Source organism: Giraffa tippelskirchi, chromosome 2 (assembly GCF_054371585.1).
Source record: "Giraffa tippelskirchi isolate mGirTip1 chromosome 2, T2T-mGirTip1v1.2.pri, whole genome shotgun sequence".
NCBI classification, from domain to species: domain Eukaryota; kingdom Metazoa; phylum Chordata; class Mammalia; order Artiodactyla; family Giraffidae; genus Giraffa; species Giraffa tippelskirchi.
The window spans coordinates 57706635-58276743 of NC_137276.1; the positions used below are offsets into that span (position 1 = coordinate 57706635).

A 570109-nucleotide genomic window follows, 5' to 3' on the forward strand; every position below is an offset into this window, starting at 1 on the left:
TGGTTTTTCATGTACTTAGAGGAGAGGAAGCAGGATGTTTAGAAGGCGCTCAAAATGTCTGTGGAAGGAAGGAAGGATGGAGGGACTTGATGCCAACTTCCCACCTAGGCCAAGCCATGGTGAGGGGCGTGGGGGAGAGTCCTCGGTACTGCTGGGGACAGCCAGATGCCAGAGGGCAGCTCCAGAGCTGCGGATGGAGGCCTGTCCGGTTCCCAGCCGCAGGCCTCTTGGGAGGGCACAGCTGTGGGTGGGAGGGGAGCTGGGAAGTATGTGTTCAGTTTCTGGGGATGGAGCTGCTGGCTGGGGATGCATTTAATTTAGCCCAAGTCTGGCATGGAGTCGGGGGAAGCGATTAATACAGACAGGGTGCTGTTCTTTCCTTGGGGCTGGAGCTGTGGCTGGGGGCCAGGTTGGATCAAGTGTGTTATTGGCCCAGAGCCAGGTGAGATAAACACACTCTTGGGACAGCCCTTCTTCCAGGATAGGATGGCCAGATCTTGCCTGCTGGGGCCACAGTGAACCAAGAGTTGGCATAGGACTTTATAGCTTGCTACCCATGTCCCATGTAGGGACTCATCTGGACCCCATCACCACCTGCCAGGAAGCTAAAGTTTCCACTTTACAGGTGGGGGGTGGGGAAGGGAAGCTGTGAGAGTGGGAGCGGTTTGCTGAAGGGTAGCTTGAACCCAGGGCTCAAGATCCAGTGCTCGCTCCTTCCTCTTCTGAAGTCCCCCACATATGATAGAAGGAGACAGACCCCTTACCTGCTTCCAGTTGAGGAACAGACCCACCGGAGAGATGGGGCAGCCCCTCTAAGCCTGCACCAGGCCCCGTGCTGATGTCAGGAGGGCAGAGCCTGCCAAGACTGGGAATCAGAGCATCCAGGTTTGATCTCTGGTTTGGCTCCAGGTTGTTCAAGCCACTGCCGCTCCCTGGGGCTCTGTTTCCCCACTCGGACAAGCCCCGTCCAGCTGATGATGGTCAGGTGGGCTCCAGTGAGACTCGAACACAGCCAGGCTTCCTACACGGTGGACTCTACTCACGGGCCAGGAGCTTCCAGAGGCCTCCGTGGGAACTCATGCTCAGCTTGCTTTCCTCCACCTTCCCTTCTCTTCCCATCCTCTTGTCCCTCTGCCCTGGGTCAGGGGATCTGAATTGAGGCCAAGCAACTCAGCTGCTCTGCAGGGCACACTGCCCAGCAGCCTCTCCAGCACGCCCCTGTGGCCACCGTGGCAGCTGCCTGGGCAGGAAAGGACTTCATGAGGGGACTCTGCTTGGAGTGCTGCTCACTCCAAGGTTTGAGTGATGATGGTGGGACCTCAGCTTTTCAGTGACTTTTGCCTCAAAATGGGTCCAATGGAGGAAACAACCCAAACATCCACCAACAATGTGAATAGTTGAATGATGAATAAACAAGATGTGGTGTATCCATCCAACGGAATGTTGTTCTGTCATAAGAAAAGAATGGAATACTGATTCATGCAGCAACATGGATGAACTTTGAAAACATTACGCTGAGTGCAAGAAGTCAGTCATAAAAGGTCACATGTTGTTTGAATCCATGTATCTGAACCAAAATAGGTTAATCCAAGAGACAGAAAACAGATTGGGTGGTGGCCAGGGGCTGGGCAGAGGGGAGACTGGGGAGCGATGGCTTAATGAGTAAGAGGTCTCCTTGGGGGATGATGAAAATGTTTTGGAACTAGATAAAGGTGGTGGTTGCATACCATTGTGAATATGCTAAATGCCACTTAATTATAACTTTAAAGCGGTGAATTCTGTATCGTGAATTTTAATTTTCATAAATGGAGCTAACGTGTTAGTCTCAGCACCTCCCCTCCTTCCCCAACCTCTACTGCCTCCAGATCCCACCACTGGCCCATCAATACCCCCTCCTCTTCTATCACTGAGATTCAATCCATCTTCAATTCCAGACCAGCCCTGAATGCACGCAGAGGGTTCTTAAACCCCCTCATGCCGAGTCTGTCCTTCTGGGGATTCACTAAGCTTAATGAGGCCATCCCCATTTAGCTAGTACCTACTGTGTACCACACCCCCCACACACACACACTGAGCAGATGAGAAAATGATGCCCCTTGACAGAGGAGGAGCTGTGAGGTTCCCAGTGCTCCTTTGGATGCCAACCGCATTGCAGCTCTTCCGTGGGTGGCTAGACCTCAGCTCAGCCCCTTGCACTGCCATGGCAGGGCTATCATCCTCCCAAACCACTTCAGACACTCCAGTAAAGTTTCCCCTCTGCCCCACGCTCAGTCTTCCTCCTTACACAGGGCCCTATGGATACAAGCCTCCCCCGCCCAGGAGGATACAGGCCTGGGTCAGATCCCGAGTGGTAGCTAGCTTGTGTTTCAAGGTCACGCCCGAACGGTATCCTTATGTTCACTCAGAATCACTCCCAGCATGAAAAGGAACATGTATTGAGCTGGATACTGGGAACCCAACCGAGGGTAATAGATGTGGCCCTCCCATCGCCCACTTCCTAAATCACCAGCTCTATCATCCTCTCCTCATTCTCACTATCGGCCAAATGTGTTCAGCTGAAAGGGTAACACATCCACGGCTCACGGAACGCTTGTGGTCCAGGTTGGGATAAATCATGCAGCCCCACTGTGTGCTCCAGGCCAGAGGACTGGACTGGTGTTGACCAGGCCAGGTGGCTGGGTGGAGAGGGGGCATGGGCTCAAAAGTCGTCAGCACATCAGAAGTGGGTTCAAATCCTAATTTTGCCACTCCATATTTCTGTGAAGAAATTAGTCTCTCTGGTTTTCCATTTCCTTATTTGTCATAGAAGAAAAAGCAAGATAGTTGAGGGGAAAAGAAAACAAGCTTTTTATGTACCAAATGTTCAGGAAACAGTGGTGAGTGCCCACACACACACACCTCTGCTGGTGGAGGGAAGGGTGGGGGGCTTTTGATGGGGGTGTGGAAAGGGAGGTCAGAGCTTCAACCCTGGGAGAAATTTAGGGCCCTGGGGATGGGGAGGATGAGTCTGGGAAGGCTCATAGGTGGGGGTGCCGCTGAACCAAGAGGCCCCACCCCAAGTCTGGCTCTGCCGGCCACCCTGGGGAGGTGTCTTGGGAAGGCCAGCCAGGCAGGGAGCAAAGGGGCGGACACCAATCCACACATCAAAGTCAGTCCTGAGGTCTTTGGCCAAATGAAGAGCCGCAGGAGAGGCCCGAGAAACCCCATGTGTCTGAGCTCCCTGGGCTTTCAGAGACCTGAGCTGAGTGTCTGGGAGCCTTCTGGATTCTTTCCAGACCCCTGGCTAGCCCTGCTCAACAGTCTCCTTGACTCATGTCGGGAGAGGAGAGGAGAGAACAAGGAGGCAGGGAGGGGAAGCCATGCAGCTGTTCTTGAGCTGGGGCCTCAGAAATTCGAGCCGAACCACAGGCTGCCGGCAGGCAGGAGAGGGCCTCTTGGAAGCCCACTTCTGAGGCTCTGGCCCAGTCTCCCCAGCAGCCCTGGGATTAGCTCAGCAGCCTTCTCTGAGCTCTGAACATCTGCAGCCTGGCGTCCACTTCCCTCTCTCCCAGCCCCATGGGGCAGTCCCCTGAGACGGGTGCAGGGGGAGCAGACAGCTGCGACCTGGGAGGGGAGGTGGAAGGGGCAACCCCCCTGGTCTGAGACTCAGGGAGCACTGCAGTGGTATAGAAGCCGCCTGGGGCCTCATTCCAAAAATGCCTTCTCCTCCCCTGCTTTGTGAGCCTGAAAGACATGGGGTTTAGGAGGAAAAGAGGGGAAATGATGTCGGGCCCACTAGATACCAGGGAAGAGCTGGGCACTTGACTGATACTTACAGCTATCTCAAGGTTGGTTTTATAATTTACATCCTTTTTTTGACAACAGGCTCAGAGAGGTTAAGTAACTTGCCCACAACAATTCAGTAAGTTAGTAGTAGAGCCAAGATATAAATCCAGGTCACTCTAATTCTAAATCCTAAATTCTGTCTTCAGCCAGGGCCCAATGGCTTCCTGGGTGGCTCAGTGATAAAGAATCTGCCTGCCAAGCAGGAGATGTCAGTTCAATCCCTGGGTTAGGAAGATCCCCTGGAGAGGGAAATGGCAACCCACTCCAGTATTCTTGCCTGGGAAATCCCATGGATAGAGGAGACCAGTGGACTACAGTCCATGGGGTGGCAAAGAGTCAGAAACGACTTAGCAACTAAGCCACCACCACCAAAGAATTGGAAACAGGCAGGTCAGAATGGAACCCAGGGACAAGGCTAGCCTTATTTGCCTGCCTAAAGCTCAGTATAATCACTGCAAGGCTGAGGCTGAGGTCTGAGGAGACAGGGAGAGGTAATGGGCTTTGACGATTGCTCCTGGACTCGTTCCCACCTTGCAGTCTGTTCGGAAGAAAAGATCAGGTGACAAGTCAACAAACTGTGTCCTAAGAGGCTCAGTCGAAAAAACTGGGGCCAGGTAGAGAAGGTTTAGAGGAGGCTGGGTTGTTGCTGGCTTGGAGCATAGTGACTTACTCTGTGGGACCAATCAGTCAGGACAGGCTAGGTTTGGCTGTAATGATGAACAATCCCCAAATCTCAGTGGCTTACACACCCAAGGCTCATTTCTTGCTCATGTTCCAGTACGGGGCAGGAGGGACTCTGCTCGTCCTAGTCACTTAGGAATCCAAGCCAAGGGGGCTTTCCTCCAGACTTTATTCCCCACCCTCCCTCCCCTACCCTCAGTTCACTTCAGTTCTGTCACTCAGTCGTGTTTGACTCTTTTCAACCCCATGGACTGCAGCATGCCAGGCTTCACTGTCCATCACCAACTCCCGGAGCCTGCTCAAAATAAACTCATCCATCGAGTCGGTGACGCTATCCAACAATCTCATCCTCTGTCATCCCCTTCTCCTCCTGCCTTCAATCTTTCCCAGCATCAGGGTCTTTTCAAATGAATCAGTTCTTCACATCAGGTGGCCAGAATATTGGAGCTTCAGCTTCAGCATCAGTCCTTCCAATGAATATTCAGGACTGATTTTCTTTAGGATGGCCTGGTTGGATCTCCTTGCAGTCCAAGGCACTCTCAAGATTCTTCTCCAACACCACAGTTCAAAAGCATCAATTCTTCGGTGCTCAGCTTTCTTTGTGGTCCAACTCTCACATCCATACATGACTGCTGGAAAAAACAGCTTTGACTAGGTGGACCTTTGTTGGGAGTTCACGGTTCATGTATTGCTGAAGCCTGGTTTGGAGAAGTTTGAACATTACTTTACTAGTGTGTGAGATGAGTGCAATTGTGCAGTAGTTTGAGCATTTTTGGCATTGCCTTTCTTTGGGATTGGAATGAAAACTGACCTTTTCCAGTCCTGTGGCCACTGCTGAGTTTTCCAAATTTGCTGGCATATTGAGTGCAGCACTTTTCACAGCATCATCTTTTAGGATTTGAAATAGCTTGGCGGGAGCCCCCACTCTCCCTCCCCTACCTCAGCACTGTAGCAAGAGGTGAACTGCACATTGGCTTCTAAAACTTCACATTTTATTGGTAGAAGGAAGTCACATGGAAGCATGTAGTTTCAGGGGGTGGGAAGTGCAAACCCACCCAGTGCCCAGGAGCTGATGGAAATGTTAGATGGGCAGCATTAAGGACTCAGGACTGGAAGGGGTAACTGGGTTATGGGTAAATGCATTGAGGTCAATTTCAAGTCTGTTGTGGTGTGACCTTCCCTGGGAAATAGTGAGTACCCACCAACAGAAGTATGCCAGCCAAGGCAGGATGGGCAGATGGCAGGAAGGTGGCAGAAGAGACTCTGCCATCACTGGGGTGATGAGATATGGCCTGCATGGTGGTGGGTAAGGACAAGGGCACTGGAGCCAGAGGTGCCTGTGTTCAAATCCTCCTCTCTCTTTTTAGCTGTGTTACTTTGTGCAGACTACCTACCATCTCTGGGCTCCAGCAGCCTCCTATGTTACATGGGGATAAAAATGGTGCTGGGAAAGACTGAAGGCAGGAGGAGAAGAGGGCAACAGAGGATGAAATGGTTGGGTACCATCACATACTCAAAGGACATGAGTTTGAGCAAACTCCGGGAGATAGTGAAAGACAGGAAAGCCTGGTGTGTTGCAGTCCAGAGTCGGACACAACTTACAGACTGAACAACAACAATAATGCCAAAAACATTTGTGAGGATTAGATGTCTATAGCACACAATGCCTGGCACATGGGAAGCTTGAATCCAGTTTGGCGTGCATGCTAAGTTGCCTCAGTCATGTCCAACTCTTTGTGACCCTATGGACTGTAGCCTGCCAGGCTTCTCTGTCCATGGGATTCTCTAGGCAAGAATACTGGAGTGGGTTGCCACGCCCTTCTCCAGGGGATCTTCCTGATGCAGGGATCGAACCCGTGTCTCTTATGTCTCCTGCATTGGAAGGCAAGTTTGTCAGTTGCTCTTACTGTTGTTCTCACTCCTACCCAAGATCCTGTGACCTTCCCCTCTTGAAATCCTTGGCAGTGTCTCTTCCTGGGCCTCTCACATCCCTAAGACATTAGTCAGCTGCCAGGGCAGAGCTGGGAGAGTGCTGTGCACAGCCCAGCAGGTTTTTCCCCTACCACTATGGCATGGCCTAAGAGGTAGAATGCTTTCTGGGACTTTCTCAAGCCCACTTCTGCTCCCCAATATATTTTCCGCTCTTCCTGCCTCCAAGTCTGATTGCAAAGCCTTCTCCAGCTCATCCCCAAATCTTCCCTAACAACCATTGATCCACCTTATTTCTGCATGATTTTGCCTTTTGCACACTGTTATAGAAATAGAGAGTCAGAGTATGCAACCTTTCTGCTGTATCCTAATTTATCTACTCTCTTGAGGTTTGGTTGTATTAGATGAGAGATTACTCTATCTTCCTTCTCCCTTTCTTCCTGTCCAGCTGCATCGCTGGTATTTGTTCCTTGGTTGCTATCTTCATAACTCTAAGTACTACATGCATACCTCCAGCTGTAGAAGGTATCTCCGAGGCTTTCTGAAATAAAGCTTTTTGCATCCCCATAAGCATGAAAATAACCATTTCAGAGACATCAGCAGGAGGCTTGGTAGAGTGAGGTGGTATGTTTCAGAAATGAGGGCTCTAGGAGCATAGATGAGAGGACAAAGTTAAGAGAAGTTTTCTGGAAGAGGCAATTCTTGAGCTGAACCTTGTTCACTTACCTTTCCCAGGGCAGCTGCTCATCCATCACCCTCTCCGTCTGTGAGCCTTGACTTGCAGTATGTCATTCAGACACCAGGGGGAGGACAAGGGGCTTTGCTGGGATGTTCTCTCCTCTGATAAAAAGAAGACAGCTCTGCTTTCGCCGCCCCCATTCCTTTGAGCCTGGAAGGAGTTGCCACTAGGTTCTCAGCTCCCAGCCCTCAATCTGATCAGAGGTTTGAGTCTATGCATGATATCTGTAGCTTCCAGGCCTTCTGTTCGTGGATATGTCTCATCTACACTCCATATTCTCAAAGTGTGGTCTTTAGAGCCCTCACACTGGTACTAGTCTGTAGACACGTACATTTCTGGGCCCTACTCCAGACCTCTCATCAGGAGCTGGGGCCTAGGAATATGCATGTTTCATACTCAGACCAGGTTCCTCTTATACACAGGCAGCACCGAAAACTAATGTTGAAGGCTTTCTGTGATCTTACCCCATCAAACCCCTTCATCATTTTCTCCCCTGTTTTCCATAGTCATTTCTCTGTAATGAGTTCATAATTTGAGGAAATACAGCATATTTGATTCTTGGAGATTGAGCCTCTCACATGGAATTAACGCCTCTTAAAAAAGTCTCTCAGGTGGCTCAGTGGTAAAGAATCCACCTGCCAAGCAAGAGACGTGGGTCAGGAAGATACCCTGGAGGAGGATCCAGTATTCTTGCTTTGAGAATCCCCATGGACAGACGAGCCTGGTGGGCTACAGTCCATGGAGTCGCAAAGAGTCGGACACGACTGAACAGGACCTGTAAGCAACATCTACCCCCCGCAGTCTGCAATTTGGAAGACTACGTAAGACTCCCCACATTTTAGTTTCCAAGAAATCCATTAAAATATGATCTGATCTGCACTTCAGTTTTCCCAAAATGCAGTGCCTGGAACCTTTGAGTGGGAATCACTCATCATTTTATAAAAGTTTTAATACACATTTTAATATCGATACTTTTTATTTTAATACCAAAACAAGGAAGAGGAACAGAGTGTCAAAATAAAGAAAAGTCCTCTACGTTAATAAATTTAACTTTATGGAACTTTCATTCTGTTGCTCTCAGTTTTTCTGTTTTGTGCAAACAAATGAAAAATTCAGCACAGACCAGCTTGTGTCCTTGGGCTGGAGTTTTGGGAGCAAGCTGATGTGAGGACCTGGTTTGAGAACAACTCCATGCTAGGGGGCTGTGTTGTGATTGCAGTACTAAGGCAGAGTATCAATACTGGACTTTTGGTATGTATTTTGTGTATTATCAATACCCGACATTTTAAATGAAAGAGAGAGGTGGTGGTTTTCTATATTTGGTCCTCATGATGTTTTAAGGGTTGAGCGTTTAAGAAAATAATACCATTCATATACCCACTGTCTGCTGTGAGGACTCAGATGGGCCTAGAATCTGTGGACAGTTGTAGGTGCTGCCCTTTGGGCAGCAAGGTCAGGCGAGTGAAGGGTGGAAAGTTGCGTGGTGGGGTGATGAAGGGAGGAGCTGGGAATACGCTCTACACATGAGCACCAAGAAGGTCGTGATGTGGCTGTCCTGAAGGACTGGTCCATGAAGAAGTGAGCTACCCTACACTCTGAGACACTAGAAAGAAGAGCTAGACCCAATGGCAAGAACTTTCAGAGAGGAAAATTTAAACTTAATAGAGGAAAGATATTCTAGGAATCAGAGATGCCTAAATATAGAAAGTGAGCCTCTCGCTACTGCACACAGTGTTTGAAGAGTCATTCATCTGGGAGGTGATGGAGGAGCTTACTGCATTTAAACTAAAACAATAAAATTAAATAAAAATAATGGAAATAATAGTTTTACCTTTATAGTACTTGACATTTATAAAGTTGTTTTGGTACATCTGCACTTTTAGAATAGTCTTGAGAGGTAGATTGAAAACTATTCTGACTTTAGGTTCAAGATGGCAGATTGAGGATCCATAGCAGTGCCAAGACAGAGGAAAATGCCAGCTCCTGAGGCACTTACAATCTAGAAATTCTGCAGATTCCATATTATCCTTGAGACACTGGAAAACTTAGGGACAGGGCAAAATAAGACAATATTAGGAAAAACGAAAGTCAATTATAAGCTCCAAGGGAAAAAAGCAAAAAAAAAAAAATAGAGACAATGTAATTATAGTTTCTGCAGTGTAGTGGTTATCACATTTGCCTCACAGTGTAATTACAGCATCCTATTGATTACATAGGAAACCATATGTAGTCATAAGAATGTCAACACTATTTTTGATTTTTAGAAGCAATTTATAGACAGAGCATAGCAACTTAGAGATGACTGAAGATAGAATACCAATGTTAAAATTTTTGACAATATAAAAATAAATGTTTAGTCAGTGGAATACTTGAGTTAGAGATGGGGAAATGAAATAAAAAGTAGATGCATTAATAGCTTCATTCTCATACAAGGTTGTTGAGATATTGACTAGAGTTGATAAAACAAGGGGTAGAAGTGTAAGTACATTCTTTAAATGTTCAAAGGTAAACAGAAGACATAGACTAGATAGATAGATTCACAGGCAGGCGAGCAAAACAGAGGAAGAGAAAAAGGAGGGTGTTTTTTTGTGAACTAAATTTTTGTTTTTCATACCGTGGAATCAATAGATTACCTAAAGTCCGTAAATCAGCAAATGGAACCATGGGACTTCCCTGGTGGTCCAGTGGCTAAAACTCTGCATTCCCAACGGAGGGGGCCTGGGTTCTAGTTCCCTGATCAGGGAACATGCTGACAAAGAGTTTGCATATTGCAACTAAAGATTCCACATGCCACAACTGCAGGTTGAAGATTCCATGTTCTTGCTGCAACTAAGACATGGCACTGCCAAATAAATAAGATAAACATATATTTTAAAAGATAAATGGAACCATCAGCATTTTATTTAGTGTTTCAGAGGCCTATCACCTAAATAATAAGATAAATGGTTAAAAGAGGTTTCCTTGAGGAAATGAGTCAGGGGTAGAAAGGTCTGGAGCAAGAAACTTGTTTTCCATGACATACATGTGCATAACGTTTTTTTAATTGCAAAAAAACTACAATGTAATATATTATTTTCATGTTGTTAAAAAAATCAAAATATACCATCCCCATTATAATAGACGAAGAAACTGAGGCTCAGAGAGGCAAGTTGGCTTTGGTTAAGTCACAGCACAAGGAAGAAGAGTGACTAGGAATGAATGCCATATCTCAGGACACCAGCTCCTCCGAGCTCCACGGGGCTGCTCCAAAGAGCCTTAAGAGCTCCTTTTACTCTGCTTCTGTGATTCACCATCCATTCAAGCTGCTATGCCTTTGCACCTGCTCTTTTCTCTGCCTAGGGGGCCCCTCCCAACTTCTTTTGCTGGCATGCGTCTGTTCATTTTTCACGACCCAGCCCTATGTCAGGTCCTCCATAACAAGGACTCTTCTTTTGTCTTCTTCCTGTACTCTGTCCCTGTGATGTTTATTTATGATCCCACTGGATCATAAATATTTGGCTATCCATCTGTACATGTTTCTGTCTCATTTGCTAGTCTATGAACCTTTCAAGGCAGAGGTCTGTGTCTGATTCAACACCATACCCTAGCTCCCACCCCACTGCCTGCCCCTGGGTCTTCAAAAGCGTTTCCGGAATTTGTGAATGGGTGGAGCGCATGTGTCTCTGACTCTAAGATTCTGGGCTGGTGGCCGAGCCCCAGACCCTGGCGACGGGCCTGACAGCTGTGGAGGAGCTGCTCCGTCAGGTTCACACTCATCCCTAAGTGACTGCCCTGCTCCCAGCCTTCGTATTCCACCCCCTCCTATTTACTTGTTCTCTGCTCGCATCTCAAGGCTTATCTGCAAATCTCAGTGTCCCCAAAAGGCATGCTTTGGGAGCCAAGTGGAACCTTCCATCTGGATTGTATCAAATCACTGACAAAGTTCTGTCCCTAAGTCAGCAGAGGCTGGAGGAAGGCTTTGGGGGAAGACCTTTTCTCCTTAGAGGAACTAACCCAGAGAAAAAGGTATCGATAATAATGTGCTGGTAGGAGCTGCTCAAAGTGGTGGAAACAGAGGAAGGAACGGATTGAGCAGCTCTCAGACGTGTGTCCCCAGGCAGGCTCTTGGCGTCTCTGGGCCTCTGTTTCCTCATCTGGATCATAGGAAAGTGATAGATGCCTGTGGTGACGGGATGTACATGAGACAAAGCGTGAGAACATGTCTGGAACAGCACTGACTCCGAGTTGGTGCTCAGTCTATATGTGCATCTTCCTTTCTCTCCAGTCTCTCTTTTTTTTAATTTTTATTTTTTAATTTTTATCACAGTGAGCCACTAACACAGCTTAAGAGGCAAATTCTCTCATTACAACAAAAACTAGCTTTTCACCCCATCCTCACTATTTATTTTTCCCCAGAGGCAACACTTTCAACTCTTTAAACAATTCTTCTGGTATTTACTTGCATATTTCAAAATAACTTGCTTGGGTTGGTATTTTTTGTTTTCTTTTCAGGTTTCATCTTTTTAATCATCTTGGTGAAGGACATCCTAAATGTTACGTGAGACACAACAGAACATTTTTTATTTCCAGTATTAAGAAAAAAATGAGGGAGTTTCCCAGCAGCCTAGGCGTTATGAATTCTGTCTCTCACTGCGGTGGCCCAGGTTCAATCCCTGGTCAGGGAACTAAAATCCTGCAATCCATGCAGCACAGCCAAACAAAAACAAAAAAAGAAATGACATAACAAATATTTTTAGGAAACTTCTATATACTCAGACAGAGTGCTGGAGTAAAAACCTCTAAATAATCATGTTCTTGGCCTTCCCTGGTAGCTCAGATGGTGAAGAATCTGCCTGCAATGCGGGAGACCTAGGTTCGATCCCTGGATTGGGAAGATCCCCTGAAGAAGAGAATGGTAACTCACTCCAGTATTCTTGCCTGGAGAATTCCAAGCACAGAGGAGCCTGGCAGGCTATAGTCCATGGGGTCGCAAAGCATCCGACATGACTGAGCGACTAATACTTCACTTCACATTTCAATCATGTTCTTTATTGCTTATAGTTAACAATTGGAAATTATTTCCCCACCGTGATTAAACATTGTGTACAGATTTTTTAAAAATGTTCCTAGATGCACTTTATTAAAAACAATCTGTCTAGTTAGTTCAACTTTTTTTTTTTTTTTAGTCAGAACCAATAATCCCGGGAGCCTGAACTGAAAAAGGAAAAAATACCCAGACTCTGCAAATGTCTCAGAATTTTTCTTCAAATGGGAGAAAAACTTTTTAAAAACACATGGAACTTTCTGAAAGGTTTTTAACAAGCTACCTTGGGAGCTCAATTGAAAAAAAGAGGTAGATGTACTAAAAACAGATGTTTTCGTGAAGCTCCAAAAATCTTTATAAATTTGAAAGGATGGTTCTGGATCAGAAGTTCTATTCCTTGTGTATCTACATGGGATGTGCATGCATCTCAGTTGTCATAATTGTCCCTGTAATTTCCTCCTAAATAGTGGTCATAACCACCCTGACTTCTGCCACCATAGTCTCTGGACCTTCCATGTCCATATCCATATTCTCCAGGTCAATTGTCATACCTGCCACTTATAGTCCCAGTCCTCACCTCCTCTAGAGTAACTGTGACCACATTCACAGGCTCAAAATCACTTCCTCTTTTCCCTGGGGCCAACTTGCCCGAGTGGTCTACATGGATCTGACAATTATCAGAGACTTTCCATTCAAGGCTCTCATAGCATCTGAGGCACACTCTGGACTGTTGAAGGTGATGAAACCAAAACCCTGGGATAGCTGTGTCTTACAGCCTTTGACAATTGACCACCTCAGAAACAGGTCAGAAGCTGCTGAAATGATCTTCCAGAGCTTGCCCATGAGGGTTGAAGTTGAGTCCTTCCAAAAAGAGCTTCCCTTCTTCGGAAGACATGGCAGTAAATTCGAGTCCTGGAAATGAAGATGTAAAAAGGCCAAAGAGACAGCTACTGTGAAGGAGCCAAGAGACTGGGCTGTAATAATACTTTTTAATTCATCTACTGAAGGGAATCTTGGTTGACTCTAGCTTTTGGCAACTATGAATAAAGTTGCTATAAACCTTTGTGTGTAGGTTTTTGTGTGGACTTAGGTTTTCAACTCATTTAAGTGAATACCAAGGAGCACCATCTCTGGATTGTATGGTAAATCTATACTCAGTTTTGTAAGAAATTTCAGATTGTCTTCCAAAGTGGCTGTACCATTTTGCATTCCCACCAGCAATAAATAAGAGTTCCTGTCATTCCACATCTTCACCAGCATTTGGTGTGATCAGGCTTTCAGATATTCTAATAGGTGTATAGTGAAAGAAAAGTGAAAGTGAGGTCGCTCAGTCATGTCCGACTCTTTGCAACCCCGTGGACTGTAGCCCACCAGGTCCCTCCGTCCATGGTATTTTTCAGGCAAGAATACTGGAGTGGGTTGCCATTTCCTTCTCCAAGGTGTATAGTGGTATCTCACTATTTTAACTTGTAAGTCACTGACATATAATTTTGACCATCTTTTCATATGTTTATTTGCCATCAATATATCTTCTTTGAGGAGGTATCTGTTCACATTTTTTGTCTATTTTTTAGTTGGTTGGTTTTCTTATTGTTCAGTTTTAAGAATTCTTCGTATATTTTAGACATAAGCCTCTATCAGATTGTGTTTTGCAAATATTTTCTCCCAGTCTTTGATGTGTCTTTTTATTTTGTTAATGTACTGGGCTTTTATTATTATTATACGTTTAACTTCTAAGAGTTCATTTTTTTCTCTACATGTTCTTTTTAATAGTTTCTTCTTTTTGTTTCACATATAGAATAATTCTTCTCGTCTCTCTGAAGATATTCATGACAGTTTTTTCCTGAAGTGTTCCTCTCCCTGCAAGCCTCTGTTTTTTTCCAAAGTGCTTTTATTTCTTAGTAGAGGCTCTCCCCTAACAACAGGGGATTCTTGTTTGCCTTCTTGTCTGAGGAAGACACCAGAATTTGACTGTACACGCTGTCTGTTTTTATGTTTGGGGATGTGGGGGAGGGGAAGGTGTACTTCTCTGTAGGGTAACTGGGCCAACATTTTTGAGGGGAGACTTCTTATCCAGTCCTTGCTGGACCTTGTAAACATGGCTACTAGAGTTTGGGATTTGAGTGGGAGAAGAAGCCTAGAAGTTTCAACATCTAATAAGTAAATTTCCATTTCATCCCTATTTTAAATACTCCATACTCATCTGCTGTCTTTCTGTCTGGAAATCCTAATTTTATCTTCTCCAGATAGTGGAGCTTCAGGTTTCTGCTGAGGTGCAGAACAGACAGTTTACCACCTGTGTGGTGAGGGAGGGAATGGGTCTGGGATTAAACTGCTTTTTAGACTTTTGGGGGCATAAAACATTATGAGTTTATTCCAGGAGGAAATGTTCATTTTTCCCCAGTGTTTTAATACTCAACAAGAATAACATCTAATGTTTTTTCATATTATTTGTAGGCTTAAAATTTTAAACTAGAAGCGGTGATACTAGATAAGATATAATTCACACTAGTTTCTAATCATTTTCTTTTAATAAGACTTTGATGAGATTATTTTGTCACCCTAAAATAAGATGTTACTAAAATGTATACTTTTCTATCATTTGTTCATCCAAAGGTCCAGCTTTATTACCCTCAGTCTGTATTTATAATGAATGAATTTAAATGAAAAATTCCTATCAAAAAGTACTTCTATACATTTTAACTAATTTCTATTGGAATGTAGTCGATTTACAAGATTGTGTTAGTTCTTGCAATACAGCAAAGTGAATCATTATACATATACATATATCCACTCTTTTTTAGATTCTATTCCCATGTATGTCTTTACAGAGTGCTGAGTAGAGTTCCTAGTGCTATACAGTAGGTTCTTATTAGTTATCCATTTTATAGTAATGTGTATATGTCAATCCCAATTCCCAATTTATCCCTCCTTTATATATTTTATTTGGGTAGATTCTTCAAGGTGTTCTGTGTTCTAGCTAGCATTATCTAATATTTATTGTTTCCATGGATTTAAAAAATAAACTTTCTATCTTGTAGTCATGTCTTCTTAGGCGCCTCTTAGCTACGACAATTTCTCAAACTTTTTTGTTTTTTATATTATCTTCACAATTTTGAGAAATACTTTCCAGGTATTTTGTAAAATGTCTTTCAACTGGGATTTCTCTGATATTTCTTTAGTGATGACACTTGGGTTAAGTGTTTGGAGAGAAAGACCACAGAGGCACAGCACCATTCTCATCATATTATATCCAAAGGACATAATATCAACATGGCTTATCATCGATATTAACTTTGATTACCTGACTGAGATACCGATTGTCAGGTTTCTCCCTTCTAAAGTGAATCTTTCCATCCACTCCCAACCCTGTAATCTTTGGAAGGAAGTTACTATGCACAACCCATATTTAAGGACTGGGTATTATGCTCTACTTCTTGAGGGCAGACTGCGTGCATAAATTATTTGAAATTCTTCTGTACAGGAGATTTGACTAGTCTCATCTGCTTATTTATTTAATCCTTATTTGTATCAGTATGAATTCAAGAGCATTTATTTTACACTTTGAGTTATAATCCAATATTCCTTTAGTTGCTCAAATTTTTCCAACTTTGGCTGTTAGGAGCTTTTCCAGTTGTCATCCTTGCTCTTGGACATGCCTTCACCATTGTGTGTGCATTATGTATGTGTGAGCACTTTCCTACTTTTTGATCCCAGGCTTGTTTGCATATTTGCTGCCCCAACTCTAGAACCATCCATTTTTCCAAAGAGTCCTGGTTCCTTTTGTGGAGAAGGGTATTGGAAACCAAGATCTGGGTGCTGGATATGCTCATTGATATTGGGATGTTGTAGCTTCTAGGCCTGCTCAGCTGACAGAAGAAAAATTGTGTGTGTGTATACTAAACCACACACACACACACACACACACACACACATATCTATAAATAGTTCTATATGTAACCATCTATATGGTATGTATATTAAGTTAAATATAAATTCATCCCATTTCCTTCCCCTTCCACTCTAATCCATTAAGAAGTGGACCATCCTAGCCTCTTCTTACTTATTTGTAACCTCCCACTCCAACAGTGAGAAACCATGACCATTTACCTATTCATTTACCTAATCACTCACTTCCACTACATATGTATAGATCATCAGAACTGTTAACCTGCAAAGTTATGGGAAAGAATTAGAGTACAACTAGAATATAGTGATTATGTACAGTTTCCTTTGCCTCTACTCTTATTTCATTTCCATACTTACTTAGGTCAGCAACTTTTCCCCTGTCTCCTTCAATCAGGCTCATTCATAGATGTGCAATAAAGTTAAAGTGTTTCATCATATTATACATTCCATCCTGGGATAGATATCCCATCCTAGATAAAAATCACCTAAGTGATTTTTTTAAATTTGCATATGTTAAATTTCATTGTACTATAAAGTTCTATGGATTTTGACAAATGCATCATTACAACAACATATAGAACAGTTTCAAAGTCCTTAGAAATTCCCAAATGATCTACCAATTCAACCCCCACTACTTCCTGGCAATCACTGGCAATTACTTTCTCTATAGATTTTCCTTTTCTAGACTGTCATATATTAATATTTGGAATCATACAGTATGTAGCCTTTTCAAATTGGCTTCTTTCTGTTAGCAATATGCATTTTAGATTCATTCATGTCTTTTCTCGGCTTCACAGCTCATTTCTTTTTATCATTGAATAATATATAATTGTATGTATGTACAATTTTGTGTGTTTGTTTATCCATTCACCTACTGAAGGACATCTTTGTTGTTTCGTTTGGGGGATTTATGAATGAAGCTGCTATAAATATTTGCCTGAGGGTTTTTGTGTTGGCGTAAGTGTTTAAATCAGTTGGATAATTAAATAGACTTTTGACTAATCATTCGTCGTTTTGGCTTCACCCTCATACCCACTTTCAGAGAAAAGGGATGTTTTTTATTTCCAAGCCTTTGAGGGGCTCTGCAATGTAGATCAGCTTGCTTCACGTCTTCCTACCTGCCCGCTTGTGGTTCAGCTCTCTCTGGTCTGCTAAATCAGTTACACTCTCCCATCAGCTTTCCAGACTGGAAAAGTATGTCCCATAATCCCCTCTCATAGTCCCATTAGTTTTGTGGATTTATATCTTGACCCTTTCATGATCATTTTGGTGGGATGGAGTGAATGCTAATGTCAGTGTTCCACCCACCAGTTTCAACCAGAAATACCAACTCCCCCAACCCCTACCCCTGCTTCTTTTCTCAGGGATGGAGATTTGATCTCCATGGGGACATGAAGTCAGGGCTGCTGTGACTCCAGCCGTGTGTGAAAAGACCCTTTGCTCCCAGTCTTTCTCCCAGTGCCTGTGGGTCAGGATCTCAGTTCCAAACCTCTGCCCTTAACAATCCAGACCTTAGGGCTTTGAAGGCTGGAACCTGTCAGGAAGGGAGGGGAACTGGCTCAACATTCTGAGCCAGAGGCCTCAGAGCAAGGTCATGTGTAGCTATGGCTTACCCTGGGAAAATGACGCAAATGGCGGGATAGGAGGAAGGGGCAAAGAGAGCAAGACTCTAGGAATAGACTGGAGGCAAGTATTTCTCGAGTTCCTGTTTGGTACATCCACGCTCACCTCCCTAACAAACAATGTCTTGTAGAAAACCTTCTGGAGTGCAGGGGCGTGATAGCGATAGAGAAACCAAGAAAGAAGGTGAAGTCAGGGATGCAATGAAGAAATTAGATAATTGGTCATTGAACAGAATCACCTCTGTCTGCCCAGCCTCTGATCTCCTTTGCCCTGATCTCTTTTTACTCCACCCAGAGCAGCTTCTCCCTGGGTGATTCCGTCCCGAACTGCTCTCACTCTCAGTAGGGATCCGAAGGCCTCCCCAAGTCATAGCTCCAGCCCCAGTCCCCTTCCTGAACTCTAGCTGAGTTGTGATGCCTTGCCCTGGACGTACCACAGCTATCACAGCCACGGGTACCCTGTGCCATGCTTTCCCTCCTCCCATCAGAGCCCATCATCTGTGTTGGGTTTCCTAAAGATTCCTCCAAGTTCCTTATTCGCTTTTATATCTTATCTCTGTGAAGTGTGATGTATTTATTTTGTAGCTTTAAAATATCTTTGCAATAACTTTTTAGGTCTTTGGGTGAAGGGCTATGTGACAGGAAACTTGAAAGAACAGTTATCTCTTTTGCTGGGGTTCTTTTTTTTGGCCCTGCTGCGAGGCGTGTTGGATCTTATTAACAGTTCCCCAACCAGGGATCGAACCTGTACCCCCTTCACTGGAAGAGTGGAGTCTTAACAACTGGACCTCCAAGGAAGTCCCTGCTAGGGTTCATTTTGGAAGGGTCTTGTGGTACTCCTTCAGCCCCAAAACCATCCTGAGACTGGTGAAAGTTTGCCTTCTTTGGAAAAGCATGTTTCCCAACCTCTTACGAGAGCACAGTTTAGGGTCTCACAAGTGCTTGGAAGTTTTTCTTACTTTATCTTTCATTGTTTCTCTTACATCATCTCTTATCTCTCACTGGGGTTAAGAACAGCTTCCCAGGTCCCTGGTTTCCCTTTTGGAAAATACACTGGAGATTTTGTTCCCATGAGAAGGATGGGATGAAAATCTGGTTCCAGGGATGACTCAATAACTATTTAAACAATTACCAGGGGTTTATGCAATGTTCTTACTGTCCCTGGGCCTGTGCTAGTAGAGCTTTACTGCCTATAAGCAGAGCCCAGATGCCCTGTTCTATAATCAAAGCCACTCAGCATCTGTAGCATTTCCCTTATCTTGGGGCTGAAAAGAGTCAATGGAGCGTTGAGTTTAGGAGTGTGGGCTCTGTGTTTAGACAAGTTGGCTTCCCAACCAACTCTGCCAAATACTGTGTGACCTTGGGAAGTTACTCAACCTCTCTGCGCCTCAGTTTCCTTCTCTGTAAAGTGGTGAGAGATGGTAATAATAGTATGTGCCTCATGGAGTTTTTGATAAGAGTAAATGAATTTATAAGTGAAAAGGGCTCAGAACAGTGCCTGATGCTGAGAAAGTGCTGTCAGCTACTCCTTGCATCCCAAAATAGTCCCTTTCCAATCAGCCTGGACCATTTCCTCTTCCCCTAACTCTGAATTTCTGTTAACTAGGCACAAAATAAATTCTCTTTCTCTCTTTATCCTTCTTCTTTTCCCTCTATTATCAATGATAACTATCATTTATTGACCATTTGCTACAGGCTAGTTACTTTTCAAGTGTGTTTTTTTTTTTTTTTCAAAACTCACAATAACCCTGATAGACTGGGAACATCACTCATTTTATGGATAAGAGAACTGTGCCTTAGAGAGGGAAAGTCAGTGTTTGATCCAGTAAAATGCTAAGTGGCAGATCTGCAAGTTTAACTATTTCCATCTCCTCTGTCTCCCATAGCAGGCTACCTCTCCCTGTCTCACTATCAAACTTTCACTGCCCGTCACCCTAACCTGCAAGGCTATGCTTCAGGTTCTGCATGTTGTGAATCACATCACTCACTATGCTTTTGGTTGCAAGTAGTGGAAAATCAACTACAGCCAGTTGATTAAACTAGAAAGAGAATTTGATCACAAAAATACAATGTCTAGAAGGAAGGCAGACTTCAAGCACTGGTGGATCCAGCAGCTTATCAATGTCCCCAGTGTCCCACTTTTCATTGTCCTGTGTTGCCTTCTTCCATGTCTTGGTCTCAGCCTAATCCTGGTTCCCATGTAGCCTTGGGATGGCTGTCAGCAACAATCTAGGTACCTTAATCTAGAGCTCCACCCCCTGCCCCAGATCCTGGGATGAGGATATGAGAATAAGCAATATATTGGGGAAGCTATCCCACAAAACACTAGTAGGAAAATGGGAAACTGAGATAGAAAAGACAAACAGTCCATAAAGAGTTATTGAGAAAATTATCTTTGGAAAACTAGAGTGCAATCTCACCGAGGAATTTTGGGAACCATGTAGACCCTGCACCACAGTTATCCCAGCAAGTGGCCCAGCTACTTCTGACCTGTCCTAGGAGCAGGCAGAGTGGGCCCCAGCAGCCAGAAAAAGCCTCAGGCTGAAAAAAAAGAAATCAAATGCTGGCAACTGGAAATGGGGACAGAGAATATGGGGAGGGTGCTGAATGCACCTGTTACAGTGTGTGTGCTTCTTCAGTCATGCCCACGGGGGACAGGGAAGGGTCCTTCCCACAGCCATCACACCATAGTCTTTGACTGCACTCCGGTTTATCCTGCTGAGGACCCGTGCCCACCCCACACCTGAACCAAAACCTGTGTCTGGGGGAATACTCTGCCCTGGTGTTTTCTTATTTGTGTCAGTTTTCCTGTTTGTCTTCAGTTCCTGCCCGCCCAGCAATCCATCCTTGTGGCAAGAGAGGGGGTCATGCTGATTGGCTGAGGCCAACCAGGGCCTCCTCCTGTGCTGGGGGTGGGGTCAGTCCCATCAGAACTGAGTGGCAGCTGTTCTGGAATGCTGGGAGAGTGGGAAGGATGCTGAGAAGCAAACGGCAATGTTCATCACAGAAGTATTTCCTAGAACAAAAGAAATGGAATGAAAATAAAGCTTGGAAGAGGAGGAGTACAGAAACCATGAAGACAGGCCTGGAAAAGGACTTTAAAAGTCACCTAGCCTAGTCCACCAAAGCGACTGCAATTCACTCCTGGTCTGTCCTCCACGGTGACATTCAAGCTCAGCTGGCACACCTCTAACGACAGGGAGCCCACTCAATCTCAGAGTGACCCACATTTGTTCGAGAGACATCTCCAACCGCTAGAAGACTCTCGTCATATCGGGTGGGAATCTTCCTTTCTCTGTCATCTCTGGGATTTGCAGGACACATCTGCCCTAAAGCTGAGCCCTACAGGGACATGTAAACAGTGATTGCATTTCCCTCAGGACTTCCCTGGAACAAACTGACCACTTCCAGGCCTGTCACCTCAGAGTTGGTGACCACAGAAGGGCCCCCACATCTGGAGTTGGGGGCTAGGGGAGGCCCTTGGGGGCAGGCATCTCGGGGCTGGTGGAGCATCAGACAAGATTCTTTCCTGGAAGCATCAGCCAGTCTCCAGGTCAGCCACAGTTTACTGCTCAGAAACAAATGGCCACAGTCACAGGGAGGTGCCCCAGTTCGCTCACGGATGTGTTTATTTGGAGGATGTGACCTCCCAAACACACAAATACTCTGCCTGCTTCCCGCCCCAGCAGCTCCCACAGGGGGCTTCAAGCAGCCTAGCAATGGTTGCATGTTCTGTAATGGGAGTTTCTGAGGTCTGGGCTGCTCCCATCTGGCTGCACACATTCAGGCCCCACACCCAGCCCCAGCCGTGACCCCTCCCACCATCTCAGAGGTCTGCAAAGGGTGAGGCAGGACACGACAACAGGCAGAGTCTCAGCTGGAGTCGGAAACCCTCGAAAGAACCCTCCTCCACCGGGATGGGTAAGACTTTGCCTTTCAGAGCCTTGGTTTCCCTTATCTAAAAAACGGGGAGAGGAACTCATTTGTGGAGGTGCTCTTGGATATGGAAGTACTGAGCATGTGCTAGGTTCTTACCAGGCATGTGTATTAGGGTGCTTTATTGGTGAAGGCTTCCCTAGAGGCTTCCCTGATTATCAGAATCTGTTGAGATGGTTCCTAAGGCCTTGTTCTAGTGACTTTGCAGCTTTCAAGGCACCTGATGGTAATCTTCCACCACAGAAACACCCCTCAACTCCTGCCTTCCTCCAAGGTGCCGTCACACATTGATCAGATAGGCAGGAGGTCCTATCCTCTCCCAATCTCCAACTTTCACAAACCCTATAGAAGATCCTGTAGTTCTGGATCCCACGCTCTTCCTGGGAGTCATCCCTACCCCATTCACACATCTATGGAGGGAGCACCTTGCTGAATAAGATCTTGCCCATCCTCTGGGTCTCCACTGACCTCAGGACCCTGCCATGACCTAAACTGGACTAAACAGAAATCTTTTCTGGGATTCTTCAAGTTGGAAGCAGACGAATCTTTCCTTCTCTGAGGTGTGGAGCAGCCACACGGAAACCACCAGCTTGTAGCGAGGGGACAAAGCCGACACACACAGAGAAGCAGAGCAAAAGTGAGCTTCAGCTCTGTCTGTCCCACCCCCGCAGTGGCGCAGACCACCTTTAAGATACAAGAGGAAGGGCCCTTCCACTTCTCTCAGCCTCTTCTGAGCTCCAAGTGATCAGACTGTGGGTGAATATGACCTGGGAGAATAAATCCAGAAGCTGGATTCGGTCCAATCTTATTGTGTCTCCTAGAATTGGAGCATGGCGTGTCAGCGTCAGCTATCACCTGGTGCGGAGCTCTTCAGGGGTAGAGCCTTCTCGGACAGTCATGAGGGTTCGCACATTACAAATAGAGACAGAGAGCAAAGCCCCCCACTTGTGGGGCAGAGGAGCAAGGAGCAGAGACAGGAAGGAGGCTGGGAGAGAGGCTGCTTTGGTTCCAAACAACTTTCCCTTCCTGTTTTCACTCCTTGAGTCCTGCACTGCCTGCCTTCAGGCAACATGAGCCATTCTTGCATCTACCTGGCAAATCTTCCCCTTTGCTCCAGCTACTTTGAGAGGGCTCCTGCTCCATGCCGCCAGCTGTCCATTCTTTCAACTCAGACCAAGATGGAGGTAACAAACCAGAGTCGGTTCTCCCATAGTGGGCGCTGGAGAACGCTCCTCCCACACCCCGCCCCGCAGAGCCTGGGCGTTCACACTCAGTCTTTTTTAAACATTGAGGTGTAATTCACATACACAAACTCATCCTTTTAAAGTATACAATTCAGTATTTTTTAGTGTATTCATAGAGTTGTGCAACCATCACCATGCTCTATTCCAAATCATTTTCACCACCACCAAAAGAAATCCCAAACCCATTAGCAATCATTCTTCCTTCTCCCCACTTTCTCCCTAGCCCTTGGCAACCCCTAAACTGCTCTCTCCCTATACATAGAATTTTGCGTTCTGGACATTTCATATAAAATGGAATCCTACAAAATGAATTATTTTGTGTCTGGCTGTTTTCACTTAGCAGAGTGTTTTCAAGGTTTATGTTATAGCACATATCAGTACTTCATTCTTTTTTATGGCTGAATAATACCGTATTTCATTTACCCATTCGTCAGTGGAAGGACATTTTGGTTGTTTCCACCTTTGTTTTTTTCCTGAGCCGGGAGGTATGTGGGATGTTAGTTCCCCCAAAAGGGATCAAACCTGCACCCCTGCATTGGGAGCCTGAAGTCTTAACCACCGGACCACCAGGGAAGTCCCTGTAGTTTCTAACTTTTGCCCCTTGTGAGTAATGCTGCTGTTAACATGTGTGTACAAGTATTTGTTTGAGAACCTGTTTTCAACTCTTTGGAATATATACCTAGGAGTGGAATTTCTGGGTCATGTGGTAACACATTTGATTTTTTGCGACACTGGTTTCTCCAGCAGCTGCACCATTGTATATTCCCACCACCAATTTCTCCATATCCTCACCAACATTTGTTGTTTTCCTTAAAAAAAAAACTAGCCATCCTAGTGGCTATAAAATGATATTTCCTTGTGGTTTTAATTTGCATTTCCCTAATGACTTCCCAGTTGGCTCAGTAGTAAAGAATCTGCCTGCTAACGCAGGAGACAAAGTTTCAATCCCTGGGTTGGGAAGATCCCAAGAGAAGGAAGTGTCAACCTACTCCAGTATTCTTGCCTAGGAAATCCCATGAACAGAGGCGCTTAGCTGGCTACAGTCGATAAGGTCGCAGAGTTAGACATGACTTAGCAGCTAAACAACAACGACTAATGATATTGAGTGTCTTCTCATGTGCTTAATGACCATTTGTATATCTTCTTTGGAGAAATATGTATTCAGATCCTTTGCCAAATTTTGAAAAGAATGGGTTGTCTTTTTATTAATGAGTTGTTCTTTATATATCCTGAATACAAATTTTTTATCAGATATATGACTTGCAAGTATTTTCTCCCATTCTGTTGGTTGCCCTTTTACTTTATTTTATTACCTATTTTAAAAATTTTATTTTGTGCCCTTTCAAGCACAAAAAGATTTAATTTTGATGAAGTCCAATTTAACTATTTTTTTCCTTTGTTGCTTATATGTTTGGTGGCATATCTAAGATATACTCAGTATCTTTATCTTACAGCGTCTATCTCAGAGTCTGTCCATCTGTGGAGTTCTGAATTCTGCATAAGGTTGGCAAAGTCTTTTCTATCATTCATATCTTGAACAAGTCTATCTGTCTAGATTACAAATTCCTGGGGCAGTGACCAACTCTGAAAAACAAATCCACGCTGTGCAATTAATTAAAGCTTTAGTGATTATCGTGATAGTGACCCAGGGATCAGTGAGTCCTCCCTGGAGTCTAACCTCATATTCCAGAACAAATCCATTTCCCCTTTACAGGTTCTAAGGAGGACTGATGTGAAGGCTCCAGAGAAACGGGAAACTCCTGGACGCAACAAACAGCACAGTCAGGAATGGCTGACCTGCTTGGAGCCTGCCCACCCGAGCCAGAGTTTCCAATAAGCCTGGCTTTCCACCAAGCCAAGGGCAGGGCTTGTGCTGGGACGATGGTAGGGGCTGGGAGCTGGCTGGGCCTCGCTGCAAGAGAGAAAACTGTGCTGCCTGGACAAGATCAAGTGTCCAGCCCTGTCAGCTCTGGCTAAGGGAAGTCAAGGGTGAGAAAGGCAGATGCAAGGACCCACAGAGGGTGGCTGCTCGTCTCCTGGTCTGCAGGGTCATCTCTGTGGGCTGTAGCTGTTTTAGGTCGGCTGACCTGGAGCTGACCCCTGTGGGAAGCTTGTATCAGGGGATCTTCCTAGGCTGTGCCAGGGCAAGCTAACCCTGAACCTGGCATGCTCTGCCAGAGGACGGGGACTACAGCTGACCCGCCTCAGATTCTGGGTTGCACACAGCTGTGGGCTTTGGCAGAACTCACTAGCACATTGTGATCTGGAGTCATCTAGAGGGCTCCTACTGTGTGCTCGTGCCAGGACCTCAGCACCGGGCCTAGCACACCACGTGTGGATGTTTGGGTTGAGAGTCCAATATCCCTGCTAAGCTCAGAGGCCCTGGAAAGAGCCACCATCATCTCTTGCCTGGATCACTATGGCGGTTTCCAATCAGTGTCTCTGCTTCCACGCTCGCTTGCTTCTAGTGAAAGTCAGATCTTGTCATTCCACTTAGAACCCTCCAGTGCCTCTGCATGTCACACTCAATAAAGCCACAATCCTTGCAATGACCCTCAAGGCTCTGCAATGGGACCCCACATCCACTCTAAGCCTTATCGCCGTCTATACTTCCTCTTGCTCTCCTAGGTTCTACCCTGTGTCCCTTGAACATGGCCACCCTAGTCCCACCTTGAAGCCTTTGAACTTCGTGATTCCTCTTCCTGGAATGCGTTTGCTTTTAATATCTCAAAGTTCTACTTCCTCATTTTATTCATGTCCTCATTTGTCGCCTCCTCAGAGAGGCTGACCCTGACTGCCCCCATCAAAAACAACTGCTAACTTTGCTTATCTTCCATTCTTGCTTTGGTTTTCTCCTTAGAACTTATATCTTCTAACATGCTATTTTAGTTACTTACATATGGTGATGGTTTATTTGGTCAATTTGACTTTGTGCCCAAATACTTGAAAGTGAAAATCTCTCAGTCTTTTCCAACTCTTTGTGACCCCATGGACTATACAGTCCATGGAATTCTCCAGGCCAGAATACTGGAGTGTGTAGCCTTTCCTTTCTCCAGTGGATTATCTTCCCAACCCAGGGATCGAACCCAGGTCTCCCGCATTGCAGGTGAATTCTTTACCAGCTGAGTCATAAGGGAAGCCCAAGCATACTGGAGTGGGTAGCCTATCCCTTCTCCAGTGGATCTTCGTGACCCAGGAATCCAACTGGGGTCTTCTGCGTTGCAGGTGGGATCTTTACTAACTGAGCTATCAGGGAAGCCTGCCCAGATACTTGGTCAAACACTATTCTGAGTGTGTCTGTGAGGGTGTTTTGGATGAAATGATCATTTGAATTAAGAAGATTGTCCAATCCGTTGAAGGCTTCAGTAGTATAAAAGGTGGAGTTAGAATTCTCTCTCTTCTGACTAGCTTTGAGCTGGAACATTGGTCTTTTCCTGCCTTCGGACTCAGATTGTGACCAGAACTTTAATCATAGGTTCTGTTTGTTCTCAGATCTTTGAATTTAGACTAGAACTGGGCCATCAACTCTCCTGAGTCTTCAGCTTGCCATATGGATTAGGGGACTTTTCAGTCTCCATAACCAGAGGAGTCAATTACTTACAATAAGCTTCTCTCTATATGTAGATATAGATATATATGCTGTATATATAGATTATATATATATGTATATATATCTTCCATTGGTTCTGTTAGTGTAACACAGGTTAATATACTTGTCTACTGTCTAAATCCTTCCACTAAACTGTTAGTTTGCTGAGAGCAAAGATTTGTGTGTGTTTTGTTTACGGTTTATCTCCAGCGCCTCTCGCAGAGCAGGTGCTTAGTAAACTCTTGGTGAATGAACAGCTTCTCTCTAGTCTCCTGCTTGCTGGCATCCACCTCCCCACCCCAGTGTAAACTGCTTGCCAAAGCATCCTGTCGGAAGCACATATTCAATGATGCAATATCTTTGATTGAGAATTTATGGCTTCAGATCGTGTGATTGTGTGAGGTTCTCAAACATCTTTTGACAGTCCAGGCCAGTCCAGAGAAGGCTGATGATGGTTGAATCTACCCTGGAAAATTTCTGGTGAGTGAGATACCAGGCCAGTGGAACCAGTGGGAAGGTGGCCTGTGTGATTGACAAGATGCACCAAGACATGTAAGGCAGATGGGGGAAAAGAAAAAAAAAAAAGAGTAAGAGAAGCTGTGTAGAAGGAGAGGGGTTATGGTCAAGGAGAGATGCTTGCATTTTCCATGTCAGATGTAGGAAGGCTTTAGTGGCATGCCAGAATATGGGGAAGCATGAGTACATCAGTGCGGTGGGACTTGATGGTTCCTGGAGATGAGGCAGACAGGGAGCTGAGAAGGCAGGATGGTGATGGGTCACAGATCATTTATTGTCCACTTTTGAAAGGGGAAGGAGGCATTATTAATTTACAGTCCCACATAGGAATGACGGGTAGGAGCCTGGGCTTCCATGAGCAAACCAACACATAGGGTCATCCCAGTGTTTAGCCTCTTGGGTTGATGGCAGGTCTCAGGATGGAGAAAAAAAATCAGTGCCCTGGTGAGATGTCACTGGGGACTGATGGGACTTTCAGGCAGTTGAGGACAGAGTGGGGGCATGGTCTGTGCTAAGCAGATCCCTGAGTGGGGGCTTTACAGAGGTGGGGAAGCCCAGGTGGGAAGCTTTGCTGGGGAGGGTGGAGGACACAGGCTTCACCTCCAGACCTGGTGGGGTGTTTAAAGCTTGAGAATGAGGTTTTTTCAATCTTGTACACAAGTCACACTTTTGGGGGACTTTCCGAAGCGTTTTTTTTCTTTTAGCCTCATAACTTTCTTGAGAGCTATCTACTGTGCTTCCTGTTTTCAGAAAGTGAACCAAGGCAGAGTGTGGTCTAGGTTATTGACCCAAGACAAATTGAGGAAACCCCTGAGGTGGGGTTGCCAGATAAGATACAAAAGGATGCTGTGCTGTGCTTAGTTGCTTAGTCATGTCCAACTTTTTGCAACCCCATGGACTGTAGCCCGCCAGGCTCCTCTGTCCATGGGATTCTCCAGGCAAAAATACTGTACTGGGTTGCCATGCCCTCTTCCAGGGGATCTTCCCAACCCAGGGATTGAATCCAGGTGTCCTGTATTGTGGGTGGATTCTTTACTGTCTGAGCCACCAGGAAAGCCCAAGAATACTGGAGTGGGTAGTCTATCCCTTCTCCAGGGTATCTTCCTGACCCAAGAATCAAAGTGGGGTCACCTGCATTGCAGGCGGATTCTTTACCAGCTGAGCTACCAGGGAAGCCCAAGATACAAGAGGATACTGAGTTAAATTTGATTTTCAGATAAACAATGAATAGTTCTTTGAGTTGCTTCCCTGGTAGCTCAGACAGTAAAGGGTCTGCCTGCAATGCGAGAGATCTGGGTTTGATCCCTGGGTCAGGAAGATTCCCCTGGAGAAGGAAATGGCAACCCACTCCAGTACTTTTGCCTGGAAAATTCCATGGGTGGAGGAGCCTGGTAGTCTACAGTCCACAGGATCACAAAGAGTTGGACACAACTGAACAACTTCACACACACACAAAAATGTCCCAAATATTGCACAGAACATACTTACACCAAAAAAAAAAAAAAATCACTTATCTGAAATTCTGGGCAACCTTGCTTGTTTGTTATTTATTTTGCTAAGTCTAGCAATCCAGGAGAAAGGGGAATAGGTCTGAGTAGCTGTATGCATCAGAGAGCCTTGTTATTGGCCCAGGAGGCTGGGAGGGCAGGGCCCAGTCTGAGCCAGGCTGAGAGAAGCATGTCAGTTAGAGGAGGCAGACAGTGTACAGAAAGGGCCCAAAACTGGCCAAGTCAGCCTGTGGATGGAAAGGCCAATAGTCTAAGTAAGAAAGTCTTTTTGCTCATAACTACAGACACATGCTTGAGATCAGATAGAACTTCAGGGCCCACAAAGGATGCTCACAACTCCTAGTTTAATTGGATCCTCTGAGCCCTGGGGCGTAGGCATAGCACAGACCCTTAAGCCCAAAGCACTGATCAGGAAGCTGAGGTTCAGGGAAATTTCACTAAGGTTCTAGAGTCAGAGCCCACAAAGGAAGGGGCCTTAGGGAAGGGCACTAGCTCATGTAGGGTGAATGAGGCAGGCCCTAAAACCTACCCAGCAGGCCCTGGGGAGCATTGAGTCTTCCTCCCAGTAAGGGGACAGGTGGGGCACAGTGGGGAGGGAATCGGCCTATGAGAGCCAGCAGTGGGGAGGGAGAGGCAGGGAGAAGAAAAATGACCAAAGCTCAGGATCCACTAGTAAATCATTAGCCTTCACTGGCACACAAGAACTGAGGACCATTATTAGAAAATGATGAAATGAAATGAAATACAGCAAAAATAAAATAGAAGAAAGCAAGACAAAGCAATCAAACTAAAAGGAATAAAGGTGCCAAACCCTCTGGTAAAGGTCCAGGAGAGTCAGAATTCCTACAGGGCCAGACCTGAGATAGGCTCTAGGACAGAGCCTTTGGCTGCAGACTGGGTTGCCCAGGGCAGCAGGGGACAGTGGTGTCAGGACCCCAGGGCTGCATAACCCTGCTCATTCCCTCAGTGACCTGATGGCGTCTCTTATCTTTCGGGCCTCACTTTCTGCTGAGAGCTTAGGGAGAACTTCAAACTAGTTTCCTATTGTTAGGAGATGTGGAGTGATGCCCCCAAGTGCTGGCATCAGTGCATTCATTCACCAGCATGAACTGATGCCCTATTGTGTGCCAGGTAGCATGCCATGTGCTAGGCAAAGTCCTTGTCTTCCTGGGGCTTATATCCTGGTGTGTGTGGGAATGGGGGCAGAGTGGGTGAGACACACAATAAGTGAACAAACAGATGCGTAGTGAGGCAGCATTTGAGTTGAAATCTGAATGGTCTGTGCAGCCAGGTAAACATTTGGGGCCGAGGAGTCCAGGCAGTGGAGACAGCTAGCACAAAGACCTTAGTGGCAGGTGAGCTGAGGGTCGTGGAAGAGCAAGAAGGTCGGTGGCCAGAAGGATTGTGGGTGAAATGAGAGAGAGGGCAGATTCTGCAGGCTTGTGGACAGGATCAGGCCTCTGGGCTTTTTCCGAGTATGGTGGAAGCTATTGGAGGATTTTCAGCAGCTGCGTAATAGCAGCTGATAGATGTTAACCAGTGGCTTAAGAAATACATCTGAGGACACTGCTAAGTGAAATGAGCCAAACTTGGGAGGACAGGTACTATGTGCTACCACTTACATGAGGCAGCTAACACAGATTCATTAAAGCAGAGAGTAGAATGGTGGATGCCAGGGGCTGGGAGGGGTATTGGTTAAAGGTTACAAAGTTTCTGGGATACAAGGTATGTCCTAGAGATGTACTGCACAGCTTAGTGCCTATAGTTAACAATACTGTATTGTTTACTCAAAAATTTGCTAAGAGGGTAGATCTTATGTGAAGTATTCTTATTAAAAAAAAAGAAAAAAGCTACATGTTGTATCATGATCAGGTACACCAGGTATGTATACAAGTGTATGTTTTCTATGAATGGAACAAAAGTATCACAAAACAGTATTTTGTGCAGTGTTTTTAATAATAGCAAAAGGTGATGAAATGATTAGGATGTGATGAGTTTTGAGTATTCATTACCTGTGCTTTTATTATAAGTTAGTTAATTGTAATACTATAGAATTTAAATTTTAATAATGACTGTGTTTAACAGTAGGCTTACAGAATCTGGAAACATTGAGCAATTTGCTCTGGTGAGCCAATGTAAGCCAATTCCTGCACGCCACTGCCTGGGAGCCTCTGGCAGTCTGAAGGTCCAAGGTTAGAAGGAGCTAGGAGCCCACTGAAGCATGGAAGGTGGGCACTGAGCCCACCCCCTGCTCCTCAGCCCCACAAGGCATCTTGGCTTGAATCACAGTCTCTGGGAGGAGATAGAGGAAGGAGCACAGGAGAAAGGACTCCAACCAGGAAGGCAAGTGGCAGGAAGGACTGGCGGCATCAGTATCGTGGGAGCTGTTTTTCTCTGTTTTATCAATGGTAGAGACCAGGGAGAACAATACCCCTGACTTAATATCACTTCACGAGCCAACAGGAAAACCCCCTAAGTGTGGGTTGGATGAGTTGGCTAATCGGGGTGGACCTGGAATCCTTTCCCAGCTCTGAGCTCTCAGGGTCTGCCTGCTTCTGCTTTCCGCATCCCAGCAAACTGGTTGCACATGCTGAGTCTCAGCCTCTTGTATTTTGAAATGGAGAGAATGGCCAGGAGACTTGGGAGGGAGTAGCTAGCTGCCTGTCCCTCGCTGTGCAGACCACAGCAGAGCAAGGCCAGCCTTCCTGCTCCTTGGCTTCCTGTGTCCTGCGTGAACATCACCCATTTTCCCTGTCGGCTTCACTCTGGGAGCCGTGTGTGTGTGTATGCATGTTAAGTTGTTTTAGTCACGTCCAACTCTTTGTGTCCCTATGGACTGTAGCCCACCAGGCTCCTCTGTCCATGGGATTCTCCAGGCAAGAATACTGGAGTGCGTTGTCATGCCCTCCTCCAGGGAATCTTCCGGATGCAGGGATCAAACCTGTGTCTCTTATGTCTTTTGCATTTATAGGCAGGTTCTTTACCACTAGCACCACCTGGGAAGCCCTTGAGGACCATATAGGGATCGAGAATATCACCTCCCTTCAGAGGATTTGGAAATTGGGGTCAGGGAGGTCAGGGAGACTGCCACGGTGTCAAGAGAACTGCACACACTTTGTAAAACTAAAAAAGTCTAAAATCAAGTGTTGGGAAGGGTGTGGACCCATGGGACCTCTTCTTCTGGACAACAGTTAGCTGTATTTTGCAAAGGTGAACATTGATGGATATTACAGTGCAGCAAATGCATATACTCCAGAAATACTCTTACAAAGGTAGGTCAGGAAAAGTCCCAGCTGCACTGTTGCAAGAGCCATCAACAGAGCACAGTTGAGTAGACTGTGCTGTAGTCACACAATGAAATAGAATTACAGCTATCTGAATGAATGGTTGATGGTGGTGTTTCTCAATAAGACTGCAGTTTAGCAGTACTATATGAAGTGAAATAAGTCAAAGATTTCACAGTATGATACTCTTTAAATAAAGTTATAAGATAAGTCAAAGATATATATTTTTAGACTACGTGTACAAATATGAGACAAAAGTCTAAAAATAGGAAAGCAAAGGAATGGTTCTGGAGGCTGGGGAGACCTCGGAGATTGGCTAAGGGTCAGCCTCATAGGTAGCTATAAGGTATTGTCAAGGTCTGAGTTTTTGCTTTGACTGACTTGTTCATAGAGACTTATATTAATAAACAAATAATAAAATAAAATTACAGAGTGAGGATTATGGTTAATGCCCTTCTGTTGCCTAGGCTGAGGAAGAGGGAGAAGGTTGGCATTGCAAATCAGAAGACTTGGCTGCTTTTACCAGGTAGTTTTCAGGGCAACAGTTCAAAAATCACAGAACCAGAAGCCACGTGACTTTTCTCTTCTAGGTGGCAGTTTTCTTTTTCTTTTTTTGGCCACACCGCGTGGCATATGGGTTCTTAGTTCTCAGAACAGGGATAAAACCCATGCCCCTTGCATTGGAACTTCACTGGACCACCAGAGAAGTTCATATTTTGTGTGTGTGTGTGTGTGTGTGTGTGTGTATGTGTGTGTGTGTATTTTGGCCACACATACAACTTGTGGGAGGCTTGTGGAATCTTAATTCCTTGACCAGGGATTGAACCTGGGTCCATGGCAGTGAAAGCACAAGCCCTAACCGCTGGACCACCAGGAAACTCCCTAACTGGCAGTTTTCATATCAGTAAAATGAAGTTTGGGGGCCATATCATCTTCGAGCCCCTCTATTCACTGAGTTGGCTTCCCTGGTGGCTCAGTGGTAAAGAATTCGCCCGCCAATGTAGGAGACAAGAGTTTGATCCCTGGGTCAGGAAGATCACCTGGAGAGGGAAGTGGCTACCCACTCTAATATCCTTGCCTGGGAAATCCCATGGACAGGGGAGCCTGGTGGGCTGCAATACATGGGGATGAAAAGAGTCAGACCTAACTTAGCGACTAAAACAACAACAACACCAATTAGCAGGGCTAGAGCAGGTTCTGCTGCTGTAACAAATAATCCTCCCACCTCCACCTTCATCCCAGAAGCTGAACACCAGAGAGTTTGGTTCCAGTTCCCACTGCAGTCTAAGAGGCCCTCCTTGTCAGCTCATCTGAAATGCTGACTTAGGGATCTGGCCTTTTCTGCCTTGGGATTTTTCACTCTCCACCAGCAAAATGGGAGCAAGAAAGTGTGGAGAAGCCCCACCGACGCTTGCTGCCTCACCAGAGACACACTGCTTCTTCTCACCTCCCTGTCACTGAAAACGAGTTCCATGGCCCCAGCCCAATTGCAGAGGATGCTGGGAAAAGGAGGGAGGCCATGGATGTTCAGAGAATGGGGACTCTCCCTGCCAGAGCCCCCTGCATTTCTGCAATCCTTTGAGCTTCTGAGTTGTTCCAGACCAGATTTGACAGTCTCCTGTCTCGGAGTCTACAAACCACAAAGGCTTTCTGAGTTTATTCGTTCATTGCTTAAGTAAACAGAGGGCGTGCTCTGATCCAGCACTGTGTCAGGCAAGGAGCTCATAGTCCAGTCAGCAGTGGTGCTGGGTGGAAGGGAGTGAGAAGGGGGGTCTAATAGTTTTACAGATATCATGATACCATGCAAACACATACGTGCGTGGTCAGTCACTTCAGTCATGTGTGATTCTTTGCGATCCTATGGACTGTAGCCTGCCAGGCTCCTCTCTCCACGGGATTCTCCAGGCAAGAATACTGGAGTGGATTGTCATACCTTCCTCCAGGGGATCTTCTGACCCAGGAATCGAGCCCGAGTCTCCTGCATTGCGGGCAGATTCTTTACTACCGAGCCACTGGTGTCAAGAGTAAAAGAAAAAATATCTACTGGGTGACGGTGGAGCTGGGGGTTGTGATTACGAAAGTCTTCTTTGGGAAAGTCATTTTTTCAGTTGGATCTTGAAGGGTAAGAGTAACCCGCTGGGAAAACTGAAAGAGGGGGCTCTTGCTGGTAGGGGAACAGCATGTGCAAAGGCATGGAGACCAAGAAGGCCTCGCATGAATGGGGAAGGCCAGTGTTTTCACTTTATTGGAAGGCAAGGCACATGTGGTGTAGGAGTTGAAGGGTAGATTGTGACAGCAATTTTTGTTGTTGTTGTTAATTTGGCTGTGTCAGGTTCTTGTTGCAGCGTACTGGCTCTCTAGTTGTGGCTTGTGGGCTTAGTTGCTCTGAGGTATGTGGGATCTTCTGGACCAGGGATCGAACTGGTGTCCCCTACATTGCAGGGAGGATTTTTAACCACTGGACCACCACAGAAGTCCCCTGTAACAGCAATTAAGGTAGAAAGGTGGTCAAGATTCAGAGATCAAAAGGGCCTTGAACATCATGCCCAGTGGATGTTTGGACTTTATCCATTGGGCAGCCATGGAAAGATTCTAAGGAGGCAAGGAAGGCCAAGGATCAATGGAAGGGCCATTTCAGCCACTCCCAAAGTCTCCATTAACTAGTTTCCCTTCCCTCCTTTGATATGGACAAAACATTCCCCAATATATGTACACAGTTCTGCACATTCAACTCTGGGTGAGTGTCAGTCCCCATCTTCCAAACAGATGCCCCACAAGCCTAAATACATACAAATTCCAGAGCCCTTTGTGCCCCACACATTTCCATCACTGGTTTGCAGTGACCAAGCATCTTCTTTCCAATCTTGAAGGTCTGGGGTCTCTCCATGGGGTTGAGGTGGTTGAGACTGTTGCTAAAATTTATATGGCTGTTTTTGTTTTTTTTTTAAGAAAAGTGGATGGGAAATTAGAACGAGTGGGGGAAAGTCGCTGCTGCCACAGTTCCTGTGAGGAAGGCCCCATCTCTGCCCCGCCATTTTTCTGAAGGCCGTTCCTTGGGGAGCACAGGGTCTGCTAGGGCTGTCCCTGTGACTTCTGGGATCAGAGGTGAAGGGACTTTTGTCATCTTGCCCCAGGTCACGTCCAGAGGGCTGGGCTGAGAACCCTCAGAGATATCCAAGCTGGTGCCCCTCACATCCACTTCACAGAATCTAGTCTTGAAACTGGGCAAGCTCTCTCTGAGGGCCTTCCAAGGGCCAGGGCCATCAGGTGTCCAACTCCTTCCTGTGTCTTGGAATTCAAGGAGCAGAAAGATTTTACACATGAAGAAACTGTGCAGCAGAGGATATTCAGCTTGCCATTGTCACACAGTAAGGAGGGGGGTAGATTTCAAAGGCCCAGGCACTTTGCACAGCTCTGCACCTGCATGCAATGGCCAGCTGAGTTCAAGGTTCATGGCTCTGCCCACTTTGTATATTCCCTTTTGGACAAGAGTTTGTAAGCAGGGCCTGGAGTGATGAGGCTGCCCCTCTGGTTTTCTCATCAGAGCACTGTACAACCATATCTGGGATTGGTGGATACCAAACTCTAGCTGGCATTTACCAAGTCTTGGGCTCTGGCAACAAGGGAGCTGCATCCATGGGAAGAAGGACTACCTTTTGTGTGTCTGTACAAAGGTGACTTGTATACAAGGTTTGAGCCCACTGGGATTGAGGGCAGCCTCTTTCTAATTCTGCACAAAGTCCCCCTATATGTCAGAGAGTTCTTTGGGATGGTGGATTTGAGTCAGTGATGGCAAATAGTTTCCATCTCGTGGATCAGCTCCACTCTTAGCGGCAAACGCAGAGTGCTGTGCGGAGATGGAGTCTGGAGTCTTGTCTGGGAAGGAGTGCTGCGCTCAGTGACTTCTGCCCTCAGTGGGGGATGGGGCAGTGGCATGTGCAGGGAGAGTATTTGCCATTTTGCTATCACTGCTGTAAACTGACACCTTCTGTGTCAACACACAGCCCAAAGGAGCCCAGTGTACAGCCCAGGCCCAGAGGAAAGGCAAACGTCAGCCTTCCCAGTGTGTATCAGTTGTTTAATTCCTGACACATGGAGTGCAGGTGGGTTCAAGAGGGTTAGGGGTTTCTTTGCATTACAAATCACCATGAGATGTTTTCTAGTGAAATAAGCAGCATCAATTTGCACAGGACTGTGAAGTCCCTTCTTCCTCTGCTCATCTCTGCCAGCCTTTCAAGCCCAAATTGAAGGCTGATTCCTGTCCCTCTTCCCCCTCCCCTGCCCAAGACCCCCATCCCTCCCCCCGCCCCAGATCCTTGCTTGCTCTTCTGTCCAGAGTTTCTCCTGCTCAGAGCCCAAAGCTCTTGGTTTGAAATGCCACCAAGGACCTATCAAATCTGCTGCCTGGGCAACTTTTGGGGCAGACACTTCCCTGCATGGTTCCTCCTCCTCCAAATACCATGCCAGGAAAGTTGAATATCACTCTTACTGAAATTATTAATACCACACTTCCTTCCCGCATGATTGCTTATTCCCAGCTAGCAAAGCACCTTCCTGTTTGCCTCCTCATTTGACCCTGTCAGGCACTAACTGAGAAAATTGAGGTTTACAGAGTGGACAGAGACTTGCCCAAAGCCACTCAGCCAGGTTTCTTTTCTCCAAATCCTGTCTTCTCTCCGTTGTCCCATCCTGGAGACCACAGGGTGGATGGAGTTGCCAGAAAGGGAATGGGACATGGATCCAACCCTCATCTGAGAGTTCCCTGTGGTCCTAAGGACAGTGTAGGGGCCAGAGTGACCATGCAGGAGACTGCTGGACCAGGGCCAAGGAAGAGAGAGTTAGATGTGGATTGGATTAGGAGCAGGTGGCTTAGCCCTCAGGCTTCCTGGGTGACCCTGGGCTAGTCCCTTTCTTTCTCTGGGTCAGGGTACTTCCTTCTCTGTAAACTGCAGGCTTGAGACAGCACCTCTGACATTTTTTAAAAAGTTATTTATTTTATTTTTGGCTGTGCTGGGTTTTCGTTGCTTTGCATGGGCTTTCTCCAGTCACTGCAAGCAGGGCTATTCTTCTTTGTGGTGCTCAGGCTTCTCACCGTGGTGGCCTCTCGCTGCAGGGCACAGGCTCTAGGCACGCGGACTTCAGTAGTTGCGGCTCATGGACTTAGTTGCTCCTCAGCATGTGAGGTCTTCCCGGACCAGGGGTTGAACCCATGTCCCCTGCACCGGCAGGCAGATTCTTATCCACTGCACCACCAGGGAAGTCCCCTCTGACATTTTGAATGCAAGGTTTCCTAATGTGTACATGATGAGGGGTGGAGAGGCACAGAGTTTGGGCCTGGACCAGTCTTCTTATCCTGGAACCCAGGCCTCTGATACCTATCTCGTCACTCTTACCCATCACCCTCCACCCCATGGAAAGGGTTGTCTCAGGATATGAGGGGCCCAGTCAGCTGCTATCCAGGCAAATTGCCTGTCAGTTGCTCAAATTTATTGATCACCGACTGGGTACAGAGCCCACGTGTTGAGCAGGTGTGGTGTGGGCAAGGGGAAGGAGAAAAGTACAAAGCAAAGAAGCCATTCAGGCTTCAAAGGGGGGCATAATCTGGCTCCCATAATCCCTCCATCCAACCATTGACCTAGCAAACATTTTTGGATCATCTCCTATCTATGTAGAGGCTCTGTGTAGGAACTGTGGAGTGGGGATGGTGGTGAAGAGGGCAGAGGCCATCAGTGTGGTCACCAGGTAGGACCAGTACCCTTGCAGCATCACATTGTTCTTAGGGACAGGGGATCCCAGACCAGGTGCCTGAGACTCATAGTCTCTCTGAGGCTGAGAACCACAGCAGTAGGGTTTTGCGTGGCTAGCACTTTGGTTCTCCACATGCCCCATCAGGTATGCCTGGTACCTGCCTGGTCTCTAAAGCAATTTGAATTTGCAACCCTACTAGGGAAAAAAACATGCACTTCAAGGTAACAGGATTATCCTTGCCCAGAAGAAGAGTGGTGGGTAGAGAGAGAGTCCTGGGCTAGTGCTGGGAAACTTGGGGTCTCCTTTAGGCTCCCCAACTGCCTGCTTTTGGAATTGGAAGATGTGCAATTGAAAGATGTCTCCTCTCTGACTAGCAGTTTTCTCTGTAAGACTTAGAGATAAGTTTAGATGGTGGTTCCAAATCCTGTCCAGCCCCTCCCCTTGGAACCTTAAACATAGTATCAGAGTTCCAGAGATGACCCCAAATGTTTCCAAAAGTAAATGGTTATAACATTTATTCCCAACAAATGTGTACTTTTTCTTTCAAGGAATAGGTTTAAAATATAAAGGGTACTATATACATGTGTCTCTGATGATGAAAAATATTAAGATTGGTATGTGTGCTATCATTTGTATTAATAATCCCAAACTGTTTGATAAACAAAATCTTTGAAAACATAATCAAATGAGACAAAAAAATCCAAGGGGTTCTTGGTTGGTGACATGGTTGGAAAGGGTGGCATTTGGTCACCACTGAAATCCTTTCACTTCAAGCATCCACAGATGTGTGCCCATGCAGGTGGTGGGAGAACACCTCTTGGAGGGGATAGCAGAGAGCTGATCTTCATGGAATATCTCTGATTATCAAGCTCAAACTGGTAAGCTCGCAAATATCCCTAGAGGTAGGACAGTGACCCTCCCCATCTTACGGAAGAGAAAGGTTCATCAGCAGAGAGGTTAGGCGCAACGCCAAAGCCACTCATCTGGAAGGTGGCCAAGCTGGCACTTGAACGCCAGGCTGAATGGCTCCAGAACCACTGGAGGTTGGAGAGGTGACTCGCGTCCCCCTCTAGGCGCCTTGTCGCTAGGTCCCTGGCCCTGGTGCAGCGCAGACGCCCGAAGATTACCTAAGTCCGAGAGGGTGAAGGCCTCGGGGCTTCGGAGTGTGTCGGGCGGGGCGCGGCGAGGGATGGTTGTGGAGGCTCCCCCTACTTCCCAGGCATACTTGAACTAGCTGGGCTGCTCTGGGGAGCAGAGTGACAGACGTCTTCCTCAGTTCTCCAAACTCATCTAGAGTCCTGGCGACCCGCAGAGGCATTGGGGTGGGCTGGGACCGGGGGTCCGGGTGGAGGAAAAGTGCAAAAAGTGAGGCGGCCGCAGAGCAGAAATAGGAGAAGAGAGGGGGGGGAGGGAAGAAGGCGAGGGAAGGGGGCGGAGAGTCCTTCCTGGGGCAGGAACCCAGGCCCCCCTTGGCTAAGCCGACCCGAAAAACGATTCTGCAGATGGAAGGAATTAAGTGGGAGGGGGAGGGTCCTTTGGTGATAGCGAGAGGAGGGAGGGAGATGTGTGTGTGAGTGTGTGTGTGTGTATGTGCGCGCGCACGCGCGCGTGTCTGGATCTGAGAGGGGAAGGGGAGAGGCAGAGACACATCAGACTAGACGAAAGTAGAAAAGACGAGAGACTGAAACAGATCCGCCGAGAGAGACGACAGAGAGACGATGGACACATGTTAGTCTGAGAGAAAGGAGGGTATGTGGAAGCTAAGAAAATAGGGGGAAAAAAGTGAAAATGAAATAATTGGAAAGGAATTGGAAAGAGAGATAGCAGTGAGCCGAAAGCAGAGAGAGCCTGGATAGATCAGGCCCGGGGAGCAGAGAGCTCCTGCGGAGCTGGGGAACTGGGCTGGCCGTACATAGCAGGCGGGGACTGCAAGGGGATCGCCCATGGGCGGGCCGCACCGCGCTACCTATGTAGATGAGCTCCCTTTCCCCCTCTCACCCCGCCCCCGCTACTCTATATTCAATGATACAGCCAATGGAAGGCGAGGATGGTGCCACAAGGGGCGGGGCCTCATAGAACCCCACCCCAGGAGCGGCCGCTGAAGGGGTCAGCACAGAGGCAGATAGCGGATCGCGGGGCGGGGCGGGGCGGGGCGGGCGGCTCGGAGGGGGCGGGCCCAAAAGTTTCCTGCCCAACTTTCGCTGCCTCCTTCCTCCGCCCGCGCGCGCTGCGGCAGCAGTTGGGGGGAGGCGGCGGCGGCGGCTGCGGGCTGAACGCTGGGTGCAGGCGATCGCCGTCCAGGCTCAGGCGGCGGCAGTGGGCGCAGGCTCCCCGGTGCCCGCCCCTCCGCTGGAGGGGGGGGCACGAGCGGGCGGCCGGGGTGGGGGGCGGGGAGCCGGCACCGCCGCCGCAAAATGAGCCTGCTGTCGGCCATCGACACGAGCGCCGCCTCGGTGTACCAGCCGACCCAGCTGCTCAACTGGGTCTACCTGTCGCTGCAGGACACGCACCAGGCGAGCGCCTTCGATGCCTTCCGGCCAGAGCCGCCCGCCGGCGCCGCGCCCCCAGAGCTGGCCTTCGGCAAGGGCCGCCCAGAGCAGCTGGGCTCGCCCCTGCACTCCAGCTATCTCAACAGCTTCTTCCAGCTGCAGCGCGGAGAGGTGGGTGCCCCCGCGCGCCCCCGCCCTCCGGCGACCGCGCAGGGCCTTTTCGTATCTGCCCAGCTCTTCCTGGCTTGGCCCCGGCCCGGCTCCGTATTGCCCGGCCCTGCTTGGCTTGACTTCGCTCGGCTCTGCCAAACTCGCCTTCCGAAGTCCCCGGGGCGCCGGGAGCGCGTCACCTCCCCGCTGAGCCCGGCCCAGAGTAGCTCTGGGGCGGGTGGAGCCCTCCTTCCCTCTCTGCTAGCCTGGGGCGCCCTGCTCCAAGTGGGCTGGGGGGCCCAACCGGGTGGGTGGGTTCCGGATTGTCTCCAGACAGCCGGGGCGCGGCTTGTGCGGTGAGCCCCTTCCAAGTGTCCTTCCCACGCCCAACCCCATCCCCCTCTTGGCCACCGCTTGCTGGGACGGAGAGTGTGGATTTGCTCTGAGTTCCTCCGGAGGGCCCTGAAATCTTTTCTCCGAATTCGGTGGTTCCCGACCCGAAGGGCACTCTGGAGAGCAATGACTCGCCCGCAGAATTTTTCTGCTGTTCTCACGCAGGGACCCCCAGATACACTCTTCAGCCGCTCGCCCTCCCCCAGCCACATAGGAAGTGGTTTTTGAGGGCTTGACCCCACAGACTGTGCTGTCCCCCGCCCTTCCAGCCTGGAAGGAAATGAAAGGGAAATCTCTTGAGCTCCTGGGAGGGGGCTCGATAGAGGGAGAGGTTCCAGCTGCCCAGTGCCTTCTCCAGAAACCTGGGCCGGCTGCCGTTGCAAAGTCTGCCTGTTGGATGGATTCAGTTACAAAGTCAGACGGGCAGCTAGATAAATACCCAGATTGCATCTTTCCCCAGCTAGATAAATACCCAGATTGCCAGGACCTCCCAGCCCCTTGGAGAGCTCTTCAGAACCTTCCTGGATACCATCCTCTCTCCCTTCAGCAGGACTCCTCCTGGGCCCCACTCCCACTTACTTCTGCCTCGTGTGAGAACCACAGACACCCTCTGTGGCCTTCCCTCACTCTGCTTCTGGCAGCTCTCTCTGCAAAAGTGCAGAGGCGGGGGCCTGGGAAGAGGACCCACGGGAGGGGCACTTGTCTTCTAAACCAGGGCACACCTGTTAGTTTCAGGAGAGTCAGAGTCCCTTACCAGTTTGTGGGAGAAGACTTGTGTATATACCAGTGTGCTGGTGATGAGGTGGGAAAGACAGAGGGTCGCCCTTTGTGACCCCATAATGTGTTTGCCTCTGCCATTATTGACTAGGGAAGACTTGCCCATGTGGATTACTGGCCTGAGGCCTAGAGATGGGCCAACGGCAGGCCAGCAGAAAGAAGGGATGATTGACTTGTGTTGGACTGTCAGGCATAGCTGGGGGAGATGAATCTGGAAAGCGCCCTTTGGTGCCAGGCGACATCATTCGTATTCCAGAGCTCTTTGTAAACTTAAAGCACTCTCTCCAGGTGAGGAATTGTTCTTGGCTGGAAATCTTTCTTTCTTACAAGGGACTTTGCCTCCTCTTCGGGGAACTGGCTTCTGTGACCAGGGGCTTTGGAGGACAGTGCCTGGGTCTTGTCGGTTGTTTGTTCTCTTACCAAACATTTTTGAGCTCCACGTGGCCCCCTGGGGATTCCACCAGAGTCCCATAGGGGTCCCCGATTAGAAGACAGATAAGATGATATTGTGTGAATGGTGGGTGATTTCATGGGGATCCTGTAGGAGCCCAAAGGCAGAAGGGAGACCATGGTTCACAGATCAAGTAGGGGTTCCTAAGCAGCCTCTGCTAGCTGCTTACCTCGGTGTCCCCACTGAAGGGGCACATTCCTTTGCTAGGGCCAGTGTAGAAGGAGCTGGTAAAGGTTATCTAGAGCAATGGTGGAAAAAACTCTCTCATGATCTGACTTTGGAAGAACTCTCATCTCTATCTGGGCCTCAGTTTACCTATCTGTAACATGTAGTCTCTGTTGTCCCCCCAGGGGGATGTGTGTGGGATTCGAGAGCTGTACAGGAGAGGGTGTGCCTACAGACAGGCTGAGTTGGGAGAGTAAGGAGGGGCTTCTCCTATGCTCATGGGCCAGTGGCTTCCATGCAGGGGCTGGAAGGCCGTGCCTACTGACTTCCAGAAGACTCTCTTGGCTTCAGACTCACCCGCTCTCACCACCTCCCCCCCACCTGATACGCCTCCTAAACCCTCTTGAAGCCCCAGCTGTGCTCCTAGGGACAGGCCTTTCCTGCATCCAGGGCTTAGCTGGTGACCTAATATGGCTCCAAAATAGCAACTGGTTGAGAAGGCAAGAAAAAATACCCCCCACCTGAATGCCACCAAGGGGCTTGTCCAACAGGAAGCAAGTTGTGTGTGGGCCTGCAGGGACTCTGCAAAGGGCCCCAGGGCCCCAGGAGTGTCACCATTCCGTGCAGAGCCTGGCAGGCGCAGTGGCAGTGCCTGCGTATGTGACTTGCATGCTGACCACTGACCATGGCCTGTCTGCTCCGGTCCCCGTGCCAAGAGCCCACCCCCCTCCTGCACCACCTCCGGGCTGCTCCCACCACAATAGCAGAACACCATGAATGCAGCTGGGGTTTGGGCGGGGGTGGGTGCTGAGGACATGGGGGCACAGAAGCCCATTGTGCCCCTAGAACCTCAGCTCTGGAAGCTGAAGATAAGCCAAGGGTTCTGAGTGGAACACTGGCCCTGGGAGCAGAGCGGGAGATGGTAGAGTTCATGGGCAAGTGCAGAAACTGGCACCAGGGGGTGACTGGTTGCTTGTGGGGGTTTTCTTGGCTTCTTAGTGTGTGGTAAGCCTGCCAGGCCAAAGCACACATGGGTACTTGGTGCAGTTTTTAAAAAGGCCTCTGGGTATAGAAACTAGACCCTGTGAACGAACCCATGTTTCAACCCCTGATCTGTGGCAACAGCTATTAATATATGTCTTTGGAGGGAAACTTGTGAGGCCCTTGGCTATGCCCTTCCTCTCTTTCTCCGGGTACCAGAGGAAGGCAGGTCTTGGAGGCAGTTGGGGTTGGTGGCATGAGGGTGGGGGTCTTCCCTGCCAGTTTTGTTTGGAATTTAAATTCATAGCAGTGTGGAGGCTGTGGGACTCCACCTCCAGAAAAGTAAAGTTACCCGCATGTTGAGCATTAGTGCTCAAGCACCTCTGAGTGATGCCAAGAGCCCCTCCTGGGTAGCTGTTGCACCCCCTTAGGGAGACAGAGCTGTCCCATTCCAGGTCAGATGTTGAGGGCAGCTGTTTTCTTTTCCTCTTCCTCCAGGGCCAGATGTGGCTTGAAGATGTGGCTCTGCTGTCCAGTGATGCTTTGTGGAGGTTGAGCGGAAGGGCTTTGGAGTCAAATACATTTGGGAAACACAGCCTAGTATCCTCCCCTTGGAGACACACACCACCCACTAACACAGTAAAGGCTCTGAGAAGTCCTGCAGGACAGAACCTGCTAACTTTTCTTCAACCCGACATTCTCTGTAACTATTTGACTGAAATACATTTTTGGCATAGAACACCTGCCAGTGTTCTTCTGAATACCTCCAAGTTCAGGGAATGATCCATCAAAGCAGACCTCTTCCTTGTTGGATATTTTCAACCGTAGGAGGCTCTTCCTGCAGCTGTTAACCCAGATGCCCTCCTGGGTCCTAGTGCTATCTTCGTAGCACTGAGGACACTCTCCTCTTTGCCTCTCTGGTCTCATTGGAGATTTGAGAACAGCCATAAGGGTCTCATGAGGCTTACCAGACAGGGCTTCAGGCTCCTACATACATGAGGCTGTCAGAACCCTTCGAGGGGGTAACCGCAGTGTCCTGATTTAAAAGGTCCTAGGTATTGACAGTCTTCCGAAGGTTTGGATATATCACTTTTGCTCTCCGTTGGTGCGACTGAGCTGAGGGGCTGCCTGACTGGCATAGATGTGTAGAACAAAGCCACCTGTCTGCTGAGGGTGGGAGTTTGCCTCACTGGGGTTGAGTGGGCTTCAGGAGCTGAGGTTTGTTCCCAGCAGCCCTTGTGGTCTGTGTGAAGTGGTGGGGGGCAGCCCCAGGGCCTGGGAGGAACAGCCGTTCCAGCCCAGCTGGGAGCTTGGGAAGATGCCCGGCTCCCTCTGGCCAGCCCTGGAAAGCTGAGCTCTGACTCAGGCAAGGGAGACCGTCGTTCGAGGGCTTGTTGGCTGAGGTGGCCTGACCCTCCCTCTGTCAAATTCAGTTGACTGGGCGCGCCTAGACTCAGAGAGAGACCACACCTCGAGGACCTTCTGAGTCAGGTGGGAGGGAAGAAAGCAGGCAGCGTTAGTAATAGGGAATTAGCAGTGGCAGACGGTCAGACGCTGTCAGCAACAAGAGAAAGACCCCACAGAGAAGCGTCCCTTACTCTGGGTGGTGGTGCTTTATTCTAGGCATCTTTTCATCATGGCCCCCATTTTACAGAAGGGAAAACAGAGGCCTGGCTAGTAAACCAGCAAGTCAGTGGCAGAGCTCGACCTAGAAGTCTTCTCTATCCCGACTACAGTTGTCCCATTGGCTCGCCCTGCTGGTGGGGGTGGCATTCACTTGGATCGTGCCCTGGGTGCCAGTATGGGGCATGCATTAACCAGGGTGCTGTCAGGCTTTAGTGCCTCACTTGATTTGTCCCCGATCCCAAACCTTCTGAGGAGTGGTAGGCATTGCTCATGGGTCCTGAGTTTTCTGTCATGTACTTGCTCCAGCCTGGGACTCTGTGGGACGTGTGTCCAAGGGTGGTCTGGCTTGGGGGAGGCAGGGGAGATGGACACCGAGCACTTCCTAGCACTCCTGTCTCATAGCACCCACTGGGTGAGGCATCCCCATTATGCAGATGGGGAAACTAAGGCTCTACAAGAGGAGGGAGATAAAGTCAGGGAATCAGTTGAGGATCAGGGCTCCAGGGTGCGTCTCAGGGTGCTTGGTCTCTTGTGTGTATGTGTGTGGGTGTGTGTGTGGGTAGTGGTGGCTGTGATGTATAATCTTTATTCTGTCCTCCTCTGGCCATATCGATTCACTTGAAGTTTCTGAAAACACTAAGCACCAAGCTTTCACTCTAAGCTTTTGCACTTGCTGTTGCTTCCACTGCTTCTAATGCTGTGGACTCTCCTTGTATAACTGACAGATTCCAACTTACTTTTTTATGGCCCCAGTGGATGTCTCTTCTCTGAAGGCTTTGCTTGGCTGCCATGGGGAACACACCTCCCTCCTTCCATGTCCTGTGAGAGAGGAATGGTACATGCTTCTGGTAAAGCATGTCTGAACAGTCGGTATTGCTATGAAATATTACCATGTGTGTCAGCACTCTGAGAATAGGAATCCTGTCATATTTCACTTGGTAATCCCAGCATCCGATGCTTGGTCAGTGTCTGGGACAGACTAGGTGCTCAGTTGACATTCGCTAGGTGGATGGGTGGATGGATGACTTGGACTTTCTCCTTCTCTTTCTTCCCCAGACTTATGACTATGGGAACACTTTCCTCAGTCTCTTAGCCTTTTGTTTTATCTCACGGAAGAAATGTTTATGAATTGCTTGATAAATTTTAAAGAGCTGACGTGGGAGTCATGAAACCCTATGCCTAGAGGTGTCCCAGGAGAAGTTTAGGTGTGTGAAGAGTTCTTGACCTTCTTTGGCTATGGGCCTCTTTGAGAATCTGAAAGCAGCTGAAGTTCCTTTCCTCAGTGCAATGCACACAGCACGCCTGTCCATGCACACGCAGAACTCACATTTGCACATGATTTCAGGGGGATCATGTGGAGAGTGGACCTCAAATCCAGGCTCCTTGCTGTAGAGGCTGCAAACCTTGGTGGTGCCCCAGACTGGCTAAATGTTAGGGACCGTCTAGTCCTCGGATTCTCAGATCCATGCTTTCTGCTTTCATTCAGTGTATTTGGTCTAGAAGCGAGAGTCAGCCCACTCCCCAGTGCCTATGCTCGAGCTGGGGAGCTGGGCAGCAGGCACATGGCTATGAAATGTGAACCCCCACTAGGTGAGTGATGACCTGCAGGGGAGCAGGAGAGACTTAAGTGGGGATGGGAAGCCTCCCCTGGGTCTGTTCCACTCTATCTTGCTGCCACTGTGCTCCTCCATCCCTTGGTCCTTTCTTTCCTCATTTCTCTTTCCCAACTCCCGTTACCAAGAAGAACACAGCCTGCTTATTGAAATCTGAATCTCCCTTCAAGTTCTGGCTGTGTCCAGGGGGCTGTGTTTTGCACACCCCAGGTGAATGGACTTCTAGGAGGCAACAGTGCCCTTAGGGGTCCTGAGTGGAGGGTTGCTGTGTCTGTCATGGTCAACACTGCTGCATTCTTGGCCCACAGATCATCTTTGGACCTTGGAAATAGGAGCAGAACTGGGGTCTAACCACAGCTGGGGAAACCCTTGGTCTGGCTTCACTTTCCCATTGGCCAGCTCCATCCTTGGCCATGGCTGTCTCCTTCTATCCCTGAGCCCAGCCCACATCCACCCCTGCTTTTTGTATGGAATGTGTGTGTGTTTGTGAGCATGTGTATGTGTCTGACCCCAGGGGCTTGAGCCCCATATAGACCCTAAGGATGAAGAAGTGCAGATCTCCTTGGAGAAGGGGTGGAGTCATTTGTGAGATGAATGGTTTCTTGTCCCAAAGAGAGGAGTGTGGGCATGTCTGTGTGTGTGTATAGCAGTGTGGACACGGATGGCTTTGGGGGATAAGGAAGCGGTTGTTCAGCTGATGGAAGAATGGAAGAACCCCCACAGAGCTGGGAACTAGGACAAGAGGATTCCTCCTCTAAGGCCTTCTCAGGCCCCGAGGGCAGCAGACTCAGCATCTGCTCTACACAGACCTTTCCTGTGGTGCTGCGCCCACCTCTGCCTGCTGGCCCCTCTTCTCTTCTTGCACCCATCTCTTCTTCTTCTTGGCTGCCCTCAAAAGCTCCTGCCCACCTACGTCAACTCCTGCCTGCCTCTCCCACTGTGCCCTCTTTCTGTCCTGGGGATGGTGGCCAAAGGGAAGCACAGTTTGTCAGGTTGACTTGGCCTTGGAAATCTCTCCTTGTATACCCTCAGCAGAACCACCAACCCTGGGGCCCGAACCCCTCACACAACCCAGAGAAGCTGGTACCCTGTCTCACCAGGCCTAAGGGGCTTGGCAGTGTGGAGTCATAGGGCCTCTGTGCCAAGGAGGGTGGTCCTTGCCAGGTGGCTCCCCTTCCTGTAGGGGAAGACAAGCCTTGGAGGCCATTCAGGAGCTGAAATATAACAGGCCAGCAGATCGGGCTGTGAATCTCCTCTCAGCCACATGCTGGCTGTGTTTCCTTGGGCAAGTTACTCAGCCTGTCTGAGCCTCAGTTTCCAGTTCTATAAAACCAGCCCAACAAGGCCCATCCGAACAGTGTTCTTGGCAGGTATGAGTCTAAGAAAGGGAAAGGATCCAATCGAGTATGTGACACAAGTAGGCTCAGAATAAACTATAGTTCTTCCCATCTAACTTTCCCCAACAGTCGAGCCAGAACCTTGGAGAAGTTCCAGCCATGGACAGGAATTTGTTGCTTTGTTCCCTGCATGTGGCATAAGGATCCCACGCTTCCTGCTCGCTGCTGGGGTCACTGACCCAGGGAGGAAGGAGGGGTGGTCTCCTCCCCAAGGCTCTTCATTTGGGCCTAGATGACCCAGAGCCTTATAGTAGTGGGACTGCCCTCATCCCCCAGCCAGAGCAGCAAAATCTGGGGTGAGAGCACCCTCCGACTTAGTCCATGGGAACTCAGAGACCCTAAGCTAAATCCTTCAAGGTATTCAGGCATCCATACCCCCATCTGTCAAAGGGAGCCCGCTTCCTGTCTGTGATTGTCTACATGCAGGACTATCATGGGCTTAAAGAGCACTGGAGTCTGGTCTCTGGGGCAGTGGAGGATGGCAGAATCTTTGCCTTCGGGGATGTTCAGCCCTATGGAGAGATGAAGAGGTATCTCTGTATAAAGAGATGAGAGACAGACTTCAGAGCTCCTTCAGGCCAGGGCAGGGGAGTCCCCAAACCAGCCCGCAGCACAGGGCTATGGCCAGGAGGTCTGGAAGGCCTCTGGAGGGGGCTGGGGCCTCTGTGGCCAGTGGGACCTCAGGAGCACCTGAACCTGTGCTTTTCACACAGTTCCTTGGAGCCCAGGCCTGAGCAAGAAGAAGGGGTGGTTTCATAGCCAGCTCACTAGAGTCAGAACCAGGTCAAGAACCAGATTCTGGATGGTTTGGATCCAGGTTGGGCATCCCAAAGGTGGACAGCAAGTGCAGGCCTGGAGGGAGAAAAGCAGTGGCCAGAGAGACGCCGAGGGGAGCAGCCTTGCTGTTGTAGAATTAGGGGCTGACTGATGAAGGGAAGCCATGCCCAGCCTTGCCCTCCAGCCACGGGCGGCTGAGGTGGTGCCCTTGTGAATGAAGTGCCCTCTTGTGTACCATGCTCTGGGGGCATCTTTCAGTACCTGAGTGTCTGGACCTTAATGAAGCAGGCCTGCTGAGATCATAAAGTTTGCCCTCCTTCCCTGCTCCCTGCAATATGTGGGGAATCCAAGAGGCCAGGGCCAAGCTCCATGGGCAGAGGGGAGGGAGCTCTGTGTGTCCTGGCCTCTGCTCCGGTCAGTCCCCACAGGCCGTGGAAATGGCTGAGAGACCGGCTCGCCTTTTACCTCCATGGGCCGAGCTCCTCAGGGCTTCAGAGAGGAAACAGCTTGCCGCCCCACCCGCCCATCCAGCCAGCCGGCAAGCAGAACTCCTGGCCCTTAGGCCTGGCTGCGTGCCCTGGTCTGTGCCCCTGGCCTCACTTTCTCTATCGTAACTTCAGAGTGAGGTTGAGTCGGCTGACTGCTCCTTCCTTTCGTCTTTTCCTGGTGTCGTCTTGAACTGGGGCTGGGGAAGGCAGTTGGAGCAGCTGTGAGGGCCAGGCCAATGTACACTGGATGGGGAGAGGTGGCAGGGAGGGGAGCCCTGGCCCTGCTCCTCTGACCCACAGCTGCCTTTGTGACCCTCCTGAGGGACAAAGCCATGACCTTCCTGAGGCGGTGGGAGGGGTGTCAAGCTGCCAGGGGGAGGACAGCCTGCTCGGAGGCCTCTGGCTGCCCAGGGATACCCGCGGGGCTGCCGTGGGCAGGGGTGTGTGGCCACAAGATGGGGGAGAGGTTTTTCAGGGTGTAATTAGTGCAGTTTCTGGCACCCACCAAACTTCCCCTTCCTCTTGACAATTTGCTGCCAAAACAGCCCTGATTCCTGTGGACTTGCTTAAATCTTATCCAGAAAAAAAAAAAAAGAAGAAGAAAAAAAAAAAAGAAAGAAGGAAAGAAAGAAAAAAAAAAAATAAGAGGGTTGTTATTTGTGAAATTGCATTTCCCAGTCATGAGAATGAGTCACGCCATTTGGAACTTCAAGTTTCTTGTTTGGATGAACTTTTCTCTGGAAGGCTGGGGCGACACTGCCCTCCCCCAGACCAGTTTGGATGGGGAGAAGCCTAGAGACAAGCTAAGGAGAAATCTTGATGGTTGGAAAGTCCAGGTGCTCCCAACGCCAGGTGGGGCTGGGAAGGTTGTACCTTCCAAGGGAGATTGAAAATGCTGACTTGGGCTTAGGGGTGAAGGGGGTGTGGGGAGTTAGTGTTTAATGGGGACAGAGTTTCAATTTGGAATGATGAAAAATTTCTGAAGATGGATGGTGGTGATGTATGTACTATAAATAATGTGAATGTGCTTAGTGCCGCTGAGCTGCATGCTTAAACATCATTAAAAGGATAGGTTTTTATGTAACATATTCTACCACAGTGAAGCAAAGCAGATTCTGGGCCCTCAGTCCCTGGTGGCTGCTTTGGTAGGTCTAAGGTGGGACCCAGAAAAACTTATTGGTTAAAAGTTTCCCAGGTCATTCAATACAAGTTTGGACACACTGATCTAATCTGTAAAATGGGGACATTGACTCATAGAGCTGTGGTGAGCGTTAGTTATCTTAACACATGTAAAGCTTCCAGCGCCAGGGACATTAAAATGCTCAGTTCATGTTACTAATATCATCTAATCCCACTTCCGTTGGGACTCTCCTCACATCCCTTAAGGTTGTCCTGTCTTGGCTTGCATACCACTCCCCCAAGAATGGGGGACCTTTCAGGACGGACCATTTGGGGCCACCTGGGAGCTGGAAAGTTGTCCTCAGACTGGATGCAGGTTCGTGTGGGATCTTCCACAGTGGCCCTGTGCAGTGGTAGAGCAGAGATTTGTGACCCCATGGATTATAGTCCATGGAATTCTCCAGGCCAGAATACTGGAGTGGGTAGCCTTTCCCTTCTCCAGGGGATCTTCCCAACCCAGGGATCGAACCCAGGTCTCCTGCATTGCAGGCGGATTCTTTACTAGCTGAGCCACCAGGGAAACCCAAGATGTCATCAAGAGCCTTTAAGTTCAATGCACAGTCACTGAGGACTGACTGTGTGTTGGGCCTGAGCTGCCTCGGTTGTCCTGTCTCTGTCTTTACTTCCAGAACCCAGGCTTTGGTCCAAGCCTACATGAGAGAGAAGAGAGGCCCAGAGAGGGAAAGGGCTGCGCCAGGGTCACAGAGCAGGGTGTCCAGGAAGCCAAGAAGAGTGAGGGCTGTGTCCTCCAGGGAGGAGTGCTGGACCTCCAGAGGCATACATGTGTGAGATGTGGGCTCTGTCCTGGTTGGAGGAGGGGTGTCTTGATTCCCTGGGACCAGCTCTCAGCTTATACTCCCTTCCCTTCCTGCACTGAGGGGACACAGAAAAAGAACTGTCCCCACTGGTATGCCCACGAACTGGAGCCTGGTAAGCCTGAGCCCTGTGCCCGGGTTTGTCATCAGCCCCTGGGGAGGCTACCTCTTTCTAGCCTTGGCCTGGCCCCAGGAGAAGGGGCTCATGGCCATTCCCTGCCAGCCTCACAGCAGGCCCCACCTTTGCTGAATTCCAGTGTGCCTGGCCGCCCAGAGCCCGTGACTCCTATAAATAGAGGCTGTATACACCAGGAGGGGGCCTGGGCCGCGTCTTCTTTGAAGCCAGGCAAGACATCTGGTTCCTGTCAACTGGAGGTGGGAGAGGTGAGAGAGGTGGGCCGTTTCCTCCCTGGACTTCCAGAGAGCTGGCCCAGGCTGGGCTGAGGGCTCCCCGGACACACTGTGCACAGGCGTTGGGCTGCAGGAGACCCGGCGAAGTGCTGAACTTCATTCTCCTCTTCTGTACAGTGGAAACAAGGCTGCGAGCTGGTCACTCCACCAGCACATGGCAGAGTTCTGGCTCTAGCAGGTGGCTTTCTGCTGCTTGTCTTACCTCCTGGCAGCATGTAAAGAACTAATGATCACCATCATCACATACTGAGTACTTCCCCAGTGCCAGGCAGGAAATAAAGGGTTATGTTAGCCTCCTAGAAACCCTTGGAGGTAGCTGTCATTAATCCTGTTTACTGGATGGGGTCACTGAGGTCCTGAGTGGTTCACTGGCTTGTCCATGGATGCACAACTGGAATTGGGATTTGAATGCAGGCTCCAGGAAGCCAGAGCCCACAGGTGACTAAAGAGTCGGTATGAAACTAGGAATAAAACCACTATATGACCCAGCAATCCCACTCCTAGACATATACCCTGAGGAAACCAAAATTGAAAAAGACACACATACCCCATTGTTCATTGCAGCACTATTTGCAATAGCTAGAACATGAAAGCAACCTAGATGTCCATCGACAGATGAATGGATAAAGAAGTTGTGGTATATATACACAATGGAATATTACTCAGCCATAAAAACGAACACATTTGAGTCAGTTCTAATGAGGTGGATGAACCTAGAACCTATTATACAGAGTGAAGTAAGTCAGAAAGAGAAAGATAAATATCATATTCTAATGCATATATACGGAATCTAGAAAAATGGTACTGAAGAATTTATTTACAGGGCAGCAATGGAGAAACAGACATAGAGAATAGACTTATGGACATGGGGAGAGGGTAGGAGAGGGTGAGTTGTATGGAAAGAGTAACATGGAAACTTACATTACCATACGTAAAATAGATAGCCAACGGGAATTTGCTGTATGGCTCAGGAAACTCAAACGGGCTCTGTATCAACCTAGAGGGGTGGGATGGGGAGGGAGATGGGAGGGAGGTTCAAAAGAGAGGACATACATGTATACCTATGGCTGATTCATGTTGAGGTTTGACAGAAAGCAACAAAATTCTGTAAAGCAATTATCCTTCAATAAAAAATAAATTAAAAAGAAAAGATCAGAGAAGACAAAAAAAAAAAAGAATCGGTATGAATTTGTGTGTGTGTGTGTCCGAGCCTGTGGAAGTGCCCACGAGGCCATGGCTGCATCAGCGGCCAGGCCTCCAGAGTGCTCACAGCCTCTGTCCCCCTCAGGCACTGAGCAGCAGCGTGTACAAGAGTGCCTCACCCTACGGCTCCCTCAATAACATCGCCGACGGCCTCAGCTCCCTCACCGAGCATTTCTCCGACCTGACCCTCACCTCCGAGACCCGCAAGCCTAGCAAGCGGCCCCCACCCAACTACCTGTGCCACCTGTGCTTCAACAAAGGACACTACATCAAGGACTGCCCCCAGGTAAGGCAGCCCGGCCCTGGTGGGGGCTTGGGGCCCTGGCTGGCCTGTGGACCAGCCTCCATGGGTAGAGGAGGCGAAACAGCTCACCAGGGTCCCTTCCTCCAGCACCTCGTCCCTTGATCACTGGCCGCCACTTTTTTGTCCCCTCTGGTTTTCCTGAGGCAGGCTAGCTGGTGTGGATGGGACAGAGCCCCAGCTTGGGCCTGCACTGGCCAGTCAGCAGTCTGGGAGAGGCACCCCCGAGTGAGATTCTGGGCCTTCGAGTCTCCCCTCACCCCACCCCAGTCTTCCTGCCAAGGTGGGTCCTGTTACCATCGGGCAGAAGGGGCCAACGGCTTCCTGACGGCTCTCCTGAGAGCCCATCACCTCCCACTCACAGGGAAGGAATGTGGGCTCCGGGCCAGGAACCCAGATGTGCGCCCCCTCCCCCAGACCCCACCTCTGCCTGCTCTGCAGCCTGCAGCCTGTGAGGGGGAGGGGTGCCCCCAGGATAGGTCTGGGTGAAGGCTTCAGGCAGGGGCTTCCCAGGTGGCTCAGTGGTAAAGAATCGGCCTGCATTGCAGGAGACACAGGAAACACTGGTTCAATCCCTGGGTCGGAAAGATCCTCTGGAGGAGGAAATGGCAACCCACTCCAGCATTCTTGCCGGGAAAATCCCATGGACAGAGAATCCCATGGGACAGATGGACAAAATCCCATGGTACAGTCCATGGGGTCACAAAGAGTTGGATGCAACTGAGCATGCACACACGAAGGCCTCAGGCACGGGGGGCTGGGCATTGCTCCCTTAGGGTGGGAAACGGGTCAGGAGCGGCCCCCATCTCTCCCCCAGTGTTTCGTTGCAACAAGGTGGGGCTCCGGGGGCAGACCTCACTCACCGGACGACCCCTGACTCTGACAGATGTGGCTTTGGAATCCTGGGGAGAGAGGTTAACAGTTGTGTTACACACAGTATGAGATTATCAACGATTTTTTTTTCCTATTATTTTTTCGTACTTTCCACTGTTTTTATAGCGTGGTACTACTTTTATTTTATACATGTAATGGAAATGGAATCCTGGAAACTCAAAATCCGTGTAGTCTTGCCCTCCAGATGTTGGCAGCTGAGGGTGTAGCCAGGCAGGGCTGGGTCCCTCCAAGACCAGTGGGGGGCCGAGATGCCAATCACCACTCTTCTCAGGAATGGCCACGCCATGCTTTAGGTCCCTGCTCCTTCAAGTACAGCCAGCCATCGCCACATCAGTGTCACCCCAGAGCTTGTTAGAAATGCAGAACCTCAAACCCAACGCAGAACTGTTTTCTAGTAAGATCCCTGGTGATTCAGCCGGTGATCTCAGCCTCTCCCTGCCCCTGGCCAAGAGAGGCCCACCCACCCTGGACCCACTGCTGGTTGCTCTCCAGATCCGCACCCCCTGGGTGGATGTATACAGTGAGCAAGGGACCCTTGGCATGAGGGCACCCTGGCAGAGGGTCAGGCCCCTAGCCCCTGGGGTTCTAGGGATGGGACGAGAGGCCAGCAGGTGGCTGAGGATCTGGTTGGCACTCAAGGATATGCCTAGGCCCACCCAGTGAGCAGCCCCCTGTGCCTTCCCTGACTGAGCCCGCCATGACACCCTACACACAGGGCCCGTCAGCTCTGAGTCACCCTGCCTCCAGGGTGGAGCAGGACTCTGCCATGTTTAAGGAGGAGACGGACACTGTGCTAAGTGCTCTCCAAGCATTTCCTTCAACACTCACATCTGCCCAGTGTGCTGAGTGCTTTTAATAACCTCCTGTTATGGGTGCATGAACGCACCTCCTCAGAGCCCCCCGAGAGTGTCTGCTGGGTGGGCAGCCCGGGAAAGCTTCCAGGAGAGGGGCTAGAGTGGGGCTGGCAGGTTGATGGGTGAAGGGTGACCAGTATCCAAAGGCAACGGATGATGAATCAGAGGCAGAGGTACCGCGAAGAGGGGTGTGTGGTGTGTGTGTGTGAGTTTTGTGCACGCGCTGCTCTTTCCCAGATGGGGCCAGAGTCTTGCCAACATGCAGGATAGAGGGTGCCTCTCCTCAGTGCCTCTTGCTTCCTAGCATGGTGCTATATGTTACACAGTGTGTTCACTTATCTTGTGCAGGGTTCTCAACTCTGTGGCCGAAGTAGCAATAATAGCCCCATTTTACAGCTGAAGAAACAGTCTCAGTAGAGGATGGCTGCAGAGAGGGCTGAACCCTGCTCTTGGGACCTTGGTGCTCTCTGCTTCCTTGAGCATCCATGCTGCTCCAAGCTGAGATGCCATGGCCTGTGGAGCCTCACTTTCTCCCTAGAGGTCCTTTTCTAGCCCCATCTCAAACCTGATTCTGTCTAGGATTCCTGCAGGCCCAAGGACCTCTCTTCACTCTTCACGAGGGTCACCATTTGTAAAATGAGGCTGTCGAGAACACTAACATCGTGGATTGCCGTGGGGACTCAATGAAGTAATGCATGAAAAGTGCTTAGCACAGTGCCTGGCACCCAGGAAGTGCTCAGTAACTGTTGGCTAGCATTGTTTTTGTCTCCCTTGTGTCACAATGTGGAGTGCACATGCCTGGCTAAGGATTTTAGTAGGCTGGAATAGGATTGGATGCTCCCCACCTCTCTCCTGACCACAAGCCCCAGGTGCTGGACTGGATTCATCTCTGTCCCCCTCTGCCCACCCAGGTGCCACACAGTGCAGCAGGTGCTCAGTATGTCTTCCTCAATGAAGGAACAGGTGGAAACCCTTGTTTCAAATGAACTATTATGTAAAAGTTCAGCATTTTTAGTATTTAAAAGTGGAATGCTTATTTTGGGGAACAGCTTTAATGAGATATAATTCAACTATTAATAATAGACAAGTCGATGATTTTTAGTGTATTCACAGAGCTGTGCAGCCATCACCGCAGTCAATTAAAGAACTTTCTTGTCACCTTAAGAAGAAACCTCATACTCTTTAGCTATCACCCTCTGGTCCGCCATCTCCTAATAACCACTAATCTACCTTCTACATCTGTAGACTTCCCTATTCTGGACATTTCATATAAATAGATTCATATAATATGTGGCCTTTTGTCACTGGATTCTTTTACTTAGCATATTGTTTTCAAGGTTCGTCCACGTAACAGCATTTATTAGCTCCATGATTTGGGAAGGGTTCCATCTGCTTTTACTTTCTGGAAGAGTTTGTGGAGAATTAATATTAATTCTTCTTTAAATGGTTGGTGGAATTCACCTGTGAAGCCATCCAAGCATGGGTCTTCTTTTGTGGGTAGATTCTTTTAAATTACCAGTTGGATCTCTTTATTTGTTACGGGTCTATTCAGCTTTTCTATTTCTTCTTGAATCAATTTCTGTAGTTTCTGTATTTCTAGAATTTTTCTATTTCATCTAAGTTATCTAATTTATTGGCATGAAGTTTGTTCATAATATTCTCTTATAATCCTTTTTATTTTATTTTATAATGTTCCCCTCTATCATGTCTGATTTTTATAATTTGAGTCTTCTCTCTGTTTTTCTTGGTCATTCTAGCTGAAGGTTTGTGAACTTTGTTGAGCTTTTCAAAGAACCAACTTTTGGTTTGGTTGATTTCTTCTATTTTTTTCCTACTCTCATTTCATTACTTTCTATGCTAATATTTTAAAAAACTGTGGCAAAATACATATAACATAAAATGTACTATTTTAATCATTTTTCACTGTACATAGTTCAGTGGCATTAAGTACATTCACATTGTTGCGCAACCATCCCCATCAAGCATCCCCAGAACTCTTTTTATCTTGCATAACTGAAACTCTGTACCCATTAAGCAATAATTCTCTCCCCTCCCCTCACCCAACCCCTGGAAACTATTATTATACTTTCTGTCTCTAAGAATTTCACTACTCTAAGTACTGCATATCAATGGAATCATACAGTATTTATCCTTTTGTGATTGGCTTATTTCACTTAGTATAATGTCCTCGAGGTTCATTCATATTATAGCATGTGTCAAAATTTCCTTCGTTTTTTTGGCCTTGTGATATATTTTTATTAAAAACTTCCTTCCCTTTTAAAGGCTAAATAATATTCCATTGTGTGTGTGTGTATCCGTGTGTCTGTGTGTCTATCACATTTTATTTGTTCATTTATTCATTAGTGGACAACTGGATTGTTTCTACCTTTTGGCTGTTGTGAATAATGCTGCTTTGAACATGGATGCACAAATATCTTTGAGTCCTGCTTTCAATTCTTCCCTCTAATCTTTATTATTTCCTTTCTTCAACTTGCTTTATGTTTAGTTTGCTCTTCTTTTTTCTAGTTTCTTGAGGTTGAAGGTTAGAATACTGATTGTACATTTTTTTAAATTAAATGGAGGTGTTTTTAGCTATAAATTTTCCTCTGAGCTGCATCCCATAAGTTTCGGTATGTTGTATTTTCATTTATCACAGGATATTTTCTAATTTCCTTTGTGATTTCTTCTTGGACCCACCAGTTATTTAGGAGTATGTTATTTAATATCCACATATTTGTGAGTTTCTCAAGTATCCTTTGTTAATGATTTCTAATTTTATCCAATTGTGGTTGGAAAACATACTTTATATTATTTCAGTGCTTTTAAATTTATTGTGGTTTGTTTCATAGCCTAAAATTTGGTCTGTCCTGGAGAATAGTTTATGTGCGCTTGAGAAGTATACAGATGGATGGAGTATTCTGCAGATGTCTATTAGGTCTAGTTGGTTTATAGTGTTGTTCATGTCTTCTGACTCCTTGTCGACATTCAACCTAGTTATACTGTAATTATTGTAAATAAGGGTATTGAAATCTCTATTATTGAATTGACAATTTTTCTTCAGTTCTGTTGCTTTTTGATGCATGTGTTTTGATGCTCTGCCATTAGGTACATCTGTGTTTATGATGGGCTTTCCAAGCGATGCTGGTGGTAAAGAATCTGCCTGGAAATGCAGGAGGCGCAAGAGACGTGGGTTTGACCCCTGGGTCAGAAAGATCCCCTGGAGGAGGGCATGGCAACCCACTCCAGTATTCTTAGTTGAAGAATCGCATGGACAGAAGAGCCTGGTGGGCTACAGTCCATAGGGTTGCAAAGAGTCAGCCACAACTGAAGCGACTGAGCACGCACACATGCTTGTTTATAATTGCTGTATTTTCCTGATGCAGTAATCCTTTTGTCATTAGAAAATGTCCCTCTTTATCTAGCAATATCTTTTGTTTTAAAGTCTCTTTAGCGTGATATTAGTGAAGCCTGCCTTCTAATGGTTGCTGTTTACCTGATATATCTTTTCCCATCCTTTTAGTTTCAGTCAGTTCATATCTTTGGATCTAGAGTGTGTCTCCTGTAGACAGCATGTAGTTAGATCTTGGTTTGCTTTTTATCCAACCTGACAATCCTTACTTTTTGTTTGGGTTGCTTAATCCATTTACATTATTGATAATGCTATTGTTAATGCACTTTTTATATATGCTATTATTGATACAGTTGAATTTAGATCTGCCATTTTACTTTGTTTTTGAAATTGCTCATGTCCTTTTTGTTCTTTTGTTCCTCCTTCACTGCTTCCTTTTGCATTAAGTGATAATTTTCTAATGTAACATTCTAATTTCTTTAAGTATTTTTTCACCGTTTTTTAAAGTTATTTCCTTAGTGGTTGCTCCAGGTCTTATACCCCTTAACTCATCAAAATATGCTTCAGATTTATACTAACTTAACTCCTGTGAGAAATGTTACTTAACTCCAAAATAGAAATGTTACTCCTTAATGGTTCTGTTCTTTGTTCCTTGTTCATGTGGCATTATTGTTACACATATTACATCTATGTATATTACAAATTCAACAATACTTGTTAGAATTATTACTTTATTTAACTTTACGTGTTTTAGAGAAGCTGAGAGGAGAAATGAGGCCAATTATATATCTATTGCTTTTTTCATGTAACCTTATTTCACATTTTGAATTCTCATCATTTGTTCCTATGGATTCAAATTACCACTTGGTGTCATTTCCTTAGGTCAAGACACATTTTCTCCCACCCACCTTCTTTGTGCTATTATTGGAAAAGGTACTACATTTCTATATGTTATAGGACAAATATTTTGAATTAGCTAAGAGAAGAAAAGAAGTACACACTTCTACTGTCTTTTACAGTTACATAATCACCTTATCAGTGCTCCTTGCTTTTTCATGTGTATTTTCATTGGTCTTTGGGGTCACTTGTTTTCAGCCTAAAGAACTTCCTTTAGTATTTCTTGAAAGATTGGTGTGCTAGCAATGGGGGATTATCTGGAAATGTCTTTAGCTCACTTTCATTTTTTTAAAGATTGCTTTGTTGGGTATGAAATTCTTGGCTGACAGATATTTTTTAATTTGAGCACTTTGAATATGTTATCCCACTGCTCTCTGGCCTCCATTATTTCTGATGAGGAGTCAGTTATTATTATTAGAAATAAATTGTAAATGACATGACATTTTTCTCTCATTGCTTTCAAGATTTTTCTCTTTAGCTTTCAGCAGTTTTACTGTGATGTGTCCGTTTGTGAATCTCTTCATCTTTATACTATAGCTTTGGGTCTTTTGAGCTATTTGGATGTGTTGATTAAAGTTTTAAATCAGATTCTGGAAGTTTTCAGCCATCGTTTCTTTGAATGACTTTTCTACTCCTTTCTCTCCTCCCTTTTTGTAGAATGACTTTTAAGTGGTTTAAATGCTTTTAAAATCTTAAATGGTCTGACTAAGGGTGGAATGTGCAGAACCCTAGGCCAGCCCTCCCTGGGTCCTGAAACTGCCATGGAGCCCCAGGCTCAGAGAAAGGTAGCAGTGAAAACGTGGTTAAAGCATTCACTGCCAACAGCCTGGGTAGTGGGATACAGGCACCAGAGGTTGGTAACCTGTTAATTGATTCTTTCCCAACCTTAAGGGTAGAGAGAGCTGACCAGAGTTTAGCTCCTTAGACTGATGAGGCTTCTCATAGCTACTAGCTGCAGTGCAAGGGGATTGGGCACTATATGAAGAGGAGCCCCAAAATCAGAGGCAGAAAGTGCTAGAGATAACTTTCCAATATTGGTGAAATGCAACCCCTCTTTGTGGGGTGAGGCTGTGCCTGGCCAGGATTTCTCTCCAGCCAACATCAGCACTGGCCCAAGAAATCTAGGATTCAAAAATGTTTATCATTCACCTCTTAAAAAAATCTGTCCCTGTAGCTGTCTGTATACAGTGTGCCAGGTGTCTATTCAAGGGTAATAATAATAATATGAATAGCATAATAGTATTCTCTAAGCATTGAGTTTACCTCTGAGCTTAGTGTGTAATGTGTACTAGTTCCCTTAATTATCTCAAAAACTTTATCAGGTGAATTGCCAGATGATAAAACCAAGGCCCACAGAAGTTGGGTGGCTTGCCTAAGGTCACACAGCTAATGAACAGCAAAGCTGGAATTGAAACTCAGGCCTTCCTGATTCCAGAGCCCATGCTTTTTAAATTAGATCCTACCACTAGCTTCAGCATCCAGGTTTTGATCTCCACCATCATTCTCAGAAACTCAGTGTTCTTTAAAAAGATGGGTTGCTAGAAATAAAGAGGAACAAGGACAATGTGGACAAAAACCGTATCAGGCCTGGTCTGGCCAAGTCATTGTATCTGGCAGATTCCTCCACTGGTCCAGCCCCAGGGTGTCTGCTGTCCCAGTGCAGTCAAGGAGGCCAGGGCTGGTTGGGGTGCCAGCTGTGGTGACTGCAGCAATTCCAGGTGGCTGTCGTGGAGTCATGGGTGCTCTCTGTTGGGCCTGCCCTCAGGGTCACCCATGTGTCTCATGTTGGCTTCTGCACACCAGTGTGGCAGGACCTGCTCTGCATCATCCACATTTGCCTGTATGGTATCTGTGTTTGTGGTGGGGCCTTGACTCAGTGCCACATCAGTGCTCAGGACACACAATCTGTTCACGACAGAGCCAAGCCCAGCACTCAGTACAATCGTCCAGTGCTTCCTGAGCTCCTACTGTATGTCAGGACAAGTGCTTGACCTTTGTCCACAGTGGCACAGTGTGGACAACAGAAATGCTATTGACCGTTCAGGTTGATCAGGGCTATAATGTTTGCAGCGAGGGACCAGCTTTGCCTGGGGCTTCATGGGAGCCCTCAGAGAGGAGGAGTCTGAGTCGGGAGCCGGGAGGGCTTCCAGGAAAGTGTGTTAATAGTAGGAATTTGCTTTCCGGGAACCACGAGCCCTTGGCGACAGTTAGCACTCTGGGTGCCTGAGGGGAGGAGTGGGAGGTATGGCTGCAGCAGGTGGTGGAGGATTTGTGTGCCAGGCTACACAGTCTGGACTTTATCTGGAGGGCCAGAGAAGCCATCCAGGGGTTTTAGGTGACACACTCAGATTGGCATTTTGAAAGATCACACTGGTGGCAATTGGGATGCCAGGCTGGAGGAGGCAAGACTGCAGACCAAACCAGTCCAGGCACATGGAGAGATGATAAGACCAGATACAAGGCAAGGCCAAGGAAAGTTGGAGGTGAGGGGACAAATCTTAGACATGATGAGAAGGCAGCATTCATGGGGCCTGGTGACCAGGTGGGTAGGGGGAACAGGGGTAAGCAGTCAAGGAGGTGCTGCTAGATCACTGAAGTGGCCAGTGGGGTGCCACTACCTGGGATTCAAATACACTTGCCTGAGAAGATAGGTTCCTCTTCCTTTATTCATTTAGTGACATTTATTGAACACCTACCATGTGCCAAGCATGTAGCAGACATTTGAGGATGCCATAGTGAACAAACTAGGAAAGAGTCCCACTCTCTTAGAGCTCATGTAGTATTGGGTGAAGTCAGACAATAAGCATAAGTCAATAAGAGAAGAAGGAGATATGAGATGACAAGAACTGCTGTGCAGAATATGAGTGCTTTGACCAAGACTGCCAGGCCAGTTTCTCTGGGAGAAACAGCAGGCATGCCGAGGGCCCACTATTCTTTCAGGGGTCCACAAAAATATTATAATTTTCATTTATCTTAAAACCAGAAGGAAAAAATGAATAATAGTAAGTGTATAATAATGAATCCAGTCTGAGTGATATTTATTTTTATACCAATAAGGTCATAAAATAGTGGCTCAATTGGTAAAGAATCTGCCTGCAATGTAAGAGACCCAGGTTCGATCCCTGGGTCAGGAATATCTCCTGGAGAAGGGATATTCTTCAGTATGCTTGCCTGTATTCTTCAGTATTCTCCAGTATTCTTGCCTGGAGAATTCCATGGACAGAGGAGCCTGGCAGGCTACAATCCATGAGGTTGCGAAGAGTTGGACACAACTAAGCAACAGACACTTTCACTTTCACTATGGAGGAGGGGACCCACAGGTGTCCTCATGTGTCCCTGAAGAGTGTCTGAGGCTGCTTTAGGTTGGATGGCCAATGCAGGCCTCTCTGATGGATGATATGATGTGAAAACTCCAGATACTACCTTTCCTCTGAAACTCAGACAGGGTTGAGGATCCGTAGGCCAACAAGAAGGACCCTATTGTTAGTGAAAGGACATCTTGTTGAGGTCAAAGAAAACAGTTTCAAATGTATAACCTCAAAGCCGGAGTTCAAGTTCCAGCTCTACTTATTACCAGCTGTGCAACTTTGGATGAGTCACTTGCTCTCTGGGCCACCTTTCCTCATCTCCAAATTGTATCTGCTATTGGGGATCAGTGCAGGGCTCTTTGCCTCGATGGCCCACTCAGCACCTCTGTAGGAATGGAGACTGGGGTACAGATGGGGGCAGTCCATCTAGGACCTAGCATCCTTTCCTTTAGCCATCAGTTACCCTTCATGGTGGTCATGCCCAACCACGCCCAGCTGGCAGCCACCCATCAGGCACTGAGCTGGGAGCAGAAATTCTCTAAGTCCTCAGGCTCCACCACGCCCAAGATGTTCTTGGGGGGTTAGTTACTCCTTTGAGGGAGGTCTGAAGGATGTTGGCACCTGTGCCTCCTGCTTCCAGCAAGGACCAGGCACCGTGAGGGGTCTGGGGAAGGTCTGAGCCCAGGGGAGCTGCCATTCCTGAGTCAGCATGCCCAGGACTGCTAATGAAATCCAGATGTCAGACAGAAAACAATCATCTCCCCCACCCATCTGGCAGCTCGGGTTTCTTGGAGATTGCAAAAGAAGAAGAAAAATAGAGCAGGGAGAGAATTGAATCCTAGAACAGCTGAAACCTTAGAGGTGGGATGTGAATAGTCTCAGGGTCTTGCGGGGAGGGGCAGGAGATAAGGGGAAAGTGAAGTCTGGCCCAGATCCCCTCCTCCCCACCCGGTCTCTGCAGTTCCTGGACCCCAGCCCTTGTACCTCTCCCCAGTCTGGAGCAGGCTGGTCCCTGTGGGGTGTCCCAAGGAGGCCGGGAGGGCTATGGCCCCTAGCCCATGTCTGATCTCTGCTTGGGGTTTCCAACCCTTCATTGTGGCCCTGACCTCCCTGCAGGCCTCGGTTTCCTCTGGGGCCAGAGTGGCTGAGCCTGGGGAGGGAACAGGCAGAAAGGGACAGGCAGAAGCTCAGGGCAGGGACCACTGATCAGTTCAGAGCTATCAATATATGGTTGTGGAAACTAACATTTTCTCATGGCGCCGGGCCAGGACTATAAGGATATAAGGACTACAAGTTATGAAAGTTCAATGGAGGGAGGAAAGGAAAGAGAGAGGGAAGAGGAAGGAAGAAAGGAAGGGCAGGAGGGGAGAGAGAAGGAAGGAGGGGTGGACACACAGGGTCATTTTGTGATTCCAGTGAGGAAGGACTGGGTTCAGGGCAGAGGCTTGCATTGCATGTAGCAAGTATCATTGCACGGGCTTCCTCCTAATCTTGGTGCCTGGGCTTGATACTCCAGAGCTCCGCACAGAACCTGGGATGTCTTGAGCACTTGGAGAATGTTAGCTGGGACGGGTGTTCATAGGGATGGTGTAGTGCCTGCTAATTTTGGGCTGGTCCCCCCCCAAACCCTGTATTGTGGCCTTGAGTCTTTCCTTCCTCCCCTTCCAAGGCCCTCACTTCTGGTGTGGTGGTTCCAAGCAGAGTCTTTAAGCCAGCCCACCTGGGTTCAACCTCCAGCAGTGCCTCGGACTAGCTGTGTGCCTTGAGGAAAATCAGTTAAAGGCCTCTAGGCCTCAGTTCTCTGGAGAAGGCAATGGCAACTCACTTTGGTACTCTTGCCTGGAAAATCCCATGGACAGAGGAGCCTGGCAGGCTACAGTCCATGGGGTCGCGAAGAGTCAGACATGACTGAGCGACTTCACTTTCACTTTTCACTCTCATGCATTGGAGAAGGAAATGGAAACTCACTCCAGTATTCTTGCCTGGAGAATCCCAGGGACGGGGGAGCCTGGTGGGATGCTGTCTATGGGGTCGCACAGGGTTGTACACGACTGAAGTGACTTAGCAGCGGCAGCAGCAGCAGGACCCAGTTTCCACCTCAGTAAAGTGATGGTGATAGAAACCTAGCTCACAAGATGTTGTGAGAATAAATGAGTTGTTTTATCTGAAGTGCTTCACGGAGAACACTTCATATGCACCGTGTTAGCTGTTGTGGCTGTGTTACTGACCATCATGATTGCTATGCCTCAGTTCAGCTGTTCTAAACTGGTTTGTGAAGTCCCAGAGGTCTGAAAAAGTGTTTTAAACCTATGGGGTTATCAGAGGGGTCACTGATCCTCCTATCCCATTGTTACCACACAGGACAGGCTGCCTCCAGGGTGGGCTGCAGGAAGGCCATGTGACGAGCCTGGGCTTTCTCAGGAGGCTTGGGAAGGTGACTGGCACAGGCTCTGATGACTTTGGGTCTTGCAAGTTGGCTTGAGGGATGAAAGGTTATGAACTGGGCCCTGGAGGCTCCACTCTGCCCAGGGTGGGGGCTCTGGGAGGAGGGATGATGAACCATAGCTAGAAGGTGTCAGGTGCCACCTCTGGGTTGTCAGCTGCCCTCTGGCCAGGCAGATGGATGGCCTCGCTAAGTGCTTACCCTGGCAAAGACAAGTGGGAGGGATGGACGGACAGGGTGTGGGGGCTCACGGGACAACCACTTTTACATCCTTCCTGCTGCCCCAAGACTGGAAAGAAAGTCTGAGAAGGCCAGTTTCACATCCTCTGCTGCCAGTTCTTCTTTTAAATGGATCTCAGAGAGTGACTCAAGGCCCCCAGGAATCTCGCTGTGTCAGTTGGCCTCACCTCCATCTGGTCCCTGAGGGACAGGGGTGATGGCAGAGCCTGGGAGCCAGAACCTGTCCCTGGTCCTTTAACCACCTTCAAGGTCCAGGGGTTGGAAGACTGGAGCAGAGCAATTGTATTCTTGGGCTGACTAGCTTGCTGATGTCACCTCCTCCGGGCAGCCCTCTCTGATTTCCCCTTTCCTCTAAGCTCAAAGGGACCACCCTCTGAGTCTCACTGAGCTGAGCTCAGAGCTCACTTATGCCCTTCCCCAGCTCTGTCTTTGTGTTACACAGCATCACCCAACCATCTGTGAGATGGGCTTTCCCACTTGCAAGATATTTGTGGGAAATGGGCTAGCTGTTCCAGTGCTTGGCATCCCATGAGTGTTCAATGGCAGCTCTTGTTAGTATTGCTAGGTTGCTGGGCCTCCCTGAGCCTTATCTGCTCTTATTTGTAAAGGGAGGCTCCACGAGCCTGGCTTTGTAGAGTTAATATATAGGGGGTGAGAGGCAGGCTCGGACGCCGTGGTCCCTGAAACCTCCTCTTTTCCCTGCCCCACCCCAGCCAGGATGCTCAACCACACACGCAGGTGAACGGTGCCCTCGGAGCCCCCCGGCCTGCAGTCCTTTCCCTAACATCTCTTTCCTGCCCCCTTTCAGGGCCCAGCTCAAACCCACCTCCATGAAGACTCCTTCCCCAGCAACCAGGCCCATCAGCTCTTCTCTAGAATCCCACTTTTCATGAACTGCAACCTCATCCAGAGCCTCGTTCTAAGGCCTCCCATGGCTTCTCACCTGTCTGCCTCCCCACCTTATCCTCAGAGGACAGATGATGCCCCCTCGTTGTGGGCTCTGTGCCCTGCCCTGAAGTGTGGCCCCAACCTGAGCCCCCCAGGAGGTGGTCCTGGCTGTTTGCCATTTGAATTCTGCTAAGCCCCTCCCATCCCAGGGCTTTGCCTGTGCTGTGCCCTCAGTTGGTAGTTCGCTCTCGTTTGCTCCATCCTTTCCTCCAAGCCCAGCACAAATGTGCCCTTTCCTGTGGAGGACCCCCTGTGCCCCTCACCCTCCTGCCTTGCTCCTACTCTGTCTTGCTGAGCTCTGCCTAGCCAGGAGCCCATCCTCACACGACCGTCTTGCCTACTTCCTGGGGGGCCCACCGCAGGTAGGGTCTGTGTCTGCTTGTCTGGCAAGAGGGCCTGGCTTTGGGGTCAAAAGCCTTGAGTTCTTATCCCAAGCCTCAGTAGCTGGTCCACTTTGACCAAGTCGACCCTGCCCATGAGCCTTCACGACCCCTGAGTGCTTGAAACAGGGTCAAGCCATGAAGCCCATCAATCAGGGCTTCTGTGAGCTCCAGAAACAATGGGGTAGGGGCAAGCAAACCCATTTAGAAAACTATAAAGTCATACCTTTGCCCCTCTGCCCAGTGAGCAGCTGAGCACAGGTCCTGCATACAGCAGGTGCTCACAAAGTGTGTGTTGAAATAATTAGGGGTGAATGAGTAAGAGTACATGGGCTCCTAGGGTGAGTGTGAGCCCAGAGGCTGCCGTGGACTCTGCCTTCGTCTGATGGGGGTTCTCGGAGGCACATTTTGATAGTGGCAGTTTCCCTTCCCATTGCATCTGGGTGGCCCCTCAGGATGGAGCCTGGACCCCATGGCTTTGTCTGGGGTAGGAGGTGGCTCCGTCTCTGGTTTCCAGGACTTGATACCATTGACTTGGCTTGCTTTTAAGATCTGGGCTTCCTTTCTCTCACCACCCCCTCCCACATCTAAGGTTTGGGCTACAGAGAAATCAGGCAACAAATGCAGGGAAGGAGCGCCCATGGAGTGGGGTGGGAAGCCTAGAGAAATGTGCCCACCCTCATACCCAGCCTGCAAAGTGCCGCCATCTCATGATCTCCTAGGATGCTCATTCTAGCCTGCCCCACGTCTGCAGTCCATCTGGCCACCTTCTCCCACTTCATCTTTCCCTCCTCTCTCCCTTCCTTCTTTTATTTTGTAACAAAGTAGCACAGAGAGGTTAGGCAACTTGCCCTTGATCCCACAGATGATTAGGATCAGGCCAAGTCTCTCTGATCCCAGGAGCCCACCTTTGCCACTGGCCCTCTCTGCCCATTAGAATGGACCCATCCTCCAGGACACGCTGTACACCTGCTGTGCTCTGGCCCAGGCAATAGTCAGGCTGCGGGAGAGTGTCCCCCCACCCACCGCCCCTCAGCTTTCTCCCTACGTTGAATCCCCGTGTTTCCCTGACTTTGGCCAGAGAGAGAGGCTTTGTGCAAGAGTTGAGTGTATGAGGAGGCGGTGAGGAAGGGCATGTCCCCAAAGCGGTAGGCATGATGGGTAAAAAGGGTAAAAGCGGACAGAAGCCCTAACTCCCCTCGCTCTTTGGTAGTAAGTATGAAGCTTAAGCAGGGCTGTTATCTCCTCCCCTCCCAGGCCTTCTAAGCCCTCCCATCCACCAGTCCCTCCCGTCCACCAGTCCTTCCCTCCTCTGTGTTCCCAAAGGACCCTTGCACAACCAGCATAGTATCTTTGCCTTCTCTTCTGACTGTGATCTGGGGCGGAGATGGGGATGGGCAGGAGTCCGTGAAATCACTAATGGTAAGTGCTGCTTCTCACTGTGCCCCCAGCATCTGCTGTGGCACCTGCCGCAGAGCCAGGCCATCGTGTGGAGACGCTGGGAACAGTACGGTAGCTGACAGGTGCAGGGAGCGTTCGCTGTGCCCTAGGCTCTGCTCTAAGCCTTTCATATGTATTCACCCATTTAATCCTCACACCAGCTCTCCGTGGGCTCCTATCATCCCCATTGCCCAGAGGAGGAAACTGAGTCACAGAGACAGTAAGTGACTTGCTCAGGGTCACACTGCTCAGCTCCAATCCAATCAGCAGTCTTGCTTCAGAGGCTGAGCTGTCATAAATGTGTGAGGGAGGAAGGGAGAAATGAACAAGACTCAGCTGGGAGGTGGGAAAGGAAAGGCAGGCAGGCAGCGAATGTTGGCTGAGGATCCTCCGTGTACCAGGGAGCGTGCTAAGTCCTGGCACATCATCCATGTCCTCAGAGATATCAAGGAGTTCTCCCAGAGTCACCCAGAAGCCAAGGGCAGGGTGTGGGTTTAAGCTCAGTGAGCCTGACTGATTCTTAACCCTCTAGTCCATCAGCTGAGGCCACTGGGAGCCAGATCAATAGCCAGCACGGTTCAGTGAGAGACCCTGGAGATCCCCAGGAAACTTCAGAGCACAGGAGCTGGCCTCTATCTCCAGGCCGGCATAGCTGAGTAGAGGGCAGGACAGGGAGTCGCTGGGTCAGGGCACTCGTTGCCAAGGTGTGTGTGGTTCTGAATAGCCACGGAGAAAGAGGTTAGAGGAGGCACTGCAAAAGACACAGGTTCAATCCCTGGGTCGGGAAGATCCCCTGGTGAAGGAAATGGCAACAGACTCCAGTATTCTTGCCTGGAGAATCCCATGGACAGAGGAGTCTAGTGGGCTACAGTCCATAGGGTTGCAAAGAGTTGGGCATGACTTAGTGACTGAACAACAATGGTAACCAGATGGGTGACCTTCAACAAGCCCCTCGCCCTTGCTTCACCTCGGTTTTCCCTTCTGTGCAGTGAACCCAACGATCTGCATCCTTTCTGCCCCTCAGGGCTGCTTTGTGGATCTCATGAGCTGACAGAGCTGGAAATGAATTGCAAACCATGCCTGAAAAAAGTAAAGGATTCTTAGGAATAGAAAGATTTTCATTTATGAACATCTAGAGGCTTGCTTCTCAAACAGTGGTCCATGGACCAGCAGCAGCAGCAGCAGGAGCTTATCAGAAATGCAGAGACTTGGGCCCCACCCCAGACCTACTGAATCAGCGTGGGCATTTTCACAAGCTCCCAGGTGGCTGGTGGGCATGTTAATATTTGGGAAACACTGATCTCGGGACTATCTGGGCTCCTACTTCCCCATTCCTGGAGACTGCCTTTTGGGTTTTCTTTCCATGGCCTAGCGGGAAATCTCCATCTCGTTGGAGGAAACACTCTGGCCCAGCAGGACCCCTGCCTTGCTAGATGGCTTAGGAGCTGTGAGCACATCCGATTGAAACTGCAGTCAGACACCTCTGTCAGCCTCTGCTGCTCTGGCGGCCCCTGAGGAGTGCCACCCCCTCATCATTTGTTTGGGAGGTTAGCTCCCACCAGAGTCAGCAAGCCCAGCCAGACCTGCAACAGGGGCACCCTCGGGTGAACTGGGATGGCTGGGGATTTCCTCTGAGCAAGTAGAGGGCATTTGTGGCCAGATAGGCTCCATCTTCATGCAGGAGGGCAAAAGGCTAACACTGCAGCAGGAGTGTTTCAGGTTAGACATAAGAAAGAACTTCCTAATGGATTGAGGACAGTGTGGCAAAGGCTGCTGAGGGCGTCCATTTGATTAAATGTGTGGCCATGTTAGGTGAGGTCAAAAGGCAGAGGAAGAAAGGATTCCCAGAAGTTTCCTGTCCTTGAGACCATTTTTGCTTAGAGAGGTCAAGTGACTTATCTAAGGCCATTCAGCAAGCTAATGCAGTGGGGACCCCTGTCCTCTGACTCCCCATGCCTGGGACATCCCTTCATTACAGGCCTCCTGGAGGCTGGGGATTGACCTTGATGACCTCCACAGTACTCCTCCGACTCAGGTGGAAACCACCTGGAGGACTTTGAGTATGAAGGGCTGGGAGCAGGGAGGGAGGGGCTGGCTTTGTGAGCCTAGCAGTTTCTGTCCTGACCTGCTTGGCCCCCAAGACCACTGGGGACGCCCCTTGAGCAGGGGTACTCTGAGGCAGACCCAGAGAGTTGGGAACAGGGCCCCTGGAGCCAACAATGTCCAGGCGGAGGTAGAACACAACCTGAGGGGCATGACCTTGTAGAGACTAGGGACCACTGCTGTGTGTTCTGGGGCCAGCTGCTTGCACTCTCTGTTACCCTGTCTGGAATAAGGCAGTGAGGCTTACCAGATCAGTGCTTCTCAACTGGGGCTTCACAGTAGAATCACCTGGGTTTTTTTTCTTTTCTTTAGTTTGGTGCTGGACATTCTGACTCAGTAAATCCAGGATCAGCCTGGCTGTGAGCATGTTTTCAGCTCTCCGGATGATTCTGATACACTTTTGCCCAGGTCCAAAGTAGAGTTCAGGCAGGTGTGTGGGAGGGCCCTTCAGGTGAGCAAAACCATATTCATCCTTCTGAGGTCTTGGGGAGGCAAGATTAGATGGTTCTGTGAGATGAAAATGAACATTCCAGGAGTTCCTACTTGCAACCCTGTGCGATATTCAGTCCTAGGTTTATGAGATCCTGCGATTCCCACATTTTATTCTTCTGGGAAACGAGGCTTCTCATACGGGATGATTCTTACACTTGCTTGGTCTGAGTTTGTTAAGAGTCTGAGGTTCCTACAATCATTTCATGTCTAAGTGGTGGGATTCTGAACTCTCCCACCGTTTCTGTTTCACCATGCTGTTATTCTTGTTCTTCGAGATGAAGATTCTCCACGTCTGTGATTCTAACACATTATTCTTCTGAATTTTAGAGATTCAGAATCTAAGCTAACATTAAAAAAGAAAAAATTCTAAATTCAGCAGCTCTGTGATCTGTCATTCCGTCCGGGCAGTTGGCTGCCAAGGCCCAGAGCCTGGCCTTTGTCTCCCCCAGACAGGGTGCTGATTGTGTAAGCTTGGACATGTGCCCCCTCCCCTGCTCAGCCTGGACGGCGTCTCTAGGAAAAGAGTGGGGGTGGGGAGAGAAGAGACCCCACAGAGCTCTCTCTCTGCTCTGCCTCTTGCTCCATCGCTATCAATAGAGGAGTGGAAGGTAGAGCAGGGATGAGGGGCGGGTTTGACCATGCAGCAGGAAGGGCTGCGGGTTAGACATGTAGCAGCATCTCCTGTTCACTCAGTGCATTAACCATTAACCCCATCCCACAGCAGAGTGGTAGTCCCCCGAGGGTCAGCTGTGGCTCAGACATTAGAGACTATTGCATCTAAAGCATCTCTAGACACATGCACCCTGATTCCAGATGGGAAAACTGAGGCCCAGAAAGAGGAAGCGACTTGCCTGGTAGAGCTTGTGTCCAAACCCAGTGCTCCTCACTAAGCATCCAACTACTGCAGGTATCTTCCAGCTAGTCCTTCCCAGGCCTTGCTTTCTGCACAGAATCGTCAACCTGTCACAACACCCAGAGGTGACAGGGACCAGTCTTGAGATTCAGGATATCATATTCACAGCCTGTAGCCTGGTGGATTTTGCCAGGCCCAAGAGTGGCTCTCCCTGTCTCCCGTAAGCCCCCACCCCTGGCTGTTTTCTGCTGGCCCGACCACACCATCTTCCGTTTCACTGCCCTAGGAGTGGTACCACACCTACCAGCACAGGGCCGGCTCAGAGACCAGGAGGCAGAGGGACAGCTAGGGTCCTGGGGTCACTGCCAGGGGGTCCTGCCACTCACTCACTTTGTGACCTTGAGAAAGTCCCTTTTCCTCTCTGGGCCTTTCCATGCTGGGGCCCATGTATCGCAACTCCCAGTGACTGTGAGGATGACATGAGATCCTATGTGGGAAAACCTGACGTGATCAGAGGGGACAGAGGCCAGCCTCACACGCTGCCGGCTCCTTACCCTCAGCAAAGAGCCCAGGTCTGACCAACAACTCGTGTTTGTTGAGGGAGACTGAGTGAGTTTATTTATATTCACTGAAAGGATGAAAATTTGGGATTCCAGAGACTTTTCTGGGTTTCAGAAAGTTGGCAAGATAGAGGGGAAAAAATATAAACGTAAAATTTTGGACATGTGAAGTTTTATGTGTCCAAATAATGATGAGGAGGGTGATGAAGTCTACCAATTACTGAGTTCCAGCTATGTGCCAAGCACTCTGTCTTCCCAGGTGGCACTAGTGGTAAAGAACCCGCATGCCAACATGGCAGATGTAAGAGACACAGATTTGATCCTTGGGTTGGGAAGGTCCCTTGGAGGAGGGCATGGCAACCCACTCCAGTATTCTTGCCTAGAGAATCCCCAAGGACAGAGGAGCCTGGCGGGTTACAGTCCACGGGGTTGCAAAGAGTCAGACATGACTGAAGTGACTTAGCACGCAGGCATGCATGCCAAGCACTCTGCGTTCATGAGTCCAGGAAATCCTCCCAATTCCCCAGTGGATAGATATTATGATTCCCACTTGAGCAGTGGGAAACTGAGGCTCAGGGAGCTTTAGAAACCTCCCAAAGCCCCTGCTGCCAGGAATGACAGAGCCAAGATTCAAACCCAGGTCTCAGAGCTGCACAGCCAGGGCTCTTTCACTTTGCACTCAGCTGGCTGAGAAGATGTGGGGTCATGGGATAGACGGTGGCCAGGGACTAGAAAGACATCTTCCAGGAGAGATGAGTGGTTGCAGTTTTTTCTTCCTTCAGGATAATTCTCCCAGTTTTCCATGCATTTATGTTGATGGTTTTGAGAAACTCTTTGAGCTGCCTATGCTGCCCAGCCCTGGGCCTCCCTCCCAGTCCACCTCAGCTTGTGGGGATGGGTCCAGAATGGGGGGTTCTGTGCAGTCACGTGCATGGCACAAATACGCGGAGCTCCAAGTGCGCACACTGCACGCATTCCCCTCTGTAGTACCCGGTTCATATGTGCCCACAGAGGCTCTGCTGCTGCCAAGCCCCCAGGAGCTGCCAGGTCAACGGGAAGTGCTGTGAACTGTCTCCCTTGGGCCCCAGGCAGGTGTAAGGAGCCTCTGCTGCCATCTTGACCACATGCTTCCCTGTCGGTGGACTTAAAATGGAGCTGGCAGCTCCCCAGGTGTGTACCCCAGAGAAACACCTGTGTGTGTTGTTCCTTTGGGCACTGCATGTGCACCTGCATGGCTGCAGACATGTGCCCGTCCAGGCCCAGTTCAAGACCCAAGCTCAGCGCCCTTTTGTGGGCAGAATAAGGAGGCTTTTCTCCACAGCTTCCACATACCAGTCTTTCCCACGCTGTTCCTTCCACTCCCGTGATTCTGATCTTCAGGGATGCTGGGAGTGAGGAAGGGACAGGAGAGATGGTCCGGGACCCGTAAGGAGCATGTGTGGGTGGGCTTCAGGGACCAGGACAGTGGGCTTCTGGGGAGCTTGCCTTGGGTCCCTGTACTGAGTGCTGCCCTGGTGCCACCCCTGGGGAGGAGATGTGTCCTCCTGGGGACGTGGTTGGTGTCAAGTGCTTTTCTGGGGTTGAGAGACACTCTCAGGGAGCATGGCCAGGTCCCAGGGCTGAGGAGGTGCTGGAAGAGCTTCTGAAAGTGCCCCCTACTCCTCATTCTCCACCTTAGCCTCAGGCTTTCCCCCAGCACTGGACTTGGATCCGGGAGGTCTGAGCCCTGTCCTGCCCCTTACAGGCTGTGTGATGCTGGAAGTCCCCTCCCTGCCCCAGAGACCCTGCTAATCCCCTGCTGTGCACACTGCCTGGCTGGACCATAGAGGGCCTGGGGCATCTTTCCCTCTGAATCCACCTTCTTCCCCTTCCTCCTGAGTTTTCTCCCTTTTTAAGACTCAACACCTCTTCCATCAACTCTTCCTTCTGGGCTCTGAAGAATTGCTCTGGGGCCTAGCAGGCAACTCAGAACTGTAGACAAGCCTTGGGACTGAGTGCTCGTGGTGCTCACGGCCTGGCGTGTGTGTGTGCGTGCGTGTGCGTGCGTGTGTATAATTGCAGCATCACACCAGGGTATCTGACTCCCTCTCCACATCAGCTCTGGGGCACACCCTTCCCCCAAGGGCAGCTTGCACAGGCTCAGGTAACAGGTTTATGGGCAACTCCTGACTCCTGAGGGCAGGCCCCTGGGCAGGAGCCCAGCAGATAATTATCACGAGGCTGCCCCAGCCATCACTGCTACCGGCTGCCCTGTGACGGCCAGTCCTCCTTCCATCTGTCACTGTCAGCCACAAGGCACTGCCATCATCTCCCCCTGCCCTGCCCAGCCCCGGCTAGAGTTAGCGCTGTTACCAGCCAACGGAGGGGGCCTAGCCTGACCCCCACAGCCAGGCAGAATGGTTGAGGCTTGATCCCTGGCTTGCCCTACCCCAGGGCTACCCCAGATCCTGACTGTACTTCCTGTCTGTCTCTGGAGTCCCTTCACCTTTCTCCTCTCTGCCACTCCTCTCAGACCACACCGCCACTGCCTCTCACCAGCCGTGTGGCCACAGCCCCCAAGGTGTTTTGCCCACACCCCAATGCAATTCATTCTCTAAACCCAGCCAGACTTCCTGAAATGCCAGACTGCTCTTGCTACCTCTGATTTTAAATCTTTCCCTAGCTTCCCATGACCCCCACCTAAAATCTGGCTCTGGAGCATTGTCCCGGGGCCTGGTGTAGGCTGGCCTCCAAGCCCTAAGCCCTCTGCTTCCTGACGTCCTAGCCCTTTGCACATGCTACCTTGTCCACATGGATCCTTCTCTACTTTATCTTCACCTGGCTCTTCCTGTACATTCCACAGCCTCCGCTCCAGCCACCCTGTCATATACTCCCAAAACACAGGACTCTGTTCCCCCAGAGCACATCCCTTGGTGTGTACTTTGATGTTCAAGTGTGTTACTTTTATCTGTTCATTCAGCATGTTTTTATGGAGCACCTATTACGTGTCAAGCACTGCCCCAGGCACTGGGGACAGTCCTAGTGAACAGGAGGGACTTCCCTGGCAGTTCAGTGGTTAGGACTCTGTGCTTCCAGTGCATGGGGTGTGGGTTTGATCCCTGGTCCGGGAACTATGATCCTGCATGCCATGCGGCATGGCCCAAAAGTTTTTTAAAAAGGGAAAAGGAAAAGGAAAAAAAGGTGGTAGAATTCTCACCTGCCATAATGAACAGGAAAGACATGCAAAGAATACAGCTCACCCTGTGCAGAATGACCCACAGTAAAGATCTAGGTGCAAATGGATGTGCTGTGGTGTTAGGTCATGTTCAGACAGGCTTGTCTGGGACAGCGGCAGCCTGAAGAGAGACAGATGAAGCAGGGAATGAATGGTGGGGAGATGCGGGAGAGGGGCCCTCCTGGCCGAGGGAACGGTAAGAGCAGAGGCCCCGAGACAAGGCGAGGACACGCTTGGCCTGTTCGAGGAAGACCAAGCAGGCCAGAGTGGCTCTGCCAAAAGCTCCAGCTCAGAGGGAGAGCTGGTTGGGAGGGCAGAGGCAGCAGCACAGGGGTGAGCGTGTCCCAGTGCTTCTCCCGCCTCCTCCCCCAGCTGGGCAGCCCTCCCCTGTGGGACATAGATGGGTGCTTGTCTGGAGAGTCCCCCTCCCCTCTCCCTGCCCCTCAGAACACTTGTGGCGGGGACAGGAAGCGTCGGCCCTTGCCTCCCAGCTGCCCGGGTGGGACGCCACCGAGCCGGCCGGCCTGCCGGAGGAGGGACAGAGGCCCCATTGAGCCTGCTCTCTGGACCAGTGGGGACAATAGCCACACTGAGGACCAGGAACGTCGCCGGCATGCTTGTGCAGGAAGTCACCAGCCCGTTGCTACCCCCTCCCCATGCCTCCCCAGCCCTCCTGACTTGCTCCTCTGGCTACTTATTTCAGGATGACGGTCATGTCCAAAATGGTCACTTTGTCTTTTGCCTCCTCCCCAGAGGCTGCCTCGCTCTGTGCCAGAACCATGCTGGGCCTGGGGATCAGAGAGGAATCTGCATGGTCTCTGTCCCGGGGCAGAGGGCTGGGGAGGAGATAGCAGGCACGCAGACTAAGTGGAGCATCCTTAGTGCTGGGCGTGCGGGTGGTGCAGGGTCTGCCAGGAAAGCTGATCAGGAAGGCTTCCTAGAAGAGTAGTCACAGTTCTGAAGTGTTTCTGCAGCCAGAGTCACAAGACGACACAGCCATAGGCATAGGCAGGGCAAGACTGGCATCTGTTATAGGCCCAGAGGTGGGAAGAAGCAATGGCTTCTGCATTATGGCAAGCCAAGTCTATGCCATGCCAGACTCAACCAACCCCTGTCTGCTTCTTCAGCCATATGCTGTCTTCTTGTGGAACATTTGCACTGGAAGGATTTTTAGGGATCACCTAGGCCTGGAATGCCAACACAAGTCACATGTGCCTGTCACCCCGAGCCCACAGCCATGGCAAGGCAGAAGTCATCAAACTTACACTATTTTTGCCTATCAAGCTAGGATGCTGCTGCAGAATCTTTCTTAACACAGTGCACTGATAGCAAGTAATTGGACACACAAGATGAGGTATTTGCTTTTCCTGTCATGCTCTCATTGACAGAGGGGGAAACTGAGGCCCAGACAAGGAAGGGCAGAGAGCATGTTGGTGGCAGCATGTTGGGGCTGGGGGGTGGGGTATGTTAAGAAACACCCACCTTAGAATATCAACTGGTTCAGCCACTGTGGAAAACAGTATGGAGGTTTCTCAAAAAACTGAAAATAGAGCTACCATATGACCCAGCAGTTCCACTCTTGGATATATATCTGAAAAAAACAAAAACACTAATTCTAAAAGATATATGCATTGCAATGTTCATAGCACATTATTTACAATTACCAAGGTATGCTGCTGCTGCAGCTAAGTCACTTCAGTCGTGTCCAACTCTGTGCAACCCCGTAGATGGCAGCCCACTGGGCTTCTCTGTTCCTGGGATTCTCCAGGCAAGAATTCTGGAGTGGGTTGCCATTTCCTTCTCCAAGGTATGAAAGCACCCTAAAAATGCCCATCAACAGATGAATAGATAAATAAAATATGGAATATATATGTATACACACACACACACACACACACACACACACACACATATATACACACCCACACAATGGAATATTACTCAACCATTTCATAAGAATGAAAATTTGCCCTTTGTAGTGACATGGATGGACTTAGAGAGTATTATACTAAGTGAACAAAGTTGAACAGAGAAAGACAAGTACTGTATACTATCACTTGTGTTATCTAAATATAAGTGGAATCTAAAAAATACAACAAACTAGTGAATATAACAAAAGAGCAGACTCACAGATATAGAGAAGAAACTAGTACTTACCAGTGGTGGGGTTGGGGGGCAATATAGGGGCGGGGGGTGGAAGGTATGAACTATTGGATATAAGCTAGGCCCAAGGATATATTGTACGACACAGGGAATATAGCCAATATTTTGTAATAACTGTAAATGGAAAATAACCTCAAAAACTGTATAAAAATTTAGAAAAGAAACACCCACCTTGATTTTAAGTTGCAAAACCCCAGAGGCTGGGACAGACCCCACAGTGGTTATCTCCCTCTCTGTTAGTCCCCTCTGTCGTGGCATGCCATTCCTTCATAGCTCTCATCACAGCTGTAATTATTTGAATGAGATACTTGTTTTTATCCTTCCTACCTGGCTGTAAGTTCAGGGGTCTGGGGTTACATCTGTCTTCTTAACCACTCTGCTCCGGTGCCTTGTGGACAGCAGGCACTCAGCACACGTGTGTTGTTGAAGGCGTGAGCGGAAGAGCTGGCAGCAGGCGGGGTAAATGTACCCAGTCCGCATCACTTTCCCACTCCATGGCTGGCTGCTTGGCCCCCATTGGCCTGCAGAGGACAAGTGGGCCCCTGGGGGCAACAGTGGACCCAGGCACCAGGCTGGCCAGATCCATGCCAGTACATGGTAAGCAGCCAGCCCAGGTGGTATCTGAACTTCCTGTGGGGAAACTGAGGCCTCTCCCCCACCCCACCCCCCAGAGTTACAGAAATACAGGAGTGTTACTCACTGAGCTGGAGCTGAGTGGGCGGAGTCTTCTGACTTCTGGCCCAGCTTCTGGGCACCCAACCTGGCCACCAGCCTCCATGTCTATAGTTCAGGGGCTGACTTTTCCTGACAGCTGGGCCCCTTGGGAGCTGTGTGTGCCGATGCCAAAACAAACAACAGTGATGGAGGTGGGGGCGGGAGATGGCTGCAGGGCCCCAGTTCCTTTGCTTTCCTGAACAGTCGGGGGCCGGAGCCCCCGAGCAGCCAGGCCCCCTGCTCCCTCCATTGTTCCTCGTGATGGTTTCCAGATGCCGAGGAGTCACAGGTTTGGGGCTGGGCCAGGAGAGCAGGCCAGCCCTCCCCCAGCACCCCGCCACCATCTCCACCACCAGTCCCACTTTTAAAGAGATGGCTCTTCTCCTCACCCAAGGCTGTTGTACTGTTTTGCCTAGCAGCCTCACTGTCCTGCATCCAGACCAAATGGTGGGGTGAGGAGCCCTGGGCTCCATTCCCAGCTCTGAGCCTAACTTCCTGTATGGCTTGGGCTAATTACTTGCCTTCTCTGTGCCTCTGTATTCTGGGCTGTAGAATGGGCATGAGGGAATGGGGAGGTGTGGAAAAGACAGTATCTGATCCATGCTCACACTCTAACAGACTGTTATCAGAATCATCTAAACAGCGGTTCCCACAGTGGGTCCCTGGACCCGCAGCGTCAGCATCACCTGGGAACTGGTAGAGATGCGGATTCTCCGGCCCAGCCCAGACCTATGGATTCCAAAGCTCTGGGGATGGGCAGTGGCTGTGATGACAGCCCCCAGGTGGCTCTGACGCAGCTTGACGTGAATAACAACCTGTGCTCCAGAAATAAGAGCTTAGGCCTTGGGAGTCAGAAAGATGACATACAGACTTCGCAGCTCTGTGGTTTTGGAAATGAGCCTTGGTTTCCTGTTGAGGAAAGTGGGTGGATATTCCTACACTGTGCATGGTGGGATTACTGTGCTGATTAAATGAGACAGATAACACACAGCCGGGTCAGCCCAGCTTCCACACCTGAGCTCTTCTGGGACAGATGCTCCGTGAGGGCAGGTTCCACACCTGGCTCACACCACCATCAGCACTTTAAAGGAGCAGGTTCAGAGCCCTGGTGAAGGGGCATGTGCCTTCATAGGAGTGCAGTGGGCTCCAGCGCTACCTGGTTCTGGGCACAGAGGGCACGGAATGAGCTACAGAAGGGGTTGAGACCAGAGTGGTGCTTGCAAGAGGAGTAGTCAAGGAAGGCTTCCAGGGGGTAGTGCAGCTTCCCATGGGATTTTATTGGGAGACGAGGTATGCCAGTTAGTGGGACTGGTGTGCAGAAATGATGTGAGAATGAGTACCACCAACCAGACTCTTCCTGTAATGGGTACATATCCCTCCCCTCCCATCTCAGCATCTCTACCAGTTCCCAGGTGATGCTGATGCTGCAGGTCCAGGGACCCACTTTGGGAACTGGTGTTTTAGATGATTCTGATAACAGTCTGTTAGAGTAGGAGCATGGATCAGATACTGTCTTTTCCACACCTCCCCGTTCCCTCATGCCCATTTTACAGCTCAGGATACAGAGGCACAGAGAAGGCAAATAACTATTGCCTTCTTATAAGGATCAGGCTTATTGTCATGTGGGGCTGCCCCAGAAGGCCAGTGCTGGAGACCACAGCAGAGGTCTGTGTGCTGCCGTGGGAGTCAGCCAGACCTGAGTTTGGATCCCAGCAGCTCTGCTGCTTCCTGGCTGTGTGATCCCAGGCAAACCTCCCAACTTGTCTGTGCCTTGGATTTCTCATCTGTAAAGGTTATAGTGAGGACGGAATGGCTGGTGGAGGTAACAGTACACATGGCAGTAGTTGTAAGGGTTTTACAGCTGGGCCCAGGGAGGAGGATGAGCCATCTGAGGCCAGACAGTATGGCTCCATCATCCTGGCTGCTACAGAGCCCACTGCACTGAGCACCCTTGCTCTTGAGCATCCTTGCTCTTGGGGAGGAACAGTTTTGCAAACTTTTCCTGCCCCTGGGTGAAAAAGCAATGTCAGCTGCAGCCTGGACTGTGGGGGTGGCAAATAACTTGCTTCCTCCCTGTGACCACCTAGAAAAGTCACATAAGGGCAGCTCTTCCTCTGCCAGGCCCCACAACGGGAAGATGTGTGCTGTGGTCTGCTGCCCTGCAGTGAGCATGACAGATACACGTACGCCCGTATGCACACAAACACACGTGCATTTACATGTACACACACCCTTCTCTCCACAGCCCATTCTCTGATTTTAATACCAGCCATCACCATGGAACCACAGTAAAGGCTGGCAGATGTCTGGGCTGGCTTCCAGGAACCTCTTTAACCCCTGCTCTGCCCAATGACAGTTGTCACAGATGACCCTGAAACCCGTCCGCAGCCGTGTGGGCCTCATTCGGCAATGAAGGAATTGGATGACTGCCAGAAAGACTGGGGCTGAAGGCCTGCCACTTACTTGCTTTGTGACCTTGGACAGGTGACTTAACCTCTCTGGGCCTCTGTTTCCTCATCTGGAAACAAGGTCACAACGAAGCCACCTACAAGCCAAGTGCCTGGCCTGTGCCGGCACTCAGTTCCTCCCTGTGGTTGTCGCCATCTCCTAAGCATCTCAAGCTCCAACACTCACCTGATGAAAGTTCTCAGAGGTAGACAGCTCTCTTCTCTTTCTACCCCTCGTGATCAGGTGAGGAGGTGGAGACCCAGAGAGAGGAGCGATTGATGTCAGTCCAGAGTCGAGGCTGGAAGTCGGGCATGCAACTTCTCACCAGGCTGCCTGGGAGCCCCAGCCCTGGCTCCTGCCAGAGTGGCCCCGAACTGCTGACGTCAGCATTTCATTGGCCAGGACAGATCAGATTTCTCTTCTAGTGCTTGGCCACCCTCCACACCCTTCCCCCGTTGCTATTTTGAGCTGAGTTCCCTTGTCCTCCCTTACCAGGGCTGTGACCCTCACACCCAAAGCATCACTGTAGGCTGAGGCCATCACCTCTTACCCACATGCCTTCCTGCCCCAGCACAGGTGCAGAGCCTCCCTCCAGCCAGGTGGAGCTGGGCTGGTTACAGCCACATCTAGCCAGGTCACATGTGGCCAGACCTCGCCAGGGATGGCCTCAGATGCAGACCAGGGCCAGATAATCTGTAGAGGTGGTCCTGGTGTCCCAAGGTGGCCCTCCAGAGAGCTCAGCACAGCCCAGGAGGGGCAGAGGAGGCTTCTGCCTGCCGGACCCCCACACCTCACCCATCACCAGCACTGCCCACACCACTGTCCCCTCCAGCTGTTGATGTGGCCTGAGCCCCACCCAGGTGCTTCAAGAGCCCCTCGTGGTCCCAGTGCACCCAGACAATACTGGGAAACTAGACGGAAGAAACGGCAGTTTTCAAAAAGTTCTTTAAATTCAGGGTGAAATCTCTGGTATGCCAGATGATCCCTGGCATGCCAGAGGCCGGGTCAGGGCGGGACATGACCCGCAGCCAAGCGAGTGGTGCAGACCACAAAGTCCCCTGGGAGTTTGGGGAGCCAGGGCTTCTCTGAGGGAGGCAGTAGGAGGGCTCTGTGCTAGGGCTCGAGCCTGGGACTCGAGCGGTGTGAACACCCCCAGGAGGGCAGTTAACCCTGTCTGGGAGAGGGGAGGTCAGACGGAGTGGCCTTGGAGTTTGGCCTTGAGTACAGGAGCATCCACCAGGTGGAGAAAGTTTGGGGGGGCAGGGAATAGCAAGAGCAAAGGTGTGAGGGCAGAGGGGGGCATCTTTGCAGGAAATGATTTCGTTGTTGTTGTTGGAATAGAAGTTTAGTAGGAGGGAGCAGCAGTGACAAAGGTGAGGTCATCCAGGCCAGATGGGGAAGAGTCTGAAAGTCTTGAGTGTTTTGCCTCTGCTCTGCAGGTCCTGGGGGCTCCCAAGCCTGACGTGGCCATTAAAGCACCTGAGGGCGACTCTGCCTGGCTGGACCCAGTTTGTGGCCACTGCCGGGGAGGGGCAGAGTCCAAAGAAAGGGTTTGCCAGGCAAACGGACCACCCAAACAGGGAAGCACCAGGCTCTGGGAACCCGCTCAGGAGGATGAATGGTTTTCAGAGCAGCATCCAGCTCTTGGCCACACAGTGGTTGCAGACCTTCTGTCCATCGCATCCACCTACCAGTGGCAGTGGCGGCAGGACGAGCAATCGCTGTCTCTGCAGTCACAGGAGGGGAGAAAAACCCGGGCCTTTTGCAATCGCTCTGATTCGGATGTTTTCCACCCCTCTGGACTGGCCGCCCTTCCCCTCCCGCCCCTGAGCTCTGATCCGTGCGGTTTTGCTAATGGAGGAAAGCCAGAAGCAGGAAACAGATAGCTTAGGGAGTGGCTGTTCATGTGATTACAAAGTCTCTAGTTTCCAAAAAGTTTTGCCTGAGAGCAAGTCCAATTGCCTGGCCTTGGGGTGGGATTTGGAGAGAGGGGTTCCTGTGGCAGGGAGGGGGCTCCTAGGGGTGCAGTGCCCAGAGGCATAGGGGGCGTGTCAGGGGCCTCTGCCCCACTCTGGGTCCTGGAGGGGCTTCTTGGCCTCCGTCGGGACGCCCATCCTGTATCTGTTTTCTCCTTCCCTTTTGGTTCGTTTCCCCCCTTTCTCTCTCCCCTTGCCTGTCACTCCTCACCCCCCGCCCCCACCCCGCCGCCCTGTCTTCTCCGTCTCCTGGCTCCCAGCCCACACCCCCCTCCCCACCCTGACTCCTGACTGCGCTCTGCCTCTGGCCTCTGCCTCTCAGCTGCCCCCTTGTCTTCTCTGCTCCATCTCAGCCCTCTCCTTGTCTCCTCACTCCCCCTCTGTGCCCCCTCCCCAGGGTTTTCCTGAGACCTTTTCCTGGCACTGTGAAAGCGTCATTGTTCCCTTGCACTTTGACAAACCCGAGTGTTGTGGAATCAGGATGGCATTTTTGCGGTGGCTTTGGGCTGGGAACGGGGTGGGAGGGGTGACGAGGAGGCTGGGCCTTCTGGGCTCCTGCTGGGCTGCGGCAGGAACCCACAAAAGGGGAGGGGGCCTAGGGGAGGCGGCCAGGACGCCAGTGCTCAGACAAGGGGGCCCTTGAGGCTCTGGAGGAAACCCAGGGGGGCCTCTTGCACTGTCCTTCCTCCCTCCCGGCAGCCTGCCGGCCGCAGGGCCCAGCCCACCTGTCCCTCGGATCTCCTGCTTCCTCTGGGGCCTCCGCAGAGCCCGCAGCTGCCTCGACCAGGCTGCAGAGGCTGAGGAAGCCCTCCTGCCAGCCTCCCCAGGCCGTATGTGTGGACACATGAACGTGGGGGGCTTGGGAGGGTTGCTAAGTGGTGTCACAGAACACAGGGGAAAGAGAAGCTTGGGTCCTGGCACTGCACAATCTTAAGCTCAGATCCTGGCCCCACTGCTTCCTAATTATGTGACTCTGGGCACTGCTGCCCCTGTCTGCAGCCTCAGTTTCCTCATCTGTCAGTAGGGCTCAGAGTGCTGGTTTTATAGGGGTGTTACATTGATTAGAGGTCATTTCACATGTCTTGCATTGGCCCCGTTACCTGTCATCTGCGAGGACTGGGTGAAGAGCGGCCTCTGCCCAAGGACACGGGTCCGAGAGTGTTGCTGCAGGTGTGAGTCTGACTTGAGCCAGAGCCTGGAAGTGTGCATCCAAGGGTGTCTGTGACTGGTGTAGGCCACGCTTGGTGAAAGGGTCGACTCCTTTGGAAGGCCCCAGACTGTGCAAGCATTCCTCATCTGTCCTGTTTATTTCCGTATTCCTGGAATGTTCCACAGAGCCTGGTGCAGAGCAGGTACTCAGTAAATGGTAGTTGAATGAATGAATAATCGCAGTGGTAGTCAAGGGTTGGTGCTCAGAGGTGGGGTCGTGGTCCTAGGAGCAGGCTTGTTCTCTCGTTTTCTCACAACCATTTCGGGAGCAGCTATGCATGAGGTAGGAGGTGTAACAGGTCAGGTTCAAGTCTTGGCTTCATGGCTGTGGGGCCCTGCACAGGTTGCTTGGCCTCTCTGGGCCTCCATTTGCTCTCTCATAAAATGGAAGAGCTGTGGAGTGGCAAGTTGTCAGGTGGCTGGCACATGGTGGGTGTTCATGAAATCTTGGCGTCCCAGCTCCTCTTCGTCAGCCCCTTCACTTGGCAGATGAAGAAACTGAAGTTCCAAGTTGGGCCTGTGAGAGCCAGGGCTGAGCCCAGGCCTCTGATCATAGCCCCTGCTTCCTCCCCATGCATCCAGGCTTCGGGACAGAGTGCCAACGGCAGGGGTGCACCCATGGGCCTAAGGAAGGGGGGCTCGAGAGAAGAGGTTCCAGGAAAGGGGTGCTGCCTCCTCCAGGGAAGCCCCTCACCCCTTAGAGAGGGTCCCCAGAACCCTCTTGGGCTTCCAGGAAGAGTCAGCAAGGCTGCACCAAGAGTCCTGGGCCCTTCTGCCTCTGTGTCTTCATCTATGGAAAGGGCATCTCAAACCCAGGGCTCTTTCCCTCTTGACTATAGGCCAGCACCACCTCAGCCACCTGGCCGCAGAGAGCATGCAGACAGGGGACAGGGAGCCAGCAAGGAGCCCATCTGATCCTTATTTCTTCCCCTGCTCCTCCCGACTTGGCCATTTCCTCTCAGCTGGATGCACTGTGGGGCCAGCCTAGTGCTCCCTGGCTGAGAGGGCCAGTGTGCGTGGGGCTGCCAGGCTGTCCTATGGGCCTCAAGAAGAAAAGTGAGCCTGCCCAGTGGATTGCAGCACACCAGGCCTCCCTGTCCCTCACTATCTCTCAGAGTTTGCTCAAACTCATGTCCATTGAATTGATGATGCCATCCAACCATCTCATCCTCTACCACCCCCTTCTCCTCCTGCCCTCAATCTTTCCCAGCATTAGGGTCTTTTCGAATGGGTTGGCTCTTCACATCAGGTGGCCAAAGTATTGGAGCTTCAACTTCAGCGTCAGTCCTTCCAATGAATGTTCAGGATTGATTTCCTTTAGGATGGACTGGTTTGATCTCCAGGCTGACCAAGGGGCTCTCAAGAGTCTTCTCCAGCACCACAGTTGGAAAGCATCAATTCTTAGTCTAGAGATGAGGAAACTGAGGCAAAGAGAGGAGAAGGGATGCCCCCAGGGGCCACCCAGCATGCCAGGGCCCATGACAGTAGCAACCCTTTCCTGTTTCTTACTGTCCTGGCTGTGTGAGTTCATCTTTGTGCCATCCTGGCACAGTGCAGGGCAATTGAGAGAGTGGGCTTGAGTCAGCGGTCTGGGTTCAAGTCCAGACTCCACCACCTGCTGGCAGTATAGCCTTGGGTGAGTTACTTAACCTCTTTGTGCCTGTGTTCTCATTCAAAACCTGGGACTAAGCATACTTGACTCACAGGTGATTGTACAAAGAGTGCCTGGCTCCTAAGAGACACCCAGTGAGTATGGCTGTTGGTCTGTCCCAAAGCTCACCTGGGCACAGGCTGCTCTCTTGGGTAGGCAGAGGTGGTGTGGCCAGGGCTGGGCTGAGACCTTGCAGCTGGGGCCCGTAGACGAAACCGTGATCCTGAGAACGGAGGCTGTACCTCCTGGGACAGAAGCCAGCATGGAGTCATCATGTGCAGGGCATAGCCTCAGGTCCTCATCACCTCAGTTCACTGCCTGCTCCCGAGCCAGGGTCCCTGAGATGCTCTCCTTTGAGCTACCAAAGGTGATGATGTCATCTCCCTGCAAAAAACTCAGTCTAAAAGAGGCTAAGAGGAAAACAAGCTTCACCCTGAAGTCTGACTCACTCCTGGTGGGACTTTAGGAAGCAAGGGCAGGGAAATTGATGGGTAGAGTGACCAGCCAGACTCTTAGGTTACGTGACAGGTGTGGATGCTTCTAGCTGTTCTCAAAATTGAGGGAGCAAATGGAATCAAGAGGGTGGGAAGCCCACACCATGGCTGAGGGCAGGGCAGCTCTGCGAACATATGTGTTCCAACAGACCCAGCAGCCGGAGGTTGACCATTGCCCCACACCCAGGCCCAAGAGAACAAGTATGGACAGAGCTGCCATCGCTGGTTCACAACCTTGGGAAAGTGCAGGGCGCCCCCTTGTGGGCAGGAGGGGCCTGCAAGTCAGGGCCATCATTTTCTCTATCAAAGTAACACTTACCTACTCCTTTGAGACAATTAATTAGAGCAGAGCATCCTGTCTCATTGCAGAAGGAAATAGCAACTCACTCCAGTACTCTTGCCTGGGAAATCCCATGGATGGAGGAGCCTGGTGGGCTACAGTCCATGGGGTCGCTAAGAGTCGGACACGACTGAGCAACTTCACTTTCACTTTTCCCTTTCATGCACTGGAGAAGGAAATGGCAACCCACTCCAGTGTTCTTGCCTGGAGAATCCCAGGGACGGTGGAGCCTGGTGGGCTGCTGTCTATGGGGTCGCGCAGAGTTGGACACGACTAAAGCGACTTAGCAGTAGCAGCATCCTGTCTCATAGAGGCAACCTCTGAACATTTCTGACTGATTTCCTTCCTGCCCTCTTCTTGCACACATTTTTTCTTTTTACAGTTCTACTCTGGGAGCAGTCTATAGTTGATAGCTTATCCTGCTTTCTTGTAAAATGTTTTCCCAAACAGAAATCCTCATAAATGTTTTTAATGGTTTTGTTGTCATTTGTCCAATGGGTGTAACATCATTTAGGGAACCAGGGCATTAGCTTTTTGCAACTTGTCACTATCATAAACAAGTGATGTGATGGTCATCTTTGAGCTTCCCTGTGGTCTGCACCTCTGATCTTTTATTTCCTTAAAATGGTCACCCAGATATAGATTTGCTGGGGGAAAGGAATGGACATCTTTTCAAATTTGAAACCTTATCGCCAAGTTGCACTATGGAAATGCAGTAGGAAATGTGCCTGTTCAGCCTCCACCCCCAGCAGTGTCTGAGTGTGTTCCTTTTCCATACCTGCCTGGTTGGCCTTCACCAGCAACAAGAGTTGGGAGGACTAGAGTTGAAGTGCCCTCAGAGTTACCTGGTCCCACTGTCTGACCAGGGCAAAAGTCCCCTTGGCAGTGTCCTTGATAGTTGTTCACCCAGTCACTGCTTGCATACCCCTAGTGACAGGGAGCTCACTACCTATTGGTCAGCCACACAGGAAATCTCATGAGCTGTTGGAAAGAAAACACTGAACCATCCCCAAGAAGTGCCCAGGTAATGTCAGCATCACCTGCATCTCTCCCCACTTTCTGGCATGTCTGGATGACTCCCCACCCCCTACCACATGCCCACTTTGCCCTGGCTGCTCCCTGGCACAAGTTCTCCTTCCCACCTCCATGCCAACCACCATCTCTCATTCCCAGGCTGCCCTCCATGCTGATTCTAGCCTGGTCTGGAGGTCAGAGGATCTGATCTCTCGTCTCAGCTCAGTCCCTGATTTACTCTGTGTCCTCGAGCAAGTCCCTTGGCTTCTTTGGTCCTTAGTGGGGGCCTGTGCTAAGAGGGCTAGCTCCTGAGCCCCACTGAGCTTTGCCTGGGCTCCTGGCACATGTGATCTCCCAGAAGGGAACGTGGCAGGGGCCCAGGTCAGGAGAGCCCAGTCAGTCTTGGCTTCCTTCCCAGCCGGGGTGGGTGGCGGCCCCTGCGAGGCTGTCAGCAGTCACTGCTCACACTGACGTTTATGAGCAGAGGCCGTGCCTTTCTGGGAGGAGAGGCGGGGGGAAGTGTTGGGGGTAGAGAAGCCTTTGTCCCGTCCAAAATTCCTACTCCCTTTGGCCCTGCCCTCTTCTGTAAGCACAGCCACAGTGGGACTGAGCCCTTCCGGGAAGCGGCTGCTGTCTGCCCAGAGCTGCCTGCTGGCCTGCCTTCCCCTCCATCCCCTGCCTCCCTGCCCCTGCCCTACAGGTCATCTCTCCCCCTCTGACCCACAGGAAGGCAAAGCCACTGGGCTAGGCTGAGCTGGAGGCCTGGGGGATTTCTCCTCCTGAGCGCAGGCCTCTGCTGCATGGTGAGGACACACTTGGGAATGACAGAAAGGGCGAGTCAACTGTAGGCTTGTGGAAAAGCCGGCTGAGCCTGGCCTCCTGCCCTCTGACTCTGGAAACTCTTTGCCAAGTCCTTCCACATGCCTCAGTTTCACCATCTGTTAAGAGGGTCGATGATATTCCCTACCCCATAGGATTATGGAAAGAGTTAAATGGGAGCCTAACAGGCCATGGAGCCGTGAGCACAAAGCCTAGCACACAGGTGGTGCTTTGTAAAAACTGTTCTCTTCCCTCTTCTCTTTGTCCTCTCCACTCTATCCACAGAGCTTTCACAGCCTTTCTATACCTTTCTTGGCTCTCTCTCTGAGGATTCCAGCAGGTGACGACATCTAATGCTGTTCATCTTTTGCTTGCCCCCTCCCTGCCCAACTGCAACTCAGGGATGGTGAGCCCAGCCTCTCCCTAGGCTTCCCTCTCATCTTTAGGACTTCCCTGTTACAGTTTATGCTCAGTAGTCTCAGCCCCAATCTCCACATCACCTGGAACATACCTGCTCCCTCTCCCTGTACAAAGTCCAGAAGCGAATGTTACTGAAATCACTAATGGTTACTGAGCACTTGCAATGTTCATCTGTTGAGCTAAGCCCTTCATCAGTATGAATGCATCAAATTCCTCCAATAGCCCTGGGGAGGCTGGCCCATTATCATCATCCCAGGTTTCTGGCTGCGGAAACCAAGGCACAGAGAGGTTGTATGATTTGCTGAAGGTCGCCCAGACAGTCACAGATAGAGACAGACTATGCCATTGCTAGCATCTGGTCCTGAAATCTGAGATCTGAGCCACATCCTGTATGGTGGGAAGTCAGAGCTGGCCCTCCTGGTGTCTGGCCTGGTGACAGTTGTGTGGGAATAGTGTGCTGGTCCGGCAGAAGCCCCTGTCCCTGGGGCCTGCCTGGCCACTCACAGTCCCTGATGGAAAGCTCTGGAATGACTGGTTTTCTAATTACACAGTTTGTCAATACTTCCCAACTCACCCCTTGCTCTTCTCTCATCTTCCTGCTTCTTCCTTTGGTGCACACACAGTATCTTCTTTATTTGTGTAGCTTTCCTTCTTGTTCATTTCTGAAGCAGAGACTCTGGGGGGACTGCATTGTTAGTCCTGCCCCGATCCTCACCCTCTGTGCAATACAGGAGACCCCGGTTCGATTCATTGGTCGGGAAGATCCACTAGAGAAGGGAACAGATACCCACTCCAGTTATCTGGCCTGGAGAATTCCGTGGACTGTATAGTCCATAAGGTCGCAAAGAGTCAGACACGACTGAGCAAGTTCACTTTAAGAACAAGGACCATGAGATTGAGTTCATCTAGTCTCTTATTTCAGGATTACTGGAGAAGGGAGGCTGTGAAAGTTGTGGGCACCAGGAACCAGGTAGAAAAGTTGCCCCCGGAAGTGGTTGGAGGGCTCGCTGCGCTGTCCCTATCTTGAGACCAGCACAACTCAAAGTGTCTTCATAGTCATAAGGTGGCCTCTCTACTGCACAATGACTGGACCCTGAGCCTTGACCGCACGCGAAGCGCTCCTTCTGGCATAACTGGTCTCTCCCCTGAAACTGATCAGTGCTGAGAGTCAGCCCTGCCTCGGAGCTCAGGCGGAGTCTTCTCCCCAGGATGTCATGGCTGCCAGGAAGGCCAGTAAGGATCCAGAAGGCATAGGCAGTGGGCCCAGAAGACCCGGGCAGTGTTGCTGTCCCCTTCCAAGTTTAGATTTACGCGTTCAGCATGTATGTCCCTTTTTAGGATTTTGTCTGTAATTCTAGTAGGCTGTCACCAAATGGTGGTAATGGTGCCTGGGCAAAAAAGACATGATTACTGGAGGAAGAAGTTATTATTTTATATACCACTATTGTTCTACATTAGTAAATGATAGTAACCAATACTTCTGTTTTATTTGCCAGACATTGTTCTAAGTGTTCTGACTCACTTAATCTTCGGAACAGACTTTTGTGGTAGTTCCTATCACTAATCTTGTGAAGTAACTTGCCCAGGATCACAACCAGGGTTTGGATCCAGAGTCTGTGTTCTTGACCTTTATGCACTACTTTGGAAACAAACAAATATACAGGGAAACATTACAATGGAAGCAGACTGTCTCATAGCACAGTACTTATTTTTTAAATATTTCTTTCTTTTATTTATTTGGCAGCGTTGGGTCTCAGCTGCAGCACGCAGGATCCTCGTTGCATCATGTGGATCCTTCTAGCTGCCGTACACGAGCTTTCTAGTTGTGCTGTGCTGGCTCCAGAGTGTGCGGGCCCAGCCATTGCAGCATGCAGGCCTAGCTGCCCTGTGGCACGTGAGATCCCAGTTCCCCAAGCAGGGATCGAACCTGCGTCCCCTGTGTCAAACCTGTGTCTCTTGCTTGGCAGGCAGATTCTTTACAACTGAGCCACCTGAGAAGCCCTAATGGGATATTATTTGGCACCAAAAAGGAATGAAGTCCTGATACATGCTGTAATGTGGGTGAACATCACACTGAGTGAGAGGAGCCAGACACAAGAGGGCGATTATTGTATGATCTGCTTACCTGAGATGTCAAGAACAGGGAACCCTATAGAGAGAAAGTTAAATTAGTGGTTTCCTGGGCCTAGGTGGGATGAGGAAGTGGGGGCTTGGATGTTGAGTGACTGTTAATGAATGCAGAGTTTCTGTGGGGGAGTAACAAATAATGTTCTAAAATTAGACTGTAGTGATGGTTGTAAAACTCTGCAAATATACCAAAACCCATTGAGCTGTACACATTAAATGGGTGAAATATTAGCTATATAAATAGTATCCCAGTAAAAATGTTTTTAAAAAAACACCATATAGGAGAGAGCTAGTTTCTTTAATATATAAAGTACAGTTGCAAATCAACAAGAAAAATATCAAACCTCAACAGAAAAAAAAAAATCACAAAGGAAACACAAATGATTCTTAAATGCAAAAATTCTCTCTTATTTGTAATACATATACAAGTCAAAGCTACTCTGAGAAGTCTACCTCCTAGATTAGCAATGATGAAAACTATTGATGAGAAATTGGAATGTTAAGTTGATACAACTGCAGCTGGGGCTGGGGAGAGGAAGCTAATGATAACTGTCATCTTTAAAAATGAAAAGTGCACATACCCATATACCCAGCAATTTCATTTTTATGAACTTATTGGGCAAATGTACTCTCATATGTGCAAAATTATATATACACACAGAAGTGTTAGTTGCTCAGTTGTGTCCAACTCTTTGTGACCCCATAGTCTGTCCATGGAATTCTCCAGGCAGGAATACTGGAGTGGGTTGCCATTCGTTTCTCCAGGGGATTTTCCCAACCCAGGGATTGAACCTGGGTCTCCTGCATTGCAGGCAGATTCTTTACCATCTACACACACATGTAAAGTTATTCATTGCAGCACTGCTTGTAATAGAAGAATAGAAACAATCTAGACAGTTGTAGTAGTGATGAGAAAGCACTATAAAATTTGCACAGAATTGAATACTATGCTACTCTTTTTTTTTTTTTTTTTTTTTTCAATAAATTTATTTATTTTACTTGGGGGCTAATTACTTTACAATATTGTAATAGTTTTTGCCATACATTGACAAGAATCAGCCATGGGTTTACATGTGTTCCCCTTCCCGAACCCCCCACCCACCTCCCTCCCCCTCCCATCCCTCTGGATCATCCCACTGCCCCGGCCCCGAGCCCTTGTCACATGCATCGAACATGGAATGGTGCTCTGTTTCACATATGACAATACACATGTCTCAATGCCATTCTCCCAGAACGTCCCACCCTCACCTTCTCCCTCAGAGTCCATAAAATTGTTCCATGCATCTGTGTCTCTCATTCTGTCCCGCATATAGGGTTATCGTTACCATCTTTCAGATTCCATATATATGCATTAGTATACTGTATTGTTGTTTTTCTTTCTGGCTTACTTCACTCTGTATAATGGGCTCCAGTTTCATCCATCTCAGTAGAACCGGTTCAAATGTATTTTTTTTAATGGCTGAGTAATATTCCATTGTGTATATGTACCACAGCTTCCTTATCCATTCATCTGCTGATGGACATCTAGGTTGCTTCCATGTCCTGGCTATTGTAAACAGTGCTGCGATGAACATTGGGGTACACGCATCTCTTTCAATTCTGGTTTCCTCGGTGTATATGCCCAGCAGTGGGATTGCTGGGTCATATGGCAGTTCTATTCCCAGTTTTTTAAGGAATCTCCACACTGTTCTCCATAGTGGCTGTACTAGTTTGCATTCCCACCAACAGTGTAAGAGGGTTCCCTTTTCTCCACACCCTCTCCAGCATTTATTGCTTGTAGACTTTTGGATAGCAGCCATTCTGACTGGTGTGAAATGATACCTCATTGTGGTTTTGATTTGCATTTCTCTAATAATGAGTGATGTTGAGCATCTTTTCATGTGTTTGTTAGCCATCTGTATGTCTTCTTTGGAGAAATGTCTGTTTAGTTCTTTGGCCCATTTTTTGATTGGGTCATTTATTTTTCGGGAATTCAGCTGCAGAAGTTGCTTGTATATTTTTGAGATTAATTGTTTGTCTGTTGCTTCATTTGCTATTATTTTCTCCCATTCTGAAGGCTGTCTTTTCACCTTGTTTATAGTTTCCTTTGTTGTGCAAAAGCTTTTAATTTTAATTAGGTCCCATTTGTTTATTTTTGCTTTTATTTCCAATATTCTGGGAGGTGGGTCATGGAGGATCCTGCTGTGATTTATGTCGGAGAGTGTTTTGCCTATGTTTTCCTCTAGGAGTTTTATTGTTTCTGGTCTTACGTTTAGATCTTTAATCCATTTTGAGTTTATTTTTGTGTACGGTGTTAGGAAGTGTTCTAGTTTCATTCTTTTACAAGTGGTTGACCAGTTTTCCCAGCACCACTTGTTAAAGAGGTTGTCTTTTCTCCATTGTATATTCTTGCCTCCTTTGTCGAAGATAAGGTGTCCATATGTGCGTGGGTTTATCTCTGGGCTTTCTATTTTGTTCCATTGATCTATATTTCTATCTTTGTGCCAGTACCATACTGTCTTGATGACTGTGGCTTTGTAGTAGAGTCTGAAGTCAGGCAGGTTGATTCCTCCAGTTCCATTCTTCTTCCTCAAGATTGCTTTGGCTATTCGAGGTTTCTTATATTTCCATACAAATTGTGAGATGATTTGTTCTAGTTCTGTGAAAAATACCATTGGTAGCTTGATAGGGATTGCATTGAATCTGTAGATTGCTTTGGGTAGAATACTCATTTTCACTATATTAATTCTTCCAATCCATGAACACGGTATATTTCTCCATCTGTTTGTGTCCTCTTTGATTTCTTTCATCAGTGTTTTATAGTTTTCTATATATAAGTCTTTTGTTTCTTTAGGTAGATATATTCCTAAGTATTTTATTCTTTTTGATGCAATGGTGAATGGTATTGTTTCCTTAATTTCTCTTTCTGTTTTCTCATTATTGGAGTATAGGAATGCAAGGGATTTCTGTGTGTTAATTTTATATCCTGCAACTTTACTATATTCATTGATCAACTCTAGTAATTTTCTAGTAGAGTCTTTAGGGTTTTCTATGTAGAGGATCATGTCATCTGCAAACAGTGAGAGTTTTACTTCTTCTTTTCCTATCTGTATTCCTTTTATTTCTTTTTCAGCTCTGATTGCTGTGGCCAAAACTTCCAAAACTATGTTGAATAGTAGTGGTGAAAGTGGGCATCCTTGCCTTGTTCCTGACTTTAGGGGAAATGCTTTCAATTTTTCACCATTGAGGATAATGTTTGCTGTGGGTTTGTCATATATAGCTTTCATTATGTTGAGATATGTTCCTTCTATTCCTGCTTTCTGGAGGGTTTTAATCATAAATGGATGCTGAATTTTGTCAAAGGCTTTTTCTGCATCTATTGAGATAACCATATGGTTTTTTTCTTTCAATTTGTTAATGTGGTGTATTACATTGATTGATTTGCGGATGTTAAAAAAACCTTGCATTCCTGGGATAAAGCCCACTTGGTCATGATGTATGATCTTTTTAATATGATGTTGGATTCTGTTTGCTAGAATTTTATTAAGGATTTTTGCATCTATGTTCATCAGTGATATTGGCCTGTAGTTTTCCTTTTTTGTGACATCTTTGTCTAGTTTTGGAATTAGGGTGATGGTGGCCTCATAGAATGAGTTTGGAAGTTTACCATCTTCTGCAATTTTCTGGAAGAGTTTGAGCAGGATAGGTGTTAGCTCTTCTCTAAATTTTTGGTAGAATTCCGCTGTGAAGCCGTCTGGTCCTGGGCTTTTGTTTGCTGGAAGATTTCTGATTACACTTTCGATTTCCGTGCTTGTGATGGGTCTGTTAAGATCTTCTATTTCTTCCTGGTTCAGTTTTGGAAAGTTATACTTTTCTAAGAATTTGTCCATTTCTTCCAAGTTGTCCATTTTATTGGCATATACTATGCTACTCTTAACAACACAATATAGTAGCTCTGTTTGTACTGATTGATCTGGGGGAAATATTATATATATATATATATATATATATATATATATATATATGTCTAGGATTATTATTAAGTGAGAAAGGGAAGATGCAGAACCAAGTGTATAATCTGTCTCCATATGAGTGAGGGGGAAAAAAGGATGTGCATACATATGTATGTGCTGTATGCGTTTGAAAATGGAGAGCCCATCTTCGGGGTGGTCTCAAAGAAATTAACATAGCTGCCGAATAAGGGAGCAGGTGGCTGGGAGCAGGGCTGAGGGGAGACACTTTCAGTGCTTTCGAGGTTGTGTTCTGCCTACGTTGCCCCTTCAGTAATCATTTAAACCACACCACTCTGGGCTGTGTGTAGGTCATGTGACTGCCAGCTGCCCCTTCATGACAGCGGTGTTAAAGGAGTAATTCCTCGCCACCAGCAAGTACTTGCTTCCTTCACTCTAAAAACCTGCCACCAGCTCCGTACTTCATTCCTGTGCGAGTCTCCCAGCCTTGGGATTCCCACGTGTACTCTGGGGTGACTGGTGTCCTCTGGACCTGCGACAAAAGTTGTCCCCATGTCCGCACCTGGGGACGCAGTGCCTGAAGGCTGAAGGGAGAGACCGTGGGGACCCGGTGGGGCATTATTTTGGCCTGGTGGACCCCAATCCCTTGTGTTTGCTTCCTGTCCTCTAGGCACGCCCCAAAGGCGAGGGTCTGACCCCGTACCAGGGCAAAAAGCGCTGCTTCGGCGAGTACAAGTGTCCCAAGTGCAAGAGAAAATGGATGAGCGGCAACTCCTGGGCCAACATGGGGCAGGAGTGCATCAAGTGCCACATTAACGTGTACCCGCACAAGCAGGTGAGGGGTGGGGGTGCAGGGAGCAGGCGGGGGCAGGGGAGCAGGTGGGGGGAGCAGGGAGATGTTCAGAGCAGGAAGAGGAACAGGGGAGCAGGTGGGGTGTATTCAAGGACATTTATCTAGAACAGATAGCGGAGGGTTACCTTTTCCCTTACTGACCCTCAGTTTGCTCCTTCATACGATGGGGATGAGACCACATCTATCCAAGTGAGCCCTTTCCTTGTTTCATCGGAAATGAGGGGGAAGGGTTGGAGAGAGAGAGGGCCTGTTTTCCCAGGCAGGGAAGGAGGATAAAGGGGCAACTGTACCAAGACCCTGAGATCACAGACCCCAGTGAATTTTGAAAGTAATGAACTGGGGGTGCGACTGTGACACAAAGAGGGATGAGGGGGCAGCGGAATGCTGTAGAAAAGTACACTTCATTTGTTCATTTGCCCAGTTGGCGCCTGTACACAAGGCAGCTGCTGAGTGCCTGGGACTGTGCAACAGGGCTGGTGGCCAAGGGCTGGCCTGCCCTGCTGGGAGGGGGTTGAGGTGGATCATCCCAGGGAGGTCGCACTCACTACAGGCTACAGAGAGGAGGCGGCATTTACTCTGGGACCTGAAGGAGGGAAGGAAGCTACACCTGTCACGAGGGTGGATGGCCATCCCGGGAAGAGGGTAGAGCAGGTGCAAATGCCCTGAGGCTGTTGGACTTGAGATACTCAAGGCTCAGAGCTCAGTGAAGGAGCAGGAGGGTGGAGTGGGACGAATAGGAGAGCTTAAATGGGACAGTCCCCAGAGGAATTTGGGGGGCCCCACAGGGGAACGCCAAGAAACAGCTTCATTTACAGGTGATTACTCTTGTTGTGTGCAGAGATTGGTCTAGAAGGGCTGGGAGACGTGGGGAGACTAGAAGGAAAGCCATGGCAATAGTGCCAGGCAAGCCATAGGAAGTCTGTGGGTCTGCACTGAGTCTGACACAGAGCATCATGGGACTGGATGTGGATGGGGAGGTGGGGCCAGGAATCCAGAACAGTCACACTCTGACTTGAACTCCTGAGTTGATGGAGGTGGTCATGACCACGGTGGGCAGTCTGGGCTGGGGGCAGTTTGATGTGGGACATAGGTGTTCTAGATAAAGGCAAGAGACCTCTGTTACATGTTATATTTGAGATGTTCCTGAAAATCCAGGTCAAGATGTCAAGAAGGCAGTTGGGTTTGTTTTTCTAAAGTTCATATGAGAATTCAAGGTGGTTTACCCATAATTGGGTACCATTGGCCTAAAGGTATTTAGGGAATGATGAGATTTCCTGCAGAACGTGGACAAAGTAGAGAAGGGATTCCTCAGACCGTGTGTTGTGGAGTCCCAGCATTCAGAGGTCAGATGGAGGAGAAGCATCAGTGAGGAAGACCACAAAGCAGGGATTCCCTGAGGTGGGAGAGAGTGCCATTCCAGGGCTTAGGTGCTGGCTGCTGCTGAGCTGTCAGCTGTCATGACCACGGAGAAGGGCCCTTGAGGTTTGGTAACAAGGAGATGGTCCCGAAGCTTTAGGTGTGGAATCACTTTTACCTGGAGGATTTTTTGAGCTGCAACCCAGGTCTGAGAACCACTGAAGCCAATGCCCTGCAGGTCAGGCATAAGTGGAGTGAAGATAATGATTCACAAGGGGATCTGTTGGCCAGGGTGGTGGCCCTCGTGGCAGAGGTTCCCTGGGCCAGGCTGCAGAGGAAATACCTTCACTGTCCACTTTTTCAAAGGGCACTGATTATGGAGAGAAGCAGAGAAATGGGACCATAGCTAGAGTAGAGACAGGCCATTGAGATGGATGTTATAAGGTGAGAAGCCTGGAGCATGTTATGGGTAAATGAGGATGGCCAAGAAGAAAGTAAAAGGCTGATGATACCGGGACAAGAGGCATACCTTATCATCAGCCCAGGAGGGAGGGAGGTGGGGGATGAGTGGGGAGGGACATGGAGCAGAGAAAGAGGACTTCACTTCCAAAGCTTCTGTCTTCTCAGTGAAATGGGACGCGAAGTTTTCAGCTAAAAGCCAGGGTGAGGAGAGGTATGGTGGGCTTGCTGAGGGATGAGGGAGGAAGCGGGTCTACTGGGGAAACATAACCAGACCAGCCGGCAGCATCCAAGCCCAGGAGAGCTTCGAGACTGTCACTGTCACCAAAGCCATCAGCTCAGTTCTGCGACTTGCCCAGCAGTGTTCACTGCACTCAGCTGCGAGCCAGAGACAGTGCACAGGCTCAGGGCCGAGGTGTGCCAGGAGAGTGTTTCAGAGGGAAGAAGGCCAAGTTTGGGGCATATTTGGAAAAGTGTGATGTTGGAAACACACGGTCTGGGGTTATCAGCTAGTTGGTCAGGAAACGAAGCCAGAGGAGCCCTGATGGAGAGGAGGGGCCAGGACTGGGTTCAGGGGAGGAGCTGAGAGCTGCCACAGAGCTGGTCCAGGGTGTGGCCAAGGGGTAGTGGGAGAGAAGGTCACTATTGGTTAGGGAGTCCAGGTCCTGAGGAGCTGGGGGTAGGGCAGTCTTCCCTGGGGATGGAGGAGGGCACAGGGAAAGGGAAGCCAGAGGGTGGGGGAGGCTCCCCTGAGGCAGTAGTGTCAGGCTGAGCTCTGAAGGGGCCATGGAGGGTCAGCAGACCAAGGGGACTGGACTGGGGTGGAAATGGCAGAGAGCAGGATGCGCTTCTGGTGAGGGAAGAGCGTGTGCAAAGTGGAGAGGACAGGACCAAGCAGAGCCTGGAGGAGCCCAGGAGGGAAGCAGAGTTTGGAGGGAGGGGCTGGCTCAGAAACTGTGACCTGGAATTTGGTCTTTGTCCTACTAGGAGGTCTGGGAGTAGTCCAGGAGCGCTCTCGTGGCTGAACTATTCTGTGATTTTATGACTCTCGTACAGGCCTCCGTTGTCTCTGTGTGCAGGCTCTGTCCCCCAGGGTTTCTGTGGTTCCCAGCACCCACCCTGTGGCACCCAGGCAAATAGATAGGAAGCTGGCCACACAGCCCAGCGGATGAGGGGCTCCTTAGTGCAGGGGCCTGGTCCACAGCCCAGTGACACCGAGGGAGACACCAAGGCCCTGGAGCGCCAACACAGGCTTGGTGACCCAGTGGCTGGGGCCCAGGACACGAGGCACGCACATGTTTTTGGAGCACATCAAGGATGGGGCTGAAGGCAAGCAGGGTAAAGAATCCTCAGCATCCAGGCTCCCAAAGTCTTCCTAGCAATTCCTGAGCAGGTCTGGGACCCCAGTCTAAAAGCACCTCCCTTAATGTCCAACCATCAGCACACGTGCCCAGGGCCCTGGGGCATGGCCAGTGCTGTCAGAGGGGTTCCTTCCTTCCCTCGCTGGACACACTCTGTTGAGGACTGCTTGACTGGTCTGTGTAGGTTCTAAAGGAAGATGAAGGTCAGGGCACTGCCAGGCCTTCCAGGAGCTTCCTCTCCAAACCAAGGGATGGGATTCCATCAGACAGGGTTACTTACTGGCGTTCAGAGAATTCCTGGCCTGAGTCACAGGTGTGGCTATGCTCTGGGTGCCGTTTGCTGAGCCCCTGGACACCCTTCATGTGTGCTCTGCCTGCAGACCAGGTGTCCTGTCCCATAGACGTGGGGCCTTGGAAGTGAATTTGCACCTGTCTTTGGAGCCCGGTCCTGAGGCCAGGCAGGCCTCTGTTTGTGTCCTAGCACTGCCCTCCTTGAACTGGGTGGGCTGGAGCACACCACTGGGCTCCTAGTGCAGGAGGGAGGAGGCCATGCTGCAGGTGAGCCTCAGCCACCGGAGACTCGGGAAGATCCTGACAGCAGTGTGCAGTGGCCAGGCACTCCTCTGCGTGTTTTATACCTTTATCCTCTCGGCCATCCCAGGAGGTCAGCTCTGTCGTCTCCCCATCTTACAGAGGAGGCAACTGAGGCAAAGGGCATAAGTGACTTACCCAAGCTCAGTAGAGAAGCTGAAACTCATGAAGGGTGGGGCTAGAACACCTGCAGGGGACAGATGGAGGGGAGGGGTGGGGAGCAGCAAGTGCAGGTCAGGGTGGCTAGCTGGGGCAGGAGTTGGGAATAGGCCAGTTCCTGCCAGAACTCAGATGTATGGTGCTTGAGTCTGTGCTGGGGGTCTGGGAGGCTCAGTCCCAATGACTCTCACGGCCCGTGACCTAAGCAGAGGGGTCGGGTCCATGCACCCAAGTCCACCAGGGCCCAACTCTCTGCAGTGGCTCCAGCCTCCTTGACCCTGCCCCTGTATTGCCTTAGCACCCCTTCCAAGAGGCCAGGGCTGTACTGCCATCCCCCAGGGTGGCAGCAGCCTCATCTGCTTCATTGTCTTCATCCTGAAAGCTCAGTGCAAGCACCGCCTCCCTGATCATCACCTCCGGACCAGAGTCTCTGGACCAAATGCAGGAGAATCTTCTGAGCGCGTGTGGCTCTGCTCTTCCCTCTCTCAGTCATTCTGTGCTTGTTAGTTGAGCACCTACTGTGTGCCACAGGGAGACTGAGACCCAGAGAGAAGAAGGGACTTGAGCAAGGTTACTCAACCAGTCAAGGGGGCCTCCGGTCTGCCCCTGCTTTACCTCCCAATCTCCTGTCACAGGGCTCTTCTCCCTCAGGGAGGTGGCAAGCTGGGGGCAGGACAGAAGGAGTGACGGCCCTGCCAGGCTCCCCAGCAGTCAGGAGACTTTGAAGAGCTGAGAGGAGGGGCTCGGAGCATCTGTCCCCCCAGACTCCCTCCACCTCCTGCGGTGGAGAGGGGCTGCTTTATTTCTCCTGCTCCCTGAGGCCTGACCTGTCAGTATCCACCTCTTGAGAACTCTCCACTTCCCCTCTCCCTGCTCCCCACTACATCTGTTTCCCGTCAGACTCCAGCTGTGGCTTCCCCCTGCTGGCCCTGCCCTCCAGGAGAAGAAAACAAGAATGGGCTTTGCCTCCCTGCGGGGGGTGGGGGTGGCCCTGGGGTGATCAGTCCCAGCTGCTGACTGTTTTCCCTCTGCAGAGGGGAGTCGCCTTGACAGCTTCCCCACCTCCTCCACCCAGCGCCTGGGCAGGGCTGAGCTAGGACCCATGGAGGGAAGGGGCACTGACAGGTCACAGCCAAGAGCGGGGAATGGCCAGGATGTTGCAAGTGCATTTCCCCAGGGGTTCAGCTGGTTCCCCTGTTCCCAGCCTGCCCCCTTCTACATAACAATAGCAATGATGCATGATATTAATACTAATAGACAGTTTGCTCTTTATGTACTAGGCACTGTTCTAGTAACCTTGCATATATTAACTTATTTACTCTTCACAACAACCCTATCAAGTAGGTACCCTTATTAGCCTATTGTATAAATGAGAAAGGGGACTTCTTGGTGGTTCAGTGGTAAAGAACCTGTCTGCCAAGGCAGGAGATGTGGGTTCAATCCCTGGGTCAGGAAGATCCCCTGGGGAAGGAAATGGCAACCCACTCCAGTATTCTTGCTTGGGAAATCCCGTGGACAGAAGAGCCTGGTGGACTACAGTCCATGGAGTCACAAAAGAATCAGACATGACTTAGAGATTAAACAACAACAGAAATGGAAAAAATTGAGGCACAGAGAGGTTAAGTGACTTGTGAGAGGTCACACAGCTCATAGTAGCGTGAGCCCAAGTCTGACATGAAGACAAACTTTTTCTCCTCGCCCCTGGGCAGGAAAGCTGGTCATCTAAAAGCTTCTTGAGGTGAGGCCAAGGCTCCTGCCCTGTTCCTATGTCTTCCCAATGTGGCTGTAGGCCTGGAAGCACAGAGGTGATTTTTATGACCCTACATCAGAACCCTGCCCACCCACAGTCCGTCACCTCCCAGAGCCCTCTGACTTGTCCGTTCCCCACCTGCTCTGAGTGTCAGCTGAAGGCCAGGCACTGCATAATTGGGCAGACAAGTTGGTTAAGCAGTCTGCAGACTTTTGAGCAGTCTGCAGCCTGCCCGGGGACAGCGCTCAAACTCAGCTTCCCTCCAGGACTGTCCTGGGTCCTGGTCACGGGCACCAAGGTTCCCTGGGCCCACACCAGCCTGCAGTTCCTGGCCCTCTCCTTGGCATGTGGCTGCCATCTGGCCCTCACCAGCTTCCTTTGAGTCCCCTCCGAGTCCTGTACAGGGGACCTTGCTACAGGTAGGGGTTCTGGGCTGGGGCTACAGCTGCCAGCCAAGAAGAAGTCTGCTTAATAGCCTCTGTATGTTTTCCAGAGAAGCAAGCTAGCTTTTGAGAATACCAGAGGGAGCAGGGAAGCCCCCTGTGTAACAGAAATGTGCTTGTACATGCTGAACACCCCTCAGTTTATAAACATCTAGACGCCTGACTCCTTCCTGTAAACAAGCTGCAAAAATGGCCCACTTAACAGATGTGGAAACTGAGGTTCTATGAGGTCACACTGTGAGTGATCAGCATCGGAGGTCTGACAAGTCACCTCCTTTCTCTGGACCTCAGTTTTCCACAAACAGGGCAGGCACTGTGCCAGGCCCTGGGGTGTGGGATAAGTCAGAACACTGGCTGCTGACCTCACAGAGCTAAGGGCTTGCTTACCCCAAGCCTGAAATGCCATGACCCCATCCAGGCTAAACTCTATTTTTAAATTTACTTTTAATTGGAGGATAATTGCTTTACAATGTTGTGTTGGTTTCTGCTGTGCAACAACATGGATCAGCTATGTGTATACATATATCCACTCCCTCTTGAGCCTCCCTTCCACGGCCTCCTGTCCCACTCCTCTAGGTCATCACAGAGCACCGAGCTGAGCTTCCTGTGCTATACAGCAGCTTCTCACTAGCTATCAGTTTTACACATGGTAGTGTATATATGTCAGTGCTACTCTCAGTTCATCCTACCCTGCTGTGTTCACAAGTCTGCTCTCTATATCTGCATCTCTATTCCTTCCCTGCAAATATGTGCATTTTTCTAGATTCCATATATATGTGTTAATATATGATACTTGTTTTTCTCTTTCTGACTTACTTCACTCTGTATAGCAGGCTCTAGGTTCATCCACCTCGCTTCAACTGACTCAGACTCATTCCTTTTCATGGCTCTTGAGTCTTTTTTTTTTTTTTTTTTTTGCCACACCACATGGTTTGCAGGATCTTAATTCCCCGACCAGATGTGGACCCAGAGCCCCCACAGGGAAAGCGCCAAGTCCTAACCCCTGGACCAGCAGAGAATGCCCTAAACTCCCTTTGAGTCTTGAGGCCACAGGAGAGGTGTGGGGGTGACAAGTGGCCTGGGAAGAAGCAGTGTGTGCTGGGAAGCAGGGGATGTAGCTTGGGTCTCCCTTGAGCTGGGCCTCCGTTTCTTCAGCTGGATTACGTCTGTGCACCATTTGTGAGCTTCAGGTGGTGGTGGCTCAGAGAGTGCTGGCTGGGGGTGGTGTGTTGGGAGGTGGTGGGCAAAGTAGTGTCTAGTCCTGGGGTTCTGGGTACAGGACGCCCTCCCACAGCCCTGCTCTCAGCTCAAGGCCTCGGCCTGTGCCCTTCGGTTCACAGGACACGTGTGTTACCTGCAGCAGACGAGAGGCAGGAAGGGTCCTGGGCGATCTGGGAAACAACCTCTGATTACAGGTTCATATGCTCTCTCTCTGCGCCCTCCCTGTGTATCTGTCACCTTCCTCCTGTTTGTCTGTCCTCGCTCCACATCTGTCTCCCTCCTCCTACTTTGGTGTTTCTTTCTCTCCACCCCCCTCCTCCCCACGCTTGGGCTCGCTTCCTCCTTTCTCCATGCAGAGACCCCTGGAGAAGCCCGATGGCCTGGATGTGTCTGACCAGAGCAAGGAGCACCCTCAGCATCTGTGTGAGAAGTGCAAGGTGCTGGGCTACTACTGCCGGCGCGTGCAATGACCTGGCCGCCGGCCTTGCCCCACCACCCTCCCGCCCGCCAGAGAAGACGCCACCCCCCCTGTGTGCCCCCTGTGTGTGTGCGGGGGTGTCCTTGCAGGCTGACAGGTCTAGGGGGCTCTTAGGTTCTTGGCTCATGTATGTTGACAGTGTTACTGATGTTGCTGCACGCCCCTAGAAGGCTGAGTCTCTGAGACTCCCTACAATGGGTGTGGGTCTGTGTGAAGGGCTCGGGGTGAGCAGAGGTCAGCACACAGGACCCCACAGAGCCCTTAGTGTCCCTTGCAGGCTCTCCTCTGAGACTCCCTTTGGGGTGAGCAGCCTTGTATTGGCCACGAATGCACTAAATTTACTGTGAATCCCAGAGCCTGCAGGGGACTGTCTCCCTGAGACCAGCCAGGCCGCCTTCTCCCACCCAGAACCTTCCAGTTTGCCCTGTGTGAAAAGCCACTCTTGCAAAGCCCCGATTTTCCAAGTTAGCACTCATGGTGAGCTGACACCTGTTCTAGCAGCTGCTGGGGAGTGGGCACTTCTGCCCCCTGCCACTTTGAGCCCCAAATCTGACCACCTCTAACATCACTGGCTTGGCAACTGGGTGCTGCACCCCACCCCCCAAAAACCCAGGGGTCAGGGACAGGGAGGCACTGAATGTTGGAGAGTGTTCCAAGGTGTGACCTGGTGCATGTCAGGCCACGCCTCCACCCCCCCCCCCACTCCCACCCCCGGCACATACTTCCCCTATTGCTTAGATTTTGTTGGTCCTATTCCCTTCCCTCCCTCTTCCCCTCCCACCCTTGCTGGGGGGCAACCCTCGGATGGAGGCTGTAGAACCCAGCAGTGAAGCCACTCTGGCAGGAAGTACACAGGCCTGGAAGATCCAAGTCCCAGGTTCTAATGCTGGCCCCGCCAGTGATGCACTACGGAGTCTTGGGAAGGATTCTCATCTCTCCGTTTCCCCGCTCACCCCGTGAGAGAATGACAGCAGAGAGGTGTTCTGTTGTCCAGGGGTTCGTCCTGGCTGCACATTTTCTCCTAGAGCAGAGAGCTTTTATTTGGAGAGGGTTTCCACTATCCTGTACGCCATAGGAGTCAGTCAGTCATTTAATAAGTCATGTGGAAGGACCCTGGTCCTTCCCTGTTTGCCCCTGAAGCCCCAGCTCTGCCTGTTGTCCCCTACCCTGCAAACATGAAGAAGGGTCCCCCCGCTTACATAGGCAACCCCAGTACAAGCTACAGAACCTCTCATTTGCAAAGCCGGGTTGATGATTCCTACCTCCCCAGGGGACAGGGAGGCTTCTTGGCGCTCACACTGGCCAGGGCCACGCTGTCCCAGCTAGTGGGAGGGATCACCTTCCTCTTCGTTCTCTCTCCAGTGAGAAGCCCTATTTTTATTGTTATGTCACCCTTCCTTTCTCCCGGGGGGAGCTGTCTTATCAGAGCTGAGTCACTTGATTTTTACCCCAATCTTATGCCTCTGTAGGGGGGAAAAAAAAATCAGACCATGAAATGGGCCTGAAATTCAGTGTTTACCATGGCTCAAGGACACCCAACCTGTGTCTGGTCGCCTTTTGTTTTCAAATGAAAATGCTTTGTACAACTGAGGAGTTACAGCGAAGTGTTTATCAGGGGTCCAGGGAATGAGACGAAGAGATGGAGTGAGTGTGTTTGCAGCCAGAGGGCTGCAGGGTAGGTATGTGGGGGAGGCCATGCCCTCTGAGCACTTAAGAAGAGTGTATTTGCTCCAGCCTGAGCCCCATAGCTGCCTCCTTCCAGCTGCAGGGACAGAGTGCTGGTCCCTGGCCGTGAACACGCTCACCGCCCACCACTGAGGAGTCCCTCCTGGCTGCTCCCTGCCTGCTCCATGGTGTCAAGGTGAGCCAGAGTCACCCTGGCCCAGGGCTCTCCTTCCCGGAGGGGAAGCTGTTGCTGTCAGTCATACTAGTACCCTGCTAACGAGAACATTTGCTGTGGTGGACATTGCACTGGTCTCTGCTGTGTGGACCAGGCTCAACCCTTCCAGGGACCTGGCCCCATGGGGGGACCTTGGTCTCAGAGTGCCTGGGCTGCAGTTTGAGGGGAAGCCCACACCCTAGAAAGAACCCAGGCTCCAGACCCCTGGAGGCCAGGGCCTTCCACAAGTCAAGAGCGGAAGGGATATCACCCCAAACTGACCTTTGCAGTGGGCTTGTCCGGCTGGTAGCCACTGCACCCCACCATCTGTATAGAGCTGGCCAGTGGGGGCTGGGCCTCCCCTCTGAGGCTGCCCTTCTGCACCACCCCCTCCTATACTGTTTGGCTGAATTTGGGAGCCCTCTGGGCTCAGCGAGAACCACTGCTGTCCAGGCTGGTGCTGTGAGAATTAAGTGCTCAGAGGGCCTGGGTGCCCAGGAGACAAGAAAGTGTGTGGTTGTAGTACATTCAAAAGGGACAATCGCTTGCAGTTAGTAGGTCTAGTGATCCAGTTGGGAGAGAACCGTGTTTACCCCATATGAAGTATTCGATAGTTCTACTTGTGAATTTGTATTTATTTTGAGTTATACTTGACACAGAATTCCTTTTTTTTTTTAAAGAAAAAAATACTATGTGTGTATTTTGAAACGAAAATTCATGGATGTTAAAATTTCTGCATGGTTTCCAATTTTTCTCACAACACTGAATTTGTTACCTTCTCCCGAAAACTTCACAGTGATTTTTGTCTGTATATATTTGAGGGCTTTTTTTAAGAAAAAAAAAGAAAAAGAAAAATATGATCGCTTGATTTTTGAGATTAAACAAAAAGAGAGGCATTTTCAAAACTTCAGAGCTTTCAGGAGGGCAATAGAATATCAAAGGAAGATTTCTGGAAGTATTTTTTGCAAACCTTCTGGTTGAGCTGCAAGAAAATATTTATGGTGAGAACTTTTCTCTTTTTCCTGTTTTTGTTTTTTGTTTTGTTTTTTTTTTTACTATGCTTTGGTCTGTAAAAAGTCTGCAACTGAATTACATTAAGAAGGAAATATTGTCTACATAGAATATTATATGAAGTTGGTACATAATTCTGATGAGGAAAAATCTTTGCAATTCTTTAAGCCATATTATTGTTATTCTCTGTTGTTTTCCCTGGATGAAAATATCAGTATTAGGTAGCCAGCATATTATTCAAGTGCTTAGACTTATTCGTGTGTTCCTGTCCTGTATTTATACATATGTGTATTTGGGAAAGTATTACCTTTTGTAAGGGAAGCTATTATTAGATACTTAGTGAAAAAGGGAATGGTGAACCCTTTGAGCCTCTTCAGCTGAGGATAGCACAGCATTAGAATCCATTCTCTTGCACCTTCTTATTATTATCTTGTTATTATGGTTATTAATCTTGTGGGGGGCAGAAGTGAGCCAGGGGAGGAGGAGGCAACATGTGACTACGTAGCCCCTCCGTAAGTTGGCCAGCTCCAAAGATGGCCTCCTTGGCCTGGTCCAGGGCTCCCAGTCAGCAGGGCCAAGGAGGGAAGAGGAAGCAGGAGGGGGATTTCTCCAGCCTCCCTCTTTGGAACTGTGCCATCTGAGCCATGCCTCAGGGCCCTATGCTCTTTGAACTTGGATTTGTCACCCAGCACCCTGACACCTGCCCTCCAGCATCTAATGGACTTGAATCTACTTGGAACAAATATTAAATCCAGCATCACTACATCATAGCCCAGAGTGACAACTAACCCTGACGTTTGGGAGGCGTCCGGTCTTATGGGAGCGCACCGCTCTCTGTTGTCAACTTCACCGTTCAACCTCCTCCACTCCTGTGTGGTGACCCTATCGGTGTCTGTATCTGTTAATATGTGTGTGTCCAGCTAAAAAGACAAACAGAACCCGTGGGCCAGCTCGGAGGGTGCGTGGAGAAGCCTCCCAACCTCTCCTGAGGGCCGCCCTTGGGATGGCATTCCGTTGTGTGCCTTATTCCTGGAGAATCTGTATACGGCCTGCCTATAGAGATATAGCCTTTTCATGCTGTATTAAAAGAACTTTCAAAAGCAAGAGAGGCTCCCGGGTTTCCTTGTCTACACAGAGCATCAGTGGGGAGCTGGCCATTTTCACAGACCCAGTAGGCCACGAGGGGTGGGGGGCCTTGGGGCCGCCCCTCTGGTCTCTGGGTGTCTGGGATGTCTTGTCTCACTGTCTCTACTCCGTGCATTCGCCTCCTCCCAGCCCCTCTGTCCCCAAGCAGACATTCTCCGGGGCAAGGGCCCTTCCCAGGCAGGGCCCCAGACTGGGCGAGATTGTCGGCACATTAGGTCACGGCTCGCTCTGCAATGGGGCTCCCAGTGACCATATATAGGAGTGAATCTTCCTCGGAGACGGCAGCCCCGGGCCTCCGCTGCAGCTCCCATTCGGCCTTCTCTCTAAGACCGGGATTTGGGCCTCAGATGCTAAGTATCCCACAGTGAGCAGACTCAAGTGTCCAGGACCTCCTGGAAAGTCCCTGGGAGAGGAAACAGAGGGCCCTTCTTCTGAGCAAGGACCAGGCTGGGCTGTCTCGACATGGGGCTCTCGCCGAGGGCCACGGCTCACAGAGCCTGGAGCCACAGCCAAGTGAGCCTTAAGGAACCACCTGCATATGGAGTCCCTTTGCTCAGGGTCAGCGTTCTTGTGGTTCTCAACCCAGCTGCTCACCAGAATCACCTACAAGAGGCTTGGTCCCACCCCAGAGATGCTGAGACACTGACTTGGGTTCCCTGTGGTTCTTAGAGTCCCTGATTAGTCCCACATGCACGCTTGAGAAGCACCAGGCTTGGAAATGGGCCTTATGGTCCCGTGGGGCTGATGGGGATGGAAATGAGGAGACCGTGGGCAAGGGACTCCACCTCCTCGCTGGCCATCCCATCCTCAGCTCCATCCACTTGCTGCTAAGAATACACCACCTGGGATGTGGTGGGAAGTGGGTGGTGGGGGAGACTAGAAGTCCAAGTTGTTACATGGAATTTTCTAATTTTTAAATTTTGGCAACTAGTTTATTAAATAGCCAAATGACATGTTTATGGGCCAGTCCATGCCTCCAGACTGCAGCCTCTGAGATGGAGCAGAGAAAACAAGATATAAGAACTTGGGATCAGGGAACATGGATGGGGAAGTGTGGGGAACAGGCAGGAAGAGAGGTCCTCGACTCCAGAAGCGGTACCCCTTGCCTTCTTTGGGGTGCACAGTGAATCCTGAAATCTATCAAGCCCTTTCCCTTTATTGGTGCAAAGAATTCACCTCTGGGTGCCTGGCCTCAGGGTTTGTGAAATGACGGGCAGGGCAGGTGGGTTTCATTGCAGCCAAGCAGGGAGCAGAGAGGGGACCCAGCCCAGCAGAGTGGGTGGGGAAGAGAATAATCCCCCAAAGGAGGGCATCTCCACCTGCAGCCTAGGGAGGGCTGTGCTCCCGGTACAGGTCTGAGGACTCGAAGCCTGTCCATCTCAGTGGTCCTGTGCCCTGTCATGCTGGCTTCCAGATCAGTCCTGTCTCCCATGGCTGGGTGACCCTGAGCAGTTCCTCTGGCCTCTCTGAGCTGTGGCTTCCATGGGGATGTTGTATGGATAAGTCATCCCAGTGAACGCAAGGCCCTGCACGCAGCTTGGCAGCTGGGTGGCAGGTGGGGGGCCAACACTGTGGATCGCTTGCTCCCACTGTCTGTGGCTCAGGCCAAAGGTCACACAGAGCAACCAAGGGGACACCAGGCCTCCAACCCAGGAACCTGGTTCTCTTGTTCACTCGCTGAGCAACCCCTGTCCTGGGCCTGAGGAGTCAAAGTTGACATTCGATTTTCTGCCCTTATGTGTCGTGTGCATGTGCCCATGTGTTTGTTTTGCTTTGTTTTCTGTGGAAAGAAAACAAATCCAAGGCAAGCACAGCCTGCATTTCGACATCTCCTGGAGCCGTGGAAACCAGTAATTCTCCTGGACAGGAAGGATTTCCGGTTAGACTTAATGTCCACGTCCAGAAGCAGCTGGCAGCCGAGAGTAGAGAGAGTGGAGTCCACAGCAGAAAGGGGTGTCAGTGGACCCAGATGGGAGGGCCCAGCTCTGACCCACCCCTGCCTCTCTTCCCTTGGCATCCTCCGCCAGCCTCACACCCCTACTTGAGGCCTCCAGAGAGAAGAGGTCACTTGGGGGACAGAGCAGGATTTGAACCCTGAGATCTCACCTCCTGGTGCAGTGTTTCAGAGGCAGAGCCGGGGCTCACCCTCGAGCAGCGTGCTGTGCCCATAGCTGCAGAGGTGGGGCGAGGAGGACTCCAGGGCAGAGGTGGTTTGGGGAGCGGGCAGCTCCAGCCTGTGAAGGCCTTGGTGTAAGGAGCTTTCACATCAGACACAGGGAAGGGAAACCAGCCAGTTCCTCAGGGTGGAGTTGGTGGGGGAGAATATGTGCTCAACCACCCCACCACCACCACCTCAACACCAAAGGCCTTGGGGGCTCAGGGGACCCTCGTGGGGCCCAGACAAGGCTCCTAGCACCACCCTCTTCTTGAAACACATGCGTGGAGCCCCCGTGTCCTTATCTATGAGCTGGGGCACATGGGACCCAGGTACGGAGCACGGGGCACCACAGGCTGCAGAGGGCGCTCTGTGCCAAGTGCATCTCCTCTTGCTGGCTCCTGCTGCCATGGGGCTTCTGCCCTAGGTCCTGGCCACAGGCACACATCTCTCCTGTCCCTCTGGGCTCATATGTGCTCCTAACGGTCAAGGCAGGAGCCAGGGCAGAGAACAATATGGCAGGTGGGGAAACGGAGGCCTAGGCAAGGCCCTGATGCCCCAGACTGGCAGGCGGGCCCTTCCATCTCCAGGCTATGTGCTTTTTCTGATTCCAGTCAAAGACTCCAAGTGCATTTCCACCAGCTCACTCAGGCCTTCAGCAAACCACTAGGGGTGCCTTGAGCCAGGGCTCGGCCCTGTGATGACCTGGGTGGGGAGTCAGGCCCTGCCTGTTCCCAGACAGCTGGACCCCAGCTCCCCACAACCTAAAGCCGGGCATCCAAAGGCCACCCCAGCTGCTCCCTGGCCTGCCTCCCCCATGGTGTTAGGAGGGGAGACAGGGCAAAAGGAGCTGTGATGGAGGCAATGACGACTGGGGAAGGCCTCCCGCAGCCGGAGGCAGGCGTTTGGTTGTTCCTGGAACTCTGGCTGAAGCCAGGAACAGCCTGTCCTCGGGCACAAAGGCCCCTCCTCACACCTCTCCACATTTCTGTGGAATGGTTAGAGGCTTGGGTTCGTGGTTCCCCATCTCACACACACACACACACATTCACATACCTCTTTGCACTTGTTTGCACTAACACATATCCACACACTGACACATGTGCACTCACACATTCTCAGACACATTTACACACACATACCACAAACATGCACGGCTGCAGCCCATTGGGAGTACTGAATGGGTAGGGAGCCCCTAGGGCAGCCCCTCTCCCTGACTCCTGTTAGCCAAGAGTCACTTTTAGAGAGGAGGAAACTCCCGGCCAGAGGGCCATAGACTTCATGTAACTCTGCCACCTTCCCCACAGGCTGTACCTCCCTGCCATGAGCCAGGGGTCTCTGGAACCATCCAGTGGGTGAGAGAAGTCAAGCCCCAAACACAGGTCCAACACAGTGACCATAGCCTGTCCTCGTATTGCAAACAGTGGAGCGAATTCACGTCTTGTTAGGTGTGATGAGGGCCCTGTGAAAAGTGGGTCGTGTGAAAAGTGGCCTGTGATGAGGGTTGTGCGAAAAGTGACCTCATCTGTTAGACACGCGTGTTGAAGGTGAAGAGAGACAGTGCCCAGGCTTTGGCTTTGTTCTCAAATAATCCAGAATATAGACTGGGGGGGTTGCTGAAGTGAGATTGACAAAATGGTGACCCTGTCTGAAGTGGGGATCTGGGACCCTGGGGATTCACTGTCCTACACTCTCTACTTTGTGTTCCAGTCCTGGGCAGGAGATGAGCTCAAGGCAGCCAGACCAAGGAGGTGCGTGGGCATAGTGGGGGCAGGGCCTCCAGACCTGTCCCTGCCCTCATTTGGCACCATCCTCCCCCCCAATCTGTGCACCTGAAGTGCTGGTGTGGCCTGGCTCACCACAGGGTTAAGTGTGGAATGAATGAGTGGGGTCTGCCCAACATCCACATGCCAGCTGCTGGGCTCCGTGATCTACACGTACATCATCAGTCTTGGCCTTTGCCACGACTCTGTGAGGTGGGTGCTAGGATGAGCCCCAGTTCACAGAAGAGGAAGCCAAGGTCCAGAGAGGTTGACAGACTTGTCTAAGATCATACGACTAATGACAGCAGAGCCTCTGCCTGTGCCCCTTCCCAGAGCCTCTTCCCATCTATCAGCCCCAGGGGTATGTCAGGTCCAGGGTTAAGTCCCTGCCTCTGGCAGCTGTGACACCGCCCAAGACAGCCAGGCATGGGGCCAGCCTGCTTCAGCCCCCAGGTCTCTGGGCCCCTCACACCTACCTGGCTGAGCCGGTCAGCCTTCCTGTGGTAGCCTGGAGCCAATAACCAGCTAGTGCAGTTTATGTGGGGGTTACTGCAGGCCTAGGCAGAAGCTAGACCTCAAGCCAAATCACTCAACACAGAACACAAGCCCCCAGGAGGTTTCCACCCCCTTCCAACCCTCTTGAAAACCTCCCTGGGGGCTTCTTTCCTAGTTGCAAGGGGAGCCCTGCTGCTACTTCCACTACCTCCAGGAGAGCCAGGCCAGCACCTGTACTTTCTCTCCTTGGATACTCGCCCATTTTGGCCCTCCCCTGCCCCCCCCCGCCAGCCTTCCCCCCACTGGAGCCCTGCATTCAGGCCCATTCCCCTCCCACAACTTCCCTCTTGGTCTGAGACGTGAAGGGGTCTTTCTCCCACACCAAGCCCTCCATGCTGGGAGCTGAGTAGCATCCTCCTCTTCCACCTGCTCAACATCCCCCCTCCTCCTCTGGTCACCCCCAGAGGTCAGGGCCCAGCCCCTACCGTCCCTCTGCACCCGGCCACTGCAGACTGTGGGGAAATTTGGAATCCAAATCCTCCCTTGTATGTTCAGGGTTGTAGCACTTGCCGTGACCTCCATCTCAGCACCCCCCCAGTTCACCCTGGCAAGGACTCTGGGGTCAGACGGACTAGACGCAGAACTGCTGCTTCTCTATTCATCAGCTGTCGTCCTGAGCTGAGTGAGTTGCCTCCCCCACACCAAACCCCAGGTTCCTCTCTTGTAAAATGGGAATGATACTACCTGTCCCCCAGCTGAGGGTCATTGTCATGATTAAACACCTGGAACATGCTTAAGCGTTTTTAGCTACTGCACCAATCATGGAGGGGGTGATAGTCTTCTGGGCCTGTGCTGCCCTTGAAATGCCATCCTCCTCCCACCTCGTGATTCCCTCTCTGCCTTTTGCCTCCTATTATACCTCTCAGCACCTTGAGCCAAGCATTCTGAAAATTTTATCCCAACCAGGTGGCAGATGAGGCTTTGCCCCAGGACGGGGCATGAGTCTGTCTGGTCCTTGGACTATAGACCCTCTCTGCACCTTCCCCAGACACCCACACCCTGTTCAGCTCTGACTGGGCTTCTGCCTGAGTCTTCTGCTTTCCCTCTTGTGTTGCAGCAAGTGACCTTTGCCTAGCACACAACTGGTCTTCCTCTCTCTGGAAACCTGACCCATCCTGACTCCACAGTGAAGACTGCTTCAAACAGTTTGGCCCAGATCTCTCTCTCCCAATATCCCTGGCAACTCAAAATTCGCCTCCTTTCCTCTTGCAGGAATCGGCTGATCCCCTGATGCCTCCTGGTGGTTAAGTCTGAGAACTGCGACTTCCTGCAGGCTGCAAGCCTGCACAGGGAACAAAAGGGGATTTATCTTTTTGCTCTCAAACCCAAGATGAGTCCTGACCACTCCAGCACAGTACTACCCAGGCCTCATGCAACTTTGCTTGAGTCAAACTGTCAAGTGGTGATATCTGAGTTTTCCTTCTTGATTATAAAAATAATTCATCACAATGTGAAATGAAAAGAACACAAAAATAAGAAGATGTGAAAATTCTTAGCATCCCAATTTTCTCCAGATACACCACTGTCGAGTTTGGTCCTATCCTTCCCTAGACTTTTTGTTTGTAAAAATATTTGTATCTGTAATGCACACACACACGGGGTTATACGTGACATACTGTTTCATAACCTGCCTTGTTCTCACCATCACCTTTCCCTGCTAGCACAGAAATCTGTTTTGTTTGATTAACAGCTGATTGGACTCTTTTGTTAGGTAATGTATTTATCAATTCCCTATTGAACAGCATGGGCATTCTTGTTTTTAAAAGTCAATTTTTTTTTTCTTAATTACCTTTCTGTTTGGTACAGTAGGAAGATCTAGGGTCAGGACTTTTATCTAAAATAAATAAAGAGCTCTTACAACTCAATGATAAAAAGACAAATAATCCAACTTAAAAATCAACAAATATCTGAATAGACATTTCTTCAAAGAAGATATCCAAAGGGTCCATAAACACATGAGAAGATGCTCAACATCATTAGTCACTGGGAGCATGCAAATCAAAGCCTAAATGAAATACTACTTTGACGTCAAGAATCAGAAAGATAAATAATAAAAAGTGCTGGTGAGGCCATGGAGAAATCAAAATGCTTATGCATTGCTTGTGAGAATGTAAAATTTTCTAGCCACTCTGGAAAACAGTTTGATGTTCCTCAAAATGTTAAACATGAAGTTGCCATTAAGGCTAGCAATTCTTACACATAGGTAAAGTAGTACAATTTTATTTACAGGTAATCTGTGATAAATTAAACTACACATTGTAAATCCTAGAGAAATCACTGAAAATATAAAATGAAGAATTAAGTCTAATCCGTCAATAGTGGAGGTAGAATGAAATCATTTGGGAGGAAAAACTCAATCTAAAAGAAGGTAAGAAGGGAGCAAAAACCAGATGGGACAAAGACAAAATAAATAGAAAGGAGGTCAATTTAAATCTAACTATATTGATAATTAAGTTGAATATAAGTGGCCTAAACTTTGAATTGTAGAGTTTGTCAGATTGGATAAGAGAGCAATGCCACCACTTACAAGTTCCTTGTCTTTTAGCTCTAAATCTTCCTTTCATGACCCTGTTTGTGATACTGTAACCATTGTTTCTTGCCACCTGAAATTATATTAACCTTTATCAGTAGAGGGCTTCCCTGGTGGCTCAGACATTACAGAATCTGCCTGCAATGCAGGAGACCCAGGTTCTATCCTGGGTTGGGAAGATACCCTGGAGGAGGAAACGGCAACCCATTCCAGTATTCTTGCCTGGAGAATCCCATGGGACTGGGAAGCCTGGCAGGCTACAGTCCATAGGGTGGGAAAGAGTGGAACATGACCGAGCAACACACACACACACACACACACACACACACACACACACACACACACACACAACACACACACACACACACAACACACACACACACATATTATCAGTAGAGGGCACTAGAGAGACACTTTGTTAGGTAAACCCATGTGTGGTTAACAATTTTTTATATTAAACTTTCTGTGTTAGAAATACTGTGTTGTTTCTATATCCTGTTTGGACCCTGACCAATGAATTGACACTGGTGATGATCCTAGGAGATAACCCTACAAAGATGGTATTTAGAGATTTGTTTAGCTGTGCCCTTGGGCTTGAAGGCATAGATGAACAATAGGAAGTGGGATGATGGTAATGTATGGCATGCAGTGACACCACAGTGCTGTCACCTGTGGTTAAGTGACGAGAGAAGCACGTGACTTGGGAAGCCAGGTGGCTGCACCCATGACAGTTATGGCAGTATCTATGACCATAAGGACTACAATGTGGGGTGAATTATTTTGAGCACATTTGATTGTTTACCAAAAGAAAATGACAAACACGTCCTGTAATTCTCGGCTTATGTTAAGGTCTGAGAACCAGAAAGCTGCCATGACAACTCGAAAACATCTTTAATTTCTTATAGACCCTGGACTGACATCACTTAAAATCAAACAAAAATTTAATTCTGTAATCAGCTGAATTACAATATCGTTTGAATTCAGTCTCGCTAAGGCTTTCATGTGAAGGGCATCAGTGGAAAAGAATTGGATCCTGAAGTTTGTGATGGGGACATCTGTTTGGGTCCAAATGAAACTAACAACTTGAACCCTCCAGTCACTCCATTCCTCCCTTGCCTGTGCAAGCAGGCTGCCCTTCTGTGTCTGAGAAGAACAGACTTCACCATGGATGGGTGCTTTGAAAGGTAATACCCAAGACAGACCAAACCACTTCCATCACTAGGTCAAATCTCAGCATTTTCCAAAGGGACAGGACTTCAGAGAAACAGCTTGCACACCCAAAGAATTCTGAGACTTTATAACACATATTTTTAAGCAGATTTACTGCAATATTGTTCATGTGTCATACAATTCATCCACATAAAGTATATAATTCAATGTTTTTCTGGTATATTCACAGGTATATAGAGCCATCAGAATACTCAGCATGAAACCAAGACTTTCTCTATTCACTCTATTCCAGTGGGCCTCAGACACAGATCTGACTCGTGGCCTCCAGGAGCTGTTCACTGAGAATTGTTCTCCTGTCTGGGCCCACCCAAGCCACCAGTCCCCACAAAGCTTGGCTGAACAGGCTGCCCTACCCATCACCCAAGAGTTTCCACCTGGAAACTCAAGTGAAGCATCTTTTACAGGTGGAGGGTCTTACTCCAGATTCCTGGAGCACACAGTGAATAATGTTTTGCAAGTCAACCATGACTCTAGTAGTCTGGTGGTCTCCCTTTTCAGTCTTGCCCCCTCTCGCCTACACCCAAGTTCTCAAACTTTAGTTGAATTATTATCTGAAAATTCAGACTCCTAGATTCCACCCTTAGAGACTGGCATTCCACAGGTCTCAGCCATGGCCTGGGAATCTGCATGCTTTCCCAGCACCACATGATTCCTAGGAGAAGCATTGCTTTAGACCTTACCAGACCTTGGAAGCACTGACTGACATTCCTTTTCATGGAGCAACATTCTATAAAGCCCAGCAGTGTGTTAAATTCTCCCACATCCTCATACATGCTACATGAAAGAAGTCAGATACAAAAAGTAAATCTTGTAGGATTCCATTTCTGCCAAGTTCTAGAACAGGTAAAATGTATCCACAGAGACAGAATCACTGGATTCCTGGGAGCAGGCACAGAGGTAGCTTTCTGAAGAGATGGAAGCTCTCCATCTCTTTATGGAGATATGTTCTTTAATTTAGTTTGGTGGCAATTACTCAGTGTATGAATTTGTCAAGTCATTGATCTGTAGATTTAAAATGTGTGAATTTTATTGCAGGTAAATTATACCTCAATGAAGTAATTTTTTTAGCTTTTATAATTTTTTTAGTTTTTAAATTATGAAAGCATTATAACATATTTACAGGACACTTGGAGAATACAAAGTTACATATAGTTCCACTATATATTACAATATTTTTAAGTAGATAAATTAAGATTTTTTTTAGTTGGAGTTTCAATATCAAACTCTCAAAAATTAATAGTATAAATAGAAAAGTAGAAGGATATAGTAGACCTGAAAAGCACTATCAACCAATTCAACATAGTTTAGATTTATACAATTTTCACACAACAGCAGAATACTAATTCTATTCAGGTTCCCATAGACTATAAGCCAGGAGGCACTGGAACGTATCCAGGGATGTAAAACAAGGTGCAAAAATTTCATGGTTTAAAGGTTCAATGAAGTTAGTTTGAAAAGCTCTCCTGTGTTGTCTCAGAAAACTGCTATTTCAGATATTTAAACACATTGTGTTTACATGACATCCACATATGATTCCATCTGTGAGCGCACGTGTATGACTCACTGTTTCCTTCATGCATTAGGCACTGTGCGCCAGCAACAGTCAGTATCTTAATTTGTCTGTTGTGTAGGCTCTGCTTTGTGTAGTAAGACCAATTTGGGCCCTTGTGCAAGAGTTCTAGGAACAGTCCCACCTTTGGGAAATTCTGTTTTTAGGAAATTCCTGAGTACTTTCTTCCCCTACCCCACACTAGACTCCTCTGCATGGGAGGGACACACACACACACACATACACACATGCTTCCTCCTTGTCAAAAAGGAAATGCTCCGTGAACTGAACACATGCCCCACAGGCTCTGTGACCCTGCGACCCCTCAGAAGTCACCAGGGCTCCAGCAGTCACACCTCAAGGAGCTGGCCCTCACACTTGTCAACAGCACCACTGCCTCCCAGAATCCCCAGAGGTCAAGACGAAACCACAGGGACCGAAACCATGGCTTTGACCTAAGAAATTTGAATGTGTGTGATCTGAAGACAAAGGAGTCTGTGGAAACGCCTCCATGGAAAGCCCTCTGGTCTGTCAGGTCCAGGATCCTAGCCCCCTGCTCTGCCAACTGACTCAGGAAGTCACCTTGGCAACCATGACCCCTCTGGCAGCCTCAATTTACCCATCTATAAAACGCTGGATGGACTGAGCAATAACTGTTATTGATACTTGGCTCAAGATCCCACTCTTAAATGAAATCCCTTTTAGAAAACATAGAGGGTATCTATGATTGAAAGACCACCTGATGTGAAGAGCCCACTCATTGGAAAAGACCCTGATGCTGGGAAAGATTGAGGGCAGGAGGAGAAGGGGGTGACAGAGGATGAAATGGTTGGATGGTATCACCGACTCAATGGACATGGGTTTGAGTAAACTCCACGAGATAGTGAAGGACAGGGAAGCTTGGCGTGCTGCAGTCCATGGGGCTGCAGAGTCAGACACGACTTAGCGACTGAATGACTGAAAGGCAGTTCAGGGCCCATGCTCATGTCTGAGGACATTCAAGGGTCTTTGAGAGCTGTTTGAGAACGACTAGATGAGCTGAGTTCCAACCCACGTAGCTGAACTGACTTCACAGAAACTCTCCATGACTCTCATGACCCAAATCCTCTACTTATTTTTTGCTTTTAGTTGCTAAGTCATGTCTGACTCTTTTGTGACCGCTTGCACTGTAGCCCACTAGGCTCCTCTGTCCATGGGATTATCCTGGCAAGAATACTGGAATGGGTTGCCATTTCCTTCTCCAGAGGATTTTTTCCAGCCCAGGGATTGAACCCAAGTCTCCTGCATTGCCAGGCGGATTATTTGCCACTCAGCCACTATGGAAAGTCCAGCCACGGTGAGCTGAGAATGACTACAAGGACCTGGGACCACACACCATCACACTAAGGGAACTCCAAGGTGAGGCAATGCCAATCATCTTGTGATTCTTCTATTATTCAGACTGTGCCTCCCCTGGCTGTTTAAGGAAGTTCTTACTCTCCTCCCACCCCTCAATATGCCCTCCCTGTGAATTTAGAAATACATATAATTTAACTCCAAATTTAAATGGCACAGAGGGAAGTAAAGTCCACATCTAGTCCGACATAATCACAGATCCTTCTTTTCTAAGACCCAGACACACTGGAAATGCTGCCCTTGTCCCTCCAGACCACATGCCAGGGCCCGTGCTGTGTACTTTACATAGATCACGTCCAACCTTCACCACCCTGTGAGCTAGGCACTGTTATCCCATTACTCTGCTGAGCAAAACTGAGGCTCAGTCACCCAGAGGCACGCTAGGGCTCTAAGGTGGGCTGTGGATGCTGAGAGTTTGTCTGAGCCTGTTTCTTCTTTTGTTGAATAGGATGACAAGATTACCCTCAGAGGTTGCTGGTGGACTCCAAGTCCACATAAAGGCCCTCCTCAGAGCACAGAGTGACAGCAGTTAACAATAAACATTGGCTCCAAACACTTGTGTTATAGACAGTGCTTGTTTAAGGCATGGACACCAGACAGTCTTTTATAGAAAATAGGATTTATTTTCACATTTAAGGTGAACGTAAAGAAATTTTCCAAAAGTATATTGTGTATATAATCAATAGATTTAATTTATTAAACACACAGGAAAAACAAATCAAAGCCCACCAGGAAAATACACTTTGACTTCCTTCCAGAGCACATAGCACTTATAGGTTATTTCTGTTTTCAACTTGGGAATTCACATTGACAAGGCACAGCTTGCAGTGGGTCTGTCCCCTGGTTCAGCTGCTTCCACCCCCACGGGCTCTCCCTAAATATAAGAGCAGCAAACCAATGGGATTCACAGTGGCTGGGATAAAAGGCCTCGGCTGTGGGACCGTCACAAAGGCCTGGAGTATGCTCCAAAGGCCAAGCTCTGTAGGTCTGTGGCCTGTGCCACCAACTCAGGTCACACCACGCCTGGAGTAGTTAGTGTCACAGCTTCAGCTCCAGGGAGTCTTGTGAAATTATTCCGGTCAGAAAGACAATATTAAACAGATATGACAGCCCTTTACAGCAACTGGCTTTCCCCTGTGGTCAAAGAAAAGGCTGAAACCGCCTTCAAAGCTAACCCATCATCTGTGCCCGAGGCACAGGTGAACTCGAGCCGGGCGGTCACAGGCGATGCCTACGAGGAGCAGTGACTGTGTCCACAATGGGTGTCCAGAAACGGGGCGCTGGGGAAGGGAGGGCACTGGGGAAGCTGCCCGGTGGGTCCTGTGGGGTCTGACATTCCTGAGAGGCCTCCTGGAAGCACACAGGGTCAGCTCAACTGGCCGCAGTCTGTGATGACGATCTTCTTGGATGTCTTCCCACTCTTGGAGCCGAAAGATTCTATTTTCTTCACGACGTCCATGCCCTCTTTCACGTGGCCAAACACAACATGTTTGCCATCGAGCCTGGGAGGAGAGGTGAGCCAGGTAAGCAGAGACGAGAGTGCTGCAGTGTCACCCGGGGTCACAGTCCCTCGGTCACGGAACTATTTACTGAAAACAGCAGTTCTGAAAGGAACTCGGGCTGAAAAGCTGGCCCAACCTCTCACGGTCCCGTATGGAGACTTGCTGAGCCCCCAGCACACACAAGAGGATGGCTTCCTCCCAGGCTGTGTTCTGCCTTACTTGGTGTGAGCTCGGCCCAGACCACTCAACCTGAATCCTGGGAACCTCGCCTACAAAGAGTGAATTATTCTCATCCTGCACAGGGAGATGATGGGATATTGAACTACTCTGAAGAAATAAGTCTGTGTAAATGGAATCACGGAGAAGGCAATGGCACCCCACTCCAGTACTCTTGCCTGGAAAATCCCATGGACGGAGGAGCCTGGTAGGCTACAGTCCATGGGGTCGCTAAGAGTTGGACACGGCTGAGCGACTTCACTTTCACTTTTCCCTTTCACGCACTGGAGAAGGAAATGGCAACCCACTCCAGTATTCTTGCCTGGAGAATCCCAAGGACGGCGGAGCCTGATGGGCTGCCGTCTATGGGGTCACACAGAGTCGGACACGACTGAAGCGACTTAGCAGCAGCAGCAGCAGCAGCAGCAGCAAATGGAATCATTTTAAGTTTTTTTTTTTTTGATGTGGACCATTTTTTTAAGTCTTTATTGAATTTGTTACAATATTGTTTCTGGGATTTATTTATGTTTGGGGTTTTTGGTTTATTTTCTTGGACACAAGGCATGTGGGATATGAGCTCCCTGACCAGGGACCAAACCCGTACCCCCTGCATCAGAAGGTGGATTCTTAACCACTGGAGCACCAAGGAAGGCGCTTATGGAACCATCTTAACAGTCAGGAATTCTGAGGTGAGAGCCAAGGTGATATGAATGGTGAACCTATGCAAGTCCCAAGCAGCTCTCAGTCTGAGAGAGTCCCAAGAATCCAAAAGGCAGCTCAGTTCAGGGCCACCAACCAAGAGTGGTTACACTTTGGGATCCACCAGGGGTTTCACAGACGGAGGGCAGGCAGGGCCAGCAACAACCTGCCCACTCCGACATCCGTGTCCCTTCTGGCTCAGAGGCTACAGACCACTAGTATCCACCACCACCTGGGTCTCCCTAAAGTCCTTGTAAATGGGCTTTATTAAGTCTTAGCTCCAGGCCAGCTCTTGTCCCCTCACCCCACTGAGATGCCTCAGGGTGAGGACACAGGGGACTCTAGGCAGAGAAAACTGATAGGTAGTGGGAAACTGACCTGGGAAGATATCCCTAAAAGACAAGGGCAATGGGAAAGAGGGTTCCAGGGGCGCTGGTGGCTGCCACAGGCTGGTACTAATGCCTGAAAGAAATCCGATGTGATATCCAAATGCTGTCTGCCGCAGCATTTCCCAAGGTGCAGCCCAAGGTCAAATAAGCTGGGAAACAGCAGGTTAAACCAAGTGAGCAGGCTTCTGCCACAGGCCATCCTGAGGCCTGATAAGTTCTGCAGCATTTCCCCAATGTATTTGGTAAAGAATTCTTTCCTATGTGTACGCATGTGCATGCTCAGAACACTGAGAAATTCCAGCTACAGCAACAATGGGAAGCCTGATAAAAGACAGAGTTGCAAAATAACCCAAATTCTTCCTCAATCCTTTTGGGAACTTTCTCCTCTTACACACTCAGCTGGGTGAGGGCTACTGCCCCAGAGCAGAGAGTTTGGCCTCAAACTGCCCTCCCCCTCCAGCTCAAGGCCACCCCTGCTTCCCAGAGGGCCTGGACCAGGAGCCAGCAACTCACCAGTCTGTCTTTATGGTACAAATGAAGAACTGGGAGCCGTTGGTGTTGGGGCCCGCGTTGGCCATGGACAGGACACCTGCAAAAACAAGCAGGATGACCAGCCTGCCCCGGGAGGTATCTCACCTGGGGGTTATTCAAGAACAGATGGCGCAAACCACAGGAAGGATGCTTGAGGCTGAAGATACTTGGGGCTCAGAAGAGGAGAGCCAAGCCCAGAGCACACAGCCACCCAGGGCCTGTCCGCCTTGACCGACACAGGAGGGAAGGGCCTCCTGGAAGCTCTCAGTGGTAGAGCAGGGGCAAGACCTCCAGCCCTGAAATCTAGCTTTTTCCACATCGCACCTTGGGTCCTAAAGGTAATAAAACGCTAGGGCTTTGCTTAATGGCTCTCTCGCCCAGGTTGTCAAAGAAAGGTTTGTTTTTGAAACTGACAGCTCAGGATGAAAAAACCTCTGGGACAATCCAGCAAGCCCACCCATCACACTGAAGATGCGTCCCTAGATATGGAGCCATCAGGTTGCAGCCTCCAGGCCCGCTGGGGTGGCAGTGGCAGGCTCACAGCTCAGGGCACACTGCCCAGGTGGGGACTGGCATCTGTACTCACCCGGCCCCTCGTGCTTCAGTTTGAAGTTCTCGTCAGGAAAGCGGCTTCCATAGATGGACTTTCCCCCCGTGCCATTGTGGTTGGTGAAGTCACCAGCCTGTGAACACGGAGCGCTGGCTGAGTGTCGCCACCAGAGCTGGCAGAGGGGTGCTGTTCCCATGCTAGGACACAGCCCCCAGCCCACCCAGGGCCCACCCAGCTGGGAGCCCTCAGGCAAAGGGGTCAGAAAATGTCACTATGCCACTTACAGAAGAAGATAGAAGGGCTAATATCATGCTAAGGAGCATAAGCAACAACAAAATAAAGGTTTAATACTTTCTGCCCCAATAACTACCCTGGTTTCTGAATGATTCATTTTTGTCTGAGTGAGATTTTAAATGATCCTTAAAAATTCTCGGCCATCATGAGCTGCTTCTTAAGTGACCTAGAATTTTCTACCCACAACTCTTGGAAGGTAAACAAGGAGGAGGCCAGGAGTCCCTGCTCCCCAGTGTGGTCTGTGGGGAGCAGCAGCAGCTGGCACAGAGCCAGGTCCCTCCACTGAGCCCCCCTTCCTGTCTCAGCAACTCCCTTTCACCCAGCCCAGGACAGAGCCCACCCAGGGCCGGCAGTCTTCTTCCCGGCTTGCCGAGGCTTTCACAAGGAGCCACAGACAGAAGAACCCAGGGTCTGCCAGCCCCAGCCCCCAGTCCCCATCATATTGCTATTTTCCTGAGATGACCTCCTCAGGTGAGAGGGGTGACCTGACCAGCCCTGCCGAAGCATTCACGAATGCCAATAAGGTGTCCCCAGAGAGGACTGGGCCTCCCGGTGCCACCATCCCATGCTTCCAAGAGCCCACCAGCTTTGGAGTCCCTGCCCTTGCCTGCTGTGGTGAGAGGAAGACCCTAGCCCGGCTCGGACATCCACTTCGGCTTCTGCTCAGTCTACAGCCTCAGGCAGAGCTGCGGGCCTCTGCAGCTGAGAGCCACGGGCTGTGGCCAGGCCTGTCCCACAGCCACAACCCCTGCCAATCGCTGCATTCCTCGTGTTCAACACGTCAGCAGGCCTAGCCCCAACCCATGCCACTCACCATAATGTGATGACACCCACCAGGTCAGGGCAGAGGGAACTAGGGGGCAGAAATCCCAGCTGAAAGGACTTCAAAGAGGTCATGACAGCCATGCTTCTGCCTATAGGCCTGCTGGCCTCAGACATGAGCCCCTGTCTTAGCAGGGTCTGACCTAACACAGGACAACCCTTAGCATGGCTCAGGCCCTGGCACCGGCAGAAATTCTTGCCTGCCCCACCTACCCACAAAACTTCTAACACAGCTAAGCTAATGCTTCGGAAAAGAGGCAGAACACATGACTGAAGAGCAAACGCATTTAACCGAGAAAGATGCCCTACCCTGGAGAGAGGCTCCAAGTCTGGACCTGTGTGTTCTTGTCTGTGCCTGGCTTCCCTCCTCCTCCCGTTCCTCCTTGTCTCCTATGCCAAGTGCTCGGTGGGACACACTGGGGGCTGTGGGCAGCGACTGAACACGCTGTTGCTCCAAAGCCTCCAGCACATCCACACCCCGATGCTGTTCTCCCCCTGCCGCTCCACTCTCCTGGCCCTGCCAGGCAGGGCCGTCCTGCCGCTTGTCCTGTTGCTTAACTCCTGGGGCAGGGGAGGCACTATAGCTGCCAGGACAAGCTCCAGACTCTCAGAGGGAGAGGACAGGCTGAGCGAATGACCACAGCTGCCCTCCATCCAGTACTTTCCAGGCACAAGCAGACTGGCTAATCCCCATGACATTCTCCAAGGTGGCTCCGTCACTATGCCACTTACAGAAGAAGAAGAAGTCGAGGCAGGAAGAGGCCCACCATACCTGGCACATGAAGGATGGAATCACTCTGTGGAAGGTAGACCCTTTGTACCCGAAGCCCTTCTCACCAGTGCACAGAGCTCTGAAGTTCTCTGGGGGGAGGGGGAGGGAGGAAAAGGCAGATCAGCAGGGCCAGGCCTTAGTGCAGGGCCACAGCTGGTTCCAGCCGGTGCCCTCTCTACCCACCCACCCCCCAGGACGTGGCAAGACCCCTGCCCCGGGGTCTCTGCTGACTGTGTGACCTGGGACAAGTCATCCTGTGCCCTGACTTCAGCATCTGAGCACTGTGGCAGGAGTGGCACCGGATCAGTGGGGCAAGGAGACCAAGCAAGTCCACCGTCCACCAGGAGGCTCAGAGAGGGTCAGAGGCTGCTCCAAGGTCCCCAGCAGCTGAGCCACATGTGGTGGTGTACTCCCATCTGGCCATAGGTCTCCTGCCCCGACCCCTCTCACCATCCCATCCACCTCGCCAGGCGCCTCTCTCTTCCATGTGGCCCAGCATCAGAAGGCCCCGGTCCCTGACTTACCTGCTGTCTTTGGGACGACATCTGCCTTCAGCTGTGGGGAAAGGAGAGGGAAACAGGCTCAGTCCAGAGGCAGGTGAAGGAAGGACCCAACCCCCTACATAGCCCAGGAGCCAGGGAAAGCACCATTCCTGTCATTCTGTCATTCTCAACCCTCCGTGGGAGGCCACCTAAGCAATCATTTCTGCCAGCTGCTTCCTGAACTGCGGGCTGGGAGGGGCAGCCTCGATTTCCCAATCTGTCAGAAGAGGTGACAACACCACCCTGGCCTTCTTCTGGGAACAGAACTGGCAGAGCTGATTCAGCTGGGCCCAAAGCATCAGAGACCCAGGGCCTGGAGAGGGTGGCCCCCGGGGGGAGCCAGTCCAAGCTCCCCAGTGGGCAGGCGGGAAACTGAGGCTCAGAGAGAGGCAGGAGGGTGGGGGAAAGGAAAGGCTGGAGCCCCATCCAAGCCTGCCTCTTGCCTCCTAGTTGCAAGAGCCACCCTGGTGCCGAACCTTTGAAATAAACGGGTGCTCTCCATTTTCCAGAAAAGGAAACCGAGGCTTAAGGGAGACCCCTTTATTCAAAATGGGCTTGAAGGCTACACCCAAGCTTCCCCTCTGTTCCTTTCTGGACTATGTAGGTTTCTCACTTTGTTTTTCAAAAAGGCCCAAAGAGCTGGGTCAGGCACTGGGGCACCCACCTTGGGAGGGTGGCTGGGGTTGGAGTTGGGGCGAAGAGCTCTGAGCACAGTGCCCTGACGCCAAGAGGTCTATGCCAGGTCTGTCTGGTGGCTGGAGACTGCGGCCAGGCCAGCCCGAACTGCTGGGAGAGGAGGCGGCCCAAAACCACCTTAGCTCTCCTCACAGCCCGATAGCGGGGGGGCGGGGCTGGGGCTGGGGCCGGCTCCGCCTTCTGCAAGGGCCACCACGTGAGCTCCCCGCCGGCCTGCCGCCCGGACCCCCGAGCCCCCTGACACCCACCTGGAAGCTCGGGCCTAGGCGCCCACCCGGTGAAGTCTCGGAGCCCCTCCGCGGCCGGCCAGCGCGGCGGACCCTCCTAGCCTACGATCTGACCTTGAGCTTTCTCCTTCACACGCGCCTTCCCTCCCGCTTCCACTAGTCCAAAGATCCGAAGGAGAAGCCTGGCGAGACCAGTCCGATGCCCTTTCTTAAGAGATGGGGAAACTGAGGCCCAGAGCCTGGGGGGCAGGAAGCAAGGTCACCCAGCGAGCCAGGCACAGCGCTGGCCTGGGGTCCAAGGCTCTTCCGGGACCGTCCCCCACGCCCAGTCCAGCGCGGTCCGGCCCGGTGGTCTCACCTCCAGCACCACGCGGCCGAGCGGCTGCCCGTCAGCGCCCACGTCCAGGTACACGAGCGGGTTCCCGGAGGAAGACGACGGGCCGCGGGAGCCGCTGCCGCTGCTGCAAGCGCGGACCGCGGGGAGGCGCAGGTGCGCGGAGCGCGGGCCGGAGAGCAGGCCGAGCAGGCGGGGGCCGCAGCGGAGCGCCAGCATCGTGGGCGCGCGGGTCCGAGCGAGAGATCAACCGGCAGACGGAGAGGACGGAAGGGAGGGTCACTGGTGCCCAGGGGGCAGAGTCAGCCGCTGCCGCGCACCGCCGCCTTTATTGGCCCAGCCGGCCTCGCGGCCCCGCCTCCATCCCGCCTCCTCCGACCTGTTCGCGGGCTTCCCCTGCTGGCCCCAGCTGGCAGCGCACCCCGGCTGGTGGGGCGGTGGGCCGTGAAGTCTTCTGAACACACCCCAACCAGGGCTGGAGACCTGAGGGACAGATGCGACTTCGCCAAGGGAGGCCGGTTCTGTTTTGTGAGGGTCCCAATAGATGAAAAGAAGGGGTAAATGCTAAAACGTGGTTAACTCCAAAATAGGAGCCTCCATATGTTTTTCTTTAAAGATAACAGAAGTCTGCCTTTGAGGCTTTTGCATATGCTGTCCCTTGCCCCATAGGCCCTGCAAATGGACAGACAGTCCAAGAGAGACTGTGGCAACTGAGAGTCAGTCAAAAAAGTTGGAGACGAGAGGCGGGATTAGAATGAGAGGTGACAGGAGGAGACAGGCAGACACCTCCCATTGTGAACACAGGCCTCCTTGTCCAAGCCTGGGCTTGTCTCCAGATGCTTCTAGAAACCATCCCTCTTCCAGACTCAGCCTGGGCCTGTCATGCTCTTACCAGACCCCCAGCCCTCCACCCGGACTGAGTCTGACTCCGCCTCCCTGACCCCACAGACTGGTAGTCCTGAATGCCAGCAACCAGGACAGATGGCTGCTAGCTCCCCTCCTGCCCCCAATCCCACCCCTCAAACTGCATCTGCAGGTAACAGCACAGGGGCCAGTCCAAGCAAAAGCGAGAAGGCAAGACAGGACGAGAAGGGGAACTGAGAGCGAGGAACCACAGTGAAGGGGAATCTAGCCCACATGCTGAGGTGGGCTTCCCAGAAGCCTATGGGCATGGGAGGCCCACAGGAAATGAACGACAGGCAGGGGACTTGAGAGCGCATCTGAGTCAACACCTGCAATTCTCCAGATGTATGACTGAGGCTCGGAGAGAGGAAGGCACTGCCCAGAGGTCAGCGAACGCTGAAGCCCCCTGCCGCCAGCCAGTGCCAGTCCTCCCAGACCTCTCTGCAGAATAGTGTGTGATTCTAATCTCTCCCCTGCTTGTTTTCCAGGTCTGTTCCAAGAATAAAAGGAACAAGAGTAAAGGTTTTGGTCAGCTATTAAGTGCTGTGCCATGAGCATCAGTGATGGACAGAGCGCGGATGGTCTTTGCTCAGATAGTGGTGGGCCTCAGCTGCAGGGGCTCAGAGTTCTGAGTGGCCAGAGAAGAGGGTGGGATTTGGGCCTTGAAGTCAGATGAGCTTAAACTCTAGACTGACCTGCCCCAGACCATGAATTGACCCTGGGAAGAGGTCAGGTAGCAAAATGCTGACCTGAGGCAATTCATGAGGGCAGAGCAGAGGGTCCTAGCCGCATAGGAATGCTGGCTTGGCCCTTTGCTAGAAATCCACAGTCCTCTATTTCTGGCCCAGGAGGAGCCTGGTCACTCAGTGATACTCTAGCTGCATCCTGGAGCCTAGATGCTCCCCAGGTCCCAGTCCAGGACAGGGCCTCACTTTGTCCTGAGGAATAGCTTCTCCATTTTTGTGATTGTACCTTGAGGTAGAACAGGCTTGCTTAGGAAGCTGGCTTGCTCCCTGCCCTATGTGGGCCCTCAGCACATCTCTCACATCCTCCCCTATATCAGTACATACTACAGATTCGAAAGAGGAAGAGAAGAATCACCCTACATGTCAGTTCCCGGCCCTGGGCTCATATAGCTCTCAGCTAACCAAGTGTATTCTCAGTCCCCTATTGTCTCTCAAGCCGGCTCCTGGAGGGACTCTGTCTCAATGCAATATGAGAGCCCAATGCCAGGGAAATGCTGCCTTCATTTGTGTAACTGCTTTAATTTCCAAAGCCCTTGCCTAGCCCTCACTGCAGCCTGAGAAGCAGTTCCATTGCATAGATGGGGAAGCGAGGCCCCAAGTGTTAGGGGGGGAATTGCCCAAGGACAGAGCTGGAAGGAGTCTGACTCTGAAATCACAGTTTGCATTTGTCGTGATTATCAAGGAGCTGGTAGTTGGGACAGAGTGGGGAGGGCAAGAGAGACCAACCTTGGACAGACGACATAGCAAGAGAGAAACTAAGGAGTTAGCCAGGGGGCTGTGGAACCCAGGGGACAAGGAAGATTGTTTCTGTCTGGGGTCAGCCTGGAGACAACTGCATTTGAGGGACAGAGACAAAAAGATGCAGAGAGGAGATTCCAGAGGGGGAATGAGCCAAGGCCAGCCCAGAACTGGGAGAGGTCAGGCCACCTTCAAGGAAAGGCTCCAGTATTAACCATGAGCTGAAAGCCTGGCAGGGGATGAGGCATGGTGGTCACAGAGAATCCTGAAGGCCAGGTTGAGGTCTCACATTGTTGAATAGCACCGGGAAACCATGGATGGTGCAATACTTCATCCCCACTGAGTTACACCTTCTATCCTCTTTGGAAAATCAAACATCATCACTGCCTCTTGCCTGAGCCAGAGAAAATTCCACCTGCTCCACAGGCTCAGCTGTGAAATCATTTCTTCCTGTGCTGACCTCATTTGGCATCAGGAGAAGGGACTGTCCCTGGACTGAGCCATGGACTGAAACATGCCCAGTCCCCACCCAGGTGAGATGGGGCAGGTGTCACCACTCACCTGGCTCTGAGGCTATTTATAGACTCTGTGTCATCCTCAGAAACAGCAGTTTCTCTCTGCTCAGCCCAAGTGGCTTCTTATCCAAGGTGTTAATGATTTTCATCACTCAGGGATCCTGTAAAGCCATCTTTAGGCCTCTCAGAGCCAAAGAGCAGTCAGATCATGCTGACGTCTGGGGTTGCAACTCAGATACCTGTCGGGGCCAGGCAGTGACACCCCAGGGTGAAGCATGCTGGGCAAGGCTACAGGGGGAAAGTGGAGGCGGCTCTGTGTCCAAACAGCACAGTTAAAAGGCAGCTCCTGCCCCAGCCAGTCAACTGTTGTATGTGTACAATGGGTCCTGTGTAGTCAGATCTTCTCATTTTTCAATAAAAACTGAAAACTTTGGGTTTTGTGGAAATCTCTCGACTCTTAAATATTGGCAACTCATTTTAAAATAAAATTAAACCCTGAGTAAGCCCTAAACAACATATTTACACCCTAGCTGGGGCCTCTAACCCAGTAGTTTGCAAGCTCTGATCTCTACTGTGTAGATGAGAGACCTGAAGTTCAGAGAGGGACAGGAACTTGCCTCTGGTCACCCAGCCTCGAAGTACTGGGACTGTGGTCAAACCCCTCTCTTCACACTTGCTGAGGCTCTTTTTGCAGATTCACTCAGCAGACATGTTTTCAGGGCTCCTACTAAATGCAGGGTCTGAGCTTTGCCCTCAAGTTAGAGAATACCTCCTGTTTCTTCTAGGTGGTCTGTGGGGTTACTAATGTCTGCGTCACAGAATTGTTCATATTAGGGAGCTGGTGAAGAGCATTGAACATGAGGGCCTCTGTGAATGAACGAATGAATAAATGCACACTGCCTGGCCTAGGCCAGCTGAGGACTCTGTCAAGGTGGGAAGGATGACTTCGAGTGAATGATATTGTGCCCTATGGATATGTGCCCTAAGGTGCACTCCTGTGAGTGGATTTTTTTATGGGTGGATTTAAAATATATATATTTATTATTTTTATTTGGTTTTGCTGGGTGTTGGTCAGAGCATGTGGGATCTAGTTCTTCAACCAGGGATCAAACCCAGGCCCCTGTATTGGGAGTGTGGAGTCTTAGCCACTGGACCACCAGGGAAGTCCCTGATAGATGGATTTTTTTATGGGTAGATTTTTACTACTGCTGACCCAAGACTCCCTTTAATAATATAATAACGCCATCGTCACACCAACTGGTGTGTAATATTTGGAGGCTTCCTTAAGTATATTCATAAGACCGTGTGTCTTTTGATCCACAACACAACTTGTGAGGTCAGCTGGGCTGGAATGTTATCTCACCTGGTAGAGGAGGAAACCGGAGCTGTAAGTAGCACAGTGGCAGGCAGCCTAAGGCTATGCCGAGGAGCCAGCCCTTGAGCCAGGGTCACTGAGTTTGGGCTCTTTTTGCTCTATAAAACAGTTCTGTGGCTAAGACTCCATGCTTCCAATGCAGGGGGCCTGGGTTCAATCCCTGGCCAGGGAACTAGATCTCACATGCTGCAGGTAAGACCAGGGCAGCCAAGTAAATAAACAAATACAAAGTTATGATGTCATCTTTGCCTGATCCCACCCCCAGTGAGTCAGGTGGTCTCTAAGATGGTCCCTAGTGATGCCCCAGTTAGTCACAGCCTGGCATTGCCCCCATCTTGGATGTGGGCTGGACATAACAACTTCTTCCTAGTGAACAGAATACAGCAAAAGTGATGGGGTGCCTCTTCCAAGATTAGGTGACAAGGTGACTGTGCTTTCTGCCTTGGGCTCGCTCTCTCCATCTCTCCTCAGCAGCTGTCCTGTTAACACACTCAGGCAGCCCGTGGAGGCCCCGATGGTGAGGAACCCAAACTGGCTAGCAACTACAGGAGAGACTTGGACATGCATCTTCTGCAGGCAGCCAGCAGCCATGTGAGCCAGCTTGGAATTGGATCCTGCAGGTCCCGTAGAGCCTTGGGGTGACTGCCGCCCAGCTGGCGCCTTGACTACCACCTTCTGAGAGACCTTGAGCCAGGAGACCAAGCTAAACCATGCCCAGACATCTGACCCACAGGAACCCTGAGACAATAGATGCTTGTTGCTTTAAGCCTCTCAGTGTTGGGTCACGTGTCATGCAGCACAGATAACTAATAGATAGATAATACCTGTAGTCAGGGCCCTTTAAACCAGCTCCTATCTCATCGCTCCACACACAGCTCCACGCTGACCTGCCATCTCAGCAGGCTATTGTCTTCAGCCACTCTTGGCAGAGACTTCGGGCCCAGTTGGTGACCCTGAGAGATGGCCTGATGGGACTTGGTGATGATGTGGGCTGGGCTGCTATTGTCTCATTCCTCTGAAGGAGAATACGTGGAGCCTGAGAGAGAGGGAAAGGTGGGAGGAAGCACTTGGCAAGAGGGCCTGAGCTAGGCATTAGCCATGGCATTCCAGTGGCCTCAGGGAAAGGACAGTACTTCTTAATAACTTGGTGCTAGGCTTTGCACTAAGCACTTTGTAGACATCACCGCATCCTCAGGAGGAACCTGCTAACTGGGGGATTAACTCTGTTTACAGATGAAGGAATGGGTGTCCAGAGAGGGTAAGTGATTTTTCCAAGGTCACTCTGGTGTCAAGTGGAGACTGGAATTCTTCCCCATTCCCCTTGGCTGTGTGTCTTCCTTCAGGAGCTGGTGGGCTCCAAGTGGCACCTCTTAGGTGGATCATACCAGATGTCATCCCTTTCATGCAGCCTTTCCTCCGGCTAGCTTGACACTGTGCTTGGCGGTTTTGATCTGCAATCCCATCTATCCTTGTGATAACTCCACAAGGGAGAGGCTCCTGTCCACACAGGATGAGGACAGTTCCAAGCCAGTGACTTACCCAAGGCCGCACAGATACCAGGTGGCTGAGCAGGATTTTCCCAGGTCTGGCTGACTCCGAAGCTTGCATTGTCCCCCCTCTGCCTGGGTCTTCTTGCCCTAGAGAATCTACTATTTGTTTCAGCCCTGCTGGAGATGGCATCCGCTTGCACAGGTGAGTGATATATAAACATACAGTATACAGTTATTCACGCAGAGTCAACAGGAAAAGAAGCCCTCAGCAGAACTCAAGAGCTTCCCAAGCAAGCTCAGGTCAGCCATCATGCACACCCACTCCCACCTGTGTTGACCAGCCCTGGTTGGTATCCTTATCCTAAGGACAGTGCCTCATTACCACGTTTCCTAAAAGTGGGACTTGAGCCTCTGCCAAGACTAAGGGGCTGCTTGGGTCGACCTCATCTGAGCTCTGGGCTCTGCCCTGTGGCTGCCAGGAGGCAAAGAGCCTGCAATTCTGCATCCCCATTCCCTCTTTTGGTTTGTTTGTTTCTCCTGTTGACCTGTGTGATTTTCTTGAATCTATTGGCTTCACCCTCAGTCTCTACTTACTAACATTTATATCTCTTCCTCTTCCAGTTGAATAAATTCCCTTCGAATCAATATTTCCTCTACATAATCAAGATTGCCCACCAATGATGGCAAGTGTTGTTTTTTTCTTCCAATTAAAACAAGCACTATAGTCTTAGATGCTTGATAACAGTAAGAATAGTTATCATTTACTGCACACTCAATATAATTGCACATGGTAGGAATTTACATTCTTTCTTCCTATTTTGGCTGCGCCATGTGGCTTGTGGGATCTTAGTTCCTTGACCAGGGGTTGAACCTGGGCCTTTGACAGGGAGAGCATGGAGTCCTAACCACTGGACTGCCAAGGAATGCCTTATATTACTTCTTAACCCTCCACAGCCCTTAAGAACAGGTACTAGAGTTAACTGATCTTTATAAAGCAGTTATAAAGAGCTCCTCTTTGGAGGTCTCCAAAACTAACAGAGGTTATATAAGCTGTCCGATGTTACAGGGTCTTCCTCACATTAAGTGGCTAAGCCTGTATTTGACTTGACTTGGCCTAATCCCAGGATTAATCTCCATTGTCCCTGAATTTTAGTACAAAGGTCAGCAGATACCAGTCAGACTGGAAGAGGCCTCAACTTATATAACAAAGATTTCAGATATTAGATGAGCTTGGAAAATTGATTGGCTCTTAGGCTGTGTTCCTAAGACTGCATGTCAGTATCACAGGGCTGTCCCTGGCCTAGGTTCAATCCCTGGTTGGGGAACTAAGATCCCACAAGTCACGTGGCATGGTCAAAAAAAAAGAAAGAAAGTACATGAGCAATTTGACACTTTATTATAAAATAGGTTTAGTGTTAGATGATTTTCCTCAACTGTAGTCCAATGTAAGTGATCTGCTTATGTTTAAGGTAGGCTAGGTTAAGCTATGATGCTTGGTAGGTTATGTGTATTAAATGCATTTTTGACTTATGATTTTCAACTTAATATGTGTTTATGGGGATGTTTGGCCACCTCATGTGAAGACTTGACTCATTGGAAAAGACCCTGATGCTGGGAAGGATTGGGGGCAGGAGGAAAAGGGGACAACAGAGGATGTGAGATGGCTGGATGGCATCAACGACTCGATGGGCATGAGTTTGGGTAAACTCTGGGAGTTGGTGATGGACAGAGAGGCCTGGCGTGCTGCGATTCATGGGGTCGCAAAGAGTCAGACACGACTGAGCGACTGAACTGAACTGAACTGAACCCTATTACAAGTTGAGTCTGACCCTCTGAAGGTTGTTGTGAGGTCTGATGAGATGCTGCAGGTCAAGCCCTTGGCACCATGCCTGGCACAAAGAGAGGGTGGAAATGACTTTCTTTTCAGCCTGGATCTGCCTCTCAATCATCCCCACCATAGAGTCCACAAGGGGCTGACTTCAGGGGGTATCTGTCACCCGTAAGCTCTGAGCAAACAATGAACAGAAGTGCCACCCTTGGGCTCTCTCTGCCTATTGAGGGATCAGAGAGGCTGGTCCAGTCACCTCTGAGCCAGACCTGGTAGAGTCACCGTGAGGGCTGGGCTCAGCAGAGAGGTGGGGGAGGGAGAGAGAGGAGTCTGCATGGCGGCAAGTGTGTGTCTGGGGAGGGTCCTATGGCCAAGGCTCAGGGGCTGCTCACCCTCCCATGCTCGATTCCTGTTTCAGTCTCATCAGGCACTGTGGTTGGACTGCTACTTACTGCCTGATCCTTCCCCAGCCCCACAGGCCACTCTCTAGGTTGCCTTGTTTGCCGAGGCCCCCCTGTCCCACATGGCGCCAGCCTGGTCTGCTCAGCTGTTCCTCTCCCCAGGGCTGTCCCCACAAGCCATCTCCTTCGACAAAAGGCCAGTGTCATTGGGAGGGCAGGTGCTATGCAGTCAGGATGGCAGCCAGGCCTGCAAGGATTCTGGGCGGTCAGATCACAGAGGAGTGACCAAGGCCCGGCTGGTTGGGGCCAAGGCCAACAGGCTCTTCATTGTTTTTGTTGGTTTTGAGCCACTTCCCCAGAAAGAGGTCGGGGAAGGAGGCAGTCAGATGCTTGGCCTGGGGAGATGAGATATATTTGCCAAGTTAGTGGCTAGAGGTTAGATGAAGGCCCCCCAGGAGGGGTGCAATTTCTCCATCCTCCTCACTACTGGCCCAAGGCCCCAGCGCAACTCGAGAACAGCAGCAGAGAGCTGGAATCCACCCCTTTCAGCCAGGAAGGAGACCACCCTTCTACATGACAGCTTGTACCCCCAGCCCCAGCCCCTGTTTCCTTCTTGGTCAGCTCCATCAGATAGTTGAACTCCCGCTTGTCCACTGCCTAACTCTCTGCTGCCAGGTTGGGCCACCTGCTGGTCCCACAGGGCCAGCCTTCAAATATCCATGCTGGCTAGTCAGCCCTGGTGAAGGTGTCTCCTTCTGGCCACCCCCGCCCCCCAACAGGGGGCCACTTCTCTGAGTACAAGCTGGTCACAAGCAGGATTTAAGCCAATGGTGGGCCAGGGCTGTTGACCATCTCAGGCCTTATCAATAAAGGCCAAGTACCTAAAAATGTGAGAGGTGAGAATCACCTTTGCTATTTGTAGCTCATATTTGTAGGAACAGGACTATCTACAGATATTAGAAGAGGTTAGATATTAGAAGAGGTCACAGAACAAAGACAAATAAATGGGAGTTTCAGAAAGGAATGAATGAAAGCCACAGATTTTAGGACAGTAGGAGGATAAATAGAAACCTGTCAAGGACTTCATGTGGGTTGTATTTTTTCTACCAGGTCATAAGCTCCTTGGGGGTCTTGTTCATCTCTAACTCCATCACTATCCCATCCTGTAACTACCTGTCATCACTCAGCTCATGGTGATGGCAATAAATATGGGCAAGATCAATGGATGGATAGATGGATGGATAGGGGAGTGAGTGGGTGGGTGGATGGATAGGTGAGTGGGCAAACTGATAAACAGTTGACTTCACAGACAGGGTGGGGTAATAACTGTCTGAATCCTGCCCTGGGAAGAGGCCAGAATGGAAGTTGCATGACCCTTACCAGCAGAAAACTTGGGCTTCTCAACGATTTCTTAGCGGATGTAAAAAGCACTAAACATAAGAGAAAAGATGGATAGCTTAGACTTCACTAACATTAGGAACTTCTGTTCAACAAGAAACATCATTAAGAAAATGCAATAAGGAAGTGAAGCCATATCTATAAGAGATGATGGACATTCACTAAACTTACTCTGGTCATCATTTCATGATGTAGGTAAGTCACATCATTACGCTGTACACCTTGAACTTACACTGTGCTCTATGTCTCTTACATCTCAATAAAACTGGAAGAAAAATATAAAAGATGGAATTCAAAAGGAGGTAAAGAAGTGAAGCCATGAACTGGGAGAAGATATTCACAATGCATACATCTGACAAAAGTTCATATCCAGTAACATTAAGAACTCCTATAAATCAATGCAAAAAGGCAAACAAGCCAATAAACAATGGTCAAAAGACTTGAATAGGCATTTCACACAAAAAAAGGGTATCCACATAACCCATAAGCATATGAAAAGGCTTATCATAAGTCATTAAGGGAAAGCAAATGTTCCAACCAGTCCATCATAAAGGAAATCAGTCCTGAATATTCATTGGAAGGACTGATGTTGAAGCTGAAACTCCAATACTTTGGCCACCTGATGCGAAGAATTGACTCACTTGAAAAGATCCTGATGCTGGGAATAATTGAAGGCGGGAGGAGAAGGGGATGACAGAGGATGAGATGGTTGGATGGCATCACCAACTCAATGGACATGAGTTTGAGTAAACTCTGGGAGTTGGTGATCGACAGGGAAGCCTGGTGTGCTGCAGTCCATGGGGTTGCAGAGAGTCGGACACGAGTAAGTGACTGAACTGAACTGAAATGTTTTAAAGCCCTAGTGAGATAGCATTATACAGCCATTTGGATAGCTAGAATTAAAAGGGTGGGAATGTGGCGTAGCTGGAACTTTCATGCATTGTTAGTGGGAATGTAAATGGGTACAATCATTTCAGGAAACTGTTTGGCAATTATCTACTGAAGTTAAAAATATGCTAACCTACGACTCAAGAGAAATTCCACTTCTAGGTATATATTCAAGAGAAATGAGAATGTCCATCTGTACAAATACTTTATTTGAACATTCATAAGAGCCCCAAACTCAAAACAATCCCAATGCCTATTAACAGTAAAATAGATACACACACACATTGTGGTACATCGATACAATGGAGTACTACCCACCAATAAAAAAGAGCCAACCACTGATATATAACACTTCATGGGTGAATCTCATAGACATATTGAGCAAAAAAGAGAAAAAAGAGCCAGAATGTCTACTGGATGATTCCATCTTTAGGAAGTACAAGACAAGGAAAAACTCATCTAAAGTCAGAGAAATCAGCAGTTACTCTTGGGGTCAGATGAGTGGGAATGTGGAACAAGGAGCCTTTTGGAATTCTGGAAATGTTCTATGTCTTGATCTGGGTGGTGGCTATGTGTGTACAATTCATCGAACTCTACACTGATAACATATGCAGTCATTATATTATTATGGTATACCTCAATAATGGGCTTCCCTGGTAACTCAGATGGTAAAGAACCTGCCTGCAATGCAGGAGATCCAGCTTCAATCCTTGGGTTGGGAAGATACCCTGGAGAAGAGAATGGCTATCTACTCCAGTATTCTTTCCTGGAGAATTTCATGGACAGAGGAGCCTGGCAGGTTACAGTCCGTGGGGTCGCAAACAGTTGGACATGACTGAGCAACTAACACATTTTCTGTATCTCAATAAAACATGTATCCAAGTTTAAAAAATGTATCCAAGTTTCCTTTGTTCAGGAATAATTCAGTGCACCAATAATTCAGTGGACGTGGGGAAAGGGAGAAGCCAAGAGGGAGCCCCATCATGGCCCTTCAGAGATGCTCAGTTCTTGGCACTCAGTGTAAAGCATCTCAGAGGAACTTTTTGACAAGTGATTGAGTCCTTGCTGAGGCCGATGACAGGGAGAGAATGGGCTTAAAGGAAGTTCAAGGGTGGGGTGTATGATGACAGAGTGACACACGACAGGGACTTTCCTGCCAGCTCCACCCCGGGCCACCGTGTGCTTCATCTGCTGAGGCCTACAGAGGGAGCTGGCTGAGCTTTTATGCTTCCCTGCCCTCCTGTGCCATGTTCTGAAGGGAAGGGTAACCCCTCATTAGCTTCCCATCCACCCTCTCTGGGAGGGAAGGGTCTGTGTTGGCCACTGTACCAGCAACTGCCCACCCAGCTGAGGTCAGAGTCGCGTGGGAGGAGGTGGGAGAAAAGCAGGCCTTGAGCTCCTCCTCTGCCCTCTCAGACCGTGGTTCTCTCCTTGGTTACACAGGGAGGTTGGGCTACACCTCCCAGGTGGCTTTTACTGGAAGTTCTAATGGCTCTCTGGGTGCCCCAAACCACCCATGAGTTGAGGTGGCCTACCCAGCCTGTAGTCTCCTCCCTACAGCATAGCAAGCACATCTGGAAAGCCCCAGGGCCCCACTCCGCTGATCTCACAGAGCCCAACTTATCTGGGCTTCTTCTCCCATGAAGTCATGGAGCATCACAAGATGGTGACACAGGTGACAGCTGGAAGTCCAAGGGATGGAGTGGGAACAGGCTGATGACTAAAGTACCGGAGGTGCAGAGAAAGGGACCCACGAGTCACACTCACCTCCTCCCCACTGCCCACCTCCTGTCAATCAGGAGTGCCCTCTCCACCTCTTTAGCATCCCTTGTGCCCATTCTGCCACTCCTGCCCCAGCTTAGAGACTGGAGGATGCCTCTCCCTGTGCTCCAGCCTGAGCCCCTCGGTCAGACTTCTTCAATGCTTCCAGGAGATGCGTCCCACCCCACCTCCAACTTTATTCGAGTGTAATTTACCTTCAATAAGACGTACAGATCTGAAGAGTAGAGTCTGAAGAGTTTTGACAAATGTTTATCTTTATGCAACCAACACCCCAATCAGGGTATAGAATGTTTCCATCATCCTGGGACATTCCCTTGTACTTCCTTTCAATCAGCCACCCCGCACCCAAAACAATCTGTGTTCTGATGAGTTTTGCAAGTTCTTGAATTTCACATACAATGGAATTTCATAGTAATTATACACAACATATTCCTTTACATCTGGCTTCTTTTATACAACATAATGCTTTACCTCATCCTATTCATTTATTTATTTGACTGCATCGGTCTTAGTTGCAGCATGTGGGGTCTTCGTTGTGGTGTGTGGATCTTTCATTGCTCTGCATGGGGCTTAGTTGCCCTGTGTCTTGGGGGATCTCAGTTCCCTTCCCCTGCATTGGAAGGCAGATTCTTAACCACTGGACCACCATTGGAGTCCCCACCCTCATCCATCTTTTGGACTAGTTGGAGAAGTTTCCATTTTTGAACATAACTCAATTTGCTTATCCATTCTCCTGTTGATGAACAGCTAGGCTCTTTCCAGTTTTTGTCCACACCAAAACTTGTAGAATTCTTCATAATAGTAAAAAAAACAAAAAACAAAACAACTGGAAACAGTGTAGCCTACAAGATGAATTGCTGGGATATATATATATATATATATATATATATATAGTGTGTGTGTGTGTGTGTGTGTGTGTGTGTGTATCTTTGTGCGAAATTGCTTTTCCAAAGTGCTTATATCATTACAAGCTCCCACCAGTAATATATGAGTGTTCTGGTCAAGTCATAACCATTCCAGCATTTGATGTGGTTAGTCTTGTTAATTTTAGCCATCAGAAGATCTTTTTAAAAGCCACATCTTAACAACCCGAATATACATCAACTAATGAATGGATAAAAAAGTGGTAAATCCATGCAATGGAATATTATTTTTCAATGACAACAAGAACAAAAATCTGCTGCAACACGAATGAACCTTGAAAACATTATATCAACTGAAAGGAGCCAGTCACAAATGACCACAGATTGTATTCTTGTTAAATGAAACATCCAGAACTGGCAAATCTATGGAGACAGAAAGTGAATTAAAGCTTACCTAGGGCTGAGGGGATGGGAGGGCTGAGGGATGATAACTAATGGGCATGGGTTATCTTTTGGGGGTAATGAAAATGTTCTAAAATCGATTATGGTGATTCACAACTCTGTGGATACACTAAAAGCCACGAACTGCACACTTTAAATGGGTGAATTGTGTGGTCTGTGAATTGTATCTCCATAAAGCTGTTTACAAAACCCACCACATTTAATTAGCTAGCCATCCCCTGCAGTGCCCCAGTGTCCCAAGGTAAAGACCCAGATTCTCAGACCCAGATTCACCCACATCCTCTTGCTCTTCCCCAGATGCAGTGGAAATTCTGCCATTTCCAGATGCCCCATCTCCCGTCATGCCTCTGAGCCTGTGGACATACTTGTCTTCTTCCTAATCCTTGTTCCACCTCATTCTGATTCATTCTTTATGGTCCAGCTCACCTGATAGCCTTCTCTCACCTTTCTTCTGATTGCTCATTTGTTTGTTCATTCATTCATTTATTCATCAAGTAATTATTAGGCTCCCGCTGTATACCAGGCTGTAGTCTAGGTACTGTGGATACACCAGCAAACAAAACAGACAACATCCCTCACAGAGATTGCGTGACTGTCTCATGAACAGTATCAACTGAGCACTTAGTAAATGTGAAGCCTCATACCCCAGCCCCTGCCCTGCCGGCCTCTGCTGTATTTTATTTTGACACTAACCCCTCTGGACTTTCACAAGTTGATGGTAGGACTGCCACCCCCACAAACTTGAGGACTCTGTGGGGTCAAGGCACAGGACTGACTCTGCTGGGCATCAGAGCAAGGCTGCTGCTTCCTCCACGGGCACCTCCCTCCACATCTTATAAAGCCCTTGCTTAGCCGTGCTCCCATCTACCTGGTCACTACCCTTTTTGAGCAAGGCAGGAGTTGTGATGAGATGAGAAGGTAGGATGCCCACTGCCCAGATGGGTCACTGAGGCCCTGAGAGGAGAATGGATGAATGTTTGAGGTCACACAGCTGTGGGACTTTGACAAGAAGCCGTGTTCTCCTCTCTCTCTCTCTCTCTGCCCTGGGCAGGTTCCTTGTGTCCTGGTCAGCTCTGAAGCCTGAGGATGGATGTCCCCCAAACCAGGAAGTGATTCCAGGCCCAGCCAGGACCATTGCCCCCAAGGCTGGTGTGGTGGGCATGTCTCAGGCTGGGGCAGCACGTGGCAGGACTACCGTAAGACAGCCATGTGTCTCCTGAGCCTCCTTCATTGCCCTGGGCCTGGCTCAGGTGAGTCACAAACACCTGAGCATGCAGTTGTCCTCTGGGCATCCTCTCCTCGGGGAGTACAGTTTACAAGGGCAGCCATAGGAGCAGCGCTGCGAACACACCTCCTCAATGACTGGTTAATACTCAGGTGTCCTTTTCATGATGACATTGCTTCCGAAGCCTCGGAGACATGTGGTTCCTGCTCGCTCTTGTTCATTCAGGTCTGCTCTGGCGGCAGCAGAGCGGAGCTGGGTCTTCAGCAGGCAGTTCAGGGTATCTGAGGCCTCGCTGGAATCCTCATCCTTGGGTCTTTTTAGCTCATTTCTCCTTGCCTGCCAGGGTCAGGGCCCTGAGGGCTGGGGAATCACCTGCCTGGGGTTGTGTCCCTGTTCCTCTTTCTCCTGCTGCACCACAAGGCGAGGCAGCTCCCATCACATCCATCACCCAGTGCTTCCTGGGACTCTTCCCTCTTTGGGCACCAAGCTGTGGGACTGGAGGTCTCTTTCCAGCCACCTCTGGTACCTGGAGGAAAGAGGTTCACAGGACATACTCCTGTTTCTCCGCTGCACAACACTAGGGGGCAGCTCAGAGGCCACGATGAGGGTGAAGCTGCCTCCTCTGCACCCTTGGCCCCTAGCTGCAGCCCCTCACATTTCCCCTGGTGTGGAGCAGCTGTGAAGGGGCTAAAGGGGGGCAAGTCATCGTTTCAAAGTCTCAGGATGTTGAGGGTAGGGATCAGGCTCTGTGCCCTTCCTGGCATTAGTGGTGTCCTCATGTATCAGAGGGGTAACCCCCCCCGGCCTCTGAAAAGCTGCCCACATACACCCTCTGCCTCTTTCTCCATATCCTCTCTCTCTCTCTTCCCCTTTCTCTTGTGACACCTCATCTTTCCCCACAGCCATGAGAACACCGGGGCCCTAGTCCTCACCATATGATGGAGCCCAGCGGTCCTGTGAGGACTGGCCCCGGGAGTGACACAAGGGGAGGATGGCGAGGGTTTCTCTCTATCCCTCCATGCCTTGAGCTTGGGCTCTTCTAACATAACCACCAATCCAGCGCATCGTGCATGGCATATGTGAATTTGCTTCACGCTGATGGTCTGGTGACCTATGGTTGCATGACAAACTAGCCTGAAGCAGCAGCTTCAATCAGTAACAATCGCTGATTCGGCTCATGGACCTGGGAGCTGACTGGACCCAGCCGCTGCTGACAGTCCTCCCTTGGAGTGTTCTGGGCCAGATACTGGCTAGGCTGGGCTTATCTTGAAGTCTTCCCCACTCTCACGTCTGGTGCTCAGGCTGAAAGACTCAGACAGGCAGGACTGGAGACAGCTGGGGCTCTGGGGGCATCCCTCACTTTCTGTGTGCTCCCTCCCTGTGGTCTTTCCAGACTGTGGCCTCAGAGAGATGGACTTCTTCATGATGGCTGAGGACTCCCAGCTCTATAAGAAATATCCATGTTTCTCCATCTTATATAACTTGACCTTTTTCAGGACAGTAACCTTAATGTTCTTGAATGCTTAGAGAGTTCCCACTCCTTCCTGCTATGAACTGCATAGCAACACATCTTCTGTTAACTTGACAATGACAATGAAGGGCATCCGGTCCAAATCACTTCAGTTTAATTCCTGGGTCTCCTCCTAGATCACAGAACTGATGGGGAGACATCTCTGTTTGAGGACAGACATACACACACACCCCTTTGTCATGTCAGGCCTCCCACAGTTTTTTCCCTTAACAACACTCTGACATCCTTTGGAGGGAATCTTTCTCCGTGTACATCTTCTGAGTTTATAAATCAATGTATCCAGGTGCCTGGGCCCTACAGTGTAAACCAGAAGTCTTCAAACTTTTTCCTAAAGGGACAGATAATATATTCTTTATGTTTTGTGGGCCAAGAGGCAAAATTGCGACTATGATGTAGGTACTTATATATGTCTTAAATTATGGTAAAACATCAAGGATGCAGAGAAGACATCAGATTAAAGAGCTATTTAGGGGGCTTCCCTGGTGGTCCAGTGGTTTGGAATCTGCCTGCCAGTGCAGAGGACATGGGTTCGAGCACTGGTCAGGGAACAGGGATTCCACATGCCATGATTACCTGTGCACTGTGATTACCTGTGCGCCACAACTACTGAAGCCCGAGTGCCCTAGAGCCCACGCTCGGCAACAAGAGAAACTACCGCAGTGAGAAGTCCTGCATGGCAACTAGAGAGCAGCCCTTACTCGCTGCAACTAGGGAAAGCCCACACGCAGCAACAAAGACAGTGCAGCCAAAATGTTTAGACAGAGAGAGAGAGAGAGATTTAGGAAGTCAAGTCATCAAAACTTGGTTGTTAAGATCATGAGAGGGATGGAGAAATTGCAGACTAGACCAAAGGGCACAAGAGCAACATCCAGAGAACTGAAACCTGCTGTGTTAGGTGGAGTTCTTCAGAAGCAGGGCCTGAGATCGAGATCCATGTGATATTGATTTATTGAGGGATTGCTATTCAGAACAACCTGTAAGACTGGGAAGGGTAGAGCAGGGAGAGACTAGTGTTGGCCTGATCACAGAGCAAAGGCTTTGGAGCATAAACTATACCACATGACACCTTCCTTAAGGCAGAGGGCCAGCATTTTAGACTCTGTACTAGCCATTGCTGTGGGCTGCCCCTATGGGGTATAAGTTCCCAGATAAGACAGTTCTTGACACCTCAGGGCCATTCTCTAGAGAAAAGGGGGCTGTGGGCTGAGAGCCCACACTCACGGTAGCTTTGGGCTTTGGCCCTGCAGAAGGATGTGGGCAGAAAACAGCAGTGTCTCCTATAGTCCTTGCACTGTTCAGATCCACCTGTTTCCCATAAGCTGATCTTGTCTGCCTATTGACAGACAAGAGTTGTCACTGGTTTGGGATGTAACCAAAGGATAGCATCCACCCTCACAGGGTGTAATCTCCAATCTGATACCTCAGCTGCATCTTGATGAAGCCGTTCTACCATCTCTCAGGTCCGCAGCCTCTGCATGGTGCAGAACCTAGGATCGTGGAGTCATGGCCACACCATCTTTTCTGTAACTCAGACCTCTAGTCTGCAATGATCTTGTATGAGAACCCACATCAGTGGACTAGATACTCTGTGAGCCCTCAGATAGGGCTTCCCTGGTGGTTCAGATGTTAAAGAATCTGCCTGCAATGCAGGAGACCTGGGTTCGATCCCTGGATTGGGAAGATTCCCTAGAGAAGGGAATGGAAACCTACTCCAGTATTCTTGCCTGGAGAATCCAATGGACAGAGGAGCCTGGCGAGCTAACGTCTATGTGGTCACAAAGAGTCGGACACTGCTGAGCGACTAAGCACGAATCCTCAGATAAGGGTGCTGGCCTCAGGCCCTATAGGACAGAGAGGCAACCCCTTACCCAGAATATGTATCAGTTTGAGTCAAGTTGAGTCACCCCCCTCCCCCTGATGGAAGGGGTCCTATGTAGTAAACTTGAACCAGGTGGCTTGTTGATCTCCTTGTGGAATGTTATTGCATCAGGGGCTCAGCTTTGGTCTTCATGGCTGACAGGTTGGACTTTCAGCCGTGGCAGTAGCTAGATAAGCCCTGATGACAGGAAGCCCCAGCTGTTGGGCTCATACGTAACTTGATCTCTATCTCCTTGACACTCTGTTCTCCATGACACTTGCTGGAAACCCATATTGTGCAAAACACTAGATGGAGAGCAAGGGATGAGGACAGATTCTGGCTGATCTACTGGCTGAGTCACCCTACTTGCTTGGTTGTTTGGTGCCTCTTCTGTACTGGACGCTCCCTGGCATCTGTTAAAATGTGCTCTGTGGATCCTCACATTTCCCCCAGTCTCACAGGTCTAACCACATGCCTCTTTACTGGTCCTCCCATCTCAGATAGGCCATTCTTGCCTGTTCCAGTTCATTATTACTCTTTTCAGTGCATGGTCAGGACACTTCAGGTGCACTGAAGACCAGGAAGAGGGGATTGTCATGGAATCCAAGACAAGGGAGTTTCAAAGCAGAAGCGGCAATTATCAAAGGTAGCGGTGAGGTCCAGTCTCCAGACCAGTGAGCTAAGGCATTTGCCCCTGCCTACGAGCACTTGTACATCTTTTCCTTAGTGACCTCTCTCCATGCAGAAAAGAGGACCAGGCGCACTGCCCGAACCTCTGCCCATTAGAAGAATGCTCTCTCACTGTAGTCTTTCGGCCCCTTAAGAGGGGCTGCAGTGCAGGCTCTGCCCACACGGGATTTGCACCCACGTATCAAGTGGCCTCATCTGTGAACCATGCTTAGGAATCTTCCTAGTCTGCCAGCTGGTTATAAGAGATCCTCCAGGTAGCAATAAATAACTGCCGAGGGGGAGGCATTGGAGCACCATCCTCATTTAATGTGTTGAGGGATGTTACTTCTTCCCTATCAGGGACCTGACTTTGGTGCAGGAGAACGGCCTAGATGGCCTTTCTGAGATTCTGCTGCTCTAACAATGAAGTGCTTGCCTCATCTCACTCTGTCTGGCCCCCAGCTGCAGAGAATAATTTCAGTGCTTCTTGCCAACAGGTTTCTGTGGACTCTTACACTTTGTTTTGAATGGCTGATAGAGAGATCTGAGACTATTCTTTCCTTTCTTCAATGAATCAGTGACACTTTGCAGTAGCCATTCAGTTCCATAGTCTTAATAGTTATTCTTTCCACCTACCCGTCAAATGCAAGAGACATTGCACCAGCTGGCACAACCTGCACACCCATGTGCCATCCCAGTGTGCCACAGGTGAAGATGATGGGGGTAGCAGATACACAGCTGCCCCCTGCCCACAACTGGCACCAGTGGTGGGACCTCTTTCACATCTGGTCAGTGACCGCCTCCAGCATCCTATTCCCAGAGGCTGCCTCCCAGGCCCCTTCCTGCACCCACTGTCTTAGTCTGGCTCCCTAGGAGCAGAGCCTGAGATGGGCCTTCAGATTTCCATGGTTAACTGAGGGAGTGTTCTCAGGAGAAACCTACAAAGGAGAGAGTGAGGGCGAAAAGGAGGAGAAAGAGCAGAAGAAATATCTGGCCTCGGGTGAAGTTTGGCCCCGACCAGATCCACAGAGGATGCTAACCACACTGCAGTAAAGGCTGTCATTTGGTGGCTTTTAGTAATCAGTCTTTGAGTGCGGAATCCTTGGCAGGCGTGCATGTGTGTGTGTGGGGTGGGTGACCTCCCAGGCAAGGAGGTCCCTGTCTGCTGAGGACAACTGTCCTGTGAAGAGAAGTGAGCTGCTGGTAGCTAACACCCTCTGCACCCTTAGGGATGGGTGCCAGCCAGAGAATGGGAGCATGATAGACCTCCACTGCTCTTAGTGACCATGGAACTTGTGAAGACAAGGAAGACAACAGGGTTAGGGCGCTTCAGGAGTATCAAAGACCCAGAAGAGGGATTGTCATGGAATCCGAGGGAAAGGAGTTTCAGGGCAGAAGTGACAACTGTCAAAACAGCCATGAGTTTCAGTCTCCAAAAGGGGAGCAGACTTGAGAAAACAAAGGGTCGTAGGTGACCTTGTGAGAGAAATTTCAGAGGATGTCAGAGACGTTGGCTGCATGGTGTCAAGGATGATGAGCGATCAAGGAAAGACTGAGAAGTCTGCATGAGAAGGAGCAGAGAGGCTGGACAGCCAAGGGTGGGGGTGAGGCTGTTAGACCCAGAGCCTTAAGCTCCAGGCCTGGGGAAGGGAGTGGGGGAGGGTCGGGGAAGGGGCTGAAGTCCCTCCCAGAAAAGATGGAGGTGACAGTTTCAGAGGCTGAGGAGGGACTGGTCCTGACTGGGGAAGGAACACCACATCCTCTGGGCCTGGGCGGAAAAAGATAAGTCTGGGGGAGGATGAACACAGGTTAGTGGGTGGGGGAAGGTTAGTGGGGGTCTATGTGAGAGTAGGGTAGCCTGCTAAGCAAGGTGGGCATGGTGTAGCAGGAGGCTGGAGCTGAAGAAGAGTGAAATTGGTGGGCAGGTAGGAGTCCCTGCCCTGAGGTCTCAGTGAAGCAGGAGATCCTGATTTGTCCTGGAAGCCACATGGGGGGCTGAATAACTTTCCCTGCCAGCACTCTATGGCCTTATGTTGAGGGACTGTCATTGCGTTCAGGGTGGGGGCTTTCCAGGGTGGGTTGGGAAGAATGGAAACGCAAGATGACGCATGGGCTGAAGGACATGCTGAAGATGTGTGAGGGGAAAGAGGAAGCAGAGGGTAGAGAGCGGTATGGCAGGAGGCTGAGTTCCAAGCTGCTCTGAGTGAGGCTCTTCCTGGGATTTTCCCATGGGCTTCTCTCACTCTATGCCTACAGAAGGAAATAGTCGGTTTCAGGAGGAGCTAGAGGGGTGGGGTGGGTGGGTCTCCGTGTAGCCTTGCTAGGCGGTCACCTGACTGTATTAAGCTGTATCCCTGGCTTCGGGCTCTGAAGCTAGAACAGCAGGAAGGTTTGCTTTTTATCTTTAAGTTAGGGGAGCATACTGCCCTGCCTCTCCCTCCCCACCCCTTGCCCACTTCCTGCCTTTAAGGCAATGGCATTTAAACTTTTTGTTTTTAACCACAACCCACAAGTAAGAATTAATTTTACAACATGATTCAGCAGACACAGATACACAAGTGCACCAAAAGTTTCACGATACAATTGGCGCCCGCACTTTGTAAGGGTGCTGTTTGTGTTTTCTATTTCATTCTATTTCTTTAAAAAGTTCTTGTCACAACTCAATGATTTCATGAGCCACTGACAGGGCCATGGGAAAGCTCTGCTCCAGGGCAGTGGGGAACTGGGGGCCCCTTTGGGAAGCTGTCGTTGATGCTACTCATCCCTATTCCAGGAGTGTCGGTTCTCAGAGAAAATGCCTCTTGCAAGCAGAAGGCAGTGGCCACAGGATTCCAGGTTTAATGCAAATTCTCCTCCTCTCCTCCCCTTCTATCTCCCTCCAAGAAGAGAAGCTGGCCACCCTGGAGAAGGCCTGGAGGCAGGGGACTTCCCGGCCCCCGGTTCTCCACAGGCAGTTCTGTGGCTGATGACACCCTGCACACGTCCTCCTGGGTCACTCTGGCACACACACACCTGCTCACATGCAGACCTGTGCTCTCTCCTGACACACATTCTGCGCCCCCCCAACACACGCACACTGCAGGGGATATACTTTAGGGTGCCTACCAGACCCCACTTCCTTCTTTGGACTTGCCCTCACACCGTCTCTGCGGAGGGAAAGCCACAACAGCCAAATTCTAGTCTGTCCTATTTTCTGAGGCCAGAGCTGAGAGAAGAGGGGTGTTCTTCTGATGCTGGGCTCTGAGAATCAGATTCACTTCCCCAAAGTTTAGGAGGAGACACAGGAAGGGAAGTCAGTTGTGTGTCTGAGGCTGTAAGGACAGTTAATAGAAACAGGACCTGGGCAGTGGCTGTAGCGAAGAAGCCTATGTAAGTTGCAATAAAAGACTTAAGGTCCCCCTTAAAGGGGAAGGGGGCGAGGGTGCTGAGAAGTAGGGTGGCCAGAGAGAGGTGGTCAGTGGGACAGCCGCGGTGTTAACATGATGAGATTCCTGTTCCTAAGCCCAGAGAATCCACCAGGGGCTTGCTATCAGAGCCCAGACAGCACTGTATAGCCTGAGTCACACTGGATCTGAGTCCCAGCACCCCATACAGGGCCTGGTGCCATTCAGGGTCCCCTTCCTGCCTGCCAGGCCATCCCTCCACCAGGACCAGGGGCTGCTGGAGACCTGGAGGTGAGGCCACTGGGCTCTGCACATTCATCTGGGCTAGGTTCCAGGTTCTCTGCAGGGACCCCTGTGTCAAGGGCTTCTCCGACTTAACACCTGACTTAAGCAGTTTTTGCTTGTTTTGTTTTGCAGGGTGATCGGGCAGGGGTGGCGGTTGAAAAGCAAAACCAGCAAACACCCAAACCGCTCCTTACCATTCACAAAATCGCTAGTTCGCCAAACCTTCATTTTTGTCCATTTATTTAGAAAAAAAATTAACATGGGCAAATGAGATACCTCAGTGTTACAACAGAGTATAGAAATGTCTAGCAATAGTCAAATAATTTGATCTTTAAATACAAAATAACCACATGAACACCTAATATACAGGTTTCATCTGAATACATATTTATTAGATAAATATTAGAGGCTGTCACATCATCTAACTACATACAGTTTTGCAAGACTAGAAATCACAATTAGTTTTCTGACCAGTTTAAAGTATGAAATGATTGCATTGTACAGAGATGTACAAAGACGATGACGGTCGCTGTGGGGGTTACTTCAGGCTGCACAGTGGGTGTGTGTTCATGTGTGTGTGTGTGTCAATCACCTGCGATCATGATATCAAAAATTATACAAAGTATGAATTTGGTTACAATTTTCTTCTGAAATCCCCGTTTCTTTTCATTATTTCCATAGCACCCTAAAAATACACAGGTGGCAGGACTAGTACACTGAAGCTAAATAGTACATGTAGGTAAAATAAAAACAAAAACGGAACAAAAAATTCCTTTCCACACAGAGTCAGAGTATATTACATGATGAGACAGATGCGGAGAGAGACCTCACAGACGCTAACAGACAGGATCTAGTTTTTTTCCACATAAGATGGAGTTCCAAGCCTTTTTGTTTTGTTCCGTAAAATAAAAACAATACACATTCCGAGGGAAATGAATGCATCTGTTAACATGTCTCTATTTCTCATTTACATATGTACACATGTCCCTTGAGTGGCTGCTGCCCACGTCGCCCTGTCTGGTTGGGTGAGGCCGAGGGAGCAGACGTGGAGCTCTCTGGGGGTTCAGGGCTTCCATTAGGGAGAAAGTATTAGTTCCTTAAAAAATAAAAATGGCTACAGGAACATGATCCATGGGTAAAGCTTCAAACCAAGAAGATGGGGTGATTGCTTGTACTTGGGCCTTCCCGCCTGCCTGCTGGCGCCCTGTCCATCCCATGGAGTGGAGGCAGCAATGTGCCTGTGGCCTGGGTGAATGCTTGTCATGGAGAAGTGGCTTGCTGAGGCATCGTTTTTGCTGAGGTTACATATGGCTCCAAGTAGTCATCCGAAAGGGTCAGGGAAGCATCTCCCCGGAGTTCAGAACCGCCCTTGCTTGGGGAAGCCGTCATCACCTGAATGTGTCACCAGCTGGGGCTTGTTCCAGCCCCGGATGCCTTGATGCCCACCCCTGTGCCCCACCAACCCAGCTCCAAAATCACTCTGGAAGAGTATGTGCCCAGAGTGCAGGCTGCAGGCACCACGGGTCTGGAAAGCTCTTTGCTGAACTTGCTGGTGGAGGCTTGCTTGAGAGGGGACCCAGGAAATCCACCTTAGGGTGCTGAGCCCACGGCTTACTCACAGACGGTTGAGGGAGGTGCCCGGAGCCTGGGTTGTGGGCAGTAGATCGACCCTCTGTGCTAGAAAGCTGTGGGTAGGTTGGTGAGCAGAGTGGGGACAACCTGATAACCAGAACACACCCAGGCCTTTTTGAGACAGTCTTGCAAGGCAGGAAGCGGGAAATTCTAAGGAAGGCATCTATAGGTCTGTCTGGGGCGGGGCACCCCCAGATGGCCTGACACAGCTGGGGCTAAGGGTCACTGGTCGGAGTGTCATGTGGCCCCGCCAGCCAACCGGGGATGGCTACCAACAGCGGGTAGCCTGGTCTTCGTCTAACTCATGGTACAGCCACCCATGCTTTTCGTCCCTTCATCTGTACAAATGGCCCTGGTTGCTTTTTTGTTTTTGTTTGTTGTTTTTTTTTTAAAAAAAGGGACTCGGTCTTTGTCGTTGAGTCAAGGTATTTTAAAAACACCAGCAAAGGCTATAACCAGGTCATGAAAATGTTGAATATTATCAAAGACAATACTAAAATATTCACAAAGATATTTACAAAAGCAATTCTTAAAATAATTGATTTGCATACGGAACACCACGCTGTTTGAAAAAACCTCAACAACGGGACAAAGGAAAAGGGGTGGGAGAGGGACGATGGCAGCTTTCCTACAGAAAACTTTGTGCCGGGCCGTCTGGTTCCGTGACCGAAAGTCAACAGCTGGGGCCAATGTTCCGGTCAAATCCAGAGGAGTGCTGGGTGTCCCCCGGCCAACAGAGAGGGAGACAGAGACCCAACACATAGACAGTGGACGGGGGAGCAAGTGAAGGCCCCGGGCAGCAGCAGGGGAGGGGCACGACAAATTTACAGAGGAGATCCAAGCGACCCAACCGCCCAGCATCACAGGCCACATGGCTCAGGGAGCACAGGGGAGCCTGGAACAAAACGGATGCACAGAAAGCTACCCGGGGCACTCTGAGAGTGAGCGGTTGGCTGGATGAAGCAAAGCACAGAGGGAAAATCGGAGGCTGCTTCTGCTGGAGCAGGAGTGTGGGGTGAGCTTGCAAGAGCAGAGGGACACGAAGCGAGGGAGAGGCTGGCGGCCAAGAGCTGGGGCTGAGACAGCCACAGAAATACCATGCGATGCTTGATCCTGGCACACGCGGCGATGGACTGGGTTGGAGCCCGGTGTAGCCTGGAGCACAGACCAGACAGACAAAGGAGCCAGAGAGAGAGCGCTGCCCGGGGTTCCTGCTGCTGAGCCCTTGCATCCCCTGCCTTTCCATCACCCACCTTGCCGTCCGGGTGACACAGGGGCACTGGGACAGAGGGACGTGGGCGTCCCACGTAACAGTCTCAGAGAGGTAGGGGAGGGGGAGCAGAGGAAGGAAACAGAACACATGGGGAGAAATGGTTCGCTTGCTGTCCAAGTGCAATGTTTCTCTTCTCCAAGTGACTTCATAGCTTTGTTGCGGTCGTTTAAAAACAAGGAGAGGCTTGTAGCAAAACTATAAGTTGCTGATTCTACTGGACTCCAACTTTGACTGGTGGCCCCCCCTCCCTCCAACTAAGGGCACAATAATTTCAGTTGTGTTCTTTCTTTGCACCCCCCCCCCCCAAGGCTGGGCCTTGGCCTGAGTCAGTGGTTCTAGGGCCATCCTGGCTTTGAGAGGCCCTGACTCCCTTTTCCATCCATCCCCGAGCAAGAGGGTGAATGGCTCACCCTCTCCCAAACACAGAATCTTGTCTTTTTTCTCTGCTTTCTGAGACTGTTCATAGGGTATCCTGGCTTAGAGGTCTGGGGTCAAAGCGATAACCTTGGCCCCTGAGAGTTCTCTTGCCCAGAGGTTTGTGCTTTTCTGTGGGGGGGGGTGGTGGTGGTGGTGGTGGGCAGGCCATTCTCACTGCCGCCAGCTGCTGCTGCTCCTCCAAGGCTTGGGGCCGCCGGGGTCTGGGGGGCTCTCTCTCAGGTTCAGTCACTTGGAGGCGGCTCTGGGCCACGAAGCAGGGAAGCTGGGTTACAGTTGAGAAACTGGAAGAATCTGAGGGGCACTGGAGGGTCGTCTGGAAGCCGCCATCAGTGTGTGCCCCCTCCCTGGGCTGTTGCCCCGTCTCGAGGGTCATCTTCAGGGCCTGCTCTGGGCATGGGCTCCAGACCTGCACCGCCTTTACAGCGCACCCTCCTGCCCCTCGGCTCTGAAGGCCGCAGAAGAGGCGGTCCGAGGGCTCGGGCTCCCAGCAGGGAAGTGTGGGGGGCGGACGGGGAAGGAGGCTGAGTGGGGAGGGGTGGCCCCGATGCAGGGGTGGGCTTCAGTTGTTCTCAAAGAGAGACAGGAGGTCATCGTTACTATTGCTCGGCAGGTCGGGGGGATCCAGGTATGAGAGGAGCTCGTCGGGGTTTGTGAGTTCTGGAAGGAGCTGGAAGAGAAGTACAGAAGCCCAGTTGAGGTGTTGGCTGAGGGCTTGGCCAGCCCAGGGTGAGGAAGGCAGGGCACCCCCAGGCCTGTTTACTTGCCCTCGACCTGCCTCCTGGGGTCCTGGCCCAAACAGGGGAAACTAAGTGCTGGTGGTCCCCAGATACACCCAGGCCACCATGCTGGTCTGGAGCACACCGTGCTTACTTCAAGTCTGGACAGTGGGGCCCTCAGTCCACCAGTTGGGAAGGCTCCTCAATGAACAGAGTATTCCTTAGACTTGCCACAAGCAACTGGGGGTCACTCAGGCCTCCCAGCAAAACCCAAGTGGCTTTGCACATAAGACTGGGTGGTCTCTTTGGATCCCACTGCCCCACACCTCGCCCAAGAACTCCTGGCTCCTTGCTGAGCCCGTGGCTGGCTGGTAGACCAACCCTACCCTCTCCTGTGAGGTCCTTGGAATCTTCTGATCTCACAGGGGACCCTCACCAATCTAAAAGTACCTGCCCTGGCCTGGTCTGCAGAGGAGAGTCAGACAAGAACTCAAGATGGCCAAAAAGCCAAGTGAACCCCATTCACTACAGAGACAAAGGGTGACTCCTGCTGGGGCTGGGGCGTGAGGGAAAGCAGTGATGGAGAAGAGGGCGGGCCTCCTGTCTGGGAATCTAGAGTCTAGGGATGAGGGATGGGAGGGGCAAGTGTCCCTCTCCCTGGCAGCCCTGTCCAGCTACCCAGCACCCATCACCCAGTGTCCCCCTGCCCCACCTTCCAGACCATTCAGTTCTCAATGTCGGGGGTGGTGGTGGTGATCTCTAAATCTCAGCTGCCCACTTCCACCTCAGTCACCACCACTCCCAGCGTGACCAGAGGCCAATTCTCTTTCACCCCACACAGGGGCCTCTCACAGTGAGCGATGGAGCGAAGCACAGAAGCACAGGGCATGGACAACACACAGACCAGAAACTGGAGACAGACATACACCAGCGACACAGACAGAGGGACTCTGTCCCTCCAGCCCCTCCCCTGCTTTGGGGCCGGAAAGTGTGGCAGACGCAAAGATGGCAAGCCGATGTGGGGGAAGGGGGGGGACGGGTGGGGACCCTCTCGGGCTGCCTCCAGGACCAGCCCAGAGGGACTCTGTGAGGGCCTGGGCGAGGCAGGGCAGGGCTGGCCTGCGGGACTGTGGCCAAGGGGATGGGGCCAGCAGAGAGGGGGAGGGGACGTGGGACCCTCGGAGGGGGCTGGCCCGCTGTGGGGTTCCCTGGTCCTGGAGCCAGGGGAGGCAGGTTGGTGGGGCCCACCCTCCGGTCGCCCACCCCTCCTCACCTATACCTCCTCCACCCCGGGCCTCGGGCCCTCAACACCCGCCCCTGCTCTCGGACAGGTCCCCGTGCCAGGCCTAGCCCCAGGCCAAGGCACGTGGTGACCCCAACTTACATCCAGCGAAGGCTCCGGCATGTCAGATGCTCCCTGCGCTCCGGCCTGACCCTCTAAGGCTGAGGAGGGGTTAAAGGTCAGGTCGCTGTGTGGATGGTTGCCGGGAGCGGCCTGTGGCGGTTGCCGGGGAGGCTGGGAAGGAGGAGGAGGAGCCCCACTGTGATGTAATGGAGGCCCTGACTGGCTGCTGGGGTGTGGGACGTGCAAACCTTGTTGTATGGAGGGATGGGGCTGGTCAGAACTGCCAGCGTGTGGCATCTGTGGAGGAGGAGAGAGCAGGAAAAAGAGAGGTGAGGTGACGAGGTACAGCGACGAGACGCCTGGAGAAATGAAAACCAAACCAAACCAGGAAAATAACAAACCCCCCAAACAAAGCCACCCCTCTCTACAAAGCTGAATGCTTTTTTTTTTTTCCTCTGCAGAGAAACAAACAAATAAAAATCCTCCCCCCGAAACCGCCCATCAGGGAGGCTGAGGCCACATGGGGCTGGGAGGGAGGCGGCCAAGGGCTCTGAGATGAGCGGAGACACTGAGATCTCAGGGCCCAGTCAGGCCCCTGGGAGCCCCTCTGCCTCCCTGGCCCGGACACCAGCACAATGAACAACAGCAAGGGCAGGATGGAGAAGCGAAATGGGCATGTTTCCAGGGGGCAGGGAGGTGGGCAGGAGCGCTGCTGGCGGCGTGGTGCAGGCCCGAGCTGGGCTGGCGGAGAGCAGACATGGACGACAGCATGGGGCAGGCGTGCAGCTCGGGGTGGGGGTCTGCGCCCCCAGGTGGGCCCTGGGCTGGGGGTGACGCTGGGCACACAGACTCCGGTGGCAGCGAGGGCTCCGGTGTGAGCTCTGCCTCCTGCCCCAGGTAGGATGTAATTGAGCCCATGGAAAAGGAGCAAATCTGGGGCTTCCTAATCCTGCCTGCTGGCCACCCACCTGGGCATCCATGGGCATGCTTCTCTCAGAGACAACCTAAGGGCCCACGCCCCACCCCATGTGCACAGGGGCTGTGGGTGGGCAGGGGACACATGAGTGAGTGAGTGAGAGTTAAACTTCCCCTGTTGGTCTGTTTGCTGCCTCAGGCAATCCTGCCTTCAGAGCTCAGATCTCAGAGTGAAAGGCTGAGTCCAGGTCCTGGCCCCATTTCCGGCATTCCCCAAGCGACCCCCACCCCAGCCCCGGCCCCAACGCCCCTCACACTCTGCTAGCGCAGGGAGCTCCCTGATGGGCCAGGCTGCTCATTTGGAATGGGCAGCCAGGTGGCCACATGTCTCTGTGGTCTTTCGGTACCCTCCTCCCCGTCCCGTCTTCTGGGCCACACAGAAACATTGACACTTCCTTCATGGGTTTGCAAACAGCAGCCACACCATCCTGATCTCCAGAACCCAGTTTTTCTTCCTGTTTCTCCTAAAAGTGGTTTCCTGGGCCTTGCTGTGGGCCAGCCTCAGCCCATAGTTCAGGTGGCCCCCTGCAAGCACTGCCCCTACAGCCTGGAGCCCTGAGAACAGGAGATGTCCACATGACCTTAAGGTTGGCGACCCTGGGGGAACACGTGTGGGATGCAAATGAAGTAAGAAGGACCAGGAGGGGATGGAGGGACGGCCACCACAGGTCTAAGATTGGTCTGTGACTCCTCCCCACGCCGGCGGTGCTTCACGGTGACCACTCTGGGAAGCAGGGGGCCGGAGGGGGCTCCACACACCTGGAGCAGCCCAGCCCCAGACAGACAGTCCCCTGGATCTGCTGACACAGCTGCCCTCTTTGGCCCCGACATCTTGCTGGATTATCTCAGAGCCCGGAGGGGCGGGTGCTCTGTGGGGCTGCTGACACACCCATCAACCTCCCACTTGGCGCAGGAGAGCCCTTGGGTGAACAAGTGCCTGCTTGGGGCCCTCCCACTATGCACTGGGAGTCCTTCCTGGCCTCGTGCTCAGCCTTGTGAGGCTGCTCTGGTTGGGCAGGTGTGGGGAGTTGGTCGACCTGTGATTGCACCCCACCACCTTGTGCATCTGTATTTCTGGGTCTAGTCACCATCTAACATAAGCCCAGAAACAGGCGAGGACGGTGCATATTTGAGAAGCATCCTGGGGGGCTGGGAAATCAACTCACAGGCTTAGGTCCCTCTGCAAAGACCCCAGGCAGCAGAGCTGACAAGGCAGGAGAGAGTCTTGTTGGACAGGGGAAGGAAACACTGCCCCCGCTGCCGTGTTTGAGTGTTGGGAATTGTGAGGACTCAGAAGGTGCCATGTGAATATGGGGTCAGGGGGTGATCTGGGTGACTCCTGGGCATGGAATGCTGAGATCCTGGGGAGCAGGGCCAGGGAATGGGGCCAGGAGAAAGGCTCCCAGAAATCGGAAGCCCCACAGGGCAAAAAGTAACTTACAAAATCATGGCCGAAGGTCTGTGAAAGCAGCTATTTCTGATGTGGCATTCTGGGTTTCTGCGGGCAAGTTGCTACAGTGCCCCTTACTCAGAGTCCTTCTGGTTAATTGTCGGTCCTGCTGAGAATTAGTGGCTCTGGTGTATAGGACAATCCCCTGGCCCAGTGGCAGAGCCAATTCCATGTCAAGTGTGGGGAACACAGTACAATCCAGAGAGGCCCCTTCCTTCGAGGCCACACTGTGGAGAATGGAGAGCTTGGAGAGGTGCCTTCGGGTGTAGGCCCAACCCCACTGCTGGGCGTTGACGAGACCCCCTGGCCCCTTCTCTCTGGCAGCTGTGACCCAGGACCTACTGCCAGGCCCTCCGTCACTGCCCCTTGGCTGAGATGAGAGACACAAAGAATAACAGAGGGCTCAGTCTTCAGCCCCTGGGTCTCGGCCTTCCCAAAACCCCAACTGTGTCTCCTCCATCCAGGCACCACCAGAACTTCTGCTCCATGAGCACGAGGCCTGCGTCTGTCTTGCTTGCAACTGATACAAGGCACAGCCGGGAGGTCAGACTCAGAAAACATCCGCTAGATCAAGTGGAATCATCCAGCGCTGCCTAGATGAGGACCTGGGAGGTGGTCAGACCTCCCACCACTGCTGTCGGGGCCACAGGAAGAGAAGGCACTGGACGGCACAGGGCACCTCACCTAAAGGGGCTTTCTCAGCAATAGAGTGTGTGTTAATATGTGAAACAGGATGAGAAGTGAATACTCTTGGGATAAGTAGGTGTCCTCATGTTTCTTTTTGCAGAAGGAGGTGATCAGACTCTCAGGGAGTAAAGTGCCTGGGTTTGGGACAAAATTCAAGATGGCTGGATAGAGCTATAAGTCAGTGTTAGAGTGTGTGTAACGGGACGGCATGTGTGTGTGTGCACGTGTGTAGGATGTGGGCCTGTGTATGGCAGTGTGTGGGCCTGCGTGTGAGGTGTGTGCAGGCATCTGCACGTGTGCATATGTATGCAGTATGTATGTGCAGGTAACAGCCTGAAGTTTCCCCCATCTGAGAACCTGATATTCTGGGTGAAACAGCCAAATCCAGGGATGCTGCTGGGCCATGACCCAGCCTGGGTTAGGCCCCCAACTCCCTCCTGAGTCCCCAGACTCAACTCTTCGTCCTCCCCTTTGCCTGGGAGGGAACCAGGCAAACATTAGAAAGGTCCAGGGGAGCCCTCTGTCCCAAACAGCCCCACACTGGGGCCGGGGGCACCAGGGAGGTGGAGGGTCATGGGCAAGGAAAAGGTACTCACAGTCTCCTGCATGGGGTGACTGAGGGGTTTCTCGAGGGTGGCCATGTTGTTGGGCATGTCCGGGGGGTGGGAAAGCTGGGGGGGCCCGTGCATGAAGTCGTTCATAGACGTCCCACCAGGGTTCCCGTGGGGGAAGTCAAAGTTGCCATGGCCTTGGTAGTTGTTTCCTAGGGATAGAACCAGATCGGCAGGGGTGTTATCCAGAGGGGAAATGCCCCCCACACTCCTGCCCAGGGAATCAGAGTGTGGAAATGAAGAATGCAGGCCCAACCCTCTGCAAGGCTAGGGTGGGCTCTGGCAGCTTAGACCTCCAGGCTGTATGGCGGGGCCCAGGGCAGCCTTTTCCCACCGGCCTTCACACCCCCGGGTGTCTGCTAGTCTACAGCTACAAGCAGGGCCAGCGTAGGGGGACGGGGTGGGCGGGCCTCCTGTTGGCAGAGGGTCCTAGAATGAGGCCCAAGTCTGAACTCTCTGCAGGATCTGCTGAGCTAGCCCCCAGACCTGCTCCCCTGCAGCCCCCACATGCCTGCCCTTCATCACTGGGATGACCCAGGCCCAGAGCAGGTGGCCAGAATCTTCCCAGTAAACAAAGGAAGCCGTGTTAGATTCGAGAGTCCATCCTGAGAAGCCAGCCGTCTGGCCCCCAAGCCGCTGCTCCCTCTACCGTGCGGTGGTGGCGAGAGCTCAGAGGATCAGCACGCTGGAAAGCTGGGCCCCTCAGTATGCTGTGGGACTCTGGCTAGGTAGGCTAACCTCTCTGGGAATCTGATCATCCTGGAGCCCAGGGGACCTAAGGGTAGGGATTCCGTGGGGCACTGCCATCCCCAGCCTCTTGGGGACAGGGAAGGTCCTCTCTGGGAACCGAGGGCAGTGCAGTGCAGCTGGGTCTGGGCAGGAGAGAGAGTGAGGGACAGTTACGGTGAGCTTGGTGGCTGAAGGCGGGTGCTCCAGGCCCTTGGACTCTGTCTCTCAGAGGATGGGAGAGTTGCAGGGTCAGGGACAATACGTAGAACATCAGAAAGAAACACAGGGGCCTGGGGAAGGGCCAGAACTCCAGGGGCAGGGTGGTGGTGGTGCCTCAAGCAAAGCGGGCTCTGAAGCCCCTGAGATCAGCAGCTGCTGGCCTGGGAGCTCCAGGAGTCAGGAGAAGAGGCTGAGCAGGGCGGGCTGCGAGGGGAAGGAGGCTGGCTCACAGAGCAGCGTCTCACGCATGCCTTCCCAACTGGGTACCAACCCACAGGGCTGGATGGAACTGAGCAGTGGGACGGAGAAGGAAGGATGGCACTGCACCCCAAGGCCAGCAGTGGGGTGTTGTTTTTTGGAGTGCAAGTTACCTCTGCCTCTTCACACCACACCTTCCCTGCACCTGCCACCATCACCCCAGAAATCCTGGGCCCCCGCCACGGCTTCTCCCTCCCTCCTCATCGGCCGTCACCCACCCTGGCTGCTGTAGTCGTTGGAGTTGGTGCTCCCAGGCGGAGGCGGGAGTGGATAGGGGGACGGGCCAGGGCCCAGGGCAGCGATCATCTCCATGACGTTGGGCATGATCATCTGGCTGGGACTCATGGTCTTGAATCTCTTGGAGGGGATGCCATCAGGGTCATCTTTAATGTGTAGGTCTGACTTGATGGGCACTGGCCGCCAGCTGCATGTGGGGTCGATGGTCACTTCTTCAAACTCGGAGCTGGGGAAGCAAAGGGGCAGAGCTGGGGTCCTGGGTACCAGGTTGTAGACACAAGAGCCTTCAGCTTGAACAGACATTGTGATGCTCTCACCCAGGCTCGCTCTGCCCCCATTCCCATCACTCTCTGCCTAGGACAGAGGTCTGGGGGACTTTTACATCTTTGGAGAGAAGGGGAGACAGGCTAGGAAAAGCAAGTGGCTGTGCAGCTGGCCCCAAAGCCTGCACTCATGGCATGGCCACCACTGCACGCACTGTCAGCTTCCTGTTCTGACTGAGCGTGGTCCTTTCTGGAAAGTTCATTTGCCCCCAGGTAGAGAAGCCCTTAAATTTGCAGAGAGGTGAGGGATGTGGGAAAATGGTCTGCCGGCCCATTGGGGGATAAATTATCAGGGGCAACCATGTATACTCACCTCATACCATCAGGGCCCGCATTCCCGCTGCCCCTCACCCACCCCCTTCCCCCACGTGGAGAGGCCTACTTACTGTTGGATGGCATTCAGGATGCCCCACATGTACTGATCCACCTCCAGGCCCTCCAGCAGAGCAGTTTTACTGGAAAAGGAGAGAGGCGGAGCTTGGCCTTGGCTCCTGGACCCTAAGGGGTGGAGACACAGCCCGCTCCTCCCCGCTGTGTCCAAGGGACTCAGCCCCTGCCGCTGGTTACTACTGGAGCACCAACAGGAGAGGGCAGCCTTGTGACAGCTTGGTACAAGGGGACTGTGCACTGCCCCTGTAATCTGAGCCCCTCTGCTGTGCATTTAGGGCAGGTGGGAGGTGGCTGGACCCCATAGAACAGGCCCAGAGCTCCTCCCACAGCCAGGCAACCGTGCTTATGCTGAGGCAGGTATCACTTACTTGCACACAGGACACCTCCAGGTCCCTCTCTCGCAGTTCAGCTGCAGGTATGACTCCAAGTCAAAGCACTGCAGAAGCCGGGAGACAAAGACAGATGAGCCCAGGGCCCTCAGAAACCACTTATATGCAACCGGAACTACCTGTGGGACCCTCATGAAGATGTCCCACCAGGGAGGGAGACAGGGAGGGACCCAGGGCTGGGGGGCTGGATGGGGTGATAATCTTGCCTATTTTCTGCTGTGCATACAGCCTATGGACCATGATGAGTCCCTGCAACCCTGTGCCTAGCCCTTCTCACACCAGCCCCATGCACCAGATGACCCATGGTCTCTGAGCAGCCTTCCAGTTCTCCTGCAGCCGCCCCTCACCAATCCTGGCCCTCTCACTGGCTGAGCCCACACGTGGAGGACACGCCCCATCTGGTTCATCAGCATGTATGAGACAAATAAAGCAACCAGATGTCCCCTGTCCCCCATTTTCCCAGGGAAGGAGCTTTTGGGGGAGGGAGGCTCCTGACCCACTATGAAGCCCTTGGGGCCTGTTGTGAGAGGGTAGGGGCTGAGGATGTGGCTGGCCTGGCCCCAGGGTAGCCCTCACCCAATGCATCTCACCCACTAAGGCTGCCTGTGTTTAGCCACCCAAACTGTGACCAGGCACTCAACCCACAGCCACTTCCTGGGCACATGCTCAGGGCAAGGCCTCAAGACGAACCGGGCAGAGATGCCCCTGCTCTCAGGTTCACATCAGCCATGGTGGCCGAAAAGGCAGTATTTCCAGCTGGCTTATGACATCTGCCAGGGCTGGGACTGTCTAAATCCAGTTCTGGAGCCCTCTGGGGCTCCAGAAGAGGTCTCTATAATTCTTTCTGGCTCCTTCTGAGAGAGGAAACAAACAGAAGTGAGTGGCTACCTCTCCCGTTTGTAGACATCATGACAATTGTCATTATCTGTTATATCCAAAGAGTTCTGTACGTTGGGCAGGAAACTGTCCCCACGGACCAGAGGAGGTACTGAGGCTTCGAGGGGAAGAATCAATTGCTATGATGGTGCATAACCAATGAAGCCTGAATTCCAAACCCCCAGCACGTTCATTTTGGGGGTGGGGGCTCCATCCTCTTATTTCTAACCTTGTTACTGAATTGTTCATGTCTCTTAGTTCATAGGGAAGAAGCAGGTCCTACCAGTGAGGTTTATATCCATCCTAACTGCTCAATAAAACTTCAGGAGACTTCCTCAAATCCAGAGAAGTTAAGTCCTGACAGTTCAACAGCTTGTTGACGATACACAAACCAGATGCACCTAGCTCTGAGTACACAGAGAAGTTGCTTGATGGATAAATGATGGCAGGAATGAGTGAGTGAAATCAGCTGCTGATGGCCATGGCATCCTTCCAGGGTTGGAGACAGCCCTGCTGCCCTGCGCCTACCCTATCGCCATCCCAGCCAGACTCCAGGAGGCTCCTCCCAGGACTGCTCACCTGGACATGCTTGCAATCATGGCCTCGAGCAGGCAGCTGGATGCGCCGGAATGTGATGGGGCACTTCAGAGATACCTTGATGGCTGTCTGCTCCACGCCATCCTCCCCATTGAGGGTCGTGTTGCCTGATGAGGCTGCCACACTGCTGAAATTCCGCTTGACTGGAGGGTGGAGGCAGAAGTGGATAAGAAGGGCAAGGGTGTCCTGTACTTCCCCCACTCCCTCAAGTGGCTGATGCACATACTGGTTCTCCATGCCCCCTAACACTGGGAGGTCTCATAAATAGGTGCAGGGCACCTTGGCCTGTGCAAAAGCAAGCTCGGCATGCTAGGGGCCCTGGGATGCCCATTACTCTGGAACGACACTCTTCAGGTGACAAGTGTGGAGTGTCCCTGGAGGTGGCCATGTCGTCAGCCCCCCAGTCTCTGCAGTTCATGCCCTGTCTTCACTAGGAAGGCAGGACTGTCTGCAAAACCTGCAAAAACAGTCTGGCACTTCACTGATTTTCTGGGTCAGTGGGAGAGCCCCACAGGCACTTTTGCACTTAGTTCTCCAAGTGTGGAAATGGCCTGGAAGGATTCTAGGGCTCAGCATACTAAGAAGCACATTTGAAGAGGCTGTAATAGTATACTTCCCATTTACTGCATGGTGCCCCCTACCCCAAGTGTCTGCTCCTGGGACTCTGGGCCAAGTCCCTCCCTCTCAAGTTAGGCCTGGGCTGTTGATGTGAGGAGTCCAGTCTGCAATTGACCTCTATGCTTCCCCACAATAAAGAACCCTCTTCTCCAGTTCCTCCCATCCTTCCAGATGATCACCTTCTCCAGGAAGCCTGCCCGGGCTACCTACACCATGGCATCTTGGTTTACTCTGCCTCATATTCTGTGATAACAGTACTGTGTACTCATCCAATTGTCCCCATAGCCCCAGAGGAGGGGTACTGGAGGGGAGTGGGGAGGGGCTGGTGCCAGGGGACCCTCAGGGCCCAGTGGTGTCAGCCCCAAGCCCCCACTCACTTTTCGTGATACAGTGCTCTGCAGGCAGGAGCCGCTTCTTGAGGAGGCCTTGCAGCACGGAGCGCACGGAGGGCCGGTGGACCAGCTGCAGCACAAAGAGGTGGGACTGCCAAGAAAAAGCGGAGACTCGGACCCTGCCACGTGGCCCCCATGCCCACTCACCATGCCCCAGAGGCTAAACACGGGAAAGGGCCCCACGTCCACAGTGATGCCCTGCTAGGAGAGGGTCCCTGGGACCTGGGAGAGCCCTAAAGGACCTGTGAGCTGGGGACCCAGAGAGGGGGTACTCCCTAGGGACAGTGGGTCTCCACCAAAGCTGATTCTGATGCTCAAATAGCATCTCCCCTCCCCCGAAGGAGGTCACAGGACACAAGGCATCAGGATTGGAGCCAAACACTTCCTACCCTTGCACCCTGCTGTTCCCCATCATGCCTACTCCACCCTTCCTGCCAGAGGATGTTGTCTTGTCTTCACTCCTCCAGGAAGCCTTCCAGGACTGCCCACCCCAACAAGCCCCCATAAGCTCCTCACTCTGACAGCATCCCTAGTCCTGTGACTCCTATCTCTGGGTGGTCTTAAAGCCCCAACTCTCATGAGGGCCAGATGAGAGCTCTTTTTCCTCCTCCAGGGAGGCCAGCGGGTGGTGGTGGTGGGGGTAAACTGCAAATTCCCAAGCAAGCCCCAAGTGCCAGGCCCTGATCCTGGGGGACAGAAGCGTGGCTTAGATGTGGTCCCAGAGCAGTGAGTCACAGGTCAGGGGACACACACATACACACACACACATACAGAGCTCTAAGCTAGCAGTGAGGGGTGATCAAGGGAGGGAGTTGGGTCTGGGGGGAAAAGATGATTAGAATATAAAAATTTCTTGCAAATGAGGCATGAATGGAGCCTAGCTTTGAGGGAGACACAGAACTTCCCCAGTGGAAAAAGGTAGTGGGCATGGGGGCAGGTGGTGTCCAAGAGCTCTGGGAGGAAGTGGAGGGGAGGCTGTAGTGCAAGAGGGGAGAAGGTCAGGCCTTGGGCCAGAGCATGACGGCCTGAATTTCATCCCACAGTCCCGGCGGGGTGGGGGGTGAGGACAATGGCACATTTCTGGGGTACTTCTAAAAGATCACTCCGGGAGCTGTGAGGAGCGGGACCCCAGGCCATGGCTGACCCCACGGGGCGCTGAGGGTCTCAGCCCCCACCCCCCATCCCCCACACACTCACGCAGCAGCAGGCGGTGACGGTGATCTGGATGGTGTTGCGGCCCGGCTGGCACACGTGCTTGAGGTGCAACGGCTTGTGGGACGTCTTGTTGTCCCCGCGCTCGATGGTGAGGGGCGTGGCGTTCACGCTGACCTGCACCGAGGCCGGCCAGTTGGTGTTCATCTGCCGGTCCTCGTGGTGGTAGCACTTGAACTGCAGCTCCAGGTCAGACCTGGGGGTGGAGCTGAGGCTCACGGCGGCTCTGCCAGGGGGCTGCCCAGGGCCTCCAGGATGCCTGGCGGGGCCACACACCTCGACCTCATCACAGCCCCCATCAAGTCGCCCAGGACTCCGTCCTCAGCCATAAAGTCTCTCCCGACCACCTCCTCTCGCTCCCTGGACATTCTCACTGCCCAGGCCCCACCTATCAAAACCCATTCCAACAACCCCAATTCCCCCAGGACTCCCACACACTGTTTAACCACAGCCCCACAACTCTGGCCACTATCTCCCAGCCCCCTGCACGTAAGGACAGAGACAGAGGGACAGAAAGGACAGACACTAACTCAACGAGACCAGCTGGAAGACTGATTATGTCCTAGGCTCCTGTGGAAGAAGCATCCCAGGCCAGGGCCACGTTTGGTTCAGTGCCCCCATTCCCCTCCATGGTGAGCCCCAAGAACATAGCCCTGAAAGAATCCCCACAAACCCAGCAGGGACCACACATGCATGAAAGGTGAGCAGGGCCAGTGGCCAGGGCACAGGATGTCTCGTGGGTGAGGGTACTCACTTGTAAGGAGGGGTGGGTGAGCAAGGCCCCTGCACAGGCGTCTCTCCTGCCTGAGCATCTGTGCTCCCACGCCCTTTTGCTCACCCTGGCTGTCTCAGGCCTGCTCTGCAGCCTGATCAAGGCAGTGGGCCAGCTGTGTGTGCATAGCTGTGTGTATGCAGGTGTGTGTGCACAGATTTGTGTGCACAGGCAGGCGCTCAGCTCAGACACATCTCATGCCCTCAAGGTACTCAGCAAGCAACTGAGTCCTGGACGAGAAGGGACCGAGGGTGGAGACACCAATGGGTCCTGGCGTCTAAGAGGTCCAAGCCCAACTCCCAGTTCTGTGTCTTGCTACCTGTGAGGACTCACCCAAGCTAACCACTTCTCTGGCCTCAGTTTCCTCACTGTCAATAGGGTAAGCAATGCCCACTCATAAGATCAAAGGAGATCAGGTATAAGAGGCTCAGAACACAGAGCCTGGGCTAGCAGGGGGCCTCTAGACCCCACACTCCAGCGCTGGATGTTTGAGCAGCAGCCCCGCCCAGTGACTAGCTGCTTGCCTGGTTCAGGAAGGACCCAGCCCTGCTCCTGCACCTCTCTATATTTCTGCCTCTGGCCACATGAGCCACAGACAGGGCCAGCTTAGAGTCCCTGCTGGAATATCCTCCTTCTGAGCCTTTAGGTCTCAGCTAGCCACCATTTCCACCGGGAATTTGTCCTTGAGCACTCGCACAGGACTGGGGTGAGTGACAGCGGATCCCTACCTTTGGGCCACTATGCCAAGGCAACTTTGTCTGTCTCCCAGGCACCTGCAGGTTCCCCATGACATCCCCAAGGCCTTGCACACAGCAGGGCCCAGTCAGCGATGCTGAACAGGTGACGGTGTCAAACAGATGCTGTTACCACCTCTCCCAGGCAAGGCCAGGGCCCAAATGTCAGCCTCAGGGCCACCTCCACCTGGCGTGGGCTGTAGCGCACCCTTACACTCACCTCCACATCAGCGTCTGGTGAACCGTGGGCCGCAGATGAAAGACGTGGTTGCTGACGGCCAGGTTGTGCTCCAGGCGGAAGGGCTCCAGCACCACGCCGTCCCGCACGGGGAACGTGAGCCGCAGCTCATCATTGTGGTTGGCTGCACAGGGGAGAAGCTGGTGAGCCGCATCGCCCTGGCTGCCGTGACACATGACACGCACCCTTGGCTGCATGTCCTGCGTGTGTGTGCGTGAACAGGGCCACAGCAGCTGGGCTGTGTGGTTAAGGGTACACCAGAGAGCCCCTGGCATCTTCTGGTCCACCGGACCCCATCCTGACCATCCCTGCATCCCAAGTCCCACGCATCCGGTTCTTGTCCCCACCTGCCATCTGCCCTGGAAGCCCTGAAGACTTCTCCCAGTCCTTTTCCACAGCTGAGAGCCACTTTGCCTCCCAGCCTCCCCCTGATCAGGCAGGTGGAAAGGAGGTCTGCTCTCATACCCTCCACTCTTCTCACACACCCAGCCCACACAGGCCAGCAGTCAGACTTCCAAGTCCCCTGACTCCTGGTGTACTCCGAGGGAAGGGGAGGTGGGGGCATGTGGAGGTGGATGGACAGAGGGAGGGAGGACATGAAGGAGAGAGTGGGGCGCTCACCTGGGGGCGGCGGCAGAGCGCTCATATTTGGCTTGATGTCAGGCGGGAAGGGTGGCTTAACGTCTTGGCTGGGGGACAGGTATGGGGGGATGCTGCTTCCGGGGGTAATGGGGGGCGTGGGGTTCCCTGGAACAGGTGAGTGGGGGTAGTTTGCCACAGGAACCGGCCTGGGAGGCTGGAAGGAAAGAGAAACCACATATAGGTTAAGGGTTTAAGAAATAAGGAAGGAGGGGCCATGGCTGTGGACACAGACCCCGCCCACCCTAGCATCCTAGGGCTGCGGCTCTTGCTCCCCCAAGGGAAGAGGACCCCCCCAACCCGGAGGGAAACCCCTTCCTCCACTCTGGCCGCACTCAGGCCTCTGCCCTCATAGGAAGACAGGTGGGTCTGGGAAGGGCATCACCACCCTTCACTTGGGTCACGACATCAAAAGATTGTAGGGTCCCTAGCCTATTTGACCAATGAGAACACAGGCTCAGGGCGATGGAGGACTTGCCTAATATAGTCTGGGGAGAAGAAAGCTGGAAACAATTCCAGGTCTCCTGCTGCCCACAGCATGACTATAGGCCATGTCCTTCATCCTCATCCCACCACACTGGGGTCCCCAGATGGAGTCAGACGTGAAGCATCTCCAGGAGCCCGTTTCCTTAGTCTCTTAGTCCCCACATTGCTTTTTTCCAGGGCTGGCCAGGTCCATACTCATTCCCATCCCACCCATTTGAACTGTGGATTCTCCAAGCATCTCTGTGGCTTGGAGCAGATGGCCCTACTAACGTCCAGAAAGACTGGGGCAGAAACAGTGAGGCCCCCTCTAACACAGTACATGTGGGTTATAATTCCCAAGATGGAAACTAAAACATACCCTATTCACGTTCCCTTGGCTGTAGTTGCTGTAGCTGCTTCCAGAGAAGGTGTTATTTTGTCCATTAAACTGCTCTGGCTGGTGAAGCAAGATAAACAAAGCCATGAATGGAAGGCAGAAACTCTACCAGAAACCCTCTCTCCCTCCTGAAATGAAAATCTTCCAGAAGGACAGGGGATGGTGAAGAGGCCCGCCCAGTGCTGGGATAGGGGGCAGGGTGGGGGCAGAGCAGGTCACCGTCGTGGTCAGTGTTTTGCCTCTCTCTACCCATCGCTACTAATTTAGTGAGTTTATAGAAATAGCAACACCTAATGTGCTGAAGTTGGCGTAAAAATAGTAAGCCCACGTAAGCCAAGTGGTGGGTGGCCATGTAAGTTGGCATGATTCATGAGCAAATAGGTGTAAATTATTTCCAGAGTCTTCCTCGCTCCTGAGAATGTACTTTATAGTAATCCCAAAGAAGGAAAGAGTTACGTGCCTGAAACTATTATAGTACTATTTCAAAAGTGAAACCGCAGAAAAAACCCCAAATGTCCAACAGAAAGGATAAAGTGCCTTATGGTTCTCAGTAGAATGTTAGGCAGCCATTAAAAGTGACAACCACTGGGACTGTAGCAATAAGTAACACACTGTGTCAAGTGAAAGAAACAGGCTCAAAATTACAACGGTAATAACAACCATATAACATTGCTGGTGCCCATGTGCATAGAATAATCAAACGTAAATATATTTGAGTGGGTGCTTTTTCTTAAAAAAATATATTTCCTTCATTGTTATTATCTTACGTGCACTATAAATAGTAACAGGAGAAAGAAAACCATCGTCTGAGCCCCGTGAGAACAGGAACCAAGAAAAGCCAGTCTGTCATTTTGGTCACCACATGCACAGCTCGGGACATATGAGGTCACATCCAGAAATCTCCGCCTGCCCCCTGGTGACCTCAGGGGGTGCCCAGGGCCAGGATGACACAGGCAGGAATAGGGAGCTGAGCTGGTGAGGAGGGAAGGGGCCCGTGGGGCAGCGGGACTCACCTTATAATACTGCCCCATGTTGACCGTGGGGGGCGGGTACTGCCCGGTGCTCGGCTGGCTGGGCATCCGCTGCCCGGGGTAGTTGGGAGAGGTGAGCGGCCGTGGGGGGTTGGGGGTAGGGTACTGGCCTGGCTGGGTGGGGAACTGGCTGTTTGGTCCGTATTGCTGGTTTCCATAGTTAGGCTGTGGTGGCAGAGAAAGGAGCAGGGAAAGGTCATCAGTGTCTGGAAGCCAAGCTGCCCACTGATGCTAGCACTCAGATGCACTCCCAACCCAGCCAGCGGGGATGCTGGGATTGTGAACACAGAGGGGGCTGAGAAGGCCCTGAACTCGTGTGGGGACTGTGCATGGGAGTGAGGCGCATAGGTCAAGGGCCCCTCCCATCCCCAAGGACAGCCAGGGCCTCGGGAGCTGCCGTCCTTCTCCGGCTTCTCCCTGAGCTGGTGCCAACCTGGAGGAGGTCTGGGCTCGACCTTGTTTGACCCTGACCTCTCTTGTCTTGGACCCAGGACACCTCCATCAGTGGCCAAGCCATCTTCTAGCCCAAGGGAGTGGTGGATGCCGAGGGGAAACACACAGACCTTCGAGGAACTTGGGGTCTTTGGGCTCTAACCCCATGGTAAGCCCAAGCAGAAGGCACAGTTCTGAGACGGGGTGGAGCCAATCTGAGAAGAGGTGTGCAAGCAGAGCACTGGGAGATACTTGGGACGGGCTCCGTCCAGGTGAGGAGTCAAGGTGGGACTCCCGAGAAGCATCTCTGTGTCTTCTGCAGGTGAACTAAACCTTTACCTAGGTACCCACATAAGCCATTCACTGCCAACCTATTTTCTGAGTGCTCTCTGAAGGCCCTATGATGCCCCCTCCAGGAAGTTCTTCTTCAGACCTCACGCTGAGTTCCAAACACCTCATCGTGCATCATTCCTTTGTGGCTTCCGGCTTAGACCTCATCCTTCCGCCTGAAGTCCTAGCTCCTGGAGGACAGGAGGTGTGGGTTTGCTTCCCTTGGTCTTCCCCAATCTTGTGGCCGAGCAGGCTGTGTAGCCTGATAGGCAGCCTTGCTCCTGGCAAGAGCCCCAGGAACATGCTGCCTGCCTTCCATTCATTTCTCCGAGGTGCAGGGCCTTCAGATCGTCACAGGGCTTTGTCTCCTCTCTCTCTCTCTCTCGGGTGAGATGCCCCCATGTGGATGTGAGGAATGTGGACCCAAGGAGATCTTAGCTCCTTACCCTAAGTCGCCCAGCTACCGTCTGCACTAAGACAGAAGAGAGACCTAAGGGTGGTCATGGCTTGCTAAGTGCCTGCTCATGCCAGCCCCAGGGCTAGGAGCTCCAGGTACATCCCCTCATTCAAGACTTCCAGGCAGCCCCATGACATGGGCTGGATGGTCATGAAAGAAATAAACGGAGATTCCAGGAGAAGACACGACTCCTCAAGGTCTTCTTGATGGGACATGCCAGCTCTGACCTTAAACTAAGAAGCACCTGACTCCTAAGACTCTGCCTTTTGGCTCAGGTTTCCTGAGGGTCAATCCACGCCCTTTTCAAGGTACTGCCCATAGCACCCATGTCTTGAAGTCCCAGGTCCTTCCCGCCACCCATCCTGCCCGCCGTCTGCCTGCTACCACACTCACCTCTCCAGGGTATGGCCTCTTTATGCTCTGAATGGGAAGGGACTGGGGCCGGGGGCCCGGGTACGTCTGCTGGGGCATCCGCTGCCCATGTGTGCCAAAGGGGCTGATGCCGGGCGGCCGGGGTTGGTTCATGCCCATGGGAGGGCCGCTCATCCCCGAGGGTGTCATGCCAGCCGCCATGCTTGCGGGGTTCATGCTGCCCCCCATGGAGGCAGGCCCCCGAGGCCCGGGCTGGTTCATGAATTGGCTGTTATACGCCTGGGTGGGACCCATCTGGAAAGAGGAACAGACCTTCAACGGGAGAAGAAGAAAAAAAAAAAGAATAAAATGCCACATGCATTGAAAGTGCAGGGAAGGAAGGGTGGGGGAAGTGGGGGGTTCAGGACTGGGAGTTGGGGCACTTTCCTGTGTGGCTGCAGCCGGTGACCAGGCTCCAAAGGACCACCAGCCGCCTGGGCTCACTGCTGCCCTCTGCAGGCCGCACAGGAAAGATGCAGCCCGAGGGGTGTTAAGGGGTGGGGCGCAGTCACTCCAATGCACAGGCAGCATTTCCAGGGAGGCAGGCAGGGAACGGGAAAGGGGGTGCAGGGGTGGGGAGGGGCATGGGAGAATGGAGGTGGATGAGGATGGAGGCGAGAGCCCCTTTCCTGGAAGCCCTGGCCCCGCCCTTGCTTCTCAGCCAACAGATACACACCCTCTCTCCATAAAGTGTGAGGTGGATTCAGCTCTATCTCTGCCCACCTGCCATGCTGTCCCCAAACTTAAATTCCCAACCTCCACACCCGTCCTGCATGTCTGCGAGGGCTCTCCCTCTCGTCACACCCCATCCCAGCCTTCTGAAGGTCAGAGCTGGGACCTGGGCAAAATCCACAGATGAGACAACCAGCAGAGCCCTGGTCTTCAGAGGACACCAGGGGACAGACTGGCATCGAGGCTGCTTTAGACACAGCCTGCTCTTTGGTTACGTGGGGGCCAGAGTGCAATATGGAACGTCTTTTCCCATACAGAGACATACAAGTAACACACAAAATCAACACAAGCTCCCAAACACCCCCCATCACACTCAATCACACTGACACACCCATACCTCAACACAAAACCCCTCCCTGTGCTTCTAGGAAAACCTAAATGCACCCTGACACCATCCGCTCCTCCCAGCACACAGACACGGACAGCCCGACTCCGATCCCTGGGGCTGTCTGCTGAGTAGACCAGGACTAGTGTGGCCCTTACCGGTCCATACTGGTTTATATCCTTATTCTGTGTTTCTTGCAAGGCTGCCACGGTGGCCGTAGCTGTGGCCGTGGCTGTGGCTGCTGCCGCCGCCACTGCAGCTGCTGCAGCGGCAGCTGCTGGCTGAGTGAAGTCAGCGGGTGGCCTGGTGTGTGGAGGGACACCCATGCCTGCTGGGGCATTCGGACCCCCAGGGTAACTGTGAGGGAGAAAAGAAGGGTGAGTTAGATGTTGCCTGAGCCTAAAGATAAACCCAGGACCAGCCTTGGGTGGGGAGACAGAGGTCGGGCCGTTCCAGACCCTCTTGCCCACAGCTCATGGAGCGGGGAGGTCTAGACTCAGAGCCCAGCGGGGACAGGAGCCTCCTGTGGGTTGTCAGTCCCTCGGCCACTTGGCCACCACCAAGGAGCTGTGTGCCTGGAGCCCTATCTGGGTCCTAGTGGGTGCTCGCTCCTACACCCTAGGTCATGGCACTCTCGGCCACCCCAGTGAGCCCATCTCCTGGAGGAAGACACTGAGTCTCAGAGAACCCGAGCCACTGGCCCACAGCCCCTAGCAGAAGACGGCAGGATGGGGATGCAGCTGTGTTTAACCAGGAGACCCCACTGCACTGATACCTGGCAGGGCTGCCGTCAGCCCTGCGGATCTGGGAGGGGTGAGGCCACAGGGCAGTCCTGGACAGGGCAGGACAGGCAGTGAGGGGAGGAATGGGGCGCCTCTGCCCCACCCCACGTCCCCGGAGTGCCTTCCTGGGGTTCCTTGCTGTCTCCCTCCCTTACTCCTGAACCGTGGGACTCCAGTCCCTGCGTACTTCCGTCTCCACAAGCAGCATGGCAGAGCGGACCTTCCTACACCCCAGCTCTCTCTCTCCCAGCTTGTAAAGGTGCGACGCAGAGCAGCGTCATTCGGGGGAATGAGAAGGTTGTCCTTCAACCCCACGGGCTGCCGGCCCTCAGAACACCACCCAGTTGCACCGCATGTGACCTGCAGGCCGGCCCTGCTCACCTGGCCCCGAAGCCCCCGCTGCCGGGGTAGTTGGGCCGGCCGTACATGCTCTGCTGGATGTAGGGCTGAGTGGGGCCGGCCTTGGCCGAGAACTGCTGCTGCTGCCCAGCAAACTGTGGGGAGTTGAGGCCGGGGTTGCTGGTGGTCATGCCCGACGCCATGGGGTTGCCGCCTGGATTCATGGGGTTGTTGGCATTGGCCATAGGGTTCCCAAGGACCTGTGGGCAGAGAGAGCGGCTGTCACCCATGTGGGTACCCCAAGTGGTGTAGGGAGGGAAAAGGAGAAATGGCAGAGGGTGGGGGTGGGGGTGGAGCAAGCATCAAAACAGGGAGGACAACCGAGAAAGAGGAGGAGGAAAAGGGCGGGGGGCTTTTCAATTTCCTCTGGGCATAAACTGTTGGCACAGTATACACAGTATTAGAAGCGGGTAACACAGCCCAGAAGCAGGCTTTGAGGATGAGAATGTCAGCCCAGGATGGAACAGGCAAGACTGGTCCCGCACCTGGCTGCAGGTGGGAAAGGCCTGGACTTCTCAGTCTTCCCGTCCTACAAAGCAGTCGGGATGTCCAAGGGTCAGGCCACATGGAGGCCTTGCGCTGCTGCTCTGTGAGGGCCAAGGGAAGCCCAACCCTCTAGCTCTGGAGAGTGGCAGGGTCCTGGCCGAGGGGCTCCCCGTGGCCCAAGACCGCAGGTAAAGTGCGCTGGTTCTAAGGTGGTAAGTGGCCCCGAGCCATTCACGTGGCCAGGTGGCGGGAAGGAAGGTGTGGAGGAAAGAGGGAGGAACAAGAGCGGGAGGCAGGGTAGATGAGGAATGTGGGGTGGAGTCTGTCACAAGTTTTAGGCTCAGTCTTTTGCTGAAATCTAACCCAGGCCATCCTGGGTCAAAAGACTCCAGGTGTTGGGATCCTGAGCTCAATAACATCCAGGAAGTTCTGTTAATCCAACCTAAGTAAACGTGAGCCAGCAAAGAACTCTTTGCTCTCTGTCAAGTGAAAGCCATTGCCCCAGCAAGGCCCTAGAGCTAGGGTAGTGCACAGGGCCAGGTGGCATCCTCCTGGGGCAGGTGTGGGCCCACCCTGGGTAGAGGTGTGTCCGTAGCTGGGTGTGCCCTGACAGCTGGTCTTTCCAGCAGGGGAAGAGCCTGGGAGAGCCAGCAGGGCTAGCATGGCAAGGTGACCATGATGGATGGTCCTGCCTGGAAGGGGCTGTGGCTGGGGGGATGACAGGCTCTTACCTGGCTCTGGGACGTGTTGGTCACTCCCCAAACCGTGGTGACCACGGAGAGGGAGCCGGGAGGCTGGTTGGCGTTCTGCTGCCAAGGGACAGAGTCATAGGGGAATGACCCATCACTGCAGAGAAAGACAGAGGAGGGTCCTCAGGGGTGGCAGACGCAGGCTCAGAGGGAGGCATGCCCCATCACCCCACTATGCTCTGCGGCTCCTGGCCGTTCTGTGTTCTGGATCCCCTGAGCCTGGCACATGTCCTGTTGTGTGACAGTGCCCAGCTCTCCCATCATCACTGCAGAGGTGCCACCCCCATGGTTGTCTGTCTCCTGTGAGACCAAGTCTATGGGTCATGGTACGGAAGAAGAGACCTACAGCTCAGTTTTAGCTCTGCCTTTGACCACAAGCTGCTCTAAGAGGTTCTCCAGAAAGAGCTCTGGTTCCTTGGCACCAGCTTCCCCTCAAAACTACCCAACCCTTCTCAGCAAGGGCTTCCCTGGTGGCTCAGATGATAAACAATCTGCCTGCAACGCAACAGGTTTGATCCCTGGGTCAGAAGATTCTCTGGGGGAGGAAATGGCAACCCACTCCAGCATTTTTGCCTGGGAAATCCCATGGGCAGAGGAGCCTGGCGGGCCACAATCCATGGGGTTGCAAAGAGTCGGACACGACTGAGCAACTAACTTGCACTTCTCAGAAAAGGTCAGCAGGGCCCCAGGCTGAGTCTTGGCTCTTCCCTCCTCCTAAGCCCTCATGGTGAGTTGGCTGCCCTGCTCAGCTGACTTGGCCTTTGGAGGGAGGGTCCTCAAGTCGCTTTTTCTTCCCTGCTGTGCTTCCTCCCTTGCTCCCACCCAAACTCTCATGCACATCCCGCCAAACCAATCTCCCTCAGACACCTGTGACACAAAGCCCTTCAGTGGCTTCCAGTGTTCACAGGCAAAGTCCCAACTCACACTGCAGAACAGTTTACCCCACCGACTAATCCCACCCTACCCTGCTTACCACCTTGGCTTTCACTTCTCCAGGAGCCGACCCCCACCCCAGCCATTCCCCCACCTCCCCAGCCTCCTCTCTAGTCCCAGCAGTACCCACCTTGTTTGACGACATCTCCCTAGGAGCCCCCAGTCATCAGAAGCAAGTCTCCATGCCCGGCCCTTCACATCATAAGTGCTCAGTAATAGCTTTCTACTCGTTGCCATGGCACAGATGGAGAGTGAGGTCCAGCAGACCCCAGGGAGGGGAGCCGGGGCACAAGCTCGAGAAGGAGCCAGTGAGGTAATAGCATACGGGACCCACTAGGGTCCCAGTCCCCAGGAGTGCCAGGCTGGGGCAGCCTGTCCCCTGGAGCCCGTCCTGCGCTGACTTTTCTGGCACCTCTCACCGAGAGAAAATCCCAGAAGCGGCCCCAGAAAGAGAAGCAGCACCTAGCACCCATGTCTGTGCTACCACCTCTGCCCACGGCATTCTGACCGGGCTGAGGTTGGCAAGGCAGCAGGGGCAGGAGGGGAAGGGGGCTCTGGAGAAGCGTGGCTTGCTAGGAAAGCACCTCACGCCTCTGTCTGACTTGCACCTTCATCACAGGAAATCAGCAGAAGACCAATGCGCTCACTCACGCCTGGAGACACCTGAACCCCAGCAGAGCAGCCAGCTCAGGCCCTGGAGGTCAGACTTCCAGGAAAAGGTGCAGGCCTGCAGGACAGAGGGGCAGGGGGCCCCGGCTTTGGGGGAGCGGGGGTCTGAGCCTTGTGTACTGCTCCTTGCCGGGCAGGGCCCTTGGTCATGTTGGTCAAGTCAGGTCAGACTGAAGGGAGGACGGTGTCACTGACTGCCCATGCTTGCTCTTCCCTTGCCCGGACACCCTCTCTGCCTGGCCAGCCCCTGGCTTCTTTCTTGTCTCTGCTCAGAAGTCACCTCATCGGAGCTGCTGCCCTGACCTCCTGGGGAAGAGCAACTCCACCCCTAGTCCCTTTTCTTCTCACTCTCGCCTGTTTTTTTTTTTTGGTACCCTGGGTACAAGTCCTGTGGCTGCCCCTTCCTGGCTCAGGGCCCCAGTGCAAACTTCTGAGCCTGTCTGTACTCAGTCTCCTCATCTGTTAAATGGGCTTAAGAACAACACCTACCCCCACTTCCATTCTATTTGGTCTTCAAACTGCAGGTCATGACACATGAATGTGTTGTGACATTGAACCAGCATGAGGGGGAAAACGGAGGGGATAAAATAGAAAGATATCAAGTGTGAGCACAGAGTAAGGAGGAATATTACCCTTTGAATTGATTTGCTGATGTTATACATGAGCACACACGCACCCTGGGTCATGGGGTAAATCTGCGCATTGCTGAGGGTCTCAGGTGTGCGTGCTAAGTTGTTTCAGTCGCGTCTGACTCTTTGCGACCCCATATGCCATAGCCCTCCAGGCTCCTCTGTCCATGGGATTCTCCAGACAAGATTGCTAGAGTGGGTTGCCATGACCTCCTCCAGGGAATCTTTCTGACCCAGGGATCGAACTCAGCCTCTTATGTCTCCTGCATTAGTAGGTGGGTTCTTTACCACTAGCATCACCTGGGAAGCCTGCTGGTCTCAGGCAGGTAAGTCTGAACACGGGCCTCCGTGGCCTAAGTCTGACGATGTGGCTCTAAGAGGAGACTGCAGACAAAAAGTCTTTCTTAACTGGAAAGTGACACTGAGTGACTTTAGCATTACTCATGATTTCTGGGAGGAAAACAGTTGGCCTAGAACTGGGGGGTGAGGAGCCCTCCTCAGGGAACCAGTCCCTCTGCCCGCCTCCTCCCTCTGCAGCCCAGATGTGATGTGGGTCAGTGGAAACGAGTGAGGCCCAGATGCACAGGCCAAAGGTGACAGACAGCTCACACTCTCTACACCTGGGGGTGCTGCTGGTGGGCCTGGGAGCCCAGAGAGCCTGGGCAGGATGGAGGAGCACAGGAAAACAAGCAGAGCCTGCTCCTCGGCACAGCTGGGCTGGAAGCAGCCCTGCCTTCCCAGGAGGTCGCTGGGGACCTCAGGGCAGCACCTAGTCCCAGGGTTGCCATTTCAGTCTCACAGGGAGGCCGTGCAGGCTACAGTTTTAAACAACAAAGAGGAGACCCCTGGACACCCTCCCTCCTGTGGAGCCCTTGCTCTACGTGTGCCTGGACTAAACCCTGGACTAAACTAAACTGAGCAGAGCCCAGGCCGAAGTCTGTCTCCCCAGAATTCCTGCCCCACAAACTCCCACCAGCCCTCCAGGCTGAATCTGCTTGTGGCCAAGGTTCTTACCCGGCAGACTCAGGAAGCAGGGCCCCTGGGAGCTCCCCATGAGCCACCAGCTGCTGCCTCACCACCTCAGGCGGGGCTCACCGGGATTCAGGCCTGTGAGCAAGCTCCCAACTGCCCTGTAGCTTGTGGGTGGGCCTTGTGGGCGGAAACCAGCTCCTTCCTGTTTTGTCCCCTCCACCCCAGGCTCAGTGAGAAGCAAACTTAACCCAGGTTCCCAAACTGGGCATCCCGTCGTCTGGCTGGAAGGTTCACCCCAGAGCCCAGATGCAGACTTGGTGTGTATGTGGGGACATGTATGTGTGTGTGGCATGTGTATGGCATGATGCTGTGCATGCGTGGAGGAGGAGACGAGCACCCGCATGTAGGGGTGGTCTCGAGGACTTGCTCGCCCCCACTCACACCTGCTGCAGAAGCAGAAGTGGCAGGCGCACCGACACGGCTGTGACTCATCTCCTGGGGAGACGGCGCCCGCTGGCGCGGGGGAGCTGCTCGCCCCCACAGGCCCATGGTGGCAGTCAGCCCTGCCGACGCCTCTGCCCAGACTCAGACACTGCTGTCGGGGGAGGGGAGGAGGCCCACTTGGCTCCTGGGGCCCCAGCATCAAGGACAAGCCAGGCTCCTGGGTCTAATCAGGGTGGAAGGGGTTCAGGGTAATGAAGAGGAGGTCAAGGGGCCTGGGGGTGCCCTGAGGCTGTGTCCCTCCTCTGCAAGTATTATTTCACCAGCGTACGTGCTCAGCCTGGGTCAGAGGTCCCTGGCATTTCAGGGCCGCCCACAGGAACCACTGCTGTCCTCCTGTCCATAGCTGGTCTTAGTTCAGCAAGAGGTCCCCTGAGATCTGAGAACCCACTCTTAGTATTCCTGCCCAGCTCCGCACACCTCCAATTCGGCATGGCCTGGTCTCAGGCCACAAGCCACAGTCCTGTCCAGCCAAACCTGCCCCACCTGCAGAGGCACCAATGCCAGAACCACTAGCAACCTCAGCAGTGTTCTACCTGCCAAGCAACTCTCAACCCAGGGCAGCCACTCCCCTACCTCTGGGCCTCCAGATGTAGGCCTAGGATGCTCCATCCTTACCTTGAAACATGTCACTCATCTTTAGGCTCTTCCTCCAAAGGCCGCCTCTAGTGGGAAGCCCTCACCACGTCCACTGACCCGAGCTCCACTTGCTCCTCATATGCTTGGGGCCCGAGTACCTCCCTGCCCTTTTCCTTCTGCCCCAGGAGCCCTGAGTTCTCCGGCTACCTGTGCCTGGCGTGGTGTCTTGACACACCTGCAGGGCTCAGGAAGCCTCTACTAACCAAAGTGCCAAAGAAAAACACCACCTCTCTGTGCCAGCCCCCAGAGCAATGTCTGAGAATGAATGAATGCATTCACTCATTCAGCCTGCCTGCTGATCACCTACAGTGCGCTTGTGACTCCATGGGCACTGCCACTCAGGAAGGGAGAGGCCCCACCCTCCAGGGAGGGGGACAGAGGAAAGCTAATGAAGTGGCTACACTCTCATGATGCCTCTGTGTCCACTGAGGCCACTCGTCACCACGCCCAGGGATAAGAATAGCCTCTTTCTCAGAGGCAGTCATGAGGATTTAGTGAGCTCACATGGGTAAGGCAAAGCCCAGCACACCTCCCGCACCCTGAAACTACTGGCTGCTAATATCGTTATTATGATTCACTGAGAGGCTTTTACATGCAAGGAACTGTGTGAAGTGACTTTCACCCAAGAACTCATGTGATCCCTTGAAGTGGGCTCAATAGATGCCTCTCATAGGATCTGAGGCTCCCAGTCTCACAGGGCTAATTGAGGACAAGGTTGACAGTGGGTCTGGCCAATGTTAAAGGAAATCAACCCTGAATATTCATTGGAAAGACTGATGCTGGAACTGAAGATTCAATACTTTGGCCACCTGATGCAAAGAACTGATTCATTGGAAAAGACCCTGATGCTGGGAAAGATTTAAGGCGGGAGGAGAAGGGGACGACGGAGGATGAGATGGTTGGATGGCATCACTGACTCAATGGATGTGAGATTGAGCCAACTCTGGGAGATACTGAAGGACAGGGAAGTCTGGCTTGGTGCAGTCCATGGGGTTGCAAAGAGTCAGACACGACTTAACAACTGAACAACAACAGGGAGCTTAGGGTCCGGTAAGGTGGCACTTTCCTTTACAACCATGGCAATGATGCAAGCAAGCACACATTACAAAGGCGATCCAGAAGTCCATGAGAACTCCAAGAAGGGGCAGAGCTTCCCAAAAATTCTTGGAGAAGCTATCTTTCGGAAGCCACCCAGTGAGGGCATAGAGGGGACATAAAGTTATGCTTCAAAGACTGGCTGTAGATGAAACCCAAACAGTGTCCCAGGAAAAAACACTTGAATACATCACATCACTGGCTTTGGCCTGGACTGAGTGTATTGGCAAATATTCAAGGGCTCTGACTAAACTTTTTTTAGCTACTGTTCAAATGGCAGAGGGAGGCCTCTCAGGCCAGTGGTTAACTATCGAGGCTCTGAACTTAAGATTCTTTGAGGTCAAACCTTGGCTATGGTTGGCCACTGATGATTCCTATGACCTGAGAAATGTTACTTAAGTCAGCCTTAACGTTTTCATCTGTAAAGTGGGACTAATACTCTTTTAGGGTGAAACATACAAATACAGGTAAAGTTTAGCCCAGTGCCTCGCAGTCAGTCTCTGCTCAGCTGTACCTATACCTTTCTCTCCATTTCTCCAGCTCAAATGGGATGAAAGTACTCATATTTATTTGATGATACAATGATGGCACTTAGAAGTTTTGCAAATAGGCTATCAATGGGAGGGGGTGTTATTATCATTCCTGCCTGTTGAACTTGTGTTCCAAGCCTCCGAGGCTTTTCTTGGTGTTCCTCTGCCTTCTTTTTCTATCTAGCAAACTCCTATCTATACTTTGAAGCCCAGCTTGGATGTCCCCTTCTGTGACTCTCCAATGCAGAACACCAAGGGCATTTTCCACTGCTCCTTCAGCACTTTTTTTCATATGTTTTATGAAGAGCTCTTCACACTGCAGTTACAGTAGTCAGTTTATTTGTCTGTTTGCCAGCCCCATGGGCACTGACCGATGTTTGCTTAATTTGAGAAAATGAGTAATGAGGGAGCTATGACTATCAGTTCTTGGGCACCTCCTGTGAAAGTATCTACACAGACATTCCTGGAGGGAAGAAGAAGGGAGGGCTGAGTTATTTCTTTCCTTGCACTTCTAACAGCCACTTTATTTGGGGGAAATAACAAATTCCTATTAAGGGTATTGTCAGACCCTAATTAATTTCCCTGATCTGGCTATATTGGTCCCGTCTCTGCACAAGGCTGTAGCGTTACCACTAATGAAACACCAAGCCAGTGAGGAGCCGAAGCTCCCACTCTCTTTAATTTAGGGGGACCATTAACAGCGCTCTCCATCATCACAATTACTGGGGACCGCTTCCTTCCCTCCCTGCGGTGAAACTCAGAGAGGAACTTGTGCCACTAACTGCATATTAGAGGGTTTTAAATTTTTTCCAGAGGAAGGAGGAAAGGAAAAGATCCTCGCATCTTGGCAATCTGGAACTGATGGAGCAGGATTTATAGATCCTCCAACCTTCCTTTCATTGCTTCTTTTTTCCTGGGGGTAAGAGGGGGATCTATAACAAACTAAGCTTTCGGTGTGGCTGTGGAAAAAAAAGAGCTAAAAATGAAAGCAGTGAAGGCAGTGTGATGGTACCAAGGAAAGACAAGCACCAGGGGTCAGCTTTATTCGATCCCTTCTTTGTTAGCTGGCCATGAATGAGGACATTTGAGTCTGGTGGCACCCGGCTGAGGGTTCAGAGAATAATGACTAGTCCGTGGAGCGACCTGTGCCCAGGCATGGTGACAAGTGTGTTGTTAAGTCCTGTGCTGCAATTGTTCCATTTTTACACATGAGGAAACTGAGGCAGAGAGAGAGGTTACAGAACAGCCCAAAGTGACCCACCTAGGAGACAGCAGAGCTGAAACTAGATGCCCAGCAGCGTGGCTCCAGGGCTCGTACCCCGCCTGCTGCACAGACAGCAGCCCTGGGCCTGCCCAGGACCCAAGGGGAGCCTCAAGGCCCCTCCCAAGAAACTCCCCTCCGGGAGCTGCAAACCCCTCACCTGGAAGAGGAAGGGTGGCACCCCTTGGTCTTGGAGGCTTCCCCAGCTATGGTGGACTTTGATTGTAATCAAATTAAGAGTGTAAGCAAGATTTATTAGGCTTTCAATTACCTTCATGGCACTGATTTGCATAAGGACAATGTGTTAATCACAATGGCCTTTTGAGTCACTCATTAAAAATCTGAGAGAAGGCAGAAATCTTTGTAGGCATCAAGTCTGGGTCACTGCAGGGACTATTAAGGGATCCTGCTGCCTGGCCCCAGGCCTGAGGCCCCAGCTGCCCTAGACGGACCTTTCCCGGGTCCCTTCTGTGCAGCGCTCCGTGCGTGTCTGGAAAGTGGAAGGACGGCTCGTCAACACCTCAGTGGTCAGGACCAGACAGGGACGAACCCACAGTGCTCCACAAACCACTGAGCTCGAGCCAGACATGTGGGTACCCAGGGTTCCTCCCAACTGCCGACATGCTCAGAAGCTGGTTCCAGAGGTCAGAGGCACAGGCTCCGACTCACAGAGTGATGCTGCAGTGCCGACCTCCATGGCCTGTAATGGATGTGACTGTGATGCCTGAACTACAGAAATACAAGAGTCACAGCCTCCCCACCCAACAGCCTGGGACTTCAAGCATCTTGGCTCCCTCACCCTTTCCTGTTTGCTTGTCCTCAGAGAATTCAGACAAGGACCCCTGCGTCTTGGAACAGCCACACACCTCCAAGTACCAAATCATGAACACGCAGGGTCCCTAAGCTCACCCCCCGCCCAAGGTTTCCTTAATGAAAGGCAGAGAGGAGCTTCCTCCCTCTCAGTCACCCGACACAGCTGTGGAGGAGGGCAGGCATCGAGTTTCCTACTGTGACAGTACCTGACTTTCTCTTCCACTTCCTTTCCTTCTCCTTTGGGAAATTACAGGAGGGACTTAGAAGCTGAGGCACCCCAATGGAGTTTCTATAAAAATGAGAGACTCTGCACCTGGAGGAAATTCACGAAGTTATAGGCAGAGAACAGCCAATCTCCAATCACAGGCCACAACGTGCCCTCGGAACAGCTCTGGCCTGAGGGACATGGGTTGGGCCTTGTTCAAAAGATGACACTTCTTTCTGGTCTCAACTGCCCCACTATAAATTGGGAAATGGGGCGAGGTGTGGATCAGGATCGGGTTAATGACTAGAAACCATGTCACTGGTCTTGAATGGCCAGCGGGGAGGAGGGTGAAGGGCAGAGCGCTGTGTGTGGTTCACTGCCCTGCCCCTTCCTGGCTGTGTGTTCTTGGGGAAGTCACTGTCGCACTCTGGGGTTTCCCTCCCAGTTCTGCCACTGGAGTGAAGGATATCGTCCAGAACGCCCATTGCCTTGCTGTGCTGGTATTCACCAACACTTAGCAGTCTACCCGCAGGCAGAGCTCTCCCTTCTCTCAGAGGCCACTGCTTTGCCCTCTCTAGCACCCCATGGGCATGCACAGGAGGCTGAAGCGGGGGTGGTAGCAGAGCACTGAGTGCCAGACAGCGGCTCTTCAGTCACAGCATTTCTTTAAAAAGCCAGTTCGAATTCTGGAATGCCATCCAAGTCCTTCAAGGTCAAGGTCCACCTCCTCTGGGCAGCCTCTTGACTGTCTCAGCCTGGCCACCTTCCTCCTAGAGAACCCCAAAGCCAACCTGTCGCCAAACCCTAGCTTTGCTTTGATCTGCCAGCTCCCAGTTTTGCCTCACCAAGTCTTTCTTCCCCAACCAGACCCCCTTCATCTGTTTAACCCCAGCACCAGGCAGTCTCATGCCTTCAGCTCAACTCAGCAAAGACCTGGCCAAGGGCTGGCTGTGGTCATGGCCAGGCAGGTCTGTGGCAGGTCTCCAGAGGAGCTGGCCTGCCATCAGCAGCAGAAGCTTTACTGAAATGGCTCAGAGAAGGGGTGGCTGAGAAGGACATGAGATGTGGGACGATGAGATGCAGGATGATTCTGGCAGGACAGAGAGTTAAAGAGCTAAAAGGTAACAAGGGTAAATGCAAAGTGTGTGGCTTGGATTGCACCGCCTGTGCTCAGTGGCTGGCAGCATTCAGCCAGAGAAGACCTGTGGCTTCTAGCCCAGCCGGGGTCAAGCGGGGGAAGGTGAACGAAGGAGGGTTTGGCCTCGAGAGCGGTGGTTCTCAACCACAGGTGATATCTCTGTCCTTTAGATGTGTGAGAGTCCTTCAGCAATGCCTGGAGGGTCACTATAGGAACTGAGTGGGCAGGAACCAAGACATGACATGTCCCACAAAGTCCTGCACCATAAAAAACTACCCTGGCCCAAAAGGCCAATAGTTTCCCACCCCCAGAAACACCCACAGAAGGGGGCTGCTCTAAGCATCTGAACTGTCAGACCAAGTGTGCAATGAGGCAGCAACTCTGAGAAGGGGTTGGGGGCTAGATGGTGAAAAGCGCTTTGGAGTGAGGCAGGGAACCAACCCCCACCCTGCCTGAGCAGGTGCTGGACCCGAGGAGCTCTAAGCGCCCCTTCTGGCTCCAAGAATCAATTGCCTCTAATTTGATTTATGAGCATGGCCAGTACCTGACTTCCCGGCAGCGCCTTGATGGTGTGACCCAGGTCTCCTGCAGCGCGCTCTGGGCTGCAGGTGCCGCGGTCAGGCTGGGTAATGAGTGTGGAGCGCTGACTGCCAGTGCCCCTCCCTGTGGTCAGCAGGGACTCAGCACTGGGAGAGCAGACAGCACAGCAGGCCCTGCTGTTCCAGGGTCAGCCCGCAGAGCGCTCCGAGAAAACAGCCCTGCTCAGCGAGGGACCTGCGAGATAACTAACTAGGACACTTGCCGGTCCTGACCACGTGCTCCTTCTGGGGTTGGTGGAGGGCAGACTGGCCAGTTCCTCAGTGCCTGGTGCCTCTGGCAAGCCCAGTCCTACCTGTGATGCTGGGTTTCTGTGGCCCTGCCCCTGTGTTGAAGGCCCAGCCTCCCTTGACTCCTGCCTGGGTGGCCTGGGCTGTGACCCCCAGCCCAGTGACCTTCCTGAATCCCTTCCAGCCCTGCCTATGACTCTGCTCAGGAAAGAGGGAAGGCTCTGGGTTTAGGGACGCTAACTTTCTGCCGAAAGTCTAGAACCTAAAGGAGAGACAGCTCTCCACCGAAGGAAGGGATAAAGCAGTCAGGCTGGATAAGACTGGTACTTTCAACTTCTGTTTTGATGGGGGACAAATAGCACTCACCCATGAGGATTTAAAATAGGACATGCGGATTTTAGAAAATGTACTGTCCTCCTGACTATTCAGGGGCCCCATCCCAGTTCTCTCACCTGAGGGGTGTGTCCAAGGAGACCTGGGGGCCCGAGGGGTGGCTGTCCAGCACCCACCCAAGCGGCGCCTGGCCCCACCCTTGGTGGCGCACGCCCACTCACCTGTGCGACAGAGTGGGTTTCATGGAGCTCATGGAGTTGAGGGGGGGCTGCATGGGGAGTTTCCCGGGGGGGTCGCTCTGGCGGCTCTTCTGATGTCGGAGCAGCAGCAGGCGGCCGAGCTCCTCGCACCAGGAGGACAGCAGGGCTGCAAGGAAGGACAGGATGGTCAGCGAGCTTGTGACTGGCCACTGCGCCTTGCCGCGCCTGGCCCACCTCACCCACCCAGGCTGGGTGCTCCCCACGCTGGCTTATGTCCCCACCTTGACACCAGTATTCTCGCCTGTACAGTGGGACTAACACCTGAAGGAAAGAGGACCAAAAAGATGCTGTTGCTGAAGGAGAAGATCAGAGGAGGGTAGAGTGTAATGGCAAAGAGGGGAGAGTCAAGATGACGGAGAGGACCGCAGAGGCAGGGCCAAGGCCGGAGGCCAGGCACAGACCAGCATGTGCCCAGGTTAGGAACTGCTGGTTGTCCCCAAACATATCACCCTTGGACTCTGGACAGTCAGCTCAACATGGCTTCTTCCCTGTGAGTGGGACCCCAAAACCACAAGGTTTAAACAAAATCTGGATCCTTCCTAGAACCTGTTGCTGTTCTCAGGAGTACTTGCAGAATTCTCCTTCCCCCCCAAGTGCCCAGAAGAGCACAGGTACACCCACCTTCTGGGCAAACCTGTGATGGGTCCCTGTGCCACTGGGCACAGATGCTTAAAAGGACAAAGGATTTCCAGGGCACAGAGTGGCCCAGGGGTGAGGCAGGGGCCGAGCCAGAGTCTGCTGGGGGCACCAAAGGCAGGAGCACAGGAGAACCCTCCACATCCAGGCTTGGAGAGGCCTCAGAAACCAGGGAACGCTACCAGAACAAGCTAGGTGTTGGGGGATGAGAGAACGACTTTCCTTCATCCTGAACTATGCCAGTGAGGCTACCAGAGGCCAGAAGCACCCTCAAGGTCAGTGTTTCTGGCCAGTCCAAAAGCTGAGGTTTGGGGAAGGAGTCAGAAGTCAGGAGGGCTGGGTTATCACCACCTCACTGTGTGATCCTAAGGAACTCACAGACCCTCTCCGGGCCTCAGTTTGCCGGCAGGAAAAGAGGAGTCATAACTCTCGCCTTGTCTTTCCTCCAGGGCTGTGGTCAGGGGCAGAAGGGGAAACTGCAGAGACTGCGGAAGCAAAATGGGCTGATCACAGCCCAGCCAATGCCCTGCTCCTGCCATCAGTAATCAGTCAGACTGATCTGACAGTTCTAAGGAGTCGAGCCAGTCAGGGGGTCAGGAGCCTTCTGAAGCAGGACAGGATGCAGAGCCCACTAGCTCATTCCAGGGTCTGCCATCTGAGCACTGTGCAACACGCTTGTGTGTCCTTTTCTTGAATCCATCCCCTGTGATCCACGGTATCAGCTGTTCTCCCCATTCTACAGATAAGCGGACTGAGGCTCTGGCAGAGGAAGTCACTAGCTCACAGCAACCACTGCGGGGAGGGGCAGACACACAGATGGTGCCCCTGCTGTGTATCCCGGTGGGTGAAGCCCAAGGCTGAATCAGAGTGCGGGGGAGGAGATGAAACTCTTCAAAAGGCCCAAACCTTTTGAGGTTTGCGGGTTTGATCCCTGGTCCGGGAACTAAGATCCCACATGTCACAGGGCAACTAAGACCCAACATAGCCAAATAAATTTTTTTTTTTAAAAAAGGGCGCAAACCAGGCAGCCACAGTCTCCAGCCACTCTGACTCAATGAGAAACTCCTCCTGCTTCTTCTGAGTCACACCCTTTACCATGTTCAGCGGACGATGGGGGAAGAGGCATAGACACACAAGGCCCTGGAGAGACGGCACAGGGCTGCCAGTTCAAACCATCCAGACCTTGGATAGGCTCCCCTAGTAGCCCAAGTCTCGGAGAGGCAGGCTGGGGACCCTCTGAGACCCTGCCAGGCTCCACCTGGGCCCCTGGCCCAGGGAGGCTCTATCAGGAGTGTGGAGAGCGGGGCCTGGCTTCTTGAGGGGCAGCAGGCTCTTTCCTGCCCCTCACCGGGTGGGCAGGGGCCAGGAGGCAGCTTTTAGGACCAGCAGGAGAACACTGCCCACCCAGCCATGCTGAGTGCTGGCTAGGAGGGAGGTGCTTACGCTCCCAGGGGCCTGCTGGGGACCGAAGGGCAAGGGCGGTGGTTCTTGTGGGGATGGGGTGGGATGGTGAGGGGTCCTGCCAGCATCGCTGAGTATGTTTGCCTGGCCTGTGCGGTGGGCAAAGATGCTCAAAGAGGCAAGCGAGGTTGACATACAATCTGTGCTCTTCCCAACAGGGCACCTGTTTCTCCCTCCAGGAGGGAGGATCATTGGCTGAGCTGTGTCTTAAGAGCTGCATCCTGCCCCCTCTGGGGGCCTCACCATGCCACCACCTGCTCAGGGACGAGGGTGCCAGAGAGGAAAGGCCCCCACCCTGGCTTTTGTCTACCCAGAAACCATGGCAAAACGCCCCCGACACGGGTGCCCAGCACACATCTGCCGCAGCTGGAGGGGAAAGCAGCCGATTCATCGAGGCTGGAACAAACAGAAATGAATTTCCAGATTGCTCCATTCTTCTCCCAGGCCCCTAGTTACCGCTTCTTGTGCGGGGGGGCACCGGGCATCTGGAACCTCATTTGCACGCCAAGCACGAGGCCCAGCGGATCACAGTGATGGAGGGACCGCTTCGCTGCCAGCACAAAGGATGACCGCAGATGGTGCCGCCTGCTGCCTGCCCTGCCCACGGCTGCCCCTCCTGGCCTGCGCTCCTCCTGGAGGGCCACCGAGCCATGGGAGGGGCTGGGGGCATCTTAGGGGCATTCGGAGCTTTCCTCCAATGTCACAAGCCACTCCCCCATTTGGTCAAGGACGGCCCTTGTCTTCCTATTGCTAGCAGAGTGGTTTTCCGTGGAGAGAATAAAGGGAGTGGTGTAGAGGGGCCTGGGATGCTGTGAGCAGATGTGATGTGGGTATTAGGCGGCCCTGACACAACACAGATGCCAGGACAGCCGCATTCCTACAACCAAGAGGGAAAGGACAGGGAGCAAGGGAGGCACCACCCATCACCCCCTCGGCCTAAGCGGCCAGCCGGCAGAGGCCACGCGAGCAGACGCAGAGCAGAGAGACACAGGGCAGGCTCTCATCATGGTGCAAGCCAACACAAGCCGTTTCGAGGCAAATGCTGGTTAGTGATAACACATGGGGATTTGCAGCCACAAAACCAGAGACTCAGGAGGATGGACAGACAGAGGCAGGCAGGGGATTATACAAGGACAGAAAGACAGGCTGGCAGGGTGAATGTCTGGGTATGCATCTGGGGGTATGCCTGGATCTGGGCTGTCTGTACACGGCTAAGTTGAGCATGCCTCTCTGATGAGATGACACCAATGTCTGCAATACTCCCAGGAGAGGGGACAATGGTGAGCAGGCCATGGACGTGATGACTAAGTGTCCTGGCTCTGGGGTTCCACAGACCGGGCTTGAACTGTGCCCTGACACTCTCTAGCTAGGAGATTTCACACAGGCTGCTTCACTGCTTGGAGCTCAGTTTCCCCATCTGTGAAATGGATTTTTATAGGAGCTGCCCACCTCAGAGAATGGACGTAAGCTGTAAATCGGTGCTGTTAGTCAACCAAAAGAGAAGGAGGGTCGGCGGAACATCCAAGCAGAAGCCAAAAGAGAGGGAGGGTCGGTGGAGGCCCAAATGACCTTGTAACTCACAGCAGCCCCAGAAAAATAACCACTCAGTCACGCACCCACCTCTGACTTCACATGGCACCTGGATAGCTGGTGAGGTACGGACTCCACAATCATCCCAGCTCGGTCTCTACCACCCATGTGACACCTTGAGCAAGTCACCTAAGTTCCTGTGCCTCAGTTCCCTCATCTCTAAACGGCAGTGGCGGTAATTCTACTCCCTGTCTCACACACCAGCTGTCAGGATGCTGGTCAGATGCTGAGTTACCACCATGAAGTGAAGGAACAGCATCAGGTGCATAGTAGGTGTTCTATGTATGTTTGCCACAATGATGATCAGTATTATTGACCTTGGTTGGTAGACGAGCGACGAACAGGATGGGCTTTGGTGTCTCTGTCCACCTCTGACCATATAGCAGCAGCCCCAGGGGGGTCAGTGGAAGGGAAAGGGGATTCCAGCCAGGGAGAAGACAGACAGGTTACCCTTTCACACTCCCACAGCCTGCATGTGCCTCTGCAGCTTATCCAGGAAACCACAAAGGACACTAGGGTTCCATGGGCTTAAACAACTAAATCATCTGCCAGCAGCAAGTGTCTTACAGTCGAGGCCATAGCACGGTGTGACTGGTGGTGTGTTTTTCTTTCCCAGTGGTACATCAAATAGTGGCGTGTGTGACAAAGGGGGCTGTCTCCTATTCCTGGGACCCAGTAGATGTGTCTAGGGGCCCCTGCACCAGAGGGTGCTATGGTAAGGTGGCACAGACTTCTATGGAAGAGAAGTGGAAATGAACTCGGGGTCTGAGAATCACAAAGGACACAGGATGCAGATCTGAGGATGGGCACTGGGGGAGAGCCATGTTCCTGATATTTGCTCCCCAAGAGCTCCCTGGTTTCTGCCCCTACAGCTGGCAGCCACCACAGTGTCCTTTAGAGACAAGTAAAAGGAAACCAGGTGTAGAAATGAGGGGAGGTCTGGAGCGAAGCCCTGGGGCATCTTAGTCCAGGCTTGTCCGAGATGCGGCCTGCCTGGAAACAGTGACAGGCCCTGTGTTTGCCTCTGCCTGCAGCTCCCGGCAGAAGAGATGTCCAGGTTGGGCTGATCCGATGAACGAGTGCGGGGCTGCCAGTCTTACCCGAGAGAGGCGGCACAAGGAAAGGGCTCCATGGCTGGATCTGGGAACCATCGGGGCTCCAGGTAGGGAGGGTGGAGCTGTAATCTCCAGACCAGCAGAGTCGCAGGCAGACAATGAGTCACTTGCGGGTGGAGGGGAGGCAAAGGCTGGGGTCTGGAGGTCAGAGCATCAAAGGGACAGATGAGCTCGCCTGGGCACATGCAAAAAAACTGCCCCTTGCCAGGCAGGGCTTGGGCTTAAAAAGGAGCCAGAAACCATAGGCAGCCATGTGGCCACACACACACACAAAAGGCGTTTGTTCCCTATGAAGGCAAGCAGAGGGATATTCAGACAGTGAGAGGCCAGGATATTCAGTCCTGGTAAGGTCTGGGAATGGGGAAGGGATAGGAACAGCTGTTGGGGGGGTGCAGGGAGGATGAAAGGCCATCTGGGGAGGAGGGTACAGAGACCTGGATGTACCGGCCAAGCAGGAGAACTATCAAATGTGCTGCAGCCCAGGGAAGCTACACGCAAAATGAAACAACGGCGTATTAAGTATCAAAGAGCATCTTAGTGGCTAAAAGGCTGCTGAAGAACAGAGGAACTCTGAGTGTGTAAGAAGGAGGGCTTCTGAGACTCAAGGATGAGGCAGGGCTCAGGGGTGCCCAGGAGGCATATCTGCTAGGCAGCAGCCCCTCAAATCGTGCTTTTGGCGGGGCTGGAGAGGAAGAGTCAGAGTGAGGCAGATAGAGGCCCTGGGAACATGCAAATGGAGTTCACTGTTCAATGAAATATACTAACGATACATTTTTAAAACGCTTCCATACATCAGCTTGCTACATCCATACAAGACCCTCTGAAGTGGCAGCAGGAGCTCAGTGGTCCCTCTCCCAGCAGGGAAGCCTGGCCACAGGTCTTGCCTGGTGAGTCAGGGCAGAAGAACCAGTCCTCCATACTGAGCTCCTCCCTCCCCCTGCCTCCTCCTTTCCTCCCTGCCACATCTGGGTTCCTGTTTCCGGATCCACACGATTTCCCCCGGATCACCTAAAGCCACCTCAGGAAGACGGGCACCCCACCCCACCCCGCCCCACCCTTGGGTCACTGCAGCCTGATTATCTTTGCGGTCTGTCGCCTCTGCTTCTTGTCGGTTCCAATCACCTTCTGCAGCACCGTCCTTTCTCTCCTGAATGATGACAAGTGCGTTCTATCATTTATCTCAGTCTCCAGTCCCGCCTCCTGCCAACCCACATGCTACAAGGTGGCCAGAGGAATTTTTTCACGAATGTATGCTGTTCACCTCTTTCCAGTCTGTGTCCCCAGAGGGTGCACAGGGCCTGGGAGACGGCAGAGGCCCAGAAAACATGCTGATTTCACTGAGAGTCGGGCTACCCTGGGGAAAGTTGGGTGGGGGGGTGTTCTACAGTGAGAGCGTGAACCCCGAGGGCCAGGATGGGATTCCAGGGGTTCGCTTCTGCAACCCTGGCACCCAGCACAGGCTACGAAGCCAACACACAACTAATAGATTAAAATGTATTGCATCTACATTACCCAGTGTGCAGAAGATAGGCGAGACAGACAGACCCTGGACACACTGCATGAGACCCAGTCGATCAGGGTCATACACGTGACCTGACACCCTATAGCTTTTAAGCCTGCCAGCAGCTCCCCATTCCTCAGGGTCAGGGACCCAGCTCCAGGAGCACCAGCCCTGAATGGAATCTGATTCACCATGTATCCAGGTTGCTACCACCAAGTCAAGTGACACCTGATTGTGACATGCACACCCCATCAGCCGGCCACTTCAAATTAGGGAATTTAAGGTAAGCAGATGACAGAAACAACACCCTTTCGTTAATGCAGAAGGGCCAGCTGTGGGCACTGGTGTTCATGTTGATGCATCCGTCACACCCAGGATGACAAAGGGACTTCCTAGAGCATCTCACCTCAGATTCCCTGGAGATGCTGCTGCTGCACCTCCTTCTGCCTCCCTAGACCCAGGCCACATCTTCCTACCTTCTGACTTTCTTTTATCTCCCAAAACATGGGGTCCTGCCTGGGGCCACTGCCCAAGGAAGCTTGGGAGGGTGAAAAACAGTGAGGACTCCTGCCTGTGCCTGGGGACCAGGGTTCTTCTACTCTGCAGATCCAGGCAGAGAAAAGGAAGTACAGTGAGGGCCCAAGAGGGATGGGTGAAGGGGGCTGCTGAGATGATGATGATGGCCTGGGTTGGTCTCTCCATCTCATCTGTAAACTGGGGAGTCAGTAAGAGGAAGCTCTCCTCACGGGCCTGGCGTATGGAGCCCTAAGATGAAGGAAAGGCCTGATCTTTAAACCACACGTGTAAGATGGCAAGTCTTATGCTAGTCTCAACTGGAAACTGGAAGCTGTGAAGTGCTCTCTCTTGCTTTTTGAAGGCAGAGTGGCTAAGAGCACAGACTCCAGTCAGGCCACCTGGGTTCAAATCCCAGCTCAGCCACTTAGCAGTTGTGCGACCATGGCAAGCTACTTAACCACTCTGTGCTCTCGTTTTCCTTTTGGTAAAATGGAGATAATAAATATTACCTACCTCCGAAGTCATAATGAGGATTAAACAAGCTGATACACATAAAATGCTAGGGTGATGCTGAGTGGGCTTCCCCAGTGGCTCAGTGGTAAAGAATCCACCTGCAATGCAGGAGCCGAGGGTTCAATCCCTGGGTTGGGAAGATCCCCTAGAGGAGGGTGTGGCAACCCACTCCAGTACTCTTGCCTGGAGAATCCCATGGACAGAGGAGCCTAGCGGGCCACAGTCTATAGGGTCACAAAGATTTGGACACGACTGAAGTGACTTAGGACACATGCATGCAGAAGATGCTGAGCACGTAGGAAGGACTATGAGAATAAACTGTTACTGTTTCTGTTAGTAAGAGGTTTCTCTGTCTCCCCATCTACATATTGTAGCTCAAATAAAATACAATTTCTTTCACCCATCTCCAGGAGGATCACAAAGAAGGCTTATATGCCCTGGACCCAGTCTTACACCACTTCCTTCACACCGGGTGCTCTCTGGGTGGTGCTGTTCCCTAGCACCCAGTGGGAACCACATCTAATGTTTTTCTCTGCCAGACACTCTGAATTGGGCAGACCAGGGCCCCCATGGAATTAAGTCCCAGTAGCCACTCACTCTGACTCAGCTGAGGCCATGCAGTGCAGGAGGCTAATCTCGGTGGACTCCTGCCTGCGGAGTGCCCGGGAGGCGGGCAGACCCTCGGCCCCGCCTCAGTCCCTATGCCCCTGTGTGTCCAGCAAGAGGCGGGACAGGAGCCAAGCTCAGGATTCCTGCTCTGATCCATGACCCCTGAGAAGAAAGCTGTCCCTGGAATTATCTGCCTGTCCTCCTCTGTGGGCCCACCATTGCTGGGTGTCCCAGAAACAGAGAAAGGGCCCCTCCCTGCCAGTTCTCTTGGACCATCTCCTCCCAGGAAATGGCACAGGATACATGTAACCACAGAACGTCAGGGCTGGGAGCAGCAACTCAGGGCTGGGGGCTGTGGTTGTCTGACCTCAGGAACTCAGGCGTCTCTTCTGTGTGGCCAGTGACCCAGCAGGCAGCCTGGGCCACATGTGTATCTGTGAAATGGGGTGAGAGCACCCCACTATGGATGGGGAGGACCTAATGGGATCATGGAGGGGCACACGAACAGGCCTTTTGCTTTCTCAACCGCCTGGTGCCCTCTGCCTCACTGCAGCCTCACAACGCCCAGTGAGGGGCTGGCCAAGGATGAGGTTGTCCGTGTTTTACAGAGCAGAAATTGAGGCCCAAGAGGTGATCCAAGCAGCACTTCCACTGCTGGTCTGGGATGCTTTCCCTTTCACTCCCACATGTCAGTGATGTCACCTATCTGAGAAAAGGTACATCCCCGGGAGATGCCTCCCACCTACCTCCCACTCCCAAGATTCAGCACCACCCCAGTGCACTGTCCCTGGTCTGCTACCAGCTTTCTGTGTGACCTCGGGTAACTTCCTTCCCTCTCTGGGCCTTATGTAAAAGAAAGGTGAGAGCTTGTGCTTTCTGAAATCTGTTCCCCATGAATCAGCCCTGTCCCCAGAGGACCCCTCCTGATTCCCTCCTTTTGGTCCTGCAAACGCTAGTGTGCACAGGACGCAGGTGTGACAGGGTCCGGGGGTGGGTGGGTGGGCAGGTGGGCGGGAAGGACTCGACAGCCTCAGCAACTGGGACTACTGACGGGTGAGAACCTCCCTGTGGTTATAGGAAATGTCATTCCCTGGGGGGTTGTAGGTTGAACTTGGGTGACCCTGACAGCTGACCCCTAGAACATAAAACCAGAGATGTTTTCCTTGAGGGAAAACCCTGCTCTCCTGCAAAATGGCTACATCATCGCGCTGGCACCAGCAGCAGCACACTGTCCTGAGTTTCAACTGCTTCTGGCATTTCTAGATCATTCCCACACTTTGCGGCCAGCTCTGTCATCTCCCATCACTGTGGGAAAGAAAGTCAAAACGAGGAAGGATCGACGACTGGCCCTTTGGCTGTGAGTGACCCTGTTCCTCTCCAGCTCTTCCTAGCTGCCCCTCACCCACCCACACTCAGGCCCCACGTGCAGGGAGATCGACCAGGGGGGTGGTGCCTGGTCCCAGGATTTGCAGAGAGGCCTGTGGCCTGGCCCACTCTGCCCTACTTGCTTCCTTGGGCAGATCCAGCCACCTGCAGTCCTGTGGTCCAGGCAGGCAGGAGAGGGCCTCTGGGCTGTCCCTCCCTTGGGAAGGCTCCACCAATGTTCCCACCCCCTCTCCCCAAGGGCTGCCTGGGCTGGCAGGAGTCTGTGAACTCACCCTGGGAACTGAACTCCAGGGGATCTGGAGCTGCGGACAGCTGATTCCCAAACCAGTTCTGCTGTCCCTCAACCCCCTGAAGGAGGAAGCTCTGGGACCCAAGAGAAGTCAGACAGGTTGAGCCTGTCCGTGAACTTTAGGAAAATCCCATCCCAGAAAATTCCTTGTCCACCTCACACTACCCTCTGGGTCTTGTGAATAACTCAGATTCAATTGGAAAGACACCTGAAACAAGCTCAAGGTGGGGTAGGGGGTTTCATCAGAAAGACAATGCACCTTTCTTCTCAGGGGTGCCCTGCAGACCTACCAGCCTGAGGGACGGGCCTGGACGGGGCACCGGCCAAAGCATTGCTATTTGCAGAGAACAGCTGGTAGGGCACTGCCACCATGTACAGAACCCTGTAGGGGCACTGGCTCACACACCCTTTGCCCCCCTGGACTTTTATAAGCCACCTGGTGGTGGGGAAGTCACAGCCCCCATCTTAGAGATAAGGAGTTACAGAGAAGCTAGCTAACCTGGCTCGGACACACCTGAGCTTGTGGCAGGCCAGGACTAAGGCAGGATCCCCCTCATCTTACCTGGGATATTTGCTGGTGGTGGGCTGAGTGTGGCGATCCCAACTATCTCAGTTGAAAATTAGGCAGCGTTAGTAGCAAAGCAAGTGTTCTGAGGAGGGGAGGTGCCCTGAGCCACCTCCACAATGGACTGAGGCCAGGAGGCCTCTGTGCACTTGACCCCAGATTCTGGGAGAACCTGAGTTCCAACAGGACAGACCTCTCTGGCTACCCAAGCATGGACCAGAATATCCATGGCGGCTGGGGAGTGGTGTGTGAGTCGAGAGCCAAGAGTCTCCCCACCTCCATATCATTCTGAGGTAGCCTTGGAGCCGGGTGGAGGAGATCCAGAGGCCCAGGGTGGTGAGGATGATCTGCCCAAGCCACCAGCGCCCCCCCCGGGGTGGGGTGTGTGACACTCCCAGTGCATTTGCAAGACAAGACGGGAGCCACACCCACCTGCCTGCTGGCAGAGACCACGCCCCTCATTCCTGCTGGCCACCTGGACAGCTGTCCTCTACTCCATAGGCAGTTTCTCCTGGGGGTTATATACTGCTGCCTGCTGCTCCCCACTCAGGAGCCCGAGGGTATGGAGGGGATACAAGAATCAACTTCTTCCCTGGGCACTTTACTTTCCTGAGGCCTCCCAGCTGTGTACTCCTCTTGGCTGCGTCCTCCTGTTCCCAGTTTAAGAAGGAGAGGTCGATGTGGGGCCAGGCCCTTCCTAGGGCCAATCAGACCCCCGAGACCAAACACACAGCCTTCCACCTTTGCAGAGGGCCAGAAGGCCGTGAGTCTGAGTGCTCTCTCCATCTGCTCCAGCCCCCATGGCTCTTCCCGTGGGAGCCAGGAGCCAGCGACAGATCCAAGGATCCTCAAATGGCAGTTTCCTTGCACCCAGTCTGGGCTCATAAAGCCAGGATCGACCGCCTTGTTCCAGAGCCTCAGAGTTTCTATAAAGAAACCACATGGAAAACCTCCCAGCCCTAAAGAGTGGCCAAGGGGACCAGGGGCAGGACAGAGATGTGGGGCATGTGGCACTTTGCTGGTGATCCTTTATCACTGGGAGTTGGGTTCAGGTCACTCACTGCTCTTTCAGAAAGAGCAGATTCAGGAAATGCTGCTCACCAGACCTCCAGCTCTCCTGCCTCCAACTATTTGGACCCCATCCCACTCCCTTCTTGCCTTGAATGAGTGACGCAGTTAACCTCAAAGGATCTCAAGTTCCTGGTGCAAGAAATGCAGACAGTGGTCCCTACCTGCTGCTCCCAGCTCCAGGCTTGTGTGGGGGAGGCCCTAGCACTGGGCAGATGGTTTAGAGTAGAGACAGGCTACTCTCCAGCTGTAGTCACTCTGGAAATCAGCTCATGGGTACCTGACCTGGCCCCACAGGTGGCATTTGGTGGCACAGTGAGATGCTATTTCCTGACCCTGCACTATGGGAGATGACAACCTTCCAGTGGGTTCCCTATCCAGAACTGTGTGGCAAGGTTTTCTCTTACCCTCTTATCCAGCAAGGGCAGCCAACTGTCTGCACATTTCAAAGTGTCTGTCTTAGTTTCCTAATTGGCCACTCCACTCTTTTTCTGAGAACCCGAGTGTGGGTGTTTGCTAGAACCCTGGAAACCACCCATGCCTGGCTATCACAACCCCTTCCAGGTGCTCAGCAGGGGTTGGCAGTGGATGACCCAACTGCCCCCAATCACCAAACTGGCTTCCATTTGTTCCACAGGGCTCTCCTTCTAAACGGCAGGGGTCCCTGATGTATTTTGGAGACTATCTTCCATTCTTATAGCATGCTGTCTACTTGTTTTATTTATGTATAGGTAGACACCATTCGAAGAAAACCTGACATAGAGACAGAATTTATAGAACACTTTGGGGGAAGCAGGGCAGGAAACGAGAGGAGTTTTCTCCTTGCAGAAGCTCCTTTATGTGATAAAATGATTCTCTGTGAGGTTTCTTTAAATATCCAGCTGTCTCATTGCAATGGAAATAAGAATCATTTATAAGAATTCCATTTACATCAAGCACTTCCTGGCTGCACCTGTCATTCAGAGTATAGCACACCTGGGTGATGTCTAGGTAAGTGTGGCCTGGATGGTGAGGTCCCAGGGCAGGACTGAAGCACCTGGGTTTCCAGGCCAGGGGGTCTTGGTCCTGCCTGTGCATCAGAAGCATCTGGAAGGCTTGTTCAAACCCAGAGTGCTGAGTCTCACTCTTAGTGGGGTTTCTCATTCAGTGGGTCTGGGGTAGAATTTAAGAATTTGCATTTCTAACCAGCTCTCAAGTGATGCTGAGGCTGCTGGGCTGGGTACCCCAGTTTGAGAACCACTGCTCTAGACTGATGGTTAAGCTCAGGTGCCATTTTCGGCATGAGTCGGGGCTGGGTGTGGGGAGGGCGTTCCTCCCTCTCCCCTTCACACAAGCTCTCTGGCGAGGAGGACTGAGTGACTGACAGATGGCCTCTGACCATGCTGCTGATTCCCCCTGATCGTTGTGTTCAAAGCTCTGGAGGTTTGACCCTGGACTCTCTTCCAGGCATCAGGCCAGGAGAGAGAAAACTGGGCAGACAGTCAGGAGTGGGTGGGCCTGGGTTTGATCTACTATGTGAACTGTGTGCTCCTGGGCAACACCCTAGCAGATGTGCATACCTCAGTTTCCTCACCTGCATGTCAACCTGTCTCACCCAGCTGCTCTGAAGGTGTAACCGGCCAATCTAGGTCATATATACTTGGCTACATGGCATGAGGGATCTTAGTTCCCTGACAAGGGATTAAACCTACATATCCTGCAGCGGGAGCTCGGAGTCTTGAACACTAGACTGCCAGGGAAGCCCAATAGGGCAGCCTTGACAGTGGCACCTGTGGACCGAGAACTTGATTCAGACCGGGCGCTGTCCTGGCTACTTTGCACACACCATCTCACTCAGGGCGACACTGTAAGAGGTAACTACTGACACAGCTGCCTCCTCATAACGGTCTCCCCTCCACCAATAGCTAGCATGTTATCTGTGTGGCCCTGAGACCTCCCTGCCTGGGGGCTTGCCTCCTGGGGGCCATCAGGACTGAGCTGACTCCTGCAGGGCTCAGCATCACTATGGCTCCCAGGAAACAGCCCTCAAGGCAGCTCCAAGTAGGCAGGGGGGTGCTTACAGCAGCCTGGGCCATCTGCAGTTCAGGCCGGCTCCCTGCTTCTCTCCCAGAGCAGCTGGGGGAGGGAGTCATCATTTGTTTAGGCCTCTGCAGTGTTTAATCACCACGCAGCGCTGCCTCTCTCCCTCCTCCCTGTTCCAGCGCCTGCTCTCTCCCTGCAGGAAACGGCACTCTGCCTTCTGCCTCTGAGGGAAGCCATGAAAAAATGAACACAGCACCCAGAGAGAAGGAGACAGGGAGCAGGGAGGGGTGTCAGAGCCAGATGACCAGCTGGAGAAGACAAGCCGGTCCCAGCCGAGCAGGCTCTTGTCGGGCGAGCTGAGGGGGCTCTGATGGGCCGGCAAGCCACAGGGTCTTGGATGGCCATCAGTCTCGGGGTTCAGAGCAAATTCATCTGCCTCTGAGGGAGCCGGAGTGCAGAGCCCGGGCCTTCCTGCAGCTTTCGGAGAATCTGAGGACAAGGAGTCTCTGCCTCTGCCCTGCAGAGGGCCAGGTCATGCAGGGACATGCCCTCGGGAAGGTCAAGTCCAGGCCAGGCAGAAACTTGACACATTCTTTTTCCCCATCCATTTTCCCAACAATCCTGTGATGGCAGTATCACTATCCCTATTTTCCAGGAGGAAAATGGCGCTCAGAGAGGTCAAAGAACCTGCCCGATAACAACCAGCCAGAACAATCGAGTGGGATCTACCTATTTTTAATTAATAAAATGACTTTTTTATTTACTTAAATAATGCACACACAGTCTCCTTAGAAAGCTAACATTTCAGATAGAGGGATTAGGACCCACATCTGTCGGCCTCCGACTCCACAGTTTTGCTATTACATCTGATGGTTCCACCTCACTGTTAACACTTACCCACCCTCCCTTCTTTACTTTTCAATGGTAGTTTTTGAAGAAGTAGTGTATGCATGTGATTAAAAATATACAGAAGTAGAAACAAGATATGTTCTAAGAAACGCAGTCCCAACTCCCCAGTCTTGTAGCTCAGTTCCTCCCACCAGGGAAATTGTGCTCGTGGCTTTGGTTTTTCTTCCAGAATTGTTCCATCATTGACATGTATTGCGGTCTTTACACCATCTGCCTGGAAGGTTCCTGCTCTGGATATTCACACGGTTTAGCTCTTACTGGCTTATTCAGGGAGGGCTTCCCTGACCTTTCCAGCTTGTAGGTGGCAATACCTACACCACCATCTGACTCTATTACCCTCCCCTGCTCAATCCTTCTCCATGGCACTTACTGCCTTTTACTTTTTTATCTCATTTCTCATCTGATGCCCCACTTCCTGCACTGGAGCAAAAGGTCTTCCTTTTTTCTGTGTGCTGTATTCACTGCCACACCCCCAGTGCCTAGAACAATACCTGACACACAGGTGACAATCAACATCTCCAGGAGCACCTGGCATGGGCATGGCTGCAGGGGCAGACCCCACCTTGACCCAGAGGGTGGCATGTTATACATGCTGAGCTCTACCTCCTTTTTCAGAATACAAGTTTCAGCTCAAACTGATCGTTGTTCCTACAAGACAGGAATGTGCTTTTTCCACCCCTTGTTTCAACCAAGGACTCAGCCTGATCTGGGGCACACAGAGCCCAGAATGACTGGACTGGAAACTTGATCCCTACCTCACACCACAGACCAAAAAAAAAAAAGCAAAATAATACATTGTCTGGAAGATGGTATATGGAAGAAACCCCTTCCATGAAGATGGAATATCTCCATGACCCTGGGACTGAGAAAGATTCTCAAAGAGGACACAGCAATCACTAACTACAGGGGAAAGTTGAGAATTTTTCAACATTAAAGTGAAGAACTTCGGGTATACCCCTTGAGACGAGTGAAAAGGCTATCATAGGGGAGGGGAGCGTCTGCACAAGACAGAAGGCACAGAAGTGCATGGCGAGTCCTACAGTAAAGAGCTTTGGGGAGACTGTCTGTAGCCACCCAGGAAGGCTTCTCAGAAGAGGCAGAGGTGACTGCATCTCACTCATCACCCAGCTCCAGCCACTTCCTCCTCCTCCATGAAAAGCCAGAGAATTAAGACAGACCGAAGAGCCCCAGCCCCCTCCTCTTTGCTCCACTCGGAGATAACCAAGCAAGAAAAAACAAATGGAGCCTGGCAGGGCCTTGAGAAGCTGGGCTTGACAGAGCAACAGCATTTAGCAAAGCTCACATCATCCATCACTGGGGCCCAGTCATTGAGATACTGGGCATTTGATTAAACTAATATGGGTGGCTGGGGCGAGGCATGGCTGGGCGCTTCCTACCCTCGCCTACAAATGAGACCGTCACACACAATCCGATTACCTTGACTGCCACATTTATCTCGGGAGAGGGGCCATCCATCACTCCTCAGCAGCTGGCTCTACACGTCCTTCTGCAGGAGGGGAGTGAAGCATGCCCCAAGTTTCAGCAGGCAGTGCTCACTCGGTCATTCATTCCATCATCCTCTCGGCAAGCACCACCCCTAATGCCCAGTCTGGGCAAGACCTTGGGATTGGCACTGGGGTGCAGAGGAGACACAGTCCTTGGCCTGGAGGGGCCCATGGAGGGCATGTGAGGAGGTATGTGAGCCGGCAACAGAGGAGAGCTCAATGTGTCCTACACCTGAGAGGCCCAGGCTTGCATCCCAGCTCCCACTCCACCAGCTGGGACCCTGAGTATGACATGTCACTGATCTAGTCCTCAACTTCACACCTGCGAAAGGGAATGGCAACACAGGGCAGCCTGTCCAACAGAACTCCTGCAGTGATGGAAATGTTCCATCTCTGCGCTGCCCAGAAGAGGGGCCACGGGCCGCGCATGGCTATTAAGCATTTGGAACGAGGCTGCTATCCTGAGGAGCGGAGTTTTACACTGTATTTAATGTTACTTCATTAAATTTGAGTGTGACTGGCCACATGGGGCTCTGGCTCCTGTGTAGGACATCGCAGATACAGCAGTAGCTGCTTTTTCAGGGCTGTGGTGAAGGGTCAAACCAGGCAGCCTTCAAATGCCCAGCCCTAAGCTCTGCATATGACAAATGCTCACTGAAGCCTGGACCCCTCCTTCTCTGAGGCCAAGGATAACAGCAGCGGTTATCTGATGACATGGTCACCTCTACCATCGAGTTGTCCAGCAGGGTGGGCACTCTCATTTTAAAGAAAAAGAAGCAAAACTCAGAGGTTAGGATGGCACAAAATGTGACGTGGCAGACATAGCTTGAGTCCAGGCTGTTGTGGTTTTGAACTCCCGGTCTCCCCACTGAACACCTGGTTATCCAACAGACGTGCAGCAGGAGCAAAGGCCCCGGGACGGGGCATGTGAGGGCATATCAGCTGGGTAGGCAGAGACTACCACAGTGTGCAGATGCCATGCTGACCAGCTTCCCCTCTGGACTGGACCCTTCAATGCCAGTGCCAAGGTGGGTGCCAGGTACACAGGGGCACCCCAGAGTCCCCCCAGCCCCTCCCAGTGCAGGGCAGCACTGAGACAGCCGACAGAACTTTGGGTTCTAAATATACCAACCCTAGGGACTTCCCTGAGGTCCAGTGGTTAAGACTCTGTGCCGAAAAGCAGGGGGCACAGGTTTGATCCCTGGTTGGGGAACTAAGATCCCGCATGTTATGAGGCATGACTGAAAAAAAAGGTTTTTAAATATACCAACTGTGGATGGGACCCCCTCTTGAGACTCTAAAAGAGGACAACCACGCAGGGGACCTCCATGACACCTGGACCAGGGAGAGCCTGGGGACCTTGGGCTGCCTTCTGCTTTATAGGATGTCAGTTTGCACAGACTAGAAGGGTGGCACACATGGGCTCAAGCCAGCTACACCAGGAACCTGAGCTCTGAGAGTCAAGTGTCCTCAGTGGGGGCCTGACCATCCCTTACAGGGCTGAAGTGGGGATGAGGGGCGCTCACGCATGTGTGAGCAGAACTCAGCACCTGCAAGTGTCCGCGCACTAGGACCTGTTCAAATCACTGCTATTGTTCGAGCTCTCAGAGTGGGTCAGAGACCAGGTGAGTCGCCCCCTAGCCTGCATCCTGTAGGTCTGGGAAGGCTGGAGAGACGGTTTTTAGAAACAAGCACTCCCATGGGGACCTGAAGACCCCGCCTTTCATTGGTGGTCTGTGTGACCTGGCGCCAGCTGCATCACACCTCCATCAAAAACGAGAGACTAAAATCACCAGCATGCCCTAATCCTTCTGTAAGGATCAGATAGAACATGCAAAAACACTTCTAACCTGGATTTGGACAAATCTGATAGAATCTAAGCGTGCCAGTGGGCAGGCTTTCCTGGTAACTTCAGAGCAGCCTGACCCTAGAGAGAAATCACCTACCTAAGGGAAGACAAGCCCCCCACCCCGGCCCCCCTGCAGAAACAGCTGGAGCTCAGGAGTCCAGTCTCCAGACATTCAAGAGATGGCCTGCTGGCAGAGAACTCATCATAAAACCAGAGGCTGGAAAGGGGCAGGCCCAGGTCAGCAGAGGCCTGCGTTGTGAGCTCCTCCCGGAACTTGCCACAGGGGCGGCCGACAGGCTCCCAGGAGTGGGCTGCCCTGGCTCACTGGGCCAGGCACGGGGGCTCCCAGCTGGCCTGGGTGTCTGGGGAAGATACAGGGGACATGCTACAGCTGTAGGAGGGAGTAGGCTGCTCTGGATGGAAGGCAGGAGGCTCCTGGCAGGAGACCACCACCGGGCTGGGAGATGGAGAGGGAAGCCCATCTGGCTCCAGGTGGGAGCCAGGCCAGGAGAAGAGCCTAGAGGGATGAAATGACCTGGAAGAGGCAGAGATGAGACAGGGCTGGGGAGAGGGGAAATCAGGGGACTCGAGGAAGCCTCCCCTGAAAACCCTCTCCCACCAGACTCACCCATCTCTGGGGGCCCAGTCGAAGGTATACTTAGCCACTCACATATTAGTATAAATGAGTTTGTAACAAATGGTACCACAATGAGCAAGGAGCAATAATTAAAGGAAAAATAACAAGGTGGGGGAAGGTGGCGGGCAGCTTGCCCTACCAGGCAACCTCCACAAAGGCAAGGAAGACACCAGTGGAGACCCTCTGCCGCCAGGACCACTGGCATTTCCCCCCACCCCCACAACTCCCCAAAATGCCAAAATGCCAACACTCTTTTGTTGCCACTTAAACCAATTTGGGGGTAATTCTGCAGGCAATTGTCTTCCTATTTACAATGCGGCTCAGTGATTGCATGGAGGCTGCCGGTTCAGGCTGTAATTGTATGGTAATCACTTCTGTTTATGATCGATGCGGAAATCACTATTGTTTTCCAGCAGGCTTGTTAAATCAAAAAAGTGCAGGGGTTGGGAGGGAGGGTTTATTTCTCTGAGTTGGAGCCCCGGGGAAATGAAATTAAGCAGAGCAACTCATTGTCGGGGGGGAGGCGGCTCTGACAGCAAAGACACCCTCACCAGCTCAGAACTAAGAGATACAGAGGGACACAGAGATGCAGGGACAGTGAGAGAGATACGGAAGGTGTGGATGGAGAGACACAAGTGAGTAGAGACATAGGGAGGCAGACAGGGATGCCGAGGGAATGGCCAAGCTCGAGACAGAGACAGTCAGATATTCGGGTGCTTCAGAGGTGCCAGACAGATCCTACTGCTCACATATGCAGAGATGCCAAGAGAGAGGGAGCCCCTTTCCACGCACTCACACTTCACCAGCCCTGCTCTCATCCATTCCTAGGGAGGTGGGGACAACCCAGGTGCCAGGTAGCAGGCCAGGCACCACCTGCCCCATCTGGGATCTGCCTGCGTTCTCCAAGCCCCTGCCCCAAGGCCGCCTACCTGCCACCTGGAAACAGGGTGGCAGATGGCACCTGGGGGGGGCTCAGGTGGCAGGACCAGGGCAGCCTTGTGAGTTGTGTGCTGTGAAGAACGGGGTGGGGGTGGGGGGAGCCACCCACCTGGTGGGCAGAAATCCGAACCTCCCAGAGGCTGCAGGGAACAGGCATGAGATGGGCGAGGGGCAGTGCCTCCCAGGCAGCTGCGGGCACTCCGTGGCACCACAGGACCCAGCCAGCCCAGGCTGGAGGCCAACGCCCCGCAGGGAGCGAGCAGGCACCAGCTGTGTGTGCAGCTCGACAAACCCCTAGGCTGCAGGCTGAGCTTGGCTGAGGGCATATATTTATTTTCTACTACATGCTCCTCTTCCCCAGCAAAAGAGACCATCAGGCAATGTGTTGAAAATCACGACTCTGGCCAAAAACATTAGGTGTTTGGTTTCTAAAGCCTCCAGGCTCGACGCCCCTTGCCTCTGCCAGCTCTCCTTGCGGCGCCTGGTTCTCTACACCTGTCTGAACCACTCTCCGTATTTCATGGTTCTGCCCCTGCCCCCCTCCAGGAAAGCCTTTCTGGGGTTCACCTGGTTGACCCTCCTCTCCTGGGCCCCACGGTACTGAGTGTCACACTGACTGTGATACAGCATCGTGATGGCCCACAGCTGGCTCAAACCAGCTCAGTGAATCAACAGTGAACGGGTGACAGGCAGGCTGGGACCTATCAAAGGTGACCTTGCAATGCCTCGAGCAACAATACCACTCAACAGTGTGGTTAAGAAGGCCACCCTGACCCGACAACGTGGCTTCTTCCAACCCAGGGTACCTCAACTCTGTTGTTGAGCCCTGTGTGTTGTCCTCAAAGGCGGCGAGGGCCCTGGGATGGAGGGCAGTAAGCCTTGCCCACACTGAAAGGAGGAGAAGACCTTTCCTTTCCCTTGTAGGACCTCCTGGGCCTGAGTTCAGGCCCTGAACTTGCCCTGGCCCAGCTCTCCAACAGGCCACCTCCCAGTCGGGCTGGGCCATGAACTGGGGTGCCCTGGCTGCCTAATTAGGGGCTCGGCAGGGCATACCAGGCAGCCACTGGAAAAACCTTAGAAGTGGAACAATCACTCCTAATTGGACTTCCAGGATTCGGCTTAAAAAAACCAGACTGCTTCTCCCCTGGGACCTCGCTTCTGAAGTATATACAAACAAGTGATAGTTGTTTAACATTAAAAACAAAGTTGGCTAAAATGAGAATTTAAGCTACAATGAAGTTGTCTAAGTGGAGAGGGACCCCCAAGGGCCATGAGTTAATGTGTGTGCATGCGTGCGCATGTGCAGACCCGCACGTCCACACAGGGCAGGCTGGGTGATTAGCAAGTGGATTACCTTTCAGGGTCATGGTCTCCTCTCAGCCCCTAACCAAGCCTGAGATCCTATGGTCCGGACTCTCCACTCTTCAGGCACTGTCAGGGAAAGGGACAGGAAGGTCTCTGGCAGGCCAAAGACTTGCACTCTGAAGGTGGGAGGCCAGAGCTGGAGCCTCAATACCACGCGACAACCCCCGCCCACCCTCAGCCCCCGTGTCTGCCCAATGTTGGCAGCAATTGTATCCCCTGTCCCAGGGTAGAGATGGTGCCACACAAGTGGAAGCATCCTTCTGGACCCTGAAGCACTCTAGAAACATCAGATGTTTTTACTCCCTGCTCCCACTTGTAATCTCAGAGCCAATTTCTGACCTCTGTTTATTTAGCACCCTGAGGTCAGGACTCTGGGTAGGAAGTATAAGGTAAGACCACCTGGCCGGGGTGTCCTCCCTCCCTGCACAATCCCCCAAAGGGGCAGAGTGGTCCAGGTGAACTTGCAGAACCGTTGCCAGGAGGCCGAGGCTGGTGGGCAGAGGCCAGGGCTGCTTGAGCAGGAGTCAGGCCAACTGAGGGAGGCGCTGGGCCTGGGAGACAGGGCAGCAAAGGCTTGGAGACTCAGTCTGGACTCTCATTCCAGTGCTAAACAGGACAGGAATCAACCACCCATTTTTCAGAATGGGAAAGTAGAGCCCCTGAGAGGCGAGTGACTTCCCGATGGTCTCCAGACTCTACTGTGCTCTGAAACAATGACCATCTGAAAGTGTCTCTCTTCAGGCACCTCTGAGAACAGAGAATTCTTCTGCCATCCCTGAGACAGGCAGAAGGAAGCTGTAGATAGCCAGGGCTGATTTCACCAGGAAATCATGAGACGCCTTTCCTGAAGGTCTGGGAGGGTCCAGTCAGCTACCGGAGGATGGGAAGTGACTTCTGGGGTCGGCTCCAGCAAGCCTTCCCAGGCCCCTCCTCCAGTCCCCGAGTGGTACCAGATGCCCTTGGCCATGTCTGGGGAGGAAGAACATCCCTAGAACCTTGGATTGGGCCCCCTCTCAGAACACTGTGTCTTCCCTCTGCTTTGAGTGGACTAAGGGTGTGCCTGCACAGGAGAAGGGGCAGGAAAGGTCCAGATGCAGTGCCTGCCTTTGTTCTGGCCCCCAGGCTGATCGGGGGACCATCCCTCCTAACCCAGCATAATGATAACAACTAACATTCATGAAACGCATCCCCTGTGCCAGACACATGGACTTGAGGGGTCCTCACAGCCACCTGGAGGTCACTACTGCGACCACCCTGTTTCCATGGAGGCTGAGGCATCTCAAAGCTTCAGTAACTTGCCTGAGTTCACACAGCTGGTAAGTGGAGGGGCTGGCCGCACAGCCTCTCCCTGCCACTGCCCACCATGGTGGGTACCTGTCTGCCCCAAAGGGAACAGGACTTGCTAATTCTTACACGCATATGCCATGCGGCTCCCAAGGTGTCCCACCCACATCACGGACACTCTCAACATCCCCCAAGTTCACAAATCTACACAAACCCACAAGAACACCATCACATACATTCATCCAATAGTCATTAAACTTGTGTCCCGTGTGTGTCCACATGGACACATGTCTGTCCAACCTCATGGGTACATGATGTATGTATGCAGATGCAAAACCCATGTAACATTCTCCAGCGTTCCATCTTATACTTTTCTGCAACAGGCACACTCCCACTTCACATACGGCTCTGCACACCTGGTGCCTTCCAGCACTGCCATCTTCATTTGAGGACTTTAGGCTCCCAGAGGGCAGAAGCCCCCTGTCTCTCTTCACATGCCCCACAGTGCCCAACTGAGAGCCAACTCTTCATTAGTTCGTTCATTCATTCAAAACATACTAATGTGTACTTTTTGCCTACTTGGATGCAGAACATACAAACTTGAATGAGCTATAGCCATGAACTGGAAGGGCTTCCCCCGTGGCGCAGTGGCAAAGAATCTGCCTGCCAATGTAGGGGAGGTGGGTTCGATCCTTGAGTTTAGGGAAGATCCCCTGGATCCCAGAAGGCTCCCAGGGAAATGGCAACCCACTCTAATGTTCTTGCCTGGAGCATTCCATGGACAGAGAAGCCTGGCAGGTTACAGTGCATGGGGTCACACAGAGTCAGACACAACTGAGCACACATGTACTTCATGAACTTGAAGAAATAAAACATTCCTGTGCAAACCTCACAGTGAACCCAGAGAGGGCACAGGTGTGTGCATGAGTGAGTGCACACGTGTGAAGGGCAAGAATGCAGTGCCTTGGCAGGACGCCTGCTCCAGGACTCCTATAAAGTAAGGAGGCCCCCATTTTATAGAAGAGGCAACTCAAATGGCAAAGGGGAATCACAAGCTCCTGACCACCTGGGTAGGGCGCCAGCAAGGCTTCAAGTAACAGGTGTCTAAGGTCAGGGAGGCATCTGGGGAACCCAGCCTCCCAGACTCTGGGTGGCCAGACCCATCCCGGGAAGCCCCCCTACATTCATCAGGAAGCCACAACCTGGGAGGAAACCTCCATGGCAAGGCTGTAACCTGAGGGCAAAGATCTTATCCAGGTCATCAAACGTATTTCTCAGAGAAGGTATAACACCACACAAAGCTTTGAGAGGATTATCAGCCTCTGACAGGACTGATGCTGGGAGGCTTAATTCCAGGCAAGTGGGCAGTGGGGACTGGCTCCCAGGGTGCAGGGTGGGGTCAGGAGGGTGGATGGGTGGTGATGGTCCCTCTTCTGCTCACTGCCGCTTTGGGGCAGGAGAGCGGAGGACCCATTTCTGTTTGAGGATCAAAGTGGCCTGGACAGGAGGAGCCAGGGCCTGTGCTCAAAAAATGAAGCCACTGCTTGGCCCTTGCTCCCCTTCCTGTTCTGATGCTGACCCCTAAGCGCACCACTCCATGGGCTGGGCTGTCTCCCTGGGGCAGAAGTCATTACAGACCCAGTGGTAAGGCTGCCCTGGGCCCAATAAGGTGGGGTGTGGGGGGTTTCCTCTGCTTTGCGTGCTACTGCCTTCAGCTCCCGCAGGATGGTGGTGTCTGTCCTCCCCCGACCCAGGGCCTCCCAGAACTGCCCAGGAACTTTGGGGACCTGATGTTGGCAAATGAAAAGCAGACACATGTGAGGGTTGAAGCCACAAGCTTCTCTCAGCAAACAGTGAGGGAGTCCTATGCTGGGGGCCAAGGGGAGGGTAGAGGGAAGGGTGGGTGGCTGTTGGCTCCAGGATTTCTCAGGCTGGGGGTAGGGAGGTGGGCATTCTGCATGTATGCCTGTTCAGGAATGGTGGGGGAGGAGAGGCACCCCTGTGCAGGAGCAGGTGAGATGGGGAAACATGTGGATACGCTTGGGCTATGATGGAGGATTATGAGGCAGGGAAACAGGAGGATGTGCCCCCAGAGGAATGGGCCCAGCAAAGCACAAGGAAACGCATGACAGAGCAGCAAGGACAGCTGATGCCTACTCAGGGCTGAGCAGGTCCCAGTGCTGTGTTCCAAGCTGCAGCTAGAATATACTCTTTAATCTTCCCACGACCTGATGAGATGGGTGCTATTCCCCCATTTTACAGATGAGGAAACTGAGGCTTAGAGAGGGTTAGAGGACCTGGTATGGAACAAACAGGAGAGAAGGGGGAGAGATGCTGGTGAACAAAGATGGCAGGGCCGGGGTGGGGGGGTGGCCTCTGAGGCATGAGGGCCTCCAGTCCCTAATAGCATGGAGCCATGAGAGGATCATGCCCTTCCCACCCGGAACGCCTCCCCATACCCACTTCTCTAGGAATACCCAGCTCTCACCTCCTCTAAAAACTCTCCCCAAGGAGACACATCCCTAGGAAGCCACATGGCCTGGCCCTGCAGCCCTGGGTGCATGAGGTCTGCTACCCGAGATTGTGACTGCCTCACTCTCATAGGCTGGGGCTGATGCTGTCCAGCCTTCCAGAGTCCAGCACCCAGCACCCAGCTGCTGTCAAGCTCTAAGGTGTGAGACAAATCAGCTCATTCGCTCCTGGGACCTCCCCCAACTCCGAGGATTTCTTCTCACTGAGTGTCCTTCTGGGAGCCCTCCGAACAGCTGAAAGCTGGGCCTGGACCTGTGGGCCTTATCCTGCCAGTCCACCTCCTGCCGGGCTGCTGGCCCCCGAAGCCACCTCCGTACAATGTGGCTCACAGACCCTCTGCCTAGCAAATGCACTCCACACAGGCTGGGGGCTCACGGACCCCAACAAACTATCCGTGGACCTCAGAAGGGAGACATTCTTGGACAAGCCGCCTAGAGGGCTTCAGGAGTCCAAAATGTAGTTTACAGCTCCTTTCCGAAGAGGGAAATGAAAGTGGGCACCTATGCTGCCGCCCCCCGCCCTTCCTCCAGGGCTAGGACACGGACAGCTGCCTACAGGGCAGCCCAGGCACTTCTCAGGACAGAACGAGTGGCAGGCACACTGGCACCCCTGGCTCTCCCCTGCTCTTTGCAGGTTCCCCTGCTACAGCAGCCGCATAGAATGAGGGCAGCAGCCCCTGGACAGCCCGTCCTCCACGCTGCATGTCCAGGTCTCTGGTCACAACTCACAGTACACGGAGTACCTTACAGACAAGGGAACTGAGGCCTGAGGTGTGGTGGGACCCAGGCTCTTGGGCTGGAGAACTCAAGAGAAACCCTAAGCCCAGTTGGTCTGGAAGCTGATCATACGCCTCGAGGGTATTAAGTCAAAACCTGATAGTAATGAGAGTTGCCACTCACTGAGCAATTACTAGGTGCCAGACACTAAGTGCCCGAAGCCCCTTCTCATCTACTCCCTGCCGCAACCCTGTGGGTGCGGGCAGCTCTATTTTATTAATTCAGGAGACAGAGACTTGGAGAAGTTAAGTGACTTGCCCAAAGTCACCCAGTAAATGACAGATGTGGGTTTCATAATTACTCCCCTGACGCTGTCTTGGGAAGGATGCTGGGAGGCCTCACTGAAGAGCCCGGGGTAGGGGGTGAAACAGGGAAGTCCTGCAGGGCCCCGTGATTCACAGAAAGAACAGTAGGGAAAGTCCAGGGCCCTGTGCATGGAGGGAGGGGTGGCAGCTCCTAGCAGGAGGCAGGCAGAGACCATGGGACTCTGCCTCCCTATAGATCTGCAATGACAGATCTACGGGGTCCCTAAGACACCCTTTAGCACTGTCCAACAGAATCTTCTGTGATGATAGACATGTTCAACCACTGCTGCCCAATATGGTAGCCACCAGCCCCATGGTGCTACTGAGAACTTGAATATGACTTGTGTGATTGAGGGCCTGAACACTGAATTTCATTTAATTTTATCCAACATACACTTAAATAGCCACCTGTGGCTAGTGGCCTTTCTATCAGACAGCACAGTAAACCCAGTGATTCTTCCTATAGGCGGGATCCCTGAGAAGGATGAGGGCTCCCGCACATCACAGGGTCACCTTGGGAAGCCAGAGCTGGCCTGAGAGCTTGGAATTCTCCTTTTCTTCCTGGGTGACTGCTTTCGCTGCGACCCACCTAAGCCTGGGCTGCTCATTTAAGAGACATATATTGAGTACCCAGCACTGATACAAGTCATGGATGGTCTGTCTAGCAATGTACAAGCTAGTGGGGATGATGGGGGCTCCCCTGGTGGCTCTGTGGGTAAAGAATCTGCCTGCAATGCAATGCAGGAGACCTGGGTTTGATCCCTGGATCGGGAAGATCCCCTGGAGGAGGAAATGGCAACTCACTCCAGTATTCCTGCCTGGAAAATTCTATGGACAGAAGAGCCTGGCAGGCTACAGTCCATGGGGTCACAAAGAGCTGGACACGACCAAGTGACAAACACACTTTCCAGTGGGGATGACACCTGGTGGACAAGGGTCTGAGATGAACAAAGGAATGAAATAAACCACCAGGAGACAGGTCCTGTGTGTGTGTGTGTGTGTGTGTGTGTGCGCGCGCGCGCTGGGGGCAGGAGACTATGGAAGGCCTGCTGGCTGGTGACACTTGAGGTGGGCCTGGAAGCGGCAGGGTGGAGAGGAGATGGTAGAAAGAAGGGCTCTTCTCGAGGCTTTTCTGCCCTCCCCTCTGAAATGTGGCCCCCATTTTCCACAGCCTCCCTCCCACACATAGGGTCTGAAGCAGATGCTGCTAAGGCTTCCGTGCACAGCTATGAATCTGCTAAACAGATCACACTCTTGGGAGGTGGACAGGGTGCCTATAAATCACCAGCCACCTCAGGCTCTGCCCGGAGGGGGCACTGAGAGGATGTGAGGCCAAACTCACCCCAGTTTAGAGGTTGTCCCCTGTCACCTGTCCCCTCCAGTCCCAGCCCCAGGGAACTGCCCACAGAGATTTAAACCCTCCCAGGGCATGGCTGTAACCCCCGAGGGACTAGGGGCAGATTCCACAAACAAGGTACTCTTTTTTTTTCCACAAGAGAGCAGAGGGGAGGCCTGGACAAGTTCCACCAAGTTCTCGGAGCTCCTCAGAAGAGCTGGCTGCCCTGGCCCCCCACCACGGGCGACCGCAGAACAGGAACCCTGCAACATGACAGGCTTTCCGTTGCGTCAGCAGAGGCAGGGACATTCCCGCAGCAGAGCTCCGACCTCGCAGGGCTCTTCCACTTCCCTGCACGGATTCCTGCCTCAAGCCAGCAGCATCCCTGCTCCCGGAAGCCCTTGGAGTCCCACAGGTCTCCTTGGCTCCTCCCTGGCTCTCCCCTGCCCCGGGGATCAGACCTGTGCTCCTGGGATAAGATCTGTTTCAGCAATGGCTCCACTTCCTGTACTCGTCTCTGTTGCTTCACCTGGAGGAACCACCTCCCTAGGTGTCCCAGCTGATATTCATTCCCTTTCTCACCCAAGACCTCAAATCCTACCCATTTCCAAATTCAAGGACCGCCTGGGAAGTTTCAGGCTATCCCAGCCCCGAAGCCACCACTTTCCCTTCCTCCTTCTCCAGTTCCTAGAGTGAGGAACATAAGACTCTTTTCATTCAGTTCTTCTCATCCCAGCATCCCTTACTATCACCTGCTGCATCCTCAGATGCTGGGGGTAGGTAGCACCCACAGGCAGGACCAAGCCTTCATCAGTCTCCTGTCCATTCTAGCTCAAGACTCCAGTAGTTTAACTCTTGGAGTGGAGTCTACCATTCAGAGCTGAGACACAGGGCAATGTTCTCAGTAAAGAGATGAGAATACAGGACCCCAGAGGGGAAGTGACTTGCCAAAGGTCACACTAATTTGGCATCAGATCATAGATGTTATCACTTGAACGCTAGGCCCTGGAGCCATGCTGCCACCAATGGTATGGGAATTATCTGAACCAATGCCAGATCACAGAGGCTGCGATGTACCCCAGAGCTACCGAATCTCCAGGGCGACTGGGGAGTCTCGACGACTTCAGGGAATGTGGGTGTCCTGGCCAAAGTCCTGACTTTCATTCATCAAATATGCGTGAAGAACCGCCTACAGCCCCAGGCCAGGAACTCGTAGGGCCTGCCTTTGCCCCAAGGGTAGGTGGGGGCAGTCAGAGAGCCCAAAAGGATCTCCCGGCTCCAAGCAGGAATCTGTGCCATGTCTGGGGCTACTGGCTGGCCCAGCCGGATGGTCTGGGTGCCTGAGGCAGAGCCTGACTCTGTCAGTCAGTTGTGAAGGGCACACAGCACATCAGATACTGGGGACCAAGAGCGTGTGAGCATCCCCAGGTGGCCCACCTCGGCTCCAGGGAAAGGCACAGCAAGCAGAGGCCCTGAACACCGCCCCCACCTCACTCAAGGGGACTGGGAACCTGGGGTTTTCCCCAAAGCTCCTGTCATCTCTCAAGCTCCCCTGGATGGGCCTTGAGGAGCCTCTTTTGGGTGTGCTGGGGTCCCTGGCAGAGGGCCAGCCCCTATTCAAACTTCCTCCTTCAGTCAGCTCAGGCCCCAGGGGAGCTGGAGGCTACAGTGAGGCCTGCTGTTCACAGGAGGTGGACACCTCAGGATACCTCAGGACAAGGCCAGAGACAAAGTGATCTAACACGGCTGGAGGAGGAAAGTGAAGCAAGGCACAATGAAATCTCATATAAACTTCAAGTTCAAAATGGCAGACAGGGATTTGCAGTGGCCATGAGTGGGCATTAGCTCCATCACTAGCCTGCCCTGCCATGTGACCTGGGGGCAGGAAGTCCCTTTACCCCTCTGGCCCAGGAGCTCCTGGAGAGGCTGCAAATGCTTGGAGGGTAGGGGCCTTGTTTTTCCCTGAGCAGGCTCCCTTGTGAGGCTGCTGCCTCTCTGCTGGGCCCTGGGAGAGTTTCCTCCTGCAGCTGAGGCTTCAGAGAAAGCGAAGGAAAGGGTGGCATCTCGAATGCCCCATGACATGAGGGGCAGCAGGCCCTGGCAGGGTAGGAGCAAAGGGCATCCTGTGCCAGCCAGATGGCCCCCAGTCCTTCTCCTTCCCAGCCCCGGCTGGGGCCTGCAGATCTCCCTCTGGGGTGGAGCTAATGAACCTGACCACAGGCCCGCTGATGGGGTCCTCCTCTGTGGAGACAGCCGCCTCTCCCTTGGGACCAAAGCTGCATCCATCAAGGTAAACACTCTCTCGCCTGGAAAGCCTGTCTCCCTCTCCTTCCAGCTCTGCCAGCAAAGAACTCTCTGTTCCTGGGGACGCGAGGCTGAGCTGGCTCTCCCGCCCGATCGATGGATGACTTCACAAAGACTGACGCCTACCGGGCACCAAGACAGTCCTTGGGGAGGTCTGAGGCTGCTCTGGGGACCGCTGCCCACCCGTGCCCCTTGGCTGACCTCTGCTGGGTGGGAGTGCTCTGGCGGAGCAGTCGGAGACCTGGGGCTCATGCCACTCACTAGGTGACCTTGGGCAGAACTGAATCTCGGCCTTCTCCCATGCTAAGTGGGAGCACCTGGCTTGTCTATACTCCCCTTACTGGGAGGCTATCAGGAAATGGAAGGTCCCTGCACCCTATGGACTCCTCCTGCACTGTTACACTGTCTAACATCCTCACCTCACTTCTGTCCTAAATCTCCATCCTTCCAGGCCAGAGATATCCAGTGGAACTTTCGGCCCCAGTGGAAATGTTCTATGATCTGACCTGCCCAGTCTGGTATCCACTAGCCACATGTGGCTGTTGACCATTTGAAACGTGGCTGGTGCAAATGAGAAACTAAACTTGTAATTAAGTGTACAAACAGCCACATGTGGTTAGTAGCTACCATACTCCACAGTGCGGTTCTAAACACAGCTCTGCCATCCTCATTCCCTGGGATGTGACCCAGAAAGCTCCCAGGTAGGGTTCTGGTTGAACATCTGTGGGAGCTTTCAGTCTGACTGGCTAACAGCAGACCTGGAACTCATCTCAGAGTTCCCAGAGACTGAGCTTGGCCTGATGGTTTAGCGCTCAGCCAACACTGACTTACAGCCAGAAGCACACTTTCAATCTCTCCATCACCTCCCCACTCCAACAGAGGAAAGTAGCACACGACCAGCTTTCTGCTCATGCGCTCCCTCAGGAGTCACTGAGTGCTTACCAGCTGTCAGGCACAGTGGCTGGCACCAGGCTATACTGTGATGAGTAACATACGGCTCCTGCCTTCAAGGAGCTCACAGTCAAGGCCACCCTCCGGTCACAGTTATGACTGGCTTCCTCTGTCCCCTACTGGGTGGTTTCGGGGACATCAGTTTTCCCATCTGAAACGGGGCTCCTGAGTCCCTGAGCACACAGGCTGTGGTGAGAACCAGGAGGTGAGAGAGACAGAAAGAGGCAAAGGGGCTCTTGCTGAGGAGGTGGCTGTGCAGGGGAGCGGAGAGAGCAGAGTGAAGCAAGTCTCAAACTCTGTGCAGGCTGCTGCTTCCGGTAAAGACCCAGATTCTCACCAAAGCATCAGTGTTTGGTGGTTTCTCACTAAGGAAGTTCAGGGTAAAAATAGCTCAGGAGGGGACTTGAATCCTGCTAGCGGTGGGGGTAGTCACCGCCTGGTTAATACACACAAAAAAGGGGGAACAGCCTTACTAGTAGCCACGTGGACTTCAAGGCTCACCTCCCTACACCCCCTGTCGTGGGACAGGGCTTTCTACTCTGCAGCGGATGGGAGATGACTTTCCAGCCCAGAGCCTCAGAATTGGAAGGGGCTAAGTCCCTATACACCATCTGGGGTCACCCTGATCTCAGGGAGCCATCATCCTGCCCACTCCATCTCCCTCCCCAGTTGGATTTCTGGCCCGCTCTCAAGGATGGGCCATTAAGAAGCTCTCTGGTACCAACTCCTTGCCAGCTGCCTCACAAGACCTTCCTGCGGGAGGAGTTTCCAGCCATGCCTAGCAACCATCTGCCAGTCCAGCCTGATGGTCAAGGGTAGAGAACCTAGGTCTCCATCCTGAGAGTGATGGGATCCTGAAGCCCATCTGTGGTGCAAAGGGAGGGAAAGACAGGGAAAGACAGCCTGACCTCTCCTAGTACCACCCAAGCCAGCTTCCAGCTGGACTCTAGAATAGGGGCTTATCTAGTGGACCAGGCGCCAAGGCTTGTAAGATTTCCCCAACACCAAAACACAGACAGACCTTCAGCCCAGGCAGTCCCCTGAGAAACCCTCTCTCCAAGGTCTTAAATGAGATCTTCACAGCCTGGTGTCAGGCACCACAGAAAGGCCCCTTCCTGCTCTATGGTGCAAACCCATCTCTCCTCCTCCAGCCCGCCTCCCAGCAAACACTTGTCAGAAGTATGTTCTGCATCCACCACTTCTCGGAAGGGCGCCCTGCAGCAATGGTGGCACCATCAGCGCCCATCGGGGTCTCTGGGCGCTGTCAGCATCAGGGCTGCATCCTGACAAAGGAACAGCTTGAAGTTAAGGACCCTCGGCCGCTGCCTCCGCGGAAGGCTTCCTGGCCCATTCAGATTTTTGCAATAGAAGCAGCCAATTGAGGACGCAGCCTTGTAATATGTCTGCTGGAGAGCCAACACTTCACCTTCGGGAGTGGTGGGGGTGGTGGTAGGGGGAGCAACCTGGCCCCGGGCCCCAAAGAGAATGAGGGCCCCCTGTACGAGCGCACAAAACGGCCCGGTGCACGCCGGTGCCACTCTCGCGGCCAAGCCTCGGGCTGACACCATGCAGCACACGGCGCTACCCACAATGCACCGGCCCTTCTCTGTCACACACAGGCACGCACACTCACCCCCGCTCCCGGAGGGAGCCTGGCTCGACCCGCGGGCGCCCCGGCGCCGACCCCTCCAGTCCCGCACTTACCTGGAAGTTGCACCGGCCTCGACCCCGCCCTGGCGCCCGCAGCGGGCTGGGGACCGGCCGGGGGCGGCCGCAGCGAGCGACTCCGGGCAGGGTTCAGCCGGCGCGGAACAAAGGCTGCGCGCAGGCAGCGGGCGCCGCCTGCATCCCCGCTCCGCGCCGGGGCGGCGGCGGCGGCGCGGGGGCCCGGGTGGCTCCGGCGCCCGCTCGCTCCGCGCTGCCCGCTCCGAGGGCGCTCCGGCTCCCGCGCTCCCGCTCGCTGCTGCCCGCCACCGCCGCCGCCGTCCGGCTACCGCACCGCACACATCAATTATTCATCGCCCGTCTCCAGCTTCCCGGGCGAAGCCAATCACAGTCGGAGGCTCTGCTAATGGGGCCGCCGCCGCCGAGGAGGCAGCCAGCCGCGCGCCCGGGCGCAAGCGACAGCCCTCCGGGGACGGGGATGGGCCGGGGGCGCGCGGGGGGCGGGGGCGCACAGGGCGCGCCGGCCAAACTTCCCACGGCCCGCGCCCTGCGCGGCGCTCCCGCACCCCGCCGGCGCGACCACCCACCCTGCGTGCGTCCGCGTGGGGCTGGGGGCTCCGGGGAGGCCGGGCGCGCCGCGGCTGGGGGAGGGGAGGGAGGAGGAGGAGCGCGGGAGGAAGATGAAAGGCTAGCAGACCTGCCTCGGCGTCTCCAGGGAGCCCTGGCTCGCGCGCGCCCTCCCCGCCCCGCTAGTCTCGCCGTCCGCACCCCCGCCCCGCAGCCCGCCGCCCGCACTCACTCGCGCGCGCAGGCCGTCGGCCCAGCCACTTTGCTGCGAGGGAGCGCGAGCGAGTATGAATCCGAGGCAGCTCACATTTCAAACTTGCACGCAGGGGCGGTGCTGGTGCACGCCGCAGCTGAGCGAACGCACGACCCGACGAGCGGCGCTCCAGCCTCCGGGCGGGGGCGGCGACAGGCCCCCTTCCCTCCCCCGCCCAGGCAATTAATTGGAAGCAACACTTGTAAGAGTGGGTCTCCCGGAACGCTGCCGCCCAAGGGGGCCGCCGCGAAGGCACGGGCGGTGGATGACTTCGGGTGTCTCCTGCCCCCCAGGAGAATCCTCCCAAGTGGTCATGCTAATAAGGGTCCAAGGCCGGGTGGGGGCGGAGGAGGGAGCAGGCCTGGAGGCGGCCTCGGCCCCGGGGGAGGAGAGGGGGCGGGGCGGGACTGAGGCATCCGGATTGTGACCTGGTTTAAAGGATTTTCGGAACGGGCTAAGGGGCGGAGAAGGCAGGCGGTCTGGCATCTTCCCTGGCACAGAGGCCCCTGCCACCCCTGGGATTCCCCGAGGCAGGGTGAGCGGGCGCACGTACGCTCGAGCTCGCTGACTTCGGGGAGTCCCTGTGCCATGGAACCAGCGGTAGGGAAGCCGGGGGTGGTGGCTGCGCGCGGCCCTGCCCCGCCCTGGGAGCTGCTGCATCCTGTGGTGGCCGCGGCCTCTTCCTTCCAGCCTGTCTGTCGCAAGGGCTCCTGGCGCTGAGCTGAGCAGACACCCCTGGAAACCAAGCCGCCGCCCTGCCACCCCAAAGGAATCTTCGCCCCTTCTTCTTTCGTGGGCACTTCCCATCACCACGATCCTCTTTGGGACAAACTTTATTTTAAGCCCCTTTCCCCCAGCCCTACCCTCTCGCAGTGCAAGTTTCCTGAATGGCGACCTAACTGCCCAAACAATTAGGAAGGTAAGTGGGGCCCCATCTTTCACTCTAATGAAAGACAGCCAAAACTGTCTTGAAAAATCCCCTCTATATGAGACTTCCCTGCACAGCTCTCCTTGCCATCATGGGGAATTGACCAGGTCTGCTAGCCTTTGACTTGGCTTCTCCTGTTCTCCTTCCTTCACTCCCCATTACCAGCCCCTTGTTTTCAATCTGAGCTCTGGCTGGCCCGGAAACCTTCCTGTCTGTCCTACTGCCAGCCCTGGAAGTGCCTCAAACAAATCACTTATCTAGAAATTATGTTCTTGCTCCCTGTTTGACATAAATCGTTAGTAGGCTCTAATCCCACCCACTGCCACTTGAAATATCACTTTCAGAGATGGCATTTGGAAATGCAGTTGTCATGGGCTTTCCCTCCGAGGGGCTGGTTAAATGGATTAATTCATACTTCATAACTTGCTGCCTTTGGACAAGAACTAGCTTCCTGCAAGAAAGATTAATTGGCATCACCTTCCTGCAGGGCCAACCCGGGGGCAGCCAGGGTAAGGACTTTCCTGCTCTGTCCAAATTCCAAGTTTTGCTCAGTCTCCCATCCTCGGAGGAGCCTTCCTCATCCTGAGTTACAATGGCTTCTTTAGACACAGTCAGTTATTCACTGAGACATCCATTGGAGGACCTGCCCTCCCAAGCAGCCACAAAGGGGTTTGAGAGCCCATGAGGGAAGAGCCTTGTGGCCAGTGAAGACCCTCCCATTTTTCTCTTTGGTTGGTCCAGTTCGCTTTCCAGATCCCATAGACCACAGGCTCCTATCCAAAGCCCAGTGCTCAGCCAGTGACACCCAGAAGCAGAGGAGACACGGCAATTTGGTCCATTTTTCAAAAGAAAACATTGAAATGAGTGTCTCTAAGACCCGTTTTCTAACACAAATCTGGTTTTAACAGGATATCAGGGCTCAAACCTCAATTATACAGAACCCAAGTCACCAAGACCCCAAATAACCAGAACACCGGTCTTCTGGATTCTTTCCACCCAGAAGTTCTGTGCAATGATAGTTCACAATATTTGCCTGATCCTTAGTGGCTTCGGAGCCACCAAGGACCCTAATGTTTGAAACTTCCGGATTCATTCTTGAAATACTCTGCATACGTCAGTACCTATGTGGCTCTAGGCACTGAATTCAGAAAAACCATTCCTGTAGGTTGAACCAGAATTTGGACTGGAACTGAGCAGAGGTTTACCTGAGGCACACAGACCTGGAGGCCCAGCCTGGGAAACTAGTAACAATCCCACCCCTTCCCCTCCCCCAGGGTGAGAGAAAAGTATTGATATGCTTATTTAAACTTCTCAGGCCTGGGACCAACAGATTTTCCCCAGGTGAGAGGGAAAAAAAAAAAAGGTAAATACCCTCCTCTAGCAGATTTATGTAATTAGGAAAACAAATTGTTTTCAAGAATCCATTCACCAGCCTGCACGGAAGGCCTCCAGGCCAAAGCTAGGGTTTTCACATGCTAATTTCAAGACCTGCTTGGTCCCATTCCAGCCCCACTCTGGCCCACTAGGTTAGCAAGCTCTTAATACTACAGCCCAAAGCCTAGAGAAACATGGATACTCTGACCAGTTCCTGATTCAGAAAGGCATCGCCCTACTTATTCAACATTCCAACTCCACTTCTCTCACTTCCAAAGATTTTCTTAAAAGCCTGAGGTCCAAAGTGGCCCGCTCCACTCCCTGGGCGTCTGCCTTGATAAGGATCTACAGGAAAGAGGCAGCAGAGAAGGGCGCTCTCCACCTCTGCACGCAGTCACTCGGCGAGCTCTCCGAGTGACCTCGGCGAGGGGGGCACAGCCCGGGGGAATGACTTGGGAGGCAGAAGAAAGGGAGAGCTGCGGCCCCAGCGCCAAGGCTCCTTGATGAATGCCCGGGAGCGCTTGGAAAGCCCGATTCAGGGATCAATGGCTGGTGGCTTTTCTTGCGGGTGTTTGAACTCCTCCAGCCATGGGCCCTGGTGAGGAGGAGCCGCCAATAAATCACAGCACTGCAGCCGGGAAGGCAGCCGTGGCTTGCACTGGAGGGTGTGGGAGGGAAGATGCTTCACCCAGCCGGGGAGCCTGTCCTGTAGAATCCACCTCCACAGGACCAACCAGGCCATGGAGGGTGGGGGTGGGGGGAATGGGATGGACTCTATGGTGGAGTCTGGGGTGTGGGAGGAGCTTCCTCCAGGCCTCCCCAGCTCACCTCCAGAGGGATGGGCTCCTAGATCCTGTCCCAGCCCAGGCCAATGAGTATGAAAGAGCAAAGCCACTGGACGTAGGTCCCCCATGAGTGGAAAAGTGGTTCCCAGGCCCAAGGCAGGGTCACCTCCTCTGCAAGGCTTTACGAGGGGGTGGGGGCGGAGGTGGCTAGGGGCATACAAAGCCCCAGTTCCTTCCAACTGAGACTGAGAAGCAGAACAATGAACCCCAGAGTCACCCTGAGCCAGGTCTTCCTCAAGCAGGGTTTGCTGATTCAGCAGGTTTCAACAAGGATCCCAGTGACTCAAGGATGTCACCCATGCAGGCTCCAGCACTCAGCAGGGAGAGTGAAATAGACAAGGAGGCCCCGAGTGGTGTCCACGGGAGTGTGGTCAGCATGAGCTCCGGCCTTGGGAGCTGCTTGGCCATCTGTCTCCACACAACTGGGCCTTCTCGGGGTGCATGGAGGGGCGAGCGGGGCATGGAGTGGGTTCAGAAAAAGCATACACACATATGGGGGATAACTGGCCAGGGGGGATTTGTCTCACTGCCAGCTCAGTTGCCCCAGGAAGATTCAAGCAGCTGCGCTGGGTGTGAGTTGATTCAGGGGCTCTGCCTCCAGGGACCTTCTCCTGGGGTTTCTGCCCACCTCTGAGGGGTCAAGACACAAACTCCCATGTCCTTCACTAAACCTGTTGCCTCTGCCTCTTTCCCTCCCTCCTTCACCCTGGGCAGCCTCCTTGATTCTACACGTACAGTCTCAAAGAAGGAAGGCCCAGCTGAGGTTCGGCTTCGCCAGCCAGTGAAGGTGTCTCAGCCAGCCCTGGGGCCCCTACCCACACATAGGGACAGCAGGAGGGCACAATCCCACTGAGGACACCCAGCTGAGAGTCCCAAGCTGGCTCCAGGCCTCTCCTCTGTCCACAGTCATACAGAGCTCCTGGAGACAGAGTGTCTGCTAGTGCCCGGCACAGTTCTAGGCACTTTCCAAGTATCAACATGCCATCCTCATCCAAAGCCTCTGTGATGAAGTACGATTAATTCCGCTCTGCAGAGGAGAATAGTGAGGCACAGAGAGGGTTAGACAACTGGCAGAAGGATTTAAACTAACCAGCCATCTGGCTATAAAGTCTGCACCAGCAACCTTCAGACTGTATTCCCAAGATGGGACTCCAGAGAGTGATCATCAAAGTCGCACAGTGAGTTAGAACTGTGATAAGAGTCGTGTCTCCCTGACTCATATTCTTTCCAGCACACCATATTATGTATATGGAAATGTCTTCTTTCTTTGTATTTCTTTTTCCTGTTTAGCCTCTGTGAGATTTAACCATCCACCTTGCATTCTGGCTTGTTCAGGGCTCCACCTGAAGGGGGGGAGGGGAGTGACGGTGGAGAATGAGACTTCTCTGGCTCTGAACCTCCCATCACTGCTCCCCACCCTTCCTGGATGTATCCCACAATGGGGCCCTCATCCCCCACTCAGGCTGCATTCCCAGCAGTCTGTATTTGGCATCAGCCCAAATCTTACAATCATTTCGTTAAAAAAACAAAACCAACCCCTGCCCCACACTTGATGGGCACCTCTGCGAAGTCTCATGGTTGTGAGGTTATCAGGGATCCAGGAAAGCCTCCTGCCAGACTGAAGGAGGAGAGAGGATGGGGGAGGGAACCCAGAAACCAGGCCTGAGACGGGCCCTCAGGTGGCTTCTGTCTAAGAGCTGCTGCCTGCCCCTCCACCCACGCAGCTGGGAAGGCAGCCACACCCAGGCTGTCTGCCCACATCACGGGGATGTCCACAGCCTCTCAGCTACACAGAGAGGTTGGAGGGGTCTCAGCAAAGACTGGAAGGCACTGACCATGCCCCTGCTAGCTGAAGAGTTATGGAGGAAGGAGATGTGCCTAGATTTGGAGGCCGAGGCTTAGGAAACAAGCACTGACTAGCTGATGGCCTTGGACAAGTCACTTTGGCTTCCTTGGACCTCTGCCTCCTCCTTTGTAAAATAGGAGTGAGGCCAGCAAATATCAGGTGCTGGGGAGGACCAAAGAGATAACAGCGATCACTCTCAAGATGTTGAGAAGCCACAGGGTTGTGGGTCCCCACATCCCCAAAAGATGCTGAAGTGCTAACCCCCAGCACCTGTGAATATGACCTTTTCTGGAAACAGGACAGCAGATGATCAAGTTACAATGAGTTCATTAGGGTGGGCCCTAATGTCGTAGGGCTTCCCGGTGGCTCAGTGGTAAAGAGTCTGTCTGCCAATGAAAGAGATGTGGGTTCGATCCCTGGGTTGGGAATATCCCCTAGAGAAGGAAATGGCAACCCATTCCAGTATTCTTGCCTGGAAAATTCCATGGTCAGAGGAGCCTGGCGGACTACAGTCCAAGGGGTCGCAAAGAGTCAGACACTACTTAGTGACTAAACAGCAGCAGCAGCTAAACCCATATGGCGGTGTTTTGATAAAAAGTAGACATTTGGACACAGAGACAGACATGCACGCTGGGGAAGTGCCATGTGAGGGCTGGAGTTCTGCTCTCATGAGCCGGGAAACTACCAGAGGCCAAGAGAGAAGCCTGGCAGAGGTCCTTCCCTCGTGCCGTCTGAGGGAAGACAGCCCTGCCACCGCAACACGTGGATCTCAGACTTCTGGCCTCCAGAGCCGCGAGACAGAACAACCCTTGTTGTTTAGGCTACTCCTGGGCTACTTTGTTATGGTGTCTCCACAAACTGATACACACAGCAACGCTGCCGAAATCCAAGTTCACAGCTCTTCATTCCTCTGCTTAGACCGCTCCGGCTCAGTCAGTTGCAAAATTCCACGTCTTTACGATGCCCCACAAGACTCTGACTGACTGGGTGCCTGTCACCTCCCCAACCTCATTTCCTTCCAGTCTCCCTGACTTCAGACTGTAGACACCCCCAGCACTCTTTTCCAGGTGGCCAGACTCACTTCCCACCTCCTGCAGGCCTCCACGCAGGGGACACCTGAGTCGCAGGAAGCCTTGCTCAGCCACTCTGCTCAAAGCTGCAGGCCCTCTTCAATAGCTACCACTCCTCCCTGACTTAGGCTCCTCCTTAACTGATGATCAATTATTCCAATTATTTCTCTTGGTACCCCTGTCTCCCGTGCTAGAAGTCAAGCTCCCTGTCAACAGCGACTTTTGTCTGTTTTGTACATGTTTTATTGATAGGATCTAAACTATGCCAAGTAGATGCTGTGTGAGTGAAGCATGGACCAGCTACCTGAATGAATAAAGAATGAGGGAATGAATGAGTGAACAGTTGGGTCTGTGGTGCCCTGCTTTTGCTCTTTGATGCTACTCAGAGACTGGGTCCCCGACATGCTGTCTGCAAGAACGTGGGATGTTTCTCAGTGGAAGCTGCCTGTGCAGACAGGAAGCTCAGGTCAGCAGACAAAGGGGCTGCCAGAGGTGGTGAGGAGCTCGCCACCCAGGCCCCTAATGAATCTCTTCCCATTGATTTTTGGAGTCGCCTTTGAAGGGATGGGACGGCCAAGGCAGCTCGAATGTCCGTGCCTCAGCACTCCTGGGGTTTTATTGCTTCTCCCAGGACACAGCTGTGTCGGTAGAGTGGGGGGGCTTCCGGAAGCCCCCTAGTTGGACTGACATGAGCTCCCTGCAGTTGGAAAGGCAATTTCCCTTCCTGCTGTAGCTGTTGGTCTCTCTGCCTGCCCGGCTGCGCGACACACCTCCCTGTCTGGGCTGAGGCTGCCAACTTCACTCCTGATGATCCCCAGACAAAGGCTCACGCAGGCACCAGGAGGGTGCTGTCCTCCACTCTGTGGAGGAAGAAATGGAGCTCAGACGGGGGAAAGATTTCAGTCCGGACACTGACTCAAGGCTGGGGTGGGTGGGGGCCGGCAGGGCTGAATCAGGCTGCCCCAACAACCACTTGACCCCAGGGTGCCTGGCAACCTGCACAGCCTGTTACATGCAGTGCCTTTCCCTACACAGCCTCTGCTTGCATGTTTGGAACCACCAACTCATTTAGCACTGCAGTAAAGAGAGCCTAGTCTTAATTTTCAGATTAGGAAACTGAGGCTCAGAGAGGGACCAGGGCTTCCTCCAGTCACACAGCCACTTAGAGGTAGAGACAACACTAGATCCAGGGCTTCTGGCTTATTCCAGAGCCCCAGGCCATCTCACCCAGTGTTGTGTTTCCACCAACGGTAATGTCAAGGGTGTGTTCTGCAACCTGTAAAGTCCTAGACACCTGAGGACTTACCATTCTAAAGGGCTCTTGGCCACTCACTGTCTCTTTCTATGAGCTGGGATTCAAATGGGGAGGACCTGCCTCACTCTGTTCTTCCCCCTCCTCACAGGGAGGTTGGGGGCCAGATCCTGGACCTTTGTCTTTTCCTCATCCACAGTGGGCAGCGGCGGGGAGGGGGGGGTGTCACATGCATCAGGAAGATAGCTGGGGGCATCAAAAGAAGACAGGCTTGGGCTCAAAAGAAGGAAGGAGCTCCTGACAGGGTTGCCCATGGTGGCAGTGAGCACCTTGTCATCCAAGGTGAGTAAGTTGAGGATGGAGAGTTGTAGAGGGGATTCCTGCAACAGTAGGCTTATGGTTTCTGAGGCCCTCTTGGTTCTGGGGTGCTGTGATAGGTAAGAAGAGAGGAGGGTGCTTGAGAAGCATGCCCAAGCACCTCGGTGCATCTTGGGCAGCAGTACAGCAGTTTTATGAACTTCCTAAGCCCATTAAATCTCACCAGGAACCCTGCGTCCTCTGGTGCTCTGCCCACCCGCCTCTCCTAACAGTCCTGTGGGAGAGAACACCCCCCCACCCCCCGCCACAGCTGCCTGCTCCTCTCCAGTCCCCTGCTCCCTGCTCATGGCAGCTCAGGGGATCCAGTGACTTCCCTCACTCCTGCAGTGTGGTCCCAGGTGTCCCCCACCCCCGGGGTCTCTGGACATGAGCAGACAGGCCACGTAGGAATGTCTGGGGAAAATCCAAAGTGGCCGCCAGGGCAAGGCAAGGAGTGGGAGGCCTGATGTTGAAATCAGGATCCACAGAGCTGAGCTCAGCAGGTGTGAAGAGCATACCCCTCAGCCCGGAAGCCAAGTCCCACACTGAGACAGATGCTGCCTGGGAGAGAGGCTTGGGGGTTTGCTGCATGATCAAGGGCAGGTCACTATGTCTCTCTGGGCCACAGCTTCTCCACCCAGTAAAAACATCTAGTGCAAATGTGGGACATTTCTTTGCTGCTGGGGGCACGTGTCTCCCCAGTTCTGGCTGGGAAGGCCTCAAGAAGTGTCACTATTGATCTGACCCCCACTGATTTCCTGTAAAGGATGGAGCAGGCCAAGCAAGATGCTTACGATACACAGTCGGCCCTCCATAACCATGGACCCTGCATCTGTGAATTCAACCAATCGTGGATCAAAAATATTTTTTAAAACTTTTTTTCAAAAAGTTCCAAAAGGCAAAACTTGAACTCACTTGTTGGCAACTATTAACATAGCATTTATGTTGTATTTATAACTATTTACTTAGGTTTTGCATTGTACTAGCCTTTATAAGTAATCTAGAGATGATTCCAAGTAAATATAAGCACATCAGTTTTGGTAGACTGTGAGTTCCACGAGGACAGAAATTTTGTGTTTTGATCACTGCTGAATCCCTCGTGGCTCATACTTGGCACATAGTAGGTGCTTAACAAGTATTTGTTGAATAATGGTTATTCATCAAGTTATTATCCCATGGAAGTTAGATTTCAGCTATTCTTTAATTTCTTTTTAATTTTCTCCATGCCATAATTGTTCTGCGAGGAGTTTGTATTATTTTTGCTATGAGAAATAAACACCCCCATACAACCACTCTCATTTTAGAATTAAATGAATTCAAAGTTAAGACTTTCCCCACCCTAAAAAGTGCTGTGCATCATCTTCAGAAGCAATAACTCACGAGGCAATCATAAAACAACTGTGCGTGCATGCTCAGTCGTGTCTGACTCTTTTGCGACACCACAGACTGCAGCCCGCCGGGCATCTCTGTCCATGGGATTCACCAGACAAGAATACCGGAGTGGGTTGTCATTTCCTCCTCCAAAGGCTCTTTCTGACCCAGGGATCCAACCGGTCTCTCCTGCATTGGCAGGCGGATTCTTTTACCACTGAGCCACCATGTCACCAAATGAGCTTCCCAGGGCCAACCTGTAGGCAGCCAGGGCAGGCATATTTGAAAAGTCCCCATCCATCCCTTTCTTTCTGCATACATCACAATTTCATCTCAGTAGTCTCTTGACTGGGAGAACAACCTCCAGCCTGTTTTCCCTGCCTCTGGTCTAGGTCCCTCCTCTACCCTGGGCTTTCTCAAAAGCAAATGTGATCACATCACTTTCTGTCTAAAACCTTCCCTGGCTCCCCAGTGCTGTCAGGATCAAGTTCAAATTCGAGCTCCTTAGATTGGCACTCAAGGCCCTTATGCATGGTCTCTGAGAGCACCCGTGTGCTAGCCTCAACCAGGTTGCTCCTGTCTGGATGCCTCTAGTAAGTCCCTCAAAGACATTTACAAACCCTGGTTCACCCAACTTTACTGGAGATGTGTGCTGCTGCTGCTGCTAAGTCGCTTCAGTCGTGTCCGACTCTGTGTGACCCCATAGACGGCAGCCCACCAGGCTCCGCCGTCCCTGGGATCCTCCAGGCAAGAACACTGGAGTGGGTTGCCATTTCCTTCTCCAATGCGTGAAAGTGAAGTCGCTCAGTGCTGTCCAACTCTTTGCGACCCCATGGACTGCAGCCTACCAGGCTCCTCCGTCCATGGGATTTTCCAGGCAAGAGTACTGGAGTGGGTTGCCATTGCCTTCTCCACTGGAGGTGTGTGCCCCCTCTGAATTCATATGCCAATCAAAGTGTTGAATAGTGGCTGGGTACCAGTATGTAGCTGGGAGGAGAAATTGCCACAAATCCAAGAGTGGCAGGGAATCTGAATCTTGGTGGGGGAGTCTTGTCCAAGGGGAGAGGAGCCAGGACCGCTGTGATGAATTTGAGATGTGGGACAAGCCATGGGCCAGCAGCTTGGGTTGGGGCTGTCGAGGAGGAAAAAAATAAGCTCTGAGGTTTGGGGCTGAGCAGCTGTGCCTCTTCCCTGCCTCAGTTTCCCCATCTGGGGTGCAGGCAGTAGTTTGGGACACATGGTAGGAAAGTACAACTCTGGGAGCAGGACTCCTGCTGTTCCCTCCCCCACCCCAGCAAAGGGAGCCCAAGCCCCCCTTGGGCCTCAGACAGACCTGGGAGTGTGGTGTGTAATTGAATTTGGCCTAATTACCTAATTGTGCGGAGGAACAACCAGTACCGACAGAAGCCTCAAGTGTCGGAGGTGATTGGAAGCCAGGAGCCAAGAGGCAGCCTCCAGGTTCGCTAGGCGTTTAGGGGAGCAGTGCCAGCACACACACCTTCATATCCTTTAAGCTCTCAGTTGCCTGGAACCCTGGGAAGCAGGGGGCAATGGTTCTCATTCTACAGGTGAGGAAACTGAGGCTCAGAGAGAAGCATCTTACACAAAGTCAGAAGAAGCAGAGAGAACAGTTGAAGCCACATTCCTTCAGCACCCAGGGCCTTTGCGCATGCTGTTTCCTCTACCTCAAATGCCTTTCTCTGTCCTCTTTGGGCAGACTTTCTCCTCAGAGCCTTTCTGTGAGGATCATTTCCTTGAGAAAGCTTTCTCTAAGCTCTGAGGCTCAGTCCCCCTGCCCCCCTCGACCCCTATAGAGCCAGTGATGACGATTACATCATCATTGGAGGGCGTTTATCCCAAGTTTGTCCTCTCTATCAAGCCCTGAGCTCCTAGAAGGTAAGGATTGCACTGGGCTCACTCACGCTATCCAGGCATTCAGCATAGGTCCAGGACATAGGGTTGCTCAACACCTGTTTGCTGAACAAATGGATGAATGATCTCTAAATTCCGGAATTTTTTCTAGATGGAATCTATTGGTTTTCTGCCATCACTGGCCTGAGCCTTCGGGGTGGAGGGCCTCATCTGCAAGGAGTATTGCACCTGAGACTATGACTAGGGTCCTGCAGAGTCACAGGGAAGGACAGAGGAGCCACTCTGTGGGGCCCTGAGCTGGGAGCTTCAGATATGACATCCCACCATTGGGAGATGGGAGATGAAGGGACTGGTCCAGGGTGCAAGCAGCTACAATGGTAAGCTAGGATTGCCTGAGTCTGGGACCTGGCCTTACCACCCCTCACCAAGCTCTTATCAAATGACAGACTGAATGAACAAGGCTCACTGACAGAGGGACATGTAATTTAATCCAAAGAAAATCATGTGAAGAGTGGAATTTCAGGTCTTGTGAAACAAGGCAGGAGAGAGATTATTAGATCCCTCCACAAAAGCAGCTGCCCAGTGAGCTAATTCACATGCAGCCCTACTCCCCAGATGCATCCAGGCTTCCATTCAACCAGGCTCGGGGTTGTCAAGCCTCCCTCCTTTTTTTATAAGGTGCTCTGACCTGGTACCCAAGTGTGCAGGAGCGGGACTGCCTGGGTCTAATTCTAGCCCTGCCACTTGCTAATTGTGTGGCCTTGAGCAAGTAATTAACCCGAGTCTCAGTTTCTTCTCAATATTTTTATAAAGATGAAAGGAGAGGAAGTCTGGGCAGTATTTTGCCTAGCGTCTGCAACATGGTAAGAACTCAATAAAACTTCACTTCTTAATTGATTCATAGTAGTAGTTAAATAATGGTAGTATTAGAAGCAATAGGCTGGTGTGAGTAATAGCAATAGCAGTAAGAGTAGCTGTCCTTGGAGTAACAGTGCTACTACTAGTACTGGGAAGAATATCAGTGGTAAATACTGTATCAGGCAGGGCTTCCCTGGTGGCTTATTGGTAAAGAATCCGCCTGACATTTCAGGATATGTGGGTTCAATTTCTACGTTGGGAAGATCTGCTGGAGAAGGGAATGGCAACCCACTCTAGTATTCTTGCCTGGGAAATCCCATGGACAGAGGAGCCTGGTGGGCTACAGTCCGTGGGGTTGCAAAAGAGTCAGACGCATCTGACCGACTAAACAACAACTGTTATCAGGCAGGTCGTACCCCTGGTACAATGAAGGATGCTGGGGAGATTGCTCCGTCTCTGTGCTAGTCTCCCCTCAGATAAAAATAGGCCAGGTGATTTGGAGAGGCCCTCTGTAGTCTGACAATCACATCCAACAGTATCAGTGGCAATTAAAATGATACCACCACGATACTTACTATTTATCCTTATTATACACCCACTGTACTCCAAAAGGGCACTGTCCTCCTGCTTCCCCTTTCCTCTCCAGGACACAGTCTCCTCTTCCCTGACCCAGCCTTCTTCCTCTCGTGGCTGATTTTTGGGGAGAGGGTACTCTTCACCCACCTGTCTTACCTCAGTTATTGGGCTATGGCAAATGGATACTGAGTCCTCACTCTGCTCAAGGCACAGCTTCCGCCACATTATCTCTCTAATTCTCAACACCCCAGACACCACAGACAACTGGGAGGGAGATATGGCTATCATCCCCTGTTCCCTGATAACTACTGCTAAGGCTCAGAGAGGTTATGTCAGTTACCTGAAGTCACACAGCTTGAAAGCAGGGAACAAGATGCAAACCCAGGGTGGTCTGCCTCCACGGCTGGACATGCCACATGGGTGATTTCTACCCTTCAGAGGTCCTGTTGCCCCACTCCACCCCATTCAGGTGCTCCTCACTGTCGGCCCTCCCCTGCTGACATGGTATGAGGTATCTTTCTGTATTCAATCATGATGACACAGTCCCACAGGCTCCACAGACAGACCCTTCCTCCTAGCAGTCATGAATCCGTCTGTCCCCACTTGGTCCTGAATGATTTAAGTTCCAAGCCTCCACTGGTCACCTGAGAGCCAGCCCTCAGGCACAGCTAGACTGGCCAGCACTGGCTCTTAAATAGGAGATGCTTGACAACGTTAAAGCCTCAGGAGATTTGTCATGGAATTGGAAGCCCTGGCAGTTGTGGGTATGTGTCTCACCTGGCCTCAGGTGGACCCCTGTGCTGTGGCTGCCCATTGGTGGTGCTGGGCCCTCTGTTCCCCCAGAGTCAACCTGTATTTCCTGATGCCATCGCTCTTGGTATCACCTCCTGCCTCTGTGGATACGTGGATCTTCCAAGCTGAGGAAGCCCCTTCTGTACAAGGAGGAGGCCTGGGGCCTGAACTCTGAAGTCTAGCCTTGGCCAGACTAGGGCACCAGCGCTTGGAAGGGAACAGATCCCATGGAAGGGGCCACCTCCCCGCTTTCCATCCTCTCTCTCTAGAGGGGCGGTGCCCTTCTCCTCTGTTGTTTTTCTCCCCTCACAGTTCTCTCTCCACTCGGGGTGAGAGGAAAGAACCAGACGCAGAAGCCCTGTCCCAGGGGGTAGGCTAGTCTCTCCCCAGAGATGCTGAGGTGCGGCTCACAGTCACACATGGGGCGGGCGCCTCGTCGCACTTGCCAGCACTCGGCTTCCCCATGGAGCTCGATGGAAACCAATTTCCCGCCGTCTGTGCCTGGGGAGGGCGAGCTCCCATTTTCTCTCTTCCCGGCCCCGTCTGCACAGACGTGGGCCCTTCACACACACGCGGGCCCCTTGCCTCCCGGCCTCCCGGCAGACGCTTAATTGGGTGGTAGTGATTCTAAACATCTGGGCGGCACATCTGAGAGTGGGCTCAGGACCACACGGAGCCTGGAGGAAATGGGAAAACATGCAATTATGTCACTTCCTCGGCTGAGGGTACTCAGGAGGGGGACAGCGCCAGACAGCAGCAGGCATTTATTTCTGGGGGTGAGGCCCAGAGCTGGGCGGGGGTGGACTGGGCGGTGCCCCTGAGGACAGTGAACCTGAGGACCGAGCAAGAGGCTGCAGGTGTCACCTCGGCAGAGCTGAGCTGCAGCCAGCAGTACCAATGGTGCATGGAGCTGTGGTCCCAAGGGGAAAGGAAAGACAAAGGAAATGAAGGCGAGAGGAAAGGAGAGGGGAGGACCACGAGGGAGAGAGAAGAAAAGAGAGGGAGGGAATGGGGAAGGAGAGAGGGAGGGGGAGTGAAGTAGGGGGAAACATTGGTACAGGGAGAGAGAAGAAGAGAAAGAGCCAGAAGGACAGAGACGGAAGATTATTTTATTGTGTTCAGCACAGAGAGAGACGTTGCATGCTTCCAGGTGACGGAGCTGCTCCTGACAGCCCACCAGGAGAGCAGGGGTCCTTCCCCTCAACTGCCCTGAGAGGATGCACGGTGGATACAGACCCAGTTCTGATCTCAGCTCGCCTACTCCCCAGCTGTGTGAACCTAGGCGTTGACTTCACTTTTCTAAGCCTCAGTTTTCCCCATCTGGAAAAGGGGACAGAGCTCTCCCTCACGGGCTGTTGGAAAAGTCAAGGCTCTCACTTGTGTGAAGTGATGGCAGAGCCTGGGGTGTCCCTGAACTGTTCCTAGTTTTTCTAGCAGCTCTGGGTTGGGAGAGCTTGCTGCTGGAAGTGGCCGGCCCCAGGGGGTTCTGCACACCACCCCTCCTCCCTTTCAGCTTCTCCTTTGGCTGATGTGGATCTGTTGACATTGTGTTTTTCTTAAGCTGTCCGAGTCTGTGAGCTTCTCACGGATATAGACAATCTCTAAGGTTACCTGAGTGCCAGTCATGACATCTGCGTGTAATAGTTGCCCATGCACGTCTGTGGAAGGGGTGAATTAGTTTATCCTTTGCACCCAAGTTTCTGCTGTTATTATAATTATGTGCCTGTTTCAAAGGCAGGCTCCTAATTTTTCCTGCTAGTAATTCCTGTTTCCTGCCAGAGACAATAGTGGCTTTTCATCCCAAACAGGTGAGACTGGGTCTTTTGGAATTCCCTACAGGAGTCCAGCCCCAGGCAGCGTTTTCCACCTGGCCAGCCTCAACAAGCCAGAAAATGCGCAGAGGAATATAATGAAGCATCTGTTAATAGCTCTTCAAGGAAAGTCATTGGCTAGAGTTCCCAAGCTCTGGGGTCTGTTTCTCTGTGGACCAGGAATAGCAAGGGCAGGCCATGACTGAGGCAGCGATGATTCCTTCCAGCCACCTGCCTGGCCACCACCCTGTCCCCAGTGAGAGGAATTACCACCTTGCAGAGCTTCCACTGCAAAACACAAACACCTGGTTGCCTGGGCAGCACCTTGCCAGGGTGACGTGATCCAGATGGTCCCTTGAGAGGCAGCTGGGTTGCCAAGGAAACAGAATTGCTGCCGCTCTAGCCAGGAGACCCGGATTCTAGATCTTTGGACCCCAAGCTTAGAAAAGTGAAGTGATTTGCATAAACTCACATAGCAAGTAGGTTTTAGAGACTGTACTGCAATGCAGGACTTAATAATCAAAATGGTTATGTATGAAGCCCTTCTGAGATGCCAGCTTGAGTTAAGTACTTTGTACTTATTGCTTTGTGCGAGACTGGGGGATACGGCTGGGGTCACATGTGGCATAGAAGTGATGGAGCTGAGCAGAGCCCAGATCAGCCTGATCCTTAAACCTGAGCTTGGACCACTGTCCCACACTGCCCCGCCTGTGGTTTCTAGATCTTTTTCTCTGCTTGTCCTGAGACCAGCGCTGTTCCAGCGGCTGGCTGGACCTGACTCAAGGGCCACTGCAAGTGTGGAGGCCAGGATGGGGACCTGCAGGCTGACTACAGTCCCAGGGCCTGGTTCCTCCTAAGCCCTTGCTCTGCTGTGCATGTGACTTGGGTAGCTTATGAGGGGCAAGAGGATGGGGGTCTGTTGACCAGGGTCTTTCTATCTGTCCCTGCTTGCCAGATGGCCCCTGGGGACAGGCTGAGCATGACACTCACAATGAGCCTGATCCATGAGAGAGAAGGTACAACAACCATGGAGGAACAGAAGGAGTGAGGCTTGGAGTTGGGGCAGGCTGGTCTACATCATCGCCCTGATTCTCTTGCCTTTTTTCATCGTTTCTTTAGTCTCAACTGTCCAAATATCTATCCAGTGAGCGCCATCTAGACACTCGTTCCTCGCCTTGTTACACAAAAGGATTTGGGCAAGTGAATAAATTTGTTCATCAGTTTTCCGACCTATAAAATGGGTTGCTTCGTCATGAGAATCAGTGCTGATGTTCATAAAATACCCAGCATAGAGCCTGGCATGAAACAAGAGCTCTATAAGTGGTAGTAGTAGTGAAAATGTTAGTCGTTCAGTCATGTCTGACTCTTTGCGACTCCGTGGACTGTAGCCCTTCAGGCTCCTCTGTCCATGGAACTCTCCAGGCAAGAATACTAGAGTGGGTAGCTGGCCATTCCCTTCTCCAGGGGATCTTCCTGACGCAGGGATCGAACTTAGGTCTCCTGTATTGCAGGTGGGTTCTTTACCATCTGAGCCACCAGGGGAATGGTACTTTATTTTGTAATTTGAATTTTGTTTTTTGTGGGGCCATGCCACACAGCATATAGGATCTTAGTTCCCTGACCAGGGATTGAACCCTTATTCTCTGCAGTGGAAATGCCATGTTCTAACCATTGGGCCATTAAATGGTCCCTTAAATGCCACTTTCTCTCTTGAAAGAATTTTGAGAAGGGTTGCTGGGAGACTTGGAGAGACAGAGGCCCTCAAACCTCCCAGGCCAAGGCACAGACAGGGAGCTTCTGGTCCTATCTAGGCCACCTCAGCCAGCTCTCTTCTCTCCACTCAGCAGGCTGTCTGCCTCCCCCACTGGGGCCCAGCCTCCTCTTCTGGGGGAAAAGAAGATGCCGTCTTAACCCCATGTGATCCTCTGTTGTCTTGGAGACAGCTGTGGGCTTCTGGTCCTGGAGCCTCAGGAAGAGGCCATTTCCTGGACTGAGTTAATAGGATCCCACTTACCTACCTGGGTTTCCCTGGTGGCTCAGTGGTAAAGAAACTGCCTTCAGTAGAGGAGATGCGGGTTCTACCCCTGGGTCAAGAAGATTCCCTGGAGAAGAAAATGGCAACCACTCCAGAGTGCTTGCCTGGGAAATCTCATGGACAGAGGAGTCTGGTGGGGTACAGGCTATAGGGTCGCAAAGGAGTCGGACATGACTTAGTGACTAAACAACACCATCTATCTACCAACTTGGAGGTGGGTGCGGTTGGCATTGACTTTGGCCCTATCTAAGTAGAGGTTCCATATTTTCCAGACCCGAAACTACGACACAGGGTCAGGCACAGGGTTTTAGGCTACCTCCAGGTATGTGAGGCATCCTAAGAAAGTCTGAATGCCAACGCATTGGAATAAGATTGCTAACATGTATATAGCACTTGGAACTTTCCCGATGGCTGAGCGGTAAAGAATCTACCTGCAATGCAGGAGATGTGGGTTCGATCCATGGGTTGGGAAAGTCCCCTGGAGAAGGAAATGGCAACCCACTCCAATATTCTTGCCTGAAAAATCCCATGGACAGAGGAGCCTGGTGGGCTACAGTCCATGGGGTCTCAAAGAGTCAGACACGACTGAGCATACACACTTAGTATATGCCAGGCCTCATCCTCAGCACTATACATATACATATACTATACATGTACTCACTTAATACCTATGATGTAGGCATTATTAGTATCCCCTTTTATCGAATGAGGCAAGCTTGGCACAGAGAGGTTAAGTGACTTTTCCAAGGTCACACAGCTGGTGAGTGGAGGTCCGGGTGGTTTTCACAACCAGACATGCTATTGCAGAGTCTATGCTTTTAACTACTACTCCATTCATGAAATAGCTGAATAGTTTCTGGAAATAAAAACATTTGAAATTGGGGCCAACCAGGAAACCGTGATAATAACACTTGACACGTACTGAATGTTTACTGTGTGCCAGGCTCTCTGCTCCTCACCATCCACGAGACTGTGAGTATTGAATGAGCTCAAAGATGCGAAGGTGTTTAACCCACCAATAAGGACAAATCGTTGTCAAATACTTAATATGTCCACCTACACACAGTTCAGGTGATCTTGACAAGCTCTCTTGAGTCATTACCCTGTCCTTCCCAGCATATCTTTTCAACTTGCATATACAGAGGAGAGGGCAGCTGATGACTCCAGGGCTAGGTATTCTTATTTGAATTACAGTTCTGACCTTGGTCAAATTGCTCAATCTTCCTAAACCCCAGTTTCCTCATCTATAAAATGGGGGCAGAGATGGGTCTGGGATCATTGTAGATGTTGTATTCAGTGCCTGGTACTGGGAAAACACTGAGAAGATATTTGCTACCATCATGATTGAAAGGGGCTATAAAGCAGATTCTTTTCCTAAGCCAGCTGCCCTGCCCTGGACTCTGTAAGTCTAAATAAGCAAGGCTGATGATACCTGCACTGTTGTTAATTCCTGTCCGTCTGTCTAACTCAGAAGGTATTTACAAGGCCGTGGCTTGCAATGCATGCCTTAGAAGTTCCATAACCTCCTCGCCCACTTTCTGCCAAGTCTCTACTCCATTTCACTCTCACACCCTTGAATCCCCTGAAATCCTTCCTCTGGGGGTGAGAAAGCTAAGCTCCATCTTAAAACCAAAGCTCTGGCTTTCTTAATCCTCTTACCTGGCTCTTTCCTCTGCAGAATTAATTGCTGCCCACGGCTTTATTAACTTCTAGGACAGCCATGGCATCTTCAGGGCACCCTGGGGTGGGGTGGTGGAGACTGTTTTGGCAGGACCTCTGTCTCAGATGCACTTTTGGTCTGGGTGGTGGAAGGCTGGGTGGTGGCTGGAAGGTGGTAATACCTTGGTGCCTGAAGGGTGATAATCCTGTGGTCCTGCATCTCTCCAGAGACCATGTGCCTCCTCAGGGACACCAGCAGAGAAGCAGAGATAGCCACAGCTCTGGCTCCATTTCTGCCCCCTCTGAGACCACCTCCCTACCCCTCAGAGCCTCAGTCTCCTCCTCTTTAAATGGGAATAAGCCTGCCTTGGGCTTCCCTGGTGGCTCAGACGGTTAAGACTCTGCCTGCAATGCAGGAGACCTGGGTTCGATCCCTGTATCAGGGAGATCCTCTGGAGAAGGAAATGGCAATCCACTCCAGTATTCTTGCCTGGAGAATCCCACGGACAGAGGAGCCTGGCAGGCTACAGTCCATGGGGTCGCAAAGAGTTGCATGAGACTGAGCGATGAACACTTTCACTTTTCACTTTTGAGCCTGTCTCGGGGACCTCACAGGGCTGGACAAGGAAGGCCATATAAAGGACTATGTGTAGGATAACTGTCATTTCTCACTCTCAGAAAGGGAGCATTGATTTCAAACCCTGAGAGCAGGGACCGTGTGTGGTGCATTTATATGTGTCTGTAGCCCCCGTGCTTGGCACGGAGTAGGCCTGGCACAAGACAGTTTATCGTTCCTTGCCCTGAACATTTCTGTTGAGTATTTTTTATTTTGAGAGGCATTCCCACATCCTTGACCTCATCATTGTTCCTGTAGCTGTGAAGGTAGAGAAATGGTCTGGATGCACGAGACTGTGCAAGAAATGGATGCTGAAGGTGGGGGAGCATGGCCTGCCCAGGGGAGGCAGAGGTGGATGGTGGCCCCCAGACCCCCACGTCCTTGTCCAGGGGCTGTCTTCTTTGGAGCACCCTGAAGTGTGGGCCAGGGAGGCAGCCCCCGAGATGGCTTAAGGTGATCACGGGACCAGCTGAGAAAACCACTGCTATATCAGCTCCCTTCCCATGTTGGGGATGTTGCTAATTCAGGGAGGAGAGCATCAATTTCCTGAATCTCAGGCTCCATTTTTGACTGGCAGAGAGCTGGCCCAGACTCTACCATGGAGCAGGCACCTGGAGCTATACCTGGACCCAGGGTCCCCTCTCTACTGTCTTTACTTGGACATTTAGCGTCTAAATACGGCCAGGGAGGCTGGTTTGCCGGATAAGGTGGCGATAGAGAGAAGAAAGTTTTCTTTTCGAATTCCCATCTTGAAGTCAAAATAAGTAAGCAACCACATGAAGCATAGAATCAGAGTATGACTGGGACTCGAATATGGCAGGATAAGATGAAGATGAGATGCAGGTGATGGAAAGGGGGCCCGTGACTTGTTGCAGGTGTTGTGGATGCCTCACCACGCACCCTCGGGTGACCATGGGCACTGTGGCTCTGCCGGGCATCTCCGCCAAGGTGTGTATTGGAGGGTACATCCACCCGCCCCGACCTCAAGGAGACCCCAGCCAGTAACAGATGTCAGATGCTGGATACAAAACCTCCTCGTTCTGGCCTCTTCAGCTGACTGAGGGGTGCATTATACTCTGTCGCCAGGAGCTCCCCACACCAGGTATGGCGATTCACATCACACTTTTTCAACCACATCGTTCCCTTCCCCATCTCATTTCTCTGCTTCTCTACTGCTGTTTTCTGGGCTCTTCCTAAATAAATCGCTTGCACTAGAAACTTCACCTGGGGGAACCCAGACTCAGACACACGTCATGTGACTGAGGCGCCTCCAGCAGCCTTTCCTTTTCCCATCGCGTCACAGACCCCCGTCCCCATCACGTGGTCCAATCCTGAGCATGGAGTCCCAGCTGGGGCTCTGGATTGGAGCAGTGAGGATCCAGGTAAGACAAGTAGTCCCCTCTTGAGAGGGTTCTGCATGACCTGTTGGGGTCCCAGCCCCTAGGCAGCCCTGCTGTGAGCTGATGCCCTCATCCCCTGACCTCCTCTCCTTCCGGACAGGCCTGGAAAGCAGATCTCCAGCAGCTGTATCCTAGCACACCCTGGCTCTGTGGGGAGCCAGCGATGAGCTAATCCTGAGAAGAGAGGGAGGCAGGAAGAGTAGCCTCCCCTACGAGCAGGGGCCTGCCCCCGGGGCCCTCAGAACCAGAGAAGGCTGTGCTGGGGAAACTGCTGAGCCAGCCTAGAGACCAGGGTGCTCTCCCCTCCCCCTCCCCCTGCCAACTCCAGCCAACTCCAGAGAAACCCACAACCACCCTGGCGACTTCTGCTAACGACAGAATCCATGCTCCCTGCAGAAAATACGGTAAACAAAGTTGACGACCTCCCACCATCCAGATAGATTCCTGATTTTTAAGTTGACATTTTGGTATATTCCCTTCTGTTTCCTGTGCCTAACCAAATGTATATTTTGTTTCTGCACCTAGTTGAGGTCTTACTGAGCATGACATTTTGTTACCTTCTAAAAAAATTAATATTATGTCATAAGCATTTCCGTACGTACAGTAATCATTCTTAAGAGACCTCACTTTTCAAGGCTGCAGAGGGGCCACTGAAATACTCAGTTCCCTTTTCCCTGGGCCTTGAAGCTATTTCCAAATCTGCCCTCTCTCATTCTTCTGTGGCACTGCCCCCCTCCTCGTTCACTCCGGTCACCCTAGGGACCATCACACACCCCTCCCCCAGTTCCTCAGCCTGGGAATGCTGCATTCACAAACCCTCGGTCACGTGGGCTTCTCCCCACTGTTCTTTTTCCCCAAGAGCAGAGTGAGGCCACCAGATCCCAGGCCTCAGCCCTCAGGGAGCCGGGGATGGGGAGGGAGCCCAGGGCCACCAGCCCAGGACGACTTATCCCACCTGCTCATTCAGGATTACTCAGAAGGGGGATGCCTCCCTGTGCTCCATCTGGAGGTCCTGCTTCCAGCCCTGGAATTCAGATAACTGCTCTGTCTCTTCCCTGTTAGAGCCTCAGTTTCCTCCTCTACAAAATGGGTGTGTTGATAAGAGGCCCCCGTGGCCTCTCCCACAGCAGTGACCTGACGGAAGCCGAGTGATAAACAGGTTCTGTCCTTTAAACAGAGCTGACTGCAAGTCGGTTCCCAGGGGCTGGGTGATGAAATCCAGAGCTCTTTCCTGAGCAGGACCTGACCTGGAGTGCAGAGGCGGCTGAGCAGGAGGAAGGAAGCCAAGTCCCTCCCCCATAGCCCAGCTCTGCTGAGCTCAGATGTGGGGGTGGGGGCTGGTGTCCAGGAGCAAGTCTGTCCCTGGCCTTGACGAGGCGCCCAGCCTGGCGGCCTGGCATTTCAAGGGCAAGGGCCCGCCTGCCCGCTGTCTCTGGGGGCAGCCAGCAAGCATTCACAAATCCCCTGCAATTTGCACCCACTGATCCCGCCTGCTGGCTGGGCGGCTGTGAGCCGTTTTTCACGCAGAGCTGCGCACAGCTTTGTCTTAGACAGATCTGGCAGGGTGTCCCTGAATGGGGCCATTTGTCCTCTCTGGTGCTGGTGACGGGAAGGCGGCTGTGTGCTCTGGGGTGGGCAGAGGCAGGGGGGAAGAGAGGCCACGGGGGAGGTGTGAAGGTACAGATAGGAGCTGGGAGGCCAAGAGAGGCCAGGAATGTGACCACCGCTGTGGGGATCTGAGAGTTCCACCCTCCCACCCCCACCCCATTCAGTCAGGTGGGAGCAAGAAGGAATGTCTTCAACGACAGAGGAAAATGGTTTACGACCAGCTTTCTGCTTAAAGAGTCCTGGGTGGAAGTGGTGAAATGACCTGCCTGGCCTCTGAAGCCTGTGTCCCATCCTAGCTGTTCAACGAGGGTGGGACGCTTGCCATTGGCCCCCTCCAGGGCTGGGGTCTGTCTCTGGGCTGCAGAAACCCCACTGGGATTGAGGGTTTCCAGGAAGGCCCGAGCTTCTCCTGAGCCTCTCCTGAGTGGATCACAGGCCATAGACCGGGAGGGGCAGGGCCGGGGCCCCATCGCATTCCTGATTCTTCCCCTCCCAGGCTGGCCGGGGGCCCAGGGCCAGCCTCAGACCCCTCCCGTGGTCTGCTGGCCACCCTCCTGGGGGCTGTCAGTGCACTGGAGAAACCAGACCAGGCAGATGTTTGTCGACACAAAGCAAGTGATCCACTTTGCTTGGGTTACCACTCCTGGGCCCGGGGCTCAGGCCGCAGTGCTGGGATGTGAGGGTGTGTGTAGGACAGAGGTAAGAAACACACATGTCCACAGGGCCCAGCAGGTTTCCAAATTCAGGAAATGCTTGGGGTGTGAGACATGGAGGAAGCTCAGCACCTTTTCCAGGGGTCAGCCCCCACCCAGTCCGTGGCAGGTTGGGAGCCAAGGTTCCCATTCAAAGGAAGCCAGGCATTTGACTGGACAGTACAGTCTCGCAAAGAGTGAATGCTGGCAACTAATATGCATTTTTAAAAACCTCTAAACAGTCAGATCTCAGCTGTCTGCAGATCACTTCCAGCCCACAGGTGGGTGATTGACAACTCCCTCTGCTTGTCCCTAAAAAGTCTGGCCTCCTCTTCCTAGGAGGTTTCGGGGGCTGCCTTCTCCAGCCCTGACCTCTCTCCCGAGTTCTCTGGTCCCTGCTCCAAATGCCTGTTGGCCGCCTCTCCCAGAATGCCCCCAGAATACCCTGGCACCCCCAGACCTGCTGCTCTCTCCACATCTTCCACTCTGCCAGCAGCCTCGTGCCTCTCACCTCTCACCTCTCAGGCAGGAGCCTAGGGAGGCAGGAGGGGTGTGAGGACGGGCAGTGGGCACCTGAAGCTTTTTGTCTGGGCTCTGCCCCACCTCGTTGTGACCTGGGGAAGGTCCCCCTTTCTCTGGGCCTTGGGCTCCCCATCCCGTGGGTTCTGACATTTCCTATTCTATTATTTTAACACACCACTGGGCTGCTCAAAGAGGTCGGCTGAGGGGACTGAGTCATTCAAGGACAATGGCAGAAGCACATGGAGGGCTCTTGGGGACCTTGGACATGGTGACTGCCTGGAGCTCGGTGCCCATATACTCAGCAGGCGTGGGCCTCTCGGAGCCAGGGAGGTTGACATTTCAGCACTGCCTGCCAAATTGCTGAGAGCTGGCACGCAGCGACCTGGGGAGCAGGGTGGGCCTGCTGTGGTCAAGGAGGGGGAACAAGGGGAGGTGCAAGGCAGGTGACCTTCTGGACTGAGGCAGAGGGGGGCCCTTGGCCCCCAAGGACCTTCTCAAGGAGGAGGACGCTGCCGTGTGTGCGCGTGTGCGCGTGCTTCTGTGTGCGAGCACACAGGCTAAAGGCTGCACCAGAACAAAGAGCTGGGGGCTGGGTATCAGAGGGGCCCACGTGGAGACGCCTGACTTGGCGGTTTGCTGCAGTGTCTGCTCTGCGCTCACGCTCCATCTCTGTCTCTCTCTCTCTCTCTCACACACACACACACACACACACACACAGACATGCACGCACTGCACAGCACTGCCCCCAGGCCTGAGCTCGTGCTCCAGAGCCCACACACCCAGCGCACCGCCATCTCTCCTGACAAAGCACCGCTCTGCTCCTTGCTGCATGAGCTCATCCCACCGGCCCTCTGGCCCCAGCTTGGCCTCCTGACAAGAGAGACAGAAAGGGAGAGGGAGCGGGAGAGGGGTAGGGGAGGCGGAGAGGGGTGGGGGAGGCAGAGGGGGAGACACGCACACACAGACACACACACATGCACACGTGCACACCACACACACACGTGCACACAGACACACATCACAACACAGGGAGAAAGTCAGAGGCAGCAGGGAATGGAAGGACAGACACACGGCATCAGAGACTCTCAGAGAGAAAGGAGAGGGAGAGGCTGGGAGTGAGTGAGGCAGAGCGGGAACCCAGACAGAGACAGGAAGATGGGCAGGCAGAGAGGCTGCAGGAGCTCCGGGAACACAGCATGTTCTAGAACTGTGGAGGCCTGGCTGAGAGAGGCCCAGTTGTAGCCGGTGTGTTCACTGCACACACAGCCCTGACACCCCAAGGACCTTCCCAGCTGTACCCAGAGTGGAGGTTAGGCAGGTCATGCACCCACCCACAGAGCCCCAGGGACAGGGAGCAGTGGGAGGCAGCTTCGCTGGGGTGGAAGGGGCCTTAGAGAGTTTGGGAACCACGCAGGGGAAAGACAGCAGAGAAGGATGGCCGGAAGTAACACTGCCTCGGCACCCACTGTGAGCCAGGTATCGGCTGCGTCCCTCACTCCCATGACTTGGGAAGCTCAGTTAGTCCTCTGGGCAGCCTGTGGGATGGGCATATAATCCCTCCTTACAGATGAAGCCACAGCTCCGGGAGGTGGGCAGCGTGGTCAAGATGGGGGCCGGTGACGGAGCTGCTTCTGAAATCTGGGGTCACTACCCTGTTGTCCACAGTCTCCACCCCTCTCCTGGTCTGGCTTGTCCCCCGCAGACCCTTTATCCCACCAAAGAAACCAGCAGCTGGAGCTTTCCCCATCAGACTGGCACCCTGCCTTCCCAGAAGATGGGCCAAGCAAGAGGATGGCTGGGACCCTGAGAGCTGTGAGGTCCATACTTCTCGAGGGGGTGCTGGCGGCCTGTGAAAGGTGGTTAGCTATGGCTCTTGGTGCTGACGAGGGTTTGACTCTTGGTAAGTGAATTTATGTGACAGCTAAGGCACAGGTCCTGCTGGGCCTCAATGTTCTCAGCTATGGAACAGGTATACTGACAACTCACCTTAGGGGTCCAGCACCTGTCATGTGACTAGATCGACATATGTACGGGAAAGGGCTTTATAGACTGTAAAGAGCTATGCACACCTTGGGGTTACAGATGGGGAAGGAACAAAGCCCTTGTCTCAGGAGAAGGGATGTTGGAAATACCAGTGAGAGATGGGCAGGGCCACGCTAGAGAAACTTGAGGGAAGTGAAGGGCTATCCCAAACGGAGGAGCTTCTCAGATCCTGGTCCACGGGGACAGAGGCCTCCTAAATTTAGGTCCCCAACCAGCCTCAGAGTCAGCTGCAACGCAGGGGGCAGAGCTTTAGGCCTGAGTTAGGAGGCCATCACTTCAAGTCCCAGCCCTGTGTAACAGCAGGCAAGTCACAAGACCTTTCTGAGCTTCAGATTCCTCATCTGTAAATGTAGACAATACCCAGTATCTCATAGAGCTGGGCATTGAAGCAAAATAAGGGAGAGCCCCCAGAATGTACTAGCAGGGTGATGAGAGACCCCTGAGGGAGGGGCAATACGGGGGCCTGGGGAGCAGCTGGGGTTTCTGGAGCAGCCCATCCTCCTGTTTTCCTCCCAAACCCTGTCTCAGTTTTGTTTTTGCACATCCCCTGGAGTCATCCCTTTGTCTCCACTCTACTCTATAGGAAGTGGAACCTTCCTTGCCCAGCCACCATCATCCGCACACTGACACCCCAGCAATCTGCCATCTGGCTCCTTCCATCCACACCGGCCTCCCCTGTGCAATCTGTTCTTTGCAAAGCTGGAGCCATCTTTGCAAAATGAAAATGTAGCCATGTTCCTTTTAGTCTTAGGACAACCCTCAAGACAGGCCCTGTGTGTCTAACTGCCTCCGACTTCTGCCTCTGGGCTGTGGAACCACCGGTCTTCTTTCAGTTCTGCCAAAAAGCTATGCTGACTTCTACCTGAGGGCCTTTGCATAAGCCTGGTTGCTCCCTTTGCCTGGGTAGCTCTTCCTCCTTTTCTTTACCTGCTCAACTCTTACTTGAGCTTCGGGTCCCGGGAAGACTTCCCTACTTCCAAATTGTCTCATAGCATCCCTGAGACTGTTCCTTCATGGCACTTACCACAGCTTGAATTTACACGCGCACACACACACAGAGAACTGTGATTTTTTTGCATGTCTTTTTTTTTTTAATTGAAGTTTTGGGCTTTCTTGGTAGCTCAGTTGGTAAAGAACCCACCTGCAATGCAGGAGTGGGTTGGGAAGATCCCGTTGAGAAGGGATAGGCTACCAACTTCATTATTCTTGGGCTTCCCTGGTGGCTCAGACAGTAAAGAATTCTCCTGCAATGTGGGAGACCTGGGTTCGATCCCCAGGTCGGGGAGATCCTCTGGAGAAGGTAATGACAACCCACTCCAATATTTTTGCCTGGAGACTCCCCATGGACAGAGGAGCCTGGTGGGCTACAGTCCATGGGATCACAAAGAGTCAGATATGACTGAGCAACTAAGCACAGCACAGAGCTGATTTACAATGCAGTGTTAGTTTCTAGTGTACAGAAAACAGCTGTGATTATCTGATCCCATGGTTTTCTCTCCCTCTAGACCAGGCATCAGGAAACCCTCCTGTCACCTACTTTTATAAATAAGATTTTCTTGGAACTAGCCACACTTATTTGTTTACATATTGTCTACAGTTGCTTTTGTGCTCTGCCTGCGAGGCCTAAACTATTTATGATCTGGTCCTTTACAGAGAAAGTTTGCTGATCTCTGCTCTGGACAGTACATTTCCCTAGCAGAGACCACATCTGTTTTACTCCTCAGCACAACCCAGCCCCAGCCAGGCGCCTGCAAAGAGCCAGTGCTCAAGAGCGATACCGATGTATATGCTTCTTGGATAAGTAGCAATTTTTCCCTTGTCAAAATTGTATTGACTTAAATTATTATTAAAACTGCAGATTTCATCAGGAACAGACGTCACTTATGAGATTCCAAGACTGTTTTCTGGCAAGCAGTTCAATACACTAGTGACATTCCCAACACAGGCTGGCGCATCAGGGATCGCAGAGCAGCTATTGGCTAACGAGACCTTCACCACCTCTTAGAAGTGACCCGCCATCCACGTGCATGGACCATCATAAACATAACAGAGTGAGGGACAAACCCTTGTTCAAGTGATTGTGGGCTGTGCAGACTGATGAAAACCTATCATGATACGTCCTTTAAACATTTGCATTATGCTGTTTCTACAAATACTCCAAAGAACTGATGGACGAATTCAGAGAAAACGTCTGTTTTATTGTTATACAGAGGAAATAACTGACTTTTGTTCTTTTTCAATGAATTGTTCAGACTCGATAAAGAGCGTTAACAACATCTAGACACTGCTCGGCACTGACCCCAGCATGGTAGGTCTCATTGTCACTCCTGCCTTCCTGAGGAGATAAACTGAGGCTCAGAGGTCACATACTCAACAAGTGACAGGGCTGGGTGGTCCAGATCTGTTCGAGTAAAAACTTACACAGCATCCCCTGCTTTTAAGCAAGGTAATGAAGATGAAGGGGCAGGTAAAGCTGCATCCTTGGTGTGCTTAAAGCCCTTGCAGAGAGAATGCTGCAGGCACCTTCTGTGGCCTCTCTTTACTAGGGGATCAGAGGCCCCACGTGATAATGAGTTGCAATGGAGAATAGTACACAGAGCAAACTTTTAGGACCCTGAAAGTACTGATTCGTTTTTATTTTAAATTAAAAAAATTTGAATGAATACAGCAGAGCCTCAGGGTCAAGGGTGCTGACTCTGGAGTATAGGCTTGGATTTAAATCTCAGCTCTGCCACTTCCTAGCTGTGTGACCTGGGAAATCTCTCCAGCTTCTCTGAGCCTCAGTTTCCCGGGCTGTAAAATGGGGATGATCACAGGACTTACACCAAAGGGTCACTGCGGTGATGGAATAAGATATCTCCCTTTAGCCCATTGTAGGGGGTTGTGGTGTGCCCTGGGCCCCTTGCTGGCCCTGAGATGAGGGAGAGGCCCTATCTGTGGGCCGGCAGGTGAGCTGCTGCTCCTTGGAGGCTCACACCACACCTGGATGAGCTGAAGCACCAGCCGACAGGGGTGGTGATAGCCCTGGGTTCGAGTCCACTGCCCTGCCCGCCTCCCGATGACACCGTGGCGCCCCCAGCCATCACCTACCAGCAGACTTTGGAGTGAACTTGTCTCGGTTCGCGGCACACACAGCCAGCAGTCGGTAGCCGAGGTCTAGGTCGAATCCTTGCTGAGCTGCCACCCGACTGACCACCTGCCAGCAAGATGGGGAAGAAGGGTGGGGTGAGTCACTGTCCATGCCAGGCCTCTGAACCCAGAGTGATGGACGTTCCCATTTCACAGGTGAGGCGGGAAGACTAAAGCAGGTCCTCAACATTAGGCAGAATTGGAAATCAAACTGCCTGTTCAGTGACTTAGCAAACACTGATAAGCACCTTTCCCATGCCAGGTCCTGGGATCCTGGGCTTTGCCCTCAAGGGTGGGCCTGACTCCAAAGCCCAGGACCTGCGCTTTCAAGGGCCCAAATTTGGCCTCATTCTAGAAGTTGGCAGGGGATGCTGTACCACCATGTTTAGCAGCCCAAGGCCAGAGTCTCTCCTCCCTTCGAACTCTTTCCCCGCAAATCTCCAACCCCCAAGAAGTCTCCTATGCCCACCACTTCTCCCCCATCCCTCACTGAGCCCCAGCACCCACCACCACAGGATACTTGCTATTCTCACGACTCCAAGAACAGTCCCCACCCAGCAGCATCATCCTCTCCTGAGTCAGCCTACATCTGGAGAGAAGCACAGAAGTAGGACTCACCACCTCCCTGGAGCTCCAACTTGGAGCTGCCCAAATGGACTACCAAGAATTCCCCAGAGTGCACGCCTGGTGATCACCAGCTCCGTGCCAAGCGCCCTGCAGCGTTTCGAACCCTAGTCCCCAAACTGCAGGGCCGTCATGCTCAGCCTGGGGTCTGTTGCCAGCACCAAACACTGGCCCCCCGCCATGGGAGGCACCTGTAAAAGCACAGGCTGTGCATTTGGACCAAAGGTCCCACCTGTCTCCCCATGAACCTCGGAAGCATGTGCAGGAATGGGGAGAGGAAAGGGGCTGGGAGGGCTGTCAGTCCCAGGGACGTCTGTGCAGTGAGGGACAGGGTGCTTGGGATGGCTCACGAATGGCTCTGCGGGCTCACACCTGCCCACTCCCAGGTATCCCACCAGCCAGATCAACTCCCTCCTGCCTGCCTTCCTCATTAACAGCAGCCAAATTAGGTTTCCTTATTAAGAAGGAAGGACCTTGGAAAATGGAGTCGTTTTAGGAAGCAGCTGGGGCAGCTATGGCTGACTGGGAAAGGAGGGCTCCCAGATGGGGGGCTCACTCTGCCGAGAAAGGGAAGGCTCCGTCACTGAGCCCCTAGAGACCACCTGCTCCAGAGGCGTTCCGAGGCCCTCGGAGGGTCTAGGCTGCCACGGGGTTTGGCCCAGCCCCTGCAGCCATTAGAAGCTGCTAAGTCACTTCAGTCATGTCCGACTTTGTGCAACCCCATAGACGGGAGCCCACCAGGCTCCCCCGTCCCTGGGATTCTCCAGGCAAAAACACTGGAGTGGGTTGCCATTTCCTTCTCCAATGTATGAAAGTGAAAAGTGAAAGTGAAGTCGCTCAGTCGTGTCCGACTCCTAGTGACCCCATGGACTGCAGCCTACCAGGCTCTGCCATCCATGGGATTTTCCAGGCGAGAGTACTGGAGTGGGTTGCCATTGCCTTCTCTGCCATTAGAAGAGTGCCCCTTTATAAGCTTTAAGGGCTTCCCTGGTAGCTCAGCTGGTAAAGAATCCACCTGCAATGCAGAAGATCCCGGTTCGATTCCCGGGTCAGGAAGTCCCCTGGAGAAGGGATAGGCTACCCACTCCACTATTCTTGGGCTTCTCTGGTGGCTCAGACAGTTAAGAATCTGCCTATAATATGGGAGATCAAGGTTTGATCCCTGGGTTAGGAAGGTTCACTGGAATAGGGGATGGCTACTCACTCCAGTATTCTTGCCTGGAGAATTCCATGGACAGAGGAGCCTGGTGGGCTACAGTCCATGGGGTCACAAAGAGTTGGATACTTCACTTCATAGGCTTTCTATTTTGGGGTTCATCGCAAGAACTCTAGAGCTACAAAGTGTGGGAAAACCACTTGTCTTGGCCAACCCTCTCATTTAAAAACTACAGACACTTGAGGCCCAGAGAGAGAGTGTCCGTGGTGAACCAGGAAGGAGCCAGTGGATCCCTCCTTCCAGGACCAGCATGATCTCCTGACCCTGCCTCCCCGCCTCCATCTCCAGGGAGCTCCCTGTGCAGGGAGGAAAAAGGACTTTCTCAGGTTAGAATGTTTGCTCAGCTTCTCTGCTGCACACAGAAGCCCCCGGCACAGGAATCTTCTGTCTCCCCAGGCCTCTTTCCCACGGGATCTATCTGCCCCTGCACTGCGGTTCTTATGCAGCTCCCACCCGGCTCCCCACCCCCATCTGCCACACACACACCACGTTCCAGAGTCTCTGAGCTACTTCAGGGCCAGTTATTCCTCACTGTTAGTCTCACTGTCCAGGCAGAAAAAATAGGGCCCCTAATCCTTATTTTTTGAAATATATATATATATATATATATATATATATATATATACATGTATATTTGATATGGACCATCCTGTGACCCCTGAACCTGGAAGGTGAAGTCTTTTTTAAAAATAATCAATTAATAAATTAAATTTTGGTTGTGCTGGGTCTTTGATGCTACGCGGGCTTTCTCTAGTTGTGGTGGGAGCGGGGGCTCCCCTCTGGTTGTGGTGCATAGGCTTCTAATTGCAGTGGTTTCTCTTGTTGCGGAGCACGGCCTCTAGGCTCATGGGGTTCAATAATTGCAGCATGGGGGTCCCGTAGTTGTGGTGCCCTATGTTAGTTGCCCCATGGCATGTGGGGTCCTCCTGGACCAGGGATAGAACCTGTGTCCTCTGCAATTGGCAGACAGATTCTTAACCACTGGACCGCCAGGGAAGGCCCCAAGACTGCTAATTCTCTACGGCCTGTTGAGTATTTCAGTTCTGGAGACAGACACTGTAGAGCAGGGAGAAGGGTCACTTCAGCTCAGATGTTGACTGCAGAGCCCTCATTGGTAGGACAGCCTTGGGGTGGATGTGAGCGAGCACAGGCAGTTTGTTTGAACTAGTGCATCAGTAAGTCTGCTGCTTGTGGACTGTGCTGACACACTGGTGCAATGAGAATGCTGGCTTCCATGAACGAGGGCTAAGTAAATGCTTTGTAAGCAGTGAGGTGCCAAATTCTTACAATAGTTCTATGGGGTGGTACGACTGCCTCTGTTTTACAGATGAGCAATCTGAGGGTGAGAGAGCTAGGATACTATGCCAGGCAGTCAGGCTGCAAAGCCTGGGCTCTTTCCACGAGAGGACTTCTTTTTCAACCCACAAAGGGTTAAGGCCATAACTCCCCATCTGCATGGAGAACCCTCAGGCTCTGGGTTGAGGGCAGAAAGGCAAAGGTTCCTCCTGTTTGGCCAATACTGGCTGATCCTGTTGCTCTGGTTCCAAAAAGAGAAAGAAAGAAGCTAGATTGAGCAAGAGGGGCATAGTATTGGTTCTAAGGGCTCTCCTGCAGGCCTGGAAGGGTCTGTCACTAAGTCCCCCAAGCCCAGTATTCAGAAGGGTTATTGGCTCCAACAATTTCCTTTTGTCAAGACACAGAGAGGGCAGGGACTGGCTGAAGGTCACACAGCGCAAGTGTGGTAGAGCAGGCTAAGCTGGACCCTGCGATCCTAGAGTACTTCGTGCAGCCCCTGTCTTCCCCTGGCCCAGCCTAAGGACCCCCTGGAAAGTCCTGTAAGGAGGGTCTGATTGACAGTGGTAGGGAGAGTGGGCTCAGCAGTCTCCTGTCATGTTTCAGAGATGCCTGCTCCCACCCCATGGGTGTGAGGACCCCTCAGCGAATAGCCTGTGGTGGGCGGCCATGGCACTGCTGCCCTCTGCTGGCTGCCTGGGCCCGGTCAGCTTGGCCCAGCCTACGAGGTGCTTCTAAGGCTGACTGGTGTGATCTGGCTGTCTGAGACCTAGACCCTGGGGTGCTACAGGTCAGGGAGTCCAGTCCCTCAGGCCATAGAGCAGGAAAACTGAAGCCCAGAGGCGAGAGAACAGGCATGTTTAAGGTCATATGGCAGTTATGTTAGTCCCATAAAGGCAGTGCGTTGCCTTTGAAAGCTGCAAGTCTCCTGGCTATAAAACAGGACAGATTGTCTAGATGCTAAAGAAGGGGTTCCTGCTCCCAGCTGGTGGCTGGATTCTGTCATCCTATGAGGCAGTCACGGGAACTGGCCTGTGCTCCGATCCTGCTCCATCCTATACTGAGCAACCGAAGGCATGTGACTTCACCTCTCAGGGCCTCAGTTTCCTCATCTGTGGAATGGGTACAAAATCTCCTCTTTGCAAGGATGACAGCCAGGACCAAGCACATGGCTCAGTGAATGCTGTCTGTGAACGTTCACCCATGACTTCAGCAGTGAATGCTTTGAGGCTGTGGGGAATCCCTCCCTGGAGGGGTGGGGAGGGCCCTGCTGCTGTGTTCACTGGTTTTTAGTTTCTCTTTCCCACTTCCTCTCATACCTATCTCCCTTCTCCTGTGTCCTGGCTACCTCAGCCTTCTGTCTGTTCCTCGAGCAGATCAAGCACGTTCCTCCTCAGGGGAGGAAGGAGGAGCAGGTCCAGAGAGGCCTGACTTTGAAGGGGACCCCCAGAGAGGACAATCAGCCCTGCTGCTAAGGGGAGGGCCCAGGAAGAAGCTGGTCCAGAAGAGGAAGTGGTACCTGGGCTGATGCCCCTCGGGAGAGGCTGCAGGTCTGCATCTTGGGGTTAGAGGACATGAAAGGGAGGGCAGGATAGGGGACTGCCAGCAGCCCAGGGTTCTTCAACCCAGGGCCCGGCCCTGGTATGGCAAAAATGTGTCCACTTATTGCCTGAGGCTAAGTGGTTTTTAATTTATATCCTCCAAGTAAGCCGAATCCAGAGGAATTTGTTTCCAGAGGTCACCGAGAGGGTGAGGGCAACCTGGAGGGCCCAGGTAGCCCTCGGGATGGAAGGGGTGTGAGTGTGTCTGTGTGTGGCGGGGGAGGGGGACCCTGCCTAGACCCCTTGGGTCTCTCATCTGTCCCATCCCATCCCTCTCCCGGGGCACAGCTGGGTTGAGGACACCGAGGGGGATAGGCGGACTGGCGGCAAGGCCCTGGGGCTCTTGCGGGGGCAGCAGTACCACCCTGGGACTGTAGCAAGCTGCTCCCCCACACTCTGTTGCCTTGTTTGTAAAACAGGGCTGATAAACCCTTCCCTGCCCCCTTGCAGGGTCTTCACAAGGATGCAAGGAGATAGTAATAGGGAGACACGTGGGCACCGAGGATGTCTTCTATACACCACTCCCCTCGCCCCCTGCCAACCTTTCCTGCTGCCGGTTTTATGGTGCTCCTAGCAACAATCACACTCAGGTCTCCACAGCTGTGGCCAGTGGCCTGAGTCCCCTTTCTGGCTAAGCGACAGGTTGGGAATGGGGTGGGGTTCAGAGCTGGCCATTCAACCAAGTGTGTGCCTTAAGCTGGGGGGCACAGCTGGCACTGGGCTTTTGTCTACACAGTTTCCTGTGCCTGGGAAGCCATGGCCTCATCCCCCTTCAATCAGATCCTACAGTTTTCCCTGGGCTTCCTCCCCCATGAAGACCTCCATAATCCCTCCATCCTACCCTCCAGGGATGCTCCCTGTCAGAGCTCTTGTCCTCACATAAATCATATCCCATCACTCACCTGCTGAAGACCCTTCAAGGGCTCCCCACTGCCCTTCCAATCACATCCAAACTCTTCTCAGTTTGCAGCCTCAGTGTCAGCTGGTTTCTGCTCCCCTCTTTGACCTCCTCTTGTACCCCTCTCCCATGCCTGTGATCCTGTCACCTGAGACTTCATCTGAGAAGTCACCTGAGACTGTCATCCAGCCTCAAGGCCTTTGCACTCCCATTCCCTCCGCTTGGACAACCCCTCCCTCTCATGTTCCCTGGCAGACTCCTTTTTGCTCTTCAGATCTCATCTCCTCACGACACTTCCTGATCACTATCCTGTTCTCTCTTACAGGATGCTGGGGTACATCCTTAACTCACTCCTTCATGGGCCTTAGTGTCAGCCTCTCTCACAGAAAGGTAAGCTGCTCGTGAGAGGCCCACACTGCTCACTGTACGCCCCTCCAGGGCTGAGTGTGGACCTATCAACTGCAAGGACTTGGTGAATATTTGCTGAATGAATAGATAAATGACAGGGCCATGGCAGGGCCAGTTGCTGGTCATCTCATGCCCACCTGTCCAGCCACCTGACCGAGGCCATCATTGGATTCAGCCTTAGGTCCCTACATTCTCGGCAGGGTCAAACTTGGGGCAGGGAGCATGTGGAGCATGGCAGCCCTATCTCCTCCCTTCCTCACCACTACCAGCAACTGGGACGGGAGGAACATCTGGCCCTGCCCTAGGGGCTTAGCCTGAACCAGGATCCCCACAAAGAGGATTAAGGGAGCTGGGTGAGGGAGGAGCAGCCCAGGGGCTGGAGGACAAGGAGGGCTGGGAAGTGCACGCGGTCACCTGGTTTGGCCAAGTGGCTCCGAGGGAGCCAGATGGTGTCAGCTTCAGACAAATGGAGAAACCTTGGGAAGGTCTCGGTTGCATCCCTGCTTGGCATCCCTAAGGGCCAGAATATCCCCTCTAGAGGTGGATGGGTCCCGACCTGAATCCCAGGTCCACGTCTAACTGGCTGTGTGAACTCAGGAAGGCAGCCCCCACTTCTCAGTTTCCTTCTCTATACAATGAAGATGAAGGCAGAACCAGTCTGCTCAGAGGAGTCAACGAGAAGGCACATCCAGTGGGCCAAGCTCAGTGTCAGACACGGAGGAGGTGCTCTGCAGTGATGGCCTTTGGCCTCTCTCCTGTCTGGAGGTTTTCAGAAAACATGGTGTCCTTGGATTGTACCCACTGTTCCTGCCTGATGAGGCATACACCTTGGCCCCTCCTCCCCAAGCCTTGGGGTAGTTGGGCTCCCCGGCAACCTGTTTACCCACATTCCCTTCAAAGCTGACTCTGGACCATCTGAGCAGCTGCCCCCACTGGCCACAGAGGTGCCCTCACACTTATGGATACAGGCCACGCGGCTGGGGACAATGATAAGCTTGGAGTTCTTTCCATGTGGCTGTCAGCCAGCAGGCTCCTAAGTTTGGCAAATCAAACCACTAGCTCTGGGCCTGGCCTCTGCCCAGCTTGGATCCTAGACCCTTACCAGCATGAGTTAATTTCAGTTTCCTGGATTCTATCGCACATCTGGGCGTTGGCATGTTTGGTTCCATATGCTCAGGACATTTTTGCTATCCTCAGTTGCTTGTGCAGGTGTATCAGACTCCTATAGACGTATTAGTGGCTCCTTTCCTCAGTTTTCTGCAACCTGACCCATCACCAAGATGGGTAACACTTCCCTTCTCCGTGTTCCCTCCACCTTATCATGATTTCCTCAGCCGTCTCTTCCCACAGCTATCTCCCCCATTGAAGAGGGAATCAGGCTTGGCAAGATCTTTCCCATCTTCAGTTTCCCAGGACTTAGCAGAGGGGATTGATTGTGCATGATAAATGAGAGATCAATCAGTGTTTATTTGGATAGATGGATGGATGTAATAGGAGCTCAACAAATGCTTATATGAATGGATAGATGAATGGATGACTAAAAAGAGCTCAACAGATGTTTACTGAAGTGAATGAATGAATGGATAAAACAATGGTTGAAAACCTTCAACCTTTACTTGTGATGGAACGTTTACTCTCATAAGTTTGGAACTCCTCAAAGTAGGATCATGTCTTTCTCATCAAGTGTAAAGAACGCACGTAACCCCGAGGAATGTGTCTCCCCATCAGACTGGATTCCCCGCAGGTGTATGCCTGTCAAGGGTACATACAGATGGGCCCTCTCCTCCAGCCACAGCCCAGCACATGAGTCCCCATCCATCCTCCCTGGGTGCAGGCACAGGCCAGGAGGACACAGACTCACCGTCAAACAGCCCATCAGGCTCTGCTCAAAGGGCCGCTGGAAGGCTCGCGGGTCTCCGCACCAGTCCAGTAGCTCCGTGGCGGCATTGTGGAAGTTGGCAGGGTTCTGTAAGTGCTGTGGGAGAGGGAGAGGAGGCAGCATGAGGCTCCAGAAGTGAGGCCAGTGCAGTGTGAGGAAGTCCGGGGCAGCGAAGACCCCAGGTTTCCCTGGGGAGGAGACACACAGAACAGGGCAGGCCAGGATTCATGAGTTCTCTCAGACTCCTCACTCACTTTCCCCCTGCATCTCCACCCCAGCCTACTTTCTGATGGGAATGGGAATTGCGGCCCCATTGCAAAGATGGAAAAACTGAGGTCTAGAAAAGTAACCCCGAGGAATGTGTCTCCCCATCAGACTAGATTCCCCGCAGGTGTATGCCTGTCAGGGGTACATACAGAGGGGTCCTCCCCTCCAACCGCAGCCCAGCACATATCTAATGACATTAGATATTAAAATGTTTTCTGGATGCTGGCAGTGGGGGGTGGGAAGCCCTGCAGGGTTCAAGAGGGTGGTGTGTGGCTCCCATCCTTGGAGCTGGTTCTCCCTGAGTCAGGACAGACTGGCCCTGGAGATTCCTTATTGATGAGCACCCCCCACCACCACCCCCTGCCTGGCAAACCACCACCACCACCACAGCCCAGGTCTGTATGCCACCTGCTCTTTACTCCAGCAAGCCCTGCTGGAGCCAAATAGCAGGAGCAGGGGGCACAGAAAGAGGCCTCCAGGCCACACCCAGCCTGGAAGGTGCACTCAAGCACAATGTGCCCAGGTGATTGTCATGTCGTGATCAGATGCATGTGGCTCAGCCATTCCTGTCCCCCACACCCAGGTTTCCTGGGCTCAGTTTGACTTGGCTCAGGGATGCTGATGTTGCTGGGAGGGACCCCTGCCTGAGCTCAGGTCCCACCCAGTTATGGGGTCTAAGTTAACAGAGGGTGAATTCTGGTGCCAAGGCTTCTAGATTCTGCTTCAGAGCCAGGCCATGGGGCTGACAGCAGGGGTGGGGGTGGAGGGGAGGGGAGAGTGGCTGCTGCAGCTATCCTTTCCTTCTTTAACACTTATCCGTGTCTTTCTAGGCCAGGCCGAGTTAGGCACCAAGTCCAGGGTCATGGAGCATGTTGGGGCAGGGCTGGGACTTCAGGGCTGAATGTGATTCCCTGTGAGGTCTCCAGCGGGACAGGCAGAAGGTGTCCACAGGGGCTGGAGTAGAAGCCAGCTGCAAAGGGGATCCCCGTGTCCTTGGTGCTGGGAGAGACTGGGAACAGCAGCTGCCCTCGGACCAGTGACTCTTTCCCACCCTGCAGTGAAGTTCTGCCTTGGAGCCAAGACTGAGAGGGGCCTTAGAAGCTGCCAGTTCCCAGAATTGCATGGTGAGCAGGATGTGCTGGGGGAGCCCCTATGGTGCTGGGGCCCTGGAATCACACCACCTTCACCCACAACTATCTACTGACCTAGGGCATCCCCTCCCCTCTCTGCGCCTCAGTCACCCCACCTGTAAAATGAGGATGGCAGATCATGGCTTAATGGTAAGGATTTTCATTTCCCTTACAGTTCCACAATTGCTATTACAATGTGGTTTATCAAAGGCCAGACTTAAAAATGGATGGAGGAAAGAGAAACGCATCAGAGTATCCTATGTCTGTGGGAGCAAAGGGAGAGGGAGAGGTGAAAGGAAGAAAGAGGGAAAGTGTGCACAGCCCTCTGTCACTGGGCTGTGGTGAAGATTAAACAAGAGGAGGCTTACACGGCCCCTGGCAGAGTGCCTGGCACGTGGGGTGCTCCCACGTGGGGCTGCCCTTGGCCCTGACTCTGTCTCCCAAATGCTCCGCTGGAGGTGCAGCTGCACTCAGCACCTCCTGCCCTGGCTACGCATACACACACACATGCACACACATACACACATGGCTCTTTCTGCAGACAGAGCTCACTGCATATGAAGACAGGATGTCCACGGCTAGAAGCAGACCCTCTGAGCAGGCAGCAGTAGGCCCTCTGACTCCTGTGCCCTCTCTAAAACCTGCCCCTTCTGAGGCCATGGGCAGCATCTGGTCTCCGTGTGGAAAGCCATGCAAATCGGTTAATCCCCTGCCCAGCAGCCTCCCTCTGCTAACCAAGTTATTCCATTTATTTATGTGATGTCACACCCAATTAACAGGGTCAGTAACCACTGCAGGGTGCTCTCAGAGTTTCCCACCCACAGCATCCCATCTTTGACATCCCTTTTTGGGGCTCTAGGCTTGCAAGGGGCCTCTGAGGCCAGTCTCACGGCTCCAGTTTTGTTTTGGCCCCAAGCAACCAGCCTTCCCTATCTTGCCAGCCCACCTCTGAGCTTCTCCACTCTTGCCCCAGACAGCTCATGTGGTCTTTGGTTTGGGCTATGGGAGGTGACTTGCGGGTGCAACTCATTGGTACAAAAGACCTCAGGCATCCCATTTTCTAGCTACTGCTCAGTGGCTGTGTGGCCTTGGCCAAACCTCCACCCGGTCTGTGCTTCTGTCGTCCATTTAGAGACTCTGAGGTGGCTAAGGGATGCAGTGAAATGAAGAGGACCCCATCTCAGCCACTGAGTCTCGCAGCGCTGGATGTATTCCTGAGATTTAGATCTCTCTCCTGCAGCATGGGATGGGGACATCGTGCAGGGCTGCTGGAAAGTGTAGCAACAACATCCGTAATGGCATCCCCATTACAGAGCAGGTGTCAGGTAAGACTGCTATTGCTCGATACACTAGGACCTCTCTATGGCTTCTTGTTTCTCCTCCAAGCTTCCCCAGAATAGAATTAGTGCTCCCTTCATCTCCAGAACCCCCAAAACTGGCATGAGGCCAAGTCCATGCAGAAATGGTTTGTGAGCAGTTAGCTGTCCAAGGCATGCTATGCGTACAGAGCAGGCCAGCAATCTGATAGCTTCAGACTAGGTCCCCAGTGGTACCTGGAGGGGCCAGGACTGGGTGGGCTGAGCTTGGCGACCCTTTGATGATCTGGGGATGGGAGTACAGATGTGAATCACAGGCAGAGTCCTCCCTGGCTGTGGCTGTTACTGGATACTAATACCCCACCCTCTGACCAGGAAGCCTGCTCATCTCTGTAATTCCTCAGAATACCTTCCTGGGCTATATACACTGGCCACTGAGTCTGCTGGAGCAGGAGTTGGGGATACCAGTGCCCAGATAAAGTGATGAATGCATCTTATCAATCCATCTGTGAATCAAACGACCCATCCATCCATCTACCCATCCATCCATCCAAAAATGAATCAGTTCATCCATGCATCCATCCACTTGTCCGCCTACCCGTTCATCCATTCTCTACTTTATCCATCACTCATCCATCCATTCATCTACCTACTTGTCTTTCATTCCACCTAGAGTTTATCCAACCACCCACTTATCTATTCATTCATCATTTATTTATCTATCCATCATTTATATCCACCCACCATCCGCTCACCTAACTGCCTATCCATGTGTCCATCCATCTATCCATCCATCCATTCCCTTAGCTACTGATCTGTGAGTACCCACCCCACACCCATTCTTCCCCAACATATTTAGGCCCCACCCTGGCCTGGACTCTGCTGATGTACAATGAATACAGCTCATCTTCTGCCCCTGAGGAACTCAGCCTGGAAGGAGATCTGATGTACACCCTGTGGGGCTCATAGCTTAAGGGAGAAAGAGCAGGATGGGAGAGGTAACTGGGTGCCAAGTGAGCACCAGGGCTCAGGAATGGGAAGTGCAGAGACTCAAAAGGGCACCTGAGGTTCGGGGAGGCTTCTGTGCAGGAATTAGTTGATTGGCATGGCTTTGCATATGGAGCCCAGATGAGCCTGTGGGGGACAATTTAGGGCATGTCCTAGAGAGGGCACCGGTCCTCCCAGCACCTGAAGCTGAGAAAGCAGAAAGGCAGCTGAGCCAGAGGTCTGGAGGGAAGACAGACAGACGGCTGGGTGCTCGGGGGCTGGCAAGTGTCAGCAGTGGCGAGAACCAGGGTGGATGGACAGGGAGGGCTGCGCTGTAAGTCAGGCAGGGTGGAGAGTCAGAGGCTCTGAGGCCCCAATGGGAGCCACAGCTCCACCAGGCAGAGGGAGGCACAGCCAACACACACGTCATCCTTAAAACACACAGACCTTTCCCTTCTGATCAGTCTATGGGATGTCTGAGAATCAACAGTCTTCAGTCACCACGGCTGCCCTCTGGGGCAGCTGAGGAGCAGACAGACATCGGCGCTGAGCTGTGTCTGACTGGAGATGCAGGAGCAGCGTGGAGGACACAGGGAGCTCTGGACAGCCCAGGGGCATCTGGACAGCCTGCTCACCCTCACAGATGAGCCACAGTCTGGCCCAAGCACAGAGCTGTGTAGTGTGTTTGTGTGTGTGTGTGTGTGTGCACGGACATGTGTGTGCGGGGTAGGTCAGGCGAGGACAGTGGAGGCGATCCCTGGCTTTTAAGCAGCTCCAGGACCCAATGGCTGGGCCTGCATCACGATGCCCATTTACAGATGATGGGAGATGAAGTGGCAACTTAATCAAGGTCAGGAAACCAGCGAGTGGTGGAAGGGGGACTCAGGCTTACTGACTGGTGAATCTGAGCCCATGTGCCATGCTTGGAGAGGCTGCTCCTGGGTGGACTCCAGCCCCTGCTGGACCCCTGGGTGGCCCAGGGAGTAAAGGGCTCCCTGATTCTTGCAGAGAATCAGATGCAGGGAGAAAAGTCAAGTTGTGAGTAGGTTGTAGGGGGAGCTGTTTGCCCAGCAGCACATACAGGGCTCGGGCACAGGGGCTTGACTGTATTCCTGGGGGTGGAGCCACTGACAGCTGATCCCTCCTAGGCGGGAGAAACTGGGTCAAAGGCAGAGCTGGGAGACAGCCCCACGGAGCCTAGAGGAGGAGAAGAAGGAGGAGGGACGGGCAGGGGAGGAGGAGCCCATCGTCTGGTTTCTATTCTGTGACCGTGAACAGAGGCGTAATTGGCGTTTGGGAGAGCTGTTCGGCTGAGTTCAATCTGTAACAAGTCGTCTTCAATTTCCTCTCCGCAGACCCAGGGCCCAGGCTTCTGCGATTGCTCTGCTTGATGCTAATGAGAGGACACACATCCCTCATTCCTGCCGACTAGCCTCAGTTCCACTGGGCCCCAGGGATCGGGGAGGGCAGGCAGGGTGGGGGTGGGGCTGTGAGCTCTGCCCTCACCTCCCCTGGGGGGTCCTGAGGCCGGAGGCCTACACTGGCTCCCTAAACTGCCAGCTAAGCCCGCCTAAGCCAGGGGCCTCGCCCCAGGACTCCCCTCCCCTAAGACATACCCTGTCACTGAGACACCGACAATACCCTCCACCACAATTAGCAGATCACCTGCTACCAGGCCAGGCTACACGTTCCACCCATAATGTCCTCAGAGCATCCTATGAGGATGGCCTTACTGGATCCACTTGACAGGGAAAACTGAAGCTCAGAGAAACAGAGGGCCAGGCCTGATCTCAGCGATCACACTGTGGGTACATGGAAGAGTGAGGATTTGGGCTCAGGTCTGTTTGATGTCAAAGCCTCTACTCCTTCGCTGTATCTCCTCTTTCCTGGAGTAAAATACCACCAGGGTCTGTGCACAGACATGCTGCCTTTGGCTTCAGGGAGGCTGAGCCCAGAGGGAGGGCGCATCACTCCTGATCACCACTGGGAGGCGCCTGCCTGCTCAGGCTCAACCAGGTTTCTTAAAGTGGGGACTTCTGAGCCCACTGTGAAGGGTTCCCTAATGTCTGAACAATCTAGACAGAGAGCGTGTGTGCGTGCTAAGTCGCTTCAGTCATGTCCGACTCTGAGGGACCCCATGGATTGTATCCCGCCACACTCCTCTGTCTATGGGACTCTCCAGGCAAGAATACTGGAGTGGGCTACCATGCCCTCTTCCAGGGGATCTTCCCGACCCAGGGATCAAACCCCTGTCTCTTTTGTCTCCTGCATCAAGAGGTGGGTTCTTCATCACTAGCGTCACCTGGGAAGCCCTCCAGGCAAATCACCTCTTAAGCTTTGGGTGAGCATAGGCAGGAGGGGGAGCTTGCACCCTCGGGGACGAAGCCCTCCTTGCACCAGTGGGGCTGCACTCTGTGACTTCAGGCGACAACTCTCTTCCCCCTACCGTGCCTCGGTTTCTTTTTCTGTAAGATGATTGACTTCCCAAGACCTTTCCTTTTCTATTTCTTTACAAAGAACCACTAGAGCAGAGAGGCGGGGAGCTTGGGTCTGGGAGGGACATTAGGCACTTCATTGCATCCTCAAAACAACCCAGAGAGCACAGCAGAGCCCAGAGAGGGCATGATACTGGTTCAAAGTCACCCAGCTGGGAAGGGCAGGGAAGGGATGAGGCAGAGCTGGCATTTGAACCCAGGGGAGTGATTCTAATGTGAGACTGGTCCATGCCAGTTCTCACGAGGTGGGTGGTCGGGGAGCCTCAGGCAGTTGGTCCTTGCTGACTATCACCTCCAACCAGCATCTCAGGTGCTTACTACACAGTACACACTAGTACCACCTCTGCTCTGCCCACCTTGCCTGCCAGGCTGGCAGAGGAGGAGGTGGAAGCCCGGCTGCACACCCACCTGCTTGATGCACTGCAGTCGGTCGTTGGTCTGTTGGATATGCCTGTCCATAGAATTCATTCTGGCCGTTTCGCTGGGCTCTACCCGAGAGCCATGAACGTTGTCCAGCCTGTGAAGACAGAGGACAGTGGGTGTCACTGGGGCCGTCCCGCCGGCCTCAAGCCACCCTCACGTCCCCACATAGGCATGCTGGCCTCTGCCCCGGGGCAGCCCTGGGCTGGGAGGAGGAACTATGCCCATGGCTGCCCAGCCCTTCTCTAGGCTCAGCGCTGGGCTAAGGGCAGGAGGTGTTCCTGGGTGTTCTTTGTGGGTGGCTCACGTGAACACTGGGCAGGTATGACCACCACGCATGTCTGCACACACGTGTGTGTTGGGTGGCGGCGGTGGCAATGGCAGTCCCATCTTCAGGTTCTCGGTACAGGACTTAGCCCACTTGCTGTGGCTGTGTGTGCACACAGAGATCTCCCCATGTGACAGCTCTGACTGCAGCATGTGTTGTTTAAGGCAGCAATCCTGCCGTGGGTGCCCTCCCCGCATTTCCCATGCCTTGGAGTTTACAAACCACAATTTCATGTTTCCCCTTTGCTCTCCCAGGAAAGAAAGAGGGTAGCCATCAGCACCACTTCCCTTTTCCAAATAAGGAGACTGAGGCTCAGAGAGAGGAAGGGAGTTACCCGGGGTAGCACAGGGAGCCCGAGTCGGGCCCCGAGACTCTGACTGCCAGCTCCCGGCTGAGTGGTCGGGGCCCAGGGCTGTCCCACTCAGCCGGCTCACTCTTCCTGAATGATGCTGGGCCTGGGGCAGATGAGCATGTGTGTGACGAGGTCCCCTCAGCTCCACAAAGCCCGTGGAGCTCCCAGGCTTCTCCAGGGAGGCCACGAGCATGAAGGCAGAGATGGAGGAGAGGCAGACAGGTGGAGAGAGGTTCAACTCTGGTCCTGCCACTGCTCAGGAGTCCAGGTTCTCAGGCCAAAGCAGAAGTCTGCTCCCTGGCTGTTTGTCCTCCCATAACCCCAGGGCATTTCTGGCTGCAGACACATGGGTTAGACACAGGGGACTCAGCAGAGGTTCCCCCACCCCTGGCCTTCTCTGCTATCCCAAGACCTTCCCCCATGAAGGCCTTTCATCTCTGGCCATGTCACCAAACGTCCCATCCACCAAGCACTTGCTGTGTCCTGGGCCCTTGCATTCTCTCCTCAACTCCTCACGCCTGGTCTGTAAGATTAGAACCGTCTCCATTTTACAGATGAGGAAACTGAGGTCTGAGATCTCCCATGGTAAGTGGACGTTTGGACTGTGTGTCTGCCTGTCTGCTCTCATGTCCTGTCTCTCTGCCCCCACCCTGGTTCAGGAAGCCGACAGTCTGCCTGACCACAGCCTTGGGAAGAAGGCCCTGTTCCTCTTCCAAGGAGCTCTTCACTGTACAGCTCTTCTCAAGCACTTCTTATTGTTCCATTTGTGCTTGAAAAGGTGACTCATTGGCGTGGTTCAAAAATCACAGGTGTCCAGGGTCATGCTGGCCTTGTCCCCTGCCCTCAGGGACCCTTCTGGAGCAAACCAGTATCATCTGTCTTCTTCTGAAGGACTCAGAGAAGCATATATCTATGTATACTATCCTCTGCCACCCCTTAAAAAACATAAAATGATAGCATTCTGCACACACTCTCCGGACCTTGCTATTTTCCTCTTAACGATATCTCAAAGTGTATTCCACATCAAGACATAAAGAGCCTTTTCATTTTTTAATGGCTGCACAGCATTCCCAGGCACTGATGAATCATTTATCCAATGGCCATCTGAACGTCCACCCCTGCCAGGTGCTGTTCTAAGGCCTGAGGCCCGAGACAAGGCCCTTCTGCTCCAGGGGCTCACACTCTAGCCCGAGATGAGGCCCAGATTTCTTCATTGCAAACAGTGCCAGAGGATCGCCTTTTATATCAGCCACATCATCATGTGTGAATTAATCTAGAGAACACACTCTTGGAAGTGGAGTTTCTGGGTCATTTGGGCATCTGTACTTTGATCAGATTGCTGGGTTCATCTTATCTTGTAGCTCTCCAGCAAAAATGTAAAAATGGGGGTAGCATCCCCACATTGATTTCTTCAACCCTCACTCTGCCAGAGTCCTTCCTATCACACCACCTATCACATATTTACACACCCAGATATACAACTTCTCCATCACTTATCCTTCTAGATGCTTGTCTGTCCATCCATCCATCCACCCATCCATCCACCCCATCCATCTTTATTCTCCACTTGTCCATCCTTGCATGCTTCCAACTCACCCAGTAAATACTTGTCAACATCTTATACTATGCTAACTCTATGGAACATGGTGAGGTGGAAAGGAAATCATTTTCTTGAGCTCATGGAACTTTTGGTCCAAGCCTATATCTACTCCACGTCACCTTTTATGTGACTATTTGTTGAACTCTTCTTATGTCAAGTGCTGGTCTGGGCACTAGGCAAAGACAGTTACTATATCCTCACTTTACAGATGAGGAAACTGAGGCTCGAAGGTGGTCTCTCAAGCACCACGTGGTACACAAAGAGCTGGGGCTTTCCAGCCCCCACCCAGGGCATGAGCGAACACAGGTTGCCAGGGTCCCAGTTACAGACTGCTGTTTCCACCGCTAGCAGGGCAGGGGCGCTGAGCCAAAGGGCCTCATCAAAAAGGAGGAGCCTGAAGGGAAGTCAAAGGAAACCCCAGGCCTGTGCAGACCTCAATCCCCTGCCCACAGGCAGTAGCCAACCAGGACAAAGGGCCTGCGCTGGCCCATGTGGCCAGCAGGGGGTGCTGTTGATGAAGATAACTGCCCAGGGGGTTAGAAATCTGAACTGTGGAAATTTGGTGAGGGATCTCAGACGGTAAAGCGACTGCCTACAATGCAGGAGACCCGGGTTCTATCCCTGGGTTGGGAAGATCTCCTGGAGAAGGAAATGGCAACCCACTCCAGTACCCTTGCCTGAAAATCCCATGGACAGAAGAGCCTGGTAGGCTACAATCCATGTGGTCACAAAGAGTTGGACACGACTGAGTGACTTCACTTTCCCTTTAGGTGGTCTCACAACAGTCTCTAGGTAGGAGCTTTTCCCAGGATGGGCACAGCATTTTGTCTATAGGGGCAGAGACCTCGTGGGGCCTTGATAAATGCCTGTACAATGACTGACAGATCATTTCTGTGGTCTGGGTGTGGGGTGGGGGCTCCGCCCACCCAGGGAAGCCCCAAGCAGGCACCAAACCCAGCAAGACAGCCACCTGGGCGGCCAGAGGTTGTCCTTCCCTGTTGAGTCACCAGCAGGGGGCCACAGGTTTCCCCTGAGGAAACCAAGCAATAAAGGGGAGACAGACTGTCCAAGTTTGGGTCTGTCTCTACACTGACTCATGCGCTATCCTATCTGGAGGCCTATCTGATCTGAGATAGCTCCTGGATTCAAAGAGGCTCAGAATATCATTGACCAAAGGTGCCTTGAGTTCTTCCACCATACTTCCAACATCACATATCACAGGGACAACTGCAAGTCGTGTATGTCTCAATCTATAAAAGAACAAAATGTCTAGTTGATTAAGGAGATACTCACAGGAGAGGTGACACTTCTAAACCACCAAGATCAGTGGAAAATTGGGGCTATTAATACCCAGAATGGATGGGCTGGTGGTTTCGGCCCCTGAAGAAAAAGGGTCAAGGCCTAGAAGGCTAAAGATCATAAACATGAAGAGAAGAGGGGGTGCTGAAGGAGGCATGAAAATAGTGGCTCCCTGAGGGGCAGTGTGAGATTTTCCATTAGTTCTGTACCTGCTGTGTTCAGGCACTAGGCCAGGCCCTGTGCATTGCTAATTCACTTAATCCTAAAAGGTTCAGAGAGGTGAAGTGACTTTCCCAGGGTCACACAGCTGGGACGGTGTTGGGCTGATTCAAACCTTCTGCTTTTTTAACCACGGGCATGTTCTTTCCACTCCTCCAAGACTGGAGATCAGAGCCTCCTGGAAGTCCCCACCCGAGACTGTGCCTGAGCCCCAAAAGATGTGCCCCTGGAACCTGTCCGCACCCATCCACTTGCTTCCAAGGCCATCCCAGTGCCGCTGGGCTCCCTGCATGCTGGCTGGTGCGGGGAAGTGGGAGCGCTCAGCGGCCAGCAGAGGTCGCCCTCCACCACAGGAGCGCTGCTGGGCCTGGCTGCTGCCTCCCTTCTTCCAGCTTGGACACCTCTAAGCCTTTACAAGTCGCTACAAATCCTCAGTGCCGGCTGTAACTCCAGCGCCCACTGTGGCCAGGTTCCCTCCCAACTGGAGATCACTGCTGGCCAGGCCTTGGGTGCACCCATGGCCTCGGCCCTTCCTGCCATCTGTTTGCCTCCGAATGGAGAGTGGGCGCAGGCGGTCCACCCCGTGGTGCCTGGCCCTCTGTCCTGGTCTGAGCAGCCACCAGCCTGCAGGAGATGCAAGGCTAGTCAGTGTGGGGGCCCGGAGGCAGCCCAGCTCTGCTACCCTCCTTGGTTTTCTCATCTGTAAAACGAAGCCTAGCCGGCTGCTGGCAGCTCCTCAAACTCAACATCTTAGGATTTTGGTGTCAGGAGCTCCAGCTGTTTGGAAAAAGCCATCTCAACAAGTGTAAGATGCTTGACTCTAGAACTGCAAAGCCTGTCTCAAGGCAGGCCTGCGGGGAGCCTGCTGGCCCAGGAAACTCCTGGGGTGGGGGGTGTCACTGTTCCAGGGTCACCTCAGACCTCAGATGCTGCCTCTTTCTCTGTGACACACTTTTCCTTGAGGCTAATGCTCGACTTGACTTAAATGCGTGTAGGTAGGTTTTCCAATGGTGACATCTGGGTTGGCTTCCCAACTCACAGGGGAGCGCCTGAAAGGGCCAAGCTTCCATTTTGCATGACTCCCCACTAGCAGGGGTTCGGGTGAATCCAGCCTCAGGGGAGCTCAGCACAGTAAACGCACTCAAGGAAAGCTTGCTGCCCTCAGGCAAGTAGGGCGGCTCGAAGAGTAGACTGTGGAGAGTGGAAAGGGCGCCTGGGGACCACATAGTCCCAGCGGGATGGTAGGCAGGGGCAGAGAGAAGGGATGGACACGGGGGAAAAAGGATGAGTGGGACTGGAACCCACCTTGCTGGACCTGAGGAGAGACCTGGGCCACCTCCTGGCTCCCTGGCAGCATCTCGCCTGGTCTAAAATGTTGGAGGAGGCACATGGCCCTCATAGGCTCCTCCTTAGAAATAGGGAGCGAGTTGCTCTAACCTGCTCCATGGAAAGTGGAGCCCTGGAACCTTGGAGGCAGCTGCCTAGGGCTGGTATCAGGGGTACTAACATCAGGGAGTTTTATTTTCCCCTTTTGAGGCCAAACAAGTTAACTGGTACACTTAACAAACATGAACTCACCCGAGAGGCTTTCGCATCTGTGTGTGCACACACACATGCTTATGTACCCCCTTTGCACACTTACGCATAGGTATGTGCACACACTTGAGTGCTGACCCAGACGCAAGGAGCACACACATCTTCTGACAGCTTGCACAGGCAAGTGGCAGGTCCCCAGGGGAGCTGTGTGAGCAGTGGTGTGCAGAAACGATTCAATCACCATGCACATCTGCAGCTCGGGTCCCCCGGGACGAGCGGTGTCGGCAGCAGGGGTGGGAGGTGCTGTACCTACAGTCTGCAGAACAGAGGCTGCATTCTAAGACATTGTCATGGCCAGGGAGCTTGGGATGCGCCCGCTGCTCAGCGTGGTAGGAGACCTGGGGTTCCAGGGGACGCATCCTGGCCGGCCCCTTTACCAGCTCTCAGACTCCAAGAGGGGTGGATGTTGTGGGCCCTGAGTTCATCAGTGACCTGTGTGTGACAGTGTCAGCCTAGGTCCTCCCCTGTTTGGCTCCCACCTCCCACTACTCCCCGCTGATCCCATATCCTCCATGTGGGGCTGCTGCCCACCTCTGGGACTGTGTTCTGAAGATCATACCTCTAGGTCTTTGCCTCTGTGCCTCAGCCCACAATGCCTGGCCCCCTTCATCCATCAAGGCCTGGTTCAGTGGTCACCCTCTTGGTTGGTTTCCCCCAGGGGAGCCACTCACTTCTACTTCTATGTCCTCAGTGCCCTGTCACGAACCGCCAATTTGGTAGTACTAGATGTCTTTGCATCTGGCTCCCTCATCAGTTGAGATGTCTTCCAGTTATGGATTCCCAGAGTCTAGCCTAGCCTAGGGCCTGGTACTCAGTGGGTGCTCAGCAATGCTCATTAGATGGATGGATGGATGCGTTTTCAGCAAGAGCTGAAAACCCAATGAGTCAGTCCTAATCAGAGGATCTTAGGATTGAGGGAGACTCTGATAAGCCATGCTGGGGCTCCCAGAGAGTGATACATGTACTACAAGTGGATCAAAGGTGATTTTAGGTGGTCCATGGGCAAAGATTTCACATTTTCATAGTGAAGTATTTGGACTAGAACAGCGATCACTGGTGAGTCTATGGATATTATTATTTGGGATAGGGCTAAATAAGGGAGGGGTGTAAAACCTGGAAGGATTAAAGAACCATTTGAAACATAATATAAATAGTATGAAAGAGACGGAGGTTAAGAAAGCACTGATATAGTTGGCTGTCTTCCTCATCTTAAAAGTAAAGGCGCTCAGAGAGGTGTAGCAGGGCTCCAGGCATGCTGCTTGGAGGCAGAGGAAGAGGGTGATGGTGAAGCAAACATAGTCAGGGTGACTTTGTGCCCTGATCCAGGGAAGTCAGGGAGGAGGGCAGAGGGACAGACACGCGTGGGGAGAGGGAAGAGGCAGCTCCAGGCAGCTGCCTGGGACCAGTTAGTTGCTTCCCATTCTTGGCCAGGCAGCTGGAGCAGACCCTGGGGCCAGCTTGTGGCCTTGCTCTTGGTGGGGTCCCTGGGTAGGAGGTGGGCCCTGAGAGCCAGACTTTCTTGGCTGGGAGGCTGTGGGAGGGCCCTTCATCTCCCCAAGCCTTCATCTCTCAAACAGGAAGGTGTATCCCCTCCCTTCCCACTGAGCGGAGGAGCTGAGTAAGTGAAGTCACTCAGGGCACATTGTTCTGAAAAGGGAAATCCTGATTTGGACAACAGTCTCTTCCAAACGCAGGACCCCTCCTTAATTTGGGGAGGGCCCCTTATGCCAGGACTGGACAAAGCTGCATACCTCCTGGCCACAGAGTTCAGACGCTCTGACTTGGCATGGTTGCTGGAAGGGTGGACCCACTTCTCTTGATGACCCAGTCTCCCAGCACCCACATTCCCCTACAGGAACCCCCATTGTCAATGGTGGTTAGTGGGACAACACAATGTACACCCTGGGTGTTTCAGAGGGGCCACTCCTGAGGGCAGGTGTGGACACCTGACAACCTGTTCCGGGACACAAGAGCTAATCCAGAGGAGAGGATGGCTGACTTGGGAGAACACGTGTCAATGTCGCTCTGACAAAGGTGCCAGCCCACTGTCCCAACCCACACCGTCCTGGGAATCCCGGCTGCACCGAGGTGTGCTCACCTCCCTGGGGCACACGATGCCTTAGCAGGCCCGGGTCATACCCTCGGGGTCAAAACCTCCCGCCACCCTCTGGCCACACTCCAAGTCCATGACCTCTCAGCGAACTTTCACTGACAGCTTCTCTCCCAAGAGGTGAAAGAGGGCCAGCTTTAGTCCTGGATAAGGTTGCTGGGTTTTCTCTCATCCGCAAGGCTATGCCACCTCTGCTCTTTGTTTCCTCCAAATGGAAAGAGAAACAGAGCAAAGGCTATAGTCCACAGGGTGGCAAGAGACTCAGACAGCACTGAGCAACTAAACAACAACAAATTGAACCTACATGTGCCAGACACTAGGTTCTCTACATGTATCACCTCACTTTAAGCCCCAGAATTCCACTGTCATGTTCCAATTATTATTACCATACTATAGATGAAGAAACTGAGGCTCAGAGAGGTAAAATGACTTGCCCAAGGTCACACTACTGAGAAGTGGCCCTTCCAGGACTTGAGCCCCGGCTGGTTACACAGCTCATGAAGTTTCACTGCATGATGCTCTCCATGGGAATGTGGTGGGCTTCCTCAACATGTCCTTCCCTGGCCCCAACTACCCTGCATGTGACAAAGGTGACTGTCAGTGCAGAGCCAGCTAGTCACGGTCCTGCCTGATGCTATCTGGGCCACAAGCCTTCCCTAGGACAGCAGTGCTCAGGCAGCGGCCCTGACCTGGCTTTGTCTTAAGGCTCTTGCCTGCGATTCCAAAGGCTCAGATGCCATGAAGTGGGGAAGAGGGAAGGCAGAAACAATTCCCTGGGGGAACTCAGAAGACACAGGGTGGGATGAAGTTGGAGGTGGAGCCAGGGTCCCCTGACTACTTTCTGGTGTCCTATAGAAGGCTGTAAATGTCCTGCAGATGCCTACAGCTGCATTTCTAGGGACAAAAAGGTGTTCTCCACCATCTCTTCCTTACCCCAGCTCCTTGAGCCTCCAAATCCACCCACCTGGCATTCTCCAGGAGCTCCAGACAGGGGCGGGGCAACGGCAGGTCCAAGGGAGAGTCAGTATAACTAGACAAACCCTTAAGAAGCACACAGCACGCAGAAGGTATGGATGTATGGTGTAAGGATGCTGCCCCTACCTCCTGCACCCATGACAGGCATGACTAACCAGTCACCGCATTCTTCCACTGGGTCCAGACACGACCCAGCCAATCGTCCACACACCCTTCTACCCAGTCATTCTTAACCACTTGGTGCCAACACATAAGAAGAAAACCTCTGGGCAGCTCCATTTTTAAAAGGAGGGTGAACAGAGGCTCAGAGCGGGGAAAGCTTAGCCGAGGGTCACCAGCCAGTCAAGACACGAGCAGAGACCTGCATGCGGATTTCCCAGTTCCTGATTTACTTCTCTTTATACCTTAAACTGGGAGTCAGAACCAGGCTCTTCTCAAGCTGAGAGCCCCCATTCGGACCACACAGGCAAACCAGCCACATGTCAAGCAACCTTCCATCAATCACAGCCTCACAGCAGCTGGTGAGCAGTATTAGCCTATTTTGCAGAGGAGAAAAATTAAGGCTCAGAGTGGGTGGGTCATTACTCCCCCATCACGCAGGACTGATACGGGCTGGTCTTAGGACAGCAGCTGTTTCTCCTGAGCCTGGGCTCTTATTTTTACTAACTGGGTATGCCTTCTCTTTTAGTGAGTTGCTATGAACTGTCAGATTTGTTTAAAAATTTCTCAAGAAAAGGGAGTTAGGGAACAGAGGAATCATAAAGCAGCATTTATTTGACTTAAAAGTGGTAAAAAACCAACCAATCAACCAACTAACACAAAACCAGTCCTCATGGCTTAGATATAGAATGGATCTGGGAATCTGCTCACGCCCATTGTTCACAGATGAGGAAACTGAGGCCCAGGGCAGGGGTGTGGGTGGAGGCACAGCAGAGCCTTGAGCCCCTGCTACAGGTCAGAAGTGGGGCCAGGGCCACACTCAGGCCTCGGGAGCCTGGGCTGCCCCGAAAGTCTCGGCTCTCCCTGCTCCATCCACATCCAAGCACCTCCTGCAGGTGTCTGCCAAGTGCATACCTGTGGCCCCAGACAGCTCAGACGGGGACCTGCCCCAGGGAGCTCCCGGGGGTCTCCAGGTGGAGGTGAGGAAGGACAGGGTGACTGTGGCAAGCCATGCCAAACCTGATGGTGGCAAGGGCTCTGCTCCTAGTGGGAAGCATCTGTGATTTTATTTCTGCAGAAACCCCGTGAAGTCCCCACGGCTCCTTGGGGATTTCTGGCATCCCAGCTGGGCTGATGCTGGCACGCTGACCCCGTACATCCAAGCCTCTTTCTAGAAGGCCTGTGGTGCAAGGGGGTGAGTCAGCTGGGTCTGGTGTCCATCACCCTGCTCGTCATCAGATCTGCACTCAGGGAATCTCTGGGTGTGAGGGACTCGGACTAAGCCACCCCGACCCAGGCTGTGAGTGGAAGCCTCATCTCTGGAGCCCTTCAGGGACAAGCTGGGTACCCCATGAGCAACCTGAAAACATGCTTCCTGAGTGTCTACTGAGAGACAAGGATTCACACCAGGCTCTCCAAAACCAAGTGCTGACTTGACACTCTGACTGTGCAAAGCACTCTACAGTTTACAAAGCCCTGGTGTCATAACCTCATTTGACCCTTGTTGTTGTTCAGTCGCTCAGTCCTGTCCGACTCTTTGTGACCCCATGGACTGCAGCACACCAGGCTTCCCTGTTCATCACCAACTCCTGGAGTTTGCTCAAACTCATGTCCATTGAGTTGGTGATGCCATCCAAACCACCTTACCCTCCGTCATCCCCTTCTCCTCCTGCTTTCAATCTTCCCAGCGTTTGGTCTTTTCCAATGAGTCAGCTCTTTGCATCAGGTGGCCAAAGTATTGGAGCTTCAGTTTCAACATCAGTCCTTCCAATGAATATTCAGGGTTGATTTCCTTTAGGATTGACTGGTTTTATCTCCTTGCTGTCCAAGGGACTCTCAAGAGTCTTCTCCAGAACCACAATTTGAAAGCATCAATTCTCAGGTGCTCAACCTTTTTTATGATACAACTCTCACATCTGTACATGACCCTCGTTATCACCTCATTTATGTGGGTAATATAGCTTAGTGGATCAGGTCACCAGGCTGCTTGGGTTCAAATCCTGGCTCTTTCATGTGCTAGCTTCTGTGACCTGGGGCAAAATGCTCTCCTCTGCGTGCCTCAGGCTCCCCATCTGTAAAACAGATGCAATAACAACGGTGCCAACTTCATAGGCTGCTGAGTTCGTTAAATGAGTCAGTGAATAGGAAGCACTCTGCACAGCCCCAAGCACATGGGCCCCAGGTCTGCTCAGGACCAGGTGGATCTTATCATCTGCATCACAGGCAGGAGGAAAGCAGGGCCAGAGAGAGGAGTCAGTATCCGCTGGGGGGGCAGGGGGGAATTAAAAGCCACCACTCTAGACGTTAAAGAACTTCAACTTTTCTCCCTCCACGCACCCTCACACAGGCGCCTCTGGGAATCACCCTGCATCTCAGTGCCAGGTGCCTTTGAGGACGTGGGTGGCTGAGGCAGGGGCCTGTGCCCACCGGCCAGAATGCTGGGTGGGTGGATTTGTCCTTGAGGCAGAGGCCAGTCGTGAAAAGTTCAGGAGGACAGAGGGATAGGGTCACTGCTTTGGGGCAGATGAATGGAGTGCTGCCACTCCAGAGCGGCACCGGACACCCACGCAGTGTCTGTCCAGGTGGGCAGTGTCACAGGAGGAGGCAGGGGGACCAGAGGAGAAATGTTGCCTGTTCTGGGAAAAAGGAGGGTAGTGGCCGGGACACTGGAGATCAGGCTGCCTGCGGTGAGTTTGGTGAGTTTCGTGGAAAAGAGTCCTTCCTGACAAAGGATCCTCTGGTCAGACTGGCTGGGGAGAAGTTGCATATTCTAACCATCCTTGGTGAGGAGGAAGCACATTTGCACATAAAGGGCCATAGAGCATCTGGCTTTTCCCAAAGTGACTGGAGTGCAAAATACTTTTTTCACTAAACACATTTTAAAATCCCATAGACTAGTTTTCCCTGGAACTGGCTTTGACAAATTCTGAAGAGGAGTAGCTGTGGGGTGAAGAGGCTGGACAGCAGGGACAGAGACTGCAGAGGAGGATGGGCAGGCTGGGGGAGGGGTGCCTGGCAGGGTAGGGGACCTGAAACTGAAGTGTCTGCGGGAAGAGAAGTCACAGAGCATCCACACCAAGATCTGAAACCCACTGCCCAAGAGTACTAGGGCCTTGGATGCTGAATCCAATATTATGGCCAGCTTCACGAGGCCACCATCACTCTCATTGTTCAGTTGCTCAGTCATGTCTGACTCTTTGCTACCCCATGGACTGCAGCATGCCAGGCTTCCCTAACCTTCACTATCTCCCAGAGTTTGCTCAAACTCATGTCCACTGAGTCAGTGATGCCATCCAACCATCTCATCCTCTGTCGTCCCCTTCTCTTGTCCTCAATCTTTCCCAGCATCAGGGTCTGTTGCAATGAGTCGGCTCTTCACATCAGATGGCCAAAATATTGGAGTTTCAGTTTCAGCATCAGTCCTTCCAATGAATATTCAGGGTTGATTTCCTTTAGGATTGACTGGTTTGATCTCCTTGCTCTCCAAGGGACTCTCAAGAGTCTTCTCCAGCACCACATTTTGAAAGCATCAATTCTTCAGCGCTCAGCCTTCTTTATGGTCCAATTCATATTTGTACATGACTACTGGAAAAACCATAGCTTTGACACTACAGACCTTTGTTGGCAAAGTGATGTCTCTGCTTTTTAATAGCTTAGATGTACCCAACAGGCCAGGACCTGCCTACGGACCCGGCAACTCCCTACCCCCAGCAATGCTGGCCTAGGTCAGGAGAAGAGAGGCCCAGGTCACTTTCTGGAAGTGCAAAGGCCAGAGTTGGAAGGTCAACTGAGCTGCCTGAGGCAGAGGCTGGGTTGTCTGGGGAGGCTGGCACCTCCTCTGCCCCCTCTAAGTCAAGAACTCTAAAGGGAGGGCACAGGCCAAGGTGGCCCAGGCAGCCAGAGTCCCCTGCCCCAGGCCGCAGGCCTGTGTGGCCCTTCAACAGCCACTCAGAAATCTCCTCCGTGATTGTGATTAAGAAGAGGAGCAATATCATTAAGTACCTACTGTGTGTTGGGCAGCACATTTGCTGTTTCACGTGAGTTATCTTTATGACAAATGATATAGTTAGAATGATTAGCACCATCTATAGATGGGGATAAATAAGACTGAAAAGGATTAAGGAACTTGCCCAAGATCTGAAAATGGCACAGCTGGGATTCGAACCTGTCTGTCAGACTTGAAAGTCCAGCATCCTTCCCCTAAGCCAAGCCACCTCCACACCATCCAGGGGCTGGGGGCTGAGAAATCTTCTTTGCAGACGATCCAGCTCAAGGCTGTTCTGGAAGAGGACTTTCAGTTCAGCCACCCACTGGGTACTACCCTTTGCTATCTCTGCATTGCTGTGCCCAGGCTAGAGTTGGAGAATATGGATAAGGGTCATCCGTGCTCAGGGGGCTCCTGGTCTTGAGGGGATTCCAATCATGCCAGTTACATGCACAGTATGTGGATGCACAGTTGGTCTCTCTGGGCCTGTTTTCTCAGACTCTAAAGGATGAGGCTGGTTGAGATGTCATACACTTCTCCCTGTACCCCTAAACCTCTGAGGACAGCAGGGGACACTCAGGATCCAGTGAGTGCTCCCTCTGCACCAGGCCCTTCCATACACATATTACTCCCCTAACTCTCACACCAACCCAAGGAGGTGGGCATCCTTGCTCAGACTTTACAGATGCAGAAACTGAAGTCCAGAGAGTTTATGCAACTTGCCTAAGGTCACATAGTGGACCAGCAGGGTTGCTGGGATTAGAAGCTGGGTTTAACTCATTTCAAAGGCCCACCCAGCCTGATGTGAGGCTAGGAGAGGATGCAGGGAGGGATTCCTCCTAGTCCTGAGCCCACTTCACCAGGTGACTGTGGAACTCAGCCCCTCAGTTCTTAGCCTTGGTGAAATTCAGACTGGGTGAGACCATTCCTAAGGCATTTTTTAGCTTCAGCACTCTGGCAGGAGGGTGGGGGAAGGAAAGATCAAATAACAGTAAAAAAAGTAAGATGAATCCCTGATTTCCAGAAGCCTGGAATCCAGGTGAAGGCAGCCAGGCTGTACTAACCGACCAGATGGCCATGCTCACCACGGGGACCAGACTGTGGAAGGCTCAGAGTTGGTCTGGCGGCAACCCCATAAGCTTTCTGGAGGTGGAGGGGCAGAGCCAGGCCCTCAGGAGGGGCAGTGTGGCTGGGGACAGGACCAAGACATGGGGGTGGACTGGGTTGGGGCAATGAAGGCCTGACTTATTTTGGAAATAAAACCACCCAGGCCCAGTGTCCTTTTGACCAGGCCTGGCCAGTCAGCCTGGCAGGATGGCATCGGGGTCTTTCTTAAAGGAGAAGGTTTTGAAATGAAGTAGGACGCACACAATTCTTCTGCTTTTTAATTAACTTGCCCTGCTGCCTTAAGTGATTCCCTGCTTACGTTCATTCTTTTGAAAATTCCAAAGTGCTATTTCTGACCTGTGATTTACTATTGCCGCACGTCTCTATAAGCAGTGTTTTAGCTTAAGTGGCAGTTGCATATTAATTACAAAGTTAATTATGTGCTGTGTAATCATGCTGTAATTCATTAGTTTACTCTACACTCTGAGAGCCTCACGCTAATAGCAAGATCTGACAGAGGGGTTTAGGAATTACCAAGAAAGATCTGTTGAAGACCCAAAATGGGGCTGAAAAGGACTTGAGCCCTCTCAGGATGGTCCCTTGGGACACATCTGGCTGACCGGAGGCCGGGTCACTGGGCCCCTCGTGGCTGTCCTCCTGAACACAGCACAGGACCCTCGCTGCCCCGGGCTCTGAGGGATCGTAGCCTGGAGTACATACTGCTTGCAAACCCTTGTCTGCTGAGGATGGTGGAAAACCCAGCTGGGTCTTGTTTTTTTCCCCCACGGAAGTGCAGGGACTGGAACAGAATTTGTTTAAAATTACTTACGGAACACAGAGTCACTTCTAGGTGAAAAATTAACTGCTCAGATTACCAAGACAAAGTGGTCCTGGGAACACTGACCGTGCGGCGGACCTGGGAGGGGCTCTAGAGGCTTCAGGTCCAAGACAGCCATTCAGATGGGGAGACCCCAGCCAGAGAGTGGGCGGGGCATGCTGGGCTTGGGACCAAGGTCTCTTCACAGACGTTTCCTTCCCTACCATCTCCCCTGACGTGCCAGGGATCTTGATATGAACACTAGCCACCTTTCTGTCTCCTTTCTTTCCTGTTTTGTTTTGTTTCCTCGTGAATTGGGCTTCCAAGATGACTCAGTCCATAAAGAATCCACCTGCAATGCAGAAGACCCAGGTTTGATCCCTCGGTCGGGAAGATCCCCTGGAAAAGGAAATGGCAACCCACTCCACTATTCTTGCCTGGAGAATCCCCATGGACAGAGGAGCCTGGCAGGCTACAGTTCATGGGGTCACAAAGAGTCAGACATGACTGAACGACTTTCACTTTGCTAATGAATTGACCCACAGGGTGGCCTTGGCTGTGAAACCCAACTCCACTCCTTAGCCAAGCTCACAACCCTGCTGAGGCCCAGATACCTTGTTTCTGAAATGGGGTGAAAGTTCCCTTCAACCTTGAATAGAGATCTGCCCAAGTCAGACCACTTGAGAAGTGTTCCAGAGGATTCTTTTCTAGAACCACCCTTTCCTAGCCAGTGGAGAATTCCCCATGATGCTCCAATGGCATTTAAAAGTCGATACAAATAAAGAGGCCTGCTGCAAAAGCCGCACTCTCTGCAAATCTGTGGGTCAAATTTCAAGCCTTTGTCACATGAGAGGATACAAGGCTGTGACCTACCCTGGACATAGTGATCTGGTGGCTGAGACCCTCTGCTTTCCAAATATAAACCTGCTTGTTTTATTTTTGCTGACAGCTGAACGAAAAAAAAAAAAAAGATGTGGAAGTCCTTCCCTTTCTGGCTCCAGTCAACAGAGGAGAGAAGGGCTTCGAGCCCCAGCTGGCATGGGAGGAGGATAAATAAGAAAAAACAAAACATGTCCTCATGCTACATTGGAATGTTTAAAAAAGAGGTGAAAAGCACAAGGTCGGGGCAGATTTCATTTTCTATAATTTTAGCAGGCTCAGGGAGGAGGCAATATGCTGCCGACTCAACAGTTTTGGGGGAATCAGTTTTGGAGGGAACTCATTTTTTTGGTGGGGGAGGGAGGGGGGTGCATCTTAACAGCCAAAGGCGCCGTGGTTTCCTTTCCAGGGAACACAGTGGTTTCCCCGGCAACAAGAAGTCCAGCCTCCAAAGTTCTGCCGAGAGACCAAGGCTTGGCCTGGGATGCTCCCGACTATTATCTACAGCCAAGGTCTCACCATCCCACTCTCCCAGGCAGTGCGCTGGGTGGGAGAGGTGCAAAAATGTCAGCTCTGCAAAAATGTGGGCACCACTCCCCATCTCTCCCCCCTGCACTCATGCAAGCAGCTACTCATCCCTGGATCACTGCTTTCCAGGGCTTTATGGCTGAGCAGGTGAAAAAAAAATGCTAGCAACAGCTTGGAAACAAGCCTGCGTTTGACAGCACCTGGGGACCTTGTGGGAACAGTAAAGTCTCGGGGGCGGGCGGCCAATGGTCCAGCAAGGCTGGGTCTCATGTCTAGCATGCTTTAGCCTCGTGTGGCTGGCACAGAGGAACGGCATGGGAAGACAGAAGGTCTGAATTTTTGAAGTCACCTCCCTCTATCCAGGCTCGCTCATGTGGCTCCAGAGGCGTCTTGTGGATTTTTAGAGCCCAGTTTCCCAAAGAGAAATATTTAAACGTCTGGCCTGGGAAGATGCTATTCGTGCAGCAGGTGTGGGAGGGGTGGGGTGTGAGTGGGAGGAGGAGAGGAGAGGAGGCAGAAAGGGGCCAGTGATGGAATCTGCAGCGCGCTTATCCCCGGGAGTGCTGTGCTAAGTGCTCCGGATGCTCTGTCTCTAACTCTCTCTCCAGTTGCCAGGGGAAGCAGGCACCATTATTTCTGGCTGGGGGGAATGAAGGGGTCAAGTGACCTGCACAAGGCCACCCAGTAAGTGAGTGGCAGAGCCATGAGTCACACCTGTCAGTCTTGACCCCCTTCTCAGGAGAGGGGTGGATGGAATGACAGGGGCAGGGAGGGGAGAGTCGCTCTGGCTAGTGGTTTACTCCCCTGGTGGTGAAAGGGAGACAGAGGTTCCTAAAATTCTCCCTTGTGCTCCCTTCCCCAAAGCCCCTCCTAGTCCCCACTGTTATCTAAACATTCCCCAGGAAGACAGGCCCCAGAGCAGAGTTATCTGGAGGCTCTGACCCAGAGGCCCCAGTCCCCACACTCCACCTCGAGGCAGATGTAGCACTGGTTGATGTTTCCCGAGGGCCTGATATTGTATCCTTTACAAGCTCTATCTCGTTTAAGGCCAGAATGGTCCTATGAAGGAGGTAGTAAGAGTCAATTTCATAGATGAGAAATGGGAGCTCAGTAACATGTCCAAGTTAGTTAGCAAGAGGCAGAGCTGGAATTCAAGCCCTGGTCTGATGCCAAAATTTAGGTATGTCCTTCACTAATGACAATGATAATGATAGCCAAACTTCCCTGAGATCTCACAATGTCTGTTCTGTTTTATCCACTCTACGAAGACTCTTGAGAGTCCCTTGGATAGCAAAGAGATCAAACCAGTCAATCCTAAAGGAAATCAACCCTGAATATTCATTGAAAGGTCTGATGCTGAAGCTCCAATACGTTGGCCACCTGATGCGAAGAGCCGACTCACTGGAAAAGACATGCTGGGAAAGATTGAAGGCAGGAGAAGAAGGGGACGACAGAGGACAAGATGGTTGGATGGCATCACTGATTCAATGGACATGAGTTTGAGCAAACTCCAGGAGACAGTGAAGGACAGGGAAGCCTGCCGTGCTGCAGTCCATGGTCGTAAAGAGTCGGACACGACTTAGTGACTAAACAACAACAAGCATTCTACATATATTTGCTTATTTTATTCTCTCAACCATCCTATGAAGTACATGTCACAATTAGCTCCATTTTATAGACCTGAAAACCTAGGCACAGAGGTCTGTAAGCAACATGGCCAGGGGCACACAGTAATCTATAAGGCCAGGCAGTCTCCTGAAATTCATACTAGTGATTCATGCTAGTGACTCATACTACGACCTGTTTCTCCAACCACTGGGACATCCTACCTCCCAGCCGCGAGCTCTTGATTCTGGGTGGTTCTGGGGCCCTGGAAGGCCAGGTAGCCATTGGGAGCCTGGGTTTTTCCAAGAGAGTGCCTTCTCCCACCCCAGGGAAATGGCGGGCAGGACCTAGACTGTGTTTCTGAGTGTGAATGTGAGTGTGCACCTCAGGCTGGGCAGCATCAGGGCATGCATGCACCTGATTTATAACCCTCAGAGAAAACAGAATTGCAAAGCTCACTCACAAATCTTCCCTATCGAGGGACTTGTGACAGGCAGACATGCAGTGAATTTCCAAGAACAGGCAGGCCTCCCTGCAGCCTCTGCTCCTGAGACGAGTCCAGGTGACCTGGCCACCTGTGGGTCAGCTCCACAGAGGTCCAGACCAGTGGTGGCCAGTCAGTGTACAGCCGGCTCAGCCCTGGGAGTGGTTACCAACCTAGGGTGGGGGACCTGTTTCTGGGTATCAGAAATGCTGGCTCCAGAGCGACCGGCCCCTGGGGAAGCACCCCCAGACACAGGTTACCCATCCTCTACCCTCTGGCAGGTCCCACCCCACAGCCAGCCCTCATACTCTGGTCCTCACTGCTCAGAAGTTTGGGATCAGGACCCTTAGCACCTACAGAACTGAAGACACTAGCGAATGTCTCTTGACTCATACCACATGCTTTTGTACTGTACTAAGTGTTTCAGGTTTGTCTCATTTGAGCACATGTCACATGCAGAGGCTGGAGAAGTCTCTTGAAAGTCCCTTGGACAGCAATAAGATCAAACCAGTCAATCCTAAAGGAAATCAACTTTGAATACACATTGGAAGGACTGATGCTGAAGCTGAAGCTCCAATACTTTGGCCACCTGATGCAAAGAGCTGACTCATCAGAAAAGACCCTGATGCTGGGAAAGATTGAGGGCAGGAGGAGAAGGGGATGACAGAGGATGAGATGGTTGGATGGCATCACTGACTCAATGCTGCTATTCATGGGGTCACAAAGAGTTGGCACGACTTAGCAACTGGACAGCAACACATGCAGAGGCAAGGTTCAGAGAAGTGATGCGACTTGAGATGGGATCCTAACAGGAGTAGTCTGATTCCAGAGCCTGTTCAGAGAACCACCCCACCGAGTTGACTCAAATCCTCAAACTCCATTGGGGTCTCCAAGCCGTGTCCCTGGCACACAGATGCTCAATGCATTTCCCCCAGAGGGGACAACGGCGCAGGGGACCCCAGGGTCCAGGCTTGGGTCTGGCTGGGATCGCTGGACTGGTATTAAACCCCATCCCAGTTCCCATAGCTGTAAACTACAAGATGTTTCCAGCTCCTGCATGCCCAGAACCAGTGCTGCCACACTTGGCTCACAGTGACCCCTCTAAACCAGGCCCCGGGAGCCACTGTGAGGACAGAGCAGAAAAGGGACGCATGCTTTCTTCCCAAACCTGGCTTGGCAACACCCTCCCCAGCAGCGGGCACAGTGGGTGACTGTAGCACACCCCATGGGGTACCCAGCCCTTGGGCTCTCTGGAATCTCCCAGCCAATTCTCCTGATTCCCCACCCCCACAGGTGGGAGGATGGGCGCGGGCAGGGCAAAGAGGCTGCCAAGCAGGTGGCAGTTGAGGGCCAGGGATAGGCCGAATCTTGGTTCTGCCCTAACCTGCTATGTGACCCAGGCCAGTGTGTAGCTCTTTCTGAGTTTTGTTTTTTCTAGCTGGGAAATGAGTCAGGCTTGCCTTGCCTGCGTGATGGTTGGGAGGATTACATTAAATGAGCATGAGCAAGGGCCTGCCCCTTCTGAGAGGTGTGTACATCCACGCACACACGTGCACACACAGAGCTGAGGGGGACATCAGGTTACAGGAATCCCCATCCTGGCCTGCAGAGCACTCCAGGCCGCCCTACCCGAGAGGTGTCTCTGGGGACTGGCACCAGGGTGAGAGTCTCTGCTCCTCCTCCTCCAGCTCAGACTCCTTCAGCCCCAAACCTATAATCCCCAGCTGGGAAAATGACAGCCTTGCCCAGCAGCCGCCCTCGGCCGCCGGGCGGGGAGCTGGGCGGTGGCCATGGTGGTGGCCGGGAAGCGGGCCCGGGACACACAGCCGCCGAGTCAGGGGAGGTCAACGGTGGGGGACAAATGCCGTGGGGACTGTGGGCTCTGGGGTGGCTGGACGATGGATGAGAGGAGAGAAGGGGAAGGGAGGGCACAGGACTGCAGGGCCGGTTTGAGGCTGGCTGTGGGCAGGACAAGGCCCAGGCAGATCAGTAAGGGGTCATGACCCTGGAGCCAGGAGCACAAGGAGGGGGCCTCTGCATAAACACGAAGGCTGGGGCCCAAGACCCTGAGGCTGGGCCAGCCCCTGGAGGCCACAAGGCAAGCACTGCCCACAGGTTGAGGGTTGGGAAGCAGCAAACACACTGATTCCTGGGCTCTGCCCCAGCCTCCCCTGGAGGGGAGGGGACTCTGCATTCTGGAATGAGCCCCTGGGATCTGGTTGCAGCAGAGTGGCAGGTGGCTGCGTGGGACCTCTGGATGTCCCCTATCACAGGGAGGTGCTGGGGTTTCTCCTGCCTGTGCCGCCTTCCCCTCCACTTGGCAGGAGGCAAAGCCACAGCAGTGCCATGGACACCACGTCTGCTGAGCTCTGCTGCTCACCACCTGTCTCCTTAGAAGCACGTGACCCATTTGTGGGCGGGGCTGCAGGATGGTCCAACTGATCAGCAAGGCCGGGGCCAGCCCCTGAGCACCCCTCCTGGGGCCCTCCCCACTGAGAACAGCTGTCAGGGTGCTGAAACCCTGGCGCTCTCTGCGTCCCCTCCAAACCTGTCCCGAGCTGCTGGGCTCTCGTCCAGCGTCACGTGGACCCTCGCCCCATCTCAGCGGGGAATGAATGGCCCGGCCTCCTGGGACATCCTGCCCAGTCCATGCTGCCTTGATTCTCCAATCACTTTGGACAAGTCACATGTCTCTCTGGGCCTGGGTTTCCTCATCTAAAATAGGAAGTGGGAGGAGGCTGGACTTGGCAGCATGCAGGCTGTGAAGGGAGGGCATTCCGGGTGGAGGGAATGGCTTGAACAGCAGCTCAGGGGCGGGAGCCATTGGAAACACACCCACGTGGGCTGGGCCAGGAGACTGGGGTTGAGGCTGGATGTGGCCTTAGGGTTAGGGTCAAGGTTGAAACTGGAGTTGGGGTCGGCACTGTCTGAAGAGGAAGTCTCCTGAGGTCACTCAGTGACCCCCAGCAGGGGCCCTTGGTGGCTGTCCTGATGTCTCTGGATCATGTGATGGGCAGACTTTACTTGAGGCCACCCCAGGGGGTCACCAGGGAGCCTGGAAGAGAAGTGGGGGTGCAGCCAGCCTCCCTTGGATCAGCCTGAGCACAGCAATGGCAGGGCCAGGGCCTACCCTATGGTGCTGTGCTCAGACTCAAGCCCTGGGGTGACAGGCTACGAGGCAAGGGGGTGTCCAGGCCTTGCAGAGACAAGGGCCCATCTGGGCATAAGGGCCACGGGGAAGGCCCAGCGCAGGCCTGGAGGTCAGGACGCCTGCCTGGGGCCTCCTGGGACACAGGCTGTTCCGGATCCCCTGCTGGCGTCCCCAGAGCCCCCGTCACACCTGTTGTCCTGTGGGGTATCTGGAGGTCCAACCTCCAGTAAGAGGGTTATGCCTGAGGACCGGGGTGATGACTCAGGGCACACAGGAGTGCTGGGCTGTACAGTGCCTGGCACCCTCAGCCATTTCCTCGGGCCATGCCACTGCAGAGGCCAGCGGAGTGCCAGAGCTGACCTCCTCAGGGGACAGGCTCCTGCCCTCTCCTGGCCCCCAGCTCCCACGTCTGTCCTCCATCTTGACCTCCAGGATGGTTGAGGCACCCTTAACCCTCCCCTGAAAGGAAGAGATGTACAGGCGGTAGGACAGGTGAATGAGGGGCCAGTCATTGGAGGATGGGGCCTGCCTACTTCTCCCTGACCAAAGACTGGGATCTGAAGCCGGGGGCCCAACAGGAGGGCAGGGAGCACGAGGGGCCGATGTTCCTGGGGCCTGCTCACCCACTGCCCGGTCCCACTTGTCACGGCCTCGCCAGCCCCTTCCCTGCCCCCTCACGGGCCTGAGATGGCTGTCACCATGGCAACCCTGCTCATTCAGCCCGGGATAATGAAGCCAATGTGTTTTTCATTTCCATGAGCTGGAGTGTGGAGCAGAGCGGGGGAGGGGGCTTCCCCCTCCAGCCCCTCCTCTTGGGGGGGAAGGCAGGCTGGAGAGTGTGTGGGGGCCTAAGCAGCAGAGGCACAGACACCAGCGGGAGGGGTGGGTGAGACCTGGAGCCACCAAGCTCTCACCCACTGCAGCAGCCTTGCAACTGGATAACGCCAGCCAGAACGGCAGACCTCCCTGCCAACACCCAGGCCAGGAGCAGTGGCTTGGAGCCAGGCAAAGGGGGGCTCTGTTTCTAGCTGTGTGACCTTGGGCTGGTGATATCACCTTTCTGGTCTCACTTCAGTAGAACCAGCGGCATTCACTGGGTCCCTTCTCAGTGTGACTGGTCTTCCACTGTCCCCAGAGAGTTAGAGAGGACCCAGACAGCGCCTCATCCCTCAAGAACCCAAGGTTCCTGGGAGAAGGAGTCTGTACTGGGCACATTTCTAAGCTGTAAAAATAAGGCCAGTAATTCTTACTCGTTATTATCTTTGACTTATGATTGGGGGGGGTAAGCAGAGGAAATATGAAGTCACACACGCGAACATGCCTGCTATACACAGTAGGTGTTTTACAAGTGCTGACCTCCCTTCTTTTCTTCATCCTGAGTCCCTGGCCCACAACACACAGATAGCAGATGTTTAAGAATTTCTCACATGTGAGTCAGCAGTCACAGCTGCCTGGACGCCTCTTCTTCCCCTTGGCGTCAGGACAGAGACCTGCCCGTTTGGCGGGAGGGGAAATCGAGGCCTGAGCAGGGCTGGGCTGGGGGGAGAGCAGGGTGGCAGAGCAGTGGCCCTGGGCCAGCCCGCACTGTTGGTGGCAGGGCTCATCTGCAGTCCAGACAGGGGAGAGTGGTGGGTGGGGAGGGCGTCTGGGAAACCCATGGCCCACAGTCTCCACCATCACACCCCCTCCCTCAGCCCCTCTCCAAGGGCAGGAAGCCAAAAGCACTCACGCAGAAAACCCTGGCCTGTCTCCGCCCCCCCACCCCAATAATTCAATCACCTGGAGGCCAGTGGCCCTCTCTCCTGGCTGGGCTGACAGATTAGAGGGGGAGGGGAGGGAAGCATGCCTAGGGAGGGGGCGGGGAGACATGGAAAAATCAGAGCAGGGCTTGAAAAATGAAGAAATAAACCTGCCAGGAGGAAGACAGCCTCGACCCGTCCTCCATAAAGCTGTCTTAGGGCCACCAAGGATGCTGGAGGGTGGAGGGGGTTGGAGATGGCTCCTCCCGGGACCCCTGCCACCCCTGCCCAGCTGAGTTCCAGCCCCCCACTGGTGAGGGGTCAGGGAGGAGGGGGGCTGGATGGGCTTGCGGGTTAAAAGGGGCAGGAGTGGGGGAGCTGCAGGTGTCGGGAGAACACGGCAGGAACGGGGGCCTTTTGTCACCCAGGCTGACTGACGCCTGCACACAGTAGGCACCTGACCTGGAGCCGGCCCTCGGGAGGAATGCAGCACCGAGTTCATGGGCAGCTGGCAAGCAGGCTTCAAAGCAGGCTGACTGGCGCGAGGGCTAGAGGGAGCCTGTATGCCTTTTTCAGCGATGGGGAGACAGGCCCAGAGTCACACACAGATTAGAGCCCCTTGGGTTCTCCAGCCCGGGGTGTCCAGGCCAGGCCACCTTTCACCATGAACTGCAACTTGGCGGGGGGCTCTCCTCCCTCCACCGAGGGGGGAGACCCCCACCGAGCCCCCAGGATGTGGGTATGCCAGGCTGGGGCTGAGCAGGCCTGTGAAGGGGTTGCAGCCCTGGCCCTCCTCCAGGCCCCTCTTCCGGGCCATCAAGAATCACGTTTTTTAGGAACACCGAATGACCCTGAAAACTGCTCATGACATAAGTCCAAAAGAGAAGGAAAGAAAATTATAAAGTGACCAGAAAGTAGTATACCAGGATGTTGACCAGGATAACTCCTGGTTGGAAGGATGATGGGCAGTTTTTGTTTTTCTTCTTCTAACTTTTCTGTGACTTCCAGACTTTCAACAACCAGCATGCATTACTTTTATAGTAAGGAAAAAAAGGACATCATTATAGAGCTTAAAATCAATAAGCCACTTCCACTAAATGCTACTTGTGCTACATTCTCTATGTGAAGGACGTCAAAGAAACTCTTCCTGAATTTAGGTGGGTTTGATCCCTGGGTCAGGAAGATCCCCTGGAGAAGGGAATGGCAACCCACTCCAGCATTCTTGCCTGGAGAATCTCACGGACAGAGGAGCCAGGCGAGCTACCCATCCACGGGGTCACAACGAGTCAGACACAATTGAGTGACTGACACTTAGTGCAGGCACATGTCCTCACCCACACGAGCCTCCCACGTGAAGTCACTTCAGGCGAGAAGGAGGGGACCAGGTCTGCTCTTTATTTGCTGTGTGACTTTGGGCGAGTCCTGTGCATCTCTGTGCACTGGTGTTTTACCTTTACCCTGCTGGCCTCACTGGATGGATGCTGAGGATTGCCAGGTCCTGGTATGCTTGAACTAAACTCAGAAGGCTTTGTGAATTAGGGGCACAGGGCTTCTCTGATCAGAGGGGCACTGTTGGGGGCAGAGGGGCAGCTGAGGTGTCTCCAAAGACTGGGCAGGCCAGTGCAGGGTGGAGGAGGTGGGCCCAGAAGCGCCAGGAGGCAAGGGGCCAGCTTTCATCCCCTGTTTACAGTGGAAACACAGACTTGAAAAGGTTTCACTTTTCCACTGTTTTTGTGGCGGTGCTGTGGGGAGCAGGGCTTCCTGAGAGCAAGGCCAGCTTTCCAAGGCCACACCGAGTCCAGCCCCGCACTGGCCTCCGACAGGAAACATCATGTTTTCAATTTACCGGTCCCTGCCAGGCACTGCAAGCAGGCCCACGCTCCACCAATCAGCTGTACAGATAGAGCGATTGCAGGCCCTGCTGCAGCTGGGAGCCCTCAGCCGGTCAGTGGAGCTCCAGGATCACACAGGGACCTCTCTGGATCCCGGAGGGGCCTTGCTCCGAGACAGCTCTGGCTGCAGGTCCCTGGCAGTTTTTATGGTTTTAGCAGCAGATGTACCCAGCGATTCCACTCCATAAACACCAATCCCTGGCCTTCTGGCTCCCACATCAGTTAGTCCTACTGCCTTGCTGACAGATGGGGAAACTGAGGCCCACAGAGAGAAGAGGTTTCCCAATGCCATCAGATTATCAGTGAAGAATGAACAACCTCAGATCGGATTGGCAGATTTCCAACTGAGTCCCCTGGCAAAATGGGACCATCCTGCAGCTGCCCCCCCATCCCACATCCCCCCATGATAGTGACGACAGCTGAGCTCCACCGCACACCTATGAGCCAGGCATCGTGACCACTTTTCAGCCACAGAACCAGCTCGTGAGCTGTCGGACCTTCCTATCTTGCAGATAAGGAAACTGAGTCCTGGAGAAGTTTAGAAACCTCTCTATGGTCATGGGGCTGTGACATGGAACTGGAGGTCTCAGAGTGCACCACCAAGCTGGCCTTCTTTACCCCTTCCCAAGGACCCCGGCCCCTCCAAGGCCTAGGGAGGTGCCCCTGGTGAGACACACTGACCCTCCCTCTCCTGCCCTGCTCATCCCTCACCTCCTGCTCATGCTTATGAAGAGCCAATGGGAGGAAGGTCAGACAGAGAGGGAGGTGGAGACCACCCCAAGGAGGGCGGGCCAGAGCAGGAGTTGCTGCACCCAGCTCTGTGGGGACAAGCCTCTTACTGTCTCTGGGCCTCAGTTTCCCCCTGTCTAGAGCAGGTGGGATCTGACTGGTTCCTCCAGTCTCTGACATCTGGGGTCTCCAGAACTCCACATTCAGGGTGTCTTTGTGCTACATGGTTTCTGTGTAGTCCTCCCCCTCCGCTCCCATTTCTGGATGAACTCTGAACTCTCCAACCTCAGTGCCCAGTGCATTCGGATTTTAAAGCCCAGACATGCAGCGGGACATCTCAGCTACAAAGGGGCTGCCAACATGACCCCCTTCCCTGCCAGAACCCAGGGGAACAGGGCTCCCTGACATGATGGATTTGAGGAAAGCTTGGTGAGAAACGACACGGTTGTATCCATCTATAGATCCATAGCCTCACTAGCTCCTTGACACCCATCAAACAGAAGTGGGATTCAGCCTGGGGGCCTCATCACGCTGCTCCTCCTACGTGCTTCTCTGGAGCCAATACCTGGGTGGCCAGGACTGGCTGTGCACATGGTCTTCCCCTAGGGTCACTTCCATCCACTCTGTCTCAGCCTTCTCCTGCCCTTTCCATGTGTCTGGGCGTGTGGCCTGTAGCCCAGCCCATCCTGGCTGTGAGAACTATCTGAGTTGATGTTGGGAAGGGATCTGGGCCCTGATACACATAGGCCTGACTGATGGCTGTGCTGGTAGCTTCAGAAGCCCAGCTAAATCTGGAGAATGCACCTACTGTGTGACCAATCCTCCAGGCCCTGGTGAGGAGGCCCTATTCTCCTCATTTTATGATGAAGAGGAAGAGCTTTTGGGGGTCAGGTGACCTGACCTTACACAGCTCAGGACCTGAGGATTTAAAGATACTTGACTGTCAGAGATGAAACTGACATACCTCCATGAAGCCTCCTCTGATCTTGGTTGGTGGGGGGCTCTTCCCCAGCAAGGCCCAGAGTGAGTGCTCTGTGTCTTGCGTCTGGCTGAGGACTCAGGCTTGAAAGTCAGGTGGAGCCGGGTTCAAATTCTGACCCTAGCTCCCAGGGACTGCACAAGTTATTTAACTTCTTAATTCCACAGTTCACTCATTTTCAAAGCAGGCTCTATAAATATTAAATTAGATAATGCACATAAAGTTCACACAGCTGCCATTAAGACTCCCCCAATACACACACTCACACACACAGAGCAACATACCATCATGATTAACAGCAAGGACAAGGACTTAAATCCTTTTTGGGTGACCCTGGGCAAGTCACTACCTCTTTTTGCTGATCAAAGTCTATTCTTAAAATTTCTCCTTATTACTCTCCAAGAGACCCCCTCCGCAGCCCCTAAAAAAAGCAGTGGCTTGGGGCTTCCCTGGTGGCTCAGTGGTAAAGAATCTGTTGACTACCCTCTGATTCTTCGTGTCCTTTTCCACACTCACAGCCCACCGAGCTCCAGCCACTTCTCAGAAGCTCCATGGCCCAGGCCCTCTCTGAGGGAGCCAGGCAGGCCCGGTGCCATTGGCTCTGCAGAAAGCCCAGCATCAGCCCCCGCTGGAGACATCGTGGTGTTTCCAGTTAGCTCATTCTTGGTGCAGAGGCGGCATGTTTGGGAAAATCATACTGCATTGAGATTAAACGCCTTTAATTCCTATTGAATCTCCCATCTGACTCACTGTCCTCTTCCCCGGGCTGGCCCCATGGTCATTACCATTTCAACACCTGAATTATCAAACTGCCAGGCACCAAAGGCTGGCAGATAATTTATTTCCGTTACAAAAGACTGATTCAGGAGAAGGGCCCATTCTCTAACCGCTGGGCGTTCATCTTTCCATGGAGCTGGGAAGGTGCCGGAAGGACCTGTGCAAAGATCGATAATGAGAGACTTCAAATGATTTCTCGGAGAGTTTGCATCCTCCTTCTTCTTTGTGTCCAAAAAGATGTTCCAGGGGCTTTGGGAACCACCGGGACAGTAAGGGCTGAGAGGGGTGAGCCCGGGGAGGCAGGCAGGGTGGAGTTCAGGAGGGTCAGACAACACGAGCCCCATCTTGGCTCTGCTACTTGGCGACTGTGACTGTTTTCCTGGCCTTCACCTGCCTCAGTTTCCCCATCCCCAACATGGAGATGATACTGGTCCCCACTTCACAAGATGGTGTTGGGATCAATGGAGATGCTGCCTTGCCTGTGACACTGTCATTATTATTATTGTCAAAAGGCCCCGTGGCTTGGTTGTTCTTTGCTTTTCAGCGACAGAGGTGTGATGCACAGTCGCTTTCCTCCTCTCTCAGAAACTCCAGGGTGGGGGGAATCTGTCTGGGGTGTGCACTGAATGCCATGTACAGGGGCGCCCCAGGGAGGCTCCGGGCAGCTAGGCCCCGAGGGTCTTTGCCCACCACATCTCCACTTGCGCAGGTCCCAGAGTGAGCCCTTGGTGGGCACCAGCTACCCAGCATGCTGAGGAATTCTGCTGAGCCACTCCAGGCTCTGCTCCCCGTCCCCAGGCTGTGCCCCCACCTCTCTGTCCCTGCTGCCTCCTGACCTGGGTTCTCAGTCACTAGGCCGATACCCGAGTGTGCGTCATATAGCCTTCATTCAATCTACATCTACTGAGCACCTACTATGTGTTGTTCCTTTCCACAACCCTCAAAGGATAGCTACTCTGTGCTGTTCATCCACTTAATAGGTGCACAGTCTATAGTGTACCAGGCCTGAGCCCACAGCAGAGTCACAGTCCTACTCTATCCAATGGGCCTCCCGACTGCCCCCCGAGGCAGGAGAGGGCCTGGTGTGTGTCTGCTGGGCACTGGTACCCCACTCCAGGGTCTGGGATGTCACCTTCCCCCACTCCAGGCACAAGCACACTCACACACAGGCATCTATCTATCTAGGGTCCTGGTTTGGACCACATACAACCTAAGGCTGTGGATTTTCCTGCCTCACCCCAGCCCTACCTGAAATCCTTGAAAGCCTTTGACTGTCTATTGGCTCCATTCAGCCTCCTCCAGGAAGTCTTCCAGAACCACTATTCTGCAATAACCCTTCCTGGTGCCAGGGGCACTGGATATCACTCACTTGTCCTCTGCATGTGCGTCTTGGCCTAGACTGTGGGCCGCCTGAGGGCTGCCATGGGGTCTTCTGCTTCCTTATCACCCCAGCAGCTAAGCACAGACCCACACAAGGAGTAGGCGCTTACTAAATACTACCACCTTACTGACTGCAGATGGAGAGTGTGGGGAGGACCAGCCTGTGCAAGGGCCCTATGCCAGGTGCCAGCCTGAACCCCAGTCCCTCCCAGGGAGGGACAGAGCCACCGGCCCCAGGCCACACCAGGGCTGGCGATGTGAGCAGGGTGCCAGCGATCAGAGGATCATAGCCCAGACCCTGAGCCCCAGTTCTGACATCATCCCAGACAGGGGGTGAAGGCTTTGGGGGGAATAATTCCATCTCTGCCACCTGCCAGGGCCCAGCCAACTCAAACAAGGTCTTATTAGAGCAAGGGCCGGTTTTTCACCTCTCCTTATTAATTCTCCTGAGCACCAGTGAGTGGAAAATGGGAGGGAATCTGGGAGGGAGAGCCTTGTCATTTCTGGAGCACGGTGCCCTCTGCATGGATATTCCTGGAAACCTTCCACAGGGCGTCCTTGGCTGGGGCAGGAAGACTTGGGGCAGAGCAGGGGCTGTTGTTTTAGTATAGCAGTGTGGTTCCAAAAGGGCCTAGTGTTCTGGTGCAGCTGGGCCCCTGGTCCCTGTCCTAAGACAGCCCTCATCTCTTCCCGGGAGCTGAAGAGGCTGATTTAGGGCTCGAGCCTGACAGGCCTCCATCTAAGATGGACTTTCTAAGGAGAGAGGTGGTGGGTGGCTTGGCGTGGCCCAGAGACCAGACCACAAGCCAAGAGGCTTGGTTCTGCACCTGCTTCCCACTTCTCCCTGGCCAGGCATGTTCCACCTGGGACCTCAGTTTCCCTATCTATAAAAAAGAAAGGGCTCAGTACTGACACTCCAGGTTTCCATGTGGGTTAACTAATAAAGTGCCAAGGTCCCTCAGGGGAGCCAGACAACCCCATTCCCCTGCCTCCCTCGGCTGGGCCCAGGCTAAGGGGCTAGTTCAGCTCAGGGAAGAGAGCTCAGATCTGCAGATGCCTCTTGATCTAAGGCCTCCTGCAAGGCCCAGGGGAATCACCACTAAATGGCCCATCACACCCAGGGAACAGCTCTTCTGTCCCTAGGGCTCTGGAGCTGGTGGGTTCCTGCTGACCTGAACACTCTGTGGCCAGAAGGAATGGGGCTGAAACTCACAGATGTGACTCAGGGAGCCTGGCAGACGGGACACCAGGAAATGTCCTTCTGATTATCACAGGGTTTTAAGAGCAGGAAGAGCCTTTACAGATCATCTAAATCCCTGGTTTATCCATGAGAAAACAGCCACAGACAGGGACAGGGCTTGTCCAAGTCCACCCAGCGAGGCTGTGATACTGTCCATGGCCCTACCTCTTGGCCAGCTCCCTGTGACTGGTATCTGTGTATTCCAGACTGGTCTGACTGCAGGTGTTATATGGGGTATTGGTTAGAAATTCAGAGTCCAAGGCCTAACTCTAACTCACAGAATCAGACTCCAGGAGAGGTCTCTAAGAATAGGCATTTAAACAAGTGCCCCCTGGTCTGTGTGCATTGGCACTTTGGAGAAGTGCCGTATTGAAGTTTCATCCTGACAGTTCCCACCCCAGAGCTCCAGAAAGGACCCAGAAGGCCAGCATCCCTGGAGGAGGGAAGTATCTAGGTCCTGGATCTAACAGGTGCCAACCTCAAGCAGATGTCCAGTGCTGAGGGGTGGGGGTGTCTCTCTCAGGGCATCTATTTACAGTCAACAGGGAAGACTGGCACTGCACAGCCATTGCTGTATTCCAGCCTTGCAGCATCCCTGCAGGCGGGTAGGCTCTTCTCCCCACGTACAGATGAGGAAACAGAGGGTACCAGTAACGAAGTAACTTGTCTAGACTCACCCACTAGATTGGTGGCAGAGCAGGGATTTGAGCCCCAAAGTGTCTGTCCCAGGTGGTGCTAGTGGTAAAGAACCTGCCTGCCAGTGCAGGAGACATAAGAGACTCAGGTTTCATCCCTGGGTTGGGAAGATCCCCTGGAAAAGGAAATGGCAACCTACTCCAGTATTCCAGCCTGGAGAATCCCATGGACAGAGAAGCCTGGCAGGCTACAGTCCATAGTGTTGCAAAGAGTTGGACACTACTGAAGGGACTTACCATGTGTCTGTCCCTAAGACCCTTGCTTTAAGTGCATGTCCTGCTGTGTCCTGTACCCACAGACACCAGTGGGCCCACAGGTGGTGAGCTCTCCAGCTGCAGGGGCAGGCAAGCAGCCGCTAGAGGATCTTGGCAGGCAGGGATGACCTTGAACAATCCTCCTGGAGCTGTGACTGGGGAGAAACTAAGCTGGGTAAAGGGTGCAAGAGTGTTCATTGTGCTTCTTCCACACACAGAGAAAAACGGTCCAGATTATTTATAGGTTCTACCACGGTTCTCTTGACTCAATCATCAGAGCTGCCAGGCAGGGGACATCTAGGGGCCTTGGCTGAGGGCATTTGTTGGGGGCAGAAACAGGGGGTTGAAGGGTGTTGGCTCACCCAGACAGTGACAAGGGTGGGGTGGGGGATGACGAGGGTAAGGAAGGGAGCTCACCAGGGACTAACCGCGAGGGCTGTCCCATGCTAGACTGTCCACCGACCGAAGGGTGGGCCAGACGGAGAGGCACCAGGGGAGCATTCCATGGAGGCTATGAAGCAGAGATGCTCCCACACGAATTGAAACAGGCCCCCAAGGATGCCCTCAGGACAGCAACGAAGGGTCCCAAACAGCTGTGAGGCAACATGCGCCACTTCCCAAACCGGAACTGAAGAAAGGTGAGAAGCACGGGCTCCCACACGCCCCCCTGCTCTCCAATAACCAGGGGAATGGGCAGGCAGGGGCTGGTGCTCCCCAGTCAGCTCTCGAGGGGCATTATGCGGTCCTCATAACTTGCGGACTCTAGAAGTTTCCCCGAGCACAATCCACATAGCAGCCACAGCACACTGACACCGGTGGGACCACACTGAGGTGACTGCCTCCTCCCCACACCCCCACTGGCCCCGGCCCAGAATAGACACATCTGACAAGCAGACGCGATGCTCAGGGGGCTGGGGATGAAAGGGCACATATGCACCAAGCAGCGCACAATACTATCTCTCACAACCTGTGCACAGCCTCAGAGTCCTTCTTAACACAGCCCGCCCAACACATTCAAAATTGGCATGCCGGATAAAACCTCCTTGCCATCTCCCAAGGAAGCTGAGGGCACACAGACCAGGTGCCTGCTGGCTTCCTGCTGCCATTCAGCACTGGCATACCAGGACCTTGGGCTTCCCAGGTGGTGCTAGTGGTAAAGAACTTGCCTGCTAATATGAGAGACATAAGGACGTGGGTTCGATCCCTGGGTCAGGAAGAGCCCCTGGAGGAGGGCATGGTAACCCACTCCAGTATTCTTGCTTGGGAAATCCCATGGACAGAGGAGCCTGGTGGGCTACAGTCCATGGGGTTGCACAGTCAGACTCAACTGAAGCAACTTAGCATGCATACCAGGACCTTGTAGGGGACTGAGTCTTCAAGGGGCAGAGCTGCCCTGAGTCTTCAAGGGGTGTTCACTCTAGCAGGAAGGGGACAGGTGGCTAGTTGGAGGAGAGACCAGGAAAGGCCATGGGTATAGGGGGCTCCTCCATGGGCAGGGGTCCCACAGAGGGAGGACGAGCCAGCTCCTGAAATTCCTGACTTTCCGCCACAGTGCCGGAGTGGAGGCAAACAAGAGTGCGACTGTCAACCGAGTGGGCAGCAAAGTGCAGCTGCTGGGGCTGTGGGTGACAAAGAGGAAAGTCAGCTCCAGAGGGTGGGACTGGAGCCCCTCCGGGTGGGCAGGGGCGGGACCAGGCTCCAGGGAGACAATTCCCTCCTCCCAGCTCCTGTGCCTGAAGCTGGCCCTGCTCCATCATCTCCTGACCCTGTGGGGAAACTCTGGGTTCACAGATATACCTGCTGGGTGCCTCTGAAATTCAGACTGCATCCTGAATGATGTGGGAGGGGGTGGAGGATAGGGGCATCCTCCCTTCCTGGGCTCCAACCCCCAACCCCATTTTCTAGGGGGGTTGGAAAGAAGCTGGGGGTGACAGCGGTGGGGGGGGACTGGCCCCTATTGTGGCATAGCTGTGAGAGGCACCTTAGTCTGGGGCTGTTTGGGGATGAGGTGGGGAAGCTCACAATTGGTAGAACCCCTTTTGGGGGGAATAGAACCCTCAGATAATTGTTCCTCTATCCTTATTGAGGTTCAGTCACCTGGGTATGGGCTACAGTCTTGCCTTCCTCGATTTACCGGTGCGATGTGCTCAGTTCTTTATTCTGAACAGCAAGACGGCAGCAGCCTTGTCTTACAGAGAGCACATTGGCTTTGCAAACTCTCATCTGCAAAACTTCTGTCCCCTGCTTGTTTTTCCCCAGCAAAACTGGGGTCACCCTGGCTGCACGTGGTCCCCTACGGCAGCCAAGAACCACACACGGCCACTGACCACCGAAGTCTAAAACGTCTTCTCCACATTAGATAAACAACACTCTTCGAAGACTGAGCATGAGAAAAGAGTATAAAACATCCAAAATGTTCTTATCCCAACATGTAATGAATACAAAATAAAAGATGATGTGCCTGGAGGTCTGCTGAGCACCCCGCAGGGCATCAGAGCAGAAGGAGAGGGTGGAGAGCTTAGGGTGGAAACCACCAGGGCCTCTGAGGACTGGAGGCCTTGGAGCCCCCGGGGGACCAGGCCATTTCCATTCCTGTGGGGGAAGCGCGGCTTGAGAAAGGCTCCGAAAAGTCCCAGCTCTACAGCAACAGGGCCGAGGGCTCTGGAGGCAGAAGGAAGCGCAGAAGAAAGGTGCAGCCTGGAGACAGGTGATAGCGATGGGGAGGGGGCAGCACTGTGGAGCTGCAGCTTAGGACACCGGCTGGCAGCTAGTGTGTGGTGTGGCTGTGAAAGAGGCTGGGGCCAGACGGCGGCAGCCTCGATGCCAGGCTGAGTCGTCCTGGCACACAGCTGGCATTTGCAGGAAGACTGGCTGGCCAGGGATGGGGACTCAGAAAGGTCCCCAAGGGCATCCAGATGAGTGGAGACCACTAGGGCCCATCGCCCACCTCACAGGTCACAGATACCCTCCAGGCCTGCAGTTCTCCAGGAGCCCACCCTCTGGCTCCTTCTCTCCTCAGAAAAGGACAATTTATTTATTCATGAGCATAAACCCGCTCCTGCCAGGCAGCCAGCTCCTGGACACCTCACTTCTAATTATAGCAAGAATTTCATTAGTGCTGGAGGGAAATGCTAGGTTTCCAGCTGCCTCTGCTAGTGGACGCAGGCCCCTGTCCTCTCCTCTGCTCTAACTTGTGGCCAGGAGGTATGCCCAGGGTGGCACAGAGGGGCAGCCATGGGGGCAGATCTCAGCCGGGAGATCAGACTCCATCCTGAGTGGCTGGCACAGTGAGGGTCCATGGGGATGGGATGGTGGTCATCCCCAGCGGGTAGGAGAGGGGGGACTCATCACACACAGTGCAAAGCCTCCAAGCGGCGGGACTGTGGGGTGCTGCCTTGGACACCCTGAAGAGAAAGGTGGGAGGGAGCTGTGTGTTGCCAGAGTTGGGCAAACAGGGGGAAAGTTGGCAGCTTAGGAGCTTGGGAGGTCTCGGTTCTGCGGAGTCCTGGGATGAAGGAGGCGATGACGCAGAGCTGGGAGGGAGGCAGACTGGGCCTGTGGGACTGCCACTGTGAGAAGAGAGGGGAGCTGGGCAGGAGAGAGGAGCCTGCACAGAGAGAATCAGACAGAAAGAGACAAAGGCATGGAGGGCAGGCAAACAGACACACACACACACACACACACACACACACACACACACACACACGAGCTGGATTTGGAGGCCAAGGAGAGAAGTAAAAACATTGGCCAAGCTGGTCAGGCTGTTCAGAGGACTACCCAAGCAGACCCCTCCCTCCCCACGGGGCCTGGCTGCACCCACCCACTCTTAGGACTAGACCCAGGCATTGCCGTGGTCAGAAGGGCCCCTCTGGCCAGTCTGAACGTGCGGCTGAAGCCAGGCCTCATGTATGGGGATGGCCTGAGGTGCCAAGGTCTTGCTGGGAGCTGCACACGCGGGTGGGGGCACTCACACATGGGCGGCACTCTCCTTTTCTTGCACACTCACAAGTATTCACACACTTCACAGCCTCATACATAGCCTAGCTAATCACACACACACCCCCTCACACCTGTTCAGGGGCACACACTGGCACACACACCCCTGAACACTCTCCTTCCCTCCAGGGAACAGGCTCCAAAGATCGGAGTCCTGCATGGACAAGACCCTTTCTTAGTCTTCCCTGGGGGCCCTGGAAATGAGCTCCAGGGGGAGAGGCTTTCCTCTCTGCCAGTCCAGCCTCTTCGGTGTCCATCCCGGGGAGCCTCATGCTCTCCCCCAAACTCAGGAAAGCTCTGAGCCCCTCAGTCTGCTGCCTGAGTGCCACAGCTTGCGTAGTTTCTAGTGATGAGGAACTCACTACCTCCCCAGAAAGCAGCTTTAAAAAAAAACGTCTCCAGACAGCTCAGACTCGTGGAAAGTTGAACTTGAGGACACCTCAGTGCGGTTGCCACTGAGGGGCCTGAGCTCTGTTGGCCAGAGTCTGTCGGTCAAGACTGTCCTTTCATCATTGGTTTGCAAAGTAACATAGCCAGCCAATCACCCTGGCTTTCACTCTACATTATAATAGAACCAGAGAATCAGTGTCCTACAGGATCCCCTCCTTGACTGATGACGGCTAACGAAGACCCAAGAAAATCATTCCTTCATTTATGCACTCAATTGATAAACTATCAACCAGGCAATGACCATGTGCCGGGGCACTAGGAAATGCCCCGGATCGTTTAAAATTCTTTCCTAGTCTGACAACTTGACTTTCACTCATTTTATAGGTCAAGGGTGAGACCAGGGAGAAGCAGAGACTTGCTTAGAGTCACACTGGGGGCTGATGGTCAAAGGCAGAGCCTCACTGGTGACGCTGCAGGCACTGACCATCTGCCAGCCCCGGGAAGGAAGGGAGAAGGGCGCACGTCTGCCACCCCCATCCCCAGCCGTTTCTAGGACACCGAGGTATTGATTACCACCCTTGCCTTGGAGCGGTTTTCTTTCCTTTTCTTTTTTTTTTTTCACCAAGGCTTTCTATCCTCCTTTTTTTTTTTTTTTTTAAAAGAATAAACTCCAATCCGGTCCTATGATTAATTACCAGCTGCCTAATGCTCCTCCACCAGCAATTTCTGAAAGGGAATGAATTACCTTGAAAAACATCCGAGAAGAGAACCCACCGTGAAGGAGAATTTCAAAGGTTACCTCACAATTAGCAGTGGGTTCCCCTAGCCTGATGGAGTTGCCAGTAGGCCCTCTGGGGGAGGGGCAGGCCACCAGCCATCAGGGGCCACCCACTGACTCCTGACGGCAGCAAGGCTTGGAGGGCTGGACAAAGGCCACCCGGCAGAAATGGGGGGGTTTTCCTGAGCACGCACCTTGAGCCTGCCCTGTGGCTCTGCCCCTGATCTCTAAGGCATCGTGGGCTGCTTAATTCTAAGGTATCTCTCCTGTTTCAAATCCCCACTCCATCACTTACAGCTCTGTGAGCTTCTTAACCACTCTGAGCCTCCAGAGAATGAGGCATTAAACACACCTCCACATGGGATTACTGTGTGGGGAAATATGCATTTAAGGAGCGCAGTGCCTGGTACACAGCCGACTCTCACCCAGCTGTAACACTTGGAATATTTCAGGTTTCTAAGCATCCTCCTAACAGCACTCTCAGCAATGTTGGTATAATTATCCTCATTCAGATGAGAACTCTCACGGAAGTGAAAGGACTCGCCCAAGGTCGCAAGGATGATAGGAGGAAGCCAGGATTTCCTATGGCAGGATGGGAGATCAGAGCCTGCTCCCTGGTTCCAGCACCTGAGTGAAGTGCAGAGGATCCCCAGGGCTCGCCTGGCCCTGAGTGTGGGTACCTGGGAGCACCGGGGTCTCAGGAGAGATGCTGAGAGCAGCGGGGAGACAATTGGGCAGGGCCTCCCACCAGGACGAAGACTTGAGCTCCCCTGGCTGGGCCCCAGAGCCTTGGGACAAAGGGCCCTGGCCCAAGTCAGCATTTCTGGGACAGCCTCTCATCTCTGGGTTGGGAGCCACCGAATAAAGAGGGATTATATAGGTGGCCCTCTGGCACAGGGCCAAGTGTCATCAACCCTGAAAAGCCACTCTGGGATGAGACACTCTGGTGTCGGGGCCTGAGGCAGGCCTGGGAGGCTCAGCTTGGGACCCTTGGGCTCCAGCTGCTTCTGGGAGCTTCCTGGGGGCCCAAGCTGCCTCATCAGGCTGAATGACCACTTGGTGTCCATCCTGGAATGGGTGGGCCCTCGGGGAGGAGGGATGGTGGGAACGGAGGTGTGTGAGAAGCAAGGGAAATGCCAGATCCTGAGCGTTTGCTGTGTCCCGCTGTGCACATGTGGGGTCAGGCTGTGGTGCCCAGCCCTCTTTCATAGACAGGTAAACTGAGGCACAAAGGAACCGCACAGGGTCATGGTGGATGAGAGGCAGGGCCAGGATTTGCATGCAGGCACTCTGACCCCAGACTTGTGGGTGCTCAGGGGAGTGTGGGAGAGACAGGGTGGGGCAGCCCCAGCCTCCATCTCAGTAAACAGGCTTCTCTGCCCACCCTGCCTCTTCCCATGTGGCTGCCACGCTGCTCGGTGCACGAGGCCCCTGTGCCACGGGGTTGAGTGGTACAGACAGGGCTGCTGAGCCAAAGCTGGGGATGTCAGATACACCCCTCTTCCTGTATGCATCTTCCACCCCTGCCGGGCAGCCACTATAGACACAGGCCAGGCCTAAGAGGCCCCGAGAGGTCATTTTGGGGGCCAGTGAGATCCCAGTGGGGGTGGGGTGGGGGCTGCATCCAGTCCCACCCAGGCTGTGCTGCAGTCAAAGGCACAGGGCGCTGGGGCCAGCACCTCCCCCACTCAGGACACGCCTCCTGCCCCTTCCCCAAGCATCCAGGCCAAGCCGCCCCCACCAGCCCGGCTGCACACTTACCTCAGTGACCCGTGAATCACCAGCGTCCCACGTGCCGGTCAGCAGCTGGCGGTTCCTCCGCCTCACTCCAGCTCCATTCTCCTGCAATGAGAAGGGTGGTCAGGGACCACTCACAGCAGGGGCCCCAGAACTGACCTTCGGCCACAGACCCCCGCCCACCTGCTGGAAAGTTCACTGTCGGCTAAATCAAATCATCTGCACTGGACAGATGGGGAATCTGAAGGATGGAGAGGAAAAAGGGCCTAATGCCAAGGGGCCCTAACAGGCCCCTGACACCCCACAGCTGCCAGTTACTGGCTATGTGACTGTGGGTAAGCTCCTGACCTCTCCGGCTTTCAGTCTCCTCACCTGTCAGATGGAATCACAATGATCTTTCCAGGGGTTTCTAGGAGGACCGAAGGACCTATGGTGACAAAAGCACTTGACATTCATTCATTCACTAAAGAAACATTTAGCGAACACCCTGAGCTGTAAACAGGATCATGAATCAGCCCTTGTGGGGATTCATAATAGGCGAAGAATCAAGCAACACGTAATTAAAAGTGTTATCTGCCAGAAAGAACAAGTACAAGGGTGACACAGCATAGACTCAAGGTTCAGGGCTGTCTCTTTGGGGAAGTAAAGTTGAAGGATAAGCCAGAGAGAGGTAGGCCAAGATGCATGGAACAGTGTTCCAGGCATGGGGAACAGTATATATGAAGGCTCCAAACAGGGAAAAAACCCTGGCTCAGTGGAGTACTTGAGATTAGGTGGTGTGGTGGAGGAGGGAGGTGGGGAGGTGAGTGATGGCCAGAAGGGAGGGCTGACCATCGCAAGGGTGGATGGGAGGGTCTGAGCAGCTGAGCCACGTGAACCTGGGTCTAGTTTGAGAAGATCCCCAAGGGTGCCAGGAAGAAGGGCTTAGAAGGGACAGGAAGAGGCAGGGAAACCAGTGGGGAGGCTGCCCCTAGAGTCTGGGACAGAGACAGTGGTGTTCAGAGTGGAGGGAGCAGAAGGCAGAAGTAGAAGGACCCCCTGGGGCACTGGGTGGGTGAGGACCCCAGACCCTGTCCCCCAAATGCAGTGGGTTCAACTGCCCCATCTCCACAATGGGCCAGCAGTACTGCCCTCTCCTCCCCAACCATAGGGCCCCTTGGGAATCCAGAAGGGCCAGATCCAGACTCAGACCCTGGCAGGGTAGCTTCTCTGGAGTCCTGGCTGAGGGGTGGGAGCCACAGAGCCCCGAGTTGGAGTCCCAGCTACGAAGGCATCTTGCTGGGTGGCTCCGGATGATCGCCACGCTCGCTGCACCCACGTGCCCTCCTCTAAGAAATGGGAAACCTGCCAGCAGGGCTGAGTGCCTCTTGGGATGAGGCCTGTGGCTACCATGGGAGTGGATGTGCACAGGCCACATGAAGGCTGGGTTCCCACATGTGCTGGGGACTGGTGGAGGGGCCAGACCTGCTGTGCAGTGGGCAGGGTTCCCAGGGAGCCAAGTGTGTGCCTATGGCTTCAGTAAGGGGCACCAGGGCCTGGCATTTAAAAAGTAGGCTCAGTACTGTAATAAAAATGATCTGGTTCAAGTCCTAGGTTCATCCCCTTACCATGTGGCCTTGGGCCATTTATTAAACTTCTCTGGCCCCCAGTTTCCTCACCTGTGGGAGGTGATAAAGTGATAAGGAGGGGTCCACTCTTAAGGAGTGGTATAGACAGTTTAAGTTAACGCATTTGAGTGCCGGACAGGCAGGTTGCTTTCCAGCCGTGTTAGGTGAGGTGGAATTACTTTCAGGAGCTGGTGCTGGGCTCCATGGAGCACTGGGCCCCTAAACCCCAGGCTCCCACAGCCTGGCTCAGCACCCCCACTCCACATGGGAAAGAGAATGTCTCTGGAGCCTGACCCTCTGACTCTGGCAGTCCCCAAACTCTGCTCATTGTGGGGTCACAAATTGCCCTTGACCCCAACTCTCCCATTTCACAGAGGAGAACAGTGAGGCCTAGAGAGGGCAGCACCTGCCCCTGTCCCGGGGTCATGCAGCAAGTCAGTGGCTGGGGCAGAACAGGAATCAGCCTCCTGCTTCCCCACCGGCCACAGTTCAGTCCTTTCCCAAAGGCAAGCTGGCCGCAGACCCGCTGACAAAGAGAAAATAATTATTTTGGCAGCTGAGACAGAAGCCAGAGCCGGAAAGTCCTCGCTCACGCGGTGAGCAACGTCCCGGCCCTGAGGAATGACGCCCGCCCATCCTGCCTTGCAGAGGTGCTCCGGCTCACGGCGCACACATACGTGTCTCTCTGCCCCAACCATCCTTGGTTCTTTGCTGCTGGACTTGTGCCAAGAGACAAATAGACCAGAGAGGGGAAGCAACCTGTCCAAGGTCACACAGAAAGGGCATCACACAGAGGGGTCACCAGGATATGAACTCAGGCCCTGATTAGGGACTGACCCCCTTCCCTATGAGCCTGCATTGGACCCTCACCTGGCAAGGAGAAAGGACCAGGAGCTTGCCTGAACTGGGTCCACATTGGGGGCTATTCCTGTGATACTTCTTTAGGCCTCGGCGAAATGCTATGAAGTAGAAACTAAATAGCACCCTCAGTTTACACATGAGGTCTAGAGAGCTTCTATAGCTTCCTAAGGTCCTGTAGGTTAATACAGAGCAAAAAGTAGTAAGGACAGAGCCAGGCATGAGTGGGTGGTCTGTCCACACAGACTTAACCTGTTCAAGATGACCAGCTAGACACCCGGGCTCCCTTCTCTGTGTACTGGGCCCCACTCACATTGGCTACACAGACAGGTTGGGGTGGAGGTGAGGGAACTCAGGCCCAGGTGGGGCTATAAACACACAGGTGAAGTCATCTGCCTCATCCCTGGCCCCCTGGGTGCCCACAGGTAAGCCTCACAGCCTGTAGGGCTCTGGCCACCTGGGGAGGCCGGGAGAGGTGTCCCCCGTCTGCTCCCAGCCTGGCCAGACCACAACCTGTGTAGATTCACACAGGTAAGTGTGCTCTGCTTAAAAGGCCCTCAGTGCCACGGAGCAGAAGGCAGCCTGAGACTCAGAGCTGAGAGGAGTGGTGGGGCACATCCAGGCTCCCCAAGGGATGGGTTCCCCACTGCCCAGAGAGAGGGCTCTGCCGAGCTCAGGACTCTCCCTCTGGGTTGGATGAGGGGGACGCCCGACTACAAGGCCGCGTCTGGCTGCGAGGGCAGGAAGGGGTAGAAGGGGAGGTGTGCAGACCACAGGTTGAAATGTGCTTCCACTCTGATCTCACATCTGGCGCTTCCGAGGGCAGGGCAGGGTGAGAACGAGCACCCTCTTTGCAGAGCAGGACATTGAGCTCCGAGGGAGGGTAGAGTTGCCAAGGGTGTAAGGGCTGGAAAGTGGCAAGGTTGTCTCTGGGACTTGGCAGAGGTCACTCGGGGGTGGGGACTGTCCCAGGACCCAGATGGATTCTCCCAGCCCCACACCCTTCCCATCCCTTCCTCCTCTAGGGATCCCCTGGGAGGAAGGACCCACCTGGGTGTGGGCTTGAGTGCAGGCACAAGGCCAAGTGGACTGGGGCCGGGGATGGCTCAGAGACATGCAGGGCTGACTAGGGAGTCTGGGAGGACAGAAATGCCCGTGCCACGGTGCATCCGGGATATGGGGCACTGTGACAGCTCTGTGACAGTGGCCAGAGGCCCGTGGCTAAGTGACCAGTGTGCTCTAAGCCACCAAGGGTTGGGAGCCCACATTCTGGACTGGAGCCTGGCCCTGTCCTCAGAAGTAAGGTCCAAGACAAGAGTGGGTAGAGCTGAGTTTGAATCCTTATTCTACCCTTTAATGCTGGGTGACCTTGAACAAGTCACTTGGCATCTCTGAACCCCCATCTCCTCTCTAAAAAGGGACTAATCACTCCTTCAGCTACCCACACACCAAGAGAGGCTTCACACTGACCTTGTAGAGCTTGACATTGGCCAGAGCACTGACCTACCCACAGGCTTCTGGGAGAGGGGCTCAGGCTGCCCCGGTGTGGTCTCTAGGGCAGGGGACCACACCAGTGACAGTACTGAGCTGAAGTTCTGGACTCTTGTCAACTGCTGCTAATCATGCACACATGCCCCTCCTGCTCTGGTGGCTGTGAGGCTTAACGAGACATGGGTATATAGATGAAAGTGCACCCACATACAGGTCAGTAACAGGTCAGTGAATGGTGACTGTCAAGAGTCTGGGAGAGGGGTGACTGCCAAGGTCACAGGTGGCCAAGTGAAGACCAGAACACGGTCATGTGGGCACCCACCCAAACTGGATCCAACCTGCTGTTCCACTGGCTGAACTGACCAGCATTGGCTCCCACGTGGGTCTGACCCTCTTCACCTCAGTCGGGCCAGGCAGCTCTTCCCACCCTCACTTTACAAGTGGGCCGAACAGCTTCTGGTGCTGCGGGCCAGGGGCCCTGTCTGGGAAGGTGGCCTCAGACCCAACTCCCAGGGTCGCCGGGGAGACATGGGTTCCGTCACCTCAAAGACTCACCCAGGGACGCATCCCCTTACATGACCCTGGGAGCAGGCCCCCTCGTCCTCCCCTGGCGGCCAGCGCTGGCTCCGGGAGCAAGGCAAATATTTACCCCGATGGTTATCCAAACCGGGCAGGCTGCCCCGCCTCCCGCATTCCTGGAATACATGTTCCCTGACCTCACCAAGCTGGGGGAGGGGGAGGAATCCAGACGTGGAAGAGACAGACCGAGGGTCCGGGGCCTTGTGGAAGCCAAGGCCTGCTGGCCAGGAGGAAAAAGGCGGCTTCGGGTTGTCTCTGCAGCTACTCACCCACTAGGGGAGGCCCCTGCTGATCTTGTAGAGTAGAGTGTTGGCCAGAGCACAGAGCTACTCATAAGCCCAAGGGAGGGGGCTGGACCACCCTGTTTGGCATGGTGGGTGGGGGGCTGCACCAATGCCAGCTCTCGGCCTGCAGTTCAGGGCTGTCACTAGGCCTCAGGTCCTTACTGCTGCCAACAACACACACACACACACATACACACGTGCCTGCGCACACCCATCGTGCTCAAGATGTCAGGGACTCAGGCTGTCAGAAACCCAGCACATTTCCTGCCTGCCAGAGCCCTTCCTCAACAACCCAGAAGCTCTCAGTGCCTCATTCCATCTAGGGAACCGTAAGCCCATTTTACAGATGAAGAAACTTCGCAGCAGACACCAGCGGTCATGCAGCTGAAAAGTGGAAGAATGTGCCCTGTCTTACCTCAAACCACACTTTCAACAGTTCTGCAGTCCCAGCTCTGCCCATTGGAACCCTGTCCACCCTCTGATGCCCCAAGGACTACCTCCACCATGCTGCCTTCCCTAACGGTCCCCTCAAGTCAGCTTTCCCTGCCCTGAACTTCCAGATATGTGGACAGTATTTCTTTCTTTCTCCTGGCATTGGGTGTCTGGTTATCTCCTGTTGTGAGACCCTTGTACTCACTCCATGCACAGCGGGGTTGAGCTCAGAGGCTCAGGGAACCCTGAGTGTTCAGGAGAGGCCTGAAATCCTGAGTCTTTTCCCCAAAGAACAGTAGCTGCATTTGGTCTCAAGGAAAAGATAAGTAAATAGACCTAGGAAGCTGGTTGGTTGGGGTCTGGGCAAACTCCTGGCCTGGTCTGCCTGAGAATCACAAACTTGGTTCAATAATCCTGTCTGTCTTCACTTTCTTTGAGAATGTTTCGAGCTGTCCTCACAGCCTGCCCACACCCAGGCTGAGGGAAGCCCAGCACGTCTGGTCTGGCCCTGCCCTGCAGGTCCTCACTGCATGCCCCTCTCTGCATGCCCTTCGTTTTCCTGCTTCCCCCTCCTGCATGGAAACTTCCCAAGTGACTGGGGCAGGGCAGACCAGCAGGTTCTGCTGAATGAAGTGCAGGCCTGGCAAGTCTGTTGCTGGGCCCACAGGGATGCCTCTAAGTGGGAGGAGCTAGAGATGCCCAGTGCCAACTCCATACCTTGGCACTGTGGGGACCCAAACAGAGGGTGCTGGGGAAAGGAAGAAGCTTCTAGAACCTCCCGACCCATTTAACATCTCTGAGATATTTCCCAATATTTGGAAAATGGGGGCTATAAACGGACTTCTGGGGGATGTTCCTTCATGTTTGTTTATTCCATCTATTCATTTCCTTCTTCTGACAATAATGACACTGCCTACCATGTGCTGGAGGAGGAAGAGGAGAAGAGGAAAGAGTAGGGGTGGATGGTGGGCAGAGGAGGACAGGGTCAACATCGCCAGCCTGGATACTTCCCAAGGGTGTTTGCACACTGTCTAATCAAGGTGGGCAAGACACAGAATAACTCTAGGACAGAGTGCTGGAAAGTAGCAAAATGGGGGGTCGGGGCATCAAGGTCTTGGGCAGAGTCTGTCAGGCAGGAGGGCACACCCCTTCCAGGCAAAGACCCATAGTCTTGTCAGGAGAAAAGCCTCAGACTGAAGAGACAATGATAGATGAAATCAGGAGCAGGGACAGCTGCATTCAAGGGCACAGGCAGACACATCCGTGAGGGCCCCTCCAAAGCTTCACCCAGAGACCAAGCCTGATTTGCTGCATTTTCAAGGCCAGGATAGAGAGGCATGCCTCGGGAGAGCCCTATCAGAGGGAAAGTCCTCACTGTCTGCACTGAGCATCACCCAGGCCCTAAGGGCAGCATTCATCCATCCTGACTCTCAGAGGCACTCTAGCTCATGGTGCACACATGTGCCAAACCACCTAGCCTTTTGGTGCCAGGCTTGTGCAAAGGGGCAAACTGAGATCAGATGGAGCTTGGCTGTGATGTGTGGCTTGCTCCCAGTGGAGGAAGAGGGCAGTGGCTCCCTTTCCCCCAAGCCATCAAATGAGCAATTTCTCCTCTAATCAAGGGGTAAGGTACAACATGGACTAAGAGTGCATAATGTGGCTCTAGGTTTGACACAGCAGAATGCATGCATAGAATAGCTCTGCTATTCACTGACCTACGAAGCTGGGCAAGAAACTTAGCTTCTCTGGGCCTGTTTCCTCATCTGAGAGGGGGGATATTGAGTCCCTCCCCTCTCCCAGGGCTGTAAGGATTTAACTAGATTATACCCACACTGTACTTGCACAGGAAGTGCTTGGTAAATAGGGACTGTCATTGTTCTCACTGGCTCAGGTTTGCTGTCAAGTACAGACTTGGGGTCTTTCTGGGGATGGAGGCACTGGGTCTCTTACCAAAAAGATGGACAAAGATCCTGAGAAGATGAATCCTAGCTTCAGACCCTCTCTGAGGCCAATTCAAGAGTCAGTCCAGTGGATCTGCTTCCCAGAGATGGCCTGCTCCCAGGAGGGGGGCCTCTGGTCACTCCCCACAGAATGGCCAAAGGTGCCATCCTCTAGGTACAAGTTCCATGCCAGCGGCTCTCTTCCACACTCACCAGGTCATCAGACCCCATGGCTGGGCATAACCTTATGCTTCCCAGGGATTAGGGCATTGTCCAGAGAGGTACCTGGCTGGGGCTGGCCAAAGTAGGGCCCCTGCCACCCTCCTGGGTACTTGCCACTCCCAAATGTCGATGATTGAAACTGAATTTTCAGCCAGTGGCCCCTCTTAGGGGCTTTGTCTCTTGCACCTGCTCCCTCTGCTTGAGGTGGTCTGGCCCTGCACTGCCCATCTGAGCTCAGCCCTGGAGGAACCTCATCCCCACCACAGTGATACCCCTGATCCCCAACCCCCTACAGCATTCATGGAACCTGGCAGAGGCTCTCAAAAGAGACTGTGGAGGTCCTTGGTCTCTGCCTGCCACCTTGCAGAGTAGGGGACAGAAGTCCGGAGAGGGGCAGGATGAGAAGCCAGGCCAGCTTTGGTTGGAGGTTAGACAGAGGAGCTGAGGACTCACTTGGGAGGCCCCTGTCCCTCCAGGTCTCTGTTTCCTGGTCCGGGCGAACCCTGGCTGGAGGATCAGCTGAGCTGACACGACACCCATGGCTGGTGCAAGACTGGCAGCCTGGACTCCAGGCCCAGAGCAGGTGGGAAGGTCAAGAGGCTGAAGGGCACGGGCACTCTGGACAGCACACATAAAACGCCTAGGACTAAGTGTTCCCAACGAGTCCCTTCCCGGGCCAGGGGCCAGCCCCCAGCAGTCACACTCTCCAAACAGGCGTCCCTCTGGGATTCTGGTTACACGTGGGCCAGGCCAGTCTGAAGTGATGGCCAAGGCCCAGGTTTTACAGATGCCAGACAAAGGAGAGCAGTGTTCTTGCTTGCGGGAGGTGGCGGGTCAGAGCACGGGCACTAACGTCACCTAGGCCTGGATGAAATCCTGGTTCTACTGCTTGCAAGCCACGTGGCCTCAGCCAAGTCCCTGCACCTCTGCCCACCTCAGTTTACTTGACGGTGGGAGAAGGTTGAACTGGGGTAAGTGTGTGACCCAACCCCTGGCCCTTGGAGGAGTCAGGCCATGCTGCTGCTGCTGCTGCTAAGTTGCTTCAGTCGTGTCCGACTCGGTGCAACCCCATAGATGGCAGCCCACCAGGCTCCCCCATCCCTGGGATTCTCCAGGCAAGAACACTGGAGTGGGTTGCCATTTCCTTCTCCAATGCATGAAAGTGAAAAGTGAAAGTGAAGTCGCTCGGTTGTGTCCGACTCTTCGCGACCCTATGGACTGCAGCTTACCAGGCTCCTCCGTCCATGGGATTTTCCAGGCGAGAGTACTGGAGTGGGGTGCCATTGCCTTCTCCGGTCAGGCCATGGGAGCTCTGGCTATTTGTAGGGATGACAGCCTTCCCTGTCAGGGCAGCCCAGTGGTGGTCTGCAGGCTTTCTGCTGGGAAGGCTGAGGAAGCAAAGGACTGCAGGATGTGTTAATCATCCAACTGCACTCTGCAGCCTGTCCCAAGACACTCCACTAATGCAGCAACCCAGAGAAGCCTCCCATCAGATCTTGTTTACACACAGGTGGGCTCTAGCCCTGACAATTCAAGTGCCTTCCAATCTCTTAGGTCTCCATCTGCCATCTGAAAGTGGGAGAAATGAGGCCTGCCTAACGTCCTTGGTTGCTGAGGGGACTCTAGGAGATAGAGGATGGGGTCAGGTTTTGTTCCATACACTGCCCACCTTGGCTGCTCCTGCCTTGCTGGGCATCCCCAGGGCCCAGGCCTGTCTGCACCATCACACACCCAGAGCGTGTGCCAGGGCCCCTGCCAGGAGGCACTGAGGACTCCTTGGGTGCTTCCTAGCTGAGGACTAGCCTATGATGCCCTTCCTTCTCTTTTGAGTCTGGGGTCTCTCTGCGCTCTCTTTTTGGCTGTGTCACGCTGCATGTGGGATCTTACTTAGTTCCCTGACCAGGGATCAAACCTGCATGTACTCAACGGAAGCACAGGGTCTTAACCACTGGACTGCCAGGGAAGTCTGTTTTTCGTTCTTTAAGAAAGAAGGGCTCCTTTAGCTCAGCACCTCGGTGGGGTTTTTAGGGGAGCCAGCCCCCACCTGCCCATCAATCCTTTAGACTGATAGAACCTACCCTCTGGGACTGGACCCCTGGCTGGGCCAAGGCCATCCCCCATAGTAGGTGTCATCTTCCTTCACTCACGGCACCCAGCACAGGGCTTGCCCCCAGAATGTTTCCTGGATGGATGAATGAGCAGTGATGGGAGGGGTGGTGTGAAAATAGATTTAGATCAGAGAACACAGCAGCTGACACTTTCATGGTGCTCACTACATCCATCCTAAGTGTGGCTCCAACAGACACTGGCTATGCTGGTTAACCCATTAGTCCCCACAGTGATTCTATAAAGTGGTAGGCTCATCTCCATTTCACAGATGAGGAAACTAAGGCTCAAGGAATGAAGTCACTTGCCCACGGTGTTAGAAAGTGGCAGAACTACATTTGGTGTAGGCCCTGGGCTCCAGGATCCACGTGCTGGTCCACAGTGCTGCCTGGGGGCTATGGGGAAGGTGGAGAGTACAGCTCATCAGAGGCTGTCCAGACCAAAGGTTCCCACCCAGGCTCCAGGTCCTGCCCTCGGGATTTAAGTGGTCTGGGGTGCGCTGTCTTGCAAAGCTGCCCATGATCTCATGGACAGCAGGGGCTGAGAACCCCTGCCCAGCTCCATCCTCACTCTCCAATCAGAGAAACAGTGGCTCAGGGAGGGAGGGAACATGTATAAGGTCACCCTGGGCGTTGGGGGAGCTTGGGACCTGGAGTCCAGCTCCTCTGACTTCTCTGTCGTGGGCTTGGAGCTGTTGGAAACAGCACTGTGGCCCCCGGCAGAGCAGCCCATGGGCGCAGACACGGGCGGGAGAGATGAGGCAGACAGACGCAGGGAAGCCAGAGCAGCAGGCAGCCGGATGACACACAGGCCCAGCAATTCCTGACTCACGGCCACCCATCCCGTGACGCCACCCACCGCCAGTGTCCCCACCCTGGCTCACACTCCACAGCCTGCTGCAGCCTCTGGAGTCCCCTCCCATTTAGGACCAGAAAGCCACAGAGGGAGGAAGGAGCGGCGGGGGCCCCACCCAGAGCTGGGTGGGAAACCCAGACAACCCGAGCTGGGGGGACTTCGGGACACATGGAGGAAGAGGCCTGAGCACTGCCCTGTCCCGCCCTGCAGCACCCACACTCCCACCCTGGGGCCAGCTCTTGTAGCCATGTGACACCCTTTGCATCAGGGCCGCACACCTGGACGAGCATGTTAGGTTTTCCTGCTGCCAGGTCCTCTCCCAGAGGAGGCATTACTCCTCTGGCCAAGAACCCTCAATGGCTCCCCATTATCCATGAGGCCCCAGACGGACTCTGACCTGGAGTGTCTGGGTTCTTACCTCTGTACCCTGCCCACATTAATCCCGCTGCCAGGAATGTCCCTGTCCCTGTGGCCTGACGCACCGGGAAGGAAACTCACAACCCTCCCTCCACCCCCATGGAGCCATGGAGGTCAGAAGTTATGTTCCCAGAACCTCAAAGGCTTCTCACAGCTTCCTATATCTCTGGCTCTCAAAGGCCCATTTGACAGATGTGGAGGCTGAGGCTCAGAGTGGCCATGTGTCCAAGAAGGCTGGAGGCTGAGTTGTCACCACACAGAGCGGGGGCTCAGGCTTCTTGGACCTAAGGTCTTTCCTGTTGCTAATAAGCTGTCAACTGATCCACAAGCTCAGGTGGCCCCGAGTCTATTAGCTCACCCAATGCCACAGCGACTTGGGTCTTCTCACCTTGGCATCCTGACCCTCCCTCCACCCACCGTGGGGAACAGGCTGCACCCCCGGATACTGAGCTGGGCTTAGACTGGGGCAGCTGGCTGGGGGAGGTAGGTCTGAGAAGCTGTGTGGCACAGTGGCCAAGAGCACAGACTCTGGGACCAGCCGCCCAGTTCAACCCCAGCGTAACCACCTGAGCAGGTCGATTCACCTGGCTGGGCCTCAGTTTCTTCCTCTGGAAGTGGGGAGGATAGGAGTAGTGAGCTCACAGAGATGCTGAATGTGAATTCCTGTAGATAAAGGATCAGATCAACAGCTCTGAAGACTGCTCTAGAAAGGTCTGGAGTTATTAGCATTGTTGCCCTGCTCCTCCCTGCACCTTAAGCTCAACATCACAACCAAAGGAAAACCGAAGGCCTCAGAGCACCAACCAGGAGGGAGGAGACGGGCTGGCGAGGGGCAGGAGAATCCTCTCTCAGCACTGCCCCCTCCCAGGCTTCTGGCCCATAGGCTGCTACCCTGGCCCATCTGCCTCAGCAGGGCCAAGCAGAGCAGAGAGAGCTTGGCATGTTCCACCTCAGCTTCTGGGAGGAGGGAGGAGGGGGAAGGGGGCAGGAGGATGTGGGGAGGGGAGAGGGAGAAGGGAGGAGGGGGGCTCCTGTCCAGGCAGAGATGCCCAGCTGGCCCCTGTGTTGTCAATGGGATGATCCAGAGAAGGACAGTGCCAGGGTCACTACTTCCATTCCCCATGAGGACGCTGGCAGCACCCATCTCTCTCTCCCCGCTTAGGGGCCATCACAGACACTGTGCCCCACTGAGCTGGATACAGAGATATCTGAGATGCAGTGGGGTGAGGACAGGGAGGTGTGGGCCAGTTAACTGCAAACATGGCTGTCCTTAAAGGGTAAAGATTCATCCTACCTCCAAACCCTTTATCTCATGGGATGCTCATAGCTGGCAAAGCTTCTTCCTCTCCTCTTTCTACAATGTGGTCAAGTGACTAGCCCACATGCATCAGCAAGCTAGTGAAGGATCCCAGACCAAAAAACCCTGCCTCTGGGCTCCCAGGCCTGGCCCCACTGTGAGGTTTCTTTTGCCAGGCTCCTAAAGGTGACTGATCGTCTAGGAGAAGATAAGTCACTAGCATGTGTGGCTGAGGGACGGGTGTGGACCCAGAACTTCCACCCACGGGACGCCCTGGGAGGGGGCTGGAATAGGTCAGAGGGAGGGCAGCCTGCGAGCCTGAGGTCCAGCTTCCTTTCTCAAGAGGGCATGATTCCTGGCAGCAGCTCCCACGGGAAACAGTAAAAGCGCCACCCGCGGGAAACAAGGGGTGGGACAAAGGGGGTGCCGGGCAGGGTTTCCTGTTGGGTGGGTGACCTGTGCGCCTGTGGTCCTGGGGCCAGGCCAGGGCTGGGTCTCGCTTCATCCCTGGCTCTGGCCCAGGCCACCCTGAGTCCCATCCTCCAGGCCTGCCCTGGCTTCCTGTCCCACTGGCCCCTCCCAGCCCAGGAGAGAGCAGGGCCCCGTGGAGGCTTCCTGAGAAGCATCAACTTTTCTAGGGCAGGAAGGGGCAGCTGCACTGGCCTCCTCGGTGGCCTTTGGCCTCTGACCTCTAGACCTGCAGCTCTCTGTTTTCCAGCAAGAGGCTTTGACAAAAGTTCCACTGGGTTTCATTCCTGGGACTTCAGGCACAGCTGAGTAGGGACTGCAGGAACCGGCCTCTCCCTGGGATCGGTCACTGTCTCCCCGACTCTGGGCAGCATCACTTCCAAGAAGCCATGTTGAAGGGGCCGGGACAAGGAGAGATGCTAAAGAAGTACGGATCTCAGGCCTCAAGAACAGATTCTCAGGGGGGCAAAGATGAGGGACACTTCTTCAGAAGGTGGGTGTGGCATCCCCACTGGGCAAGGAAGCCCCCACACCAAGGACAATGTGAGGCCAATCCATGGGAACAGCACCCAGAGAAAGATGCCTTCATCGCCACCACCCCTTGCCCCCAAGTTTGGGATGCCTGAATCCCTAAGTGTGTCAGGTGTCTGGGTGGGATGAGAACTCGGCCTAGGGCCTAGACCCATCGTCTCCAGGTGAACCAAACCCATTCCACGTGCCTCAGGAGCTGGGGATTCACTTGTCCACAGGTGGAGATGTGGTGGGAGTGGAGGTTAGCGGACTGGCCCAGTGAGGGGGAAGAGGTTTGAACAAAGGCCCTCAGCCTAGGGCACAGGCTATGGGAGAAGCACCCCAGGTCTCTCTCAGGGCTGCTGGACAAACAGGCGACTCAGAAAGCAAACAGCCCAGAGAGGGCAGAGAACTCTTCCAGCGGCTGCCGCGGGGCCCACCACGGACAAAGGCCTCTTGTAGCTCAGTGTTGGGGAGGAGCGCTAACGGGAGGTGGCCTGGGCTGAATGGGGCTGGTCCTTGCCTGAGATCACCCCAGGGACAAGGATGACGGGGATGGAGCTAGGATCCAGGGGCCATGCTGGGAAGACAGGCCTGCTCACTTGGCCAGGGGCTCACTTGGGCTTCACCTCGGCTGCCCAGGGCGGGACACTGATGACATGTCCACACTAGTCCAGAGAAACAGGCCCAGATGGGGCTGTCTGGGGGCCCAGCCTGATGATCTTCCTGGAAGCACTGAAGTTTGGGGAAGACTAGGTTAGAGGGGCTAAAACCTCAAGTCTGTGGGCCTGAGGTGGGTGGGATGGAAGACAGAAGCCAGACTTCAGCCTGGTGGGCAGTCAGGCCTAAGTTACCATGGAGAGTTACTAAGATAGCCATGGGGCAGTAGTGAGCCTCCTGACCCTGGGGCATGCAAGTCAAGGCTAGAGATACACAGACTTAAGAATTACCCTAGCCAGAATCCATATTCAATCGTGGGTGGAAGGATGACTGGCTCATGTTACCAACTCAATTACTGGCCACCCCACCTCCATTCCTTTTCTGGATTGATGTTTTCCAGCTGTATCAGAACAGCTTTGAGCTCATGAGCTTGTGGGACCCTTAAGGTTGAACACCCCCAAATCATATCACAACAGAGACGAGGTCTAGGTATTCTCTGTGTGGCCCTGAGGCAAGCTCTCTGTGCCCCTCAATCTGAAAACCTGGTAGAGTCGGGCTGGGCTCATCCAGGGAAAGTATGCCTAAGTCTCCCCTGAACCCAGGCCAGCCTAGGGGGGTCAGCCACAGCCTGATGCCCACCAGTGACTGTCTGTCCCTGGGCCTCAGCCCTCCCTGGATCCTCAGCTCACCCTGAGATGTTGCTGACGTCAGCTTGGCAGTGAGCATCTCCAGGGCTAGGGTTGAGCACAGACCTGGCACAGACTTGGTCGCCAGGAAATGTTTGTCAAAGGAAGGAGAGAGAGAAGAGCAGAGAGGATGGGGGATAAACAGACACTGGAACCCAGGCAGGCATTCAGAAGTGAAGCTCCCCAGGCCACCACAACGCTTCTCCTCCTCCTCCAGGACCTTGGGGGGGGGGGGCGGGGTACTGTGCCCTCTACAGCTAAGACATAGTGCGAAGGTCAGGTAAATACAGAAGAAGACCAAGGAAGGTCCTACTCAGAGGATTCCCCTGGACTCTGCTGTCCGGGTGGGCTCGGAGAAGGACCCCAGATGTCTGAGCTCAGCCTCTGCACTCTACCCACTTCTGCTCTGGAAGTCTGGCTCTGATGTCAACCTCTCTGGAGGATGGGGACCCTCGCCCCAGCTGCTTGGTCCATGAGGGATTCAATGATGTCTCTTAACCCCTCCTGGAGTCCCCTGCCCAATGCTGTGGTTTCATCCTTCCAGAGTGGCAGTGGGTGGGACATGGCTGCCTCATGATGGAAGCACAGGGTCTTTGTAGTGAAAGGTGATCCTACCCATCCCACAGGAAGAAAATATGTCACAGATGTGGGGGTCCACAGAGGTTCTGGAAGCCCTGTGTGCTGACAACCCTACCCTTGGCTCAGTTCAGGTCCTGGCACACAGTAGCTGGATTAATCAATGGTGCTGGATGCGTGACCACGTGCTGACCTGGGCTCTGCTGCTGAGGGTCCAGGATTCAGCAGCACACTCCAGGGACACCACGGGGGTGGCTGCATCCATGCGCCCTTTCTGGCCTTTCTGAGCTGCTCCTGGAAGTAGGGTGCCCTCCCTCTCTGGCTCAGGGCTGGGTGTGTTCTCTAGCGAGCAAGCTCAATATCTTTTCTTAACAGATGGAGGTGGGGGAGGTCCAGGAAGGGTAGGGGCTCAGAAGCAGGGCCATTCTCCAGGCCAGGCCTCCCCACACCAAATCAACAGCCCAAGGAAATCCAGGACCTGGCTCAGGGCTGCCCTCTATCCACCGCCACCTCCCCCACCCTCCCCAGTGTGGCCCCCTGCCCCTAGCTGCCTGTCTCAGCCTCCTGGCTGCAGCCGGCCTGAACTGCTTACTTAGACAAACAGGGAAGGCAGCCACGTGACCGGCTAAGGTTTCCTGGACCAGGGACACACACAGACACACACGCACACACAGCCACTTGCGGCGGGTCAGGTGGTCATGGAGCCCAGCAGGCAGGGAAGGGCCAACTCGGGTTTCTGTGTCTGAAGGACAAGGGACCGAGCCTGCCTTTCTTCACTCAGAAGAATGCCTTCTCCAAACACTAGTTTTCTGCTTCCTGGACGCGCCAGGGACGTGCTGGATGGGAAGAGAGCGGAGGGGGAGGAGGGGGAAGGAGGAGGGACGGGGAGGAGGGGGAGGAGGTGGGAGGAGCAGCGCCCAGCGGAGGCTGTGTCTGGTGTTTTCCTTCTGCCCTCCTCACCCAGAGGGCAGATGCCTGCTGGGAAACTGCGGCCATCTAGCCGTGGATGGTGGGGAAAACACCAAAGCTCAGTGCTGGATGTGGGGCAGCAGGGAAGTTGGGGCTCAGAGGGGAGTCTCCAAGTGAGTCAGTGACGGGCCTGTCGGGGCCTAGTACCCACAGCAGTGGTTCTGCAGCCAAGAGGCCATGGCGCAGCCCAAGGGGCATCCAGGGTCACACACAGACATGAAAGAGTGGGGAAAGAGGGCATCTAGTCCAACCTGGTAGGAGCAGCTCTGCGTTCGGTCTGTTGTTGAGGAAAGGTCTGAGACCCAGGGTCTTCTGGCTTTGGGGGGGGTCTGTGCCTCAGATGCTCTCCCAGAGCAGCAAGCCCGCCCATGTTCACAGCCCCAAGACCGCTGTCTAAGGGAGAATCAAGTCACATCCCTTGACAGGCAGGGTTGAGACCTGGCCCTCAGGGGATGGCCGCCAGCTCTGTGGGGGTCTGTGGCTGGCTACCCCCTGCCCTGACCTCAAGGCTGACTTCCACCACCCTAGCAGCTCGGACACCCACTGCAGAGGCACCTCAGGAAGGCCACAGAGAAATGAGGGGTGTGGCTGAGAGTTCTCAAATGAAAGCCAGTTCGGGTCAGTCTCCCCGGCTAAGCTAAGCCCTTCTTCATACATTATCTTACTGGATATTCACGACCTTACAAGATAGGTAATGTTGTCACCCCATTTTATAGACAGCAACCTGAAGATCACACTGTTAATAAGGGGCAGATCAGAACCCAAATTTAGCATCCACACTCTTAGCCAGCTCCCACCGTACCAGGGCCGGGCCCCAGCACCGGGCGAGGTCCTTCCTCTACAGAGTTCCTCACAAGGCTTCTGAGTCCAGGCCCTGGGCTCACCAGGGATGCACAGCCAGCCAGCCCGCCTCTCATCCTCCGTCTGTCCCAGGCACACACGGAAGCCACCCCTACACACAGCTTCTGTGAGGGTCTATAGGGTAGAAGAAGAAGAGGGTGGAGGGGTGAGGGAGGAGACAATGTGGGGAAGGGGAGACAGCGGGTGCAGAACAGGAGAGAGAGAGAGGGCTAGACTGGGGGGTAGGAGAGGGTGGAGGAAGACACAGAAGGAACGCAGAGGAAGGAAGAGCGAGTGAGCGAGAAAGAATGATGAGAAATGGAAAGAGAAGGAAGATGAGGGGGGTGGCAAGGACGGGAGGGAGGAGGGGAAGTGGAAGGAGGGAGACGCAAAGCCAGAAAGAGCAGAGAGGAATAGGAAAGGAAGGAGGAGCAGTTATAAGAGGAAGAAGGGAAGAAGGAGAGGAGGTGGAATGATTCACAGGGAAGGGGCAGGGGATGAAGGGAGCAGGAATAAAGGAGGAAAGACAGACAGGGGTCAGGGAGGGAGCGGGCCTTGGAAAACCGAGAGACAGAGGGAAAGCAAACCCGCCCACCCGAACATTAAATACCTAACAGCAGATGACAAATCAAATGGGAATTACTGCAGTAAAAACATAATTAGAAACTTGATTGAAGTTAAACAGAATTTACATAACACTGCAAATTAACTTTACACGGAAACTATTCACTGGGAAGGCAATGAAAAGGCATTTCATTAGTAATCTATATTTAAACAATAGGCACAATGGAGCCTTCTGATGAGGAACTTGGTGCCTTCAACCCGAGAGAATGCCAAAGGCTGCTGGAGAACAGGAAGGCAGTGGATGATCCAAGAGGAAGTGAGCAGGGACCAGGGTGGGATCCCCTGGCCTGTGGATGGGGGGGTGGAGCTGGGTGGACACAGTGGGCCAGATCAGATTCTGGTATAAGTTCTGCCCTGGGCTTGCTGTGTAGTCCTAGGTGAGTGTCTCACCTTCTCTGGGCCTTTGTTTCCTCATTGACAAAATGAGAATGTTAGAAAAGCGGTTTACATGAAGGTGCTTGCAAGTCTGGATATTCTAGGAGAGCCCGGGAGATGGTAGAAGGCAGGGCTGAGCATGGACTTGGGGTTCAGATGGACCGATTCAAGGGGCAGATTCATCCTGCCAGCTACTAGCTGGGGCATCATGCAAGCCTCTTCCTCTCGGGCCCTGGTTTACCCATCTGTTCAATGGAGATAAGTCCACTGCCACTCGATGTCACCCAGGCAGTGGAAGGATTTATCCAGAGATTGGGTGGGGGCAGGCTTAAAGAAAAGTGAGTTTAAAGGCACAGGATTACTTGGCCCATCCGCCTGGCACACTAATTAGATTACCCACAGCCTCCTGCCACCGGCCTGCCACCAAGCCATGCAGCTTCAAAGCGGCTTCCCACGAATCCCCTGGTCCCTATTCTGGAGTCAGAGGCACACCTCCCCAGGGGACTGGCGGGTCACCAAGTCCCCACCTGGCTCCATCGTGTACTCTGTATGGAGAAGTCTCCTGGGCCTTTGCACATCAGTTGTGTCCGACTCTTTGCGACCCCATGGACTATAACGTTCATGGAATTCTTCAGGCCAGAATACTGGAGTGGGTTGCCATTCTCTTCTCCAGGGGATCTTCCCAGCCCAGGGATCAAACCCAGGTCTCCCACTCTGCAGGCGGATTCTTTACCAGCTGAGCCACCAGGGAAGCCCAAGAATACTAGAGTGCGTAGCCTATCCATTCTCCAGGGGATCTTCCCAGGCACAGCAGGCTGTGTTTGCTAAGCCAGAGGAGCTGGCCTGTGCTGCTGCCCCACCACATGCCCTCCCTGCACCTCCCATCCCATCTCATGCCCCGCGGAACCCCTGCTCAGCCTTCCTCCCTGCAACCTTCCCTGAATGAGCCTGGTCCCTCTCTCCACCATGAACTGAGTGCTGGGTGTGAAATACTGCAGGTGCACCAAGGCTGACCCTTCCCCACCCAAACACGCATGCGCTGGCCCACCAGAGGCAGTGAGCACCTCTGCTCGGTGAGCATGAGCAGGCAACTCATAGTCCAGGAAGTTTCTACAGTTTCTTTTAAGATATAGGATCCAGGCAGTGCTTAGAGATTCAGTAGGAAGCTGTTGGGTGTCCTTGCCCTGCAGACAGTTTCTGAGCTGCTGCCTTGAGCCCTGTGTTTTCAGACAAATGCTCCAGCCAAGGGGGAGGTCTCAGGGGCCCAAGAGACCCGGAGGGGTGGAGGGAGGTAGGGAGAGGTTGGTGAAGGTTCTTAAAAGAAAGTGCAAAGTACAAGACATCTGCTGAGACCAGGCAGTGCCAACCAGGGTGACAGGGAGGGTCCCTGGAACACGAACTTGTTCACAGCCCAGCCAGATTCCCCATGGGCCCTGGCCTCTGTGTGGCCAGGTGTAGAATGGGGAGCTGCTTTGGTCCCCTCTCCTTCTCCACCACTCCTCTCCAGATATGGCTCTGTTATTGAGGTTTCTGAGCCTTTGTAATGCTGTTCCCTCTACCTGGAGAGTCCTTTCCCCAATTTGCCAGCTAAACCTTCCTGATCCATGAAGAGCCTGCCCCCTCAGTTCTCCTCCTCCCTCCCCGGCTGCACCTTCTCCATCTCCTTCACGGCCTCCACCCCATCTTCCCTCCCTCTAAGGGCTGGATGCCCCATGACTCAGGCGCAGGCGTCTGATGCGCTCTATCTGCACTCACTCCCAAGATGACCTCATCAGCTTGCAACACCATCTATACATGACAGCTCCCACATTCATATCTCTAGTCGGGACTCTCTCTGCCTCCCAGACTCATATATCCAACTGCCTTCTCAACCTTTCCCCTTGGATGTCTCAAAGCCATCTCAAACCTTCTTGGCTGCCCTCGGCCCTCCCTGCCATCATCCCCTGCTGAGGAAAACAGCCACCTCTGTTCTCCCAAACCCAAAAGCCTTCCTGGACTGTCTCCTCTTCCCCTATCCTCTACTTCTAATCCACCCACCATCCTGTCTGCAAGATCTTTGAAATACAGACTTTGACACTTCCCACTGTTTCCCCTGCAACCTAGCCCAAGCTACCACCACCTTCCACCTGGATGTGGGCAACAGCTTCTCAGCCATCTCCCGGCCCTACTTTTGTGTGCCAAGGTGAGTGGGCCCCCCAGGACCTCTCTGGTTGCCCCTCCTACCTCTCACTTCCCTTCTTCCACGTGCATCCCTGCCACTTCCTTGAACATGCCAAGTGCGCCCCAGTTCACTCCCTCCTTCCACTCGTGTCAATGTTCAAATGTCACCTTGTCAGAGGCCATCCTTGAGTATCCTTTGTCTAAGAACACTTTATCCATCCTGTAGGCTCTGTTTCTTCACTCAGCTGATTTCTCTTCTTAAAACTTAGCATCATCTGACATGACATAATCTTGTTTTAAGTATTTATTGTCCATGTCTCCTCATGAGAATGTACACGCCATGAGGAAGGGAAGTTTTGTCATTCTTATTCCCTGCCAGGTCTCCAAAACATCAAGCAGTTCTCGGCACAGAGACTTTCTCAACAAACCACTGGAGCATTAATAAATGAGCAACGCCACCTCCCCTGGAAAGCACTCCCTGAATGCCTGCCTGCAGGACCAGCATGTGGCCACTCCTCCCTTCCTCATGTAGTCTCAGACACCACAGGGGCCTCGAACACTGAACTTATGGAACTGAGCCTGGCTCTGAGATCATGGATCAACCTCTATCACAGAGCACACCATCTCCAGGGCAGGGCTGGAGCTGATCTATCTTCCAAACCCAGCCCTTAGCACAGGGCTGGCCTGATATGAGTCAGTGTGTGTTTGATGTGTGAATTCATGAGTAAATACATGGTCGGAAGAACGGGTGGATAAAGAGATGAGTGAATGGAAGAATGACTGGGGTGGGAGGATGATGGACGGACGGATGGATGGATAGATGGGTAGGAGCGAGGTTGAGAGGGGGATGTACAAATGGATAGGTGAGTGGATGGATGACGGGTGGATGAATGGATGGGTCCCACCATGGGCACACAATAAAGACTAGTGGTTTATTGGGCTCAACAGCCAGACTTCTCTGGCCAGACCTGCAGTTCAGCAGATGTACAGAGACTGATATAGCAAACAGGGTAAAGCAGAGTTGCTACAGTGCGGCCAGACCTTGCTGTGTGACCGCAGCAGGCACATCAACTTGCTTGTGTCTTGGTCCCAGAGTCTAAAAATGCAGATGGTAATTCTTGCCCAGAGCTGCCAGGGAGATCACTTTGGAGTTTCAAATCCTGCCACAAAGGAGACCACAGCCACATCTCCAGTGAGACATATCTCCAGTCAGGGGTGCCCTAAAAAATCCTTTCTTCTCAAGCTCTGTCTGGCCTTGCAGGCCCTACAATTTTCATACTACACCCCCTAGGGCTGGGACCCTTGGCTCTGCTCCCAGGGTTCAAACTGAGCTAGGCTGAGAAGATGGCTTAACTCCAAATAACAAGGAGGCTCAAGTGATTCACAGAATCCTCAAGAACTAGAGTCAGTAGGGGACCCATTTTAGAGATGGACAAATTGAAGCCCAGAAGCATTTTGTACTGAACACACACAAGGCATTAATACAGAAGCTCTGAAGCCCCAGCAAGAAGTGCTGGGTGAAAACGCTGATAACTCCTGCCTCATCACCACCTGCTCCCTGACCTCACCCCAGGCCAGGTTTTAGGTGAAGGTGGCAGTGCAGCCTGGGCATCAGGGCGTCAGGGGTCTGGTGTTACCTTTCTCGCTCTGGCAGGGGAATGATGGATGGCGGCTCTAATCCTCACACCCCTCGCAGCATTGGTCCAACGGGCCTCCTCCTCCTTGTCCTGGGTACGCAGGAAGAGACAGGACGCATGTGAGCAACCAGGGATGCAGGTGGCAGCCCACTCTCCCCACCTCTGTCCCCATCAGTGGTCTAATCTTGGTAGCTTCTTGGGCCCCACAAGCATGCCCCGGGATGCCTGGTTTTATCAGAGCTGGCTATCTTCCCTACCCTGTGGTGCTCCAGCCAGCAAGCCAACTCCTCCTGGTGGGAGTCTTAACAAAATGTGAAATCTATGTAAGTTTTGTTTTTTCTGGGCTCGGTGGCTTTATGTTGCTGTCTTTTTCTTCCTGGTGAGAAAGGCAGAGAGCCAGGGCCTTCCTGTGCGGCCCCAGGCAGGGTGACAGGGAGAAGCTGTTGGAGGGTATTTTTAGCTGGGCCTCTAAGCCCGTGGTGTACTCTTTGCGTTGTGCCTGGCTTCGGGGAATTATCTCATACGGCCGGCCAGCCAGCAGCCACTTCCAAAGCCACTCTTTGACCCCTGCCTGAATTCTTTCCTCATTATGAATTGTTCACCAGATCACAACACTTGGGAGTCATTCTGTGTGTCTACCTCCTTGGAAAACCAGCCTACTCCCGCCTCATCCCTTCCTGACTGTGGGGACACAGTTCTGGAGGAGGTCAAGAACCAGAGCTTAAAGCAGAGAAGAGCCCTGGTGTTCCCCAAACTTCAGTCCTTCTCCTACATACTGCATGACTCTCTCAGTCCAAGCTGAGTGCTATCTGTATGACAACTTAATTAATATTTGCCTCTACTTCAACTCACTCATTATTATTATTATTATTTTTTTAGCTCTAATGAATCTGGCCTTGTCCAAAGGGATCATATCTGTGAAATCATTGGTTTGCTGAGCTAGTTATACATTTCTAATATACCTGAATAAGGATATAAGTAACAAAACAAAAATATACGTTCTTTCAGGTACTCATTCTAGAATCGTGTCACAGGTTACCAGAGTTACGTGGGCCAAGCTTTGGCAAACTCTATTGTTTATCATCCCTCTCCTTGTAAGGAAGGAGAGAGAGGGCGGGGGGAGGGGTGATTGTTCAAGCAAGCCCAAGAACTGGCCAGCAAACAAGGCCAAAGGAGGTAAAGCGGTCGAAATCACGGTATGCTGGAAGCTCTTGGTACTGCTCTTCCCAGAACCGGGCATGACCATTCCTTCCAGTGAATTTTGCTGTGAGAATCTAGCTGGGCGGACACAAGGCCTGATGAGGAACTTGGTCTCAGGATGGGATGTTCCCACTGAGGGCTGCAGGCTGTGCAGAGCCCCAGGGTCCGAGCATCCTCTGTGCCATTTTTCCCCAGGATCCTCTGAGGCTCTGGTTCACCTCTGCCCTCTTCCACTGGGCTCCCTCAGGCTGGTGTTGGTCAGCAGGGGCTAGATGCTTAATCCCCTCTCCAGTTATATATGGAAGCACATATCTAAAGCACGTACCCCAAAGCCCCGCTGCCTGAGCTCTGGCTCCTCGGCTCCCGTGGGCTCTTGGGTGGCCCCTGGCACTCTCTGGGCCTGGGTCTCCCTGTGTGTGTCCTGAGGGGTATATCCTGGTGATCCTGGAGGCCCTGCCATGCAGCTCTGGGGTTTCGCTGAACTTCTCCATCCCCTCCAGCTCTGCCCACAGGTTAGAGACCCCCGGCTGGGCCCCCAGCCCCCCGGTGCCCCAGCTGTCTGCCCCTCCCACTCAGAACAGGATGTGGGTGTCAGGAGGTGAAGGAGAGTGTGGGGTCGGGGTGGGGAGTGGCCTCAGGACTCGACTTCCTGAAGCCTGATCGGTTTACCACAGTCAGTTGGGCCCAGGACCGCACAGCTGTGAGTTATAAATGTCCCTGTCAGAGCCCGGGCTGAGAGGCCCCGCTGCTGGCGGAGGCGCCAAGGCCCAAGGCGCCCACTGCTCTGGGGCCCTCCCCAGGCAAGGGCCCATCCTCCAGGAGGCTCCCCCACTCCCCACGTGTCCAGCACTCCTGACCTCTGGGCTCTCTCAACTCCTCCCTGAGACGCCTCATGCAACAGGGTCTAACCGTGCCCACTCTCTACCCCTCCAGGTGCAAATCTTGTGGTTCCAGCTACGAGAGCTCTCAAAGGGCAGGGGCCATCCTGAGTCCCCACCTACCTGACACGAAACCCAGGGATTGGCACACAGCCAGCCCCACCAGTGACAGCCTCTGGGGCAACTGTTCCAACTCAGCAACCTGCTTCCCACGGCCCCAACCGCCCCCTGTGCCTGTCTACCCAGCCCACCCAGGGTGGAGGAGGGGGAGGTGGGGGGGTGGTTAGGACATCAGCCTGCAGTGCAGGGGCGCTCGGACCCACTTGGCCCCTGGACTCTGCACATCCAAGGTCTCCATCAAGAGAGGGTCCCATTCTCCCTGCCTGCCCTCTCTGAGGCTCCCTTGACCTGAAGTGCAGGGTATAGACTGCAGTCTGGGGTGCATACACAGCTGTAGAGGGTAAAAAGTTAGGCTTCTCCAGCCCCAAAGCTTCAGCTATCCTCCAGAGGTGGCCAGGTCTCAGAAATACAATCAAGGTAACAGGAATAAGCAGGGGACAGTCCAAGTTGCAGGACCTGAAGCTTAAACTATTTTGGAGGCCCTCTTTAAAAATACATGTACAATTACATTTTTTTCTTTTTTCTTTTTTTGCCAAGGGATGTTAGTTCCCCAATCAGGGATTGAACCTGGGCCCCCGGGGAAGTGAAAGCACACAGTCCCAACCACTGGACTGCCAGGGAATTCCTGACACATACATATTTGGAATGAGAAAAGAAATAACAAATTCCTAGAACCTTAGGAAGTCAGGCCCCTTTAAACAATTTACCAGAAATGCTTACACAGAAATGCTCGTGATGGCAACCTGCTGCCCCTCCCCAGCTGCCAGCAAAACCCCATCTTCACCCAGGCGGTACAGGGGTGGGGTGAGGAGGCTGAAGGTGCATGAGCTTTCCTCTAAACGACAACAGTGCTAGAACTGGTGATATAATAACACCCAGCATTAATGGATCTTATTCGGCCGGTATTCTTCTAAGTCCTTTATGTGAGTTAAGTCCTGTAAGTTCAACACAGCTTATGAGGTAGGTACTATACCTATTTTAACACATGAGGACACAGTCACAGAAAGGTTTAAGGAAGTAACCGAAGGGCAAACAGCTAGGATATGAATCCAGACAGCCTGGCGTTGGGACTCTTATGAGCCCTCAACCATTCCTCTTTGCAACTGCTCTGGAGGGTTCAGGGGTTTCCCCTTCCCTCGGAGGCTCCAACAGCAGCAGTGACTACAGGGCTGACAGTTAAGCCTCCATCTGATTAAGCCATTCATTCATTCCATGCAAATGCTTACACCCAGCACCAAGATGCTGTGAACACCGGATTCCTGTTTGCCTCGCTTGGCCCAGAGAACTCTGGGGTCCTCTCTATGGGCAGAAGTGAGCACCCAAATTGACCCTCTGCAACCAGGGGGTGGGAAGAAATGGGTTGGCCTCAAAGAGACGCCAGCAGAGGAGAGAGGGGTGGGGTCTGCAGGAGAGCACACTGCAAGCTGTCCCACTTCCTCATTTACAGATAAGAAAAAGGTGGCTTGGAGCGAGTGACTTTCCGAGGGTCACCCAGCAAGTGGAGACCCCCTGTGAGGTTTGGGCTAGTCTCTGGAGGGGCGGGCCAGGTGGCCTGCAGCCTGGGATGGCACAGGCCTGGCGCTGGTGGGGACAAGCTGTCCAGGACCGGTGGGGGAAGGAGGCCCCCTGCCTTTTGGCCTCTTCGGAGCAGCGCCTTTGTTCTCTCTTTGTTTTCCATCTGCCTGCGCCCCCGCTGCCTTCCAGGCTTCCCCTGATTGTGCTCAGGGCGATAAAAGGGCAGATGAGCAGGAGATCTCTGGCGGCAGCGGGTCACCTCGCACAGACACGGTGGCGGCGGCGGCGAGTAGGAGGCAGAGGGGCCCCCCACACCTGGCCTCCAGGCCAGGACTCACCAGGGCTCACCACCAGCTACACGGAGCGCTCCTCTGAGGAGTTTTGCACGTGGCTCTCAGAATCCCTTTGGCAACCCCGGGAGGAAGGCACAGTGACCTCACGATCTACAGAGGAGTATGAGGCTGCAGAAAGCAGTGGTCAGGACCGGAACCCTCACTTCAGGGATTTCCAAAGGGCCAAGCTGACCCTGGCCCTGACCTGGTCAAATCTGTTCTCCCTTGCCATCTAGAACTAGCCATTTTCAGACTGTCGGATCGAGGAAGAGAGTAGAGGGTCAGGCAGGCTCTCACCCACCAATGCAGGGAAGCCAGGATGGCCAGGGAGCCCAAGAAGTCACACGCTCTACTTCCTGGCCGCCCTGAGACAGAAACGGAGTCCCGGATAAAGCGCCTCTGAGGGCAGAGGTTTCCTCTGCAGGGGGCTAACTCCACTGGCCTTCGGGCTGGGAGAAGGGCATGATGCAGGGGCACTGTCGGCCCAGCCATGGGATGAGGCAGCGGTGGCCTGCAGGCCAGGGACTGGCCAACCCTGCCCTCAAGTCCTTGCTGCTGATCCCGGACTCGCCACCTGGCCCCTGACCTGTGTTCTCAGACCCTCTGCCAGTGTGTTCCCAACTTCAGTTACTAGAGATTTTAAACCATGTCAGGTTTCACCTAAATCATTTACATATTGTTCTCTAAATCACTTTGAATCAATCACATTCTTTTTATTTAAACTCATCTAAAGCAATATTTTCTGTGAAATCACAAGTTTGATGTATTAATTACATTTGTTCCTAATTCACACTGAAATAAATGCATAATGTTGAGATTTGAGATTCACACCCTCACACAGGTCCTAGTAGTCCACTGTGTGCAATGCCTGGACTGGGAGACAAGACGAGCCTCAGTAAGTGATGTCAGGAGGATCCGAGCCCTGGCTGGATGGGAAAGTGTGAGGAGGCAGAGGTTTACAGAAGGGCATATGGAGGGTCTGGTTTGGGTCATGGGCTCAGACCAGACTATGTCTTTCCTCCACTTGGGCTGGAGTTTGGTCCAGATATTGTTCCAGTTGAAAACAGAGGCTACAAATTCCTCCAGATAATACCTCTACACAGAGGGAGCACTGGAGGGGGAGCCCAAATGCCTGGGTTCATCTCTGTTATTGGACCCAGTAACAGAGTTCTGGGTTAGGGAGTGACTTAGGGATGCTAGACCTGTCCGAGCCTCGGTGTCTCCATCTGCGCAGCAACAGTGGATGAGTCAATGGTTCCTCCCAGCTCCATGGGTCAGACTGCAGCTCCCTTGAGCCCTGGTGACATGTGGTGATCCAGAGGACCCCTAGGCCTCCGATAGACTCTCTAAACATGCATGCAGATCTCCCTGGGCCCTTTCCTCCCACACCTGATCAGGGGCCTTGAGTGGCATCTGGGGTTCAAAGGGGAGACAGGGCAAGCCTGTGTGACAGCTATAAAATTAGATAATCAGCTAATCGCCAGCAAATTAGCATCCCATCTTTACATAGAACAAATATAGTATTTACGTAAAAGTTGTTAGGAGTTTCTCTCTTTTTAATTAGCAGAAATAAATGCAAAATGAATGGTAATTAGGCAGCTGATGGATTCGGTAGTACAATTATGCTTGCAGCAGTGCCCCAGTCCTTAAACGCTGCCTGCTCCGAGGAATCAGAGGAGCCTATTTATATAGTTTATTTATAAAACAAAGTTAGCAGGAACAGAGGGGCAAGGCCTGGGTTCTGCTGGGGGAGGTGTCTTGGCTGCAGGGACAGGGCCCTGGGAGGAGAGGGGAGCTACTGTGCCCAAGGAATGGGTGGTGGTGGTTCTTAGCACCGGGCTGTCCAAGTGCACCACCAAGGCCCCCACATGTCTATTTCAGGCCCCACATGTGTCACTGGGAATGGCCTCCCTGGCAGGAAGCAAGCTAGAGTGTTGTGGAGGGGCTGGGAGCAGCTGTTCTGTGCACTCCTGTCTGTCTCTTTCCTAGGCCCCCACTTCTCTCTTTTTTGCTGGCCCAATTTCTTCATTGCTGCACCTTGAGGCATATTCTTCTACAACGTTCTCCCTTTCCTCCAGAAACTCAAGGGGAAGCAGGTCTCAAAATAATGCAACCAAACACAGTAGTACTGAATTCCGGACCAATGGAGCATCCAGTGGGAGACAGAGGCAGGAGAGTCTTGAGAGGAGGCAGCCCAGAGGAAGAGACCAGAGTTGGGTTTTGAAGGATGCATAGAAGTTTCTGGAGAAGTTGGGAAATAGCAAAAGGACCTGCATGTGCAAAGGCGGGGAGGTAAGAATAGCCTCCTGTGGTCATAGTAAAGGGGTTTCCCTGGTGGTTTGCCAAGCTGGAGACGTGGGTTCGATCTCGGGGTCAGGAAGATCCCCCTGGAGAAGAAAATGGCAACTCACTCCAGTACTCTTGCCTGGGAAATCCCATGGACAGAGGAACCTGGCAGGCTACAGTCCATGGGGTTACAAAGAGTCAGACACGACTGAGCGACTGAGTACGCACACACTGTAGTGAAGAGTCCATTAGGGCTGTGGAGACTGGGGAAAGAAGTGGGGCCTCGTTTTGACGAGTCTTGGATGCCAGGCTAAGGGTTTGGACTTAATCCTAGAAGCCGTGGGAAGGTCTGAATCCAGGGAGTTGGGCAGCCCCTTCCCACTCACAGTTCTTTTCTGAGCTTCCCCTCCCCCACCCCGGAGCCGGGGGAGGGCCAGGTCGACAGGCCATTAGAGGCAGCTGGCCCAGCTCAGCAGCGTGAGCTTGGAGCAGGAGGCTAACCTGATTAGGAGGGACAGGAGGTTTGTCTGCAGGGAGGGAGGAGGGGAGGGTGACTGGCTCTGAGGGCCAAGGAAGGCGGGGGTCTCCTGAGTGAGGGGTCTGTCTTTCCTACAATGGAGCCTCTGCCCTGCCCCCAACCCTGACGGCTGGGGGGAGGTGGGCCAGCACTGCCAGAGGGGCCTTGCCCCCATCCCCCGAGCTCAAACCCCAGCCCCTCCACTGTCTTGTGCTGTGACCTTGACGCAGCCCTCCCAACTCCAGGCCGCATTCTTGTCTAAAACAAAGGCTTGAATTTAGACTCCGGGAGAAGCAGTGGGCAATCCAGCTCACAGCCCCATCCAGGATAGCTTTAGGGGTAACTTCGAGGGGTTTCTGCCTGCAATGCAGGAGACCTGGGTTCGATCCCTGGGTTGGGATGATCCCCTGGAGAAGGGAAAGGCTACCCACTCCAGTATTCTGGCCTGGAGAATTCCATGGACTGTATAGTCCATGGGGTCGCAAAGAGTCGGACACGACTGAGCGACGTTCACGTTCACTTTCGAGGGGTTTCAGTGAGGCACTCACTCCAGTGTGCCCCAGTTCCTCTGCGCCCTCCTGTTTTACCCTGGCCCAACTCAGGCTCCTGTGGTGGCTGAACCTCCCTATCCAAGGACTGCCCATCAAGCAGGCTGACCAGTTCGGAGGTGGAAAGAATCATCTGAGTCCACCCAAGCCCTGGCGGCCCTCCTAAACTCAAACAGTCAGTGATCTGAAGGTGCAGTCTGACCCTGACACTGGAGGTTGGAGAGGATTTCACAAAGGGAAGTTTCTAGCTCCCCGGTGGGGACAGCTCCCTCACCTCTGAGTGAGTGAGTGCTCAGTCGCTCAGTTGCTCAGTTGTGTCCGACTCTTTGCAACCCCAAGGACTGTAGCCCGCCAGGCTCCTCTGTCCATGGGATTCTCCAGGCAAGAATGCTGGAGTGGGCTGCCATTTCCTTCTCCCCCTCACCTCTGAACCGCCCCTTTAAAACACAGCAGTCCCACAGAGGTCTGGAAACCTGAGCTTTGCCTGAGCCGTTATCTGCTGCCACTAAGGACCGTGCTCTGAACTTGTAAGGGAAGACAAAGATCACACCGCACAGCCTCTCTGCTCTGTAAGTTGTGCTCCTGCCTTTGGCCAAAATCAATACAGTTCTCCACTATGATTGCTTCACCAGCGTGAGGGGCCAGGCCCCTTTGATGACATTCCCCACCCCCCTCCCACCGGTGGAGGATGCTGAGGGTCCTGCTTTATCACCCAGCCTCAGCCCCACGTGAAGAAGTATGGGGTGGGGGTGGGGTGGCGATGGGGGGCAGTGCGGGCAAGGAGCAGGGGGGCTGCCCAGAGCTGCTCTAAGTGCCTCTCCAAAGACAAGCCCGGTGCTATTCATCAACTGGTTTTCAGGGCTGTGAGAAATCAATGGCATTTGTGCTGCAAACTCATCATTAGGACAGGAAAAACTCTGCAATGGAATTGATTTGTTTAAATATAATAACACGATTTAACAGAGAACCAAGGGGGTGGGGAAAGGACCCAGGCAAACAAAACACGGGGACAGCACAGAGAGGAACCAGCTCTGAAAAACCTTCCAATGCAGTGGCCTAAACCCACCACCCTGCCTCCCCCAAGCCCTGCACGGAGGAGCCCAGAGTGGGCACAGACGGTGACCGGGTGGGAGGTGGCTCAGGCTTGGTCTCAGACGGGCCCTTTATCAGCATGAGGATGCGCCCAGGGACCTGACTGGTCACTACTGTGTTGTTCCTGGAGGTGACTTAGGCTCCATGAATGTCTGTTTAACCGAACAGACTTTGTTATCGGGCACCTACTGTGTTTGAGGACCCTGTAAGGGGTTGTGGGGTAAATAGAGATTAAATCCTGGGCCCAGCTCTGAAGGACAAGGTCCATAAGGCAGCTATGCAGGTGACAACTCAAGACCAGGGAGGGCTGGGCTTCCTGGGATTTTAGGAACTGTGGGAAAGAAGTGCTGGGGAAAAAGGTCAAAATGGGCACAGTGAGGGGCAGAAGTAGAAGGTGCATTCAAACAACCAGGAGGAGAGGGCCCTCATCTCATGGATATGGTACCCGCTGGCCTGATGACGATGGAGCTGATGATGATGAAAGTTGATTTTATTGATCTTTAAAATGTTCCAAGCTCCCACAAACATGTGTCATTTCAATGAATCTCACCATCCTGTGAAGAAGGAACTATTATTACCCACATTTCACAAATGACACCACTGAGGCTCCGACGAATGTGACTGCCTGAGGTCACACAGCTAGTAAGTGATGGAGCTGGGGTCAGACCCCAGAGCCTGTGCACTAACCACTGTACCTCCTGCCCTCACAGGGGCTTGTCTTTTATATGAGCTGGGGAGCAGATGGCTCCTGGCCTCCAAGACCTGGGGCAGGCGATGCATGGAGCAGCAGTTCAAGGTGAGAGTCTGAGGCATGGTGTGGATGGGCCCATGTACTGGGCTGGGGCCCTAGTCACAAACCCTGCTGGGGCTCAACCCTGCAGGGTGGGTGAGGCTGGAGCACTGGGTGCAGAGCTGGCCTGGCACTCAGGGTGCCCTGATCCCTTGCACACTTCTTCCAACCTCTCCCAGAGGGTGGGAGTCCTGGGGAGGGAAAGTCATGGACTGAGTTCCCGAAAGGCATGTCTGGGAGGAAGGTGCCCCCTCCACCCTGCCCGGGACTGGGAGATAGATGCTCATCTGAGGGTGCGGACGGCAATCTCAAGTCCTCAGGGAAGGACCGGCAGCACTGGGCAGCCTCACTGAGCTCAAAAAGAACCTTTATGTCAGTCTCGGAATTTGGACTTTATTCCTGGTGACAGTGGGAAGCCAGGGCGGGCAGGGGAGAACTGGGAAGAGCTCAGTAATTGAGAGCAAGGAAGACAGTAAGATCTGAGAGCTAGCAGAGGGTTAGGGGTGCTGAGGGGGGACCCAAATCCAGAGATGGCTCAGAGGATTTAATTGACCATGGGGGTGAGGCAGAGGGAGGTGCCAAGGACGACCCAGGCATCTCCCCCAGCCCTCTGGGGGCTTTGACGACCAGCTTTGCTGAAGCAGCCGCTGCCTGAGTCAATATGAATTGACCAGGACCCCAAGGAGCACTGGGCCCCTCCCTCCAGGAAGCCCTGACTTGGGGGAGGGTGCTGCTAGCCAGCAGGCCGACACCAACCCTGCTCTGTCCCACTGCTGACCTTTCTCCTTTGTCAGCAGTGCTCTCCATCAATGCACCGGAAGGGCCAGTGCAATCTCTCCCGACTGCCTGGGGCCAGGGCTGGGGGCGGGGGCCCACTGCGTCTTCCCTCTTTTAAGGAAGAGGTTTCTGAAGTCTCTCTGGAAGGCTGGGCGCAGAGGAGCCAAAGCCCTCAGTGCAGATCGGGAGCCTGAAGCCTGTGAGAGGTGGCTCAGGACCCAGCAGCCAACTGCAGGCACAGCCCTGGGCACAGAGAGCCACTCGGGGGCAACCCACAGCCCCCCAGTTGGCAGAGGGGAGGGTGAAGAGGAGGGAAAGCTGGATGGGGAGGCTGGGGTCAGGCCATGGGGGATGGGCAAGGATGTCTGGTGAGAAGGACCAATGAGGTGTGGGAAGGGAGCAGGGGCAGAGCAGGGCTGTGCCCCGAAGTCAGGAAGGGGTCCAGGGGGAGGCGGTGGGTACAGTTCTGGAGCGGAGGATCAGCGGGGACTAGCTCATCAACTGTCCCTGTGGGTTGAGAACTAAGAGGTTTCTGGGATGTGAAACTTTCAGTGCTAAGACCTGACTGATGCTGCTGCTGCTAAGTCACTTCAGTCGTGTCCGACTCTGTGCGACCCCATAGATGGCAGCCCACCAGGCTCCACCGTTCCTGGGATTCTCCAGGCAAGAACACTGGAGTGGGTTGCCATTTCCTTTTCCAGTGCATGAAAGGGAAAAGTGAGAGTGAAGTCGCTCAGTCGTGTCCGACTCTTAGCGACCCCATGGACTGCAGCCTACCAGGCTCCTCTGTCCATGGGATTTTCCAGGCAAGAGTACTGGAGTGGGGTGCCATTGCCTTCTCCGCTAAGACCTGACAGTCCCAGGCAAAGCCGAATGGCTGATCACCCAGCAGGGCTGAACCTGAATTCTGGTTTTTAGCGCTACCACTTTCAGACTGTGAGTGACCTCTCTGGGCCTCAGATTTCTTCCTTTGGAATGTAGAGATTATAGGAGTACCTTGTGTAGGGCTGTCATGGAGATTAAGTTAAATACTGACTGTTAAGTGCTTAGCCTCTGACACAGCCTCTGATACTAATCATTCAACCAAGGGTGGGAGCTGCTAATATTACCATGGATGGTTACGACTGGCCCTGTCCTAAGCACCGTCCCGACACTGCTGGTTTAATCTCACAGTGTTGATGGCAGAGGAGCCATTATTATCCCATTTTCAGAGGACACCGCGGCATGGAGGGGCTAAGCCACCAGCCCAGGTTCTCACAGCGGGTGAGAAAAGAGCCCAGAAAACCACTTCCATTTCCATGGGGCTCACCCCACAGCCAGGGACACGTAGGCCACTGTCAACACATCTGATCACACTGACCCAGGGCAAGAACTGGACAAAATACACAGGTAGGACAGGTGTGGCAGGGCACTTGGAATGTGCACAGGAATGAGCAAGAGACCTCTGTTTTTTTGTTTTTTTTTTATGTGTTCCCCTTCCTGGACCCCCCACCCACCTCCCTCCCCATCCCATCCCTCTGGGTCACCCCATTGCCCCGGCCCTGAGCCCTTGTCTCATGCATCGAACATGGAATGGTGTTCTGTTTCACATATGATAATATACATGTTTCAATGCTATTCTCCCAGAACGTCCCACCCTCACCTTCTCCCTCAGAGTCCATAAAATTTTTCTATGCATCTGTGTCTCTTATTCTGTCTCGCATATAGGGTTATCGTTACCATCTTTCAAATTCCATATATATGCATTAGTATACTGTATTGGTGTTTTTCTTTCTGGCTTACTGTTTTTGAGGGGGACCGTCCCTAGTTCTCACCCTGGGTCTTTTAAGACCTTCCTCTTCCAGTCCACATACATTAACCAAATATATGGGGCTTCTAGGGCTGATTTACAGAACAAGAGAAAGGAAAACCCCCAGAAGTGCTCAGGCCTCCTCCTGGCCTGAGGCAGGCAGGGCGGTGTGGGGTCGGGGGTCAGAAGGGAGCAGCTCTCTTGACCTGACACCTTCTCCATGTTACCTCGTTTCATTCTTGCAATGACACTATAAAGTCAGTCACAATGCCCATTTCAGAGATGAGAACACAGAGGCTCAGAAATGAGCTAAGATTTCACAGGTGGATTTAAACATGTCCAGCCCTAAAGTCTGGGCTCCTCTTGCCTGCAGGATGAACATGCAGCATGAAGGTAGGAAGCCACACCTTGACGACTATGTTGGACATGGTACAGGTCTCAAGGTGAGCACTGGATAATTCTGAGAAGGAGGAGTACCAGCATAAACTCCAGCAGCTAAAGGAAGCGGCTTAAGCATCCAGGGCTGGAGTGGCCAGCCTGGCAGGATACTGCACCCAGGGAGAAAACAGGGAGGGTGCTAGGGTCTGGGCAGGGGCCCATCACCCCAATACTGGGGGATAGGGAGGCCCTGCAGAGAGCCCTCTTCAGTTTCAGGAGCAATGCCATCCCTGCTCAGACCCCTAGGAAGTCCTCAGCATGAGAAACCGTACCCCTAGGAAGTCCTCAGCATGAGAAACCGTACTCTCGCGAAGCAATTAGATTCCAGCACCTAGGGAAAAGGTCGCCGAGGCAGGCAGGCAGGTGATAGCTGGGCAGGGGCCCTGGGAAGCTGGACCCGGTTATTTTTAGCATCTTGATTCGAGAGAGAAGAGGCCTGCCTCCCTACCAGGTAAATGTCAGCACCACTGGTGGACCTGCCAATTAGAGTAACTGGAGCCAAGAAGGAGAGACAGTGACTCGGGACCTCTCCCTTGAGCTCCTCGCCCTCCAAAAGCTCTCCTCCTCTACCCTCTCTTCCTGAGCCCTGGCCCATCTGCCTGTGAGCCTGAGCAGAAAACCCTGGCTCTATCCCAAAAAGAGTTTGACTACCACCTGGAATCCAAGGTGAGTCCTGCCTTGGCCCCATGACCTTGGCCCAGTCTCATGCCTTCTCTTCTCTGATTCTAACTCCCCCCCTGGAAAATGGGCCCCTGAGAAGCCCACATGTTATTTTGAGGGTACAAGAGCTAGGGGTCATGAATAAGCTTTGCTATGAGGCCAGCTTGCCCTTCCTGGTAGGGAAGGGCTGTTGTATTATTCTGGGAAATGAATTCTAGGCTTCCTGAGTGGGACCCCGGACCAGCCCCAAGCTGATGGAGCCAGAGCAGCTGCTGTGCAGAGTACTGGGGGGGATGTGTGAAATCCTGGGTACCAAGAGGCCAAGGGCCCCTAGGTGCCGCTCTACTGATAGGCGAGGTGAGAGGGAGGCTGCTGTGGGTCGTGAACACGACCTGGGCTGAGCCCTTGGCTATGGGGAGGGGCTGCACCCAAGGGGGCATCAGGCACCCACAGCTCCTGCAGCAGACCACAGGCACACATAGTTCAAAGGGTTACCTCTTCTCCGTCAGGCTCTGAGCCAGTCCGAAGTCTAGGGGAGGGTCATTTACTCCCACCCTTGCCCTACACACCTTCCCTAGAAGAAGGAAAGAGGAAAGCCCATTGCTCAGCCCACCTCCCCCTCAGACTCTCAGCTTTGTAGTCCACTCTGGGAGTTGGATTCTTAGCAAGCAGGAGAGTGCCCCAAGGGCTGAGTCTCCCATCCTCCCTGGCTGGGAAGACTTCTGGCAAAGCCTGAGTCCCCTGGTATCCTTGGCCAGTTGCCCACCAGTTCCCGAGGGAAGCCTAGGACCCTGGCACTTGCTCACACCCTCCCCAAAGGTAGGCTCTTCTCCTGCGGCACTGGCCTGCTCTGGCCTGCCTGGAACTCCGAGGAGACCTGAGGTAAACAGGCACAGAAGCGGGGCAGGGAATCTCTCAGGGATGTTTAGCAAGATAGAAACAAGTATAAACTTCCTCCTTCTTCTGCCATCTGGCCTGTAGGGGGCATCTCCAACCTTATTTCCTTCACTGCCCACTCTTGGCACGACCAATCTGTCCCCAGAGTGCCTGCCTCAAAGCCTTGACCCAGCTGGTCCCTGTGTTTGGAATGCTTTCAGATCACAGTCATGTCCATTCTTCAGGAAGCAGCTAGAACTCCACCTCCTCCAAGAAGCCCTCCCTGACTTGGAACCCTCCTTGGGGACCCTGAGAACTCATCCTAGTGACTGCAGATCCAGCAGCCTCAGTGGACTGCAGGCTGCTGGGCACCTGCTGTGGCTTGGCAAAGGGGGCTAGATGAGGGACACAGGTGGCCTCAGGTTTCCAGAGTCCAGTTTCCTTCCTCACCCCCTTGCACCCTGTCAGCTTTCTGATCAGAGCCTGACTCCGGAGCCTTCTCTTTGCTCTGGCCTGCAGGCCTATAACCTCCAGACCCCACTGGGCTCTCGGTGTAAACAGAAGGGAGGAGAATAATAAGGGTCGCAGGCCTTGGCAGGAGCTGGTGATTACAGGAGGCAGAGTACAAAACAAGGCCTTCACAGAGCCAGGTCTGAGGGCGCCCTGCTCTGCTCTCCACACCCCCAGAACTTCCTAGGCCCCCCACTCTGCACCCCCAGCCCCTCAGGAGTGGGTCCTGCCTTTCTGCAAGCACCGTGCCCCACAATTGGGTCACATCAGCTGTAGGGCTTGGGCCCTACTGGCGTCCACATCTGCCACACAGTTTAGGGTGGCAGTGAGCTCAGCTGAAAGCCTGCAGTGCCACGCTGGGCCACTTTGGGGTGTACCCTCCATTCTCTGAGCCTCGGTTTCCCCATCGGTACCACGAGGGGTTGGGCCAGATGATTTCCTAAGGCTATTCCTCCCCCAAGCGGCGGAGATGCTATGATTCAAATAAAGAGGCCACCCTCACAGCCCCACCCAGTGTCTGCTCCCTGCCCGCAAGGTCATGGAGGCTTTGCACCTGGGACACAGGGCATGGGTGTGGCTGCCCTCACCCTGAGTATGTGGCTCCCGGACCAGAGGAAAACAAACTCTAGGGCTCAGTAAGGGGTGGTGAGCAAACACCACAGGGAGGGAAAAGCACCCGTTGTGAGTAACACCCAAGGAATCCTTCTCAGTGTAGTTCACCAAATCCCTGCTTGTCCTCAGAGAGCCCTGCTGGTGGCCAAGGTCAGTGGTCCCTGGGGTACAAGGGCAGCCCCACACACCACAGACAACAGCAAGGCTCCCACCAGACTCTGGGAGAACCAGGGGACCATCCTTTCACCCCCTGAAAGCATGCCTCCTGCAATTGCCGTGATGATGCTATGCGACCCTGGGTTGGGCTCTGGGTCTCTCTGTGTCCACCATGTCATTGGACAGGTTTGTTCATGGCTCCCTTCCAGCCCCACCTCTGGGCTAATGTCAGGTCTGTATCAGGAAGGGGTGCAGACTGGGGCCATAGAAGGTGGCACCTGGGCTCTGCTCCGGGGTAGCTTCCCATTTCAGCATGTAGGCAGACAGGCATCCCTCTGGGAAAGAGGCCCAGCTGCTGGCCCAGGAGAGGTCCCAAGGTGCCTGGGTTGCTGAAGAGGACCCGGTATGCTGGAGGTGCGGCCAGCTGGGGTACACAAGCCCCCCTCTCTGCCCCTCCCCGCTACCACTGTCTCTGGGTGAGCTGTGAGCCTCTGCTTCCAGGCCGAGGCCAGTCCCCGCTCCTGGCCTTCAGAGAGGAGATGCCACTGCTCCACAGCCCCCTTTGGCTCCCTGCAATCTGCAGGATCAAGGTCAAACTCTATGGCCCCTGGAAGCTGCCTCAGTACCTGCGCCAGGTGTGGCTGAATGAAGTGTCCTCTCCCAGCTAGACTCCTGACCTATCCCACCAAGTTGTGCAGAGACCCCAGGAAGACCCTGTTCCCTCACTCCTCTGTGTAGGGATCTAGACCCCTCCTCCAGGCAGTCTCCCCTGCTTGCTTCCTCCAGCACCAGGGAAGAGCTGTCCCTCCCATTTCCTACTGCCTTCACCTGCTGAGAGCCTCCTGTTGTGCACACACTGCACTGTAGACTCTGTGACCTCCACTCAAGTCCAGGGCTGTGCTCACCCAGCACTCAAAGAGACACTTGTGGATGCCAGCGCCTAGCCCAGTGCCAGAGCCCAGTAAGTGTTCAACCCACTATGACTGATGGAGTGAAGGGTTCACCAGCAAACATACATGTGGCTACCAGAGACAGATGTAGTGGGGAAAACACATATTATGGTGTCAGGTAAAACTGGGCTGAATTTCAGCTCCACGGATAGCACTGTGACCCAGCGTACATTTCTAAACCTCTGTGTGCTTTGGGGCTTCCGTCATAGCTCAGTTGGTAAAGTATCCGCCTGCAATGCAGGAGACCCTGGTTCGATTTCTGGGTCGGGAAGATCCGCTGGAGAAGGGATAGGCTACCCACACTCCAGTATTCTTGGGCTTCCCCTATGGCTTAGCTAGTAAAGAATCTGCCTGCAATGCAGGAGACCTGGGTTTGATCCCTGGGTTGGGAAGATCCTCTGGAAAAGAGAGAGGCTACCCACTCCAGTATTCTGGCCTGGAGAACTCCAGGGACTATACAGTTCATGGGGTCGCAAAGAGTCGGACACGAATGAGCTTTGAGCTTCTTCATCTACAGAGTGGGATAATCCGAGTGTCCCTGGGTTGTTGAGATGTTTGAGAACATTGCAGGTTGTGAGCCCTGACCTGTCTCAGCAGAGCCTCTGGTTTTACAGACCAATGAACCACTGTTCAGAGAGGGACAGTGACTTGTCCGAGGTCACACAGCAGGTCTACAGCAGGACTGAGGCTTGAACGAAAACTTTGCTCGAGGGCCTGTGAGGACAGTGGCCCACCTTGCTGACCCAGAGGGTCTCCCACCTCAGGGAGGAATGACCAGTGGGCTGTAGATTGTATTTCCAGCTCCAGGTTGGGTGAGGGGTTGTAGGGTCAGTGCTGGCTGCAGAGGCTGGGGGTGGACAGGCCTGGACTGCTGGCAGTAAATGCCAAGGAGGGAAAGGAGTCTGTGCATTCCCAGCTGGCGCTGGAGACTGACATGCATGCCACATGGGGACCCTGGAATCCAAGCTCTGTGTGGCCACAGCCAGGCCCGCCATGAGCTGGGCGTGGCATCTAAGGTCGTCGAAGCCAGCCCCAAACTCACCTTGTGCCACGTAGCCCTGGAAACCTGTTGACTGACAGCTGATGGTGTTCAAGCTGTCAGTGTGAAGCCACAAACTCGGGGCTAGAGGGGCTGTCAACCCAGGTCCCTGCCCACAGAGCTCTCATCCACAGCTGTTTGGAACTGCCTCATATGAAATCCCAACCCCTGCTGTCCCCCTACAGCCTCTCTGAAATGACAATCCAACCACGTCTCTCCCTGTGTGCCCACAGCCCTGGGGATCAGCCCCATCACTCAGCCCCAGTGGAGCGCTAACCTCGTCCGAGGCACTGCAGCAAGGGTTTATGTGGATGACTTTATTGAATTCCTCACAACTCAGTGGGGTCAGTTCTATTATTATCCCTATTTTACAGATGAAGAAATGAGGCACAGAGAGATTAAGCCACTCATCTGAAGTTACAAAGAGAGGAGTGTGAAGAGTCTGGAAAACCCCAGCGCTGAGGCTCAGAGTCCATACCCTTCACCACATCCATGCCCTCTGTAGTCATCTACCAAAGGTATGCTGAGTACCTTTAATGAAGTGCCAGCCAGAGGGGGCAGCTATCATGACCCCAAGTAGACATCCTCTGTGTCCAGCTGGGTTGGCTGTCATGACCCAGACCTGGCTCCAGTTTGCCAGGCTGAGGGAAGCGGGCCAAGTCACTCACAGGGGTGGGTAGGGCTAGGGGCTTGTGTACTCAGTTAAACAGACCTCCAGCCCGCCGGGTCCTCTTCAACAACCCTAGCACCTGTGGGGCCTCTCCTGGGTCAGGGGCTGGGAGAGCCTGTCTTCCAAAATGCTGAAATGGGAAGCTGCCTCAGAGCAGAGCCCAGGTGCTACCCTCTGTGGCCACTATCTACACCCCTTCCCGAGGTGGGCCTGACCTCAGCCCGGGAGCTAGGCTAGGGATTGCAATTCTGGGCCTCTGTTTTCCAGTCTGGCAAAGGGCACAGGACCTCTCAAGGGTTTTCTCAATGGCCTGATGGAGTGTGAAAGAGCTTACACACTGTAAAGAACTCTACAGTAACAAGAGGTCATTGTAGCTACTAGAGGGGGTCACAGGGCGGAGGTCAGGAGAGCGGGCCTGAGGTCAGAGAAGGCTCCACGGCATCTGGCCCACAGTAGTGAGTTTGCCAAACAGAGAAGGGCAGGCAAGGGGCAATGAGGCAAAAGACTCTGCAAATAAAACACAGAGCATCCCCCAACCCCCTCTGCCCCTGTGGATTAGGAAAAGCACACAAATACCAGGGTTCCGAAGTGTGTAGGGACAGGGCTCAAAGGTAGACAGTGCACACTGGGAAACCCTTGAATACCACTGCCTGCTGGGTGGTGGGGATGTAATCTCACCCTCACTGAAGCCACTGTCCCCAGATGCTTGAGATGAGCTGGATGCTGGCTCCACTCAGGCTTCTGCAGCTGGTGGAGATGGCAACATCTCTCCCTTAGACACATGAGTCTCATAGGGTGATGTGGGACCTGCCCAAGGTCACTGGGTCTGTCAGTGACTGGGGGAGCCTGCATGTGAACTCCATTCTTCACCTATTCTAGGCAGTGCTGGCTTCATGGGCAGCTGCCCAGGGCCCCAGGCTCAAAAGGACCCACTCTTGGTTTAATGTTCTATGGCCACCATCGTGAAATCCTTAATAATTTTTGAGTGACAGGCCCCACAGTTTTGTTCTGAACCAGGCCCTGCAAATTATGTAGCCAGACCTGATTCTAGGAGATTCTGGTGGACATGTTGGGAGAGGAAGCAGAGGGCCAATAAATGAAGTTTTTTTTTAATTGGAGGATAATTACAAAATAGTGATGCTTTCTGCCATACGTCAACGTGAATCAGCCACAAACTTTCATTTCTCTGGTACTTTGCAAGAGCAGGACCTTCTGCTTGGGCTTCTCTTTTCTCCTTTATATCAACCTAGCAAATTTATCCCTGCCTTCCAATGCTCAGCTCACTTGTCACCTCCTGGGGGTCCTTCCCAGATCTCTTCCCCCACCAGTGAACATACCAGTCAGAACTCATGCCCCCTGTGCCATGGTCCCTTCTCCTTGGAACACATCCCTCCCTGTGTGTGCATGTGAGTGCATCCCTGTGTGTATGTGGAGATACCATGTGTCGTGAGAACCTGTGTCTGTGTATCTGTGTGAACAGTCAACACAGAAGTGTGTGAACATGCATCTATAAGCATATGTGTGCAGAAAGTCTGTTTGTGCACATGTCAGCATGCACGAGTGATGTCTGTGTGTATATGCATGAGAGGGAGCATGCTTCTGCAGGTTTCTGTATGTATCTGTGCAGATACAACCATTCATGGCTGTGTGTGCACGCACATCTGTAGCCCCTTAGCATGCAGGGACAGGTTTATAAGCACACGTTGTCTGTGTAGAGTATGCATGTACACATGTGTTCAAGGACACAGGTATGACTATGGGGTGGAAGAACCCTCTGGGACTTGTATATGTATTTATACTTCCAGATGAAAACCTCATGTTCACATGTAACTATAAATGATCTTCTTCCTCAGGAAAATCTTAGTCCTCTCAGAGACATTCTGGATCATAACCTGGGCCACCTCCTCAAGAAGATTTCCTAGATTCCAGCCTCCACATACTCACATGAAACTCCAATGTTAACACCCATCCCACATCATGGCAGCCTTCCTAACCTTGTGCTTCCCACCAGCCAACTGAGGACACCCATGATCTCTTGATGCCCACCCACAGACCAGCAGAGAGGGGGCAAGGCCAGGGGCAGAATGAACCAAAGGTCAGGAACTGGCACACTGGAGCCACATAGACCTGGAAGTGAACCCCATGGGGGCTCAGCCAAGAGTGTGGCCTTGGGCAAGCTCCTTTCAGACCACAGACCTCAGTTTTCTCACCTGTACAATGGGGAGGATAACAGTACCCACCTCACGGGGCTGTGATGAAGATGAAAAGAGTTAATAACTACACAGTACTTAGCACAGTGCCTGGCATACAGTTAAGTGCTCAGAATGTTAGAGGATATTGTTATTATTTTCATGAGCTAGATGAGAGAACTGAGGCTCTCAAAAGCGAAGGGACAGGGCTACCCAAAACTACACTGGGAGTTGGAAACTGGATAAAACCTGAAGTTCAAATGCCAGGCTAGGGTATATCCCTCCCCGCAACCCTCCACTCTCTGGCTCCCTCTGAGAGGAGGAGGCCAAGGAGAAGTGAAAATTAAGAAATAAACCCCTTCCCCTAATTCCTCAGTGATGACAGCCCAGCTCCTGCTTCTCTAGGCCCTGAAACAGCACCAGACGCTTAGGCTGAGCCCCACACCTGCAGACACCCAGGGTCAGGGCCCAGCTCATCCTGCTTACCTGCCAAGGTCTTTGCTGACCACTGGGACTGGAGGCTGCTGAGGGCGTCAGGAAAAGGCAGTCACAGGGGAAGGAGGCTGTGGCCCCAGCAGTCCAAACTGGCTGAGTTGAGGTCCTGTGGAAGAGAGGAGAGGGTGCAGTGAGCTCCAAGCCTGAGCCTGAGGGCCCCAACCCTCTTCACCCACCTCTAGGTCCTGCCTGCCCAGGCCCCTCTGGTCATCTCCTGGAGAGTTGAGCAGGACCACAGAAGTGCAGCTGCCCTAGAAACTGGATGCTGTCCCCCTCCCCCACTCCAAGTAAAGGTCAGAGGTCCAGAACTGGACCCAGCACCAAGGTCAGCTTTCTCTGTACCTTGTATTGCAGCTGCAGCTATGCTGGGGCACCGACCACTGTGCTGCAGTCAGCCTAGCCCCCCAGGAACCCCATCCTTTGGATAAGTCGGGTACTCTGTCTGGAGCCCTTTTCCCCATGTCTCTGTCTTTCAAAGCCCCACTCTGCTCAGAAGTTCCCATGGAGCCCTCACTGACCTGCTGCTCCTTTCTTTGTTCATCCTGCAGTGGCTTGGGTCCAGCTGACCATGTTCCCTGCCCCACACCCCAGCTTTCTATTGGCTGGGTTCCCCTGTGAGCAGAGCTCCTGGACATCAGGAATGAGGTCTAGTCTATGTCTGTCCTCTGAGGCTCACAAGGCCCCAGAGACTGCTGGATAGATAAATGGATGGATGGATGGATGGATCGATGGATGGATGAGTGGGGCAGTGAAGATAGTCAGTGAACAAGTTGAACAAAATGGGCCAATTGACATGTGCCCTAAAGTCCAGAAGCCTGCCGAGCTTTCCATGGGCCTCCTTGTACCCTTGCCCTTGTTAGATTCCAGAACCCAGGGTTCAGGTTGGTGAGAGCAAAGAGACTTGCGGAGGTTGACTCCTTTCTCTGCCAATTCACATACGAGGAAACTGAGGTCCCGATAAGGGAAAGGTTCCCATTGCAGGGTTCCCATGGTCCCACCGCAAGAGAGAGCAAGGCCAGAAATTAAGCCCAAATCTCCTTATCTTGTCCACTGCCTGGAGGCGGCCATGGCAGTCCCTTCTAGCTCCTGCATCCTCATGTGTCAGTTCATGCAGGCACCTAGCTTCCCTGATTGTTGGGGGATGAGGCTAGCTGTAGAAGGCGGATTCTGGGTAAAAGAAGGAGGGCAGTAGGAGGGCTCTGGGATAGCAAAAGGTGCAGTAATGAAGATCAGACTCAGAAAAGAGCCATCTGGCCTGATGGTCCTCCTTTCCCAGCCAGGAGGCCTGAGGCCAGGGGCAGGCCAGAGAGGGGACATTACAGGAAAACCTAGCATCATAGACACCTCTCCAGCCCATATTCAGCTGGGGGGGCCTCTCTAAAACCCCCATTAAATACTTCACTTTCCTCCACAAAGGTGTTTTGGGCCTCTCAAACACGGGTTGGTGGGGCATGTAATGGTCACCACCTTGAACAGTTTGCATGCATCCCCTAGCCTGTGGTCTATCATCAGCCCAGCATTTCCAGCTCCACAGAAATGTGTGCATGTGGTCACCCAACGATGCATACTAGAATGTTCACAGCAGTGCTAGTCGTAACGGCCCAAGAATGAAAACTTCCCAAATGGCCATCAACTGTAGAATGGATAAATCAGTGTATCCACACAATGAAATACAACACAGCAACGAGAACAAATAATCTGCAACTATATTCAACAATACAGGTAAGTATTATGAACATAATGTTGACCAAAAAAGCCAGATACAATGGATAATCTACTTGTGTACTCAGTCACTTCAGTCTTGTCGGACTCTTTGCAACCCTGTGGACTTTATAGTCCTCCAGGCTCCTCTGTCCATGGGATTTTCCTGGCAAGAATACTGGAGTGGGTTGCCATGCCCTCCTCCAGGAGATCTTCCTGACCCAGGGATCGAACCTATGTCTCCCGTGTCTCCTGCTTTCTTTACCACTACACTAATAGGGAAACACGGAGAATATACTTAAGGAGTCCATTTATTTAAAGATCACCTGATGCGAAGAGCCGACTCATTGGAAAAGATGCTGATGCTGGGAAAAATTGAAGGCAAAAGGAGAAGGGGATGACAGAGGATGAGATAGTTAGATAACATCACCGATGCAATGGACAAGAATCTGAGCAAACTCTGGGACATAGTGTAGGACAGAGGAGCCTGGCATGCTGCAGTCCATGGAGTAGCAAAGTCAGACATGACTTATTGACTGAACAACATCAAGAAGAACAGGCAAAACTACACTAGCTTGTGGTAGACTAAATACATATGATCACAGATTCTCTGCAGCTCCTATCAAAAGTTGAAGTCTAGGAACTTCCCTGGTGGTCTAGTGGCTAAGATTCTGCAACCCCAATGCAGGGAGCCTGGGTTCAATCCTGGGTCAGGAAACTAGCCCCCACATGCTGCAACTAAGAGATCCCGTATACCGCAATGAAAATCGAAGATCCCATGTGCCACAACTAAGACCCCGTGCAGCCAAATAAATAAATAAAAATAAATATTTAAAAAAAGAGGTGGAGCCTATCCTCTATCCCTGAGTCCAGGCTGACCATGAGACTTGTTTGTTTTGACCAATACGACTTGGTGAAAGTAGTATTTTGTGACTTACAGAGACTAAGTCTCCAGAAATCCTGCTATTTCTGGTTTTGGCCCTCTTGGAATGTGGCCTGGCCAGGGAAGGAAGCCAGTCTACCTTACTGGAGGATGGAGGAGAACTGAGGCTGCCCAGCCAATAGCCAGCACAATCTACCAGATGTGACTGAGGCCATCTTTGACCATCCTGTCCAGCCGGCCTTTCGGGTGACTGGAGTCACATGAGCCCAAGGGAAACTGGCAAAGGGACTGCCTAGGCAAACCACAGAATTATGAGACATAATAAATGGTAGTTGTTTACTTTAAGCCACCAAGTTTCGGGGTGGTTTGGGGGGCAGTAATAGATAACTGATAGTATGCTGTTGATATTGTAAGGATAATGTAGTCATTATCCTTGAGGGAGAGCAGTGACTGGAAAGGGGGTCTTCTAGGGGATTTGGAATGTTCTATTTCTTGATCTATATGGTGGTCACATGAGGGTATTCATTTTGCGAGAATTTGTTGAGCTATGCTTAGCATATACACACCTTTTCAGCGTGGATGTAATACTTCAACTGAAGCTAAAAACAAACAAACCTTCCATGGCTTTCTGCCCAGGCAGCCAAGATCCAGCCCTGCCCTGCCTACTGGCCTCACCTCACTCTCCTCTGCACATTCACAGTGCCACCTTACACCTCTGTGCTGGGGAGGCCCCTCCCTTCCCACCCAGCTTCAAGCTTGAGGGCAGGAAACACCTCCTCCTGGAAGCCTTCTCTGATTGCCCTTGGCCTTGCCCAAGTATCCATATTCACACAACTATCTCTCTAGAGCTGGAATTTCCTGAGCATGGGTTTAAGTCTGTCCCTTCAGGCTCCCCAGCTCTTGGAACTCTCCAAGTGGGAGCCCTGTCAGGGTTGGGGGTAGCCCTCTTCCTCTTCCCCTAGGGTCACAACCTCCACAGTGGAGCTGTGATGATCAACCAGGCTTTGGGGATGAAGGGGAACAGGGAGAACTGGTGATCACAAGAAGGGTCATATGTCACCATCTCCTAGGAACCCGGTTTCTCTCACATAGACCAAGGGCAAGGCTAAATTTGGGGGTACAAAGGGGGCTTACAAAGAGGGGGAGGACTTAAGGAGCCCCCCATTTTGTAGCCAGATGGTGACACCTATGAAAGGGTACTACTCCTTCCCTCTTAATTATCTAGTGAAATAAATTATATAGCAGGGCTGACTGGCAGTGAGCACTGCATCTCTGCCGAAACAATGGAACAGTTGTAATGTCAGACACATGGGCATCAGCTCTGCTAAAATCCTTCCATGTACTGACTCCGTGACTGTGACTCAGGTGAGCGCCAGGACCTTGAACCTGGATGCCCTTCTCTGGGCCTCCTATTCCATCTCTGAAGTTCCAGCTTTGTTCTCAATGGATGTGTGGCCCTGGGGTAGCCCCCTCTGGCTTCAGCCCCCTCCACTCTTATCTCAGAGTCAACAATCTCTGATGAGTCACATTTTTCTTTCCTGTGGGAGAGCTGGCCCCTGAAAGGCCCAGGAATCTTTCTGCCTCCTTCAGAGTCCCTACTGTGCCAGCAATGGTGCCTGCCACAAGCAGATTGGTGTGGCCACTGCAGGCCATCAATGGCAGGCCACAGCACCTTGTCACCCACCTGCCCCTGGAGGGGAGAGTCCATCTCCACCCCCATGCTTTCCCTGGTGCCCAGATTCCTTCACTAAGAAAGGAAGCTCCTTGCCCACCAAGGAGGCACAGAGAAGCCAGAGCGTTCAGGGTGGGAGATGGCAAGACACAGGGTTCCAGGAGACCTGGCTATTTGCTGGGCAGCCTCAGTCTGTCCTGTGGCAGAGGTAACTTGGTGTGAGGAGCCTGTGAGGATAGCTGGCTGGGTCCAGACTAATGACAGAAGGAGCTCTGGACTGGGGCACATCTTCCCCAAGTGGGTGTGCCATCTCAGAGTGGTGAGGGCCCTGTCCGCAGAGGCGTGCAAGCGGACGCAGTGGCCAAGTGGTGCTGTGGGTGCACAGGAAGCATCGGAACTGGAGCTGAACTCTGTATTTCCCAAACTCCTCTGATGATAAGAATCACCGGGGCTGCTCGTTAAACCCACAGCCTCCCAGGCCTCTCCCCTGAGAATGGAAGTCTGTTGGTCTGGAACGCAGCCCAGAAATTTAAATTTTTAACAAGTCCTCCCAGGTGATCCTGCGCATCTGGAAAGTTTGAGGGGAGCACCGGCAGATGACCTTCCAGGTCCCTTTGGGTCTTGAGATGAGTGATTCTGAGCCCTGCACTCCACACCTCCCCTACCCTATCTGGAAGATGTGGCTGGCAGGAGACTAACTGCATCATTAAAATAAAAATGATTTAACAGCTTTAGGAGGGGGCAGAGATGTCAGGGGGAGGGCGGTTCTAGCCCATGGTGGTACCGGCAGCCGCTCCCTCCTAGTGCCCCTCGGCCCCCCAGAGTTATCCAGAAAAGCTCAGCATTGGGGAGGGGGTGAGCTGACAGCTGTTCAGCTGCTGCTCAGCGAGACCCGGAAAAGCAATTATCTTGCTCTTAGCAGAAAGGCTCTGGCTTTTACCCGCCCCCTCCCTCCCACCTTCACACACACACACACATACACACACACACACACACAACCCCAGGCCGAGATGCTGCTGGCTGGCTCTGAACCCACCTCCCCCCAGCCCCACCAGCCCCCAGATTCCTCTGACTCTCAAACCTCCATCCTCAGAGCACATTTCCAACACTTAAATCATTTAGCCCGCTAAACCGGAGACGGTGAAATGGGTGCTATTTCTTAAAAACATACAGAGAGCGTATTAAATTATTGATAGCCATTAAACAGGGGGAAAAATTAAACAGCTCTCAGCTCTTATCAATCATTCATGCAGTTTCCACTGGGGTGTTTTCTGGAGAGTGATCACACGGGCAGCCCAGGGAGCCGACTCCTGCTGGCAAGGAAGGCGCTGGCTGCATGGAAGCGGGGAGGGGGCCGCTGCAGCCCCCAACTACTACCCAGGCAGGCAGAGGCTGTGAAAGGGGTCTGGTGGGGGGTGGAGGGTGGTCAGCCTCTCAGTTGACCTCCCCTGACCATTTCACCACGTTATTAACAAAGGGACACTCTGATACCTCTTTCAGGAACCCCCTTCATTAAATCCAGCCTGCTTTTATTGAGCGTCTAGTATAAACCAGGCATGCAAGGTGCACAGATAAATCAGCCTCAAAGCACTCACGCAGGCAAAGGTAGGAGGGAGCCCTTTGAAGGAAAACGTGGTTACACTACATTATGATAGGAGCTGCCATGGAGGTCAAATCCAAGGGTGGCTCCAAGGAAAAAGGAACCACTTTGGCTGCAGTGGGGCTGTTAAGGAAGGCTTTGCCACCGAAGTCATTCCTGGGTAAATTCTTGCCCAGAGCACAAGCCTGGGAAGGGCATCCCAGGAAAGCTGTACAGTCCAGGCAGAGGTCCACAGCCTAGCTGAGCCTAAGTCGAGCATTCCATCCTGTCAACAGCCCTGCAGGTACTGGCCGTGTGGGCTTAGGGGCTTGGCCACAGTGTGTGGAGCAGGGAGCCGGCCGTCACCTCAGCCTCTCTTCCAGGCCCTGGTCAAATCCAGGCCAGGCCAGGGGAGTGATGCATGAGGCCAGGCCCCCACTCAGCGCTGATGGGCAGGAGGTTGGGGTTCACCCCAGCTGCCCGGGGCAGCAGTACCTCCACCCCCGCACGGCAGATCCATTTCCTGGCTCTGACTCAGGACACCTAAGCCAGCGCGTGACGCAGACCACGGAGGCTGCAAGGCCGGGGCACCGCTGCTCTCCCAGCCACAGACAGGCCTGGCAGAGCCGTCCTCGGGCTCCCTCCTGTCGCTGAGCCATGCCAAGGACCAGGGCACCAGGGCTGTGGGAGCCAGCGGACACCCAATACCGCCCCACTCTCCGCTCGGGGACCGTCTACAACCAGGGGCCATCTGAGGCTCTGAGGCCAGGCCAGGCTGCTGTCCGCTGCAGGGAACAAAGAGGCCAGGCCCACACCTGCCAGGACCCTGCGGTCCCAGCCCCCCAGAAGAGCATGGCATTCTTGAACGTCTTTCAGGAGCTCTCCTTGCTCCCGAGCCGGGAACAGGGAGGAGGCCCTGCCAAGTGTTGATAGCACCCTCTCCAGAGAAAGCTGCTGTCACGGGGAAACATTCTGGGGAGAGTGGCTGTTTACCACCAACGCCTGGGACTGTCAAGAAATAATCAGAAGAAATTAAATGTGCAAAGTTGAAAAGACACATAACAGAAGCCCCCTCCCCAACCTGGGACTTTTTAACCTGGAGGACTAGGCTGCTCTATATTTTGCCTGGTTTGAGGAAATATTCTTAAATTTGCAGCAGGGGTGGAGGAGGATGTGGGGGGTGATATGCATACAGCCAGCTAAGGACTGGGAGACCGGGGTCCTGAGCACTGTCATCAGCCTTGGCCTCTCTGGGCCTCAGTCTGTGAGTGTGCAGAGTGACAGATACCCATTTGATCTTCGGGAAGATCATGTGGTCTTAGGGGACAGGGTTAACCTCCAGGCTGTCTCTCCAGTCTGCCAGGAACACGCAGTTCCTTAAGATGACCTGAACACGTCACCACGCACACCTGAAGACTTGCGACAACAGGGCTCAGTGAGTCTGAAAACGTCAGCAGCCATCGCCCGGCCTCTGCACAGACCCGTACATCTGCCAGCGGCACGTGGCTCTGCTGGGTCCCTGCCACCCCACCTGGAGTGCTGCCCGTGATCTGTTCCCTCTCACTCACCACCACACCTGTGTAGGACTTGGGCCTGAGTGGGCACAAAGCAGGCTGTCAAGGGTGGTTTGCTGACCAGCAGAATCAAGACCCACATGGGCAAGTGACCCTCCCAAATCCCAATCAAACACACCTGTCCCTATTCAGGCAGCAGCCCTGACTCCCCACTGCCAGCACCTCCCACTGCCAAGCCCCCAAGTCTGCTAAGCCCTTCACCTGGGAGTTGTGTCTGAACATCCAGATGTTTCTTATAGCCTCTTTGCTCCAGCCAGAGAAGAAGGACTCAACCTCCCCTGTCCTTTCATGCCCTGGGGCCTTTGCATATATTATTGCTTTCTCTCCTACAGCCAAGTCCTACTCCAGGTCAAGCTCTATGTCCCCCTTTGTAACTGTTGTCACACTTTTCACATTACACCAGACTAGTTTCTGTTTGCATCAGCTCTGCACTCAATGTGGAGCACCATGAACGCAAACAGGGTTCCTTATGTCAGCACCTTGCCCAGGGGGTCAGAGAGGGGCCTCTAACTTCACTACAGTTCAACAAGCACCCCAGGCCCCAGCCTGCAGGTCAGAATCAGTTCCTCCTAAGGGCTAACCAGCATCATTACAGCTGTAATTGTAAAAGCCATTCCCTGGATAGTGGGGGAGATGTCCTCCGCCAAGTGTAAATGAGACTGTACTCTTGGAGCTCCCAGAGCCAAGGGAAGGGGCAGGCTTGGGAATTTCCAGGCAAAGGCCAGCAGAAATTGGCCACAAATGAATCATTAACTCTCAAGTCGAGAGCTCCGAGTGGCCGGTGCCAAGGTCTCAGGCTCTGGCCTGTGTGGGCCACTTGGCCTCTCTTGGCTCAGGCCTGAGGGTGGCCCCCCCTTGCTGGCCATCTGCTTCACCCCATGGCCACTGGTCACTGACAGGCGAGGCCATCTGGACCAGAGTGGCCCAGATGTCTTATGGGAGAGGGCACGCCTTTCCCCAGGAATGACTCCAAAGTTTTGCCATACACTTCTGTCCTTTTGGAGTGCTGTCCCTTCAGCGAGCTAAGTCCCCTCGTCCTTCAAGGTCTGGCTCCAGTCTGGCCTGCCTCCTCTCCACCCTGTCTATCTGGGCCCACCTTGGCCCGCCACCTCTGAGCGCCTGTTGCCCTGGCTGTGCCTGCCCGCCCTGGCCTGTGTGCAGGCGCAATGGGGACTTGGCCTCTCTCCTGGACCCCGTCAGCCAGTATGAGGCGGAACACAGGTCAGGGAGCCCACATGTGATGGTGTTGCCCATGGGCTCAGTCTGCAGCCAGCAGGGTAAGCACCTGGCTGGCAGTGGGGTCTGCAGTCCTCACCTGGCTCAGGGACAACATCAAGTCCTGCTCTAGGCCTCTTCTCATGGTTTCTGGCCAGCGAGGGTGCAGTTCAGGCAGGGCTAGATATGTCTGCTGGACTCCCACTGGAGAGCCAGGGAGTTGTGGGGGGCCTTGCACCCTGATTCCCAGGAGGCAGCAGAGGTCAACACTGACCACCTTCCACCTCAGGGCACCATCCTGCAGGCTAGTGTGCAGTTTCATCACAGCCCCTCCAAACTGCCCTGAAGAGGCGCCCGAACTCTTCTTGCGTAGGGACTGATGGATACAAAGTCGCGAAACACAGATTCCATTGTAATATGATGCCAATACATCATTCACCTGTGTTTCTGAACTTAGTGTCCACCTGCGTGGCAATAAGGCTGGCAAAAACAAGCACAAATACTGCTGACTCGAGCATTTACTTTGTGTTAAGCTCTGTGCTGAGCTCGACACACATTTCTCATGAGTCCTTCCATCCCACCACAAGGTACCTACTATTAATATTAATATGACTGCTTGAAAGAGGAGGAATCCACAGTTCTTAGAGATGTGGATGAAGATGGGGTAATGTGCCCACGTCCCAAGGCTGGAGTGTGGCAGCTGGGGATTCAGATGGAGCATCTGACCTGGATCCCTGCACAGCACCTAATCCCAAGGACCCTGAGCCCCTTGTCTTGTGCTAAGAGATGGAAGACGCCCTGTGGTCACTACCCCACTCGCTTCACAAAGTCCTTTTCTCATCTGATCCTAAAAGTAGCCCTATGAGATGGCCAGTGAGGGTTATTATTACCATTATGTGTGTGTGTGTGTGTGTGTGTGTGCACGCGCACGCGCGCGTGTGTGTGTGTGATAGTCGCTCAGTCATGTCCAACTCTTTGCGACCCCATGGACTATAGCCTGCCGGGCTCCTCTGTCCTTGGGATTTCCCAGGCAAGAATATTGGAATGAGTAGCTATTCCCTTTTCCAGGGGATCTTCCCCGACCCACAGCCTGAACCCAGGCTTCCTGCACTGCAGGCAGATTTTTACCATCTGAGCCACCAGAGATGGGGAAACTGAGGCTTCATGGGGCAAGGCCTTGACTTATTATCAGCTTTTACACCCCTTTAATCCTCATAACAACCTCACTAGGTGGCTGTTGTTAAAGCCATTTTGCAGGTGGGAAAACGCTGAGGATGAGAGAGGCAGAGGGAGTGTGTCCCGCATGCTGGGGACGGAGCCTGCGCTTGTGCCCTGATCTGCTTGACCCATGACCAAGGGCTGTCCCCAAGGCTTGGGACAGAGTAAATGTAGGCTTATGAGCATGGTGGAGAGAGGTGACTGAGGAGCAGGACGTGGGGACCTGGGGATGCGGGCTGTGTCCCTCCCTCCCAGCCTCACACTGTGGGGATGGCAGAAGGATGAGCTGCTCTGAGGAAGATCCCACCTCCATTTCCCCACAGGACTCCTGGGCAGAGGCACTCTGGGCTTGTTTACCTTGGTGGAGTCTTACTGATAAGTCTGGTGATCAGGCTGAGACACCTCCGCAGCCACACGGGTCACTGCGTGCAGGTGTTAAGGGTGGATGGCATCCATCCGAGGAAAACAAGATGAGGGGGTAGCTGCAAGTCCATACACATGCCCTATCACACCCTGACACAAGTCACACACGTGCAAGTGCATTTCCCTTACTAGTGTCTGCAGGCACCCGGGCACACGTGCTCATCTGTGTACACACTCATACCCAGGAGAGCACACAGCTGCGCTCGGGGCATCTGGGGGGCCCGGGCAGGGATGTGGACAGCTCTGATGCATGGCCAGGGCCCAGGCAGCTCTGGGGCCCAGGAGAGCGGGTGCGGGGAGCAGGTGGGCGGGTGGCCATCTGCAGAACCATGTAGGAACCCGTGGCGGCCGCTGTGCTCATGGGGTTGGGCCTGTCCAGAGCACGCCCATAAATCAGAAAGCAGCCTGCCGCCGGTGCTAAATCACTACCTCTAGGACATGGTGCTTAGAACGGAGAAGCAGCTGGCATCAGGCCCAGGCCCACCATTGGGGTGGGGGCTGGAGGGTACCTGGTATGTGGCACCCCCTCCACCCTGTGTCGTGACCCCCTTTCTGCCCTGTGTCTGCCTACCTTTGTCCTAAGGGCAGGGGCTCATTCCTTCCGCAGTCAGACCTCCTCTCCCACTTGATTACTGCCTCCCCCTGGCCTTTCCTCCCATTCTACCTTTCTTCCTCTGCTCCTGGCCCCAGACTCCTGAGTTCACTCCCTAGGTTGAGTGCTGCCCTCCCACTCCCAACACTGAAGGCTTCTCCCAGTGTCTAATGCCTTAGGACCTCGGAGGGCTGGGGCTGGGGGTTGTGGAGAGTCCGCTTCTGGGCAGGAACATTGAGGTGCCGTCACCAGAACTGAGCTGTGAGCCCAGGGGCACTCCCAGCTGTACTCCCTGTTATCACCCTCCTCTTGGCCTCGCACTCTCTACTTTCCAATCTGTAAAGTGAGGACTGACTAGAGAGACACCTCCTGGGGCTGCCTGCCCTGAGGATCTGAAGCCCAGGGAAAAGAGCCTCCGTGGATGCTGATTAATTATGGCTATTAATAATACAACCATCTGTATCTAGTGGTGGAGCGAGGATGATTAAAACTGGGCTCCATGCCCCAGCAGCAGAATACATGGGTTTCCAGGTGGGCTAGGGTGTCACCCCCTAGGCCTGCAAGCAGATCCTTGGTGGCTACGTGTCGGGGAGGGGCTGTTTATACTGCAGTGCACAGATGAATACAAAGAGGAGAGACATATAGGCAGGCAGGCAGACAGACAGATGGTGGGGAGCTGGCTCATCAGCTGATGAACAGTAGACAATTACCTTGTGCCAAGGCTCTGGGCAGGACTCTCTCTGCCTCCCACTAGGACAGACCACTTGGTCTTTCCATTTCTCTTCAAACTTCACCTTAGCCTGCAGCAGAGCCAAGAGGACTCGACGATTCCTCAGTGCCCAGCACAGCGGGGGAGCCCGCGCACTGCCCAAAGGGGTGAGCATGGTCAGCTCACCCTCGAGAAACTCACCCTGAGCCAGGCATTGCTAACCCATTAATCGTCATAACAGCCCCATGTGATATTTATGCCCACTTCCTAGATGAGAAAACTGAGACACAAATAAAATGAGTGTTAGTCACTCAGCTGTGTCCGACTCTCTGTGATCCGTGAATTGGAGCCTGCCAGGCTCCTCTGTCCATGGAATTCTCCAGGCAAGAATACCGAAGTGAGTTGCCATTTCCTTCTCCAGGGTATCTTCCTGACCCAGGGATCAAGCCCGGGTCTCCCACATTGCAGGCAGATTCTTTACCATCTGAGCCACTATGGAAGCCAAAGAGATAGAGGAATTTGCCAAAGGGCACATGGCCAGGAAGTGGTTGAAATGCAAAGCAGACCATTTGGCTTCAGAGGTCTCATCTACCAGGCTACAAAGATTCCAAATGAATGAATGAATGGATAAAATTTAAACAGCAGGATACATAAAGGTCTTTGAACTATCTCTGTGAGTGGAAGGCAAAATGGCCAGAAAATACATGTCATGGGTTCAGGCTAGGTCTCTGAATTAATTATAGGCTGTGTGACTGCAAGCAAGTCACTTGCTGACTCTGGGCCTCAATTTCCTCACCTGCAAAATGGTGGTAAATGGGGCTGCCTCATCTACTGGCCAGCTATGAAGGCAACGGTGGAGTGAGAGTTCTGAGGGTGGTGACAGGACATGACCGTGATGACTGAATACACAGAAGCCAGGATTCCAAACCAGAAACCTGTATACATGTTCTGTTAGGAACCCCAACGACAATGGACAAGGGATCGGAAACCTTGGCAGCACATGGATCTCTGGGTCTGGCCAAGGCACTTCCTGGGCACCTACCCTGTGTGCAGCCCTGGGCTGGCCATGATGGGGTGGGGGTGTGGGAGGCACACAGGCACACATCACAGTCACCACCCTCAGAACTCTCACTTGCCTTCATAGCTGGCCAGTAGATGAGGCAGCCCCATTTACCACCATTTTACAGGGGAGGAAATTGAGGCCCCGAGTTAGCAAGTGACTCGCTTGCAGTCACACAGCCTATAGTTCAGAGACCTAGCCTGGACCCATGACACGTATTTTCTGGCCATTTTGCCTTCCACTCACAGAGATAGTTTAAAGCAGGTGAACTACCTGATGGAGCACACACCAAGACCTAGAGTAACTGACATCTCTGTGAGGGGAGGGGCCACTATACCTGCTGGGGCTTGTCCACACCTAGTGGAGGTAAGGCCTGGATCCCAGGAGAGGAAGAACCGCGACCCCTCCATGTGGTGGAGTTGGTGGTCACCTCCAAACATTGTGCCGTCGCAAGAGATCTCATCCAAAGTTCTCCCAGCACCCTGTCTCTCCTCTACGAGGACACATAAGGGTAACGGAGATAAAAAGTTCACACAGGTGAACAGGAAAGAAAAGGGACACCCAGGGTGCAGACACCCCCTCTACATTTCCTAATGTCTTTCTGGCTTCTGTCATTTCCTTCTGCCATCTAGCTTGCCATTCGCTTAATATTTGTCTTGAAATCCACTCACAGTTTTTGCAAAAATACATTTCTTAAAAAAAAAAAAAACTTTGTAAGATTACTGTAAGTATGAAATTAGCCTCAGTCACCACAAACAGAAGTTAAACAGAAAAACAAACGCAGAGAGAGGAAACACTGGCATTACTTTGCTGCCTGCCTGCTAGAGGCTGCAAGCCTCACCAGCTCTCTCTGTGGGAGAGAGAGAGAGACCAGCAAGGGGCCTGGGACTTGGAGGCTGCCCTCCACACGGCCAGGGGGCTGGACAGGGCCGGGGGCTGAGGGGTTTTCTCAAGTTGTGATGAATGCCGCAGCTGAGTCCTGACGGTCACCAGTGGGTACCTCGGAGGAGCATCAGCGCCAGCTCTCAGAGGTGGTGGGTGATATGTCTCTGTGACACAGATAAGGACACAAGAGGCTCAGAGAGGTGAGCCCACCAGCCTGAGGTCACACAGCGGTGAGTGGCCAAGCCAGGCCTCCTGGCTGAGCACAACGTTCTTCCCCTTCTGCCGCCACCGCGGTCTCAGTGCACACGCAGTCGCTTAGGCGAAGCAGAGTCGGCCTGACCCGCGGCTGGCGTGGTAACGGTTTTTACACCTGAGGTTAACAACAGTGATTTAAGAGGTGATTTGTCTTAATTTTCAGGGAATCAGTTTTTTGGGGAGGAGATAACTAACACATCGGGCTCGGGAAGCTAGTCTTTTTAGAAAATATTTATAGCATTTCAAGACAGTTTGGTGGCAAATGGATACAGCATCTGCTATTTTCCTCACTTTCTACCACAGCGCTAAAACCCGGAGCAGTTACAACACACACACACAACACACACACACAACACAACAACAGCAACCACATCAATGCTGATAGGAAATCAAAACCCATCTCTTCTTTGAGAAATACACACAAAACTGGAGTGATTTCAGAACTTCTCCCCACCTTGGGTTAAAGCCCCAGTGTGCCTCTACTGACAGTGAGAAACCAACCAGTGGGTTGGTCCCCAAGGCCATGGCGAGGTTCACTGCCTCCACAGCTAGGTTTGGCAGGACTCCCAGGCCCAAGATTGTGGCTCTCACAGGAAGACCCAACAGCAAAAGTGCCCGCCCCTGAAATTTGGATTCTGGCTGCAAAGTGGAGAGGGCCAGGGAGAGGGCAGCCACCAGAAACTGAAGATATTCCATGAGCAGGGGTTGAACTGAGGCCTCCTCATGGTATCTCAGCAGTTATTCATCCCTCTGAGGTCAGCGATGTTTATCACTCCCATTTGGCAGACAGCAAAACTGAGGCTTTAAAAAGTCTAGAGAGTTTCCTGCAGGCACAACCGCTGGTATGGTAGTCTGGGCCCTTCGACTCTCCACAGGCACCTGGGCGTTTCGGCTTCTGGTGGCCTCTATGCCACACTCATCTACTCCCCAGGTCCATGTAAAGTGTTTCCACAGTGCAGCCGCCAGACCTTTGCTCGCACCACGACCCTCAATACCAAACCTCTGCAATCAAAGCTGGAGGCATTGTTGCTATAGGAGCCTGAGGACCTCCTGCTCCATCCTGGTGTCTCAGATGGGAATTCCGAGGCCCAGAGAGGGGAGGGAAGGGGGCATGTTTGGGGTCACACGGCTGACCGATGACAAAATGAAGGGGAACTGAGTTTGCTGTGAGAAATCCCAAGCATGTTGCTACTTCCACTGTCCTGGACATCCTGGTCCAGATACATGGGGGGGTCACTGCTACTTCACAATAAGAAGTCAATCCAGTTGGGCACAAGGTATGGTAGTGACACCCAGCGCTCAGCCAAAGGCAAAGGTATGCCAACGTGCCCCAGAAGGGTGCCTTCTGGTCCGTCCAGCCCAGGTTTAGGGCCGAGCCTTCAGGCCTCTCTGCATCGAGTGCAGGAGCTGCCCACCCCCACCTAAACCAGTCAGCCGGAAGGGCTTTGTCCATGAGGCACTGAGATGAAACCCCAGGCCAGGCCCCAAGGGAGCACCCGCCCACACCGTCTGGCTCAAGGCTGGCAGAGAGCTCCCGGGGAGGAGAGCTCTCTGCCAGCCTGGGGCCTGGGGCGCCCCCTTGCCCAAGCGACCCTCTCCACTTGAACTTGAATAGGTGTCCCCAGGGCATTGTCTAGAAGAGCTTTCCCCCTCCCGCAGGTCTTCTTCTCCCTCCACTCTCCCTGCACCAGCCCCTTCTGACCAACTGCCCTTCCCTCCCCACAGTCCAGCCATCAAATCCCAAAGTCAAGGAGCCAGCCTTGATTCTGAGGCTCCCTCTCAGAACCATCTGCCACCTCCATGGTTCACCTTCCCTGTGCTCTAATCCACCCACTGCTCGCCAGCTCCTTTGCCTGGGCGAGGGCAACAGCCCCTTGCTGACTTCCCATTCTCACTTCCTTCCTGCTTTTCCCTATAGCCGTAAAGCAAATCTTTTCCTGTTTTTAGCCCTCTCCAAGGCTTTCCCATGGACCACATACCCTGTTCATCTGGCCCCTGCACATTTTACCAAGTATACTGCTTGCCCTCCAGCCACTTTTCCCTGTCCCAGGGCCTTTGCACCTGTTTTCCCCTCTAACCACCTCCTCTCTCCGCTGTGACTGGCTCTGTTTTATTTGTTTCTCAGGGGCTCCTTTCTAATTGCTCATTTAAATATGTGCCCCCTTCCCTCACCCCATGTGTGTGTGTGTGCTAAATCACTTCAGTCATGTCCAACTCTTTGTGACCCCATGCCCTGCCAGGCTCCTCTGTCCATGGGATTCTCCAGGCAAGAATATTGGATTGGGTTGCCATGCCCTCCTCCAGGGTATCTTCCTGACCCAGGGACTGAACCTGTGTCCTGCACTGGCAGGCAGGTTCTTTACCACCAGCGCCACCTGGGAAGCCCACCTCCCTCACCTCAATCACTGCAAAACACATCACTCTGTATTACTCCTATATTGCACATTGTAAGCAGATGATTGTTTATGCAGGTGCTTGTTTATTATCTGTCTCTGGCCCCCACTCTGATGATGTTAGCTCCAGGAGGGTCAGTACCATATCAACTTGGCTCCTTGTTTTATATCCAGTAGCCAGAAGAATGTCTGGCACAAAATCAATGCTGAGTGTTTGCTGAATGAATGAATGACCAGCCATGACCTTGTTAAGCTCATGCTCAACTCCCACCCGCCAGGTAGGGAACGATCCCACTTCAAGGATGAGGGTGTGGATGAGATGCTGAGAGCTGTCACACCCGTCAGAGCACACCATGCTGAAAGTGGCAGCACATTCTTTTGGGACCAGGCCTCCTGACACCCAGACTGGGGAAGGGACAAGGATTAAGGACTAAGAGCCCATGGAAAAAAAGCATGAAATTGTGTGGCTCCAGTATCTCTCTTGTAACGTGAAATGTCGCCTCTCTGCAAACCACATCCTGCCCCCTTGTGAGCTGGTCTTGGCCTCAGCTCCTGGCCGTGAGCAGCCTCCCTGAGACTCCCCCACTCGGCTCCTTCTCTTGGTGGACCCTAGAATTCACTGGTCCAGCCCTGATGCGGGTGGGAGGGAGGGCAGAGGGGCAAAGAAGGCCCCTTCTGCCGGGTGGGGCAGGAGGAGGGGGGTGAGCCAAATGCAGGTCACGCTGCTGCGCCCACAGCCCTCCCAAGGCTAAAAATAACCCTGTTTACACACTTCCAGAACTGGGATTTCTGCCTCCCTGTCAGGAGGGGTTCAGGACTCTACTAGGTCCACGCTTCCCACTGTACGTCTTACACTTGGGCTGGTAACGCTGGCCCAGCACACGCAAGGATCGGAGCTTTTCTGGGTTTATTTCCCTGGGTTGTTTTAGATTGGGGGGAATAAAGAAGCCACACAAGCTGATTCCATCAGGGGAGTGCTTACTGTTGGCAGACAATCCCTATTCCCGGGGCTTAGAGACACAGCTAATGCAGGAGCTAAAGAGAAGGTGGCCAGATCCTGAGCCATGTGGGGGTCCAATCAGTTCCTCCCAAAGCTTTGGGGCCATGGTGCCATGGGAGAGCCTGGGAGCTGACTGGTGGTCTAACTTGCTGTGTGACCTGGAGCAGGTCACCTCCCTTCTCTGGTCCTCAGTAACCTCTATATGTTGTGCCAACTGGCAGTCAGTAATTGACACCTTCCTGGTTCCTCATGTCATGTCCTCACAGTGGGGAGGGCTGGCGGTGCATCTTCAGAGTGTGTGTGTGTGTATGTTTATGTGTGTGTGTCTTTGGAAGGGGGGACAGTGTGGGGACGGTGCTGGCCCCTGGGGCCCCCTGGTTTGTCTTCACGCAGGATGACAGGGCACACCTGCCAAGAAGGCTATCACCTGGCCACCCTCCCTCCCTGCCTTGGTACACTCAGGTGGACTTCGGCACTGGAGGGGCAGGTGCCAGTCACCTGCCTAGAGGCGGCCTCTCCCTCTGGACAAACAGGCCCTTCTCTGACTCCACAGCTCCCATGAATGTGGTCATGCCAGAAAGAAACACACAGGCTGTCTGAGGGCTGGCACACTGCTCTGTCACCTTTCTTGGGCAGGGAGAGCCCAGCAAGCACTGATGACTCCCCCTTACCCTCAAATACCCACCAGGATAAGGACCTCAGGCCTCCCAAGATCCCACAGCCTCAGGCCTTTCTTCTCTGACTTAGTGAGTCTGGCTGACTTGCTGCCCCTAGATGGAAACTTAGTCCAGGCCCACTACCCTGAACTTAAGGGCTGTGTTCCTCTGACAACATTGCTCTGGTACTCTGAGTCTTTGCAAGTTCTGTTCCCTATGCCTCAGATGCTTTTCCCTCACTTCCTGATCTGAGAATTTCCCACTCATCCTGGATGACTGAGTCAGTTGCCTCCTTCTCCAGTAGTGTGAGCTCAGTATGCAGCCCATGCTGTGTGCCTGCCTTGGTTGGACAGTCAGGAGGGCTGCCCACCCCTGTCACCTATAGGGTTGGCATAGGAAGGGCACTCTGTACCTGTTTGCTGAATTAATTCTTCTTCTCTCCCCTGCCCAGCCCACTCCACCCCGTGCAGCACTTTCCTGCATCCTTTCAAGAGTCTGCAATCAGCTCTACTCTTTTCCTTCAGAGGCTCCTGTCCTATTGGGACCCCCTCAAACACCCCGCCTCTGTGCTCCTCATCAGACCTGCAGTTCTAAACCCAGTTTTCAAATGCTGGGGTGAGGCCCGGCACCTGCAGAGTTAAGTAAGTGCCTGACGGTTCTGTGTGCAGAAGCCCCAAGGACCAAGGGCACCCCTCCCCCAACCCTTGGTGCTTGGAATTCACTCCCCTTGAATACCACCACCAACCACCATCTGTCCTTCATACAGCACTGCTGTAGCCAGGCCCAGCCAGCACTAGGCACCCCCTTCCTTAGGCAGCCAGACCTCCTTAGGGCCCCTGTGAGGACACCCTCCAGGCAGTCCCCATGGTGATCATTCTATCAATCAGGTCTGGCTCCATCACTCTTCACCCCAAATCTTTTCTCACTGACCCTGCACCAAAGGTAAACTCTAAGACATGGCGGGCATTTAAAGCCCTCCAGGGTGTGATCAGATCCCCACTGAGCAACCTAGCCTTGCTTCCAACCCACCAAGGCCCGATGTCTCCACTGCTTATTTTCTGCTGAACATTCCCTGGCTCATTCTTTGGGGTGCAGCTCAAAGGTCACCTCCTGTGGGAAGCCTTACCTGAATGCCCTTCCCCTGCAGCCTGACCTGATCCACTCCCCACTGCAGGCCCCTTATGGTGGCCACAGGGCCTTCCTGCTGTAGGAACGCAGGCCTGTCTTATTCTCTAGTGAGGCTCTGAGCTTCTGGGGTTAGGCCAGGACAGGTCACCCAGAGTCTGGGACAGGGGTGGCATTCAGGAACGATGAGGTTCTGAGTATCACATGCATGCCTACCACACCTCCAATGAGGTGGGCATGAGGACCCCCATTTTGGTGATAAGGAAAGTGATGCTCAGAGGAGCTGAGTGGTGCTCAGAGGGGCTGTAAAGTTCGTATAAGCAGTAGTGGTGGGGCTCGGTCAGGGTGGGACCAGCCAGCACCCGTGCTCTTCTGGGACTAGGCCCTCCAGGTAGTGGAAAGAGGGCCACCTGCTCCTTCTAAAGCACTTATAGCTGCTGCACCTTACAGCTTCCCCTCAGCACCTTCCCCAATCATCCTCCCACCCAGTTCCCACTCCCACAAGGGGACACTTCCTCTAAACCCAAGCCACAGGCAGGGGGGCGGGGAGAGTTATGGAGAGAGATTTTTCCAAGCAAGTCACCTGCTAAATGCAGAGCCAGCCTTCCTCCCCAACTAGACAAGCGCCAGTACCCCAGGCTCAGCAACAGGAGGACCCACGGGGGTCATGGAGGCTCCGACAGGGGCAGGGGGCCTGGGGCAGACCTGGGCCCAGTTGCCACCTCTCCTCACCCGTAGTGTGGTACAGGCCCCTCAGTCATCTGCACACTCCCATCTAACAGGACTGCTTCCTCTTTCCTGAGGCCCCAGGAGACCTCACAACCTGGCCTTCCTCTCACAGCAAACAATGCAGAACCAGTGAGTAAGTCCTGGGGTGCCCGTGAAGCCACAGGAGGGAGGAACATGATAAAGGCAGACTGGGGGGACCCTGGTTCAGTGGAGTGAGGGGTCCTGAACCCAGGGGGCCTCGGGGAGCACCAGCCTCCGAGGAGCACAGGCACACCCAACTCCCAGGCCTTCAGTGTGGGTCCCTAGCAGGTCTTGTGGCAGCATCAGAACACCCCCCGAATCCTTCCCACCGCTTAGGGGTCCTCTCGTTCTGGTTTCTGAGGCCGTGGCTCTGGGGTGGGTGTCAAGGAGGCCGTTGGCTCCCAGGGCCTGACTCCTGGCAGGGAGCACCCAGAAGCATCTGAATCCCAACCTACTGCTGGGATGTGTAAACAAAGTGGCTCATCTGACAGAAGTGGCAGCCTTTCTCCAGCCAAACTCCAAAGCTCCACCCTCAGGTCCCTGAGGCCACTCAGAATCTCCCCAGGCCCCAGAGGCCACTAGCAAGCAAGACCTGAGCCCACCCACTGCCCACCTGCTAGTTAACCTCCTCCACCACCTCCCCAGCTTCAGCAGCAGCTCTGCTCCCCGCCAGCTCTGTGAGCTGGGATGTCCTGCTCTGCCTCTCTGAATCTCAGCTGTCAGGCTCTCAGTTACCCAAGGGTTAACTGATAACTGAGCAGAAGTAATGCCAGTGCTGGTGAGGTGCAAACAAGGTACCAGGCCCTGTTCTAGGCTCTGTACTGGGATTAACTCATTATGCTTCCAAGATCCCTCCAGGTGGGTGGTTCTGCTACTATATCCCCCCTTGTACCCCCTCGATGGGGTCTCTTCTCTGCAGTTGCCCCGTGGTAAGAGGGAACTAGGATACAACCCCAGAAGGCTGGCTCTGGAGAACACGCACTAACCACCATGCTCTGCTGCCCCCAGGAAGGTCCCAACCTTCTCTCCCATGCTGCTGGGGCTTAGCCTCATCAAACTCTTCACTCCCTGATCAACCCCAGGGTCCTGAGCATGCCCCTTCCCCACTTGTCTACCGGCAGACACTGCCACTGACCTAGGCATTCCCTCCACTTGCCTTCTGCCCCTCAATCTCAGGAAGAAATGACCACTTGACTGTTTCCCACTCCCCAAGCCGTAGACTTCCATAGCAGCTTCTGCAGCCCCCCAGGGCAGGGCCCAGTGGTGTCATGGACCCAACAGGATTCTACAGATGCTTGTGGAGTGGCTGAGTGACCCATGGGGTCAGGCCCAAAGGCCTCTGGCTTTGCCCATCCAGCCTGTCCTCGTTCTCCTGAGCAGCTCTCAGTAATTTCGAGGCCTGGATGTCAAGGCCCCTCCAGCAGCTGTTCTTCCTCACCCTGGTCGGGGGGCAGTTAGCATCCAGGCAGCTCACACAGAGGTGCCATGAAGACCACATATGTAGTAAGCACAAAGGCCCAAAGTGACAGAAATTGATAAAAACTTCACCACACGGCTGACACTCCATATATCAAAGGCCCCAAATCTCATTCTCTGCTTGCCTCCAATTTCTATCAGAGCTTGCCAGCTGCACATTTATTGAGAAGTTTGTGATCTGACAGGCACTGTATTACCAACATTAATGATGCATCAGCCTCTAGAATTACTGGGGAAACAGTCCAATTGATTTTATTATTATCTCGAGTTCTTCACATTTCATTCCAGGCAGCTTGCTACTAGAGTTCTGGAGCAAAGACCAAAGTAAATAAAGAAAGGTTTGTGGGCCAAGGTTGACCTCAGGTGGGAAAACTTGGCTTGTCTTGGGACCCTTGGTGACAGACCTCCCACCCCTCTGCCTTCTTCCTCTGTGAGAGCAGGGAGGTCACTCAAATGACAGGTGCCAGAGAGGGCCAAGCGTGGCTTCCTCATGGAGAGGAGAGCTGGGGGAAAAGACCAGGAACTGAAGTCAGGTCTCCCATTCAAAGATGGAGGCAATCAGCAGGAGGCAGAAATAGTCATTGATGTTACTGGTCACCTGCCCATTGGCTGGAGTAGAGAGCTGCCCTGAATGGAACCCACACACAGATACAGGCTCATGTCCACATCTGGCCTGACTTCTCTGCTGGCTTTCTGGGGGCAGGAGGGAGACCCAAGGTAGGATGGAAGGTGGGAGGTGGTCCCTGCCTCGTCTCAGGCCACCCGAGAGACTCCTCCAGCCACGTGAGTTTCCTCTCTATTCTAGAACAGGCCATTTCTGGAGTCAGGGTCTGCTTGAGCACAAGCTGCTCCTCTACCCTCAGGTTCCCTCCACCCCACCCCCACCACTGCAGGGCCCTCCCCAGAAAGGTCCTCCCACCTTGAGGCCTCTTACCCCCACCCTTGGTGTCTTCATCTGGCACTTGTTTCCTTCTTAGTATCTATCATCGTGTATAAAGGGGACATCTATCAGCTTCTTGACCTGTTTCCCCTCTGGCTCCCCACAGACAGGGATCTTATCTGTTCTCGTCACCACCCCAGGGCCAGTAGGAAGCTGAGGGCTGGAGGTCCAGCTGGGAGCCAGGTTCAAATCAGAGCAAGTTCTGCCCAATCACCTCCCCGGGACCTCAGGAGATGACAGTGGATCCAAGTGACCACGAGGACTGAGGTGCAAGGACCCCAGGTGGCCATGAGACGTGGATCCCCCAAAGACTTGGAACAATGAGGATTGGACTCTGAGGGAGAGGGACCCACTGTACCCTGTGGAAGAAGTAGGTGCTTCATGGGGTGCAGGGGTCCTGGGCAGTATCTCTTGGAGAACAGGTCCCAAGGGCCCTTGTTCACATGGCAGGATTATTAGGTGGTGTCCAGCCCTGAGGCAACAGACAGGTGAAATACGAAGACAGGGCAAGCAGCACGGCGGCCCTCAGAGCAGTCAGCTAAGAAGGACACAGAGATCCTTATCTGAGCAGAGAGGCGAGCTGGACGTCCGAAGGCTGAAAGGCCAGAAGAGAACTGGTTATGTTCAGCCATGAACAAGGGTTACCATGAAGGTTCTGGACGCTCACAGGGCCAATGGATGGGCCTTGTAGGGGTGGTCTTCTAACTACTGGTATTATGGATATTGGCGTTGTTTAGTGTTTTCTGAGATTAAATCACAGTGTTTGACTTGATAGGTAGTGTTCTGTTTGGAAAATAGATTTTCTACTGAGATAAATATTTCAGATATAATTTATTTATGAGCATTTACCATGTGGCCAGCTCTACGCTAAGCACTAACCAGACATTATGTTTCATCCTAATAAGTCCCAGTCTCCCCACCTCATACCCAGGAAAACTGAGGTGCTCAGACTGGACGTGGGAATACCTGAGGTTCCACCAGTGGAAGCGACAGGGTATGAATCCTGGTATATCATAGAGTCAAGCTCCTGGGCTCTGTGTGGAGGGAGCAGCCTCTCTGGACCAAAGGTCCACCCCCTGAGCAGCCTCCAAGCCCCATCTAAAGGCCTTGGATGTGCCCCAGATCACGCAGTTATCCCACACAGGGCAGGGACAAGAGATAAATCCACTGTGAACCTCGCCTCACTTAATTCCCAAAATAACCTGGGAGGAGAGCACTACCAATTTCATGGCCGAAGAATTAAGTCTCCAGAAAGAGAAAAGATCCCTGGGCAGAGCAAGGGTCTGGATCCAGATGGGAGTCTGTCTGGTAACCCTGTGCCACCCAGCCAAATGCCTGGAAACTGGCCCTCGCACCTCCCTCTAGGCCGCCCGGCCCCACGCTCACAGCCTTCTGGGCTGCCCAGTGTCACCGCCGGCAGGCTCTGCACCTGGCATGTGATGCCCACAGTCTCGGTAAACAGGCCCGGCTGGCCTGTGCCAGGGGAAGCCAGGTCGGGGGACGGACTCCACGGCGTTTCCAGCAGTGAGCTCTTACTCAATTAGGCCTTTTCTGTCCAAAGGGCAGCTGTGACGTACGGAGTGGTCTGTGGTGTTAATATGAGCCCAGCATTGTGCGACCGGGGACACACAATGCTCTCGGTCGACTGTTTATTTATAAATCCACCCGGCACTCACCGCGGCCTTTACACTCAGCTCTTTCCCAAAATGCAAATTGGCTTCTTCCTGTAAGTCAAACCGGCTTGCTCACGCTGATAAAAATCATCCCAAACGGGCTCTTTTATCTGCTCAATACAGAAAGTCCCACACCTCCTAGAAAGAGGAAGATGTCTTCTCTCGGCTTCAAGGGGACTGGCCCGGGGACAGGCCCTGCAGAAGTGTTCAGGTGGGCGAGGGGGGGGTCAATGAGAGCAGTGGGAGAGAAAGTTCTAGGCCCCTGAAACGTTCCTAGCTCTGTGGCCTTAATCCTTCTGAGCATCACTCTGAATGCCCATGTGTGTGTTGTTGTTGTTCAGTCGTGTCTGACTCTTTTGTGACCCCATGGACTGTAGCCCAGCAGTCTCCTCTGTCCACGGGATTTCTCAGGCAAGAATACTGGAGTGGGTTGCTGTTTTCTCCTCCAGGGGAATCTTCCTGACCCAGGGATTGAACCCACATCTCCTGCATTGGCAGGCAGATTATTTACCATTGAGCTACTAGGGAAGCCCATGTGTATGTTAATTGGGGATAAAAATAGTCTCTCCCTTATAGGGTTCTTTGGAGAATTAAATGAGATAACGTATATAAGCTGCTTGGCACAGTGCTGAACACTGGTAAATCTTCTGAATGAGGTGGTGGTGCTGGTGAAGAGGAATACAATCGTTATTATTATCTGAAGCTTGAGGGTGCCATCCAGTTACACTTGCTAGATGACTTCAGGATGGTCCCTTTTGCCCTCTCATCCTCAGTCTCCCCCACCGTAAAGTGAGCCCCCAGGAGCCTTTCTCCTGTTGGGTGACTGCTCAGCCCTTCGACTGCCTGCATCATAGTCAAATAGCTTTGGGGGTGCTCTTTCCAGTACCCTATCTCTTCGCTCTCTCAAGGGCTCTTTTATCAGCAAAACAAAATCTGTTCTTAAAAAAAAAACTGCTCCATGTTTCATAGAAAAGCGAACTATGTGACCAGCTTGTTCAGGATGTCCAAAGAGCTGTGAGCATCACTTAAAGGCACATATCTTGCGCAAGGCTTGCTGAGGGATTACAGGGAACTGATAAGAACTCATTACCTGCTAGACTAATAAGGGGCCTCCAGGGGGTGGACAGGAAGTACAAGTGACCTAGAGGTCACTCAATATGGACCTAGAGGTCACCAGAGATCAAGACGTGAACTGGAAGCTCTTGGTGGAGATTCCAAGGCTTACAAGGAGGCAGTGTGATGCTGTCGTGACAACTGGGCTTGGCAGGCAACATGGGGCCCTGCCCACGGAGGGATGCCCAACCCTCAGTCTCCTAGAAGAGAACACCAGCAACCGTGCATGTGGCATGCGTTCAATGCAAGGTTTAGCACCTGGTGAGACAGGGGTTACCAGGACGGACCCTTTTATGGAGGAGAAAGCTGAGGCCTGGAGGAGGGCCGTGTCCAGCCCAAGGTCACACAGCTCGTTGGTAATGAAACCAGCAGCCGTGAAATGGCCATGCCACTGCAGCCACCGATTTTCCCGAATGGGATGAAACCTGATGGACGATGTCAGCTCCCAAAGACCTTCCCCTCCCTGCACCTCATTTACTCCTCACAGCAGCTAGGTAGACACGCTGGGGTTGTTAAATCTCCCGTCTGCCGGTTGAGGACAGAGGCTCGGGGCCATGTCACCCCATGAGGGGACAGCTGGGCCAGGCCTGGACTTAGACCTTCAGAAACCCAGGCTGCTTTCACCTCCTTCTCTCCGGCTCAGTGTGGAGGGCCTGGCTGAAGGAGGAGCCAGTCCCCTGGGCCCTGCCCCCACCAGCCCTCCCACCCAGCACAGGTGGGATGGCCCTGAGATGCACCTGAGGGACTCTACTCACCTGTGTAACAGATTCCAGTCTCTCCCTCCAATCCAAGCAGTTCTCTGCCTCCCGATTACTCTCCTCAAATACTACCGTTCCCTGACCTCCCTTGCCTCTACATTAAGGATCTCCTCCCAACACTGCCTTCTCTCTGAGGTTCCAACCATCCCTGGAGACCTGGCCTCAGTAACTCCTGTGAAGACACAGGCACTAGCTGGGCTTCCCCAGGACTCTGGACCCCTGGTGCATGCACACCTGTCTCCCTCTCTTCACACCTTTCTGCCTCCCAGAAGTGCCCCTTCTCCTCCCCCCACCCCGTCCTCCTCGCCTTGTTCTAGCTAAAGTCTCTGCATTTTCAACACTGCCTTTAAATGTCCCCTCCCCCAGGAGCTCCTCCCTGACTGCTTGAGCCCATTCTCATCGCTCATTTGTTCCAAGGTCTCTTTGCAACTTTTTGGATTTCTCTGGTACTTTGAGTAGGTATCATTCCTATTCTGTCAAATAGCCAAGGCTTAGTTTACAATTAGACCATGAAACCTACTGAAGTCAGGGTCTCAGGAATTTTGTTTGGCCATCCTTCCACTCAAGAAATACTGCCTTAGCCTGTGCCCCTCTGCCCATACCATCTCCTTGCCCACTGTGCTAGGGGATACAGGAAATGGGGTTCTGGCTTTCTAGAAGGAGTTCATGTCTAGAAATGGGAACATAAACAAGCAGTTGACACCTAGCATGGGTGCGGGTCGGGGGCTGTGACAGGGAAGCAGGAAGCTATGGGCCCACTGCCCGGTTTAGGTTCTTGTTCTCCATCAGGAGCCCTCACTATGCCAAGCATGGGGCCCTACCCTAAGGAGATGCTCCAGCGGGTCTCCTGCTGGACCGAAATTACAGGTGACTGATTCACCTGTCAGGTTACAAGTAAGACAAAGGAGGTCTGGGTGGGGGCGTGAGGGAAGCAGTGTGGGCGAATGCTGCCCCACAAGGCCGAGGCCTCTACCAGCACAAAGGCAGGAAGAAGAGCCGAACGCAAGTGATAAGAAGGAAGCCCCATGGCCTGGGCCTGGGGGGTGGTAGTGGGGAGGCCAGTTCACCCTGATGGAAAAGGCAGGGAGAGAGAGGGCTGAGTCTGACCTGGCAGGGCTCTTTGGGGCATGCACATCCCTCATCCCTCAAAGCCAGTGCCCCCGAAACCTCAGCTCCTGAAATGCATGTCAGCCTTGTGGGTGGGGCCTTTTTGTTTTCTGTTTGTTTGAGCAGGCCTCTCCAGATGGGCCAGCGATGGGAAGTGCACCACTGCACACTGCTGGCTCTTGGCCTAGTGGGCCCTGGCCACTGTCTGCAGCTCTGAGCCTCTCAACGAATGGCTTCATTGTTCTTCCACCCTGAAGCCTTCTCTGGAGAAGTGTATGGGTTTCTAGAGAACTAAATGGAGTGCTACATGCCAGTGTGGGGGCCTCAGACCATACCCCCGTGTCCAGCTCCTCGTCACCCAAGCTTGTGTCCCTGCACCCCAGAAGGGGGTAGAAGCTTCTTCTCTGGCTCCAAGAAGAAACTGCTTCCTTCAAAAACCTCTTCCGAGCTTGTGCTCTCTGTGGGTCTCACGGCCAGGGTGGGGTGAGGGGGCTCCAAGCCCCCTGGGTGATGAGGAAAACCCTCCATTTGCAGTGTCGCAGGTTACCCCAAGCAACTTCCCTCTCCACTGCTTCAGGGACAGCAGAAATACTTGAGCATCCTGGACACTGGGGCTGGGAGTCCCTGCTCTTCCCCTGAGCTTGTTTTCCGGTCAGTGAAATGGGACTGCTAAAGTCAGCTGTCTCCCAGGCTTCCACTGTTGTTCGAACCAACCACGTCTGAAGAAATAGCAGTGGGACCGGTGCCCAGTGCAGCCAGGGGTGTTCAGAAGGCAGGATGGGGAAGGCGGAGGTTGTCGATGGCTGCAGAAGCCCTAAAAGCTGGTAAAAGGCTTAATCCTGCATAATGATTTACAAAGTGACAAGTAAAATAGATTTACCGTGACAGCTTGAAAGGCGAACCACAGAAATAAAATTACACTCGGGCTCATCCTGTCTCTCTGCCACCTGTCCCCCCTCCCTTCCGAAAACCAGGAAGTCCTGTGTACGCACACACAGACACGAGCACTTGGGAGGGGATGAAGAAGGTGGCTGCTCTGGCCCCTGTCCTGGGAAGGGCTGGAGGGTGCCCTGTGTCAAGGGCAGTCCATAGAAGTGATGCTCACGGCAGGTCTCCAAAGGCAGGGGGTTGTCCTCACTGACAAGTGAAGACACACCCAACTGACATGCCCTGAGTCAGGTTCCATCTTCAGGAGCATGCAGCAAGCACCCCAAGTGCCCACGGGGCCCAGCACTGCCAATTTCTATCTAACCCCCGTCTGATCCATTATCGCAGTCCTCTAGGTTTTCAGGGCTCAGGGAGAAGAGTTCCCTGCTTCCCCTGGCGTGAAGCGGGACTCCAACAGCACTGGTCTGAAACCAGCCAAGAGTAAATCAAAAAACACCTTCAACAAGTTCAAGAATGAAAGTGAGTGGATGCTCCCGCCTGCAGTGCTGGGTTCACGGGCGGCATCTGGTTTTCTCTGACAATGCTATGGCCCTCAGTCTGTGCTTACAGGAGTACCACAGGGTACATTTTCCTCCATTGGAGCAGGTTCATTCGGCATCCAGCTGTGTGGGGGAGAAGGATCCAGCATGCCAGTATTCCATTCATGGGCCACAGAGATGCTCTCCTTGGTGGCAATGAACTCTACCACTCTCTGGCCATCTGTCTACTTCCCTTAGAGAGGTGCCACCTAGGAACCTTCTCAGGCTTCCCAGTTAGAGGCTGGTAACCATGCCCATCGGGTTACTCAGCAGGGTTACTCACCCAAGCAGGGATGGATTTAACAAGAAAAGTCTAGAAGTGGTCATCTGTAGGGAGAAAGACACCAGCATCCCCTTGGTATTAATAGATTCAGATGGTAAAGAATCTGCCTGCAATGCAGGAGACCTGGGTTTGATCCCTGGGTCAGGAAGATCCTATGGAGAAGGAAATGGCAATCCACTCCAGGATTCTTGCCTGGATAATTCAATGGACAGAAGAGCCTGGTGGGCTACAGTCCATGGGGTCGCAAAGAGTTGGACATGACTGAGAGACTAACACTTTCACTTTCATATGTAGGGAGAAAGAGACCAGCATTACCTTGGTATTAATAGCTGTGGGGCCTGAAGCAACTACACCCCTTTGAGCTCCAGCTTCTGCCTGGTTAAAATGGGGATAACACCACCCACTCCAGAGGGTTGTTGTAACAACTGTGAGGTCCCAAATAACCATGCCTGGTGTGCAGTGGGTGTTTCCAAGGATATGAGATTTGCCTCAACTGAGTGCCGATTAAAACATATTGGGTTTGCCAAAAAGTTTGTTTGGGTTTTTCTGTAACGTCTTCTCCTGAATGATTTTTTTGGCCAACTCAATATTTGCAATGGGGATAGCGAAGAAGAAATTTTGCTCTCAGTCTTGGCTTAGCAAAATCACCTGCCCGTGGCCCACCCAGTCTCCCCGGGGCCTCAGGAGCTGCCCGAGGTGAAGTAGTGAAAAGATCATCAGGAAAGGGACAGACAGCAGTGAGATGGGTCTGGGGATCCCAAACCTCCTGCAGCCTCCGCTCTGCTGCAGAGGCTGAGTCCCAGGCAAGTCTCCCTCCCTGTCACTCTCTGGCTGACACCTGGCAACTCCCAGCTCAGCGCCTCTAACCAATAGAGCACTGGGATGTGCCTTGGCAGGCCCGGACACCCATGTTTACCCAACAGAGGATGTCCCTCCCTCCTGCCTGCCCCCAGCTCCGTGGCAAGCTGGAGCTCATTCGGCCGCAGACTGGCCTGGTGCGTAGGCTGCACGGATGAGGCTCCAGCCCCGGGCCCTGCCCAGGGAGTCTTGCCCAAGAGGCCCTGAAGCCTGGCCAGGCTGCTGCTGAGCCAATTCTCCCAGGAAGCCAAGCTGAGGAGGGCGGCAACCCTGGGTGAAACCACTCAGGCCGGCTACCCCTCTGGCTCTAAGTGGAGTGTGGGGGGAGTGAAGAAGGAAGAAGTGAAGTCGCTCAGTCATGTCTGACTCTGTGTGACCCCATGAACTGTAGCCTACCAGGCTCCTCCATCCATGGGATTTTCCAGGCAAGAGTACTGGAGTGGGTTGCTGAGTGGGGGGCCCAAAAGAAGTGACTGAGGGGTCAGACCATGTACACGGGGCAGCTGGGACTCTGGGACTGAAGTTATTCAATTCTTTCTCAAGCAAAGCATGCAAGTCTCTTTTAAGGTACCCACCTAAAATGCAAATATATATATGTGTATATATTTGTATATTTATGCATTTATATTTGGACTTCTCTGGTGGCTCAGCGGTAAAGAATCTGCTTGCCAATGCTGGAGACATGGGTTCAATCTCCAGGTCGGGAAGATCCCTTGGAGAAGGAAATGGCAACCCACTCCAGTATTCTTGCCTGGAGAATTCCATGCACAGAGAAGCCTGGTGGGTTATAGTCCACAGGGTCGCAAAAGAGTTGGACATGACTGAGAGATGAAAACAGCAACAACAATTTATATTTATCTCCAAACCACAAAACCTACCAACTCTGTGTAAAGTATAGCCATCATTTATTTATTTGCCTCTTTAACAAGCATTTTGGAATGTCTGCTAGATGCCAAGCTTGGTGCTGGGTATCAGGGAGTCAGAGACTGTATGTGGACAGGGCACCTTGAAGGTAGCTGGGATCCTGCCAGATGAGGGCTGCAACAGAGCTGGGGAAACTGGGGCAAAGGCAGGGGACCCACCTCCTTGATCTAGCTGGTGCATGAGGGCAAGCTCCACCTTGAGAAGAGCTTTGCAGGATGCCTAGGAGTTCACCAAGCAGACAGAGCAGAGAACAGAATATGTAAAGCACACACAAGTGGAAGTTCAGCTGGGGCCAAAGAAGGGCCCTGAGTGCCAGGCTGTAGGTGCTAGAGAGCTACAAAGGGGTTTTAAGTAGAGTAGCGGAGGTGACAGCATGAGAGGTGCCTTTTATTAAGGTCGTGCTGGTGGCCAAGTAGAGGGAGGACAGGGGGAAGCTGGAGGTAGACACTGGAGGGAAAGGCTGCTTCATAAGAGTGGAAAGGAGAGGCGGCTTTGGAAACATTTGGAAGGTGGATTCTGTGGTGTCAGTTCCCTGACTACATACTCCCACAGGCCAAGTTCTGGGCAGCGCAGCAGGGACATGGAAACCCAGTGTCATAGGTAGCAGTCCGAGGGAGGAGCCAAGGATGACTCCTGAGTTTCAGCTGGGGCAATGGGCCAATGACTGTCCCTAGTCCTGACAGTCCCTAGCTCCTAGTCCTGACAGTGGCTTTAGAAGAACTAGAACAAGGCTCCCCTTTTGCAAAACACTTCCCCACTATCCACCAGAACTTAATAAACGTGTCATCTGTGGGGACTACGCTGCGAGTGCTCCTAGGTTGTATAGTGCACAACATATATGATCAAACACGACAGTCCCACCAGACACAATGCACTGAGCAAGTGCTGGAAAGATGGTGTGTTGGAGACCTGGAGTTCAGAAGGGAGGAACAGACAGATAAAATCTAGTCCATGAAGGTAGAAACATAACAAAGAACAACCAAAGCAGAATGTTTACTAACCCTCCTTGCTTTTTTGGCATGAGAAATGAGAGATGGGATTATTTACTCTATGTAATTCAAAAAAGAGATAGTAGCTGCTCAAACAATGTAAATACATGCAAATATACAAGTCAGAAAGCACTAGTTTTGAAAGACAAGGATTCACCAAAACCCAGCCCAGGGATCGAACCCGGTTTTCCTGCATGGCAGGCAGTTTCTTCACTGTCTGAGCCACCAGGAAAGCCTTGGAGCTTATTAAAAATTTGATTTTTTTTTTTAAAGGATCCTATATCCTGAGCAAAACTCCAGCAATTGAACATAGCTGAGTGAAACCCATATGTTGAGAAAACTGGAAATATCTGGATAGCTGAGGGTTTCTATTTCGTTATCCGTCTATCCGAGCTTTATTGAACATCTTGGCTGCTCCAGGCAAATGAGACCCAGCTGGTACCCTCACGGAGGTGGCAGTCCAGTCAGGGAGAATGGGAGTAAAGGGGGGTACCTGAGAGACCCTTGGGAGGAGGCAATGATAAAACTGAGATGTGCTGGAAGGAGAAGCTGAGAGACCTTATGCCACTCTCCACAACAATGTCCAAAGCCCTGTGGACAGATCCCTGTTCTACAAACGTGAGAACTCTACAAATGTGAGTAGAGGTGAGATGATCACAGTCAGTTTTGGTGGGGGGGGGGGAACGCTGGTACAGACAGCCTTGCCTACCCAGGAGGTACAAACACTCAAACAGACTTCCGCAAGAGTCCCAGCTAGAAAAGGCCTCAATGCACACACGGGGAAACCGAGGGCAGAGAGTCAGGGCCACCAAGTGGCTCCCTAGTGGAGATGGGAATTGGGTCACCTGACCCTGACCACAGCCACTTCCCGGGCCCCTTGCTGCCCTGAGGGTGCTAGTCAGCCCAACATCAGAGCAGTGCTGGGCAGGGAATGCACGTCTGGTTGGCTACACGAGTTCCCAACCACTGGAAACCACGTAGACACAGAGGGGGAGGTATTTCCACACACCACCAGATTCTCAATCTTAAAAAATTTCCGGCTTTCATTTCCTGAAAAAGATGTTTACAGGGGAATCCCTCTGGCTGAAGCCTGTTGGCAATCCAGTAAGTGTTTTTATTGGGTACAAACTACCTTCCTCGGCCTCCCCTCCTGGCGGCCCTGGAAGGCAGGTGCTCTCCACCCATTTCACAGATGAGCAAGCAGACCTGGAGAGCCCCAGAGGCCCTCTCATCCCATGTTCCTCTTTATGGGCCTGATGGGAAAGACCAACCCCCTGCTAAGTGCCAGGTGGGAGCTGAGGTGGACTGGTGCAGGCTGAGTCCTCTGCCTGCATGCAAGCTCAGTCGCGTCATTCATGTTCTTTGTGACCTTTTAGACTGTAGCCCACCAGGCTCCTCTGTCCATGGGATTTCCCCGCAAGAACACTGGAGTGGGTTGCCATTTCCTCCTCCAGGGGCTCTTCCCAACCCAGAGATTGAACCCACGTCTCCTGCAATGGCAGGCAGGTTCTTTTACCACTAAGCCACCTGGGGAGCCTGAGCCCTCTGCCCACTGAGACCGATGGCAGGTGGGGACCTGGCTCTGAGTCAGGCCCTTACTGGGCATCTCGGATCCTTGGTCTCACTGGTCTGGGCCCTGCCTGATTGTCGCCAAGCCCTGGAACCACCCCTCTCAGATGCTGCAAGGCCATGAAGGGTGCCAGCAGCCAGGCTGCGGTTTTGTGTTTGGCTAACTCTTGGCTTCTAAGTAATGAAGTGGAGACAAGAGAGTCATAGCGAGAAGGCACTGTCCACCCACTCACCCTGCTGCGGGCAGTCTCTGGGGCCGCCCAGGACCAGCCCTACTCAGCACCAGTACGCTGAGTGGCAGCCAGCGGAGACAAGGCCCACCCGACAAACACCAGCTGTGGCCACCTTCAAGGTGAGGGAAGGAGACCCAGGGGCCTGCCAGGTCCAGACCAGAGTGAAACCCACCCCTTGCTGCCCCTGTTGCCATCTGGGAGGCAGGACTTCCCTCCTGCTGCCTCTGTAAGTCACACGAATCCCAGTTTAGTTATCATGGGCCTCCTGGTTGTGTACACCCTGGGATTCTGGAGTGGCCTGACTCAGGCAGGTTATCCTCTTGGAGGAGAGAGAGGAACAGAATAGGGAAATGGAGGCTTAAAGAGGGCGAAGGGCCTGCCTGTGGTTACAAGGCAGAATTGGAGGTACAAGGATAAGGGATATTAGGGTGGAAATGACCTTAGCGAGCCTAGCAGTCCCAGTGCCCCCATGTCACTGACAGGTAAACTGAGACCCAGGGATGGGAAAGGACCTGCTGAAGATGACTTTGAATCAATAAGAATCCCAGGATGGACATCATGGGTTGACCCTCGGAACCAAAACAGAGCTGCCTGCTGTGACCCCAACCTCCAAAGTCAGGGAAGTTGCAACACTTCCTTATTTCCATAGCGACCAGCTATTGCTCCAGGAATACACTGTAATGTTTGTGTTCCCTCCTCTGTGCTAGCCCTGGGCTAGGCTGTGAGGACACAGAGTGGAAAGAGGGGTTTAAAGGGGGAGGCACAGACCCCGTACCCATTCTGGTGGATCACAGGCAATAGAGGGCAGAAGAGAGAGGAACAGGAGAATTTTCAGTGGAGGAAGAAACCCTAGGGTCTGAAAATGTCAGGTGAGGGAGGTCAGAGGTGGCAGCTCTGGAGCTGGGCTCTTAGGGACGCAGAGGAGTTCACCAGGTAGAATTGGGTAAGGACTGACATAGGCAAAGGTGCCAGGTCTTGAGGGTGATGGCATGTTAGAAAGTGACAGTGCAGAGCAGAGGGCATGAAAGTAGAAGGTGAATGCAAGAAAACCAGGGTGGGAACCAGATGGTAAGCAACAAGTGTAGACTAGGGTGTGAGAAACACCTCCCCATGCCTCTATTTTTCCAACTGCTCAATGGGCACTTTATGACAAATAGTTTGTAGTTACATGGGAGGTGACAAGCACAAAAGAAAAAGTGTACAGACCCACAGGACTTGGAGATCTGGGCCAGCTTTCCAGTCCCAACCCCTCAGCCTGCTTTGCAGAGGTAGGCAGGCATTCCCAGTGGGCTTCTAGGCATTCAAAATATATTCACTAACATCCACTCACTAACATCCATCTCGCTAACTCCACTGACTACTCTGGTCAAAGTCACCAGCATCCTCATGTGGGTTTCTGTAAAAGCTGCCCAGTTGGTCTCCTTGTTTCCACCCTTGGCCCCTAGAATCTATCCTCAACTCACTAGACAGAAGGATCTTTTTAGAAGATATACCAGATAGTCTCAGTCCTTTAATTAAAATCCTCCGGTGACTTCCAAATTACAGAGTGTGAGGTCAGAAGCCCTTCCTGGGCTCCATAAGGCCCTCTGTGACCTGGTCCCTGACCACCTTGCTAACTTCCTCTCCTATCTTCCTCCTGATCCTACTCTATCCAGTTACATTGGCCTCCCCGTCTTTCTTAGAGCATGCCACAGCGTCTTTGCACATTCTGTTCCTGCTGTCTAGAGTGCTTTTCTCCCAAATGTTTATGGAGTTCACTCCTTTATCTCCCTGAGATATCTACTCAAATGTGGGCCTCTTCAGAGAAGTCTTTCCTGATCACTCTATCTAAAGAAGCCCGATTCTCTCATCTCCTTGTACCACCTTATCCTCTGTTTTCTTCAAAACACTTACCCTAACTCAGCATGACATTGTACATTAAGTTGTAGACTTGTTGACTGTCTCACCTAGGAGAATGTAGTGGGCCTCCGTCAAGTTCACCACTATATCCCCAAGGTCTGGAATAGTTCCTAGCACATAGTAGGTGCTCAACAAACTTGATGAAAGCATAAGTAATCCATCTTTCTTTCTTTTTTTTCTAGCTTTTTTTTTTTTAATTAATTTATTTTAATTGGAGGCTAATTACTTTACGATATTGTAGTGGTTTTTGCCACACATTGACATGAATCAGCCATGGGTGTACATGTGTCCCCCATTCTGAACCCCCCCCACCTCCCTCCCCATCCCATCCCTCAGGGTCGTCCCAGTGCACCGGCCCTGAGCGCCCTATCTCATGCATCGAACCTGGACTGGCGATCTATTACACATATGGTAATATACATGTTTCAATGCTATTCTTTCAAATCATCCCACCCTCACCCTCTCCCACAGAGTCCAAAAGTCTGTTCTTTATATCTGTGTCTCTTTTGTTGTCTCGCATACAGGGTCATCGAGTAATCCATCTTTCTTAAAGAGCGGGGCAAGGGGAGGCACAGAAAGATCCCAGGCCCTGTTCCCTCAGGGACAGAACACTGGGGGCTCCAGATCAGCCAGGAAACCTTGTTCTCAGGCTGGCATGAGGATCCTGCTGGCAGTAGGAAACAGGTGCTGCCCTCCCAGTGCATGGGCTCCCAGGTCTGGAAGGGAAGCAGGGCCTGGCCTCAGGGTCTGGACAAGCCCTGAAGGAAAAGCAGCAGCTGCTATTCCTTACGTGTCCCTGTTCCACACATACTAGACCTGGGCAGTCCAAGGAATTAGCCTCAGGGAGCAGGCGATGGAAGGAGGCTAGGCTGGCTCACACGGAGGATTGAGTACCTTGCTGGCTTTGGATTGAGTACCTTGCTGGCTTTACAGCTAGCTTTCTTGCCTCTCTGGGCCTCAGTCTCCTAATCTGGGAAATGGGGGTGAGACAGGGATAAGATAGGCTGGTTGCCTAGGTCCCAGCTGCGCCAACAGTCTGGGCATCTTTGCATCTTCAGAGCCCTGGAAGGGATTGCACCAGATTGAAACGAGGGACACAAATTCAACCCATGGTCCCAGGCCAGGGCAACATTCTGCAGCCAGTTAGGCTAGACACCTGTGCAAGGGGTCTCGGGTGAGCTCCTGAAGACACTGTTTCCAGCCAAGGTGACAGCTAGCAGAGTGCGGGGCAGCCCTGTCTGAGTCATGTTCTAGGGCAGCAGCCCCGGTGGGGGAGGGGGTGGGGGGTTGCTCGGCTCGGGGAGCCAGCTGGGTATCTGGGTCATGGAGACACCCAGGCTCAGAGGTTCTGGTGAGTACAGCCAGAGAGTCAAGGACCAGAAGCTCTGTGAGATGAGGATGGTTAAGTCCCAGGTGGACCAGGCGTCACTACCACAGCCACAGTGGGGCTTCCCTCTGAGTCTCACTCAGCAAAAGGTTTCTGCCCAGTGACAAGGCAGAGCATGGGCACTGGCTGATGGTCAGGACGCCTGGGTTTTAGCTCCAATTCTGCCAAGGACTTGCTCTGTGACCTTGGGGAGGCCTCTGTCTCTTCTGAGGTCAGACTCAGTAGCTAAATGAGAGGGCTGGCCTGGATAATCTCCAAGGCCTTTCTGTGCTGACATTGTCATCACGGCACATGGTAATAAAACATGACCCTCCCCGATGCTGTGACACTGGACAGCATGCAGAGCGCTGGCCCTCCCCTCTGACAGCCCAGGGGGACACTGTCGGTGGGAGGCAGTGCCAGAAGTTCTGACTAAATCCAGCACTCTCTGTAGACATGCCGAGTCTCTGGGGCCTCAGGACGCTTAGGCAGGAGGTTCCAACAGAGAGACAGGGGACACAGCAGGGCAGAGAGAGGCTTGGGAAGAGGCAGATGGAGACAGACAGGGAGGGAGCAGTACTCATAGCCCCTTGACTATCCTCCTAGAAAGGGACCCTAGTTCCAGTGGCAGGTGAGCAAGCTGGGAGAAGTTAGAAAGATAGCCTTCTCAAAACACTGGGCATGTCTGACATTTAAAGAGCAGATGCCAGGCCACTTTCTCTCCCTCGGACCCTAATGAGCCACTGTTGGGACCTCCCCAGCCTGCTTCCATGTCTTAGACCATTTTCAGGTCAGGCCTGAGGTCTCCAAGCCACCCAGGCTCTTACCAGAAGGCAGAGATAATAAGAAGCCCTGGAGAATTGAGGAACGCCACCTCATCCAGGAAGCCCATTCTGCCCACTCCAGCCTGAACTCAGCTAGAGAGGAGAAGTCTCTGGGGAAACACCCATGATGTGGGAGGGAGTTCCCGAGAACTGACTTCACCCTATCTGCAAAATCCTGAGATGAGAACAAGTGAGAGGCATTCTTCCAGGTGCCACACAAAGTAGAACTTCCCAGGAGGAAGCTGATGGGAGACAGGGAGCAGCCTGTCCCTGGAGGCATGCAAGTCTATAACAGACGGTGCTCTGTGGGGATATGGCAGAAGGACCGGAAGTCATCTGTGTGACATGGCATCAGATGAGGTGGCTGCCAAGCTCCCTTGCAGTCTTGAGAATCAAAGGTCCCATGAACACCCAGAATAGTAGTGTTTGGAGCCCCTGGAGGGGGAGGTCTGGAGGACCATCTCCCCTGGCTGGACAACTACACCTCTAGAGAGCTGGCTAGAAGGGCAGCCATCCACAAGGCAGAAAACTGAGAATCCTGGGGCCCATGTGGATTCCAAGCCCCAAAGCAGCTTCACTCCTGTGCTTATAGAAATCAGCCCCATACACAAAGCACACACAGAAATGAAGGTGTCAACCGGGGCTGGGGTGGGAGGAATATTTCCTTTTGCAGGAAATAAATCAATGCTGAGCTCACAGCTTCAGGGAAGCTCCTTTCACAGCCAGGCCCCATCACCAAACACCAGGCAAGAAATCACACTTGAGGTTTCCTCTCTTTTTCCAGGATTGGAAGCACAAGGGGGCCCGAGAGCTTGGGGTGGGGTTGCGGGGGCGCTGAGCAAACCAGGCAGAGGGGCTGAATGCCCAGGAGCCCCCTGACATGCCCCCTGCCAGCCACAAAGCCCACTCCCCAGAGTCCCACAAAGTTAAGGGCAGGAGGGGTGTGAGCCAGGGAGGGAAAGTGATACATCTGCAGTCCCAGAGCGGGCCTGCTCACGTGGAAAACCAGCTGGGGCCCAGGGCTCTCCCCAGGGCCCCAGGCTGCCCCCACCCCTGTCCCCGACAGCAGCACAACACCCCAGCTAACAGCTCACAACTGACTGATGCCGGCCCAGCATCCAGAAGACACTGCACACTCCTCTCCAGGTAAAGGTTGTCAGGCCCCTCAGCCCAGGAAGAGGAAACATTAACCGGGGCAGGATAAACAGGCAGTGTAGCCAGCAAGGCTGAAACTGGCCTCCTGACCCACAGCAGGTAAGCCCTAAACCAGTCCTGCCCAGCCTTCCTAGAAGAGGGAGTGGGCGGGGACTTCCTCCCTTCACCCTAATCCTAGCTCTTTCTGTTGACCACGTTGAATCCCGGTGCTCACAGAGGATGAGACAAAATGGTTTCAGTGGCGAGGTCAGTTGGCACAAGAGGCCCCCCCCCGGGGCCACCCCAGCTGCCCCACTCCGAGGCAGGCCTTGTGTCCCAGGGGACCTACTGTTCTTAGTGATCTTGGTCAGGTCGCTTCTCCTCCCTCGGCCTTGACTTCCTCACCAGTCAAGCTGCACTGGGAGCGGGGGTTTATATACAATGCCTCTGACTAGAGAGGTAACACAGCAGTGAGTGGGAATCAGAGGGTATGGGCAAGAGGAAGGGAAAGACGAACCATCAGTCACACTAACTCCAGTGTGTGTTCAGTCCCTCAGTCGTGTCCGACCCTCTTGCAGTGACCCCAGGGACTATAGCCTGCCAGGCTCCTCTGTCCATGGGATTCTCCAGGCAAGAATACTGTAGTGGGTTGCCATTTCCTCCTCCAGGGGATCTTACCAACCCAGGGATTGAACCCACATCTCCTGCATTGGCAAGTGGATGGATTCTTTACTACTGTACCACCTGGGAAGTCCACTGAGTCCAGTTCAGTTCAGTTGCTCAGTTGTGTCCGACTCTTTGCGACCCCATGGACTGCAGCACAGCAGGCTTCCCTGTCCATCACCAAATCCTGGAACTTACTCAAACTCATGTCCATCGAGTTGGTGATGCCATCCAACCATCTCATCCTCTGTTGTTCCCTTCTCCTCCTGCCTTCAATCTTTCCCAGAATCAGGGTCTTTTCAAATGAATCAGTTCTTTGCATCAGGTGGCCAAAGTACTGGAGTTTCAGGTTCAGCATCAGTTCTTCCAATGGATATTCAGGACTGATTTCCTTTAGGATGGACTGGTTGGATCTCCTTGTTGTCCAAGGGACTCTTAAGAGTCCAGAGCCAGGGTAATTTTAGACCCTTGGATGAAGGCTGTGGTTCTTACAGTGCTTTCAGCTGTTCAAACTCATTCAAGGATTGAAACAAAGGTGAGGACCACCTCTGCATAAAAATACATTAATTGCCAAGGAGTTCAGGCAGGCTTACCACCCCTGCAGGTTGGGTACAAGGGCCCCTCCTCTTGCACAGCCAGCAAGTCTTCAAGGCCTGTCTCTAGGGACATGGCAGGGGGGTCCCACCCCTCTGCCAAGCTGGCCCTGCTTTGGGGCCTGCCCAACCACAAACGGATTTGTGGTCTGGTAACAATAAAAGATGGAGAAGGAAATGGCAACCCACTCCAGTATTCTTGCCTGGAGAATCCTAGGGACAGCGGAGCCTGTTGAGCTGCTGTCTATGGGATTGCACAGAGTTGGACACGACTGAAGCAACTTAGCAGCAGCAGCAACAATAAAAGAAAAGGAGGCCAGCAAAAGTGACAGACCTGCAGGTTTGAAGGGGGTGAAAATCAGGTAGAACTGCTGAAAAGACAGGCTGGCAGGGTTCTGTCCTCATGCTCCCCACCATGGACATCCCCTGGGGAAGACAGTTCTTCAACAGGGAAACCATCCGCTGGCAGAGCTGTAAAATGTCAGAGCTGGGGCCACCTAGCCTCACCAGGAGGTTCCACTGGTGTCTTCACGAGTTATTCTGCATTAAAAAAGGAAGTGAGAGGTGTGTCCTAAGGCTTAGAAAAGCCTGGGTGAGGCAAAGGGGTGGTTTCCAGGGAGAGACTGTGCTCTGCCATCTGTCCGTCCTTTTGTGGACTGGTGTCCCTGAGGACCCACTTTGGGAACCTGGATGTGGTCTCAGCTCACAATTTTCAGGTGAGGAAACTGAGGCTCAGCAGAGCCCGTGACTGGCCTAGGGTCCCAGAGTCAGTGACCATCCAGCACAATTCTGCACAGAAGTTGACGGCTGACGAGACTCAGCCCCTCCTGCTTCTCCTTTTCTTCCCACCCCTGCCCCAGGAAGAGTCTGCAAGGGATATATGATCATTGCTCACCTCAGTTTATAGGGGAGGAAGATGAAGTTCCGAGGCAGGAACCCAGGTGTAAATCTCCACCTTCGGAACACCTCTCCCAGGGGAACAGGCTTCCCTGATGGGGTGAATGAGGCCCCATGGTTGTCACTGGGGCCTCCCTGAGATGCCCCGGCAGTCCTGCCTGCTCTAGAGGGGAGACTGTAGACCACGGCAGGGGCCTGGTGTCAGGAAACCTGGATCCCAAGCCTGCCTTGGTTGGCCCTGAGGTACCAGGCGACCTTGAGCAACACCCCTGAGTCTCTTCGTAGTTCACTTTGAGGTGATGCACTGCTAACAGCTGGCCAGGTGTCATGGGAGCAACGGCTGTGACAATGACTGAGGCCACCATGTCTTGGGCACGTACTATGTGCCAGAGCCTGTCTGTGCTCCATCTTCTCAACCTAAGGGGAAGGCCACATGTTCTTTTTTTATACTATTAGTGAGCCTGTTTTGCAGACATGGAGCTGCCCAAAGTCACAGATGTCACAGAGGATGGAGTTGAGAGTTGATCCTAGGCAGTTTAAGAGCCTAGAGCCAATGAGCTGACCAGGAAATGCTGGGCATTAGGATGTTTATGTGAGACTTGGGTTAGTTGTTTTAAAGATGTAAACAGCAAAAGCACCAAAACAATGACATCAATAAGGAAATTCCACCCCTCCCCACTCAGAACACTCAGCCCCCCTTAGTGAGACACCCTGGTGCAGGGGATCCATCTCACTGTGTGACATGTGGCCAGCCCCTTCACCTTTCTGGACTTGGGGTTTCCCCACTGCAAAATGCGAAGGTGGGACAGGGACCCTGGGAGGGCCCTCCCCATCTGCAAATGCCAAAAGGTTTCGGGACCCTTCCCCAGAGGCCACTATGCCTTAATCGTCCCTCAGTCAGAGTGCTGCCTGGACCAAGCCGGGCGCTCTGCTTCCCAGCTTTGGCCACGGTCTACCAGGGAGCCGGATGGGAGTTTGGACAGGAGCCTGTGCACAGGGTGAGGTCCAGGCACCTGGCTCTCCTTCCTTGTCCCGAGGTGACACAGGTGACTCCCAGGGAGGAGTGAGCGGGCTCCCTCCCTGCTTCTCCATCCACAGAGGAAGTGTTAGCAGGAACAGGAGAGCAGACCACTAGTCCTTCAAAGAACAAAAGTAGGCCTGCAGAGGGCCGGGTGGGGCTGGGGGACTGGAGGCAGAAGAAGCCACCCATCTCCTTGGACTAAACAGGCCTGGACAGATGAGAAATCTTGTACTCTCCCTAAAGACTTTCTGTTTTACTCCCCTCAAACCTCCAATGCAACCAACCTCTTATTACCTTTCAAGAAATATGCTGCTGGGTTGGAGCTCCACTGCCATATCCTTCCTAGCTGCGTAGGATCTGAGGGTCAAGACAGAAAATGTCCTCCTTGGGTTCATCTGGCCCTTCTCAACTCAAAGATGGAACATCACTCATTTCTGAGCAACAAAGGGTGGGTAGCCGGGCTGCACCAGGCCAACAATAGGTGTTCAATAAATGTTTAATGAACTAATGGGCTGGAGAGACAAGGTTCCAGGCTTGGGTCTGCCATTAATTTGCTGTTGTCTTTGGATACAGACAACTGTTTCTTTCCATAGTTGGGTTTCCTGGGCCAGAAAAAAAAGAACAGACAAACCAAGTAATCCTTACAGCCCCTCAATTCTATAACACATGCTTAGAGGTGCAACACATAGGCAGGGAGACTGCAGAGTAGGAAGAGGTTTCAAACATCTCTCCCCACTGCTCCAGAGAGAAGAGAACAGGATGTAACTTCCGGGTGGGACCCTCCCAGGCAGGGGTTCTGAAGGTATCATGGCCATCCACCGCCCCCTCCTCTGCAAGTGCCAACCTCTGTGGGTGAATGACTAGAGCTATCGGGCAAAGAAAATGGGGGCAGGGTAGGAGAAAGGACAGAAAGTGGGTGCAGTGTCCGTTTAGGCCAGACATTAAAATAATTCCAAAATAATTTTAGAAGAGCCATTGAAAGTACAAAGAGACTATATTTTAAATAACCCCCCTCCCTGACATTCAGATTAACTCTGCCACTTCCTGGCAAAGCTATAATCTGCATTGAGGTGGACCCTTCGAGAGATCAAGAATCTGGAACAGACGTGTGGGAGAAGAAGGAGAAAGGCCCTGTGGTCTGGGGAAAGGCAGGCCTGAGTCCTCAGCAGAAACCCTGGCCAGCAGAGGCAACAGCACTGTGTCTGTGTATAGGGAATGCCAACTAGGGAGTCAGCTTTGAGACAAAAAAAATCCCAAATAAAGTAGACTTCTCCAGAGGGTTTACTAGCCCTTGGACAATTCCAGACCTGCCCCGAAGTCTGCAGGTACAAAGATTACACAGTCAGAGCAAAAGTCCCTGCCACCCTGACACTACCAGCCATCCAGGCACTGGGCCAGTCCCTACCCCTCTGTAGGCCTCAGTTTCCCCACTGGCATAGTGAAGACTTTTAGCGAGATGGTATCTAAGGCCACACCTGCTCTGACAGTCCATGATGTTAAGATTCTATGGAAAAGCACATCACCTACATCATTCAGGCCCCTACCCCAGAGACCTGGGAAGGGAGTCCCCAGTCCCCAGCTGGCTGGCTAAGGCTGGGGGTTGGGGCTGAGTGGAGTCCCCACACCGTCTGTCCTCAACAGCCTGCCACGGCTGAAATCTTTGAGTGGTTACAATTACAGCTGGGCTAACAGGATTAGGGGAGCATTGAAATCTAAGAAATCTAATTAGCTCAGACACCCCGGCCTCCCCCAGCACGATTCGCAGTAACCCCAGCAGCTGGGCCTGACAGGCGGGGCCTGGGGCCCTCCTGGGCCACAGTCATTACCTGTGCAGGTGTGCCAGGCTGGGCCAGGCTTCCTGGGGAGCTGCCAGCTCAGCTGCCCGACTGTTCCCTGCTCTGGACCCCCGCCACCTGTAGCCTGGTCCTGGGATGGCACTCAGATGGGCTCCAGAAAACTCAGTGCAGGGGTCTGGTCAGCAGGGGGGCAGCGCTAAGGGGCAGAAGGAATCCAAGGGCCCCCACAGGGCGGCTACCCCACACAGCTTGGGGACTGACTCAGCCAGAGGAGGGGCAGGCTGAGTCAATGTCTGTATCTATAGAAACCATCACAGCCCAGGGAAGAGTCTTGGTCTGCACGGGGATCTGGGGCCTAGAAACATCTCTGCTTCCTGCTCCAGGGCCAGGGATGGGGGTGAAGTCCCATGCACAGACATGTGTGCCCTGGGCAGTCATGGCAGGATCTGGGGCTCAGAGCAAGCTCTGGCTGTAAGACACTGTGCCCTAAGAAAAGGGTGCAGTTGCTCAGGGCATGGGCCATGTGCTGCCAAAGTAGGGGGCAAGTGAGCCTCCTGAACCCCTCCTGCGCACACCTCCTCCTACTTAACCTCAGTCCCCAGTTCCCCATTCTGGGGGTCCACATGGATTTCTGCACCCTGGTCCCTGCCTGGTTGGTACACTGGGAAGGCACCAGCACACCCGTCATCTGTAAGGCCTGACATTGAGTCCTGGCTGCGGCAGGGGTCATTTCACTTCCCTGAACCTCGGTTTTCTTCTCTGCTAAATGGGGCTGATTCTAAATAGCAGCTGCTGTTAGGGTTAGGCAAAGTTGGAGAGCACTTCTTAATCCACCAAGTGCCGTAGAAAGGCGAGGGGCTGTGGTTATTACTGTCATCATGCGCCCATGGCAGGCAGCCAGCCGGTGGTGGTTAATTATTTATTTGGACTGATCTTCCTGCCCTTGCTGGACTGGAAGCTCCTAAGGAACAGGAACTGTCTTACACATTTCAGGGTCTCTCGCAGGCCACGGTCCTTACACTGGGGACTCTCAGGAAGTATCTTCAGCAGCAGTGCTGGGGCCCTGACCTGACCCCACTCCCGGCTACGTATCTCCTTTCTTCTTCTACCCAATCCAAGGCAAGTGCCAGGAGGCAGAGCTGGCATGCAGAGACAAGTGACAGTGAGCCCCTGAGACAGACCCTCCTCTGCTCCCCACAGGTCACTCCCAATAAGGGCTGAGGCAGCCATTCGAAGGGTGTTCTCTCACCCCATGGAAGTGTGTTCTGCCTGGGCACTGGTATTGAATCTGGGATCATTCAGCAAAGTGCGAGTCTATAGTCTGGAGAATCCCTAGTTCCTTAAGCCCAGTGAGGGTCAGGAGGGGTTGATTTCCAGAAGGTATGCAGCCAAGCATGCCAACAGTCAGAGCTATCCACTAAAGGCAGAAGCTGCCCAGAGGTGGTGAACACCCTGTCATGGGGAGCATGCAAGCCAAAGCTGGACAATAAGCTTCCAGGAGGCTTGGATGGGAGAGCGGTATCTGGCAAATGCTTCTAACACCTTCAATTCCACCTCCTGCTGCTCCATCCATTCTGCACGCACAGCCTGCCAGGCCTTCAGGGGACACACATCCAGGGATTTCACATCCATATCTGCCTCATTCTCACAGCAACTATGTGAGATCAGAGTTGGGGGTGGGGTGGTCTTGCCCTTGGACCCATTTTACAGATGTGGAAACTGAGGCCCAGCTGAGTAAAGCTATGAGCCTGAGGCAGCCAGCCAGCTACAGCCTCCTGACACCTCTCCCCTATCTCCTCAGGTGATAGGAAATGTTTGCATAATTCTGACGGGTTTCTGGACTCTTTCCTCAGAGCCTGTGCTTAGCACTGGTTTTTTTAGCCTCTCATCTTCCCTGAGGGCCACAGGGTCCAACCTCAGAATCACCCCTGGAGCTTCTAGCCTAGGCAGGCTCTGCCTCCCCCTGTCATCAGGGTAGAGCTCTAGGGATAAAGAGCCGCCCCCCACCTCCGCCCAGAGGGCGTGGACAGAGGCCACTGTGTCCTGCTGAGAGGTCAGAGTAGTCACCACGCAAGGCTGCAGCAGGGTTCAGGGTAATTACAGCAGCCCAGCCTTTGTTGTCCACACAAAACCTAAGGAGCCTCATAAAGATGAGGTGGTGATAGGAGCCAGGCTAGGGCCCTGGGGAGCGAAGTTATGAATGAAAATGTATGGGACTCAGTCAGAACCTGGCAGGCCCTGCTTCCTGGTTCTGTGACAGAGTGCCCAGAGAAGCTTCCAGAAATTAACTTGTTGGTGCCTGAATTCCTTATAGCAACACTTCACGTGAGAAGAGGGTCACGGCTGCCTGTTGGATGCTAGCCAATGCCAGAGAACTCAGAACTTCACACACATGGGGACTCTTGTGACAAAACTCTCAGGACACAGCAGGCTGCCAAGTGTCTTCCTTCTTTACCCACCCCCATCTCTGTCAATCAGGAAAAAAGTGAAGTCTGCTGCTCTTAGTGGGGTCCTTGTCTCTGCAATTTTCCATCGATGGCGGACACCTATCCTAGGCTGGGGCACATCTCTGGGGACCAGGGATGAAGATAATGCTGTCACTAGGGGAGCGGTGTGTGGGGGGGTGGACAGAGAGAGAGACAGAGGAAAAACCCAAGTCTCTGGACCTTTCTTTGCTCCTGGCTGAGAAAGGAATGAGGCTCCTCCTCCTCTCCCTTTCCTCAGGAGGAAAAAGGGACATTTTGTCCCCATAAAGAAGCCAGCAATCCTTTTTAGCAGAGGACTAGTTATCAAAGTTTTCTGTAAGTCCAGCAATTACTTATTCCCAACTCTTCTCTGTGAGCCATACCCTGAATGACTGAAAATCCCAACCCCAAAACCATTTAAAACTCTTGAAAACTCCCTACTGCTCCCCACCGCCCTGCATCATCCCACCCAGGCCACCACTACCACCAACTCCGAAGTCTAAAGTTCTAAGATTTACACGTGAAAACAGCATTTCATAACCTCGTGACTTGGGACCAGGAGATGCTTCTGTCCTGTTGGGTAAAGTAAAACCCAACCGAAAACATAAAACTCAGAAGAAAACACCCTTGCCCTCCAAATGCTTTCCCTTGGCCCCAAAGTCACACGTGCTCTGCGGCTTTCAATGTGTCTTTTGTTTGATGCTGGTGCTTCAATATCTTCAACCTGAAGTCAGAAAGGTCAGCACAAGGCTTGGGGCATTCTCGAACCGGGCCACAAGGGCTAGGCAGCAGGCAAGTGAGAAACCAGGAATTTCCCCCAGTCTGGACTCCCTCAGAAAGCAGCCAGGACAGAAAAAGTTACTGGCTTACTCCCTCATCTAAACTTCCCTGAGAGCAACTTTTAAACTCCCGGGACCATACTACAAATGGCAGCAAAGGCCAGTCAGAATTCATCACCAGTCAGGCTGCCCATTCTCCAGCTTCAGTGCCTGCCTCTTTATCTCTACCTTCAAGAAACAATAATAAGCAAACCCAGGCACCTCTGGGAACAGCCTCTGGCCTCCTGCCCTGCCCTGTGTAACCAGCCTGTCCTTACACCCACGAGGGAGGAGGAAAAGGCACTGGTTAACCCTCTGGTCTACCAGGCCCTGTTCCCGGGGTTGCGGCAAGGAGACAAACTGTTGCTCAAGAAAATCCTCCAGAAAAGCCTTGGCACCAGGAGTCAGCTCCAGGCAGCTCCTGCCCAGCACTAAGCCAGGGGCTTCCAGAAGCAGCTTTCCACTGCCCTTCTAAATCAGTGAGGGTTGGGCCCTACTCTCCCATGCCCTGGGCTGTCCACCCAGGGGGCTCCAAATGGCCATGGCAGAGCAAGAAGGAAGAAAAAGGCTGGCCGAGCAGTGCCCTCACCCTGCCAGCCCAGCCGCCAGCTTCTTGGAGGACCTCTGAGAGAACATTTGTTTGGGCTGCCAAGTTAAATCTTCCTCCCTCATGTCAGGGCATTGGAAAAGCAGTCAGGGGGGAGGAGAAGGGGGAGAGCGGGGAAGAAGCAGCGGGAGGGAGGCAGGCGGGCAAGCTTTCAGAGCCCCAGTTACTCCGGCACTGCCTTCCCAGGAAGCTTGCGGCTCCCAGGCAGCCAGCCGGGGCTCTGGACACCCAAGCAGGGGCCCGGCCGCCAGGGTCAGGCGCCGGGTGCCAGGCGCCCTGGGTCCTCGCCCGCGGAGAGGCCCTCACTCAGTGCCCTGCCGGAGGAGCGAGGTGGGAAGGGAAGGCAAGGGAGAAAAAAGTTTGTGGTAGGTAGAGGGGTCGGGCTGGGCGGCCCTGCCGTCGGGCCGTCCCCCGGGGAGGGGTGGGGGGCCCCGGCCGGCAGCCCTGGCGCGCCCCCGCCCGCCCGCCCTCTGGCTCGGGTTGTTTACATTCCTGGAGTGTCTTTTAAACCCGGGGCTGAGGCCGGCTCCCGGCCTTCTCCGGCGGCTCCGGGGCAGTCTCCCGTGAAAATCTGCTGGCGCACAATGGCCGGGAAGGCGGCTGCCCCTAGCCCGCGCCCCCGCTGCTCCGGGGCGGGGAACCTGCCCTCCGCACCGCGCCCTCTCCTCGCCCGGCTGGCTTCCTGGACAGATGTCCCTGGCGTGGGGGCGACGCGCGCCCGCTGCCCGCGCCCTAGACGCCGAGGCCGCGCTCCCCACTGTCTTTCCCCCAGCCTAGACGCCAGGAATGTGAAACAAGCTTCCAGAGCCCGCCCCCCACCCCAGCTCCAGCCCCAGCCCCGGCCCGGCCCCCCAACCTCCGCCCCGGCCGGCCTCCCACTCCCCCGGGGCCGCCGCCGCCGGAGACTGAGAGAAAGAAAGAACACGGGGAAATTACTTTCCTATTTGCAACGCGCGCGCGCGTACACACACGCTCATCTTCCCCCTGGGCTCCCCTCCTGGTCCGGGCAGCGCCATCCAGGCTTTGGCCTGAAGGCTCCCCGGGTTTCTAAAGATCTACCGGAAGACCCTTCACACACCCCTTGGCGGTCCCCGCTAGTACGGTGCACCGCGTCTCCCGCGGGCAATTCGCACACAAACAACTTAACCGCGCCCCCCACTCCCATTTACAAAAGTGTGTGTTTCCCCTGGAAATTCAGATGCACAACTTAACACCACCACCCCTTGCCGCCCCGAAATCCGGCGCCTTCCCGGGCAGCTCTCCTACACACAGGCGCACAACTTCGCGTCTTTCCAAAGGAAAGGAGGGAGACCGAGGTGATCCTACCCTGGTCCTTCTCTCCCTCCCTTCCCGAATCCTGGTCCTGCCCGGCCCCCGGGTGTACGGAACCAGGGTTGCAGGCGCGCCGGCAGGAGGCGGGCACCAGATCCGCGCGCGCACAACTGCACTCACGCCCCGCACACCCGAAGAGCCCGGACCCCGCGCGCAGACCAAGCCGGCTCCGCGCAGCCGGGCATTCCCCGGTCGCCTGGGCCTCGGCCCCCGGCCGCCAAGAAGAGCGCAGCGGAGCTCGGCCGCCGGGCAGTCGCCCGGCTCGCCAGGTCCCGGCGGACCCTAAAAGGGAAAAAAGCTCCGGCACCCGGCGCTCCACGATCGCACCCCAGGAGTACACGGGGACCAGAAGGAAGGCCTGGGGCCAGCGGACGCCCGGGTCTGGCCCCAAACTTACCCGGTGCTGCGAGCGCCGCTGCTGCCGCTGGAGGACGCGCCGCTGCCACAGCCACCGCTGCCCGGCAGGGCCGGCTCCGGTCGGGAGGAGCTGCGAGGGCGCCGAGATGGGCTCCGCGCCGGCTTCTGCTCCGCGCCGACCGGGGCTGGGGTCACCGCGCTGCGCCGGCGCTGATCGCTTGCTCGGCTGCCCGGTCGCTGCTCGCCGCCCGCCGCCTGGCCGATCGCTCTCCCCGGCGCCCGCCGCCGCTCTCTTTTTTAATGTCCACAGACAGTGAAAAGGAACTCGGCGTTAGGGGGTGAGTAAGTGAATCAACTCGCCCGGAGCCGAGCAAGTTGAAGTGTCAGATTACATTGGCTATTCTATTTCCAAAGGGCCCCGCGCCGCCGGCCGGCCGCAAAAGCCGGTGCGGAACCGGGGGAGGAGGGAGGAGCGGAGCGCCGCGCCGCCGCTGCAGCCGCCGCCGCCGCCGCCGCCGCCAGCGCTCAGCTCGGCTTGCCTAGCGCTCTCTGCGCTCTCGCCTTTCCCTCGGTCTCTTTTCGCCTCTCTTTCTCTCCCTTTCCTTTCCCTCTTTTTCTCCCTTTCTTCCGAGCTTCTCGGTCTGGGCGCTCTCCAAGCTTTTTCCCCTCTGGGGCTCTGATAGGCTTCGTGCGTCACCCACTCCCCGACTCCCACTCACCTCCTTCTCTCTCTTCCCTCCACTGCTCCCTGGACTCTCCCACCCCCACCCCTCCCTAACTGCGGCCTCACCCCCAGCTGCCCCAGCAAGTTTGGAGCAGGAGAGAAATGCTGAGCCTAAGATGTGTTCACACTGGGAAGGAGGCTGAAATCACCAGTCTCACTGGAGTGTCCCCCGCTCTGCTCTCACGCCCCCGACAGGAGTGCGCTCGGGGCTGCGAAAGCTGTCAGGTACCAGTACTAGGGCTGAGCGAGTTGCTAACGAGATTGCCAAAGCCTTCCGCTGGAGAAGGCTTTGGGGTTGGTCCTAAAGCCCGGGGGCTGGCGGGTGGGGGGAAGAGAGGACTCCCGCCCCCTCCCACCAAGGGCAATGTAGGAGGAGGCTGGAGCGCAGGGTAGAAGCGGTGCGCAAGGTCTGTCCCCCGCACTCTGTGCGGTCCAAAAGCTCTTGGATTCCCCAAGGCCCCGCGGGAAGCATCCCAGGCCCAAAGTGCGCGGGCGGTGGACGGCGGGTGCTGGGGGTGGGCGGGCGAGGAGGGAGCCGTGGCGCCGGATTCCGGCTCAGGGCTGTACACTGTCCCAGGAGTTGTGGAGAATGATGGCACTCACAAGGTGTAGTTGGATACAGCCGCTCGCGGGGTTCCCCGGGCAGACCCACCCTTGAGAGCATCTAAGTGTGCACCCACTTCAGCTCACGTCCGCTGCCCCTCACACAGAAACTCCTACCCAAATGGCACACGTTTGCACCCACACTCAGTATTACTAACACGCTTCCACACGCACACGCACCCCCACACACGTACACTTGCGCTCACAAATATGCCCGTGTACATGGCAAGCGCGCACACTGTACAAACCCACATACACTCAAAAAACAAAACATCTCCCTGTGCACTAAATCCTCACATTCAGGTACACATACAAACACATCCTTTCACGTCCTCTTCCATACACCTTCCCCCCAGCCCCCCTACTCATGATCTGCGGTACCCTCAGTCCCAAATCATAATCAGCGCCCGCGCAGCCCGGGTTGGACACAAACACGCGCGCACGCGCGCACTCCCCTCCCCGCTCGTCGGCTGGGGAGGCTTCGGCCCGGTGCTGGCTTCGGATTCCAGGTGTGGTGGCGGTTCCGCGCTCCGCGTTTTGCAATCCGCCGCGGTGTCGGAGGCGAGGCGAGGAAGGGAACTGGAATAACAAAGGCAAGTTGGGGAGAGCGCAAGGGGGCGCAGCCCCGATAGGGCCGCGGGGGGAGCCTTGCTCGGCCGGGGCTTTAGAGGCTGCTGGGTCTCGGGCGCCAGGAGCTGGAGCCGGGGAGCCGGGATGGGGGTCGAGGGGCGGGGCCTCTGCCTGACGTCAGAGAACAATGATACCGCCGCTGGGGGCGGGAGGGGGGGCAGGCACCCGGAGACAGCAGAGGCGGGGGTCTCCCCGGGGGCCTGAGACTAGCGGAAGACGTACTGGCCCGGCCAGGGCCGCTGCCTGATTGACGAGGCCCCCTTGGGAGAGCGGACGTGCCACGCAGATTCGAGGATGGCCCCAGGCCTCCTGAGCAGGGATCAGCGCGGACCCTGGGCCAACGAGGGAGCAGGCCGGAGTACCATCCCCCTCAACCCTCTTTTTAGAACATCCTTCAGAGGGCTTCTCTGACCTCGGCTTGAACTCCTTCAGGGCCGGCGAGATCATTCCTTCCACCACCGGAGGGAGAAGAGGCAAGATGAATTTGCCAGCCCTGAATTCATTCTCAAGGCTACGCTATTCTGACAGCCAGCAAACTCAGCCTGGATTCCTGAGAGCTCAGAGGACTGCAGCTCAGGTCCACAGGGCTGGGGGTGGGAGGAGAAGGGAGAATGCCTGGAGCCTGCTTGATCTTCCCATGGGAAATTCTGTCTCCCTAAGCCATTAGGTACTCCTTTCTGGGCCTTAGTCTTTCCACCTGTCACATGGACTGTTATCAGGCAGCTACTTAGCTTCTGCTCTCACACAGGTGTCAGCTGAGCAGCCCTGGGGATGGTGGATGGTCTGAAAACCAGGGAGCATGGTCCCAGCACATTCCTGTGGGAGGGCACCTCAACCCCTCATCATCACGGTGGCCTGGGTTCCTTAAGTTGGGAAATGAGAGTAAGCTGAGAAACCCTTGAAGGCCTAACCCGGTGCTGAAAGTTTCTGAAAAGGTGATTCACTTGCTGAAAGGTGGTTGGAGCAACAGCTGCCTTCCTTCCACCACCACCCCCACCCTGCCCCCCAAAATCCATAACGTTGCAGCAGCCAGAAACCCATCCCTACCCCAGGTCCAAAACCTTAGGACAGAGTTTCTGGGTGTTTAAGAACCTGAATGACAAGAATCAAGCCCCAGCTGAGAACTAGGCCAGTTCCTGTTGCTTTGATGACCCACCTCAGTCAGGTTGTTCAGTCAATTCTCTAAACATTTTGTCCAAATCTCTTAGCAAGTCACAAGGTATAGCTACTTCTAAAAAGTGGGGGATGCAGTTGACCTGGGGGGTGACCACTCATGTTCGAAAGTCCTATCCAGAAGAACTCTTCCTCCCACCTCCCTTGCCAGTTCCTTTTGCATCTGGAAACTAGGGAGTGGCTGAAGAGGACAGAGGAGCCAAGCTCAGCACACAAAGCAGGCCCAGCTCTCTATAGCATGGAACCAGGGGTAACCTCAGCTCTTCCTAGCTGGGCAAGCATGGCATTTGATGGCAGCAACTCTAAGAAATCTTACCTTGGCCCTGAGTCTACCCTAGCCTCCTGGGGACCCTGGGCTCCAGGACTTAAGACTCAGACCCTTGCTGTCCCTATTCCAATTTTGAGAAATAATAAGGCATGTTGGATCCATACGGGCTCTTGGAAGATGCTGTGACTTAGTTTGTGCCTACTGTGTGCTGGGTAGCATGCTGAGGGCCTCTGAGGCATGAGTTCATTGAATTGTCACATTGCCTTGAGTTAGGTGCTATTAAACAGCACTGTGAGGGACTTGTCCAAAGTCAGCATGAGTTGAACTCAGGTCCTCATTAACAAAGTTTCCTGCTGGTCCCTCAGTCCCACTCTACATCCTCATCCCTAGACTCTCTGTGTGACACTGGGCAAGTAGCTAGCCCTCTCTGGGCCTCTGTAAACCAAGAGCAGGGTTTCATGATAGTAATCAGGTTTCTTTGGGGACTGTGTGTTCTGAGCCCCCATCTTCATGGCCTTGGCCTCTGTGGGCCTGGAGGCCTCGGGTGAGGCAGAGAGATTGGTGCTTTCACTTCCCAGCCACTTGGAGTTGGAAGATGGATTCCACTCAGCCCATGCAGGCCCATAAATCACCTGGCTCCACAGGCAGCTTCAGTGGCCAGCAGGACGGTGCAGGCTGCAGGAGGCTGGCCTGTGGGCGCCAGTGTGGGGCCCAGTCCACACCCACCTTCAGAACAGACTTAAGTGCTATTAATTTCCTCACGTTCCACCCTCCTGGGAGCCCCCAGCAGGAAAAGAAGGCCATTGCTTAGGCCTGGGTAAGGGGAGCCAGGGGCCCGGAGGAAGACAGTGGCTTAGGTCTTATGTAGGGTGTCATGACTATGGTCCCCTCGAACAGGGGTCCTCCATGGGCTGGGGGTGGGCAGGGGCCTGGCACCAGTGGGGATGAATTCCTACCTCTCCAGGATTGCCTCCTCTGTCTCCACTCTTCACACCCCTGTCCCTAGAAGGGAGCCAGAGGGCTGAAGGTGCTGGAGGAAAGTCACAGTTATTGAGTGCTTACTGTTCATGGAACACTTGGGAAATAGTCTCTCATTACATCCTCTCCACAAGCCAGAAGGTGTAATTTGCCTCTGAGGAAAGAGGTTCAGAGAGATTTAAGTGACCCGCTCAGGACCTCACAGCTACTTAGTGGGTGAGGTCTGGGCTGGGCCTCTGGGTAGAGAATGGAGACTTGTCTTCATCTCCTCATCAGGCCCAGGCTATGGTGCAGACAGGTTGACCTGCCTGGTGCTTTGAGGTGGAGTAAAGACTTGCTCACCAGGCAGTCATGGGGCCCTCCGGAGGTGGTGGAGTAATGGGGAGGACCTTTCGTCTTCACACCTTGATTGGATCCAGGAGGCATTTGGTCCCTACCTAGCTCTGTGCCTCTACGGGTGGGTGGCGATCAGGTCTGGCAAAGAGCAGACATGCACAGAAGGCTCCCCTGGCCTGCCTCCTTTCTGTATTCCAATCAGATGGCCTGCTTCATTCTCTGAGGCCCTACCTTCCCATCCTCCAGACCCTGAATCTCCCAGGCCCTTCCACAAGGCTTGTTATCTTCTCAGTTGTCATCATGGTGTTCTGCCCTGTGGTTCCAGTTCCACCACTATCCACTTCTTCCCATCGGGGGCCTCAGAGAATAAGCTGAGAGCCTCCCTCAGGAGCTGGGACATCCAGCCCAGACCAACCCACGCACCCAACCCACTGCCCAACTTACTTGGTGGCTTGAGCACGTAGCAGACTCCGTGCCTCTGTTTCCCCATCGGCCATCAAGAGAGTGCGCAGGACACGGGGAATGTCCAGTGGTACCTGTGCCTTGGAGTGTCCTGCAATTCTGTAGGTCTGAGCCTTCCACTTTAGGGTTTGGGGTGGTGGGGTGGCTGCCTTGGGGAGTGCGCTCAGTGGCCCCCTTTTGGCCGGATGGGGACAGGAAAATTTCTGTATGTGGAGGGAGCTGTCCAGGACTGTGAAGAGGTAACAGCCTTAACGCCTCTTTTCACGGGGTACCTCTCACCCTCTCAGCGGCCCTTCTATGGGTGACGAAACTGAGCCTCAGATGGAGGCGGTGGTTTTCCCATAGCCACACAGCTGGAAAGTGTCAGAGCTGGGACAGGAACAAGGTCTCCTAATTCTTCACCTGTACCAGTGCTGCTAGAGTGGGTGATGGAGGAGCTCGTGCATCCTGCACTGTATGGGAACTCTGGGACAAGTGACTGGAGGAAGGACAAACCTCCTACCTCCTTCCTGACAGCTCCAGTGTCCTGAGGGGGCCCTCCTTTCTGGCACTGGAGGGGGTGGGAAAAGATCTCAGAGCCTCAATATCTGCTCTGCTCACCTGGCTAGCAGTCGCCTGGCCTCTCATACCTCTTGCTCTGACCCTGTCTTATAGCCATGCTGGGTGGCTCCCAGAATTGTCTGTATTATACACGTACTCTCCTTCTCCTGCTCTGCCTACCTCCTGGGACGCACCCCTCCCAGCCTTTCAGGCTACATCTACAGCCACCTGCTGGGAAGCGTCTTCAGATAACTCTGGCAGATCTGCTATGTAGCTGGTCTCACCCCCATATGCTGCTGTCCCCACAGCATTGTCATCGTTATAGAAATGACTTAGTAAGTTGTTACTAGATGTCAGGCACTGTATATAAACTCCTCTAATCCTCACGTGAACTGATTATTAGTATTCATGTCTCCATTCTATAGATGAGGAGACTGAGGCACAGAGTTTCATTTGCCTGGTGTGACACTTCACTAGTCAGGGAGGTTATCTGGTGGGAACCCATGTCCCCTCCCGGGGGACTGCAGGCCATAGGATGACTCACTGGTTTATCCTAGTACCCAACGTTGCTGCTGAAAACTGATGGGCAATCAAGTGTCTCAAGAGATGCAGGGGGCATACAAGGATGAACCGGACCCAACCCTCTGGAAGCTCACAGGCTATAAGAAAGGACTGCCTATACCAAATGCCTTTCTCGTAGTTTGAGAGAAAGAGACTAATCGTTACCATGTGAGTCCTGGAAAGCAGGCTTTGTTGGAGGCCTTGGGGAGACCATGGACCAGAGTGAAGCATGGACCTGCCCAAGGTCACACGGCAAGTTTGAGGCAGCAGCCGGGTTGAGACCCTGGGCTGCCAGCCTGACGTGCCTTATTGCACCTTGCAGCCAGCTGTAGGGTCCCTGTGTCTGTGCTTTTTCAAGGACACATGTTCCCAGACGCCTCCACGAAGCTGAGCTGTTCAGTGAGTGGCTCTGGTCCTTCTCTCCTCTATTAAAAATTTTTAAAGAAAGAAAGAAAGAAATCCAGGCATTGTTCCTGACTGCAGCTGGTGCCAACTAGAATCCCGCTGAACAGAATGGAGCCGAGAGTGAGCCTGCCGCCCAGGGGCCAGGCTGCTGACACAGGGCCTTTCTCTTCTGCTTCCCACTGGGGGCCCAGGCTCACGCTCTGCGGGCACCCTCTCCACCTGCCTCTCTGGCCCCAGCACTGAACCTCCCAATGCCCTCATGCTCTTTGTGAAAATCCGATGCCACTTGGGAGGGCCCTAGGGGCACTGCCGCCCCCTGCCTGCTTTCCTCATCCCCACCAATGCCCCCCCCCAGCACAGCTTGGGGTGAGCCAGGCCTCCCTCCCTGCCAGCCTGGCCCTCCACCCTACCAGGAGGGGCCTGTGGATGCCTGTATGGGAGAATCACAGAAATCTTTCCTCCATGGAATCATTTGGAACACTGGTTTGATTTCAGAACATGCCAGGATTTTCCATCCCACCCTCGACCTGATTTGTCAGATACCAACCCTCAGCTCACCCACTGAGGCAGTAGGGAAGGCCCACTGGGGTGCGGGTGACAAACAGCGCCACAGAGATACATATGCTTTTAAACTCACTGATTCTCCTGTTCCCTCTGCTCAAGAGACTAGGTCTTAGGAGAAAAAGCCTTCTCCAAATTTTCCCTTATCTTCATTTCATCCACCCTCACTTGCCCCTTTAGAACTTTGAGCTCCGCTTTGCAACCTCGCATCCCACCCCTACCATGAGCTGGTCTGGCTCAGGTTTCCTCAGATGTCACCCGTGAGAGAGTGACAGCCTGGCCACTACCCAATGTCCACTGTCCCAGTGCCCCTGGGCTTGACCCAGCTATCAGAGCTAGCTTCCCGATCTCCCACCTTCCTCGAGTGGGTACGGGACTTTACAGTCTGTAAAGAGCATTTTCTTTCTTGCCTGAATGCCACAGCAGCCTCGGGAGGCAAGCAGAGGTTGTGCAACCCACTCAGCAGAGGAACAAACCGAGGTTTCGGAGGCCCAGTGGTTTGGTCAAGGTCATACAGGAAGGGGCAGAGTTGGTCTGTTGGTTCCATGTCACTAAGCAAGAGTGGGGACCCGAGTGGTAACGGCCTCAGATGATAGTATTCCCAGCTCTCTAAATGCTGCCAGGAGAAAGAATCTCAGACATATTGATGCTTTCAACAAATAATTATTGAATACCTGCTAAGTGCCTGGCACAAAACTAGGCACTGGAAATCCAACAGTTGCAAATAGGTGTGATCTGTGCTGTCACAGAGCTTATATTCTGGTGGAGGAGACAGACCCCAGACAAAGTGTGCAAGAAGCTGTGCCTGTCCCCCTTACCCACTGGCCCAGCCCAGGTGCCCATGTGCCACCACTGGCCCAGCCCAGGTGCCCTGGAAGGAGCTCTGGCCAGGAGCTCTGGCCAGGAGGTTCTGGTCCCAGTGTTGCCACTGACTCCCCGTGTGACGTTGGACAGGGCTTTCCGTCTGTGAAATCTGCAAGCTTGTGGCTCCTCATGCCCTACTCCCAGCCTCTGAGTCAAGTGGTTAATAATTTCCTGGCATGAATAATTACCCTGATTAAGTTTTTTTTCTTAAACATGACTTTTCATAGGCTCTGGAGCCAAAAAATAAGGTCTTTTGATGTCATCCAATCCGAGTCTCATCACGAAGGATGAACCCCTTGGCCTCATTTCTCCCCAGGCGGTAACTGTCTCTGCTTGCATCTTTCTGGAAACGGGGAGCTTGCTCCCTCACATAGCAGACAATGCTCTGTGGTGCCCTGGTAAATGTTTAACAGCTGGTTCTCCAAGGTAGGGAAAACCGGATTTGTAGTATTTGCCGATTTCCCAGGGTATAAAATACTCCCACCATGGCCAATTTTAAGCTGCCTTAATATCAACCAAGTCAAGCAGTTCCTGAAAATTTTAACAATCGGCTCCTTTGAGCCAGTCAGAACCGGCTCCAACACACCAGTGCCCCGCCCCACAGAGAAGCCCTGTCCAGCTTTACTTGCTGGGAAGTTCTTCCTGTTATTGAGCAAAACATCTAATTGTCAGGAACTCCAGCCTGGAAATGTTGAGCTACTTCCCTGGGTTGTCATAGAACAAGGGGTCCTTTGGTCCCCTGAAGGCCTTTAGAGAATTGGAGGAATTGACCCTGTCTCCCAGTGAGAGGGGTAGTTTCTGGGCCAAATGGGGTCAGGGTATATCCACCCTCCCTCTCAGCCTCCCTCCCTCCTCCCATCCCCTCTTCCTCCCTTCTACCTTCCCCCACTTTCCCTTCCTCCTTCCATCCCCTTTCCCTTCCTTCCTCCCTACTTTCCCTTCCTCAAATATTTATTGGGCCTCAATGACATGACAGGTCCTGCGCTAGGTACCCAGCGACCCATGTCTGCTCACACTGCCCACCCCCTTTGGAAAGTCTCGCTGCTCAGCCTGTCCACCTTGGAGGCTACACTCAGATGTCACCCACTTTCAGAAGCCTGCCCTGACCTCCACCCCTTCCCTTCTCTCCCAGAGCCCCACCCTCCCAGAGCCTTTATCAGTCCCTGTTTGGCACTTATCACTTTCTACCTTGGATTACAGCTATTTGTGTACACGGCTTATCTCGCTGCCAGACTGAGAGGCAGCGCGGGCTTGTTGAAAGAGTGTGGACTTTGGAGCCGCACGACCTGGCCCTGAATCCCGGCCCTGAATCCCAGCCCTGCCTCTTAGGGCTGTGAGCCTTTGGGAGCTTACGCCACCTCTTGGAGCCTCAGTTTCCTTATCTGTAAAGTGGGGCTGATGATAACTACTAAGGTGGTTTGACCATTAAATGAGCTTAGAAATGTAAACCTCCTTTCCTGTTTCTCTCTGGACCGTCATCCTCTTTGGGACAAAGGTTGTGTCCAGCGTCTCTTTGTATTATCCTGGTTATAACAATAACAGTATAATAACAACAATGGCAACAACTTAGTGGCCTTGGAACTGTAACTATTATTATTCCTGTTAATAGATCTGAGGCTCAGAGAGGCTAGGTAAAAGCCCAAAGTCATACAGCTAGTAAGTGGGAAAGTTGAGATTTGAATCCAGGAAAATCTGCTCCAGAGCCTTAGCTGTTAATGCTACATCACACGGCCACAGTACAACGGTCCAGAGGGGCTTCTAGAGTGATGTGGGAGGGTGTGAACCTACAGTCCACCACAGCCTATGGACATCTTTGTCCTGACCTGTGGGGTGGGAGTGGGTGTGTACGGAGATGCTCCTGGTCTGCCCTCTAGGACCTCCCAACAGGTAAGTGGTTAGTACTGCTGAGAGGAATGTCTCTAGGTCTCTGGGGGGAAGAGGACCGAGAGGCCACTAATGGACAAGGCAATGAGAAAAGGCTTCATGGAAGAGGTGGCATTTGCCTTGGCCCTTGATGGATGAAGAAGACTTGGACCAGGATGGACAAGACCGAACAGCAGGAGCGAAAGTGAAGAGGTGGGAGAGGTACAGGAGGATTCATTTAGGTGTCAGGCTAGACATCCTCTCCTTCTTGAGGGTGGGATGGCAAAGACAAGGTGAACGTCAGGGAAGGGGGTGTCTTTGCCCAGTCTGTGTTCAGGAACATTGGAGGGAACTGTTTTAGGGGCGTTGAAAGCTAGCACAGACCCTGAAGAGCTGAGAGCCGATTGGGCTGCTCTAGGAGCCAAGCGGGCATTTTATTTCTCTGTAATCTACTCGGAGACTCCTGAGTCCAGCTCTGCTTCCTGCTTCCATTTTTCTGAGGCTCAGTTTTACCGCCTGCAAAATGGGCATGAAGAATGGACCTTTTGAGCCAGTTGAAGGATGAAACGGCTGGTAGGAGGGACATGCCTCACACTCCTGGGGCAGAATGTGGGTGGGAGGTGCAGGAGTGGGGGAGATGAAAAGTTAGAAGGGGAGGGGGCAGGAGGAGCTCTGTGTGAACGGTCAGTGAGTGCCAAGCCTGCCAAGTTGGCTGAGGCTGTGCCTCGTGATTCCTCCAACACCGCATGCTCCATTTTCCCAGCACTGCCAGAGGCTGCCCAGCTCTGCTGGCTTAGAAGCAACCTTCCTTCCAGGCTTCAGCGAGGACAGCTCCTGGCAGGCTCTGGGCTGACCCTGTTCCTCCGGGCCAGCCTGGTTCAGCCCCACCATGCCCCTCCAGGTAGCACTAATTGTACTGACACATCCCTGAGGGCATTCATTGTGTGCCCAGGGCCATTTTAACTGCTTCCCTTCTATTAACTAACTGAATTCTTACACACACACTATGATTACCCACGTTTTAAGTGAGGAAACTGAGGCCCAGAAAGGTTAACTTAGGTGGTCCCATGACAGTTCCCTGGTAGGACAGGTAAAGCCTGAGGAATGCAGACAGCCCATGGAACTTAGAGGCAGGGCCTGTGAGATTGTCACTGGACACCATCTAGCTGTTTCCCTGCGAGAAATACTCCAATTCGAGTCCCCTCACTTTTCCTTTCTGTTCATTTCAATGTTCTCAGGCTCCTCTGTCCATGCATGTGCCCATGTGTCCACACCTTTGACACCTTGGTCACCCAGAAACACGTGGACACCCACACATGAGACTCACCATCTCAGCATCGTAGATTCACACACACACACACACACACACACACACACACACACACACACACACACACGCTTTTATGTCCCTGAAATGACACAGTGGGGTCTGTGAACTCACATGGCACTCCCCTTGCCCCAAGTCAAACCTCTGAGGACGTCCCTCTGGCCCAGGCATCTGAATTCTTGTCTGTTCAAACTACTGACTCCAGACGTGTGCACAGAGCGTCCCCTTTTTCACTGTAGGTCCCGCCCAAATCATTGCCCCTGCCCTGCTCCTTCAGTGAGAACTGGCCTGGGGGTGTGGTAGGGGCTTGGGGGTGGATGGTTACCCTTCCCCCAACTCCACAGGCTGCTGGAGAAACAGCAGGAAGAGGAGAATGAATTAATCCTGGCCTCCCCTCCCCCGGGCTCTCTGTGATGCTAATTCCCTCCGCCTTTGATCCAGCCCAGGCCCCTAACTCTGAGCAGGAGCTGGCGCTGGGCTGGCCTGAGATTAGGGCTGCCTGGGTGAAGCTCCGGGCATATCCCCCTGCAGACTGGGGTTTCTCCTCTGGGGAGGGGTCTTGGGGATTAGAGTTCTGGTTACTGACCCTGGTGTTCACAATGCACTCTCCTTTGCCAGAGCTTTCTTATTTTCTCTCCTCTCTGAGGGGGCCCTGGGGTTCCCATTTTACACAGGAGCAGAGAGGCCTGAGGCGAAAGGCCTCCGGAGGCTTCTGGGCCAGTGAGTGGTGGGTCCAGACCCAGAGCGCAGGTCTTCCAATCTCCTGTTTCCACAGAGGGTCTTTGTTTATTCTGGTGATTGAAAAACAAAAGCAAGGAACCCTTGCTTTATGTAGTACTAGCTGGTAAAGAATCTGCCTGCAATGCAGGAGACCCTGGTCCGATTCCTGGGTTGGGAAGATCCCCTGGAGGAGGGTATGGCAACCCTCTCCAGTATTCTTGCGTGGAGAATCCCCATGGACAGAGGAGCCTGAAGGGCTACAGTCCATGGGGTCTCAAAGAGTCGGACACGACTGAATGACTAAGGAAGCACAGTCCATGCCAGGAACTGTGTCTTCAAGCATCATTCTGCCCATTCTTCATGGCAGCTTTGTTATGGGCCCACTTTCCAGGCAAGGAAACTGCTGCCTGCCATTGTGCAGCAGTGATGACATCTGGGTTCAAACTCAGGACTGAGCTGAGCAGTTCCCTCACTGTACAGAGAGGACACTGAGGCTCATAGAGGGGAAGGTTGAAGCCCATAGCAGTAGTTGGCTGGGCATTTATTGCCTTCCTTACGAGCTGCACCTGGAATGACTGGAATATTCTATGGACTTAGTGGAACTGGGACAAGAGTCCAGCCCCTACCCTGCCCTAAGCTGGGGAGAGGGCATCTGTGAGGATGCCAAGCTCAGGTAATCATGTAGAGGCATCTCAGCCAACCTAGCCTTGGAACAACCTCATAAACGTGAGCATAAACACAATTAAACCTTTTATTACATTATATTTCGTACATATAAAAGACTATTTGTAAGTCATGAAACAGATTAAATGAATGCTCATGACCCCTGCACTTAAGAACTGGAGCATTAGGGACACCGGTGGAAATCCGCCCTGCCCAGTCCATTGCTTCCCAGAGAGAAGCTGCCTGACGTTCGTTCATTGTTCCCTTCCTCTCTCTAACACAAGGTTTTAGCACACATGTGGGATCCCTGGGCCAACTGTACTTCTAAAACATTGAATTATATGCTGCAGTTCCCTGGGAAGTGACTTCTTTAAAGGGCAAGAAGTGGGGGGGGGGGTTTCTGAGGGCCAACTCACACCCCATATGTTAGGGGTGTGACAGGAGCTGCCTCTTGGACTAGTCCCCTACTCAGGGTCTATTTGCAGTGTGGTACCCTGTTTTGCCCTCTCCCTCCTGGGAGTACACTGAAAAGGACACTTCTTGCTGGTACAGCCAGCAGAAGCAGGGTGGGTACCTGGGCAGCTGGGCATTGCCTGAATAAGGGCATTGCCTAAGCTGTTCCCTCTACCTGGAATGCCCCATCCATCCATTCTGCTGGGGAAGCCCAGCTTCTTCTAGGTCCTGCTCCAAGGTTCTGTTTGCTGGGAGAAGTTCTCTGTGACCCCCATCTCTTCACCCTCTCCAGCAGAGTAGAATGTGCCCTCCTCTACCCTGCCAGAGCCCTTGGGCATTCCTCCGTCAGCCCTTATCCCAAGGCAGATGTTCTAGTAGCTCCTAACAGCAGCCTCTATTCCCAGACCCCAGGCACAGCTGGTCTCAGACCCAGGCAGATGTTCCCAGAGTGACCAAGATGGAATCTGGGTGAAGGTGACAGCAGATGGATTTCCCCGTTGGACCCCGTGGGCCTGGACCTCCAAGGTCTTAGCTTGTTTGTTCCAAGACCCATCTTGATGGGGATTTGAAGGCAAGGCAGGGAGGAGACTGTCTGAGGCTTGGGGATATTGTTTACCTGTTTATCCATCTGCTCTGTGTACAAGTCACATGTGCAGACCAGTGGGTATGTAACTGAGTGTCCCCACTCCGATAGTTACATGTGTGATCACAGGAATGCGCAAGTTCACACACGTGCTTGCACACACGTCCATGCACGTGGCCTCAAGGCCGCAGGTCTGTGGAGCGGGCAGGAGCACTTCCTTTTCCTGCTTTCAACTCCCCCTCCTAGACAAGCCTATCTTTTCTCTGAGCATCACACACTCACAGTTATGGAGTGCCTGCTATGTGCAAGACCTGAGGGGCTGGGCAGAGCAGAGTAGGGGGCAGCTGGCCCCTGAGGGACAGGAATGACACAGGAGTTGCACACCTGGTCCTGCTCCCCCCATGCACTGGCCCTAAAGCCAGGTGCCACTGCCTCCACTTCCTTTAAGCAGACCCTGAGGTTCAGAGACCAGAAAGAGGCACCGATGGAAACGGGGACGAGAGTGGAAGCTCTGTACTCAATTCCCCGTCTCGGGAGCTGGATGGTACAGGGGTTCTGGTTTGCCAGAAACCCCTACTTCCAAGGGAAACCTCGATTGGGAAGGGCCACCCAGAATCTTCCCAATCACTCAGCTTCTCCTCCCCACCCCCAGCTGGTGGAGAACACACTTTTTGGGGCGATATTTCCCTGAGTGTCCTGTAGGAGGGCGCCATAACTGTTAGCAGCAGCAGGGACTGAGGGCATCTCTGACCTGAGTCAGAACAGACGACGTGGAGCAGAGCCAAGAGTCTGAGCTGGGGACTGCGCACTGTCCCCACTCCAATAGTTACATGCACATGCATACATGTGCACACACAAATACATGGGTGTGCACACACACACACACACACACACATGCATGATCAGAGAGGCTATGGGAGTTACCTAAGGTCATACACAGCCAGTGCTGGCCCTCTGCCTCCCAGCCTGGTTTGCTTCTTTAACTTAGGCTGCCCTAAAGGGGACCTAGGAGAAGGCAATGGCACCCCACTCCAGTACTCTTTTGCCTGGAAAATCCCATGGATGGAGGAGCCTGGAAGGCTTCAGTCCATGGGGTCGCTAAGAGTCGGACACGACTGAGCTACTTCACTTTCGCTTTTCCCTTTCATGCACTGGAGAAGGAAATGGCAACCCACTCCAGTATTCTTGCCTGGAGAATCCCAGGGATGGCAGAGCCTGGTGGGCTGCCGTCTGTGGGGTCGCACAGAGTTGGACACGACTGAAGCGACTTAGCAGCAGCAGCAGCAGCAGCAAAGGGGACCTCTGGCTGCCAGGGGTCTTGTTTGCCTCCATCTGAGAACTAGGACCCCGTGGCTGAGGGAAAGGATCTTAGGGGTGGTTAGGTGCTGCTTCTGCACCTGTGTTTCAGGTAAGGGGGGACATGGGTTACCCAGCATGAATGTGGGGGCCAGAGGAAAGAAAGATCCCTGTCTTTCTCCTCCCCAGCGCCCAAATGCAACCCAGAAGGCCATGGACGAAGGCCTCTTCTCTGTGATGAGGATGCCCTACAGCCTGGCAATCAATCAGGAACTGGCTCCGGATTCTGAGGGCTCTGTCCACCCTGAGGATTCCTCATTCTAGTTGCAGGGTTGTGCGCAGGCCGCCTCACCTGGCAGGTGCTAAGTCCTGAACCTGTATCAAGAGGAGGAACATAGTCATTTCCCGGTATTTGGAGACTGGCCCTGGGCAGTGCCCAGGTTATAGCAGTCAGCTGATCAGGGCTTGTTCTTGTAAGTGGCCCTGCAAGGCCAGGCTGCTCTGTATCCAGACTGCCTAATCCACAGGACTTGGACTTGCCTCTGGGCTTCTGGAGAACCATGTTCTGTCTTGGTGCCACCTCACAGCTGGGCAACCTTGCGTGTATCACCTGTCTCCTCTGGTCTCACCATCCGCAGCCCTAAATGAGCATATCAGTTTGAGGGACAAGAATGACTAATCGAAAGGGAAGGGCCTTGCAAAAGCCCATTTTGGGGATGCTGGGGAGTGGGGAACATGTACTTATTGCCCCTTGGAGGGACCTTTTCTTTCTGGCCCCCGGCTGAGCTGAGAGCTACACATCTCTTACAGAGGTGAGAGTGTCTTCATCTGGGGACCTTCTCTGAGCCCTGAGCTGCCAGGTTGGAGAGCTGTCCCTTGGGGAGTCCTCAGACTGCCCTTTTGAAGCTGCAAAGGCAGCCTGGATTCAAAGCGTTTCTCCTGGCCCTTAATTACCCTTCTTCACCCATAGGTGGAATTTCCACTCAAAGAGCTGAAGAAAGGCACCCGCGCTGCCCCTGGGGACTGGGTTTCCCTGCTGCTTTTGTGTGACAGCCGCCAGCGTGGCTGTGGCATGCAGCTCGGGTTTCTTATTTTAATGATTTCCTGAATTCATTCTGTTTCCTACCTCAGGGAAAGGAGGAGAGGTGATCCTCTTGAAAATTCACATAATTGCTTTTATTTGATTTTTATTAAAATGCATTCAGAAATAATGTGATTGCCCCCTTTATTATGTTGTTCATCAATCTGGCATGGGGAAGCCTCCTGGAGAAAGAGGTAGGTACAGGAGCCTGACGCGCAGTGGGGAGTGGACCCAGCCCACACTGGCCGAGTGGCACTCAGGGAGCCCAGCCCCAGCTGCTCCCAACCGGGAAAGTGGGGTGATGACCCCGCTGAGTCTACCACATGGCGAGCTGGAGGCGTGGGAGACAGCACTGTGCCTGGAGTGCTGTGAGCACACTCTAGCGGCCCTCCCCTCCCCACCCCCTCTCTTCTCTGCCTCCCCCTCCCAACTCTGAGTCCCCAGAGACTGAGAGCCACAGGGGTCTGCCCTTGCCACATCCCTTGCCCCCACACTCCTCTTGCTCCCCCAGTTGCCTGCACCTTTATCATAGCCTCCTTGCTGGTCTCACTGGCTCCAGACTCAAGGGCCTCAGGCCAACTTCCCACCGCTCACAATCCCGCCACTCCTCTGCTCAGGACTCTTGGTGGCTCCCCAAGGCCCCCTTCCTGCCAAGGCCTTTTGCTTTGGGGCCTTCACCTGCAGTGTCTGGTGCCTGGATCTCTTGTTCTGGTTCTGAGGATGCTGTGCTTTATACTGGGCAAGTCCCTGCCTCTCTGAGCCTCAGTTGATGGATTAAGGAAATGGGAGCACGGAGACCTTTGGGCTAGGGTCACTGAGAATACAGAGTGAACCAGGGGGCGTGTAACTCACATAGTGGGCGGGACAGGGCGCAGAATCATGTGACTTGACCTGGTGAGAGGTCATAAGAGCTTAGCAAGTGCTTGAGGAGAGAGGAAGGGTGGATTCAGCCCTGGACCCCACCGAGGCCCCAGACCAGCCCAGGCGGCCAGAGGGACAGTGGCAGCATTTACTTTTAGCTCTCCTGCCCTCGTACCCTGCGCGGCCCTTCCCCTCCTCCCAGTGGAGAATTCTGGATAGGACTGGGCCTAGCTTTCAGCCCAGCAGGTAAGAGTGTGCACCCCCCGCCCCCACCTGCCTCTCACTGCCCTTCTTGAGGGTGGAGTTTGTGGTTTCTAGAGGAGGGTCAGAAATGCATTTACTGGCTTCTTGGAAGCCCACTCACCCCTTAGCTTGGCACGTGCACCAAACACCCATCCTCCCCCACACTGACTTGTTGCCCTCTTTTAGCAGATGAGGTAACTGAAGCTCAGAGAGAGCTCAACAAGTGACTTGTTCAGGGCAGCCTAGCTAGAAAGTATGAGGGCTTTTGGGCATAGGAAACTAGGATGGACTAACGACTCCCCTGCCATCCCTGAAACTGTCAGTGAGATGCTTTGAGGGAGTGGGTTTGACAGGTGGGCAAGGCCAAGTGGAGCCGCCCTGTGCCCTGGGATGTGAGTGGGTCCCTGGATGCTGGAGGCAGGCCTTCTCTGCACAGCCTTCAGTTCTCCTGGGGGATCTACCTCTGCTGGGGTGGGCTGCACGGGGAGTCAGGAAAGCATGGGGATGTGGGCATGCCCCGCTTGGTGCTTTTAATTTCTGTGAAAAGCCCATCTTCACTAAAAAAAAAAAAACAAAAAAAACCCAGACAAATCTTTGTTGTCTGTTATGGGTTGGTTTTTGTTTTGTTTTGTTTTTTTCATGCAAATCATTTGGCAGTGGATGCAGCAGGGGGATTCAGAGAGTGCAGGGAGTACATTTAGAAATTCAATTGTAGGGCTCTTGAGGGCCAGTTGGGGCCCAACCATCTCGACCAGTGCTCAATACAGGGTGTGGCACACTGCTTACTCCGCTGTCTGGCCTCTCAGCCTGGGTGAAGCTGTTCCCTCACTGCTCCTCTGTGCTTGTAAGACTCCTCTATGAAGCCCAGGTCACGCCAAGCCTGCCTGGATGTGCTTGCCCTCCAGTTCCTGATACCTGCTCCCTCTGCCTCCTGATACCTGCTCCCTCCGCCTGTCTATCCTGGGGCCACCTGGGTTCCCTGGGACAGCATCATATCCTCTTCTCAAACAGTCTGTGAATTTGTCCAAGAGGACAGGCCCAATCCTCAGGCTTCGGGAAGGCCATGAAGGGAGCTGGGAGAGTCTTCTAGTCTCAGCAGAGGAAGTCCCAGCCCAGAGGGGCAAAGGGGACCAACATTTTCCCCAGGGCCAAAGGGTCCCCTGGGATGCAGGCTTTCAGTGCTAAACTGGGACATCTCCATCGTGCCACCTAGGGCTACTTGCTCAGGGCCCCACGGCAAGCCCACAGCCCTGAACCTCCTGATTCCCAGGCTGACACCGTGTCCTAATGCTATCCTATAGACAGTCAGCACCTTCTTTTGGGGGAAGGGGACACTGAACCCCTCGGGTCTCCAAGAGACTGGCCCCAGGCCAGGGATGCATGCCTACAAAGGGACCACCAAACTTTGAGCCTCTGGCTGGTTCCTACATCCAGGGTAAGGGCCTGCCCCAAGGCAGGGGAGGATGCTTGAGCTTTGTAATCCTGTGGCCCGAGAGCAGGTGAGGCTGAGTGCTACCTCAGGGGATCTCACACCCCCACCCCCCAGCTCCCTGGTTTCAGGGGCTGAGGAGGGGCTGAGCCTTCCTCCCCTGCTCCCCAGGCCCTGAAGAGCAGAGCTCCTTATCAGATCTCTGTTTCTCTCCTCTCTGCTGCCTCGGTCTGGCCTCCGCCCCCAGTTGCTCTTTCCTCTCTGAAGCTCCTTTTCCCGTCACCAACATGCAGCCTACAGAGATGTTGGTTTCTGTTGCTTTTTTAAAAAAGTTTCCTTTTGGCGAGGGCGGTGAGGGGTTGTTTACTGGGCCTGCAAAGCCTCCCTGTGGGCTGTGGCTGGGGGTGGGTTTGGGGCTGAAGGCTGCACCCCCAGCCCAGAGCCTCTGAATCCAGTGCAGAGGCAGCGAGTGTGGAATAGACACCTGCCGCGCACCCAGCTCCAGGCCGGCTTGGCAGCGCCTACCTGGTGTTCACACTCCCTCAAGAACCTGTGGCTTGTAGGGAGCTTTATTCTCCATTTCCCACAGGAGGCGGCTGAGGCCCCGCAGGGGTGGCTGGGCCCCAGACTCTCGGATTCATGGTCTGGGCTCTGCCCACCACATCGGTCTGCCTTCAGAGTTCACCATTTGACCTCTTCCTTCCTTTCCCAACTTTCCCCAACCACACAGGGCCCAGGCTCTCCCCAGCTGAGGGACACAGCTTCCTGAAGCTTCCTTTCTGGCATCGTGGCCCCTCTGTAGGTAGGACATGAACTCTAACTGCATCACCAGAGCTAGATTTGAGTTTCAAGTTGCTTGACCTCTCTGAGCATCAGATGGCTTAGCCATCAATTGAGAAATTTGGAGAAATCCCTGAAAGAGCTTGGTGGACCCTGAAGGCTGTTGAGCATGGAACTGGGGCCTCTGTCTGTTTAGCAGGGCCTCATGTCGGGAGGACTGGCAGAGGTGGTGGGGAGCTTCTGAAGGTGGGTGAGCAAGGGACCACCATAGTCAAGACCATGATCCTGGAGGATCGTGTAGGCTTCAGTGTGGGTGAAGACTGCAGGGGAGAAGTGGAGGCTGGGGAGCTGTTGAAGGACTTTGACGTACTTTTCAAAAAAAAATGGTGATGTTCTCCCCACCCTCCACTCCCACCCACATTCATGCTTCCACAACCAGGAGCAAGAATCAGGAAGGCCAGGCCATGGTGGTACACCAGGCTCCTGGCCTGGACTGAGTTCCCACCCTTGGGATCCTCCCAGCTTCAGCTGTCAAGTCCTGAGGGAAGAGGAACTGGAGGTTTTGAGGTCTTGAACCCTAGCCCACCCTGGTGACCAAGTGTGAGATGGTGTGTCATCTCCCTAACCACCCCAGTGTCTCTTGGGTTGTTGTCTGACTCTGCGATCCCATGAACTGCAGCACACCAGGCTTCTCTGTCCATCACTATCTCCCTGAGTTTGCTCAAGCTCAAGTTCATTGAGTCAGTGATGCCATCCAACCATCTCATCTTCTGTCACCCCCTTCTCCACTTGCCCTCAATTTTTCCCAGCATCAGAGTCTTTTCTAATGAGTCAGCTCTTGGCATCAGGTGACCAAAGTATTGGAGTTTCAGTTTCAGCATCAGTCCTTCCAATGAGTATTCAGGATTGATTTCCTTTGGGATTGACTGGTTTGATCTCCTTGCTGTCCAAGGGACTCTCAAAAGTCTACTCTAGCACACAGTTCGAAAGCATCAGTTCTTTGGTGCTCAGCCTTCTTTATGGTCCAACTCTCACATCTATACATGACTACTGAAAAAACCATAGCTTTGACTATACGGACTTTTGTCAGTAAAGTAATGTCTCTGCTTTTTAATACACTGTCTAGGTTTGTTATAGCTATTCTTCCAAGGAGCAAATGTCTCTAATTTCATGGTTGCAGTCACTGTCTGCATTGGTTTTGGAGCCCAAGAAAATGAAATCTGACACTGATTCCACATTTTCCCCATCTACTTGCCATAAAGTGATAGGACTGGATGCCATGATCTTAGTTTTTTGAATGTTGGGTTTTAAGCCAGCTTTTTCTCTCTCCTCTTTCACTTTCAGTGAGAGGCTGTTTAGTTCTTAAGTCCAGGCCCTTCTGAGAACCATGGTTTCCATTTCTCACTGACCTCTGTCCACTGGCTTCCTAACCCTCTTGCTCCAAGTCTCCCCACACTAGCTGAGCCCTGGAGAGAGCTCCCTCCGACTCCTCACCTTGTAGGTGAAGAAATCCCCCCAGAGCAGGGCAGCAGCTGTGCATCTGTGTGCAGTTTCCCCACCACACCTCTGCAACCAGGACAGGGAGGGAAGTTCATGATGAAGGGAAGGGGGGAGCAGGGGCTTCTCTTCTTGTGAATGGAGCGCCCTTTTTGTACTGTGAAACATTCCCCTGGCATGCATCTCTCTATGAGTGACATGGGCATTCTCAAAGATGAACAATCCTGGGCCACCTGTGTCAGGTTTCCCTGGGGATAAACCACCACTTGGAGGCGCTGAGGAGGCTGGGACCCTTGAGGAAACTTTACTGTTTCCCCTTTCCTGAAATCTGTCAGCTGGAGAGGGGGAGCACCTTTCCCTGGGTCCATTCAGGCTGCTATAACAGAATACCATGGAACAGGGAGCTTATAAACCAGACATTTACTTTACTTTTCACAGTTCCGGAGGCTGGGAAGCCTTCAAGGAGCTGGCAGATTCAGTGTCTGGTGAGAGCCTGTTTCCTGGTCCATAGACAGCTGTCTTCTTGCTGTGTCCTCACATGGTGGAGGGGATGAGGGAACTCTCTGTGGTGTCATCTGATAAGGACACTAATCCCATTCATGGGGCTCCACACTCAGGACCTGATCACCTCCCCACAGTCCCACCTCCTAATACCATCACCTTGGGGGTTGGGACTTCAGCCTATAAATTTCCAGAGGAAGCATTCGGACCATAGCAGTCTTGTTCTGGCAGAGGTGCTTTAGTGGCAGGAAAGTAGAGTGTTTAAGCCTTACAGCCTCTTTGTGGCCTTTGTACGCATTTCCAAGACAGGTAAACTAAGGTCTGAAGGGAGAGCCCAGATATCCTTGGACTTTGGATCAAGAGGGAGATTCTCTCTCTGCTGATTTCCAAAGCAGGGCTGTCCAACTGCTTCCTCTGCCCTCAGTGTCTGGCCAGCACACAGTCTCTTGCACAAGAGGAGGAATGCTGTTCTTGCTGACCCTGTGCCTGTTCTTGTGATGTGGGGCTCTTCTGCTGCCCACATGCTCTTCCCAGTAATAAAAATACTTCTCCAGCTAGTTCTAATTTTAACTCTGATCAAGATCTGCACTGCCTACAAGTTCGGCAACTAGATACCCAGAGGAATGTACCTGCCTCACCCACTCTCCTAGTGATGGAGGGCAGGGAAGGAGTGTTCACCCTGCTTTGCTGTGTGACCTTCCCCAAGGCTCTTACCCTCTCTGGGCCTCTCTTACATCACCTGCAGTGCCTGCTTTGTGGGGTTGCAGGGATCAAAGGATATAGGTACAGGGAATTGGAAGCCCCTTCTGTGGACCAACACTGGGCAGCCACATTCTATATGTTTAATTTGCCTTTACAGCAGCCTTAGACACCCAAAATAGAGTGGGCTTCACTTACTGTCTATCCATCGTCTGAGGGGGTACTGTGCAGTAGGATTTTTACAGATATTTTATAGGATGATGGCCAGGCCTTTGTATCCTTTTACCTGGGGATTTGGGGGCTAAAGCAGAAACTGCTCCAGGACCAGAGCTCTCTCTTATCATTTCAGACAAGATGCTGTAAGATGACCTGGATGGCCTTCAAGGGGCAAGACACTGAGGAGGATGGGACAGACTAGGAAAAAAGGTGGGTTAAAGAGACACAGACCGGAGCGTGTGACCGAGCCTCAATCTGCCTGGGAGGTCAGTCCTGCACCTGGTCCAGCAGAGCAAGACACCACAGGACATCAGAGGCACACAATCTCAGAGCACGAGAGCCTCCTCAGTGTCCAGGACAGAGTGGCCACAGCTCTTCCTGCTTCCTAGGCACCATGGAGCCTCCCACTTCCTGAGGCCGAGGGTAATAGCCCATTGATGATGGAGGTGAGGTTGTCAGAATTTAGTTTCTTGAAAGAAAAATCCGGAATGTGCTATTTCTTGCAGCTGTACATTTGGTATAGCATCACGTCCTAGTAATAGTTCTATCAGACCCACTGGAGAGATGAGGAAAGTGCAGCTCAAGAGACTTTATGATTGTTCAAAGACATCTTGCTTGGGGCTGGTGGATCAGACCCCAGAACCTTGATTTGCTGATGTGAAAGCCTCTGCAGTGTTTGCCTTCTCTCCTCCTTGACTGGCAAGACCACCCCACAGGGACAATGGGACAATAAGGCCAACCTGGGCAAGTGACATAGCTAGGCAGAGAGGGAGGATCACCCAGTCTGTGCTTAGACACTAAGCTGCCTGCCTCTGGGTCCAAGTTGCCCATGGCCCATCCAATATCTCTTCTTCTTCAGCCTAGGGCCACCCACACCAGGGCTCCAGGCCCTCTGTCCATTATGGAGAAGTTGTGGCCTCCTCACCTGCTTCCCATTACCCTTGCTTGCTGCAGAGTCTGCTCTGGACCCACTGAAGCCATGTCTCAATCCCAGAGGTGGCAGCAGGCACAGCCTGGGCCCTGCCCAGGCCTGCCATGGGCTCCTCCTCCCCATGGGCGCTGGGCCTGGGGAGTGACGTCCACTAGCTCAGTCTGACATTCGGTGGGTGGGGTCACATTTTTTTATCAGCAGATCCAAGGTCAATGTTTTTGATTTCTAGCATTTCTTTGTGATTCTGTGTTTAGAATGTCCATTTGCTTGTATTACCCATCTGTCCTTCCATGTGGCCTACTTTTTCCATTAGAGGACTAAGCATATTAATCATAGCTATTTTAAATTCCTGGTCTGGTAATTCCAATCTTTCTGCCATATTGAATCAGGTTCTAATGCTTGCTCTCTCTTCAAACTATTTTTTCCCTTTTATTACATCTTGTAATTTTCTTTTTTTCACTGAAAGCCTGACTTGATGTACTAGATAAAAGGAACATGGCATGTTTCCCACAGAGGTTTCTGCTCCAGTAAGTTGTGATTCTCTGTATCTGCCTTATCTGCCTGTTTGTCTCTCCAAGTTTTTCAGGCAGTGGTTTGCCCCATGACCTCAGTTCTCTGACTAATGTAAGAAGGATTGCTGACTTCCAGTTTGTTTAGCCTTTTTCTTGTTTTGCAGATGGGAATCAGGACTTCCAAGTTCATTACATGCCAGACTGGAAACTGGAAGTCTGATATCTGTCTTAACACATTTTCTTGCCAATAATCTTTGGTCCACTGAGTAACCTTGTCACTTATGTAAAAAAAAAAAAAAATTGGTCATGAGTATGTGGGCCTATTTTGAGACTTTATTCTGTTCTTTTGATCCACATGTTTTTTCCTACACCAATATCATACTCTATCGATTACTGTAATTGTATAGTAAGTCAAAAAATCAGCAGTGTAAGTCCTCCAAATTTGTCCTTCTTTTTCAAATTTGTTTTTGACATTATAGGTTCTTTCCATTTTCATATAAGTTTTAGAATCAGCCTGCTAATTCTTATTTATAAGAAAGTCTGATCTAATTTTTCATTTGTTGGTCTTTTGGTAATATTTTTGTCTGGCGTTGGTATCAGGGTAATCCTGACCTTACGAAAATGTTGGGAAGGATGCCATCTTCCTCTGTATTTTGAAAGACTTTATGTTTGATTGGTATTATTTCTTACTCAAATGTTTGATAAGATTCCCTGTGAAGCTATATTGGTCTGGAATTTCCTTTGTGGGAAGGTTTTATGAAATAATACATATCTATCACAGATATGGAACTATTTATGTTTTCTGTTTCTTCTTGTGTCAATTTTGGTAATTTTGCTTTTCAAGGAATTTGATTATTTCACTTAAGTGGCCAAAGTTATTATCTTAAAACCGTTTAAAATATTTTTTACTGTCTTTTTAACATCTGTAAGAGTAGTGATAAACTCACTTTGATTACTAATATTAATAATTTATGCTTTATTTATTTTTTCTCTATCAGTTGAGCAAGAAGTTTATGATTTTTAATTATCTTTTCAAAAGCATATACTATTGGTTTCATTGGGTTTCTTTAATATATTTCTGTTTCCTAGTTCACTGATTTTTTTTGCTCTTTATTATTTCCTTTTTCTACTTACTTTGGTTTTAGTTTAGTCCTCTATTTTCAAACTTCCTCAGGTGAGTCAATGGTGTGTTAGCAGTCCCCAAGACCACCCTCCGGTTCAGTGATTTTCTAGGAGGGCTTACAGGACTCAGCAAATGGTCATAATCACTGCTAAGAATTATTACAATGAATGATACAAAGCAATATTGCAAAGAGAAAAGGCACATGGTGTGAAGTTCAAAGGACACCAGACACAAACTTCCAAGCATCTACAGTGGAGCCACACAGGATGCACTTAATTCCCCCAGCAATGAGTTGTGATGACACAGGTGAAATGCTGTTTATGAGGAGGCTCATTGGAGACCCAGTGCCTAGGATTTTTATTGGGGCTCATCATACAGGTGAAACAGGAGAGTAAAAATGCTGGCATAAAACTCAACATTCAAAAAACTGAGATCATGGCATCTGGCTCCATCACTTCATGGCAAATAAATGGGGAAACAATGGAAACAGTTACAGGCTTTATTTCTTGGGCTCTAAAATCACTGCAGACAGTGAAATTAAAGACACTTGCTCCTTGGAAGGGAGAAGGCAATGGCACCCCACTCCAGTACTCTTGCCTGGAAAGTCCCATGGACGGAGGAGCCTGGTAGGCTACAGTCCATGGGGTTGCTAAGAGTCGGACACGACTGAGCGACTTCACTTTCACTTTTCACTTTCATGCATCGGAGAAGGAAATGGCAACCCACTCCAGTGTTCTTGCCTGGAGAATCCCAGGGATGGGGGATCCTGGTGGGCTGCCGTCTACGGGGTCGTACAGAGTCGGACACAACTGAAGCGGCTTAGCAGCAGCTGCAGCAGCACCTTGGAAGAAAAGCTATGATAAACCTAGATAGTATATTAAAAAGCAGAGACATTATTTTGCCACAAAGGTCCTTATAGTCAAAGCTATGGTTTTTCCAGTAGTCATATATGGATGTGAGAGCTGGACCATGAAGAAAGCTGTGTGCCAAAGAATTGATGTTTTTGAACTGTGGTGTTGGGGAAGACTCTTGTGGGTCCCTTGGACAGCAAGGAAATCAAACCAGTCAATCCTAAAGGAAATCAACCCTGAATATTCATTGGAAGAACTGATGGTGAAACTGAAGCTATAGTACTTTGGCCACCTGATGTGAAGAGCTGACTCATTAGAAAAGATCCTGGTGCTGGGAAGAATTGAGGGCAAGAGGAGAAGGGGACAACAGCCGATGGTTGGATGGAATCACTGACACGATGGATATGAGTTTGAGCAAACTCAGGGAGATAGTGATGGACAGATAAACCTGGTGTGCTGCAGTTCATTTTATGATTTTCATTCATCTGTTTGCTATTTTCTCTTAAATCCTTAAATATTTTTATAATAATTATTTCAAGTCATTGAATTTCTGGCATCTAGATCTGTTTCCATTGAATTCTTCTTTTTCTGGTTGTGGATTGCATTTTTACGCTTTCTTGTGTGTCTAGGATTTTTTGTTTGGATGCTGGACATTTTGATATTCTATTGCTGAGTGTTTGGAATTTATTATCTTCTTTTGAAGAGCATTAAAGATATTGCTTTGGCAGACAGCTGGTTTGCTTATGGATCAAGTTGCTCCTTCTAAGGCTTATTTTTAAGCTTTATTAAGCTGATCAATGAGGCCTTTCTGCTCTGCTCTGGCTGGTTGGAACTCAGTCTTTTGGCTCTGTGTGAGCTCTGCAAGTTGTTAAATCCATCGGTCCCTGGTAGTAATATTTCTCTGATAGTTGGTCCTCGCCCAGCCTCATCACATCTCACCCCAAACACACACAGTTTATAATTAATTCTAAGGCTCAGGAGGACTTCTGTGCAGATTTCTGGAATTTTCTCCTCCTATCTGCCTTCTCTCTGGTATCCTGCTCACGACTTCCTACAGCCTCAGCCTCCCTGTTCTCCAACCTTTGTCTCATCAGCTCAGTGAGACTGCTGTGCTTTACTTGGATTCTCTCTCTGTGTTCAGTGGCCTGGAATGTGTGTCCAATTTGAGAGAATCATGGAGCTCACCTCATCTGTTTCCCTTCTCTTGGGAATCGCCGGCCTGTGCCACTATGTGAAAATAGGTGTTTCTGTATTTCTTCAGTTTTCTTTTAAGTTTCTTTTTCTTTTTCATGTTGCTGGTGCTAGTCTGATTATCAGTTACTCTGTCGTGGTTAGGAGTGGAGAGCATTGACTTCCATCCAATGTTCATGATGAATAGAATCTCAGCAGGAGGAGATGTGGAGGGGCTTTCTAGGAGAAGCGGCTACATGGGGGAAAGTTGTGAGTGTGGGGCATGTTCAGGGATGGTATTTGTGGTATGTGTGTGGGGAGGGTTATTGGCGAGCAGAGGGATAGGCAGGAATGCATTTGTAAAGGACCTGGAATAACATCTAGGAGTTTGCACATTATCCTGGAGGAAGTCTTCAGGAGGCTACAGCAAGTAATAATTATAAACTTAACAAACAATAACATGTAACTGATTTATCTTCGTGTGCCAGCCAGGCACTGCTCTAAGCCTTTTCCATGGATCATTTCGTTTACCCCTTTGCCAGCTCGTGAAAGACTACAGTGGTACTTGGAATTGCCCTGTGTTTTTCTAAGCACTTTACACAGTCACCTCTTTTAGTCCTCAGAATAACACTATGTGGTAGGGGCTATAACTGTGCCTATTTTACAGATCAGGAAACCAAAGCACAGAAAGGATAAATGACTGATGGCCACAAAGAGAATAAGTAGCGATTAGAGATGGTTTTCTTTTCTGCCAAAATACTCTCTTAACATTATTATAGTAATATTCTTTTTAAAATAAATCTATTTTGTTTATTATTATTGGCTGCACCTGTGGCTTATAGGATCTTGGTTTCCCAGCCAGGAATTGAATCCATGCCTTTGGCAGTGAAAGCAAGGAGTCCTAACAACTGGACCACCAGAGGAATTTCCAATAATGTTCTTCAAGCTGCCTTTGGACCATCTAGGTGTCTGTGGTACCCCATTTCCTGCAAAGACTGGGAAGGTTAGAGTGTGTGGCCGCTGTGCCTGATGGACAAGGCATTGCCATGTGGTCAAGTGATGCCTGTGATAACTTCAAATCACATCTGCACATACTTCAGCACCTTCCATGGGAAGGTGGACTCTAATTTCCCTCCACTTCTGGCTTAAGTGACTCACTTCTAATGAACAGAATGTGGCAGAAATGATGCCCAGTGACTTCTGAGGTTGGTTATAAAAAGACAACTCTATGTCTTCCTCACTCGTTCTTTATGACGCATGACTTGGGAGTCCCAATCTGTTTTCTGTCCCTGAAGTTTTGCCTTTTCTAGAATGTTATATGAATGGAATCATCCAGCATGTCATCTGTTGTCTGGCTTCCTTTATTTAGTATATTGCTTTTGAGGTGCATCCATGTTGTTATGTATACTGGTAGTTTGGTCCTTTTTATTTCAGTGATGTTTTGTTAATCCACACATCTGATACTCATTTGTCCATCCCAGGGCTGGGTACCCAATGGTTGCCCAATAGATAGATGTTGAGTAGCCAAGGAGGTGAATGGAGGGCAAAGACAGGGACTTTGCAAATCTATTAAAGCCAGGCTTTGATGGAGATTGGAGGAGGCAAGGTGGTGATGCTTTCCCAAGACTCACTTGCTGCTGCTGCTGCTGCTGCTGCTGCTAAGTCGCTTCAGTCGTGTCCGACTCTGTGCGACCCCATAGACGGCAGCCCACCAGGCTCCGCCATCCCTGGGATTCTCCAGGCAAGAATACTGGAGTGGGTTGCCATTTCCTTCTCCAGTGCATGAAAGGGAAAAGTGAAAGTGAAGTCGCTCAGTCGTGTCCGACTCTCAGCGACCCCATGGACTGTAGCCCACCAGGCTCCTCCATCCATGGGATTTTCCAGGCAAGAGTACTGGAGTGGGGTGCCATTGCCTTCTCCGCAAGACTCATTTATCATTCATTAATTCACAGATGCTTATTGAGTATCTACTCTTTACCAACTATTGTGCTAGGCTGTAATGAACAGTCCCTGACTACTCCAGAGCTGACTGTTGAGCTGAGAGGACAAATAACTCACCAAGCAGTTAATACCGAGGGAGATCAGTGCTGGGAGAAAGGAAGACAGAGAACGGGTGGGAGATGGGGAGGGCAGAGTAAGGGTATTGTGAGGTGGACAGAAGGGCAGGGTGGCTGGGGTGGACAAGGCTTCCTGGGGAAGTCAAGGTCTGAAGGAGGTGGTGCTTTCTGAATCATGGAGGAGGGAAGGGTGTGCCTGGCAAAAGGACTGAGGCCACTGTGAATGTGGAGAGTAGTTAGATTTGGGGCTGGAGAGGTGGTCCTAGGGCCCATATGTTGCATCAGTGAGTTTGGTTTTTATTCTAAAGACAAAGGGGATCCATTGAACGACTTTAAGTTGCAAAGTGGTATTAATTAGAGTCTCTACTTCAGAGTGGAGAAAGACTTTGTGCATAAGTGCAGAGAAGAAAACCAGTGGGGGTGTTGTAAGTATTCCAGGTAAGTGGTGGTGGTGACCTGCAAGGGTAATGGGAAGCAGAGATTTTTTGATCAATTTAGGGGTAGATTTTCCAGAATGTGGTGACTGATTTTATGTGGGGAGGAAGCAGAATGAATTAAAAGTAGATCTGGGGCTTGGGCAACTGGGTCCCTGGAAGGGGAGCACGTAAGGAAGGGGCAGCAGGTATAGAGATGATGCGTAAATATGGGCACTGTTGAGGTTAAAGAAGTCCAGGTGGAAAGTCCAGGAGGCAGTGGCCTGGAGAGGGAATTGGCTGGACATGCAGAATTGGAAGGCATTGGCATGGACGCAGGAGCGGATGAGTGTGTCTGTAAGTACATGAAGAATATGGAGGGCCAAGGGCTCAAGACAGAGACCTAAGGAATGCCAGGATTTTAAGAGAAGGAAAAGAGGTGTCCACACGAGACCGAAGGAAACGTTGTGGGAAATAGGAGTGCGGACCAAGAAGGGTTGGAGGAGCCGGGGGGTGAGCGTTGAAAGGTGAGGTGGTGGGCACCAGTGGTCATGCTGCTCAAGGCCATCAGATAAAGGGCAGGACTCAAGCATGGCCAGCCCCTGGTGACCTAAGAGATGACACCCTTAAAGGAGTGGAAGGAGCAAAAGCCAGAGCGCTAGAAGTGGTGAGGAGTGGGTGGCAGGGGTGGAAAGGGAGGCAGCTTGGAACATGCCTCTCTGTCTTTGCTTGCAGTTTGATTGCAAAAGGGTAGCGGCCAGTGAGCCAAGGCTGGAGTTGATGAGGGACTTGGGATCCAGGGAGAATTTTAGATGAGAGCAGCCTGAATTTGTTGAACCACTGATGCAGAGCAGCTAGTAGAGAGGGGTGTTCCGGTTGTCTATTGCTGTGTAACAAACCACCCAAGTTGTAATGCCTTAAAACAACGACTGTTTATTTTCTCTCACAATTCTTGGAATGACTGGGCTCTGCTGGTTCACGTGAGGCTGCAGTCACCTGCAGGTTTGACTAGAACATCAAGGTGGCCCATCACATGGCTGGTGGCTAGTGCTGGTCATTGTTGAGGACTTGGGCTGAGACTGCTGACTGGAACATCATGGTTCTTCTCTGTGTGGTCTTTCCGTCTTGGCTGGGCTTCGTACAGCATAATAGCCGCCTTCCAAGAGGAGTATTCCAAGTGCTCCAATGAAGCTGCAGATATCTTAAGACGCGGTTGTGGAAGTTACCCCATGTCACTTCCACCATGTTCTATAGGTCTAAGCAAGTTGCAGGCCAGCCTTGATTCAAGAGGGTGGGGGCAATAGACTCTTCTTGATGGGAGGAACTGTGAAACATTTGGGCAATCTTTAATGTAACTCAGAAAAGGGTAAAACTTTGAGGGAATAATTGATGGATCCATCAAGAAAATGGCAAAGCTGGAGCTCAGGGCACATGCAGTGGGATTGGCTTTAGAAAGAAGAAGGGTTAGAATGGGGTTCCAAGAAGGTAGGGTCATCTTATATTTTATCAAAGTCTGAGCAGGTCAACCAACCACAAGGCTCCGGGTTATATAAACCACTTTGAACTTCTCCTCCCTTTGTAGGATAGCAGAGAGACTCTTATCTTAGTGTCTCAGCACACATTATTGAGTGCTAATATGTGGCCTTAATCAATTCTCCCAGTGGCCCTGTTTGGTTAAATGAGGGCAATATGGTGATGCCCATTTTATAGGTGGAACAAATGAGGCTCAGCAAATCTCTCTCTTGTCTTTGTGTGTGTGTGAATGTGTTGATTGCACATAAAATATGTTTTCTCTCTTCTGTCTAAGGAGTATGATAACCCCTTAGAGGAGGGACACCATAATGGATGTGGAGTGAAATTCTCACCCAGCAGAGGGTATCAGGCAGTGGGGGCACCAGCTCAGACTCTGGCAGCCTGAGGGGCTCTTGGGCAGGAGTGGAGTCTGGGGCTGTGAGGTTTGAGCCCCTCAGGACTAGAAGTCGGGGGTAAGGAAGAGAAGGTTGACTGCACAAACCTGGACTAGTGACCACCATTCCCGCCACCCTAATCATGCAGTCGTGATATTAATAAAAATAATTTATGTCATGTGACTGCTTTTTAACTAGCTGCTTTCAAGACTTAAGACCAGGATTATAAAAGGCATGCATTTATAAATTATTAGCCCAGAGCTCATAAGCACATATACTTTGGGGAACACTTTGGTAGCACTTTAAATTAATTTATTGTCATTCATTCCAGCTGTCTGTGATGTAAACCTTCAGCTATAAATTTGTACCATCATCTGACACACCATTAACTAAGGTGCTGCCCGAGCCAGAGCACATAATAAAACATTGGAGTACAATTTCTGTAGGGACGTACAGCTCCCCTCTCCTTCCTTTCCTCTCTTCTTTTTCCCATCCCCTCTCTTCCCCTCTCCTCCCCTCTCCTTTTAATGATAAACAACATGGAGAGAAGGCAGGTGCTTGAGAGTTATGTTGACAAGGGAATCAAGGCAGGTAAGACCCACTCTGCCCTGTGGCCAAACACAGAGCTCATGGGGTTTCATCCCATTGTACAGACAGGACATCAGAGGTCCCGAGAGAGCATGGGTTTGTCTAAGATCACCCAGCCAACAGAGACCACAACCTTCACCCTGCCCTAATTCCTCCCGTGGCATGAAGGCTGAGTCTCTGCTCCTGAGAATTTTGGCCTGGGCCTGAATGACCCCGTGAGCTCAGAAGAAAGGTAGGAATGGGAAATGAGATTTCTTTGAGACGAATTTCTGGTGGGGCAATCAGAAAAGCATTCTGGGGAATGGTAGGCACAGTGCAGGAAAGAATTGGGCGGGGGGGAATTGCTCCTATGAATACTACTTTTAAACATCAGAAAGGCAGAGAGTGGCTTGTTTTGAGGGGGCCCAGAAGGACGGAGTTGGCACAGTGGAAAGCAGTCCTGGGGGACAACTTGGATCCCATGAGGAGGGATTTGGTAATGATGAGAGCTGGCTGAGGCTGGTGGGAGCTCTCTGTCACCGGAGGGATGCAACTGGAGGGCTTTGGGGGACACAGACCCATGTATTAGTTTCCTATTGCTGCTGTAACAAATGACCACGAAAGTCATGGCTTCAAAGGATACACATTTATTATCTTACAGTTCTTTTGAGGTCAGAACGCCAAAATGGAACTCTCTGGGCTAAAATCAAGGTATCAGAAGGGCTACATGTCTTCTTGAGACTTCCAGGGGAGACTCCGAGTTTTTGTCTTTTCCAGCTTTTACAGGCTGTCTGCTTCCCTTGACTCATGACCCCTTTCTCCATCTTCAAATCCAATGACCTTAGGCTGTGTACCTCTCAAGCTTCCATCTCATCTCCCTGCTTCTCTCATCTGCCTCCCTCTTCCACCTTTGTGACTACATCGGACCCACCTGGATGGTCCCGAAACATCTCCCCATCTCAAGGTCAGCTGATCAGCAACCTCAATTCCATCTGCAACCTTATTCCTTTTATCATGTAACCAACATATTCCTAGGTTATGGGGACTAGGATGTGGACATTTTGTTGTTAAGTCACCAAGTCGTGTTCGACTTTTTGTGACCCCATGGACTGCAGCATGCCAGGCCTCCCTGTCCTTCACCATGGGGGTGTGATTACTCCACCTGTCACAGATGAGGAGTAAGACCTCTGAGATCTCCCTTACCCAGAGAAATTTTCTAATCTGGAGCCAAAGGATATTGTGTTGTTTCTCTTGGGCAAGATAAGGTATGAGGTAGAAGAAAGAGGGAGAGGAAAAGGGAAAAAAAGAAAGAGGAGGCAGGGCTGGAGGCAGGACAGGAGAGGAAAATGGGGCAGGAGGAGAAGTAGCAGAAGAAAGAGGAAGAGGTTGAAAAATTGACTTTCATCCCACATCACGTGGACTCAGTCACTCAATATGTGGTCAGGCTGAGCATCAGGGAACTTGAACTCCAGTCCTAGTCCTGTGAGGTGACCAAAAGCCAGTCTGCTTCCTGCTCTCACTGGCTTCAGTTTCTCCCTTGGTTCTGGCCTTAGATGGTTCTCCAGATTACCCGTCTGAAGTGAGCCACATTGAGGAGGTAGGTCACAGGAAGGCTATACTGGGGCCAGGCCAGTGGGGATGTTTCAGAAGGGCTACCTGGCAGGGCGGAGGCAACATCCACCTCCAGCAGCCAAATGGCCATCACTGCCCCTTGAAGGGAGACCCATGGCCCCTAATGGTCCATGGACTTCATGTCCTAACTGCAGGGGGCTGTGAGTTTGCCCTCCTTCACCCATCCAGCCCCCTTGCTTCCCCTGTCCCAACTAGGCCTCCTTGCCTTCATCCCCAGAGCCCTAACCTTCCTGAGGATCAGTCCTGGGAGGGTTCTGGGACAGCTTGCGGGGAGCCTGCTAGAAGTTGGGTGTTCCTGGCTGACAATCATGGCATCTTTCTCTTACACACTGGAGAGCAGGGGCTGGGTCTTTCTAAAACCTCATCTGTCCACCTCCCTCATTTCTCTCAAATACTACTGGTAAGGTCCTTAGCTTGAGTAATAACAGTACTTATCCCCAGGGCTTTGGACAAGGTGGAGTGACCGTCATGCTGTTAATAAATGGCTCAGTGGGACAGGGTCTGGCATGTAACAGGAAGTAAGTGGTGGGTGGTGGCCTTCCCATCAGTGCTGCCCCTGGGCGAGCCATGTCCCTTCATTTCTCCAAAATGCCTTCCTGACTGACGTCTCCCAGGGACCCCAGCTCAATAACTGCAAGTCTCAGCTCTGGGGTTTCTCCTGATGTGACCAGGCCTTTGGGGTTGGTATTTCTGTCACCTGCCTGTCTTGCTAGTCTGGGGTGGCCAAGTGGACTGTGACATCCCTGAAGCAGGGCCTGTGTCTCCTTGGCCTCCCTGGCTCTAGGAGCGAGCCCCAGTCAGGCACTTAGTAGGTGCTGGGTCAGGTGTTGGAAGGTATGAGTGGATGCTGAGCTGAGAGCTAATTCACTCAGCAGTGTTGCTCAGCCTGGCTTGGTGCCAGGCCTGGTGAGGGTGCGCCCTGCCCTAGTCCCCACCCTCCAGGCACCCACTGAGCCCCTTTGCCTGTCACGTGCTCCTGCCCTGGTTGTGCGGGTCACCACCCGCAGAGGGAGGAGAGCAAAGGCTCCGATGGTTGGAGGAGGCGTCTGTGGTCCTTGAACCCTCAGCATCCACTCCATGCTGGTACTCGCGTCTCCTCTTATCTCTGGCCAGACCTTGAAGAGCCAAGAACCAGTCCTATTTATCAATTATCTGCTGTCTGTGCCGAGAGCAGAGCTGCCTAACCAGATAAACCCTAAAAGGAAGGGCAGGGGGCCAGGAAGCAGACAAGGTGCTGGAGTGGAGCCCTCTTCAGCTGGTGGGCACACAGCGTGGTGGGCGTGCACCCTGACACTCTCACACACAATGTCTCTGGCACACCTATCAACCTCTCACACATACACGAAGCCCCACACACTTGAAAGGCCCTCCTGCATACACAGCTAATGCACACAAACACACAACCACGGCTAGATTTCTCCTGCACACACACACTGCTTCCAACACCCACAGATGCATGTGTTTATGTAGACACACCCTCCCCCAACATCTGCCGGTAGAGCCTGGTCCCATCCGCCCGCCCACCTCCACACACTCGTCCCATGCCTTGACAATCACACACAACTCCACATACCTCTGGCACACACATGTGCCCATACACAGGTTCTCCATGCACATGACTTGCCAGTGCCCATGCTGAGGGCTTCCTCCGTGTTCCCTGAGGGGCAGAGCGGTGCCAGCATGGGCTGGCTTTATGGGGTCTCTGAGGACAGATGGATTACTGTCTGGGGCTGGTTGCTTTGGTTTGAATTATTGGTTGTGAAATCAGGGGACCTGGATTTGAGTCAAGAGTTCTAAACTCACTAACCATGCAGGAGCCTGGCAGAGTCCCTTTCCCAGTCCAGACCTCAGTTTCCTCATCTGTGAGATGACAACAGTCCCAATCCCAGTGGATGTTTCCAGGATCTAATCAAGTGCTGTCATGGAAGTGAGATGTGAACACAGAGAGGGTCAGGGTGTATTATTATCGCTGTTTGCTCCCGTTGTTGTTGGTTAGTCAGGGTCCTTTGGAGGTGCTTGTGACCAGGAAAATGCAACTTGATCTTGATAAGGGTTCAACACCTTCCACCCTAAATCACTGGGACCCTGCTTGGGTCCAGCGCCTCCCCCAGGTTGCCCTGCAGCAGGCCTGTCACCGGCCACATCCTCAGCGAGCCCCCATAGTGGACTGTCGGCACCGAGGCCCTTGAGGGTAGGTATCCACGCAAGACATTCCCCCACCCGAGTCCCAGTGTCACAGCACATGGGCGATAACATTGTCCTTGGAGGCTGGGACAGTCTGAGGAGCCGTGGCTCACGGCAGCTCTGCGGGGTGCCCAGATGACAGCACCAAGGTGGGAGACAGTGGTGTGAGAGCACGTAGAGGTGTGACTCTGGGACATGGGTGTATGTAGGGGTGTGGGTCTGTGTGGTAAGAATGTAGCCTGTGGGGCTGTGTGGATGTTGGGTGTGTGGGCAGGGCTATGTCGTCTGGGGGCATGGGAGAGTGTGAGTGAGTGTGCTGTGTGTGTACACATCCATTTTGGTGTCTGAGAGGGCCATGCAATGTGTATGTGTGTGTTTGTGTGTGTGCACATGCGTATGTGGATGGGTGAGCCTGACCTTGTGGGTAGGTCGTGGTGTGCATGCTAATGCTTCTGTAGTGCCGGAAAATGTGACTGTGGAGATGTGTGAGCGCTATGGAAGTGTGTGTGTGCTGTGGTGTGAGTCTGTCTGCGTGTGGGTATGTCTGTCTAGGAGGCTGACTGCACTGCGGGTGTGGGTGGGAGTGTGTGTGTGTGTTGTGGTGTGGTGTGTGTCTGTCTGTCTGGCTGGCTGTGGGTGTGTCTGTCTGGGAGGGTGGCTGCCGTTCGGGTGTGGGTGGAGTATATGTGTGTGTTGTGTTGTGGTGTGTCTGTCTGTCTGTCCAGGAGGGTGGCTGCAGGGCCCGTGGGTGTGGGTTTCTTTGTGCTTGCGTGGTGTGTGGGTTGAGTGTGCGGGGCGGTGTGATAGGGGAGGTGGCGGGTGGGGGGAGCAGCAGGCAGGCAGGCGGCCAGGGCGCGTCCCCGCTTCCCCGCACACAGTGGCTGGGCTGACAGCCGGGCGGAGAAGAAAACTAGACGTCAGGGAAATCAGTCAGAGACAAATCGATTCCCTTTAGAGGTGAGAAAAAGCAGATGCTGCGGCTGCTGGTGGCCTGTTAGGCTCTGAGCCACATCCCTCCCCAGCCCGAGCCCCTCCCCCACAGCTCTTGGCTGCCAACGTCCCCCCACCCCTCCGCCTTTGTTAGGGGCCCTGCTGCGGGCCTGCTGCCTAGGCTGCCTGCATCCCTTCCCCGGCAGGCAGGAACTGGTGCTGGGTATGTGTGTGTGTGTGAGTGTGCATGAGTGTATGTGTGCGAATGTGTGAGTGTGTGTGCCTGTGTGAATGTGTATGTGTGTGTGTGTGAATGTGCATGTGTGTGTACGAGTGTGTGAGAGTGTGTGTGCATGCGTGTGTGTGTGTGTGTGTGTGTGTGTGTGTGTGTGTGGAGACCTAGTTGTGGGCCTCACCTGATGGCAGAGCCCTCTTACGGACTTGAGAGATGTTGGGTCAGCAACTTAGCTAAGGACATCCAGGGAGCTGGAGGTGGCACTGGACCCAAACTCAAGCCTCCTGGGTGCCAACCAACAGGGATTTTGCCTGCCTCCTGCCTCCCAACCCCACCCCAGGGACTCTTTGAAGGAAGCCCCCCTTTCTTCCCTCCATTCTGGGTTTGGGGTTAGCACAAGAATTGCTGTCCCTAGGTAACACCAGTGCCTCATCCTTATTCCCTATGTGCCTGTCGGCCCCGGGGGCTCTGGGGCTGCGGGCAGAGCTACTGCAGTGGGGCCCTGACCCCATGCCTAGGTCTTGCTGGCACCTAGCTGCCAGGTGGTCAGTCCCCCACTCCAGGCCCTCCTCTCTGCCACCCCTCTTTCCACTGGGCCTTAACACCCAGAACAAGCAGGAAACAAAGCTGAAGTCTCTTTGAAACAGAACCTCCTGAAGTCAGGGCTTTGTTTTCGCTGCCCAGACTCTCATGGTCAGCCTCTGCAGGTACCCACTCAGAAGACCTGCTGAGCTGTTGTTCTGGGCCAGGGCCTGGATTTGGAAGTGAATAAGAGGACCCGGGCCTTCGGTCAGGTAGTCTCATGTCGGACTGGAAAGACATGTCTTGACTCCAGCTGGGATGAGAAGTATGGGAAGGGGAGAAAGGGAGGGAAGGGTCCTAACCATGGGCAGTCACCTCCCTGGCCTAGGCTCTGCTCTCCTTTCTTGAGGCCTGTAGGCTCCCAGCTTCAGCTCAAGCTGGTTCCTTGGCCACAGTACACCTGTTCCCTGCAACTTGCCCACCTCCTCCCCAGCAAGAGCTCCGCTAGACACCCTCCTTTCCTTCACACTCGACCCCTGGCTAGGACAGGTGGTTCTGCCAGGTCCACACTCCATCTTCCTTCCTTTTCAGAACAGTCAGCTACATCCAGCATGGATGCTCCGCTATTTGAGTGTGAAATTACTCTGTTGAGCAGAGGGTGGGCGAAGTGGCTGTTCCAGGGGCTTGATTTCTGGGATGGCTGTACCAGTAGACTCTGCTCCCAGACTCTGTCCTCTGCCCATGAAGACCCTGCTCTCTGCACCCCACTCTCAGGCATGTCCTGACCAGTCCTGATTTGTTTCCTGATTTGTCCATCTGCTCAAGTCCTCCACGGTCATCCCTGGCCACAGTCTGGAATCCAGAACCTATACTGAGAAGCTTGTGTTTCCTGGCTCTCCCAGACCTGGCTGTGTGTCCTGAGCCAGGCACTAACCCTCTCTGGGCCTTGTGTTCTCCCCCGCTAAGGGGATGAGGAATTAGGCCGTTTTTTTGTTTTGTTTTTACCCAGAGTGTCCCAGAGTGGGATCTGCTCAAAGTAACAGCTGTGTTTTTGTTACTGGTGGTCGGGGGGATGGCTTAGGGAACCCTTCCCAAACTCCACCCCTGGCCTAGATTCCCAGTGGCCAGCCAGATGGGAGAGGCCACGAATTGATCTACAAACATTGATAGAACCAATCGGGGGCCAAGCCTCATTGTGAGCAGACAGCACCTGGCCTAGAGCCTGGCCCATGAGATGTGTCCAAAAATTAACTGTAGAGAGAAGCAGGGGATGGAGTCATGAGTGCAGACGTGGCTGGTGTGTCCCTGACCCCCAGGAGCTTTCAGTCTCACTGGGACACATTGGGTTTCTGACTCCAGCTCTGCTGCTGACTGCTCCTGGCCTTCCTGTTTGTCCCTCAGTAACATGGGGAGCTCTGTGACCTTGAAGCTCATTTCCTGCTGGGATATTAATACCACCACTAATAATAACAGTAGCCATCGAGGCAGGAGCAAGCATACTAATATTAGCTGCACCTGTTGAGGGCCCAGCACCTGCCAGGCCCCCACATGTGTTCTGATGTCAGTCCTCACGAGCCCTCCCCTGCGCTGTGAGCTGGACTCACCATCACCATGTTGACAACGAGGGGATGGATGCTCTGCACTTGCCCGGGGTTTCAGGTCTAGGCTAGAACTCAAGGCTATTTTGGTTGGGCTCTGAGGATGGCAAAGAACAGAGGTACTCAGCTGACCTCAAGTTAGGGAGGGCTGAATGAAAAGAGGAAACTCGTGGGGACCTGGGGTGAGCCAGTTCTCTGGGCTGCAGGGAGGGCTGGACCATGGTGCGGAGCAGCGGGGGCCAGGGGGTATCATGCAACAGTGAACCCCCTGGGGCTATGATGCTGGCATCACCCCTCTTAGATATTACTGAGGACACTAAAAAAATCCTTGTTTATGGAGTTACATCTATTGATATTTACCGTGTTCTAAATGAAAATTGAGAAATCAAAAAATATTTATTCTTGAAGAACAATAAGAATAAATCATAACCTATTAACCATTAGCATATTTTTCAGGACAAATAACTATTTTTTAAAATGAAAAAACTGAAGAGTGGTACCACTACTTTTGCGGGGCTCTTTAACTGTTCACTTAAGAGAAGATGGGTTGGATTCTCATGTTATCTGTTGAAGCCACTAGAAAATTCTGCTGTATGTTTGCAAAAGAAAGAAAGTAAAAAAGGCAAATAACACCTTCTCACCTTGCAGAGCCTCTGAAAGCATTGGTGTCTTAGGTCGTTCCTGATATGACCCCTGCATGGACTCCTCAACCTGACATATGCTGCAGGAACTCAGCAATCAGCGGAAGTCTGGACATCAGGTCTGAGAGCTCAGTCACCCTGGGAGCTGGCAGCTGGAGCGGTGGGAACTGGGAGAGTGAATGGGGCCGGGAGCAGCTTCCTGGAGGAAACAGAAGGTGAATGGAGTCATGGCAGACGGGCATCTTTGCAGAGGCAGAAGGGAGAGGAGTTTTCAGGGAAAGGAGTTTTCCAGGCCCTGGGGAATGACCGGGCACATCTTCAAAGTAAGATGGAGAGGCATGGGGCCAAGGCTGGCTGAGACCTCAAGGGCCCCGAGCTCCGGGGAGATGCTCGCTCCCATCCAGTATAACCCGGGATAAAGTTTACTTTCCACAGTGATGCTAAGCTTCCTTGTATGTTGACGTTAAATTAGCCCCTTTCTAGTTTCTGGATTGCAACTTGGTTAAATGCACAGAAGCACAACGCGTCTCAATTTGGGGTGCCCTGTTGGTGTTAGTGCTGGCGCTGTGGGCTTGCTCTGCATCGTGGATCATGTGGGCACTCACGAGTAGATGATGAGCATGGGGGATGGGGCATGGGGGATCTAGAAGGATCTGCCAGTGCTCCCAGAGCACCCAGTGATTCCAGGCACCTACTGCTGAAGAGGGTCTGAGTGGCCTGGCCTGGAATTTGTGGAAGCAGGGCAGAGGTAGGGAGCCCTGGCCCAGCCTGGAATCCCTGGATCTGGAAACAGTCGCCCTGATGGCTACTGATCTTTCCACTCCCTTGTGAGGCAGTGGACCCTGCCGGGCAGAGGGAAGGGCAGCCTGGAAAGAAAGATTCCCACCCAGTAGAGAGCGGGAGGAAGTGAGGTTTGGTTAGGGCAGATTCTTGGGGCTGTCTGGGGAACCCCAGCTCTGAACCCCAGCTCTGCCACTTCCTCTGGGCCACAGTTTCTTCATCTGTGAAGCATGGTTGGCTGGAGGTGACCTGAGAAGGTGAAAGTGAAATGAGATCAATGGGATGAAGCAGCCGGTACAAAGAACTGGGCCAGTTCCATGAGGCGTGAGCTTCCTTTCACTTCTGTTTGTGCTGTAGACCAGAACCTGGTTCATAGGAATTGCTTGGTACATATCTGTTGAATGAAAGAATTAATACACAAACACATCAGTGGCTCAGTTAATGCCAGTTCTTTCTCTAGGTGAGGCTAGCCAACCACCTCTGGCAGGGAAACTAAGACCCAGAGAGGGGAAGGGACTTGTCTACGGTGGCGCAGCAAGTTAGCGCCGGAGCGGAGTCCTGGATGAAGGCTCTGCTGCCATCAGCCCTGGCCAGGAAGCGTGTCTGGGGGAAGGGGTGTGCCCTTCTCTGTGGCAGATGCTTGCGTGAATGTGTGTGCTTGTGCCTGTGTGTATGTCTGGGAAGCCAGGAGATGCAATTCCCTTCTTTTCAGAGTTCTTTCCTCCTGCAGGAAGGCCTGTCATGGACGGCTGTTCTGTGTGGCCCCTGCATACCTCACCTATTTCATGAATTTTTGTGCAGCCTGAACTGCCTGTCTATTCTCATTCGGGGTATAAGCCCTGTCTGAAACAAAGCCATCACAGCTTTGAAGAGAGCCCATGGGGGCCACTCTGAGCATGGGGTGGAGATGGGAGCTGAAGATTTGGAGAGGTGGGAGGTGGGAGTGGTGTCACATTGTCCTTTGCATCCAAGGGCTGAGAGGGGAACCTTCCTCCTCCTTCCTGCAGGAGTACCCCAGGCCAGGGACTCCACCCTGGCCACGGGCTTGTCAGTCAAAGGGTGTTGAAGTCAGTGGCTCTGCTCTGTTCCAGCGTTTCTCAAAGCGTGGCCTGAGGAGTAGCAGCAACAGCGTCAGCTGGGAGCTGGTTAGAAATGCAGACTCCAGACCCCATCCCAGACGTACAGCCTCCAAATCAAATCTCTAGAGGTGGCACCCAGGAATCAGCATTTTACAAATCCTCCTCGGATGCTTATAAGCATTTAAAATAACTGCTTTACACTGTTTCTCAACAAAAATCTGACCTCCAGCAAGGATTAGGATTAAAAGAGGATGGGTGTTTCCTTATTAGACTTAGGAACCTATTGAAACTGTCTGTTTGGTTGTCTGTCTGTAGGTCCATCCATTCATCTATCCTTCTTTATTTTGGTACACATTTAATTCAGTTGCACCTAGAAGTTGAAATGGGAAAGTTCATCCCTGCCCTGTCCCCTCTAGCTTATCATGAGGAGCTGAGGAGGTGGGCTTCCACTGTCTTGAGGCTCCAGGTAGTCAAGTGCTTCTGCAGGGCAGTCATTTGTTTAAATCTGAGCCTAACGAAGCTACCCTAAGACAAAGTGTACAGGAGGAAAAGGGGAAACAATAACTTACTTGGTATCTATTGTGTGCTGGGCCTTTTCCCCTTCCAATCTCCCTTCCCACTGGTAAGTATTATTCTCATTTTACAGAGAAGGAAACTGAGGCTCAAAGAGGTGAAGGGACATGACTAAAGCTGTAGAACCTGAGATGTGATAGAGTCAGAATGTGAACCCAGTTCCTCTTGCCCCTAGAAGCTGTGCCCTTTCTTCTGTTCCACATTGCCAGAACCGGGGGACCTGAGGATCAACAGATAGAAGCTGAAGGGTAGTCTGATTTGAGATGTGCTTCTAACCATCTGTACTGTCTGGAGGTTAGCAGGCTGTCTGTGAGGTAGTGAGCTCCCTGTCACTGGAAGTGTGCAAGCAGAGACCAGGAAATCCTGGGGCCATGGGTGTGGTCATATGTGTGTACAGGGCAGGACTGAAAACAGGGATCTTTGAGGGCTTTCTGCTCTTCTCGGTGGGCCTGCTCAGGCCTGCTCTGGGGTCAGTGTCCCCATGGTTGGAGGCTCTGCCGCCAGCTGCTCATTATCTGTGGCTCCTCTAAGAAGATCCTGCCAGCTCCCAAACAGGAAATGTGTCAAGAAAGCTGTAATTAGAGCCGGGAGCCACAAGCCTGAGAGGTGCCTGCTGCAGCTTCAAGTGCAGACATGCTGCCCTGGTGAAGTCCCTGGGCAAGAACCAAGTGAGTCAGGCCCTCAGATCCTCTTCTTGCATGTGGCACCCATGCCCCACCCCGTTCTCCCTGGAAGAAAACCAGCATTCCCTGGGAGCCTACTGGGTGTCTGGGTTTCAAATATGTTCTCTCTTCTGTTCCTCCCCAGAAACCTGGAAGAGAGGAAGATTTTATCATAATGCGGTGAGGCACCCGAGGGCCTGAGAGGTCATATGACTCAATCAAGGTCATCCTGCCATGGCTGAGATGTGATGAAGCCCTGCCCTTGTGAGTACCTGGTCTAACCTTGTCATCATTCTAGGAGAGGCTTTGAGTCAAAGGTGGGGTGCAAGAGGCCAGCAGCACAGGTAGAGGAGGCCTAGGTGGGCCTGACTGGGTCCTGGGTCTGCCCTGACTGAATGTGACTTTCTTCAGCTTCTGTGAATCTGCCATGGAGGCATAGATTCCTGCTGTGTTCCCCTATCAGGCTGCTGGGCCACCCATAGCCATTGTGGTGGTTTAAATGCATGGCCACAAATTCTTCAGCCCACCTTCTATGGAGAAATAACCTCTAGGGAGATATAACCCTCTTTAGTCTGGGCAGATTTGTGACTGCTCCGCCCCACAGAGAGTGACAGAAGTGATGCTAAGTCATACCATATGATTTTCCTTTTGCTCACTGGAACACTTTTTCCTGGAGCCCTGAGCCACCCATGTAGGAAGTAAGAAGAATCACTAGCCTGAGGCTGCCATCTTGTGAGGAAGCCCAAGCCACATGGATGGTCTGTGTCTGGATTCACTGGTTAACTGTCCCAGCTGAGCCCAGCCATCCTAGCCTCTCCAGCTGTTTGAGTTTTTCCAGCTGAGGCCTCAGATATCATGGAGCAGAGACAAATCACCCCTGCTATGTGCTGTATGAACCCCTGGCCTGTATAATCTCAGGATAAATTGTTTTGTGCCATCGTTTTTGGCTGATTTGTTATGCAGCCATAGATAACCGGCACAGCTATGCAGCTAGGATGTACCATATGGTCATCTCAGAGGTCCCACTCAGACCATCTTTCCCTTGTGGCCCCTGAGAAGCTGGTTGGGCTCACACTCTCCATGCAAAACATTGCTCCAAGGGAAGGTTATGGGACGTGGTGGGGATTCTGTATCACCTAGGGGTTACATCTGCTCAGCTTCCTCTGCCCACTTCTTTCTCAGAAATAAGCTCCCAAATCCAGGCCCTCTCGGGTGTGATTCAGAGTCCTGATCCCTACTTCACTGCTTCTTAGCTCTGAGATCTTGGACAAGCTACTTAACTCAGTTTCTTTAGTCTCTTAGATGGGGATGATCAATATGCACGTCAGAGCAGTGCTGTGCACATAGGAAGCACTCTGATGGATGTGGCCCCTTATTATCCATGAAGTTGCCCTCTTCCTGGCCCCTGTGCCATCTCCATGTGCACAGGATATTACAGTTTACAAGGTGTCTTCCAGTTCCCCTGGTAACCCTGTGGGAAGGTCAGTATCATCACCACTGAACAGATGAGGAAACAGTAGATCTCAGATGTGGCTCATATTCATGGCCTCAGATATGAGCTATTTCTCTGATTCTTGCTGAGCTTCTTCCAGAATGTTCCTTTGTGTCTGATCTCCTTCTTACTTCCACTCTCTACTGTCTCTGGAATTCTGGAGTCTCAGCCTACACGACTTTGGATGATTTCTGCTTTCTAGGTCTCAATTTCCCCCTCCATGAGATGAGGGAGTTGGGCTAGCTGATGTCCAAGGGTGATTTCAACTCTAAGACAATCAAGTTGTTTTTCACATCTAGGGGTGGCTTGCTCACAGGACTGCCTGCTACTCCTTTGCAAGCTGAGTCTGGCCTGGCTGTGAACAAATGAAGAGGCCCTCACATCCCTGGGTGGCAGGGCCAAGCTCTGAGAATCAGGGAAGGAGCACCCCCACCCCACCCCAGGAGCTGGAAGGACCCAGAGGACGCTGAGGCATTTGCTCCCAGCTTGGCCATACTTGCAGTTCTGTCTGAGACTGATCCTGACAGCGGCCAGGTGAGGGACCCAACCCAACCAGGCTTGGCCTTGGGGCCACTCCTAAGGCCATGCCCAGTGGAATCTCTGGGCAGTTACAGGTTCTTCAGCATCCTGACTGCTTGTGGTCCAGCCACTGCAACTTCACCTTCCAGATATTTCCCAGGCCTACCTCAGGCCTCACCTCCTCCAGACAGTCTTCCCTGATGTGAAACATTAGGTCTTTTCTCTGTCCTCCCGTAGTGACTTGGGCTTCCCATCAGGACCCTTGTTGAACTGTGATCTGTAGCTACCTGTTTACTTACAGATTCTCTTCCAAGGCCTTGAGTCACTGGAGGCCAGGGTCCATGTCGGTCCTGCTCTGTTCTTCTCCAATGCCCCACACAAGGCTGGCACTACTTAGGGGCTCAGTAAATATAGCTTGCATGAATGAATTTTAGATAAACAAATAGCAACAATCCTATTAGCAATAATAGCAGTAATTTTCTCTGCTTAAACTATCCCGGCCTCATCTGCCCGTGCCTTAAGCCTGGCCAGGAGAGGATGACTTCCATAGAACATTATTTTGGTTCCTGTAGAACTCCTTCTCTTGAATTGTCTGTTTGTATAATGTCACTCCCCAGAAAACATCTCCATGAAGTTTGTTTTGTGTCTATTCTGACAATTTTATAATGAAGACTGCCAGAAAAAAATTCTTGCTTTACAGTCAGATGCAGTTATGATTTTCCTAAATATCAGGCTTTATTTATATACTTATATTTTATTTCATGGATGCTGTGCAGTTGATCAGGTTTCTCCTTTTGCACTTGCTACCAGGAAGCTCAGATCAAAAATCTGGATCCTTTGAAATAATGTTAAGAACTTAGTCATCTTCATTTTTGAACTACTCAGAGTCATGTCTCATCTAATGTCCTTTCCTCTGTACTTCAGGGACTTTGCCTGTGTACTTTCCTATCAGTTTCTAATTTCTGTCTTATTGTAAGACTTTCGTTATCCTTATAAATTCCATATGGGTTTGTATATGCTTTAAATCATTTTTCTTGGGACAAGGCAAGATATAACCAAGTGCATACACATAGTACCTCTGGGCACATTCTTCCCAGGTTGACCCAGGATTTACTTACAGGCTGAAGGATGCTGGTGCTAGGTCTGCTCTCAGCCACACTGGCCTGTCTCCCTCAAGGCTCTGGCCACAAAGGTAGCCTGGTCCATGTTCTGTGGGTGTGGCCTGCCAGGCCTCGTGCTGGGTGATTTTGCCTGACAAGAACAGGGTTTCTCCCTGAGCTGCTGGCCTCAATGCCCTGCTGCTGCTTCCTGACTAGCCTCATCTCTGTGGTTCCTCACCCCCTGCTTCATGTCCCTTCTGTGATGTTGCTTAATACTGCTCCCAATAAACTGACTTGGCTGCCTTCTCAGCTAAGACTTGACCTTGTCCCTTGGATGCAGCCTGATTCCAGTTGCCATGGGCAATCACACTCACTATCAGTCAGGCCAGGGCAACTGACCTCCAGGCCGTGAGAACACACCCTGGCCAGCTTGAGTCAGCATCAGGGGTGGGGGAGTAATAGGAAAGCAGGCACAAAGTTAAGTGTTATCATTTTATCTCTGGAGATGGACATTTACCCCCAGAGGTAATGAGGGAAGGTAGTATGAACATGTTTGACAAATGGGGACAACTGTTTGACAACTGTGGTTCCAGAAGATGTGATTGACCCAAGGTCACACAGGAAATTAAAGGACCAGGGGGCTTTGCCTTCCAGACTGGGGCTCGTTCCTCTCTACTTCCTCCCATTGCCGAAGGCCTGACTCTCCAGTGGAGATTGGCTAAGAGGGTCTCCAGTCACTCCCTGGCAAGAAGAACGCTCTGAGGCACACAGTCCTCTGAGAACCCCATGCCCAACCAGAGTCATCAATTGCCAAGAGGGCGTAGGGCCCCCGTTTCCTCTGCAGAGCTACGTGGTTATGGAGGTTCAGCCCACGTGATATGATGATCTGCCTGCTGGACATAGAAAAGAGGAAGAAGGGGAGATGGGAGGAGGCGTGTGGGGTGCTGAGGCCTCTGCATCAGGAGGCTTCATTCTGGTCTCTGCTAGAGTTCAGAGCCTGGCCCTCTGATCAAGTAAGACCGTTATGTGTTTTCCCTAGAGTGGTGTTCCCTATGCATTTTACGAGGCTGTGCTGCTCAGAGCTGGTCATTTTGGAAGTAGAGGAGTGGAGGAACTGTCAGTCTCCCATTTGGGCATCAAGAACGGTATGGACCCTCATTCTCTAAGGGACCGTGAACATGCCCCTTGACTCTGGGGGTCTGAGTTCTGTCGTCTGTTAAGTGGGACTCCGAGCCTTTGTCCACCTCTCTGGCAGGGGTGTTGTGATAACCAGAACCTATTTGTTTTTAGAATGTTTCCTCACCTCACATCCGAGATGCTGTGAGAAACAGTTCCCCAGGGGACTTTGTGTACCTCTTCACCGCCCACTCGCTTTGCTGGAGGAAACAAAATCCTTCCAGAAAACAAAAGACATCAGTGCATCAGAATGCACTGAACGGATGGTGGTGTTTGAATTGGAAATCAGTTAGGTGGTTTGGTTTCTATTCCGTATCAGAGCTTGATTCATGCAATGCGAATTTGTCAAGGTTTTGTTCAGTCTACAAATATTTGTGGAGTGCTTGCTTCGTGCTCAGCCCCCGCCCTGCTCCATGGTGGAGCTGCAGAGGTGATAAACCACTCTGGGGTGAGGAATGCGGGCAGAGTGGGACCCGATCCTGAGTCCCGGCTCTGGTTCCCACCTCCTTGGTGACCTTGGGCAAGCCACATCTCCTCTCTGGGCTTGTCCCTTAGCCACCTTCCTCATAGCGTTGTTGCAAGGATCAAGTGAGGAAATGCAATGCTTTTATTAGCAGTGACTGAAACACCAAGTGTGGTTATTGCTTTATCAGAAGTGATGAGAAGACATGGGCCCTGCTCCCATAGCACCGTGGTTGGGGAAGCTGTTAGCTATGGTAATGGGAGCTTTGGGCTGAGGGGAGTGGACATACGATGCTACGGATGCACAGGGGAGTCAGGGAGATTTGCGGCCTTCATGATGATTTCCTAGCGAGCAGCTGTGAGCCCTGACAGGGACTGCGAATGGAAGGCATGCGTGGGATTTAGAACAGAACTTCCTCCATTCCTGGAGAGACGAATCTAGTATATGCTAGCTTTCTTACTCAGATACCACCTTCAAATCTCCTGTGGGCATTTTCAGGAAATTTACAACCATGTGCATCTCGGGACAGGGTTCAGGGGAGAGGAAGGGCAGTCGTGGGGATGGACGTCTTAGTTGGGCTGGCTGCTACAACAAAGACCACAGACTGGTGACATAAACAACAAACACTTATTTCTCATGGTTCTGGAGGTTGGAAGACCAACATCAGGGTGGTGGCTGATTCTGTCTGGTGAGAGCCCCACTGGCCAGTTGGCAGATGGTGCCTTCTTGCTCTGTCCTCATATGGCAGAGAGAAAGATCATTTATCTACTGTCTCTTCTTATAAGGGCACTAATTCTATCAAGAGGTCTCTGTCCTCATGACCTAATTATCTTTCAAAGGCCTTACCTCCAAATGCCATCATTTTGGGGGTTAGGCCTTCAGCATATGAAGTTTTGAGGATCTTCCAGGTGGCTCAGTGGTAAAGTGTCTGCCTGCCAAGTAGGAGATGGAGGTTTGACTCCTGGGTCGGGAAATCCCCTGGAGGAGGAAATGGCTACCCACTCCAGTATTCTTGCCTGGATAATCCCATGGACAGAGGAGCCTTTTAGGCTCCTCTGGTGGAGGAGGTCACAAAGAATTAGACATGACTTAGCTACTAAACAGAAACAACAACAACAACAACAACAACATATGAAGTTTAGAGGGACACGAACATGCAGTCCATTGCAGAGGGTTACTTCATTGAAGGCGCTGTGGTACTGGTAGCATTGGTGTGGTAAGGAGAGAGTTCCAGGTGAGGGGAGGGCAAGGGGTGTGCGGGTACCTGGTGTGTATAGGGCAGAGTGAGGAGGCCGGTCCCTCCAGCCCTCCTGCCACCCTCTTCTTTCTCCTGCCAGGCCAGAGTGTGCAGAGCTTCTGCTGGTCAAGTACAGGGTGCCCAGGTAGGAGGGGTGTGCTGGTTCTCTGGTAGTGTGGGAGGGCCAAGTTGGGGTGGGATAGGGAAGACAGGTGGGAGATGCAAAAGGCTATTTAGGCAGCTGGGGCAATAGTGCAGGTTAGTGGAACTGACCTTGGATGTAAGAATGAGTTTTCAGATTCTGTTTGGTTGGATCAGTCCTAAAACCCCTGCCCTGTATATGCCATCCGTGCTGCTGGTTTTTCTCCATTTCCCCTCACGTTCTTTTACCCTTCTCCATCCTGTTCTGTGTTCTGGCAGCATGACCCCTATGGACTGAAGGCAACGATTTACATAACTATCTACCCCAAACATTATGGCCTAAAACACCCACCATTTGATTATGCTTATTGATTCTATGCTTACCAGGTGGCGCTAATGGTAAAGAACCCACCTGCCAATGCAGGAGACATAAGAGATGCGAGTTCGATCCCTGAGTCAGAAGATCCTCTGGAGGAGGGTATGGCAATTCACTCCAGTATTCTTGTCTGGAGAATCCCATGGACAGAGAAGCCTGGTGGGCTACAGTCCATAGGGTCATAAACAGTTGAACACGATGGAAGCGACTTAGCACACACACACACACACACACACATGCATGTATTGATTCTATGAGTTGGGAATTGGGAAAATGTGCAGGAGGGACTGCTTGTCTCTGCCCCCACAGTGCCTGGGACCTCAGGCTGGAAGCTTTGAAGTCTGGGGATGGGATCTTCTGAAATCCAAAGGTTTACTCACTGTACCCATGTGACGACTGATGCTGACCGTGGCCTGGTACCTCCGTTGTGGTAGTCCACTGGAACCCCTGTACGTGGCCCCTCCACGTGGCTGCTTGGGCTTGCTCAAGGCAGGGTGGCTCACTTCAAGGCGTGAGCATCCCAAAGCGAGACAGGTAGAAGCTTCATCGCTTTTTACGACCTAACAGAAATCACAGTGTCTCTTCTGCTGTAATCACACCTGTGACCAGATTCATAGAGTGTTAAGGTCCCACTAAGAAGAGTGTGTGGGAGGTGAGATATTGAAGCAGCCATTTGGAAAATGGGATCTGCTGCAAGATAAATCAGCAGGAGATCAGATTCACTCATTCACTTATTCTCTGGTTCCATCAACATTCCATGGCTTCCTCTCTGATGGACTGTGGGTCAGTACTGACTTGTGTTCCTGTAGCAAATGCCATAGCTCCTGTTGGTCTGACTTCTCCTTCATGGCAGCTCCCAACCCCCAGGCATTTCTGGAATCATTCTAGGGGTGGCAGCAACTCCCACTGGGGTGCTTCACCAGTCCTTTCTGTTTTCCCTTAACCCTGCTCATGCCTATTAAAAAGTCCCTTCATAAAGATCTCCTCAGTCACCCTCTTGAGTGATCATTTCTGTCAGAACTGTCACTGATACACTGTATGTCATGGGAGGAAGCTGAGGCTCAGGGCACCTCCCACAGTGAATGTCTGGAGCAGGTTGGCTTTGAGCCCTCCACTCCGGTCTCTGAGTCCTGTGCCCTTTCCCAGGTACCACTCGTGATGTGTAGTCAGGGGGAGCTCATCCGAGAAGCAGGGCCAGCCAAGCCCTGAAGTTCTGTTCTCCCAGAGTCCTCTAGCACCCTGTCACTGCCTGCTGGGCTCAACTTGTGGCCTGTGTGGCCATCTTTGTCACGTCCCCAGGCTGCGGAACTCCCTGGGGCCAGCTGGATCCCTAGCCCTCCCTAGGTTAACTAGCAACAGAGCTCCCTGAAGGGTGAGAGACGTGCCCTCTCACCTGCTCACAGGCACTTGGGCATCAGGGCCAGGAAGGATATTGCGTCACAGCCGGACACCTAAGCCAGGGAGGTGAAGGGGCCTGTCGGCAGTCACAGAGTGTGAATTCCCAGCCTAGTGCCAACCCCGCACGCCCACCAGACTAGGTCCCGAGAATTCTTAAAGAGCTTTCATGTCTCACTAGATGAGTGAGTGATATCCATGATGTCAATGATGCTGATGACAATGGTAACGATGCTGCTGCTGCTGCTGATAATGTTGATGATGATGATGACGGTGATGGTGGCAACAAGTTTGCTGAGTGTTTCCCATGAGCCAGACACTTGACCTACATCATGTCATCTAAGATTTCCCCTTCGTAAGGGGACATGACAGTTTTGGGGCCTCTTTTCTCAAGACCGTGCTAGTTCAGTGGCTCCTTGGGAGATCTCCTGTCTCATGGCTGTCAGTGCCCCTGCCCACAATGTCTCTGTGAAGCAGGTCATGTTTCACAGGATGGCACCGCACTGCAGGGTGAAGTGACTTGCTCTAGGTTCCACAACTAGTAGGAAGCAGGGCTGGGATTTGAACCAAGCTTTGTCTGACTCCATGTTTTCATTGTGTCCTTCCCACCCAGGAATGAATAGACTTGAATGGATCAGGCCACTTGCTTCTGGCCACGGTGGTGTGAGGACAGGGCGGCCCCTTGAGCCCAGGTCTTTTTTCTCAGTACTGCCTCCGTGTGAATGAGTGTCTGAATTTTCTCTTCGGAGCCCTACCGGTGTCACCTCAGGGTGGGAGGCACTCAAGGGAAGATGAGGGGCCATTCAGGAAGGTGTCCATTCTTTGAGGACAGGGCTTTTCTGTCTTAATCCACCCCAACTCCCCAGCTCAGAGCCTGGGTACAGCCTAGGGCACTGACCAAGGGGCAGCGTTTGTTCACTGAGTCACTTAAAGAAAGAATGAATGAGTGAATGAGTGAGCTCTGAGGATGAGGAGTGACCCAGTTAGGAGGCCAATGACTGAAGATTCCAGAGGGCAGAGGACTACCTTTCACCTGGATGGCTACCTGTTTATTTATTCCAGGGGAAAAAAAGTAAGGATATGAATCTGACAACGAAGCAAGGCTGTGTGCTAATTCTATTCCCAGATCAAATCACAGCACGGGGAATGCGTTATCATCAGCATGATTACCTTGGGGGAACAGAGACAGGGAGTTTTATTAAATGAGACAATCTCGCTAAAAGGAAGCCTTACGTTAGACTTTAGGCCTTAAATAATATTAGTGTCAAGAGCTGACAAACATTCTGCATGTGATATTGGGGGGCAAACTGACTCAGAGTGGGTGATTTAGCGGAGGGCTGCTGGACTGAAATGCCCTGGCAAGGGCAGATGGAACATCTCCTTGGCCCAAGTGGCCACTAGAAAAAGAGGTTCAGGCCCCACTTTTCTTCAGGTCAGCAGGTGCCTCCCTCCTGGTAACATGGCTGTGTGACCCTTCACAGCCCCACAGTAAGAGGGTTGTGCATTCCTGTGTAGGCACAAAGACCCTGCAACTCAACAGACCCCAAGTGGAGGCAAACCACCATTTCTTAGATCAGATTCCCATTCTCCTCCCTAAAAATGCTGCCCTGGGACATTGCCCCTGTTCTTTCTGTTCCTGTTCCCCTACCCTGTCTCTCCTTCCTTGTGTCTCTGTCTTGCTTGGAGACCCAGAGTTGGAGCCACTCAGAAGCTCAGAGCAGGGAGCCGTGAAGATCAGGAAGGTCTGGGTTCAAATCCTCCTTCACCAACCCTGTGACCTTGGGCACATTGCTTCATTTCTTTGGATGTCAGTTTTCTTGTCTGTAAAATGGGTTAACCTGTTCTGTCCTCATAGGCTTGTTCTGAGGACTGACTGCGTTAGTCTGTGGACACCTCCTAGGATGGTCCCTGGAATACAGGAAGTGCCCCATTCATGTTCTCTTTATTCCTGTCCCTGCTTCTCCTAACGCATCACCCACACACCCAACCCCAGAAAAGGACTACAGGCTGCTGGAGAGCAAAAGTCTCCAAACCGTGGTGGGAAAAGAACATCTTGTGGAGCCAGAGATCTTCTTCCATCCAGATGATAGATCCATGTGTTCCCAGAGGTCACCTAGTCCAGCTCCTCCTGTTACACAAGGGGAAATGGAGGATGGAGCTGGGAGCCTCAGATAGGCAGCAAGCTGGCTGCTGCTCTGGGAGTTGACTCAGTCTGTAGAAGACAGTCCTGGGATCTGCCTGGGGCAGACAGATTTGCTGATCCCCAGGCCAGTGCACCTGGAGTTCAATGCCTACCTCTCCCTTCCCCCTCAACTCTGGAATAATTTAAAGAGTTAGAGTAACAATAGCTCCCATTTTCCAGAGACGTAAGTGTGCTGGGCTCCATGGTGAATTTGACATGATGGACTGTGCCATGTAACCAGTGAGGGCTTATTCCCAATTGCAGAAGATAAACTAAGGCTCGTAGTGGTTACTCGACCTGTCCAAACCGTATAGCTAGTGAGAGATGGAGCCAGTCCTAAAAACCCAGATGGTCTGACTCCTGGTCTGGCTCGGGCACAAGTAGCAGTTCTCAAGGCCACAAAGCAGAGCACTCCCCGTAGGACGCCTGGTGGCACAATGGCTAACTTGGACTCGGTTTTTCTCTGCTGACCTTGAAGAAGTCAATTACTCATTCTGAGCCTCAGTTCTATCAGCTATAAAGCGGAGGTGATAATTTGTAGGGTCATACCTGCAGTGATCATAGTGAAGCCCAGAATCCTGGAATTTCAGACTGGAGGGGACCTTAGGGATAATCCCATCTGGCCCCTCTTTCATGCCCAGAGAAATTCAGCAACTTGCCAGGGTTGTGCAGCTGGAAGGGGCCAGAACCTGGGATCTCACGCTTGACTGCAGAATGTTATGGCTGTGTGGTGACACCTGGCTTCCAGTTCTTCCCAGGAGCTTATGCCGCCTGCCCCCAGCACTGTCCCTACCCTATTTCTCTGTGCCCTCTCACTCTCTCTGTACCAGGCATTTCCCCTGTGACACTGCACCCTCTTCACGGCCCCTGCCTGCAGCTCGTCCCAGCTCAGAGAGGGAATGGGGCAGAGCAGTAGCATCTGGACTGGCATTTAGGGATCTGTGGGCTCTGGTCTATCTCTGATATTGGTGTGGTGTCTGGATTCTGCAAATCCCTTCCTCTTCCCGCTTTCCAGAGTCAAAAAGGACCATGGTTTTATCATTCAAAATTAGACAAGTTTATCTTTCCCCAGAGTATATTTTGTGCACATCCCCAGTTCTGGTGGATGCTTCTAGGCGTTACACAAAACAACAATTCATCATCAAAAAAGTTTGGGAAATTCTGGGTTAAACAGTTTTCTTTTCCTAACGCTACTTTATTTAAGTAGTTGACTTAATTTCAAGAGAAATGCATACTCACTCTGATCAGTGGAGAGTGTAGAGCGATATAAAGCAGTTGCCAACAGCCACCACCCTCAACTCTCACTTCCTAGGGCGTCTGTGCATGCTAAGTCTCTTCAGTTGTGTCCAACTCTTTGTGATCCCATCGACTGTAGCCTGCCACGCTCCTCTGTCCATGGGATTTTCCAGGTGAGAATACTGGTGTGGGCTGCCATGCCCTCCTCCAGGGGATCTTCCCGACCCCAGGATCGAACCTGTACCTCTTATGTCTCCAGCATTGGCAGGCAGGTTCTTTACCACTAGAGCCACCTGGGAAGCCCCACTTCCCAGGGCAAGCGATGCTAATGACCCGACCTGTATCTTTACACATGTCTCTGTATTCATAAAACACACTTGCACACACACTTGCATATACGTAGGGTGTTGAAGAGCGTTGTCTCATTTTCTCCTGAAAGCCTTGTCTGTGCCTTTAACATGTGATGAGCTCTTGATCTCCAAGACCAGTGATGCTGCTTTTCTGAGTCCTGGGCCCTTTTCATCCCTGCAGAGCACCTTGGGGCAAGGCTTCAGGCCAGACTGAACTAGATGACCTGACACTCGGGCCCCAGTGACTCACAGGCCATCAGGGGAGGCTCGGAGAGGTGGGTGGGTGGTTGCTGGCTGCTGCCCTGGGAGTTGGCTCAGACCACAGAAGCAATGGACTTGGGTGGGTGAGAGCTGGCTCCAGGGGCCTGACATTTACAGCCTCTCTGAGAATGCCCTGGGTAGCTGCTGTCTGCCGGGAGCCAGGCAGGCTGGATGAGAAGGGGCAGTTCATGTGTTGGTGCCTGTGTCCACGGAGGAAAGAGAAGCCCACTCAGCCACAGAGCCCTCTCCCACCCATATCCTTCTGGCTTTAGGTTAGATGGTCACTTTGGCCTGGATAGCATACTCAGGCTTGCCTGTGCACCGCCAGGTTTACACTCTGTTCACCATCTTCACCTTGAGGTCCAGGGGACCAGGGACATTCCTGGGATGACATAGAAAGTTGGGGTAGAGCCAGCCCACACCCTGGGGCTCAGGATTGTGTCCAGCCTTCTCCAGGTGACTCCAGGTGGGCCACCACACTTCCTGGGGAGCCAAGTCCAGGTGCCTGAAGACCTTGGTTTGAGTGTTGGTTCTGTCACTCAAAATGCTGTCAGATGCCAAGGAAGTTCTAACGCCTGGCCCAGGTCTCCATTTCTCAAGTTGCTGTGCACTGGGCCTTGGCCTCGTCTGGGCTACAAGTTGATTTTAGGAGTCTAGGCCTGTTTCCCAGAGCCCTGTGCCAATGTCCATACATGCAGAGCATTGTGTAGGGGGCGAGGGGCGTGTTCTCTTGCAGGTCTAATACTTTAGTGTTATGGCTCATTTTTTAAGGACCTATTGGGTGCATGGTCCAGGGCTAGGTATGGAGAATGGAGGAGCAGAGGTTGGGTTGGATCCGTACCCTCTTGGAACATCTGGTCTGGCTGAGTGATCAAGGTACAGCCACAGGATACACACATCTGGATGAAGACCAGAGGGGATGAGAGTCTTGATGGCCCGCAGTGGAGCAGCTCTGTACCAGAGTGGTCAGGGAGGGCTTCCTGGAGGTGGTGGAGCCTTGATGGTATTCTTGGTGAGTGGCATGGCACAGATAAAGGCATGGAAAAGGAATGGTTAGGTGTTAAGAGCCAGCCCTGGGCGGCTTTGTTGAGAAGATGGCTAGGTGAGCCAACACGGCCCCCAGTGAGGGGCTGCACAGGTTGGCCTTTACCTCCACTATTGGCACAGCTCTGATGGCAAGAACCAGGTATCAGCAGCCACCTACCTCCACGCTAGAGAGGGAAGCTGGCCTCTGTCCCCACAGCAGACTCCCACAGGCCAGAGCCAGCTGAGGGATAAACATCGCTAATCGTTAATTACCATGTGCAGTGTGATTTTATGACTTTCCAGATAAATGCTTTCCAAGGGAGTGTCAGCATTATGGACCTCCAGTTCAATGATCTGGGGTGATGGTTTAAGGAGTGGGATGCCAGGGGGGCTGGAGAAGAATGGGGCCCCTCAAGAGTCAGGTCTAGGATTTCTGGCCTGGTGGGGGCAGGGGGCTGGCCCAAGCCTGAGCAACAGACCTGAGAGGAGCTGCCCGCTCTTCCTGTTACTCTCCCAAACTGTCCACCTGCTGGCTGCCCCCTGTGACCCACAACCCTGGCTGGGCACTGCGGGACTTTTTGGAGTGGGAGATCCTGATGGTCCTTCCTGTTGTCTGTCTGCGCCTTGGCCTTGTCTGATAGCCTCTACTCCCAGCTCTCACTCAAGTCCAGTGGCTCACCAGAATTGCACTGCTCTCCCTTCCTAAGACACAGCTTCACCACCTCTGCTAAGAAGCCCCTGCACACTGGGGCCCTTGACCCCGGCTTTACCTCTGTCTTCTTTGAACCAGAGCCATTTCTTTTTTTTTTTTTTTGCTATGCTTCACAGCATGCAGGATCTTAGTTTCCTGACCAGGGATGGGACCTGTGCTTCCTGTAGCAGAAGTGCAGAGTCTTAACCACTGGCCCACCAGGGAAGTCCCACCAGAGGCATTTCTGATTCTGTCTAACTCCACACTCAGGCTGGGAGCCCCAGGAGACCTGGAGCTTCTAGGAGCATCTCTGGACCCTTCCAAAGGCCGGCTTGCATTTTGCATGGGGGGAGCCTCCCCCAGTGTTCACAGCATTTGGCTTCCTTTTTGGGCTTCCCAGATGGCCTAGTGGTAAAGAACCTGCCTGCCAATGCAGGAGACATAAGAGACACAGGTTCAATCCCTGGGTCAGGGAACATCCCTGGAGGAGGGCATGGCAACCCACTCCAGTACTCCTGTCTGGAGAATCCCATGGATGGAGAAGCCTGGCAGGCTACAGTCCATAGGGTTGCAAAGAGTCGGAAATGACTGAAGCGACTTACATGCATGCTTGCATGCATAGGAAGGGCTGCCTCAGGGTAGAAAGTGCCCTTCACTGAGCCTGCTCTGTGCCATGTGCTAGGCACTGGGTGAGGCCCTTTCATGCCTTTGCACAGGGTCAAGGTAAAGACCCTGGGCCAGACTGCCTGGGCTTCGCTCCCATCTCTGTCACCCATGAGCCTCTGTTTCTCAGCCTCCTCATCTGTAAAGGGAGGTTATACTGGGACCCATTTAATTTAGGGTTATTGTGAGGATTAAAGGAGTTTGTCAGTGGAAAGTTCCTGTCCCTGTTTCAGCCCATAAATCTGTGTTGCTAGTTCACTGTTGTTAGTGTATTTCATGACAAGAGGAAGAAAAGGGGAGCGGCCAAGGGTTTAGGTACATGCAGGTGGCCTGTGTTTGAATCCTGCTGTGTAGCTCAGAGTGGGGCCTGTGAAAAGTCATTTCATCTTATGGGTCTGAGTTTCTTCATCTGTAAAATGCTGATAATAGTAGTAGTAGCTACCTCCTAGGATTATGGCTCTGATTAAATGAGTTCATGCCCATAAGATTGGTAGCAAAGTGCTTGGCACATAGCTGGCTCTCTGTTAGTGGGATTGTCATTTGTGTTTGACAGAAGAGAAGGCAGCCTTGGCGAGGGGAAAGGACTTGCCCGAGAACTTTGTTTAAACTCAGCTTCATCTGAGATGCGGAGAAGGCAATGGCACCCCACTCCAGTACTCTTGCCTGGAAAATCCCATGGATGGAGGAGCCTGGTAGGCTGCAGTCCATGGGGTCACTAAGAGTCGGACACGACTGAAGCAACTTAGCATCTGAGACGAAAGCCAAGGTGTAGTTTTCTCTAGTTCCATCTTCCTCCCGTGGACAAGGATCAGGTTCTGGTCGCTTTAGGTCCCCAAAGCTTTCTCTTCTCTCTTATAGTTGGAAAACCTTCGCCAGCCTCCTTCTACCCTAGCACAGCTTATTAGCTAACTGAACCTCGGTGAACTGAATCTCTGAGGGCACCCTTCCTCCAGGAAGCAGGGCCAGCCAAGGCCACTCTGCTGACCTTGGCAGTCACAATGGATCCCAGGGCAATCAATCGCTTTTATGACCAAGGCCACCAACTCTCTTCCTCTGAAATCCCTCTGTGGAAGCCTGGTGTGAACACTCAGCGCCAGGTCCACCTCCTTCCTTTCCTTCTGATTTCATTCTGCTGCTGCTAGGCTGTGTAGAGAGCCTGTCAAGCACAGGGTCTGTCTCTTGCTGAGCACGTGGGGAGCCTCCCGCCTTTACTGCACTCTGCAGAGTGCTGACCAGGCGAGCAGGATCTGCAGCTGAGCGCTGCAGACAGCACTCTCCCACGATAAGGGCCAGCAAGCACCCTTGAATGGGGAGTGTGCCATTCTTCACAGACCCTGGGTAGCTGGGCGGGCAAGGCCACCTCTCAGACTCAGGGTGGGGGACAGGCCAACAGAGAGTGGAGGAGGCAGATTTGTTTCCCTTGAGGTCTGGGCACAGGGGTGTTGGAATAACAGAGGCTCCTGCTGCTACCCTTGGAGAGAGAAGGGTGTGATTTCAGCTACATCGCCTGGGTGCACCATGAGACAATGCTTAAGAGCAATGACTTCAGGCTCACCTCCATGCTTTCCGATGACCTAGAGGGGTGGGAGGGAGGGGATACATGTATACATATAGCTGATTGACTTCATTGCACAGCAGAAACTAGCACAACATAGGCAATTATGTTCCAATTAAAAATAAAAAGTTTTTTAATTAAAAAAAAAAAGAGCTAAGTGCATGTGCCACAACTACTGAGCTCACACGCCCTAGACCCCATGCTCTACAACAAGCGAAGCCACCACAATGAGAAGCCCACACATTTTGAAGAAGAGTAGCCCCCACTCTCTGCACCTGGAGAAAGCCCAAGTGCAGTAACAAAGACCCAGGAGAGCCAAAATAAAGAAATAAATATTTTTAGAAAGAACTTCAAATGAGGCCAGCTTGCACCCTCAACTAGCTGCCACCACAGCTAATGACAGCTAGATCGAATTTCATCTCATATGGGTGCCAAAGGCGAGGCTTTAAAATCATGCCCATTACTTTTTGACTCTCCTTCCCTCACAAGTTAAGCCTCATCCCCCTCCCCTTGAACATGGGCTGGGCTGCCCCTGCCTTTTCCCCCTCACCCAGGCCAGGGAGGGACCCTGAGCACCACAAACATTTTAACAGCAGTCCTTGTTGCAATTCCCTGAACAACCACTGCAGGCCAGATGCCAGGCTGAGCAGTTTCCTGGAGCCACTCATTTGATCCTAACACCCAACAGTGGGGTAGCAACTACTGTTCACATCCCCTACTCAGGGATAAGGAAACTGAGGCACAGAGAGTTAAGCAAATCACTCACAGCACCACCCATAAGTCACAAAGCCAGGTTTGACTGTCTTTCTTAGCTACCATGTTACCCACAAGGATGCAGCAGCAAAGAGAGCCCTGGACCAGGTGTCTGAAGACCTGGGGGGTCCCTCTCTGTCCTTGCTCCGAGCCGGCCCTCTCCTCTCTGGGTCAGGGAGATGGATGTGGTGCTCCTCGCAGATGGCTGACCACACAGCTGAGAGGACCCCTGAATGAGAAGGAATCTGGTCACCTCGGCAGCTCAGAACTCACAGGGGGCTGGGGAAAGGCAGGAGGAGAAGGGAGGTCAGCCTCCATCCTGAAGGACGAGGGAAGCCGGGACCTAGAATCAGGTGAAATTTGGGGGCATCATCAGAGGGACCTGGGGGAACAGGGTCTCTGGAAGCCAACTTGGGAATTCCTGGCTCAGCTTTACAGACAGTGGAAATCTTTAACAAAACACAAGAAAATACTGTTTGAGCAGGACGGCCTGACTTCCACGCAGTTTTCAGCGCCACCTCAGGGAGTTCTCACCTTGCCCTGGGTGTGCCAGCTTACCGATGCCCTGCTCCCTTCCAAGTCCCCCGGTAAGATCCTGAGGGGCCAACTGGACTCTTTCTGGCACCCAACTACCCCCATCTTGTCAGCCGCTGAGGGGTCCTGCCTCCTCTGCCCTTGCTTCTGCCTGCTTCCTTCCCACGCCACTGTCCCTTCCCTACTGCCATCTGGCCTGCCGGGTCACTGCCATCATCTCTGGCTGCTTCTCTCTACCTGGGGACCTCTTCCTTCCAGCTGCTTCTCTACCTTTCAGACTAAGGGGTCTTCCTAAGGCACGACTGAGCTAATCCTCACTCCTTGCTTACGATTCCTCAGTGGCTTCCATGGCCCTCAAGAGAAGTCCGAATCCTTGAGCTTGTCTAATGGAGCCTTTTGTGCCTGGCCACCATGGACACAAACTCTGAGTCCTGTCATTGAACTAGAAATCTTCTCTGACTGGGAGGCAAGGTAGTGATCAGAGAAGGCTTCCTGGAAGAAGTGAGAGCTAGGCTGGGGACTAAAGGCTGATTGAGAGTTCATGCCATTGACCACACAGGAGGGGTGCTCCAGGACACCAGTGGCCAAGGACTTTTCTGGAGGCGCCCCCACCCTCTCAGTCTCCCCTGCCTTGGGATTTCTGAGAGGAAGCGGAACTGTGGGGCCATGCCACTGGTCATGTGGTGTGGACATTCTGGGAAATACCGCTGGCCATCAGGTTGGCGTCCACAGGAAGGGGGATTCAGGACTGGACTTGCTGAGCCCAGATAAGCAGCCCTGGAGTTCCCCAGAGCGGAAGCCCTCATGCAGGGGAGCCTTGTGTGTGCATGTGATAGGCATGTTTGGAATGGGCAGGTATTGATTGAAACTGTCATACACAAACAGGAGACAAACTGACTGGTGGAGGGCTGGCCTTGGGGAGCAAGAGAGCATCCTGTATTGGTGAAGGGACCAAAGTTCTTTCTGCAGGGTGTCCAGTGAGATCCCTGGCGGGGTTCACAGCTAGACAGGAGGGGTCACCATCTCCAGAGCAGGGCTAGGCAGGGAAAGCCTGCGCACCTAAGCTTTTCATTTGTTCAGATAATATAATAATTTGAGATGGATCAATCCCTCTGCAAAGCCATTTGTCTCAAATCCAGCCCTTGACTCAAGGAGTACCAGGACCCCCAGGAAAGAACAAGACTTGGCATTGAGGAAGACATCCCTGTCCCAGCCCTCCAGTTGTCAGCGGCTGCTGACATGTGATACCGGGTAGCTGCTTCCCCTTTTGAGGACCTCTGTCTTCCCTTCTGTGAAATGGGCATCTTAATAATGATTTTTCTGCCCCCAAGACAGTTGGAGAATCACATAGGATAATGGAGATAAGCTTACACAGGCATCTGGTGAACTATGTACAACCATCGTGGGTGTGAGAGATGAGAGGAAGGCTTGGCCCTGCCCTCACACAGCTCACGGTCTGGTAGGCAGGCAGATAAGTAGTCAGATTAGAAAATCTCATGGGGAAGGTACTGGTATAGGGAGGCATTCTGCAGAAGCACTTCAACCAAGGAAGCCTTCCTGGAGGAAGTGACATCTGAGCTGAGACCTGAAGGAAGGAAGGAGGAAGAGGCAAGTAGGAAGGGAGAGTGTTCAGGGTGGAGGCCAGGGAGAAGGGGGAAGGAAGACATCTGAATGGTTCTTGCTATTTCAGCATCTTTCAGGCATTGCTGTTCTAAGTCTGGTAGGAGGTGGTGAGAGCATGTGACAAGTACTGTGTGTCTATACATGGTGGTGAGGAAAGTGTTCTGGCTTGGAAGGCTTGGCTGTGCCTCAAATCTTTTTTTAATTGAAGTATAGTTAATTTACAGTTTTGTGTCAGTTTTGAGCATATAGCAAAGTGATTCAGATATACACACATACATTGTTGTTGTTTAGTCACTAAGTCTTGTCCGACTCTTTGTGACCCAAAGGACTGCAGCATGCCAGTCCTCCCTGTCTCTCACTTTCTCCCAGAGTTTGCCCAAGTTCATGTCTGTTGAGTTGCTGATGCTATCCAACAATCTCATCCCCTGTAATGTGGAAACACACACACATACTCATACGTATATATTCTTTTTCAGATTCTTTTCCATTATAGGTTATTATAAGATATTTGGGCTTCCCACATTGTGTAGTGGTAAAGAATCTGCCTGTCAATGCAGGAGACACAGGAAACGTGTGTTCGATCCCTGGTCGAGAAGATCCCTGAGAGGAGGAAATGGCAACCCACTTCAGTATTCTTGCCTGGAGAATCCCAAGGACAGAGGGACCTGGTGGGCAACAGTCCACGGGGTCGCAAAAGAGGTGGACATGACTAAGCACACGCACACTTGACTTAATAAGATATTGAGTGTAGTTCCCTGTGCTATACAGTATACAGTGTGTATCTGTTAATCTCAAACCCCGAATTTATCTCTGCACCCCACTGCCCAAACCGCCCTGCTCCCATCATCCCCTTTGGTAACCTTAAGTTTGTTTTGTATGTCTGTGAGTCTATTTCTGTTTTGTAAGTAAGTTCAATTGTATCATTTTTTTTTTCAGATTCCACATATAAGTGATATCATGTGATGTTTGTCTTTCTCTGTCTGGCTTACTTCACTTAATGTGATAATCTCTATGTCCATCCATGTTTTTGCAAATGGCATTATTTCATTCTTTTTTATGGCTGAGTAATATTCCATTGTATGTGTGTACTATATCTTCTTTATTCATTTATCAGTTGATGGGCATTTAGGTTGCTTCCATGTAAATAGTGCTGCTATGAACACCGGGGTGCATGTATCTTTTCAAATTAGAGTTTTCTCCAGATATATGCCCGGGAGTGGATTGTTGGATCATATGGTAGCTCTATTTTTAGTTTTTAAAGGAAACTCCATACTGTTCTCCATAGTGGTTGCACCAATATACATTCCCACCAACAGTATAGGAGGGTTCCTTTTCTCCAAACCCTCTCTAGCGCTTATTACTTGTAGACTTTTTGAGGATCACCATTCTGACTGGTGTGAGGTGATACCTCATTGTAATTTTGATTTGCATTTCTGTAATAGTGATTTTGTTGTTCTTCAGTCGCTCAACTGTGTATGACTCTTTGTGCCCCCCTGGACTGCAGCACACCAGGCTTCCCTATCCTTCACCATTTCCCAGAGCTTGCTCAGACTCATGTGCATTGAGTTGGTGATGCCATCCAATCATCTGATCCTCTGTCATCTCCTTCTCTTCCTGCCTTCTATTTTTCCCAGCATCAGGGTCTTTTCTGATGAGTTGGCTCCTCACATCTGATGGCCAAAATATCGGAGCTTCAGCTTTATCATCAGTCCTTTCAATGAATATTCAAGGTTGATTTCCTTCAGGATTGACTTTTTTGATCTCCTTGCAGTCCAAGGGACTCTCAAGAGTCTTCTCCAACACCACAGTTCAAAAGCATCAGTTCTTCGGTGCTCAGCCTTCTTTATGGTCCAACTCTCACATACATACATGACTACTGGAAAAAACATAGCTTTGACTATACGGGCCTTTGTCGGCAAAGTAATAGCTCTGCTTTTTAATACACTGTCTATGTTTGTCATAGCTTTCCTCCCAAGGAGCAAGCATCTTTTAATTTCATGGCTGCAGTCACTGTCTGCAATGATTTTGGAGCCCAAGAAAATAAAGTCTGTCACTGTTTCCATCGTTTGCCCATCAATATGCCATGAAGTGCTGGGACTGGATGTCATGATCTTAGTTTTTTGAATGCTGAGTTTTAAGCCAGCTTTTTCATTCTTTTCTTCCACCTTCATCAAGAGGTTTTTTAGTTACCCTTTGCTTTCTGCCATAAGGGTGGTGTCATCTGTATATCTGAGGTAATTGATATTTCTCCAGGCAATCTTGATTCCAGCTTGTGATTCATGCAGCCTGGCATTTCACATGATGTACTCTGCATATAAGTTAAATAAACAGGATGACCATATACAACCTTGACATGCTCCTTTCTCAATTTTGAGCAAGTCTCTTGTTCCATGTTCGGTTCTAACTGTTGCTTCTTGACCTGCAACAGGTTTCTCAGGAGGCAGGTAAGGTGGTCTGGTATTCCCATATCTTTAAGAATTTTCCACACTTTGTTGTAATTCACATAGTCAGTGATATTGTGCTCCAAATCTTAGATCCAATCATGAATCTTGAGAGGAATAAAGTGAAAATCACTCAGTTGTGTCCGACTCTGCAATCTCATGGATGATACAGTTCATGGAATCTCTGGGCCAGAATACTGGAGTGGATAGCCTTTCCCTTCTCCAGGGGATCTTCCCGACCCAGGAACAGAACCAGGATCTCCTACATTGCAGGCAGATTCTTTACCAACTGAGCTATCAGGGAAGCCCCTGGAGAGGAATACCAGAAATTAATACTGCCATCAAAGAATGCAACAAAGGAGGCCTCCATCACATCCCCATTCAATTTACCAATCTTATTCATACAAATACCAAATGGAACAAGCATGATGTTGAATTACCACCTCCTCTGAGAAGCCTTCATGGATTTCCCCTGGGCAGAGTGAGTTATGACCTGCTGGGAACACCATGGTACCCAATATGGGCTCCACTGTGGAGACACTTGTATGTCTTCTGCCAGGTTAGCTCTGGGACACTTGGGCCCTCCTGCCTGTCCTTCCATGCCTAGGGCAGTGTCACCGGTGGTCCTTGGTCAAAGTTGTTATCCTGAGCAACTAGCTGACAGTTGTTTGCCTGTGGTAGCCTGGTGACAAGGTCTAGTGCCTTCCAATCTGTTCTGTGTCTGGAGCCTGGAAAGGCAGGCTCCCGAAGGGGGGCTTTCAGAGACATCAGCCCACTTTGGGAAGATGAGAATTTCCACGTGCAGATATTAGCTAATGGAGACCCTCATTACTTGTCATAGCATTAATTTTAGGAGATAGTCCTGGTGCACATTAGAAGGCTATTTTAGTGCCATACAAATTAGACACCTTTATTAGCCATCAGAGGTCACGGAGGTAATGAAGTATTTGAGCTAGAAGAGAGAAATCACGCTTCACCTTGAGTCTGGTCATTTCCCCTGTGTTTCAACAGCGTCAGCTCATCTATCAGGTGCTGCCCACAGCCTGATGGAGTCTCAAGCATCCCTGAACAGGGGTGGGCAGGCAGAGGTAGGGTGTGCATGGGTGCCACTGGGGCCTGACTGGTGTGCACATTGTACAGGGGTGTGTTGTTAAAGTATGTGTGTGTGTGTTAGGGTTTGCATTTAGTCCTAAGATGCTCACCTTCTTTCATGTCTGTTTATATTATATTCCTATTAACTAAGTGGGGAGGGGGCTTCTTTATACAGTGCTTCATCTCTAATAAGTCAGTACCTGTTTTGTTTCTGGGATGTTCTTTATGTGCATTGAAAAAACTCTTCAAAGTTAAAAAAAAAAGCTCACTTGTGAGTGTGCCTGTGTGTGTCTGGGAGTAAATGTGTACATGTGTGTATGTGGAAAGTGAGTAGATTTCCAAGCATGTGTTCATGTGTAGAGGCCTTTCTAACTGAGTTGGAGGAAAGGGGATGGACTGCCTGTGCAGTGGTGAACACCCCGTCGTGTGAGGTGCTTGTTGAGACCTGGGCAGCTGACCTCTTTGGAGGGGCTCTTATCACGGAGGAAGGGCACTACGGAGGCCATGGGTGGACTCTGCATGGGGAATCCTAGGATTCTGGATCTCTCTGGGCCCAGATTCCCACTGCTGGCGGGGGAGGCGTTAGCCCAGAGACCTTCGCCTGCTTCCCAGGAAACGCGGTAGCTTTGTTCAGGCCCTCTCTGTGGGGCTTGTGTGGAGCTAGCATGCCTAGAAAATCCCATGGATGGAGGAGCCTGATAGGCTACAGTCCATGGGATCGCTACGAGTTGGACACGACTGAGCAACTTCACTTTCACTTTTCCCTTTCATGCACTGGAGAAGGAAATGGCAACCCACTCCAGTATTCTTGCCTGGAGAATCCTAGGGACGGCGGAGCCTGGTGAGCTGCCATCCATGGGATCGCACAGAGTCGGACACGACTGAAGCGACTGAGCAGTAGCAGCAGCAGCAGGCCCTCAGCTGGCTCCGGTTTCTCCCAGGGTGCCCTTTGGTGACATGGAGCAAGAGCTCCTTCTAGCCACCCTGGTCTGTGGGCCTCCACAGTCGCCCTGGCTCTTATGGGCACAACACTGTACAGTCTACCAAGAACTTTTTCCTCCTTGCTCAAGAACCCCATAGTCCCGGCAGCAGTCACTGCCCAGTGGACAGATGAAGAGAGGGTGGTCATCCCCTTAGCGGTACACACGCAGTGAGTGAGGGGCTGAGCTGGATCTGATCTAGAGCCTCCGTGCTTCCCAGGGGAACCACTCCCCACTCCTCCGTCTCTGCTTCTCCTGCAGCCTCTGGAGACGTCCCTGGGCAGAGGGGGAAGGGTCTGTGAGCAGAGCGGGCAATGGAGGGGCAGGGAGACTGCCTCTTGGGAGAGCTGTGGAGTGGCCCCTTCAGACCTGGCCTGGATTGGCAGGTCACTGCATCTTTCTGGTTCTTCCTTTCTTCACCTGTAAAAATCTCGTCAGGAGGAAATGAGAAAGGCCCAGGTATGTTCTGCGGGCTTAGGAGGCATGTCTCGTAAGTGGTTCTTGCCCTTTTCTTCCCCTTGTAACCAAGTGGGTAGGCACAGGATCAGGTCTGTGTAGCCAGGGAAGAAGGTGGGAGCCGGTGGCCTATGAGGGTTCTGGGGTGGTCTTCCCTGTTGCCCCTCACTCTGTCACTTTGAGCCCAATTGTTCCCATCCCCTCTGGGCCCCATGGCAAGCCCAGGTGGCCCCTATTGTTCAGGGAGAGATGGAGACTGGAGGCACACCCCTTGCAGGAGGCTGAGCCTGGAGGACCCGAGATCTCTTGCCGCTCCCTGTCTGAATTTCTTAGAGGAGAGGCCCAGTGGGGACACTCAGCACTTTTGGCTCTGGTCCCCCGTCCTATCACCCTGCCCGGACGAGGGGCCATTTGGCTCATCACTTTCTCTCCCTGGCCCCTGATGAGTGCCTGACATGTGGTGGCTGTTTACAGAATAAACAAAACGAAATCAATGCAGCAATGAGTAAGGGTCTAGGCGGCCTTGTGGAGTCAGGGGGGTTAGTCCTGGCTCAGAACTTATCCACCCTCATGCCCTCAGGGGACGACGAAACTGAGTCCTGGGAGCAGAAGTCTTGGGGATGGGATGCGGACAGAGAACTCAGGGGACCAGAGTAAGGCTGATGGGGAAGGGCTCAGAGCCGGGAGCTCAGGGCTCTGTGGGCGCCTGGCCTGGACTTGAAGATTCTGGAGATGGGGAGCAGCTGGCCCGAGGCGGGGGTGGGGTGGGGCAGGGCAGGTGTCTTCCAGGCTAAGAAGAAAGAGCATATGGCAGTCCTGATGTGACAGTGGGCACTTTTGGGACACGGTGGAGAGTTTAGTAGGGTCTGGAGCTGCCTAGGCCACGGCGTGAGCTGCGGGCAGAGCCAGGTCTAGAACCCCATCTGGCCAGGCCCTTGTTCAATGCTCATTTGGCATGCACCCACCCAAGTCCAAAGGCCTGGACAGCCAGCAGAGGCAGTGACCAGAAATCTTTCTCCTGGCCTGTCCGCCCACTGCACTCAGGAACGGATGCCTAGGCTCCTCCAGCCCTGGGGCCCACTGATGAGAGACCTGGGCTTCTGGACACAGCACGTGGGTTGCAGATGACCTCTGACCCCAGGCCTCCTGGCGCAGACCCTCTGTATCCCCAGGCTTTGTTTTCTCAGGGTGGTAGTGCTGAGGGGAGGAGGGAGGCATGGGCGGCCTCCACACACGGTGGCAAATTTGGGCCATCGATTTGCATTTATTTCCTGCTTAAATGATCCAGGCTGGCTGCTGCTGGGGGTGGGGGTGAGGGGGCTGCTCTTTAGCATTTTAAGTTTGCAGATAATTGGAGGAAAATAACTCCAATAATGAAATCACTGCTGGATCGCATTCTGATACGTGACAAATCAATTCATTTATGATACCTTCTTTGTCACACTGAGCCATTCTGGCGCTCAGTGGAAACCTCTTAAATTAATAAAACTGTTAAATCCATAAAACCCTCCGTTCCGAATAGCACATCACAGCACAAGTTTGAATCATTAAAGGAATAAAACTGATAAATGTGAGCTGGGGAGTGTCTGTGTCTGCAAAGAGGGGCTGGCTTTTAAGACAGATACAATATAATAGTCATAAGCTCGGATATTTCCTCCCTCTGTGTGTGTGTAGGGGGGCATCTGCATATTTCAGCGGGTGGAGGTTGGTAGATATAGGTCTAGCCAGCATGGGGCAGGCTGCTTTAGTGGTGATTGGTGGGGCTTTAGTCTTATAAATAAAATATGATTTAATAGTAAAGAGAAAAAATATAAAGACTTTATTGGACCCCATCGAACCTGACTTAGCTCAACAGGGATTTTCCAAAATAGCTACACTTGTCTGAAAGGGGCGGGGTGGCAGGGTTCTCCCATCACACAGTGACCAGGGATCAGGAGGCTTGGCAGATGGGGGGAGAGGGAGGGGGTTTCAGTCCTGTGGGCCTGGGTCAGGCTGGGCAGCCTCCCAACGTGACTGCTAGCTGGCTGTGTGACCTTGGGCAGGCTGCTGCCCTTCTCTGTGTAAACTGGGGATGCTGATCTCCTAGGGAGGAATGTATGAGCAAGAGCTTTATAAACTATAAAGGGCAAGAACTGGTCAATTAATGTTCACTTGACTATGACCCTGGGTGACAAAGGTTACTGCACTTCTTACCACGCAGGGTTGGCTTGGTGTGCTGCGAGTGGGTGGAAGGGTGTGGTTCTGCTGGATGCACGGTCAAGTTGGGTGTGTGCATCTGGCATACATCCAGTACCTCACAGCCCTGGACTCCGTATGTGCCTGCTCTTCAAACTCTTGAGCCCCTGAGTCTGTCACTCATTTGCACTGGATGGGCTCTGGAGGAAGCAACAGGGAGCCTGGCACACCGGATACGGCCAATAAGAGCTGCTCCTCCCTCCACATCAGTCCAGCTTGGAAAACACCTAGAGGAGTGTTCAGGGGGCGCCTCTGTACCAGGCCCTGGGCAGGGGTGGGCAATGGAGGTTCCCTGAGGCCAAGCTCTGGGGCTTCTTTCCTCACTTCCCCCAGGCTCCTCTCCTATAAATAGGTTCCTCGTGCTCTGGAATGGATAGTTCAGCCCCTATTCTAGAATGTAAGGGGTTCATCCTATATGATAGCTTTCAAACTTTATTTACCCAAAATAAGAAAGAATTTTTACATTGTGCCCCAGTACACACACTTATGTTATACATACACTGTTGTTGTTCATTAACTAAGTCATGTCCGACTCTTTGTGACCCCATGAACTGTAGCTCATCAGGCCTCCCTGTCCTTCACTATCTCCTGGAATTTTTTCAAATTCATGTCCATTGTGTCGATGATGCCACCCAACCCTCTCATTCTCTGTCGCTCCCTTCTCCTGCCCTCAATCTTTTCCAACATTAGGGTCTTTTCCTTTGAGTTGGCTCTTCATATCAGGTGGCCAAAGTATTGGAGCTTCAAATTCAGCATTAGTCCTTCCAATGAATATTCAGGGTTGATTTCCTTTAGGATTGAGTGTTTTGATCTCCTTGCTGTCCAAGGGACTCTCAAGAGTCATCACCAGCACCGCATTTGGAAAGCATCAAAATGGAACACAATGTTAGGAAACAATACTTACCCTTAATGAGTTTTGGGAATTCTGTTCTATTCTAATTTCATTCATTCTATTCTACCCCATATTCCATTCTAAGTTTTTAAAACGTCTCAATCTCTTAAATTACTTTTATGATACACTCATGGGTGTGATCAGCAGTTTGAATAATTCTGATCGGGTTCACCTCTTCAGTTTTCTGACAAGGGACTTGTCACATGGGAATGACTAGCCCCACCCCAGGCTAGAAGATACCCAAGGCCACAGCCTCCCAGGCCATCTGATCTTCATGGCTGCTCCCCGCTCTGGCTGAACCTGAGCTCCGCCAGAGCCCTCCTCACCAGTCACCCTGCGCAGGACTCAGGGACCCCAGAGGGGAAAGAGATGGGGGAGCTGTCACTGGTGGCCTTGGCCAACCTTCTTGAAAAGAGAGTGGGAGTGACAAGCTGGCTCACCTGCCCTCTCCACCCCACTGCGATCAAAGGGGTCTTTCAGGGCGGGGGACCCATGCCCCTGACATAATGAGCCACGTGGGCCCAGCAACCTGACAAGCCTTCACTGCCCCCAAGCATCAGGAGTTCTTGACAGCCGGCAACTCGAGTGCTAATTGCCAGCCAGGGTGAGGGTGGCAGCCCCTGCAATCCATATCAATTATGGACTTTGGCCGTGGCTGTGAGACAAAAAGCTTCTTCTGAGGCTGTCAGACCCTGGTGTCATTACTTGAGGCTGCCGAAGTCTGGATGGGAACAATGGCCACCCGCTACCCCCCACTGCCTTGGCAGCCTGGCCCTGGACACCGGTGGTCTGCCAGGCAGGCCCTGACAGGTGTAGGGGCAAACACGCAGCCTGCCTGGCCCGCTTTGATGTTTTGTCACTGTGCTTGTCACCCTGGGACTGAGGGGCTGCCATCACCTGCCATCACCTCTCTTATAGAGGGAAAGCTTCACGTCCATTTTTTTAGAACAAATTTTTTTTTCCCCTTTTGGGAAAACCAAAATGGCCCCCCAAAGTGTCGTGATTGGCAGCTTTCAAACTAAGAGCTGCTGAGGGGGCCTGGGAGGCTCAGTGGGTGACTTTCAGGACCCTCCATCCATCACATGCTCAGGTTAAAGCTGTTTTTCGAGTCAGGCTTTCTAGGACAACAGTGATTCTCAGACTTTTGGATGTTTTAACCTGGTGCTTGTGCTCAGTCGCTAAGTTGTGTTCGCCTCTTTGCAACCCCGTGAACTGTAGCCCGCCAGGCTCCTCTGTCCCTGGGGATTCTCCAGGCAAGAATACTGGAGTGGGTTGCCATTTCCTCCTTCAGGGGGATCTTCCCGATCCAGAGATCAAACCTAGAATCTTAATTTACAGACCACTGCTGAAAGCTGAAGAGTCAGATATACCTCAGTGCTCAGACCCTACGTTGCTGGAGGAAATCACAAGAGATGCCTTGTCTCCCTCGAGGACAGACAGTTCTTTTTGAACATTTGGAGTTGTTCAGAGAGGCAAGGGTTGCCTAGAAAAGTAGTGAGCTCCCCAGGGCTAGAGGAGTCAAAGCCCAATTTGGGCCACCAACCCTCTAAGCTGTGCCAGAAGGGACCTTGAATGAAACAGAGGTTGAATGGGGCCTCCGAGTTTGCCTCCCTCACTGAGACATCTGTGCACTGGGGGCTTGGGAACAGAGTCTGGGCAAGACCTGGGTTTAGAAATTTCTCTCCCATTTTGCAGGATGCCTCGAGGCTCAGTGGTTTAATTTCTCTGTGACCTGCCAATTCTTCAGGCACTATCTCACCACTCCCCTGAATATAGCCTACTTCCCCACCCCCTACCCCTGAGAGAGGCAGGTGGCTGTATCACATTGGCAGATGAGGAAACAGAGGCCCAGGGAGGTGAAATGACTTGTCCAGGGGCCCGTCACATATCTTTTGGGGGTCCTGGCCACACAGCACTGGCAGTGAAGGTGGGGGATAGCATGTGAGGCCAGAATGACCCTGGCACAGCAGACTGAATGATGGCACAGTTGACATGAACGGTGAGCCCCTAGGGAGGCTACTAAGAGGTCTCTGAGCTGTCCATGGCCTGGGGGTCTGGGGATCTAGGGGTCAGAATCTGATCCAGGGGCTTCCTGGGGCTCAAGTCGGTCTGTGTTCTGGGGGACTGAGTCCAGAGCACTCTGCTTCTCCGTAGTCAGTCTTGCTCCTGCAAGTCTCCCGTGATCTCTTTCAGGCTTGTGCCTCGCTGTGGCTTTTTAGAAAAACCAGCTTTATTGAGGTATAATTTACATGCCATAAAAGTCATCCATTGGAAGTGCACAGTTCGATGAGTTTTAATAAATTTATACAGTGTGCAGCCATTACAACAATCCAGTCTAGGACATCTCCATCACTCCAAAAAGTTCTTTCTTGCCTGCTTTCAGTCACTCCCATCCTAAGCCCCAGGAAGCTACTGATCCACTTTCTTCCTCTAGAGTTTTGCCTTTTCTGGAAATTTTATGTAAATGAAATCACACAACAAGGATTTTTTTGTATCTTACTTCTTTAACTCAGCATAATGCTTTTTGGGTACATTTTTGTTGTTTGGGGTGTCGGTACTTCTTTCCTTTTTATTGCCAAGTAGTATTCTTGTGTGTGACTATCCACGTTTTATTAATTCACTCACCAGATTACAGACATTAGGATTCCTTCTAAGTTTGGGCAATTTCAAATAATGCTGTTTTGAACAGTTGCAGATAAGTCTTTATGTATATACGTATTTTCATTTCTCTTTGGTAGATACCTCAGTTCAGTTCAGTTGCTCAGTCGTGTCTGACTCTTTTTGACCCCATGGACTGCAGCACACCAGGCCTACCTGTTCATCACCAACTCCCGGTGTTTACTCAAACTCATGTCCATTGAGTTGGTGATGCCATACAACAATCTCATCCTCTGTCATCCCCTTCTCCTCCCGCCTTCAATCTTTCCCAGCATCAGTGTCTTTTCAAATGAGTCAGTTCTTTGCATCAAGTGGCCAAAGTATTGGAGTCACAGCTTTAGCATCAGTCCTTTCAATGAATATTCAGGATTGATTTTACTGGTTGAATCTCCTTGCAGTCCAAAGGACTCTCAAGAGTCTTCTCCAACACCTAATTATATGCTAAGTATATGCTTAACATTTAAAGAAACTACTGTTTTCTAAAGTGGTTGCACCATTTCATATCTTCACCAGCAGCTTATAAAGGTTTCAGTTTCTCCTCTTCCTCTCCAACACTTATTCCCTATCTTTTCATTAGACCCATTCACCTGGGTCCATAAGAGTATCTATAATTTGCATTAATATATCCTTGATGATGAGTGATGCTGAGTTTCTTTTATTGGCCTGTTAGTCATTTGTATATCTTTGGTAAAGTGTTTATTCAGATCTTTTTCTTTTAATTGGGTTGTTTTATTATTGAGTTGTAAAAGTTCTTCATATATTTTCCATACACATCCTTTATTAGATATATAATTTGTCAGCATTTTCTCCCAATCTGTTGCTTGTCTTCTCATTTTCTTAATAGTCTTTTGAAGTGCAAAAGTTTTAAATTTTAATGAAGTCCAACTTATAATTTTCTCTATCACGAATCATATTTTGGTGCCATATCTAAGAAATCTTTGCTTAATTCAAGTCCTAAAGATGCAGACTACATCATGAGAAATCCTGAGCTCGATGAAGCACAAGCTGGAATCAAGATTGCCGGGAGAAATATTAATAACCTCAGATATGCAAATGACACCATGCTTATGACAGAGAGTGAAGAACTAAAGAGCTTCTTGATGAAAGTGAAAGAGGAGAGTGAAAAAGGTGGCTTAAAACTCAGCATTCAGAAAACTAACGTCATGGCATCTGGTCCCATCACTTCATGGCAAATAGATGGAGAAACAATGGAAACAGTGAGAGACTTTATTTTTGGGGGGCTCCAAAATCACAGTAGATGGTGACGGCAGCCATGAAATTAAAAGATGCTTGCTCCTTGGAAGAAAAGCTCTGACCAACCTAGACAGCATATTAAAAAGCAGAGACATTACTTTGCCAACAAAGGTCTGTCTAGTCAAAGCTATGGTTTCTCCAATAGTCACGTATGGATGTGAGAGTTGGACTATAAAGAGCGCCGAGGAATTGATGCTTTTGAACTCTGGTGTTGGAGAAGACTCTTGAGAGTCCCTTGGACTGCAAGGAGATCAAACCAGTCAATCCTAAAGGAAATCAGTCTTGAATATGCCTTAGAAGGACTGATGCTGAAGCTGAAGCTCCAATACTTTGGCCACCTGATACGAGGAGCTGACTCATTGGAAAAGACCCTGATGCTGGGAAAGATTGAAGGTGGGAGGAAAAGGGGACAACAGAGGATGAGATGGATGGATGGCATCACTGACTCAATGGACATGAATTTGAATAAGCTCTGGGAGTTGGTGATAAACAGGTAGGCCTTGTGTGCTGCAGTCTATGGGGTCACAAAGAATCGGACACGACTAAGCAACTGAATTGAACTGAAAGATGTTCTACGGTTTTCTAAAAGTTGTATAGTTTTGCCCTTGTATTTAGATCTATCATCTATTAATATTTTGAGCTAATTTTGTGTATGGTATAAGGTAAGAATCTAAGTCTTTTTTTTCTTTTGCATACAAATTGGATACAAATATGAAGTGTCCCAGCATTATTTGTTGATAAGACTATACTTTCCTCATTGAATTGTCTTGGCACTTTGTTGCAAATCAATTGATCATACACACATGGGTTTATTTCAGATATTCTGTGCTGTTGCATTGATCTATTTTTCGGTCTTTTCAATATAATGCTGTCTCAATTACTGTAGCTTTATAGTAAAATTAGAAATCTAGCAGTTTGAGTTCTCCAACTTTGTTCTTGGTTTTTAAAACTGTTTTGGCTATTCTGGATTATTTTCACTTTCATATACATTTTAGGATCAATTTCTACAAAAAAAGCCTGCTGAGATTTTGGTAGAGACTTGATAGGAATTTTAATGGTAATTTGGGGAAACTCACCATTGTAGCAATTTCTAGTGTTCCAATTCATGAGTATTTACTTAGATCTTTTATTTAGGTCTTCTTTGATTTCTCTTGACAGTATTTTATAGTTTTCTGAGTACAATTTTTAAATTTCTTTTGTTAAATTTATTCCTAAATACTTCTTTCTTTTTAGTGGTATTATGAATGGTCTTCCTAATTTTATTTTCAGGTTGTTCATTAGTAGTAGACAGAAATACAACTGATTTTTGTATATCCATCTTCTATGGTGACTTTAAAACCAAAATATCTTGACATTGCTCCCATTGAAAGATGGGATCTATGCTTCTACCCTCGAGTCTGGCTCTGGAAGTTCTTGACTAATAATACACGTCAGAAGTAACTCTGGACCAGTTCCCAGGCCTTTAGAAGCTAGCCGCCTCTGCTTCCAGTCCTTTGGGGTACTTGCTCCGGGAAGCCAGACACCATGCTGTGAGAAAGTCCAAGCAGCCCGGAGGGGCCCATGTGGGTGTCTGTGTGGAGGAACTGAGGTCTCCAGTCCTCAGCAGCAGCAACTTGCCAGCTCTGGGTGGGAACCGTCTTGGAAGTGGATCCTCTAGCCTCTGGGTAAACTCTTTTAGCTGGTGTAGTATGGAGTAAAGATGAAACTTCCCTGCCCGTCGTTGTCTTACTTGCAGATTTGTGAGCCAGATAAATGACCATTGTTGATTTGAGTCACTAAGTCTTGGGAGTGGTTTGTTTCACAGAACTATTGGGTTGGCCAAAAAGTCGGTTTAGGTTTTTCTATAACATCTTAATGAAACCCTGAATGAACTAAAACCCAAACGAACTTTCTGGCTAACCCAATAGATGACTGGAACGTTTACTTTCTAATTCTGATTAAGACTTGGGTGGGAAGGAAAGAAATAAGAGGGAAAGGCAGAGGGAAGGGAATGATGAAGGAAGGCAGGCGGTGGGGGGGAGGCATGGAGAAGAAAGCAAGCAAGAGGTTAAAATATTTGATGATTTGATTGCCTGCTCTCTGCTAGTCATGCATCTTGGTCATTAGAGTCAGACCTGCTTACAAACACCACAGCCCTGCCACAAACACACTGTGTGTGCATGATGTCAGGCAGGCCATGCCACCCCTCAGGACCTCAGCCTCCCCATCTGTGCAATGGGCGCAGGTGAGGAAAAAGGCTGAGCTGGGCAAAGTGAGAGTTGTGTCTAGAACTGCTCAGGGTTTGGGGCTGCTCTTAAGAGGCATCTGTGGCTGTGGGCCCTTTGTCACTTTAAGGATCTGTCTGCATCTTTGAAAACCCATATGCCTGAGGGACGAGGAAGAGGAGAGCGAAGACAAGGAAGAAAGCCAAGAAGAGCCATAATAATTACAATAATACTTTCTATGGTTATGCTTCTTTCTTTTACAAATTACTTTTAATTAAATCTTTTATTATGAATTAATTATAACGTGCGTGCATTTAAAGAAATCATATAGATGTCCCATGTATCTGTTACCCGAGTTCCCTCTGTTGCTAACATCTTGTAAAATCATAGCATACTGTCACAACCAGGGCTTTGATACTGATGGAGTCAAGACAGGGAACATTTCCATCACCACAAAGTATGCTTCTTTCTTGAGAGGAAGCTTTCACTAGAGTAAGAAGGTTGGCCCAGGGACCCTGGGGAGGGGGGAACAGGTCACAGCAGAAGATAAGTGGCCCCCTGTGCTTCCACGCTCCTAGGGACTGGCCTGGTAAGGGAGGAGTAAACAGAACAGTGGCAAAGCCAGGAGCCAGGGAGACCCTGGCTGAGCCCAGTGGTTTTGTCTCAGGGGAGAGGGCTGTTCCAGGGAGGGGGGTCAGGCTGTCCTGGGCAGAGAGAAGCAGGAGGGGGAGATGGGGCCTCTTTGGCCCAGAGAACAGAACAGGAGGAGCTGATTCCAGGCTCAGGATGAAGCCACTTGAGTGCATCACTGGAGGTGCATGGGCGAGGCTGCAGGCCCCTGCTGGGACCCCATCGTGGAGCGCCAGGGACCCCATGAAGGCTGGACTAGGTGGTTCTCAGAGCTCCCTCCCCACCCTTATAGGCTGATGTAGGGACAGGAAGGCCAGATCAGAATTCCCCAGGCTCTGCCTTCAGGGATGCTGCTGGCCTGGCTGGGCTGCTCCGGGTGCCCCCTGCCCCAATCTTCTCTCTTGACACAGCCCTTCTCTGACTTGGCGTGTCCCACAGAGTCCAGGGCTCATGTGCTGCCTGCCCTGTGCTCCCAGGACCAATGAGTGATCACAAGGTCCAAGGTCAGACCTGCTCATTTGGAGCTGTCTGGAGGGCAAAGATTCAAATGAGAAGGGCAAGGTGGGGGGCAGGTAGGACGGACAGGTGGCAGCAGGTACTGGCTTGCATGAGCCATGGGGCAGTCTGGCTCCTTGGCTGCAGCTCCCTTCTTCATGTGCTGCACATTGTACACTGTCTCCATGGCCTAGATCCTCTCACCCTTTCACTCTTTTTATGCCTGTTTCTTCCATGCCCTTCAGGTCTCAGCCGAAATGACACCTCCTCAAAGAAGCCCTCTCTGATTGCCACAAAAAATACATCTACTCTCTCTTCCCATACTTGTTTGCTCCTGGCACTATCGCAGTCTGTCATCATCTGTTGGTTCATGAATTTTGGGTCTGGTCTTTCTGTCCTGCTGCACTGTCGGTTCTGCGTGGTGGGGTCACTGTGGCCTTATTCTGAGCTGTGTTCCCAGTGCCCAGTGAAGCCGGTGCCTGATGAATGAACTACAGGAACAGCTAACACTTGATAGTATTTATAGGCACTCAGCCCTGTTCTCAACTACCCATGTTAATGGAACAATGCCTCTTAACAACGTATAAAGTAGTGCTCTTATTATCCTCATTGTAAAACAAAAAGCTTGAGTCCCCCAGCTAGTAAGTGGTGAGGCTGGGACTCGAACCCAGGGAGTCTGGTGCCAGAGTCCGTGCTCTCAAGCCCCTGAGGAGTGATGGCCACCTGCCTCTGGCCCTGCCCCTGCCTCATGGGGCTCCATGGGGCTCCCCAGGTGACCTTATACATAAAGCTTCCTCCCTGCCTCTCTTCATTCTCCTCTCCTGGCTGAACGCTCTGACTCCACTAGTCTCCGTGGGTCCTGGCAGGTCTCTCCCCTCACTGAAGTCCCGAGAGGGAGGTCTCATCCTCTTAAGACAAAGGGGAAACTGAGGTCCTGCTGGGGAAGACAGTCACGCCGCCTTGCTTTCCAGCCCAGGGCTCCTTTCTCTGCCCTTCAGTTGCTTGAGCTCACAGGTAGGAGTGTTTCTGAAGACTGGGTGGGCCCCCAGATAGCCCTGGGGGAGGGGAGCAGGCATGGCTTTTATCCCCATTCAACTGATGGAAAAACTAAGGCCCAGGGAGGGGAAGCCTGTTGCCTGTGGTCATCTGTGTGAAGACGGCCCAGAAGTCCAGGCTTCCACCCTGGGCTCCATCCAGGATACTCCTGACACCAGGTCACGAGGAGCTTCTGCAGGTTCACCTGTCCCAGAATCTGGGCCTAGTGCCAGAGCAGGCACCTACAGGGGCTCTGTAAGAACCAGCTGCATACTGAGTCCTCCAGAGTCAGGCTAGAGAAAATGGTTCCTTCTCTAAGGGAGAGGCAAGTCCAGATATGGAAGGTCAAGGAAGACTTCTTGGAGGAGGTGACCTTGGCACCGGATATGGGAATGGGAAGGACCCAAGGGATAGGAGACCTAACAGAACCCTAAATTCAGCTGAATTCCATCAGTAGGATGCAAGGGAGGGCAGGATAAAGAAGGGCTCAGGCCCTGGGGATGGGGTGGGGTTCTGACCATTCTTTGTTCCAGGCCCAGAATAGCCAGGCTCAGGACAGGAGGGCTGTTCCTCTGGTCCCTCCATGCCTCAAAATCTGAATCCCTGATAGTTTCCTCGAGTCTCCCAACACCTTTTTCTGTCTAGAACCCATTACCTCCTTCACAGCAAAGGACTCACTGGTTTTAGCTCTAGGCACATGTGGTCCCGCTTCAAAGACTTCCAGGCTGAGAAAAATCCAAATTTCTAGGGCAAGGGAAATTTTGTTCCATCTCAGGGAGCTAGGCATTTACATACACTCATTTCTTCCTCATAAGAACCCATAAAGAAGTTACTGTTCTTTTATTTATTTTTTAACAGCTTCATTGTTTACAGTTCACTCATTTAAAGTGTACAGCTCATTGGTTTTCGGTATATTTGCAGAGTTGTGCAAGCATCATCATAATCTAATTTTAGGGCATTCCATCATCCCCCAAAGAAACCTGTGTCCATTAGCAGTCATTCTCCATTCCCTTCCTCCCTCCCTCCCTCTCCTCCCCATGTACCAAAAAATTAGAGAGGGCACGAACTCCTTCCACCCTGCTCCCCAGCTTCATCATTGTCAGGTTCCATCCTGCTTCTACCTTTTTTTGCCCATGTGTTTGCTGAAGAATGTTAAACCCATGTCACTCCATGGACCAGCAGCACAGGGGTCACTTGGGAATTGGTTAAAAATGCAAAACTTCAGGCCCCACCCCAGACCTACTGAATTAGAATCTTTTAACGAGCGCCCCAGGGAATCTGCATGCAAGGAGCATCTGAGCAGCTGGGGATGAAGCAAACCCGAGACTCCACATGTGGCACCTTACCTTCTTGCAGTTCAACACGCATCTCTGAAACAGGGACACTGTTTTCTGTAACCACAGGGTCAGTCTCACAACTATTGAAAGAAGCAAGAATTCTCACTCCAAAATGTGGAAACAGACACAGAGAGATTACGCCCCTTGCTGCATGTCCCAGCTAGGGATGCAGAGCAGGATTTGAACACAGAACCACTTGGCTTCACACCTTTCCCCTCTCCAGCCTCACAATTATATGGCTACCATTTTCTGCTTTTATCAAGGGCAGAATGCTCTGTAGATACCTAGACACACAGGCTGCTGCTTCTGTCTCCAGATGACTGGACTGGTAATGACAGTGCCTCGGACAATGACCAGAGGACCACGGCCAGCCTCTCGGTCAGAACACTAACGATATGAGAACGGAGGCAACTGCTGACTGCCAGGGGAGCGGCCTGGCTGAATCTAGACCCCACCAGTCTCTGACCTGCTGTGACCTGGACCAGCCCCTCCCTGTCTCAGAACTTGTGCCTCCTTCTGGGAGAGGCCAGGTGAGGTGACCTTGGCTGGTCCCAAAACTGTGGGGGATTCATGTGTGTGCTGTCACAATGCCCAGTGGCTGGACCCCTCTGGGCACTAGCACCCTGGTGTTCTCTGGGCAGCCCTCCCTCCTCCCCGGCCTAAACTTCAGTGGGGTGCTGTTAAGACACGAGCACTTGCTTGCTAAGAGCTCCCGAGAAGAAATGGAGGATGTGTTCTATGACTTTGCTTTAATGATGCAGAATCAGGCCTAGTGTCCCTGAGGCCCTGAAGGGGGCCTGGCCCTCTCCTGGGTCCCCTGGGGGCTGACCAGCTGAAGCAGAGGGAGGACTCGGAGAAGGTCCTACACACCTTGGCATTGACTTGAGCTGTCCAGAGTCTTCACTGTACAGATGGGGAAACAAAATGATGGGATGCTATGTCCAGATGAAAGTCTGTGAATGTGATAATGGGACCCTTCCCCCAGCCCCTGATCTCAACCTGTCAGTAACAGGGCAGCTGGGTTGCCAGCTCTGGGGTCAGGTAGCCTGAGCTGAAACCCCGAGTCTGTCTCTTACCAGGTGTGTGACCTTAGATGGAGTGTAGAGTAGCTTTGAGTCTTGGCTGTCTCTTATGGAAACAGGGAGTGGTCAACACAGTACCTTTCATGTCAAAGCAAGATCAAGAGCATTGACTATACGTAAGCGCTCTGACATATAGCACTTGGTCAATATAGGTTAGCTATTATTATTAACTAATATCATTGTCCTCTATGCATGTGTTGGAGAAGGCAATGGCAACCCACTCCAGTACTCTTGCTTGGAAAATCCCATGGACAGAGGAGCCTGGTAGGCTGCCGTCTATGGGGTCGCACCGAGTCAGACACGACTGAGTGGCTTCACTTTCACTTTTCAATTTCCTACATTGGAGAAGGACATGGCAACCCACTCCAGTGTTCTTGCCTGGAGAATCCCAGGGACAGAGGAGCCTGGAGGGCTGCCGTCTATGGGGTCGCACAGAGTTGGACATGACTGAAGTGACTTAGCAGCAGCAGCAGCTATGCATGTGAGCATGCTAAGTCACTTCAGTCATGTCCGACTCTTTGTGACCCCATGGACGGTAGCCCGCCAGGCTCCTCTGTCCATGGGATTCTCCAGGCAAGAATACTGGAGTGGGTTGCCACTCCTGCCTCCAGGTGATCTTCCTACCCAGGGGTCGAACCGGTCTCTCTTACGACTTCTATACTGGCAGGTGGGCTCTTTACTACTAGCTCCACCTGGGAAGCCTCATTGTCCTCTATGTCAGAGCCCAATGTCTTATTGGATGTGGGAGACCCTTCATTACCTGGCCTCTGGTTTCCTCTCCTGCCTTAACCCTCTCCCACTCTCTGTTTTATGTTTCGGCCAAAATATGTCTTTAAGTCACTTCCTGAACTGGTTTCTGACTTCCAGACTTGGGCCCATTCTGTTCCCGAAATCTGGACCACTCTTGCCAATTCCTATCTTCCTTCAGGTCTCCATTTGGATGTCATTTCCCTGGCAACCTCCCCACACCCAAGTGGGGATAAGGGCTCCCTCCTGGGGGCACCCCTTACATTCACCGTCAGCCTCTGCATTGCCCTCTCTTGTTTGCTTGTCTGTCTTTCCTGTCAGACAGTAAATTCCAGGCAGCAAGGGATAATTCCCAGCACCTAGTACACACCCTGCTCAGTGGAGGGTTGAATGATTGAAGGGTTGCTGTCTGTCTGTATAGAGTAAGCGTCCAATGAGGTCAGGCTGACTGCAACGGGAGGTCAGGACTGTATACCCCACAGCACACATTTGAGGTAAGTAGTGGTTGGGAAAGGTTTTTCTATGGGAAGTGAAGCTTGATCATGGCCTTGGAAAATGCTGAATGGGCAGAGAGAAGGGAGAGGCATTTTAATCGCTTTCCATAAATGTTTATGAATGTACTTGTGTTAGTGGTAGCCTGTCTCTTATCTCAGGAAGCCCGTTACCCATGCTGTGTATTTGGGGAGCTAGGACACAGGGGGAATTTACATTTGGGACCAATATATTTGATTGACATGGAAAAAGCTATGGGAATTGGTGCAGAAAAGCTCGGAAAAGGCTTCAGATATGAGCAGACACTCAAGGAGGACTATGAAAGATGCAGAGGAGTTTACAAGGTAGGTAAGAGAGGAAAGACAGCTTGTGCTGTGTTCCCAAAGGAATAGCCAACAAGAAGTCATGGAGAGAAGTGTGTTTGCAGAAAGTCAAAAAGTCTTGCAGGGCTGTGTGCAGGGTGCCAAGCTGAGTGGGGGGCATATAACAAAAGCTTAGGAATATCAAGCTTTGGAGTTTGGACACTATCCTGTATCTCATTTACTCAGGCAGGTCTTTGACTAATAATTACTGAGCACTAAGTCATGGCAATCCACTCCAGTATTCTTGCTTGGAGAATCCCATGGATGGAGGAGCCTGGTGGGCTACAGTCCATATGGTTGCACAGAGTCGGACACAACTGAAATGACTTAGCATGCACACATGCACGCAAGTACAACTAAGTGTCAGGCTCTGTGCTAGGTGCTGGGCATACCCTGGAAAAAGAAAACTTGGTCCTTACCTTTGCAGAGCTTAGAGTCTTTAACAGACCCACTGAAGATTGCTTAAGCAATTAGTGACATAGTAAGACCAGGACCTTGGAAAAATTAAGCATTGTGGTAGCCGAAATGGAGGATGGATGAGAAGGTAGAGGCAGTGGGAAGAAGATCAGGAAGAGTACAGGCAAGAGCTGAGGGCCTGAACCTGGGGCTGTGTGAAGGGGACGGATTCAGCAATTAAACATACAGGATGCCCAGTTAAATTTCAGATAAACAGTAAATAAATTTTTAGTATAAATGTGTCCCAAGTATTCATGGGATATAGTTATACCAAACATTAATCATTAATCTGAAACTCAGATCTAACTGGTCTCCTGTATTTTATCTGGCCACCCTGCTCCAAGCAGGGGGAATGGCCAGTGAAAGTATCTGGAGGTGGCAATCTAGAAAGACATCAGCCTGAGAGATTGTGGGGAAGGGGCCCTGGGGTCAGATGAGTGCGGCCTCCTGGGAGCCTGGCCAGGGAGCCAGCTGCCATATTGGGTGTGGGGAGCCTGTGCTGGGTCCCTGATGGAACTGGTGTACATTCTCGTGGCAGGTTTCTTGGCTGCAAGGGGACATGGGACCCCCATGCTGGAGCCCTGGTCTCTGTGTGCTGTGTCCATGGCCCCTGGAGGGCCCTTCCCTGCAGCACGTGAGGAGTGAGCCTGGTAAGGGCTCCCTGTATGGCTGGGCGCCCAGGCTGCGGGCCCAGTGGGCCCTGGGAGGCACCTCCTCCCTGTCATGCTGGCTCCTCCCTCAGACTGCTATCTCAGTAAATCCAGACTTCTCCGTGTCTTCAGAAGCGCTGATTTCCCGGCTCAGTCTGGGGTCTGTCTGCCTGCATGGGGGAAGCTCCTCTGAACAAGGCTGGGCCAAGGCAGCAGGGACAACTTTTCCTCCCCACTGGGGGGCTGGCAGGATAGGGGACTCATAGGACCAGGGAACAGAGGGACCAGCTCCCCAGTCTTTCTCCCTCCCGGAAGCCAAGTGTTTCCAGCCCTGGGCTGCCAGAAGGCCCCGGGAGGGACATGTTTATGTCCCCGCTCTGGGGTCTGCCATGACTGCTGGCCTCTTCTCAGGAGCATGGACCCCAGCCCACATGAGGATCCTGGACCCCCAAAATAACCATCTCTAAGGTCTCTCATCCTGGGAGGGAGCAGCCCCTCCTAAGATGAGTCCACACATGGGGCAGGTGCTGAGCTGGGGGCGGCGTGGGGATCCGGTTTGGTTCAGGGTGTCCCTCTTACAGTGATGGCTCTTTCCTATGGGTGCTGACTAGGAGGGCTTCAAAGCAGCCTGTCTCCACATCCCCTAGGGACCCCCCCCCCCCATTGCCTTCACACCCTCATCAAGGGCCTGGCTGACTTTGTTGGCTACCCTGGTCCGCCCACTGCCCTTTCTCCCACTTGTCCCAGACATACAGCTCTGGACAGCACGGCGGGGACCCCTTCTCTCAGCTGCCCTGTGCATCCCTTTGTTATGAAACCACTGGACCTGCTATGTGCTAAACACTGAGCCCCATGCTCCAGGGGCCACCATGAGACCTGAACAAGGTCACACCCTCAAGGAGCCAGGAGATCAACTAAGGAGACAGGGAGGGGTGGGAGAAAGTTAGCAAACAGAGTCAGAACTGGGAGTCTCTTTTCCAGAATCTAGTATCTACAGCCAGCCTTGCATGGGGTGTGACCAGTGAGTGACCACACAAATGTGGACAAGTCCCCTGAGGTTTCTGAGTCCCCGGTGCCTGCTCGTTGACTGTGGCCAGTGTTACTCTGTCTCCTCTCACCCCATAGACCGTGAGAGTCAACTGACAGGGCCATTGTGAAAGCAGGGTGGCGACATGTCTCATAGCTGGCAGGGATTATTTCCCTCTCTGTCGGAGCATGGCATCGTGTATTTGTTTGTTTTGAACATAAGGTGCTATTCTCCAGAACTGGAGGACAAATTGTTCGATTTCAGCTAGGAACTTGGAGAAGGCCCACGAGGAAGGGACAGCAGAGGTGGGCCTGAGGGTACAAGAAAAGATTTTCCAGGAAGATGAGAGAGGTGGGGCTGGGGAGGTGCAGGAACAGTGTCTCAGGCACCAGGAATGGAATGTGCAAAGCCACTGTGGAGTGAGAGAGAACCAGGCACTTTTGTGGACCAGTGAGCAGCAGTCTAGGAGGCTGACACCCAGGATCTGTGATGGAGGGTGGGCAGGACAGGCAGCTCTGGGGAAGCCAGAGCAGAGGGGTCACCCCAGGGTCAGTGTGGGGAGGCCTCTGCATGCCAGCCTGGGGAGTCTGGACTTCATCCACTTGACGGCGAGGAGCCAAGGAAGGCTTTTAGCAGAAGAGAGGCACGATCAAAGACATGCCTTGGCTCTTCTTGACACTGTCTCCTCCTCACCCCATCTTCAAATCCTGCCTCCTCTATGGAGCTTTACCCAAATGTCCCAAGTGCCCCCACCTGGGGGGACTGCCCCTGGCGAGGTGGCTGTCCTCTTCCTCCCGAGGGCCCCATGGCTCCGTGTAGGCTGTGCACTGCACATCCCCCACCGAACCTGGCTGAACACGCGCACAGCATGCTCTGTGTCTCACTCTGTGATGTTGGTGTGAAACCCTCAAATGCCACCACAACAAGGGTTGACCTACATCTCTGGGGTCAGATCAGCTTGGATGGGCCAAGTCACGTCTCTGTTTGATTTTCCTGGATTACACTCAAGTTTAGTGACTGCAACCAAAATAGTTCCCGCCTCCCTCACGTTAGGAGAGTTGTCCTAGCTGGATCTGGTGGCTCTAGGTCATTTTTAACAACTAGAGGTGTGTTGTGGTCGCAGGTGAGGCACAAGATGCATAATGAGGAGGGCAGAGAGGTGGCCTGTCTTTAAGATCCCTGTGAATGGGGGCACAGACTTCCCATGAGTCCCTCGGTGACCTGTAGGTCCTAGCTTTATTCACTGCCTCCAGGAATTCTGCATACAGAGCTTAAATGGGTCCTCTGTTCTATCCTTCACTCTATGAGAGGGAAATTGAGGCCTGAAGTAGGGAGGCATCAGCTAAGATTGCACTGGGAGTCAGTAGCAGAAACAAGGGTAGAACCTCGCTTCCTACTCCCATGGGGTGTTCTTCCAGACCCTGGGCTGGTTCTGGGCATGAGAACTAGACCGAGTTAGGGAGAGCTTGGATGGGAGCTGCTGGATCCAAGGACAGAGCTGGAAGAAAAGGAGAGTCAGTGAGACACACCATGGGGACACCAGGACTGAGTGTCAGATGGAAGATCTGGTTCAGATTTGGCCCAAAATTGTACATTGTTGTGATGCTGCCACTCACACCCACCATGCCCTGTCTCCCCAGTGGAAAGGATGCTCAATCTAAGGAAGACAATATAAGCCTGGGTGTTGAGGATACACAGGTATCAAGAAAGACCCATATCTTATAGAAAAGAGGGCCAGCTAAACAAGTATTTCTGATAGAATAATCCTACACCCAGAGCAGAACGTCTAACTTCAAATGGAAGCGGGATAGTCAGCAAAGGCTTCCTGGAAGAGGAGGAACCTGAGATGAGTCTTGAAAGAACAAAGAGAACTAAGCAGACTGCAAATGGGCAAGAGGCTGTCAGCAGATCCAACAGTGTGAACAAAACCAAGGAGCCATGAAGCTGTGTAAAGTCATTACTGCTTTACACATGCCCCAGCTCAAGGGGGAAGGTAGGAGACCAGGGAGGGATTGGGGAGAGGACCAGGTCTTTAGCAGTTTGAGTTTATCCTACAGGTGTTTTAAGTTGGAAGGCAGCTTGTTTGAATTTGTGATTTAAACGATGGCCCTGGCAGGAGTGTGGCAGCTGACTCAGAGGGACCAAGGCAAGAAGCAGCGGGGACTGCTGCAATTGCCCAGGAAGAGGATGAGGGCTTGACCTTGGGCAGTGTTCGTGGGGACTTGTGGAGAGGGATGAGTTGAGAAACATTTAGGAGGGCAGGTTGTCAGGACCTAGTGACTGATTGGCCATGTGGGATGAGGGAGGGGGTGGACTCAAGGCTGGCCTTGTCAGGGGCTGAGCAGTGATGCAACCCCAGCCACAAGGAATTCAAGGGGTGGAGTAAATTTAGAGACTCAAGGCTGATCTCAGGTTGAGACAGCGGTGAGTCTTAGGTGCCTGGGTGTGAAGTGGTGAGGGGATGACAGAATCGTTGGAGGCAGCTGGAAACCCAGGGACTGAAGGTCAGGAGACAGGCCTGAACTAGCAATGTAGATTTGAAATGTTGAGCATATGGTGGTGGCGGGGACCACAGAAGTGGTGAGATGGTGCAGGGAGGCTGAGCACAAGAGGAGCCAGCCCCTCCCTGGGGACCCTGACCTTTAGCGGGTGGGTGGAGGAAGTGAGGGCCGGCGAGAGGAAGAGATAGGAGGCCAGAAGAAAAAGTGACCTCATGTAGGCCAAGTGAAGAAGGGGGACATGAGTGAGGGTGGGTAACTGCATTGACTGTAGCAGTCTCTGGTGAGAGAAGAACCAAAAAAGGCCCACTGGGAAGAATGAGGATTGCAGAGGGCCTTGTAGGATGGGAAAGCCCTGAGCACGTTTGGAGGTTTGGTGGAAGGAGGAAGTCTTAAGAGAGGGGTATTCTGGAGGCCTAGGAGAGATGGGGTAATTGATGGAGGGTCCAGAGTGGGTGGCCCAGCACACAATTGGAAGGGTGGCCTGTCAGAAACAAGAGGGACTGTCCTTTCCCTCTGATTCTGGACAGAGGTGACCATGATGGGTGTGGGGGTTGTGACTGGAGGTGGGGCAGGGGCAGCAGGTCTCATTTGATGAAGTGGGGCATCTCCAGGAACTGAGGTGGGCAGGGGTCATGATAAGAGAGGTGAAGGTCAGACAGACAAAGAATCTGTGAGGTAAATGGGAATGGGAAGCTGGCCAACGCAGGCCAGGGGGCTTTAGGGGGTGACATTAAGAATTCAGCTGAGGCTGGAGACCTTACAACTGACATGGGCCCCAAACTTCCTGCTTTAGGTTCTCACCAGCCTGAGCGTGAAGCTCACTGGAGTTGGCCCTGGGTGTTAGGCTGGACAGATAAAGGGAAGGGTGGTATACAGAGGAATCAAGGGTGCTGATGAGAGGACCATTCACATGACCAAAGCACCGGAGCAGCTAGAGAACATGGGCAAAGGGAAAGAGACTTTGAGGTTAAAATGGAAGAAGAGGAGCAGCTGTGGGGGATGGTCTTGGGGTGGGGTGGGGTCATGCAATTGAGGACTGGACTTCAACTGGTGAGACGGTCCCTGTGAAGGTCCCTGGGAAGGGGCGGCTGAAGCTCTGGAGAGTCCAGGTGTTGGATGGCATCCAAACAGATGCTGAATACCACTGGGCTGATGGCAGGCCGTGGCAGGAGAAAGAGAGACCACCCCACCTGGGGCAGGTGGGCAAGGAGGCACGTAAAGGTGCCTGGGAAGGTGGAGTCGAGAGGGAGGAGGAGAGGTTGTGGGATTGGATGGCATCCCATCCACCTGAGGTTGACGGAATCTTGGAAATACCCCCCGGGATGCGAAGAGGGTGTAGGGACCTTGGGGGCCACTCAAGGAAGTGAGATGTAAAAACAGGAACAGCCTGCCCAGGGAGGACTAAGGGCATGGGAGTCCCAAGGTTTCCATCACAAGGCCAAAGACAGACGAAAGTGCTCTCGTGAATACTTTTTGTGTTCATAAGAAGAAGTGAACCTACTTTTTAAAGGAAGTGAGTTCCAGAAGGGCTAGTGGGGAGGTTTAGGAAGGAAGGTGAGTGAGGCCTGAGCAGTGAGGGGAAAGGAGATGCACTGTGGGCCATGACTAAGGATACAGGATGAGAGGCACGGTGCAAGGATTCAGAGAGGCAGGGGCTTGGAGGATGAGTAGGAGTTTTCCTGGGGAACAGAGGATGGAAAAGGGGGAGGAGAACAAGAGAGAATAAGTATTGAGAGTTTCTATGAGATGTGACTAGCCGGGGTACGTCAGCGAACAAAAGGATGTTCCTTGCTCTTAGGGAGCTTACATTCTAGCTGGGATGGAGGGGAGACAGACAGAAAGAAAATGTGACAAGAAAATTTTGGAGTGTGTGAGGAGGTGATGAGACTATGGGGAAAAAAATGAGGCGGGGTAATGTAAAATGGATCAGGAGTCCTGTAGGTGGGGCAGGGGAGGGGGCTGGGGAGAGCACGTTGAAATGGAAAGTACGGTAGTCCAGGTAGACCCATTTAGCCCAGGATTCTGGGTCTGTAGAAAATTCTGCATTGTTTGACATGGATGGGTGGAAGGGGCTGAGGATATGGGAGAGGCACTCCTATGGTTACCCCGATGGACAGTTTTGGGGGTAGTTTTAGACAAGAAGAATTAACTAGGTTGGTTGAGATGTGATGGGAAAAGGAAGGAAATGAAAATAAATTCATGGGCATCTGTTAAGGGGCAGGCCTCTCCAATCCCTCCTGAGAAGTCTAGGAGTTAGGAAGGAACTTTACTTATTTGTCCCTACTTTACATGAAAATGATGGCAGTTTTGAAAGGAGTTAGCACTCAATTTGGTCCTGAACATTGCCTGAATTTTCTTCATGCATCCTCCCACCCCGTCATGAGTTCAGGGTCATTATTTCCATTTCTTGAAGAGCAGTGTGAGGTTCAGAAGAGTCACACAGTGGCCCAGATCATGAATTTGAGAGCCAGCCTGCTCTCCCCCTACCTGCAACCCCCTTACCAGCTTCATGACATCAGGCAGTTCCTAAGTCTTCCTGGACTCAGCTTCCCCTTTTGGAAGTAGAGATAATAAAAGCACCTGCCTTTATAGGGGGGTGGTGAGGATTAAATGAGATAATATTACAGAAAACACAAAGAACAGAGCCCAGCACATAGTAGGTGTTATGGAGTGTTCCCTGTTACTAGTATTAATGTTCAAGGTGGTTCAGGTAGAAAGGGGAAGAGCAGGGTTTCACATAGCCCATGGTGGGGCTGACCCTCGCCCTGAGTGGGACTGGCCCTGCTGACCCAGGCTCAGGAAGGACTGTACATCCCCCACCAAGCCCGGTCCTCTGCAGCAGGCATGTGACAGACATATTGTGGTGTGATGTGTTTTTCCCTCATGGTGCAAGATGTGACTCAGAGGGGCATGCTGGGGAAATGAGCTTGTTGGATTTGCCCACCTCATCGCCCCTGCGTTCTTTAGAATTTCTCTGAATCAGACTTTATATCTGGCGCTGCCTCTCACCCGCCTTATTTTATGCAGAAAACAGCCCCACGTTTTCCCACTTGCTCAACAGCCGTCAAGATTCATCTTGGGTCCGGGGAGGGCAGCAAACGGCGGGGAGGGCCAAAAGGAAAAAGAAAGAAAGAAAAAAGAGGAAAGAAAGAAGGAAAGAGAGAGCCAGCAACAATCAAAACAAGCCTTTTCTCCCTGTATAGTCTGGGCAGCTTCCAGGAGGATAATGTCTTTCCACCGCGCATCGCCCCCCTCCCTCCCAGCCTGTTTTCACAGGAAGCAAATCCTGGAGCACTTTCAATGTGCCCCTCGAGGCAGAACAATGAGGCCCTTGAAGCCTCGGCCCCGCGCTTCCTCCAGTTATCCGGAGCCCCGGCCGAGCCCCTCCTGGAGCGGGGCGGGGAGGCGGCGGGCGTGGAGGGGTGCGGGGACCGGCTCTGGGAACTGGGGGAGGGGGAGCCTGCGGGGTGTTGCGGAGCCGCACGAGGGAAGCCCATTAGCCAAATAATAGGTTTGGATCCGACTGTTTTGCCAAGGTACCCGGCATTTATCCGGCTCCCCGATTGGGGGCGGGGAGCTGGGAGGAGGCGGCGCGGATCCAATTACGGCTGCTCCTGCCCGGTGGCCGGGAGGTGGTGGTGGCTGGCCGAGCGGGCCGGGCCGGGATGGGATGGACCGGGCGGAGCGGGAGGAGAGGGGCTCCTGCGCGCAGAGCCTGGGCGGCGGGTCGGGGCGGAGGCGTGGGGGTGGGGGGGGCTCCGGCCCGCGCCGCCTCCCCCGCCTGCCGGCTCAGCTGCCTCATTGTTTATTGTGGAGTCTGGCTCGCCCCCCTTCCCGTCCCCCTCCCTCGTTCCCGCCTCCCTCCCTCCCGCTCCTCTCTCCCCTCCTCCCGAAAGAAAGAAGAGCCAGTCTGTGGAGACGAATGAGTCATGAATAAACAAACAGCGTGGGGGAGCTGTCACTCCGGGCTGACTTCCTGGCCGCGCTCGGCTCCGCGACCTCCTGGCGGGCGCAGAAGTCGGGCTTGCTGGGGTGGCTAGGGGCCGCCTGGTCCCCGAGGGGGCGTGGGATGGGATGCCCGGGACCCCTCGGTCACCAGGCTGGCCTTGAGTACAGCCCTCACAAACATCCTGCCCGTTACAGAGAGCGAGTGTGGTCCCATGTCCTCAAACCTCTCTGGACACGTGTGCTGAGGGTTGTGAGTCTTATTTCCTTGGGTTTGACAAAAACCATACGCCACCGACAGGCATGTGAGCATCTGCTGTGTGCGGTTGATTTCCCTGTGTGGGCTCACCCTCTGGGAATGCCTCTGTGTGTATGTCTGGTGTATGCTACAGACGCCCAGACACTGTGAAGACATCTATAGGTGGTGTGTGTGTGTATGGTGTATATTTGGAATGTGGGGTACGCAAGAGTGTGTGTCCAGGTCAGGGCTGGTGGCCTGTGTGTTTGTTGTGTGATTTTTTTCTGACTCTGAATCTGCTTCTGCCACTTTAAGCTTTGAGATTCTAGCTTTGTGCTTAGATTTCTCTTCTTGGGCCTTTTTCCTTTCCCTTGTGTGATCCTATGGGTCATTCGGGGCCATCTCTTCCCATTAGTGAGGCCCCAGGGCCCCAGCAGACCTCCAGGGCCTGGCCTGGCTGGCCTCAGCATCCAGCCAGCTGCGGCCACACGCAGGCTCCCGGCGCTGACTCATGCCTGGCAAAAGCAGAGCAGAGCGGAGTCTGACCAAGGCCGGGGCAGGGTGAGCCCCCACTGTGGGGAGGGCCCTTTGGGCCTGGCCTGTGGGAGCTCTCTTGAGCTCTTGAGCTTGGGGAAAGGGGCCTGAGCTAGCCCAGACCTTCTGGGGGCTTCCGGTAGAGAGAAAAGCCCGCCCCCTGGGGTCAGAGTCAGGGACAGGAGTGAGGACATTTCTTCTGGCTTCCCTGGCAACCGCCCAGACTCACAGAGGTCTGTCCCAGGGCCAGTGCTGATCACTAGGTCTTCGAAAAGAAGGTTGGTGAGACGAAGCATGGATGTGACTCAAGCCCAGGCCCTTGCTGTTTGTCTGGGTCCAGGACCCTGCCAGCCCTGGCCCTGCTCCCTCTCCACAGGCTGGCCCGGCCCCTCAGTTCTTCAGCTCCGGGTTGGAGATGTACTCAGGGCCAGATGCCCCCGAGGCTGAAGCAAGGTGTGGGTTTGCTGCCCTTCCTCCATTATCACCCCCTCCTGCAGCTCCACTGCCTGTGCTGGCTTGCTGGATTGGGTTTCCTGGCACTGAAATCACGGCATTGGTTGTGGTCTTGACTGGGAAGGCAGACTCTGGGGGTAGCAGGCCAACCCTGGTCATCTCCCAGCCTCCTCCTTCTCCTCCTTTAGCTGGCAGGCAGTGTGAAAGGCTAGATCAACATGGGTTGGGAAGCAGGTAAATGTGAGTTCATAGCCTGACTCCTTCACTTTGTAGCTAGGTGACCTAGGGCAAATCACTTAACCTCCCAGAACCTCTCTCTCCTCTCCTTTAAAATTATAGGGACTTCCTGGTGGTCCAGTGGCTAAGATTCTGTGCTTCCAATGCAGGGGGGCCCAGGTTCGAACCCTGGTTGGGGAACTAGATCCCACATGCTGCAACTAAAGGTTTACATGCTGCATCTAAAAATTCCTGCATGCTTCAAGGAAAATCAAAGATCCCACATCCTGCGACTATAACCTGGCACAGCCAAATTGAAAACAAATAAATAAAAATATACAAACTGCCCCCTACATTATGGTATAGTTGCAAATAGGGAAAAATTGCCATGCATCTTTAGCATGGAATAAAGGCTCCATAGAGGTCACTTTCTGTCCCCATCTCTGGGCTGCCCTGGAGCTAGATCATCTGGGCCTGGCATTTTACCTGCCCAATCTTGCTTATCCTCTGACCTAGAGAAGTGCTGGGCCCTGTGGACCTTGTCTAGAATGTGAGACCTCAGAAGCAGTCCCACACAGTTGTTGGGGTTTTGGAGTCCCAGGGTGGTGTGTCCATTTAAGCAGGACAGCTTGGACCCACAGCATCCTTCTGGGGCTTCCTTTGTGGGGAAAAGTCTCCACCCTTCAGGTCATACTCTGGTTGTGCCTGGGTTGGCCTCAACTTGTAGGCAAGTTGTTTCGTCTATGCGGGATTAAAAAAAAACAGCCAATACTTGGAATGCAGTCATTTCCCATGAAAATGTGGATTTTCAACTTCCTTGTATAATTGGGAGATTTGGCCACCCTGGGCTCACATTCCTATGTGGCAACTGTGGTTTGGAGCTGAGAAGTGGGCGGCTGCTTTGGGTAGTACATGTGTTCTCTGTTTATGCAATCTCCATCACACCCTATTGCCCTGGTTCTCAAACTTGAGTGTGCGTGAGAGTTACCTGCTTGTTAAAACGCAGACTGCAAGGCTTCACCCCAGTTTCTATTTCAGTGGGTCTAGGATGAGCATGAGCTTTGCTTTTCCAACACGTTCCTGGATGATGCTGGTCCAGGGACCTATTCTGAGTACTCCTGCACTGCACCATCCAGCATTGAATCTGACTGTCTGTTACCATGTATCAGCTCACTTGGCCTGTTGTTTTCCTGTGGGGTAGGAAAATGTTTCTCTGTACTCAAACTCTAGCAAAAGCAGGAAAATAAACAAGGAAAGCAAGTACCATTTGCTCTTGTAAAATGGAGAAGTATTTATTTCATTGGGGACATGAAGGATATCCCCTTGTGTTTGCATACAATTTACACGTATGTCTAGTAGACACTCCTTAAAGTGCCACAGTGCTGCCTGCCCTGAGCATGACATGGGGGAGGAGCCAGGTAGGCACTTTGTGTGCTGGAATTTTACACCTGTCCATTTCACTCACTTATGTTATTTACATGGCCCTGTGGGTGTTTGAGTGTGTGACTCTGCCCATAGTGGTTTATTCACTAAACGACCCTAATCTGAAACAGTTCTGTTGTTGTGCTGTGTTAGGATATGGAGACAGAGCGAATAAGGCACATAGTCTCTACTCTTGTAGGACTCAGACCATTGGGACAGACAGACAAAATGAAGTGAGAAGATATATAAAAGCAGGAATTACACATCATGATAATTATTGGGGTGCTGAGATGGAGCTAATGGGATATGTGGGTCCTCCTGTAGTTTGAGTGGTCAGGGAAGCCTCCCTTAGGTCTCCATCCTATGTAGGGGAGAAGGAGGTTGGGGAGCAAATGGGATCCTAGACCTAGTCAGCCTGAATCTCAGCCCTAAAAGATGGATTGCAGATGGCAGGTCAGGAGACCAGGGCTCTAATCCTCGCCCCAGGGTTTTCTCCTTCTACCCCTGTCATTTTATCCCCCTTCAAAGTCCAACTCTGGGTTCACCAGACCCAGTGAGCATTCCTGACTTTCGTTCATGTGTTTTGCCCTCTCTCTCTCCCTGTCTCTCTCTTGGTGTCTCCATCCTCTGACCTGCAGCTCTGCCTGCTGCCTCACTCTTTAGAGACTCCGTCCCCTAGCACCTCTTGTAACATAGACGCTCAGGAAGCTGCCCTCCGTGTGTTCGGGAGGCTGCACCACCTCCTGGCACGTGACTTGGTCTCTCTGACCTCAGAACCTCTAGGTCCACCTTGAGTGCTTCATGAGCCCCCGGTCCAGTACTTTTAGTGCCGTTCCCCCCCACTTCCTAGTCCTTCTTCAACAACTTGGGTCCAGGGTAGAACCTTTCCTCCCTCTTGGCTTTCCTCAGAGTCCAGCTCAAGGCTAAGAACAGAGCAGGGTTCCACACATGTCACACCTGCCAGAGCATGGGACTGGGAACTGGCACTTCCCGTATTTACATCTCCTAAAATGGCTAAACAATCTTGCCCAGTGTGGCAAACCACTGGCACACTCCATCTATATTGTGTTCACAGCAGACATCTCTAATCAATCACGATGCGCTTCCCTATTGAGTCCCCTCGTAGTACCAGAATCCTTCTCAATACCTTCCTCCAGGAAGCTGATGATGCTGAGTTTGAGGTGCCTTGTGGGATGATATTTATTGGTCACTTGTGTTTTAGGAACAGCTCTCTTATCATGTGGGTCTCATGTGACCTCTAGAATAAGTAGAAACATGGGTCATGGACTTAAGATGGAATTTTAAGGCACCTGAGCTGGGTACGAGTTGGGGGCTGGACTGGTCTGTTAGCTAATGAAAAGACCTATGGGAGACTGACAGGCAGTGGCAGAGATGCGGTGGGATGCCAGTCAGTCTAGAGTCCCATCTGAGTGTCCATCTAAAGAAGGGAGCATGGAATATGAGGCAATGGGGCAGAAGTGAACACCCAGATAGAGCTGGATTCCAGGAACGAAGAGAGGCTGGTGAGTCGTGCCTGGGATCCGGGAAAACCAGCAAGGGGCTCCTGTGGCTCTCCTGAGAGCAAGGACAAGAGAGAGCAGTCATGACCTGAAACCTCTCTTCCTGCACATCCAGGTTGAAGTGTCATCCCCTTGAAAGGACTAAAACCCTCTCCCCTCCAAATTCAAGCAGTGGCAGCCCAGGGCACTCTGGAGCGTCCCTTTGTAAGCAAAAGAAGCTTTTATGGAAATTAAATGTGGGTATCTGTGTTCCGGGAACATCAATATATCTGACGGAGCTGTGGTCATTAGGAGAATGCACAGGGATGCTGATGTCTGTCAAATCTCCCATTGGCATTCTGAAGAATGATCTGGATGTCCTGTAGCCTTGCTCTGACCCGATTCCTGGACTGTGGGCTGGGTCTGGCTCCCAGGGCTCTGGCCTGCTGAGGCTGGAAGTCAGCAGAGGATGTGGCAAGGGTCTCCCTGCTCCCACCATTCTTTGCTCATCCTTCTTCTTCTCCTGGTCCCATTCCTGGGCTCTGGGATGTAGCAGATGTGGGAGCAATTTTGCAGACTATACACTCCATCATCTATTAGTTCACCATCCTATGATTGGTGCTCAGCCCTTGACGAAGGGAGGACTGACCAATGGCACCTGTCATCACTTCATGAGGGCAGGAGGAAGGCTGGGAGGTCCATGGCGGGATCGGAGCCCAGCGCGTTCTCCATACATTGAGGAGTTACAACAGGCTGAAGGGAAGGCCACATCTTCCTGCGCCCTCAGCCTCTGCTGAGTTCTGGGTCTGGGATGTGAGGGGCTCTGGGCAGTTATGAAGCTGGGGCCCTGGTGGTCCCAGAAAGCACTGGACCCTAGTCTCTGGGCACTGCTGGCCATTCCCCTGATCCTGCACTTACATCTACTGCCAGGTCTTTGCTTCCATTTTCCCGGCCTGGAGTTCCCTTCTGTACTTCGTTTTGTCTGTTTGAAATCTTCAGTTCTTAAGGCTCAATTCCAGGGCCAACAGCTCCAAGAAGCCTTGCCTGGAGAAAGCTTCTCTTCTCTACACACCCTGGCCTCTCCCCACTCCTGTCGTCATCACAGGATCCGTGGGTCTCATCATGGTGTCTGTGAGGAGCTGAGGCCACCACTCTTGAAGCAGCCTGAAAGGGTAGTGATGGGACCCACCCGCGGCTCAGGGATGAGGCCCTACTGGACCTTGTGAGCAGCTGTAAAGCCATCTGGGGAGACACCTGGCACTGTCACTGTGCCTGCCCCCCATCCCCACTCTGGCAACAGAGTACATCTGGGTCTTTATTTCTCCTGAAAGAAGAGCCTTCCATGCGTGTGGGCTGCAGGCATGAACAGACCTGGCCTCTCCCTCCACACCTTTGCTTCTTAGCCTCTGGGCTCAGGAGCTGGGCTCTGGGGATTGGAAAGGCATGGCATGCGGTGTAGGGTCTGGGTCATGCACCCCAGCTGGATGTGTGCTGTCTGTGCTGACTCAGCCTCTCAGTGTTTTGGTTTCCTCAATTATAAAATGGGACACCCGTTCCCATCTCATAAAGCTATTGTGGAAATTATAGCCATCACTGTGCCTGCTCTCTCCTGCCTCACGTTCTCTCTGCCTGAAGTGTTTTTCTCTTCTTCTTTGCCTGGCTATTCCTATCCATCCTTCAGAAATTCTGGGTGCAATGTCACCTCCTCCAGGAAGCCCTCCCCGGTCACTGGTTCTTATGTGAGTCTCTCTTTGGAGTTGACCTTCCCCATTAAATGGTGAGCTCAGTGAGGGCAGGGGCCATGCCTCACTGATACTCAACCAGTCACTTCAAAGGCAGTGACTGTTTGATAAGTAAATAGCAGATTTAAAGTGCAGGTGCATAGTAGGGATTCAATCAATTGCAACTTTTCTTATTAAGTGTAGCCCCCAGAGGCCCATAATTGCTCCTCATTTCAGGCTTCCAGTGGAAAGTGCTATAGGCAGAAGGCTCCCCATCCAGCCTGCACCAGTCTGCCTTTGCTGGAGAAGTGCCTGCCCACTGGGGGATTTACCCTTGTCCTGACCCCTGATGCAGTGACGGCAGGGAGGGGCGGGGGAGGTGTACCTGTGGCCTGAGACCTCAGTGTTGGTCTGCCTGAAAGAAAGCCCCGTGTGCCAGGGCCTCCCAAGATCCATCCCAGGTACAGAGAGCATCTGCATACAATCTGGTTGGTTTCCTCAGCCTGATAACCAGGCCTTGACTGCCTCTAAGCCCACAGCTAAGAGGGGGTGCACTGCCCACTGTGGTGGTTGTGTTCAGTTTGGGATTCTGGGATCGTTACCCACACCTCCCTAAACTGTATCTGGCCCTTGAATCCACTTCTGATCATAAGCCTGGCACTCGTATCTCCTTATCAAGCCACCTGGGTCCTGGATCATCTATTTCATTCCTCTGGGTCTCAATTTCTTCATCTGTCAAATGGGAATTAGAACCTTGTAAGGATGGTGGTGTTTTGAGGAGCCAATGGAATAACTAATGGAAGCCCTCATAGCATTTAGTAGTTTGTGATAAATCATGTGTGTTTTCCTGACCACGTAGAGACCTTTCTCTGGGGTCTCTAGGGTCTTAATGGGCATTGGGGAGATAAGATACCCACATGTGAAAGTTCAGGATGCCATGGGGTGGGTGCATCTCGGGGTGCTATTCATGTGGATACGATGTATGTGCCCCTGGCGGTAGAGCAAGGTGGCTGTCCTGTGGTCCGGGACAGACAGGCTGCTGACAGCGAACTCTGCCTGATGCCTGGAGGAGAAGGTATCTGAGGCAGCTGGTCTGCCTTGCAGAGCCACAGCTCACAGCTTACTTGAATTTCTCACATCAGTCATGGGTGGCCAGAGAGGCCCTTAGCACTGAGGACAGTGGCTTTGGAAACCCTTTGCCCTGAGCCCTGCTCTGCCTGGGCCATGGCCTGGATGGCCAGAAGTTGGACACATTCATGGTGGGGACACACCTGCCTGTACATTCACTTGTTTCACATGTGCACACATGCATGCACATACACAGAGGCACACGGCACAGGCACACAGTGCTCTAGACTGATCCACTCAGTTGTATGGACCCAAGCAAGTGTCTCATGTCTTTCTACATAGGCTGCATGGAAAAATGATTGCCCAGCAACTTACAGGAATATTGTTCTATTTCCCTCTTGTTTCTTTCCAGAACTACTCTATCAACTGGGAAACTGAGGCCAGAGAGGATAAGCAGTCTGCCCAGGGTCCCACAGCAGGGTGGTGACAGAGCCAGTCAGTCTCAGCAGGTCTGGCTCCAGGAGGCCCGCTCTAACCTGTGAGTGAGACGCCCTTACCTGCGAGGGAGGTGCCAGTCAGCTCTCTTCCTCAGTACTCTGCTTGACAGGGAAAGGGATTTGGCCATGACCTCTTTCAAAGGGCTCCCACATCGCAGACTGTGCAGAGGGGAGACTCAGAGCCTTTGAGTTGGAGCCCTGGGCTGTGGGTTGGTTTTGCTCTGCACTGCTGGGAAATTCCAGGTTTGCAGTTGCTGCGAGGAGAGCAAGGGTCATTCACACTGTAACTTAAACATAAATCAGGGAACTTCATACACACAGTGTCGTACCAAGGCAAGGGGAGGGGGCGGCCTCTCCCAGTGACCACCCACTTGGGAGCACCTTGTCCCACTGTGTGCGGGCCGTGTAGGCTAGCAGCCCTAGCTGGGCAGCCCTGCATGGCTCTCCCCCCACCCCTGTCCTGCTGACACAGGCTCCCTCCTGGCCTCTCACCTCCCCAGCCCTCTCTGCCCTGCCCTCCCGCTGGCAGGCTTCGGTAACAAGATGCCCTTTGTGTGTGCTGGGTGGGGGAGGGGGCTGCCTCCAGCTTCTTGCTGCTGAGTCACAGCTCCCTGCCAGGCTCTGGGGACAGAGAGTCGCAGGTGACTGGCCAGGAGGCAGGGAGCCCAAGACCTTGGAGGTGACCTCAGACAACCCTTACCTTGCGCTGATGGGGAAACCGAGGCCTGGCGGGGTGGGGTGGCCTCATGCTTTCCTGGGGGCAAACATTAAGATGAGCCCCCCCCACCCCTGTGGTCTTATGGGTACCCAGAATTGTCATGTGGTCATCATAGCGTCCTACTTGTCTTTAGAATGATTTGGTGTGTCTGTGTCTACGTGTGTGTACATACATGCTCATGTCTGTGAGATCAGGTTTGTGAGTATTGGAGGGTGTAATTTTGTGTGTCCTTGTATTTGCTTTTCAAGGGTCCCTGTGCCTTCTGCCTGAGACATCATGGCCTGGCTTTCACAACACTGTCTGTTTGATTCACCTCTTGGCTCACCTGGGCTTGTCCTGACCCCACTGCCGGAGGACCCCTCTGCCTACCTGGAGAACCTCTGCCCGGGGATGTGGGTGTGATTGGGTGCCTATGACGGGCAGCTCATTATCTGGCAAGTCATCTCCCCTGAACCTAAGACAGAGGATCCCTCTGCCCCTCTGTGCTGCGTGGTGTAGGAACACGGGCTCCAGAGCCAGACTGCCTGGGTTTGAATCCTGACTTTGTCATTTCCTAGCTGTGTGATTTGGGCAAGTTACATCTCCTCTCTGAGCCTCTATTTGCTCATCTGTAAAATGGGATCATAATAGCCTTGCCTCTTAGAGTTCTTAACAGGGTCGAATTTGTACTTGAAAAGCTTTTAGTGTGCAGTGCATAGCACTCCCTCAAGTTCAGTTCAGTTTATTATTACTATTAGAATTATTCATTGTGACCCTCAGAGATCCTGTTGGAGATGCAAAGGCCTTATGGGGACTCTTCAGCCTCTGGGCAGCATTTGATACCTAGTCCTTTGGTCTCTAAGAGTCGGACACGACTGAGCGACTTCACTTTCACTTTTCCCTTTCATGTACTGGAGAAGGCAATGGCAACCCACTCCAGTATTCTTGCCTGGAGAATCCCAGGGACGGCGGAGCCTGGTGGGCTGCCATCTATGGGGTCGCACAGAGTCGGACACGACTGAAGCGACTTAGCAGCAGCAGCAGCAGCAGCCTTTGGTCATAGACAAATAGGCAGTGAGGGGCGGGGGCCGGACCTGGGAGGAGTTGCCTGTTCTGCACTGTGCCTCCTCTGAGTTGTGCCACCCTCAACAGTAGGGCCCAGGTCTACTGTATAGTGGACTTCCTGGTAGCTTAGTTGGTAAAGAATCTGCTTGCAGTACAGGGGACCGGGGTTCAATCCCTGGATCGGGAAGATCCCCTGGAGGAGGAAATGGCAACCCACTTCAGTATTCTTGCCTGGAAAAATCCCATGGACAGAGGAGCCTGGCAGGCTACAGTCCGTGGGGTTGCAAGAGTTGGACACAACTGAGCAACTAAACCACCTGCTGTACAGTGTGGGGGCCAACACTGCTTCTGTGCTTATGGCCTTCCGGGCCTCCGAGCCGTGCCAAGCCCCAGAAAGCAGGGCAGGGCAAGGCAGCCATGCGGCTGGAACTGGAACTCCTCCCTTGACGATGGGCCTCCGGTGGCCTTGGCAGGCGGAGGGCTTCCTGTGCTGCTGCTGCTGTGACTTCCCGCCTAGTGCCCAGGACCGCCATCTGGGCCTGAGGGCTGGGCCAAGGCCCCGCCGGCCATCTGCTTGCTTGGAGCTGGCTGCTTCTGAAAGGCAGCAGGTCACCTGTGAGAGCTGGGGCTGCTGGAGGGGGCTTGGAGGTGGTTCTTATGACCCCAGGCTGCTCTGGGGAGCCCTGGTCCTCATTGCTTCCTGCCTTACTTCTCCCCATGCACACCAACAGGGCCCAGCAGTCAGAAATCCCCGCATGTCATACCGGCCACTGCAAGGACTGGCCTGTGGTCTCTGGGGAGTTCCCGCCCTCTCTGGCTCCAGGTCTTCCATCTGTAAAGTGGGCAGGCTGGTTTCCTGTGTCCCAGACTTCTATCCAGTTAGAGCTGCCTCTAGGCTCAGGTTTGACGGGGGGATATGCTCAGGGGTGGAGAGGGTTTCTCGGGGATAAACTTTTTTCTAGCCTAGGACCTGAGGCCTGGCTTCCTGATCAACTGTAGCATTACACAAAGTCCCACATGATCAGGTGAAGATTGGATCCAAGCTAGGGTACTTGCTCAGTCCCAGCCCAGTCCCAGTGCCTTGCAGGTGGACAAGACCCCAAGAAACGTCTTTCCAGAGACTTGAAGATTGGCTAAGACTGAGGAGGCCAATTCTCACTCACTCACTCACTTACTTACTAATTCATTCATTCATCTTCCTATCCATCCATTCATTCACTCATCCATCTGTCCACCCATCCATCCATCCATTCACTCATCCATCCATCCACTCACTCATTCATCCATGCATTCACTCATTCATCTACCCATTGATTCATTTATTCATTCACTCTTCCATCCTTCCACCCACCCCTTCATCCATCTTCTTGCTCATTAATCCATTCATTCATTCAGCAGTTTACTGAGCATCAGTGCCATGCTCAACATTGTGTCAGGCTCTGAGGATGTGACTTTGAGTCCAGTAGTCAGGGCAGGAGACGTGCTTGGGCTTATTAGTTACCACACAGTGTGACAAACATGAAAATGGGATGACCTAGCAGAGAACTCACTCCAGTCCAGGGAGCCAGAAAGAGTTTCTGAGATGCCGTGACTGAAGGGAAAGTTGAAACAAGCCAAGAGTGTTTAATCTCCATAATAACTTTATGAGACAGTCAGCTACTATCCCCACTTCATGGGTGAGAAAAGTGATGCTAAATGAATAAATACACAGGCAACTTTCTTGCTGTCATGCCCCAAGTAAATGGCAAAGCCAAGCAAGGAGCCCTTGTCTATCTGACTCCACACACCCCTGCACCCCTATGTTCTCCAGGCTCCGTGGTGTTCCTGCCAGCCGTGTGCTGCTGCCTCTCTCTGGTGAGCAGGTCCTGAGCAGGAGGGGAGGGGACGGCAGAGGGCAGCTGTCCCACATGTCCTTTCCTTTGACTCGCTCTACAGGGTCAGTGGGTGGCCTACACTTCTGGCTCTTAGAAGAGTTTGGAATGGAACCAGGCAGCCTCTTTCTGGAAACAGGTGTCATACCTTGGCCACCTGGGGCTGGGGAGCTGCTGGCCTGAGGTGACACAGCCAGCTGGGAGTTCCAGTCCTGGTTTCCTATGGACAACCCTCCCCACGGCTCAGCCATGGGGCATTGCTGGCCTAGCCCCTTTGGTTTCTCTTTCTGGGATAAATTCACTGGAAGGCATTGGGCAAGAGCACTGCAGACCCTACCTCACGGGTTCAGTTCAGTTCAGTTCAGTTCAGTCACTCAGTCGTGTCCGACTCTTTGTGAACCCATGGACTGCAGCATGCCAGGCTTCCCTGTCTATCACCAACTCCCGGAACTTGCTCAAACTCATGTCCATTGAGTTGGTGGTGCCATCCAACCATCTTATCCTCTGTTGTCCCCTTCTCCTCCTACCTTCAATCTTTCCCAGCATCAAGTTCTTTTCCAGTGAGTCAACTCTTCCCCCCTCACCCATTGCCCTACTTTGCTTCTCTCAGGCTCTTGTTTTGTGGTCCTCCCACACCCCAACTAGAATTGTAAGCTTCAAGACAAAGGGCATTTCCTGTCTCATCCATCCTGAGTCCAGAGCCTGTGCTAGAGCCGAGAGCATGCTCAAGGAATAGCTGTTGAATGAGTGAATTTCATGGTGCTATAGATACCCAGTGGGAAGGGATCTTGGTTGTTTCTTGGCTGGATCTTGATAAGTCCTCTTCAGCCCCAGGAGACTGGGAGGTTGTTGGTCCTAAGGCAACACTTTTCATCCCCTGACTGCTTGGACTGTTAGCCTCTGTACTTATCCAGACCTCAAATCTGCTTTCAGTGGTTCCACTGGGCCCGGCTCAGTCACTGAACCTGACCCCTTCTTTGCAGGAACTTCTCTCCACTATTTAAGAGCATGGCATGATAAGGACAGAATGGGGGACACAGCATCACAGGTCATGGGTTTTTGTTCCCTTTCTTCTACTTCTCCAAGGTCACTTGGCAGTCACTGAGGTCTTTGACCTTTGACCTCCCCTCCAGAAACGCTGGGCACCGGTCCCCTCAAGGCTGCACTTGAATCAGAGGAAATGCTTCCAGCATGCTCAGCCTGGTTCCTGGCATAGGGACGGTGCTTAGTAAGCATTTCTTGAGTTTGGAAAAGTCTCTGTGGTTCTTCATCTCTCCAGGGCATCTACCCCCACCCACCTGCTTCCTCTGCCCTAGGGGACATCCTACATATATAAAAAAAAAACGGATCCACAGGCCAGCCCTGCTCAGGTGGGCCCTGGCCACAGGAGGGAGGTCGGGTGTGGGTGGTGTGCCAAGCTTTCCCGCCATGATTTATAGTGTTTTGCCTTTTGGAAAACATTGCAGTACAAGGTTGTCCAAGGTCACTGCCTCTGTTCTGCGATCGCTTTATGAAAAGGGAGAAGAGAAAGTGGGCAACGTTTCCAATTTTTTAAGGAGTTGGCTCCAAGCCAGTCACTAGGCATCAGAGGAAGGCAGCTGGCTGCACTCGGCCACATCCAGAAAGTATCTGGAAGAGGAGGAAGGAAGCAGATGTTTCTTAAGGAACTACTGTGTGCCAGGGCCCATGCTAGGCAAGTCATAATAGGGAACAGTCACTCTGTGCTTGGGATGGGCCAGACATTCTTATAAGCACTTTATGTGGATTAACTCATTTAATGGATTTAATCCTCACTCCATCTCTATGAATAGGCATTATTGTTCCCATTTTAAAGATGGGTTAGTCGAGGCAATGAAAAGTAAAATAATACACTGAGGATCCTGCAGCCACCATGGATGTTCTTTAATCCCAGTCTCACAAATACCTGGAAATGAGGATCCTGATTGCTGCTGGTTTTATAAATGAGAGTTCCGAGGCTTGGGGAGGTAGGGGGTTTGTCTGAGATCACACAGCAAGAGATATGACTGAGCTGGGGTTTGAACTCTGGGCTGGGTATCTGCAAGCAGGGCACTGTTCTGTGCTGTGCAGCTTGGCTGCTCTCCTCGTCTTCTTTCCCTTCCTCTGTCCCCTGAAATGAATGGGCCAGAGAGGGTGTGGGCTGGATGAGCGGCTGCTGAGAGTCTTTGAGGACCAGGAGAGGGGATGGGCTCCAAGCCAGTCCCCAAGCTGCTGTGGGCCCCTCTGGTTTCCCTGCCAGTGGTGCCTTGGGCTTTATGTGAACATCCGTGTTTCCAACACAGACCTAGAGGAAGAAGCTGAAATCCTCCAGTAAACCTTCCGCTCCCTGTTAAGCTGCCTTCTTTGTTATCAGAGGGGTGTCAGGAAAGACTCAGATAAAGAGCCCACGTCTGGGCCCCACCATCCCGGAACAGACCCCCACACACCACAGGATGAAGTCAGATGGGAGAACTTCCTGGGTTCGAGCCAGGGCCTACTTGGGGCCAAGGCATGAGTTGGCCCAGTGTGCTGGCCTGCATCCAGCCTGCAAAGCACTCCCTGCCTGCTTCAGGGACAGTCCTTCTCAGCTCTCCCTGCCACCATCAGCACCTCCTCCCAGGAAAGGATGGGATGCCCCTCAGAACCTGGGAGCCCCTGGAAGTCAGGATCCTTGTCTTTGAGACTATCTCCAGGGGCATGCTATAGCTGAGCTGATGTAGGAAGAATCCAACTTTGAGGGTTTGGAGAATGGGCTCTTGTCTCAGCCTTAATAATGACTATTTCAGGAGACAGGGCAATATCCAAGGCTTTACTTTTCTCTTCCGTTAAATGGGTATAATAATGTGGTTCCTCGGCCAACAGGTGACAATCAGATGGGGCGATAGTTAAGGAAGCACTTTGAATGTGGTCAGGTCTTGGTAGCTGCCCACAGTTGCCATCTTGTCCTGTGGTCCCGTGGCTTCAAAGTTTGAGTCCTACTGGAACCACCTATGGGTCCTAAACACACTGATACCTAATTCCTCCTCCATGCATTCTGGTTTCATTGGGAGTCCTCACCAAGTCCTGGGAGATGCTAGAGCTTTCAGGGGTTTCTAACAAGTGGCCACGTGAGGGAACTGCCAGGTGGCCCTTCCGTTCTGTGGTTTCACTGACTTGTCAGATGACAGGGGAGCTTGAAATCAATCTCAGGCCTGGATTTCTCTCTGTTGTTTCTCTATTCCTGTCCTAATGTGGCTTGCTGAGGATCCTACACACCCGCTTTCGATGGAACGTGCCTCTGGCGAATGTCTGGGGAGCAGCAGTGCCCCATGATTTTTGCTGACCTCCTTTTATGGAGGATCTCTATGTTGGGGAGCAGGGGAGAGAGGAGCCTCTGGCAGGTGGGTCTGCCCTTTACGTTCCCTGGGGGCTTTCACATTAAAGGTCCAGGGCAGGAAAGGGAAGGTGAAAGAGCATCTTTGAGTACCTACCACCCGCTCCGTGCTTTCTTGTGGATTAGCTTAACCAACAGAGGAACGACCTTGCCATCCCCACTAGCAGAGGAGGAAGCCAAGGTTCTGATAGGTCCCAAACTTGCCTGAGGTCTCATGAATCACAAACTGCAAAATTCAGTTGCACCCTGACCACCCACTCAGCCCACACTGCCACAGGAAAGGGACAGGTGCCAATGGAGGGGAGGTATCATTCAGTAGAGTCAGGCAGGCTTGGGGCTGGGAGTCAGGATTTTGAGGGCATAATGGATCCCCCTGCAGGGACCCCTCTGCTCTCTTTCTAGCTCTTCCCCTCTTTCCCCACCTCTCTGGTTTCCCAGAGCAGACAGTTCTGGATATCTGCAGAAAAGGAGGATCATGAATAGCTGTTTCCTGTCTTACAGTTCAGTGCTGGGGATCCATGCATCTCCAGTTATCATCCTGCGGTGCTGACTTAACTTTCTTTTCTTTGGGAGTAATCAGGTGGGAGCCAGTGCTCTGTAAGAGAGGGGACGACTTCATCAAGATCAACCTCAGGCTCAGTGGCTGGATCTGAGGAGGACCAGGAGGTCAGGGCCATGTCAGGACCTGGGAGCACCACATGATAAAGTGGCCACAGGGCAGGCTCCCATCACTGTGGATGTCTTCAATGCCAAGCAACAGCGAGCCCACTTGAGGGGGGTAGTCAGGGATGGTATTCCAGGTCCTGCTTATCCAAATTCCCTCACTGAGTTGGAGATGGAGTCTCTATCTTCCCCAGCCTCACTTTTCCCCATCTGTAGAATGGGAAGTGCTGAAAATCACCACTTTGGCAAGTGCAGGGTAAAGCCTTAAATGAAAGCACATAGAAATATCCAGCCGGCCCTACTTCCTTTCCTGCATCTACCAAATCTTATGAGCTCCTTTGAGGAGTCAGCTCCGAGCAGATATTTTTACCCAGAGATGGATGAGAATTACACCTGCTTCCTGGGCTCTCAGCCTCAGTGGGAAAGGCAGCGCTGGGAGTGAAGGAGGCCATCGTTAGTCCAGTCTGGGCCTCTGGGGCAGGTTTCATAGGTGAGGCACCCTTTGAACTGGTTTGAGAGAGAGCTGAGAGTTTGCCAGGGGTGTTGGGGGAAAAAAGGGCTTCTTAAGTATAGAGAACAGCCAAGACCAGTGTGAGGTGGGGTATTTAAGGGCCTCTTGGCTTTCTCCTTTTTGTAGCTGATATTTGGCAATAGCCACAGATGAAGCTATTGGTGGGGGTCTCTGAGTCAAGGTCCAGTATGCTAACAGATTCCAGTTTAAAGAGCAGAATCTGCTTGATGCTGGTGGGCAGGGAGGGGCGCTGGCGCAGCAGGGCAGGCTGAGGCAAGGACGGGCTACTGGGGAGGGGATGTGCTAGTCTGGCCTCCTGCTTCTGCCTACCTTCTATCTGCCTTATGCGCTGTGTCAGGAGGCCTGTCCTGCCCAGATGTGGACAGACAGGAGCTAGGAAGCACCAGCCTGGCCCTCATCATTCCCTGTTCAGCCCCAGTGGAAGGAAGGATGCTGTCATTTGCATCTCAAAACCTGTATCTCCCCACATCTTCCCTTAATAAGAGCCAATTACACCTCTGCCCCAAACCGCAGGTTGCCTGCCTGTCATTGGGACTTTTATCCTGTTTGGGGTGGGGAGAAACTTCTCCCTTAAATGTCACATTTAGCATATGCAAATGAAGATAATTGTCCTTAATGGAAGATGTACTCACCTGCTTGCTGAGCGCTCCAGACACAATCAGGCGTTGATGAAATGGGCACCAGGCTGGGTCTGGGGTCTGCTCTTCCATTTCCCGCCTCAGCCAGGGGCTCAGCTGGCCTTGCCCACCTTCCTCCACCCATCTGGAGGATGACAGTCCCAGAGTCTCTGCCAGTTAGAAGGAACCCCATGTTGAGCTTGTTCTTCCATCTGACAAGTGTGGACACTGGGGCCTGGAGGTGGGAGGGACTTGCCCATGGTCATAAGCTGAATTAAACCTCTTGGGGGAAATCAGAGTGGAAGTCCACATCAGCCCAGGTTTGGAGAAGTGAGGACTCTAGAGATCCGATGATTCTCCAAGAAGGCATCCCTGGGATCTAGCACTTGTTTCAGAGAGTATGTACTTAATGGTTAGGTCTTTAGGAGGGATGGTTTCCAATCTGGGAGCTATGCTGATCTGGAAAGGGCTGGAGAGGAGAGGGGCTCTGGAGACCATAGCATCCACTTCCCAGTGGAGCCCAGTGCCACACCCATCTCTGCCATGTCTGCCTCAGATCAAGAATGGAGTCGGGATGCACTCAGGGCAGGAGACCTCTGTCACTGCAATGTGCCAATGATGTGAGAGTGTCCTCCAAGCGTATATTCCCTAAAGTGTTGGGGTTCCCTCTGGGAATGAGCCTTGATTGATTGCCCCTTGTCCCCTGAGCTGACCACAAGATGAGGAATTTAAGGAGCTCCAGACTTGGGCTGGGAAGATCCCCTGGAGGAGGGCATGGCAACCTACTCCAGTATTCTTGCCTGGAGAATCCCCATGGACAGAGGAGCCTGGTGGGCTACAGTCCATGGGGTCGCAAAGAGTTGGACACAACTGAGCACCTAAGCACAGCACAGCACAGACTTGGGTGGGGCCTTCCCTTGTGGCTCAAATAGTAAAGAATCTGCCTGCAATGCCGGAGATCTGGGTTCGATCCCTGGGTTGGGAGGATCCCCTGGAGAAGGGAATGGCAACCCACTCCAGTATTCTTGTCTGGAAAATTCCATGGACAGAGGAGCCTGGTGGGCTACAGTCCACAGAGTCACAAAGAGTCAGACATGACTGAGCAACTGACACTTTCACTTCACTTTCAGACTTGGGTGGAATGTGGAGATCTGGCCTCTTGTGCCCCAAGAATCAAAGCTCTGGCCTTGTCTAATTTCATGGTGAGATTTTGGGATGGTGCATCATGCTTGGGTCCCATCCTGGTTCCTGTCTAGACTTAGGGTCTTGCCCCTGACCTCTACGGAACTGTATTGTTGTCGAGTTTGAAAATCTGGATTCTAGCTCCAACGTGTCCACTTAAGCTGCATGACCTTGAATATTGTCCTGTCCTCTCTGGGCCTTAGTGCCCTCCCCTGTGGGGGGATGTGGTGTACCTGGCTCTTTGGAGCACAGAGGAGGGAACACCACTGGGCTCAGAATGATGGCTAGTACACGGGATGTACTCCATAGAGATTTGCTTGAATCATCACTTGTTCTTTTCCCTTCCCCTTGCCTGTGGAGGGGCCTGAGTCCTGCTATGACCCACTCTGGGTGCTCCATGCTCTGCCCACTAGCCCTGCCTGGCTGCCTGGGCTGTCTCCCTCCTGTTGCCTCTTGCTGTGTCTCCCAGATGGTCAACTCAGCCCAGCCATCTCTCTGCTGGCTGACCCAGGAATGCTCGTGACCTTAGGGGAAAGGCACAGGGAATCTCCAGGCTCTGTTTTCAGCAGGTGTCCTGACAGGTCTCAGAGAAGAACAGTTATTTGCCCAAGGTCACATGATGAGGTCAGGTGTCAGCCAGCGCCTCTCCAGCTTTGATGGTCTTTTGAGCTTCTATCACAGTGAGGTACATCCCTATGGGCTGTGAAGGGCTCAAGTGTTCCAAGAGGAGTCCACAGCCCTCGACATCAAAAGGCAAAGTGAGGATGAGGGGAGACTGGGCTTGGTCTGAGCAGGGTGAGTGAAAGCCCAGCTCCTGGCAAATGTGTGTCTTTATTCCTGCCCCTGCTCCAGGCTCTCTTCTCTCCACCATGGCTTCTCCAAGGCCGTGCTCCCTGGGGCTGTGTAGGTCATCTCCCACTGCCAACCCTGCCTGGTGACTCAGATCAGGCCAGTGACCACTGCTGACTTGCTCTTCTGTGGGTCTAGGGATGGAGGGCGTGGGCCTCGGTACCTGCCCTCTCCACAGCATGATGACTACTTCTCGGGCTCTGCACACAGGTAGAGTCAGAGCTCTTGCCTCATTTTGCAGAACCTGAGACCTAAGGTCACACAACCAGCTGATCACCAAGCAAAGAAACAAGATTTCAACCCTCTGGCCTCAGAGGGTTTCTCCGATGCCTCACTGGATGGAAGAAGGAAGGCGTGATGGCAGAGGACATACCCACCTTTCTCTCCTGATATCTGGGCCACAAGCAGGACCGGCAGTTCTCAGAGATTCCCAGGGCACTGGAAGGCAAGCCACTAGCTGATAGACTCAATGCTGGGTTGGAGCAGGAGCCCTGGCCTCCCCTGGGAACTTGTGGGGAGCTCCCTCCCAGCTCCGGTCTCCTCGGTCTGTCTTCGAGGCTGCCTGGAAGCCGTCTCCCTATGATTAACGAGCATATCCCCTCCCGTGGGTCCCATGCTGGGGGATGGATGGGATGTGGCTTTGGCTGGTGTGGGTAGTGCTGGGGTTTGGGGAGCCTTGGAGTGTGGCCTGCAGCTGTTTACTTGGCAGGGCCTTACTTGCAGATGTGAGGCTGTGGGGGTGAGTGGGGACGTGAGGAGTGGGGTCAAACCCAGAGAGAAGCTGGTGCCATTGCCCCTCCTCAGAACGAGCCCGTTCTTGGGCCCCTGAACTCCTGGAGAGGACTCACCCCCACTGCTAGAAGTTTAGGACCATTGCTCTCAGAATGGTGGCCCAGCTGCCTCCAGCTGTCCCCAGCTGTTGGTCCAGTTTCTTCTGTACCTCCTGTACCTCCTAGATGCTGACCCCAAGGCTCCTCTTATTCTGGCCAGTGTGGTTTTGGTTTGGGGATTGAAGCAACACTGGACTCAGGCCCCAGCTCCAATTATCCTGGGCAGTGGAACTTGGAGCTGGAAGAGGCCAGGCTTGGAAGAGTTCTTAGCTAATGGAAAGATGGAAGCGTGGGCTACTCCCTGCTTAGCTCATCTCAGGGGACAGGGCAGGCCCTGCATCTTCCTAGAGCACAGCCATAGGTTTCCAGGATGTGAGCTCAACACCAAGGGTGGGGGTCCTTTCCCACCCCATCTGGGATACTCTTCTCTTCCTTGCCCAGAAGGCCTGCCAGGTCTTTTTCAACCTGTAACAAAAAGTTGTAAGGGAGGTGAGCAGGGAAGCTTCCTGAGCTATTAGCTACTGTTGTTGTTCAGTCACTCAGTCATGTCCGACTCTTTGGGACTCCATGGACTGCAGCATGCCAGGCTTCCCTGTCCCTCACCATCTCCCAGAACTTGCTCAAACTCATGTCCATTGAGTCAGTGATGCCATCCAAATGGAGAGTGGAGAGGGCACTCAGTATACTTTGTCAGTGCTGAATAGTTTCGTGCTTGTTGGTATAATTCACCTGCTCCTTCTTCTTCCATCCTTCTAAGCTCTGCTCATCTCTCCATTAAATTATCTATTTGCCAATCAAGTCATCCATTCACCCATCCGTTACTTTATTTCCACACATCTATCCATCTGAGCATCCATCTATTCTTCCATCCATATACTCTGTTTGAATACTTGTGCTAGGCCAGACCCTGTGCAGGTTGCTAAGATACAGAGATAAACAATTCACCCTCTCTGCTCTGAGAGTATCCCCAGTCTAGTGACCAGATATAAACATCCACATCTTCTCAGCAATGTCAAGTTGTAATGAAGGTGAAAGTTGTTTCATGAATCCAGAGGATTAACTGACTCCAACTCAAATGACACCTCCTCTAGGAGGTGATTACAACATGTGATCACACCATATGACATGGGAATTTGACAGGCAGAGAAGAGGGCGAAGGGCATTTCTGGCAGATGGACCAGGCTTTACCAAGGCCAGAGCTCTTCAAATACACAGCATGTTCAAGGGAACACAGCACTGTGACTGCAGGTGGCCAAGTAGGGAGACGGGCTAGAGAAGAAGGAGCCGTGCTCCGGGCCAGAGGGTGGACAGCCTTGAATGTCAGGTTAAGGCTCTTGAATTTCCCTGTGGTCCTTGAGGCACGAGGAAGTAGCGGGAAGCAGAGATGTGGCCTGGTCAGACGTATACATTAAGAAGATCATCCCAGCTGCATTAAATATTTTTGTGGCATGTGTACCTGGGTTTGGATCCTTCTATTAAGATGTTGGGCAAACAAATGAATTGCTCTGTTTCTGCTCCAAAATGGAGGGGATGCTCTCTACCTCACTGATTTGTGTGGTATAAATGAGGTGTTACCTGAGAAGTGCCTGGCATAGTTCCTGAACATAGTAGATACCCCCTGAAAAGTGAAAAAGTGAAAGTGAAAGTCACTCAGTCGTGTCCGACTCTTTGTGACCCCATGGACTATACAGTCCATGGAATTCTCCAGGCCAGAATACTGGAGTGGATAGCCTTTCCCTTCTCCAGGGGATCTTCCCAACCCAGGGATGGAACCCAGGTCTTCCACACTGCAGGCAGATTCTTTACCAGCTGAGCCACAAGATGCCCCCTAACCACCTTATTCTGGGCTCTGCCTAGACCCAGCTGGAATGAGAGCTTGGGTCTTCTCCAAGGACCTCAATTTTCTCATCTACAGGATGGGCACAAGAGTAACAACCATGTAGGATTGCTGTGAGGAGTGGACCAGGTGGTGGAGTGTGCTGGACGTCACCATAGGGGCGTAAGACTCAGAGAACCAGTGATGTCCCAGTTTGGGACTTGGGGACTAGACCAGTGACCCTGGGTGCTCTGGCACAGGGCCTCCCGAAACTCTTTCCGCCCATGAGTAGCTCCCTCATCCCTGCCCTGCCTCACCCTGCCCAGCTGCTCCGAGGAGATGGCTCCCTAGCCCCATGACTGCAGCTGCTAATCTCCAGCAGCAGCGGTCTGAGGCGAGACCCGACACGTCCGTGGCACTCAGCAGCCTGGTTTACCCAATGCTGTGGTTCTGTGAAAGAAAGTGTTAGTCGCTCGGTCATGTCTGACTCTGCTACCCCATGTACTGTAACCCCCCAGGCTCCTCTGTCCATGGGGATTCTCCAGGCAAGAATACTGGAGGGGGTTGCCATGCCCTCCTCCAGGGGATCTTCCCGACCCAGGGATTGAACCCAGGTCTTCTGCATTGCAGGCAGATTCTTTACCATCTGAGCCACCAGGGAAGCCTGGGCCACCCCCAGCTTCAGGCTGGGACTACTACCCACCACCCCTGCCAGGCTCTCTACACCGACCTTGGATCCTGCCTCATGGGCCAGGAAGAAGTCAGAGAGAGATGTGTCCAAGAAAAAAGCCACGTCTGTAAAGGGCCCACCCTACCAACCTTCTGCAGTGCTTGGAAATATGGAGTGGGAACATCTCATACCATGTCCTCTCACTTGTCACTTGTCCTCTGAGGGAGCCTCAGTTAGCTCTTTGAAAAATGGGAATGATAGTACTAACCTCACAAATTCTATCTTGGGGTCAAGAAAAAATAGGGAAGAGCAAGAGCTTTGTAAAATGTCATGTGTGTTCCGTGCCTAGTGGCAGGGTCACCTAGTTCCTGGCCTTGTTCTCAAGGACAATAATACCCTTCTATGGGAGCAAATGACAGGCCAGGCTGATGGCCAAAGCAGAACACTTCCAGAAAGAAAGGGTTCTGGGCAACTAGGAACCAGGAAGTCCCTTGAATTCCTTCCTTCTTACCTGGCCTTGCTGTGCTGCACATGAACACATTTGCACACACAAATGCACACTCATGCATCCATACCTCATACATGCACATATGATACCAATTCACAAATTCGTACATGTCTGCTTACACAACACAGGCGCACACAACACCACACCCTGTGTCCACGTGTACCCACACTTCTCCAAGATATGTGCATGTGTTCACTCACAAATGCACAAACCCTGTTACACACCCTACAACCCCTTCACAAATGATAGCTTTTCAGCGGTAGAAATACCCACACTTAACTGTGCTGACTTTGATACCCTGGAACAGAAAGTACCAGAATAAACATCACGCTATAAAATGGCAGGTCTGTAGATCTAGAAAATAAGGGAGAGATTATAGCGAGCACCTTGGTCTCCCTCATTTGCTACTTGCTGACTTACAGCTAGGGAAAATGAAGCTCAGAGAGGTGGGGAGCAGGCCACAGACAACTCTGTGACCTTGGTCAAGACAGGAGTCTCATTATGGTCATGGGCAGCCCTTCTGACAGCCCACGCCCCTTCTTCTTATTGCTGTTCTGCTCTGAACATGGGATCTGGCAGCCCCCACGGTCACCCAGCCCCACACTCTGCTCTCGGCTTCTCATTCGGGGCAGGACAGAGATAAAGTCCCTGACGGGAACATGAGCAGCTCTTGCCAGGGATGACACAGACAGTGGGTCACTTCCCAGTTGGGTCTTCTGAGAGGACAGAAGAGCTTGGCTGTTCACCCCAGAAAGGGTGGTGTCCAGGGGCTGGTTTATCTATGGGTATCCCAAGCCCAAGGCCTACATATTACTGTTTTTCCAGGAATATTTGATACTTGAAAAAAAATGATCGACTTCAAAAAATGACTGCAAAATCAAAATTAATTGATGTTTAATTGAATATGTGCATAATGTAACATCATGTCAACTTGTTAAATTCAACTCATCTCAGCTCCTATGAAGTTATATGTAAATGATATTTGAAGTGGGATGTAGATGCATTCTGATGTGTTTGTTATGATGTGGTCTGACACTCTAGAGTGAAACGGTTGCAGAGGGGGGCTATGAAGATTTTAAAACAGCTCTACTGGGGCGAGGCAGAGTGGTGGTGCTGCCCATAATGGTTGAGCTACTTTCTGACAGTCCTGTTAGCACCTGCTGGGGACTCCCTGGAAGAGTCAAGCGTTTTCGGTATCTGCCAAGGATAAGCTAACCTTTGGACCACCATTTGAACTCATATTCTAGAATCTACCTGGACAATCCAGCAGGTTCATGCAGCAGCTCAATCTGCTCTGTTTGCCCTGGTTGTCTCACTGGGGCAGATGGGGTAAGGCAGGATAGCCTGAAGAAGTGGAGATTATCCTTAGCTTCGGGGACCAGGGACCGCCAGATTTCAGGTGTCTGAAGGAAGAATGACAGAACAGCTCTGCTAAAAAGAATTACAACGGGGCTTACTTCCACACAGCCTGAGGCTGTTCTCACAGCCGTTGTAGGCTCTTGATCTTGCTTTCTCTTTGAGATCACATTGGGCAATCAGGATGAGTTTACAAAGCTGGGTTCAGGAGTGTTGAAGAAGTCTCTCAGGTTCTCACTGCTGAGAAAGCACAGCTCTGGGACCAGAGCCTTGCCCTCTTGACTCTGGGCTAGGCAGAGCTCCCCTGCCCTACCTCTTGACCTCCCGGATCCCTGCATTTGCATCTGGCTTCCTCCTGCCTGCAATCTCCAGGCCTCTGTCACCCAGCTGCCCGAGCCCAGCACGCTGTTGGAGCGGGTTCCTACTCACAAGGAGCCAGGCGCTCCCTCACACCTCCCAGCCCCCTGTGCTGAGATTGGCCTGTGTCCTAGTTCTGGCTACTGGATTGTGAGCAACAGGGGTGTGTCCCTTCCAGCCTGCAGATCTGATTTATCCTGAGGCTAATGGAGTGTGGGGCTCCAGGCCCCTGTCTTGTCCTGGCCCCTCTCTCTGGGGGCCTTGAGTATATTGTTTTATAATTTCTGTGTACAATGGTGTTGGAGCAGCTGTAAAAAATATAGATATAAAATATATGTAAAAATATATTTTACATGCATTATAATTTTATATAAATTGTCTTAGAGAGAGAACCTACACTGTGTAAGTTTCAGGCCCAGGAAACGTGGGTGTGCCCCTGTGACTGAGGCAGTTAATGAACGTGTATCTCTACCATCTGCCGTCCCCTCTTCTGCAGTCGTCTTAGAGGCCAAAGCAACAAGATGAAGGAAGGATGCTTGCCTGGTGTAGGCCTTTATGTGAGTGAGAATAAAGCTATCTATGAAGTCATGGAGACTTGGGGATTTGTTACACAGCTTAACCTACAGTGCTGACCCACGCATACACTTTCATCTCCATTTCACAGAAGTAGAGACTGAGGCTTTGTTTTGGGCGAGTAGTGCTGGTGTTCCCGGAGAAGGCAATGGCACCCCACTCCAATACTCTTGCCTGGAAACTCCCATGGACAGAGGAGCCTGGTAGGCTGCAGTCCATGGGGTCGCTAAGAGTCGAAAACGACTGAGCGACTTCACTTTCGCTTTTCCCTTTCATGCACTGGAGAAGGAAAGGGCAACCCACTCCAGTGTTCTTGCCTGGAGAATCCCAGGGATGGCGGAGCCTGGTGAGCTGCCGTCTATGGGGTCGCACAGAGTCGGACATGACTGAAGCGACTTAGCAGCAGCAGTAGCAGCAGCAGCTGGTGTTCCCAGAGTTGCAGTGGAAGAGCAGGGACTTGGAGCTTGCTTCCCACAGAGACCAGGACTGTAGGAACCATGGTCTGTGGACTCCAAATCCAGAGCTCTGAATGCGGGAGACTTGGGTTAAGGCCAGGTGTTCTAGAAGCTTCATGGAGACCAGCCCATTTCCCAACGGACCACAGAGTGAGGGGTAGCTGGTGTAGGGTTGAGCTCTGAGCCTGGAGCAACTCTGGGAGTATTTGAAGATGTTGGGTACCCTCTGGGACATCTGGGTCCCTGCAGCTCAACACCTCGGATGCTGACTTCACAGAAGGAGATCAAGGTCATGTGCAGTCTGTTTCTACCAGTGTGGACGGAACAAGCAGACCTGACTCCTGGCACAGCTATTCCCTGATATGACTTTAGAACCAGGCTTGACATCCTCACCTGGGAGAGGAGAGAGGCCACAGGATGGAAGATCTGAGGGATTAGGGCAGGAGGGGCTGTGAACTGGTGGCCAGCTCTGCCTGCTCTGGGCTGAGGGCAGTGGCTGCTGGAGTGTGGGAGACCCCAAGGGCCCGTGAGCCAGAGCTCCAAGAGCATCAGAGATTCATGTTACCGTCTTAAGGGCAGTATCCTTAATAAACTGTTCCATGCATAGTGCTGAATTTATTCTTCAACTGCTAATCAAACCAGTGGGTATCACGTGGGGCTGTGTATGGTCTGTACACATATATTTTCCCAGCTATACACAAGCATGTATGTGCTACACAAGTAGGCGTGTCCACCATTTTATCTAAATGAAGAGTGTAATACTCACCTAGTGTGGTAAGAGGATTAAATAATATAATTGGATGCAGTGCGTTAGCAGGGGCTTGACCCAGAGCAGCACTTAATTCAGTATGCGCTCCATCCTAAGTTGCTTCAGTTGTATCCAACTCTTAAACCCCATGGACCGTAGTCTGCCAGGCTCCTCTGTCCATGGGATTCTCCAGGTAAGAATACTGGAGTGGATTGCCATGTCCTCCTCCAGGGGGTCTTTATGACCCAGGGATCGAATCTGGGTCTCTTATGTCTCCTGCATTGGCAGGCGCATTCTTTACCACTAATTCAGTATATATATATGTAATAATCACTATTATTATTGCTCTTGCCTTGGTTATAAATATTTGCACAGTTCAGTAGCTCTGGGGTCACCAAAGGAAGGGCCCTGCGGTATTGGTGTAGTCCTCAGACCTTTCGGAGCCTTGTGATGCTCTGGTCTGGGTGGTCTACAGGCTCCTGTCCTCTGTGTTGGTCCCTAGTTGACTCTTTTAACTGGTCAGCAGAGCTAGAGCTGCAGTGAGTCTGGGCAGCCTTGGGTGGCCTCAGAGGCTTCTGCCAGCTGGGCTGTGCTCTGGTCCTGTCTGCTGCTGCTGCGGCTGAGCACGTCAGCTCTCCTGGGTGCACAGAGCAGCACCAGTCAGCTCTGACCCGGCCACATGCCAGCTGTGATGTGCCCTCTGCTCTCTCCCGCCGCCGAGTGAGCAGCTTGACAACTTGCTCGGCTTGAGATAGGAAAGATCCCTCCCTGAGCCGGGTCTTATCTAGAAAGCTCTCCCCATCGTGCTAAGCCAGGTTCACTAGAAACAGAGGATGAAACGGGAATTCCTGGGCAAGTGCCTTGTTGAGGGGTGTTCTCAGGAGAAACCAGTGAAGCAGTCAGTGAGTAAAGCTGGGGAGGCCTCCTACAAAGCAGAGACGTAATGGTCTCTTACCCTGATCCCACTGGAAATTCTAGAGTATGAATTGCACCAAAGATTTGTCCCAACTTGAAGCAAAGGGGCTGGGATTTATTTATTTTTAAAGCAATTTTTTTTTTTTAAATTAGAAGATAATTGCTTTACAATGTTGTGTTGGTTTTTGCCATGTGACAACATGAATCAGGAGCTGAGATTTAAACTCTGGTATCTGTAAGTCAAGGATAGAGTGCTCAGTTGCTCAGTCCTATCTGACTTTTTGTGACCCCATGGACTGAAGCCCGACAGGCTCCTCTGTCCATGGGATTCTCCAGGCAAGAATATTGGAGTGGGTTGCCATTTCCTCTTCCAGGTTATCTTCCCAACCTGGGGATTGAACCTGCATCTCTTGCACCTCCTGCATTGACAGGCGGATTTTTTACCACTAGTACCCCACTTCTTGGGAAGCCCAAGAAGTTCCTTCATCTTCTGGAGAGATGGCTCCTATCAACCAAGGGCAGTTCTGTGGGGAAGGGTACAGTGTGTTCTGTTAGTAACCCATCATCTCCCCACCCCTTGCCTGACAGCTGGGGGATAGAGCTGTGGGCCGGCAACAGGTCCAGGTGGGGCATGGATCACACCAACCACGCCCTACTTTGCCATTTGTTTTCTTCAAGGATGAATCTGTATTCTTCCTGGATTCAGTTCTCCTTGGCTTAAGAAACACCCATTATCTGGCCCTACTGTGCACCTGGCCCCATGGAGGACTGCCTATTTGGGTCTGTGGTGCCTTCTGTTCTACTCCCACCAGCTCTGACTCCCTGGGCCTTGCTGTTTCACTCTAAGACCTGCCCAAGGCCATGTTCACGAAGGCCGCATGAGAGTATTTGCTCCAAAGCAGAGGAGGTTGACCTGGAGAATGTATTTTCTGTTACGAAAGGCACTAGAAAGGACCCATTTTCTTTGGAATTGGTGCTGGGAGGTGGAGGAAAGGTCTAATGCATGCATGTTTTTTTCCTTTCTGCAAACTTTCCAGCCAAGCAGAGGAGGCTGCACAGAGAAGCGCTCTCTCTCCTGCCCTCCTCCCCACCCTCTCCCTCCTGCTGGGCTGTCTCAACTGCAGCCCAGCCTTGTAGCTACTGCTGGGGAAAACAGAAAACCACAGCTATGTGGCACCAAACAGGCCTGCATCATGTTTACGCAATGACAGAGGCCTGGGCCTGACTCCAAAGAGGCGGGGGCCTCTGCAGCAGTTCAGACAGCCCTTCCACGTCCAAGGCTGTGCTTTGGAGGCCGAGAGGGCTGAACACCCTTTGGCGGTCACTGCCTCCAAGTCTCTCATTTTACCAGGAGGCCTAGAGACAGGGAGTGAGTTGGCCAAGGTCGCGCAGAGAACTGAGTTCTGGTTTGGGGAACGTGGGAGGGAGGACTAGGCTGAGGTTCCTGGAGGACCAGAGTGGGGGTGGGGGTGGGGATGGGCGGGACTTGTTCCAGCTCATGTGTGGCTGCTCTCAGCTCCTGCCCTCTCCTCCCCTCCTGTCTTTCACCCTGCATTGGCAGGTGGATTCTTTACCAATGAGCCACCTGGGAAGCCCGCCCTCTACATACAATTCAATTCAGCTCAATCCCTGAGCCTGCCACCTCAACTCCTCACTGTTTCCACTTTTCCACAAAATGTGTGGCCTCCATGCTTTAGAACTCTGGAAATCTGACCACTTGCTTCCGCTCCAGTGTCTCTGAGGTCATCAATGAGGTGTCAAAACCCAGTCCTACTTTATTTGTTCTGTATTTGGAGGTCTTTGTTCTGTATCTGACACTGTGATCCCCACCCCACCCCACCTTATCATATAGTCTACTCCCTTTTTGTCTTTTTTAAGTCTTTATTGAATTTGTTGTAATATTGCTTCTGTTTGTTTGTTTGTTTGTTTGTTTGTTTTGGATTTTTGGCCGCGAGACATGTGGGATCTCAGCTCCCTGAGCAGGGATGGAACCCACATCCCCTGCACTGGAAGGCGAGGTCTTAATCCCTGGACCACCGGGCAAGTCCCCTACTCCTCTTTCTTGAATCAACAGTCTGATCCCTCCTCAGTCCCCAGCAATGCTTCCTCTTCTGTCTAATGCCCCAAACTTGTTCCTCCCCTGCTTTCTGTTTTTAGTCTCGGCACTTTTTGCCTAGGAAATGAGTGAGGAATAAGAAAAGCTTCTTTTATTCCTAGGGATACAGCTGCGTCCATGCTGTTGAAGACTTGAAAGCGACACTCTCAGATTACCCATCCTCTGCTCTGAATCTCCATAGATCATTATTACCTATCAGGATGCCCTTTCTGGATATCTACCAAGTTCTAATTAGAATCAGCATGTCCTACATCAAGTTGATCATTTTTTTTTTAATTTTTAAAAGTATTTATTTCTTTGGCTGTGCCAGTTCTTAGTTGCAGCTCAAGAGATCGTTGATCTTTAGTTGCAGCATGTGAGATTTAGTTCCCTGACCAGGGTTTGAACCCTAGGCATTGGGAGCTCAGAGTCTTGGCAACTGGACCACAAGGAAGTTCCAAGCTCATCATCTTCTCCCCCAGTGTCCTTTATTATTGGTTAAAAACTCCACTCAGTTGCCAGGATCAGAAATCTGGGTTTCATTCTTGAGGTGGCCTAACTAATCCCTCTTCCTACCCAAGATGTTGACATCCTAATTCCTTTGCAGATGTGATTAAGTTTAGGATTTTGAGAAGGGAAAATTATCCTGGATTATCTGGGAGAGCCTGATATAATCACAACAGACCTGACAGGAGGGACATAAGAGGCTCAGAATGAGGAGTAGGCGATGTGACAGTGGAAGCAAGAGGCTGCAGTGATGTGGCCGTGGGCCAAAGATTGCTGACAGTCCCTGGAAGAGGTGAGGAAGCCAGAAACTGGAAGAGGCCAGAAATGATTTTTCCTCTGGAGCCTCCGGAAAGAATAGTCCTGCTAATACCTTGAGTTTAGCCCTGTGAGATTTATTTTGGATTTATGGCCTTCAAAACTGTAAGAGAATAAATGTATGTGTTTTCTCAGTAAGTTTGTGGCAATGTATTAGAACAGCCATGGAAAACTGATAGCACTTTCATATTCTCCATCACTGCTTATACTCATTTTGTCTCAAATCCTATCAAATTTCTCTCTAAAATACCTTTTAGATTTGCTCCCTCCTCCATTCTATTCTCAAGCCCATGCCATCCTCATTTCTCCTAAGAGCTTGATCTAATCACCTTATGTTTCTAAACCATCCCTTCTGTTGCTTCCAGAGTTAGACTCTGACTTGTGTTTCATAGAAAAGAGGGTGCTCTCGTCCACAACCTTGACTTCCAGGCTAGGGCAGAAGATCAATGTGTTTAGACTTTGGGGAGCCATGGGATGTGTGCTGGGATCAGTCCCTAACCTCTCTTTCCTGTCCATATCCCTACCTCACGCCCTGCCACTGAGTCACATGGGATCAGCCGCAGGCACCCTGCTGCATCGTCCTTATGCACTCCTGTATGACTTCCACTAAATCTTAAAGAATCTGGGCCTTCTTTGAGCCTCAACTTTCTCATCTCTCCCATTAAGGGACTTGTCCAGATGAGCTCCACAAGCTGTATGGAACTCTTTACCCTGAACAACTGAACCAAGTCAACTTCGTTGACCACCCAGTGTTCAAAAGGTCCCTCAGTGGCCACTAACCCACCCTGTCTTGGGAATAGATGGTGTGTAATGGACTAGTGTGTAACGCCCTCAGAGTCAGTGGGCTGTGCATACATGTGCAGCATATGTGGGCTTGTACGTGTGTGTTTTGAGGGGGAACAGCAGAATTCTAAACAGTTTATTAAAGAGCCACTAAAGGCGCCTTGGCTATGAAATTTCTCCAGGAAAAAAAAAATCTCTATTTTGACGATTTTAAGTGTTAATGATTCAAAACCATATGGATCACATTTCCCTCCCGTCCGTATAGTTTTTAAAAAGTATCAGTGAGACTGCTTAGGGCAAAATGCATTTATGATTCTATCGATCCGGCAGCTTTGTGAAGGCCATTCAACAGATCTGAGAGCCTGGCGGGCCAGGATGTGGGTCCTTCCCTGGGCGCTTGCCTCATAGTCTCCAAGGAAAATTGCTCTTGGCATCTAGGGAGTTTTCAGCCTACAACTTGGTGGGAAAGGAATGCTGTATCCCAGTGGGGTTTTTTGCAAAACCTCCAGAACTAATTTTAAAATGACTTAGTCTTTGGCAGACTGAAGAGGTGTTAACTCAAACCCGGGTGTATTTCAAGGGAAATGTAATTAGAAAAATGCTCTCCTAGTTAGCTGGGAGACTGTGCCGAGCAATAAAGATTCTTGTTGGGTAGCTGTTTGGTGAGATAAAAACGTGCTGCGTCAGGGTCAAGGTGTAGGCACACATGCGGGCTCCCCACCTCCCTCCCCTGCCCAGGTACAGGGGCCATGAAACCCATCCATGCTGCAAGGACACAGCAGAAATCCTGCTTCCCCTGTGCAAGGACAAATTCTGGGAGTTTGTCTTCCTTTCACTTTGTCCCTTCAGCATAGTGGACACACACTCATGACCACTATCTGCAGCACTACATACCGTCTCCCCATTGGGTCTGACTCTTGGTCCTAGCTTTGCGATCCTGCGGGGAAATGACTTGTCAGTATCCTATATCCACCATAGTCAGGGACTAGCATGTAGCTTGACATGTGGTCAAGTGGAATGAACATGGAGGGAACAGGGTAAAATTTGAGAAGCTCTAGCAGTGTTTCACTCATCTGTTCATTTGATCCAACCACTCATCAATCCCCCCATCCATTTTCCTTTCCAACCATCCACTGGCCACACATCTATGCATCCTTCCATCCACACAGCCATCCGTCCTCCACCATCATCTATTCATTCTTCCATCCAACTTATCTACCTACCCATCAGGCACTCATTCAATAGATTAGATGGTTTTTCTTTAATCACACTGCATTTAATATAAAATGATCTTGGAAATTTTTCAGACCCTTTGACTCTACTAGCATATTATAACAACGAGGAATACCCACCTCAATATATCTTATCTTAATATTATGCCATATGTACTTAAATTTTTTATTAATCAAAATACTATAGAAATGGCTTAAGGTGTATATGTGAACCTCCACAATTCTGTCTTATCTCCCCAAATATGGTGTTTCTCATTCTCATGCATGTTTTAATTTTTTTCTTACCATGTATTTATGTGTTCATAAACAATGCAAAGGTTGTGTTTTCAGGTTTTAAAGCTCTATGGAAATGATGTCCCACTGTAGGTGTCATTTTATAACTTGATTTATTTTTGCTTATGGTCCTTATGGTCCTGTTGCACTTTTTATGTCTATATCTATTAAAGCAATTATTAGCTTGTCGTATGGTCATCTTGGTCTCCCATTTAGATTGCAAGCACAGTCCAGAGGGCAGAGAGCTCATCTTCACATCACCATTTCCCCAGAGCCTGCAGAGTCCAGCTGACTGACTGCGTCGATAATGGGCAAAGCTCTACTGAGTGCCAACCCTGTACCAAGTGCCAGGCTCTGGGGTGGGTACCCAGATGTGGCTCAGCCTCGAATTCAGCTCCAGGAGTCAAAGACAGTCCAGATCTAGAACCAGGCTAGAGGTGGGAGGAAGTCTACAGAAATGCGAAGGAAGACTGAAAAGTTTGATGACCTGGGGAAGAGGGTCAGGAAAGGCTTGACTTATTGACAAGTGATAGGAGTCAAGCGTTGAATGATAAGAAGTTTCACAGTCAGGTGAAGAGGGAGCAGGACTTTCATAGCAGAAGAAACTGCACAGCTGAGACTTGGCATCCAACGCCACTGATTCCTGTTTCCTTGCCTAGGAGATGCCTCCATTTGAATCGTTTCTTCACTTAAGGCCTTAGGTCCCTTTGTCTGGTAAACCTTTGCATGCAGCATGGACTTTTTGAGGCTTTATCTCATACACCCATTCATCTCTTCATTCATTCAGTCGGCAAATATTTACTGAACACCTACTATGTCAGGCCTATGCTAGGGAGCCAGAAGGGTGTTTCCTGCCCTCAGTCTTGCGGGGAACAATAGAGACAACAAAGCGAACACATAGGAAAAATGTCAGATGGCAAGAGTCTGATGGGCTGTTAAGTCCCAGATTGCGTACTTACTGGGCGGTGGAGACTCCTCTCTGAGATTTGAATGATAAGAAGGAGCAGCTATTGGAAGACCATGGGGAGAACATGCAGGAAGGAGAGAACTGGCTTGCTCCAGGCAAGGAGAATGTTCTGTGTGTCTGGGACAAGACTGAAGAGAGAAGCAAGAGATAAGAGCAGTTGTAAGATTGCCTGTGGGGTAGGTAAGAGGTTTGTGCTTTATTTCAACCAAACGAGGAGACTTAAGAGGGTTTTTAAACAGAGAAATGATGTGATCAGGTACTTTTAAATTAATTAAAGTAGGGGCCTGAGGGCTGGAGTTGGAAAAGAAGCCAGGAGGCTCTTGTACAGTCCCGGTTGAAGTGGTGTAGCTGACTCTGGTGGTTGGCAGTGGCGATGGAGAGAGGTAGCTTTGGGGTGTTTTTAAGGCAGAGTTCATAGGCTTTGCTGAAAGGGCGGATGTAGGAGAAGAGTGAAAGGGCAAGTTTGTGACCTCAAACCTCCGGTGAATGGTGGGAGTCATGGTCACTGAGAGGAGCAGATTTGGATGTTGGAGCAGGAATAGAGAGTTTTGGTTTGGCTCCATTGATCTCTCGAGACGCCTCTGAGACAGCCAAGTGGAGCTGCCCATCAGGTGACTCAAGTTAGGGTCCCAGGGAGATGTCACACCTGGAGATGCTGCTCTGGCCGACTGTCCTTAGAGTGGGAATGACTTCTGGTAACTGGCAGGTGCCTTGTCCTGTCCACCTGCCAGGATGTGCAGCTCACAGCCTCCCCCAACATTCACTGTGTCCCTTCTGAGGACTAGGCAGGACAGGGATTAATGCGCCCATTTTATAGCTGGGGAAACAGAGGCCCAACAAGGGCAGTGAGTGGTCTGATCACCCAGGCAGAGTCTAGTCCCTGCTTCCTGCCCCAGGCCTGGGTTATCCCCAGGCCTCCTCTACTTCGCTGGGTGAGTGAAGGCAGCTTCAGCTTTCCCTGAAGGTCTGATCTTCAGACCTTGATCTTCCTCTGTAAACTCCCTTTGTGGTTTTCATGGTGCATCCAAGCTCAAAGATGCCAGAACCAGGGCTTGTATCCAGGCGTTCCTTGCATGTGCCTGTGTATGTTCTGGTGATCTGTGCTGGCCAGGGGCTGATGGTCACTCAGTGAGGACTATGATGGGCCACACTCCACATGGTAGGGAAGGGCAACCAGATATAAGGTTGTGATGGGCAGGGAAAGGACTTATAAAAATCATAACTTGCATCCCTAAGTGCTTACATTGCTCCACGCATGAGGCATGGTTCTAACTACATGCAAGGTACTACACTTTAAAAGTAAGTCCAAGAATCATAGCCATTTTATAGAGAGGAAGACAGGCATGCCTTGATGGTCAGGGTCCCACAATAAGGAGCAGAACTGGGACCAGACCCAGGTGGCTCAGCTCTCAGCCACATCACTCCAAGTGGTGTTAAATCAATATGTTGCTGTCACCTGTTACATTAGAGGTAGGGAAACTGAAGCCCTGTGTGTGACCTATTTCCATCAGGATCATATGGAAGTTGCAGGTCCCCGTGGCCCACACCTTGTGTTGGTAGGAGGTTCTAGGGACAAGGTTCCCTAGGATACGGGCCTTGCCTGCCTGTTTGTGATAAGCCCTTGACAGCGTAAACAGCTGTGGCTTGGGGAAACAGGAAGGGCAGACAGAGGGCCCTAGCACACAGGCCATGGCCAGATGAGCTAATGGCTGGAAGGAGAGGCTCACATGCCTGGGTTGTGCTTCCGCCCACGGGAGCTGGTGACCAGGAAGGGGATCGTGCAGGGGCTCTTCCAGGGATAGGGAGGCCTGGCTTCCGCCTCCTCTACCAACTAAGCAACTGTGTGACCCGGGCTGGGCCTGGTCCTCTGCTGGGCTACACCAGCTTTGTCTCTGAAATCAGGGCTGGGTTAGAGTCAGAGCTTCCATTCTACAAGTAAATATAGTTAGCCCTCCATATCTGCGGGTTCCACACCCGCAGATTCTACATCCACAGATGGACAATATTTGGGGAAAAATTTTTCAGAAAGTTCCAAAAAACTGAACTTGATTTGCTATACTCCAGCGACAATTTATGTAGCATTTACATTTGTTTATAATTATTTACAGGTCACTTGCATTGGCTTCCCCGGTGGCTCAGTGGTAAAGAATCTTCCTGCAATGCAGGAGATGAGGGAGACGAGAGTTCAATCCCTGGGTCGGGAAGATCCCCTGGAGGAGGGCATGGCCACCCACTCCAGTATTCTTGCTGGGAAATTCCATGGACAGAGGAGCCTGGCAGGCTACTGTCCATGGGCTTGTAAAGAGTCAGACACAACTGAGCGACTGAACACACAATATACATTGTATTAGGTCTTATACGTAATCTGGAGATGATTTATAGTGTATGAGATGATGCATGTAGGTTAAATGCAAATATTTCACCATTTTATATAAGGCACTTGAGCATTCATGGAGTTTGGTATCTGTGGGGGATCATGGAACCCATCCACTGTGAATACTGGGCTCCGACTAAACTGAGTGCTTGCTGTGTGCCCAGTGAGGGGTGTCTGTGATTGGAAACCACCCCCTGCCCCATCTTTTATTGTGGTACCAGCAGGTGGACCCTGAACATCTGATAGTGTCCCCTCCTGGGGGTGAGGGGAGGACATGGTATTAGGGGACACCTCCTCGAGAGGCCAGCAGAGGAATCCTGGAGGAAATGATTTCTAAACTGAACCCTGAAATGTGAGTAGAAGCTCACTGAGTAGAGGGAAGCAGCCTCGGACACTGCTAGACATAACACATTTAAGATGAAAAGGAGATCGCTTTATTTTTTTGTATTGAGGTAAAACTCACATAAGGTAAAATCAGCCAATTTATGAGCATTTCATGCATCCAGTCCCTTCTGCCCAGTTCCATCAGCTGTTTTTCACCCTGACCTTGGTGGTTTCCTGCTCTAAACACTATGATTCTATGATTCAAACAGCAGAGGCAGGCTGAGCAGTATCAAGACAAAACACACATTGGTCACACAGGATGACATCATATTTACAAAAACCATTTTGCGATAGATATGACATCCCCATTTTACACTTGGGGACACTGAGAGAAACGGCAGAGCTCTGTGGTCCAAGGCCACACAGTTGGGCCAGAGCCAGGATTCTCACACAGACATCTGAGCTCATGTCTCCGGCCCTGGTGGTTCCCAGGTTTTGGTCTTCAGACCAGCTGGACACCTGATTAGGAATTCAGATTTAGGGGCAGGGGCCCAGGCATCTGTATTTCTCATTCCTCTGTCCCCCCAGAATGTGGAAGGACCTGATCCCAGTGCCTCAGGGAAGAGACAGCCGGGACCTGCGGTGGCTCAGGCCTGGGCAAAGGGATCTGAGGTCACGGAAGCCTCAAGGTGGACCCTTTTCAGCGGTGGCAGCTGGTGGGCTGGCAACTCGACAGTGGTGGGCATCTGGGGGTAGTGGGGAGGGCAGGTGGAGCAGGGAATGGGGCCCAGGCAGTTCTGGGACAAAGCCCTCTTTGCCAGCATCCCCGGGCGTTGGCCCCGCTGATAAATGGGCCACGACTTCTCTCGTTAATTTGCGGAGTGGCATGTAATAATAAAACGCTCCTTAAAGCTGGGATGTGGCATGAGCGACTGCTTTCTCAGGTCCTAATAAGGATCATTAACTGCATATGAAAAGGTTTTATAAACATTTGTTAAACTCCCTGAGCTTACTGTGCCCATGGCTCAGGGCGCCCCGAGACGGCTCAGTCAGTCAGAACCAGCTGGAGAGGGAATGATCCGGCTCCCAGGCTTCTGCTGGCACCTTGGGAGCCGTCCTCCCGCCCCCCAACTCCCAGGCTTCTCCCGCTTGGCTGTGAAGTGACTCGGGGCTTCCCGAGCTCTTGCTTCTGAGCCGGCCAATCCAAGGTATTGAATGAATGAGTGGGTAAGTTGGTGGAAAGCCAACCCCACCATTTCCTAAATCTAGACCTTTGGGCAACCCCTTTTACCTCTCAGAGCCTCACACTCCTCACCAGTTGAGAGGCTATTTGCTCCCTGGGTTTCTGGGAAAAGATTGGGTGCAGTGGAACACAGATAATGGCTTCTGATTACCCTCCTCCTCTCTCTCCTTCCCATCCTCCTTTCCTCTCTGTAGTTGGAACTCTCACCCCTGGAAACTCAGGACTGGGGCTGTAGGGATTCCAAGAAAAGGGAGGGTGGACGGACCCTCTTCTGAGTCGGGAAGAAGGGCCTAGGAGTCAGTCTCCTGCTACCTGTCAGATCATCCATTTTGTTTCCCATCATGCTTTGTGCTTGGAGAAGGGAAATGGCAGCCCACTCCAGTACTCTTGCCTGGAGAATCTTATGGACGGAGGACCCTGGCAGACTACAGTCCATGGGATCACAAAGAGTCGGACACGACTGAAGCAACTTAACACATCCTCTGTGCTATACTCACTTCCCACAACTTCCAAATGTTCAGAAAAATTATGTCATGTATAATCATCTGCTGTTAATGGCCTCTGAGGCCATGGAAGAGGTTGGGCCTGACTGGGCTGAGCAGGGCGGGAGGACGGCAGGATTTGGCCAGCCTGGACCAGCCCTGGGTGGCCGAACCTCCTCCCTGCAGTGGGTGGGGGCCACAACAGCAGGAGAGGCCTCAAGGGGCTTGCTGCCGGGCCTCCAGGGAGAAGAAGACAGGAGGCCATGGGGCTGGCTGGACCCTACCTCGCTCTTACCTGCAAGATGGCCTGGCAGTCCTTGGAAGGACTCTTCTTTGGCTGAGCAATCCTGTACCTCTCCCCGTGTTCCACACGTGGTTTCAATGGAGGCTTGGGGCACACCCCCGAGCTGGCTGGTGCCCAAGATCCATCTCCCCTCAGCAGTCCCCTCCCTTCCCCTGCTCCCACCCCTTTCTCACCCCTCAGCCCTCCGTTCCCGAGGAAACTTGATTATAAAACCACAAACAACACTGGCCTGCTTATTTAAGCTCATTGCACGTGTGGCCCACTCCCCCAGGCCGAGCAAGAGTTTCCAACAGGACGGCCAGGGAGGAAGGGTGTGGTGGGGGCCAGGGTGGGGAGAACAGCACAGAGACAGGTCCATGAGCTGGGAATGTTTGCAGAGGAAAATCTTTATCAAGAGTCACCCTGGTGAAGCTGGAGTTGGGGCTTGTGTGCATGTGTGTGCCTGTGTGTATGTGTGTATACGCACCATGCACACTTGGTGACTCGTGGACATAGGAGTTGGGAGTTGGTAAACAAATCTAGATTCACTGGCAATATTCCCAAGACAATTGTATACCAGAAACTGTGCCAAGCACATTTACATCCATTTGACCACAGATCTTTATCCCAGTCACTCTAAGAGGAGCACACTCTTTTTATTTCCACTTTGCACACAAGGAGATCGAGGATTTGGAAGTTAGTGTCTTGCCCAACATCACACTGCTGGACACCTCAACCGGAAATTCTCCCTCTGTGCTCCCACCTTGACCTGCCTCCACACTGGTTCTTGTCACACTGCATTTGAGGGGCCCAGCTGTGTGCCCAAGTCTGCCTCTTGCTCCTCACACTCAGGGGCGTGTCTTCTTTGTCTTTGTTGCACAGTATGTGGCTCAGACCCTGAAATGTGGGAAGGAGTCAAAACAATCCGATGGATCCATAAATGATTGTGCTCAGTCACCCTGGAGCACAGGAGGGTGTTCTGCAGGAGGGGGACTTGGAACAATGGTTCAGCTGCAGCAAAACCTGGTCCCAGCATTCTTCATGGTTCTAGATTGGGCTCCACATCAGAACAAGCTGCACAGTTCCACTTGTTCGTCTGCCCTGGGGTTCTGGAATGCATTTGTACATGAGCCCTTCCAGGGGATTATGACACCAGGCTGGCTGGGGGACTGCTGTGCATGCCTTGCTCTGTTTTCCGCAGGAGTGCTGAGTATAGGGTGAGAGAAGGCCCTCTATGACTTGGTCTCACAAGAGAGGGGGAAAAATCAACCAGCACGACTATCTGCTGGGAAACTCACAGTCATGACTCATGGACAAATGGGGGAACCTAGGCTCAGAGAGGGAACGAGCTCACACAGTGGGTGGGGGCAGAGCTGGGGCTAAGCCTTGATTTCTGGTCACCTGGACACTCAGCCCAGTCTTGCAGTTTGAACCAAAGCCTGAAGAGTAAGCGTGTGCATGGCGTGGAGGAAGGGAAGGAATGGGGTGATGTGGGTGTGAGACTACATAATGCTGTCAGCTTTTGCCATGAAACCCACGAGCTGCCTCACTTAGTTAAATTTATTTCGTGTTTTCCTCTTTCAGTCAGCCAAGCACGTTCAACCTCAGGCATCTCTCGTGAAGCCAGAAAGAAGGGCAGGAGAGAGTTATAAGATTTCCCTTTCAAAAGGAAAAGAAAAAAATTCCTCCTATCTCTTTAGCTCTCTCTCCTTCCCTTAAGGGAAAAATATGGATCGGAGATGTTTTTAGTTGCAGCACTTCTTTGCAGCTCCGATGAATGTTTGTCTAGCTCCTCGTGGGTGCTGCGAATTTACAGCTTGGCATCTCTGAAAGTAGCTTCAGGGAGAAAGATGGTGGAATTTTATTCCTGCTAATTTAAAACAATAATAATTGTTCACGCGTTAGGAAGCATTTCTATTAAATCAATCCAATCTTTTGGAGCAACTGGAACAGAATGAAGCCAAATTTCCCGACTGGGCTTCCATTGGCTTCATGACATTCATTGACTCATCCTGCCTTTTGTTTCAGCAAACAGTGGCTGAGAGCTGAAACAGGCCAGCTCTCTGCTAGGCACCTTGGGTGAGGAAAGGGGAGACAGTAAAGAATGAAGTGGTGATCTCAGACATGGGTGTGATTTTTCCTGTGGGGCATAAGAGGACGTGGGTGTCAATCACTACAACATGGCTATGGTTTTGCAGACCATGGCTCCCCTGGGTGGCTGGACACCTAGTGGTGGCTTCTACTAACATCAGGATCCAGGAAGAAGATGAGTTCTGGGGAGAGAGAGGTTGTGGGTTCACTTGGCCAGGTCTGTGTTTGGTGAGCAGTGAATGTGGGGTGAAGTGATGGAATAGAGCCCAGGATGAGGGCTGGCGCTGGCTTAAGTTGAACCAAGACCTGAGTCAGACAGAGGCTTGGCTCCTCAGAGAAGTCAGGGCAGGGAAATGGAGATCTAAATTCAGAAGCAAGTTGAATGGGGAGAATTAAGTGGGGAATGGGCATCCATCTCCGATTAGAGAACAAATCCCATGAGTCTGGCAGAAATGAGGAGAGCAGCCAGAATTGCTGTGTCAAGGGGTGAAACTGAGCTCAAGGCTGTATCTGTGCTGAGAACTGGTCTTTATTATGATTCCTTGTACATGCTGTGGGGTAGATCAGATGCCTGCTTATAACCAGAACACTCACAAGGCTGCATTTTGGGGCCTGTGAGTCATCCAGGAGGAGGTGTTAGGAGGGTGATTGGGCAGAACAATCTACATCCTAGTGGGAAGGTCTGAGCTAAGATAGGGGAACTCTATGGTATCCTCAGAGATGCCACTGTATAATGGGTGTTGCCGGGCTCTCTGAGATGAATGTGATGGGGCAGAAGAGGTTGGCTGGGGGACCTGGAACTGGGCACCTCTGTGGCAGGAGGACCATATGCCCTGATTTGCCAGGGAGGGACCTGGTTTGTATCTATGTTCTGTGTAGACACGAAGCCAGTTCCGTGCCTCCTCACAGTCCCAAAAACTGGGTTTGGATGAGCACTGATAATGTTTGATTATCACATCTAAAACAAACTCAGTACTTTGTGGGCCTGCCCATCAGACTGTCAACAAGCCTTTGTCTTAAAGAACCTCTCTGCCTCTTCTTCTAGTGCCAGCCTTCATTAGCTTGGTAATCTCTGGCTTGCTGAACCTCAGTTTTGTAAAATTGTCATCATGCAAATAAATCAAGTGTCTCTTTCACACAGTTGTTATCACACTAACATGGATGAGAAAGATGTTTGTGAGCTCTCAAGGGCTTCATAGGAGACTATGCCATCTCTCTGTCTCTCTCCTCCAGAAATCAGGCCACCCCATCCTTGAGTCAGGGAAAGCATGCTGACTATTCTGGGACCAAGAGAATAGTGACTTCTTTTTCTCTTCTCTGCCGCCTTTCTTCTTTGTCCTGAGGATTCCTGAGGTTCTGCAAAGCCACAGAGTGAAGACTCCTGGGACTCAGTTTAAGGTGCCTGGGTGGGGAGGACAGGTGACTGAGCTTCAGGGGAGGGAGTGGCAGTGATTACACCTGTGCCCTCTGAGACCTTCTGGAAGAAGGTCCAGAACCAGATCTGCCAAAAAAAACCGCATAGGCTCCATGCACAGAGAGGGAGGTCATTTGGAAGGAGGGAGGTGGAAGACATGCTTGCTCTGGGTGTTCAGACCACAGGGGGAGGTTGCGTTTATTCAGAATTATAATGAGACTCAAAACCATATCAAACTCAGTGTGTTGAAGAAAGAGGAATATTTGTCCTGGAGAAGACTTAGAGGCCAAGGGTTTATTGATCTTCTAAGAAAAGATTTGTTCTCCTTTCTAGAGTTGATGTTCAATGTAACAGGTGCCCCAAGGAGGTAGTGAGTTCCCTATCCCTGGAGGAATGGGAGCAGAAATTGCCTAACTACTTGGAAGGGAGGTGGAGAAGCAGCAAAGCATAGGACTGAAGTTGAACAGTTGACTTTCAACCTCCCTTCTAGGCCTGGGACTCTCTCAACACTAGCCTCTGCTTTTGGCAGCCAGCTGCCTTCTGAATGAGTTGCAAGCCCCATCAGCTCTGGCCTGCTCACTGGGGTGGGGCTCCAAGGGAGCAGCCCCAGCCTCCCCCTCTCACCATGCAGGGCCACTGTGTGCACAGCCTCTGGGCTGTCTCTTGTAGCTACCACCTTCCTGGAGTCAAGAATTGGATACATTGGTTTAACAAGAAAAAGGCAAAAATTATACACACACACACATATAGAGGGAGATTTAGTCTGAAATAAGAAATGCTGTCTTGCTTTGGCCTTTTATCATAAGCCCATGGAGATGAATATTCTGACCTAATAATCAAAACAGGCTGTAATTGCAAACAGACTCTCAAGGCTGCACGGCCAAGGAGAGAGCAGATGAGATACCCGCTGAGCACAGCAGGCCTGGCCCCGCCAGCCCTCCTCCCACCCGTGGCGGATCGATGCGGCCAGCCAGCCGCGCACCATTTTGCTGGCCTGGCTTGATGGAGCCCTGCTCACATTCTGCCTTCCTCCAGGGACCCAGGGCTCCCTTTGCAGGAGAACCTGCTCAGAGGAAGCCAGCTCCAGCTCCTATCCTGAAAAAAACATGACTAACTACGCTGCAGCATCCTGAAAAGCACAAGGAGGGAGGGAGGTTGTGCTCCCAGCCCTCCTGACCTCCACCTCCTCCTGGCTCTGGAAGATGTTCTCCCGGGTGTGCCACCAAAGCTGGAAGGTCTTTGTGTCCCCTCCCTGCTCCCACCTCCTTTTTGTGTTTTGTTTCAGACACACCCTCAGCTCAAATTTGCTTTGAAGATCAGTAATTTCCACTCCTTTTCAAAGCAGCTGCCCAGGTCTTTTGGGACCCAAATGTTGATTCTCTGTACTGAGGAATTAGTCTCCCTCAACAACAAGTACATTCCAGAAATATCCATCCAGCATCTTCAATGGGCAAGACATCCAGAGGGACCAAACATGAGCCAGGCATGGGCCCCGTCCCCAGGACACTCCCAGTAGCAAGGATTCAACCGCTGATAGAGGACCAGGAGCCCATCTGTGCCCCTCTTAGGAGCTGTGGGAATTCTGAGGGTGGTTTCCACTGGGTGTTGAGGTAGTAAAGGGTTTTGAGCTAAGTATTCAGGAAGAAACGGATTGACATAATGAGTTGATCAGGAAGGGGACTACCAGGTGGGGGCTTCCCAGGTGGCTAGTGGTAAAGAACCTGCCTACAAGTACAGGTGACATAAGAAACTTGGATTTAATCCCTGGGTTGGGAAGATCCCCTGGAGAAGGGCATGGCAACCCACTCCAGTATTCTTGCCTGGAGAATCCCATGGACAAAGGAGCCTGGCAGGCTATGGTTCACAGGGTTGCGAAGAGTCAGACACGACTGAAGTAACTAACACACACCCATACTCTCTCTCTCTCTCTCACAAACACACACACACACACAAACACACACACACACACACACACACACACACACACACTACCAGGTGGATAAAACTACCTAAGCAAGGAAGAGGTTAGGCAAGTTAGTGGTGTATTTGAAGATGGTCTGGTAGTCTATTGTGGCTGTTGTCTGGGGTGTGAGTTTTGATGGTGGTGGAGCCTGTGTGGAGAGATGAAGCTGGAAAGGTATGTGGATTGAGATCACATTTTAATGGGCAAGAGAACTTGCTGAGGAGCTTAACTTCAACCCCAAAGGATTAAGGCTCCCTGGAGGGTGAGAAGCAGAGCTGAGATTCAGAGATGACCTGATAGTGATGTAGGGGATGGATATTAGAGGTGAAGGTGGAGACAGGGGCTAGAGGAAGGGGTCAGGAGTCCAGGTGGAGGAAATGCAAGTCTGGCTCAGAGCAGCGGTGGGCGGAAGGAGGAGGGACAGAGTCTGGGCACAGTTTCTTCTCGAAAACGTCCTGGCAGGTCAAAGTCTTTCCTTGGATGCTGGGTGGCATTGTCAAAGGATCATCAGGTTGGTGGCGTCAGGGGCTGAAGACCAATGTCATGACTCCAAGTTTTGTATCTTTTCATTTTGGAATAATGTTAGATTCACAGAAAGTTGCAAAGATGGTACAGAGTGGTCTCTTCTCCTGGCTTCCCCTGGTGGTTACATCTTACAGAATTACAGTGTGATATCAAATGAGACCACACTTGACACTGGGACTTCGGACCAACCCCATCCTTGCCTGCACAGTCATGACGGGACGCCAGCCATGCTCCAACCCGGACTGTCTTCAATCAAGGCAAATCCTCGCCTTGGCTGCCCCTCCCCCTGCAATTGCTTGCTTGCTCTTTGTGTACAGTTTTTTTTTTCCCCTGGAGACAATGTGAGGACCTAAGAGGACTGCCTCCTGATTCTTCTCCAAACACGCAATGGAGTCCTTGTCTGTAGACAGTCCTGCTGGAATTCTAGACTTTCAGATGGGGAGGGTCCTGGCTCTCCTGCCTCAAGTGTACCCTCCACTCTGGATGGTCCCAAGGCCTCCAGCTGCTCTACTGCTCTGGTCTCTCCCCTGCTTTTCTGTCTGACCTTGGGTTGGCACTTCCCCTGTTCCAGAGGCTTCCATGACGGCCCTCGTGCCTGTTGATTTTAGTCAGACTCTTCAGCCGACATCTCAGCTCTCCTCAGGTTACACCCTCTGTATTTCCCACTCCCTCCCTCCTCCCTGCTTGTGCTGTGGACCCCCTGCAGGTCTTGTGGGCACTGTGGTTACTCTCTGCTCAGCAGGAATCCTTCCCAGGGTCTGAGGTCCAGGCTGGGCTCAGATTCCTCCCTCATCTCTGCCTGGACCCTAGTTGGGTTCCTGGATCCATCCTTTCCTGACAGCTATGCACTCTGCCTGGCGGGACATTTGCAAGCTCCTTGGATGGGGAAGAGAAATGAGATTCCCCAGTACTAGAATCCAACCAGGCAGAGCCTTAGGTTGTGGCTAAGTTTTACTGATTTCTGTCTCTCTAAAAATGCTATTTTCCTACTGGGAGAAGTATTTCATAACTAAGGCAGCCACCTCAGCCAGAAGCTTGCCAGTGGGGTCCCAGGAGGGCAGTGTGACCTGGGGCCCAAGGTGGGGTGGAGGGAGAGGTCATGCTCTTAGAATTTCACCTGCAGAGCTGAAGGCTCCACTGAGGGCATTCAACCCTCCTTTACCAAATGCCTCCCGGGGTGCCAGGCTTGGACGTCCCTGAGGGTCTGAGAAGCACCCTGAGAGGCCTGAGAGAAAACAGTGCTTGCTTTGTTTCTTCAGGGGACTCCATTTCCTCTGTCTCACTATTTTCAGAAACAAGCTCCGGGAGGTTTCTCTTTTAAAGGGAAACAGAGGGAGGCCCCAAAGAAAAGTGCTGCTACTTCGACATATGGGGAGGTGTTGCACAGCCGTCCTTGGTTCATGTGTTTCTTTGCTCATGGACTCATGAACTCACTCAGTGGTTTGGCAGGTCTGCACCGAATGCTCGCCGAATGCCAGGAGCCTCTAGAGCTCCAGGTGAGCAATGTGGGGCTGAGCGGAGGCTTGGCTCTCCAGGAGCTCCACATCCCCCGTCCCCTGGCTGGTTCCTTAGGATGCGGTGGACTGGCCTCCTGGCCGCCCCGCCGGCACCTCTGCCAGAGTCCCTCCTGTCTCCCCAGGGTGAGACCCAGCCTGCCTCCTTCAGTGAACCCCTGGAACCCTGGCTCTCTCTGTCTCCACCTCCTTGGCTAGCTCCTGACCTGGCTCAGCTTCGGGGCGGGGCCCCATCCTCCCCTGGGCTTTGGCAGCGCCAGCAGCCAGACCAGTTGCCCAGGTTGGGGTGACATTTCTCATGGCACCACATGGGATCAGCCTGCAGCTGCGTTCACTAGCTCCCAATAGGAGGGCCTTTCAGCTTCCCCGTGTCCCGGTTGAATTGCTCATCCATCCCTGGAGCCTCCCTTCATTCTACCAGCCCTTAGGAACGCCCGCCACATGCTGGAAGCTACGTTGGGGACTTCTGCTCCAGTGCCCTGGTAACATTTTCTGGTTTCCAAATGATCTCTCAGTGTGTCTCTGTGTCACCCTCACTACTGACTTCTGCATCATTGACACCTGGGCCCAAGGACCCACAACAAAGATTTGTGAATGAGTGAATAAGGACATTTGGGAAAGGCTCCCTGAAGGATGAACATTTGAGGACGTGGTATGTACAGAGGTTTTAGGGTGTCAGAGGAAGAACTTGGGTTTCGGGGGCCTGGGAGGAGGATCCATGTGGTTATAGGTGAGAAAAGAATACCTGGGGAGCAGAGCTGCTGGTAAGACTGACGGTAGAGGAGGGCCAGTTGAAGAATCTGAGAAGCCTTGACAGACACTGGGGGTTTGGACTTGAACCTGATAGAGGTCAGTGGTGGTTTTTGGGGGTTTTTTTTGGCCACACCATGTAGCATGTGGGATCTTAGTTCCCTGACCAGGAACTGAATCCCTGCTGCTTGCAGTAGAAGCACAGAGTCTTAACCACTGGACTGCCAGGAAAGTCCCCAGGGATGGTTTTTGAGAAAGGGAATGACGGCAGTTTATTTATTTTTAAGTCACTTACTGTGAGTGTGGATAGAACGTGTACTCAAAGGGATAATAATGAAGAAACAGAATATTTAGAATATTTGGGAGACTCTTGTGACAGCCTCTTTAAAATATATGTATTTAATGTAGCTCCAAATAGTGAAAAGGGACAGGCTAAACTAAAAAGACAACATGATGGGGAAAACAATAGGTTTTCCAATTATTCTGTCGTCTACCTAGAATCGAAGAGGCTATCTTCTCAGAAGGGCTCACCTATAATTCGAGTGGTAATACTCGGGAGTCTTTAACTTGACTTTTCTTTTTGCTGTATAAAAATAATCTGATTTTCTCATGGTCTGTCCGTGCAGCCATCAGAATATAATTATTGAAAAAAATGGTTAGTCTCAGCCTTGTTTATCAGGTGGTACATCAGCCTTCCTAGGTAAATGAGGCACTAGATTTTTGTTAAGGAAAGCTGGATACAATTTTTGTCACACAATTATGTGGACACATTTAGCATACCTGCCAGGATGAAAAACACCTTCGGGGCTCAAAAGCTTGCCAGGCGTATTTATGCATGTTAGAGGTGTCATGCTTTTCCCAGAACCCTTATCTGTTTCAAAGGTAGCAGCAACTAGAAATGAAGTCTCTATGGTCTGTGTTTATTGTTGGCGTCTGATGTGAGGCATTAATGATCAAGTCAAAGGACAGTGAACATGCACACATGCACCCTGAGCATGTATGCATAAGCACGCAGACATGCACACATTCATGCATGCAAACACTACACATGTGCACACATATGCACATGCACATACCACAGTCTGGAACTAAACAGCAGGCTGATGATTTACCTCCAGGATGTTATTGCTGGAAAGGATTTTGAAATCCTCTAGGCCAAACCCTCATCTTATATAGTAGGAGCTCACTGCAGCCTAGAGAGGGCAACTCAGCAAAGGGAATCCCATTAGGCGAACTTATGGTTGAATCCAATCCCAACAAGCCTGCAACCAAGACAGTTGTCTATAGCAAAATGCTCCTGCCAGACTGTGCTTATCCTCAAAAGGGCTGTGTTGTCTTCTACAGAGTCCCAATCTCCGTCGAGAATACCCGCTTTAGACAATGATGGCTGTACCACAATTCATGTTTAATAAAAGGAGCTGGACATGTCCTGAGAATTGGTCTCTATACAGGCTAAATTCCATTCCATCCATCTGGTTCCTCCAGGTTGGCAAAACATGTGGATTAAAACTGCCCCAGAGAACGGTATCCTCATACCCTGAGCTGCTTCTGGTTTAACACCCTTGCCAGGTGGATGACTGATTTCTTGGAGTTTGGTCCTTGGGGGAGTCTGGTTCCATTTTACTCCATAAGCACCCCTTCCTCTTTCTCCATTTCCCTTCTCAGTTAGTTGTGGGGAGGAATTATTGTTCTCTGTAGTGTTTAACCCATCAGACTTTATCCCATACCTGCTGTGTACAAGCTTGCCTGGGTGGACAGTGGCAGGGATGCAGAGGAGGCCATTGTGGGCTCAGCATGGGATGGATCCTTGTCAACAAATATCCTAATTTCCTGGGAATCAGGGAATGCCTCTTATCATTTCTTCATCCATTTATTGATTATTTTTTAAACTTTTTATTTTGTATATGGGTACAGCTGATTTATTTTCTTGGGCTCCAAAATCACTGTAGATGGTGACTGTAGCCATGAAATTAAAAGATGCTTGCTCCTTGAAAGAAAAGCTATGATGAATATAGATAGCATATTAAAAAGCAGAGATATTACTTTGCTGACAAAGGTCCACATAGTCAAAGCTATGGTTTTTCCAGTAGTCATGTGTGGATGTGAGAATTGGACCGTAAAGAAAGTTGAATGCCGAATATTTGATGCTTTTGAACTGGGGTGTTGGAGAAGACTCTTGAGAGTCCCTGGGACTGCAAGGAGATCAAAACAGTCAGTCCTCAAGGAAATCAGTCCTGAATATTCATTGGAAGGACTGATGCTGAAACTGAAACTCCAATACTTTGGCCACCTGATGCAAAGAAACAACTCATTGGAAAAGACCCTGATTCTGGGAAAGATTGAAGGCATGAGGAGAAGAGGATGACAGAGAATGAGATGGTTGGATGGCATCACCAACTTGAAGGACATGAGTTTGAGCAAGCTCTGTGAGTTGGTGATGGACAGGGAAGCCAGGCGTGCTGCAGTCTATGGGGTCCCAAAGAGTAGGGCACGACTCAGGGACTGGACTGAACTAACAGCTGATTAACAAACAATGCTCTCATAGTTTCAGGTGAACATCTAAGGGACTCAGCTGTATGTATACATGTATCCAAGGGCCCTAGTGGCTCAGACGATAAAAGAATCTTTCTGCAATGCAGGAGACCTGGCTTTAATCTCTGGGTCGGGAAGGTCCCCTGGAGAAAGGAATGTTTACCCACTCCAGTATTCTTGCCTGGAGAATTCCATGGGCAGAGGAGCCTGGTGGGCTACAGTCCATGGGGTCGCAAAGAGTCAGACATGACTGAGCAACTAACACATCATCATTATCATACATGTATATATTCTCCTCCAAACTCCCCTCCCATCCGGTCTGCCACATTACATTGAGCAGAATTCCATGTGTTATACAGTAGGTCCTTGTTGGTTATCCATTTTAAATATAACAGTGTGTACATGTCCATTTCAAACCACACTTGTAGTGCACGGTATTTCTTGCACTGAAATGCAGCGCTTCATTTGCTTCTGTGATAGGGTCATGCTTTCCCATCTATGCGCATGTTGCTTAATTATTTTAATATTTTCAGATAAACATCTATGGAAATCTCCCCATATGGCAGATAAATGATCCCATAGACGTTTTTCTCCTATATAATGTCATTTTGTTCCTACCACAGTCCTAGGAGATGGTTACTATCGTTACTGCCATTTTTCAGATGTGATGCCTGCATGTATTTTGCTTCAGGAAATGGCAAGGATGCAGCTCACTGCCAAAGACACAGTGTTATGCGGTCAGAGAAGGTATCCTGGAGGTGGGTAGCCTTTGAGTTGGACCTGACAGGATTGGAAAAGTAGAGAAAAGAGGATGGAGCCTTCTAGAAGACAGAGAGAGGAGACTTGGAAACACAGGCAAGGGGAAGAGAGTGTTTGTTGTGACTCTATGTTGCAAGCAATAGGATGAGACTCGAACTAATTCAAATTTAAAAAAGAACTGAGAACTGGGTGTAGAAGCTAGGCTGACCTGTCATTGAGAGGCTCATCCTGAACAAACTACCTGAGACCCGCCAGCTCCTGGTCCAGTACGAGGTGCCCTCGACCCAGAAGGCTGGTCTCCCTGGAGCAGCAGCAGAGCCTGGGCTCTGCAAGAGTGGGGGTGCCATCTGTGAGTCTGGCCTGTGTGCTGGGCCGAGCTGCTCTTGTCATTGGGGACTAGCCCTTGGTGGGCTAATTGAGCTCAACCAGCCCTGAGTGGGCTCCATCAGTGGGAGATCTGGACTTCTGGTGATGGGGCCCTGGCCAGGCCTGAAAGCTTCTCTGATGGGGGAGACTTGAGCTAAGGTGAGCCTGAAAGAGTGAAGGATATTCCAGGGAAAGGGGCTCGATGGGAAGGGCGTTCAGGCCGACTGAGGTCCTTGCACCATGGAGGATGGAGAAACAATGTTGCACAGTGGCTGAGCAGTTGTTTATGACCCTTACTTCCTGTCACAGCCTCTCCTGTGCCTCATTTTCCCTATTGATAAAGTGAGAATAGCAGGGGTATTTGCTGATGGAGTAATTGTGAAGTGTAAATAAAGGATTACTTACAATGGTGAGAAAGTCCCCAGGGAGCCAAAGGTCTTAACAAATATCAGCTGTGAGGAGTATTACTATCTCTATTATGGCTCAAAAATCAGCCGTGTGATGTGTGTGTGCATGTGTGTGCATGGATGTATATGTGTGTGTGTGTGTGTGTGTGTATGTGTACGCAGGGTGCAGGGTGAGGACCGTCCCTGTGGGCTCCCAGGATTTGGATTTAACTCTGAGACATTGAGAAGCCATGGACCCTTCGCCTGAAGGTGAGAGACTGACCAAGTTTGTAGCTTTAGAAAGTTCTCCATGGTGAAGGTCTGGATGGTAGACTGGAAGGGGGATGCCAAGAGGTGAGGAGACAGTGACAGGTAGGCCCTCACCAGCCTGTGGCAGGAAAACTGGGGAGCAGGACCAGTTTTGGGGTAGAGTTCACTGGTCTTGACTGATTAGAGAATGTGAGCAGAGGTGAGTAGAAATGACCAGCTTTCTAGTAGAACAACAGTGGCCCCAGGGTCTATCCACTAGGAGAAGAGGAGGAGGATCAGGTTCTGTGGGCAGGTGGGGGGCAGTCAGGGGTGGTGAGGGCAATGGCAGGATTTCCTGGTGGGGGGACACCATGCCTCTAGTAATGGGACTTACTCATTTGAGCAGCCATCCAGGGAGCAATGCCAGGAGGCATGTGGCCCTATGGGATGAGTAAGCAGCTTAGCAGGTGGGCCTGGGGCTGGAGAGAGAGCTGGGACATCTTTAGGTGATTTAGACCCCAGAGAGCATGTATGGAGTGAGCCTCAATCAGGAGACATTTGGCAATGTTTAGAGGCATTTTGGGGCGGTGGCTCAATTGATAAAGAATCTGCCTGCAATGCAGGAGACCTGGGTTCGATCCCTGGGTAGGGAGGATCACTAGGAGGAGGAATGGCAACCCACTCCCATATTCTTGCCTAGGAGATCCCATGGACAGAGGAGCCTGGGAGGCTACAATCCGTGGGGTCACAAAGAGCCAGACATGACTGACTTAGTGACTAAATCACCACCACAGACATTTTTGGTTGTCTTGACTGGTGGGTGTTATTGGCATCTAGTAATCAGGGACCCGGAGACGGCAATGGCAACCCACTGCGGTACTCTTGCCTGGAAAATCCTATGGATGGAAGAGCCTGGTAGGCTGCAGTCCATGGGGTCGCGAAGAGTCAGACGTGACTGAGCGACTTCACCTTTCACTTTTCACTTTCATGCACTGGAGAAGGAAATGGCAACCCACTCCAGTGTTCTTGTCTGGAGAATCCCAGGGATGGTGGAGCCTGGTGAGCTGTTGTCTATGGGGTCGCACAGGGTCAGACACAACTGAAGCGACTCAGCAGCAGCAGCAGCAGCAGCAACAGCAGCAGCAGCAAGTAGGGACCAGGGATGCTGTTAAAGATCTTACTACAGCCAGGACAATTTCACAATATATATCCAGCCCCAAATGTCCTTTGTGTGCGTGTAGAGAAACCTAAAGCTGAGTGTAAAGAGAAAAGCCCCAAAGATGGAGGCCAGAGAAACACCCACATTTTGGGGATATAGTAGTCTTGAATGTCTCCTCATCTCAGGGAGCTTCTCTGACACCTGGAGGCTGTCACCACAGGCTGACCCCCCAGACTGTCATAATTCCAATTCCACAGGCTGGTATTGTAGTCCTCATTGTTTGCCTCTAAGAAGGCAACCAAGACACTTTCTCTTTAACCTGAGTACAAAATTTTCCAAGTCAGGAAGTTTGTGTATTTGTAGGTATGTATTTCATTCATTCATTCACTGGGTACTTGACTGAGCACAGAGATGCTGGGCTACTTATGTCCATCAGCAGCCCTGCTTCAAGCCCGAGGCTGTCCTCTCTCCTCTCTTTACCTCTCTATCTCCTCCAAGCTGTGTAGGCACGTCCTGATTCCAGTGACCTTTGGTGCCTTTTCTCCATCCACACCCCAATTTATTGCCAAACTCATAAAAAGCAAAACTTGGGAGAGAGATTGAGTTTGCTTCTCGCAGCAGAATTTGATTTAGAGCCAAGAAGGTGGCAATCGCTGCAAAGCGGAGATGGGCTATTTCGGGAGTGTGGTGAATGATTTTTTTTTTCCATCTCCAAATGACCTTACATATATTGCATCTCTAGCCCGCCCCTGTGTTGGGATTGATGGGGGGTGGGCGACGGGGCTCCCCTGGGCCTTGATGCTGCTTCTAATAAATCTGTCTGATGGGCAGGAGAAGTATGAGCACCTGGGCATCTGGCTGGCTGGTTGGCTGGCTGGGCCCGCAGTTTAATATGTGGGGTTTGGGTGGACACAGCAGGCTCCGTGGTCACTAGTGCATGCCAGCTTGATTGGATGGGGCCTGTCCACTGGCACTAGAGGCTCTGTCTGCTATGAGAGGTGATGGGCACATTTGTCAGTGATCTCAGAGCCCCTTGGGGTCTTCCTCCTCGTGCTCCCTGGTTCTCTGTGTTCCTTATCCTCACCAGTGTCAACTTTTCAGGTTTTCCCATGTGTCATGGCCATACCTGCTTCAGAATACCAGAAAGTGCTTTCATCCTGGGTCAGGAGTCCACAGACTTGGGTTTGGAGCTCCTCTATTACCAGTGAAGGGGACCACTTTCAGTGGATTTCTTCTAGTCTCCAAGCTTCCACTTTCTAATCTGTAAAATGGGGTTGACATTAGTGTAGCAGTATAACTCACCTTCTGGGAGTATCAAAAGGATCAAAAGAATTTGGGATGTGGCATCAGGGGACTCAGGCTTCATTCTCAGCTCCCCTCTCCATTAGTTCAGGAATGTTGTGGATGTTTTCTAGCCTCAGTTTCTCCATCATCAATGAAGACCAAGTAAAATTGGGGAGTGTTTGGGGTTTGTGATTCATAAACACTTCATTGGAAGGACTGATGCTGAAGCTAAAGCTCCAGTACTTTGGCCACCTGACGCGGAGAGCCAATTCATTATAAAAGACTGATGCTGGGGAAGATTGAAGGCAAAAGGAGAAGGGTTTCCCAGGGGGCTCAGTGATAAAGAATCCTTTTGCCAAAGCAGGAGACACAAGATACATGGGTTCGATCCCTGGGTCAGGAAGATCCCCTGGAGAAGGAGATGGCCACCCACTGAAGTATTCTTGCCTGGAAAATTCCATGGATATAGAGGAACCTAGTGGGGTATAGTCCGTCCGGTTGCAAAGAGTCGTACATGACTGAGTGACTGAGCACATACACAAAAGAAGAAGGTGACAGCAGAGGATGAGATGGTTAGATAACATCACCAACTCAATGGATATGAATCTGAGCAAACTCTGGAAGATAATGGAGGACATAGGAGCCTGGAGTGCTGTATCCTTGGGGTCTTAAAGAATCAGACACAACTTAGTGACTGAAAAACAACAACAAAAAGTACTTCAAGGAAGGCTTCTGAGAGGTTCTGCTTAGCAGTATTGGGGCTGGCTTGTCCTGTCTGTTCCCTCAGGCCCAGCCTAGCCTGCTATCCCCCTGCCTGGGCTGCTAGGCTGCAACTCTGCCAGAAATGTAGGGGTTGCATCTCCTGGAAGGCACAGAGGAGGGTGTTTTGTTAAGGGGAGCATTTTGATTTGACTGTCTCAAAGGCCCCAGGGCTTCCCTGGTGGCTCTGCTGGTAAAGAATCTACCTGCAATGTAGGAGACCTGGGTTCGATCCCTGGGTTGGGAAGATCCCCTGGAGAAGGGAAAGGTTACACACTCCAGTATTCTGGCCTGGAGTATTCCATGGACTGCATAGTCTGTGGGGTCGCAAAGAGTCAGACACGACTGATCAACTTTTACTTAACTTAAGGCCCCATGTAGAAGTAAATATAGTCATCCTTTATTTCCAAGAATGTGCCTAAAAGACATCCTTGCCCCCCTCCCTTGACTCTTTACTATCCTGCACATCTCTCCTCACCTTATCTCATCCCAGCTCCGTGCCCCTTTGCTGGTCCTCACCCAAGAGTGGGGCCAGGCGATGGCTGCAGGAAAATGAGGATGGAGGGAATTGGCAATGGTCATTTCCACATCTTACTTGACAACAAGAAATGAGAGCTGAAACTCAAATCTTACGTTTTTAAGCAGAATTAACATATCTCCTGTCCCATCACTTCATGGCAAATAGATAGGGAAATGATGGAAACAGTGAGAGGCTTTATTTTTGGGGGGCTCCAAAATCACTGCAGATGGTGACTGCAGCCATTACATTAAAAGACACTTGCTCCTTGGAAGAAAAGCTATGACAAACCCAGACAGCATATTAAAAGGCAGAGACATTACTTTGCCAACAAAGGTCCGTCTAGTTAAGGCTATGGTTTTTCCAGTAGTCATGCATGGATGTGAGAGTTGGACTATAAAGAAAGCTGAGCACCAAGGAATTGATGTTTTTGAATTGTGGTGATGGAGAAGACTCTTCAGAGTCCCCTGGACTGCAAGGAGATCAATCCAGTCAATCTTCAAGGAAATCAGTCCTGAATCTTCATTGGAAGGACTGATGCTGAAGCTGAAGCTCCAATACTTTGGCCACCTGATGCGAGGAGCTGACTCGTTGGAAAAGACCCTGATGCTGGGAAAGATTGAAGGCAGAAGGAGAAGGGGATGACAGAGGATGAGATGGTTGGATGGCATCACCAACTTGATGGACATGAGTTTGCATAGGCTCTGGGAGTTGGTGATTGACAGGGAAGCCTGGCATGCTGCAGTCCACGGGGTCGCAAAGTCAGACACGACTGAGTGACTGAACTGAACTGAACTGAACACGTCTCTGCATTAACATGGCTGCGTTAAAACAGGAACTCAAAAGCAGTCATAATGTCAGACACCTACAGGATATGCAAAGGTGGAGGTGCCACCATGGTGGAGATTTGGGTTTGTGGGAGCTCAGACTCCTGGAGTCCTGAGCCTGCTGCCCCTGCAACAGCGTGGTGGGTGAGATACTCACCTGAGGAAGGTGGGGAAGACGGTTGGGGCAGAAGCGACAATCCTGATTCTGTCATCATCCCCCTCTGAGAGGGCATGGTGCTCTCCACTCGCGAGATCAGGTGGGAGCCTGGATTCTAGGGAGCATGGGGAGATTTTCAGGGAACATTTCCCTAAAGCAAATGGGCTGGAGACCCTGAGATGGGCGGGTTCACCTCCCTCTTATGACAGAGCAGAAGTCAAGAGGCTGACTTTCTCAGTGAGGCCAGTGAGGGGCCGAGGCAGAGGGGACCCGAGTCCCCTTGCTGGGCATTCACTGCTTCCCACCACAGCACACCCTTCCTCATTGTAGGGGATAAGTTCTCTCTCATCAAACTCAAAACATATCCATTTTCATATTTAAAAAAATCTTGATTCTGTAGGTCTTTACCTATGAACAGGGTAAAACAGGGCCTGGTATATTAAGAAGAGAGGGAGGAAGAAATAGCATTTATGGAGCACCTGCTGCATGCCTGGTGTGTTTCCCAGGATTTCTTTCTCTCTCTCCTTTTTTTTCTTAAAATCCTAACCACTTCCCTGGTGGCTCAGTTGGTAAAGAATCTTCATGCAGTGCAGGAGACCCAGGTTCAATCTCTGGGTCAGGAAGATCCCTTGGAATAGGAAATGGCAACCCACTGCAGTACTCTTGCCTGGAGAATCCCATGGACAGAGGACCTAGCAGACTACAGTCCATGGGGTCACAAAGAGTTGGACATGACTGAGTGACTAAATCACCAACCACTGGACTACCAGGGAATTCCCTCCCATGGTTTCTGATATGATCTTACTGACACACGCTTGTGGAATCTGCCCTTGTTCCCATTTACAGATGAAGAAACGAAAGCTTTAAAAGAGTCAGTTCCTTCCCAAAGTGACTCAGAAAGTAAGAACAGAGCTGGATCTGTTGCTTCAAGTCACAAATCTTGAGGGAAAGATCTCTGTCTTTTGGTAGCTTCCATGGTGAGGAAGGGAGACTAAAAAGGAGTTCTGCCCCTAAGTCTCTTGTTGTTCGTTCATTCATTCTTTCTATAAATACTTGCTGATCCCCATTACCAGGCACTGTTCTAGACACTGGGCATGTAGCAATGAGCAAAAGAATGGTTAAAATCCTTTAGTTCATGGAAGAAGGGTGGGGGAGAAAGTGGAGGGATGAACAACAAATAAAATATGTCAAAACTATTTAGGCTTGTTAATATTTCACTATCCTGGCCCGCAAAAAGAGCCATTTCATACAGTTTAACCAAATGGTGTTAAGTGCTATGGAGAAAAATAAAGTCAAATATGGGTGGACTCGGGAGCCTAGAGTTAGCAGGCATTGCTTTCCCCGTTCTGCTGTGAAAAAGGTCTTTCTTGCATCCTCACCTGACCATATACACCTTTCATCTCTGTTGAGAAGCTCGACTCCTTCCTGAGTACTTGAGGCTCTTCATGGTCTGGATCCCGCCACCTCTGTCCGTCCATCACACCTGCAGCTCCTGAAATATGGCCCCTTCTGCTGCCCAGGCAGCCGACCCTCCATGGAACCGTCCTTCCTGCCATTGTCTGCCAGCCCTTCAGGCCCAGCTGGAGTGTCAGGGCCTCAGAAGTGCCTTCCCAAGCCTTGGCCTCCTTCTCCCAGACAGTTTTAATTGCTCCCTCCTCTGCACTCACACGCCACTTTATTAGAGCACTTAGAGCTGCTCTTCTCTTTAGAAGATGCCGTGATTTATTCATGTGCCTTATTAATGGTCCTATTCCCAGTGGCTGGTGCAGGCCCGGTAGGCAACAAGGCTCACCACAGGCGTGATGAGCGAATTGGTAAGCGAATGAAGGCAGAAAGAAATGCTGAATGGGAGCTGCAGGGAGTAGAGAATCGGAAAAGGTGAGCTTTATGGAGAGGGTCAGTCGAGGCAGATCTTGAGGGTTGGGGGCACTGCCCAAGGGAGAGGAGAGGGGAGGGCCATGCTTGACCAGCCCATGCCTGCCCACTCCTGCCCACACTGACCTACTCACACCTGCTTATCCTCGTGACCTCCTCCACCACCACCTGGCCTGACTTCACACCCTCTGTCCACCCTGGGCTTGCTTTTCCTACTGTGTTGGTGGCTCCTGCCTTACCTCTCTCCCTGCTTCTGCCTAGAGGTACCCTTCAGCATCCTCTGGATGGAGGGGCTTGCCCCGATGAGCACCTACAGTGCCTAACTCTGCCCCACCTAACGCTCCTTGCAACTATAACGCCTGCTGGGCAGCAGGGCTCAGGGGCTGAGCTGATGGCTTTGGATCAAACTGCCTGTGTTTGAATTCCAGCTGTGACCTTGGGCACGTTGGTTGTCTTTTCTGTCATTCCTCGGCCGTTTCTTCTGTGAGACGTGGGTGATAAATGTCCTGATCCACTGGGGTACATCTAACCCACGTGGAGCGCCAGCCCAGAGCCAGGCTTGCATTAGGTGCTCATGAGCATCAGTCCTCGGTGGCAGCTGTGTCTTTCCTGCAGGGGATGGGAGGAGGCATCTGTGAGGCCAGGGGCCCCCTCGGCCTTGTCCTCTGCCTACGCAAGTGGAGGAGCCTCGTGGTGACAGGTGGACGAGTGCAGCTAGCGGGGAGCCGAGTGGACAACCCTGGAGCTGGGCTGAGCAGAAAGGGGACAGTGTGACAGGGCCTGGGGAGGACCACAGCCTGGAGACCTGAGTGCGAGGCAGAGGCAGAGCCCTTGTTTTCTGTGTTATGAAGACCCATCTCTCTAACACGCACATTGATGAGAACTCTCCGTGTATCCGGGAACAAGGTTGTCTGGAAACCAGAGAGATGCCCGGACTGTCCGTTTGGCCTTTTGCCAAAACGCTTCTCTCCATGAGATTATACATTCTAGGCCACATCCCCTCCATTGACACTTCCTCCCTCACTTTACTCCTTTTTTTACTCCTCCATCATAAAAATCTCCAGAAACAGGTTTTGTTCAAAGTGAATGAGGTAATAAATTCTCTGTTTCTGACAGGCCGACAAGAGAGATAAATTCTGTAGTGGGAGATGCAGGCCCACTCGCTTGCCCTGTGGAGCTCTGGCTGATGTTAAGGTCTGTCCAGGGAAGAGGGTACTGGGTGGGAGGTGGGGAGGAGGCAGAGGAAGCTCCAGGAGGAGCCCCCTGGGCCCACCCTGGGTTCAGGTGGGCAGCTGCTCAGGCCAGGTAGGATCTTAGTAATTTATCAACTTGTTCATGGCCAGGGCCAGGTCTTGGCTGACAATGAGCTAGGTGCAAGGAGCCACAGTCATTTGTTCACTCATTCATTTGTTCATGCAGTCTCCTCTCCATCAATTCATTCAGCAAGTCACCTAGCACGGATGAGAGGGACCGAATTCCCCTGGAGTATGACCTTTTAGATGAAGCCTTCCCACAAAGGATCCCAAATATTTGCAATTCAAGTCAGAGCAAAAGATTGATTTTCCTGGTAAATAAAGAGCTCCTACAAATCATTAAGGAAAATAAACAATCCAGTAGGAATCCAGGCAAAGATATGAACGAACAGCTCACAAAAAGGGAGTACAAAGGGCTCTGAGACCAACGACGTGTGAAACAGGCTGACTCTCCCTCATCATGGGAGCCATGTACATAAAATGTCACTGCGACGCAACCCCGCCCTCAGATTGCTCAAGACTGCCGATGAGGGTGTGCAGCGGGCACACACTGCTGCATCAAGAGCACGGAGTGCAGTGGTACACATACCACAGAGATCACCTTGACCCTGTGCTTCTGAGGGGTGACCTGGCAATAATTCAGCACTGTCTCTACTCAGCAAGTCATCCCATCTCTACATGGACAAGGCTATTCCACATGTACCAGATTGTTCCCTGAAGCATTTTCAGTATCACCAAAGATTTGAAACAGCCCAAGTGTCCTTCGCTAGAGGATTGGCTAAATAATTTATGGTGGATTGGTACAACTGAACACTATGCAATCATGAAGAAGAGGGGAGGGGAAAGGGTAATAGGAAGTACCTTTATGCACTGATGTGCACTGAGCTCCAAGATACATTTTTAAGTGAAAGTGCAAGGCATTCCGTAGAATGGAATACAAATGATGCTTTTATTTCTATGAAGGAGAAAAAACAAGAATATATGTGTACACACACACACATATATATATACAACATACATATATGTATATGATGTACAAATTTGTATTTAATGTACATATATGTTCATTTTCTTCATTTTAATATGAACAGTAGCATAATATGTATTATGTACACACAATATAAGTAGCACCTTAGGTGAATAGTTGCCTCTTTCAGTCTCAGTTTTCACATTTATAAAATGGGAGTTGTAAGAAAAATGCAGGCAAAGAAATGATAGGAAAAAGCAATGAAAGTAGCACCTATATATGTGCCTTATATATTCAAATGCACATATATGTAAAAATGGTTCTGTACATTTACCTCTGGAAGCACAAAGACCCAGTGGTTGCTTCTGGGGAGCAGAGCCAAGAACTTGGAGGCTGGGGCCCATGGTAGGAGGGAGACTTTTCACTATAGTACATCGTTTGTGCCTTTCAGGTTTTGGTTGTGAATGTATTACCTATTCAAAAAGTAGCTATTGTTAACTTTTTCAAAAAGAGAGATGCAAAGGATATTTTCTTCTTGAGTCTCTTAGCTGGGGTGGAGGTCTGGGAGTGGGTCAGGTGGAGAATGAAGGCAGGGCCTGCAAGGGTGGTGCCTGGAGACACTGAGGCACAATCTGGGGACCAGGTAACTGGCTATGGTTGGAGCACAGTTTGGGGGAGTCTTGATAAGAACACGCTTGGCGAGAAACAGGATGGATGAAGACAGATTTATATATCACGGTAGAGTCAGGCTTTTATTGCAGTGAGAGGCTCTTGAAGGGTTTAACAGGGGCCAGACATGGATTATATTTTGGGAAGAGCCTCCTGGAGGTAGGGTGGGGAGGGTTCGGGGGATAGTGAACACACCAGATTTCCCCTCACCTTTCTCGGCCTTTGCTCATCTTTAGTGATGCTGACAAGTGGGTGGAGTGAACTCTGTTGCACATAGGGAACTGAAGCTGAGGAAAACTGAGTCCTAAGTTCTCACTTAGAGTCAGGATTCAAATTCAGGTTCCCATGACTCTGGAGCCTGAGCTCTGATTTTGGCTCTGTGTTGCTGGGTGAGAATTGCAAAGTGGTGGTCAAGCATCAGGTCCAACTATGTGGCTGTCGAAGTCAGGATGCAATGGCAAGAACTTATCATCAAGTTTCCACCAACTCACTGGTCCCTCTCCCACCCCCTAGTCACTGTCCAAGTGACTGAAGTCCCCGGTCTTATTCATGGAAGAAAAGCAGTGCATTTCTTAACAACAATGCATTTTCTTCTTCTGTAGGAGTAGTGAAGGTCAGACTTCTTACAGCTGTGACAGAACAGCCTGGAAGGAGGTTCCCTCCAGATGAGGTCTGGGGGAGATGCATTTGGCTCCAGTTAAGCTGAGCCTTCTATATTTTCTGGTCGTTTGGTTTGCATTTTCCTACCATTTCTTTGCCTGCATTTTCCTTACGACTCTCATTTTATAAATGTGAAAACTGAGACTCAAAGAGGCAACTATTCACCTAGGGTCACCTGGTTTGTCAACTGGGGAATCAGGCCTTAAACCCTTGCCTTGGGACACCAGATTTTTTTTTTAATTAATAGGGGTTTATTTGAGTCTCATGATACAAACCCAGAAGTGTCTTGTGATTTCTTTCAGAGACATTCAGTAAAGAGAGATCTAGGTTCTCTTGTTGTGAGGCTGGTGTTTTCAGTTTGTGGCCAGGAGTTGGACCTATCAGATGCTGGGCCCTGGGGCAAAATGTGTGCCTGCAGGAGGCTGGATCCGCTGGCTGGGGAGACAATGGCGGCTCAGGATGCAGACGCTTGCTTGGTTGGGCCTCTGCTGTGAAGACTACCACTGGCTAGTTTAATTAAGAGCTGGGGAAAGAAGGGTGCATTGTGGTCTGGGAGCTGATGAGGTCAGCTGAGGGGGGTTAGGAGGGGCCTGGAAACCAGAAGATGTTCTGTCTGCTCTGGCTACCTCTGGGGACAGCCCAGGCTCCCAGAATAAGCAGGTCTGTGCAGGGTGCTGGTGGGCACGCGCTGCAGTGGGTCTGACTAGGTTGGCTACCTCCTCAGATGCTGAGACCCTCCCTGGCTATGAATAGAAGGTCTCAGTTTCCCTCTGGGCTCCCTGGGGCTCCCTCTTGACTTTTCCCAAAGCCTAACCTCAGGTCTTGAATCTCTGTTCTGCCACTCACCCAAGCTGTGACCTTGGATATGTCTTATCAACTGAGTCTCGATTTTTTCATACGCAGAATGGGATAATGCAGAATAAGGCTTGCTTTTCCTGCCTCCACAGCATTTTGGGGAAGACCAACCAGAAAAGTGGATGAGCTGCAGTGTGGAAATTGTAAAGCTCTGCACAGTGCGTGCAGGGACACTGGTGAATGCATAGCTGTCCCCACCATTAGAACATCTTCAGCATCCCAGCTTTACCCAGACTGCCCCATGCCTTCCTTTCTTTTGGTAATAGTAGGGTCATCTTGATTTTGTTTAACTTTTCAACTGACAATACCGTATTATTTTCCCAGTTCCAAAAGTAGTACAGATGTACTGTAAAACATCTCTTTTAAAGAAAAAAAATTTTCCAGCTTTAACATCGTCACCATGTGACTCGGGGGAAGCCATTCTCTGGGTTTGATTTCCTCATGTAGCCACTAGATCAGAGATGACGAATGTATGACATGTACACGGCCCCTCTTCTGTCCAGTGCTCATGGCAGACCTCTCTAGTGGATTGCAGCATTGTTTCCTGCTGTCCCTGGAGGCTGCTTCAGAATCTTGCTCAACACAGCCTACCATCCATCAGAGTGGCTGAGAGAAGGAATCTGTTGTCCATTGATGACCAGATGAGCTTTGATGTTTTCTGGAGGAACAAGTCCTGGGGTTCAGGCCCTGAGAGAGAAGTTTGGAGAGTCCCTCAGCTTGTCCATCTCATAGGGAGTTTCCTTTTATCTGATTTGGGAATCTCAAGTATTGTGCAGCAGATAATGGCTTCCAATGGGGAGTTCCCTGAAAATTTTTAAGAATTAAAAAAAAAAAAGGAATGACTCTTGCGAAGTCAATGGAATGCGAGCAAGTGACTTAATAAATTCACACCCACGCAAATGCTTGTGCTCCTTCAACTCAACATGAAACTGGGTGGGGTAGAATATTTTGGAAACACTGGTTTCCATAAAGCACACAGCGTGGGGAAGCAAGCTGATGCTAATAGGATCTACTCTCTGGAGGCCTTATACTCAAGTCTCACATCCCTAGAACTTGAATGATCCTAGTCCCCCCTTTAACAAATGAGGAAATGGACCTAGAGAACAGAAGTGAGCAGTCCAAAGTCATCTGGCTTGTGAGTAATAAAGCAGATACCTGAACCCAGCTGCTAGGTCCCCACTTTTTTGGGGGAAACTAGAAAACCCACCAAGGGAAAGTCCCCAGTGTTTGGAATATTACTGTGAAGAAAAGTTTTCCTCATTGTTAATGTGGGGAAAAACACCATCTTGGTGTTATCATCCAGTCCACCCCCACCATTGGTGTCACCGCCCCCCCAACAGTCGGACGTGAGCCCTTTTTGCCTTTGACATGTTTGTGGCTGCAGAGACAAAAACCAGGCAGCACAGGGAGCCAGGAACACTGGGTTCCTGTCGAGCCAGCAGGCAGTTCTGAGCCCTCCCTGGACTGCAATGTCGTTGTTAAACAGCGAGGGTTTCCTCCTGGCAACTCCAGCACAGAGGGTAAGAGGGTAGCTTCTGGAGTCAGCCTGCCTGGGTTATTTTCACAGTTTTGACTCATATTAGCTGTGCCACCTTGAACCTCTCTGTGCCTCAATTTCGTCATCTGTTAAATGAGAATAATAACATCCCTTACCTCGTAGGTTGCTGTGAAGACGTAATGAGTTACTCCATGTGTAACAGTACCAGTCAGTGTTAGCTGTGGCAGCAAGGACCCTGACCCTGAGAGGTGAGGGGTGGCTTGGGGGCCTGACAGGTTTCACAAGGTGCACCAACTGGTGGGCTAACACCCTTATTTGGGGCCTCTCTTCAAAGAAGCTGCAAAGCTGCATTCAGATACTTGGCCAAAGTTCAGTGACATCAGCTCCTCCTCCAGGAAGCCTTCCTGGATGAGTGGGCTGACCCACTCCTTCTCCCTGCCGCGAGGTCCCAGCACCCCCGCCCCCGCCGCCGATGCCACCCCTTGGTCTCAGACAAAGCGGGCACCAGCAGAGGCAGCAGCCGGGCCGGCTCGGTGGCTTTCATGAAGCTGGAGCTCCCCGGAGCCTGTGCTGGGCTGGTCTGCTTTGAATGCTATTTGCATTGCAATAGGCAAGCCTAGCCTTCAATACAGGCCCCTTCTCTTTTGACAGAACAGCCTCACAATTGCCTATTGACCGGGCACCTGTTCCTGCCCCAGACATTATGCAAATGCCGACCAGGAGCGAAGCCGCCAGCCCCCGGGCCATTGTGCATTGAACCCTGATGGCGCCCTGCCAGCTCCCAGCCGGCCTTTGTTCCTGGCTGCACAGCGCCACCCCCACCCGCCCGAGGTGCCCTGCCGAGGAGCCACCCGCTGTCAGCTACTTGGGTCCTTGCACCTGAAGAAAGACCCTGCGAGCTGGAGGCTGGCTCACGCTGAGCCCGGGTTGGGGCCCTGGAGGCGGCCAGGGACCGGCGGGCCCTTCAGTCCCCAGGGACCACAGAGAGCCGGCCTGGCAGGCGGAGGTGGGGGCAACCCGGACCGTGCCATCTGGGGGAGGGGGATTATAATAATCACTCTCACATCTGCTGAGGGCCTTCCAGTTTGCAATCCCCTCTCAAGGCCATCGCCCCACCAGGCACACCTGCCCCTTGAGGAGGTGGGCGGGCAGGGGGATGTGTGCCTTTCACACAAGAGGGGACTTGGGGCCCCTGGGGGGAGGTGGCTGAAGCCACAAAGTCGGGGCAGAGAGGACTCAGGCCCAGCACTGTCAGGGGCACCTGATTCCTGGAGTCTTTCCTTGCTTCTCCGGGGCCCCACATTTACCCATGTAACTATAACTCCCCTGACCCACCATGGACGGTCCTGCACGGCGTGGCTCCAGCCCACCTCCTCTTTTTGGTTTCTTCATCTTCTTCTATACCCTCAGCTTCACCTTCATTCAACCCAGAAGGGTTTTCAAAGCGTGGTCCCAGGACCAACAGCTTCAGCACTGCTGGAACCTGTTAGAAAATTCCGATTGCCAGGCCCCAGCTGTGACATGCTGCCTCGTAAGCTCTGGGGCGAGGCCCAGCTCCAGTTATTCTAATGCACGGGCAACTCTGAAGACCACAAGCCCAGACTGGGCTTTGCAAAGGTCTCAAGAAAGGAGCCATCAGCTGCCATGGGGCCACCTACCTGCAGCTGTAGCAACAGATGCTCTTGGTAGGGGGAAGCCCAGGTCTTCATCCCACCCTTGGTGCCCAGCTGGGCCACCTCTGGCCCATTTCCTTGCTTCAGAAGAACCATCAGGATGGGGAGTAAGAGCAAGAGCAGGGCAAAGCACAGGGGTGACCCTGGGTGCCATCCAATCTGCCCCCCGCCAGCCCTCTGGCCCCGAAAACCTTTCACCCAATGCCAAAATGCTTTAAAGAGTTTGGCCCAAAGCACGGAAATCTGATCTCTTGAGAGGCCAGGGCAAGGTTCTCAGAGCCAAGTGTTGGTCTGGTCTCACAATTTGTCTTCCTCAAGTGCCGTCAGAGTGCTCTTTGCCTAAAAGACAAATCTGAAAGAGAAGTAAATAAAGCCAACCCTCCCCAAACCACGTTCCTTAGTGTGGCATTCAGTGCTCTTTAGCATCTGGCCCCACGGCTTCTCCTGCCTCAGTGCCTCAACGTTCTATCACCCTTCCAAATCTCTGCTAGGAGGGCCCGTGGGTCTGGGTGACACAAGTAGAGGGTGTCATCTAAACACTTCTTCTTTTGGGGACCATCAGATTCACTTCTGCTCATGGTTATAGACTTCTTGTTGTCTCTGCCGTTGGGAAGTCTTCCTTATCTACTTTTTTTCTATCCAGAATCATTTATTGAGGACCTACTAGGTACCAGTGTTCTGAGCTGTGGGGGGTGGGTAGCATTTTGGGTGAAGTCACCCACTTCTCAAGGAATTCCTGATCTAGTAGAGGAAACAGACTGTACGACCAGGCCTGAATGAAGGTTTAAGAGGGTGTGGAGAAGCAGGTCTTAAGGGAAGCTGGATGGATCCTAGTTGGGGACTAGTTGAGTTGGGAGAGGTATAGGGAGGGGGGGAGTTCCACATGATGGTCAGGTCTCCTGATGTGCACGCGGATGGTGGGATTATCCCTGAGAAGGAGACTGGAGAGAGAGAGAGGAAGGTTGAGGATCAGATGAGAGGGTGGGGAGTTGAGTTTTGGCTGAAGTTGAGTTTTGAATTGTCCACGGCACAGGCAGAAAGAGATGCCCACTGGTAGATGGATGAGGGTTCTGGCCTTCAGGGAGGGTCTGAGCTGAGATTGGTGGCACCAGAGTATTGAGTGGCAGTGGTGTCTTGGGCTGACTCTCCTGTCCTCCCCAGATAGGAGTCACGGCAGTGCCTGTTCTGTCTTTTGTGTTCCCATCCTACATTACCTCCTTCCTCATAGTGTTGCTCTGTCCTGGTCTGTTGGCCCTCTGGTTTTAGGAGCACCTGAGAAGCAAGGGTGAAAAGCGTTGGTTTCCAGATCACTAGAGTCTAATGGGGCTAGTGGTAAAGAACCCACCTGCCGATGTAGGTAGACATGGGAGACAAAGGCTGGATCCCTGGGTTGGGAAGATCCCCTGGAGAAGGAAATGGCAACCCACTCCAGTATTCTTGCCTGGAGAATTCCATGGACAGAGGAGCCTGGCGGGCTCCAGTCCATAGGATCGCACAGGGTCGGACATGACTAAAGTGACTTAGCATGAATTCCATGAGGATCTAATGGCTTGGAGAGGCCTTGGCTTTTTGCAGACTCCCCTGTGTGACTCACATCTCTTTGCTTATGTCTTTATAAGAGCATCACATAGAAGGAAAGGGGCTCCTAACAAGTCTTGTGCTGCCAGAGCCACACACCATCCCCCAGGGAATCAATAGCAGGTTAGGGCCAAAATTGAGAGGAAAGTGAGGCTGCCCCATTTCACAGAGGAGGAAACAGAGGCTCAGAAAGGAGCAGTGATGTTTCCTGATCTGATTGTGCTGTTAGGTGCAGCAGCAGCATTTTGAGAGGGTCAAAGACAAAGATCTAATTTTGCAGATGAGGAAACAGAAGCCCACAGAGGGGAAGCCACGGACCCAGGATCCCTTGATGGAAACCGTGTCCTGACTCCTGTTCCACTGCACCATCCCATCCTCTGGGATGGGTGACATACTTGGGAGGCTGGCGCTTTTGACCTTCTGGAGAAAGTGCTCCGTCAAGCCTCGGCAGATGCCAAGCCCAAACATTAAGTCAGCCCAAACATTCCATAGGATGCTCTTGGTCCCCACAAAGTGTTCGGGACTTCACAAGCATCAGCTGAGAATCTGCTGGGTGCCAGGCATGAGATGTGCTTTGGTACAAGTTATCTGAGTGAATCTTCCCAGAAACTTTTGGAAGCAAAAAAGCCTCCTTCCCTTTGCCAGGTGTGAAAGTGGCGGGCAAAGGGCTTCAGCTCTGGCTCAGCCCTGTCAGTGGGAGGGGAGGAAGCAGCATTTGAGCTGGGTACACTAAGGCCTCCTTCATCTCTCCACCTCAGAGCACAGTCTCCTTCTTGCTGGTCCCCACAGCTCCTAGCTTTGAGAAGGGGACCCTCAGCACCCTCTCAACTCACAGACCTTCTGAACTCTGTTGCAGGGTCCTCCCCAACCCTGGACTTAACTCCACCTGACCCAAGGGAGGTTCTAGACCCAGTTCTGCTACCAGGGCACCCAGGGACCCTGGCCAGGTCCTTCCCTCTACTGTGGTCCTTTCTCCCTGTGGGCCCTATGGTGAGTGTGGGGCCGCTTTATATTTACAACAATCACTTCCATCTCTGGCCCCTCCTCCTCTGTGGGCCAGCTGTCCAGGGCTGGGGAGAATGACTTCTCTCCATGGGCTCTGGAAAATGTTCCTTGGGAATAGCGGTTCAGACTTTCTCTCTCCCCAGTCACCAGCCCTGATTTACAAACCAGATAAAATGTATTTTCTTTGTGAATCAAGAGTGGGTGGAGAGTAACCAAGCAGGAGCACCTTCCGTTGCTGTCACGGGATAAAACTGCTCAGCTGAATGGGCTCTCGGATGATCCTTGGAAGGTGGCTTAAAGCCAAGAGGAGACCTGTGGGCTTTTTTCCCTCGAGGGGTGTCTACTCCCTCCCTTCCATAGCTTACACGTTTTCATGGGCTCCACACTGCTCTCTATCCCTGTGGATGCCCGTCAGCTCTTGTCTGTTCTGAAGCCACCAGCCCCTCCTTGGGGTGAAGGACTCAGGCTGTGTTCACTTTTGCTTTCAGATCTGGATTTAAGCATATCAGTCAAGGGCCCACTATGTGTTAAGCCTTGAACCAAGCACTTCTCTTTTTTCAACCTAAGGCTGAATGCATTAGTTTGTTTAACAAGGGAAGACCTGAGAGTCAGCGGGATGAGATTATACGGCCGGGGCTATGAACTGGTGGGAGATGGAGTCGAGGCTAGGACCAGATCTACTGCTTTCTTTTCTCATCATTCTTGTAATTTCCTCATAATCCTTTTGTTCAGTTTTACCCCAGCATGGCTTCCACTGGTGCCTGTTGGACTGTAAACTCCTTTTCAACCTCTTGTGTCCGAAATACCGTTTTTCAGTTCTTAGCACCTAGGAAGGTGATGATCCCAAAGACAGGCTGCAGAGAAAACCATCCAGGACTAGCACACCAAAGTACTCATTGCCCAAGTTTGAATGACTCGGCGCTGAGTGTGGCCTTTAATTTTGGCTACATTGCTCAAAGAATATTCTGGAAGCTGCTGAGTCTGAATCTAGCTTACTTGCCTCTCTGGGTTTAAATCCTGTGTACATATGACTGTGGGACTCCAGACAAGTAAACCACTCTGTGCTTTGGTTTTCTCATCTGCCAATAAGGCTAATGGTAGTGACTCTATAGGGTTGTTGTAAGGATAAAATAAATTTATACGTGTAAGATGCACAGAATTTAGTGGTGATTAGTGGAAGCAAGCACTAATTCATGGTAGCTGTGGTAGAAATGGATGCATTGGGTCTGAGGAGGGGACTAGGCCATTATTCTGGCTTTTTTTTTTTTTTTTTGGCTCCTGCCAAGATATCCAGGGCTGTGGTCCAGATGGGGAGCTGTGGCCTGAGGGTCCTGTCTGTCCCGTCCTCTCTTTCCTGTCTGGCTGCCCTGGTGGGTACATGGAGAGCAAGAGGTGGTGGGGGTGGGGGGATGGGCATGCATTTCTGTGTCCTTGGTTCCTGGGAACCAGCTGGGGATTACATACGAAACCCTGAAAATTCCAAGATAATGTTAGCCAGATCCGGGGCTCAACACAGCTCTGGTTGTGATGAATTCCAAATGGTGCAGAGGCCTCGGTGCCCAGGAGCAGCTGGGGAAGCTGTGGCCTTTACTAGACCTGGGGACTGTTACTCGAGCCGACATGAAACATGGCCTGAGACCCCAAGGAGCTCTCCGGGCTCCTCTCATCCTGGTCTCTGGCAGGTGGTCCCATGGTGCCCCCTGGGCAGCCAGCGGCCCAAGTGGCAGTACAGAAATTTATTCTGGGGCTCCTAACTTAGTGACAAGCACCCCTCTCTGTGTGTTCATAACTAAGCTCTAGAAAACCAGGTTGGGCCAGGACATTAAGGGCAGCGTCCAGTCTGCTTGCCTGGCCTCCTGCACCATGCTCACCTTGCCCTCTTTCCTTTCTCCCTTAAATCAGCCACTGCTGAACTGATCCAGGAGTGGGCGGCAGGCGTGGGCAGGGCCATTGCGGTGAAGCCCACATGACCTCTGGCCTTGAGTTCTTCTTGAAGGGAAAGGTACGAGTCATGGATGATGCAGTGTGACATGGGCTGTGAGCTTCTTCTACAGGAGCCTAGCCCGGGCTGGGCGTGTGTACGGGGTACCTAGGAGGGTTTGCCAGGGAGAGGTAGAAGCTCAGGTATGGACGGTAGGAGTCAGTCAGACAGAGGAGGAATAGAGAGTGTTGCAGGCAAAGATAGTGATGTCTGCAAAGCCAGAGAACTGGGCTGTGGCTTGTGGGGAGAGAGGAGGAGGGGGTGTGCAGCAACAGCAGGCAGCATGTAGCTCCCCCTGGCTGGGCATCACATGTGCCAGTGTGGGTGGGTGACAGTGCACTGGAGAGGTGGTCAGGAAGAGGTGAGGAGGCCTTGATAGCCATGCTATAGAATTTTTTTTGATGTGAACCATTCTTAAAGTCTTTATGGAATTTGTTATAATAGTGCTTCTGTTTTATGTTTTGGTTTTTTGGCCAGGAGGGAGGCATATGGGATCTTAGCTCCCCGACCCAGGATTGAACCCACATCCCCTGCATTGGAAGTCGAAGTCTTCACCATTTGGACCACCAGGCAAGTCCTCATGCTATGGAAATTTGATTCTACACCAAGGGCAGTGGGGACCTGGGGGTGGGGTTGTGGTAGGTAAATTGAATGAGCTTATTCCTGCTTTAGGAAGATTACAGCTGGAAAGGATGAAAGGGAGAAGACCCAGCTTGGATGCATGGGATCATCCTAGAGCTGCTGTTTCATCTAGGAAGAAGGAAATGGTGACTTGACCCAGGGTAGTGTCTGGGGATAGACGAGGACAGATTTAACAGTCATTTAGTGCTTCATGACTGAGTGAATGTGTTAGTAATTGAAAGGAAGAGGGAAGGCTCAAGAATGACAGCTCTCTGCAACATTCCCACCAAGGTTTGCCCACCCTCTTCTTGCATACCTCCAGTTGTAGGCAGCTCACTACATAGGTGTTTAGCATTTAGTAGTTACCTACTTTAGTTTAAATCTGTCCAGATGTGCATCTTAAAGCTGCAAAAGCAAACATAAACCTTATTCACTAGTAGCTTTCCAGGCATTTGAAGGCAGTTTAGACCACACATACTCATCTTTTTACTGCCTTCATCATTTTTGTTGTTGTTAGTGTGAATGTTCTCAGATTTCTCCATCTAATATGGACATTACATCCTCTTCTATTTTTGGCAAACAAGAATAGCGAATAATAAATTTACAAAAAGAGCTACAGTTGTCATGTTGAGTAGAATACCCTCATCCCTTAGTTTAACGTACTCTTTTCTGGTAGATGATTCTAGCAGGAAGTCAAATTATAATTAGTAGGTCACTTGGTAAGCATGAGAACAGAGTCAAGGGAGTTAGCTCACTGATGTCAAGATGTTCAGAAAGTAAGTAATTTGCCCAAAGTCAAACTAATAGAAGTAGCACAAGAACTCAAGTCCAGGTCTGTCTGGCTACAGAACACAAGCTCAGTGATCATCCAGGTGGGAGGGTGTTGTGGGCGGTACGAGGCGGGGTGGGGTGGGGGAAAGGAAGGGGGCAGAAGCCCAGGCAGGAGGCTGTGTAGAATTCCAGAACAGAGCCATGTGGCAGGAGTGGGGAGAGAGAGAGGCCTAGAGGAGGCCAGTTTGGGAGTGGCTTTCTTGGGGGAGTGAGGGATTTTGAGGATCTGTTGATGTCCCCAGAGGGTGGAGGGTGGTGTTCTTGGTTTCCTGAAGGCGCGTCCAGAAGGGGTGGGTCGGCAGTGGTGGTGACAGGGGATGTTGAGCCCAGATGTGACGTGGTGTGTTGAAGGTGCCTGGGAGACCCTTAGGAGAGGTCCAGCTGGCAGCGGCTCCCTGTGGGGAAGCATCGCTGGCCTGCCCACCTCCTGTGACTCCAAGTGCAGAGCCCTCCTCCAGTCCCAGGACAAAGGATCCCTGTCCACTCCAGCCCAGAGCCGTTCTCGGTGGGGGCCCCTCTCTAATACAGCCGAGGGTCCACTCATCCCACCCAGGACCCGCTGCCTCCTACCACTGAAGGGCGAGGCCATGGTCTCCAGAGAGTAGCTTCCAGGAATCACCGTGCTGACGGTCACTGGCATGTCCCAGGGCCTCTGGGGTCATCTAGGGACGGCAGAGAGGTCCTTCTGGAGTCAGGCTGGCTGATCTGGAAGAATAGGGGTCAGAAGAAGCCCAGAGAGGTTCAGGGCTCCAGCAGCTTCTTGCAGTGGCTGTAAGGAGGTGGCTGGGCATCACTGGGAGCTTGGTGAGGCCAGAACACACCTGCAGAGACACTCTCACCGGTTTTGGCTGATGCTCTTGTCCGGAGGCGGCTCTGAAAGCTGTGTGGCCTTAGAAGTCTCTTGAGCTCTCTGAGCCTCTGCCTTCCCCCTGGGCACAGAGAAAAGTGATCTCTCTGCCTTTCCTCCCTGCTTTCTTTACAGCATTGTTGTCAAGAGCAGATGAGGTAACAAATGGAAAAGTGTGTTCTCAACTGTACTAAAACGCCATGTGAGAGGTAAACAAATGCAGTGTGGCGTGCACACACACAAGACAGAGAGGCACAAAGACAGAGAGACAGAGACACTGAGACAGAGAGACACAGAGAAAAAAAAAGAGAGAAATAAGGAATAAGAGGGAAACAGAGTTAGAAAGACAGAGAGAAGAGATTGGGGGTGAGGAAAAGAGGAGGAATAGGAAAATTCAAAAGGAGTTGAAAAAGAGGGCAACAGAATGAGCAGAGGTGGGTGAGTGAGGTCTGGGCCTGGGGACAGAGGGATAGAATGGGGGGTACAGCGAGGGGGCAGGAGGCAGGAAAGAGGCCTGGACTGGGGGCCTGGCTGGCCCTCAGTGAGGTGCTGCAGCCTCTGGCTGGCGTCCCCTTGGTTGGTATGCTCAGAGCATGGAGCCAGGTGTCCCCAGGCTACCTGAGGGCCAGGAAGTCTTGCGGTGCCTCTGAGCCTGCCATGGCCAGAGGATGCACCCAAATCCTGCTCCCAAGAGGCCCCGCGAGGAGCATTGAGCTGTGAAGTGAGGTGCCAGGCTGCCCAGCATGGGTGGCCCTCCTCAGAAGTGAATGCATCAGTGGGGGCCTGGGTGCCGGCTGGCCCTGCAGCATGCCCACTGAGTGCCCTCAGCAGAGTGCCCCTTTCTTGGCCTCAGTTTCCCTTCTGAAAGATGATGCTCCCACAGGGTCCTGACTCTGAGTTCAGAAACCCAAGCAGCCTGGCATCACGCCCCTTCCCCTTGAACAAGGGCAGCCACAACCTTTTTCTACGTTGAGATGATTATTTTAAAGTTGAGTTTACCTGTCTTTTCATTTCCTCTTCTCGGTGTGCGTGGCCTTCGCCCACCAGTCCCTCCAATCCCTAGACTGGCTCCCTCCTCCCCATATATGGCTCTGGTAAAGCCGGTCCCCTTGATGACACCCTGTGGGACAGGATTACATTGTTAGGAGCTGAATCAGACTCAAGACAGCTAAATGGCATCGTCTGGGCCCTAAGGTTCTGGAGAGAGGAGTTTAGGGCATTAGGAGACCTACACAAAGCATTTTCTTTTCTAGGGGATGCCCCTGCTCAGTGAAGAATCCGCATCAAGAATCCACAATGGGCTGGCACTCTGGGCAAAGGTCGAGGGTGGGGGCGCCTTGGGTTGAGTAGAGTAGGGTGAAGTCACCCTACCCTCTCTTCCCTCAGCTGGAGCCCCCTCCCTGCCCAGTGCTATGGCCAGAGTCCCATGGGCAGGGCTGTGGAGGGACGTGCCAGCTGCTCTCACACATCTCTGCCCAGGATCCAGAACCTCCCCAGATTTGCCAGCAGCAGCACCACTGGCTGGAGTCACTCACTGCTTCTTGTGGGTAAGAGTCAAGTTACACAACTGGATTTCAAGGCAGGAGGGCCTCCTCTTTTACAGAGAGTACAGAGGTCTCCTGTCCAAGGTCAGGCTGCTAGGCAGTCTTTTCTAGGACCAGGGCAGAAATGCTGGTCTCATGACTTGAGAGTGTCAGGGACAAGTGGCTCGTTTCCAGGGTCTGCTTCAACAAGATGGCATGCTTTTCCTGAGGAATAACCTATGGAGGTACTGAGTGTAGCAAGTCCTTCAAGTGGCGTTGGAGAGGGTGATGGTGATGATTGTGGTGATGATGGTGATGATAATGATAATGACAATGATGATGGTGGGAATGGTGACTGGTCTTCAGGTTCAAATCCAACTCAAAAAAAAAAAAAAAAGCAGGATGAGCCTGAGTTGACCTCTGCTGAATTCCGTTCCCCAGTACAAGGCCTGGCATTTAGCAAGTGCACAGTAAATGTCTGTGAACGGATGAATGAATTCACCCACTGCGCTTAGAGTCTCAATGTGTGAAGAACTTGGGAAACACAGGTGGTTGGAGCCAGCACCATCGTGTGGGCTTCGGGGTGCTGTGAACCCTCTGCTGCCCCCAGGCATGACTTGGGAGGGGGGTGGGATGGCTGTGTATGAGGAGGAACCAGGAGGGATAAGAGTCCTTTTGTCCCCGTGGAATTACCTCCCATCCTCTGAAGACTGGCACCAGAGAAGAGGCTGATTCAGACCTGGGTTGAGCTCTGGGTCTGTTATGGACACAGTTAGAATTCCTTCCTCATTTCTCTTGTGTGCATTTTTGCCAACTCTCTTACCTTTCCCCTCTTTCTCAAACTTTCTTCAGGCTCCTGCCCGGTCCCAGGCCACTGCTGGGATGGAACTGTGACAAGGCTGATACCAAGGAGAGAAATGCAGTCATGGGTCACAGAGACTCGCTGTCTGGCAGGGAGGTGACCACAATCTTAGAATTGACTGGATCTGACTGTCAATCACCTGACTGGATACTCAGGTGGGAGTTGGGCCCAGGGATCGGACCCAGGTGGGGAGGCTGATCCTTTCTTCCTAGAGGCAGGAATTTGAAAGGTTCTTAGGATCAGGAGTCAGAGAAGGGAATGTGGATTTCAGGCTGAGGGAGGCACATGAGACGGAAAGGTGCGGTATGCTCATGTAAGTGGTGGGGCTGAGCCTTGTGTTGCTGGGGTACAGGGTGGGCTTGGTAGAGGTGGGGCTGGAACACTAGGTTGGAGTCAGACTGTGAATGGACAATTGCTAAGGTACTTGGAATTTTTCTGAGGACAGTGAGTAAACCATCGATGATCATGATTTTATCTGTGATTTAGGAAGAACGTCCATGCCAGATAGAGGGCTGATTAGCAAAGGCATATGGAGAGGATGAGAGACGTGGGAGGAGGTGAGGATAATGATGTTACTGATGGAGATAGTGATGAGGATGGTGAAAACTGGGTGATGATGACGATGGAGATATTGATGATGAGATGGTGATGATTTGATGATGGTGGCAGTGTGATGATTTCAGATCCCTGACACTAGCTTAGGCTCTGCTGTGTGACACCCTACCTCCCATCCTTGGGGTATGGGTGTGGGGGTTGAAAGAACTTACCACAGGGGGTCCCTTCTCTTTTCTCCCTCAGCAAGCCCTGCACAGCCCGCAAGCCCTGCACAGTTCAGAGCGAGGGTCTCAGGTGGGCAAGCTCCAAGGAGTGAATACGGAGGGGGGTTGGGAAAACCCCTCCAACACCCAATACTGCCTGAAACTGGGTGGCTGATCCTGTCCAGACTCATTTAGCATGTGGCCTTGCCCACTGTGGTCCCACGTGGGACCCAATGGCAAATGGCAGTCTGGCCTGCTCTGCCCTCTCCTGCTGCAGGCCCTCGCATGCACCAGGCCGGAATGTCCTCAGGAAACGGGTTACCTCTCTCCCGGGGGTGCGTCTGGATTCCCGTTTGCAGCTCCAGCCAGGATGTTTTGCAATGAGTTTGGAGAAAGCATTCATTCCGGGAAGAATCCGGGAGTGGAATGCTTCCTGCCAGCAGGGGTGTGGGTGAGAGGGCTCAGGGCTGCCTACTGGGCTGGGGCTGGCTGGGGTTGGGGGTGAGATGGGCAGAGAGGACAGTGCTGGCTGCCTGGCTGGCCCATTCCTCAGCCCTCAGGGACTTTGGCAGCCTTCGGGCTGTTTTTCTGTCTGTTTGCTTGTCCATTTGGCTTAGAAAAGCTGGCTGGTTCAGGCTAGTCTCCCAAACTCTCTGCCTACTCTAAGGTACCTTGAGCTTTGTTTCATTTTATTTTTGAATGTTTTTGAATACTACTCCAAAGTGATTACTGAATGAAAAGGTACACACCTCCAACCCTGTGCTTCTGACCATGCCCTCAGGGTCCCAGTAAATAAACTCCTCCCAGCCCCTATTTGTTGTTTATTAATCCAGTGTTTCTATTTGCAAAATAAGCAGCTACATGGCTACATTTGGATCTCCTGCATTTCTTACTCCAGCAGAAGCATTCTATGTGCCTTCCTATGCACCCTGTTTTTTTCCACTGAACAGTGTTATCTGGAGATCCGGCCACACAGGTAACATTGGAGACCTGTGGGGTCCTCTGGTAGGAGGGGTTGAGTCATAATTATTTCAGGCTTTTGAGTTTTAGAACCCAGATGCCTACAAACAATGAGCTGATTCTCTGGCTGGGCTTTTTAAAATTGTTTTCCAGGACCCCAACCAAAGGTGGCCAAGTCTTCCCTCCCCTGTACAGCCCAGCTAAGGCTATGGTCTCCTGTGTCCTGTCTCTCCTTCCCAGGTGGGCGGTATTAATTAATGTTCACGCTTTGCAAGGGAGGAATCTAAGGAATTGAGAAATCAAGTAACACACCCAAAGGGATAACTAGTAAGTGATGAAGTCTGGGATTTGAACCCTGAGCAGTCTGGGTCTAGAATTCTTCCTCTTGGTATGTCACACTGCTGGGGAAGATAGAGTTCCCTGGTCCCACATCTTCAAGAACCAAATGGAGCCCAGAGAGGAGTGGGGACTTGGTCAAGGTCAAACAGCTATGCACCATCAGCTCCTGGAGGGCAAGCATCCCTTGGTCACTACTGGGTATGTGATGCTCCCCCACATGTCCATGGGGGCTCCCCAGTAGGACTTCTTTCTTCTGCACTCCTAGGCTTCAAGTTCTTGGTGGCTCCTCTGCCCACTTACCAGGCTTAACGTCAGTCTCACAGAAGTTCACCCCTAAACAACTTAACAGAGTCATTGCACAGATGGACAGAGGGAGGCAGGAGGGAGGAGGGGAAAGGTCACACAGTCCAACTGCAGCAGAACTGGGGTGGATTCCAGGTCCCAGGACTGGTAGCCTGGGCCTCTGTCCAGGCCCTAGCTTGCCCTCATCCAGCACCCTCCTGACCTGGCAATGTCTATGTGCCTCCCCTCCCAAGCTTCCTCCTGGCTTCCTTCAAAATGACCATTTCTTGCCTTCTCTCAGTCCTCGTCCGTGTGTCAGGAGACCCCATTTCCATTAGTGTTCACTGGCTAAGGCGGCCTCCACTAGCAAAGGGGCTTGTGCATGAAACCTGGGCAAAGCTGGCAGCTGAAGTGACATCCTAGTCAGCGTAAAACACAAGGGTTAACTGTGCATGTATGTATTGTATCTCAGTGTGCATGCATGTATTATGTGTCTACATGTGTATGGTGCATACATGTGTGTGCATGCATGCCTGTACACACATATATGTGCATGTGTGTGTATACACGTGTATTGCATATGTATATCAATATATGTGCATACATGGATTGTGTATAGTGTATATATGTGTGTACATTTGTATATAGTGCATGTGTGCATGCATATCTGTATATATGTGTATGTGTATGCATGTATTTATGCATGTGTGTGCGTATATTGTGCTTAGTGCATGTATGTGGGGGGGCATGTGTGTATTGTGTATATGTATGTATTGTGCATATATATGTGTATATGTGCATATTCTGTGTATGTTTGTGTGTATTGTGTATATGTGCATGCAGGCATGCATGTGTACTGTGTATGCATGTAGGTGCGTGCACGTGTGTGCACATGTGTTTACACACATATGTGTATGCATGTGTGTATGGCGGTTAAGGCTCAAGCACATAGACCTACAGTCTTCACCCCATGATAGCTTGATGTTGAACCTTTTGTGTTCTCCAAAGAGATGCAGTTTGTAGGATCTACATGTCCTGAGTGGCCTTGAAATTCCTTTGGCACTTGGAAGCGGGGAACAGCCTGTGGCAGGCAGCCACCTCTGCTGGTGGTCTGGGTGTGGGTTCAGGCCCCAGGGAAACTTAAGAGCACACCAAATTCCTGCTGGGTCACTTCTAGCAAACATGAGATCTTAGAGGAATCACTTCCTCCTTCTGGTCTCAGCTTGCCCACCCATAAAGTGGAGCTATAAGGCCTGGTTTGATTTACTCTCAGGTCGTTATGAGGAGGAGATGAACTTCTCGTTTTGGAAACCGTACCAAGTTCTTCCCAATTCTGTGACTTCCCAGTTTTGCAGGCACAAGAAATCTCACTGCAGCGTTGTCCTATATATGTAGATGTATACTTGCATATGAATGCAAGCCTGAATTTAATTTTGCATAGAAGTGTTTGGAGGCTAGGGTCATGTACTTAAGTGTTCAGGTGCTTGTGTGTGTTGATTAGGATTTCCTTACCTAACTGTGCGTACCCTCTGCACAGGATCTGGTGGGTCAACGTGGCTTTGAATCCTGGCTGGCTCGGATAACATCAAGCTGTCATGGGGTGAAGGCTGTAGGTCTGTGTGCTTGAGCCTTAACTGCCATACACACATGCATACACATATGTGTGTAAACACATGTGCACACATGTGTGTGCACATACATGCATACATAGTACACATGCATGCATGCACGCACATATACAAGCCAGATAACCTGGGTAGGCTTCAGTTTCTTCATCTGTGAAATGGGCCTGTGAGAGTGGCCACTTACAGGGTCTCATGGAGTTTTGATGGACTACCCTCAGAATGCTCTTGACACAATGGGAAACTCACAGATCATAGTAATAGTTCTTAGTTCAACAAGAACTGGAGGAGAAAGAGTATGAATGCCATCACCTCTAGGCGAATTATTATAGAAAGGAGGTTCGTATTCTCCAGCTCCCACTCTTTGATCCTTTGCCTTGTCCAAAAGACTGGATTTGACGGTCGTAAATATTTGATACTTGGGGTAGGTTTGTCTGCTTGAGCGCGAGAGTGCTGGAAGCAATTGATGGGAGAAAGTTTTTGGATAGAGCCACAGAGGCCCTTGCTTTCCTTTCCTGGATGTTACCTTTGTTGCAGAGGAGAAGCCCTGTGGCTGGGATCAGAGAACCACACAAGTCTTACAGAATGTTCCTCTGTCCCTGGTTGCTCTTGAAGACTGCTGTGCTCCACACTCACCAAGAGGGGTTCTATCCTCAACTGAGTTTGGGAAACATCGCAAACAGACCCCCTGGGTGTCAGCATGCTTACTTGTGTTATAAAGATGCTGTAAAACATGCAGTAAACAAGTAATTTCAATCTAGTTTAACCTAGCATTTCCCAAATGCACTTTTCTTTTTGCATAATCCTTGCTATAAATCTCTGCGGAACGCACCCTGACAAGCACAGATTTGCGGAATCAATAGTATGGAAATCCACAAAGCCACGTGGCTCTAGGTCACCCTTCCAGTCAGGCAAATGATATGTCATAAAGCAGTGCTTCTCATATGTCAGTGCGCACACATGTCATCTGGGAGCTTGGGAAAAGGCAGATTCCAAGTGGCAGGTCTGGATGGGGCCCAAGGTTCTGCATTTGTAACAAGCTCGCAGGTGATGCCCCTGCCGCTGGGCCCAGGACCACACTTTGGTAAGATTATAAAGAGGCCTCTGCTACCATGGAATTTCACCTGTGTCCATCCTTTCAACGGTATTTGGAAACTGGTGGCTGCCAAAGAAGTCCCCAAATCAAGCCATTAGATGTAATCACCAGGGATGTGTCCTTTCTCTGCTGGACAAGCAGTTCTGTGAGGGGGAGCCTAGGCTGGGTTAGCAGCTGCAGGGAATGCAAGGACCAAGGTTTTGAGGGCAGCAAAGTCCTTCGGAGCTATGAAATTTTGGCTGAGTCTGAAAAGACGGCAATCGAGTCATACTCCTGCCATCTCTCCTGTCTGGGCAAATAAGGCTGGGATTGTTAGTGTTTTAATTAATTTATTTATTAATTTTTAAAGAGACATTTCCCCTTTCTTTTTCTTGGGTCTGGAGTCATTAAACAGGGATTAGCTGGATAAATAGAGGAAGTGATTTTTAAACTGTTTGCAAACTTAATGTGAAGAGCCCAGCCTTGCAAATTATCACGTCTAATCAGAGGCCCTCGCTTCACTGCTCCAGTAATTGTACTGGTATTAGTCAAATTCTTGTTGTCTCCTCATTAGCCGTGAAAAGGAGACTCAAGATGTACTTCATTAGAGTGTCCTGGAAATATATTGCTAATGTGGAGATGGAGGCAGAGGGAGGGAGGGAGGTGGGAGAGGGGTGTGGGGGCGGAGCAGGAGTATGTAGGTCCACACCTGACATCGGGCAGTTCTCACCTCTCTCAGTCCCGTCTGTCATCTGCCTTTGGGTTCAATTCCTCTCTGGGCAGCAAGGAGGGCGGGCCAGCTGAGATCCAAGGACCCTTTCTGACACTCTTGAGTCTATGGTTCTAAGTTTTAAGGCTTTGGAGGGTGATCAGTACTGGATGTTCTTTCAAATCTGGAATCTTAGGCTTTGCCAGGAGCTTTACCAAGGGTGAAGAGAACTTTGGGTGGGCAAGTCTGGCCTATGCTTCTCCTTTACTCTAAGGCAAACTGGCTAAGTGCTCAAATGTCAGGCAGACACCCGCAGCTTCCCTTGATATTGTCTGATAGGAGTCATAATCAACATTTTCTCCTCCTTCCCTCCCTCCCTCCCTCCTTTCTTCTTTCCCTCCTACCCTCCTTTCTTGTTCTGGATGCATTTTCTTCATCCTCATCATCTTCTTCCCTTTCTTCTCCTCCCTTTTCTCTTTCTTCTCCACTTTCTCTTCTACCCAACATTTATTTATGGAGTGTATAATTCTAGAGCTATTTGAATGTAAATTAGTTGAAATAAAGTAAAATGAAAAGGCCACTTCCTCATTGGACACTAGCCACGTAACGTATCAAATGCCCACTTGCCTTATGTGGCTAGTGGCTGCCACATTGGATGGTACAGGAAATTCTACTGGACAGCTGTGGTCTAGTATGTTTCTGTTACATCTTGTGCTCATCAGCCCAGGGGTAAAGAGAATGTGGAGTTGAGAAAGAGAGAATCCTCCCTCTAGGATGTGCATAGTCAGGTGAGAAAATTATCACACTTCGTTATAGTTATGAATAGTTGCAGATGGGTCCAAGGACTAGACTAATGAGCAGGGCTACCTGCATTGTGGGGGTCAACTTGGGGAGTTGCAGAGTCAGCCAGGCTTCCCAGAGAGCAAGGACTTTTCCATTAGAGGTCTGTGTGCATTTGCACTTGTTAGGAGGATGAGAGTGGTCCACCAGTGCCCCTGAGCCTAAGGTAACTTTACTACTGGTGGGTTAGCCGTGAGCCTAGTGGGCACACGGCATGTCCATCCTTCACTCCAGCAGCCACAGAAGACTTTGTAAGGTCTGTTGATTATCTTTCTCTGTAGGGACCCGGTATTCCTGGGGCCGGGTCTGATGAGTCTTAACTCGGCCTCTGGGAGACACCTTCCACCACCACTTACCAGAGCACCTCTCACTCCTCTCTCCCTTAGCCTTCTTGGCAGCCAACCCCAAAGCACTGCATAGGGCAATGAAACGGGCTTGGCCTTCAAGATTTGAAACATCTAAATCTGGATTTCTGCCGTATCTTGCCTGAGCTACATAAGTCACTCCATGGTCTGAGACTCAGTTATGACAACTGTAAAATGGGGATAATAATATCAACCTTGAAAACTTGTTAGAATTAATGACATGGCGTGCACAGTACCTGCTGTGGAGCTGTGGGAAATCAAGCAATTCTTCCTTCTCCCTCCCTGCCTCCCTGCTTTCCTCCCTACATCCCTTTCTCCCTGCCTCCCTGCTCCCCTCCCCACATCCCTCCCCCCACCACTCCCTCCCTCCCTGCTCCATCCCTCTGTCTCTGCCCCCAGCCCCTGCTCCCTCCTTTCCCTACTCCCTCTCTCTCCTCTGTCCCACTCTTGCTCTAGCTGGGAACTCTGGGCTGTCCTTCTCTTTGGCAGAAGCCCTTGGTCTCTCCAGCCTTCTGGATGCTGACCTGCCATCCTCTGTGGCTTGGAATCCAATTTCTCTACCTCTGAGAGGATAAAGGGCTGAGTCAGCTCCACAGGGAATCACTTTCGAGGTTCCAAGGAGTCTGGGGGCCTTAGTGCCAGCACTCAGGCTGCTAATGGACTCAGAATGGATTCAGGGCTGATGACACAGCCCCGAAATGTGGAGTTCTCTGGAGGAGTCACGGTGGCTTTTTTTTTTTTTTTTAATAACTTCCACACAATAGGTTTCCTTTTCATCAGGAACTGGTTGTCTGCATTTCTGGCTTCTGGTAACTTCCTCCTTGGCCCTAAAAGACCACAGGAGGATCAGTTAGATGCCCCTGGTGCTGAGGGCTGGCAAGGGGCCACAGTGGCAGCCCTGGTCCTCTGCCCCACTGCTCTGGGTAGTGTGGAGGACATGAAACCGCCAGGAAAGATCACTTCACTGGGCTCTCAGACACTCTGGGCACTGCAGACTCAGACTTGCAGGTGCATGGAAGTTAGAGGGGGGAAGAGGATGAGAACTTTGGGCAAGATGACCTGAGAAGCCCAGAGAGGTTAATTGACTTGCCAAGGGTCACAGATCAGGTCAGGTGACCCAGGCTAGACTCTTCTTCCCGGGGTCCCTTCCATACTGACCCTTAATCAATCAACCATCAGTGCCCACCCACCACTTGGGAGACACTGTGGGGCTCCCAGCGTGTTTATTTCACTGTATGAGTCTGTTTCCAGAAGAAACACATTGCTTTTTTGCAACAATTGCCTTTTCAGCCTCATTGCCAGCCCAGGGTTGTGGGAGATGATCTGGACCCCACAACCTCCATTATGCTGCTCCTTCTCCAAGAGCCAGCTTCCTCTTCTGTAAGGTAAGGGTGCTAATAATGCTACTGTCTTGGATTCCCTGCTAGAAGGCAGAAAGGAGATACCATGTCAGTGATCAACAAACTCCTGACTCAAAATAACCTTTTTTTTTTTTTTTTTTAAGGAAATGTCGTGGTAAGTTCTATAGGACTGATGGACTCTACCTGAGCTTCTCAAAGTGTGGCCCCTGGACCAACAGCAACAGCATCACCTGGGAATTTGTTAAAATGCAAATTTGCAAGCCTTAACCAAAATTCTGAGGGTGGGGCCCAACAATTTGTATTTTAACAAGCACTCCAGGCAATTCTCATGCCTCTTAAGTTTGAGACCCTCTGGACTAGATTTTTCAATTTCTACGTACCCAGAGGAGGGGGAGATCATTGTGCATGGGGATGTGCGCTTATGGACCATCTCCAAAGAAGGCATTAGAAATGGACATTGGAGCGTGAGGAGTTGATGGGTACTGGGAGGCATTGTGGTGCCAGAAAGGTGATCAGGAGCAGGAATGTTGAAGACAGATCTACCAAAGCCTGACCCGCTCCCACCAATGCCCACAAGACTGGGAGAGTGAGCACTGAGGTCATGACCAGGATTCAGGTTTGACCCTGACTGATATTCTGAAAGAGATGGGAATACCAGACCATCTGACCTGTCTCTTGAGAAACCTGTATACAGGTCAGGAAACAACAGTTAGAACTGGACATGGAACAGCAGACTGGTTCCAAATAGGAAAAGGAGTACGTCAAGGCTGTATATTGTCACCCTGCTTATTTAACTTATATGCAGAGTACATCATGAGAAACGCTGGGCTGGAAGAAACACAAGCTGGAATCAAGATTGCCAGGAGAAATATCAATAACCTCAGATATGCGGATGACACCACCCTTATGGCAGAAAGTGAAGAAGAACTAAAGAGCCTCTTGATGAAAGTGAAAGAGGAGAGTGAAAAAGTTGGCTTAAATCTCAACATTCAGAAAACTAAGATCATGGCATCTGGTCCCATCATTTCATGGGAAATAGATGGGGAAACAGTGGAAACAGTGTCAGACTTTATTTTTTTGGACTCCAAAATCACTGCAGATGGTGATTGCAGCCATGAAATTAAAAGACGCTTACTCCTTGGAAGGAAGGTCATGGCCAACCTAGATAGCATATTTAAAAGCAGAGACATTACTTTGCCAACAAAAGTCCATCTAGTCAAGGCTATGGTTTTTCCAGTGGTCATGTATGGATGTGAGAGTTGGATGGTGAAGAAAGCTGAGCACCACAGAATTGATGCTTTTGAACTGTGGTGTCGGAGAAGACTCTTGAGAGTCCCTTGGACTGCAAGGAGATCCAATCAATCTATCCTAAAAGAGATTAATCCTGGGTGTTCATTGGACGGTCTGATGTTGAAGCTGAAACTCCAATACTTTGGCCACCTCATGCGAAGAGTTGTTTACTCATTGGAAAAGACCCTAATGCTGGGTAGGATTGGGGGCAGGAGGAGAAGGGGACAACAGAGAATGAGATGGTTGGATGGCATCACCGACTCGATGGACATGGGTTTGGGTAAACTCCGGGAGCTGGTGATGGACAGGGAGGCCTGGCATGCTGCAGTTCATGGGGTCGCAAAGAGTCGGACATGACTGAGCAACTGAACTGAACTGAACTGAACTGAATTATCACAAATGTTGTGTCTGTACTGGGTAAGAGAAATCAAGGATGCCCACCCATCCATCATCCATCCTTTCTTTCATTTCAAAGTTTATTTATTTGAATTAATGTTATCTGAACTTTTATTCTCTGCCAAGCATTCAGCTATGCCCTTGGCTTGCATACACAAGACAATCAGGGATACTAACTTGTGTTCTCTGACTAATTTTGAAAGTTGTGATTTAACATCTACTTTAATAAAAACAAGTTCCCACCGAACATCACTATCTGACATACAAGATTAAATATTTCTGAGTGGCATGAGACAGGAACAATATTTAAATTTAAGGTTCGTTCCCATCTTTGAAGAGCTTGGAAGCCTAGGTGTAGGAATTAGATGAGCGATGGTGGAACATCACCCAGGGGAGGGTTGTGAATAAGCTCATTAATTGTCTAGCTTTCAGAGTTTCCCACCTCTCCTTCTTATTCATTTTCTGACTTAATCCTGAAAACAATACTGTGAAGTCTGAGGAAATTCAGACTCAGAATTTAAATAACTTGCCCCAAGTTAAAAAGGAAATAAGCCACAGAACCGTGAGGAAACGGAATCTTCAGATTCTCCCAAACCCAGAGCTCACTATGTGGACTTCTATCCATAATAGTAGATCAGGCATAATAGTAGATCGGGCACCGAGTCTTGTTTTGGGGAAGGTGGGACCCTTCCAGGATGTCCAGGCAGCCCATGTCACCCATGTGTAGGGGCAAGCATGGAGCTGCATTTAATCCAGAAAGCTACTCAGGAAACCCAAGAGCCATTTCCAAAGAAAGGTTATCCATTTTCCAGCATGTGCCATTCCCTAGAGTCACTGGTCTCACCGCCAAGCATGGCTACCTGAGATCAGGATAAGAAACCCGTAGCCTCCTAACACCTGGCGATTCCCAAGAATTTAACACCTGACCCATGCCGACAGGTCACTGTGGGAAAAAAAAAATCAAAACACGCACTGGTAGTAAAATCATGGCTCTTTGAATAATATTAAAACACTTCAGCAACCTTTCATATAGAATTAATTAACATAAACCCCAGCATCCTCATTGCTGCAGAACCCTAAAGTGGTTGCCAGAATTTAATTAGACTTAACCTTTTTTTTTCCTACACCAGTACCACTTTATAATAACTGCAAATCATTATTAATTCCTTTGGTGTTCACTATAATAACATTAATCATGATGAACTTCTTTCTGTATTAATGTGTATGTAATATGTAATTCCATAGCAATTTAGTATTAGTTAAGGCTAAATTGAAATTAATTTCACAAAAAGATACTATTTGTTATTGGATCCTGTATATTTATAAAATAATATTTTAGCACAACTTATATTGAGGTGGCCAGATCAGGAGACATTTGGCAAACTGCTAAAAGTTCAGAGACAGAACTGTTTGCTGCTGATTATTGGAACATACCTGATTGCTGATGTCTCACATCCCAAGGTACTTGAAATAACAAATCAGAAAATGGGTAAGCTGTGATGAGATGGCCCTTTGAGATTAAGTACCTTATCAATCTGAAGGCATCATGTGGGACAAAAATGTATCTTGGAGTGCTTTCCAGAACTAAGCCTGTGATTTACTATCTCAGATCTCAAGATTTAAGCCACGTTCTTGGCTCTCCCAGATTCAGTCTTCTCCTCTGTAAAATGGTTACATCATCCCCTCACAGCCGTCTTCAGGGATTGCAAGGATGTGATAGATTTGAGTGATTTGGAAAATTGCAATGCTGAGAACGAATGTGTGTGATGCTAGGAAGAAAAATTATGGTCTATGTTTGCTTTATTTTGTTGTTTAATTTCATTCATTTTTGTGATAGAATATTTGGAAGTGGAGATGCTGGGAAGGAAAAAGAAGGGCTTTTTTATTTTTATTTTTCATGAAAAAGAAACTTTATTTTTTTACTTTTGATTTTGATATAGAATTCAGACTTTACTGCACATTTGCAAGACTAGTACAAAGAATTCCCAAATACCCTTCACCCCAATTCCCCAGGATGTCAACATCTTATTTGCTCGATCCCTTTGTCTGTGTTATATACTAGTATTTTGCTTTTCAGTTGTTACAGACAAAGCCCCTTTACTGCTAGGTGCGAGATAGTGTACTTTTCCTAAAAACAACATTTTCATAAATACTCATGGTTTAAGGACCCAAATCAAGAAGTTAATGCTTATTCAGCACTAAGGAAGGCCTTTTTCAGATAACAGCCCTACTTGTCACTCATTTTTAGGCATAATCTTGTCCGAACCTTTGCCCTCTGCTGGGCCTATCCGGACCTTCTTACCTTGACAAGCCTCTGGGGACTTTTCTCCGTTCATTCATCCATTCATTTCACCGGGCGGGAGTGGAAGACACAAGAGGAATAAGACATAATTCTGCCTTCAGGAAGCTGGCGGTCTAGAAAACATAACTACAATTGGATATTTAAAGTATATTCTAATGAGGGCAGTAGATACGTGCTCAGATCACAAGTGATATTATCAATAAAAATAAGTAACGGCATATAAGGTCTAGGGCTTCCCTGGTGGCTCAGCTGTAAAGAATCCTCCTGCCAAAGAAGGAGAAGCAGGTTTGATCCCTGGGTCAGGAAGATCCTCTGGAGAAGGAAATGGCAATCCATGCCCGTATCCTTGCCTAGGAAATCCCATGGACAGAGGAGCCTGGCCAGCTGCAGTCTATGGGCTCTCAAAAAGTTGGACACAACCGAGCAACTAAACAACAACAGAATATAAGGCCTAAGCCCTGATCAGTCAACATGGGGGCTGGCATGTGGGCATCCAGGTGGCATCCAGGTGTGCAGTAGATGGACACTGACTGGGCTCAGGACATGACAGTATCCCAGCAGAGAGTTCTCTAGGCTGGTGGACAGGAAGGGGAAATTCGGGGAAACCTCCCTAGGCAAGGAGAGAGTCTTGGAGGAAAGTGGGCTTTGGTTACGAGTAGGGAACAGCAGAGGAGTATTTTAGAGACAGGAGGCTCCTTGAGGTGTATGAGACAGTAACTAAGAGCAGTTGTGCTTATGAAGGACACAGTCTCCTAAGAATGAGGGGGCAGACCCACTGGACCAGTACATAGGAGCCTCATGGAGAGCTTTGTAAGCTGCCTTAGAGGAACTTGGATTTCAAAGGCTGAGAGTGAGAGTTGGGAGTGATGCAATGGGCAGAAACATTGCTTTTGTTTTGTTTTAAGCATTTAAAAAAATGACTTCACTGCTATGGTAAAAGTGATATATGCCACATAAAAATTAAGCATACATGTCTGGAAATAGATACCACAAACAAAAGACATGTGATAAATGTTGGAAGAAAAGATTTACAGGATGTTTTACGAAAAATTAATAGCTTTTATCTAAAAGGAGCTTTTTACAAGTGGATAAGAAAAAGACAAATAACATGATAGATAAATGAACAAGAAAAAGCCACAAATAACCAATAACACAGAAAAAAAAAGGCTTGTCCTAACAAAGAATCAAGGAGATGAAAATGAAAATAATGAAAGGCCAATTTTTACAGCAAATTGACACAAACTGAAAACATCCAATACTGGAGAGGGAAAATGGGCACTCTCATAATTGGTGGGAATGTAATTAGGGCATAGTCTTTTCACTATTAAGGTTTAAAATATGAATATTATTTTGATAAGAGCCCCTAGTTTTGGAAAATGAGGCTACAGAAAAATGATGTGAGAAGGTGGGGTGAGATATATAAAAAAATCTTGAATGTTCATATATAAGGAAATGTTTGAATAAATTAATGTATATCCATGTTATAGGATATTAACCACTGACTTGGAGGAATGCCCTTGATAATTATTACGTGACTACAACAGAAAGTACACTATCAATTCACTGATGTTTAAAAAAGTAATAATACATGCTCATTATAAAGAATTCAAGAAATTAAGAAAACTACTAAGGAAAAAATAAATAACCCCCCCCAAATGTAACCCCTAGAAATCGAGAGATATCTTGATAGAAGTCTACATAGACAGAAATAAAAAGGTGGAATCATATACCATACAAGCTAATTTTTAATAAAAGTATTAAATTTAATTTTATTTTAGTTTAAAAGAAGAAAAAGAATCTAAAGTGAAATGGAAGGAATTGCTCCATTTAGACAAATATTTCTTCAGCATAAGAGATACTATTTTCTAACAGATGCCCTCTGAGGGATTATAAAAAGCATTAGGAGGTGGGAGTCAGTTTAAAAATGACATCTTTTAAATTTACACAGTATTGATTGATTTCCTGCTGAAAAGGGTGAAGGGATGTGCCCTCTTCCACTTTCCTCACCTCCCTTTTCTCACTGCTTGATATTGTTAGTTCTATTACTTTTCAAAAAAAGATTTTAAGCTTTACAACATTTCTATTCTATTCTGTAGGCATAATTATACCAGTTTTTAAGTCTCAGAAATAAATTTAATGAACTCTGTGTGTAAAACCACAGCTTCTCCATATCTAAGTTCTTTATGTAGATATATCTCTTAGTTAACTTGTATATGAGAATTTGGTTCTACATCATATAACAACCACAAAACAACAACAACAAAATGATGGTTTAAGCAAAATGAAAGTTTACTTTTTTTCATATAAAATAAACCTGAAGCAGCAGTCCAGAGAAGGTTTGGCAGACCCACAAATTTATTAGGCAGCCAAGTTCTTTCTAGCTGATTTCTCTATCATCATTAGGTTTAGTCTTTGTTCTCATGGTTTGAGATGGCTGCCAGGACTTCACCCATCACATCCCTCTTTTAGGCAGCAGGGTGGATGAAGGCAGAAGATAGATATCTTCCTTCCCTTTAATTAGACTTTCTGAAAGTTGCACACATCACATTTGATTATATGCTATTGGTTAAACTTTGTGACTTGACCATAACTAGGTGCAAGGAAGGCTAGGGGATGTAGTCTTGTAGGTGGGTGACAATGTCTTCAGGGAAATGTCAAGATTCTTATGACCAAAGATGGTGGAGAAGTAGATATTGGGAGCTAATAATAAGTCTCCACCACTGGGTTTCTACCACTACTGGCTAGATTTCAAAATCAAATAGCTTTTCAACAAGGATTCAAGAGTTCTGAAATTCTTTCATTTCTTTGCTAGTTGGAAGTATCTTCCTGTGCTCCTAATTCTTGAATGACATCTTGGCTGGATGTAATACTCTTGGCTTATATTTTCTTTACATCAGAATTTTGAATATATTCCTCCATTTTCTTCTGGAATTATGTATTGTTACTAAAGATTCTGAGATCAATCTGTCTCATTATAGCTTACTGATGACTTAACTTTTTTTCTACCTAGACGTGTGAAACATTCTTTCTTTGTCCTTGAAGTTCAACAGATTGCCAGGTTATGTCTGGATGTTGATGTTTCGGTATCATCTCCCTGCCTCCCACTGAAAAGCCCTTGGGAACAATGTGCTTTTCAATCAGCAATTCCATAATTTCTCTTTTTAGGAATTTTTTATTTGCATTATTACATTTTTATTTCATTTATGATGCTTTCCATTAAGAAAGCATCAGTTATTCTACCACAGATTTGTTCTCTAAGTCCACTAAAATCTCATTATATTCTTTGATCTTCTTGTATTTTTCCTGAGCATTCACTGTATCATCTCAAGCAGAACGGTGACATGGGGTTGCAAGGGCTATGGCTGCAGGACTCCAGGGGGCCCCATTCACATCATTGACTAAGACATGGAAGCTCCCTGGAGTTGTACTGCTTGGCAGCACATCTACAACTCTTTATTTAATATCAGGAATTAATTTTCCTCTGCATTTATTCTGTTCTTCATTTTATGATTTATTTATTAGTTCTGTAATTGCATTATGATGGTTCTTCTTTTGTTTCATTGGCTCTGCAACTCCCTTCTGTATTGTTCTAGAGCTTTTTTAAAACAGTTTGACAGCAATATGATGGACATACAACAAGCTGTAAATATTTAAAGTGACAGTTTGGTAAGTTTGGGCATATGAATTCACCATAAGAGCATTAACAGAAATCACCATAGTGAATATACACTCCACATCCAAAGTTTCCTTGCACCCCTTGGTGTTATTTTTATCTCCTTTTTGAATTATTAACTGTACCTCTTTATTTAGTTATTTTAGTCTTGCTTTTAGGGTATGTAGTACACATCTTCAACTTTCCACAGTCCACCTTTAGTTGATATTTTATCACTTCATGGATAATGTAAGAATCTTAAAACTATATACTCTTTTTCTCCTCTCCAGGCCTTAGAGTTATTGTTCCTCTACATTTTACTTCTATATGTGTTATATTTCCTTAGATGCATTGTGGTTAGAATTGTTTTAAATGGCCTATGGTCTTATAAATAGATTTAAATAACAAGAAAACACCTTTTATGATTATTCATATAGTGATCCTCTCCAGCCCTCTTTATTTCTTTGTTGTGTAGATTTCCGTTTCCTTATGGTATCATTTCTTTTCTGATTGAATGCTTTTCTTTACCATATTTTGTATGATAGACTTAGTTGTGATGAATCCATTCAACTTTTACTTGTCTGAAAAAACCTTTCCTTTGCCTTCCTTTTGGAAGATTAGTTTTGCTGGGTATGGTGTTACAGGCTGGCAGGTTTTTTCCTTTCAGTACTTTAAGACACATGTACAACAATGTTCATTGCAGCGCTGTTTACAAAAGCCAGGACATGGAAGCAGACTAGATATCCACAACAAATGAATGGATAAAGATGTGGTACATATACACAATGGAATATCAGTCAACCATAAAAAGGAATAAAATTGGGTTATTTGTAGAGATGTAGATGGACTGAAAGTCTGACACACAGAGTGATGTAAGTCAGAAAGGAAAACAAGAATCATATTAATACATTAAAACATATATATGGAATGTAGGAAAATGGTACTGATGAACATATTTGCAGGGCAGGGATAAAGATGCAGATGTAGAGAATGAACTTGTAGACATGGTAGAGGAAGAAGAGGGCAGGACAAATTGAGAGACTGGCGTTGACGTATATACACTACCACGTGTAAAGTAGATAGCTAGTGGGAAGTTGCTGTATAGTACCTGGGGCTCAGCTTGGTGCTCTGTGATGACCTAGAAAGGTGGGATGGGGGAGGGTGGGGGGAGGATCAAGTGGGAGGGAATATATGTATACATATGGCTGAGTCATGCTGTTGTATAGCAGAAGCTAACACAACATTGTAAAGCAATTAATTTATTCCAATTAAAAAAATAAAGATGTTGCTCCTTGTCTTTTGTTTCCCATTGGTTCTGATAAGAAATCTGTTGTTATCTGTAGTTCTCTAAACATGATGCATCTTTGTCCTACCTCTGGCTGCTTTTAGAATTTCTCTTTATCACCAATTTGAAGCAATCTTTTGATTGTATGGCTTGGTGTATTGTTCTTCATGCTTTTTGGTGCTCAGGCTTTGTTGAACTTCTTGGGTCTTTGTGTTTACAGTTTTTATCAAATTTGGAAAAGTTTCAACCATTATTTCTTTCAGATATTGTCTTGCTATTTCCTTATGACTCCAGTTACACATCTATTAGGTTACTTGAGATTGTCCCACACTTAGGCAGACTTTAATCTTTAAATTTTATTTCTTCATATTTAATTTTAGAGAGTTTCTACTGCTTTATTCAAAGCTTATGAATATTGTTTTTCTATGATGGTTTATTGACTGTTAATCTCATCTAGTTTACTTTTCATTTTAGACGTTGCAGTTTTCATCTCTAGGATTTTGATTTTGGTCTTTATATCATCAGTCTCCATATCTCTTTCTCTCAGTTTCTTGAACATATGGAATGCAATAATAATTACAGTTTTAATGTCTTTGTGTAGTAATTATGTTAACTGTGTCATTTCTAGGTCAGTTTTGATCAATCATATTTTCTCATTATGGATTAGCTTTTCCTGCTTCTCTTATAATCTGTTATTGCATGTTGGTGATGTTGAATTTTATCTTATTGGGTGCTAGATAGTTTTACATTCCTTATATATTGTGTATTTTACATTCCTATATATATATATGAACATATATTCTTATTTAATATATGAATATGATACTTGTATATATATATACATATACATACGGGCTTCCCAGGTGGCATGGTGCTAAAGAATCTGCCTGCCAGTGAAGGAGATGTTAAGAGACTCAGGTTCAATTCCTGGGTCAGGAAGAGGAGGAGGGCATGGCAACTCACTCCAGTATTCTTGCCTGGAGAATCCCATGGACAGAGGAGCCTGGCAGGCTACTGTCCATAGGGTCGCAAAGAGTTGGACACAACTGGAGCAACTTAGCACACACACACATACTTACATACATACATACATACATATATATGTATATATATTTTGTATGTAGTTTGTATGTATATATATACTGAGCTTTGTTCTAGGATGTGCTTGCGTTTCT

The 570109-nt window shown here is 52.0% G+C and overlaps 3 protein-coding genes, 7 long non-coding RNA genes and 1 pseudogene across 27 annotated transcripts; 7 read left to right on the top strand and 4 right to left on the bottom strand.

Moving 5' to 3' along the window:
• Positions 1–12624: 12624 nt before the first annotated feature.
• Positions 12625–13092, bottom strand: LOC145525631 (RNA-binding protein 3 pseudogene; annotated as a pseudogene).
• Positions 13093–39790: 26698 nt separating this feature from the next.
• ZCCHC24 (zinc finger CCHC-type containing 24) lies at positions 39791–106734 on the top strand. Of its 3 annotated transcripts, XM_081563714.1 has the most exons (8): positions 49224–49712; positions 50247–50355; positions 50669–50824; positions 51112–51238; positions 52554–52754; positions 94740–94904; positions 102382–102456; positions 102619–105474. In XM_081563714.1, the coding sequence occupies exons 1-7, from the start codon at positions 49541–49543 to the stop codon at positions 102448–102450; spliced, it is 999 nt and encodes a 332-aa protein (XP_081419840.1). In that variant the 5' UTR covers positions 49224–49540; the 3' UTR covers positions 102451–102456; positions 102619–105474. The 3 variants fall into 3 exon arrangements, with proteins under 3 accessions (XP_081419860.1, XP_081419850.1, XP_081419840.1); XM_081563734.1 differs by lacking the exons at positions 49224–49712; positions 50247–50355; positions 50669–50824; positions 51112–51238 and adding an exon at positions 39791–40213; XM_081563724.1 differs by lacking the exons at positions 49224–49712; positions 50247–50355; positions 50669–50824; positions 51112–51238; positions 102382–102456 and adding an exon at positions 39791–40213 and having other exon boundaries at positions 102619–106734.
• LOC145535313 (uncharacterized) lies at positions 44550–49104 on the bottom strand. The gene is made up of 2 exons (XR_014075364.1): positions 47296–49104; positions 44550–47148 (listed from the first exon to the last, which is right to left on the bottom strand). It is a non-coding gene; the product is annotated as an uncharacterized LOC145535313 (long non-coding RNA).
• Positions 85056–90377, top strand: LOC145535321 (uncharacterized). Its single transcript, XR_014075372.1, has 2 exons — positions 85056–85790; positions 85935–90377. It is a non-coding gene; the product is annotated as an uncharacterized LOC145535321 (long non-coding RNA).
• Positions 106735–111744: 5010 nt separating the features above from the next.
• Positions 111745–114254, top strand: LOC145535329 (uncharacterized). The gene is made up of 2 exons (XR_014075376.1): positions 111745–111871; positions 112462–114254. It is a non-coding gene; the product is annotated as an uncharacterized LOC145535329 (long non-coding RNA).
• Positions 114255–117344: 3090 nt separating this feature from the next.
• Positions 117345–118508, top strand: LOC145535349 (uncharacterized). Its single transcript, XR_014075381.1, has 2 exons — positions 117345–117956; positions 118402–118508. It is a non-coding gene; the product is annotated as an uncharacterized LOC145535349 (long non-coding RNA).
• A 47-nt stretch (positions 118509–118555) lies between these two features.
• Positions 118556–125786, bottom strand: PPIF (peptidylprolyl isomerase F). Its single transcript, XM_081563748.1, has 6 exons — positions 125552–125786; positions 124253–124283; positions 123729–123817; positions 121877–121973; positions 121273–121348; positions 118556–119455 (listed from the first exon to the last, which is right to left on the bottom strand). The coding sequence occupies exons 1-6, from the start codon at positions 125744–125746 to the stop codon at positions 119320–119322; spliced, it is 624 nt and encodes a 207-aa protein (XP_081419874.1). The 5' UTR covers positions 125747–125786; the 3' UTR covers positions 118556–119319.
• Positions 119957–122206, top strand: LOC145535343 (uncharacterized). The gene is made up of 2 exons (XR_014075379.1): positions 119957–120360; positions 121220–122206. It is a non-coding gene; the product is annotated as an uncharacterized LOC145535343 (long non-coding RNA).
• Positions 125768–128860, top strand: LOC145535354 (uncharacterized). The gene is made up of 2 exons (XR_014075383.1): positions 125768–126815; positions 126919–128860. It is a non-coding gene; the product is annotated as an uncharacterized LOC145535354 (long non-coding RNA).
• A 19230-nt stretch (positions 128861–148090) lies between these two features.
• On the bottom strand, positions 148091–388035 carry ZMIZ1 (zinc finger MIZ-type containing 1). Of its 16 annotated transcripts, none has more exons than XM_081563790.1 (25): positions 387761–388035; positions 338861–338975; positions 318431–318520; positions 296862–296942; positions 259045–259153; positions 252424–252537; positions 244484–244589; positions 183380–183524; positions 172596–172710; positions 171361–171578; positions 170356–170554; positions 169123–169395; positions 167493–167675; positions 166462–166539; positions 165600–165774; positions 164961–165102; positions 163220–163430; positions 162008–162113; positions 160995–161155; positions 159519–159586; positions 159147–159215; positions 158419–158663; positions 156980–157146; positions 153311–153568; positions 148091–151877 (listed from the first exon to the last, which is right to left on the bottom strand). In XM_081563790.1, the coding sequence occupies exons 5-25, from the start codon at positions 259102–259104 to the stop codon at positions 151770–151772; spliced, it is 3201 nt and encodes a 1066-aa protein (XP_081419916.1). In that variant the 5' UTR covers positions 259105–259153; positions 296862–296942; positions 318431–318520; positions 338861–338975; positions 387761–388035; the 3' UTR covers positions 148091–151769. The 16 variants fall into 16 exon arrangements, with proteins under 16 accessions (XP_081419916.1, XP_081419904.1, XP_081419924.1 ...); XM_081563778.1 differs by having other exon boundaries at positions 169123–169413; XM_081563798.1 differs by lacking the exon at positions 318431–318520.
• LOC145535445 (uncharacterized) lies at positions 152356–156455 on the top strand. Its single transcript, XR_014075418.1, has 3 exons — positions 152356–152466; positions 152768–152934; positions 156161–156455. It is a non-coding gene; the product is annotated as an uncharacterized LOC145535445 (long non-coding RNA).
• Positions 388036–570109: the final 182074 nt, after the last annotated feature.

What these genes read in the sequence shown, in the direction of transcription:
- ZCCHC24 (XM_081563714.1), top strand. Translation starts at nt 49,541, where the DNA reads ATGAGAATGAGTCACGCCATTTGGAACTTCAAGTTTCTTGTTTGGATG. An exon ending in CCAGGTGCTCCCAACGCCAG is followed by an intron (nt 49,713 to 50,246) that starts GTGGGGCTGGGA and finishes ACATCCCTTAAG; the next exon opens with GTTGTCCTGTCTTGGCTTGC. An exon ending in GTCAACTGGAGGTGGGAGAG is followed by an intron (nt 51,239 to 52,553) that starts GTGAGAGAGGTG and finishes TGTCCCCCTCAG; the next exon opens with GCACTGAGCAGCAGCGTGTA.
- PPIF (XM_081563748.1), bottom strand. Translation starts at nt 125,746, where the DNA reads ATGCTGGCGCTCCGCTGCGGCCCCCGCCTGCTCGGCCTGCTCTCCGGC. An exon ending in TCGGCCGCGTGGTGCTGGAG is followed by an intron (nt 124,284 to 125,551) that starts GTGAGACCACCG and finishes CTTTCCCCACAG; the next exon opens with CTGAAGGCAGATGTCGTCCC. An exon ending in TGTACCATAAAGACAGACTG is followed by an intron (nt 119,456 to 121,272) that starts GTGAGTTGCTGG and finishes CTCTCCTCCCAG; the next exon opens with GCTCGATGGCAAACATGTTG.
- ZMIZ1 (XM_081563784.1), bottom strand. Translation starts at nt 259,104, where the DNA reads ATGAATTCTATGGACAGGCATATCCAACAGACCAACGACCGACTGCAG. An exon ending in TGGAGGTGTCCTGTGTGCAA is followed by an intron (nt 159,216 to 159,518) that starts GTAAGTGATACC and finishes CTCCTTTTCCAG; the next exon opens with TAAAACTGCTCTGCTGGAGG. An exon ending in GTCACCCCATGCAGGAGACT is followed by an intron (nt 153,569 to 156,979) that starts GTGAGTACCTTT and finishes CCTCCTCCACAG; the next exon opens with ATGCCACACGCTGGCAGTTC.